The sequence below is a fragment of the Elgaria multicarinata genome, chromosome 1, assembly GCF_023053635.1.
Source record: "Elgaria multicarinata webbii isolate HBS135686 ecotype San Diego chromosome 1, rElgMul1.1.pri, whole genome shotgun sequence".
NCBI classification, from domain to species: Eukaryota; Metazoa; Chordata; class Lepidosauria; order Squamata; family Anguidae; genus Elgaria; species Elgaria multicarinata.
The window spans coordinates 139,615,437-140,164,519 of NC_086171.1; the positions used below are offsets into that span (position 1 = coordinate 139,615,437).

Genomic DNA, 549,083 nt, shown 5'->3' on the forward strand with positions numbered 1-549,083 from the left:
CAGGTGAGCTCGTAGAAGGGAACTCTGCTGACCTGCCACAGTCCAGGATTGAGCAGCCCAATTGGATACTGCCCAAAGTTCTCCATCCATTAAAGCAAGACAGACACTTGCTTTTCCTCAGTCCAGCCGCAGTAATGTTAAGTGTCATGATAGATGTCACCAGATGTCAGCAGCCGCCTGATTTTACTTTCACACAGAAAGATCAGACGTACTTCTAACCTGGCAACTTTTAGGAATGTTAAGACAAAGCTCAATTTTCCCATCTCAAGTCATGCAGAGATCTAGCAATTTACAAGATCAACATTTATCATTTATCTATGGTACAGAGAAACCAAAGGAAAAAAATAAGGTCTCTTTCTTTGTTGTACATCATATTTTCTTCAAAATTACCTCCTCAGGTTTCTAATACAAGACTCATACCAAAATGAATTCACTCCAATACTTTTTTCCTATTCTAATCTTATGTGGATTTCCAGTTTCTATCGCTGTACCATATATGCTTCCCATGCTGGTTTAAAATTGAAAGATATCTATTTATGGCCAGATTTCTAGGAGAGCCTCTAATTTTGTCTGCTTGTTTTAATGCAGACATAACTGGGTTTTGTTTTTTTCAAGCACAGTCTTTTTCACATGCAAATGGGACAGTTGGATGCCAACCTATTTAGAACTCGGTTTACAAAAATACTAGTTGTGTGCACCCAAAAAAGTGGCATGGATACTATCCACTAGTCTCGTGACCCTCTGCACAACTTCATTGTGCGAGCCTCTCATGGCGCTCATTAGCTCCTTCTTTATTTCAGACTGCTAGCTTAACTGCCAAATAAAAAATGCTACAGAACTAAAACAACATGGTCTATGAATATACATCAAGCATTTTTAGCAATGTGGGTGAATTTAATAGCATTTTTTTTAAAAGCTATAGGTTTTTTTTTTTATGATAGATAAGAAATCCTTCACAACTGATTAGAAACTGGAGCTTAAATATCTGTTTGAAGAAAGCAGAATATCCTGCAGGTAAATACTTGAAATAGAGTTGAGAATCCAGTATTGTTAATAATTATACTGCCAATTCTGCCACACAAAACTCTCTCTACCTCCTAGCTTTCAAGGTCATGTAATAGTTTCTCTAAAAGGCTACAAACCTTTGCAAATGGGAAAGTCCCATTGATTTTAACAGGCATAGCTTTAAATAGGGCTAAATCAGGAACCAACCCACTATCCGTTACTTTGAAGCTCTTCGTCCTCAGACTCATCTTAGAAACTGAGATGAGGAGGAAAATGATGTTCATAGGAAAGCATTTGCATGTACTATAAAAATAAACAAGCATGCCTACAAAGTCAGAGACTGTTGCTGAAATAAAACAATGGCCATCAAGAGATGAATTAGTCAAAGTCGTCACTTTATATTTTTAAATTAAATTGTTGGGTTATTCTGAACATGACCCACCAGAAGCGTCTCCCAGGCAAGCCTTACTGAAAATAACTGGAACTGCTTTACCACCTGGCTGTGCTTTCTTGTGTTTCAAAAGGGCTTGCATAGTGGGGAGGTTTCTAGTAGATTGTGCTCTTTATCTCCACATCTGCAACAGGTCAGACTAATGGGAGGAACCACAAACTATTCCAGCTTCATTTTAGCTGGAGTTTACACTAGTTTAGCTAGAGGATTTAAAAATCTTCTTCTGACAAGTTGATATTTTTTATGATGAAAATATGAAAAAGTGTTTAAAGTGGAAAAATACTTTTGTAGCATTTTGGGAAATAAGTGATAAGCACCTCAACATTTACTGAAATGTTCTGGAGTTAAATCAATCAAATATTTAAATATAGACCTGTTTATTCATACAACTATTTATATGACGTATATTGAGGACTAAAGAAAAAAAATTAAGTGAATTTGCTGTTCATCTAGTTAACTTTCTTTTTGAGGCACCCCCTTTCTCACAGCTATTAGCATTGTATTCAAATTGTATATATTGACAAAATGTTATCTACCTCTGAAAGCATTGTGCCATTCAACAGTACTACTATTAAATGTATATACCACAGTTTAAATTACACCCATTTCATGAATGGTAAAATGCTAAAACTCAAGTGTCTAACTGCCAAAATACAGCCTTACTGGAATGAGTACAATTTACAAATACAATAATTACAATTTAAAACATTAACAATATTACATCTAGAAGTAAATACTGTAGGACTGGTCAACATGGTATTTTCTGAGGGAGAAATGTTGGAAATTGCTGACACTTCCAACAGAAATGTCCCGAGTACAGGATTTAGTTAGTTTTCCCTCAAAGAGCATATAAAACCCGTCCACCCACAGCAGTCCTCAGCTACATGGATTTTCCACATACTTGCATAATCTTCTGTTAGTTATCTGCCAGGTATTTTCCTGTAAGAAAAATGATAAAAGCGACAGTACAATAAATTTACAGAATTTGTAAAACACATTTATTTGTATAAACAAACTCATGAAAATTTACATTTGTATCAATTAAATTACAAGAGTAAAGGTGAGGCCTAAACAATTGATGAAATTTATGAACTATGGATTTTCATACACATTCCTTCAATGGAGATTGAACCAATCTGAACTTTACCCAACAGAACAAATTATCTATCAACTTCAAACTACTATTTATAGAAAGGTTCTGCTAGTAATACACTCATTGATATGCTCCAGGATTGCTAAACCATGCTTTTGTGTTTTTTTCCCCTTTAAAAAATATTATGAATAACTTATTTAGGCCAGGGTGTGCTGTCTCAAACCAGATATGATCCAACAGTGAGGAGAGAGAGGAGAAAACAATCTTTGAAAAATCTTTTTGATGCAGGAATTATAAATAGTCAACTCAGGATATCCGAATATGTATGTCACATCTCCATGAGGATCACTGAAGGAGTCAGTTTGTAACTCCTGATTATTGCAGGTCCTGTTGCCCAGATATTGTCGTACTTGAGGCAGGACATCCAAATAGAATTTTCAATTTTGGTAAAAATATTGTCATGAACTAATTTATAACGCGTTGTTGTTTAAATATGCTGCCTGTGGCTGGCTGCTTCACTTGCTTAATGTCAAGGCTGTCCCTGAAGTTACCTCATAGAGTTTGACTAACACATCAGACAATAGCTTGGTTTTATTGGATTAATTATAAATAAATGTGGCCACTTTCACATCCTAAATCCGTAACTACTAGGGGTGCGCTTCGGATTTAGCTGAATCCCAAACTGATAGAGACAAGTTCGGGAGATGTCTGAATTGAAGCAGGGCTCATTAAAAGCAGATTGAATCTGAATCTGAACACTCCTGAAGATTTGGGATTCAGAGGAATACACAGGCACAGGCAGTGGGTCTCCAAATTGATACATTTCTTCCAAAGCTCTCCATATAAAGAAAACACCAGGGAGAGGAGAGTGGGAAGCCAGAGGAGGGGGTGTAGTTTTGTGACTGGCAGCTCTAGCTTCTGATCCCACTGAACGGTTTTACCAGGGCCCTCTATTCTCAGTGCTTTGGGGGAGGTTGTCGAAATACTATATCACAGTGTTCAGTGTGGTTTGTTAATTCTCCTAGGAGCAGGAACATTAAAAGGTTTAGCAGAATCTGTGGGCCTAGGGAGGGCGTAACATCGGGGACTAAGGTATTCAAGTACTGCCTCTACCACCGTATACTCCATATCCATTATTCACTCCTGTCCTATTGCACTCCTTGCAACTTTGCTCTCAACTTAGCAGAAAATGAAGTCTTAAACTGTAAATTTTGCAAGTTTCTTGCCTAGGGATTACATCCACGACATGTCGTTTTCATACAAATTACAAAAAACACAATGGAGGGTGGTAAGGAAAAGAGAATCACTTACCCCCACCCTAAATTTGAACCCCCCCCCTTCTACACAAAAAATTGCTACATTTACCGCTTTGAAATTTTGCAGATTTCATAACTAGGGCTACCTCAATGCTGCATGCGATTTTCATAACATCCTTTTTGGGAAAACCACAAACTTGCACAAAGCTCCCTGCACCTATTTATTCGAAACCTGGCAGGCTTGATCCCCTCAGAAGAGAAAAACTGTCTGCAAATTTCATTCAATTCTTCTAGAAAAGTCATTGGCAATTCCCTTAATTTTGTTTTAATTCAAAATTTAAAGGTGTGTAGCACAATACCCCCTGCAGCTATTTGTCTGAACTTTGGCAGGCATAGTTCCCTCATATGGGACTACTATGACTACAAATGTCTTCTAATTCTGACATACCCCCCCCCCAAAAAAAAAAATTATAGCCATCTGTTGATTCCAATGGGAGGCATGAAGATTTGCTTTCTGAATTGAGAATCGGACCTGAGTTGACATGGTGGCCTCTGAATCGGTGAGAGCTGAAGTGGGCTGTTTTCCAAATGAGGGACCTAACTGAATTTTGTGTTTGGTATACACTCCTACGAGAGGGACCATGCACTTTTTTAACAGATACCAAGACTGGATGTAGGCATCCAGACCAAGTGGCACTGAAAACCACACCATTCTGACCAGCTCTCCATTTTACTGATCTACAGAGAATTTAGGATGTTCTTACCTGCTGCAAACCTCTTTTTAATAAGTGAGAAACGGTATCCGGCTCCAACAAGTTCGATATCACAGCTGGACAGAGTGCTCCCTTCACTGGTGAATTGTACAACCAACGTGGAAGGTTTGCTTGGTCCCTCAGATAATTGGAATCGTGCCAGCAATGAGCCCACACCTTTAGATCGAAAATTCAGCAAGTATATTATAAAAGTGGAACATAATGAGAAAATGTGTGTGCACACAGTAGGCCGAATTGGAGGGCATTGGGATAAGCTATTGTCAGGCCAGGATCACACACCATCCCAACTTCCTCCTGAGCAATTGGGACTTTTAGGCAGCGATCCTGTGCACACTTACCTGGGAGTAAGCCCCCATTGAACACAGTAGGATCTACTTCCAAGGAAATGTGCATAGCATTGCGCTGCATGAATAATTACCAGCACTTTTATTTGTATGCCACTAGTCCACTATAAATTTGTGCCCAAAGCTCCTCACAGCATATCTGTACAAACAATAATAAAACTCCAGTACACAGAAATAACATGTCAAAATTATCAAAATATCAGAGCAAATCTCCCAAAAATATTCTATTCTCTGTAGGGGGACCTGTGAGGAACTAATATAATCAATGAATTAAGCCCTTCTATCCCACTGAACAGCTCAGTCCCCAGCTTTCAACTGGCTTTTTATCCATTCAGCTATATTTAGTCTTACCTCAAGAAGACTCATTGAAATTAAAGTCCTATTCAGTTCAATGGGTCAGCTATGAGTAGGACTATCAATGGTACTTCCTTCCTTCTTAACAACAGGGGAGTACTACCCACTCTATACCCCATTGCAGTTTACCAGGATCAGGGCCTTTGCTTTCATTGCAACCTTGAAGGGGCAACTCACTGAGATTCCACAATAGCAATCTGCCACCTCCTGCATTTGAAGATTATATGTCACACAACTCTTCTGGGATTGCCCCATCCTTTGAACCAGGGCTGTCTCTTGGCTTTGGTGGGGGTGACACCAGAAAAATATATAACCCCTTAATTGTTCTAAGCTAAGAAAGGAGCATGATTCTAACTATATGGCTTGCAAAAGGCTCTCCCCACTTAAAAACAAATTAAACATTAGCATGCTGGATTAGTGGTTCAGGGTTAAGAGACTCATGGTCTCTGCCCAAAAGGTTTATGTTCTAAGGTTTGAAAGCCTGTTTAGATGTTAGTTTAATCATGGCGATCGATACCTCCATGATGAGTTTCCCAGCTACAGGCAATATAGTGAAGCAAAGCTCACTGAAGGAATTAGGCTTTACCTGATACTTAAGTTATCCTGTGCCTCCCATTATGAATCACTTTTCTCTTCCCACAAACTATGTAAATGGTGATCATAGCTGGGAGGCAGTAATTTCTTACTTGATGGTGGCAACCCATGCAGAAAGTTCTGCCCCATTATACAGCCCAGGAATTAGAAATTCACTCTATGTATGCCAGTCCCCATGGCAAAAATATTATAACATGCAAGACAAAGAATATAGTCTCCTCAAAGAGTGAGGAGTACAGAGTCTTTATTATTCATAGTGTGCACACACATTTCTATTATCCTAGTGTCAATTCTGGTCAAACTTTGTAATTCATGCATATCTGATCAAAAACAGTAGAGGGGAAAAGAAATAAATGTGTGCAATGCAGGAAATTCTGGCTTTATCATACCATCTTCCATTCACTTAAAGGGCCTGTTCAGACAACACACTAAGTCATGATTAGGCCACTAAACCTTTTGCAGCCAATGGTTAGTGAGCGTGTTGGTTATGTAGTCACCATGGCTAGGAATGGTTCACACAACACACTAAGTCATGCTTCACATAACAAGCTAAACCATAATGTTTAGGTCAAAACGCTTAACCATCATAGTTTAGCATGTTATCTGAACAGGTCCAAAAACTGTCTATGGCTGCACTTTAAACAGGGCTCTCCACCGCACCCGTGGGAGACAACAGGTACAAATGATAAAGGGGATACTGATTATGGAATAAGGGGGAACTAGCTAGTAGAAGAAAACACAGAAAAACAAGGCTATCATGGCTCAAGGCAGCCTGAAAAGACAGTGTTTTCAGGAGAAATGTAAGCTTGCATTATTACCTCCATTTTCTGATTTTTGTGAAATATCAGGAATCCTCCACAATATCCTTTGTTGTTCAGTGTTCCTAAAAACAAGAGAAAATCTTGCTCATATAAGGACTAAGAATACTGATGTAGACACTGGGTGTATTTGGATGATTGCACAGGAGGAAGATGCTATTGTGGCTTCTCCTCCCACCCCGCGTGTGCTGCATGTGCTCCCACCATTTGCGTAATTCCTTGCGATGCAGCGCGGGTTGGCGGGTTGTCTGAACCCAGTGCTGCAGGGGGTGGTTTTGTACCCACCCTGCAACCTCTACTCTACTGCATACATTGCGGGGTGGGGTGGGGGGAGAGAACCCCGCCACTGAAACTGTGTGATAAGCAGCAAGTCAATTTCATACTGCACACTTAATGCCATAGTCCTATTCATGTCACATCTTCAGCACAACAGGAGGCAACAGAAGTGAGTGGGGAGACAAGAAACCAGAAATGAACATGATCCAGGGTAGGATGTCACTGCAAAATCCTCCTGCGGAACTTAGTACAGAGCTTTTCCTATGCCTTCCAGCTTAATGTTACAGCACTGTACTAGGATCGCAAGGAGTTCCCATACCTATTTGTCCTTAGGTAAGCCAATGTTCCTCTACAAATATTTAAATGAAAAGCTCTTGGTAATTATAAGTGCCAAAGCAGATGTGTCTGCTATCACCTCATGTAAATTAGCTCAAGATGTCTCTTTATTAAGTAATAGTGATGATCAAAGTCAAACAATCATAGCTATTAACTACAGCAAATTGGAGTACCTTGTCTCCTATTAGCAGCACTAAATATTAGGCTATTCCAATATTTGCTTTACAAGTTTTAAAAAGACCCTCTTTGCACCTTTCCAGATAAAAATACTATTGCACTGAGAATCTATGGATGGGTTCGTATATCACATTAAGCCAACTTGTGAATAAGCCATGGTAGATGGGTTGTTTACAGAACAACCCATGGTAAATTTGTCAGATGATCAGACTTGCCTTGGGTTGTTCTCTCCCTTCTTCCCCCTCAGTCCTCCAGCCGGCTCCAGCACATATCCCAGGGAACTTTGCAGCAAAAATGGGTTTTGTCCCCCTGCTCCAATCACTATCCCTTTTCGTTCCTTGGATTTCATTTTGAGGTGCCTCAGAAATGTGCAATTGGGATCACTCCAGTCACCACCCCTTTTCATTCCCCAGCTTTTTTATTTTTATTTTTGATGCCTCAAAAATGTGAAACTGGAGCTGTGATTTTTTAATTATGATCGTCGGTAGTAAGTTCTCCAAAAAGGAGTAGCAAAAAATGGGGGTTAATGTCTCCACTTTCTAGAGTAGCTGGAGAGTTAAGGAAGTGTTGAAAATGTGGGGGACACTGAGAAATATCAGTCCAACACTTAAAAGTGAGTGGATCACATCACCAAGGGGAAGACACTGCCCACCCCTTTGGGTACACTTCCTCCCTTGGCTTTTTCCCTTCATTTTCAGTGGTTCTGCATTGTGCTGTTGGGTCCCTTCTTTCCTTTAGCATTATTTCTCCCTCGGTGCTTCATAACTGTATGCAAATTAGACAATATGCAACTCATCTTGTCAATTTCCTTGTATGTTACCTCCTCCACTTCACGGCTCCCTTTGACAGCTGAAACATACCAGGAAATTGACCTGACAAGACTCCACATATCCCACAGACTAAGTGAGCACTTGCAAAGGACGACTAATAACAACAACACAACCCCAATTCCACATTTTTGAGGCACCAAAAATTAAAAAAGCCAGGGAATGAGTGACATTCCTTCCAAACTGCTGTTTTGGCATCGGTGGAAGGGCACTCGCTGGAGAGGAAGTGAGAAGTGAGTGGCATGGGCTTTTTACCACTCTTGTGCAAATCTGGCAAGTGTGGTTTATGCAAGGGTTAAACAAGACTAGAACAGAACATGGGTTATTCAAGGCTTGTTTAACTCTCACATAACCCATGCTCACCAGGTTCAGAAAACAAGACAACCTCCGATCGAGAGTTGGATGTGCAACATAAGAGGTTAAATAACCCAGTGAGCCATGCTGGTTGTGCAAACTAGGTCAATGAGAGGAAGGAGGGATGAAGGACCAGCTCTCGTTCATACCAAATAGCCGGTGGAAGCACAGCTTGAAGTTTTGTCACACCTCCATCTATGGGAACAAGGAACTGCACATTGTTTAACGCTACTGGCGTAGTCATTGCCTCTAGATTATATTTATAGTCAATGCGTAGATCAGTGCTTGTAGGATCACACCGCCAGTTCACTGCAAGGTTCAATGGAGTAGACTGAATACCCTGGGCTGATACCTTATAAGACAGAAAGAGAGCATTTAGTATCTGAAAGAATAACAGTATTTTTAAAAAAGTTATTGAGGAAATATCTTGATGAATGGACATTCATCAAAATGGCAAAAGAACAAAGCAAAATATCCTGTACTCCATGGCAAATAAAACTGCTAACCATTTATAATCAAGTTATGCTTATGAACTCTACTATAGGAGGTCTCCTGCCCTGAAAGGCAACCTAGAAATATTTTAAATAAAAATTAAATAAAAGGGCTAAAATAAAAACTACTACTTCCAGAAGATTAAACTCTGAAAGAGACCTTACCTGATATTTAAGCATATCCACATTATAATATGTTGCTTGTGGTTTCTGTTCAGACACTTTCTTTAAATGAGTCATCAAATTTGGCATGTTTACCCAGAATTCCTTTGTGTTGGCATCAGCTTGTGTACTGTCACTGCATCCATTGGAAAAAAGGACAAAAATATGCCATTTTCGAAAATTAGTCAGCACAAAAGAGTAACATGGAGCTTAATCTTGAAAATTTTAATAAAATGTTAAACTTAATTTCAACTGCACACCTTCTCTTAAGGTAGAGAAATCTTAGTTTGACTGCTGAAGGGAGGGACTGGGAGCAGTAGAAAGAGACCCTGCTCCGACTCCCCATGCTTTCAGAAGTGGACATGTGGTGACTGGTGTACATGGCCTTTGTCATAGGTAATAGCTTGTCCATGAGAAACCAGAAGGGGGCAGGGTTTTCAGAGGTCTCACACAAGTTGATACATCAACTCAAGAGGGTGGAATAAAAATGCTCTATTTAGAGTAGGTTTTTATTATGGACTGAGATCCCCTGACAATTAGATATTTAGGAGGTGTGTGATTGCAGCCCCACCCTGGCTTTAAAGTTGATGCCCAGGCTGGGAGCCTTTGCTGGGAACTTCATCTTTAATGTCCAGCTTTTATCATCCATCCTAAACTGCCTATAACCTTTCATGTGTGAGACTTCCCTCCAATTGAGATGTGAGAAACATTTCTCACATGGACTGAGTTTGTTTCATCTGCAATATCTTTACTTGAACCCTGAATTGCCTGTTTGATCTGTGACTCATTAGGAATCTGCCATGGAAACTACTGCTATACTTTTCATAGACCTTGAATCTTGTTTGCTATGGACTATGTATCTTCATCGTTGATAGCCCAGAGTTGCCAGCTGGCTTGGACTGATCCTGAGCCTTGGACTTTTCTGTGCCTGGACCCATGTAGTGTGATACTAAAATAGAAGGTATAATTATTGAAATTTCTCTCTGTGTGGGATTATACTCTGGATTTACTCTTGAATCTATGACTTGAATCTTGGATTTGATAAGTCTTGACCAATATAGCATAAAGGTTCCAATGAAGTTTTCAACTTTGGGCGAAATCTCTCTCTCTCTCTCTGAATTTACTTAGGTCTTTTTCTAGAACCCTTGTTTCTGATTGCCTGGGATAGTTTACACCAGAAATCATTCAACCCCCTTGTCCTGTATTTTGAAACCATTGTTTTTGATTGCCAAGGATGGTTTACACCAGGAATCATTCGAGGCCCTTGCCCTGTATGATGAAGTGTACAGACTGCAATGGGGAAAACTAAGTTATATGGATCCCTGACATGATTATAGTTATTAGCTTTTGACCGTTCATTCAATTACATGTTGAGCCTAAAACTAGAAGCCATCAAGCTATATGATTTCTGGAGTACCTGATTTGCTAACAATAAAGGTTCTTACAGTTTGATGTGTTTTGTGTTAGTTGGGCACAGGACAGCCTTTTCAGTTGTTGTGCCCTGCCTAGAGAAATTCATTTGTCCTTTAGGCAACAATTAAAAACTCTCTCTCTCTGGCATTTTCTTTATGGATGCAGTCTATTTGTGGCTGGCAATTCTGGTTTAATTTTGATAGTGTTTAGGTGTAGTTGTAGAGCTATAATTATGTGATTACAATTAAATGTCTTGTGGAACTTTAAAGGCTAACACATTTATTATGGAACAAGCTTTTATGAATAATAATGCTTATGCCATAATTAATTTGTTCATCTTTAAGGTGCCACAAGTCATGTTTTTTGTTGGTACTCCTCTGGAAATTGTGTGATAATGGCATTTTGTTATTTTACATAAACTTGATCGAATTTGTTTAAAGAAATAAAAGTCTGGTTCACACATCATGTTAGCCCACAATTTTTAAATTGAGGGTTTTCGTGAACGAGGCAGTGTGCAAGTACACACTGTGGCAGCATATACTTGCTCCATCTTGGGTTAGTGATGCATGTTTTAAATAAATAAATAAATAAATAAATAAATTTACTATGTAATATTTTTGTGCAAAAGTTACAAAAGCAACTTCCCCTATAACTTTATAAAAGTTTAATAAAATGATATTTACCAGCAAAGAAGTTGCGGATTTGGCAAGACGTGTTCTAACCTGTTGTAATTTGTCACACGGAATGTTAGAACAGCTGGGGCGGGATTATTGGCAAAATGTCTAGTAATTCCTGCAGGAAATGACAGCACCATTTCTCCAGTAATCTTGACTATGCAACTTCAAAATCAAAAGAAAGGCAGACAAAGGGAAAGAGAACACAAAATTCAGTTATGTATATTTTTCTGGATCTGCATTTTGTTTTGTCTTGATGTGATAATGTCAACAATCACTTAAGTTAGCAGTTAAAAGAAATCTGATTGCAACAGGACAGTTCTGATTTTGGTTTTCATGATCTGCAAAAGCAGTAACAGCCATTCTCCTGGATTATAGTGGTTGCAGCTAGAATATATGAAGAGCTAGCCCCCTCATTTGGAAAATAAATAAACTAATAAATAAAGAAAGAAAGAATGGGAATATAATAAGAATCCAGTCTTACTCAAAAAGTAAAACATAGAACTATCAAAAAGAAACAAAGGCTGGGAGAGAAGTCAGGACTGTTTGACAGGGGAATCAAAAATACTGGTGGAACAGATTTCTCTCCCCACCGCAGCACCTCTGCCCCTGAAAACTGTTTCAGAGGGTTGGGGGGACAATCTGGAGCCAATCTGGATGTGGCACAATGCAGGGAGGGAGGAGAGAAAGGGGGACTCCCGTCGCATTGACAGAAATCTGCTCTTGTGATACTGGATTTAACTTGGAGAAAGAAAACCCAGTGGTAATTTGTTAAAAACAGAATACACCAGAATGGCCCTGTTTAGAAGACACCTTAAACGTCAGCTTTTTGCCTAGTCGCCATGGTTACAGCCATGGTTTAAAGTGTCTTCTGAACACAGCCCGGCTTTCTGGCTTAACCACCATGGTTAAAGATATTATTTAAGTTGTCTTCTGAATAGGCCCTATGTATAAAATCCTGCTGTGCAGGCCCTATGTATAAAATAAACACCAAAAAGCAAAGTAACCCTTTTTGAACCAAAAGAAAACCAAGATAGTGAATTACTTCCCTTGAGATTAGGAAGGGAGGAGCCAGTGTCCCCCCACACTACCCAAAGAATTATAATACAAGAACCAAAAACAATACCAGTGACAAACCTTCTAAAGTATTTTCCCCACTCAGTATATTCTGATGCCAAGTTCAAATAGTCAGATATAATGTTTTTATATCAGTTTTTTGGGACAACAGATAATATACACTGCGGTTTTACATGAAAGAGGACTTTGATCATATTAAAAATAATCCATGTGTCCTGAAAGGATTCTAAATATGGCAGAAATATAAATCTGAATGACGTCCAGAATTTTCACTTTATACAGTCCTCCGCTACCAAATGCCTGAAAAAGCAGTATCATTTTTGTTTTTATAATAAATACATTCATGTGCAAAAAAAAGTGCAACAGGGTATGCCCTTCGAACCATTATGTTTCTTTTAATCACATGTGTGCTTATCGTTACCATTAACAGAACTTCTATATGTCCTGAAGGGGAATATATGCGCTTAAGATATGTGACACATAAGATGTTCTATGTACTTTGTGGGCATGTTTCACATATTGATTTCAGTGATTCTGAATTTGGAACAATATAAAGGAAAAAATATATCTCTGGGCTGGATCCAGAGTTGCGCAAAGTGGAACTCCCCTAAATGGATGCTCCCATTGGCAGAAGGGAGAGGAAGGAGATGATTTTCACTCATTCACCCTTTAGCCCTTGAAAATCTGCTCTAGAGTGCAGGTGGTACCGGGGTAAAGAGAAATCAGTAAAAATGTCCTTCTTTCCTTCCGTTTATGAGAATCTTCTGCTGGATTTGAGTCCCTTTTGTGGAATGTTGAAGTCCATCTGTTTGTGAAAAAGCAGGTCTGGATCCAACCCTCTGAAAATAGCTATGCAAGGAATTCTTGTCCTATAGAAAAAATTCAGACAATGAATGGATAAAATTGGAAAGGATATGAGCTGCCCTTAGAAACTAGGTGGAATATTCTTTAACGTGCTGGATTCCTTTCTGAAAAATGACAAAGCCCTGTGTCCTTTTTCCATTCAACACATATTCACTGACATATTTGTCAGCTACAAGTTAATATTGTCTCTAGCCTTTTTGCTGGGTTTACATCACCAGTCCCGAGTGTGTTCCCCTCCCAAGTAATTTGATCGTATAAGACCAATTCTGAGTTGCCCACCGCATGGGGAAGAGATGAAATCAAACAATGTGATACTTACTTATTAGGGTCTGCTCCTTTGAAGTACGCATTAACAGTTTCAGTGAAAGCTGCAGCTACAGGCAGAGTGTCTTGTGCACCCATTGTTAAGGGGCTGGGCCCTCGAGAAGAGCCTGCAACCAATGGAACATAGTCACTCTGTATGCATAAAGCACATGTTTAATTGCTTCAAGTGAACACCACCAAAGGTAGAGATGAAAGGAGAAGGCAAAACCAGTCAATTTATCAACATGTCAATATTGATAAATTATACCAACTTTGTTTCAGGTCAACAAAATACTTACGTTTTTCTCTAAACAAAAATAAATCAATTTTCATCATTGTTATTAGTAAGAACAATGAAAATCCAAACAAGTGGAACTTTTTGCCTTCTGGTATATGTAATTAAATCAGGGTTCTGTTTGTTTGACATGACAGTGTACGCAATTTATTAGAATATCCTAGTAATGGCAGACTGGGTGGTATTTTAGATCAACATCAGAACAATCTACCTATAATAGGGAATAGAATAATCAAATTCATTTTCCTTGAAGGAAAAACGCTGGAGTCTGTGGATCCTTCAAGGCAGAAGAGACTAAGTAATCTGACTACAATGTGCAATTAGCTAGATCATTATGTAATCGTTGACAACATAGTTAAAAATGTTTTTAGCAATGCCGATGAAGTTGGGAATCATTTTATCACAATATCCTTCCTGTCGCCAAACACAGGAGGGGGCTGGGAAATAGCCTTGATTGTATGGAGGAATTGCCTTTACTTTCCCATTTAAAGCAGGATATATAAGCACTACATTCCGGCATTGACGAAGCAGAGTTCAATACTCAAGTTCTTTTAAGGGTGGGGGGAGAAATCACTTTTTCAGTGCTGTTCTACTGAAAAGGGTAATTATGCTGATGTTTTCCGTAATTGATATTTCTTTTTCAAACTTAGGTAACTTGAGAGCTTTGAGAATCACTTTGTCTGTATGATGTCTGTTAACCTATAGAAAACACCTTGATAATCAGCTTTGGGGACATTAGCAAAAGGTTCAATGCCTGAACATTTCTTTGAGAAGGTTTTTTTGGGGGGGGGGTTGTTGCCTATCCAAGGTGTGATCTCCTCCATTGACACAAGGTTCAAAGGAAGAAAAAACAACAACAGCAATGCCAGCCAGTTGTGTGTAAATTCTCACTTAACGGTTCCGCTTTAGGTAAGTTATATAAAATAGGTCTTAAACCGGCCCTCTCAAAGTCGGAACTAGCCTCTCACTATTTTATGTTTATTTCTGTATTAGGGCCAAACAAGATACCATGGGGCAAACTGTCCACGTCTGCCCCATTCACATGTAAAGTGGATTTGAGTGGGAGTTCTTTACATGAAAAGGGACACAGAGGAGAGGAGTGAAACCTGCCATTTCTCCAACCTGATCTTGCTGAGCTCCACTGCTTTAAGCCAGACTTTCCCAACATTATGCCTTCCAGATGGTTTGGACTTGAACTCCCATCAGCCCCAGCCAGCATGGACAATGGCTAGGAACCCAATGAGTTGTAGACCAAAACATCTCGAGAGCACCAGGTTGGGGAAGGCAAGCACTTTTCTCCCAGTCCAGTTCCAACAGTAAGTTAGTCTGGGGGGGAAAATAAAGCAATGGAGTACAGAGATATAAAGTGGAGAAGAGGCATATTTCAGTCGCTTCCCCCATATGCCCCCCTTTTATGTAGGATTCAATTCTCCTACCCATATTTTATAAGTGAACAGAGCAGACAGGTAGATAAAGTACCCATTGCTTCCCTATCATATTTGGTTTGGACCTTAGGGCACAACCCTATTGGGCTGCTGTTCTCTAGAATGAAGCCTTCAGTCTTGGAGGTTTCAAGTATCCTACACTCTGCTGGGTTGCTGCCAGGAGGTTAGAAGGTACAATAGAGGCAAATTTTGCCTCTTCATCCTTTTTTTTTTTTTAACTTTCTCCTCTAGACAGGACTAATACCATCCAGAGGAGCTGTGCTGGCAGACAGTGGCTTAATAGACTATAAGGTTTTGCATATCCCGGTCTGTCCTCTCCCCTCCCTTTCTCGCCAGGAAAAAAAAGGAGAATTTTACATATTCCACACCGAAGGGTAGAGGAATTGCCTTGTTTATTCAGCATACCTTGAGCAATCAGTGAACATTCGGCAATACAGATTTAAACAGTATTAATTTGTTGCTATTTACCAACATATTGTACACAAAGGTTTTGATAAATAAGCACTAGGATGGATTAGTCTGAGAGCCTGCACATATTTTGAACTCTCAAAACATACAGTGATATAGGAGACAGGAGGAGTAGCCAGGAATTTTATTTATTTATTTATTTATTTATTGAAGCCTCATTATAGAAATATATTTTTATTTATAGAACCTTCACGTCCATTGAAAGTTACTCTGCGATTTAAACTAAAGCTAGCTGATGAAGATTTCATGTTTTCTCCCAGACTGCCTCATAGAAATAGCTATTGCAATAAAAAGAAAAGGGGAAAAAAAAGAACATGCATTCTCCAGTTGTACACACATTGTTGTTTGGCTTACTGGTAAGTAAACCTCCAAATTTAGTCCAAAGGCCCAACAAAATATTGAATTACTCAATGCAAATTTCTCTATAGATTTCAGCACGTCTTCCATATTGCAGAGAAGAATGAAAAAACTGTGTGAGTTGGATACAGGAACTGCCTTCCATGAACAGAAGAAGGCCTTTGCTCACGGACGGTGCATCTGCCTGATTTTTAGGGATCCCCATCTTTCCACACACCATAGTTCATCCCTTTCAGCAGGGTCCCCCAACCCACAGTGTAACATGTTCAGCGGTCTGGTGGGGCCGATATGGGGAGGAAGGGACAGAAAAGTCTGCTTTGGTCAGCTCAGTTGCACATGCCTAAATCTGGATCTAACTCTGTGAACACTAGAAGGCTAGAATAATACATGGTTGTTCATTTCTCATTGGACTGCAACTGTTCTGCACATGTTGGTGATGTTTAATGTTAAAGATACCTATCACTAAAAAGGAAAGATGAAATCCAAAGCAGTAGTACTGCGTAAAAGTCATGTATTGTATTTAATTGGAAGTCAACTAAACAGCAGTGGGTTGACAAAACCTGGGTTATGTAAAAATTATTCAGCAAGTGCAGGAAGCAAGAAATCCTATGTTTTCCATTTATTCCTTTTGTGGAAGCCATTCAAACTTCTGATCAAATTCCAATCAAATACAGATGCCTTATATATGCTATAAAACTTGTATGTCCAATCTAGGCTGTTTTACTCTAATATATTGAAGATATAGTAGGAACTGTAATTAGTGAGTTTCTTTATTTTTTACAGATCTTTTTATATCATTATTCTTTTTTACTGTCTTTATTTTTTTACTTTATTTCAAAATAAAATAAAATTCAACGGGGAAACATAAATCAGGGGGAGGTTTATTCAACACTTCCATTGTGTTCAGAGGGCAGCAGAATGAACCTATTTTAAAACGTGTGTGTGTGGGGGGGGTGAAGTTTGAAAGATTTATAAAACAGACTGTGTTAAGGAATCCAGTAGACTGCAGTAGATCGTAAAATCAATAAAATGCCACAGGCTGAACTCACAGGTATATCATTTTATGGATCTTTGCTATTTGTCTAGATGTTCACCAGAAATAAAATAGGAACTGATAATCATCTTAAAAGGAAATAAAATATGATTCTAATTTTGGCATGAACCGAATTGAGTTGATCTTGTACTGGTTCAGACGTAACACCAAATGTGGTTTGACATTACATCTGAACGGGTCCAAACCCTATAGAAGCTTGTCTGGCTATAGACAAAGACAGACCACTTCTTTAATTCAATACTCATCTGGAAAAAGGCATTCAGCCAATTTGTTTGCATTTGGATACAGACACTTGGGCCCTTTCTACACCTAAGGATTATCCCAGGAAAATGGAGGGATCGCGCCTGCCTACTCCCGAGATCCCCTGTGTGTCATTTGCATGCACAGGGATGGTCCCGGGATGATCCAAGGAAAAAAGGCAGGTGTAGAAACAGCCCTTGTTGAAGAAGCTACATGCATAAATAATCAGGGTATCCCCCCGCCCGAAATTTGGAAAAAAATGCTCTGAAGATTTTTCTGAGTTGAAATCATGAGTAACAGAACATGAATAAATCTATTATGTAAATGAGATAACTATAGTTCCCAGTCTGTGTCATACCTCAAAGTGAAAAGCACACCTTTCCAGAATTTAGAAATTCATACAGAAATGCTACATAGAACATTTTTTGGGGTGGGTGGGAGGGTAAATAAGCAAGTCTGTCTATTTAGATAGTACAAGAAGCATGAAGTATTTTGTAACGTAAGCCCAAGCTTTCTTACTGTTCTTTTTACAATACTATGAGGCAATTGGTGTTGAAATAATTGAATGTCTAGAAGGCTGTGGTTCATTGGTTCACTATGTATGCAAAATTTCTAATACTATTCTAGCAACAAAGTACTCTGATAGGAGCTAGGAGGCAAGCAAGTCAAATGAGCCGGGGCTGCTTCATTTAAAATCTCTTAGGGCACAGTCTCTTAATGTGGCTAACAGATTCCTGTGGGATGTTCCCCAAAAAATCACTTCCAGCTTTAGATTACTGTATCTGCTCAGACTTGGACTGAACAAACACCATGAAACAGATGTGATTGAATTTATAAGGATTTTAAATATACTTTAAATATCAAAGAGAGACTACCATCCTCGAAAGTGTGACTTGCATCTTCCTAAACCCATAAAACCCCACAGGAATGAGATTACTCCCTCAGTCCATTCTCTGTACATTTCGACTCTAAAAGAAGGTGGAGGATTGACTATCTCTCTTTCCCCCTTCTTGTTGCCCCAACTTTCAATCAGTATATTGTGGAGGGCTCTCCAGGCCTGTATGCCCACCTACTTGGGGCACAGACTCAAGATTACAGTATGAGTTAGCGACCATCAGGGTAGTAAAACGGAAGACTCTTACTGTTCCTGCTTCATACGTTTGTTTTATATTTGATCGAATGTGAATACAAAACCAGACATGGTAGAATTATTTCTCAATTAATCTAATATAAAAGGGTTCTTGGGATTGATTCTGGTAGTTATTGGGGCAGAATCTGTTTTTAATATAGTTTTTCTTCCCTTCCTTACCTGGAATCTCTCCAGCCCTTTGAGGATTTTGAATTACAGTGCAAGCTTCCTTTGCTCTTAGACAACCTCTCAAAACATTCACTTCCTTGACTATTTGGGGTTGGGGAGACTATGGAACTATGAAAAAATCCTTGATTTAGGGATGCTCCTGAATATTTTATTTTAGATTTAGTCTTCAACCCTATTACACCATACATATTTTTGAGATGCTTTTCTATAAATACACCAGAGGAAGCCTAGCTGTTCCAGTTGTTTTTTGCACTGATATTAAAGAACATAAACCTATTCAGTGATTTAAAATAAGGTAGAATAAAAAAATAGATCACAAAATTACTTGTTCCCCCTAATGCTTGAAAGTTCATAATATACATTTAAGTTCTTTATTAGACAGACCTAGATAGCAAATGTACATCATCCCTAGTTCATCAACATTTTCTAGGGCAAATTGGTAAATAGCAACCATCATATACAGATGACAACAAGTAGTGTTCTATAATGGAAACAACAAATTGCTCATTGTCTTATTTCACACCTCATGTGAAAAAAGGACTCCAGCTTTTATATAAAACAATTCTGAACTTAAATACCTGTACTGTGTTGTTTTCAGTGCAGAGACTAGGGGCCTTGCTAGACCATGCCGGATAAGCCGGCAGGGAGACGGGCAACGGCGCGCTACCTTTAGCGTGCGCCGCCCCGCCTCCTACACGCACGACGCGCAGGGACTCCGGAAGCCCTGTAGTGTCAGCCATTTTTTTTTGTTAACGGGGCCATGTGCGCCCCGAAGCCACCAGACAAGGTAAGTGCCTTTTTAAAAAAATTAAGCCCCCCCGCTCCTGATCCCCTCTGCCATCCCCGATGCCTCCCTGCCCACTGTTTCCCCGCCCGCCCGCCCTCTCCCCGATGCCATGCCGGTGCCCGCCCTCCCTCTCCCCGATGCCATGCCGGTGCCCTCCCTCCCTCTCCCCGATGCCACGCCGGTGCCCGCCCTCCCTCTCCCCGATGCCATGCCGGTGCCCGCCCTCCCTCTCCCCGATGCCATGCCGGTGCCCGCCCTCCCTCTCCCCGATGCCACACCAGTGCCCTCCCTCCCTCTCCCCGATGCCACGCCGGTGCCCGCCCTCCCTCTCCCCGATGCCACGCTGGTGCCCGCCCTCCCTCTCCCCGATGCCATGCTGGTGCCGATGCCACGCCGGTGCCCTCCCTCCCTCTCCCCGATGCCATGCCGGTGCCCGCCCTCCCTCTCCCCGATGCCATGCCGGTGCCCGCCCTCCCTCTCCCCGATGCCATGCCGGTGCCCGCCCTCCCTCTCCCCGATGCCATGCCGGTGCCCGCCCTCCCTCTCCCCGATGCCATGCCGGTGCCCGGCCTTCAACCCCCCCTCTCCTGCCGGGTCCGGCCTTCCCCCCCGGCCCGATGGGCACAGCGCTCGTCTGAGCGCTGTGCCCAGTCCGTGGCTTTTCCCGAGCAAGTAGCCGCAAAAAGCCACGGACCTTGCTAGATGTTCCACAGCCCCGGCCTCAGGCCGGGGCTGCGGAAAAGGCGCGCCATAAGCGAATTCGCTTATGGCACGTTAAGGGAGGTTTCAGCGCGGCCTGACCCCGGATTCCCCTGTGCATCATCTGGACGCACAGCAGGGAAACCGGGCCTCACAGTGCACTAAGACCTCATCTAGCAAGGCCCCAAGACCCTTACCATAAAATATGATATAGCTCATTGGAAAAGGGTTAGCAACCTAACCATGGCTTAGGGTGTTGTCTGAACAGGCCCTTGAAGGGCTTTCATAGTAATTCATAAAATTTTAGAGTCTGAAAGAGTCTTAGAAGTCATCTAGTTGAACCATCTGTTCAATGCAGGATCTATAATTTTATTTATTCTTATACAGAAAATTACATCACATCCTTCTAATGCTTATCCACTACTCAGGACAGCTAACAACAATAAAAAAACCAAATGCAGAATACAATCAAATTCTAGAAAATAGCATCAAAATACACAGTATAATGAAATCTGAGACAAGTACACAAGATAAACAGAAGTGTTGGGAAAAATGTATCTATCGGATAAAACTATCTTTTTTGCCTAAACAGAAAGGATTTTGCCATCTAGCAAAACACTATAAAAGAAGGAGCCAGCTTAGCCTTCTGGGGCAAAGGGTTCCACAATTCAAGTGTGGACACAGAGAAAATCTTTCTCTTGTTCCCATCAACCCAACCTCCACCAGATTTCTGACATAGAGAAGGGGGTCTCTGTCAACATGGTTCACAGGCAGGTAGGTTTGGGAGGAGGTGGTCACTAAGGTGGACATTGGCAAAAATTTCAAATATGTCCAGAAACAAATTGGTAACCAGTACAGCCCTTGCAAGATAGGTGTAATTTGACCCCATATCTGAACGCCCACCAGTATTCCCCCATGGTGGACCAATTGCAGTTTATGAAGACTCTTCAAAGGTAGAGTGAATTGCAATAATCCAAACTAAGCTAACTAAGGCATGCCTGACTATAGCTAGGTTTGACCTCATCCAGCATGAGCACTAAAATGGCGGTGGGAGGAGGACTTTCTGAGGGTGTGCATAGGGGAACTGTTTCATAAAAGGGGCTCTCCATTTTGGCTCATTTCCAATACAAAGTCTTCTGAAAGACAATTCCTTAGACAAATGTTTAATTACTTTTCCACTTTTCATTGTTACTACTGTACTCATTCGTTTGTTTGCAACACTTTCTACCTCCTTTCATCCTCTGAGACAGCTTTGGATCATAAGGTTCTATTCAGCAGTTAACAAACAAGAGCAATTTAATTTTTACGGAATACTGGCCCCAGAGGGCTGTATAGCTCTGAAGCTATTCTTTTGCAACTATTTATTTTCATGCCCACAGTCATGAGGGAACAATTTATTTTCAACATTGAAAAGATCCATTAATACATTGCAAGAAATGAGATTTTCATGGGTCTTTTGGAAATGCAGCCTAATTCTCAAACTAGGAGACCAAATATGTATTTATGCAATACTAATAACAATATAGATCCAACCAATATCTTCAAGGATTCTGGAAGCTCAAGCTGATAATAGCTTCAGGTTTCAAAATACAAGCAATTATAATGGGGGGGGGGAATTAATGAAACAAAGTATTTTTATTTCCTTCTTTTCAAATGGTTAAAAATTATCTGTTAAGGACACTATATTTAAACAGTGTTCCTGAGATAGTAACAATTCAGAATTTTCAAAACCTCATTGTTTTTATGTGCAGGAAATAGTGTGTATATGGGGGGGAGGGTGTTTGTTAAATGTGGGGAAGTATCCTCAATTGATGCAATGCCCATATGATTGCTATACATAGTTTTTCTGAAAACGTAGCTTAACTTTCAAATGTAGTCCAAAAGTCAATTCATATATCCTTTAGCATGTCATGGATGTGGGCAGCATAGGCTGAGCTGGACTCATAAAGAAGCAGCTGTGTGCTTCATTATGGACCTTGGGTGCTTCTACTCAGAGGTCACTACCAATCAAAAGGCATTGTGCACCTTAATGGACTTTTCCATTAGTAGTCTTTTCCACCTTAATGGACTTTTTTCTGGTTCAGAAAAGACAGAAGAAGCAGTGGGAAAACAAGGAAGGGTTACAAATAGAAGATGATGTTGTTTGGGCTCCCTGTGAAGTTCTGTGAATAAGGCAGGTTTATTTCAGACAAAAGGCTCATCTGAAGTCTGGAAGCACCCTTTGTTTACCTTTCAGTCCACAGATCTTCCAAAAGTGAAGTATTAGCTGGATGTGTAGTGAATCAATGACATAATGGTTTGGGTCCAGGTTACCTGCGGGATCGCCTTCTCCCATATAGTCCGCCCCGCACTCTCAGGTCCTCTGGGGTGAACTTACTTCAGTCAGCTAAAACTAGGCTGACATCAGTTTCCCAGAGGACCTTTTCTTCTGTCGCCCCCAGATTGTGGAATGGCCTGCCGGAGGAGATTCGTAAAATTAACTCTCTGTGTGATTTTAAGGCAGCTTTAAAGACTAGCCTTTTCTGGCAGGCCTATCCAGATGAATGTTAAATCATGAATTTTTAAGAGGTATTGATTCCTGTTCTAATGTTGTTCCCCGCCTCGATCCAAAGGGAGAGGCGGGTAAGAAATAAATAAATATATTATTGTTGTTGTTATTATTATTATTATTATAGCTTCACTATGAACCTGAGTCAATCTTGATGCACTTGACCAGCTTTCCCATTCCTAGACTAAATGGTTGTGTGAACTGACCCTTTTCTAAGATTCTTGTGGTTTCTCATGAAAGTCTAATATAAATTACTCTAGGTAGAAGTACTAATATTTATAGTTGTGTGATGGCTCCCTCTTTCTGGCAAGTCATTTGAGATGGATGCCACAATTTAGATTTTGCAATGGTGTGCAAGATACTCGTTCAGCATGTGGTATCTGCTTCATGTATATGGTTCTCCATAAGCATTAAATTACTATGCAACACTGGCGACTCATTAAAAACTACCCTGTGTTTGCATCTTAAAATAAGTTATGTGGATCCATTGAATTCATCTTGGAAATTAAAACATAAGAAAATTAATTATGCAGGGAAGTATGCAGCAAGAGGATAACCATATGCACAGGATAGAAAGGGGATGCTTCTATACCAGAATTCGAAGAAACCATTTATGGCATTGCCCACCACAAACAAATGAGATGAAAAACATATGATACCATTCATGGATCTACGTGCATAAAAGCTGCAAAATATGACCAATCATTTACATTATGCGTAGCTTTGCAAATATGAAATTCATGCACACACACACATTTTGAACTGAACCAAGTTTAAATATTTTAAATATGGTGATTGTCAGGGATCTTGGAATACTCCATGGGCTTTTCTATATGATGCTTTTAACCCACCACTTTACCGAGGCTTCTGCTTCTGGATTCTTTGTGAGATTAGGATTAGATCCTCTGCCTTTCTCTATGTTCCATTACATAACTTCTAGGTGGTGCTGTGGTATAGAGGAATTGCCCAATTGCAGTAGGGTTTCATTCCACCATTCCAGTATATACCATATTTTCCTCAATAACCCCTCCCTTGCCCCCCCCCCCCACATGTGAAAATGGTTGGAAACTATGGGAGAGGCCCTGGAGGATGACAACATCATGTAATGCATCCACAAACAACTTTCAGTGAGGAATCACTAGTGCATAATAAATGCCTCATTTAGAAAGGCTTCATGTCAAATCTTTCATCAACTGCTGAACCTGGCATTTCAGGGATTTTTGTTTACTTTCATAATTAGACAACCAATACAATTCTGTTAATTATAAATGTATGTAAAGTATGACTGCATACTTTACACACATCAAACACTTGGAATTTTAAGTAAATACTCCAGGTAGTCACGTTTAAAAAACGTGCTGCTTTAGGGCTGAAAAAGATGTGACACAGGATATCTATGATGGGATCTTTCAACTTTTTCTTACTTTAAAGCATCCATGAGGGTCTTCAACTTTGATTATGCTATTACCCTGACCTAAATCACTTTCCCTGATGCTATCATACCTGCAGTGGGGAAAATGTCAGGTATAATACAGGTATCAGCTTAATTTTTTTGTTGTTTAGTTTAGGATGGGGGAAGGATTAAGACGTCCCTTCTCCCACAACTCATTTAAAGTAAAATAATAAACCACCAGGAAATCTGATCATCACGTCTGTTGGTCCTCGTGTCACACTCTTAGGGCCCAGGCCTGGTGCCGGGACTTGGGCACCTTGGTAACTCTAGTGGGTGGTATTCATCTTCAGATCTATAGGGGAAATACCTCTATGCTGATCTCCTTGAACATCTCAGCAGTTTTTAATACTATGGACCATGGATGCTATTTGGTTAAATCCTTTTGAACAATTATTTCGGGTGTTTGGTGATTGTTTTCATCCTTTTTGTTGTTGTTGTTGTTACAAATGATAATGTGTTTATTGGGGATGGTAGTTTAGCTCCTTGGGATCTGGCATGTGGGATTACAAAGGTCTGAGCGTTAACCACTGATGATGCTTAACATCTAAATTATGCTGCTGGGAAAGAACCTGGAGCCTTGGTTATTTCATTCTCTAGGTGCCATCTCAGTTCAAAACCAGTGTGTAGTGGCTGTGGTCAAATAGATGGCATAGTGGTATTCTTGGAGTCTCCTTAATCTTGAAAAAGCAGGGTGCATTGTCAGCTGCATTTGTTGCATAGCTACCACACTTTCTGGCTAGTGGACACCTTGCTAGAAACTTGGGCAACTGCCTATACTACCGTATTTCTTCGATTGTAAGACGCCATCGATAGTAAGACGCACACTAATTTCAGTACCACCAACAGAAAAAAACAAACAAACCCTAAGACACATCTGCGATTCTAAGACGCACCCCATTTTTAGAGATGTTTATATGGGGGGAAAAATGCATCTTAGAATCGAAGAAATAGGGTAAGTCAAGCCATTGACTTACAAACTAAGATTGTAGTGCCTGAATTTGCTTTCCTTTCCCCTCTCCTCCTCCTCCCCCCTCCCAATCCCCTTTCCTTTTGTGTCATATCTTTTAGATTGTAAGCCTGTGGGCAGGGACTGTCAATAAATACTTTTGTAAGCCCCCGTGAGAGCCTTTTTTGGCTGAATGGCGGCATAAAAATCCTTAAATAAATATATAAAATAAATAATTGGTCCATTTAGGTCAGTATTATCTATACTTATGAATAACAGCTCTCCAGGGTTTCAGAGAGACAACCAGACTTACCTGGAGATACCAGGCACTGAATCTAAGACATTTTGAATGTAAAACTTGTGCCATACCTCTGCACTGTGGCCCTTCCCTATGCTTGTCAATGTTGTAACCTCTTCAATTGACTACCATAATGCACTGTAAATGGGACTGCCCTTGAAGATGCTAAGGCTGGTGCAGAATGCTGGAAGATGAGAGAATATTCAGCCAGCATTGTGTCAACTGCACTGGCTAGCTGTGAACACACATATTTCTAAAGCCTTTCACAGCTCAGAACAAATGTAGGCAACCTCTCCCTGTATTTCAATAAGTCCCTGCTCCATTATATGCCATTATTCCCTGAAATAAGAACATGAATGGTGAGGATCAGGCTCTTTATGTATTGGTCCTGAGGCTGTAGAATTATCTCCGTGTGGAGGTTAAAGCTGTTACTTCACTTACATCTTTTTAGAAGGACGGTAAAACTATTTATTTTGGTTGATATTAGGCCGATTGCTGTGTTCATTTATTGGCTCTCATTGCTTTAGGAGCTATTTTGTAGTTTTAATTGTTTTATTTTAAGTTTTAATTTATGTTTTAATTTTTTTATTATGTTTTATGTGAGCCAATTTAGGCAATGGAAAAGCAGTATGCAAATTATATAAAATCAATTCACTAAATTAGGAGAAAGGGGGAAAAATAAACTAGAAGAAAAATCTCTGTCTCCGTCCAGTGTCTTGCGAGCAGATTTCCAGTTGTACAATGGAACTTCCCTTCCCCCCTTCCAATTCTGTTCTGGGGGGGTCTCCCAATTTTCTAGAGAAGATTTGGAGTGTGTGCGGTGGAGAGCAAAGGGGAGGAGGAATCCATTTCACAAGCGATGTGGATCCCACTGGCAGGTGGACACCATTGGATACAACCCCTGTCTTCAAAGCAGCATATGTAGCTCATGCATTCCAGGAGAACGGCGCTTCTTCATTACCATAATGGAGCATGGCTCTTTTATCAGAGATCTATCTTCAGCAATGATGTATTTTCACTTTGGAGACACCAATTTATTATGATTTTAAGAAGTTTATGAATTTGAAATGCTTGATGCAGTTTCTCCTATTTTACCTCCATAAAATTATAGTCTTTGTTTAACTTTGTCAAATGTCTCCTCTTTTTTACAGACATTCAACAGGAACACTGTCATCTGGAAATAAGAGAGTGGTGGCACCAGCAATTTAGGGTGCAATGCTATGCACATTTAGGCAGAAAAAAATATCCTACAACTCTCTGCATTCCCTAGCCAGCCAAACTGGGAGGGGAATGGTGGAAGTTGTAGGACTTTTTTCTGTCTAAATATGCATAGCCTTACACTCTTAACCCTTTCCTATCATTTAGCATAAGCAAATGAAAACAGTCTTCATATTTCAAACTATTTGGCTCTCTCTCTTTTTGGTGACTGATTTGGTTACTGAAGGTTTTTTTTAACATTAACAGCCAAAGTATAACTTAGGCTGGATCTACACTACTGCTTTAAAGCACTTTATAACAGTTATAAAGCGCTTTAACTGCTTTAAAGCGCTACAAAACTGTTATAAAGCGCTTTAAAGCAATAGTGTAGATCCGGCCTTAGTTTCCTCATCCCATCAGTGGTTGGGTTGTCACTGCTTATTGCTCATGTTATACATCCAGCACCTATTGCTGTACTTCATTCTTCAGCATCACCACTCTAAGTAGGTAACAGAAATATTTCATAAGGAAGCATGTTGACATAAACTTCGTCAACATGTCAAGTTATTCAACTATGTCTTTAAACCAAAATGTGGTCTAAATCTTTATGTATATGGCTATCCAGTGGAATTTTAGGATGCTTTTAGTATGTTTTTAGTATGTTTTAGGAAGTTTTAAATATTGTGTTTTGATTAATATTTTATGTATTTATACTTCTTGTTCCCTGTCTCAATCAGGATGGAGAGGCAAGTTAGAAATAATATTTTATTATTATTATTATTATTATTATTATTATTATTATTATTATTATTATTATTTCCATTGAACATAGAGAAGAATGTATCCAGCTTATGATCCTTATCTAGTTATAATCTCACACAACATTGCTACAGGCTAAGACAAACCTACCCCTGTGAATTTGGATGGTAATGCGACACACATTAGATGCTTTACATCCACATGTGTATTGTAATGAAGAAGCATGTCTGAATGTGCATCCACATGCAGTCTGCCCATGTGATTCTAGCTCTTGTAAGGAAATTCAAGTATGGAATCTAACGTATTCATGGCCCATTGCATGGAGTTCAATGGCAGCTTTGCAGATTTAGGGTACTATCCAATGTTAGTCCTATGTAGAGTAGACTCATTGAAATGAATGGGACAAGTTAGTCATGACTTCGATCTCATTCAAATCAATGGGCCTACTCTACATAGGACTAACATTGGATAGTACCCATTATCCCATTTTACAGATGAAGAATCAAGGCCATAAGTGAACAAGATCACTGGTAAATTTTCACTGCTAAGCAACAATCCTAACCCATATCTCGAAGATCCAAGGGCAATATTTATCCATTTGATCACCCTGACTTGTTCTCGTACTAACACTTGCCCTGACAGAGTAAGCTCATTAAAAGATTTTGTAAGCTACATACAGCCACTATCATTATAAACATTAATTTCATCAATGTCCTTAAACGAACCATACTCCCTTTCTCTTACTCACTCACAAAATATCCTTTGCTATTGCTGTTTTTGCATGAATGAATGGAGGAAAATTACAACTTTGTAGGTTCTTTAGGAAGAACTATCATAGATTTAACAAAGCAGAGCCAAACTATACATGATTGTACTAATATGATTCTTAGGATTTCTTCATGCAAGTGAAATAAGGCACGCTCGTGACTGGTCACTCATGGATGTTTGTGGCTCCTCTAGATGACATCGGCAACCTCCAGCATGTCTCCCACACCTTCCCCTGGTAATTCTGTGTTGTTGTTTTTTAAAACTGTATTCTGCTAAAATAAATCAGGATTTCTTACCATGTACAGGGGAAGTTGCGCTACAAATAACCCACTAGAGGGCACTATCCCATTCAGGGCTATGAGCAGTGAGAGGAGGGGAAGTTTTCCATTCTAGACCATATCGTCCCTCTCTGGCTGTGTAATGTAGCCCCATTATAATTGCATAAGAGAAGCAGGAAGCAGAGCTCTGGTAAGGAAATGTGATTTCTCCTTAATCTAAAGAAGCCCTTATTCTCAACTGCTTTTTTTCTGAGTAGCTGTCATGCGAGACTGAAATGGGGAATTGGGAATCAATGAAAAAGAGAAGCTGCTTAACCCTGACTCTTCCCTACCATTTACTCAAAATTGCTCCTCCAAGCTAGGACCCTGCATCTCCCCTTCCCAGGAAGAAAAGCAGCTATGGAAAGATGTTGAGCTAGCAAGCAAGAGGAAGGGAAAAGGTTAATTAGCCAATTTCTACGCTGCTCTTAGATTCATCTTCCTATGGTTACTTAGCTGTTTTTCACTTAAAAGAAAGCTTTTTAAAACCCAAGGAGAAAGAATCACAGAATTGCCCATCATGTCTAGTTTGACCCTGTGGCAACTAATGCATAAAGCAATAAAACCTATAGTCATAAATCCTTTCCTGCAACATATTCCTTGCATCTCTGATAATGCCAGACCTTTTAGATCTGTATGAAGTACATCAATTACAGCTTTAACTGTACAATGTGTCCTCTTCCAAGCTGTGCTTTGAACATGAAGAATATTGATCAAGATGAACTAACACCGAAAAGCTAATTGTTATGCACAAATGTCAAGATTATACAACTCAAATATCTTTAAAAAAAATTAAAATTAATAAAATGCAACCATTCAAATGTATTTTGATGATCATGTACATTCATCAAAACAACATTCAGCACATCACAGGATTGTTATCGCTGTAAATGACTGAAAATAAAAACAACTTTAAGACACTGATGTTTTATGACCTTGAGATTTTATTGTTTGACATTTATAGGTTTGTATTGCTTATGGCCAAACTGAGATAGATTGAACCATTAAAAATTCCAGACACTCTGACTTAACAAAATGCAAAAATGGGCAAGATAAATCCACATATGGCCAAGTAAAATTAATTGCTTCAGGTTTCCAATAATTATGAAGTGATAATCATGCAATTAAAATTACCAATTAATATAAAATTGTCTGTTTAGTTGTTATAAGTTATGAAATAAATTTGTATTCACAACAAGAGGGACTTTAAACTTTTAATCAAAGTTTTGATCAATACTCTTTGAGTAGTGCACAAAGAAAAAAAAACAAAATGAGAACAATGATGATTTCAACATGTACCAAGAAGATTAAACATGGAGTGACTGAACTTTTCTTCGTAGTATAAAACTTTAGTCAGTTGTCATAGGTGCTAGTTTTCTGAATTGGCAAGTGAGAGCCAAGGCTCTCATTGATGACCTAAGCATCCTTTTACCATTGTTTTATACAAGTGCTCGAAGACCCAACTTCTACAATAAGCTTCAAACGATAGCAAATACCAGCCTTCTTATTCACAAAGCAATCAGTTTGATCACAGGTTCTCTAAGCAAGCAGTGCCGACTGACAAATTCAAATTGAATTAAGTCTAGGGATGGTGACCATCCTATCTAATGGTGAAGAAATCAGGGATGAAAGAAGAAGTAGGAAGCAAATATTTTAGGCCCATAGAAAACCTGTCAATTAATGCATCTACACTAAAAGGGAAGCAACTTTTCAAGAGAAACTATCATATTAATGTCTTCATGGCATAAGATTCTACCTCATAAGGAGAGAGCAACAAATTTGTACAAGGTGGAATTTCTGCAAAGGTTTCAGGTGTAATATCAGTTAGTGATGTGATTTACAGCCAAGATACAAACCAAGAGGCCTAGGAGGCAGGGAATACTGAAATGGGGGAATAAAAACTGAATAACAAATAAAATATCACAAAATGTATCTGGAGATTATAGATTGCCATTTGGACTGCTATGCCCCCTGTGGCAAAAAGGGGAGTTGTCAAATATTAGTATTTATTAAGCACCAGTATAAGACATACAAAACACAGTAGCAAATAGCAATGCCCATTTTGAGGCTTGACAAAAGACTCGTTAGGTAGAAAAGGAACGTTAACGGGTAGCAGAGAGTAGAAGAATGTCAGACTAATGACGATTTAGGATGACGGCCTAATCTACACCAAGCAGGATATAGCACTATGAAAGTGGTATGAAAGCGGTATATAAAAGGCAGAAGCCACACCAAGTAGGGTATAGCACTATGAGAGTGGCATACAGAATGTGTCAATGGGCCCCAAAAGTTGTCAGTGCACTTCAATACCACTATAAAGTGTGGCTCCTGCTTCTTATATACCACTTTGATACCACTTTCATAGTGCAATATCCTGCTTGGTGAAAATTAGGCCAGAGACTGCAAGAGCAGTAGGTTTTTTTGGTATATATATAGAAAGAAGAAGGTTGGAGCTCATACCTTCTGCTGCCCCTTACGCCTGGAACGCTCTTCCAGAACATTTGAGAACTACTCAAATCACAGCTTTTAAAGCTCAACTAAAAACTTTTCTTTTTCCTAAAGCTTTTAAAACTTGATGTTGTGCGGACTTTATACTGTTAGTTTTACCCTACCCTGTGCCTGCTTACCCTACCCTGTGCCTGTTTGCATTCTCTTCCCCTCATTGTTTTACTATGATTTTATTAGATTGTAAGCCTATGCGGCAGGGTATTGCTATTTACTGTTTTACTCTGTACAGCACCATGTACACTGATGATGCTATATAAATAAATAATTAATAATAATAATAATAATAATAATAATAATAATAATAATACCCCATTGCTGACTGCCTTCCATTGTCGTTTCTTTAAATTAAACAAAACCAGTCTCATCTCATTTATAACAAAATTCTCTCCCAATACGCTGCATTTTGCAAAGTGACTGAGAGCTTTATCACACCAGTGTTATACTGTGCAATCACTGTGAACTGCATGCAAGGGACTCCGAAGTTTTTCAGTTTATAATCTGCTTTTATTGTGAAGTACTCCCATGCATCCTGCTTTAATTGTGCTATAAAGGCAAAAGACTCACCGTATTTTGCTACTAGTTTTTGAGCGTATCATCTGAGCAGCCACTGGGGCGCAGGAGCAGGATTTGAAGAAAAATTAAACAAATGCTTACATCTGCGTAAGCTTTAAAGATAAAGACATCAAAATTGGCACAGTAATAGATATTAAGGAGAGCTTTAAGCATGCCAAATTTGAATCGGATTGGGTCATCCGTTGATTTTTAATGATTTTTTTACATTTCCCCTCTTAAACCCATTTCCTGGTATGCAAAGGATCTTGCCGCCCAGTAGCAAAACAACAACGCTGACAGCTTAGCACTGTAGGGGATAATTCGAGGGAAACAGGTATGTGGGATGAAGCTCTCTAATCACAACCAACAAATTCCTCCACACTAGAGTGGCTTCTTTTCAATGGATAATAACTGGGTGCCATCAGCATGACAACATGCCCTCCCTGTGGCTTAATGTAAATATTAATCAGTATGTCGGGCAAGACTGAACCCTGTATCAACCCTCGAAACAATTCCAAAAGAACAGAACAAGTGTCTGCCGGCACCACTTCTTTTCATCCTTCCTGATAAGTTTGAATGTTACCACCATGAAGTTGTACTTGCAGTTCCATGTTCTGCAAGGCAATGCAAAAGATCATCATGACCAGTGATATCAAGGGCTGCCAAGCCATCTAGGAAGATCAACGGCATCACATCCTCACTGTCTATCATCCAGCAAAGGTCACTGACTCCTGCAAACAAGGCTTGATGCTACACTGAAATGCATCCAGATAACCCACATCATCTCAAAGTGCTTGCACTAAACAGCCACCAGTTACCTTATCCAAGAATGGCATATTAGTAATGTATGCAGTAGCCTTGAATCTTTTGGCCAGAAAAATATCGGAGATTTTATATAATGGGAGACTGTATGAAAGGCCTTGGCTAATTGTCTCAAATAAGTGTGTTCCCGAGGAAGCAGTCCCTGGCAAAACAGGTTAACGTACTGGACTCCTGTTGTCATTGAATTTTTCACGCTGCAAAATTGTTTTCTTATTGAATGATTACACACTGCAAAACTGTTGTTATTGAATTGTCTCATGTTACAAAACTGTTTTTGTTACTGAATGATAACCAAACATTGTATAATTGGTTTCAATGTACTTTATTGTTAGCATTATTTACGCATATGGTACACGCCACTTATATGTGTGTGTGTGTGTGTGTGTGTGTGTTTACTTACAGATTTGTGAAATAGAATTGGGGCAGTGTAACGTAACTTGCCAATGAGAACAAGATATATACATTTATTTAAACAGTTTTTGCGACTATTTGTTTTTCTTGCTTGTGGTTGGAGGGTGTTTACCCCAACTTTGTTTGTAGTATTTCCAACCACCGCTTCCTTCTATTTAGGTAATATTAGAAATGGGCCTATAAGGACCAAAAGCACCACTGGACAGGTGATAGACAAGAGACAGGCTCTGGTGCTATTGGAAAATATAAAATCTTTAATAGTTCTTTTTGTGTCAAAGGCTCGACATTTCTGATTTTAACAAAATCCTTCTTCAGGAGCTGACACTAGACACAGGCTGCTAAGTTGAAAAACCTTCCTGGATATTTAGTACAACATTCTTTGCAAACTGACGCTAGATGACTCATCATCACGAGAAAAACTGATGACTTGTCATCACGAGAAAGAACTCTTCGGCGCAACGCAGTTCGTTCAAAGAACGTCTTGGAGAAAGACAAGCCTAAGATTTGCTAACATGCAAGAACAGGTTGTTTTAAAGCAGCCTGTGTCTAGCGTCAGTTTTCAAAGAATGTTGTACTAAATATCCAGGAAGATTTTTCAACTTAGCAGCCTGTGTCTAGCGTCAGCTCCTGAAGAAGGATTTTGTTAAAATCAGAAACGTTGAGCCTTTGACACAAAAAGAACTATTAAAGATTTTATATTTTCCAGTAGCACCATAGCCTGTCTCTTGTCTATCACCTTAATAGTGGTCCCACCACAGCCTCTTTTAAGGGACTGGGGACCACACCCTCCCTTAGAATCTTACTTCCTTTACCAGAGGTGCAGAACCTCAGGCCCACGGGTCTAATCCAGCTGGCCTGGGGTCCCAATCTGGCCCTCTGAGGTTCCCTGTATGACCAAGCCCCCTTTCCCTCAGCCCCTCCCTTCCCCTGTCCACTAATCACGTGGTGGTTTCTCAGCTTTGGGGCAGTTTTTCCCCATTCAAAAAGGTTGAAATGCTTGGCTAACTAGCTGTAAAAGCTTTAAGCTAAAATTGTGCTGGTGTTTATTTGTATTTTGGTCCCACCCTTTTGCTTTTGGCCCCCGCTCACCACTGGAATGCAGTGCCCAAAAACCTCTCCAAAATGGAATCCAGGCTTTATTTATTAAATTTATATTCCGCCCCATTGTTGAAGCTCTCTGGGTGGTTTACAAAAGTTAAAAACAATGAACGTTAAAAAGTATACAAAATTTAAAACCATCAAAAATATAAAAACCACAGTATAAAACAACAGTATCCATTTATGCTGAAAGAGATTCAATACTCCTGACTTTAAGGCATATGACTTTGGTGCTTCAGGACAAATCTTTGTCATGTCTAACCCTACTGCCCGTGTTTTGAGAGAAGGTGTTTCAGGTAATCAATCAGAATCAGATTCGGAAATAGAGGTGGCGGCGCCAGACACCAGCCAGCCTGTACCAGTGGGGGAGGAAGCTCTCATGGGCGATACTCCAGCTGGGAGTCAGCCCTCTCCAGAGCTTATCTCCTCAAGGCCAAATCCTACACTAGGGTCCGCCGGAAGCTAAAATGCACAGAGTGGAAGGAAGGCATGAGAAAGTCAGTCTGACTAGGATTGCGCCAGAACCTGCCTCCACACCAGGCTCTCTGAAGTTATGGGTGTTTGGGAAAAGGCTTCCTGTTCTCCTTGGTTGGACAATATCTCGCTTAGTTTGCATAGTTTGCCTAGGGGGAAGTTTCCAAGAGATTAGAATCTCCTCAGGTAGAAGAGTTGTTTGTTGCTTAATAAAAGCTTTGTGGATTACCTAGCAGCCTTCATCATTTGCCTCCCATCGAAAGCAGGAGTTTTCTGAGAAACACGACAATCTTGTTCCTTGCATTCAGCAGATGGTGGCCAGTATAGAACAGAAGCAAGCACTTTTCAGGAACTACGGCTCTTCCTGCCCTCACAAGCATGTTAATTTACTATCCAGGACAGCGTGGTGGTGAACAGTCCAGGACTAAGACCCAGAAGGAATCTGTTTTCAATTCAGATTAATGCCATAATTCTGCTCCGGAACTTGTGGAATAGTAAGAGGGTACGTGTCTCTGAGTATGTGTATTTTGTGAAAAAATATCTTCAAACATAATGCAAATTTTTGCTCAGTTAAAAAAAAAAAGCAGATTGATACTGAAATAGGATGGAATGGGTTTATGAATGAATGCATGCAAAACTGACACAGAATGGAAATAGAATGATTTATCCGTCCCTAATCCACATAAAGCTTAACAGTCTATTTCCCTTCTTCCCCACTCCCTATGTATGTTCTTCGATCAATTAGAGAAGGGAGCAGTCTAGTGGCCAACCAGCTGTCAACCAGGGGCCCATAAGCAGGACACAGTGCAAAAGCACCCTCCCACCCATGTTCCCCAGCAACTGGTGTATATAGGCTTACTGCCTCTGATACTGGAGGAGGCACACAGCGGCTAGAGGCTGGTCTAATTCCCATTGAAGACCGTACCAAATTGCATATGATAAATTATTGGTTGAAACTTACATTCTTACCAGTTGGGCTGGCTCCTTTGATACTGTTGGACTCCTTTCAATCGAAATGGAAAAAGTATTTGGGTAAGGAGTTATCTCTATTGGGATTTTCTCCCAATGCTTTAATAGCTTTAGGCTATTCAAATGCCAAGGCAGCTGTCAAACAGAGAATCTGGGATATTGTATTGCAAGAGCATGTCAGCTCATTGTCTTATGCCAGTCCCTTAAGAAATAAGACCTTTGAGTCAAGTGCTTATCTGACCTATCTGACTTACCGTAATTATAGAAAAGCTTTTACTTTGGCCAGATTCGATGTTCTGCCCTCCAAGTTTTTGGAGGGGAGATTCCAGGGAATACCATTCCAAGACCATCTATGCCCCTGTAATAACGGGGATGTTGAAATGGTAAGTCATGTACTTTTATACTGTTCTTTTTATCGGGATCTTCGGAATGATCTTATTCTACCTATTTTATATAAATATCTGGGTAGAACTGCAAAATTTTATATTTCCTTATTACTCTCGGATAAGATTCCTTATATTACCAATAAAGTAGCTAAATTTTGTGCAATTGCAATAGCATGCTGTACCTTTTTAGCCCCTGAGTGTACTCTGTGATTTTAGACGGATTTGTTGATGTAACTGTTATGAACTCTGACTCTCTAGATGTTGGTAGATTTAATGTGTTAACGTATTTTGTATAGAGTGTTTGTTAAATGTACTGTTGGTATTGGTCAATGACCGTAATAAAATACATTCATTCAACTCAGCTTCTGTGGGAAGAGGTTGTTGTAAGTATGTACATATTACTGGTTGGAATTAAAATCCCACCCGGGCCTTATGCAAAGAGCAGTGTGTCTGGGAGGTTAAGGACTAGAAAGTGTAGCAGGAGATCCTAGAAGGTAAGGAACATAAGAGAGAAGAGCCCAGAGGCAAGTCATCAGGAGGAAATAATGGTTTTGTGAACTTTTGAGAACGGGTTCTTGCACAGGCCTTCTTCTTGGTGACTATGACATGAATAGCACCAGTTTCCACCTGAGAGCTATAGTTCCAGTCGCCAGCAGGAAAAGATGTATGAGGATCTGAGATTGCCTGCTGCTGCCACCACCTTCCCCTGCGCCAAAGCCGGTTTCTGAGCATTGGAGCAGGAAAAGTGGGAGGCAGCGGTGGACGCTGTGTGAGCACTCTTAAGCATTTGCAAAACTTTCTGAAACACTCACAAAAGCTCCAATCCACACATGGAAACAAATTTTCACATGCAGATCTACTGTAGTGAGGGCACAAAGGGAACCTTCCACCATATTTAACAATTTGCCAATTCACCTGTCTTGGGAGGATGCACCCTTCGAAACTCCCCCAAACAGCTGTATTGTGAGGATTTCTAAGTTAGGCCAGGCATGAGGCCATGGGAGGGATGGGTGTGTTAGTGGATGTGGCAAACCTATGACCCAGTTGGAGTATTGATAGGCTTGAGTGGTTAGTTGCTGGGAGAAATGTACACGTATGGTCAATCAAATGATGTATTAGAACCTGATAAGATTAGATAGAGGCTGACTGGCTAGAAAGATGCATGTTGTTGTTGTTGTTGTTGTTACTACTTACTCTGCCTAGTCTAAGAGAGAAAGAGAAATGTTCCATTCCTGAAACCATCAAACTTAGCTTGTTAATTTTCATCAGGACTATCAATTTCTGACAGCAACTTTTCAGGTCACCTCATTAATCCTGCCATGCTTAATTTCCCTTCTGAATTCATTGCAAGTGGTGAATTAGAGGTAACAGATACGTGAAATTATTCCATAGTAAATTAAGTATATTTCACATGTTCTTGTTCCCCCATTTCAACGTATAATAATACAATTACAAGGATAAGGAAGCACAGTAGAATTACAGGAATATTTTGCTGATTCTCCTTCAGCTCCTGCACCACCTTCCATGCTGTCTAGGAGACTCTCCAACTATTTGGATCAGGGGAGCTGCAGGGAGGGGGGAGATGAGACCTGAGGGCACTCTGTTTCATGAGTGGACCTGTGTCCACTGAACTCTGGATGAATCCTATAGTTTAACTCGCCCCAAGATTTTGTGCAACATTGCAAAGAAGTAAGACAGAATGCAACAACTGCTGAACTAGTACATGCTTCCAAAACATATAAGGTAATTAGGGGATGATGTAGTTTAAACAACTCATATCAGTAATATTCTCTTCCCCCTCCCCACCTCCCAAATCTCACACCTTAACATTCCAAACACAATTTTAGTTTATGCCAAACCATCCCTCCTCCAGCAGACAATTATAATGGAAAGAAATTGGATCATGAAATCAAATCTTTATTATAGGTAAACTTTAAATCTCCATGATAGCAAAGCTGGAAAAGGTCACAAATAAATTAAAATGAAGAGGCTAATTGGACAACACTAAAGTAGCAGAGGAGTAATTTACCTTTATTAAATGACCGACATTTAGATGATAATACTATCTTTAAACATCCCCTGCTCCCCGAATAAGGTGCTGATACATGATCCAAGCATTAAAATAGAATCTGGGGGAACAAACGTATTTTTTTCATATTTCTCTGAAATATGCTATTTATTAAATGTATAGGGATTTTCAAGGTCTAGAATAAGATGGCAAGGAAATCTCTACAAAAAGGCAATATAGGCCAATAGAAAATTGTGTAGCTACTATAATGTGTAAAAATTGCTTGCAAAGTGTATACAAAAAGCCCTGGTTGACAGAGTCAAGTTCCTTGGTAATCAGTAACTCCTGAAGATTTTTTAAGGCTATAATATTTTAATAGTTTCCCCCTTTTCCCTTTAAGTTAAAAAAAATGGAACAATTGAAGGGACACTGTTGTACAAACCAAATTTCAAACTTAATGAACTTGTCATGTCATCTAAGTAGCCATAGCATTTCCATACAGAAGGGTAGAATGGGTTTGTTTGTTTGTAGGAAACCAAAGGGCTTCTATTAAATAGTAAGAGCAAAGGGGAGATTAATGTTCCAACCCAGTATGCTATGTACTACTTACCTTCAAAAGTCAAATAAAACTTTCCTCTGTCAAACCAGACGAGGGAAGGCTGTTCATTCTCTGTATGGCCAGGAGTTGAAGCGGGATGGGAAAGGTTAAGGAGAGGGAGAGAGAAGGACATAAGTGTGAGTCACAGAAGCAGGTCATTAATCTCGCTACAGGGGAAGAAGAGGCGCTGCAAGCCGTTAACGTGCAAGGAGCAGTGGTGGGGATTTTAAAACAATGTTCTTGTTTTGTTTTGGGAAACAGAAAGCAAAAAAGCAAGCTATGGAATCCTAGATGAAGATAATTTTTGCCCACTGAATAGCTGTCTGGGTATGTGTGTGTGGTAGAAGTTTTCTGTTGCTGCAATATAGGTTAGTGTGTTTTAGTTACTCTAGCTTTGGGTGGAGTTCGCTGCATCCCCATTTTAAAGACACTGTTGTAATCCTGAGTATGAAGACATTTGAAAATGTAGCCTTGAATAAGATTACATGATGCGCCTGTGTTGAAGAAAAGGCTGATAAAAGGGAAAACCTGGTGATGTTTCTGGAGCTCGCATGCATTCTTCTCAAAGCAGACATGCATTGTAATTCTGATAATATGTTTTCATGGATCTTCAATATGTGTGGACTTCTCAGGGTGGCATTAATATCTAGTCAAGAGTTTTCTCTAGTAGTGCTAAATTGGGATTAATAAAAATTGGGATTTATAAAATTCTAAGTAAAACCAAGTAAGAAACTAAGAGTTTAAAACTAGATTTCTACCTCTCCTAAAAATTCCCAGTTACTTTGACTAACACTTTAAAAAAAGATCCAGGGAACAAAAGAAAAAAATGGAAATACATGATGAAATCGTATTGCTGAACTTAAGCACATCCCTGGAAACCTCTTGGAAACTATAAATGAAAGTTGTTTTGAGCTCTTTGGAGGAAGAACTGGGTATGTGAAATAAATACATATTTTGTCCGGAGTGGCTCTTGAATAGTTATGTTATTCCATATATATATATATAGAATCACGAGTCAATGGTATGTCACCTCTCCCAAACTCTTGTCATTGGGAAACTGCCATGCAATATGCTGCATTTGAGTTTGTGACTTTAGTTCCTCCGTTAGATATTAAGTATGTATTTGTATGCACTTGTCATTCATGGTGGTGAGAGTGGCAGTGAAGGAGGCATTCAGATGACAATGTCTTGGTTTTTTAATCCAGATTTCCTGAAACCACTCTGCTAGTACAGTACCTGCAGGAGTTTCACAGTGCCTTTCAAACGTGAGCAGTTTGTCAACATAAGCATCATCTTCTGAAACCCATGAGCAAAAGAAATGTAAAAGAAAAACAATGAAAACACAAATTCCAAATGAAAATCAAGTAGCTGTTCATTAACCAAAACACAAACATTACAATGTAAAAAAAGATCATAGACATAGAAATGGTGGACACATCTTTTTTATTATCAAAATCATATGCAATAACCACCACAAGAACCCAAAACCAAATACAAAAAAAGGACAGACAAATTAATGAAATAATTCTGTGCCACATTTCTCTGGGCACATCCCACATATATAGAATAATCTTTAGCAAATAGGAGACACATGGGGAAGTAGCATAAGCTGAAAAATATGCTGGATGTGAGTTACTTAAGCTGCAATCCTGTACATGTCTACTCAGAAGACTTGTTGAGCTCAATGAGATGTATTCCCAGGCAAGTGAGTATAAGGATTGCAGCTTTAATTTTACTCTTCATGCAGAATTTTCGAATGCGTGGCCAAAACCTCCCATCTCTTAATTCCATAGAATTTAAAAGCTCCCTCCCAAATCTGCTCCAGTCCTCTGCAACAGGAAAATGTTATTGAAACTCAATCATACCTGTTGAAAGGTCATTTACTATTTCTAAAATCTTCTAGAAAACAGGATTGCTCAATTCTATAGGCACCATGTTCTATTGTCCAATATTTGTTACAATTAGGAGGCATTTCTCAGTGCTTAATGTGCTTTGATATATCTGAGACCCACTGCTTCTTGTTAATGGCCTCCACATTTTGTGTCCATCCTAAACTGTCCAAGCTCCAGCAGTATCAAAGTAATCCATTCTCAATATTCTCTGTCATGGGGGGGAAAATACAAAAAGCAGGTCCCTAGCACATATTTTTGAAACCCATACGGCCTGTTCAGACATGACACTTCAGGCTCTGTGGTTAGCGAAACAGTGGTTCTCTGGGGTTAGCACTAACCACAAGTCATGCTGTCGCACACAACACTTTAAGCCACGGTTAGAGCTGCTAACCCTGCTACAGATGGTTCAGCTGTGGTTAGTAAGTGAACAGGGTTTAGCAAAGTGCATCGCACAAGACACTTTAAACCTTGCTTCTTAACCAAAAGCCTTAACCAGCAAGATTTAAGGTGTCTTCTGAACAGGCCCATAGTTGATTATACTAACCGATGGATCAAACTAGCCTCTGTATAACCACCTTGGTTTCTGTAGATCTGAAGTACAATTAGGCCTTGAGCTCTGTATGCCCCACAATAATTGCCATCCCCTCCCCACAATAGACGCTTGCCATGCTTCTGCCTTAAGCTAGAAGATCTTCTCATGCCATGCCATTCAACATATTCAGCACACTTTATAGCATTATTCATAGTGGCCTATGCGTGCAGATTTATATAAACCCACTCCACCAACTGCCTGTTTGGAAAATGGTCTTCAAACAGATGATCATGGTTGTCAATAAACATAAACTCCTGTTTTCAAGAACTAGGTATTATTTTCTTCCAGAAGCCAATACATTCTGGAAAACTACCATTTTTTTCTCATGAAATTGGAAACACTGAAGGGAGATTGTTAAAATTAAAGATACCTGTAAGGGACTTGGTCCTTCCCTCTGTCCCTACTCAGGAAGAGCGTTGGGGAGAACACAGAATTTGAATATTTAATGTTTTCCTTTTATTCACTACAATGAACACAATTCACTGCACATAGCCACAAACACCCAACAATACCAATAGGACAAAACAACTTGCCTCTAATATTAAGAAAAAACTGTGCCTGTATATAATAACACATTTATTTCCCTTGTGTAAGGGTGTGACCATTCTCATGGCTCTCTCTAGAAGAAAATCCTAGATAATTTCAAATATTTTGAACGGGCACACAAACCAAACCCCTATTTAAAAATTGAGGAAGTCTTGACAATGTCAGCATAAACAGTGTTTATGCTAATTGCTATTACCAATTAAACAATGACTAAACACAGCTGGGATGACCCAAGAAAAACAGCATTATTCCTTATTAGTCATTTTCCTCAATCGTTTTGTGCCGCACTCTCTCTTTATTCCACCATATACCTGATAAAATCTCCAAGACGTTCAAGCTACTGTAAACATGGCCACTATACTTAGGTAATTTTAACAAAAGGGCTGATTACAAATACTTGAGCAGCTCCAATATAGATCGCAATCACTCTGAATTAAATTGTATATGGCTAATGAATCATGTTCTTGTCCTGACTGTGAATCAAAGTCCAGCTCATGTTCTTGGACAATTAGTTAAAACCATGTGGGCCTTCGCAGAGTTCCTTACATTTTAAGAATATTGCTACCTAAAACGTGGACTTTGCACTACTCTTATCACAGTACACCATAACATTTGCATTGATTAACTATTAGCTTTTGAGTCATATATTACACTTTTTAAAGGATGCATTTCCAAGAGGCTTCATAGCTATTGTATACTGTAAAGCTTAAAATATGAGCTCTACCAGAGCTCATATTTCCAGGCTTTTAGAAAGATTGTAAAGCCATCCTTTTTAGGCAACACTTTACTGATATTGCTGTGATGGATACTTTAATGGTTGCTTATATTTGAACTGTCATTTGATTTTTAAAATAGTTTGTTGTATTTAGAAGTTGAATGGACTAGTAACTGCCTTGATGTAACTTGACAAAACACAGAATATGTATATTTAAATTAAAAGAAAATTATTGGACATTTTTGCAGTCACTATATCTCTGCATATCAGTTTTAAGGATAGGCAAATATATGGAAGCATATTGCATAACAGTTCAAGAATTTGGAATGTTTGTCCTCACTTCCACAATTGCCATCACAAAACAAGCAGAAGCCAGCAACGGTCACTGCATATCAGTTGTGATTTATTTTAACAACAAAGAATTTCTCTGGAACATTTTATTCTGTGCACTTCTGAAATATCTTACACTGACAAAAGCAGAACGTAAATGAAACATAAGTAGAGGAACTTTGCTTCCATTAATTAAAATATACATAATGACTAATTAAATGCTTTCCCTCAAAATAATTGTGTGTGTGTGTCCGTCCAATTGTTTCAATGGAAAATGGCATGTTTTCTCTTCACCTATTACACATGCACAAAACCTAGAGTAAAATTCCAACTTAAAGTCAGTAGTAAAGTTGCCTTAGATTCTGAAATATAATTACTGATAAGAACGACAAAGCAGTGTCTCATAAAAAAACCCTACACTCATCAATGTCTGTTTCAGACGAATTACACCAGCCCATGGAACATGGTACTTCACATACAAGGAGATGAATCATTGATGGCACAGCCTCTTAGTTAAAAGAACAGGTATGGTAAATTTAAGTCTTAAGTGAGATGCTGTTCAGTCCATTGACTGACATGCATTTACATCACACTGGTGATCATCAGATCGACCAGCAGCCAGGAGAAATAGAGAACACAGATTTGAAGTAGGAAATATGAAGTCAGAAAATTGCCTCAAGCACTCTCCCACCCACCCCTACCCAGAAAGAAATGAAAGTAAACTTCAATTTTTTCAGAAGGACAAACCAAAACTGAAAGCACCTCAAACCATATTCAATATTTAACTAATTCTTAGTGGAGGTCTGAAAATATGCTCCAGCTGGGAGCATCTTCACTTTCTAATAATCAAAGCAAATATCTAAAAATAATTTGATTCTTTTAGACTAAAAGACAAACGTTTCCCATGGATGGGAAGTCAGAAGTATGTTTCATGGCTCATCACTCAAACAAAGACAAAACACACATAGTCCAATTCATTTTAATTTTTCAGATTGCCAAATTCAGCTTGCTTGGAAGGAATATCCAGATTGAGATATTCTTGGTTCATTAAAAATAGTTAGGTAGACAATTTGAACAGTAGTACAAATGCCTTTTCTACTCCACACAGATCAGAAAATGGTTGAGAGAAAACTGAGATAAGAGGCACATAGCAAGTACGCCAATGAAACAAAGTTTAGACTAATAGCAGAACGGGTCCAAATGTATGTAAAACAAGGAAAAACAAATGAAAGAAAATAACCTGGCAAACAATGATAATTGTAGGAGACAGAGATGGTCTGTAGAAGAGCAGAAGTGTTGATGAAAGGAGAGGCAGGTCAAAAAGGAAAACCTGGAGTCTGCAGTACAAAAGAACTATATCAGAGAGACGAAGGAGATTTCAAGGTAGAAAAAAGTGGGATTTGGGGGTGGGGGGAGTCTTGCAAATGAAATCAAGAATAGCAGAATGAGTCCAAATATATGTTGGTCTGAGAAAAAGAAAGAGAAGGAAAATGGATAGGGGAAAGGTTCACGGATAACAGAGAAGACCAGAGAATGAAACAAAACCCAAAGGCATCGAAATCTAGGCACTGTCAGCCATAGCTTTTATAGTGTAATCTGACCTCTACTCAATAAGAAAAAGAAAAAAAACAAGGTACAATTTTCAATATTTCAAATTTTAAGAAGCTTCAGATCTGAAACATTTTGAACTGTGTTTTTAATTTTTTTGCAGCTATTAAGTATTTGCAATTCAAAAAGTAAATACACTTGATTTGTAACCTTTGACAATAAGCAATCCTATGGTGTACTATCAGTTCATCCTATCCTTTCCAATCTGTCCTTATTAAATAGATTAACTTTTGTGTTAAGCATTCTTTTTTACTGCACTTATCTGACTTAACTACATTTAATTAATTTAGCAATGAACTGTACTATGATCAAATGGACAGGCTAAGCTTTGTAGTGTCACAGTAAAACTTGTTATAGCTATAACCATCAGGATACTAAGGGAAAATCATGACATTCCGTATACGTGCTGTTTTCTGAGTGACATATCAGAAAGTGCTTCATTGAATCCACAAAACACTGTTTGAATTTCCTAAGAAATTTTCAACATGGAAAATCTACAATTGCATGAGCTCTAAAAGCTGTCAAACCCAATTAAAAAAGCTTTCTAATCTCAGTGTAATTTGGGGGTTCTTAAGTGGGCACATTCTGTCCATATAAAAAATATGGGTGCTTGTGCAGAACTTTTGTGTGTGCCCCATTCGATCCCTGCCAATAAATACATACATATATCACAGATGCAGTGGTCTAAAGTTAATTAAAATTGCAATTCTCTTTTACGTTAAAAAAGTGCTTCAACGTAACATGACCATGACAACAAAAACAAAGAAAACATAACCAAATAAAGGGCTCCAGAAATCAAAAGATTTAAGCCATTCCGCTAATGGAAAATATTCTTCAAAAGAAAAAAACATTTTTGTTACCAATTGTGGGAGTAGTGGCTGCACTCAAGGAATTGGTGGACGATATGGAAGAGGTGCTTTCAGCACGTGCTAAAGGTGCTATCGGAGGAGGGCTCGATGAGTGAACTGGAGGGCTAAAAGGTCTGGACTGTAGACAAACACAAAGAAGATTAAAAATACACATAATATACCACTGAATTTAAATGTACTCAAAAATATCAATAGCCAAATACCTATGTTATCTTGTTAGGCTCTTGGAGCACCCAGAATGAATTAATACATATTAAATAGACACTCATTGATTTCTCAGCGGCTATTAGCCCAATTAGAAGGCTGCAAGTTGCACTAAGCTCTTTAATGCACACAAACTATATGTTGGATCTAGTCATGCCTCCTCCACAAATGGAAGGGTTTCTTCTGTACCTAGAGGGAACTGGGATGAAGCTGAGGTTTCCTGCTGTAGAAAGGAGATGGTTTGTTAATTTTGGCTAATTCCCCTGTCCTTCTGCAGTTTCCAGAGTAGGGATGGACAAACCTGTCCATTTCACTTTCTCCATTTTTTTTAATCTCAAGTTCTTTCTGTCCTGTTTACGAAGATTTTTGTGAGTTCTTATAAAAAATGCAGTGAATGAATTTCTCACCCATCCCTATTCAAGAGTCAGCTCGTATGGTAGTCTTCTCCAACCTGGTGCCCTCCAGATGTGCTGGACCAGGAGATGTAGCATGCTGGGAAGTGTAGTCCAACACATCTGGAGGGCATTAGATTGGGGAAGGCCATCCTATGGTGTTCTGGAGGTTCCTTAACCCTCAGGAGCCATTATTCATGGGAGAAAGGGGAAGGATTCCACAAAAATTATTGTCCCACCCTCTTTCTCCAGCTCAAGTGGAACTGTGCTGAGAACCTGGAACCAGAAACCTTTTGCAGGTTGTAATAAATATGGGATGCATGTGAAATTGCAAAAATGTGGTGCAAATGAAACATGTTACAGGTGCACAATTAACAAGCAATTGTGCATGGAAATCTGCATCATGGGTTTCTTTTCAGATTTTGCAATGGTAATTCGATAATATCTCAGGATATAAGGTTGCTTCAAATGTTACATTTCTTCACATACAAAAGCACTTCTATTGAGGAACAGAAAGTAAAATGATATGTGAACAGCCATGGATGATGATGGTACATATCTATTTCCCTGCGTGAATATATGCCCTGAATCTGTGATTATATTAGAGCTGTGCATGGACACCCCGCCAAACCACTTCGGGTTGTTCCGCTCCTCCCCTGCTCTGCAGAGCGAGATCCAGAGGGGCGGATCGAGATTTCCCCCCTCCTTCCCTACTTACTTGTCTCCGTGGCGGGCAGTGGAGGCAGGTAAGTGGGGAAGGGGGTACAAAATGGGGGCAAAAGCCCCCTTACCCCTTACCTGGCTCAGCTGCTTTTGCCGCATGAACTGTGGCGCCGCCGCCAGGTGAGCCCCCCCCTTACCTGTGTTTGGAGCTCTGGATGGAGGTGAACCGCTTCACCTTGATTCGCAGCTCCCCCAACCCGATTCGGATCCGCCTTTGTCGGAGGCGGATCAGGTTGCTCCGCTCCGGATTCGCAATCCGAATCGGAGCAGAGCACAGCCCTAGATTATATGTGACTTCCCAAGCTTGTGCACCTGCAGTGAAAGGTGCATGGAGAATTGTCACATGACCAGGGCATACATACAATATTCACATTTCTTCTGAGAAAGAAGTGCTTTTCACGTAGGAAATGTGTAACATTTGAAGCAGCCTCTAATGATGCGTATAAGTATATACAAGTCCAAGTGTTTCAGGTGATGTAAAAAGCTAAATACCTTCTCTTGGCTTGCTGTTTCAGATTAATTGAGGGTTAGCAGCTTTGAACATGCCATGCTGTCAAATGCTTTAGAGATGTTCTTGTTAAAGTAAATTCATATTCTTACACATGTGTAAGAATTCTGACACGATAACTATGCCAGTACTGATATCTGGCATGATATCAAAACTGACAAGGCAAGGCTGCAATTTGAGATGTGGACTTTTCATAAAAATCTGCCAGTCAATTGTCATCAACAGAGTTTCTTCTGTGTATAGTTTCAGATAGGAAATGTTAAAAATCAGACTCAGGCAAGTGTCATTTGCTCCCTGTGAATCATTTGTTCATGTCTATTTATCTGCTCTATACTGGGCAGACGATATGCTATTCCAATATAATTAATGATTATGAAAAAGCTAAAACCTACCATATCAACTCCAGGCTTCCCTGGGGGTAATTTGGGACGAGATGGGGGCCTAGGTGGAGGAGGTGGAGGGGTAGTGCTGCTGCAGGATGTAAGCGGAGTTGCAGGGCGAGCAGGAGACGATGATCCTGAAATAAACACACACTATAAACATTGAGCTGTTCTCAGTCCAGTTCCCCCCGCCCGTGGTCAGTATCCATCAACATAGAGCAGGCCATCAAGCAAACAATCGCCAAACTAGCTTTTGACTTATATTGGCAGCTACTATATAATAATAACAGTTCATATGCATGGATGGGACTTGGATGACGTTAGAAAGTTGCTAAGTGAACAAGTCACAACAAAATGGAAAAGCTTATTTCTGTGCTATTTTCACATGCACTTGGCCGTGGAGACACTGTGGTCACGGTTCACACACTGCTTCCGTATAAACCTGATTAACTTAAACGAGGAAGCTGTGCTTGTTGAACGGCACCCATTTTAGATGAAAGATGGTTCCTAAAATATGGTCTAGTTTCTTGGAGTTTACCATTCCTTAATATCATCTTTCCACTAAAGCACAATGTGTTATTGTTATACAAACTTTATTGGGGCTGCAATCCTATTCAGAGGTAAATCAATGGGTGTTCAAAGGGAATAATAAAGAATAATGGTTTGCAATGAAATGGACAAACCTTGCACAAGTCTTTTCATGTGATTGTAAGATGCTAGCAAATCAGAGAACAACTAGAATGGTGAAAGGACTGGTGTTATGTGGTCTTGGAATAAAATACAAGGACTTCAAAAAAATAATTTTCTCTCTCTCTCCTCCGAGATAAGCTAGGTTTCATGCTGATGTAAATCAGTTGTTGATGTGTATCAGAAAAAGTCCAGCAATTCTGTACCAACTAATATAATTTAATATGCAAAGAAAACACAAGAAGATGATTTATAAACTGAAGACTAAGAGGTAATATTAGAAATTAACTGAACAGGGTCTCCAATTGCCTTCAGTGGCACCTGATCTACTGCTGTGTTGCTCCTTTGCACATGCTCGGTAACATCAAAAGTATGCTGTCACAGGAAGAATTCATGCTGTGTCTTTTTCCCACTCCAGCATTATTCTTCCTGGAAACTTGAACAACGGTAGCATGGGAAGGATCCACAGCATGGATTCCTTGTACATACTGTGAACTTATGACAGGGATTACTGAGTGACACAGGAAGGAGCAACGCAGCAGTGGCTGTCATGCCGCTAAAAGGAACATAAAATTTCTGTAAAACCTTTCCCCCTTTCTATTTAGCCATTCCAGTGTACAATATTTCTAACATGTCAATCCTCCCACCCAAAATCAATAGAACAGACATATGTGGAAGGTAAATCGCAAATACATGTTTAAAGTAGAAAGGAAAGGGGAATATATTTTGTATGCAATAAAATTACATTCCTCCTGTTTTTCATGGGTACTAAAATCAGTCGTTTAAAGTCAAATAAGACATTCTACATTCAAGTCAATCCGTAAACCAGATATGGGTTAGTTTATCATATCAGTATTACAGAGTTGATCATAAATACTGACTGATCACATGCTTCATGCAGTCAGTGGAATACACACATAAAACGCGCAGCTAACAGGAGATGGTGGATGGCTGGAGCTTTAAAAATATAGCACTATAAATGATTATGAAATGATATTGCATTTGCTAAGCATGCCCTGAATACTTCCCTTACCCAGGGTAAGGTCTTGGAAAAGCTTTGTCCATTTAAAACATTTCTTAGTCAATGACAGATCAAACCCCATACTGCTAAAGTGTGAGATTTTGAGCATTGGAAAGCACATGTCCCCCTTCATTTAAACACCATAAAAACCCAATTCTGAACTATGTCTACATAAATATTAATCCCTGATTATTGAAGAACCTTGAGATTTCCCTATTGTTGGTGAATTACAGCAACAAGAAGTTTCAACTACATGATGCTAAAATCGCTGATAAAAAAACAAAAGTGACAATATGACAAACTACGGCAGCATGTGTGAGTCTGTCTCACAGAGCTACCAGAAATCTGCCCTATGCAACTCCAGGGAAACAGCTGAATCTTTTGTAAGTATACATCCATCAGCTCAATTATCAAATGAAACAGAAGACCTCTTATAGAAGCACTAACAGTACTTTATGAGTAGGAAATGTAGCAAAGTGTTAGAAAAACATTTTTTAAGTAAGTCTGCAGATATCCTGCCAAGCCGTTTCTAGAATAGAAATGTTCTAGAATAGAACTCATTAGAATTTCTTTTTACATTTTTCATTATGTTTCCCCCAGTGGTGGGTTCATTTAAAATACTTTTTCACTACAAAATCAGAGCAAGAACTGGGCTCTTCATTTTATTTATACTGTTGTTTCTATAATATATATATATATCATAATTAGTGCCCCTTTAGTTTGTTGATCTTGAATATGCTGACAGGGGAAAAGACGTACTTTTGAAATTACTGTTATAAACCCCAGTCAAAGAGTTCAATAGTTTGGGTGATAATTGATATAGTTCCTTTCTTTCCAGTCATTAACAAAATGTGACCAGCTTCCAGCTCATTTGTTTTATGAACTTTACTAAAAAAATGTCTTAGCATGTATTGCAGAATTCACAATATTTGCTCTGGATTAGGTCCCCTTATTCTTGGTGGCACTTAGGTCCACCTGAAATGTACAGAACACTACAGTCCTTTGCCCCAATCTAACAACAGCAATCTACACATGGAAACAATTTTCTGTATGCAGATCTTCTATAGTGAGTAGAAGAGAAAATGTCTCCCACATCCAGCAAAGTGCCTGCATATCTGTCTTCGAAGGGTGCACCAAAACCAGAAAAATTACATTGTGAGGGTTTTTAAGCTAGGCAGGGAATGAGTGAAAAGAAGGGTGTGCTTGCATGTGCACCGATCTCACTGATTCTAAATCAGTGGTCTTCAACCTGTGGGTTGCGACTCAAAAGTGGGTTGCGAGACCAGTCCAGATGGATTGTAGCAAAGCTGCTGCTGCCATGTTGGGCAATTGTGAAATTGTGAAAGTGGGTCCAAGGTGGGTCTGGGCTAGATGATCACTGTTCTAGATGACCCTTCCCCAACCTGGTGCTGTCCAAGTATGTTGGACTACTATTCATAGCATCTTCTAACCAGCTGGTTAGAGGATAATGGGAGTTGTAATCTAACACATCTTGTCTAGACACTCTCTTCTCCTTAACTACCTAGATCATTGAAAGGCTCTTTGATAAAGGGTGGCTAAACAAGTCAGCCACTTTAGTTATCCATCCCAATTTGCTCTCTGAGAACTGCAATCACAGAAGACAATGCACAGCGTATCTTTTGCATTTGCAATTCTTTGGATAGGAACTCTATACTGTCATTGTGACCCTGTTCAGATGAAATGCTAAGCCTTGGTGCTTAAGCATTTGAGCTAAACATTATGGCTTACTGTGTGGGAAAATCATGACTTAGTTTGTCGTGTGAACTATTCCTAACCATGGTGGCTACATAACCACGGTTTAAACATGCTCACTAGCCATTTCTTGCAAAAGGGTTAGTGGCCTAGTTATGGATTAGCGTGTCATCTGAGCAGGCTCAAAGAGGTGCTGTAATTTTACAGTTAATCCATTCCTTACACACACATTTCAAGATGAACCACTTAATGTGAGCCAAATATCAAACTTTAGGAAAATACATAAGGAGTCTAGAAGAATCAGTGTTTGACCAGTACTCATTAAGAACAGTTATCTATGCTATATAAATAAATAATAATAATAATAATAATAATTGTAAAAGCACTGACACTATGTGTGACATAAACTAGCTTATGAGATGTTTTTATTAAGTTTTATTTTAATTGTTTAAATTAATGATTTAAATAATAAAAACATCTCATAAGCTAGTTTATGTCATACATAGTGTCAGTGCTTTTACAACAACGATAAGCCATAGATAACTGTTCTTACTTTAGGCCAGTGCTTATTCACTCTGTCTTTATTTATAGGCATTGTTCACCTTAAACTAATTCAGTGGTCATATTACAAATATAAATATGCCATTCTTTCCTTAATAAATAAATATATAGCCAAGCATTTTTAAAGGGACTATTATTTCATTTGCTCATTAGATGAGGTAATTTGCAATTGAAGGAGTTTGAAAACACAACTATCCTTGCAGGTTGGGCTTCAATCACTTTAAAGTTAGGTCTACTCCAAAATACGATTTGCCCCAACCTCAGAGCTATCCACAGCCCCCCCCTCAAAAAAGGGCATTACATTTGAAAAAGGAGAGGAGGTAAACAGCACCAGGGAGAAACATCCTGTTCTTAATTTAAAGCATGCCATTTCCTACTAGGAAGCACATAATTTGTAGTTTCCCTTCCTTCCAAACTGAATTGTGAATCAAAGATAACTAATTTATTTATTTATTGCATTTTTATACTGTCCAATAGCTGAAGCTACCTGAAGCTACCAACCTCATGTTTTCCAGCAGGATGTTGTACTCCTGAACATGGTCAATAAATTATTTACAGATAAGTTGAAGATGGAAAGGTCTCTTCTGTCTCTGATACGTGGTCCCTGTCTCTGATACCTTTGAGAAAGGGGAACTGTTGTGGGGGGGGGAGGAAGAAAAGGGTTATATACTCCCTCCTCATGTGTTGCAGTCACAATGAAAATCAACTTCCTTCCTTTGAAAGACAATTTGGAAACTAAAATTATCTTTGATAATATCATCTTTGATTCTTAGGCCATTGTAACAATTTACAACAACCCCACTCTCATCTGCAGTTATCTCCTACAAAATATTTCATTGCTGATGGGATACATTGCAACTGCTTTGATGGGAAATGCAAAATTAAACACATGTTTTAAATCTGCATTTCTCTCATTCTTTCATTGATCCAGTGAAGGACATACTTGCGTTATTCTTATGTACTACATAAATATTTGAAGGCTCAACACTGATGCACATTTGCATTTGTTGATATGATTCCCAAAAGAAGCTCAGGAAGTTTCCTAGCAAAGAATGGCATCCTCTCTGTGTCTACCCAGATGACGTACAGTGCTCTCTTCATGCCCATTGCCCATAGATTGAACCAGTTCTAAATGAGAAGTATAAGAAGAAAGCCTATTAAACATCCCTACTTTTATGGGGAAGGTCAAGGAGAGTCTGTGGTCATTTGACGAAAGAGAATATTATATATTTGCTTATCACTTCTTCATGGAGAAAAGTGTCTTCTCCCATTGGCTGCACAGTTAGATGTTTTCTTGCTTAGAAAATTTGATAAATGTAGCAAATTCCTAATTTGAGATCAGAGATAGCTTTTCCACCTACGTCTTAAAGATGTAGAGCTTCCCCATACACTAGACATTCAGCAATGGCAGGGAAATAACACATAGTATCAAGGGTTCAAGGTTTAGTTGGACCACAAGAGCACAGAATAAAATTAAAATAAAAGCCACTAGGCACAGTACAATCAAACAAAGGGAATGACTGATGCTTAAAAGCCAACCAACTAAGAGTAGCTAAAAGATTTTGTGTTCACACGGCAGCATTCACGGCCACACTGAAGCACACTCAAAGCTGTTTCGACATACCACTGGTGCTTCCTGTGCCACCGCCAGAGCTGGGTCCGGGTGATGACACCACTGTTCTGTAGGTAGGAGGTGGAGGGGGAGGTGGTGTTGCTCTCTGTCCCACCCCAAAATCTTTAGGAGATGCTGCTGATGCTAAGTTATCATCTTTAACGTGGGTCTGCTCAGAAACTTTCTTCTGAACCTCTTCTAAATTGAGTGGAGATGGAACACTGCGAGAGGTTTCAGCCTCTGGAGGCTCATCTGGGGTTTCTGATGCCACAGGCGGGGACACCTCTTTTTCCCTTGAAGTCACCTCTGAAGTTACGTTTTCCGGGGACTGATCAGAAAAACTGATCCACTTATCCTCCACGTTAGTAGCAACAGACTTGGGGGATAATACTGGGCCAAAAATGCTGTCCAAGTCATTGATTGATGGTTGTTTGTCACTTTTGACCTCTGTTGCTGTCTGGTCATTTCCTGTGGTCAAAGTAGTTGATTTTAAACTTTAATATCAACCTGTACAGCTAAGTTGTACCAATGCTCTACTAATGTACGGGGCTTTTAAAATCAGCTTCATTCTAGCACAGACATTTTAAAAACATATTTATAAAATGCTACTGGGGAACATAATTAAAGTGCACAAATATCTACATACCATGTGAAATGTATACTATACATATATTTTTTTGAAGAACATTCCTTGTAAAGCAGCATGAAGACCATACTGCCTGCACATCTTGTTCATACAAATATATTCAAATGGAAGATACTATTATCAAGGAAAATTGCCTGGACAAATCAACTAACACAGTGACTTTATTAGTAAATGTTACAAGCAAAACTTGAAAATCGCAAAATAACTTGAAATTCAAACATAACTTGCATACAAGTTTGAATACTTAAACTGAAAATATAACTACACAATGCGTATTTGTGCTCTGCAGTATACACTGTGGTACTTTAGTGTAATCAATGAGAATGTAGATTATAGGACTTTATTATTGAGCTGAGCAATCATTACTGCATGTTATGTTTGAGCAAACGTAGCAGAGTCCATCTATACATATGTGTTAAAGGAAACAGATTTTGTACTTTTTCATCTGTGCCTCTTGCTGAAAAAGACTGTAACAACATCAGGGCTAGAAGACTTTTGTAGACTAAAGGTTGTTATATAAATGATAAACAATCGATGTATTATAACTTTACAGCATCCTGGAGCATCTGAAAGTTAAATGCTTTCTCTTCTGTGAGAGGAAATGCTCAAACTTCAATGTATGAGTTCTGCTCAGTGATTAAGTTCTGACTGGATGCTATCAAGAGGAAGTTGTAAAAATAATTTCCACTGAAATCAATAGGATTTAAACTTGCCTGCTCTTTTCTGGATTGTATCTGTGAAGAAGTGCCATGTATATAACTTGTCATTGTGTAGTAGTTGCTTAGTGAAGTGGGAGAGACAATCACTTTGAATATTTATAGATAAGGCCTGGATCAGTTAAATTCAATTTGGATTGGCTGGGGATTTGAACTAGGTGGAAAAGAGTGGTTGGGAAAGGAGTTTAGTTGACAGGAGTTTAGTCAGTTGGTTGTTAGTCTGAGAAGGAGAAGTTCTACTGGTTGGTGTGTGGTGTTACAGAAGGACTAGGAGATTAGAGCTCTTTGAGATCACAAAAAATTATCAGCCAATGAAAATATTTTGTTAAGAGCAGGAAAAATGATTATTGCGAAGAACTGGAAAAATATAAAACTAAACACATGTAAAGAATGTTTTTTTTAAAATTTGGCAAATGCACAATTATTGAAAATTAGTGTGATAGTTAGATTGAGAGATGGTAGACAAAAGAACCCCAAATTTATAGAGGAATGGAAATCTTTTATTAAATATTGGAAAAATAATTTTGATGCAGAAATCAATATATATTCTTGTTTTGTTATGACTTAAATTATTGGTGTGAAGTAAAATTTGATGCTATGTGCTATTTAACCTATTGGAAACTTAATTTAATGATATATGTATATAGTTGTTGGTTGACTAAGTAATATATTTTGATGTATATTTTGATTGTATTATATAATGATATGTTGAATATACGTTGTATATTTGATATTGTCTTTATGTATTAATAAAAAGCTTTTAAAAATAAAGAAAGGAGAAACAGAAGGCATAGGAAAAAGCTGAGGAGAAGGAGCTTTGGAAGTCAGAGAAAGGCTGTACCTAAGAGCTGGACCTGGCTGTGAGTGAATTTGGCTGGGGTGAAGGTTTATGGAATTTGGCCTGAGGTAAAAGAAGTCATTAAGAGGCTTGTAATAGCAACAGTGTCTTGTGAGTCCTAATGAATTGACAGCAAGCAGTATTTTAAACCCCCAAAGTAAATAGTAGTATTCCCTTATGTACAAAATATCCCTTTAATAAATGAACTTGTTTATTAGTTCATATTGTCTCTAGTGTTGGTGCCCATCTCACGCCTAAGCCTCTTATGCCAGGCTACTTGGAGGCTTTAAAGTATTCTAAGAAAATTGGTGGCAGAAGAAACAAAGGATCAGCTTGGGGAACCCTGAGTTAGGCTCTGAAATACAAGTCTTTACTGGAAATAAGAAACCCCATAGGTGGAATTGCCCAGTGAAGGAGCAGTTTCCCCATAGGTGGCAGCATGGAGAGAAACCCTCCCAATTCCTGTCCCATGGTATCCAATAGTTAGAATTGTACAATTCAAACTGCATACTATGCACACATAATGGAAAATGCTTGTGTGCTCATAGAAATACTTTCTTTTCATAGAAAGGGAGTGGGAATCCTCTATATGTAAAAAGCTACTAGAATGGTGCCCCTTGTTGCCTTTCAATTATCTTGTTCATGCTAAAGGAGCAGACTATGTTATATATAGCCAGGATACTTAAAGCTCCATCACCTTAGAAGAAACACTGGCTAACGCTGGCCACCGTCGCTTCTCTGTGGATACTCAGTTACTTCCTATTTTCAAACAAGGTGCACTAAGGCCATTCAGTCCCTTGTTGTGAACTTGCTGCTTCTCCCACACACAGCAGGAGAGAGCAGCAACTTCGGTTTAAAAAATATTTTGCAGGTTTTCTCGTTTTTCTTGTAGCGTAAGGAATTCCAGAAGGGGTGGAAGGGGTGTGAGAGGCAGATGATGTCATGTGAGCTACCTCTGAGGAATCCATGAGTGCCCAGTAACGAGCATGTAATAAAACTCTCATCAGATGGAGTTTTTAATTTGTGCAAAACTGCAGAATTATATTAGGTGGTGTATTTCTTTCCATTCAACCCTCCATATTGCCTAATAGAACTATTGAATAGGCAACTTGTAATGTATCTATATATGACTGTCCAGTCATCTCTCTGGTAAACAAGTTATGTACACACACAGAAAGATGAACTGATACAGCTACAATTCAGCAAAAAACAATATTGAACCTTTACCTTTAATTTAAAATACACAAAAGTTTGGGAAATTATATTTTATATTATATTGTCAATGAGAAAGCTAAATTGTAGGAATTAACGTAAGGCCTATTACTAAGAAAACTTATAAAACCTTTTCCCTTATTGCCCTGGTCATGATTCATGTAAAATGTGCAACAAGCTAATTCAGGAAACAAATGAACAAACATGGAAGTGCATTAAACTTGATGAACATTACTGTTTGCAAATATGCATTTTATCCACCCAGCATATATATTTGGGAAAAATGGTAGTGTGTATATGAATAAGATATTGATGAAAAGAGCACAAAATATGTAATCCTAAACATTACATATATTTATAGAGATACTGTTAAAATATCAGTTTTGTATGCATTGCACAAATTAACACTTATGTTCCATACTCTACCCGTCCTTTCTGAAGCCATCTCTGCATTTTCTTATTGGAACTTAAGACATACTCATACATTCTATTCAAACCCATGACACTCCCATTTTTTACAAGTAGGATCATACAGCTAAACACATTCACTTGCAATATGAAGTATATAACCATCTATAAGTAACTTATTTCCTGTTTCTATGTGCCACAATGTCTTTGATTCTAGCTTTCCTTCAAAGAGTTCACATTCATTAAATAGAGCATGCCTGCCTCCCCCTTCTCTCTGCAGCCTCCTGCTTGCCTTAAAAACTCTTCCTGGGGGATTTTGGGACTACTGCTGCTTGAGGGGAAACTGGTGAAAGTTTCTCCCTCCCTTATGTGAATAGAGAAGCAACTTAGGATCTAAGCCATGATTGTTTTCTTTAAGCAAGATCCCTCTGACATATGAATTGCATTTAGTCATAGTCCTACATGAACGTATTTCTAAGATAGAGCCTGCTTTCATTCTACAACTAGGCCTCCTACTGATATCAATCGGATCCCAGCATGTTTTGAGATTCATTACAAGCTCACTAAAGCTTCCCAACATTTTCTGACATATATTAATAGTCCACTGACAAAGTTACTGACAAATTGTTCATACAAGCATGTATCACAATAGCCATATTTTTGTGGAAAACCTGTTCAATACAACAGAGACAGCAAAAATCATTTCAAAATCTCAAGGGCTTTAGAAAAATATTAGATACTAGACTTGTATCCTATTTTTTACTAAGGAAGGAACATCTGTTAAGGTATCTGAAGGTGGATGGAAATATTAAATACATGGGTATTATGTATGCATAAAATACATGTAATTATATGATCAGTATTAAGAAATTATTATGAGGTATTAGATTCTGTTCACATTAAAAGTTCACAATGTATACTGAATAGGGACATAGATATTTGGCAGCATAAAACAGATCTTACACACCTAGTAGCCATTTGTTGTCAAACATTCTTACCTACTCCAATTGTTAAAGGAGAACCAGTGCGAGGAGGTGTAGCTGGAATGTTCTTAGGTGGAAGCGGTGGAGGTGCTGGGAAATAAACATAAGAATTTATAGTAAAAGATGAACAAAGCTCAAGTAAATATAACTCAATAACTTCCAGAGATGTAATCAAAATACAATTAAGATCCAGAGGCAGAAGCCACTTCTGCTTATGCAAAGCCCATATTTTTGGTCACCTCTGCTCTCCTGCTGCACCATACCCCATGATGTTTTGGAGAGTCATACAACTCTCAGAAGTGTCCCAGTGGCGAGAGGTGAAAGGGGCTGCAGTGGGAGGGGAGAAGCAGGAAAGCCTAGGGCAGGATCTACACTATTCATTACACCGTTGTTTAAGTGCATTGTTGCGTCCTCCCTTGCTACGTTACAAAATGCAACTTGAGCCCAGTCAATCGAAATACCTTTTCTTCTATCGTTTTACCCCGGCACACTCTTCTTTAGAACGTTCTTCATTATGCTCATACCGGCTCTGAAGTAAACCTCCTTCTTCTGGTGACTCTGAGCTAGACCTGCCGGGATAAGCCGGCAGGGAGGCGGGGCGATGCGTAGGGACGAGGGAAGCCCTGCAGCGTCTTAAAGGGGCCACGTGCGCCCCGAAAGATAAGCGGTTTTTTTAAAAAATTAAGCCTCTGTCCCCTCTTTCACCGCCCTCCCTCCCCCTCCCCCTCCCCCTCATTGCGTTGTGCCAGCTCTCCCTCCCCTCGTCTAGAAAAGCCCTCACTTGTCCTAATCAGGAAGCAAAGACCATGGTCACGAGACATGACTTTGAAAGACGGCATTGAAAACAACGAAAGGTTGAGGCACATTGTTAGTTTTAAAACGATTTTAACAGAAAGTGGAACGGTTTTAAAAGTCAGAAGAAACGTAACAACAACAGCATCACGTGACTGCTGACGTCATCTCTGCCAACTTGTTATGTTTCATCTAGACAAGTGTAGACGGGCCCTTGGTGAGTGAGTGGAATTCTTCCCATGAATCTCTCTATCCAATCTCTGCAAATATACAGTCTTTACCTCTAGAGACTTATTGTAAAAAATATTAGAAAACTAAGATATCAATACAACAGGAACACAAGAAAAAGAATCCATCTCCATTCTTCTGTAGAGAATTCTACCACTGATATGTAGGAATCTGCATTCTCACTAAAGATATCACCCTGACCTACATACTGTAAATAAATTAGTCACTCACTCTGTTTAAAAAGTTTACGGTAGTTTTATAGACATCATGAAAGAAATAAAAAGGTTATTCCATTATTTTCTACAAAGATAAAAGCATTTTCACAGTGAATGATTAATGGTGTTCACAAAGATTAATTGCACACCTTTAACATATCTGCAATGTGCTACAGTTAAGGATTACTACAGGTATTTTATCATGAAATAATAAGCTAATCAGGTTGCTCTATTAGATGACAATTATATATCAATTAATTGCTCTGTTCAGATGTCACAGTGGTGTATGACAGCAAATTATGGGTAAATTAACAAGCCATGGGTTAACATGGGCTTGTTTAACCCACGGAAACAACCCTCTAATTCAGCATTCAAGGTTGTTAATACAAACAGGAAGCAGCTCACACTTGTCTTCAGCATGGCACATATGCCTGCAATTCCTAGATTAATTAACCCATAATTTGCTACTGGATGCCACCAGGACATCTGAACAGGGTCAATGTGTGTCACTGCTTGAGGAGATTCTAAAAATCATGTGGTAAAAGATGCTGAAAATGTTGTGAAAAATTATAAATAAGTGTGCTGTAATGATTGTAAAGGTTATCTTGGAGAAGGTGCTTCTAACTAAGGCTACTTATTTTGTGATTGATGCTTTGCAGTTGGCAACCTGCTATCTGTCAGTAAAGCTGTTACTGCTGTTACCAAAGAAGCTGTTATGATCTTAAGCGGTTCACAGATAGACCTGTCACTTTATACATTAGACAGGAGGATTTAAAAGGTTGAGTTTTGATAGGCTGTTTACAATCATTGTATTGCTTCTCATTGACCTCAGATATAGGCCAATGAGATATTGAAGAATTATAGGTCATTGGTCAAAGGGTCTTGACTGAAACTGTGTAAAAGTGGCTGTTCCAACTGACATGAGTTATTTGGAACAGTACGCCCTGGTGATCTTCAGAGACAGCAGCTGAAGGAGAGCATAGGAAGAGGCAGTAAACTTCCTGAGATCATAGAAGGAAAAATTAGTTAGTATAGAAAGGGGGTTCTCAGGATAGCTTCTGGCCAGCATGACAGCAGAAGTTCTCAAGAAGCAGGAAGACTTCAGAGGAGGTCACTGTGATATCTTCTTGGTTGTATCCTGGTCATCAAATAACTGACCAGAAGAAATAAATTATAATAAAGGCTGAGGAAGGATTGGTAGGATTGAACAACTGAAACACAATCCCTCCCACCATTTGGCTATAGTGATGAGATGTAAGTGACCATTTTTTCACACTGCTAGAAAAGTTGATTTGATTCAGGAATCTTCTGATTCCTCTTGTTCACTTTAATAATCACTTCTATCAGCCTTTAAAATTTACAGTAAATGCCCTTAATACCAACAGCATTAAAATTCATCTCTATGCATTTTGAACGCACATATAAAGCACTTAAAATGGGATCTGACAGCTGCCCCACTCTCTTGGTACTAAAGGTCTTGCCGTCTTCACCTTTTTTCATAGGATATATTGCATATCCTGAAGAAAAATTGCAGCAGAGCTACTTTCTGCAGGGCTTCCATTCCAAGTGAGGCACTAGAGTCTTTCAACCCATAGACCTATTCATGAGTAAGGATCCCAGCCTGCTGTTTCACATGGAAGACTGTTGCTATTCTCAAGTACAAGGACAAACTTCACATCCATACAGACATTTTGACTGGAAAAAAAATCTTGCCTCTACTCTTTCTGGCAAAAGGCTGCCAAAATACTTAAGATTAATTTACATTTACAAGATAATAATTAAAATGTGGGTAAAGATTGTATATGTATACCGTGCTATACAGTCCAAATACAAAAATTCCTTCACAATATGCAAGCTAATGTGCAATTTGCAGTGTTCTGTTGTCCAGCAATTTATTGCCTTTTAAGTGAAGCAGAAGGATTGGTGTGATTCCAATTAATAGAAATTGCAAAAGCAAATTAGTGATAGATGAATCTCTCTATTTCTAGGCTGTATCACTTCCACATCTTTTTATTCATGATTCTATTCCATTCCTTTTCCACCTTAAATTAAATGTTTTAAATGTGCAATTTCTCTCAAAATATTATTTGAATGCATATCCTGATACATTTTGCCAAGAACTGCATTGCAATACATAGCTACATTCTGTTCTGCACATTAGTTTTGCAAATGCAGCTCAGGTCATTTCATATAGAAATTCCCAAAGATAGAATTTCTTATGTGTCCCTAAAGAAATCTGGATTATCTCATCATGTGGCTACTACATTACAAGGTTGTATTTTGTTTATTCACAAATGAGATAGCAAACACTAGAAGTAGTAGAGGAAAGGTGAGTAGTGACCAAAAATTCCCTTCCACCCTTAATCACCGTGAACAGATGCAACAGAGAGTGTCTTGATACCAGATGCTATGCACATTTCGTTCTGCTGTGAAAAAATTTCATTGGATAATTTTTGCCTTCAGTCTCCAGAGTGAACTGTATATTTTAAAATGTCTTAAAAATTTAAGTAAGCTTTATCCTGCCTTTTCACAGCCAGGCATCAAACTTTTAGTTCTTTTTCGGAGCTCATTTATTTATGGCACACTGCGCTGGTTGCTAGGTGATTGTCTTTCTGATAAGGAGTCGGGTTTAGCTTTGCAAATTGAGATTGCAAAGACAGAGGCTTTTCTCCCCAGGGACTGAGAATCACCTCTTTCCCCATTCTGAAAGCTGTGCTTCCAATGCATAATTCAACTAATATCTCTTTGTTTCCATGACAGTATAATGAGCAGTAACCCTTAACAGTGCTACGTCCATCTCATGTTTTGGTGATTTGCAGTAAAAAAATAAATCATACCCAACAACAGTTTTTCAAACAGGAAATGTTTTCACTTACTTCCAGATGGAAAGGGCCGTGATGAATTTGGAGATTCTACACTTGGTTCCACTGGTTGCACAGAACCCCACACTTCAGGTTGATCTATGGGAGCTGAAGCCAGAGATATGCAACATTACAGATACAAATCTAGAAAACACAAGCACTTGATTCCACATATAGCTTCTCTTGCAAGAACTACTTGACAGGTTACTTTTTAAAAACACAGATTAATCTCTGTGTTGGCAAATACATATACCCCAAAAGAATGACTACCATTCTGAGTGTCTTTTTCACCATGTATATGTATGTTAGATGTCTGATATAGAGACTAATGGATTCCTAATGCGTGCAACCAATGATTTGGTTCACACACAATGACAAGCCATTTTTAAATGCAAGTTATGGCGGGGCACACCATGGCTTGTCATTGCATGCAAATCCAGCCAATGTGGGTTGTTGGGGTGGTCAGCAAAGCACTCATAACCCATGGCCTGTTTTAGGGTTATGGGTGGTTTGTTAAAAACCCTAACAACCCAACCTGGGCAGGTTTGTATGTAATGACAAGCAGCAGAATGCCCCCTGCCATAGCTTGCATTTTTTAAATGTTGGCTGATACATGATGACAAGGCCCATACAAAATTTAACCCATGATGGCTTGTCATTACATGAAAACCATCCCAATGTGTAAGAGACAGCAACGCTGGCCATTCATACAGTATAAGGTGAATGCTTTTTCTGATATCTAGGAGCTTTCTCTTATATACATACATATATAAACTTTAATTTGACACCTAAATTGGCACATGTACTATTTATTAATTACATTTCTATGCCACCCAATAGCTGAAGCTATCTGGGCAGTTCACAACCTGATTCATTGCTGGGTCAGGATCAACACAGCTCAGATTTCAGATATCTAATTTGTCTTTCATGCAGCTGATGGTGCTATATAAATAAATAAATAAATAAATAAATAAATAATAATAATAATAATAATAATAATAATAATAATATATGCAGAAACAATGTAGTGGGCCATTCTATCACCATGGGTCAGCATGACTCTATGTTTTGCTGGGTCTCAGGTAATAAGAATTCAGAAACACAGCTTGCTCTTGGGTTAGGGAAGAAACAGACAGAAAAGAAGTCTAGAAAAGTCTGGTGGGATGTAACTACGGAAATGCAAAGTTTGTTAGCTCATTGCACACTAAGTCTAATGACTAGACAACCCTGGCACCATCTACTTCAAAAGCATAAAAGCAAACATCTAATGCACACCATTTGTTTCCAGTTTGGGGATTTGCACCATGTGGTTACATAGCAATTATTTCTTCACTTCCCTTGCTGGAAATGTTGCCATGTGTACCTGTACATATATCTACAGACAGACTTGTGTTCACAAATACATAAGTAACTTGCTTTGTATTTATCTTGTTTATTCTACATCAGAGGGTCCTGATAGGTAACAAGAAGTTAAAAACCGATGTAAAACCAAATAAACACACTGTTGCCCGAATATTTCATACTAACCAGTCTGACACACAAAGCTACATGAATAAAGTTAATCAGCAATACCTACCTTCCAACTTCTCTTCCTCAAATGCAGACTCTAGGGGTGGACCAAATAGTGGTGCTAGAACAGCTGGATCTTCTGGGGCTTTTTTACTGCAGTACAATACAGATACTGAATGATAATTATTGGTGAGGATTATTTTTTTCCCAGCAGAGGTAACAGAGGTATTTGATTGATATATATATATATATATATATATATATATATATATATATATATAGGATAAGAGATCAGTTTCTGAATGTTATCTCAGATATTTACATAACAAAACACAACTTGTATACCTTGCTAATTATGGGTTTGCTAATACATTTGACTTTGACTTTGTCATGTCTACAGAAGATAAATATTCTGTTGTGTACTCCACAGATTTTTTTTAATTGTTTGACAGGCTGTGAGCCAGTGAGCAAGTAGGCAGTGGCATCTACTGCTCCTCCTTCTTGCTTCCACCATGATTTGGGCCAGAGCAAGAGGCAGGCAAAAGAGGAGGAAGAGCAATAGCAATGGCTGACTATGGTAGTGGTACACTCACTGAAGGAGGGGCCTATTCAGGGTGCCTTGCCCACGGGCCCTCAAAAACCTGCAGCCAACATGACTGGAAGCAAGGAGGCTTTATTCTTCTGATATTGAAGACTCTATACTGTGGGTTCACAAAAGCGTCAATTTGCAGATAGAGGTGTGTACAGGGTTGAAAGGCAAGCCGTAATGAGAGGTTATGGAGTGTGTACATTGTTTTAAAGTAGAAAACAAATTTTAGATCACCTTTATAAGGAGATAGATTTGATAAAGCAGGAAGATAATAACAATAATAATGCATACTCTTTCCATGCATTGAGTGAATTGTTTTACACTAACCTTAGAAGCTCTGGAGTAGGTGTTGAACGCCTGGGTCTTGCTATCTCTTCACCTGGCAGATAAGATATAATGTTAAGGTTATTTTCTCAGAGCATATTCTAGAAAAAAATATTCACATTACTATTCAATAATGACAGCTCCACAGTGTCTCTTTTGTTTTCCTCATCCCAATAGCCTTAGAGAACACTAGGCTATTTCTTCAAGAATCTCTTTTCAGGATAAAGATGCATGTCTGTACTAGGCATGATGGAGAAATCTGCAACAGATCCAAATGAGTTCAAATTTCTATGAATCAGATATGTGGATTCCTCCATGGACTGAGTCATGCAGATTCTGTGGACTGGCTTGTTACTTTTGCAGAGGGAATTTGCACTAATCTGCATTAAAAATTAGTTAATGTGGATTAGTACACTTACATATTAGTGCTATTGCAAATTAGCGCAAGTACAACAAAATTCTGTTCATAAAAACAAAACAAAAACCCAATTCCACCAATGAGCGGTTGACAGAGCAAAAGATACCTGACAATCAATTAAACACAGACGGAATGGATTTAACAAAACCAGTACAACCCTAGTCTGTACTGATTAATATTTGTATTATTTATATTAGAGATACTAATAGAAAGTTGTGCAATCTACTCTAGCCCACTTCCCACTTGTGCTCTCTTTCTCATTTTTAGCACTTAATTAAGTGTTGTAAACCACCCAGAGAGCTTCAGCTATGGGGCGGTATATAAATGTAATAAATAAAAATAAAATAAACTGTAACTATGATGTCCCTTAACATAACAATAGCAAGTTGAACAAATTTTCACAATTCATTTCAACCTGGCCATTGTTGCGCTTTTGACTTTCTCCTTCTACTGGAACTTTTTTCTTTGAATTACTTCCCCACATAACTTATGGTGGGTGTAATATACGGATCGTAAGAGTATATAACATGCTGAAAATATTCTTCGTTTGCTCTCTTACAGGCACAGAATTATATTATTTGTTGTTAGATAAGAAGAGAGTGTATTCTATGATCTGCAATTAATTTATTTTCATCAGGACCAATGTTATGCAATCTTAAAATATATATCCATACCCTTCAAAATTCAAAATTCAATCATACTCTTCATCATTCCAGATATCTAACTTCTGTTATTTTAAGTCCTGTTGTACTGGTTTGTGCATTCAGCCAGTTGCAAACACTCCACTTGCCTTTTGATTTAAAATGTGTAATCTCATTTTGAGACTATCAGAGTTTGTTCTTTTTACTTGCTATAAATTTATGTAGTAGTATGTGAAACAATGTCCTCAGTTTGTTTTGAGGACTACACTATTAATAACATACAGAATTCAATCTCTCTTAAAAATTAGCTGTTGCAATCATTTTAAAATTTGAAAATTTATAAACAAATCTATGCCATCTTTGAAGATCCTAAGTAGATCCACATTCTAGAGATATATTATGTCCCAATATTTTTTTTAAAAAAAGATATACTTACTAGATAAATTCCTTTTAATTGTACCCTAAAATTAAAAACAAAAACTACAGTTTAGTACTAGAGGAGTAATGAGTAGGGTGCTGGGGTCAATGGCCCCTTCCAACTCTATGATTTTATAATTCAAGACAGTTACATAAATGGGTTGGTTGAAAAGGCATTATTAAATAGGAAATTAACATTATTAAAACAAAATATACATTAACTTGGGTTGACAGTCCATTTGGATGTTTGTGTACCTTCTTTGCTGATTCACATGGACACACACAGAAGATATAAGTGAATATCAGATTTGATGAGTACTTACAAATGTACTGCCTGAGAATTTCTTAATTCTTAATAGAAAATTGATCACACTCACAATTTTTAATTGCAATGGTATGTCAAACAAATATCTCGACATTAATTTGCTTACTTTTCTAGAACTGGGTGATGCACTCATATATTATCTTACACGCTTGAACACACAGTTTTGACTGAAATTAAAAAAATGTTTTCAAGTTGACTGTGATATTCCAGAAGATGTAAAGTAATAATTTTTTTTTTTTGAAAAAAACCTCTGAAAGTAGGAAGGAGATATGCATGTTTGTGCAAAAGGCACACCTCCCTGGAGCTATTAGAATGGCTGATGACAATTGGTTGAATCCAGATTGATTATTCAGTGAACTGAAGGCTCTTTCCATTCATGAGAAACCCTGCAATTCAGCAGAGGTCCCCTGCTGGAGGAAGTAAGCAGGGAGATAATCTTCTTTGACTGCATTGCCTCTCATGCTGCTCCAGAGGGTACCAACTGAGTCCCTCCAGAACAGCTTTTCAGGAGACACAGGGGGCTGGAGAGTAAAGGAGAAATCACAAAGTTTATCTTCCTGCTCCTTTCCTCTGTTGTGAGTAGAACTCCACTGCTAGTATCAGGCAAAACATGCCCAAATTGCTAGGAGTTACTGTTCCTCATATTACTATCACCATCTTACAGTATTTCTCACTCATGCTACATTTCTGCATACGTTTTTCAAGAAAATGTTTTGTTTACACATTGCTCTTTTCAAATCATATTCCATGCAATAATATCTGTTTGAGTAGTGTGCCAGAGAGAGGCACAGCAACATCAAAGCCCAAGGAAGAATGGTTAAGGAGAACAAAATTACCATTAAGAAGTCTGCTTAAAGAGAATGAAGATGAGAACTATTTTCCAGCCAAGCCTATTTCAAACCTTGGTAAGAATCAGCTGTTCTGAAATTCTCCTAAACACATTTTACAGAATATGCAAGGCATATTGTGATATATCTGATGTTATCTCATAAGATATACCTTATGTTAACTTGTCCCAATAAAGCAAATAACAAGAAGGAGGTCATGTGCTACATTTGAGCAACAACAGAAGTGGTTTAAATAATTCTGGAACAAATTATAATGATCAGTACACCTTTTTTGTTGGTATAAGGAAGATGAAATGTTGGTATAAGTTGGTTATTTAGTATTTTGTGGTAGATCTAATTTTTTCTTTGGAAATTTTAATTCTTAAAATTAATGTAAAATAAACATAAAAATATTACATTCCACCAGATTGCTCAGCTTTGTTGGCTTATTTTTGTTACAAGAAACACATTATTTTTATGACCACTGTAAATACCAAAGCACAACTATGTTAAAGTCAATACATGAATTCTTATTCTGAAATTCTAAATCCAAGTGTGAAAAAACTCAAGTCAGACCCTCAAAAGCCAAACCCAGATACTCTCAACTTGGAAATGGTTGAATTCAATTAACATGGGCTTCATTCATTTGTCCTTTCTTATTCACACATATTGGTTTGATTTTTTCTCCCTTAATAATCATGAGAGTTGGCCAACTGCTTTATCCAAAATGAAGTAATCTAGGGTGACCAACTGTCAGGATTTCCCTGGATTTGTCCTGTTTTTTGTTCTTTCCATGGTGTCAGGGGGGATTTTCTATCATTTTCAATAATGTCCTGGAATGACACACCTTCCCTTTAAGGCTGCCATTAGCATGGCAGGAGGGAATGACATGCTTTCTTGAGGCACATTGTTCCCCCACCCCGAGCTCCAATTGAGGTCTTAAAGGGGAAAGTGGGTCATTTGTGGACATTATAGAAAAGGCCCCAATTGGAGTGGATGGTGGTGGTGCAGAATGAAATCCTTTCCCCTCCTCCACTCCAATCGGGTTCTTTAAGGTGGCGGGGGAATAACGTACTTTCTGCAGGACTCAGAAAGCTGCTTCCCCACACACACACTAGGTGTCCTCTTTTTTGGTTTCCCAAATATGGTCACCCTAAGTAATCTTACCAAGACTCCTCGGGACAAGGAAAAATAGAGTTTCAAGCCTGACATAAAACTTGCAGCATGTTTTGTCCCATAATGTATATAAAGTATTAAAGCCTTTTAAATAATATACTTCCTTCTGTTCCTACACATTCAGTATTTATAGAAAAGCAGGCAATACTACAGATAAGCTACATACCATGAAAGAGCACATATTTTTTGCACTATTACACATAGGTTAGTTTAATTTCCTGACTTCGTAGTTTAGAAAATCAATTTAAATTAAAACTAGATTATAGTCGCCCCCAGTAATTTCAGCTCTGATTTAACGTAAAAAGTCATGCAACTTCTTACCGGGCTGCGCCTCTGTGTTCAGCAAAAAGGAAGAGAGAACAGATACCTAGTCAGAGAGTGACAGATCAATAATAATAAAAAGGCTTTGGATGATATGAGATCCTCCTCTAAGCTTCACAAATAGGCAACTTCAAAACCTAATTTTCCTAGATTTCCCTCTTCCCCAATTCTATTCAAGACAGTAAACCTGTTTGGTGTGCTTTTCAAAGATAAATAATTATAAAACGGTCTGCAGAAATTGGGGGAATAAATTGCTAGCTCTGAGGGACCATGGGGTGAGTACATCAATAAAAAACCCAAGTTCAGATTAAATCATTAAGAATGGTATCTTCAGCCTTCATAAAATATGCCTATACATATATTGTGTAGCTTAAGAGCCCTCTTAAGATTTATGTATATCCCATCCAAAGGAAAAGAACACCAAAACTCAGCCTATTGCAGCCAACCCCACTGGGGCTTGAGATATTGGTGACTTCCTGGCAATGATCAGAATAGGGGACTAGATTATTGAGCTTTTCAGGTAAAGTGATCTCTTGTTGACAGGTTGTGCCAATTCCAATAGCAAAACAGTAAAATAATAATTAAAGTTTCTGTCCTTTTTGATCAGTCAAATCTGTAACAAATTCCAGCTTAGTCTGAACATGTCCAATTGCATGATGCTCTGATATGGCATAAAGATGGAGGGCTGTGACATCTCAAATGGTCCACCAAATCCACCACATGGATTTCAGGCTGCAAAATAGAGTTGGTAGTTCTACGTTGTATTTTAACGACAGACTTTGCCTTTGTTCTATGCAGTTTTACCTCTGTAAAACTTTCATTTGGTGTTAATAATCAGTTAAGGCAACTACTCCGAGAACTGGGCTTGTTAAACTAAAGCAAAGCACTTTAAAGGATACAGAACAGCAACCCTGCACACAGTTTTTCCTTTGCTTATTAACAGTGCACTCCTATATATGTCTCCTTAGAAGTAAGTCCCACTGAGTTCAGCTGAGCTTACTCCCAGGTGAATTTATATGGGATTGAAGTCTAAAATAATTTTACTAATCTGAGCGACTCACTCATAATTATGAACATGTGGGCAGAATTTTCAGGATTTCAGATTTGAACTTTGTAGCTGCTCAGCTTTATAGACTAATTAGAATGTACAGACATATGGTTCAACCCAGACTTGGTCATGCTTAATCAGCCCATGGAAATCAATGGGACAATTTAGTCATGACTAACTGAGGTCCCACTGATTTCAGTGAGTCTACTCTAACCATGACTAAGTCTGAATTCAACAAAAATGTGTGCATACATTTAAGAATTTAGGGATGGAATTAGAAATAATGTAAAGATTAGAATATCAGCTCTACTGTACTTGTCTTTATTTTAATTATAGGACAAGTAGTAGGGACAGATGCAGACATCATTGTCAGGAGAGCAAACTGTTAACAGCATCTTCTGAATTTTGAAAATTGGCAGGTATTCACTGCATTTGAAATCGTATATAGACTTCTGTGATTTGACCTCTCCTCCCCTCTGAAAGGCACAGAGATAGAGGTTTGTACGCTGCCAATAATCATCTATCAATATGATTTTCTATTGATGCTCATCATGTATGCTCATCATTTGGTTCCGAATAGATTGAGGGTAAAAATGCACAAGCAGATCAGTAATCGTTCCGTTAACTAGACATGACATGGGAGATCTGTGAATTGATCTTGGGACACTTTTTTTTTTTTTTAAGAAAGCTTGAGAGCATTTTTACTATAGCTGGGTACAACTGTGCAGAACTTCAGCTCATGTCTCACACAGCTTCATTAACTTCAGTGGAACTATGCCAATTTACATTAGCCAAATATTTGTCAAAACATATTTCCCTTTTTTCCTTCTAGTAAGCAACTCTCCATCAGTTCCATTTAACAGAGACGGACTTCAAATTATACATAGCGAAAATATTTCTGCAAATATTGTCAAACAGTCACTCTCATTTTCAATATTTTGGTCTCAGGCAACCAAGCACACACAAATTTCAGGGCTACTCTTAGATAACAAGATAGACAATGACCCTGTTCACATGTAGCAACAGCTCATGGCTTAATTAACGCATGAGTTGTTGAAGCATCGGTTGTCATTACATCTGTGGGTTATTAACCATGAACAAACCATGAAGAGAACCCAACCCTTAGCTTGTTGTTGGGTTGTGAACTCTGGTTTGTTAAAACCATAGGCTGTTGTTGTGTCTGAAGCCAGAATCGTGGCTTGTGTGTGTGTTGTTTCATCAGACGACACAGGCAGAGGGCAACGGCAATCAAAATCTAATCGCTCTACATGCTATTGCATGAAATTGGTAGCCCTTTCCCCTTCCATGCTGGGACTCAGAAGTCTGCTTAGCAACAGCAGTGAGGGCATTTATCACTCCTCCTCCCTCTTGCAGTTTGCAACTTGCCATGAAAGTGGCACTGCACTTTTTCCAGTCTGTTTTGTGTTTCAGTGAGAACACTGCTCTTATCAACCCTGAATGTTCTCGATAAACTGTGGCTATGTTATTCTTATTTTAGCATGTACTACTACTACTACTACTACTACAACAACAACAAATTGGCAGTTTTCTACAACAAAAAATGCCCTCTCAATCCAAAACTCTCTTGCCTAAATGCCTTTCCTGGTTAAAAAAGAAAACATTTGAAGTAGTCTAAGGATACTCCAAACACCCTCCTCCTCTTCAAGCCATGAGGAAAGGTGGGAGAAGCATTTTCTCTTCACCTTCTGCTGCCTGGTCTTCTCCAAAGCTACTTCTAGGGACCTTGCCATGACCGCATCTTGCACTGACCTGATGTGGCTGGAAGATTTCCACACTCCCTAGAGTCCAGTACGTAGGAAGACAATTCTGCCTCACTTTTCTCTATCGCTGGTACCGTCTCACAAGCATCACAAGCCTCTCAGGTACCGCAGGCACATTCTCAGGCAAGTACAGCCAAGCAAGCCAGAGATTACATGCTCACTTTTGGACTGATGCTGCATTGAGCGTATTGATAGATCCCTGGACCTGCCCTTACGCACAGCTGGCTCTAGAGAGCACCTATAGACATGATATGGTGTTCACATGGTTTTGTGAGCAAATGCTGGTATGAGGCCTAGAACAGGACTTTTAAAAGGGCTATGGTGGAAAGGACTGATGTGTTACAAATGTTATTGACAGCCGCGTTGCCAGGCCATGCAGCATCAATTGTCTATCATCCTTTTCTATATTGCCAAAACAGTTTCTTCCTGCACCAGCTCCATCTCACTTACAACATGTAGAACATGGTCAAGTGCCCTTTGTCAGGCCTCCAGTTCAAGGTCTTAGGGCTCATCATGTGCTCCTGCGGCCTCTTGTTCCTGGCCAGCCAGAACCACATGTGCCTTTTGAAAGGTAGCATCAGCACACAGAGGATACAGCTGGGCACTCGCAAGTAGCATCACAACTACAGTGTTCCCACATTCACATAGAAGAAAACATCACCACAAAGGCTGTTGCTCTGAGCATGTTGAGCCCAATCAGGGAAGAGGTGGCAGCTCTGGTGTTTAATCTCCTGGCATAGTATTCCTGTATTTCCCCTTCCCCCCGCCCACGATGTAATACACCAACTCTGTAATTCTTGCTCTAGTCTTCTCTCTTCCACCCTGTCCTCCCTTTACTTCCCATGTTCCAGTAATATAATTTTGAAACTGATGCCCCATTGTTCCTACAATTCTGCGAGGTGAGGGGGTGTTTCTATTTCAAGGACACTTCTCTCCAAGACTGTGCAATGAAGTTGCAATAGAAGGCTTAGGAGATGGAGGAGGAAGAAAGGGCTTTAGGTTTTAAAAGAGAAAAGAAGGGATTTGGGCTCATTCCTCACAAGCTGGCCACACTCAATCTGCATTGAGTCGGGCCTGTTTGCACATTTTCCAAATTTGCATAAATAACATTTGTGCTGATCACAGCTACAATTTGCATAATTTGTGCAAATTGCAGCTGCAGTTTGCATAAAATATACAAATTGTGGCTGAAATCTGTGTAAATTACAAAAATTACAGCTGCAATTCGCACAATTTTTTTTACACAAATTCAAAAAATGAGAAAAAGTAAAACAAAACATGATCCTTGATATTTTTAGTGTAGTTGGAAGTGTTTAAATGCTGTGTTTTAATATTGTATTTTTAATATTATATTTTAATACTGTAAACCACTGAGGGGTTTTATTATATTCAGCAGTATAGAAATGGCACAAATAAATAAATTAAAAAATTAAAAAATCAAGTGGCAGATGCAGAAAATTTCCAGAGAACAGTACAGCTGAGGATTATGGGTTGCTCTGCCATAATAAGGCTGAGCGCACTAATAGCAAAGAGGCTGCTGATGTGGAGAAGCCTCGCCAAGCAGTCGCCCACTCTTCAAAGTTGCAAAGGCTCTCGGGATACAGGTTGGGAGCCAGTGAAGGTGGTGAATAAAAGCAATCCACAATATGCTCAACTGTCTGCTGGACAAGCAAACATCCATGGTTTAATTAAGCCATGGGGTCTACGGCCATACTACCCTGAACGCGCCCGATTAAGCCATGGGCTGTCATTATGTGCAAACAGGGCGAATAGCTCTGATCTAAGAGATTTTACAGATGCATCTGGGGCTCTGCAGTCATAGCTCTTGGGTGCTTCCAGATGGAGGGCTCCTAGCATCACTATTCAAAAGGTGTTGTGCAGCCAGTCTGTCCTTTCCTTCTTAACGGATTTTTTTTTCTGTTAAGAAAAAGGACAGGAGCAGCAGTGGGAAAACACTGAATTGCATGTTGTTAAAAGTTCAAACAAGGCCGACTGTGTGGCGAAGTGAAAGATAATCCAGCTGATGGTCAGTCTATCAGAAGGCAGGCTGAAGCAGCCTGTCTCAGATGGAAAACTCTAGGGTTCTGTTAAAGGGCAGCAAATGGTGAATTATTTAGTTTATTATATTTTATGTGGTTGGGGGGAGGATTTGGATTTTTCAGCCTCCTTTTATGATGGCACCCAACAAAATCATATATATGTATGTGTGTGTGTGTGTGTGTGTGTGTGTGTGTGTGTGTGTATGAATAATATATATTAATATTGTAAAATAGTTATCAGAGAACTACTCAGTCAAAGGATTCCTGCATAGGCAGTAATAAAATCTCAAAATACTGTGAGTTTTAAAAGATGAGTTAATTGTTTCAGGAACAATCAGGAAACAAGAGGTAGAATTACAGAAGTTCATACTTTAATTCAGGAAATTTGCAGAGTCCCCATTTATCCAAACATTCCTACAATATAAAACATTAACTTTTTATTCAGTTTTACACTGAAACAAATGCCATGCCATTATATTCTACATATCTTGAGTAGTATCCAAATATATAGAATTTTGTGGTGGCATAGTGGTGCAGTGCAAGCACTAATAATGCTGCGCCAACGTAAATCAACACTAGTACAACATAATTTGTATGCAATATCAAATGCACATCATTTATAAAAATATCTAAATACAGAAAAAAATCATAGCTACCACTCATAATGTAAGCTGAATAGACAGCGACTAGGACCCATAAATAATAAGATTTTAATGTTATATTTTTGAATCTATAGACTGGTAAACAACAATAAATCAAACAATATTTGCTAAGTAAAATATGCCATTAAAATGACAGGGGGAAAAGACTATTTCTTACCGGACTTTTCCTCTATAGAGTGCATTAACATATAAAGAAAAGAAAAACAAATAGGCATTTTTTTTAATGTGCATGAATTTATGAGAAAATAAAGATCAGTCTCCATGAAATAAAACATTTACATTTTTACAGACCAACCCTAAGCAGAAGTAAATCTTAATGATTTCAATTGCAGTGCAGTGTAAAAGCGTAAACAATCATTATCATATGCACAAGTAGCGGAACTCGTACAACAACAGTGTATACAAATAACGTATGTGTAACCTGACCCCCATTTTATGCATGTTGACTCGGAAATAAATTCCACTGAAATCAATGAGATGTACTTACAAATTGGAGTGCATAAAAGTGCAGCCTTACACTGTAATGCCCAGTTACACATAATTGGCATGTCAGAAAGAGAAACTGTATTTAAACATCCCATAGTTAATGTATTCTTGAAATACATATATGGCATAAAACTGCCACTTGAGACACCATATTGTATCAATATGGAAAAAAGGTGGGATATAAAAGTAATAAATAAACACATAAATGTTACTAAATAAGCCCCAAACAACGGCGAAAGAGCCTGATGATCTTGAAAACCTAGAGTCTTCCAAAGAGTGAATCTATTTTTATTCTCTTTATAACTGGCATTGGTAAACATGTTTTGAAAGAAGTTACTTTATTTGACTCTAACTCATAAGAACCTCTTTGATTTGAAGAAGAACCTTTAGTGTTATCCTTGCTTTTTTAAAACCCTAGCTTTGTGCTATGGCTACTTTGTTAAAGAGCTAAATGCCTCAGCATCTTTCTGGATATTGTTGATGATACAAGAAAAGCCAAGAAAATGCCAATCACAGGCTACCATCATCAGATTTATCCTAGCTAATAAGGATAATAAAGGATAACAGAGAATTATAGATGTGATCTACTGAACAACCAACCACACACAAAATAGACTGCACTGAGAGTCTACCACAACACTGAAGAGAGAACAGAACTCATGGGTTATGCATTGGAACAATGCATTCCCTTTGGTAATCTAATAGAGACCTATTATAGATCAACAGAAGGCTCAGAGTAGTTCCCCTGCCAGATACAACAGAAGAAGCCTCTCACTCAGCCTCATTGTCAATCAATTTTTTAAAAATTGCAATCTGCTTAAGGAATTGCAAACGAGAGCTAAAATGTTTCTTTCTGGTGACAAGTTCCCCTTTCTATCATGTATCAATTCCAATTTTTGGACATTGTATTATCTGACAAACATTACTCACTCCCAAGTGCTCCCCCCATTATATTTCTTTATGTTTGAGCAGATGGCCATTGTCTAAAGTAGAGTACAGGGCACAGCAAAGCACTGCTAAGTCTATTAGTTTAATTGGTGTGGAGTGAGGAATGAGTGCATATTCAAAAGGTAAAAATAGGTTTGAGAAAAAAAGAAAAGAAAAAGGAAGTTCTTTTCAGTAAAAGGGTGACTTTGACATGAGAATGCTCAATTTCTAAGAATTCTCAGGTGGTGCTTTCTTTAAGGTTGTAGGTAATTCCATCTTACTAAGGTTATTTTTTTAAAACCACCTTGGGGAAGCACATGTATGCTAGAAATGGAACAAAATTCCACTAATAATATGAAAAAAACCCTTTTTTTTTTTTTAAAAAAAGAAAGCATTACATTTTCTTGATAGAGAAATGAATGCATCAACCTCATACATGCGAATGATTTAAAAGAAAATCCCTCAATTGCTTGTATTACATATGTCTTAGGCCAGTAATAACTCTGCAATGAAGAGCAAATAACTGCCACTATTGCTGTTATTTATCATTTATTTAGCACCATTCTAGGCAATTTGTAGAACACACAAGAGATACAGGCCATGGCCCAACACATCCCAACAATCTACATGTGAGGCAAATTTTCTACATTTCAAGCAAATTTTTAAAATTGGTGGGTGGTTTTTTTTTGCTTTTTCTGTGTCTCCAAATCACATTCAAAAGCTACAATTTGCATTCATTTTAAAATAGCTCTTCTGCTCTTTACGTGATATTAACAAAATTTAGAAATAACAAATTTCTCAATAAAAAGAGCCAAAGCAGACATAATGGGTGTGTGTGAGTGTGTATTACTATAACAGTAAATGGAGCATATAAGAGAACAACACATGTAACGTGCCTTACCTTCTCCATTGATTGTTCCAGCCACCTTTCACCATTTCTAGCTCCATTACTAGAAATGAGCCAGAATCAACATAGATCCTGTAAGGCACAGGAGGGAAGGAAGGATTCGATGCCCATCTGTTGTGTACTCCCTTTTACTGTTAAAATAAGACCTATCCCACCCTGAGCTTTATATGTGGAGAGGGTGGATGGCTGAAAAGAAAAAACATTTGCTACATTCACAGCCAAGCCCCTTATATATGCTATAATTGAGTAGAAGAGCATTGTAATAGCAGTATTCTGCCCTATTCTATGCACATGTGTTTCAACAACTGAAACAAGTGTATATGCAAAGGGATCTCTCCACAAGATAAACAACCCCTCTCTCTTCACAAGATGTTTAAATTAGCATGTGTAGGTTGCATCAGAGCCTTCCATCACTGTCACAGTGATTTTATTTATTTATTCAATTTATGAGTTGCCTTAGAATAAAAGTTCTCAGCACAGCATACATAATAAAAACAAATACAAGAAAACCGATGACGGGGAAAGCACTGGGAATGACAAGATTTGAATTTGCTCCAAGGAAAAATAAAGGAGAATTGGGGGGGGGAAATGTAAGTGGGATAAATGCAGACAGGCACCTTCAGAAATGAAAGGGATCCTTTGCTTGGTATATATCCAAGCCTTCTTTTTCATAGTATAGTTAAAGTGTTATTCAGTTTTGTTATTCTGTTCAGTGTCCTGCTTTCCATGAAAAGTATTACAGCCACACATCCAAGCTTCCTTAAGATGTACAGCATCAGTAGATCAGGAAGCTGCATTCTCTGCAATGCAACAAAGCCATCATTCTGATTTACTGTTCCCACATCTTCCACAGTCCAGGAAATGAGTGTCACAAATCAACTCTTGAACCTGGCTTCCATAAACAATATAATACACTGTTGTCCTGCCTCCAAGCCCAGCTGCAATAGCTTGGTGACTTCATAATGACTGCAAAGCTCACTTACAGATGTACAGACCAACCTTCTAACTAACCCACCACATATACACCAGACACATAAGCAGGGAACTTAATGCAGCAGAAAATTAAAAAGAAGCATGAATATAATCCCTGCAGTATGTTTAAAACAATTTGTGTGATTGCAGTTTAGTACAGCTTCAGTTTTTCATTCTCTGGTTTACAAGTATTTTTGCTTGTTTCCATTTTTATTAAAACCTAAGTGAGGGATGAAATGCCACTGCTAAAAACCAATCAGTAATCTTTATTTGCAAATTAAAAGCAGATGATGATCATTTATTTTGTTGAATTGGAAATTCAAAAGCTTTTAGGCAATTATGTCCCCAATAGAATGTTATTACTGAGTAACAGTAATGAATTATAGATATGTTGGGATTATCAGCAGTGATTAGGGACTGGTATGAGGACTTTTTATATTCTGAGCATATGTTCTATTGTGGCTCTCCCCGCAAAGAATGCCAGGAATAGTAGTTTTCTGAGGATGCTGAAAATTCTTAGATTCTGATCCCCTCGTAGAAGTACAATTCCAAGGATTTATTTATTTATTTATTTATTTATTTATTGTGGGGGGAGCTATTAATCTGGAATATTTGAAATATAGACATGGGAGCATGAGGGGGAGCCCCATCTGATAAAGCATCTCACCTCAGAGATGCAGAAAGGTAAGTGGACAGGTGAGTTAAGCACCTGTGAGAGGAAAAGATAAATGCTATCCAATATTATTTAATCATCATTTAATTTATTAATCATCAGCTGAAGTTGGAACGAAGGGAGAGCAAACAGCATTGTGGGCCAGGAGCTAAATCCTAAGAGGGTAAACCTTTAGAGATGCATAGTTCATGAGCCAAATCCCTGGGAAGAGTTCTTGCAGCTCTGATTCAGCAGAGAACCCTTGAGTGGCTGCAGTAAACTTCAATCTCAATACTTAGACCAAATCCAAGTTTGGAAAGGGGATAAAATCGCCCAATATATTGACCTTGTTCTACATTGACAAGCGCCACAGAACAGACCAGCTGATCAAAACAACGGCTTATAATTCAAGCTCCATGTAGGCTCCGTTTTAAGTGCAGCTCATGTTAATGTTTAGGTGTATCCCTCAGTTCAATTTAAGCTTTTGAGTTCAGTTTCTAGTTCAGTTTTAAAAGTCAGAATGAAAATGTAGAGAAGTGTGCATTGAGCCAGCTATAGTGGAAATGCACACATCAAAAACATTTGGAGAGGGACTCCATGTACAGATGTTTCTTTGCTAATGCTAGAAGCCTTTAAATCATGATGAGGGAACTGGAGTGCAGGCTGGTCTGTGTAGTTCGGTGCTGTTTTATTGTGTTGTGGTTGCATTTTTCAACTGTGTTTTTAATGTGTTTCATATTACTTTAACCAAGTTTCTATTATAATTTTTTTAAAAAAATTCTTTTGATTATTAGCCACTTTGAGCTCCTTTTTTGTTGTAGAAAGGCAGGGTACAAATCGCATAAACAAATGAACAAGAAACAAAGAATATAGTGGGCAAACCAAAAAATGGAATGGTGGGAAACCATGGAATACAGTCATTTCTAGATATAAAATCTGTAAGAAGGCCAGGGAAAGTTGTACTGGAAGTAGTGTTGCTCTGTATATCAAAAAGGGCATAGTGTCAAACAAACTAGAAATCTGAAAAGGGATAGACTCCTTCAAAGATTTACTGTGGGTAACAATACCAGACCCCAAAAGTAATTCAGTACTGGAGAAATGCTGTCTCCACCCCACTCCACCCTATCCAAAATGCTCAGGGTGATCTTGAGATGGAAAATAAAACCATTGAGGCATCTAAAGGAGAAAGAGTTGTAGTAACGGGTGTTGTAGTAATTGTCCTCATACAGCCTAGATAAATGCATGTTCCAGTCGCAACAAAGATGTAAGGTTTCTGCATTAGTTGGTTGAGCCCTAAAACAGCTGGTAAATTATGGAAGCATCCAGAGGAGAGAAAACCTGGACTTAATGCTAAGTACAAGATATAAGTGTTGTTGAACTAAATGGAAACAGTGACCACAGAGCTATCAAATTTAATTTATATGTAAATTAAATGTGGAAAATTACCAAAGAAGTCCAACACAGTTACATTTGACTTCAAAAGAGGAAACTTCTCTAAAATGAAGGGACTGGCAAAAAGAAAGTTGAAAGGGAAAGCCAAGAACGTCAAATCTCTCCAGAATGCTTGGGAGTCACTCAAAATGACAACAATAGAAGCTCAGCTAGAATACATATTGCAGGTCACAAAAGGTACTACCAAGCCTAACAGGTCACCAGTGTAGGTTATATAGAAAAACTTGTAGAATTCTCTACTGCAAGATGTAGTGATGGCCACCAACATGGACAGCTTTAAAAGGGGATTAGACCAATTCATGGAGGATAATGCTATCAATGGCTGCTAGTCATAATGGTTATATGTTGGCTCCAGTATCAGAGGCAGTATGCCCCTGAATACCAGTTGCTGGTCAGCATGAGCAGGAGGGGGCTACTGTGTTCATGCTATCCTTCCATAGTCATCTGGTTAACCACTATGGGAACTGGACTAAATAAGCCTTTACTCTGATCCAGCACAACTCTTCTTATGTTCTTATTAGTAGCATGATGTAAGCATTGATGGGGACACTCTTGAAGAACTCCTAAATTAATTAATATTTATTTGAGTTAAAATGCTCATGGGCCACATATAGGACAAAAGAGCCCTCCCAAGACAGCTTTCAGTATTCAGTAAGGCACAATTAAGTTCCAATTAACAACTTAATAACTAATAAAGGCCATTGAGATTAAATGCAGTTTTAGGGCTATTCTGAAATCTACTAAATCTTTACACTTTCATTATATTTGCAATTCCACCCCCATCTACTCTTAGTCCTAAAGAACAAAGTAGGATTTAAGAGTGGCACAAGAGTATTATTTTATGCATCAGTTCTTCAAAAACCAACAGTGACACTTTTAGTAATCCCCATCTTAAAGGACCTCTTGCCAGCTGACTGCCAAATTCAGCCTTCAGCCTCTTCCCTTGGCTAGTTCAGCCTCCATCCCAGCAGGTGGAGCATGTTCATTCACGCTCTCAGCTACCAAGTTATATACAAAAGTTAAATCTAAAGAGGATGCTTGGAATATGTCTGTTTTTCTGGAACCGTAGTTTTTCTGGAACATGCAGATAATGATCTTATTTTACTTTACAATGTCAGCAGCTAATTCTGAACCCCTTTTTAAATACAAAATAAAGATAGATTGCTTTGTGTGTGTGTGTGTGTCTTTTTGTGTGCGTGTCGATATCTTTCCTGAATGGCCCTCCAACCAAGCTTTCTAAAACTGTACGAGATTATAACAGATTTAATTAAACTGTCTCTTAAAGTCAAGTTGTAAAATCTACAACTAGATTTTGTCAATTTTACAAAAAAAAAAAATCTTGAAAATTCCAGATGCTAGTTTATAATAGTTTTAGGGGAAACAACTGGGTAGCTTCAGTATAAGCACATAAACCCTGAGAGGATCCCCACATTCCTCATCTCTTAGTGCTCAAAACTCACAAGCAATGCTGTATCATGATGAGCCAATAGATTTTATTTGTTTTTGTTTTTAATAAGGGCACATTGCTCAATTTCCTTAAGGAAGAACCTACAAAACTTGGCAAATCTGAATAGATTGAGGTGGTAAGTCTGAGAATTTTTGGCAAAGCTTTGACAGGTTACATGGCAACAAAATCATGAGATTTTAAAGAGACAGAGCCCATTTAGAAATAAAAAAATATGCATAATTGTACATTTATAGCTCAAGTAACTTCAAAGAGGTATTTATCAATAGGTTGCCAATCAAAACAAAAGAGGTGCACAAACTGAAAAGGATTAGGAGGCATTATTCGAGTGGATGGCACTGGTCTTTATTTTTTTATTTTCTCGAGTTCAGTGCTCAAGAATGTTGTTCACACTATTTTGTAAACCTCAACTTTGCGTAAATATGTAGGCAAACTGGTTATCTGAATGAGGCTACCTAGAAGTACAGTCAATTAAAACAAAGATAATTGCCTAAATTAACTGAAAGCAAGTCCACTTAGCTGCGGGTGGGGAGAGTTATTCCCAGCATGGTTAGATTAGGAATGATAACAAAGAATATTAAAACTTTTATTGAGACTCCTTTTCTATTTTCTATTGACTAGGGTTGCACAGGCACCCTGCTGCTTGCTATGCAACTTCAAATATGACTTTAAATTTCCCCCCTTTAAACCTTCTGCCCCCATCCTGATTACAAATGGCCCTTGAAGCTTTTCCAAGTTTCAAAAGATGTCTCAACAGAAAGTGCAGCTTTTCAGGGACAAAATAAAAATATGTGTTATGCTCACAGAATCATTATATGGGTTGGGGGGTCATTGGGGGATATGCCCTATTTGAATAAGAAAAGTCACTGGTAACTGGTATTTTTTTCTTATTTCCACTGCAAATGCCTTTTCTTTAGGTACTGATCAAATTCATGTTATCTGTTGATTTGAGAAACTTAAGCCTTACTGAAATGTATTCAACATACAAAGAAAGTTGTTAACACAATTTAACCATATACTAAAAATAAATGACTGTCAAAAATTTCAAACACATACAGATGACTTTACACTCTTTTTTTTTAGCACATCTTGAACTGAAAATAGTTTCTGACAAGGTTTAACACTGTGAGCTACTAGATGAAACCATGATTTTGTATAATAAAAATGCTAATAACACAAATTGGTTTAAGCCAATATAAGCAGCATATTAAACAACATTTTGCTTACCACTGGAGATGGCGAAAGTGCAATGTTGCCTATAGAAGCTTTCAGTTCATCAACAGTTGCCGCACTCTTAAGAATGTCTTTAGACTGTAAGGGCTTAATCTTAATGTTGAATTTCTTGTGTGCCTCCTCTTCCTCTTCTGATTCACTTGAGGAATAAAAGTGCTTTCCTTTGGTAGGTAGAACACAGTTAAAGAGCAATACAAATGACCACTGGATATAACTTTCGGAACTAGCTGACATAGGGAAATAATGGTAAATTTTAAAAGAATAGGTTTATCAGCAACGATTTCCAGATCCCTATGTTAGTTGGTTTTAGCAAAGAATCTGGTAGCACTTTAAAGATTAAACCATTTATTATGGCATATGATTTCATGGCTCAGGTCTCAGGTGTGTCAGTGACTACTAACCATAGCCATTACTACTGCCCCTGGCTTTTATGGTGAAGTATGTAACCATTTCTACTCAATATATTTGCCTATTGGTGATTTCTTTCTATAATTCCTTACAATATTTTTTCTGTGGTTCATTTCTTTTCCTCAAGGGGTGTCCAATAGTGGGAATCAACTTTGGGGACATCAAAATTATTTTTTAAAAAATTGTGTTAACTTTTACTCATGTGAGTGGCTGTGATACCTTTTCACATTTCTTTTTACAGTTACCTTTTAAAAATGTAATTTACTGAAAGCCACTATTTCTCTCTCTCTCTCTCTCTCTCTCTCTCTCACACACACACACACACACGCCTCCTTGGAAAAACACAAGATTCCAGGGGTATTTGACGCGGGTGGATTTTGGTGCATGGCCCATTATGGCTCTTGGCAGTTCCTTTTACAACAGGGAACACTGTCACCAGAAAAGGAAAATACTCTAAAATGTTCCAAGATTTTTTGCTCTCTCCAAACGATATGTGCATTTTGTATTAAGCACGTAATTGGCTATAGATAAAATGGAATAAAAATGCTGTGACTGTGTCATCAACCCACAATTTTGCAACTCAGCTGCAAAATCAATGGTGAAGGATATAGCCTGGTTCTTCTGGTCTGATGCTGTAACCTTCTTCATCAAGCTCAGGTGAATTCTGGTGCAAACAAAATGAAGCAATAAGATTACTTGCAAAACATAAAATAGCCCCCAGCTTTTCCTTTTCCCCTTTCCCAGCAATATCTCATAAATAAGGAGTACTGGTTTAATAAACTATTGGTATATATAATTTTTCCCCAGTTGTGAGGGGCTTAACTTGACTGACGGGTCTGTCCAGGAACCTTTTTTTCTCAGCCGTGCATATATAGCTCTGTAAACACCTTTCACTACAGGGTGAAACAGCTGATTGATGAAGCCAGAAAGGGAGCACCAGAAAGACCAGTTTGACTACTACACTGTCTCTCTATCATTCTATGTAAGGACTCAACTCATTTTGAAAGAAAAAGTGTTTATTGAAACATTTTCCAAAATACAACTGGAAAGGAATCATGCCCTATATTTGTTAAATATATTGTTGCATACCACATAATTTATATATAATGCATTGTATCAAAGTTTAGTCATAATCAGAGTAGACCCATTAAAATCAATGGAACTTAAGTTAGTCATGACTAAGTTAAGTCCCACTGATTGCAATGTTGTCTACTGTAAGTATAACTAAATCTGGATCCAAGCTATTAATCATATCAGATATTCGAACCCAAACAACTCAACCTCCATAGGACATCTTCCAAAAATATTAGTAATATTTATCTATCCATAGATTACTGTATTCAAAATACATATATATTTGTACATCTATAAAAATCTTAAGAGAATATATACAAACACAAACACATATACACATACAAGGTTAGGAATTAACCACAGAGTCATTTTGTTATATTACCAATATTGCTGCGTGAGTATTAAAGATAAGCATTGTAAGCAAGAGTATATTTGAACTTGTAGCCTCTATTCAGCTAAACTAAGCTAAAATTCTTTCAACAGAAATTTTAATTTCTTTTAATTAACTTGGACGTCTTCCATACCAGCACACAATCTGTCTGAAATGGAACTTTCCTCATTAGCATAATTGGTTTTTAATGTTTTATAAGCTCTTTGCAGTTCTTCCAAAGTGGTTTAACACAATCTAATTAACATGAAGATATAAAATATATTGCAGAGCAGGGATGGAGCAACCATTTGAAGCAGGGGTGCTTGAATACACAACCACTCTTGCTTGAATTTCTGTGAGCAAAATCAAGGTGGGCACAGCCTGCCTTGGTTTGGCTCAAACACTGACTGCATTTTGCAGCCTGAAATCATGGGAACTCATAGCAATGTTAATTCTAATATCCTTAGGCTACAAATTTAGCCTATTGGCAAAGTACTCAAGAGGCTAGTGGCAGCCCAGCTGCAGGCCCACTGGAGGAAGTGGGTTTACCTAGAGCCATTTCAGCATAGTTTCAGACCTGGATACAGCACCTGAGGCAGCCTAGGTCACCTTGGTTGATGACCTTTACTGGGAAAGGGACAGGGGGTGTGCTACCCTGTTGATTCATCTTGAACTTTTGCAGCTTTTGATGCTGTCAGCCATGGACCAGCTCTGCAAGTTGGGGGCACTGTTTTTTGATGGTTCCAATCTTACTTTTAGGGATGCTATTAGAAAATAGCATATTGTATGGCCCTGCAACAATATACAGGGGTCCCAGAAGAGTCCCATTCTGTTTCTCATGCTGTTTAATATGTATATGAAACTGCTGGAAATTGTCATTTGGAAATCTGGGTCAAGGTGACATCAATCTGCAGATGATACCCAGCTCTATCTCTCTATTCTATATGAATTAGGAAAGGCAGGAACTAATCTGAAACATGGTAAGATGTAGGTGCTACAGGTCAGTGGTTCTCAGATACAAAAATTGGAAAGATGGCAAGTTCTGGACAGAGTAGCACTCCCCATGAAGGAACATGTATGGAGTTCAGGTGGCCCTCTGCAACAAATCTGAATCCAGAAGCACTATCTTATGTGAACCGTCCAGAGAGCTTCAGTTATGGGGCAGTATACTAATGCAATAAATAAAATAAAAGTGGCTGTAGTGACAAGGGGCACTTTTATCCAGCTCTGGCCATTCCTGGATCAAGAAAATCTGCCATTAGTTGTCAGTACTATGGTAACATCTGGACCAACTTCAAGGGAAGCCCCGCATAAAACTATGCTATGAGCTCTATGTTGGGTTTCCCTTGAAGAAACTGCAGCTAGTGCAGAATGGTGTGACCCACTGCTGGTACAAAGCTATCATGCATAATTTAAGGTCTTCCTATTAGCATATCAAGCCGTTAATGACTTGGGACCCAGGTACCTGAAGGAAGGTTTCCCCCATTACCAGGCAACTAAAGCCCTTCAATCTGCAGGAGATGCCCTACTAGTTGTCTCCCTCTCCCATAAATGAGGTGATGAGGGTGGAATAGATACATTTATTATGATCCTAGATCAGCACAGAGAAAGGTGGAAATGTGAGATACGGCATTCTGAGTAGCAACCCCCCACTCCCGGTTGTGGAACTCCTTCCCAAGAGAGGTGTGATTAGCTCGCACTGTGAATGTTTTTAAATATAAGCTGTACTTTTTGGTTCACACAAATGTCTGACTCTTCATTTTTCTTGTTTCTGTGTCTCTCAGATATATTATTATTGTCATGTTTTAACTATTTTATTGGAATAGGAGGATTTTATTGTTTGACTGGCATTTGTATTGTCAATATTTGTTAGCTGCTCTGTGTTCCTGCTTGGACAACGAGTGGGTATAAGACCTGTGAAGAAATAATACATAAATAAAATAAGTGCGCTGTTCCTCTGATGAGGACTCCCAGAAGCCTCTGACATTCCCTCTTTGCATTATAGTATGAGAAAGGGAAGCAGTAGCAGGAATTTCTTCCCTTCTTCAAAGGGAAGTTTCATCTTTCTTTCAAGTTCTCTGCACTTGTCAGAAACAGAGTCTTGTCTCACTTGCATCGAGATAAGGAGAAGATAAGAAACAGCTGGAGAAATAACCACTTTTTCTAACCTTCTCCAGACCACTGTGTGAGCAAAGACTCCCCCTCTCCCTTGAACTTTTTGCCAAGCACAGAGGACTTGGGAGGGTGATGAGGATTTTTTTTTCACTCATGAGGAAGTTTGAGTAAATTAAGGCACAATGAGAGTGATGCCTGCCTTTTCTTATCAAAATCCCCTGCACAAGAGAGACAAGACTCCACCTCTTTTCTCGGCTCTATGCATGTACTAGAGGTCTTGGAAGGGAGGTGAACGAATGCTTGTCCATCCGTTTGGAGAAGGTTAGAAATTCCCCTGCTCTTTATTAACTTTGCTATAGCCCTATTTGTTTGTTCAAATCTTATTGTTAATAGCACATATAATACATTGTGTTTACAATATAAACACAGGAAAACATATTAGTCAAACACTGAAAAATCAAGAGCCACAGGGCCACACATGCTTGATCAGGGTCCCTGAGCATACTGAGGGCTCATCTACACCAAGGAGGATATTGCAGTATGAAAGCGGTATATAAAAGGCAGGAGCCACACTACGGCTTTATAGTGATATTAAAGTGCACTGACAACTGCTGGGGGCCATTGACACATACCATATACTGCTTGCATACCACTATATCCTGCTTGGTGTGACTCCTGCCTTTTATATCCTGCTTTCATAGTGCAATATCCTGCTTGGTGTAGATGAGCCCTGAGAGTTCTACTTGCATTCAAGTGAGTATAAGTAGAATTCTCTTTCAGACCTTGTTGTACTGAATGGAGGGAACAGGTCCAGTGCGTACTGGGACACACAGAACAGGGCTAGCATGCCTGTGCCCTGTGCCACGACTCACATGGTAATGTACCCTGTTCAGGCTGAATGCCTGGAAAGAGCTTATATTCTGCCATATTCAAGAGAAATCCCAGTCTATGCTCAGACACCTGCCTGTAGAGCCACTTAACTTGAAGAACAAGGTACTGTTACGTGGGCCAATTTAAGGAAACATCCAGTAGCTGGGTGTATCAGCAAGACACTTGGTATTTGAATAGTGTTACCTACTTCATGCTGTCAGGATGGGATGCATTAAGAGTATTTTAAAAAGTAAGCAAGAACCACCATGAACACCAAAAAGAAATACAGAGATAAGTGATCAGGATTACTTGAGAACAAGGAAGGCTCTAGGAGAGTATGAATGTCAGGCAGTTACTCTTACTTACATATCTTTCCCAGTCAATCTCTGAATAAAACCCATTTGGAGCACCATTTGTTCTCTTCTGTAATACACAGTTAAAAACATGTTTCATATTGAAGTTGAGAACATAAACACATACAAGATTCTCAGAAGAAATGACAAAGTCACTTATGGTCACTTGTCTGTGGTCAGCTAGGGCTCCCTATTGATCAAGATCTAGAAAGACAATAGCAGTCCCTCAATTCTCATTGAGAAAGCAAGTTACCTTGTTTGAACTCCAATATGCTATATTTTCATGGGTAAATGTTATGGATCATGGCAAAGAAAAATGCGGATGAGATCACAGTTCAGAGGTTGAGCACACACTTTGTATGCAGAAGGTTCCAGGTTCAACCCCAGACATCTCCACATTAATGGTCAAGTAGCAGGTGCTCTAGATGTGATACAGCTGCCAGTTCAGAGCACACAGTCTTGTCTGGTTTAAATGGACTAACCATTTTCAGGCATTTGAGAGAATGTGTGAGGGCTCAAAGTGGGTCAGGGCTGCACATACTGCCCCTGCCCCTGTATCTATGTGCATGATGGTCCCACATCCCCTCAGTTCAGATCTTGCCATGTTGAACAGCAAGGGATGAACAGGAGTTCTAATCGTATTCTTTTGAACATGAAAAAAGCTCTCCCTGTGATCAGACACCCTGCTTTATTCTGCCCCAATAAGTTGTACTGCAGCCCCATTCTAGTACACACTTTGAGCCCTCACATGTTCTGTTGAACACCTGAATAGGGTTATAGTCTGACCTGGATTAGAACAGCTTTCTATGTTTGAAAGAAACCTGAACCAACAGAATTGAACAGTAAAATGAATACATCTAAAATTTAAGACTTTTTTTTAATTAAAAAGCTGCATGCTATGCTTTTTTTCCAAAGCCTTCAAAACCAAAACTGTCAGATAATTTAATCATGCACTGAACCATTCCCAAACGCTGAGAACCATACAATTGGCTGAAAAAAACTCTTCATGATGGGAAACTGGTCACAAAGTGTTATGTAGCTGTACATACAAATAAAATATTTCATTTTAATATTTCATTTCAACAATCTGTTATCTTCGAAGTTTAAGGAATGCCCTAGAAAACACGCCCATGATTAAAACATTTTTGCATATCGTGTAAGGAATCAGTCTTGCTTAATTTCACTTCCAAATGTATATTATGAATATAGTATGAATATTGTCTTTTATTAAAATAGTTTTCAAGCCAAGCCTGGCAAATAAGACAAAGTAATCCACTTCCATTTCTAGTAACTTGGATCATTATCAATTAGAAACGACTCAAATTCAATCCTACTGAATATTAGGAGACACTAACAAATGGCTAAACATAATTAGATATCCATATACATACACATTAGGAACACATCACCACTGGGGAAAAACATATATATAGTTGAGCATTGGGCATCCTATCTAGGCCATCCAGAGCAAAAAAATACATTGAAATACATAATGCATAAACCATACCGAACATATATTTTTGAATATATATAATCTCTGCCAGGCTTACGAATTGTTCCAACCAACCCCCTGGAAGCTTTGAACTAATATTCATATTCATATCCTTACCGAAACTGATTTTCCTCCTTCCTGTGCACACTCTGCTTTGCTATTGGAGGGTGGATCATGAGGATGAGGGCTGGGTGGCTGGAATGGATTTTGTTGTTTATAGAAAAAGGGTTAAAGTGCTGGGTGGTTTGATTTTTTTTTTTTAAACACATGAAACTACATGGAGTAAGCAAGCTCAGAATGCACTTTTCAAAGGCATTACTTGCCAAATTTAATGTTGCTGTCAGCAGACTAGTTTGGAGCATATGATAGGACTCTATTCAGCAGAAATTAGGTCTCTTTTAGCGGAGTAGCAGGGATAATTATCATTACAGGTTTCTCCTTATTCTAGAACAATATTTTTATGAAAAATATCATTGTCATACATTTCGAACCAAGCTCTCATACAATTCTTCTCCTACAGAGCTCTTTTGATTTCTTCTATCAAACCTAGTACTGGGCCTTTGGAATGCTGTGATATAATTCACCATCTATTTTGTAGCTGAACATTAGTGGTTTCATCTTGATTTTCTACAAGAAAATGGTTAGCAATGTTTTAACATTAAATAAGTCTTTAATAGTTCCTGGGAACATGATCCGTCCCTAAGCGTCAGCTCTGTTCCTACTTATCAAATATAGTCCCCTATAACTTCTACATAATACAGAGCAAAAAACTATGGTAATTTTATCATCTTTATTAATATAATTGGAATTCTGACTTTGCCATGTTTAAAGTCATCATAAAAGTAGAAATACATTATGCTAAATATAGCAGATTGAGCATAAATCCATGTTGCTCAGGCTCACATTTCACAAAGTAAGCACCTCTTCCTTGACCTAGCTTTAGAACAGATTGGGCACAATTTAGGTTCCTCTCTTTCCACATACTTAAGGAGAAGTTCAGTATAATTTCTCTACTAAATGAGAAATTAATTTACCACAGATCTCACAGTTTCTGAATAGCAAACAACAACCTTGGAAAGCAAAAGAGAAAATTATTGCATGTGAAAGACCATCAAATTCAGGTATGTAGGCCTTAACTGCACCAAGAAAAGCACTAGTGTGTTACAGTGTACATTCCAGGGCAGTGGTGGTGAAGCAGCATGGCCAGAGCCCTATAACAAACATGGCTGACATCAGGACAATGAAGTTGCAGGGAAGATCCATGCTTGACAGCTTCCCAACTGGCTACATCCTTACTATTTTGAGCTTTCCAGAAAAAGCAGGCTGCGTTGCAAGACAGAAGAAACAAAAGGCAACACATAATCAAATCTTCCAATGTCTTTTCCTTTGGTTAAAACCATCCACATGGTGTGTATAGGTGAAAATTTGGATCAGGGCTACAGAGCGGTGACAGAGAAGTTGAATATTTTCCTTGACATAAATTGCTTCCCACCCCAAAGGTGCTATTAGCCATGGTGGGAACAAAACACTGGTATCTTTATTATAATAGTTCCATTTCATTCCGCTTTAGACAGAGCTCTCTTGAGCTCTGTGTCCAGTTCTGAGGATGTAGATACATTAGAACGTATTAAGAAAAGGTCAATGGAAAACAAGTCTTATGGACAAAGGCTGAAGGAACTGGGTATGTTTAGTCTGGAAAAATGACTAAATGGGAGGCGGGCATGATAACAATCTTCAAATACCTGAAGGGTGGTCATATAGAAGAAGACAAAGTTTCATGCTGCCTCAGGGGGAAGGACTAGATTGGGCTTAAGTTACAGAGGAGTGATTTTCTATTGAACAATAGGAAAATCATCTTAACAGTAGGAGCAGTCCAATAATGGAACTAATTAACTCGGGTTCTCCCATGCTGGAAGCATTCAAAGAGAGGCTGGGCAGCTCTAGCTCTGGATCTCCTGCACTGAGCAGAATAGATGGCCTACAAGACCACCTCCAACTCCAAGATTTGGTCATTTTCTCAGTCTGTATCTAGTAGCGGTTCCAGTGGGGGAAATGGCATGAGAGGTAAAGGGTGCTGTGGCCCCCAATCCAAATCCCCCCTTTACCTTGTTTGCTGTTTTTAACCAATGAAAAAGACACGGCTCTCTCAAGTCACTTCTAGTTTGGCCCTGAAATAGTAATGTTGCCTTACAGGGACAACTTTACTAAACTATGATATCATATTTTTTTTCATCAGAGCAATGTGATAAAATATATATGGTAGTAAAGCACAAGATGAAAGTAAGAAAAGTTCTAAAAAATAGCCTTCTGTGCTTTCTGTTCAGCACTTTGGACTGTACATTGGGAGCCGAGCACAGGTGAGGAGATCATTTGTTTACACAGGGCTTTTGTGTTGTTTCCCTCCTGCTGTTTAGAATCTATCAAAGGCACTGGACCGGTAATTCTTCAAGGCTTTAATTCAGGTGGGACTGGGGAAGGAAATCAACATGCAAGTTTGGAAGGTTTACAACTGTTTTTTTCTTTTCCTGCTGAACAGAGCCTTGACCAAATTGTTAAACAAAGCTGACAGTTCCAAATGTGGTCTGCTTTTTTCTTTAAAAAAAAATTAAACTAAAAGCAAGTGACAGTACACAATGGATATGCAAAAGGATGTGTGGATGCAGGCTTTTTCCAATCTACAGCTGCGAACCTAAGCACATCTACTTGGAAATCCAGTTGTTTTAAAACCAAAAATATTTAGTTGCAAGTAAATATGTTTAGGATTAAGGATCTTGGGTCAGCAGTTTAAAAAGTCTGTAAAAATGTATATTAGGGCCTTTCCAGAAGACAAAGCAGTCCCGCACCCTCTGGATTTTATTTTTCAGAGCTATATCTGTATTAGCCCCAATCCAAGACTAATTTGTGAGATTTCATCTCCATGTAATGAACTGGGAATATGGGAGAAGATGTGCAATCTTGCGGTATAAAGGAAAAATATTCAGCTTTTTTAAAAAAGACGACCTTGGCCAGATATGTGCCCCTGTGGTAGAGAAGGAATGCCATAGCCTTTTAAGAACTAAAGGGCAGGGGAATGATTTTTGCACTGAAGGATTGCTGCGGGGGGTGGGGAGAAGCAATCTTTCTGGGGCTTGCCACTGTTTTTGGGGGTTGTTGTTAGAAGGGCTAGATCGGGGGTACTGAGACTCTTTCCACCGAAAGCTGAATTCCATTCCAAGAACTCTGAGGGGATGCATTCCAGTGGTGGGTGGAGCCAAAAGGTAAAGTGGGTGGAGCCAAAGGCAAAGAGATTGGTGCTAAAATAACAAAAGTACCAGCCTACTTTAGCTTAAAGCTCTTCCTCACATTAACAAAGCCTTCGAAGGGGTATTTCAACATTTTTGAGTAGGGAAAAACTGCACAAAAGCTGAGAAACCACCAAATGATCGGTGGGTGGGGCCAGTGGAAAGGGGTGTGGCCATCTGAAGAAACCTGGAGGGCTGGATTTGAGCCCCAGGCCTGAGGTTCTGCACTCCAGGGTGAGGTAAAAGCTCCAATAGATGCACTCCGTCTTTGAAGTAGTTATAATTCTTTTAAAAGAGGAAAGAACTTAAGATCAGAACATGTAATCTTAGGCAGGGAGAGAAGTGTTCATCACTAATGATGCCACAGGCTCTGTCTATGCCATGGCACTTGCACAATTCATCTTATTGAGCACTATCGAAATAGCAAGGGGCAACATGCTAGCTGGGGAAAGAACCCAGAGCTTTATCACACCAGCGTTATACTGTGCAATCACTGCAAATTGCGTGCAAAGGACTCTGAAGTTTTCCAGCTTATAATCTGGTTTTAATGTGAAGTACTCCCATGTATCCTGCTTTAATTGTGCTATAAAGGCAAAAGACTCGCCATATTTTGATACTAGTTTTCGAGCGTATCATCCGAGCGGCCACTGGGGCGCAGGAACAGAATTTGAAGAAAAATTAAACAAATGCTTATGTCTTGAATCAGATTGGGTCATCCATTGATTTTTTTATGATTTTTTTTACATTTCCCCCTTAAAACCATTTCCTGGTATGCAAAGGATCTTGCCGCCCGGTAGCAACAACAACGCCAACGCCAACGCCAACAGTTTAGTGTTGTAGGGATAATTCGAGGGAAACAGGTATGTGGGATGAAGCTTCCAATTTCCCCAGTGACATAAAACATGCTGGGAAAATATGACACTTGTTTTCTTGAAGGAAGGCATCTGGATCGTAACCAGTGCAATAGCTGCTCATTTATCGTGCAAAAAAATGATCATCTGGAAAGGCCCTTAGTACTCCAATTCTTGTAATTTTAGGAGAGAAATGACATTTTGTGTAGCTGGTAGTGTCTCCATTCCATTAGCGAAGTCTAGTGAAAAGCACTATTAAACAACTGCTCCAATTTCCCTTAGCTTCTTCACAAGCTAAATTTAAGCAAAAGCTTTAAAGCTAGGAATCAATATAAAACAAAGTAAAATCTACGTCTGAGCCCAACATTCTTCATTGCAAACTTAAAGTCTAATAGCTGAAAAGTTAAGTTTCCTTCTAAAGCCCAGTTCTAGCAGAGACAGAAAACCTAAAACCATAAATAAAAGCAACGGTAACTCAAGAGCAACCATTTACCTATTTCTATTCTCTATAGGTGGTCCATTATTTTCAAAATATTTCCTGCTAGTGTTTTTTTAAACAGTTTTAAATACTTTCAGTCAATAAATGTTATTCACTGTAGTATTTATCATTTTCCATAAGAATTAGAATGTGAAGAAAAAAGTATTTCACTGATTGTCCTTTGATCAAGGGGAGAGAGAGGGAGACAGAGAGAGGGGGGGAATATTCTCTCAGATAAAAGGCTTAGGCTCCGGATTTAAGCAAACACTGAATATCAGTGTACTGAAACTGATGTTAATATATTTAAAATATCAAAATAGAAATAGGACAAAGGGTTAAGAATTGCTTTTGACAATACACGGGATGAGGGAAGCATTTTCCATTAGACATATCTAATTTAAAATTGACTAATTTAATAAATAAATTCCTTTAAATACTTACGGTTCCATCCCTGTCTGGTGATCCTCTGTAACAAAGTGAAAATATGTCTCATTACTATAAAGGATCTAAAACCTATATTAATTTGTGGGATGGATCCAGATTTAGTCATACTTATAACAGATTCACTGAAATCGATGAGACTCCCGTTAATTAAGCCCCACTGATTTCAATGGGTCCACTGTAATTATGATTGAATATAGATCCGACCCTGTGAAAAGTTTTTCCCCCTCATTGTTTTTATAGATAGGAATTCTATGCTGCAAAATTATTAGCATCTATAGCGCCCTTCAGATGCAAATTGTGTGAAGGGGCATCCTGTGTAAAAAGGAACTGCAGGGAAACACTAGGTTCTGCTGCTCCTCGGTGTGGTTGTCTGCAGGAGAAATCCTACACAAGAATCCATCCATGTGCACAGCTTTTCACACATTGTGAAACTCTGCACAACTGGGCTTTCGTAACATATGGGAAGTCTGCTTGCATGGGCTTTCCCATACAGATGTCCAGGCCTAATGTGTGGATTGGACTGAGTGGTCAACATGACCCCAGGAATAGGGCCAGTGCTGCAGTCCCACAGTGCCATTCTGTGCGTGATGCACCTTTGCAGGATTCACTTGCAAGTGACTTGAGACACCCACTGGATGGTTTTACACTGAACTTAAGAGAGGTTAGTTGACTTTGAACAGAAAAGAACAGGAGAAGTAGCCAGTGAGGTGTACTTCCCTCATCACCATCTCTATGTGCTGTTTCTTCACTGGCTGGGGCCCCTCCTCCCCCTTCACAGAGGCCATCAAAAGCAACTGTTCTGTGAGGAAGAGAAGCAGTAGCCAAAAAGGCAAACTGCCAACATTGCCTTCTCCACCTGCTGCTGCTTCACCAGCTGGAACTGGGCCTCTCCTGCCTCCCTTCCCCCGACATCATCAGAAGCAACCGCTCTGGGGAAAAGAGAAGCAGCAATAGCCAATGACAGGAATTACTATCATCATCACCTCTTTAAATAGGCTACTTAAAGACCACATGCACTTTTACTGTTTTAATGATTTGTCATTGGGTTTTAGTCATCTTATTGATCTTTTGATCCCTGGAAGCCTTGTCGGCTGAAGAGTAGAAAAACAATACTTTAAATAAATATATAAATGACTCTCCATTCACTAAAATATGGAACCTATTCTAGGCAGGAGAAAGGAAGCTGGACACGGATCCAAGAGGCCAAACAGTGGCCTGGGCCCAGTCTCCAACCCTCTCTTTTCTACATAAAAGGGAATGGAAACAGTGTGCTTGCACTAGACTATGTGTGTGTGTGTGTGTGTGCGAATACAATAAAGTATTGTAAAGCACACTGTAAATGAAGAGTGTCATGCATTAATAGTTGCAGTAGCAGAATGCAACTGTAACAACACAAAACCCATATAGTTCCCTGATAGCCAACTCTTTGAAAAGGTAAAATTGAAAAGTTTCACTTCACTTCTGTGAATCGCCATATTTTGAGTTTCATACTACCGTATTGCCAAAAAGAGTAAGAACAGCATACAAAAATTTAGTGCCTGAACAGGAAAATAGTACAAGAGATTTCTGCATTTAATGTCACTGCTAATTTATATGTTTCAACATTGCATTTTCGACCAGCCCATTATAATTACATACTTCCACTTTATGATATGTTGTCCATAAAGCTATACCATTAGTGCTCCCAGAATGCCAATAAAATGCCAACCTAAATTATTAAAGATTATGGTAGGCATTTCGCTTGATGCATTGTAGGAGACTAATTGTTACTTCATTAATTTATTCCAGAGAAAAATATTTAAGGCTGTTTTTGTTGTGTCTATGCCAGTGCAATGTGTTATCAACACTATATTGTGAAGCCTACAGGGAGGGCGGTGGGTCTTTAAAATCAGCATTCGCTGTAGTCTGTTGCTAAACAATCATATTGGTGACTGATAAAACCAAACACACATTTCTATAAGTATGCTCACTTGATTCATGCTCACTTCTCCTTTCTATATGTTTTCTGCTCATGTGCTCCATCCCCTCTTTAAACTAATGTTTTTCATGGACAATTGGTCTAAACTCCACAAACTGACTTATGCTGGAAACATAAACAGTTCTCCCTGATAGTTTATAGTTCAATTATTTTGGTTTAATAAGGTTAAAAGAATAGAAATCCTTAAAAATATATATAATTTAATTTTCAAAATGCAATAAATAAAAATAAATTCATTTTACTGAAGGACCTTCTTTACTTCCCAAAATGACATTTTCTAGGATACTTCATACATCATACGGCACCAAACACTCATTTGCCACTGTATAGAACTGTGTGTCACAACCGTCTCAAGTACCTACACTAAGAAAGGGGTACTGGGACTGTAGTTGTCAAATATCATTGGGTCCAGAATGGGTTTCTTCGGGAGTTTATGGACAGCAGGAACACCCCTTCACTCAAACATGCATTTACCATTCCCTGGATCCACCTGGTCATACTCCTTCGGCTAGCTTTTATTAGCCTGGTAGGTGGGTGGGAAAGGATCGAGCTTGCAGTTGATTGCATTGCTGTAAGCACCTTGCCCATGTCATCAAGCTGCAGTAACTGAAATTGATCCCACAAGATCATGCAATTGGTGGCATCAGACACCTTGACTGGAGCTGTGCTAACAACAGCTCATAGCTTGCAGCAAAGACCAAATCAAGGGTATGCCACACTTCATGTGTTGGACTGATGACAAACTGAGTCAGTGCCATGGCTGTTATAGAGGCATGAAGTCCCAAACCAGAGCTCCAGAGACAGCCTCTGCATGGAAATGAAAGTCACCCAGAATGACCGTCCTGAGATCTTCCAACACCACACTTGAGAACACTTCTGTCAGCTTGGTCAGGGCAGCAGGGTGGGGGGTTACACTAGCAGCATCCCCAGTCTGTCTCTATGGATTAAAACCAGGTGCAACCCCTCAAGGCCTGTTGCAGGGTAGAGTGATTTCCTGGTGGGAAAGATGGAAGTTCTGAAAACCACAACAACTTCCCCTGCAAGCTCTACAGCTTATGTTGGTGTTGCACCAAATACCCAGGTGGGCAGAGCTGAGTCAAAGTCAGCCTCACCCAGCTCGCTCACCCAGGTCTCTGTAATATATGCCAGGTCGGCCTCCATGATTAAATTGTGAATGAGTGTGTTCTTGTGGACCAATCTGTCATTAAATAGCTGTGTTTCTGATCAGAGAAGTGCCGGGATTCAAACCTGCCTAGAAGTTATTCCTTCTAATCTCAGATAGCTGGAGGCTAGGTTTAATTAGTGGTGAGGGAAAGGTACTCTGCACTTGTTCAGATGAACTGTTGTCTCTATTATGTCACATAGTCTCAAAGTGAGCCCTAGTACTGAAAGAAGGTCAAGCACTGAATGCCGCTCCTCTGTCAGTTTAAGTGGATCCCAAGTATAGCTGCAGCAGCCTCCTGTAGCCTGTTGCTAAGCAACCCATTCACAAGCAAGGCCTGCAGTAGAGGTAGACACCTTTAAGGTGAGGTAATGGCTGTTTGTCTCCTGCACTTTGGGCAGACCGGCCATTTATTGGGACATAAAAAGATTATTGGCAAGTAATACCATTTTTCACTTTCTCCCAGACCACCAAAAGTCATGTCCCAACTTGGTTTTGATGGGTTTATTTCTTTTCCCTCCATTCCTCTCCTCCTTCCTTCATGAACAATAAACAGGGAGAGATCCGGGAACAGCTACCTCATAGCTGTCATCTACAGAAATTATTTTAGTTAAGATAGATTTCACTCAGATTTTTCAAATTTGACAAACAACCCATGAGACATGCCTTTTGACTAGCCGTAATAGTAAGTAGCACAGGTTGGCAAAGGGTGACATTTTCACACATGTTAAACAGCACTTTTTGCTTTTTCCTGCCACTCCCACCTTCTCAACATTTTAGCTCTTCCCACACTAATGGTTTCCATAACAAGCTTCTCAGAAAAAACTAGTAGTATTTCTACAAAAGAAAAAAAGAAAAAAAAGATGCTCAGGGGGAGAGAAAATACTTGGAATATTTTCCCCCACATCATCCAGGAAGTCTAAGCATTGCATGTTATAAAACAGTGTAGCATCAAAAGCTATTCACCAATCCCATTATGTTCTAAATCTCAGCTGTGGAACAATCATCCTGACACAAAAATATAGCTGAAAAGCCAGGACAACTCTCCATGGACACAAAAGCATCAGGATGCTTTGTTTTCCTAAGAGCTGGCCTCCACCCACTGTCAAGGCTCCCTGCTCAGATAGGCGGTAGTTAAAAGAAAAATTTCTAGAGCGCTTAATCCTATATGCAGTTCAAGCAGATCGTTTCAGTGCTAACATCTCACAGAACTACTAGGTTTCTGAGGAATGAGATACAGCATCATAAAGTGGCCTACAAAAGGATACTACTACCACCACATCTTGAAAACATGCATAGTGGTCCTAGCTATCCTCACAATATCAGACAGTTGTCTCATTCCTGTATTAGTTTGGTTGGGCTGCATTTCGAAGCAGCACTATTGAATACTGTACATTGTACATGAGGTGCTGGTGTAATCTTTTTACCATTCAGGGTTGATTCCCTTGCCCTTTCACTGGGCATACTTACGTGGAATCAGTGTCCTTTTCTTTCTTCCGTATTCCAAAGGCCTTCCTTGTACGTTTTTTCAATCCTGTGAAGACAAAAGGAAAAATATGTATTGGGTAAATCAGGTGGCTTTAAATTTATCATAAGCCTGAATCAGAGAGTTGAGCTAGAAGAGTGGTAGGAATTATGGTGCCTGAACGCATCAGGGTGCCTGCTAACACCTTGCTTGGTGCCCACAGAGACACTTTACTCCTCCCAATTATTTTCTTACTGGCAGCTGGTATTGCTTCAAAGTGAGCTGGAAGCCTCTAAATGCTGCCATCTTAATTTCCCATGAATGTTTCTGGGCAGGCTACTTGTTCTTTGTAACTAGCCATGCTCACCCATGGCAGCCATGTTATGGTTGTGCCCTGGACATTTTCTCAAATCTCCAAATAAGCCCAAGGACCCAAAGGGTTGCCTACCTCTGAGCTAGACGGTGTAATAGGTGTAACAGAAGATTTAAAAATAAATAAAATTAAAATAGTAGAATAATGAACAAGACACTATTGATGGCTTTGTAATTTACTAAGATGTACAAGTAGAAAGGCTTTACCGGTAACACATAAAAGGTATTTTATTTCCCCCTCCATAAAATAATTAACATCACATTTCATTGTCTAGCTTTAAATGCTTATATACTGTATGTACTTCACACAAATCTATAAGTGATAGCCTGTACTTCAATCCTAAATCAATGCAAATTACTTTCATGTAAAATATATTTAGGACCACAGCACAAATGGCAAAATATTTCCAAGTAGAAAAGAAAAAGTAAATATTTCAAGGAATGGGAAATGCATACTTTTGCTATGTTTTATACTTTCGCTTTACTTTTGAGAACATCATGTTCCTATCATAGGGTGGAAACCAATGGTGTGCAAGTAGAAGTCTGCTTGCATGACAGGACTTACTTTCTCTCTTTCTCTCCTCACCCCTGCAGCCTCCCATGCTCCTCAAAATCTGTTCTGGAAGGTTCCCCAACCCTCCAGAACAGATGTTGAAGTCTCCCTCCCAGTTCTGCTAAAAGAAGCTGTTCTGACAGCAGAAAAAGTAAATTAATTTCACCCCACAGTTTTTTAGATATATCAATCAAACAACCATAAAGCCAAGCACATTTTTGCATCATTGACATTACTTGTGTCTATTGGCTGCCAAATGGAGCAATATCCATTAGTTCTTGTCTGGTAACAGAGTCTACCATGAAGGTATGTAAAATGGGCAGTATGCATTATGATCGCAATAGTCAGCTCAGCCTCTGGAAAAGCAGTGAATCATTATTGATCTATATATTGAATATGTTATTAGAACTAATTGCATTTATCAGCATTCTACGAAGTTCCACTTGCTGCCTTCCATTGAGTCTCATTCAAATGTTTCTCAGCCTATTTACTACTGCAAGGGGGATCTACACTACTGCTTTAAAGCGCTTTATAACAGTTTTGACAACTGTTTGGGCCCAGGACACACTGCATATACAGTTTTCAAAGTGCTTTAAAGCGCTTTAAAAGCAGTAGTGTAGATCCCCCCCAGGTCTTTGGAAGCAAGTCTGTGGAGGTGAGGAACAGTCATGAGATTGGGGAGAGGTAAGGTATGCTCATGAGAACCTCTGCTGCAACTATCTTCCTATGCATTCACACTTGAAGGCTCTCCTGTTACATCTGTAAAACAAGGACCTCTTTAGTTTCCTCTTTAATTAAGCTGGTTGCAAAGGAAGACACATATCTGTCTTGAATGAAGGGCACCATATAAAAGTTTCAGGTATGAGGGCCTTTTTAGAAATTGACGATTAATTTTGTAGGCATAAAGCAAAAGTGTACTACAAGTTTGTGATTATGTGGGATAAAGAAAGTCTAACTAAGGGGACTTGTATTAATTCTCATTGGGACCCTTCTCTATACATTTATTTGGTTTCTAACAATACTCCACTTTACGCTATACATCTCCGAAGGAGAGGGAACAGACAGCGAAGGGAATTGCAGGTGCATGCTATTCAATTCAATATTCTTGCACTGCAAATCACATATGCCTATCCTTAGACACAGAAGAAAAACAACCATGAAATAAGCCTTCAGTATTTTTATTATTATTATTACATTTATTATTACATTTATATCCTTCTTCTTCCTCTTGCAAGGAATCCTCTCGCATAGTCCTCCTCTTCGTTTTGTCCTCACAACAACCCTGTGAAGTAGGTTAGACTGAAAGTCACTGACTGGCCCAAAGTCACCCAGTGAGCTTCATAGGCAAGTGGGTACTAGAATTTGGCTCTCCTGAGCCCCAGTCCAATACTCTTAAGCATTACACTACACTAGCTCTCCAAATATATATACTCAAGTATTTGTATATGAATGTATATAAGACAGAAGGAAATGGCTTCCATTATACTTTCCTGAGCTCAGAACTCATTGCTACAGCGATACCCACTCATTTAACCTCCAGAGGCCAAGCTAATCATCACCTTGCCACAAAAACACACCCACATTTCCTGCTAATATCTTCAGAGAGTACAGTCTGTGCAACTGTAACATCTTGCTGGGAAAAAGGGTGTCATCAGCATAACTGATACCAGAGGACTGAGAGGTGAGGCAGAGCAAAGTAATCTGATGTCATAAGTACTGTCTATAAAAAGGGTGCTTAGTCAGAAGGGTCTACTGCAAAAAAAATAATAATGTATACCTTGAGCAGTCCTTCCTCTCTAATTCTGGCCTACTTCATATATTGCAAAGTAAGATAACAGGGTCTGTGATGGAGCATACTCTTGGCAGGCAGTTACAGAGAATCTTGATTTCCTGATTCTGATGCATGCTAAAAGTGTTTGCAAACACATATTTATCAAAGACACACTTTACATTTTTAGAGGGAAGCATTAAAAAGCCTAAAAATGATGCAGACATGCATTCGATTAAAATATGTCTACTGTATTCTGGGTTCAGCATGTAATACAATTCAATATTAGATTCCTACCTGAAGCCTAAGATACAACATCTCTCTCATATATCTCCATTCATTATAGATATCTCAATGATAACTCTAAGCTTCCAGCAGGGAAGAAGAATAGTTCTAGACAGTAAATATGGAGTGATGAACAACTTAACTCTTCCACAAATAGGAAGCCACAGATAATGCCTAGCAATAATTCTGACCCAGGTTTTCCTTAACCAAACATTAAATTGTCAAACACTGTACTGAACTACATCTCTCTCCCTCTCCCTCTCTCTCTCTCTCTGGATAGATTTCAGGACAAACATTAAAGTGCAACATCCCAATAAAATTACAGAAAAAAACAAGAGACAAGCAACAGATAAAAGACAAAACAAACAATATGTTAAAAAACCTGAGCAAACAGGAATGTTTTAGCCTGGCACCTAAAAGCCAGCAATGTTGCTGCCAGGCAAATATGCCTGGGATGGGCATTCCATAGTTGTGGCCATAACCAAAAAGGCCCTGTCACTCATTGATGGGAACAGGGAATTTACAGCACCTATGCACTGGTCATTACAGTGGTTACCTATTCCTTCCACTGGTTACATTGAATATTAACACTGTTTCTCAGCTATCACCTCTTTGATTTGTCAGAAACACACTGGTGATTGGCCAGATCTTTTAAGGGTTTATTTGCTCTGTGTTCGGTACCTAAGATATTTAGCGACCACACAATAATTCCCCTGTTTTGAAGGTAAACAAATCCTTCATTAAGCACCAATCAGTTCAAAGCAAGGGTTTCAGTTTCCTCCCACAATTCTCTGTGAAATGCATTTCCACTATAAAGTTCCCTGCTCCATCAGGATTGGCAGAAACATTTTTCTGCCTGAAATGAAGGACAAAATGCCACCTCTTGCATCCCACAGTCCATGAACAGAAGCTGATCAGACCAGCAGCTGAAACTTGCTTCAGTACTGTCAATGGGAGTGTATCCTTCATGGCACCAGAGTGCAACAGGCTAATTTAGAGGGCCCAGGGCAGGCCACTCAGGACTCACAGCTCTGACCTCCAACACCTCGCCACCATCCCCCAGCAAAATCTGTGTTAAGCAGCGGCCTCACTTTACTTTATGGCTTAGCCAGCCCTGTGCCCCATTATTCTGTGCTAATTACACTCTCCACATGTTTACAGTGCAGATGAAAGGCAGTAATAAACAAAGGACTGGACCAAAGGGTTTCTTAAGATTCCCCAGAGGAAAACAATAGTGGTAAAGTAAAGATCATCTTTCTTGTTTCCCCAAATGTGTTGATTCCTTCCTTCCCAGAAACCTTCCAGCCATAATAAAACATGCACTTTCCTGTTTGTCACGTTGGAATCAAATAGCTATTGGTTGGGAAAAACAGGCAGTGTTTCTGCCCCAGAATGCAGCATCTGACATGCATGCTGTACTGTGTGGTATTTCTCCTAAGTATAGTCATAGCAGACACATTAGAAGTCTTACACAAACAAACAATCCACCATTAGAATATAGGGTTGCCAAGTTCAAACCTTGAGACTCAGGGGTGTGTGGGAAAAGCCTAGGAACGTAAAGATAAAATTTCTTGGAAGGGACAACCTTGTTTTTAACACTATAATAAGCCTTTCCTTCAAAACGAACTCCAGAGCACAATTACTGCCCTCTTTTGATTTATTATGAATGCTTTAGTGCCCAGCCTGAAATGGAACATGAGAAAAGGTATGGATAATAGAAGGATATGCCAGACATGTGGGAAGGAGGCTGGGAAATATGCCCTGTGAAAAATAGCTTGCTTCCAACTCTTCACCCTGAAATGTAAAACCTTCCCCTGGAGGCTTATGGCTTTTCTATACAAGGCATTTATCATGTGTTCATCACTCAGAAGACTAACAGTGTAATCCTATATGTGTCTACTCAGAAGTAAGTCCCAATAAATCCAATGGAGCTGACTCTCATGTATGTGGGAATAGGATTGCAGCCTAAAACCCTGAAGCTTCCAAGTCAAACACTGAAACCTAGCAGCAACTCTAAAAATAACAGTCACAATACCTCTGAAATCATATTTATCTCTAACAAGAATAGCAATGGGTAGACACAAGACAAGCTATTTACTGAATCACTGGTTTCTGGAGCATTTACTATTGAGTTTCCTGTATATTCCTGTCTCAAAACCATGATGGTTGAAAGATAAACAGAGACTTTCCAGTGGCAATTTCCAAAGTGGCACATAAACTGGTTGGATTTAAAATTTCCCAAACTAGCTCTTCCAGAACATATTCACTTCATATTCCACCAACATCTGACAGAGAAAAATAAGCACAATTGTTCATTTAAGGTGAAATAATGATGGTAAAGTACAGCATGGTTTCCTTGTATTCTAGTGGCATGTACATATCCTTAGAACACCAGTTTTTCATATGTGAATGTCATGACTTTGTCTCACACATATTGTCTAAGATGTTAGTATTTTATGACTTCCATTTTAGGCCTTCCAGTGAAATTCATTTACACTTCAACAGTCAGTTTTGTGCCAAGCAAACACATGTAATTGAGAGGTAAACAAAATATTAGGAGTTTGTCAAATACAGACATGTTCAAAGTAAACTGTGGCCATGTCATCAATACCATCATTTGAAAAAAGCAACGTTTAAAATTTAGTTGCAGCAGAGGGCAGTAATCTGGATTGGAGCCATGGAATTGGGGAGGTGAATTCAACCCTTACCTCTGCAACATTTTTGCCGATAAACATCCTATTCATTACAAACTGTTAATGAATAGACTCAAATGAATAAACAGTAAGACACTGCTTTAAATATTGCTGGTTTTGCCTATATGTTGCCTTGAGTTCTCTCTTTGGGAAATAGGAGGAATAAATATATATATGTACGATATACAGATGCACTAACTGAAGAACTAGATGGGGAAAAAAAGCCAGCTCAAAATGATATAGTCTCTTTATGTTCTTTCAAAAATAAAACAGATTTTTTTCTTTCATGATTAACAAGATTGTATACATTTGTATGAGGCCCAAAGAAATTATCCTTGAGCAGAGACTTAGGGAGAAAGGCAGGTCAGCTCTGACTGATCTTTGTTTTTCAGAGACAATGTGATATTTCCGTATGTAACTTGATCAATTGCCCGTGGTCTTTCAGATAAGAAAGAGATCGTGGCAGTGCAATCAATAAAGCACTTGGTTTTGATGCAAAACACCCAACTTCAGCTCCCTAGGTGATCTTGGGTATGTCAATGGGTGGCATCCAATGCTGCCACTCCACTTATGCCATTGACATAGGGCTAGCATAAGTGACCCTTAGCACAATTCCAATAGGGTATATTGGCATGACAGGTTTCCCCAGAAAACACATTGGACCAGAAAATGCTATTAGCAGTGTGTTAGAGGTTACTTATATTAATGCTACATCAATGGCATAAGCAGAACAGCAGCATTGGTTACTGCCCATTGCTTCCCAGATTAGCCTATTGTACCAATTTGTTGTGGAGATACAGGTAAGAACTGTGAAGCAATGAAAAGTCTATATTAACTCACTAAGCCTAAAATCAACAATGCTGCAACTTGCACTAAATGTCATTAAAAAAAAAGTTTAAGTCTTCCTGTGGCCAAACTATACTGTTGTTTGGATATATGTATATCTAAATGAACAACAGCATAATTTTTTTCGGTACAGCAAGTTCTGCTTGAAAATATTTGTGGCCCTATAAACATGCTTTAGAGTTTCTGGACACAATAATCCTGAAGCTACATCCAAATTGAAAAGACACTTAAGCTACTGCCCAGAAAATAGGAAGTGACATTTAACTATAAGAGAATGATCACCTTTGAGAATTGAGACACTGAAGCTAAACCAGGGAGCGCATAATAGCAACATGCATGCAGCATGCTGCCTCAGTGACTGTTAAAATAATTGCCAAAATAATTATTTGCAAAATAATTCCATCATTACTGTCTAGATCAAAGAGTGCTGTGTACACACATGTTCAAGATGATAAAAAGAGGACGGATACGCTAAGTCAATAGTACCATTAAATTTTATTATCAGCCAAGGTAGCTACCAAAACATTTACTGTAAATTAGCAAAATGATGATAAGAATAGTGAGAAAGAGAAAAGTCTCTTTGCTCATACCTGGCAGCTTATCATCCCAGCTACTGCCACTGTTACAGAATGAGAGGGCAGTGGGTCTACTCTGCCCTTCAGATGCCCTGCAACTGTGGTAGACTGGATAAATCGCCTTTAGGATGGGCAACCCATCATGCAGGTGACTACCATACCAGGGAAAAGAGAAGCAAGGCTGGTCCACATTTTGCTGGTTTACCCCTTAATCACTCCAGCAGCCTATATGACAGGTTGAAGTGGTGCCCCCAACATCCTACAACCTCAACTTATTCCTGTATGCTCCCGAACAGGGAAGAGAATAATAATTAAAAGACAACAGCAACAGAACAATGCACCCTTTCTCTTATGTCTTCCTGATTCTTATGTTAAACCAAAGAAAACTAAGACAATATAAACCAGGCTATTTACCCACAAAAAGGTGCCCGGGGTTAGGAAATTACACTGTTTACATCTTTGCTTGCTATTCCAGTGCTCTGTACTAAAGGTTCCAATGACTAAGTTTTTACATAAAGTAAGAGAAGAATTCCAAGAATGGGAGGTGGAACACCCCTAAATCCTAATCCAATCCCTTTAATGGCTCATTTGGTTCCATCCTACACTGTGCAAATGGACCTTGGCTCGCATAATAAGACTTCCTTTCTTCTCCACTGCACCCTGTCTCCCCAAATCTACTCCAAGAGGTCTCCCATCTCACCTGAGCAGATTTGGAGGGCATGCGGGGGTGGGTGGGTACAAAAGGGGAAAGAATGTGTTCCACCAGCAATGTCCATTCTGGTAGCAGGCAGATGCAGTTGGATATAACCCAGTATTTTGAGAGTTGAGTCATCAATAAGCAACCATAAAATTGCAAGCCCTATATGGATGCCTCAATATGGCACATAACACATAATCCTATATTTTTATAGCCAACTTAGGGTTGTCAAAATCAGAACCTATCTAGAGTCTTGTGCTTTTAGGTGTGTGTGGTACTAGCAGTAACTGCAGTCATTACAGCCTTCCCCATCACTGTAGCACTTAGTTGCGATGAAGCCAAAATGCTATACAGGCTGATATTTCCTTTACACTACCAAAAGCTCAAAGCATCTATTGAATTAGACAATCCCTAAAAAATTCGCATATTGCATGAATAAATCACTCAACTGTATACTGATTGTCCTTAGAGGTAATAACATGCATTGATCCTTCTCAAATGATGTTTTAGGAGTGGGCCACACCTCACACACACACACACAGAGCATTTTAATACATCCATAATTTGATAACCTAGAAACTGAATATCCACAAAGAAGCATTTTTGTGCTGCCTTTCATTCTGCTTTAATGAGGACAATGATTCAGCATACCTAATTGTGATATATCTGAAGTGACACATTAATATAGCATACAACACACAGGCCTGTACTAGGAATGTTTTCATTATTACATTATTATTTTCCTCATAGGCTTCTTGTACCTCTAAATCAGTTACTTTTTATTCTGAATGCATCTTTGAATTGCAATCTCTTACAAGGTTCTCTAAAACATTATAGTCCTGTCAGCTCTAGCTGATTCCCATAATAGATTTTTATACCAAACACTTCTTTCCTGTGTATTTCTCTCAGTGTTTTGAAGCATGTCAAAACAAGCAATGTGCATACATACTTGGTTCTATCCACAAAAAGGCCAACAAAAATGATCAAGACAAATTCTGGGTAAAACAGGGTTATCATGATGCAACGTCGACACATGTGGCAGGATTACAGTACGTCTTCCAGCCCGAGGGCTGAATTCCACTTTGGAGAGGTTTTTAAGGGCTACATTCCAGTGGTAACTGGGGCTGAGGGCAAAAGGGATGGAGACAAAGGCAAAATATGCTAGCACATTTTTGCTTAAAGCTACTGCCAGAAACTAAGCCTTAGGAGAAGCATTTCAACCTTCTAGAATGTGTGAAAACGGCACAAAAACTGGGAAACCACGAAGCAATTGGTGTTTGGGGAAATGTGGCATGGTAGCGGAATGTGGCATGGCCATCTAAGGGGGTGACTATATGGAAAGAAGGACAGGGCTCCTGTATGCAGCACCTGTTGAACTTCCCTCTTCATCATAACAGTTAAAGCTACAGGAGCCCTGCCCTCTTGACCAGATACATTGGTTGTCTTGGAGTTGGTAAGCTAATATAAACATACAATCTTCAGAGGGCATGTGGAAAAAGCGGTGGGGGGGGGGAAGTAGACACAATGCTAAAGCTAGGGGTGTACAGGGGAATTTTTTTCTTTCATTTCATTTCTTTCATTTCTTAATTTGTTTTAAAAGTTTCATTCCGTTTGTTTCCTATTCTTCAATTATACATTTCATTTTCATTTATTTATCCTGTCCCCCCATTTATCTTTTCATGTCCCCATTGATTTCAATGGAGACCCTGCCAGTCTTTTCTATCTGTAACTTTGGAGTTTTCCACCCAAATGACATGAAATGTTCAGGCATTCTACTTACCCTTAACCCCAGCATCAGACCCGCCAAATTTCAGACGACGTCCTCATTTTACAAGCAATTAAAAAAGGTACACTCTCACAACTTTACTATTTAATTCAAGGATAGGTTGGCCCCGTGAGCACATTTGCCAATCTGAGAAACTGTCGTGGTCATCACTACAAAATGGCTGCCACAGAGGGAATGGCTAGTCACAAAGGACAAGTAACCTGCCCAAATGACTGTGTACAAGGCAGGGGTGGAATATGAGCCACAGGACACTAAACAAATAATTTGAATCCACAGTTCAGCAGCTTTTTCTTTCCCCCCTTCTTTTTCTTGGAGAGGAAAGCACTGGTATGCAGCCACCTGCCTAAAAATGTTCCTAATATGTTGCTAAATATGTATCGGAGCCCCATCATGTAGACCAGGGACATTCATGGGAAATAAAGATGGTAGCAGCTGGAGGACCTGACTTTGCTTAGAAATGATCCCAGGTGGTAGGGCATCTTGTTGGGCCAAGAAAGTGTCTGGAGGCAAATAGGTGATTGCAAATACCACACTGCCTACTTCTGATCTAAACTAATAGTTTTTTCAAATGGAAAAATAGTGTTTTCCTAATGGAAAAATGAAAACTAGAATTTCTCTCTCTGTGTGTGTGTGTGTGTCCCTTCATTTTTAATATTAAATGAATGAAAATGAAAGGGATGCATTTGTTTCATTGTTTTAATCAAAAATGGACACCACTAGTTAATGCCCCAAGGTCTGCAGTTGGTAACACTCTTAAGATGCGATCAAGACCCTCTAAGATTGGATAGGCAGTGACAGCAGTTCTCTGAAGCTAGAATTTATGTTAATAGCATATGCAAGAGAGCTTCTGGTTAGGTTCCTTATAACTTTTTAATCCTACTTTTTACTTATTTACCTTTTCCCGTTCTTAATTATTTATTAATAATATATGGCATTTCATAATGAGACATCTTATATTCTTTTAAGTCTTCCCAGCAAGGCCAATAAAGCAAAATTAGCTATTTCCTAAAAATCCAGGACAAGACATTCTCCACCTCACACTCAGGTGAAATTAATTATATGCTATCGAAAGTAATATTTGGGGGCCATGGTTATCAAAGCTGAAGGCATAGAATCATAGAATAGTAGAGTTGGAAGGTGCATATAAGGCCATCGAGTCCAACCCCCCACTCTATGCAGGACTCCACCCTAAAGCATACCTGACAGATGGTTGTCCAGCTGCCTCCTGAATGCCTCTAGTGTGGGAGAGCCCACAACCTCCCTAGATAACTGTTTCTATTGTCGTACTGCTCTAACAGTCAGGAAGTTTTTCCTGATGTCCAGCCGGAATCTGGCTTCCTGTAACTTGTGTGTGTGTGTGTGTGTTTAAATTGTATACTTTTAATGTTTACTATTTTTAAATGTTGTAAACCGCCCAGAGAGCTTCGGCTGTGGGGCGGTATATAAATGTAAATAAATAAATAAATAAATAAATAAATATTCCGTGTCCTGCACTCTGGGATGATCGAGAAGAGATCCTGCCCCCCCTCTGTGTGACAACCTTTCAAGTATTTGAAGAGTGCTATCATGCCACCCCTCAATCTCTTCTTCTCCAGGCTAATCATGCCCAGTTGTTTCTTTGTGATCTTTCCTTACTCATGCTAGGCATTCAGGCATCTATTCCAGGTCTGGATCTTAATCTACCAGAGGGGATGCAAGCAGTATTATTTCCATGGCATCCTTTCCTTGAAAAACAAAACATAAAGAGTTAAGAGCCCTGTTTGTGGTAACTACTTTTTCCAAAGCAACATCCTGCTCTTGGCAAACCAGTCAACCAATTTATTTACCAAACGTAAAAGCTGAGATTTTGCTTTTCATGTGGGCTGATATACAAAATTGCAGCTTCTGCTCTAGGAAATAAATCAGGAAGCTATCATGCACTGAGAAAACAAAAAGGTGGGGACGCTATGAGCAAGGCGGCTACATGAAGTGGTTCTCAATCTAGAACTAAGGGATGAAGGCCTTCCAGCTCTACAGCATCAGGCTTTGCATTGGGAAGAAATGGTGGGTAGACTCAAAGGGTTCACATCGGCTCAGTTCAGACAACATGTTAGTCAACGCAGTGTGAAAACACAATGGTTGAGTTTTTAAGAAGCACTTCCCACACAACATGTTCTAACTCCACCATTGTGTGACTATGGGCTACCGTGCAGTTGAGTAAAATCCATTACGATGTTTGATTGACAGTTTCTCCGCCCTCTCTCTTCCCCCAGTCCTCCTGATGGTATCCCATCAGCCACTGCTGCAAAAAAGCAATCCTGGCAGCTGTCCAAGAGCAACACTCTCTCCTTTCGCCATTCTTGCCAGAGAACTCTGTAGCCAGTGGGAAAAGTCAACTCAACACAATGGAAAACTCTACGGAGCCCACCACACAATACTCAACACAACAGTTGTGCAGAAACTCTCCTCTGCACAGTGTTGATATTCTGCACAGAGTGTTTCCCCCCCCCAAAAAAAACCCACACACCAACCCTCCACCATTGCATGGCGTTTCCCCGCCAGACAACACATTTCTCAACGGTGGTGTGAAAACTCTACTGTGAAGTTCTAAAACTACCGCTGAGAAACATGTTGTCTGAACTGAGCCATTGTCTTAGAGGTTCTTCGATTTTACCAGCCTTCTTGCTCTGGCATTGAGCAAGTAGAAGTGTTAATTACACACATTTTCTATTATGGTCACTTTGAATATGCAGACTCCTATATCCTATGCAGTTCATTATTTTCCTTACTAGTGATGACAGCTAAGTTACACACCTAATTCTGTCACATGAAGGTTAAAAAGTATCTTGAATGTTTAAAAGGTTATGTAGTAATTACTTAGCTGAGGGAAATCCGAGAAACAAAGAAAAAGAGCCAAAGAAAAAAAGATGACCCAAAAGATTGAATGGGTTCTGGTTACAAGGAGATTTTTAGCATTATGTGTGTGCACTAAATAACTCAGTTTAGGCCCTGTGTATATGACTAAATAAGTGGCATAACTGAACACCAACAGAGTCATAAAGTCTTGTAAACAAACTGATTATAGTTATTACCTTGGAATATCCACAGTTAACTATAAACAGGACACAAAAATTAACCACACCAAATAAAGTAATATTGGTGCAGTAAGGATGGAGATAATTTGTTTTCATGAAGAGCTAAAGGCATTTTGAAAGAGGATCTGCTGTTCATTGCACCTTTAAGTGTATTGCTTAAAAACAAACAGAAAACCTGTTTGAATAGAATGGGATTAAAGAAATATGTTTCTGCGTCACAGGAAGCAATGCCTATCTTGATCCACTTCCAACTCCCTTTAAAATTATCTCTGGCTTTTGTTAACTTTTGATTGTGAGACATGCATTTCTGCAACAACTAATTAATTAGCTAGAAAACGTGTTCTATTGATGTTACAAGGATAAATGTATACATCAGAAGTCTTTCCGCAGTTAAAAGGAATTTGATTTGAAACTAGAATGGTCTTCCCTATTCCAGTGCCTTCCAGATGTGTCGCATTACAACTCCCATCATCTCCAGCCAGGATGGCCATTGCAGTTCAACACTTCAGGAGAGCATCAGGTTGGGAAAAGCTGTGCTAGACACTTCTAGCATTTGATCAACTCAGTCTATTTCGTTTTAAATAATTAATTGTAATTTCACTATCACAATGGACCAATTATGAAAGGCAAAATATGCCCCCGTTCAGAAGACACCTTAAACTGCAGCTTTAACCATGGTGGTTAAGCCAGAAAGATGGTCTGTGTTCAGAAGACACCTTAAACCATGGCTTTAATCATTGGTTAAAGCCATGGTTTAAGGTGTCTTCTGAATACAGACTGGCTTTCTATCTTAACCACCATGGTTAAAGCTGTGGTTTAAGGTGTCTTCTGAACGGGGCCTATATATTTCCTTCTTTATTACACATTATTTTGAGAAAAGAAAAACAAGGTGTACAAATGGGGTTAAGTACCAACCCAATGATTTTTTAAGCAACAGAAACTTGAAAAGAAGAAAAATATTTATTCCATGAATACTACTCTGTGATCTTAAAGGCAAGGCAGGGTTGACTTTTTCAGTAATCAAACACTATTTTGCATAGATAATATACATAGGATGAACATTCAGAATATAGAAGAATAAATATTTTTTGTCAGTAATGCTAAGTGCGAATATACTTACATTCATCCTGTAATGCTGACTATTCACAAATTATTCAAAGCATTAAAATACTAGATTTTCTTATAAACAAGAGAAAAGATACAGAAAGAAACAAAGCAGCAGGAATATTGCAATTATTGTCAATCTCCCCACTTTCCCTTTTCACAGCAGGAAAGGTAATTAAAAAGAAATATGCTTTTGAGAACTGCTGTCACAGATGTGCATTTCTTGCTGTCCTTTTGGCAATGTATTGTAATGTGTCACATATGAAGGAGGCTGGCATATATCCAGACAAGTGCCTTGCTGGAAGCGGGGGGAGTTCTTGGTTAGGAGCTGCAGTAAATTGCCTAAGTGCACCTTTTAACTGTGACCCTACCTAGACGGAGATAGCCTGGCATCAGTTATTCAGCCTTCCAGTTCGACTGTTGCAATGCATGTGCAGCTACCTTTGAAGATGGCTTGGAAACTTCATGTAGTTCAAAATAAAGCTGCTAGGCTTTAGGACTGGATAATATGAACATGTTATGCCAGTGCTTTGTGAGGCTGTACTAGCTTCCAGTCTGTTTCTGAGACTGATTCAAAGAGTTAAAGCTATTTCAAGCTAGTCTCAAGCTATTTAAAGCCCTAAATAACTTGGGACCAGAGACTCTAAACTTCACATTCTAAAGGAATGTTTCCTCCCAGATGTACCTGTTTGAACCCTTAGGTCATCTTAGGAGGCCCTCCTCTGGGTGCCTACACCAAAGGAAGCTAGACAGGTGGCTCAAGAGAGAGGACTTTCTCAGTTGTTGTGCCCCATTTATGGAACAGCATTTCCAAGGAAACTTACCTGGCACCTACAACTCAGGCATTTTAGAGTTTAGTTTTTTTAAAGTTTTATAGATGTATTTATATATTTTATATTTACTCCTGTGCTGTTTGTTGTTTTGTATTGCGTTTTTTAGCTTTTGTAATTTTATATTGCATTTTATTCGTTTAGCTTTCATGGTTTTAAGTGGTATTTTATATTTTTAGTTCTTGCGATCTGCCGAGAGAACTTCTGTTATTGGATAGATTAAAAAATATAGCAATTATAAATAAATAAATGTTGACCTATACGTCAATCAGGTTATCATTCATATTTTACCTTTAAAAATAAGTGCTTGAGCATAGCTCCTGCATTTTTAAGTATACATATCTATTTTTCCATTACATTTTCGTACATCTTAAAGACTTTCAAGAGCACACATGCCTGTTTTCAGTGATATGAGAAATGGAACTCAAAACTGTCCGTGCAAATGTAAACACAGAAGGTTAAGAAAGAGCTATGATCTGGAGCAAGTGAACAGTTTTCTGTAGCTACTTAAGCAATGGGGTCACAGGACTTGCTGCCTAAGAAGCAGGAGGAATGTCAGCTCCATTTTGCTCTTCTCCCACTAGGGAAGTGGCAATGGCTACACAGTTTCCCATGCCATAAGGACAGAAGAAGATGAGATCATGCTGGACCAGATCAAAAGCACAGCTAGTCCAACATTCTGTTCTCACAGTGGCTAGATGCCCATCGGATGCCCACAAGCAGGACCTGAGGGCAATAGCACCCTCCTAGTTGTGTTTCCCACAGCAACTGGTATAGAGAGGCATACTGCCACATTGGAGGAAATATAGAGGCATCATGACTAGCAGCCATTGATAAACTGGCATAGAGAGGCATACTGCCTCTGACATTGGAAGAAATATAGAGGCATCATGACTAGTAGCCACTGATAAACTGGTATAGAGAGGCATACTGCCTCTGACATTGGAGGAAATATAGAGGCATCATGACTAGTAGCCATTGATAAACTGGTATAGAGAGGCATACTGCCTCTGACATTGGAGGAAATATAGAGGCATCATGACTAGTAGCCATTGATAAACTGGTATAGAGAGGCATACTGCCTCTGACATTGGAAGAAATATAGAGGCATCATGACTAGCAGCCATTGATAAACTGGTATAGAGAGGCATACTGCCTCTGACATTGGAGGAAATATAGAGGCATCATGACTAGCAGCCATTGATAAACTGGTATAGAGAGGCATACTGCCTCTGACATTGGAGGAAATATAGAGGCATCATGACTAGCAGCCATTGATAAACTGGTATAGAGAGGCATACTGCCTCTGATATTGGAGGAAATATAGAGGCATCATGACTAGCAGCCATTGATAAACTGGTATAGAGAGGCATACTGCCTCTGACATTGGAGGAAATATAGAGGCATCATGACTAGCAGCCATTGATAAACTGGTATAGAGAGGCATACTGCCTCTGATATTGGAGGAAATATAGAGGCATCATGACTAGCAGCCATTGATAAACTGGTATAGAGAGGCATACTGCCTCTGACATTGGAGGAAATATAGAGGCATCATGACTAGCAGCCATTGATAAACTGGTATAGAGAGGCATACTGCCTCTGACATTGGAGGAAATATAGAGGCATCATGACTAGCAGCCATTGATAAACTGGTATAGAGAGGCATACTGCCTCTGACATTGGAGGAAATATAGAGGCATCATGACTAGTAGCCATTGATAAACTGGTATAGAGAGGCATACTGCCTCTGACATTGGAGGAAATATAGAGGCATCATGACTAGTAGCCATTGATAAACTGGTATAGAGAGGCATACTGCCTCTGACATTGGAAGAAATATAGAGGCATCATGACTAGCAGCCATTGATAAACTGGTATAGAGAGGCATACTGCCTCTGACATTGGAGGAAATATAGAGGCATCATGACTAGCAGCCATTGATAAACTGGTATAGAGAGGCATACTGCCTCTGACATTGGAGGAAATATAGAGGCATCATGACTAGCAGCCATTGATAAACTGGTATAGAGAGGCATACTGCCTCTGACATTGGAGGAAATATAGAGGCATCATGACTAGTAGCCATTGATAAACTCATCCTCCACAAATAGCCTGATCCACACTTCGTTATAGAAAAGGTAGAAGCTCATCCTGTTGGATCACAAGGTAAATAATGATAGAATTTGGAGGAAAATCATTATGTACTCTTTGAAATGGCCTAGAAATATCTTGATCAGGTAAATTTAGCATAAACTTCAGTGAGACTTTGTATTTTTCAGACCTCTTTGATATTTAATTATTGGAAAAGAGGGGGAAAGCCTCTAATGACACAAAAGAGATTTGAATGGCAGACATAACAATTTGTTATGTTCATTAATATTTTATTCAAGTCATTAACAAGTAGAATTGCAGATGTCACATAGTGGGGATGAAAGGAAAAACATTAGAAATGCTGGAGTGAGACAATGTCCTTGCTATTACAACTTAGTAGACCAACATCTCAGAAATATAGGTTAGAACAGAGGATCTGAAAAAATAGGTCAGTGGAAGGGTAGCTAAGTTAAACAACAAGTCCAGATCAGATCCATAGATCTCAGATTAGATTGTAAGCCTATGCGGCAGGGTCTTGCTATTTACTGTGTTATCTGTACAGCACCATGTACATTGATGGTGCTATATAAATAAATAATAATAATAATAATAATAATAATAATAATATGAAATATAACTTCGCAAACTAAACACCATTGCCATATATCCCCAGACATAGTGGACAATTCTTTTGATATTATCACAGTCCACATATATACCATCCATAACAAACATATTAGCATTCCCTCTCCATTTTTATAAAAGGACTTTAAATATCAACATTTAACTGAGAGCTCATAATGCACTGTCACTAGTTTATTTATGGAATATTGCTGGACTAAAAAATCACTTCAAGGATAATTAGTAGATAATTAACTTCAAAATAAAAGATGTCTTTTCTATTGGCATAGGTTTTGGGGTCATTAAGAGCAAGGAAAGGAACAAGGTGTTAAGAGCAAAGAGGGACCAAGGCGACAGCTCCTTTCCTCCTATTGCTAGAGTTAGCAAGGCCCACACTCATTCTTCCAGTTGGGTTTAATAGATGAGGTTTTTACGAGACTCAAGAGGTAGCGTAAGAGAAATATTATTGCCTATTGTGCACACAATCATTCCACTACTGGCTGCAGTCAAACAGTTTTGTGGATTTTTATAGTGCTTCCATAATAGATGATAGTAGAATAAAAATAGTCTATCCCAACATGGTCACACAATGGCTCCAGCGAATCATACAGTATTTGTATCACATTTCATTTTTGCCTTAATTTTGTACAAAATTATTTTACAGAATGTTATGAACACAAGCTTGGTACAATAATGAAGGAGGAAGAAGAAGAATGCCAGTCATGCATACCTTGCAGGACAGGCAGACCAATCCTATCTATGTTTATCCAAAGTAAGTTTCACTGAGTTAAATGGGGTTTACTCCCAAGTAAGGGCTAGCTGTACATTATGCAAAGACATGTATAACAGGATGCCAAGTTGCTGTTGTTGCTCAAACAAAAAGCTTTTAGAAAGTCCAATTTTGAAGAGCGTATTGACAAGGAAGGGGATATTTAACCTTTCCCTATTTCTTGCTGCTTCTCTGCTCAGAATCGGATCAAGCCACTCCCAACCCCTACATGGTTCAAAACACAGAAAAAGATGCACTTGACCCCTTTGGGGGAAAGGAAGTAGCTTGGGGCAATTTAAAGTGGAGAATATACATGGCTCAATTTACCAGGTATTTTCCTCTGCAAAGACTGTATAAATAATGTATTTTACTTCTTTTAAAATGCTGCCTTATCTTCTATGAATTACTCATTAGCCCTGTGAGGATCCATTTTTCTTAACTGCACTATTTTACAGATTTTCCTGCAAAATTATACTCAGTCTACCTATTCATGTAAGTATAAATATTTGTTAAAGAGACTGTAATAGATGCAACAGCAAAAGTCTACTGTCATTTTCTCTGTTGCATATGAAGCCATAGCTTTTTCTGATCAAGTAACCAGAGTTTTTCCACTTGTGACATGGTCACAGACAATAATGCAAGGTAAATGACACTTGTGGCTGCATTTTATACCATAAGAGTGGCTTGCCAACAAATGTTGCCTCCAGATGTTTTGGCCTAAAACTCTCATTATCTCTCACCATTGGCTATGCTGGAGAGGGGTGATGAGAGCTGTAGGCCAAAACATCTTGAGGGCCACAAGTTGCCCAACCCTACCATAAGGGTATCTACAGCACTAGATTTCACACTAGTTTACTCAAGCACAGATAGGTCTGTTGTACAGCTAGACTTACAGCTGCACAGGTGTTAAAGATGTGAACTGCAAAGCCTCCAGTTCAAACTTCAACTCAGTTCAGCCATGAAAGACTCTAGGCAACAGTGTCTCTCAAGCTCAACCCACCATTCTCCTCCATTGTAATACAAGCATGAATTTTTTTTAGCAGCAGATATCCAATGTTACACTAACAGAAAAAGCACAAGTGGTGGTGCTCTGATAGCAGAAATAGCACAAGCAACACCTAATGTGACGCCTAATGGTCAGAATGAGTTGTGTAATTGTTTGTGTAGTGGCTAGCACAATTATTTGTGCAAGCAGAATTAAAGTAACGGCATCATGTGCCACAGGAACTGCAAGACCATCATGGCCAATGTTACTATCTCCTTTGGGACTGGAAAACTGGCTTGAAGGTGACGACAGAACACAAATGCCAAAAGCACACTGCTCTGACAGATGTGTGGAAGGAAAGGGCAAATGAGGCCTCCATCCATGCTCTTCTCATCAGGAGTTTAGGCAGATGGAATCCTGTCAGCAAGCCTTTACTGAGAATTTGCAAGGTGAGCAAACAATACAGCCAAGATCACGAGCAAGCGGTGGTGTACAACACCATCCAATGGTCCTGAGACATATACATAAAACACAACTGTGATCACTGCCAGTAAGAGGGGCAGGTTTCTGCCCCAGCCCCAAAGTCATATGGTCTACTCCACAGATCATCATGGGGAGAGACCACCAAACATTTGAGAAAAAATCTGCCCTCCTAACTTACAGTAGAGGAGCCTCCCTTGGTTCCACACACCCTTTACACCCAGATGTGGTGAGTCATAAACTGCTCCCTCTTCCCACTAGAAGGGAACCTCAGCCAGAGGAAACTCTGCAATGTACAAGACCAATGAGTTACCCCACAGTGGTCGTCAAGCCCCCTCTGAAACCTCAAGATAGATAAGAAACTGGAAGGCACAGAACCACCTTCAGGATGCACTGCTGATGCCCACAGGAGCAGCTCTGGTCTAGCCCTGCCCCCAACCACAGATTCTGTGCCAAATGATCTTTCTCCTGCAAACACATAACTCCAGGTAAGAACTTACATATTCAAAGCTTCCAATACATCTTGTCCCCTAGTCATCCACAGTGTTCCATTGTCTTTCTTCTTTTCACGCTGTTTGTAACATTATGCTCCAGGAACTGAGATGTATATTATTCTTGCACACCAAACTCTGTGACTGAGAGACCAGACACACTAGCAACCATTGCAGTGGACTCCCTAGCAGGACCGGCTTGACTCAGAGAAGCACTGTCTTCAAGGAGCCATGACCACAGTCTGTAATCAGGGAGAGAAGACTGTCCTGCCACCATTGGCCACACACAAGGTGAGACTAAGCCTACCCTACTCTCTATTTTTGGACACTTTCCTGACCTGATCCCTAGACCTGTCACTCCTCTATCCTGGTAGGGATGTGCATGACATCTTACATACTACCTATTGTTACTCACCAAAATCTTATATATGTCATTGCATTCCCCAGAAACTCTGTACCCTGCTTCATTACCTATATCTTACCTTATAGCTTCAAACATGCTGTAATAAGATTAATCACTTCAGCTAAATGTACCTTAGGCCAAGATAACATATGGGTGTTGCAGTGCTTTCTCAACACATAAGGCATCTTCCCCCACGTCATTTAATGTATACTGCCATTGTTTACAAGTTATGCTTTTCCTGCTTTAAAATGTCACCAAACCTCCCTCCAGTTTTCAAAGAAGATGATTTCCCCTCTGACTTACCATATCTTCTGGCCCATCATTCCCTGCAACAACATGCAATCTCACAATATGGTATGTAATCCTGCCTTTCTATATGATTTCCCCGCCCCCCTGTCCCTCTACCCCAGCAGGCAAATCAATTGCCTTGTATACAAGGCGAGCATTCTTGCCAATTCAGAGTGCCGTGTCAGTTCCTTTTAATTAAAATATTGCTATGTGTTCCAGTATTGATATGCATTCATGAGAGAGGCTCAACGTGCTTTAAGTAGCACACGTGAAATTGATCCTAGACTGCAATGTTGGTAAGCAAATGTTTAGATTGCAGCCAACAAAGCTATACTGCACCAGCTGGGGAGCTCCTACTCTTGAAACATTTTACTGCTTCTAGTCCTTTCCAACTGTGTCACCTTTTTTTTTTTTTTAACGTTACTACCTGGATAAAGTAAAAAGGAAGCAATTTCCATTTCCTGATTATTTACCAAATTACTTTTGCATGCAAGTCAGATGTGAATCTCTGCCAGTGCTTATGAGTAGGTGCTAATAGGTTTCAGCTCAAGCAAGAAGTGGATGAGTTAGAATTCATTAGCATATTTGAAACTCTAGAACTTCATAAGCATTGGAGGTGTCTTTCTCACTGCAGAAAGTAATTGTCCCACTTTAGGTGTTATACAATTTCTACACTGTGCTTGTTCATCACCAGTGTCCTCTATTTGGGAGTGGGTCACATCCACTCTGAATCTCTGTGTGTGCTACAGGGAAATGTGATACAAGTATACCCATACACCTTTGGTTACTGGTCAGGTAATGGCAGTATAAGCCAAAACCTGATCACTACCTAGTTAGCCTATATAGTGAAGATGGGAGCAAAGCCACACAGCCAAATCCTAGGACTATTCATTTGGATGCTGGCCTCATAATTCAATGAGAATTACTTCCAAGTGGCATTGGATTATGGCCTTAGTCTCTCTCTCTCTCTCCTAGCTCTTATTAGAGGTGTCACCTTAAGTCATATCACTGTCTAAGTTTAGGGACTTGGTATCAAAACTCCATGCAAAAGAACAAAAAACATGAACAGTATTAAGAAATAAATATGCAGCAAAATAATAATGAAATAACCTATGGGAGAATCAGTTTGCCAGGAGTGCCTGTGAAAGTGAGATATTGAGGGAGCAATCCTATGGCCCCTAGACAGTTTCTAAGGGGCCATAGGATACTTCAGATTCCCCAATCTGAGGTCCGAGACCGCACTCCAATCTCAGATCTGGGAATTGGTGCTCTGATCCCCTCCCCCTTGCAGCTGTTATGGAAAGAACTGCACTAGCTGCTCTCCAACATCAGGAATTTGACCTTGGAGGACAAGGAAAGGGGGTGGTCTGGTGGGCAGCAAGTGAAGGAGACAGGAGAAGCCACAATATAAGCTATCTGGAGGCCTCTTCAGCCTCTCTCCCCCTCCCAAAATGTCCCAGTTAGACAGGGGGGGAAGGTCCATCTAGCAAAATGCAGAACAGGAAGACCGAGACACAAAGATCACCTCTGCCTCGCGATCTGCCATGCAGATGCATCATTTAATATGTTCTCCCGCCCATGCAGGAGCTGCACATTCACAGAAAAACATCACCCATGCCTTTGGATATGTTGGCGCTATTATCAGTCCAAATAAAAAATAAGAGGTGAAATCTTTTGGACCAAGAGGAAGAATTTTTAACCTACTATAGGTTCCCCCCCCCCCCCGAAATTGCAGTAGACTTCAACCCTAGTTTACTTTGGGCCTTTTAACAAGCAAGCATGGTAAAGGTCAATAATAATGGCCCTGTTCAGACCACACACTAAGTTACGGTTAGGCTGCTAACCTTTTTGCAGCAAATGGTTAGTGAGCTTGTTTGAACTGTGGTTATGTAGCCACCATGGCTAGGAGTGATTCACACGATACACTAAGTCATGGTTCATATGATAGGCTAAGCCATAATGTTCAGCTTAAAATGCTGAACCACTATGGTTTAGCGTGTTGTCTGAACAGGGTCAATTTCTTTAAATATTGTGACATTAAACAAAAGTATTGAGAAAGGTTTGCTTGCTTTGGAAACCTGTCCCAAGGCACTTCTTTGTTAAAAAAAAATCTGTAATAATAAATTCTCTTCCTGGCAGTATAAACCTGTCCTAAGATCAAAATGATGATGCTCACACAGGGACAGTCCAACACGTATAAATGCTGAAATTTGTGCAAGACTTACAACAAGCAGTCTAGGGCCAGATCTACACCAACCAAGATATAACACTTTGAAAGCAATTTTAAAACAGTATATGGAATGCCCCAACAGTTATCAGTGCACTTCAAAACCATTATAAAGCAATAGTGCAGATCCTGCCAAGTTCCTTTGAGAAGCAGAAACTGGCACTTCAGCTTATCTCCTAGTCAGCTATTTGTGCTGGATTTTGAGAAAGCAATTGCAGACCTGTTTAACTACTGAAAAAGAAGATTCTGGCCGTAATTAGAACAGTATTTCTCCCTAATCTGCACTGAGTGGCAAATTCTAATCTCAGTGCAACAAATCTCAGTGCAACAAACAAAAGCTTTTGGGCAGGCCAGAAAGGTTCTTATGCAGAGAAGTGATATTGCATGATATATGACAATGTAAACATCTAAAAATATTAGATTTGCAGTGCTTTATAATATAATAAAGGATAATTATTCTTTCTTAATCACCAGATGTTTCCATCTTCATCATCATCATCATTTATTACATTTCTATACCGCCCCATAGGTGAAGATCTCTGTGCAGTTTACAAAAGAGTATTGAAATGAATAGGAAGTTAAAGTAAGCCCATCATGGCAATTAACCTAAAAGATGGTTTTTAATTAATATATCAGTCTTTAGATCTCTGACAAACAATATGATCATTGAGTAGCGAAAAAAGTCCTTACAGTCAGAGGATTTTTCAGTTATAGCACAAGCAGAGCTTTCAGCCCACACAAGGACAGAGGCAATCTAAATATTATAGACATGATAGAGGTGTACATAATTATGCATGATGTGAAGAATGTGGAAAAGGATACGTTTTTCTCCCTTTCTCATAATAGTAGAACCCAAGGTCATCGCATGAAGCTGATTGGTCGGAGATTCAGGACAGATAAAAGGAAGCACTTCTTCATATTGTGCAAAGTTAAACTATGGAATTCACTACCACAAGATGTAGTGATGGCCACCAATTTGGATGGCTTTAAGAAGGGGTTGGATGAATTCCTGGAGGCCAAGGCTACCAATGGCTACTATCTTGATGGCTATGTGATACCTCCAGTATCAGAGACAATAAATCTATATACACCAGTTGCTGGGGAATATGGGTGGGAGGGTGCTGTTGCACCCATGTCTTGCTTGTGGGTCCCTGGCCAACAGCTGGCTGGCCACTGTGTGAATAGAGTGTTGGACTAGATGGAACCTTGGTCTGATCCAGCATGGCTCTTCTTACGTTCGTAATATTAATATGGTAAAGTACAAATTACACAATAATGGGTTTGAAGTCATTTTGGTGGCACAGGCCAAACAAAAGACTTCTCAGAGACTGTTATACAGAAGTCTCACATCTTTAAACCCACTTCACCTTTCAAGGGGGCTGTCTATCCATGGGGAAAGGCCCACAGCGGCTGAGAATCTGTGCTGTGTCAGTTACATGACATAGCCGCAGATTCGCAGCCACCTCAGGGCTTTCCCACGAAGCTGCGCACTGAAAAAGTCGGGGCCTATTTTTGGCTAAAGGTTTAGAAGTAATAAGAAAGGAACTGACTTCAAAACAACGGACATGACCAAACCAAAAGTTAAGCCCACTGATTTCAGCTGGAGAGTTAAGTGTGTACTCTAAACATTAAAAAACAGGCCCCCTTACAGGGAAAGTCAATTGCACTAGTTAGTCATAATTAATAAGTCCCAATAATTCTAACAGGACTTAAGTTTGATTACCCTTCTGTGGGCTAGAGTGACTGATCTCTGCTAGTGTAAAGACAAGTGAAATTAATTTTCACATAGTAAAAGGATATAATTTTGAAAATCATGTTATTCCCCCTATTCTAGAAACTGATAAAATCCGGAACAGGTGTATAAAGGTTAAGAAATCTAACTAGTGAATTTCTTACCTGCAGCAACAATACAGGATAAATTTATATTGTAAGCTTCCTTGAGGCTTTGGCATAAAGTGGGGTATAAATCCAGGGCTTTTTCACATGTGTAAATTTGATGTATACATGCCATACTCTTAGTCTTGGTTATAAATCCTAATCAGGCAGCCAGAAAAATAAGCAGCTTAAACAAAGGAAACTAAAAGAAGCTTAAAAACGACCCATCTTTCAGTTTTCCCAAACTGACAAGTGATTTAGGGGCATGTTAAAGGTTTGTACCAGATCCACAGAAATTGTGCTTGTGTACCAATTGGTATTGCTGGATTTCACATCAATATTTTGTGCCATTTGTCACTCAGCATCTATTTCTTCTACTACATCTAGCACACGCTTTATAGGGTTCTCCCCACTCTTTGTCCATGTAGACTCACTCAATGAGAAGCACGAGGCAGGACCTGACTACAATAGCGCCCTCCTCTCCATGTTTCCCAGCAGCTGGTATACTGAGGCATAGAGGCAATATCTAGCCATTGATAGCTTTCTTATCCATAAATTTATCTAATCCCCTTTTAAAGCAGACCAAGTTGGTGGCCATCACGAGGAACCACAATTTTAGAATATACCCTATTTCTTCAATTCTAAGACACACTTTTTCCCCCATATAAACATCTCTAAAAATGGGGTGCGTCTTAGAATCGCGGGTGTGTCTTAGGGTTTTTGTTGTTGTTGATACTGAAATTAGTGTGCGTCTTACAATCGATGGTGTCTTACAATCGAAGAAGTACGGTAGATGACGACGAATGGAATATCTAACCTATTGGGGAGATCAGCATATAATGTTAAGAGAAAAGTTAGTTGATCTAATTCTTATCCAGAAATCTTGTATCCAAGCATAGATGTATTTTTTCTATTTCAAAGATAGCAAATAATGAAAGTACCCAAGATGCTGAGGAGTTCTAAAAATGTAATATATTCAACTCTTGTTAGATCATTGAGCATATTTTCCCTTCAAAGGAGCCAATCAGCATGGAATGTTTTCAACATGGTTCCTCTTCACTTGGTGCAGATTGTTTCAGCTGTGTCTTTATGCATCTGACAGGCTCTTATGAAAGAATGTTTGATGCCACAGTAAAATTTCTTACTTTCAAGGGTCAGAGGGTTCTTATTTCAGTTATTTTTATGATCCCTTCATCCTGTATAATGAATTCACAAAATAATTTATGCTCTGCACCTTCCTCTCATCCTATAGGGGACCTTTGGGGCACTTAATAGTCAATATACTAAAAATATAAAACCAGTGAACCATAAACAACAGAAAGCAGTAGTACAAAAGCAACAGCCAAAGTTTATCAGAGATAAATCAAACTTAAGGGGCATTTCTGCTTAAAGAAGTAATCTGCAGGATCTTGTAGGGCAGACAGTTCCAAGATCTAGATGCCACTGAGGAAAAAGCCCTGTAACATGTTTCTATCCTCCATGCTTCAGCCGATAGGTACACTTGGAACTGGGTCTCCCCTGATGGCCATATTGAGCGTGCAGGCTTACATTGGAGGAAGCAGTCCCTAGAATATCCAGTTAAGAACCAGCACATGGAACTGTGTTCAGAAACACACAAGGAGCCAATAGAGCTGATATAATTTGATCAAGAACCCAGCAGCAACTGCCACATTTTGCTCCAACTGAGATTTCCAGATATTTTCCAAGGACAGCGCCATGCAGGGCAGTCATCTGTAACCACAGTATATGTAGCTGTGGCAAAATCAGCTTTCCTTAGGGAAGGCCTAATGAAGCAGTAGAAAAGCTCTTCTAGTTACAGCCATTGCCTGATTGTTCAGGAGCAAGGCCACATTAAGAAACACTGCCAGCAAACACAAACACAGATTTGCTGTCCTTCCGACCAACAATATTTCCATCTTGTTAGGCTTATGTTTCAGTTTGTCAGGCTACACCCAGTCTTTCACTGACCTCAGATAAAGATTCAGAACCTCCACAGCTTCTATGGAAACAGATGGAAAGGGTAGAAGTGTCATCAGTATACTGATGACACCGCATCCCAAATCTCCACATAATCTCTCCTCCCATAAGTCTCATACAGATGCTAGACATGGGAGCTAAGATGGAACTCTGCAGAACCCCATCAGCCAATGGGCATGGGGATAAACAGAAGTCCCTGAGCACCACCTTCTAGAACCTACCACCAGGAATTACACATTGGTTTTGTTCTCAGCTCATATTTGCTTATTACTGTGTTATGAAAGTGGTTCAATAAAAAAAGATGAACCTGAAATGTAGTCCGGCTATCTTCAACACCCCTGCTTTTAAGTAGTTGTTGTGACCTAAAAAGGCTCTTCTTCTTGCTCTCAGATATGCCACAGTACTCTTAATAAGTCTTCTGTGAAACATTTTTTAACAATATGATCATTCTACACAAATATATAGAACTTCAATTTAAATTACTAATAAGAGAACATCTACAGAACAAGAATATACACATCTGACATTTTCTACCATCAGCTGAATCTAGAATGCTTGTGTCCAATGGAATCTGAACTTATTTAAGAACATTCATTAGGAGATACTTCACTTGCTATAGGCAGAGTTGTGCTCTTACATAATCCTTTCTCTACTGGAATCCAAAGAAAAAGACAGCTTAAGATTCCTCCTTCCTAAAGGTAGAGCAAGTTCACCATGGTAATGTTTCATTGAAGAATAACTTTATTCTTATACGCTGACTACATGACTAAGATATAATTCAGATCTTCTTAGACAGAAGAGTTGACATTGTTTATTTCAAACATCTAAGGAGAGAGCCAAAACCAAATGTAATATTCAGGAAGGTAACCATGGAGCAAATTCCGACCCTAAAATTGCCAGTCCACTCACCTCTCTCTGAATTAGAAACATAGAAAGTGAAATATAGTCTTACTTCTATTTGAGAAAAGTGTAATATGGAAGACAGAGGTGTCCCGCTGTCTGCCCTGTGCCACAAGAATATACCATTTCTGTTCTTGCCCAACCCTACTTTGTTTTCTTGATCCCTCTTCTGCAGATCTTCTCTGTGATCATCTCATAGCTCAAAAAAATGGTAACATGGGGGGGGGGCTGCACACACAAAGAAGAGCAGGTTATCTATAAACTGCACTTTCTGCAGGCATCTGAGACAATGGGCAAATCTCAAAAATGGTTATTAAACAACACCAATAATAAAAACCAACTAAAAACAATGGCATCATCAATAAATAATAATACTCCTAGATAGTAATCTCAGGAGTAAAATAACTTCCACGCAGCCACTAGAAGAAATAAGTTATTACTTGCGAATGAAATGACCTCAAGCCAGAGATGGAAAAAGCTCTGCTCCTAGCTGTCTCAGTGTTCACTTGAATGAAAAATGGAACATGGGTCAAAGCTTCTCTGCTAGAACTGAGGAAAGAGGCAAAGATACGTGGGAGTTTGGCCATCAGTAAACTGCATCAAAACCAGCACGGTTTTACACAACCTGAGCTTTTTTTTTTAAAAAAAAAAAAAATGTGATCGTAGAACACTTAAGGCTTTGAAAGCAGTCTTTTAAAGAGATCCCCTGCTCAAAAATTTACAGATATAACAGTGTTAGTCTCTGATACAAGCAGCAGCTGAGCTAAGATTCTGTAGGCCTCACTTCTTTTGAAAGGCAGCCTTTACAAGCAACCTTGAGGCTTCTTCTTGAAGACAAGCCAAAGAATGGTGATGAATTCTTATTTCATTTTTTGCCAGCCACTGCAGAGACTGCTTCTCATGAGAATCTTTAATTTGAACTTGCTGTTTTAAATTTGTATTTTTGCATTGCTGCTCTTTTTATCTTGGTTGAGCTTTTATATTGTATTTTATATTATGGTTTTATACTGTTGTTTTATACTTGAATTGTCTTAATTTTGTAAACCGCCCAGAGAGCTTCGGCTATTGGGCGGTATAGAAATGCAATAAATAAATAAATAAAATAAAACAAAACCCATAAGTGATTTGTATTCTCCAGCCACTAATATCCTAACTAAAGAACTCTGAAACATTTCCCCCTTTTCAACAGATTTGACATTATTCCTAGGATTTTAAAAAGCCCTCTGGGTCTTCCTTCATTGTAGGTCAGTTCAGTCAAAACAGGGCTGAGTGGTGGTTGAACGCCTGCTGCATGGCATCTCTCTTCAGCTATATAACCATGCAACTCTTCCTCCAACAAGCCTCCCTCCCTCAAGAAGGGGCATGGAGGCACCAAAACACATGCTCCCTGTGGTTTCACATGTAGCTGCATGTGAAATTGTGTGCTGCAGCAGAGCTCAACAAGTTGGTCTAGTGCATAGACAGAGGTTACACAGCTAAAGCATCTGGTTGATCACTTTGGAAAACAGGATACTGGACTAAGTAGACCTTTCATTTGATCCACTAGGGCAAGCCCCCCACCCCCACCCGGCCCCACAAACCTTTTTGGTCCAGTGGATGCATTTGGAATTTTGAGAGTGTCATGGGCACTCTCACAAAAAGACTGTCATGAAGGGGAGCTTGCCCATTCACAAAATGGCTGCCATAATGGGGCATGACTAATCACAAAAGACCTATTTTCCCAGAAGGCAAATTGGTGTGGCTAAAAGAAAAGTAAATTGTCCAAGGATCTAAGTGCAAGGCAGAGGTGGGATTTGATTTCCAAAACACAAAGCCACTCTTTTGAAACCAGTTTTCTGCTCCAACACCCATTTCACAGAGGGCAAACTGTATCTGCTCAAGAAACTGAGTACAAGGCAGAGGTGAAATCTAATGCCAACTCACATTTGTCCCCACAAAGTAAAACAAAAAACACTCTGCTCCATCACACGTGTTTTATTGCACTCTTGCCATGTGTGGCATGCTGTTTTGTAGCACAGCACTCAGATAATGTTGTGCCTGTCCTGCAGACACCCCACCTCTTCCCCTCCTTTTTTCATGTTTTTCTAGAGCAGGGAAAGTCTGGATTATTTCCCCAAAAAGGAATTAAAGTGCTCTTCAGCCCCCTGTAGTGTGCTGTCGTCTCGCTATTGCCTTTGTTGGGGGAGTGTGTTTTCAAGGAAGAGTTTGCTGATGAAAAAGGAGGGTGGGGCCTTCCTCCACACCCCTGTTGAGTGAACGGATTTGTGCTGAGCCAGTCTACCATACTTTTGCTGCTCCAACCTCACCCTCCTTGCCCACAGTTCCCTCATTTTTAAAGATAAAGAGTTGAAAATTGAGACCATGAGAGCGCTTAAGTAGGGCTTTAGACATGCCAAGTTTGAATCAGATCGGTTCATCCCTTGATGTTTTAAGAATTTTTAATTTCCCCTCCCCTAAATCATTCCTTCCCATTAACACACTTCTCCTATTATGGGCAGGGGTGCTTTATGGCAGAATCACAGAGGTGTGTGTGTATGCGTGTTCAATGGAGCTCGTTTAGCGCCCGAGCTTGTTTCACTTACTCAAGAGTAAATCCCACTGATTTCAACTGCATTTACATCCAAGTCATACTAAAATCTGATGCCGGCTTCCCTTTGAGTAAACCCCATTGAACACAGAGAGAGTTACTTTTGAGTAAACACATATTGAACTGACTTTTCAAAGTGTGGTCATGCAGAAGCTTTTTTTAAAAAAAGTCTAAAACAGCAAACTGGAAAGAAGTGCTCTGCAACCCTATGCTTACTTCTGAGATCTTCTGTTTACTCAGAAGTAAGTCTCTCTCTGTTCAATGGGGTTTACTCAAAGGGAAGCATGCATGCGATTTTAGTATGACTTGGATATAAATGCAGTTGAAATAATGGGATTTATTCTTGAGTAAGGGAACCAGCAGATTATTTTATGAACTAGAGATGCACAGCTTCACATGTTCAAAGTTAAGGAAAACAGATCCTTCACAATCGCAAATGTGTACTTTCGCACTGGTGGACTATCAAGAAAAGGGTTTAGGGGGGATTAAAAAAATCAAGGGATGACGCAATCTGATTCAAACTTGGCATGCCTAAAGCCGTCCTTAAGAGATATTACTGTAACAAGTTTGAACTCCTTATCTTTAAAAATTATGCAGATATAAGCATTTTTGTTAATTTCCATTAAAAAAATCCTTAAAATCAAGGCATGAACATGTCTGATTCAAAGTTGGCTTAGCTAAAGCCCTCCTTAAGAGCTATCACTATGCCAAGTTTGATCTGTTAATCTTTAAAAATTACACAGATGTAAGCATTTTGGTTATGGAGCAAAGGAGGGGACTAAAAGAAATTTGTTAAAATGATTGTTCATCTGACCATGCTTTGAAATGAGCAAAACAAACCTTCGCTCCTCCTCCCTTTTAAACCTTTCCAAAGCCAAGGGGCAGCAACAGTCTTGGCCCACGGGCTCCCTCCTGCTTCCTATAAATGCCCTCCCTTCCTTGGAGTTTGTTTAATATGATCTTAGGGGAAAGTATAGTGTGTTGTTTCACTGTAATTGCGCAGTTCCAGGCTGCTGTACTATTGTATTTGGCAGAAATAAAGAAATATTTTTTTAAAAATAAAAAAATAATTGCAGGGGAAAGGGGAATGTAGGGGGTAGGGCAGGAGATTTCGCCGGCACAGTAGCACTCCAGGTGAAAAGATACATAAGCTGAAAGAGCATAACAATGCACAGACGTGAAAGTGCCCAGTGCTTGACTCACTAAGGAAACGGAGGGGGAAACGGTGGGTGAAAACCGGATAAAAAAGTAGGTGTGATGGAGCCCATAATGACAACCCATCTGTTTAGAAACTGATGGGTTGTCGGGGACGTGCAGGTGAGCTGCCTTCCACATACATGTCTTTTCTGCTTTAGCACACAACCCATGATCGGTTCCTTAGTAGGTTATTTGGTCCCTAAACAATCCAGTGGTCCAGGTTTGCACATCACACTCCGCAAGCTATAAAGGAGCTGATTGTGGGTTATGTGATAAGGTGGCATATGTGGGAGTGAGGGAGATAGCGCACTGGTGTGAACAGCCTCATTGACAAAAGAATTTACAAATCAGTTCTTTTTACAATAATGGCATCTCATGATTAAAAAAAGTAAAACTAAGAGGGAAAACAGTCATAACAAAATATAAAAGGAACAGTGGCAGCAACGATATTAGCCCTATGCAGGCATTCCACTAGCACACGCAATGGCGAAAACAGTGTAGAGGGGCATAAGGTGGCTCATGCAAGCCCTGCCCCCAATGTCCCCAGGTTTTCAAGTTCTTCTATTTATTATTATTATTTATTACATTTCTATACCGCCCCATAGCCAAACCTCTCGGGGCGGTTTACAAAGATTAAATCATTCAACATTAAAAATCAATATACAAAATTTAAAATCATAGAAGCATAAAAATAGATGCCATATAAAGAAAATATACATTGAAAAGATTCTAAAGATCGTATGTTTAGCCCAAAGGTATGAAGAGGGTTTATAAGTATGTTTGGCTGAATGTACTTACACACCTCCCACAAGAATCCTGTCTTTGCCCCCTTCGGAGCCTAACGCTAAACATGTGATAGCCTTTAGAGGAGCACATGGAGGTGTACTTTTTCCTTTGTTGGGGGTATATGCTGTGAAAAGGGCTTGCTGTTGGCTTGGATGGACTGCATCAGGTCCTGGCAGGGAAAAGTGATCTCTTCCAGCAGCCAGCTCCAAGCCTCAATATAAAACCTAAACCTTGCATCCCAGGCTCGAGAGCATTTTTTAAAATCATACAACGCCCAAATCTCTGCAGAGACAGGATTGTACTCCCTCAATGCCCCCAAAGAGCCAGACTAAAGGGTCATTCCATTTTTGCCAGCCAGAAAGGCTGTCTGGTTGAAGTACTCATCTGACAGGACCTGTCTTGTTAAAGGGGGAGAAGGAGCAACCAATGAACTGGAGGTAGAAGGAGAAGGGGCGGGATAGAGTGGAAGAGAAACACGCAAAAGAGCACCAGAGGTAAAGCAGGGGGGGAAATTACGTGTGACAGAGCCCAGTGTTTTAAGTAAAGACAGCCTGGAAGCACAACACTGGTATCTTGAGTATCTTCAGTGGTTTCATAAGGTCTGTTAAAATTGACTTATATAGAGAATATATTAATATTTTAGGAATATGAAGTTACAAACAAGCTTTATTTATCTTCACTTATTTAACAATTGGTGGTAAAGAACATTGGAGACAAAGTGTGGGGGGGAATTACGTTTGATGGAGCCCTCTGTCTGTCTTTCATCTTTACTGCATTACAAATGTCACTGATCTCCTAGCCATAAATTTTTCAGGAGCAGCACTACGGTTATGCCTTCCCACATCACATGAAGCAGGTGTAACACTACTAACTGGGAAGAGGCTGTTGTACTATGTTGAATTTCAATTTCCTCCTTGTCCTAGTTTTAAGGACAGGAAAAAACAGGAGATGACTGGCAGCTGCCATTGCACAATGCTTTATTACATCTATAAAGGAAAGGATTTACTGGCAAGAAGGTTAATATATGCTTTGTTCTGTGCAGGCAATACTGAGCACCTTTCTAAAAAAGAACGAAACTGTTCTTAAACTACTCTTTTCTTTCAATTTCAGAATATGGAAGGTTCATTATGTACAAGCGTGTTTGGGGAGAATTTGTTTCAAATGAAAGGATTTTTCTGAGTAGTAAGACTATCAAAAGATTAGAGATGCTTCTTCTAGGTTAACGTTCCTTGTTACAGAAATATGGGATTCTTCTGGCACTCAAAAAGCTATATTATGTCATTGGGAAAATGAGATTTCCTCCTAGAGTTAGCATGCCCATTGTAACAGGATATTACACAAATGCCATGGTCTACTGAATAGTGGCTGTGACATCATCAGTAATGAGCAATACAGTTCTCCCTACCATCAGATTTGGTGATTTATTTATGTTTTTGGCTAGATATGTTGCTGGCACTGGACCAGGACTAGCATTAGTGTAGTGCTATGGGGGAATAATCCATTTCAAAAAAATCTCCACAGGCATTAAAAGTTATACACATATAACAGTCAGAAGAAACAGAGCATCAAACCATCACTAACTTCAATGGGTTTAAGAGTGCCAAATTCTATTTTGGATTGCATCCACGAATGATCAGAAATTCATATTGACTCTGACTGATATAATTATATGTAACAAGCCTGGGTGGGCTGGGGAAAATGATTAACAACACAACCCTATACATGTTTACTCACAAGTACATGCGTATAGGACTGAAGCTTAAAGTTAATTTCCTTAAAAGCCGATATCCTTGTATCATTCACATAATTATGTGAATCTCCATTTTCATATTTTGCCTTAAAAGATTACAGGATTTGTTTAGAAAATGAAAGACACCTTCTAGCAACTTACAAATGGAGAGTAAGGAGAAAACCTGAAGTAGGTTTTATGAGTGTGTGTGTGTGTTTTAATTGGACATTCTTTCCCGTTCTGAGACAAGATTCTCTCCCAATAAACATCGCCTTACAAATAATGATTTATTCACCCGATATAGACCTAATCATAATTATCTTTGTTCTTTTCCCCTCTCTCACATGTTCTTTTCCAGATAAATCCCCACAGACTAAAGGCTTTATCACAAGTGCAAGGAACCATCTTCTTGAGGGTAATCGAAACTGGCAGTTACTGAATATAGCTTGGTTAACAGCAGTAAATTGTAAAAGAAATAGAACTGGGAAATCTTTGAGAGATGCTAGATTAGAATTTTATCAATGATTTTTATGTTGGAGTTTTAAATTCCACTAGAAACACAATTTCCCCCCACTGAATTCAATAGGGCTTACTTCTGAGTAGACTTGATTTGGGTTATGCTGTCAGTTTCTTTGCTTCATATACCATATGGCACCATAAGGCAATCTGTGGTCCATGTGCAGCCTTCAAGATGGATTACAATGGGTACCCAAGCCACCCCCGCAACAGTGCTGGAAAAGTTGGTTTGTGGGGAGAATCATCCTCGCACACCATCTTTCCCATTTAATTCATGCTCCTGCCAGCCTGCTAAATAGATACATGGTTTGGGTCCAGGCTACGTGCGAGATTGCCTTCTCCCATACAATTTTCCCTGCGCACTCAAGTAATCTGAGAAGAATCTGGGCCGGATCTACACTATTGCTTTAAAGCGCTTTATAACAGTTTTATAGCGCTTTAATGCAGTTAAAGCGCTTAATAACTGTTATAAAGCGCTTTAAAGCAGTAGTGTAGATCCGGCCCTACTTCAGTCAACAAAAACTAGACTGACAAGTATTACCCAGAGGATGTTCTCTTCTGCTGCTCCCAGACTGTGGAATGGTCTACTGGAGGAGACTCGTCAACTTAACAGTCTATCAACATTTAAGAAAGCTATTAAGACTGATCTCTTCCGGAAGGCCTATCCAGTGTAATTTTTGGATGTTTTAAAATGATTTTATGATGTTTTTAAAATGATTTTAGGATGTTTTAACAATGTATATTATGTTTTAATTCGGTTTTATGTATTTTATATTTACTGTTGTTCCCCGCCTTAATCAGAATGGAGAGACAGGTAAGAAATAAAATTATTATTATTATTATTATTATTATTAATCTGGGGATGATAGCATGCAGAGATGTTCCTCACTTTGTGCCGTACTCTCTAGCAAAATCATGCTCCTACAAAACCACTGTTTAGCAGACTGGTGGGAGAGCCTCTCCTCACTGCCCTGTTGATGGCTTTGGGGTGGGAGAAGGTGCAACATGCCCAGAACCTACCTACCGCTGACTTGCAGCCTATGAAACACCCCCTATCATATTTGGCCCTTGGGGACAAAAATGTTGGCCACCCCTGCCATAAAGGGAGGGAAGAATCTAAAGCCATTTGATACCAGTTATTTTTTATCATGTTTCATTTGCTACTTATTTCATCCTTCTTCATACTCCTATCAATCAGGTGGGTATTCCTGATTGCTCTACTAAAATGTCATGGGGATCAATAGAGTTTAGTAAATGGCCCCAAGTTCAATCTTTTGGGCATGGATACACCAGAAAAAGAAATTAAATACAAATCTCTGTCCATCAGCCCCTCAACTGTGAAACTTACGTGCTTTCTTATTAGAGAATAAAGTGATATCCTCGTTGCACTGTGGCCCAGCATTCTTCAGACTATGTGACGTATCATCAGCTGATTCCTCCACCACAGACTTTGTATACAGGGAGCATATAGAGTGGGCCATTGCTTCTTCCATCTATAGTTTTAGGCAGTAGGGAATAGTTTTAAGTTCTTAACACCCATCTTCCCCCAATCTGAAAGTGGGGGAAGGAAAGCCTCCCTTCTCAATACACTACAGTGAATGCATCTCTACAGCACCATAGCAACCATGTTATAGGAAGTGATGCCTCAGAAGACCATTATGACTAAAAGGATTTAACACCAATAAATACTCTACGAGCTCCACTTCTCATCTAGTTTGTGGTGGTAGCCTGTAGGTGTTCAATAGACAGATAGGCAGTTCCCTTTACGTTCCTGACATTTGGTCTAACTTCCTGACTGTTAGAGCAGTACAACAATGGAACCATTTACCTAGGGAGGTTGTGGGCTTTCCCACACTAGAGGCATTCAAGAGGCAGTTGGACAACCATCTGTCAGGTATGCTTTAGGGTGGATTCCTGCATTGAGCGGGGGGTTGGACTCGATGGCCTTGTAGGCCCCTTCCAACTCTGTTATTCTATGATTCTATGATTTCAATGCCCAGTTTCTATTTATATTCAGACATGGAACCATGACATGTATGCATTTTAACTGTACATGTCTGACAAATTAGCTATAGACACTGCTGCCAGGATATATTTATTTATTTATTTATTTTATTGCACTTATATACTGCTCCCATAGCCAGGGCTCTCTGGGCGGTTGACAGGGCACACCTCCAAAGGTTCAGGTTTGTAGTTTGGGGGTGCTCTTGGATCCAGAACTGTCACTAGAAGCACAGGTGGACTTGGTGGTACGGAGCACCTTTTATTAGTTTAGGATGATAGGCCAATTACACCCTTATCTGGACAGAGCAAGCCTAGCTACAGTTATCTATGGTCTGATAACTTCTCGTCTGGATTACCGCAATGCGTTATATGTCTGGATTACCGAAATGCGTGGGACTGCCTTTGAAAATGGACCAGAAACTTCAGTTAGTCCAAAGCAGGGCAGTGAGATTGTTAATGGCCAATGAGATCATATTATGCCAGTACTTTCTCAGCTGCACTGGGTACCTGTGGATACTGTTGTTTTATGTTTTCAAACTCTGTGTATTTGTTTTTAATGTTTACTGTTTTAAACTTTTGTAAACCACCCAGAGAGCTTCGGCTATGGGGCGGTATATAAAAGCAATAAATAAATAAATAAATAAATACCTGTCCCTTTCTGGGCCTGATTCAAAATGCCGGCATTAACATTCAAAGCCCTAAACACCTTTGGGGCCAGGTTACCTGAAGGATCGTCTCTTCCCATATATACCTGCCCAGCCCTTAAGATCATCTTCAGTCATTTTTTTCCTCATAATAACCCAGGTATTTCAAAAGAGAAGACAACTTGCCATTAGGATGGCAAAGAGTGATAGTGAAGTTAACATCCAAGAACATAATTGTCACTAAACAGAGCTTTGCAAACTTTAAATGCTTTTAAACATTAAAAAAAATGACCGATCATTTTCCCCCAGAATGATCTGTGAATGATCACAGATCATTCCCTACATTTGTTTGACTGAACACACGACTTTCTATCATGCCATATACAACTAGACAAGGCAGCGAACTCCATTTATACAAAATGTATGGATGTTTTCTTCCCCATAGGCTCACAGACTAGCTGTGGCCAGACAATAAAAACAATTTAGAACAAGCTGTCATGGCGAAAGTCTTACCATGCACATAGGATAATGAATGACAGCAACATGGTTGAAACTATATCCAAAAGACATCTAGTGAATATCCAAATTATGTTTGTTGTCCAGATTATTTTTTATTTATTTTTATTATTTATTTAAGGATTTTTATGCTGCCATTCAGCCAAAAAAGGCTCTCACGGTGGCTTCCAAAATTATTTCTTGACAGGCTTACAATCTAAAAACATGACACAAAAGGAAAGGGGATTGGGAGGGAGGAGGAGGAGGGGGTTATCACTTTCTTCGGCAACAAAAAACACTGTACATACAAAACACAAAGCTAGGACATCCAATTGCTGATTGTTTACTATCTTGTATTGGCACATGTGTGGATGCTGGAAGCATCTATAGGAGAGTGACACACCTAGATGGATACCAAAACAATAGAGGAACACTATACAAGGTACCAATTAATGAGCTCAAAACGGTGAATGAAATTGGAGCTGGTTCCAGGATAGTATTTCTGGATTTTGCACAGCCTCAGCACCCTATGTAAGACACTGAAATGCAGCATGGGGTGATAGTGATGGCTGGTCCTGAAGAGGAATGGCTGAGGATGCTTTAGAACAGGGGTAATGAACCTCGTTCAGTCTGAGGAGTGATTTTCATTTTGGAGAACCTCTTGGGGACCACATTCCAGTGGTGGGCAGGCTAAAGACAAAAGTGATGGGGGCCAAAATATAAAAATACCAACTGATTTTAGCTTCAAGCTCTTGCTGCCAGTAACTAAGCCTTAGGAGAGGCGTTTCAACCTGTTAGAACATGGGGAAATTTGTACAAAAGCTGGAAGCAATCAAATTGGCAGTCAGGAAAAGGAGATGTGGAGGGCTGGATTGGGAACCTTGGGGGGATTTGACCCTTAGGACCTTGGTTCTGCACCCCTGCTTTAGAACAAAGACTTGTCTGCCTGCTTGCAGGGCAGATGAATTCTAGGAAAAATGACTAGAATGCACAGTTTCTAGTGCAGAAACAGATCCACAAGGAAGTAAGGGGGAAATGGGATAAAACTCACTAGAAGTAATCAGGGAATTTACCTGGCAATGGAGCCACCATCCATGTTGAATCCCATTTTGAGTTTTGCTAACCCATAGTTTATTTAACCCATGGTTTGTTACCCTACCCAAGGTTTGGCTGGCAGATGACTGAAGAAACCATGGTTTGTTCTTTCAATTCCTGGGTTGGTTGTTTCCTTCCTCCTTTGCCCGCTCCCTCCTGTATCCCAAATAACTTTGTGCCATTTTAATACTAGCATGTAGAATAGATGTTTTTTATTTCTGTTTTCTTACCACTCTTGCTCGCCACATCACTAGCCTGGCAAAAACACACACCCATGAACAACCCAGGATTCTGGGTTCACATGTAATGGTAACTCATGGTTTAAACATCCCAGAGTTCACAACCCAACAAGAAACCATGGGTTCTCCCTGGGTTGTTTGTGGTTAACAAACCATGATTTGTTAGCACAACTTGAGTCACACATCACAGCAACCCAATATTCAACAACCCATACCACAAGTTAGCATTGTTTGTGAACCCAACCATTGAGTTAGTCAAGGTAAATTGCAGCTTTAGTTCTCCATCAGCAGCTGGGAATATATGTGGCCCACCCCACAGAATTGTTGTGAAGAAAATCTGGAGAATGGATGTAAAGCACTGAACGTATTTTAAAGTGCTATGTAAATGCTGACTACAACAATCACCTGTTTTCATTCTCAAGAATCCACCTCTTGAGGTTTCCCAATGCAGCAAAAAACATCCACAAATCTTTTTTAAAAAAACAGGAGAATAATCTACCAACTTTTCAGTTTTTAACAAGGTTTGTCACTCTCTTCAAATCAGAGGAATTAGAAAAGATGGTAGAATAGTTCTGCCATTTGTCTGTAACAGAGAACATAGCAAAAGAGGGCATGTTGTTCATTTGGAATGCACACTGTCAGCTGCAATGCCTCAAGCTTTACTTTTGCACAATGCTATCTTGCCTGAATGACAATGTTTATTGCTGCATGACATTGCCCAGGATATAATAGTCATTCTAGGTGCAATGCAAACAGAAGAGATATTCACTGTCTTAAATATTCCAAAGACTCAAAATAATAAAAACAACAACTGCAAAGTAAGTTATTCTACAACAACGTAGATATTGAGCTCTATCAGATGAGCGTTTTATTGCACACTCGTTACTGGGTACTGATGAATTTTCACAGGTCCCTCTCATGACATTTGCCTCCCACATGCCTCCTGCCCCTTCTAGCCTTCTTCACAACAAAAAAACTCCCCAGTAAGTCCGAGTTATTTTTAAAGATGGAAGTTGACACTAACCCCTGGTGTGCAGGAGAAGCAGTGCAATCAAAACGGCCCACTGAATGGGCCACGCGCAAGTTGTTTATTTTCTCTTTCAAAAGAGGAAGTAATTAGAGACAAATGTGTGGGCGGAGAAGTGACGGTAAGCAAATGTGATTTTCTCGTGTGATGATGTTCATAGATTGACACAAGCATCCCCCCTACATTTTCCACCTCTGATTCAAGGTGAAAGCTCCTAAATGTGGTGTGTGCATGTGTGTGGGGATGAGAGAGAAAGTGAGAGTGCTGATTGTCTTTACCCATAAAATTAAAATTTGCTGATGTTTGACTACAGAAGATGCTCATAACATTTTGGACGATGTCTCATCACTTACACAGAACTGTCTCCATCTAATAAGAAGAATTCCTTATCAAATTTCTTCCTCTTATAGCAAAGTTATCTTATTTAAAAAAGAAACTTAATAGCGCACACACACACACACACACTCAACAGCCCAGTGAGGAATGAACAAGCTCAGTGGCTATGGAGTAAAGAGTCGTATGTGTGTGTGTGTGTGTGTGTGTGTGTGTAGGGTTGAGCAGTCAAAATGCTGACACAGAACACCTTGGTGGAATGGAATGGAGTATCCTGGAAGGGCTTGGTGGGCTGGCATCTTGTAAAGACGGGCTACAACATTTTGACACAGATCTCACTTTTTCTTCTAAACTTCTTCTAAACAGTTGCTTCCACTAACCCCAACCCTGATATTAGGGGAAAACTCCCAGTCACTGTCAAAAATGTTATTATCACCAGAAACTCACTTAATGTATTTTTATTACATAGGAAGGCTTCATAGTGGTGTGTTTAACCTATCTCTCAATCTGTGGTTGGTTTGTATCATTAAGATTTGTGTTATTTTTCAATTGCTGCATTACAACTGCATATTTTTATTATCTAACACAGGTTTTCCAGGTTTTTGATGGACATATGACTTATTAAATCTGTATTTTAGTTTGGCAAAACAGTTGACAGAAAAAATCAAACATAATATAAACATCACAAAACATTAGATAAAAACGTAATAAAAATCTAACGAATCCCATCAAGGCTGCAATCCTATATACACTTACCTGGGAGTAAGCCCCATCAAACCGAGTGGAATTTACTTGTGAGAAGACATGGGATTGTGCTGTAAGTCACAATTCTGCTGTAAGTCACAATTAAGAAGTTTCTGCTATATCCCAACTGCACCTTCCTCTCCATTAAAGTCATGGACAGATGTGACCCAAGAAGGGCCTCTACTGAAGAGATTAAACAATGAGCTAGTTCATTTCTTAGTCTCAAAGATATCTTGGGTCAATAAGTTCCGTGTGTGTGTGTGTGTGTGTGTGTGTGTCTGTTTCCCTGGAAAAACATATCTTGCTTTGGACATTTTAAACACAATTTTTGGCACTAATCAAGGAAACAAACACAGCTGGATCCAGATTTAGTCATGCTTTTATTACATCTATTAAACCAATGGCACTTAAGTTAGTCATGACTAACTTGTCTCATTGATGGGTCAGCTTTAAGCATGACTACATCTGGATCCAACCCATAGTATTTTTTTCATTCTTTGAAATATAACAAACATTAAAAAGTGGCCCTCACATGTGTTCATAGATGTGTCATTCTTTGCTTAGGAGGCATATTTGAAAAGGAATTTGGGGAAACATTTCAATTGGTTGAGGTGCTACAACTGAACTTCACAATTCTTCAGACCAAATGTGAGCCTGATAGTATTTGAAGATTACAGTAATTCATAATTAGTTTTTTTAAAAAATCCGACAGGTCTCCCTTGTTTAACTCTAATATTAATCAAAGAGGATAATGATGCTATCTTTCAGCTCCTGGATGTTTTGGACTTCCTGAAGAATTATGCTGATTAAAAGGATAGTAAGCAATTGACTACAGCCACTCCAACAAGTATGTTATTCCAATGCACGCATGTGCATATTCATGCACATGTGCATGTGTTTCCCTCTCACAGCAAAGACAAACTATAATAGCATTGTGTCCTCTCCAAGAAATGCAAGCTATTAACCTTAGAGATACCTGGAAACTCCAGGTAGAACATACCATAAAAGTCACTGTGTGTTAGTTTAATTCACATGAAACTAACAGGAGAATGTTTATAAAGCTCAGTGTCCATGACAAGATAGTGCAAGACACAGCAAAGGAAAAATGAGACCACAGCTATAGGGCATGAGGATATGATACAAATCTTAATAAACAAACAAAAAACTAGTTATTTTGTATTTGACTGTATTAATTCATATTGGAAGTTAGGTAAGAAAGTTGTTTTGTTGTTTGAAATAACCAATAGGCCATACAGAGCAATTCATGTAAATTTACTCTGGCCCTTCAGCTCTACAGATTGTATATCCCATTATAAAAGAGGATTTGATTAATTTCAGAAAATGGTAGGGGTTTAAACCTTAGTTAACTTGTTTGTATTCTTGTAAACTACAAACGTCTGCTTCTGATTTTATAAGGTGAAATAAAATAAAATCCATTTCATTAAGATCAATGGGAGACGTGCCATGGTCAAGAAAAAGCTGTGGACAGCACCCTTACTTTGTTAAATTATGGGGAAATACTACATACACATAGATGTTCAAACAACAAAGTGTTTCAGCTTTCAAATCATGATTCTTTATTCAATAGGCATCATAAATTCAGTTTTCATGTTGCTGCTGCATACTGCTCCAGGCTGTACTCTACATTGTTAGTTATATCTGTACTGGATTCAAAACTATGTAAATTGTGGGGTTTTTTTTTTTTTTTGCAAAAGCTAGTCTCTCTGCACCATGCTATGGTATGAAAGCCAGAAGAAATGCAGTGTCAGTACACCTGCTATGGATGTCTTAAACCTCATTACTAATTCTGTCATCATCTCAGAAACTGTTAACACAATTATTATTTTTATCTTAATACTGCAATGCATTTATTCCCATGGGGAGGGTGTCTTTACCTAAATTGCTCAGAACTGATGAAACAAAAATTAGTATTCTAGATGGCTGCAATGCCATTCCGCACCCCCCTCCCAAAATGCACCCTGAAGATCAATCAGTGTGAACTATGTTCCACATTTCAATCACACATGTTTATATGTACATGTTTTTACGTGTGGCTACGAGTGTCCTGAATACTTAGAAGGCCATGATATTTTACATACAGCCACATTCATTTCATACAGTGAACCTTCAAGCTTTAAGAACCTAGCATTCTATGGCCACAACAGCTGCAGATTAAAGGGCTCTATGGTTGCTAGCTATGTCTTCAAATCATAAACACTACATTGATGGGTAAAACCCCCAAATGTCTCTGATCTTCTTCTGTTTCAGTATGCTTATCCCCTTCAAGCATTTCAGGTGCATGCCTTAAACATGTTAAACTGCAGAACAAATAGAATCCTTCCCCAATAAAGGATTAAGAAAATTAATTCTGAACAATGTTTATGTGGCCCTTCTCTCTCTCTCTTTTAAAGAAAGAGGCAGTGATTTTTTTCCAGAGAGCAATGCTTAATCAAAGCATTTTTAAAAATACAAATAAATACTTCAATATCCTATATTTGCAACAGAGATATTCCCCTAGTTCTCTTCATTTGGCTCAGAATATTTCTACAGGCCACTAATTGCAGGATGTTTTTCCCCCAACCTAAAAAGATATGCATGAATAAAAATGTACAGATCGTCAGCTGCATAAACAGAACCGAGGATTTCAACACGAGAGATAGCATCGAGCAAGTCACTTATCTGCACCATCGAAGTTGGGCTTTTGGTTTTGGTTTTTTAATCCTGCACTCAGGGATTTCACAATAAATGACACTGTACTGAGCATCCACAGCATTTGCCCTCCAAGCGCTGCTGTAACAAACAGCGCTAGAAATGTTAAGGCATAATCAGAATAGAACCTACCTTCCATCATGGTGGCAGAATTGCATTCCTCAGTTTCCACAGAGCCTGAAAAAATACAGGAAATTACGGTCCCAGTTACCAGATGTTTAATGTAAGCCCTCAAAACCAGTGCCTTAGATACATGGTTGGTGCAGCTGTCAGAGCAAACATTTTGGAATAAAAAGGGAATGAGAGTAGGCTATGGCAAAAGACAGGCCATGGATACTGCTGTAGCTGTACCACCTACAGGATCACAGGAGGATGCTGAGAGAGAAAGAGAGAAAGAAAGGGAGGGGTGGAGGGAGCTGGCTTAGCTCACACGCCTGCTGCTAGTATCTCAGCCAATCCCTCCAGCTTTCTATCTCGTCACATGGTAGCTTGCTTGCATCTCCTGACACAATACCCCTGGAGAACACAGGAACCTATTCCCCCCCCCACCCTTTTCCTCCCTCCGTTTCACCACACACACACACACACACACCCCTTCAATTTCTGTATCTTGTGATGTGTTTCCCCCTCTGTATAATCTTGTTGCAGTATTTGCGCGGCCCAAGATTAATGATCACGCACTGTCAAGTTAGCAGAGAGCTCTGCTATGAAATCTGCCTGCAAGCAGGCTTGGTGGTGGTGGGAATTAATCTAGTTTTGTTTTTGTTTTTAATTCCAATGAAAACAATACAGAACACCACCCTAGGAATTCCACTGGCACTGTACAGAGGGAGCAGGGCAGCTGCATTCTGAGAATGCTCGTGTACCCGGGATGTCAGTTTCTGTAGATCTCATAACACAGAGGAGCTGCAAGCCTGGCTTCTCATTTGTGTCGGTTGATCCCCTCCTCTCCCCAGCCCCCTCCCTCCCTGCCCCCACCAACCATTCAAGAGAAAAATCAATTGGCCCTGACGTCACATCATAAACAATTATCTTCAGGACGAGGATGCAGAGAGAAATTTCAGCCAGACCACCTTCCAAAGAGTGCCTTGGAATTAATCTCGCTCGAAGAGCATCCGTGCCAAAGGGCAGGGAATTGCCATTAAAAAGGAGAGGAAACAAAAGGAACACAGGCACGGGGGACTGTTCAGAGCATCGGCCTCAGAAATGCGTGAGAATGTCAGGCGAGCAAAGACCAAAAGCTGTAGAGCCAGACTGCAGCTTTTCAGCACGCACAAATCTTTAGCACACAAACACTCACATCATCAGCACCAGTGGAGTCTCTACCACCACTTCTCCTTTGGAAAGGGCTTCTTAACATACAATGGCAGAACAAACAAATTGCTTTCTTCTGACACCCCAAACTGTTTTCTGCTACACAAGGTTAAATACCGGGGGGGGGGGGGGAGAGACACACACAAAAACAGACTGCTGCTTATCACCACCTCTGATTTCTCCTACCACCTCCTTCCAACGGCACCCATATTTAATCAAGTCCAGTAATGCTTCTCTAGTCATTGGCATTGCTAAAAATATTTGCTATGGGATTATTTAGAGTGGGGAAGGGAGAGAGAATTCTTGCCATAGCCAATACTCATAGCAGCAGACGTCCTGACAAAGGAAGCTTCGATGGAAGTATCTAATCTATCAGGACGGAGGAGTTCATGAATGTTTTGGAAAAGCAAATAAGTATTTATTCTTTCACATAATACTGGGATTAGAGGAACTTGATGAAGTTAACATATTTTCCATTTGTTTAAACATGCTGCGTCTTCTCAAAGGATCTGCTCTATCAAACAGGGTTTTCCAGTGACCTGTGTTGCACAAGTGAGTTCATATTAATATTTTTAAATAAGGAACCAAGTCCTCTAAATCGAAGAATTGGGTGATCTTGGCACACTTCCTAGAACAGTGGCCTTGGTTTGGAACCTTGGTATTGGAAGATGCCCTTTGAGACACGTGACATGCAGGCTAGAAGGAAAGGAAACATTGCCTCAACGCATCTACCAATTCCCGCTCTTCTAGACAGCTCAGCTCAACAGGGCAATTCTGCAACTTGCTGTCTTCCCTAGATAATCCAACACAAATGCAGAAGCACTAGTGTACAAGCCTGGGTCAGTAGAAAGTTGTGTTGGGAGTATTACAGAGTAGGTAGTTTGCCAATTCTTCATTGCAAACTCAAAAGACCTTGGTAAAATGATAGTGGAGGGCCTTAGATGTTTCTAATAAGCAAGTCATTGGCCCAGTTCATCGCCCCTCTTCTAGTCAATATAAACAATGCACTGCTTTGATGAAGCTCTAAAGAAAGGTACACTTTCAATCCATTGCTACACCACACTGGTACAATGTTCTGCTCTGTTCACACCTGTGTTTACCACTGCATGAAATGGCTGAGACTGTAGGTAGCCTGATCAGTACAGCTTTTCCCTTTTTAGTCATACACAAAAAACTTGAATTTATCTAATGCCCTGCTAACTGCAGCAGCATCCAGGGTTCTGCACTTAACATACGTTTTTAAATGCCATCAGGTGTTCCTATTGTACCAAGCCTTGTATTTAAGCACTAGTTTGGTAACCACGCACACAAAAAAACTGTTTTAAGGTGAGTGCATGGAATTCCATGCAGGTGAATGAGTGAGCTAGTAGAGGAAGGAAGGAGCACTCATAAGACCTGCTTCGCATGTAACAGCAGCAACTTGTGGGTTCAATTCAAATCTTATTTGCACCAAGCCAATGGCCGTTGCAATTTATAACAGTGTTCATACAGGTATCCAAAGGAAACCTTAACACAGATATACTTAATATGATCAGAAGGTCTACCAAACGAATAAAAACACTACATGTAAATATGGACTAAAATTATACAATTTAAAACTCAGGATACAATTTCAGACCTCATTTTAGTAGCAGTTGCTAAAAAACAACTCCCAGGACTGAGAGCTAACATAAGAAGAGCCATGATGGATCAGACCAAGAATCCATCTAGTCCAGTGCTTTGTTCACACAGTGGCCCACGAGCTGTTGACCTGAGGCCCACAAGCAGGACACGATGCATCAGCACCCTCCCCTCCATGTCTCCAAGCATCTGGTGCATATAGGCTTATCACCTCTGATACTGGAGGTAGCACATAACCATCAGGACTAGTAGCCATTGATAGCCTTCTCCTCCAGGAATTTATCCAACCCCCATTTTTTGTCTAAACATGCATAAGATTGCACCCTCTGGGATAAGAGACAGACGTGGTAATGAAGTCTAGACAGACAGTAAAAGCAAAGATGCTGGAAATAGAGCTGCCTTTTACACTGAGAGGCTCCCTTACTGCTCCTTGTACTATACTTGCTTATTTATTACAGTTATATCCTGCCTTTTTTCCTCTGAGAAATTCAAGGTATCATACACAATCGTCCTCCTCTTCATTTTATCCTCACAACAACAACCCTGTGACGTAGGTTAGGCTGAGAGTCTGTGATGGGCCCAAAGTCATCCAGTGAACTTCCATGGGCGAGTGGTGACAAGAACCCAGATCTCCTGACTCCCATCCAACACTCTAACCACTACACCACCCTGGCTCATGAGGAAGCTACGATCTGAGACGTTCCAAGTGAGCAAGCAAGTGAGGTAATTTCGCAGAGTGGTTCACTTGATACGCTGCTGTTCAGATCTGTGTTTTGGCGATTTTGGAATGTGAAAACCCATTTACCTGCTGGAGTGATAGGAGAAGGAAAGTGTTTTAAGTAAAGACAGCTTGGAAGCACAACACTGGTGTCTTGAGTATCTTCAGTGGTTTCATAGGGTTTGTTAAAAATTGACTTATATAAAGAAAATTGACTTATATAAAGAAATTTTAGGAATATGAAGTTACAAACCAGCTTAATTTCTCTACACTTATTTAACAATCCTGCCTATTTTAAGTAAGATCTTTGTAAGGAAGAGCAAGGAAGGAATAAAAGATGGGACACCTGCACTTTATTCACATGGAACAATCAAGTTTTACAAGGCTGGTTACTGTTTCCTAATTTAGTGTTTCCATTTTTGAAGTGGAGACAGAATCGTTCTGTGACTATCAATCATCTAATCTGATGCCCCATATGGAGGCTTTCTTAATGAAAACACATCCTTACAGATGCTCGAAAGATTTTCCCCCAAAGAAAAGCTAGTAGGGACTGAACTCACCTCTTCCTCTCAGAACATACACCAAGAATTTCTCTACTTATGTTCATTGGAGGCTGATGGCTCCAATATCAGTCGGACAATGTATCAGTCAGAACTGGTCAGAACTTGCTTCACGCACCTTGCATAGCTCCATTAGAGTTTTGACTGAAATTTGGAGTATATGCACCACCCCACTAACATCAGAGCCACCAGCCTCCACTGCTTATGTTTAACCTAAATCTATTTTCCTATAATTGCTTTACATCCTCTTTTCAGAAGGTGTAAATAAAATATATCTCCTCTATGTAGGGATGACGTGAGGAACACTATTTTTAAAGCAATTGGATATTAGGGAGCTTTCCAACTACAACACTGCAGCACTGAGAACACTACGTAAGTTAAATTCTATTGCTGTCTATAACATTTCAAAAGAAAATTAAGAAAAATATTCTAGTGCAATCAAAGAGGCGGCTGATTAACAAAATCATTATTGTTACGTACACCTAACTGGTTTCTGGGAGAAAATAATGGGTTGAATGAGGATCTTGGGTAACTTCAAAATTATGGATGCTTTAATATGGGGCAGATGGTAGATCTGGAACTACTAATACATCTCTTCGTTATTTGCTGTAGACTGGCAAGGATTTCTGATAATTTAACAATAGCAGCAACAAAATGCCATAAATTATACTGCTGAAACAGAGAAAGTTTGGGATAACCAGGAGTGGATGTTTTGTGTAGAAGAATAGTTTCTTACTCCACGCAAAACAAATGTCTTTTGCATATCCCATTAGGATTCCGGTAGGGTTCTAGTTAAAACAACAACTAACTAGATCCTGCAGCCCTGAAATCTTACCACCCCTGTTTAATTACATGTCTAAAAATCCATGCCTACTTAAGGAACACAACCAATGTTAATTTCATTACCTTAAAAAATAAGAAAGAAAGATAACTCTGGCAAAATTCCACACATAGGACTGAGACCTTTTCCATTAATACATAACAAGGCATTAGGCTGTCGGAAGATGACGTTCCTGAAATACAATAAGTAAACAAGAATTATTCTTAAGCATCCTACACAGTTTAGACACATATAAATGACGGAATGAACTGAAGAAGCAAGAAGTGTGCAGACTACGTTTCCTGTTAAAATTTGGATTGCTAAAAAGTATACGTTTTGAATTCTGTTTTACTTTGGATCCCCCACCTTTGTCTCTTCCATGAATATCTAATTTATAGTCCAAGCCCTTCAGAGAACGAAATATTTAATTTATAGATAGTTGATGTAATATAAACCAGGAGGAGAGAGAGAGATCAAAATTAAATTATACTATGCATTACTGAAATACATAGTTTTTCTTAATCTTCTTTAAAACATGCCATTGAGTCATCTAGAAAAAATATATTCCTAGAAATATATCTTAAACAAATGAAAACAGCCAACTCATCTACCTTGCTGGCAAGCGTGTAGTAAATGCTTTTCAGCACTGCAAGAGCAAATCACCTATAGCTTTTGTCAGAGCTATAATTTCTGAAAGTTACAATTAGCATGAAAAAAGTGGCACTTTTAAAATACCAATTCCAGCTTTAAGACTCCACCTAAAAAACAACAACCCAATAGATTATTTAGGATACAATACCCAGTGTTTGGGGTGGGGAAGTCAACAACATAGTTTCAAAATTAAATAATTGGTCAAAAAACTCAGTGGGCCTCAGCACCAGTTGCAGCTGACATCAACATCCTCAGCAGTTGCAGAGATAATGATCTGTCTTTTCAAGCCGAATTCAGGTATCCCACCAAATACCATTGAATGTGAAAACAGGATTCATCTTAATTGTATCCCACTCCAGGATTTTGTGTCCCCAATGAAGGGGGGGGGGGGAAGCACCATGCAGGATTAGAGCTTCATCACACCAGCGTTATGCTCCACAATCCCAGCGAGTTCAATGCAATGGGCTCACATGACGCTTGCCCTATAATCTGCAATCACGGCAAAGTACTCCGATGATGTGCCCTGCTGTGATTGCACTTTGTCTCCAAAATTAGCGAAGAAAATAAGATCGTGGAAAGTGCAACTCTTCTAATACCCCGAGTGGCCACTGGGGGCACGGAAGGATGATGTGGGGCAGAGCTGTGTTCATTTCAGAAGAAACCAAACTAGTGTTGCGGAGCCCGCAGCACAGCAGCGTTAGGCTTTGCAATCCCAGCAAGTTAAATACAGCAGGCCCAGCACTCCCAGGGCACATGTCGGAGCAAGAGCAGGAATACGAGGAGCAGGACTTCCTGGCCGCCCTCATCAGCCCCAAGCGAGCGCTGCGGAGCCCAGCCCAGCCCTCCCAGGGGCGTGATGGAGCAGATCAACAACAGGTTTCTTACGCTATGGGATAGTTCAAGGGAAAACAGGTAGGTGTGATGAGGCTATTAGACTACACTTCCTAGAAATTTGACAGAGACAGAGCACCTTTGCAGAAACATTTAGAGCATCATCAGACGATTGTTTTATAGCATGCTCGTTACTGGCCACTCACGGGTTTTTAGGGGTCCTTTTCATGACGCTGCATGTCTCCCGCTTCTTCTGCTTGTTTATCCGTCATGAAAAAAGACCCGGAAAACCCAAATTTTTTGGCTGTAATGAAGTTTGCAGGAGAAGCAGAGCAATAAAAACGCCAGCTGAATGTGCTAAGTGGTCATTGCTTGCTTCCTCTTTCTTCCCCGCGTGAACAAAGAGGATGCTGTTTGTCCCTATTGTGGGACAGAAGCAGTGGGCAAAGCAACGGTACGGAAACACAATTTCCCCCCATTTGATGATGCTCTTGGCATAACAGTTAATTTCTTTTATTTTTGTAGATGGATAATGAGATGAACACCCTCCACATAGTAGATAGCTATTATTAGTATTTGTGTGTGCTTTTAATTCCCTAATCCTTATGTTTCATGGTATTTCAATGTGTTGTTTTATTGTTCTAATCAATTTTAATTGTGCCTGTAAGCCACCTTGAGTGCCATTTCTGGTAGAATCAAATGAATAAATCAAATAAATAAATATAAGAGTAAGCACCCAGATTTGGAACTATAGAGGGCTAAATAGGGGAGACACAGTTTGCTTAATCCAACGATTTACAGGTAAAGGTAATGAAAAAGTAGTCCAAGCGTTTATTTATTCATTTCTAAAAATGTATAAGCTGCATTTTAGGGTGAACCCTTCCTGAGAGGATTGATAAGCACCTGGTACTTACAGTCTGATTAAAATTATTTATTTATTCAGATATTGGGATTTTGCTATTTTGCATTTATTTATAATGACCAAACACCTCAAGCTTTCCATCTAGGGAGCAAGTGCTGTACAGAGTATAGCATAAGCTATGCTAAAAACATGAGGTCTAAATATTCTCAAAGTGCCCCAAGCCATCTGCTTAAAGACAACAGTTCAAACCAATTATTGTCTGTCGCAAATGTTCACTGAAAGGATTTGTTAGACTCCAAGCAAAATTGAACAGCAGGCAATACTTCAAATCTCACGAAAAGTAGGGACAATTATCTACCATATAAAACTGCCTTATACCAAATCAGATGTTACCAGTCCATCTAGCCCAGGACTTCTATGATGACTGGCAGTGAATATTCAAGGTCTGTGTAGATCTGCCTTCCCCAACTTGGCAGCCTCCAGATGTGATGTACTACAACTCCCATCGTCCCTCAGCCAGCATAGAGTTGTAAACCACACATTTGAGGCCACCAGGTTGGAGAAGGCTGGTGTGGAGGACTTTCCCAGTCCTACCACCAGAGATCCTTTGAACTAAGCCTATCCACATGCAGACACTTTGAGCTCCATCAGACCTTGGAAGAAACACTGGCTACTGTTGCTTCTCCGTGGACACTCAGTTACTTCCTGTTTTTCTCCGTGGACACTCAGTTACTTCCTGTTTTAAAATAGGAGGTAAACAAGGTGCACGAGGGTCATTCAGTCCCTCATTGTGAACACGCTGCTTCTCACACACCCAGTAGGAGAGAGCAGAAACTTTGGTTTAAAAAATATTTTAAAGTTTTACTGTTTTTTCTCCTTGCTTCTTACATGTGAGTAGACATGTTTAGCCAACACCTCCTTGTGACTTGGTACCCACCCAGATCTTTCTTGCTGTGAATGGAAGCAATGGATGAAAAGGAGAAAATGTGGCACAAAACGTCTTCGTAAAAAATGTGGGGTTTCAGCTGGAAAGGTCAGGGACAACCATAAGCCGCAGTAGCACTGGAGTAAACCTCCCATGTAGATGGATCCCTGGAGACACCTAGAATTGAAGCTGGGATATTTTGTTTTAAAATGATCCAGAAACGCTTCAGAATGCAGCTGCCAGGCTTGTGTCTAGAGCCAGCACATTAGAACATATTACACGGATCCTTTCTTTACCAGCTTTATTGGCTGCCAATTTGTTTCCAGCCTAAATTCAAGGTGTTGTGTTTTATTACCTTTAAAGCCTTACATGGATTTGAGTATCTTAAGAAGAATGTCCTCCTTTAGAAACCTGTCTTAGAATCAAGTCCCAGGGGCACATCTACACAAGGGTTTGCCCTGGGGTGGCTTCGCAGTAGCTGCATGTCATTTATTTATTTATTTATTTATTACATTTCTATACTGCCCAATAACCGGAGCTCTCTGGGCGGTTCACAAAAATTAAAACCATTCAAAATATAAATCAACAGTATAAAACCATAATATAAAATACAATATAAAAGCTCAACCAGATAAAAACAGCAGCAATGCAAAATTACAAATTTAAAACCATGTTATTTAAAATTTATAGATTGTTAAAATGTTGGGAGAATAAAAAGGTCTTCACCTGGCGTCTAAAAGCATATAATGTAGGTGCCAAGCGAACCTCCTTAGGGAGCTCATTCCACAGCCGGGGTGCCACAGCAGAAAAGGCCCTCCTCCTGGTAGCCACCTGCTTCACTTCCTTTGGCAGGGGCTCACGGAGAAGGACACCTGAAGATGACCTTAGGGTCCGGGCAGGTACATATGGGAGGAGGCGTTCCTTCAGATAACCTGGCCCCAAGCCGTTTAGGGCTTTAAATGTTAATACCAGCACTTTGAATCAGGCCCGGACCTGGACTACATGATGCAGCTGCCACTGTGAAGCCATTGGGGGCAAACCTCAGAAACTCCACTGAAAAAAAGTCGGGCACTTACCCCAACTATTTTGTCAGCAGAAGCTTGTCACAGCCCATGGCAACCCCTCATTGGTCGCCATGGGCTGGACAGGGAAGGGGGCAGACCTCAGGAGAGCCCTGTGCCCCATAGAAAATAACAACAACAACAACAACAACGGGGGAGAGAGGAACGGTACTCTTTCTCCTCCTTTTATTGTTATTATCTGTATCTGCACAGCTGTGCAGATACAGATAATAAAAATATAAATAAGGTGGGGGAAGGAACAGGCAGCCAGATGGAGGTTAGAGGGAGAAGAGGTGATTCGGGCGCCTAGCATCCCTCTCTTCATCCTCCTGGCTGCCTCTTTCTTGCCCCTTGTTCCTTCCCCCGGCAGCACTTGTGTTCCTTCATGTGCGGATGCCAGGAAGGAACGCAAGTGCAGGAGCAGGGTGCGTCATGGCGCCAAAGCGCCGCCATCAAGATGGAAGCCAGGTCCACACCCCACCATTAGATGTGTGATGTGTGGGCAGGAGAGGCAGAGCCTTTTCAACGGTGGTGCCCAAAATCAGGACAGTCTCTGTAGAGAGGGGTGTATACTGGCCCCATCACTACTCACCTTCAGAAGGTCAATCACAACTTTGTAAGTTTAGCAGGAATTTCTAGAAGATTGTGCTCTGTAATTGGCTTTTGCCGAGAGAGCTGCTGCTTTGAAATGCTCTTGTATTCAACTTCCTTTGTTATTAATTGTTTCTCTTGTATATTTGGCATATCACCCTGATTATATTTTATATAGAAAGGCAAGATAAAAATCTTGGAATAATATAAATAAAGTGTGCTCACCTACCGAGCTATGGCCATCCTAAGAGCTCACAACTGTCATCTACAAATCAGGATTTTCACAGACATTTAAACAGTACTGACATGTGAAGAGGCAGATTAGTAAAATCCCTTGGATTTTAATCTGAACCTTTAAGGAAGGTTTTGTTTTTGCAACCTACATACAGAAATTAAGAACAGCTTCAGTTCAACACAGAGACATTAAAAAGAAGATGAATTAGTCACAGCCGAGAGTAAAATCATCCCTTATTACATGTGACAAGCTCCTGCTTTAGCAGCTGTATCCCTTGGGTCTTAGCTATCCACTCCAAGTGGTGCTCCTCAAGGTGCCTTCTGGACACTGCTTGCCAAGTGCAAGGAGCTTTAGGTTCTGATGGCAAGGGATTTGCTAAATAAAGCTCAAATCCGCCAGCTTCATCCCCAGCCAAATACAGTGGCAGTAAATACCAAAGCACAAATTAAAATCATAACAGGGTTGCCCACATATTTCTAGCTTATATATTAGGATGCCAGGATTTGTAGCCACTTAACTAGTCCATAATGAACGCCAATATTTCTGTCACTCTAAACAACCCTCTCCCGCTATTGCAAAACACCAAGTTATACATAGCTGCCTTACATGCAGAGCACCACTGTGAAATCACTTTCTCAGCTTCATCCCTTGCTTTCCTGTATCTATTCCCCCACTCCATGGGTGGAAAGAAGCTGTGTAATTGGAAAAATGGTCTAGGGTAAAATGACTATGCACCCATGCAAACTACTGCTCCATGTCTTGTCTAGTTTGACCCTAAGACTGCACCCTTAATTTGCAGTCGTTTATGGTCTTTTAGGAATTTCCCACGAAAAAGGAATCAATATGAGAACATTGTCCAAGTGGACAATGGTTCCCACATGTTCTGCTGAGATAGGACAAGGATTATTTGTCAACCAGGAATTCCTCCTCTCTTTGATTTCCATGCAGTCAACTGATCCCAGGCAGGAAGTTCCATAGACAAGAGGGACTTCAGGTTTCTAACACCACTATACATGTTTATTCAGAAGTAAGACCCCAGGTAAGTAGGCATAAGAGCGCAGCCTAAACAACAACAACAACAACAACAACAACAACAACAACAATAATAATAATAATAATAATAATATTAATATCCTGCCTTTTTTCCTCCAAGAAACCCAAAGTGGTGTACATAATCCTCCTCTCTATTTTATCCTCACAACCACCACCCTGTGAGGTAGCTGAGTCTGTGACTGGCTCAAAGTCACCCAGTGAGCTTCCATGGTTAAGTGGGGACTAGAACCCGGATCTCCTGACTCCCAGTCCAACACCTTAGCCACTACACACTAGCTCGGGCCTGGAACTGCCAATGTTGGGAGTGGGTGGGGGTGGGGGGAATAGCAAATCTTCAATGGTGATAGAAAGGTTGCTAAAATCTTTGATATCTTCCATAGAACTACTATCCCAAATGAATATTAAACCTGGTAGCTCAACAATACCTGATTAGTCAAAGGATGAAACAGATTATTATTATTTTTGCAATAAATATGTACAGTCTGTTTAAAATGAAGCCACATTTCAGTACATGAGAAAAGTTATACAACTTAAAATCTTGTTATCTGAGTGAGCCCATTTAACTAGTGTTGTATTTGATGGCTTTGACCTTTTCAAACATTCTGGGTCTGAAACGGTTCATATTTCACTGTGTGTACATTTTAATTGTACTCATATATGCACACAGAAGTCAGATGCTGGGCTTTGTTTTAAGAGCTTACGAAAATCAAACCTGATGGATACCAGTTGACAATGCGTGTAGTTCATCCCTGTATAGCAATTAGTGCAGACTAACTGATTCCCAAGCAGACCACACAGATATTAGTTTCCAATTTAAGTTGCATGCCATATTTCCCTTATGAAGAACAAACATATTATTAAATCAGTCCTAGAGAGAAGGAAATGCACAAATCTCACACTCCTATCATTAGTTACACCTGCAGAATTGATTGTAGGATAAAGTTACTCCTGGTTTTATAAAAGTGGAGAGGGGAGGGGGCACAGGAGTATAAAGTCTAGCTACCTTTAGTGAGATCTAGGCCACCTCACCATATCTCATGGTAAATTGTCTCCCTACAAAGGTTGCTTCCATTTGTAACAGTTATTAAATTATTATTATCATCATCTTTTCTATACCGCTCCATAGCCAAAGCTCTCTGGGTGGCTTACAAAAGATTAAAATATTAAAATCGATATACAAAATTTAAAACCATAAAAACATAAAACATATAAATAAAATGGGATTTGGAAATAAATTTAAAGCTATAATAGAACAGTTATACTCTCAAAACACAGCTGTTAGTGGTAGTGAATGACGGAGTTACTGATAAGATACGACTAGCCAGAGGGACAAGACAAGGATGTCCACTCTCGCCGGTCCTGTTTGTAATGGTTATGGAAGTATTGGCGAACGCAATAAGAGATGATGGGGAGATAGAAGGAATTGGCGATATAAAAAAAATAAAAGTGAATATGTTTGCGGATGATACTTTGCTAACTATAAAGAACCCAATAAGGAAGATGGATAGAATTAAACAGCAATTGAGAGAGTTTGAAGAAATTACTGGGTTAAGAATAAATTGGTCCAAATCAGAGATGATGTTATTTAATTACACTAAAAAGGAAGAAAAGGAATGGGAAGGAAAGGGAATAGAAATGAGAGTTAAGGAGCAGATTAGATATTTGGGAATTAAAATTACAAAAAATTTAGAGAGTTTAGAGAAGGAGAATTTAAATAGTTTAAAAAAAGAGATTTTAGTAAAATTGGAAAAATATAAAAGATTAAACTTATCCTGGTTTGGAAGAATAGCATTAATAAAAATGAAGATTTTAGCAAAGATTAACTTTGTGTTTAGGATGTTACCAATAAAAATTTCAGCATTAGAGATAAAAAGTTGGCAAAATATCATAAACAACTATTGTAATGGGGATAAGAAAGCAAGGGTAAATAAGAATAAATGGTACGTAAGCCAAAAGAAGGGAGGGTTGGGTCTCCCAAATATTAACCTATATTATAGTATAGTGAAGTATTATAGTAGCTAATAGGTTAAGACATATTGTGGAAGCAATTATAGGAGTAGGAGATTTAGAATGGATGGAGGACAACACTACAAGTAATATAGAGGTGAAGTTGGAAAATGTATTTTTTAGGGAAGGAGGGAAAAATGGGCTGAAAGTATAGGTAATCCGCTCTTGAGGTTTCACTGGGGAATTTGGAGTAAATATAAAGGGGAGTTGCTCCCAAGCAGCTCCCCTTTGTCACCAGTAATAATGTTAAAGAATTTCCTGGAGGAACTGAAGGGCAGATTAAGTAAACTTTTAATAGAAAAAAATAAAATGAAATTAAGGGAATGGTTGAGAGAAATGAATACAAGAGAGGATATGGAAGAGGTTTTAAAAGATAAAAAATTAACTTGGTTAAATTATTGGCAATTAGAACAGTGGACCAAAAAGTGGGTAAGAGAAAATAGAGATTGCAGAGAAATGACGAAGTTTGAGGAATTAATAGTTAAAAGAGAAAATGATAAGGGAAAAAGAACAGTGTCAAAAGGGTTAATGAGTGAGATATATAAAATATTGTTGGAGAAAGGGTCGATGAATAGTTCAGGGAAAATAGTGTGGGAGACAGATTTGAATGTACAAATTTGAATGTACAAATAACAGAGCTGGGAGGGACTTTGGAAACAAAGAGCGTTGAGAAACATGTCAGTGAGAATAAAAGAGAATTATTATAAAATTATATGGAGGTGGTACCTAACCCCGGTTAGATTAAACAAGATAAATAATCAGCATTCAGCAAATTGTTGGAGAGGATGTGGGGGAAAAGGAACGTATTTACACATGTGGTGGGAATGCAAATATGTACAAAAATTGTGGAAGATGGTGTTTCTGGAGATTGAAGAAATTGTGGGAATGAAGATAGAGCAAACACCAAAAGTTGCATTACTGTCACTATTGGAAGATGTAAAATGTAAAAAAGAAATTAAGAAATTAATAACGAATTTGCTGACGGCGGCAAGATTGATTGTAGCAAGGAGCTGGAAGATTCAAGGGGGATATTGTATCGAAGAATGGTATAAAGAAGTTTGGGATTTAGCTATTAATGATAAACTGACTTGTAATATTAAATTGAGAAGAGATATAGCTAAAACAAATGATTTTGAAGGAATTTGGAAACAGTTCCTAATATTTGTGTTTTTTAAGGGAAGTGGGAAGCCACCAGCAGAAGAAAGTATGAGATTTTGGAATCAGGAATGAGATCACGAGGTGGGGGGAACACTTATATGTTATGTTTGATTATGTTATATAGACATTATATTATTGTTATTCAACATTTATTCAACATTTATGTAGTATGTTGTTTCTTTAATTGTATTGGTGTATGTTTAAGTATTGTAGAAAAATAAAAAAATAAAAAAAAGAATACATATTTGGAATAAAGATATTTCTATGCCGGGGGGGGGGGGGAACATAAAACAGACAGCATACAGAAAGACAACATACATCTAAAAACAACTTTGAGCTCTCAGCCAAACCTAAATACAGATCTGGAATCGATTAAAAACTCAACATATGCTGCTAAATGCCTGGGAAAAGAGAAAAGTCTTGACCTGGCACTGAAAAGATAATAATGCTGGTGCCAGGTGGGCCTCATCAGGAGATCATTCCATAATTGGGGGGCCACCACTGAGAATGCCCTCTCCCATGTTGCCATCCTCAGAGCTTCCCTCCGAGTAGGCACCTGGAGGAGGACCTTAGATGTCGAGTATAATACAGATAGGTTCATGTCAAAAGAGGTGTTTAGTCCATAATTACCATCCTTGGTTCACTTAAGTTTTCAAAGAATCTAGATAACATCATTGTGAAACAATTGCATTGAAGCTGCATTGTTCTGCGTTGTCCTGTTTTTGAAAAAACACAGTTGCAGCAGCACCCTGTCCAGAGTAGACTGATAAAGGCTATTCAAGGATACTGTGCCATTAATTAGAAGCTCCTGACTCTTTATTGTTTCCGGTTCAGTACAGAACAGCCTTACTTGTGAATATACAACTGCTTCTTCATTACTTGGTTCCTGTTTCCTGCTGGGGGTGGGAGCCAAAATTACTGACTTTGTGTTTTTCATTTTTAATTGTAAAAGACGGCTGTTTTGCAAGAAAAAGCAAAGTGAGAGGAAATCAGAAATGAAACCTCCCACTCTGCAGGTTACAAGAACAGAGTAATTGAGAGGCTATCCATCAGTAATGATGGTACTACACTGAACAGGATACAATAAAAAGGGCAAAAGTAGCAAGGAGGAAACTATTACTTAGCACTGCAGGAGATCTTTGCTGAATAGGACTTATATCTGAGGAGAAGGATGCCATGAGGAGTGATGTGAGATGAAATAGTGCTATGTTAAGTGCCACCTGAAGCCACTGTGTTCACACCACTTTTAGCTGAGATTGCATAAAATCTATGCTTCAGCAGCACTAAAAGGTCCTAGTGCAAAAGTAACCCAAGTCCACATCAGATCGTCACTTGTTGATAGGAATTGTCAAGGAAATGTGAGAATGGGCTGTTTTGTCTGTGCCCACCCTGTTTTGATGTAAGCCCTTTCTATTAGAAATTAAGTTCTATAGCAATTTGACCCAAACTGTAATTGAAAATATATTGAGCAACACTTGCTCAACCAACAAGAAGTGTTGACATATTAGTCAGAGTGTGTGCATCCCAGCGAGGACAGGAAGAGTAGTAACCACAAAGGAACAGATGTTCCAGGATTGCAATACCCATCTACGTATTGTTTTTCTAGTCTTAGAATTATCTGCACTCCGCACATGCATAAATGCCTTGTCTATCATTGGTTATTGTATTGCAAAACTGTATTATGATTGGTTTATTATATGAGGAAGTTCTGTTGTTGCTTCTGAGGATGTTACCCTATAAGTATCTTAGCTTTGCCTACAACTAGTGGGCAGTCCTTCAGATCCTCTAGGGTTTGCCACCTTGCAGCACTGCAGGCTGCTCGTAATAAAACTTTTCCAAGATGAGAGAAATTGTGTCTTGAGAGTCTTTGACCGCCACTCAGTGAACCAAGGGAACCTGCCCTTTCGAGTTCCTCCACAATTTTGGCGACGAGAAGGGATGAGTGGTACACCGGAGACCCCCTGCTTCATGGAGACATGACACAGGAAATCCTCCAACGTGCACACAAACGGAGCGGGTGAGTAGGTACCCTATTTAAAAAAATCCTACTAGAGGAGGGCCTTCCTTTGTCAACTCTCCCTGGGGCTGGAGATTTCTAGTGGTAAGTGTCATTTAAAGTCAGTGACGCCTGTTTTAGGGCATTCTCTCCCCTTGGAAGGAAAAAAGAAGAAGTGAGACTTACATAAAAAGCAAGTCAAATAATCTTGGGAACGTGGTTTATAAGACCTTGTGAGTTGAGGCAGCTGAGAAAAAATTGAAGTCAGTTATCCAACAAGGACAAGTTGGCATGTGTGGAACGCTCTAAGACCTATGCATGCGGGGGTTCCTCTGACAAGGATCCTAAAAGGCGAAGTGACGCTAAACTGGCGGAGTGTAGATCGCTCCTAAAAGGTCATAGCGGTCCATAGTGGACCCTGAGAGGGTAAGACCTCTATGGAGGCACCAGTTAAGACTGGGGTAGCACCCCAGCCTGTGTAGAAGACCCAGTCCAGCCAAGAAAACAGAAAAAGAGAAAAATGGGGGGAAAGGTGGGGAAGGAACAGAGAAACAGGAAAACAGAGGAATAAGCCTCTGAATGAGCTCTGAAATAGTGAAACCCTAACAACAGGGACGCATATAAGGAAGACACATGTATGTGAGACTCTTAACATGTTTATATGTCTGTCTGCCAGTTTTTCCCCTACCCTAATTCCAACTATGAACCTGGAAAATAACAGGACTTCTCCATAAGTCATACCAGTGTTATGTGTTATATATCATGTCTGAATGAGTTGCCCTGAATAAGTGGACTTCTTTCCTATTACCCTCCAAACATGAGCTGTGCTGATCAATCTCTATCTGTTGTGCATTCCCTTGAGTAGGGACAGTGCCGCTAGAGGAGCAAGAGAAGCACAGACACCCTATAATAAGCCACTCCTTGTGTGAAAATCCTGTGTGCCTATGCCAAAGCCCGGAAATTGCCATGTACGAAAGCCCTGTATGTGGTTTGATTGTGGTTGTGAGAACATCGCAGCTAGATTATAAGCAGAAATACTTTCAAGGAAGCTGACAAGATTAGTCTGTTAAGCAAGAGTTACAATGGGAAGCTCCGAGTTAAAGTCAGGCTGCCCAGAAACAGCAAAAACACTGTCAGGAAAACGTGTAAGATCTGTAAGAAGTGTATGCCATCTAGGTTGAAGTTAAAAAGATTAGTGACCTTGTGCCAAGAAAATTGGCCATTCTTCATCAGAGATCAACCCATATTATCGTGGCCTGCCGAGGGTATATTTGAAACGGACAGGCTCACGCACTTGAAACATTATTTAGAAGGGGGGAACCCTTTTAAATAGCATACCTGGGTTTTTTGGAAGGATCAAATGTCCAATTTGTGAGCAGAAAGCGTAATGGCCAGCTAGAAAAATAGCTTGAACATGCTAAAACAGCAGTTGGGACTAGCAGCCAGTCAAGTGGCTACTACCCCTTTGTCACTGCCTCAGTATGACCACATGTTGTTCGCAGGCACATCTCACATTATGCCTAGAAGGCTGGGGTCCCAGAGGCCCCATGGCATTTGTTATGATGCCCCGTAGATCCCCTGGAAGACATTCTGCCATGTATTTCAGTATCAAAGCAGCCAGCTCCTTTCCCTGTACTAGCAGCAGTTGTGGTTAGACCACCAGAAGTGGCAAGACTTCAAGCCGACATGCCAACCCCCAGAAATGAAAGTTCTGGGTTGTTTGCTATCCCTTCGTCCATGGGAGCTTGAAGGTTAAGCATACCCGATTTGAGTAGGGCAGATCCAGATCATGGAGAACTTCACTCGTCTGGACAAGTAGCCCAGCCAAATGTGATGGACTACTTGAACAGTGAGCTTGAAGGGTCTTTGAAAGACAAGTGCAAGCATTTTAAAGTAATAGAAGTAAAGAGAGCAATAAATAAAGTGCTTCTCCAAAGAACATTTGTTCCCCCAAAAGGAGTATCCACTGCGCGCAGCCTATTTGGACTTGTCCTTGCTCGAGTCCTTAACCAAAATCCAGAGAGCCCTGATAGAAAAAGTGAGAAGTTTATTAGATTCTGGCATTGAAAATACTCCCAGTAAATTGTTTCCTGTGCACACTTACCCAAATTTTGTTGCCCCAAACCAAGCTCCAGTCAGAGCTTACCAGCCTTGGAATTCAGCTGATAATTAGAATTTTAAACAGAGATTACCTAGCCCTTACGGTCTAGCCAGAAAACTCTTCCCCACTGGAGAACTTGCTTTAACAGAAGAAGATCTTCAGCGTGGTAAGACAAGAAAGAGAAATCCTATGTCAGACCATTTGTCAAATTTGTGAAAAAAAGAACAGATATGACTGCCATTTAAGATACAAAACAGTTTAAGGATGAAAGCACATCTAAGAACAAACTTGGCTAGAATGTGCTATCAACCTAAACCCAGGTGATCCACAGAACGCCTAGAAAATAATTGAATGTCCTTCTCAGTGAAATTTCAGAGAAAATTAGGACTACAATCATCAAGTACTAGAAAGCTTTGCCAGAAGCCACCCGGTACTGGGATGACATGTGAGAAGAGAAAGAACAATTAGAAACAAAGCTGTTAACAATTGCAACAGCTTCAAACCTCTTGAGAAAAGCCCCAAAGAAGCCTAAGAGATGGATCTAAATGTTATTACTGTAGAAAGAAAGGCCATTTCCAAAACCAGTGCACACTGAAGAAGAAAAAGGGGGTCAAAGTAAATACTGTCCTGAGACACAAGCTCCAGAGCCAAGAGATAAGCAATCCCGAACCTAAAGACTACACCCTCCAGTTTGGAGTGTTAGCATTAAACGTGGTTAAAGTGAACTTGTGATTAGAGTAAAACACCCCAAACCCCTACATTGAGCTTGCCAACTTACAAAAAACGATTTCTTTTGTATTGTCATAGCTGACTGTAGTGTGATTACTCAACAGCAGCCAGTGGCATATTTCCGTCTTGTCTAAGAGCAAATACTGCATCTGCTTTGTGTGTAAAAAAAGTTTTTATCAAATCAGAGATTGACTCGATACGAACAGATATTGCATGGAGAATCCAGATAAATCTACTACCTTGAATCCAGGTATCTTGTTTTCTTTGTTGAAGACAACATATCTGAGATCTGCATGATTGAGAAGTTGAAATTTAGGAGTTAGCCACTCCTAGGCAAGATTGAAGTTGCTTTGACAATACCAGTTTGCAAAAGACATACCCAAAGAAAAATTTGTAACAGGAAGTGTTGTGGCTTCATGCCAAGCTGACAGAAAAGAAGAAGTAAATACTTGTAATAGGGAAAGTTTTGTCCTGTCCCAGGTATAAAGCATAGAATGGATTGTTTTGTCAAGCAAAGGGCTTATCCATAGATATCCACACTAGTGTTCAACCTTCTCAATTTGCTATGTAGCTAGACAAATCTGTAAACCTAAGAATTTCATGACAGCTGTGGGAGGCCCCGTGGCCAATGGCCTTCATTGCGAAATTGCTTGAAGGAATCTCAATTTCAAAGATATAGCTGTCAAAGAAAAGATGGGGAAATTAAAAAATGAAGTATGGATATCTTATGATGCTAAGCCAATTGTCGAAGAAATGTGTGAATGGGCTGTTTTGTCTGTGCCCACCCTGTTTTGATGTAAGCCCTTTCTATTAGAAATTAAGTTCTATAGCAATTTGACCCAAACTGTAATTGAAAATATATTGAGCAACACTTGCTCAACCAACAAGAAGTGCTAACATATTAGTCAGAGTGTGCGCCTCCCAGCGAGGACAGGAAGAGTAGTAACCACAAAGGAACAGATGTTCCAGGATTGCAATACCCATCTGTGTATTGTTTTTCTAGTCTTAGAATTATCTGCACTCCGCACATGCATAAATGCCTTGTCTATCATTGGTTATTGTATTGCAAAACTGTATTATGATTGGTTTATTATATGAGGAAGTTCTGTTGTTGCTTCTGAGGATGTTACCCTACAAGTATCTTAGCTTTGCCTACAACTAGTGGGCAGTCCTTCAGATCCTCTAGGGTTTGCCACCTTGCAGCACTGCAGGCTGCTCGTAATAAAACTTTTCCAAGATGAGAGAAATTGTGTCTTGAGAGTCTCTGACCGCCACTCAGCGAACCAAGGGAACCTGCCCTTTTGGGTTCCTCCACAGAATCATAGGCAACTAGATCTTTTCTCATCAGATGCAAAAGCACCACATATCTTGGCTTATATGAACTGATTATTTTTATTTCCTTCTGAAGAGAAAGAAGTTGTTATGATCCTTAGAAAGATTTTATTCTAAGGGTGCCAGGCTCCTTTTGCGCCTCTCAATTACTGCATTAATATACTTGTACTGTTATTTATAACACTTGAGCATCAGATTCTTATCCCATTGCAAATATCGTGAAAAGTTAGAAACAATAGAGGTTATAAACTGAAAGAACTGCCAAACTAAAAAAAGCCAAGCTAATCTTTTGGCAAAAGTTATTAGCTGCCTGTTTAATTACATAATCTTATTACTACTACTACTACTGTCATCCACCCTTCCTCCTCTTGCAGGGTTAATCTCATTGCCGTGTCTAGTCATTCTGTGGTCTAAATAAGTTTATTCCTGTGTAACAGAGAGCTTCAGTCATTTGGATATAGCAAATAGCATTCTTTATGACTTGGAACTTGCAAGGAAAATTAAGTGAATATGTATTAAAGAATGCACAGCCTTTACACGAGACTTCTATGCAAATATTTAGCTGGCCATAAGGTGATAAATAAGTCAGCCTTGTGACTAAGTCCACAAAAATTACTAGCCTGCAAAAACAATGACTAGCCTCCTGGGGATTGGCAGAGGGCCGAGAGCTCCATCTTTCTTCCAGAGGCCTGCTTCGTGTCCATGCTGGGTGTGGGGAAGGGAGCTTCCCCCCTTCCCTGGCAGCCATCTGGCTGGCTACAAATAAGGGATGGAGTACCCAGTCTCTCCTCTGCCAGCTCATTCGCTTTCCTGCGTGCAGCTGCTCATCACCAATGGCTACCAAGTAAGTGATAAGCAGTCTACGTGGGGCTGCCCTTGAAGACGACTCAGAAATTGCAGCAGCTAGATCTCACAGAGACTGCATAACACCGGTCTTAAAGGAATTGCACTGACTGCCTATACACTTCCAGTCGGAATTCAAGGTGTTGTTGGTAATGATGTTTAAAGCCCTAAACGGCTTGGGACCTCGATACTCGAAGGAGCACTTTTCCCTATATCTAACTGCCCAAGACTTGAGATATGTCAGAGGAGCCCTCCTCTGCGTCCCACCAACACGAGACATACACTATGGCGGGACATGGGAGAGGGCTTTCTCTGTGGTGGCACCCCGGCTGTGGAATGCCCTCCCCTTGGAGACCTGATTGGCGCTGGCACTGGCTTCATTTTGGCACCAAGTTAAGACAATGACGCCAAGTTAAGACATGGCTTTTTAATAAAGCATTTGATAGCTAAATTCACCAAGCCTATACATAATTTTAATTGTTTAAATTGGTTTTACTGTTTTTAAATTCTATGCTAGTTTTAGCTTAGTAATTGTTTAATTTGTTTTTAGCTGTGTGCATTTATTGTTTTATATTGTTTGTATGATTTTACCTGTACACCGCCCTGAGATCCTTGTGATATAGGACAGGATACAAGTGTTTTAATAAATGACTGAATAAATACAAGGTCACCATAAGCAATAAGAGAACAGAATTCTGGTACCTTTAATTGTTTTGAAGGAGGAGAAAAACTAGAAGTATAGGATCGCAATCTTATTGCATCTGGGCACCCTGGTTGGTCACAGTACTTTTGGTGTGTATTATCTATGTGTTAACTAGGAAACTTGTGTCTGCCTCTTCATTTGTTGCCAGGAAAGCAGAGATCTACAGATACATTCACAGTCAGTGTTTCAATACAAAATTTATAGGTTTTGTTGGAATGGTGTACAGTGTACACTCAAGGAGAAATTCAATCAGCTACTGTGCACACACTGTCTTACTTAACGGCTCCCCCACCCCGCCCTCATGTAAGTAGAGACAATTAAGCAGTGTCTTTGGGTACAAAGAGCAGTTCAGGTCATACACATGCATTCAAGGACAATATTTTGCCTATCAGATCTCCTTTCTTACACACACCTGAGCACAATATTACCACAAAGTAATAATCCCCATTAAGAACAAAAACATGACATTTGTCCATACGGTCTCTTACCCCCCTCCTACATAGTAAACTTATGTCTGGGCTGAACCACTCTGGACAGCAAATAAGGAGTGAATGGGTTGCACAACAGAATGCAAACTATTCTCTTCACATAGAAAACAAACATGTCAGGGAGGGGCCAAACTAGAATGCTTCTCCCTGAAATCCAGTTTTATACAGGGGTTTCATTTGAGGGCAGGGGTGTTGAACCTCTAAGTGAAACAGGGCTGAATTCAATTTTGGATAGTCTCTCAAGGGCCAGATTCCAGCCCTTGACAGGCCTGAAGGCAAAGGGGAAATAGACAAAGGCAAACAGCTTTGGGCGAAAATACCACAATATTTTAGCTTAAAGCTCTTACTGCCGGTAATTAAGTCTTAGAGCGGCATTTCAACCTTTTAGAATTGGTGGAGCTATTAGGGGAACTCTTGGGGGCTGGATTAAGACTCTGGGCAGGGTGGATTTGGTCTACAGGCCTGAGGTTGCCCACTCCTGCTTTTGTATAATAAGGAACACACAAGGGTCGAGAGCACTTTCCTCGTCATCCTCCATGTGTTAAAGGTGAAGTTCTGCGGCAAGGAGCTTTTTATACCTGTGTCTTCCCACCCCAGGATTTAGAACCCTTTTGTGTAGGGCGTTGGTTCTCTATGGAGGAGGATTCAACAGTGGAGGCTGGTGGCTCCAATGTCAGTGGGTGGTGAATCTGCTCAGTCAGAACTCTCCAAGGTGCTCCGCAGTTCTGACTGAAATCTGGAGTGGATTCACCATCAAAGTGATATCAGACCCACAAGCGGTATTCAATTGTATGACCTCCCCACTTTGCCTGCAGTTTTACATCCAAATATAGGTTTGCCATCTCGATAAGGCTGTAGCAACAAGGAATTATTTCTCTGCAGAACTTGCAGGTGAAGAATATTTGTTTCCTTCCCACCACAAGTGATACCCAAATTGTATCAAAGGCATTCTCTTCAACACCTTTTAACTAATAACATATACACATGCAGCACCATATTCAAGATGTTAAATAACACTACGAACATTCAAATTACTATTAAGTTCAAATTAAACTACATAAATTCAAATCAGGAGGCAGTGTCTTATTATTTAATGTAGGGCACACCTCATGTCCTTCTATCTAAACATTTTGCTGAAAAAACCAAACGAAAACAAAACTCTCTTGCTTTCTCTATCTAATGGATTTACAAAGGTTATTCCTTTCCATGAAGGCTCTTTTAGCTCTATAGTAAAACTATTTTTATACAGAATAAAGTGATACACACAATATTAGTTTAGTATTTTCCTCCCCTGTGGATGGAAGGTAATCTGCAATTATTATTATTTTTTTAAAAAAAAAACCTCAGGGAAAAGTCATCACAATGTTATATGTCTGAAAGCACATGAATGCGAGAAGAGTCAGGTAAAGAGCAAAACAATAATCCCAACAGAAATTAAAACCCCACCAAAAACTACATTTAAAAATAATAACCAGAGCATTACTTGACTTATTTCTCCCTCAGTTACTTCATTTTCAGTAAACGTTTGCTGCAGAGCTGAGTCAATCTACCTAGTTTTCTTTGTATACACTTAAACCCACACATGAGGGAGCATTTTCGCTCCCAGTTACATAAAAGAATCCTCTTACATTGATGTTAGTCTTGATTTCAAAGCAGTCAAGTAATTTGCTCCTATCTTACTATTACCCTGGCAACTGGTCCTCCTTTTTGTAGCCTTTAATTCATATGACTTGATTATTAACATACTGCAAAACTTGAAAAGTGTAGAAAATACTAGTGGGCTGATGTTTCCAACATGGAAAAATTAAAGGCCATGTGCTCAGACTAGATACTTCTCCTTCTCATTATCAGACTTCAGTGGGTTGTTCCATCACAAATGATATGTCTTTTCTTCCTCCTCCTGACTCTCACAATTGCCTATTTTGAAAATAATTTTTAAAGACTCTGAGTAAGGAGAAATACCAGATACATTCTAGGGATTCTTGAATACTGCTGGTAAATAGTAATGTTATATCCGCATACATTTGAGGAACTTTTGCAAAAGGCATTTTCAATATATTTAAGCAAGGTTGTTGCAACAACCCTTTCAATGCATCTTTTGGCATGTTTATTTAGAAATAAGTCCCACTAAGTTTAACAATGCAAACTTCCAACTTTAAGCTGCAATCCTAGGCACAGACTCACCACACTGAAATCTCTAGGATTTACTCCTGAGTAAACATGATTAGGAACGGCAGGTTGCTGTCCTGGAGCCCAATTCTAGGCAAGTGTACTCAGACGTAAGTCCCATTGTGTTTAGTGCAACTTACTCCCAAGTAAGAGTGCATTGGATTGCAGGTTTAGAACTAACATCACTCTATTTAATTCTTAAATCTGGTCCCTGGTTCTTAATCTTTTTTATCCACCCCAAAACATATGTTTTATAGTTTACGGACTTCAATAACTGATACACATAAAACGAAAGGAAAATCACAGCATAAGGATGGCTTCTATAGACAGTGTTAACACCAATTGTTTTGATTTCTATTTCATGTATCAAAGCTTTTTTCAAACTCAAAAGACACTATTCAGTTGTAGCACACTTACTGAGACTGAGCCATCTCTATCTGTTTTCTTGTCAATGTTTCAAAGAACCTCCTTCAACATTCAGCCCTATCATTAGCTACAGGAAAGGACAGGGCTCCTCCTGCATCTCCAATGGTCATGTAACTGAGCACATGCCTGCAGGTGCTGCTGCTCTCAACCTTGTCACACTGTCTCATAACAAGCTGCAACTGGCCAGATACCAGTGTATACACCAGAGATTGGCAGACATCAGGCTTCCAGGATCTACTTCATTTTTTCCCTAGAACTACAAGGACCAACATCCGGAGTCAGGTGCAAAATTATGGCTTTGGACAGACCTAGGCCTAGTAGAATTAAGGAAAAGGGTGCCTCTGAGATCATGGCTCAGACCATGAAGTTCATCAGATGAGTGTTTTATTGCATTCTCGCTACTGCCCACTTACGGATGTGAGCGCATGCTTTAGACAATGTCATGCACTCCCTGTTCATTTTTCCAACTTTTTTTTAAAAAAAATGACTTTTTTTTTTAGCAGGAAAAGCAGCACAATAAAAATGCCCCCTAAATGGACCACATGGGCTTTGTTTACTTCCTCTTTCCCATTGGAGAAGCAAGAGGAAGTAATGAGGGACAGAAGCGAGAGCAGAGAAGCACTGATAAGGAAACGCGATTTCCCCCGTGTGATGACACTAGAGTTTATTTTCAGTTTCACAACTGAGCTTACAGTCCTTTCATGTAAAATCCACTCCTGGTTTCCCTCAAGCTTTTTCAATTTCAGCAGCTTAATTTAGAGGGGGTAAGGGAAAGCCTTTTCCTTATTGATGCTGGCAAATCACTGGAATTCAGAAACACTTGCATATGTTTTGCAAATCACCTAGAAATCTACCTTCTGCTTACCCTTGTCCTGACAGCTACTAAAAGCACAGGAGCCTTGTCCTCACCTGCGATGAGCTTTAGGATAACATCTTTGAGACTGAGGTGAAAGGCTCCTGTTTCTTTAATGGGAAGTTAGAGGCCAGCCAAAGGCTAAGAAAACTGGGATAAGATTACATTCTCTCTATGAGAAACCTAGAGACACTGGAAGTGTCCCCTTTAAAAAAAACAAAAAACTTTCCCAATTAGGAAAATGAACAGCAAAAGAAACCTCCCTGAGGCATAGCCTTCCTCCCACTTTTAGCACATTAAAATGGTGATGGGATGCTTTGTTCTGTATCCCAAAAACAAGGACCACTGTATGGATGCTCTTTTATAGGACATCTCTTTAAGACCTTGACTTTATTAAAGAAGCCAGCAAGCATTGTCAAGGACTTCTTTAAGAACTGCAGTTAGTTCTGCTGTGTGTTGGCTTTGTTTGGCAAGCTTAAAAATGACTCTCCTTTCAAATAATCTGTCTGAAACCTGTGTGAGGTGCCTTGTGTATTTATGATGAAATACCCTGAACTCCTTCAGAACAGGCAATGAAGACACATGTACATCTTCAGCAGGAAAACATCTAGGATACATAAAGCATAACATTCGAGGCGCTGCCTGCAAAAACAAGTTTTTGCTATTCTTTCATTACATGAAGAGAAAGAGTTTATGGGGACATTAACTTATTATTTCCATTTTTAATCAGACTACTTTATATTTTAATGCAAATTTTGCCAGAGTAAATTCTAGTGCCTATGAAGAAGTCAGCAATTTTGATATTTGCTTTCTTAACGACAATGATATATCTTCTGGCAGCAGATAATATTTTAAGTAATAAATAAGCACTATTAAATAAGAATTTGCTGCATCAGTTAAACGATCCAGTATTTTGCTTCCAACAGTGGCCAAGCAGATGTTTTTATCTGCAGCCATATTCGAGCAACAACCACCTAAACATAACTTAGTCTAGCTATGGGTAAATTTCATAATATCATACGGGGAGAACTATATTAATACAAAGGATTAGACTATGATAATAAAGGATCCTATCCAGTAATAATTATCAGCAAATGACAGATAGAATGGCACAGTTAACTAGCTAAAAAAAACCCAGCAGTCTTAAGAATAAAATATGGTTGCAGTCTTTAAAATTCTTATTCCAAAACTGTTTGAATTAATCAAATGGGCATCAAGCAGTTTTTTGTAATATAACCTGTGAACAGCCTTTACATTGCTACACCCAATGAAGCCGCTCCCAGCTAATCAGGCTGAAGACAGCCATTCAATTCAACCCCAAGTGAGACTCAGATCCATAACATTCAACTATATCATTTTAATATAAATAAATATTAGAACTGTAATGTTGTTCCTGCATATTGGTTATGACATTGTTAAGTGGGGTGGTTACCTTCTTCTGGCAAGATTCGGGCATCTTCTCCAGCAGGTCATAAGCAAAGTTTCAGCTGGTGGTACTTTCCTCATCACTAGAGCTTCTTGCTGTGGAAAGCTTCCTGAGCTTAATTTCTGTTGACAATACAGCTGTTAAATGTATAAAAGCTCTATCAAAATTAAAGGCACAGTGGCTCTGCCTGGGAAAGGAAAGGAACCTCTCGTGCAAGCACTTGAGTCATTGCTGACTCCTAGAGGGACGCCTGCTTTCACTGACGTTTTCTTGGCAGACGTTGTAGTGGGGTGGGTTGCCATTACCTTCCCCAGTCGCAGTTACCTTTCCCCCAGCTAGCTGGGTGCTCATTTTACCGACCTCGGAAGGATGGAAGGCTGAGTCAACCTGAGCCGGCTGCCTGAGAACCAGCTTCCGCTGGGATCGAACTCAGGCCGTGGGGAGAGTTTCGGCTGCAGTAACTGCCGTGTTACCACTCTGCGCCACACGAGGCTCTGCCTAGTCTCCCAGATATCCAGAAAAGTCTTTACATCTGCTATGCAGGGGCGGGTAGAAAGTAGACCTCCAGATGTCTTGGACTAAATTTAATTCCAGGCATTCCTGACCATTGGCCATGTTGACAGGGGCTTCTGAGAGAAGTCCTAAACATCTGGAGATCTAGTTTATGCCCATTCATGTGCTATGCATAGTACCACCTCCTAGAGCAGAGGTGAGCAACTTGCAGCCCTCCATATGTTTTGACTTACAACTCCCATAATCCCTCACCATTGGCTATCCTAGCTAAGGCTGATGGGAGTTGTAGGCCAAAACATCTGTAGGCCACTAGTTGTCAACCCCTGCTCTAGAGATAAGACAAAGTCAATCTTCTGTCTTTTCTAGGTCATGTGTCCTGCTGTCCTGATTCATTCTGTCTTTTGGACAGAAAACAATGTTTTCTTGGAATACCTCACACTTTTATTTACAACAAACTTTATTTAAAAACATTTTAAATAAATTCTCCTTTCCCTTATACTAGACGTCTGGGAGAAAGAGAGTTTCTCCCCCTTACAAAGTCAAAATGTTGAGCCTGTCTTTTGACCAGGAGGTGGTGCTATCCCAGATTTAAAGACCCCACTGTGGATGTGGAATAGAATGACAAATTATGGTAAAACAACAACTTTTTTTTCTTTGCCTACATTCAGACACTGGCTATGATTCAAAGGTTCATGAACTAGTTCTGTGTACCTTTGGGCCTGTGTTTCTTCAATCAGCTCCCCATGCAAAATGCTGCTTCCTTTATGAAAGTGAAAACACTTCCAAAACTAGTTTGTAATTTGGCAGGGAGTACCCTACTGTTGACAGTTTTTTAAAAAATAGTTGAATAGATCACTGGCTTTATCCAAGACCTTAAGCATGCCTATAGCAATTCTCTGGACCCCAGTCATTGTTAACAACTGCAAAATTCATATCTACTGGCAGCCTTTCTCTCCATGCTTACAGATCTAGATTCATCTGGTAGAGGGAACATTCTGCTAAGACAAAAGAGTACTGATCCATTGAGATAGCATTTGGATCTTGATTCTGCCCTTGAAAGAATGTCAATGTTTATGAATGGCTTTTGCATCTGTAAATGATGCTGAACTATGCTAATTATGATGACTGCCTCATGCTGGTGACGTTGCTACTAAAGATGGAAGCCATCTTGTACTGTGCACACTAGTGATATCTAATGGTCAGGCTTGTTACTGCACATAAGAGCATACATCAGCCTTCAGTAAAAAAAAAATCATTTGATGCCAAATTTTAGCTATTATTATTATTATTATTTGCTTTTTATGGGTCAACTCTAACAGAAGGCAGGGTGAGGCAGTCACCTCAAGTAATAGATGCCGGGGTGTGTGGGGGAGTGATGGCAGCCTCCTTGTCATTCCTCTTGAGCCCTGGCTGTTCCCTTTGTTGGAGAACAGAGCTGACTGTATGCCACACAGGGCAGGAGTCAAGGGTCAGCATAATTGGGGACCTCTCAAGAACCCACAGCCTAGCAGCAGGTGCAATGACAAGAGGCCCTGAAACCTGCATGTTCACCTGCCTCTTACGCTGGTTCAGACAATGGTTGTAGTGTGAATGACGAACAGCAGATGCCACTGCTTGTTTGCTGATTCCCTCTCTGCCTAGCAAGACAGTAGGCGGTAACAATAATAAGGAAGAGGGCAGCAGCAGCTGACAGCAATGCTGTTGAGGAGGTAAATTCACTGTGGTAGAGGGGCCTATTGATGGTGGCTTGCCCAAGGGCCTTCCAGAACCTGGAGCAAGCACTGACGTCATGCTACCTGTCCTACGTCCCTCTAACCTGCTGCCGTCAGGTGAAGTAAAGAATGCTGCTCCACCCCCAGTGTTGAAATAAGGCTCAACTTCCAGTCCAGTTGGCTTCTAAATGCGGAATGCAGGGAGGTGCCATCTTGTCTTTTGCCTCAGCAGCAAAATGTCTTGGGCAGGCCCTGGAAAACATTGATCTGCCTTATGTAATGCACCATAAAAACTCTATCTAGATCATCATATGTGGGTTTTTCCATGCACAGTATTTCCAAATACACTTGAAACTACCAGAAAATCTAGTAGGTCAGAGATTATGGCAAGAAAACACACAACTTTTGGACGTGTGTACTTTTTTACTCAGAATTAAGTCCGACTGCATAGAATGGAACTTACTTCCAAGTTAGTATACTTAAGATTGTAGCCTTAGGACTCGATAGATAAAAGTCCTACAACTCCTATTTCTAATATTTGGAGGGTAGATTCTGTGGCATAAAAAGCCTTCAGGTTCATAACCTCCTGCATATTTTTCCACAGGGATGTGAAATATTTGTCAAGTTGGACTGTTCACCCCAATTGCACTTCAAATTCCTCAACACCGCCTTGTTTTTAAATAAAGGTTCTTTGATTTATAGTGATAAGAAAGCTAATATTTATCATTTGGGGTTATGGTTCCTCTTCCCTCATACACTTTAAATGTTAAAAATAGTTTTCTTCTGTATGCATCTATAGTCTGAGCACTTATATATGTATTCTACTGTATTTTTCTATTCAAGCACAATCTTATATTTATCTCAGGGGTAAAAGCATTTTAGGAAAGGGCACATTAGTTGCTTTCGTTTACTCAAAAAGCTTTATTTTGCCTCAGGAAAATGGCTGTTACATGACTAGTTCTTGTAAAACAAACAAACAAACAAAATAACCCCTAAAAGTGGCATTGCAGTAGTTTCTGAGGTCTATATAGGCACCCACTTGAAGCTCTGCTTTGCTGGCAGCAAATCATAAAAATTAAACAAAAATAAAACACAATAAGGATGGTCCATTAAGTATGTACACCACATTTAAGTACAGAGGGCATTTTTCTCCCATTATATAGCATGATCATATCTGTCTATTCCTCCTTGTGCTAATGATATTTATGTATTTTGTATAAAGACTAGTTTACAAAGGAATTTATTTATTATATCCAGCCTTTCTATCAAAAACTGGCACTCAAGGAGGGTTACAATAATTTAAAATAGATTAAAACAATAACACACACACACACACACACACACTTAATAAAAAAAATAACAATTACAGACTAAAAACAGCAAGCTGCTTACAGGGCAACGGCCTTCTTAAATAAAGGACACAATCCTATGCATGTTTAGACTGAAAAATGTCCTACATCTCCCAGCATGGTTGGTTGGGGAATGCGGAAAATTGTAGGACATTTCTGTCTAAACATGCATAGGATTGCTCTTTTACAGCATAAACCTATATATGTCTACCCAGAAGTTCCACTGAATTTAATAGAAGTTATTTCTAGGTAAATGAATATTGCAGGATGATTTCTTGTTTAAATATTAGTAAGTAAATATATTTGTTTGGCCACACACCTTATTTTTAATAGGAAAACTGAGCCGTGGAGTAATGCATGGATTCCCAGACAACCATGCACATAGATTGCAACATGACTGCAATCTAAAACGATTGTATTAAATCCAATTCAGTACCATTTTTACATGCACAATTTTGATTTGAAATTGTATCCCTCAGAGCCTACTTACTGCATTTCCCTCTGAATAGGATTTTAGTTGCTTGCCGCTTCCAGGACTGGGCCCTACCATTAGACAGAGTGAGACAGCCATCTTGGGCAGCAGATTTTGGGAGGGGAGAGGTAGTGAGGTCTGCCCCTATGCTAGCCTTCTGCCCTTGGGTACAGTCAGTGGCCGGCCCATCTCCTTATTCTATTCAACTGCCAGCCCAGCTGGCTTCTGTATGTGGGATGTATGTATCTTTCCTTTGCGTCAGGCAGCACAGTTGCTTGGGCCAGCGCTACCTGCCTCTGAATCAGAAACTACCCATCCTAAAATTCTTTACTAGCCCTGCTTGCTTTCACTATCCAATCATAATTTCTCCGGGCCTTGTACAACTAATAACATAGCCCACCCCCAGCATCCCTTTTCTGTTTTGAAAAATTGTCAAGAAGCGTTTTGGGCTGGGTGTGTTTTTTGTCTCTTAGGGCAGCAGTGGTTCTGCAGCACTCTTTCTAAAGACCAGAGGCCTAACTCTCATATGTTTGGAGCTAGCATTTCCTGTCAGCAGCATTGACTCCCATTGTCCCTAGCATCTCATGGCCCCTGATTATTACAGTGCTTGACCCTCCCTCCCTCCTGCTGCCAGTCCACAACTAAACCCCAATGACTACTCCTGACCATGTATAGGAAACACCAGTAAGAGCTACAGAACTCTGGGAATTCCTGCTTATAATGCAGTTTGGAGATGAGGCCGAGGCTGATTTGGATTTTGAGCCCCAAATCCGCCATACAAAATACCTTCAGGTTGCATGCAGTCATGTTACACTTTTAAATGATCAAAAAGAATAATAAATAAATAAATCACATTTCCAACACAAAAGACCTTAGATAGAAGGAGAATGGACTCCCGCCTTTTGTTTGGGGATGGGCATGCTGCTGCCAATCACAGCTGTGCTAAAATCTTGGATTTCTCTGTTGTCTTTATGGGTAAAGACACTTCTGCTCTTGTGAGGGAACTGGCTGTCATTTCCGGTTATGACCTTAATGAAGGCCGTGCTCTTTGTGCATGCCTGAAGTCCGAGGCAGACATTCCTACCGAACAGGTTTGAACCAGTTGTGCTATGCTGCCAAGATGCGCACGCAATTCCTTTGTGTAAAAGTGTGGGCGTTTCCTCTGCATGAGGGGCGTGTATAAAAAGCCCCTCCTCCCAGTCCCCAGGGCAGCTGCCCGTGGACTCATCCCGGGCTGCTGTTTCGCTAGCGAATAAAGCTATCTGTTTGGACAAGAACTTTGGTGTGGACTCCAGTTTCTCCGTGTGGGCTCCAGTTTTTCCGTAACATTCCTGGCGCCCGAACGTGGGGCCGCTTCCTTCAACAAGGAAACCTCACGGAGTACTGGACAGTCTGCCAGGGAGATTTCCCCCACCAGCTTGCCTCCTTGCAACCCCCCCGCAGGCGTACGTCGACACTCATTGGGAGTGCGCCGTCAGCTTGCCTTCGGCTTCGCTGATGCCTGGTGATGTGGGGACGGACCGACCTGAGGGGGCGGCGTGGACGCAGCTGAACCTCTGTGGAAGTTTTGCTACAGATACCTTTCTAACCGGCGCCGGAACTTCAAACAGGCAAGTAACAATGAGCTCTCTGTAATCTGTTTCTGTTCTGTTCAGCCAGCTCCCAGGAGCTGAAGGAGGGGCTGGATCAACCCATCAGAAGCCGGAATGTTTCTCTCTGTAATCTGTTTCTGTTCTGTTCAGCCAGCTCCCAGGAGCTGAAGGAGGGGCTGGATCAACCCCTCAGAAGCCGGAATGTTTCTCTCTGTAATCTGTTTCTGTTCTGTTCAGCCAGCTCCCAGGAGCTGAAGGAGGGGCTGGATCAACCCCTCAGAAGCCGGAAGGTTTCTCTGTTTTCTGTTTCTCTGCTGGGCTGGATTTGGGGAGGAAGGGTGTTGTCTGTGTAATTGGTGTGTGAATGGCAGCCTGATTCCCATTGTTGACCGTTGGATCCATCAGTCCTCTGGCGCCATTTGGTGCCTGGAAATTCCGGCAACGTGGGCTGGCAGCGTGTGATTGTGAACCTATTGTTTCACCAACTGACTCCCCCACTACCGATAGCCAGTTGGTTCCCCGTCTACCCACCTGATTTGTCTGTCTGTCTGGTGAATTTAGAAAGTTAGGATGGGGGGAGGTTCTTCCACTCCATTAGATCTCATGGTAGAGCATTTTGCACAAGTTTTTGATACTTCGCAGTGTAATGTTCAAACCATGACTTATAAGTGCCATTGGACTTGGCCGAGCCAAGGCCCCCTTGTGGCCTGGCCGCCACAAGGCACCTTTTCTGAATCCTATATTACCAGAATATATAATTTAGCTATAGTAGAAGGGGGGCCTCTGACTCCAGAAGATATCCCATACATTGAAGGGTGGCTGAAAGTGGCTAAGCTCCCCCCACCATGGGCGAAAAAGATGGTTGAAAAGGCAGCCCTAATAATGATGAACCAGGCGAAGAAAGATAAAGTAATCCAACTCCACCGCCTGAAGCAGCTCACTTACACTGCTTCAAAGGACAAACCAATCATACCTTGTCCTCAGGAAGAACTGCCGCCGCCTTATGTTTCGCCTACGGCGCCCCAGATGAGGCCCCCACCAACAATGCCCACTGTTCAGTTCCGCTACTACAGAAAAGTTGGTGTTGTGTTAAAGTGAAAGAAAAAAAAATTGTCAGTTTATGTTTTCCACCCGGCCCAAGTGAAAAGAGAATGTTTTTTTGTTTCCCTCCTACACATCCCCCTTGCAGCCTCCTCCTCCCTAGTGTTGTTTTTTTTTGCTTCTCCTATGCTTAGCAGCTAGAGATAAGCAGTTTTGTTTCAGTAAAAGTTTTGTTCTCAGTAGAAGTAGTCCAAAGATTTTGAAGACTTTCTGTATTTTGTCTTTCACTAACCTCAGATAATTAGAAAATGTAGAACCCCATTTTCACGGAAGAAATGTCTTCCATAGCTTTGAAGATTCACTGCCTGAGTTAAAAAGCTCCTTGTAAGCACAAATAGTTTTGCCAACCGTTGTGCCAAGATGGGAGAAAGGGAAAGTATGTTGCTGAATGTCAGAAGTATGTAAAGTATATGAATAGAAGTAGTGAAGAAGATAAGAAGTTGAAACATAGGGGAGGAAGAAAAAGAGAAGAAAAAAAAAAAAAGAAAGTGTTTGAAGGTTAGTGTACGTGGCATGGTTTTTGACCAGAAGGAGAAGGGGGGTAAAAGACCCCTGCCTTGAAAAAGTCAGTGAATGGACAATCTTGCGTCCTCTGCTGACGAAGATTGGAAATACTGAATTGCTATATTTTTGTGTGTTTTGAACGTTGTGTTCTGAAAATTGCCCAGCCCTAAATGCAACTACAATTGAAGCCTAAAAGCACCCCTGTGTTCTTGCATCAGTATCCTTTGAAATTAGAAGCCAGAAGAAGAACACAGCTATTGCTTTTTAAAAATGGACTTGTGAAATGATTAAAGCAATTAAAAACTCCAGCTTGCATTACTGTGTTTGCACTACCAGCCTCAAGCGTGCTGTGCCAAAAACGTGGCACAGACCAGTGGAGTACAGTGGAAGAAGCTGACACCTGAACCCTGCCTGCCAGTCCAGATATGAGATCAACCTCCTTGTGGACCCAAGGCTTGCCTCATTGAATCCTGCCACGTTGATACCTGAACTACAAAGAAGAAGTTCCAGAGCATGACTTGAAGTCTTGCAACTTGGCACCAAACCTCGCCCAGACCTATACGATGACCTCGAGTTGTTTACTGATGGATCCAGCTACAATTGTACAACAAGCAGCTGAACTTGTAGTATGCACAGAAGCCCTGATGCTTGTTTCAGGCAAAAGACTATATTTACTGATTCAAAATATCACATGGACAGATTTGGAAAGAAAGAAGATTTGTGACTGCCTATAGAGCAGTGACCCATGGAGAATTAACAGTTGATCTGTTAGAAGCCCTGATGTTGCCAAAAGAATTGGCTAATTTGTCTACAAACAGCTGCCATAATTGGAGCTAGCCCATTTCTCAGTATTTGAATCCACCTTATGCAAAAGAAGACTTGGAATTAGCACAATAACTCAAAGTTTTCAAGAACCCAGAAAGATGGGATTTGTTACCCCTGATGTGCCAAGAATCATCATGACCTCCCTGTTTAAAGACCAGGTGTTTAAAGACCTCACAAGATGGACATTGATCAGACTCTTCAATGACTGAAAGACTTTTTTGAGAACCATGATCAGCCAAGGAATATAAATGCTCAGTGAATTGTTTTTACTGGCTTCATTTGTAAATGCATCAAAATAAAAGCCCCTGCAGACATGGACTTGTTATCTTTTTTTTTTTAAGAATCCAGAACACCATCGCCCTGCTCAGACATCTGGAGACTGCAGGTTACCGTGCTAGTCAAGCCAAAGCCCAAATCTGCAAACAAGAAGTGACATATCTGGGCTTTATCATCAAGAAGAACACTCGACTTTTAGCTGCCAGCAGGACCCAGGCAATCAATTGTATACCCCAGCCCCGGAACAAAAAGAATTACGAGTTTTCCTGGGCATGGCAGGGTACTGCCGGATCTGGATCCTGAACTACGCCGCCCTGACACAGTCCCTCTATGAACTCTTGAAACAGAAAGTCCCTGAATCCGGGACCCTAGACTGGACATCTAAAGCAAAAGAGAGCCTCCGGAATCTTAAATCAGCCCTTACCAGTCCACCCGCTCTAGGACTACCTGATATCAGCAAGCCCTTCCACCTCTATGTAGACGAAAAGAAGGGCACAGCCGTGGGCGTTCTGACCCAGAGAGTGGGTTCGTAGAATCGGCCTGTAGCATACCTAAGCAAGAATACTGATCCTGTGAGCAGAGGTTGGCCAGGATGTCTCCGATGTATCGCCGCCGCATGCCTGCTCTTAACTGAAGCCATTAAACTTACCTATGGGCAGCACATAGAAATCACTGCCTCACACTCCATGAAAGCTCTGCTAGAAACCCACGGACCAAAGTGGATGACCAACTCCCGACTTGTCAAATACCGAGCACTGCTGTGTGAGAACCCTAACGTGCAAGTGAATGACTGCGTAGCCCTGAACCCTGCGACTCTGATGCGCTTGCCTGAGCCAGTTATACATGATTGCCAAGAAATAATGGACACCGTCCATTCTAGCAGACCCGACCTAAAAGACAGTCCTGTGCCTGGCAGCATCGTCCTTTTCACTGATGGAAGCAGTTTTGTCCAGCATGGTGTCAAAAAGGCGGGTTTCGCCGTAGTGACAGAAGATGATGTCCTAATTGCTGAAGCTCTTCCACCTGGCACATCCGCTCAGAAAGCTGAACTCTTAGCTTTAATCGCTGCACTAGAATGGGGAAGAGAAAAGAAGATCACGGTCTATGCAGAGTTACAAAGAAAGCCTGTTAGGGAAGACGTGGGACGGGCCATACACCATTATACTGACTACGCCTACTGCTTTAAAGGTCCAAGGGAATTCCAGTTGGATTCATTGGAGCCGAGCCAAATTAGCCACACCCGAGAGATGGCAGGCCACGAAAGGTGCGGGCCTAAAGCTCACCCTGAGGAAACAGCCCTCACCGCTGGACGCGACGGGAGAAGACTCCTCGGGACCGGCAACCGAGGGAGCGAAATAACTGGGGGCGCTGCATCCCCTCTCAACCTGGAAAGAAGAGGTGGACACCGCCCGAAGCACGTTTTGCCTATTTTGCTCTTCCTGCTGACCCTGAGCATATCATCCCAGAAGTCAAAACTTGATCTCTGCTCCTCTTGTATACAAACAGTGAAACTGCATAACCAAATCAAACAGACTATTATATATCAGAGTAAATTGCAGTGTACTGAGACCAAAACGTCTTGCACTTTCCGTAATGTTTCTTTCTCAGCATGTTCTCTTAATGACAAAGTCACATGTTTTGATCCCAGAGAAAAATCCTGTTAAATGGCACCTAGAGGTCAGAGATGCTAACCAGCAAGGTACACTATTGTAGAAAATACCCCTTAGAACCCCAAATTCTCCAGCTTCTGTGATCATAGACCCTTGCAAGATCTCCCACTGGCCAGATCAGTGTGGGGATCTCAGCTGGGAGAAGACATACATGCACGAAGACAAATATATATGTCCCTCCACAGACCCGATGCGGTCTACCATCCCCAAACAAGCCAATTGCGATAACAGCTGTCCTTATTGGAACTGTGTATGGTGGGCCACTTATCCAACAACACCCCCCCTTTAGTAAAATCCACGCCTCTTTAACCAAAGTGCCAGTCCTCAGTAACTGCAAAGCACAACAGTGCAACTTAGTGAATTTTACCGTTTTTAACCCACAACAGTTTGTGACCACTTTTGGGAACCAATTCGGGCTCCGCATTCATGGACGGGGAGCAGATCCCCTGGGGCGGATTTATCTGAAGCTCACCCAGTTTGTAGAAACAGGCCACACCATACAAGAGCACTTCTTCCAAGACTTTTGGAAAGAAGTCGAACAGCCTTTTGAAGTGCCAGAGATAGCGCGCAACCTTTTTGTCACTTTTGCAGAAACTGTTGCTGCGACTCTGAATTTATCTAATTGTTATGTATGTGGAGGAACCAACCTAGGAGACCAATGGCCTTAGGAAGCCCAAGAATACAATGTCAGCCAGCCGTATAATGAGACCACTGACCCCAATCCCCATAGTCAGTGGATGCTGACAAACACCCTAATTAGAAGGTGGTGCATCCAAAGAATATCTTCCGGGGGCCCCAAGATCAGATCAGAAACCCCGTGTCAGACCATTACCACGCTGAACCAAACTATCTTGTCCTATTGACCAAATCAAACCGTCATACCTCCTAATCGCCCATGGCCAAGCTCACTTCAGGCCAGGGCTTAGGCTCATGGTTCAATTAGTTTGGTGGGCTAAAAGAGATTATCAGTATTGTTGTTATAAGAATTATGTTATGCTTGCTGTAACCCTGTCTTATGCCAATGATTATACAAAGTTTGAAGGACATGATAGAGCAAATTGCAGATAAACGTACTGCAGTGCATCTAATGGCCTTGCAGGATTACAGGCCAGTCCCTGTCAATGATGACAATCTGGGATAATGATAGCACTCTGTGCCTTCGCTAAGAGTGTATCAAAGGGGGGAATGTGAGGGAACTGGCTGTCATTTCCGGTTATGACCTTAATGAAGGCCGTGCTCTTTGTGCATGCCTGAAGTCCGAGGCAGACATTCCTACCGAACAGGTTTGAACCGGTTGTGCTATGCTGCCAAGATGCGCACGCAATTCCTTTGTGTAAAAGTGTGGGCGTTTCCTCTGCATGAGGGGCGTGTATAAAAAGCCCCTCCTCCCAGTCCCCAGGGCAGCTGCCCGTTTCGCTAGCGAATAAAGCTATCTGTTTGGACAAGAACTTTGGTGTGGACTCCAGTTTCTCCGTGTGGGCTCCAGTTTTTCCGTAACACTCCGAGGTGACCAAAAATTGCGTCTAAAGTGAACCTGGCTCCATAGGCCTGTATTGAAGGCTGGCACTGACAAATTCCATCTTCTTGTGGTCACCACTAGCTGTCCCTGTCTGCATTGCCCATCTGGCGGACAGCTCTTAATGGTGGGCCAGTGAACAGGGCCTGGAAAATGAAGGTGCAGGCTGGATGGTGATTCTTCAAATAACCTGATCCCAAACTTTTTTTTTTTTTAGGGCTTTAATTTAAAGGTCAGAACTAGCACTTTGATTGAATGGAGCCTGGAAACACACTTGTAACTAATGCAACTGGTACTGTATCAGTGTAATATGATTCAAGCATCTAGTCCCAGCTAGCACCTGGGCAGAACACATTCTGTACCAGGTGATGTTTCTGAGCCATTTCCACGTAGAGCACATTGCAGTAGTCTAGAATGGATATAACCAACGCGTGCATGGTGGAGACAAGATCCACTTTCTCCAGATAGGGTCCTAGCTTGCATACCAACCTAAACTGGTAATAAGCAGTTACGGCTGCTGGTAAAAAGCAGTTATGGCTCCTAGCTACGGCTGCCACCTGCGCTTTCATAGCCAGTGCTCAGTCCGGAAGAAGTCCCAAGGTGCTCACTTGGTGCAGCCCTGTCCAGGACCAGTTGTATCTTTCGGTCCAAATCAAACAGCCTCTCCACTCACAGCACTTACATCTTGTCAGGATTTCAGTATCTGTATTAAATATCTGACAGTTGATATTGGACTGTATTTGATAGTTGAGATATTTAATATTTTACAACATGCTAGCTGACACACTTTCAGACTTCAAGGAACACTTCTGCTGGTTGCTTTATAATACTGCTTTTGCTATGATTATATTCTGTTTATGTTTGATTTTGCTTGTTTGTTTGTGTTATTCACTTGTTGTTAGCCATGCTGGGTTTTTAAAAGAAAAATGGGATATAAACTTTACAAATAAAATAAATAATGACTCATTTTCACATCAGCTTGTCTGCCAGGAAAGCTCTGTTTATTTGCCACAAAAGTGGTTGTGCTAGACCTGCAGGGCAGGTGTTGGGAACTTGTCTCCCACTACAGACCTTCTCCTTGAATTCCTATGGATAAAATTTCAAATAACACAGGGTTCTTGCCAGGGAATTTGAAATTTTAACAGCAATTTCTCATTTGATTTCTCTGAAATGAGGACAGATTAGCTATACCCACTTACAGGAGTGTAATTCCCATTAAACTCAATGGGACTTACTTCAGAACAGACATGATCTTGATTTTAATTAAAGAATTTTGATTTTACTTTTTAAGGAATTCAACAGAGAATGCCTCATGCCTTAACTATAGAGCTACTCCCACAGATGGGATAATAAAACCAAGTATGCATAGACACACAAAATTTGATTATCCCTTTTTTTGCCACAAGATGGTGGTATCAACCTATGGTTGAACATAGAGTTAATCTTTTCTAGATCGTGAAGATAGTTAAAATCGTACTGTTTGAGCAATCACTGATACAAAATGCAGAATACAGAGCAAGACTTAGTATAGGCCAAAGAGCTGAGATCTGGTGTAGCATAGTGGCTAACAACACAATCCTATGCATGTTCACTCAGTAGTAAGTCCCATTAAGTTCAGTGGGACTTGCTCCCAGGTAAATGAGTCTTGGATTGCACCCTAAGGACAGTTTAGACAGAGACTGGGTTCGGACAATATATCAAGCCATGATGGGTTAAATAAGCGACGATAGTTTATTTAACCCATGATGTGTGTTGTCTGTGAGCTCTTTTCACACCCACAGACTGCAGTAAGGGTTATTCTATCTAAGGTGGGTTAATGTATCATCTGTCACACCAGCATAGGTTATGGGGATTGTCTATAGAGCTGCTCTGCAAGAACAGCCAAAAATGATGCCACCACTCTGCTCTTCCCAAGTGATCTCTGAGGAAACTTGTTTTCCTGCCACATTCAACTGTGTCTCTGACCCCAAATAAATTCCGCCCCTCCCACGCTGCTCCCTAATGGTTTTGTGTGTGGATAAGTCCTCACTTTTCCATGAAAATGCAAAGTCCTACAGCTATCCAGTAGTGCATAAGGGAACCTGTATATTAATTTTTGTTCTGCAAACTTTCAAGGAGCTAGACCCCCTCTTTTTTTGTTGCAAATGGGCAGAGAAAGGAAACCTCTCAAAGGCTTGAAAATCCACAAAGGAAACTGAGATACCTGCCCAACCAAGTGGGAGGAGTACAGAGTGAGGAAAGGGAAGAATAAACTACACTATGCAGCTAATTTGTCCTATCATCTGTCGGCACACTGCGTTATTTGAAAAATAAGCTACTGTGCATTGGTTATAAGCCACCATGGGTTAATGTGAGAGGTGAACAGGCCCAGAAAAATGGTCTACAACTTTCAGAATGCTAGCTGGGGTATGCTGGGAGTTGTCGGCCTTTTATCTTTTGTGGGGGTGGGTGGGTTTAAAAACAGGTTAGACAAATTCCTGGAGGAGAAGGCTCTCAATGGCTACTAGTCCTGATGGCTATGTGCTAACTCCAGTATCAGAGGCAGTAAGCCTATGTACACCAGTTGCTGGGGAACATGGGTTGGGAGGGTGCTGTTGCACTCATGTCTTACTTGTGGGTTCCTCGGCAACAACTATTTGGCCACTGCGTAGACAGAATGCTGGACCGGATAGACCCTTGGTCTGATCCAGGATGGATGCCTCTTCTATGTCTAAACATGCATCGGACTGTGCCTTAAGAGACTAGGATATGAATTAGAAAGTCTCACCTCTCTCATTAACTCATTAGGTGGCCTCTGTTAAACCTCTTTCAGGCCATGGCTAGACCAGGCCTATATCCCAGGATCATCCCTGTGCATCCAAATGACACACAGGGGATCCCGGGAGCAGGCAGGGACAACCCCTCCATTTGCTGGGATAATCCTTAGGTCTAGCTAAGGCCTCAGTCTTCCCTCACATATCTGCAATATGGGATAATACTAATTTACCTTATAAGGATGATGTAAGAATTACAACAAAATAATGTATGAGAACTGTTTTGAACACCTGATAGCACTATATAAATGCTAAGCATTACTGTGATTCCAGGAGAAGAATGATTATGTGATATAACATTCAGTAGAACACCATTTGCCTCAAAATGGAATATCTGTGGAAAGATGGACCCAGTCTTCTCTAGGCAGTGCCAGGTGAGCTCATAGCTCTGATTTTCCTTCTGTATTTTCTTCCTACTGTATATTTATACAGTAATTAAGATAATTGCATATCTGAGCTCATATTTATATTGCATATTAATTGAATTGCTTTGCTGTTAATGAGTAGCTGAGTTGCATACCCTGTTTTAATGTGAGTAGTTGAATAACAACCACGAAACAGCTTGCATGGCAAGTACACAAACTGTTTCCATTTCAGTGAAAACAGGAAAACTCTTGCACACCCACGTCCAGGGCAGGATCTACACTACTGCTTATAACGGTTTATAAGGGTTATGACAACTGTTCAGGCCCAGGACACATTACATATACCATTTTCATACCATTTTAAAAGTGTTATATCCTGCTTGGTGTAGATCAGGCCCAGGTAAAAGGCAATCTGGGATGCTGACAGAGCAAGTATATGCATGTCGACTCAGATGCAAGTTCCACTGTTTCTCATGGGACTTCTGAGACCTTAGCTAGACCTAAGGTTTATCCTGGGGTCATCCCTGTTCATGTAAATGACACACAGGATATCCCGGGAGCAGGCAGGGACGATCCCGGGATAAACCTTACGTCTAGCTAAGGCCTTAGTCTGTAGTAAGTGATCAGGATTGCAGTCTGAGTCACTCACCCTGTTAGGCCCTCTGAAGAGTATCTGGGGATGGACTCAGAGGAGGAGGAAGCAGAACCGGTCCAGACAGAGGCTAGTGTCACAACTGCTGAACTGCTGCCAGCTGGGAGTGGGGCCAACTCAGAGAATGAAGTGGAAGCAGAGCCAAGTACCAGTGTGCCGGTGATTAAACCAGCAGGGAGTTTGGCCAATTCAGAAGACACAGAGGGAGAAGCAACAAACTTACCTGCACAGTTGTTTAGGCAGCATAGGGCGGAAAAGGAAGCCCAGCGCAGGTCTCTGCGTATTTATGCTAGACGCCAGCTCAATAGGGAACACCTGTAGCTGCCAGGGAGGGGTATTTAGAGAGCTGGGAAGCAACAGGAACTTTGCCAGAGATTAACTGAGCATCCTGGCAAAAGCTCTTGATTCCTGTTTTGGATCTCGGTGACCTTGTATCCTGGTTGAACGTCGGACTGCATTGGAATTCGTGACCTGCTCATATCCCTGGACTTCTGGACTGTTTTCTTGGACTCTCTCTGCCTGTCGTAAGCCTTTGACTCTCGGAACGGAACTGGACTCTGCCTCATGCTTAATTGTCTTGTACCCTGATATTAAAGAGTTTACTGTGTTGTTGCATAGCACAGCTGAAGACGAACTCCACTGTTTGTTTGCTGGGTTTGTGGCCAAAGTCTTATTTATTTATTTATTTATTTATTTATTTATTTATTTATTTATTACATTTTTATACTGCCCAATAGCCGAAGCTCTCTGGGTGGTTCACAAATTCTTGGGGTTTGTCTGGGCTAGGGTGACCATATTTGGGAAACCAAAAAAGAGGACACCTAGTGTGTGTGTGTGTGGGGGGGAAGCAGCTTTCTGAGTCCTGCAGAAAGTACGTTATTCCCCCACCACCTTAAAGAACCCGATTGGAGTGGAGGAGGGGAAAGGATTTCATTCTGCACCACCACCATCCACTCCAATTGGGGCCTTTTCTATAATGTCCATGAATGACCCACTTTCCCCTTTAAGACCTCAATTGGAGCTCGGGGTGGGGGAATGACGTGCCTCAAGAAAGCATGTCATTCCCTCCTGCCATGCTAATGGCAGCCTTAAAGAGGAAGGTGTGTCATTCCAGGACATTATTGAAAATTATAGAAAATCCCCCGACACCATGGAAAGAACAAAAACCAGGACAAATCCGGGGAAATCCTGACAGTTGGTCACCCTAGTCTGGGCACGCTGCCCACATCTGTATCTCTGTCTAATTAGCTGGTCTATTGGCAGCTTTCCCGGACACCCCCAATTCTAGTGTTAAGGGTAGGCATGGTCAGGCAACTCCCCTGTAGGGGCCCACTGACAGCCTCTTGGAGTTGCTCCTCTATTTCACTATTGCAACCTGCTTTTCACCTGCTACTTGCTGGCTGAGTTTGGACGACACGCTCATCTACAGTTCTTTCCCATTCTGTTCCTGTTAACCCCCCACCCCAGTGGATTAACATGTCGTCCGAACTCAGCTGCTCTGTCCCAGACAAAGGTGGTAGTGTGAAGGAGAAACAGCAGGTGTCACTGCCTGCTTGCTCACTGGCTCGCTGCCTGTCAAGCAAGCAAGTGGTAGCAACAGTGAGAAAGAGCAGCTGGTGACAATGTGGTGAGAATAGACTCATTGAGGGAATGCACCCATTATGAGGTCTTGCCAATGGCCCTCAAAAACCTGGCACTGGCACTATAGTTAGCTACTTGAATTCAAGTGTGCCCTGGAACAGATGTCAAGCTAACTGGCCTGTAATTTCCCAGATCCCCCCTGGATCCCTTTTTGAATATGGGTGTTACATTGGCCATCTTCCAGTCTTCTGGTACAGAGGCTGCGCTTAGGGACATGTTGCATATTTTTGTGAAGAGGTCCGCAATTTCATATTTGAGTTCTTTGAGAACCCTAGGATGGAATCCATCTGGGCCTGGTGATTTATTTGCTTTCAGTTTGTCAACAAGGTTGAGAACTTCATCTTTTGTCAGCACTATTTGCCTCAGTTTCTCAGACTCCCTTCCTGAAAACATCAGTTCAGGCACAGGCACCTGTCCTGTATCCTCTGCAGTGAACATCGATGCAAAGAATTCATTCAGCTTCTCTGCAATTCCCCGGTCCTCCTCTAGTGTTCTCTTAACTCCATAGTTATCCAACGTTCCAACTGCTTCCCTAGCTGGTTTCCTGCTTCTGATATATTTAAAGAATTCTTTATTGTTGGGCTTGATATTATTAGTGATGTACTCTTCAAAATGTTTCTTTGCATCTCTTATTGTTTGCTTGCTTCTCCTTTGTGCCAGCTTGTGCTCCCTTTTATTTTCCTCACTTGGGCAAGACTTCCATTTTTTGAAGGAAGCCCTCTTTTCTACAATAGCTTCTTTGACACTGCTTGTTAACCATGCTGGTGACCTCTTGAACTTGGTGCTACCTTTCCTAACCTGTGGAATACATTTTAGTTGAACTTCTATTATTGTGCTTTTGAGTAAGTGCCATGCATTTTGCAAGGATTTAACCTTCTTGATTCCCTCTTTCAACTCTCTTTTCACTAGTTCCCTAATTTTAGAGAAGTTTCCTCTTTTTTAGTCTTTGGAATACCTCTTCTGACTTGAAGAAGTCTGCTGAGCACAATTATAATCTTATACTAGCTTGTTTCACCTCCAGCTACTTATACAAACAAGGTTCACTCTCATACACATCATACACACCCACATATGTAACTGCTTGGCAGGGTTGTCTCACTGTACAAGCAATGCAAGTTGTCATTTGAGACGTTTTAGGGATGAAACTGTGTTCCTAGCAGTGTCATAGAGGATGCTGGGATCAGCTACTAAAGACTGAGCTTTCATGCCCAAGACAGAGCCTTTACCTGGGATTGAGCCTTTAGCTGCATGTAAATCTCATCTAACCCCAGTGGAACTTATTTCTGAGCAGACATGTATAGGACTGTGCTGTAAGTCTTTTAAGAAACAACCACCAGCTAACATGGCTCTTAACTTGAATGTCATGCCTAAACACAACACCTCTCTTGAAGCAGTCCTTATTTCTCAGTCTCTTGCTTTTTCTCACCACCTCTGTATTCTTTGTTTTTTTTAAATTAGATATGTACCTGGTTTTTCAAGTGAGTTATTTTATTTTAATATTCAGATGAGATGCAAGTGGAAAGCAATGCAGTGAGAAGGAAGCTAGGGTGGTGGCACTGATATAGGAGCAGAGTTGAGTCTGTGCATCAGGCAGGGGGCTGTAAGAGGAGCCATGCTGAAAAAGACCAAGGGTCCATCTAGTCCAGCACTCTGTTCCCACAGTGGCTAACCAGCTGTCAATCAGGGACCCACAAGCAGGACACAGTGCAACAGCACCATCCTATCCATGTTCCTCAGCTAGTGGTATATACAGGCCTCTGATACCTGTGTTCAACAGTCTTCATGGCCTTGCCAGCATCTTCTATGTATCTAACCCCTTTATACAAATGTTCGGTAATAAGGAGTGATGCAGTTGAAGCACATTCCCTTGGTGATCCAACACAACTGAGGGGAAGTGGCATTTCAATGGGTTCCAGCTGACGAGTTATTTCTAGATCAGCAGATAACAAGAAGGTTGTGACGTCTGAGCTACTGAAAGTGCCACCATAAATATCCCAAAAGATCCCAAGTCACCCCGAGGCCATATTTACACATTATTGTCAAAATTTGCTCCTATATGATTGGTACAAAGAAGAGTTGGGAATAGAAGCGGACTTTTATTGATGGGATTCAGCCATATCACACTTGAATGATTGTGCGATGTAACCCTTTAATAATGTTCTTGGATATTCCCCAGCTTTCCAGGAAAGATGGATCAGGCATGAAGAAATGTGATGGTTTATTAGTTCTAAGAAAGAACTAGGCCCGGAGATTTCTGACCACTGCAGCTGTTACATTATAGAGTAGTTCCAGGAGATTCTACTTTTCAGCCACCACTAGGAGGCACACAGCCCTTATAGATTAATCCTTAAATAGCCAGCTTCCTTTAAACTTTATTACTTTCTTTCCAAAACTGATAAATGTATAGCTTTGGGTGGGGAAGAAATAGTTTTAAGATAGTACATTATGTTGGTTTGTTTAATATGAAAACTCGTTCACACCAGGAGGAATTTTCTGTTGAGGTGGAAGTGAGGAGAAATTCTTAAGTCAATGAAATAAATGAGATTGAGTACACAGTTCTGTGTTGGATTAGGTTCTCTATTGTAAACGTTATATCCCTCTTTAAAAAATATTTTCCACAGGGCAGTTTACAAACCTGTTGCCAGTTAACATCCTCACACAACTATTAAAATCAGTGTGATGTAACACTTCCATAACTTGCTGCAGGATATCAGCCTTTAAGTTTTTAAAGATGGAAAATTTCTTTGTTTAATGAAAACATAAAGACAGCTCATAAAGAATCAATCTGAGGTTCACCTAATTCAGTATCATGTCTCTACCAAAGACTAGTATCAGTTGGGTCATAGAAAAGTACAAGAACAAAACTGGATGATTGTGGATTCTTCCCTTATTCACCATCAATGATAGCGACAAAATATTCAAGAATTTTGCATTAAGCATAGAACCCATGCAATTGAAACAAAGTGATTAATTAAAATGAACATCTAGGAGAGGTCAGTCTAAGTCATGCTTTCATTTATTCACTTCATATAAAAATCTCTTAAGAATGCATCTGAACACAATATATAATACTATAACAACATACATTGTGTGAAACTTTGAAACAATAAAATAACCACCTGAAACAATGCAGTGTTCAACAGACATACAAACCCACTGATCATGCACAACTGTGCTATTTTCATCAACTAGTTAGTTACAAGTTGGATTGAAAGCTTGAAATATAGATTTACTAACTGAAATCGGCACTATAAACATGCCTAACAAGCTTTGTTGGAAGAAGTTTCACAGCACAATTATAACATCAGTTCACATTTTGTCATAGAAATTCACATTGGCTTGTTCGTAAATTGGAAAATGACACTTAACATTTTGTGGCATTTACTAGGGTTTTTTTTTTTCTTATTCAGTAGTTTCACATCATCTGAACAGACCATTCTAAACCTCTCTCGGTCACCGACAATGATGATTTCCCAAATCCTAGTGAAAATGAAACCCCTGTGAGCCAATGCCACTTGAATGCCCTCTATGGGTTTCATGTCTCTTTTAAGCTATGTTCAGGTTCATCTATTTTATGCAATACAAAAAAAGTTACAAGAAAGGCAACTCTTATCCAGAGTCTTCTACACAAGTAACATCACCACTGACAGGCAATGTTAATTTATATAAATTAATACTTACAAAACATTACATTATATACATTAAGTAATAAATACACTGTTATAAACAGTACTGGACGTATTAGAGCTCAAGGCAAGTGCAGGAGAGAAAAAGGAGACTAAACCTAGTGGACATGAACTATGCAGGAAAAAGAACACAAAAGGACCAAGTGTACAATTTCCACAGAGTTTAAAAAAACAAAACTACAATGAGGGGAAGATGTACATCACACTACCTCAGTATGCTGTTGTTGTTGTTGTTTTTACATGTGCTGTATTGTGCTATGAGAACACAAAGCTATACTTTATCCTGTGCACAAAAAAAGTCAAAAACAGTTGAATGGAGAATACCGTTTTCAGTAGCAAGCAAACAGAGGAGCTACACAGGTTTTGCAAGGCAGATAAAGTGACCAATGGTGCAGTAATGCAAGGAGGAGGGCACCCTGCTCTATTTAGTGAGTCAAAGTGATTAAACTGCAATAAAGTAACAAGTATTGCCTGTAAAAAGGAAGACTTCTTTCATTAAAACAGGAATAATAAAAAAAATACATCGCTATCAAACACATTTTGTTGCGGATTTAGTAGGTTTTTCAAAAAAGACGTGGAAGTGTTTATAAAAAAGGCACACGGGTCTGCAAACAGGTGGACAAGTTTTAAATGCAGAGTTATGAATCAGTAGTTCTAGCTATCAGACCTGTCTAGATTTCAAAATTTCTTAGGAATAGAAAATATTTCAGTTGTGTGTCATTCATTATCAGTCTCATTCAGTAACAACTCACATTTGCTCCAGACCACCACAATGATTTTGTGTTTTGGCTGACAATGCTTAAGCAGCAATATAAATCGCCTGTTAATTTCCTGAGCAGTCACTACACACTCTTTAACCCTGACTCCAATCTCAAGTAGCTGGAAAGGTCCTTTAGCCAATGGTAGATGCTGGCTGAAGACCTAGATTTCAGATTTGTCGGCGAGACAACCTGCACGTGCATGAAGCATTTAAATTCACCAATACAGATACAGTACATTAAGTATCAATAGGTGATGTATCTTCTGTTAGAATTTCTATATTAGCTCCCCTTTGGGAATCCCTTTTCCCATGGTCAGTCACACAGAGTGTCTTTGTACTGCTGAAATAGCTGATACCATCACTCTCTTTCTCAGGGCCATCGGAATCCTCTTCTTCAAGGGTAAGCTCAAATTGGAACTTCTCGATCAGGCCCTGACAGTCTCTGTTGCGTTCTTCAGGGGGAGGGGAGGGGCTTTGAGGTATCATACTCTGGTACCAATTCCTGTTGTCTTCTAGGGTATCCAGGATATCTTGGGCATCAGGCTGCACTAGGTCTGCCCATGTCTCCCAAAGTGGGTGGACAATATAATCAATAAACCCAACCTGTAAAGCAACAATAAGAAGTAGTTACTACAACTCTAAATTTGTTAAGAACATTTTTATTATTTCATTATTAGTGATATGTATGAATTACATCTCCCCACAATTAGCATTCAAGGCATTATACAAATTAGAAAAAAAGCAATAGTAATAATTAACACTAATACATAAAAACAATGAACTGAAATCAGGAGCAGAAATCTCCTTTACAAAAAACAATGGGGAGCAAACATTAAAGTCCATTATTCTTGATGGAACAACATAATCTTCACTGCCTGACTGAATGGGGTAAAAAGGGGACTAATCCAGCTTCCATAGGGAAAGAGTTCCATAACTGGGGTGCTGCTATAGAAAAGGCCCTATGTCATACACCTACCAATTTAACCTCTCTAGGTTGTGGGACATACAGCAGGGCCTCTGATGCTGATCGTAAGTGATGGGTGGGTTCATACCAAGGAGGTGGTCTTTTAGATATCCTGGCCACAATCTGTTTCGGGCTTTATATATAAGACCCATCAACCTGAACTGAAAATTTGATCCAAGGCCAGTGTTATATGGTCTGTAAAGAGCATGCCACACAACTGTAAAGAGCATGCCACTGCATTATGTCCTAGCTGTCATGTACAGACATTTTCAAAGCAGTCTCACATGCAGCAGGTTATAGTAATGTAGATGAGCGGTGATTAAGGCATGGGTCACTGTGGCCAGAACTGCCTTCCCTAGAAAGGGCTGCAGTGGAGCAACAGATGAAGCTGGGCAAAGGTACTTGTGGTCATCACTGCCACCTGCCTACTCAGGAGCAGCACTTAATCCAAATGGCACTGCCAATCTGTGAACCTAATTATCCCACTTCCAGTTTGGCTTGTGCACTGACCAACAAGACCTGTGACTTGTCTGGATTATGTCTCTGTTTGTTCATCCATATCCAATCCCTCATTCCATAAAGGCAACGTTCAGAATTTCCACAGCCTCCTTGGCATCAGTTGAAAGAGAGACTGAAAGAGCTGGGCATCATCAGCATAATGATGAGACCTAACCCCCAAACTCTGGATGACCTCCTTCATGTAGATGTAACACACCATAGGAGACAAAATAGCCTGAGCAATAGTCCTTAAGCACCAGCTTCTGGGAGCATTCAGCCATCACAGAATGATACCTCCAAGTCCTATATCAGCCAAGCATCTCACAAGGAAACTAGTCAATGGTATCAATTATTACTGAGAGATCCAGCAGAACTACTAGCGATGCGCATCCCCTGCCCATTTCCCTGTATAGGTTATCCACCAAGATGACCAAGGCTGTTTCCACCCCAAAAGCAGGTCTGAGGCCAGATAGCAAAGGAACCAAATAATCAGCTTCATACAAGAAAGCGTCATTCAGGAAGTGTTTGAAAGAAGCCACATTTTGTGCCTCCTGAACTCTTCCAAAAGGTGGGTACTGCTACCAAGAAGGCCCATCGTCAAGTTATTGTGTGGCAAAATTCCGATAATGGAATAACCAACAAGGCCTCCTCAGACGATCTTAAAGGTCGCCTAGATATGTATAAGGGAAGGAGGTCTGCTAGGTCGCAAATTGTTTAGGGCTTTGCATGACAATAGCATAATCGTATATGTGGCTCGGTAGCTAAGAGCCAGTGTTCTTTTAAGACAGATGTCATGAGCATAGCTGAATACAGAAGACCCTAGCTTCTGTATTCTGTACTAGATGGAGCTGCAGATTAAGGATGCTGGTGTTTTTCAGGAATTCATTACACCCTTGATGCTATTTTACTATTGTTGGACTTTTCAGCTGTTAACATACTTTGCACAATGTACTATATCTTTAAATGGGGAAAGAGGAATACTGTTTTACGCAGACACATGATAGTGCAATGTTCTGTGAAAATGGTGTGTCATTGTGGGGAAATAATGATGGCTCCACATATTATCTGATGAGTAAGATATGAACTGGATTAATTCTCAGTTACTTGACAAATGGAAATTAAGGGACAGAGAAAAGTGAATGGCCATACAAGCTATGGGAAAGTCTTCTGCCTGCCCAGAGTTTGTCACCTAAGTTCAAAAGCAGCTGGACGGCAATTTGACAGGACAGGAAAACGACTCTCAAAGGAGCACATCTCAGTGCTAGGATGTTTGGTTTGGAAATCACATTTGCCTCCTTCAGACACAACAGGATGTTGAACAAGCCATTATAATTCTATTGTAACTGTTGAGGCAGCTTTAGCCAAAAGGTGACGAAAACTTCCTGCAGCGTGTGCTCCTCAGCTTTGCCTGGTTATTGGAAGGTGGGGCTCTTTGGCACTTCACATTCATAAAGAAACACCACCAGAAATGTTTCCAAATTTTAAAATGTGTGGAAAATGAATTTTCCCAGTAGACAGCTCAAATGAGAAAAGCACATAGATTTTTGTTTTGCCAGTTTTGCATTATAAAGGATATGGATTAATTATTTTGCCTTATCACTGCTTTCAGTCATTTTATTTATGACGTATTCACGCTGTCCTCCCTCTGAGGAACTCAGGGAAGCATACATGGTCCATTTTATCCTACATGGTTAGGTTATTCGGGGATGGGTGGGTGAGGGAATTGGCTAAAAATCACCCCGTGAGTTGAGTGGGGATTTGAACTGGACTCTGTGGTCCATGTCCCAACACTCTAGCCTGACTTGGTGCCCTTCAGATGCTGTGGACTTGAACTCCCATTAGCCCTAGTCAGCATGGCCAATGGTCAGGAACCCTGGGAGTTGTAGTTCAAAACATCTGGGGGACACCAGGTTTGGGGAGGCTGCTCTAGCCACTACACAAAAATGGAAGTCAGTTGCTCAGAATTTGGAATATAAAAAGGAAAGGACGATTTTCTTTGCAAAATGAAAAGTAGATGCATGCAGAACATCTTCAAACATCAGCTAACTGAGCAATTCCGATGTGGACTATGAGGAAATCCACCACAGAACCACAGCTGCATCCCAAGCCCTGGCTGAATAAGAGATGTGGTTGATTTTTCATTTGTTTTGTTTTCTGGCAGATCCCAGAAATCCCCCCCTCCCGTTGATTACAAAGGAAGGGAAAATGCCTAGAGTAGCCTAAAGCTAGCATCAATTGGGGGTCCAATCTGGGCCCCAATCCTGGATCTTCACTATAGAATTGAGAAGCACTGGAACCAATAGAGGGTCTTCTCAGCAGTGGCTCCACCTGTGGAACAAGCTCCCATTGGAGATCCGCTAATCACCATCCTTGCAGGCTTTTAAGAAGGCCTTGAAATCATTTAATTTTACGTGGCCTTCCCATGATGAGTATTGTTATTGCTTGCTGTTGTTGGTTTGTTGTTGGTTTTATTGTTTTTAATTGTTATTTTATTGTGATTATGTTTTATTGCTTTTAATATTTTAACTGTTTTTTTTAATGTATTTTATTGTTGTAAGTCACCTCGTGAGGACTTTTGCCCTGAAAGGTGGCCAAGAAATGTTTTAAATAAATATGAATGAATGAATGAATGAATGAATGAATAAAATAGACCCCAAACAGCCCTACCCCACACTTGGAATACTCCATTGCTGGGCCTTCTGCTGGCTACTGCCACTGGGAACACTGCTGGAGATAGCCTAACATTTGTGAAGCTTTCCCAGGGGCATAACTGGGTTCTCCGAGCAGGCGGAACTCCTTTCTGCCAGCCCAGAACCCCATCCAGCCAATGGATTTGGAAGTTAAAACTGCATTTTAAATCCACAAAGGGGTCAGAGAAATATGTAGATCAATTTGCATTTAGTCCCAATTGCAAAAAACAAAAAACAAAACCTTTTGGCCATTTACCAATGCATGTAAAAAAACATAGAACAGGGGGAAAACCCAGGATGTCACAACTTAAAACATGCTCACATTAGTCGCAAAAACTTCAGATCAAATTTATCATTCATAAAGTCAGTCAATACTGGCAGAGTAGATACCTACCTGTGACTTCTCTACAGAAGCTGTGTGTTTGTCACACATTGGGCTTATTTCCATCCCTCTCTCCCGTTCTTTGTCTCCCTGTTGGAAAAACTCTTCCATAATTCTGTCTGTCCACTGCCGATAGAGTTCAAGGGATTTTGTGGGATTACTTAAATCTGCACAATGGACCATATTTCGGAGAACCTGTAATTGCAAAACTTGGATTAATTTGACGGCTCACAGAATCAGGCAGAATAGAACAACATTTCATTCTGTGCTTGCTGGTACAGTCAGTACAATTTCACACTAAAAGAAGGACATTTTGATCACAAAAACACCCTTATTTTGGAATGTTTTATGAAAGATGACTTCATTAAAATACATTTTTACCAAGTCACAATGCAGAATATTAGTGGTAGGTCACTTTATGTCAACCTCGTTAAGTGTGGCTATGCCAGAGAAGCAAAATACTTGGTCTGGGCAATTTGCACAAGCATTCTCTTGAATAATCTGCACAACTAAGCCTTAGAAAGTGGGGCAGAGGCAGATGTTTATGTCTCAGGAAACCCGTATCCCATCCTTTAGTTCAGAATTGCTTGTGGACATTACTTTGTTCTAGAATCAAAGAATAGTAGAGTTGGAAGGGGCCTAAAAGGCCATCGAGTCCAACCCCCTGCTCAATGCAGGAATCCACCCTAAAGCATACCTGACAGATGGTTGTCCTGCTCTTAAAGATTCAAGAAGGGAAGGGAGAAAAACTTGGCCTGTCCTGAGTCTGAGGCCCCGTTCAGAAGTCACCTTAAATCATGGCTTTAACCAGGCCCGGTGCTGCCATAGAGGCAACTCAGGCGGCTGCCTAGAGCGCCAAGCAAACGAGGGCACCAAACAGCGTACCCGGAAGCTGCTCTCCTAGAGCGGCTTCCGGGTGTGCTGTTCCAAAGCCGCCGTCCCAGCCTTCGCCCAACCCCAGCACAAAGCCAGGACACGGGTTGGAGGCGGAGGCTTCAGTACTTCCAGGCGCACCGCTTCATTTTTTCCTTTTTTTAAGCAGCTGACCGGCCCACGGGGGGGAGCAGCAGCAGCAGGGGCAGCCGGGCGGGGGGTGGCCTTGGCGGCCCCTCAGCAGCGGCGGCGGCAGCGGCTATGAGGGGGTCGGTGGGCCGGCCCGCGTCGTCGTCAACCCCACCCTGCGTCGCCGCCGTGCCGCGCCTCGCCCCGGCTCCGTGACCCAGGCACGCCGCTTCAAAGCCTCTGCCCCACCCCCCAACCCCAGCGTCCTGTCTTCAAAGCCGGGAGCGGGAGGGAGTGGGCGGGCGAGCGGGGGGGGCGGCTTCAGAACGCGCCTGCCTAAGGCGCAATATAGTCTGGCGCCGGCCCTGGCTTTAACCATGGTAGTTAAGGCAGATCGCCAGGCTGTGTTCAGAAGACACTTTAAACCATGGCGTTAACCACAGTGAATAAGGCTTTTTGGTTTAACCACTATGGTTAAAGCCATGGTTTAAGGTGTCTTCTGAATGGGGCCAGTCTCAAGCTCAGTTGGAGCAGCAGCAGACTGAAGTTCTAACCTGCCCTCACCCCGTTTCAACCCTGGGTTTTGGCAAATGTTATAGAGAGCCAGTGTAGTGTTTAAAGAATCAGACTAAGACTGGGGGATGGGGGGGGCAGTTTCAAATTCCAGCTCAGCCATGAAGCTCACTAGGTGACCTTGGGCCTGTCACTATCTCTCTGCTTAGACTTCATAGGGTTGTTGCGTGGATAAAATGGGGTGAGGCGAGAGAATCATGTATGCTGCTTTGAGCTCCTTGGAGGAAAAGTGGGATACAAATATTTTTTTGTAAAATGTCCTGGGAATACTTCAACAGCCAATCATGATTCTGATGCAGAATTTGTAGTCCTGATTCTTGGAGGCTCATGGACAATGTATGTCAGACTTGCCCTGGTTGTCAATTTGAATCTCCATACATTACAAAGATCTGAATAACTAACTGTGTGGCTATATTTTTCTCCTCCCTACTTGCTTCTACCATGCCAGAATATGTCATCTGAAGTAGCTCTTAGTTACTAGTGTCAAAGGGGCCTAGCAGAGATCCTACAATAGTAATGGAGGGGTGAAATTTAAACAGCTGGGGTCAGATATTAGCACAGGTTGTCTGCCTATGCTGGTACAAAATTCTTCAATCAAGTTCTTTGTATTTAGAGACTGAACTCTAATCCATATGATAGGAACTCTTTAAAGCATAACAGGTTCTCTGTAAAGTAGGCTAAAGGAATATTTTTCTTTTATATTTATGAATGCTAATTTAGAAATGGAAACTCTGTTGTGACAGGTATGTGAAGCACACACCAAAATGAGAATTTTGAATAACTGTGGGACAAAAGGATTTCACAGAGACAAAGAATGGTATAATAAGTATTTTGTCTTAATCTTATTTTTAAAAGATACAGGAATTTCAATTCAAGAAAATACTGAAGTAGATATTTCTGAGTGTATCAGCATCAAATAGTGGACAAAGCAAAGAAATAACTGGAGTAGATTCCCTGTCTTTTAAGAAAGAGATTTCTTCTTTCAGTATTCTTAGCCATCTATGATAAGGCTTAGCCTTAGAAGCCATAAACATGCAAGGACAAACTTATGGATTGCACAACACTTGGCCACACTCATCCAAATGAACATTAAACTGATTATATTCCTTCTGACTGTGTGATCCTGTCTTTTCTAAGTGGTTTAGAAGGAAGAAAATTCAGGAAACCACAAACCACCAAATTCCTCTCTGGTGAAAAGGTTTACATGATGATGTGCATAAATGCACTTATCAGCTCAGTCCTGTTCCCAACAATAGTTGCAGCACAAACAGATGTCCATACTGCAACAACCACAGTGGCATCCAGTCCAATCCTGCCCTGTCTCTTTGAAATCTCCCCACAATCGCTTACTACACCATTTTGTTCCCTGCTCTAACACTTGTTATGCTATGCTAGGGCTGCAGGTGGCCTTGCTTCCGGACCTCGGAAAAGCCCTTCAGAACATGTGATTTGGGAATTCATTAGCTTCTTGCACCAGAGCAACAGTACAGTGTCTGGTTTTGTTAAATCCGTTCCATCTGTGCTTCGTGGATTGTCAGGTGTCTTTTGTTCTATCATCTGGTCATTGATGGAATCAGATTTTTTAAACCATAGTTTCGTTCTATTTGCACCAATTCACATTAGTTAACTAATGTGGATTAGCGCTTTTGTGCAAGTGCACATTAGCGCTAATGGGAATTAGAGCAAATCCCCCCAAACTGAAAAAAATGGTCCACGTCCATGGAAATCCTCATGACTCAGAAAAAGCTGCCCCACTGCAGAATCCGCATTATTCATAGAAATATGAACTAATCTGAATTTGATACAGATTTGTTCGACATCCCTACTGCTAAGTCAATCATAGGATGCACTATGTCTTCTTTAAAAAAGCAAGTAGCATCAGAGCCAGGGAATCTCTCATACAAACCTGTATTCTGTCTGTGTAGTTATCTAGGAGGAGGACTCCAGAACTTGTCACTTTTTTAGTTTCCACCATAGTCTTTAAGTCTGCCAAGAGGGACATGTGTTTGGACATATCTGTTGCCAAAACCTACACAAAAAGTTAAATAATTATTATACATGCAGGGAAGCAGAAACGTGATTTTTTTGTTTTTGTTTCATACAGCAGGAGAATGAGCAGCAAGAAGGTGGGACGGCACAAGATTCGTACCATATCTATCACCATTTTCCTGAGAGTTTGACGCTGTTTCTTGGTCAGATTCTGGAAGATGTCACAATGCTCTTCTTGTAGCAGCTTGAAACCTACAGCAAGATGGTGGTTTTCCAAGACAGACTCATCATTGTACATAAGAGCAAGTTCAGAATCTGGGAGGAAAAAGAACACCATTAATTAGACCATTATTAGACATTATTAGACAAAAGAACACCATTATTAGATTGTAAGCCTATGCGGCAGGGTCTTGCTATTTACTGTGTATAATCTGTACAGCACCATGTACATTGATGGTGCTATATAAATAAATAATAATAATAATAATTAATAACCCAAGGCATTATTTCATGTGGAAATCCATCTTTGTTATATTAGAGACCATGGTTTAAAAGGGGACCATATTGAAAACTGAGATAGCAGATCAGTCTCTTTGGGCACTCTGACTGACAATATGGTGCTCAACTTAAAAATAATTGAAAGGACACTAGAAAGGAAAAATTCCAGAATCAATTAATAATTTTGGCTGCATTTGGGAATGATTCCCTCATTGCAAAAGATAATAACTTGTTTGGTTATATTTGGTACTCCAGTGTCTGTTCAGTAATCCTGTTCGAGGTCATTGCAACTATTATTATTATTATTATTATTATTATTATTATTATTATTTATATAGCACCATCAATGTGCATGGTGCTGTACAGAGTAAAACAGTACATAGCAAGACCCTGCCGCATAGGCTTACTATTTAGGTAAATTGTGTATTTATGTCTTACACTCCAGCTGCAGAATATGTCTTCTGCAATCTCATTTTGGTTCTTCCCCAATTCACTTAAGATTGTAGGAAAAAGTTTGCAGGATCAGATCAATGGTCCCTATAGGCCAACATCCTATTCCCAACTGTAGGCAGCCTGATGCTTCCAGAAAGCCCATAAGCAGGAATGAAGCCTTCCCCTCTTGTTTTTCTCCTAGCAACTGGTATTCAGAGGCAGACCTGCCTTGGAACCTAGAGGCTTCATTTATTTATCCCTCCATATATCCTCAGCGTATGCGAATATATTTCTTCTCAGTCTGCTTTAGGAGATGCTTCAGGTGTGGCCGTGTGGGAGTTTAGCACTAGCTGACTGGTTAGGTGCTACCATCACTGTACCTCCCTCTCCCTATCAACTATGCTTGCCTCTTTGCACAAGCAGAAAATAGCAGGGAGAGCAGCATGGTACCACGTGGCTTGTGGGTGTTGACTGCATTGATAAATCATGCCTGACGTTCTCGCACTACACTAAGCATTTTATGGTCAATGCAATGCTGTCTAACCATAATATGCCAAGAGCCCTCTATCTTGTGAACTCTTCAGGCCTGTATGAATGTAATATCCCTAAACATGTTCTGGATGAATGGCTTTTCCAGTTATATATGGTCCCTTCTTCATAATCCCTGAGGTCTCTTTGGAATTTTCTGTATTTTATTTCTTTTAAGAGGGATAGGTCCTTATCCAACTGTCTATTGAACCCCACTAGTTTTTCCTTGAAGGGTTGGGCATCAAGACCCGCTAAAAAGGTATCCTTGATATTTTGGGCCTCCCCCTTGATCTGTTCTGTTTCCTGTTTGGATGTTTCAATCAATAGGGCCGTAAGGTCCATGGAGCATTTGTTAAGGATGCCTAAACATGTAAATTGATGGTGCTAAATAAATAAATAAATCATCATCTATTGTTGTTTTAAAAAATGTAATGAGTAAATGGTTTTCATGAGGAAGAAACGTCAGAACTAGTGATGTGTATGTGTGCATCTAATACATACAGGACTCACTTGTATTAATAAGAAACTGGTTGGAGACACCGGGGTGATCCACATCATGAATTGCTGCTGCAAAAATAGCTGCAAGAATTTCCAAATCAGTGAAGACAGCCTAGAAGAAAAATTAGCAATAGATATATCACAATTATAGATTCACAAACTATCTGCTTACTCATCAACAGAAACCAAATCACTGGCATTTATTAAATTAAGATATTCTGTTAAAACTGTTTTAGTCACAGCATTATTCAAATGGAACCTAGACTTCAAAATGGAAACTTTTCTATGACCATCGGCCACTTTTCCTCCATCCTTCAGGATGCAATAACCCCAGTACACCCAATGCAATACAATACAATAATTGCGTGGAAGTAAAACTATTGTATGCAATATAAAAAAAAGTTTTCATGGAAAAATTAAAGTTTTGATTCCAGAATATTTACCAGAAGTTTACCTATTTGGTCCAATCTCAGAAATAAAGTCCTAAATGACTCTTACTAAGAGTATACACAAATCTACCATAACTGACACTGGGCAGGGCACAGAATATGAATAAGAGTATAGTTGCTGAAAATAGACAGAGAAAAGTGAAATATTTACTAAGGATCAGTAGAGTATAGGGGAGTGGGTGTCTTCAAGTTGTGTGTTGAGTATTTCTCTGGGATCTTGATTGCATCTACGCCTACTATTGTGTCTGCTTGATTGCATCTATGCCTACTATTACGTCTGCTTTAAGACTGGTAATTTAGCCATGAAACTCCTATCACACTTTGGAAGTTATGCAAATAACTAGCATGCAAGGACACATGGAAAGTGTTGCCAAAGCAACAGCATGATGCATATAATTTTGCTTATGTTATGTTTATATGTCAGAATAATGACTGAGGTTTGATGCTATAAAAAACAGGATTGTTTGGCACAACAAATTCATTATCACAGTATGAATAATTTGTCTACTCACATCCAAAGCTGGTGTGGACAGAAGAACATGAGTTGATTGGGCTACATCAGCTGCATGGAGACTGTTGTGGTAAGCTACGTCGGAATGGTAGTGATCCTCCAAAGTCATCATGTAAGCTATAAAGGTGTCTGATGAGATCTTGAATGTCTTCAGCAGGTCTCTCTCCTGTTTAAGGTAATGAAAATTAGATAAGGTGACACAAACCTAAAGGCTTCGTTATTGGGAGAAGAGTGAAGTGGGGACTGGGTTTGTTTTTTAATGGAATCATTTGAATCATATATTTCAATGTAATTACCAACCTGAAAAATGTTATACATAATGCAGGTGAGAGGTCTACTGTGGGAATATCTTGCAACATTAAATATGTTCAGACCCCATTTATTCAAATCCTCCAGCTCCTAGAGGGGGAAAAAACCAACATCAACAAAAATTAATGCCTGCACAGTACAAAGGGAGAGAGGCCACATACAATTCCCCTTTAACTCAAGCAATTCCCTTTTTAAAACCAGTATTTGAGCCAGCCTCAAATACTTTAGGGTAGAGGAGGGGCAGAACTCCTTTCAGGTTGAGGGTCAAATTCCATTTCAAAGTAGCTTTGGGAGTCCAAATTCTAATGGTTGGTGGGGCCAAAGGCAAATGGCACAGGGCCAAGAGTACCAGGATATTTGAGCTCAAAGCTCTTACTGCCAGTAACTAAGCTTTGGGAACAGTATTTCATACTTTAGAATGGGGAAAATATTTTACAAAAATTGAGAAACCACAAAATAATCCAGGGTTGGGTGAAGGGGGTTGGGGCCAAGGAAATCTGGGGAATTGTGGAGTGCTGGATTGCGACCACAGGAGGGCTGGATTTGCTCCCCAGGTTTGTGGTTCTGCATCCCTGCTTTAGGGCAAAGATATCATAGTAAACAATTTTCCTCTTATCAATAATTTCTAATACAGTATTCTGGGATTAGAGTCATTCTTGTTTAAGAAGATCAATGTCCTGAACATGGAAACATTGGCATTACTATCTTCCAAAACTACATCTACATCTTTTAACAAGTTTTTTGTTGTCAAGCCAGGGCAGAAAACCCCCAAGACCAACTCTGTGCTGGGGAGGAGAAGCAAAGCAAAAGCTAGACCCTGTAATTTAGAATTATTTTCAATTTTTTATTTCAGTTTTAGCTAAAATACATAAGAGATGACTCTCCTCTGCTGAAACTGGAATGGACTATTTCCACTTTTCAGAAAAGAAGCTAGTATCAGATGACTGTCTCAAGTTCAAAACAAACAAGGAAACAAAAAATACTTGAGTACTGGGCATTCAACATTATGCTAAAAGCATGTCTTTCTTCCATTTGCATCTTACACAAAAAGGCCAACAAAACAATAGTGAGTCATGCTCACCTTGGCTAGATGATCTTCCTTTTCTGTTTTCACACCAAATCTTGAAATACTAGTATTATTCAAGCTTGAGCTATGCATTAGCTTTTTCACACCACTGATCTGTGTCATGAGCTGCTGCTTTTTCTTTTTCTCTCTGTCCTTCTGTGTGGGAGAGGGAATCTCCACATCGTTCTGCTTGTCTGTGCAGGAAAAAGTGAAAAATGAAATTATAACCTTTATCATACATAGTGGGTTGAATCCAGATTGGCCATTCTGTGAATGAAAGGGCTCCTTCCACTCACAGGAGGCACTGGAATCCAGTGGACACTCTCTGCTGGAGGAGAGGCAAAAAGTCTTATTCACTATGGTTAAAGGCAAGGTTTAGGGTGTCTTCGGAACAGGGCCGTTGTAGTATAGTATCAACAATGTTAGATGAGTACTAGAGAGACCACGGTTCAAGTCCGCCACCACACCTACCCCCAATAGTTTTGAAGCTCACTGGGTGAATCACACAAATACTTGCATCCATTTACACAGGGGTGTACAATCCTTTGACACAGGAGTGGACAACCCTCAGTCACTTCCAGTGCAGCTCATGAAACCATAGGGACCCTGCCCAAAGTTTCCCTTGTCAATATTAGCACTAGCGAGGGAAAGCTTGGGATTGCCCTTGCCAGCACTAGCAAGGGTAGTCCTTTCCTTATCTCCAGTCACTCCTGAGGAGGGTAGAATGAGGTGTATCTATAGGGAGGGGAAAGAGTTATTTGTGCATATATGGTGATGGTGGGGAAGTATGTATTTGTGTGTGTATGTGTGTGTGCATATCAAGGCCTTGGCATCCCAACAGATATCCTCCAGGCTGAAAAGTTTATGTACCCCCAGTTTTCACAGACATTGAAATTATACACACAAAAATGTTCACTGCTGACCACTACAAAAATCAACACTATAACAGAATAGCATATGAAATGGATATGAAATGGATGCATTTGGGCAAGAACAAAAGAAGAGCCATGCTGGGTCAGTCCAACAGCCCATCTAGTCCAGTACTCAGTTCACACTGTGGCCAACCAGCTATCAACCAGGGACTCACAAGCAGGACACAGGCGCAAGAGCACCCTCCCACCTGGCTTCCTCAGCAACTGGTGTATATAGGCTTACTGCCTCTGATACTGGAGGTAGCAAAAAGTGGGAGTAAAAGGTTTGGGAAAGGGGTTCTGGCCATGGGAGGAGTACTATGATAGAAATGTTTTGTCATTGTTATTGGTTATAAAGAAAAAGTCAATTAAAATAAGAAAAAATTGAATGGCTATATTATTCAACACAGAAATCAGCTGATGAGGATATAAAAGCAGACAAGCGGGACTAGCTAGCACTAGTTAGCTTGTGAAATGGACTGCTGTTCAGGTCTAACCACTGAAATGGGCCTGTTGTAACTTTCAGCTTCATAACAAGCCACAATGAAAAGGCTGTCACAAAACCGTGAGGAATCACACAGGCGATTGCCTAGCAAATCCCATGCTCCTCCCTGGTGCTTCCAGAGCCATGGAGAGCATGAACAGTTGCTAAGCAACAGCCTTCAAAATGAGATTTCCCACCCTCCCCATCAACTCTATGTACCTATATTTCTAAACGTTATGCTTTAGATTTTCTTCTGTTGAAAGCTGACATTAGCAAATAAATAAATTAAAATTGTGTGGGGGGGGATTTCTCAGCTTTATTTATTGTCCAAGATAGGGGCTTTCACATATGTCTATATGTTGAGGAGTGGTGGTGGGGATTAATCTTGACATAGAATCAAATCCTATAGCATTTTGTCCTGTTGTCTTTAATGGCATTCTATATGGCTTTTCTAAATGCACTGGGTCTTCCTCAGACTTCTTTTCTGACCACAGTTCCTTTCACTACATTGGAGACTCATGTTTACTGAATTTTTGAAGTGGGCTGTTGGGTGGTATGATGGGTGTCCAGATTGGAATGAAAGCCTGGTGAAGGACCACCGCACATGTAGAAAAATCCTGCAGGTACTGCCCCTGGTTGTTCAAATTTTACCCACATAGAAGCAGATGTGAGTGCAGTGTTAAAAATCTTACCTAGGAAAGTGTTCGAAATATATTCAGACACCTGATTCCCTGATCGGCTCATTTCTGAAAGATGTGTCAGCTCCCGATTCAGCATTCTCTTGAACTGTTGGTAATTAGAAAATAAAAATCAGACTGTCAATTTTTCTGAGTAGTGAATGCATAATATGCCTATAATGCCAACAATAATTAGATACTAACACCAATAAGACACAATTAAACAATACCTTCAGAGATAAACTATACACACATAAGAAATATTTTCTAGATCACATGATAGAATTTTGGTTTATAACACTGTTAGTTCAAAGTTATAAAAAATGTCATTAAAACAGGTAGATACATTTTACATAATTCTGGAAATGGTTCAAGTTTTAAAGTATGTTTTGGTTTCACATCTAATAAGCCTCCTTTAAACATTTACCATGTAACACTTAACAGTGATTTTTCAACATAAAATATAAAGACAAATTCAATGTATTGAAATTTCTGAGAGTGGAAAAATGTAATGCTAGCAGAATATTTGCTTAGATTGTTATGTATGCCAATGTTATGCTGCACTGTGAATTACTCTGGTCTATGTATTTCTACTATCTCTCTGACCATACAGTAATATAAATATGAAACAGATAAATAAATCTTATATAGAACACAGCTGGATTTTATTATCTGTGATTTTATAATTTAAACCCACCTTGATGTATCCCCATGATACAGATAATAAATAGTTTGCCTCAGGCATTTTTGGAAGACTCTCTACAACAAAGGCAACAAATCCCTTATGAAGAATTTCCAGGTAAGAGGAAGGAACTCTTCAAGAACAAGGATATCCCAGTCGGTTTCCCACTCCATGAAAAGATTACTATTTGTTAAAGACTAAAATTCCACTAATCACTGGTTACTTGCTATTCCACGATAGAACCAAGGTTTATATTCCAGTTTTGCAAACAGACCGTAATGCTGAAGTTTTTGTTGGCAGAACACAAAATACAAAAGAAGCAAGAGCTAATCCAAATGTTTCCAGCAAGCTGCCTTGAAGCACTTATGCATCATGAATAGTCCTGGTGTTTAGTTGGCTGAAGGAGTATCCCACTCCAGATTAGTATTCTTTAGCTGAACTGAGCGAAGAAGAAGTGACGACTGATTTCGTAGGTTTCCCTGGCTTTAGCACTACAGTCTTCTTTTTAAAAGGAAGATTAATATGGAGGAAGCCCCGGGCATATTTAAACAAGTCAAAAGAAGGCAACCCGTTCTCCTCCTCACAAGCACAGAATTGCCATTCTGGCAAATCCAGTCTTACTCATTCACTCATTTTTGTTAAGCATTCTCTCCTTCTCTATTAAATCTGTTTTTGTATTTCTTTACATGTTAAAACTTATAGAAAAAAATATGTGTTTATATGTGCATGCATGTATGTGTGTGTGTGTGCATTAGCATATAACAAAAAAGTATTTCAAATGTTCAAATGAGCAATATCAAATAGTTTAAACCCCTAGAACACACAGCAAACTATGTCATATCTGCAAATCAAAATGTAAGATTGTTTCCATATCCTGTTCCCTAAAAGTAGTAGTTATTCAAGAATTTCCACTTTATACAGGATGTTAAGAGTTTTTCATGTACGTGTCAGGCTTCAAAGGAACTAGCTAGTCAAAGCAGTGCTTCCTCTTATAACATAAGAATCCACCCAAAAATCATGCTGAAATAAATCAGGATTAAATAATTACTGCCAATGGAACATATTCACACTGCTCTCATCCCCACCCCACCCTTTTTGGAAGTCAGGATTTTTTAAAAAATAAATGACAGTTTACAAGTATTTCTGTTTCTAATGTTGTTTTATAATGCAATGCTACATGTCCCCCGTCCCCATCACTTCCCTCAAGAGTGCATACAGAGCTGGTCAAGTGAATACCATGGTGCCATGGCAACAGTACCTCATGACAATCAGCCTTCTTTACTGTGAGGCTTCCCTTCTGATTACTGTCATGCAGCTGTAATGGCTTTAGTACTGGAATTTCAAAAGTGCTTAAAGCAAAGTAGAAGTGAATTTCTGAGATCTAAAGAGGGAAGTATGAAGCAGATATAATCATACAGAATCTCCTTCTTTTAGGACAAAAATACTGTACTATTTATTGGCTCAAACTCACACTATAATAGCATCTCCCAGGAAATTATTTTTATCTATTTCTAAGAAACCTGCTCAGCATCTTAGAGATGTTGTCTTGATCTATATTTGCACTATAAAGTATAAATTGGTGTATGGATATTTATACTTTGAATGTTTTTTTAATTTTTGTGAACTGCCCAGAGAGCTCCGGCTATTGGACGGTATAGAAATGTAATAAATAAATAAATAAATAAATAGATGTGACCATCAACTTCAGGACACTGAAGTTCACTTCTTTTACTGATCCACACATCATATCCACCTCTGCACTTCTTTTGGCAGTCCTCATATCATTATTGCTTCTCCCCATTGCTGATTTGAGGGCCCACTCATCATCGTAACCATGACTTCCAGAGGAACTTATTGGATAGAGCAACCATCCTTTACCTTCCTTTCAGTCAGCGAATCACATTTTGTTTTTCATCAAAGGCTTAGAATAGGTTGGAGGTGTCTTTAGCTATTGTTTAGATAGATGTGGCTTTTGTGGATAGGCAAAACAAGCTAACTGGCTGTCCTCTCCACAGAGTCAGAACTAGCCTGTGCAGAAATTTAAATTTCATCCCATTGTCCAGAGATTAAATGAATCACACAGAATTCCTTGTTTGCCTATGATGAAGCAAGAAGCTTTTTGGGGGTTGTCTAAATGTTAGTCTTTAAGGCATCTAAACTTGCTTATTAAGATGTTAAAAGATGATTCTACACTGTGGAATGCTATGCAATAAAGTAATTGGATGTCCAACCCAACCTGTATCTGAAGATGTTTGTAGCTAGCCTAAGAAAACTGACCTAAAAAGCTTACATTATCATTGAGACTGACTACTCAGTACTGCTAAATAGTAATTGTGTAGAGGATTTGAGGATTTGCTTCTTCCCAACAGGCAAAAACAATATGAACTTCCAATAAGCCATGGAAGAAAGTTTGAGATACTCAATGATGTTCAAAAATTGGAAGTGGTTGCTATGAAATAGGTCCTAGTCGTGATGGAGCACATTAAAACATTTGCTCAGTAACCCATGAAGTACGCTGATCCCTGGAACAAAATAGCCAGGTTAGATTGAAAAACAGTGACAGCAGAACCATCTCTGTCCAGTGGTTTTGACCCTGTGCTACCGCCTAGCTTATTTTCCCAACAGGCCTATAGAGGCAGTATTAGGCACGAGCTGGCTACACACTCACCTACAGTCAGGAAAACTGAACAAGTTGTGGAAATGTTTGTAAGCCTTGCTAACATTAGGCTTTGTTGTGACTTTTAAGGCTACAGGAAAACTGGAATATATGCTACTTATTCATACTTGGTCAGAGTAAAGGTAAGTGTCAGAATCTATGCATAGTTTTAACCTACTAGTACAGCCTTTCTCATACAGCCTTGCTTGCCAATTCCTACAACTTGGGTTTGAATGTGCAAGCATGTGTCTGTGCAGCAACAGTAATGGCTCCATAACTACCCTATGTAAAGAAATATGTTGGCAGCATTTTGTGATTTGTATATTGGTCTTTGAATAACTTGTATTTTGATACACCTATGACTAAAATTTAAAATGACAGAAGACAAAGCACAGCCCTAGTGTTTACGTATAAACAACAAGCTGTTATGATGCTTTGAAATGAAATATAAGCTCTAATGTTTCTGTAACATGTTTCTTTCCTTTGGCAAGCCATGGGCTAAATGCGCAGCTGCCTATCACCCCAGAGAGACTCTGAAAAAGAGCCCCCTTAAAATTGACTGCTAGCATTTTGTGCTTCAAAGTGGATACTATAGGAGCAGCATCACATGGACACAGGCAGCTTCTGCTGTGCGTCATTCTCCTCCTGGCTCATGGTGGGCTTGCTCAGGAATATGTCATAAGATATGGGCAAGGGAAGGTGTGAATGATGCTCAGTGTGAAGGTCAGAAATCCCAGCTGTGTGAGCACACAGGGGAATGACTTTCAGCCATGAATCTCATTTAGGACTCACATCAATGGGCTGGTGTGACAACAACTTAGATTAAAAACCAAAGAATACAAAACTTTTAATTTTGAGAATGGGACCAAAATGTGCAGCCTTACACACCTAATGGTATCTTGATAACACAAAAGGATAGCTCTGAAATATAAGTAAAGAAGTTTGAACACATTAAAGTTTGGACTTTGATGGGAAGAGCCCTAGCTCAAATGGCAGAACACCTGCTTTGCACGTAGAAGGTCCCAGGTTCAATCCCTGGCGTCTCCAGATAGGGCTAGAAAAACATTTGCCTGAAATCCCGGAGAGCTATAATGCTAGGCTAAATGGGCCAATGGTTTGACTTCTGTATAATGCAGCTTCCTGTTTTCCTAGAACAATATATAGGAAGGAATTTTCTTCACTTGGTTTACAATCTGGAGAAAGAAGTTTAAAAAGCCAGTTATATCAGGCCAAGAGTCTGTGGTGAGGAAGTGGCTTTGGTTACATTCTGAAGACTTCGCTACCTGTTAATTCAAACTTGGCCCCAGGATTTCGTGGAACTAAGTTTAATAGTCACTTTCCAGAAAACAGTAGTGGTCCAAAAGCTATCTGATTCTCATTGTTCTGAACCTCTTCCCTCACAATGCATTCCCTTCAAGACGTATTTGTTCAATTAAGTGGCAATCTAAAGAAACATCGATCGAATTGGGTGCTACCGAGAGAAAGTTAAGCATGCCTGAATCTCACTTAAATAATTGGACAAAAATGCTTAACAGAGCATAGACTTCCATTGGTTCCAGCAGCACTTAGATATATCTTAACTTTCTATGGACTGTGCAGCTTGTGCTGCTCAGTGGGACTACTGTAAATATAAAATAAAAACATCCCAGGGATTAATGCATTATGACTCTGCTTTTTTTTTTAATGCAATTTGGAAGCAATTTCTCACTTGGGTCAGCAACTTTAAATGTGGTTTTATTCACATTCAGTACAAATGATACACTCTAGTCTTTACAACACAAACGTCTGGAGCATCAGCTGATTTTAAATGATCCCCAGAAAGGCAGCCATGGCTGCAGGGTGAATGCATATTATTTTTCCATAAATACTATGAAGTGTTATCCTCTATAAAGTTTTTTTAAAGCTAAATCAATAACTGCTAAAAGAAAAGCAAATGTATTGCACATAAACACGAGAAAATGAGAACAACTTTGGATTAATTACCTTGGATTGTCATTCATGAATGCAAAAGTTTGCATATTTCAAAGACATTGTGCAGGATTTAATTATTATTAATATTATTTTTGTCCTCATGTAGAATCAGATTAAATTGCATCATTTTAATCAAGGCAGTGCAATAAAGTAAGGGTACTACATACTCCTAATGAAGTAGAAAATCACACATCACAGACATCTGAATAGATGATTAAATGTGAAACCCATGATCTTATCTTTAAACAATGGTTGATGCATATGTAAAGCTGTGAAAAATGGGTCCCAATTGTGAAGTTTTCCTGTTATGCATGTTTTCAAATGACTGTAAAATCAATTATGAGCTAATTAACTCTGCAAAACATTGAGTCATTCTTCAGCTAATAGATTTGCCTATTGTAAGAATTTTTAAGTATGAGGGTCCCCTGCCTTCATTGTTGTTGCCGTTGTTGTTTTTATAACATTGTGACTATAATTATTTTTAGGTCTTTCCAATACTTCTTCAGATTTACATTAGATCCAGATAATTTTTCATGCCTCTTTTCTGCAGTTTTGTTAATGTTGATGTTTTACCCTTATAATAATAAGCTTAACATGACTTTCCCTTCATTCACCACAAATGGCAATTTGACCAGAATTCCTTGCTGCTTATGAATACTTTTATCCTTTTCCTGGTCCATCAACATCATCATCATATGCATAACTGACAAAGAGAGGGGGTCAATTCAATGTTTAGATGAAGCTCCAGGTGTGCAGACCCCCCCCTCCAGCTACATGTTTCTTTTCACTCCTCTAAACATGCTTTCTTCTCCTAAACTGTTGTTAGCGAGCACTTCTAGGGCTTTCTTACATCCTTGCTATGTCTTGGGCCCCATATGAACCGAATTTCCAGAAGCCTTAGGCTGATTCTCCAAGAGACTCTGAAAGCATCTGCTCTTGCCTAAATACCCTCAGGGGAAAAGAGATGCCACAACAAATGAGGAATTTATAAATGAAAGAGACACTAGTCACTAGATGCTGCAGTTGATGACTACTAGAAGTTGGAACCTTGTGTCATGAGATTGCTAAATACATATTCTGTGAGAAGGAAAAGAGAGAGTTTGAAGGGCATGCCTGCTTTGATCACTGAGGAGGGATGGGGTTCCATCCCTTCTTTTGGAAACTGGTCAGGTTTCTGTATTCACCTATATAAAAGTGTTCTTGATTGAATCTCATGCAGTGGGGGGGGATCCAATTGCCCTTGAAAAAGCACAGAAAAATCTATGTCACTGTAGCTGGAGGAACATATTCCTAACGTAATTTTAGAAAGAAGAAAATTGTAACTGTGGTGACAGATTATGTGGACTTTACTCCTTCCTTATATTCAATCACATTTCTTACTTAATCTAAAATACATAAATTTAACGCTGAAACAACTTGGGAATAAAGCACATTAAACTCAGTGGGAATTCCTTCTAAGTAAAAATACACAGGGTCCATTTGCAAGATGTAATATTTCCATCCCTAGCAATCCGTAATGTCATTACCTTTAAGGATGCTATTCTAACCCATTTACTATGTAGTAAGCCCCAGTAAACCTAATGGAACTTACTTATGAGTTAACATGCACAGGATTGTGAAGTAAATACAATGTTTTATTTAAACTCTAAACAAACAACACCCACTAACCCTTGAAAAACTGTAAAGAGTGGAAGATACTGTTCAGTGTGAAAAGGTATGAAGGTATTCTGAATCTGGCCTTAGATGATAATTGATTACAGCATTTTTTTCTGAGAAAAAGTGCACATGTGTTTACACAATACACATTTATTTCAGAACAGAATGTTGCCCCTTTCATTGCCTTTCTATCAAGCCCTATTCACTAGGGCTTGCATCAAAATAACTTGCAAAAGTGAGAATACACCTTGGGTAGGGAGCATTTGCATCAGAAAGATTAAGCAAAGATTTTCAGTTACACATATACCTTTATGGTTTTCCAGTTCAGAGCTTGCTTTGCAGGTATTTATTTTACATTTCTATACCGCCCAATAGCCGAAGCTCTCTGGGCAGTTCACAGAAATTAAAACCATAATAAAACAACCAACATGTTAAAAGCACAATTACAAAATACAATATAAAAAGCACAACCAGGATAAAACCACACAACAAAATTGATATAAGATTAAAATACAGAGTTAGAACAGTAAAATTTAAATTTAAGTTAAAATTAAGTGTTAAAATACTGAGAGAATAAAAAGGTCTTCAGCTGGCGACAAAGTAGTACAGTGTAGGCACCAGGCAGACCTCTCTGGGGAGCTCATTCCACAACCGGGGTGCCACAGCAGAGAAAGCCCTCCTGCTAGTAGCCACCTGCCTCACTTCCTTTGGCAGGGGCTCACGGAGAAGGGCTCCTGTAGATGATCTTAAGGTCTGGGCAGGTACATATGGGAGGAGGCGTTCCTTCAAATAATCTGGCCCCAAACCGTTTAGGGCTTTAAATGTCAATACCAGCACTTTGAATTGGGCCCGGACCTGGACTGGCAGCCAATGAAGCTGGAAAAGGACTGGCGTAATGTGATCTCGCCGGCCAGTCCCTGTTAGTAAACGGGCTGCCCTGTTTTGTACCAGCTGAAGCTTCCAGACCGTTTTCAAAGGCAGCCCCACGTATAACTCATTGCAGTAATCCAAGCAAGAGGTTATCAGAGCATGGATAACTGTAGCTAGGCTATCACTGTCCAGATAAGGGCGTAGTTGGTATATCAACCTAAGCTGATAAAAGGTGCTCTTTGCCACTGAGTTCACCTGTGCCTCAAGTGACAGTTCTGGATCCAAGAGTACCCCCAAACTACAGACCCAATCCTTTAGGGAGAGTGTAATCCTTAGATCAGTATTTATCTATAAACTATAGTATCAGAAGTGCTCATGCAATTCATAGTCAAAGGCATGAAAAAATGTTAATCAAATTAATTTAAAAAAATTAAGGCCAGATGAAAAAGTTAATACCTGAAGACCTTTGCTTTGATGTTTACAAAGAAAGTGATTCTTCCTCTTACTAAAGGCACTCATCCATCATTCTTTAGAATTCTACAGGGGGTGGTTTGTTGTATTTCTAAATAATTGGGGCTTTCTATCAGTACATTGACTCAGGTGCACAATGCTCATAATCTTATTTCATACAAATTATACTCTAGATGCATGGCACTAGAAGAAGACTATGTGTGTGTGTGTGTGTGTGTGTGTGTGAGAGAGAGAGAGAGAGAGAGAGAGAGAGAGAGAGAGAGAGAATAATATTTATTAAAATTTTGTTGGATGTATTCAAATGTCTATTTGTCCCTAAGGAGTATACATACTTAAACAAGCTAGTCTTACATGCCCATATGAACAGGTATCTGTGGCAATATTGAACACGAACAACCAGAAACCCATGCTGAGCAAAACAAAGCAATAGTCAGGTATGTAGAACATAAGAAGAGCCATGCTGGGTCAGACCAAGGGTTCATCAAGTCCAGCACTCTGTTCACATAGTGGCCAACCAGCTGTTTAGCAGGGAACCACAAGCAGGATATGGTGCAATAGGACCCTTCCACCCATGTTCCCCATAAACTAGTGTAAACAGGCTTACTGCCTCTGATACCGGAACAGAACAGGTGTTTGTATTCTGGTCATGAACTGTTGTTTTGAATATACTTTCCCTTTAGGTTTTACTGAAGAACTGGACATGTCTCATTTTTCATACTGAAGCAAATGGGCATTTTCTGTAAACAAAAATAACAGGCCACCATTCTATATTCATGCATTATATATTCTATGCAGTATGTGTTTGCATTCTATATGTATTGAAAAATGGTACCTATATAAATGCAACATTTCAAATTGGGATTAGAATATTATTATGGAACTGTTTCTAGGTAGTTCCCTGACAATTAAAGAGCAACTATACAAACAGAAAATAAAAAGTTGAAACAATTTAAACAGGACAAGTATTGTTTTATAAAGAGCTTTAGATAGTCATGGGAGATATTATTCCCACACACTGTGGGATGTGTGGGTGCTGAGTGATATTTATCCATTATTCAGCTAATGCTGAATAAAATAAGGAAGTCACAAAGGAACAACCTTTTTATTCCCTGAAATAGAGTAGTAATGTTTAAACAGTATACCCATCTGAGACTCTGCTGGCATATTAACAAGTCCATGCTATGTCATACCTTGAAATGCAAACTTTGCTTAAATGTGGGGTGATCACACAGACCCATAATAATTAGTGCTTAGAAATCTCTGTAGTTTGCTCACTGATTCAGTAAGATAGGCCACAATTGTTGTTCACATGAGAATTCTTAACTAAGACAGCCAAATACTATTGAAAGAATTTGGCTTGTGTTATCAAATTGCTTAGCATTAAAATGACTATGCATTACTATATAAAGTATAGTATTGATGTAGCTCACTACAAGTGTAGATTTGCAGATCCGCGGAAGACAAGTAATCCTACACGCACATCAAAGTGAAAATGCCTGCTGGTCATACAGCAGGGTCTTTCGATCCAAGCCCCCATTTCTGAAATGTCTCCATTCCTTGTAGCCACATTATAGTCCATTTCTGTTTCAGTAACACTCTCCCCTTCCCTATCTGTATCAACACGAGACAGGAAGGAAAAACTCCTGTTAGGTCATACATTGTAGCTTACCATGTTGTATTGATTGCCTGACTTACAAATAATCTCTGTAAACCTTAGACAGGATGCTTGATGCCTGAATACGAAGCCAGCACAAACTAGTGAGATAAAGCAAGAAACAGCATGCCTTTTATTTCACCAGCTTTGGGTTATGATCCCGCCAAGATTAAGCAATTTAATAAAGTCCTATTGGTTTCAATGGGAGAATTAAGCATATTCTTAAATCACTTCCACTGAAATCAATATGTCTTAATGGTTCTTTAGCCCTGGGTGGATCATGCATTTTGCTTTTTCTTATTATGCAATAATATATTTATCTTATACAGCTAGGATGCATTTTTATAGCCTCCAGAACATGAAGTTTATTTATTTAACATGAATAAACTGGAAGTGAAATCCAGAAATTAAAAGTGTAGTTGAGGTAGCAAAATGTATGAGGTGGAACTTAATGCAAGGAAGCAACAGGTGTTTGTTTGTTTGTTTAAAAAATGACTAATTAAGTCAGGGCACAGCCTTACATATTATTTGTTAAAGAATGAGTCTATGGCTATGGCACTAAAAAATTAAAAAGGTTAATAAACAATTGCTGATCCTGGGAAGACTTTTTTATTATCAATGTCTGCTATATAAACAGCATGAACTCAACTATTAGATTTGACCAAGGGCTTGCTGTTGAGGCTCACACACTGCATAATTAGCTCAGACTTACAGCATCTCTCTACGGAGAATGAGAAGAAGCCAATTCATGAAAATTTAGTCTGGATTATGTTGGCTATAAACTGCCTGCCTCAAGGCAGTGGTTGGACTGCCCATCTTCTCCAGTCCTGTGACTTTCTAAAATAAGTTCCGGGGGCCAAATATGGGGTCTTTCAGCATGATGGACCAATGACACGGTATAATTTAATTTTCTCCTCAATTAATTGCTTTGTGCCTATTTCATGATACAATTATGATGAAGAAGCCTTTTGCTTTTCTCCACAATCGACGTGAGTTTGGGTCACAGTAACCAAAAGAACACACCCAGTGGGAAGTTGCCTACTGCTAATTTAGCACCTGCCTTTAAACGCATGTCCTGTTAAAAGAGTTGGTGCAGAAGAGCCACGTGAAGAGGAAACACAATAGAAGAGTACATGTGGGAGAGGCTGGCATTGTTGGATAGCATGTTTAGGAAATTAAAGCCTTGCTAATCCCACTAAAGTCTTTATTTGGCACCATACTCAAACTTAAACAAAAGACCATAAGTTGTTCAGTTCCAAGGAGGATATCAACATCAATTTAGAAAGGATGAGAAAATACATGCATGTACATCATAGACAATTTGATTTCAGAATCCTGTTTTAAGAACAAAGACATACCCCCCTCCCAAAAGTCTTTCAACCTAAGGATCCATTTTGCCAATGGGAGCAAAAAAATGCTGCGACTTTTCAAAGAGGACTTGGACGATCTCTCATTGTGGTACAAAGAGTGACCAATAATAGTCCAAAATACAAATTTTGCTGTCAAACCACCTGATTTCAGGATACATAGTGGAATAAACATTCCCTTTCCAGCTTGTGTAATCAGTTCCTTTTTTTCTGCCTGCCATTGCGAAATTCTGTACTTAAATCATTATCATTACCAGCAAGAGTCATACTAAGATTTCATTCACATATGGCAAAAATGGGGCAAGACAACTCTTTGAACCCATTTATGGTATATGAAGGATAATGGTTTCTCAGTACACATGGATAAGCATCCAAGTGGTCAATCTCTTCAACAACAACAACAACAAAAACTCCAGCAGTAATAGCTGATGCCTGCGTACTCTAACCACTAAATTTTTCTCTGTTTATTGAGCCAATTTTACAATATTATTTAAAGAACTAAAAGTGCATTATTAATAATTTATGTCAATTAATGAAAGGCCACCAGTGTTAAGAATCTTAAATGAAATTGCACAGCTTCTAAATTTGCAAGGGAAAGTATCCATTGGTTGCTCTGCCCCTCATTGCAAAGCCCAGAATAACCAATTAGCAGCTCATGAGCAGCATCTGCATTCTGTTATAGCAATTACTTCCGCAAGTCATGGTAGATATCCTCCATCACTCAAGTTCTTAGATGAATTATATCCCAGTGGGTTCTCTGTTTAGAAGAATTTCATATTAACAGGAGTTAAAACACCTGGAAAACAATGTTCTGAATCAAAGCCATTGAATCAAGGGTTGATGCCCAGAAGGGTCAGGGCAGAGTTCAGCATGCAAAGCTGAGTTGTAAAGGGCATAGAGCTTGTAAATCCAGGGGCAAGACCAGTGGTACAGGCACAGAGCCTAAAGAGAACAGACTATTCCAAGGGTCGGCAATGTTTCCAGTCCATGGTTTCCAGTGCACCCCCAGACACCTTCCTTCATGCTCACCAACACTCCCATTAATTTTTTTTAAAATGAACACATTTTCTTACCAGCAGCTGGGATTGTTCTGAAATAGGTTTCAAAGGAGTTGTTTAATGTGTTAGGACTGAGACTCTACCTTAGCCATATACTCAAGCCTTTTTTGTAGGCTACTTGTCCTTTGCTATGCTTCCATAGCAGCCATTTTGTAGGACATAAACCCAGGACAGTTTATCAAATTGTCAAATGTGCCCACGGCCCAAGAAGGTTGGCTGACTCCTGCTCTATTAGTTTAAAGTGCAGAGTTATTCTACATGTTTACAAGTTCCCTACTATCAAACAACACATCCACAACACTGATCATACGGCACTAAAAGTGCATAACTAGAGGAGCCCAGTCTTGAAATCAGGGCACCTGTGTAAAAGATAGTGCTTAATGGAAGAATTAAGCATTAAGATGATATTCTAAAGAAGCCTTTACCCATTTTAGAGAAATAAAACACTGAGGCTGAGAGGCTCTAATCTGAAAGACATGGGGTGGGGGGGGGGGAGAGAACCAGTGCCATCCCCATGTCTGAAAATCAGCCAGGACATTAGGTTTTTTCAGCTGTTTGGCAGCCCTATTTTAAGATGGAAGAGTGACAGTCACACATAATGCCAAAATTAGAGTGAGGGGTGGGGGAAATTTGCATGAGGCAGGGAGGAAGGGCACATGCAATTTCACAGCCCACTTGCAATATTTTAATACTTTATATTCTTTATATTTATTTGCTTTACATTAGTTTATTATGCACTTAATTTTGTTAGAGCTATACAAATGCTTAGTTATATCTGCAGCAACCCCCTGGTTGGGTAGTACATTCTAAATGGGCCCAAATCAATTGCACCAATCACCCATTTCTACAAAAATTAAATTGCTTGCTTTCCTCTGAGCTAGAAGAACCTGACTGAAAACAAAGTAAGGCAGTTTGGATATCACCAGATGGAATATTCCTCAGTCTAAAATAAGTTTATGCTGCTGCTGCTAACTTAAATAACTAATTCTGTTTCTAGTAGTTCAGTGCTTATAGTCACTAAATTTTTCCTAGTGTATGTTTACCTCGGATCTACTATAAGGCTATTATGCATTTAAGAAATCTCTTGATAATTATGAAATAGTTCTGGCGACTGATTAGACATTCTTTCCTGTATTAACTTTTCCCAATTGCTTAGGCACAAGCCCCTGCTCCTGTAAGGACAGTTGAAGGAGAGGGGAATATCAAACAGAAGGTCATACATTTGGGCAAAATTCCATGATTAATAACTATTAAACTCAACTTTTTTAAAAAAGGAATAGAAGCAGAAGGTTTTCTAGCTGACTGCCCAACAGCACATTCAAGTCAGTCTTTGAGACACACATGTCTGTTTTGTAATGTATATTAAACAAAGGAAGTTACAGTAAACTAAAAAGCAAGAACAGTTTGGCCCACCTTAAGGGAAACATCACGTACCAAGTGAGCAAGAGTCAGGGCTGGCAGACTCACAATAAGACCACCCCCTTTCCCAATATGAACATTGTGCAAGGAGGCACATAGACAGCTGGCAAACAGCCAGGAGTTACCTCCTGAGTTTACATTAGTGTCCTCTTGTTTAGTTTATTGGGCCTCCTAAACCTGAGGCGTGACCCTGTGTGCCTTACGTGACTGAAACGCCTTTTGAAATAGTGTGGTAGAAGTCTTTGTATACATCAATAGATTTTAGTTTACAGATAACAGTGACAATAGTCTAATATGTGAAATTGCTAACAAAAGAGAGGAGCCATAACGAAACATTTCAGCAAGTGCCTACGTGATGTAGCGCTGCCTAACCTTTGGGGCCATTTAGGTGGTTCTGAAACTCCCATCCTGGTGTGTTTTGTGAAGGCCATGTGTAGCCTTACTTCAGTCACGTTACACATTCCATAAATGAAAGACATGAAGTCATAAATGAAGATGAGGGAAGACATGCACATTCTCCAGCCCTATGAGTGAAATGTGATATACGAACGTACTACCTACGTAAAGGCTAAATAGGGTTACTAAGAATTTCAACAAGCTACGCTGAAGACCTGCTGCCCTCGCTGAGTTATGTATTGAGGTATTGAAATTACATCTGATCTCTTTTTTAAAGGAGCATAATATTTTAAATTTATGAGAAGATTATGCAGCTTTATATCAAATCATAGAAAGAACATGAATTGTGGAGCTCTGGTTAATAATGGAAAACATATGGATATCAAGTTATTTGGTCCTTTCTTTTATTAGAGGCATGTTTTATATAGGATGGTGTTGCCCTCACAGTATTTCAGACTGCATATGATTATTCTTATTCCTATTCCTCAAGAGCATTGGTTCTACACACTGAGTGTCTATTGTTATAATAGTGAAGTAGACGTACATATAATGTATGCCAAAGCCACTAATTCTTGAAAATGGGATATCTATTTGACCAATCTGATAAACATTGCCACAGGTGCAGCAAGTTTAAAAGTGTTGAAAATTGACACATGTGTACTCTTTTCTCCAAGTTGCAGTTCGGCAGATCATAAATATATTTCTTTCTAATTCAGTGAAAACTACTGAAGTACATTATTTAGGCTTCTTGAGGAGATGTGCCTTTCATTGGTTTGGTGAAATCCTGAGCAGCAGTTCAAAACTTATCCTACATGTGTATCCACCTTTTTCTTGATCAGCAAAGATGCCCCATTTTGTTCTGGTCCTGAACTGCCTTATGAAGCATCTTGCCTTATTGCTAGAAGAGGGCTCCCTCTCATTGTTTAACCCATCCTGCCAGCTACTGATGTAAGCAATAAATTGCATGGGACAATTCACAGGAGGATTCCTCTAGCAAAATAGTAAGGCACAAATGCTTCATAAGGCAATATGGGGGACAACGTGGGATATCTTTGCTGGTCCAGGGCAGTCCACCTCCCCTTCTGGATTCAGGCCTGAAAGACCAAGGGAAAGTGTGTCTGTAATGGAGGGTAAAGCTGTAAGCAAGGGCAATTTATGACATTACACAACATCATCAGCAATCATGAGGCATGTAAGTTAAGGCATCAGCCTTAGCTTCCAATTTCCTGGCTTTGAGACAGCCTTAACTCTGGTCTTAAACAAGCAGGTGTTTGATCATTGCATATGCTACAATTAATGCTCTCAAAATATACTGCTTTCCTTAATTTTATATTGAATATATCCAGTATCTGGACTTTAAATCATGCTGAAAGTTTTCATTAAAGGTCATCAGAGCAGGACTTTGGGGCAGAAGTTCAGGGCCCAGTAAAATAAGCAGGACAGCTCTCAAATGCAGAATGAGGACATACTGCATTTTGAAGTAAGTGTAATAATGCACATTGGCTCAGTTCAGACAACAAGTTAGTCAACGCAGTGTGAAAACTCCACTCAACAGCGGAGCTTTTAGTGGGTACTCACCACACAACATGTTGTAACTCCACCATTGTGTGACTGTGGTCTACCATGGAGTTGAGTAAAATCCATTGCAATGTTTGATTGACAGTTCCTCTGCCCTCTCTCCTCCCCTGGTCCCCCTGATGGTATCCCATCAGCCATTGCTGCAAAAAACTAATCCCGGCAGCTCTCATTCTTTTCACCACTCTTGCCAAGGAGCTCTTTAGCCCACCACACAACATGCAACACAACCATTGTGCAAGAACTCTCCTTTGCACAGCATTGATATTTTGCATAGAACATTGCCCAAAAAACCCTCCACTGTTGCATGGAGTTTTCCTGCCAGACAACACATTTCTCAACAGTGGTGTAAAAACTCTACTGTGGAGTTCTAAAACCATTGTTGAGAAATGTGTTGTCTGACCTGAGCCATTGCCCGCTAAAGAGGACCCCCCACAAGACTATTAAGTCCAGTGTCTAAAATTACCTAATTGCATCACTGCACAAGAAATGTATCTTGAACTAGTAGTTAACATCATCAGCAAGTATGCTAATTTGTACTTATCGTTGAATGGGATTGACAAAATTTATGAATCATTTTAATGAAGTGTGTACATGGCAAACCACACCAGAATAATTATTTAACTTGAGAAACATCTGCAACTTTTAGAAAAAGAATGCTTTCACTCAGGGCTCTCTCGCTCATCATCAAACTATCAAAAAGGTGGTTTCTTAACAGTTTTGAATAAAGACACGAAAAACTAGTCCTCCCCTCTTTGTCTACTGTTTTTGCAATGCTGTACTTTAAAAACTACGTCTGTCAGGAAGGAGACAGGAAATTCGAGTCACACTTACAACAGCTGTGCCATGCCCACTCTGATTCTCAAATGACGTAGTTTTGGCTTCAGTGGCACAGGGCCAGGAACTAAGCAATAGCAGAGGTCAGGAAGATAGGTCACTGTTTATTCAGCTCTTGCACTTGGGATCATACTGGGTCTATTTGCTTTTTTCCTTTCTCTACTGTTTCTCTTTCCGTTCCTCTTTACTAATGGGGAGCGAGAAACATCCTGTTTTCAAAGCATTAGACTGTTTTGCTATTACCAAACCTCTGTGCAGAAGCATTTGACGGAAGGAAGGCAGATTATTCAGATACTTCACAGATGTGGAAAACTCAACAATAACTTAATTAACAAACATCTTTTAAGAGGCTTCTTAAGAGTGCCCCCCACACCCGCAAAGCTCAATTCACTCTTTACTTTAAGCTGCATGACTCACCTCCAACCAATATCCAAACTCTAAAAAGCCATAAGGATACACCTTGTATTGTTATAATGTAGCAGGGGAGGAAATGGCAAATTACAGTCAAAATGAGAGGGGCAATGCAGTCCTTTGCACGAAGATTATATTTCTACCTTTATTGCCTCCTACATTTCTGTTTTATATGCTAAGAACTGAGAGTGAGGCAAAAGCCTGGGTAAATATTGAACTATGTGATACTCAGTTTTATTTCTACTCACATATTTGCTAATCTTTTATATAGCACATTTGCTGTACAAAATATTGCATGATGCTTATCTCAGTATTCCTTACAACAAGCTTGTAAAGTTGGGCCAGATCTACACCAAGCAGGATATGACACTTTGAAAACAGTTTGAAAACTGTATATGTAATATGTCCTGGGCCTGAACAGTTGTCATAACCCTTATGAACTGTTATAAGCAGTAGTGTAGATCCTGCCCTGGACCCCAACAATTGTCAGTACTGTTATAAACCATTTTAAAGCAGTAGTGTAGATCCTGCCTTCGTTATTAATCCCTAAATTGGGGATGAGGAACAAAGTGTAAAACAGTAATCTGCCCAAGGCTAAAGGATTTGACAGTGACAAGCTGGGTTTGTGAATGCTGTCCTCTGGACCATCCATACATGAATGAATTATGCCTTCAGACGTAACAGTGACAAAGGAGAGCTAGTGCTAGATTTTGTATCAAAGAGAGTTGAAAATGGGCTATTAAGAAAAGCTGAAAAAACTTGCGAAAACGGAGTCCTTTGCAGATAGAAACAAATTCATATTTTAGGTTGTAAAGCTTGCTTATGAGAAAATGCCACATGAAGGTGTAAATAAGTGCACCTGGAGAAAGTTATATGTGCTGAAGCTCAAATAACTAAAGGGCAGAATTTGACATTCAGCATTAACACTGTAGACGATCTCATTGGGCTCCTCAGACAGACACAAGCCACGTATTTGGTTGAGCAGTGCCTGGGATCACAGCAGCCTCAGGGAAGAGGATGTACCTTTTGTTCATGAATATTCAGGCCACTAGCCAATTAAGGTGTGACTGATGTACATACAATCTGAGCCTTAGCTTTCTTACTATAGAAAGAGGGGCTCATTTGTAAGTCTTTGGAGGTTAGAGACAGCGAGATATCGATTGTATATTTTAAAAAATGAAAGCTTTTCTTTTATTGTGTATAATACAATAACTAAACTTAAAGCAAGATATATCATACATATGGCATGAAGAGTGAAGATTACAGTTTGTAGTTATCACAAAGCAGTTGATTTACTCAAAACAGTCATTTCTGAAAGTGATGTTCTATAGAAAGCAGCCCCAGTTTATAGTTTTTGCTTTTATGTTTCTGACCCACATTGCTCTTTTCACTTGATTTCACTGCCAGATGGCCACTATTGTTGCATATTTAAAGAATACTCTAATAAATCATTCTGTAATCATTCTGGGTATATGAATATATACAATAAGAGAGTCAACTATTGAGAGATATAGAAAGTAATATATATATATATATATATATATATATATATATATATATACATGCTTCCTCAATTTACAAATTGTGTAGGTACTATAATGTGTCTCATGCTTATTCAACTATACAAAAAAGCAAGCTTCTTACTATGACTATGTTCTTCTTGAAGACTTACAGATCTTGCTATCATTCATTTGCACTGCTCCAGTTTATTTGCAAGATTATAATGACCAAAGCTAACAATATTGAATAGAGGGATGGTGGTGGCTGGGATGGAAGCATTTATCAACTTCCTTTAACTTTTCATTAAGCCAGTAGAGGGAATGTTGGTAGACACAGAAGCACATATAAAAACTTGTAAAATCCTTGCAACAATATCCAATTTTCCTATCTTTTTTAAAAGCATTATTGGGTATCTTTAAAAGATTTATTTCTCTTACCTTATTTGATGCCATCTCACTAACAGATCGGTAGGTCTGAATGGTTTCAAGTTGGTCTAAACACCAGTCCAATTCCTCCAAAGTTTCCATTGCTAATTTTTGATAAGATTCCTCTGCAAATAAATGCATAGACATGTAGTTAGGCTTGAGCGACTGCAGGCTTTCCATGGTGGAATCACTGACACGGCTGGGACCAACGCTGCTGTAGGTACTACAGTGCTCTTTCATCATGAGTTCTGCAGGGTCCTGTTCCACTCTCCAGTAGAACAAATCAATGCACGTCTCGAGACGCCTTTGAATGGCTGCTGTGGTTTCGTGGTGTGTGTGTGTTTTCTTTCTTTTTTTGTTCTCGCTGGCTTTGAAGAAGCGATGTCAGTAATACATCAACAAACTTCCTCTACCAAGTGGTGTAGGAGGAGGGACGCTCTCTGACAGGCTCATCTGCATGTATATGCACTCACAGAAGAGGAAAAGCAGTTCTTCGTAAGCAAAGGGGATTTTCTCTCCTCTAAAGCATTAATCATCTCGGCATTTCTTGTACAAAGTGATGACATTTCTATAAGACCTTTAAAGTGTCATCAAGTGAGATTAGGCAATCACATTGTATCTGTTCTTGTTTCCTTAAAAATGGTTTCAGATAAAAAGCAAGGAAAGAAAGAACTGGAAGTAAGTCTGTAAAGTTTGTAAACTTGTGCAGGTTTATCATCTTCCTCCCTCCTAAGAGGTTCTTTGCATAATGGCAAGTGTGTGTGTGTGTGTGTGTGTGTGTGTGTGTGTGTGTGTGTGTGAACTTAATGTTTATTAAATTGAATGTTTAATGAAATGTCTCTAACAGGGAAATAAACAAAACAATGAAAATATTTGATACTTTTGAAGGGCAAAATGGAAATCCTCCTTCTCGTAACCGAATTAAAATTTCATCTAAATTTATGACAAAGTCACAATTCTGAACTGAATTTCTAGTAGAAGTAAAAGTTACTTAAGTTTTTGCTAATTCTCTTTGCACATTTGATTAGGGAAGTTTCTCAAAAGACTATGAGAACTTACTGAGACTTACTTCTGAGTAAAGATGCATGGGAATGTCCTGTAACTAGCCCTAAAGGAGCTTATAAAGCATCACAGGTAACAAGAATCTGAGATTGGGCCATAAAAATCCCACTTCCACCTAACAAGTTATTCCACCTGTTGGCTCAAAAGCTGTGCAACAATATATACATGTTCACTGGTAAGAGAACTGTGAATGTTCTAATGACTGTGGATGTCCTAAAGGGCTGAAATAACATCCTATCACCAGTTTGCCACCCTCATTCACAGGTCAATTTTAGGAGTTAGGTCAAAATTATTATGGGCGTGCTTACTATGATGAAAGTGTAGTAGTGGTTTTGTCTTTGCCTTTTCCTCTTTACAGTATATGCATTTTTCCACTGCCAGCAGTGAAACTCTTCTCAGTGACTGCCTGGTGGCTTTTGCTACTGCCACTGGTAGTACAAAGTAAACAATCTTTTTAACACTATCAAGTGTGTGTGTGTGTGTGTGTAGGGGGGATAAAATGAGAAAATGCTGACACTTATAACCATGTTAAATGTCACACATACCCTTCACCACCACTACTTCAAACATTCTGGGCGGAATTACTCTATTTTGAGACAGAAGCTTCAATATAACAAAAGAGGATGAACACCAAAAACGTATTTAAAGGGCATGCTTGTTAATAAGCTGAGCTAGATCTACACTACTGCTTTACAGCAGTATTGAAATGCACTGATAACTGTTGGCTAACAACCCACATGCCATATACCACTTTCGTAACGCTATTTCCTGCTTTTTGTTCCACATTCTAAATGATTTGATACAAGGTGTAGATCTGGCCCTGGTCTCCCTTTTGTGACATTAGCAATGCATATATTTAGCTATTTACATGTTCACACTGCGTGTGCATATTCACTTCTCTTTGAACAACTTTTTTTTCTCTCCCTCCAAAATCGGGCAAGATTAATAGGATGTCAATGCAAATCTATAAAAAGATAAGGCGCACAACCGGGATACTCTAATATGCCGTGTGTGTGTGTGTGTGTGTGTGTGTGTGTGTGTGTATGAATTAAGCCTGAATAACCTCTGCTCAGCTTCTAAAACTCGGAGAAGAAGAGAGTGCTCACTCTCTCTGCCCAACGAATTACACCTCAGGGGCAAGGGGGCCTTTCCTGACCACTGCGAAGTGCCACGTTTTTGTTTTTTGTTAAGGGTTACATTGCAGTATTTTAGAATGCCTTTACAGTTTGTGTCTTTCTATAGTGAGATTATCTTTAAGCAGGTAGCTACACTGGGAATTACTTCTTAGAATCCCCAAATCAAAAGGCATAAACATTCGCCACTTTGCTTCAAGCTCTTGAGTGTCCTGCACTGTTGACCACACCATGCACCACATTGCCAACGAAAGGTAACAATGAGCCTAATCATCATCAGCTACCCAAACTGGGTCATACTGATTTTCTCTGAAGGGTGGGCATTTTATAAAAACACTATTTGATCTTCTTTCAAATTATCATGCAAATAAAATTCTAGCATTATTTTAATGCACACACACACACACACACACACACACATATATATATATATATATATATATATATATATATATATATTAGTGACACCTCTAATCTGGAATAAACTACTCCTTATTCACAATTATTCACATTATAGCATTCACAAAAAGGATATTGTTAGTGCTTAAAACAATTAAGTCCAAACAAATACTAAATGAAATTTCACACAAAAAGGTAGACTTTATCAGGAAGCACAAAATTTTGGTAAGGCTATGCTTCATGTGAAAAAAAAAAAGATTAGATAGCTTTCTTAAAAGAAAGGATGTTCTATATCACACGAAGGAGGGTTTTGTTTTTTTATCATCAATGAGCAAAGAGGAAATGTGGCCGGTTTGGCTGTGGTTGTGGCCAGTTCTTAAAACTGAGCTGCAATTTCGAGAAGCCTCTAGAAAGGCTTCAGCATAGTAACAGTTGCACACACTTGGAACCCCATTGTCAATAATGGCAATAATAGCAACAAAATTAAGGCCATAGGAATCTAGCAGCAGTAATAGGGAAAACCAATTCCTGATTCTGTTTTATAAAACAGGTTTATATCCAAGCCCTGGAACATTTTTTTTTTGGGGGGGGGACTTACCTGAAGTCACTTATAAGCAGTGACATGTAAAAAACAAAACAAAAAACACTATCTACTCAAATTATGTTTGGGCCACTATCTATGAGGCTCCTCTGTGAACAATGGAAGAGAAGTTCTCAATTGTCTCCTAATAACCGGAGACATACACATTCTTGGATTGCTCCTTGGAAACTGTAGTGTGGGGTACACACAGGCCACACCACATAACCTGAGCTCCTGACCATCATGTGTCTCAATGCCCTAGCCCATGATTGGCTGCTGGAATGTGGAGGAGGAGGAAGAGACATCAGAAGTTCAGTGGCATCAGTAGTGGCATTAATGGCATCAGTCTTGTTTGCCAGACAGCAAATAGTTGCCACCTTAGAACAGACATATGTTTCAGCAGCGCACATTCTCTACTGCCCTCCCTCCTCCTCCCCCCATATGGAAGTGTAGCTTTATGACGTTAAGAAACACCATGGATTTCTGACAGAAGGGGTAATTGTAGGGTTGGCATCAAGGGTAGGCATGGAGGAGCAAGCCCCTGGACTTGCTCCTCCCCTTCCCCAATGCAACCTATTTGTTCACCTGGCTTTCGCTCCAGCCCAGTCAATGGCAGTGATAAAGAGGAAGAGCACCAGATGCCATGGCCTACTTGCTCACTTGTTCTCTGCCTGCCAAGCAAGTAAGCAGCAGCAATGAAGAGAAAGAGGAGGAGGAGGAATAACAACGGGTGACAATGGTGGTGAGAAGGTAGACTCATTGTGGTAGGGGCCCATTGAGGATGTCTTGCCCAAGCATGCTCAAAAACCCAGAACTGGCACTGCACGCACACACACACACACACACACAATGACCAAGTTTGGACATCATACTGTGGCTCATTGCAGGTTATTTAACCTATGACAAGCTGAAGTGCCCAGAGGTGCCAGGTTCAATATACAACCCATGCTTGGGAGTTGTTGTGCCATGTGAACCTGGTGAGCATGGGTTATGTGAGGATTAAATCCTTGCATAACCCTAAAACAGACCATGGGATACGTGAGGGATGTCTAAGTCTTGCATAAATCATGCTTGTTTGATTTACACAACATGACAACCCTCAAGCAGGAGTGGGAAATGCAAAATGGTGGCTGCATGTAACATAGCTTCATTGTAGGTTAAATAACCAATGGTGGGTTGTCATGTCATACGAATAACCCAATGGAGATATTAAGACTATACTAAAATTCTGCTATCAAGTATAATGGTTTCACATTGACCTAGTTCATGGTGGTCTCATTGGTGGTTGCTTAAGCCTTGCTAAACCATGGTGCATGATAAGAGAGCGCATGTGATATTTTGAATTAAGGTTGCACATTGAAATCGTCGCCCGGCATACACCGCAGCTCCATGTGGGTTAAATAACCCACGTGAGCCAACCATATCATGCAAACTAGCCCATTATTTCCATGTTTGGGGCATAGTAAATGTTTAAGGGTAAATGTTTAAGGGTAAGGATTTCTGACTGATAGGGCTCATCTACATCTATGAGCCTTCTGGGTCGGAGGGGGAGCATCCCGCTTCCGGGGTCATCCCCCTGCGTGCATCCACCCACGCGTCATCCCAGAAATCAAGGGGGACATGGCAGGCGCCATTCCCCCCCTAGAAACGGAGCGCAATTGCGCTCCACCACAATTGTTCCTGCTTGACCCCGGGATCCCCTGTGTGCCATTTGGACTCACAGGGACAACCTAGAGACAACCCCAGGATATATGCATGGTGTAGACACGTCCATTGTAAAAAAAAAGTCTGAGTATTATGAGCAGTGAAAATTTATATTGAAATCCCATTATTTGGAAATGTCATCAATGTCACTACTTCTAAGCAGATGCTGATGTTAATGTACTATTTACAATAACAAGCAGCTTTTTTTAAAAAAAGGTCTCACAATTCTGTAGTGTAGTTATTCTCAGAAATATTTTTCCTTGTGGATCACATGAAAACTGTTGGGGCTCTCAGCAGACCATGTATGAAAAAAAGAAAAATTGTTCTACAGTTTGAAGCACATAACTCACATTTTAATCTTTTAAAAAATATTCAGGCCAGTATCATCATCAAAACCGACAACATATGAAAATCTCAGGCCTTAGAGCAAGTCTCCAAGAAAGGCTGGTACATTTTTAGGAGAAAATTAGTAAATTCATGAGAGCTGAATTATGAAAATAATGAACCCCAGGCCAGGACTTAGGTGGCCTGGTGATAAACAGGCTCTGGTTATAAGTGCCTTAATTCCCATCGTCAGAAAACCTACATCAAGTGAATGGACAGGTATACATATTCTCGACTGTTCAGCTAACTTTCCTCAAACCATCAGATCACAGTTCAAGAACATTTATTGAAGTGATCCAGAACCCACAGACACTGGGTCTGATTTTTTTTTTTAAAAAAAAAAACCCAAACTCCAACACTTTCACAGAAAAAAAAAACCAGTTCCACAGAAATCCTACAAGGAGGTCACTGTAGAAATCATTCTGCAATGGAAGGAAACCAGTTGTGTGATTCTATTCAAGGAGGATCCATATATAAATATGATACAATAGTTGTAGTTTCCCATTATGATTCTCAGATTTTCTCTGGCATCCTGCTAAATCAAATTTAGAAAGATCCAATCCATCCAACAAAATGTATAAAAGTGTTATTTTCTTCCAAGCCTGATTTTACTGAGCACCAATCACGTGCATGAAAATCACACTGGAGATTAGACATGTGGTTGAGAAAGAGAAACAGTGACCCACAGCAACTGACTGCACAGATATTTGGGCAGGGTTCAGCTGATCAGTCATTAACCCCAAATTAAACATGTATGTGAGAAACACCCTTCATTTAACTTTCAAAGTTAATAGAGCCGCACTTTACTTTGACGTGCCAAAACATGATAGAAAGTAGATGAATGTGGGCTAGCCAGCATAAATTCTTGGCCTTCCACAGTTTATATCTGAGTGAGGCAGTAAATTTATGCATGCGTGTTTATATTCAATAGCATGATGGAATAATTCCCAGAGCATAGTTTATTTGGGGGGAAAGTATACAGTCTCATAAAGTGCATTAAAACTTAGCTCTTATATAGAATGCCTCTTTGATAGGAAATTGCTTCCTTTACGTTGAGCATTAGTTTAACTGTTATAATAAATATTTTAATCTGGATCAATTTTAAATCAATGTTGATTTGTGTGTTCAATGTGCTGACCACACTCTGGCCCATTCACACATATCTATAGCGGTGCGGGAGGGAGATGCTTTCTTGTGACAAGGCTGCTGGTAGGTGTATTAATAGCAGAATCAAGTAGATGGGGCCAACTGTGTGAGCAATTCTTAATCTAGAAATGAGGTCTTACAATTTGCGTAACATTGTAGGATACAGCAAAAGTTATAAATAGGCCACCCAATTCTGAGATTTCTGTACACTCTCCATTCCTTTGAGTATAGCTAGATGATCATATGCGTAAAGGAACTGCACATCAGGATTAATTCCTTAATTGAAATGAGCAAAGAGGCCGTTCTTGGCTAGGGAGCTCAAGGAACACATGCAAGCTTCCATACCCAGAATAAATCAGGGAACGTGCCATAAACTTGACAGCTTTATGTCTACACATATCTTAGACACTTGGATTTTAGGGTGCTACCAATCAAAAAACATTATGCAGCTATCCCATCTTTTCCTCCTTAACTTTTTTTTTTCTGAGAAGAAAAAGGAAGAAATAAGCAGTGGGACAATATAGGTGGATTACAAATAGCTGGTGCTGATATCTGCCCTCCTCTTTCAAATTCTGTGTTAAGAGGCAGGGTGATAGGAGAATAAAAGGCTCATCTGAGACAAACAATGGTGCTGACACTTTCAAAAGGCTAAGGAAAATCCAGGAAGAAAAGTATAAGAGGAATAGTCAGGGGTATTTCTTTGTAACTGATGAGTTCTGAAACTCTAAAGCTCCCTTTATCCAACTCAAGTCAAACATTTTATTGTATGTCTAATAGCCAGTACAAACAACAATAATGTAGAACATCGCATAGTAACAAAGCATAAAACATGAGTCAGGTTAACAGAATGACTAACCCAGATTATTTATTTTATTTATAATTTATTTAAAACATTTGTATCCCACCCTATATCATTAAGATCTCAGGGTGGTGTACAGATAAAAGAATACAGTATAAAACAATAAATATACACAGCTAAAAACAAATTAAACCATGAACCCAGTTAAAACAATATATAATTTAAAAGCAGTAAAATCAATTAAAACAGTTAAAACAAAGTGCCATCTTAGTGAATTTAACAATTAAAGGCTTTGTTAAAAAGCCATGTTTTCACTTGGCGCTGGAATAAAATCAGCACTGGTGCCAGTCGGGCCTCCAAGGGGAGGGCATTCCATAGTCTGGATGCCACAACATAGAAAGCCCTCTCCCTTGTCCCATCATAGTGTATGTGTTGCGCTGGTGGGATGTGGAGAAGGGCTCCTCCAATAGATCTCAAGTCTCGGGCAGGCATATAGAAGCAGAGGCGCTCCCTCAAGTATTGAGGTCCCAAGCCATTTAGACGTCATTACCAACACCTTGAATTCTGACCGGAAATGTATAGGCAGCCAGTGCAATTCCTTTAATTCCTTTATGTTACTTTTGAGGGAACTATCAATAATATGAACTTGAACCTTCTCATATTCTAATATTATCATGATTAGGGATAAGGTTTCCAACAGCTCTTGAGAATATAATGCCATGAATTCTGCATATGACTACCTCTGACCCTAAACACAATGGGCAGGATCCAATGGGGCACTTTCAGCTCTGCTGATGCCCTTACACCCTGCTAATTCCTGTCTGCAAGCATGATCCACTGCTTGCAGAAGGAATATTTAGTGCTTCCAGGGCAACTGAATGGGGCACATAAGGGAACTCTGCTGACTTGTCCCAAATGTTTCAGGGCTTCCTTTCAGAAGTGCTAAATCACTGTTGTGCAAATGGTGGGTTCCACTTGTGCAACAGAATACAGTTGGGCACAAGAGAATTGGTGGAGGTGTGTGCACCCGATTGGATTCTGCCCACTGAATTTGGAGATAACGTGACTATTTGTGTTTTCCAAATTCCAATATGATGCACATCTCACCATGTCTGCTTATGTGTATTTCTATTTCAGTTATGTTCTTGTCATATGTGTGTATGAAAAAACAGTGACTAGACAAACAATAGCTACCAAAACCAACTGCAACGGTCCATACATTAAAAACAACAAATAGTGGTAGCAGTTGTTCCTCCTGCAGAGTGAAATAAGCTCTCCCCATCTTTGCAATGCTTCCAAATTGTTTTTCTGGTGGACTGTATGTCCTTTTTTATTTTTCAGTGTCATTTGGTACATTTAAACTATGAAGACTTCATTTCTCACCTTATTTTCAGGGCAAAAAAGCAATCAAGGTGTCTCAAGGCAGTAGCCAATCTGTGAGCTTATGTGCACTCCTGGAATTATTTGGGCTTCCACTATTTGTGTAGGTGAACTGTACAAGCTGCTCCATTCCAAACATTTGTGATGGGCAGCAGCAGCAGCAGCAACAACAACAACAACAACAACCTTCTTCCAGCAAAACCCATGAAAAACAGCAACACCCACTTGAGCTTTAAAGGCCTAGGCCTCATCTAAACTGAACTTTTAGTCCGGTTCTATTTCACCCCCAAGTCGATCATGTCAGATGATACACACTCCTCCCTGTAGCCACACACACACACACCTTGTTTTGAAGCAAAACCACTTATTTTCTCTTTTTGTGGCGGCCACGGCAGCAAATTGAGTGGCAGAGGAGCTGCAAAAATGGCCATAGGGGAGTGCATATGCTCCATGCATTGCCACCTCTGCTCCAGAGGAATAGGGTTGTGGGAATTTTTGTTCTGCTAATTTGCAGTAGAAGCTAACAAGTGCTGATTGCCTACCACCTTGTGTCATCTCAAACAACAACTTCCTTGTTGTTTCCTGCCTCAGTTCTCCCTATTTTTCTGCTCATTTTTCCGCTACAATAATCAATTTACATGTCACTACTACACCAGAACTAGTAACACTGTCTGATCTTGGAGACATAGCATCAACCCAACTGTATAGCAGTGTCTGTTTGGGTTAGCACATGGGGCAGATTTATCAACACAAAAAAGACTTTTCATTAGCCAGTCTTTGGCCCACAAAAGCAGACAAAACCAAGATGCTGCAGCCCTCTTGTTGCCATGGTGGCGCAAAGGATCCTGTCCATTAGCTACATTTCAATACATTTCACAATTTTATTACACAGGTTGCTTCATGAGCATTTTTTTCCTGGAGATATGAAACTTCAAGAACTTCATTTGTGCAACAGTCTTTAGATTTCTTGAAATATAGTAAAATCCACAAACGCAGCTATTCAGCCTATAGCTATAAAAAAAAAAAGACCTACAGTTTAGTGAAGAACCAGTCAAATTCTCAAGTCATTACAAGAACTTATTTTAATTTGTTAAACATACTGATTTTGGGAATCAGGATTTAAACACTGTCTGGTTATAACTTGACTTTAGAAGCTCCTGTGCTTAATCTCACTATTTCCCCCCCATGCTGTCAGACATAAGCGGAATAAGTAAACACACAAGTATGCAAAAAGAAAGTGGTCTGATTTCTATGCTAATTTATTTTAGTCATCTTCTCTTCTCTCTTTTACTACTACATCTGTTCTATTTCTATATTCTAAAGCTATTTAGTTCATTTTGAAATCTGATCCTGAAAGATGCACTTGTTAACTATTTGGGATCTCCCTGAATATTCTAATTTATTGTTAGAATTGACATACAGACAAGTAGTTATTTCATGCCTGACTCATAAATGCTTACAATAATTCAACTGGGCATTGAAAAACTAAGCCAAGTCAGTAAAACGATAATGTGCCGATTCATCCATTTGCTCTTGAACCAACTAGGTCTGTGTAATCTTTCCTTTTCATTCAACGCCCAAAGATAAGTCTCTCTCCACTCTTGCTATTTCTGCTTCTCCGTATCCACTGACTGCGGTATTTCTAGTATGCAGGCAAATCCCATTCCCTGATTCCCCATATGATATCACTGCTAAGTGACATTTGACAAAATGTTTCCTGCATTTTGCTACTTCCATTTGGTGCCATCCAAGTGCTGTCACTTTTCTTTCTGATTTGTGGCAGCCTCAGTACATTGTTTGCTGTGTTTGGTTCCCAAGTTGGCAGAACCCATCACCAGAATGAGAACTAGGCTGTGGTAATAATGCTATTTAGGCAAAATGAAATGTTACACTGTTTTTCAACCTTCCTTTACTCTCTCCTCATTTGGGACAAAGTGTTTCAAATCCTTTTGTCAATCCACACAAAAATTCTTATGGAGAGAGAAAAACAAACCTATCTGGAGTTTCAAAAGTACATTAAAAAAAATCAAACTAAGGCATTACATGAAACGAAGCTGTTAGGCCAAGATGAGGCCATAATTTTATGATGTTTGCCAAGATGAGGCCACAAACGAAAGACTATTTATCCTTATGTCTCTTATTTCTTACATGGTCATATTGTGATATGTAACTGCGTTCAATGTGTTCTCTTCCATATGGATTTCTACACAATAGCATGCTGCTATGCTCCATTACATGCTCAGATGTCATTTAGGGTGACCATGTGCCCTACTTTACAGTCCTCTATTTGAATGGCTGTCAAGGGACAGTCCTATGTTTGAAAGCATCTTCTGTATGAAGGGCTGCCCAGTCCAAGTCTTGTTAAAGAGAATGAACCATAAGAAGGGAGAGCCCAGAAACCTTGAAGATGCCCGTCAACAATCAGCACCTGATCCTGGACAGCAGACTGAGCAGGCAGGCAGGCCATGCTAAATGGCATCTGAGCCTGCAAGGGAGCACACCAGTGACGTTGCTGGCCGAATGGTCACAGAACACCTCACTACTGTCTTCCCCATGATGGTGAAATTAATTGTATTTCCATTTAAATTTTAGAGTAGTATTTTCTACTGCTGCTGTTTTCCAGCTACTTCTGTTGCACCAGCAGGATCCGCTACAAGTGCAACAGGAAGCAACCCTGGAAACAAGTGGAAACACTCATTTCTGGAATGGGACAGATCAACAGAATTCCCTTCTGTGACCTCCACTAACCTGCCCTATTCTGGAAATGACCATTTCAGCTCATTTCCATTTGCTTAACAGTCCACCTACTTCCCATTGTGCTAGTGGGCAGCATTGGGTACTGCCTGTAGTCATTATTTCTGAACATACTTCTATACAAATAAATTAACACACCCAAATGTTATGCAAATCTCTGACAACTTTTCATAGTGTATATCCTATTTTTTGACAACCCAAACTACTATGCCAAGGTGTTTCCCACAAAATGTCATCTGTCAACATTTAAAAAAAAAAAAAAAAAATCTGGCCTACCTGCTGGTGAAAATGAAAATCTAGCATAGAAGTCTTTTGTTACTGCTGGACCTTGAGTCTCTCTTTTCTCAAGGTATATTTAACACAGGCTCAATATTCAGCTATGAAAATTATTTAACTGCTTACAATCACATGTTGTATATTTCGAGCATTTCTTAAAGGTTGTAGATTATAACTTTACAAACTATTTGGATATCCTTCATACTTTCAGAAATAAATGGAGGGTTGATTTATTGTTGGGATGTATGAATCTGCTCACTTGTTTGTTACATAACAAATTGATTTATTATTATTATTATTATTATTATTTATTTATTTATTTATTTATTTATATAGCACCATCAATGTACATGGTGCTGTACAGAGTAAAACAGTAAATAGCGAGACCCTGCCGCATAGGCTTACATTCTAATAAAACCATGATAAAACAAAAGGAGGGGAAGAGAAAACAAACAGGCACTGGGTAGGGTAAAACTAACAGTATAAAGTCAGAGCAAAATCAAGTTTTAAAAGCTTTAGGAAAAAGAAAAGTTTTTAGCTGAGCTTTAAAAGCTACGGTTGAACTTGTAGTTCTCAAATGTTCTGGAAGAGCGTTCCAGGCATAAGGGGCAGCAGAAGAAAATGGACGAAGCCGAGCAAGGGAAGTAGAGACCCTTGGGCAGGCGAGAAACATGGCATCAGAGGAGCAAAGAGCACGAGCGGGGCAATAGTGTGAGATAAGAGAGGAGAGATAGGAAGGAGCTAGACAGTGAAAAGCTTTGTAGGTCAACAGGAGAAGTTTATATTGGATTCTGAAGTGAATTGGAAGCCAATGAAGAGATTTCAGAAGTGGAGTTACATGGTCAGAGCGGCGAGCCAAGAAGATGATCTTAGCAGCAGAGTGGTGAACAGAAACCAACGGACTGATGTGAGAAGAAGGAAGGCCAGTGAGAAGAAGGTTGCAGTAGTCCAACCGAGAAATAACCAATGCATGAACAAGAGTCTTGGCAGAAGAGACAGACAAAAATGATCGAATCCTGGCAATATTATACAGGAAAAAACGACAGGATTTAGCTACTGCCTCAATATGAGGAATAAAGGAGAGCGAGGAATCAATATAAAGCCAAGACTACGAGCTTCCTTGACTGGAGTAAGCGTAACATCATTGACAGTAAGAGAGAATGAGAGATGAGGAGAAGGTTTAGGAGGAAAAACAAGCAATTCAGTCTTTGCCATATTAAGTTTCAAACGACGATGAAGCAACCAAGCTGAGATATGGAATAATTCATAATTAGCAGCCTAGAGAGCAATCCTATAGTCCCAGGACAGTGTCCAGTGATCATAGGATCCTTTGGAATCCCCCTCCAAGGCCGTAGATTCTGCAGTGACTTCAGAAGGGGGACTCTGGAATCTGATCCACCACCCATCATGGAAAGAATCATGCTGGCTGCCTTCCAAGGCTGCAAAAGCAGACTTGGAGGACTTCAGAGAGGTTGAAAAGGGGGTGTTCCGCAGGGTGGGGAGGGAAAGGATAGGAGGGGAGAGACCAGGATATGAGGGATCTGATGGTCTATCCAACCCCAGCCTCTACACAGGCTCAAAGGCCCGTCTAGAGAAAAAAAGAGGGGAAAAGGAGGATGGAGAGGCAAAAAACACCTCTGTTGCTCTTCTCCTCCACTGGCAGAACATGTGTGTGTGCGCGTGCATGCGTGCATCACAACAACCTGTTCTAACTCTTAATAAATTGCACACCCACTACAATCAATTTCACATCCCCATCTGCATTTCCCTAAAACACCAACAACACTGAACTACATTGCAGAGTTGTCAAATGCTACACACACTTTTCATAAGCCCCACTTTTTTAGCCACAGTCCTGACTCCTGCTCTATGGGTATGATAATGATGAACTTTATTGGCACACATTGTCAAGGTAATTTTTTAAATTCTTAAAAACTCAGAAAAATATCAATAATGAGGTGGTTGGTGTGTGGAGAATTTAGATTAGGCAGGATTGAAAGTATTATATTTTTATTTAAAGCTTTTAAATAACAATAAACTTATTATTATTGTTAGCTACCAAATATGTTTCAGCTTGGCATTATTTACCTGCCTTACAGTTATTAAACACCCACACCAGATTATACCCACAGTATATTTAGAGCAGATCCTATATATAACCTGTTTCCCTCATAGCTAGGGGAAAGGTTTTAATTAACCTTCCCTCAGGTTTTCAAGTGGTGGTGCTGGCCTGAGAAGGGTTTATGAGACGGGCCTACTGTAAGAGTCTGTTACGTTGCAAAGACTCTTACAGTATATTCCCATATAGTGGGTGTGTTAACCATTGCTATGACTTCATTTATTGGCAAAAAAACTTTAAAAAATGGGAGCTGGCTAGTTTTTCACAAAATAAGCAGGTAGAACAATGGCTAGAGACTTGCTTTATTATATATAAAAGCTGGCAGTCTGGAAATTATAGCTCATTCACAAGGTGTCAATTGCCCCTCCTTGCCCCTTCCTGTGGAGGCCCACAAGCATGGATGACATTTGGAATGGCTATCCTTATAATGTGACAGTTGGCCATCTCTCCCTTTCCCTTATGTTCTCATCGAGCACTTGCCCAACCTTTGTGGATGAAAGCATAGGGTTTTATGGTGCTTTCACATAGCAGTATTAATAGCACAATGCTATGCATGTTTATCTTGGGGTGGGGGTTAAATCACAAAAAGGCAGTATACATAAGGAGTGCATCTTCCCTTGCGATTCTGGGATTGGCAGGGATTGTCCTTTCAAGAAACCTCCCCACCCCTCACTCCCCAGATGAGTGACTTTCCTGTGTTCTCCCCCCATCTCATGAGCTAGAAAATAACTCATGAAATGAAAGCGTAAATTCAAGTGAACTCATCCAGGGGCACATGCCAAGCAGAACAGGATGACAAGTTCATAATCACAGTCAGTGGAGGATGCTTTACAAGGCAGACATTTTTACAGGCTACCAAACCAAAGGCCTAACAGGTGCTGCCTGGTTGGGACTGCCAGAAAGCCAGCCTCACTGCCCCTCCCAGGTCTGCATTGTACCATTTGCATTGCAGCCACTCTCAATTGATCTCAATAGAAACCCCCCATCCCTGGTATAATTTCTTGACCTTCCATGGCTGGGCATACTGCAGGGAATTGAAGATTAGAGATAATATACAAAGACAAATATCTGTTTAAATGGATATTGATCTGGGGTCAGTTAGAAAGCTCAGCATATGCTATTAAATGCCTGGGAGAAGAGAAAAGTCTTGATCTGGCGCCAAAAAGACAACAATGTTGGCGCCAGGTGAGCCTCATCTGGGAGATCGTTCCAGAATTGGGGAGCCACCACTGAAAAGGCCCTCTCCCTTGTTGCCATCCTCTGAGGTTCCCTCATCGTAGGCACCCGGAGGAGGACCTTAGATGTGAAGTGTAGTATATGGGTAGGCTCTTGTCGGGAGAGGCGTTCCATCAGATATTGTGGTCCCAAGCCATGTAAGGCTTTATAGGTTAAAACCAGCACCTTGAATCAGGCTTGGAAACATACAAGCAGCCAATGCAAGCAGGCCAGAATCAAGCAAGTTTGGTGTGGAGGAGTCTGATCGTGCTGCTTCCTACTACCTCTTTGCCTCACGCAGAGGTGCTCCTGCAATGCTGGTTAAACTCAAGGGCATTCCCCTGCTCCGTGATTAATGTACTGATATCCTGTCCTGTCCTGTGCCTTGCCCATATGGCTGATAAAAGGGGCATGCATAGCACAAGCAGCCACTGTTGCCACTCTCACAATGTCATGATGGAACTGGGAGCAGGGAAGCAGTTGCACCCCTTTGCCTCCTATGCATGGATGTCCATGGCTGTGAAACACATAAACAATGGTTCATGAAACTGGGAACAAATGTTGGGCACAAACACTGGAGGGAAAGTGGGATATAAGCATGACAAATAAATACATTAAATACATCTAAAGTGTCCCCAAGCTATGAACTGGATCACTAGGGAAAGTGCAACCCCAACCAGAAGAGACCAAAAACTATCCCCACAGTCAAGTGCATCACCTACTAACAGGACTTTAGTTCTGCCTGGGCTGAACTTCAGTTTATTAGCCCTCATCCAGTCCATAACTGACTCCAAGCTCCTGTTAGGTGTATCCACCACCACCACATGCCTGGATTAGATGAAAAGGAGAAATAGAGCTGGATATCACCACATGATGACACCCAGCTCCATGTCCCCAGACTTCATCTAATTATTTCATATAGATGTTAAGTAACATACTGTGTTGTAGTATTTTTTTAACTGGGTCTCTCTAAACTAAATATTAAAAGGGTGGATCTCATTTTCCATTGCTTATTAAAATGTTTTAAGATTTCCAGATGCCTAAGACTCCTTTACTTTTTTCACGAAGGAAAAAGCCCATGCAGATTTTATGCATGTCCTGGAGTATTGACCATTGGTGGCAAGTTGCTTCTTAGAGTCATAATATAACATATGTAGAATGTAGTTTCAATAAAATGTATGCCTGAAGACTAATTTTAAAATGCCTGAAGAATGCTGTTTTGTGCTCATCTTCAAAACAATGAGTTTCATTATCAATCTCAGAAATACTCCAAATTTATGCAAAAAATGTGTCATGTTTCCACTTACTCCAAAGCTTTGGTTCTTATTAAATACTCTTTATTAATATATTCTTAACAAACAAGGCAAACAGATCTTTCATGCAACATGGGCTGCTTTTTTAAAGTGTTAGCTTTTGTGGACTATGGTGGAACAAATTTGTTAGTCTTTAAGGCGTCACAAAAATCTTCTCCATTGTTTTTGCTGCAGCAGGCTAACATTGCTACCCTTCTGGAAATGCCTTTTAAAGAATATCTAATTTCTCAAAAAGCAAAAACAAACTCTGACTGTGGTCAAGATGCATATAAGCACCCTGGAGACTTTTGGGGTGAGTTTTTTCCGCACTAAATCCTTTAATTGCATTTGAAACCTAGGGAAGTTATTGCAATTATTTTTTGAAGGATGGCATGAATATTAAGAGTTATTTCTGCATGATTAAGGCAGCAATTCTAAACACACTTACTGAAGAGTAAACCCCATTGGACAAAGTGTTATTTGCTTCTGGGTTAACATGCCCAGGATTGTCCTGGATGGCACAGAAAACAGTTACTATGGGAGGCTAACTCCTGACTCATTCTTTTGTAACTGTACACTGTTGATATCAGTTTTAGAATTGCTTCCATTGCAGATTAGGGAAAGATAAATATTTTAAATAGTTTGGACAATGCCCAGCTTTGCCAGTGTTTAACACAGGTTTCACATTCTAATTAGTGAAACCTGAACACTGAGGGGTGTCTCCTTCTCCTCCTTCTCCTCCTCCAAATTGAGGCTAATATCCATATAGCAAATAAAATGTTGTACTGTATAAAATGTTGTGCTTAAAACAGTTAGGTTTGAAAAAGGTAAGGTCATTCAAAGACATAGGTCCTTTTAAAATCCCAAGCCAAGGTTTCTGGGTGCTAGCAGGAAATCTGGTTAAGGAATATTGGTGTATGTTCTAAATGTTATAACCATCAGGTTGACATTGCTTCTGTTGGCTTTATTGTTCTTTGTTTTCTAGTTGAATCTGATTTCAATATAACTCCCTTGTACTTACAATAATGTGAGCCACCTTGGGGGTGTTTCTGGGATTGAAATTTAAATCTAAACTTGAAAATAAATTAGTAAAGAAAAGCAGAGTGTTTTATTCTTCCCTGTCAAAGGATGGATGGAAAAGGCAGCCACCCTTAGCTTTTAATATTCTTTTGTGATGTCTAGTAGCATCAGAAGTAAACTTCTTATGCCTTCACAATCATTACCATGCAATGGCTTCTAGTCCTCTCCCAGATTTTCCTGACTGGCACTGACATCAGCAGGAGCTAGAGAAGCTGAAGACATGGCACGTGGCCCACAAAAGCAAGAGCTAATGAAAGAGCCTAAGAGTAATGGTTACCATCTGCTTTCTTAATGCCTGAATGAATCCCCAGCCGTAGGTCTCATGCTCCTGAGTTCAGCTCCAAAGCATAATATAAATACAGTGTTTTGGATTTGCTTTCACAGAGCTTAAAATTTGCTTTATTAAGTAATCATCATGTGTAAGTCCTTCCTTATATGCTGTTCATATGCACCACTTTCTTATTGGTGCCTCCAAATATTCTCATTCTCCTCGTCAGCTGGAATAAATCTGTGAGGCCAGGGTGATTGGTTGTTGGGATGATTCAAGGTACAGCTACCCTGCTTTGAAGTAATACTATGTCAGAGAGCTGAATTAAGTTCTCACATGGACATGAATATTTAAATAAAAAAAATCGAGATTTGAAATCACATCTGAAGTCAAACAATGAGCGCTTTTAAAGACATTACTACAGTACAGCTATCACCACTCTCAACACAGCATATGTAATTAAGCTATCACTTCTGGTCAGATCATTAGTTTTTGTTCAACATTGACTGCCTGCATATGGACTGTAAAAAAAAGGGGGTGGGGAAGTGCAGAAAACTCAAAATTCAGATTGATGGTTGGGGGGAGTTAAATGGGGGTATGGAGTGATATATGGAGTCTTCCTGCTTGCATTAGAGATGATTCTGAAAGGAACTTGGCATACCTGGAGGAGGAAACTCTTTCTAACATAGAAAAAAACAAACCAAGGAGCAATAAGGCAAATGACAAGCGAGCCGAGGCTCAATAATATCTATAAAGCATTGGAAAACAATCTTGTGCTTTTGCTTGAAACATACCTGATAGTTCCATCAAAGGGTAAAGTTGTCCGCCTCATGTTTAGAGGTGCCATGTATCCTCAATTGTGAAGCTTTAAAAGTCTTTTTTTTAAAAAATCCTGGTCTGTCAGTTCCATTCTCTCTGGGACAGCTGCATTATCTTGTACTGTGCATCTAAAGAAGATGGGGGCAGCTCTAGGGTGCATGTATTACTCTGGTTAACATAATGAATGAATCTGTCAGTCACTCGGTCTTAGAAGAGTGCTTCTCCCCCTTCCTCCTGCCCACTGGAACCTCAGAAGGGTTCCTTGACTACGCTCGGGGAGTCCCGCTGACATCATTGTTACTTGCTCAGCTGCCATAGATGGCAGTTGGACTGGATGGAATGACAGGACGCATGATGGGTGTAGCACGTGTGGAATGCCTAACATGAGAGTCCACAGGTGTGGCTGACCGGGAACAGTTTATATCGGTTGCTATGGCACCATGATTGGCTTACACGTCTTCAGAGCCCACAGGAGGCTCGCGGAGGAGAAATGGCAGCTATTTTTTAATAGACTCCATGAAATCAATCCCTGAAGAACGTCTGGAGTCAAAGGCTAAAAAGGTTTGGCTGACTAATGTTACACGATATGTATAAGCAAGTCCAGCTACAAGACGTAAAATTAGTGTCACTTTTCAGTTGGAGCTGATCACACGAAAATTACTCTTTAGTCACTCGTTTTAAGATTGTTTATGTACCTAGTAACAGAATGACAACATCTCAGTGACTCTCCCCCAACCTTCCTCAAATATGAAATATAACAGACGTTTTAAAAAGACAGAGGAGCTGTGAAGTACAGACATTAAGGAAGAAACTTTCCTCCTTATTTTCTCGAACTGCTAAAAGAAAACCTGATGTTCTTCTTTCAAAACGTGTCTGCCTCTAGGTCTTTGGCACAAGCATACTGCTGGGAGGGACAGCAATCTATTTAATGGCTGCATTGACGTCAATAGCATAACTGAAATACTTACTAAGATGCATGGTTCCAACTTTAAGGGGGGCGGGGGTGTTTCTAAGCAAAAGGAAAATTAGAAATGGATTCTCTGTGGGAATGAACTAAGTTTGCAATGCAGGAAATGAAGCTAATGTTGTAACCAGTATCTTTTGAAAACTAGCCAGTTTTAATTCTTGTCTTGTGGGCTGGGGAGGTTTTAAGAAGTACCTGACACAAGCTACACAACTATTTTATTTCTGGCAATTTCAGGACTATCCGTTTTTTCAATATACTTTATTATGTTTTAAAAACTACCCTTATTGATTTCTAGCACAAAATGACAGCTTAGATTATCGGCTGACTTCAGCTACCTTCAACAACATCAAGCTTCATTACAAATTTGCATTTTGAAATTAAAACATTAAAAAAGAACATTTCCAATTAGAAAAATGTTATGAAAGACTCTGTATTTCATGATTTAAATTACTAGCAGTAGGGATCTGTTGTGTTACATTTTAAGAACAAAGATCACAATCTAGCCAATCTAAGCGCCGTTAAAGTTACACTTACTGGGAGTGAGCCCTATTGAACCCAATAGAAATTACTTCTGAGTAGACCACTATAGAATTATGCTGTCTAACTGATTTCAGTGCCACATGCTTAATTGTCCTAATGAAATCATTGGTACTTAAAACTGCTTAATTTTGGCTTGATTGAGCCCATAATTATGTGATGAAAGTACTAGTCATTTCCAAATGTTTGTTCAATTTACATATTTAGCATGAACCACTGACGTATTTGAGACCTTTACAAGAAATATTCTGGCATCTTCTGTTTCTATAGAAGCAAGATTACCTTTAAAGTGCCCTGCGTCACAAAATTATTCCATACCTCTGCATTTCTAGGAAATAGATGGCACATTGTTTTAACTGCTTTTACTGCTTTTAAATTATATATTGTTTTAACTTGGTTCATGGTTTAACTGTGCATATTTATTGTTTTATACTGTATGCATTTATCTGTATGCAGCTCTGAGATCTTAATGATATAGGGCGGGATATAAATGTTTTAAATATATAAATAAATAAATAAATAAATACTATATTATAATATTTATTTATATCCCGCCTTTTTCCAGTACTGAGACTCCAGGTAGTTTACAAAATTAAAACATGTACAATTAGAACATATAGATATAAATTTACAAAAGTTAAACTAGAATTAAACTCACAGTAAAATTAAAAATACTAAAAAATTAAAACAGTAACAAATTAAAAAATAAATAAAAATAAAATCCAATAGGTCCAGAGCATTTCCAAAAGCCTGCCAGAACAATTTTTTTTGCCTGCTTCCGAAAGTGTAACACAGAGGGAGCCAGTCTAGCCTCCCTGGTAAGGGAATTCCAGAGCATTGGACCAGCCACCGAGAAGGCCCTCTTCCATGTACCCATCAGGCGGGCCTGTGATATTGGTGAGAGAAAGGCCTCCCCAGAAGATCTCAGAGCACAGGCAGGATCATATGGGAGAATACGGTCTTTCATATAACCTGGACCTGAGCAGAACAGGACTTTAAAGGTGATAACCAGGTGTAACAAAGGCATGTGTCACCGTGGCCAAGTCAGACATCTCTAGGAACGGGTGCAGTTGGTGCACTAGCTATAACTGCGCAAATGCACTCCTGGCCACCGCCGAAACCTGGGCATCCAGGATCAGGGCTGAATCCAGGAGTACACCCAAGCTGCGAACCTGTGTCTTCAGGGGGAGCGTAACCCCATCAAGCACAAGCTGAATTCCCTGATCTGCCTTTTGACTGACCAGGAGCACCTCTGTCTTGTCTGGATTAAGCTCACCCAGTCCATTACTGCCGACAGACACCAGTTTAGTACCAAAACAGCTTCCTTGGAATTGGGTGGAAAGGAGTAGTACAGTTGGGTGTCATCAGTATACTGGTGGCACCGCACCCCAAAATTCTGGACAACCTCTCACAACGGTTTTGTGTATATGTTAGATAGCATGGGGGACAAAACAGAACTCTGAGGGACTCCACAGGCCAATAGTCAAGGAGTTGAACAGACGTCCCCCAGCACCATCTTCTGGGTCTGCCCCTGCAGGAAGGAATGGAGCCACTGTAAAACAGTGCCTCCAAGTCCCATCCAGACAAGGTGGCCAAGAAGGATACCATGGTTGATGGTATCAAACGCCGCTGAGAGATTCAGCAGAACCAACAGAGACACAGTTCACTTCCCAGTGTAGGTCATCCGCCAAGGCAACCAAAGCTGTTCCTATTCCATAACCAGGTATGAAGCCAGATTGAAATGGATCTAGATAATTTGTCTCATACAGGAATCTCTAGAGCTGGGAGGCCACCACACACTCCAATACTTTGCCAAAAAATTGAATATTGGAGACTGGCCAGTAATTATCCAATGCAGTGGGATTCAAGGAGGGCTTTTTCAATGTGGGTCTTACCACTGCCTCCTTCAAGTAGGGTGACAAGAGCTGTTTTTACATTTACAAAGGCCTTAGCTAGACCTAAGGTTTATCCCGGGATCATCCCTGTTCATGTAAATGACACACAGGATATCCCAGGAGTAGGCAGGGACGACCCTGAGACGATCCCGGGATAAACCTTATGTCTAGCTAAGGCCAAACAGTCAACTCAAATGACTTAAAATTGGATTTATTTCAGTACAGTCTAGTGTACAATGAGTAGTAAATGGGCCTGGGAGACTTGGGTTCAAGTTCTGCATAGACTCATCCTGTGGCCTCAAGGGAAATCACTCGTTCTCTGCCTCAGTTCAATTTCTTTATGCCTACCTCATAATGTTATTGCAAGGGGAAAACCACAATCAAAACTATTAAGTCCTTTGCAAGTGAAGTACTATGAACAGTGATCATATTTTCCCCTGCATAACTCAATTAGTGTGTGGCAAACTTGGTCAAGTGAATTAGCTGCTACATCCCAGAGCATCAGTATGCATACCCTCAGCTGGGTGAGAAAATCCTCAGAGCTTGTCATGAGATTTGGGACTATGGCAACAGAATCTCGTGGTAATTTACCACATGCACATTCAAGATCCATCCGGATTCAAATACAAAAGCCCCTAAAGTCGTTGCATGAAAGCCTCCAATGCCTTCTTTAGTTAATTGATCACCTAACTATTCATTCATTTTCTGTTTGATCATTCCTGCAAAAATACATCCCCTCATAAAAAAAATATGAGCATGGACATATTTGATTGTTCATGTAAAGGCAAGCAAGGAGCTTAAGGAACTGCAAAAGTTTACAGGAAAGGCCAGTTGAAGCAGCAAGGAACGAAAAATGCCATTTCATGCAGTGGAATTTTTACAATACTTTAATCCTATGAGCCCTGGGAAGCTGTATATGATTTGTTGCAAACATCTGCAGCCAGATATTGTACTATTGTGCATGACATTCATTATAAATGCTGAATTTATCTTCTTTTGAAAACATTTTTTTCTGTTCTCTCCACCTCTTCTGCAACACATTGTTTTAATACAATGATTTCATCCATTAAAAGTTTTGCTACACACCTATTGGATTAAAGTAATATCTTTAACCTGTAAAATAATCGATCACAGGATGGTCTTGAAATTCAAGTAAAACATCTGTACCTATTCTGTTTATTTAGATAACTTATTCTCTCATATTTCTTGCAACACCAACATGACTGGCTCAAGTTTCTTGTCAGTTTGGGCCAAAGGACAAGGTTGATTTTATTTTCTATAGTATTTACATACCACTATACAAAAACACATTCCTTTACAAAATATTGATCCTTTCCTGGAGGAAGGAAATCCAGAGATACACAGTAATCCAGAGATACATATATACTATATGGGTAAGGATCATGTACTATATGAAAACTAGAAAAGAAAACAACAGGAAGAATTTATAGTGCATGTTTTGTGAGTGTGGATACTTCAATCACCATAAATGTGCTTATCGAGTTGCCCTGAAAACTGATTGGGCTATTCAGGTTTCACACCAAACATTTAGAAAATCGTGATTTTGGGGGTGTGTGTGTGTTTGACCTGAACATATGAACATTCCAATCAGAACATAGGAACACAGGAGGCTGCCTTTTATCAAGGCAGCCTAAAAATCCATCAACCTCAGTACTGCCTATTCTACCCTTTCTGGCAGGGTTTGAGACAGCATTCTTTCCTAGTCTGAACTGAAGATGTTGAAGACTGAATCTGCAAACAAAAAGCATGTATTGTACAACTGAGATTCAGCTGTTCCTAAGCTTCCCTGCCCTCCCTGCCTGCCTCCCCTTCCCCAAGAAAAATGGTCCTTGCCTGGTTGGAGGTACAAAAGAGTAGGCCAGAAGAGTGGCATGCTAAATTCCCACTAGATAAGAAGCTTGATTTCAAGCCCCATTATCCCCGGCAGGAAATGATGTGCAGAACATGACCTTTCTAGTCAAGGAGATATCCCACAAGGCCTTTCCCTCAGTAAATGACATGCTCTATCAAAGAGTAGGGAAGGACCTCAAAAGTAATCTAGTCCAACCTCCTGCTGATTCAGGAAAGCCACTGCTACTATTTCACAGATAATGTGGAGATACAAGCAGCTCTGTTGTGGGGCAGTGGCCTGTCATCAGTGTGCTGTCCCAGCAGGGAAAACAGCAAAGGGGGTGTAGCCCTTTGGTTTACATCCTTTGGGACAACGTAAGAGCAAAGGTGCCACTTTTTTGTTTGTTCCTTTTATATTTTGTTTTGGTTTCTTTTTTGTTTAGTTTAATATTTCTTATGGTATGTATGGAAGGTGCTCCTGGGTGAAGCAGGGTCCATTCCAGGAGACTGATGCATTTTTAAAACACTCTTGGGGATTTTCCAGTTGAGAGAGCTAGTGATCCAGTGATCCAGCACTAGTCTCATTTTGGATCACCCTATTTCAGCTTTCATTTGATCCCCCACCCCCACCCCCATTTAAAATACTTGTTCCATGCCTATGCCTCCCATAATCCTTTTGCCTAACAGACATGATGGATGGACAGAGATGTAAGAAAATGTGCCTGACTTTGTCATACACTATGACACACTGACACGGTTCATTAAGAACTAGGTGAACTCACCATAGTCTGAGTTGCACGCTGCTCACTGGACCCACACTGGCTGCTTGGTGAGCTGCCAGCCAATCTGCGGATGTATAGCAAGTGATCCTCAGCTGCCCAATCCCTTGACAAGCCACCATTTTGTGTAAAAATAGCAGCTCGCTCTTTTTCGAAAATGGCCATTTATGTAAATGGTGGCCATAAAGTGGCTATCTATGCCAAAATACAGGTGTAAATGGACTATGCTTGCTAGACTCAGTGAGCACCAAGTTGGGCAAGTGTAATGGTCTGTAGACTGGAGTCCAGGAGGCCAAGACGAGTGTGTTCTCCAGACTCCATTCTCTTCCCAGACTCCTGCAACATCCCTACTAAGAATGGCAATGCCCTTTATTATAGCAGATCAGGTTACAGAGGGCAGCTTTCCAGAGATCATGGTTACAGCCCTAATAAATCAGATAGCATGGGCAAAAGGCTATTGGCTCATTGCTTTGTTCAAGAGACAGTCCCAAGGCTAGAAGTCATGTAGAATCTCAGTTAGTCCAGCTATACATTCCAAAACAGAGTCTTAATAGGGTTCAAGACAGACAAGATTTCAAGATTCACAGTAAGTCCAGGCAAGAAAGCATTTTGGGTACTTAAGATCGTGCTTTCAGCAAAGGCTCCTCAACCTGTGCATTGGCTTTAATAAAAGGATGGAGCTACTAAAGCCCCCATTTTGATGATTTATCATGACAGGGGAATATGGCCAGTAAGCAAGCACTATGAAGAAGAGAGTATAAGAACCTGAGAAGAGACATGCTGTATCAGACCAAGGGTCCATCTAGCCAATATTCTCTCCTCAAAGTGGCTGACTAGCTGTCAACAGGAAACTCATAAGCAAGACATTAGTGCAATAGCACCCCCACCCACCCATGTTCCCCAGCAACTGGGGTACATAAGGTTACTCCCTCTGATATGAGAGGTAGCAGAGAAGTAGCAGTTTCTGTTCTGCTCTTTTCAACTTGGATGAGTCCCCTGAAGATCCCTCCCCTGCAGAGCCCTCCTCCTACTCAGTTGGCACAGGAGATTTCACAGGTTGTAAATCAAAAGTCTGACTCAAGGATAAATCCTCAAGGATGTTGCTTATAGGGGGTATCACCCTCCTTTTCCCTGCAATCAGATGGGGAGCCAGGCAGGGCCAAGCTCTTAGGCCCTGAGCTTTCCATGACTGGACTGAGGCCTTAGCTAGACCTAAGGTTTATCCCGGGATCATCCCGGGGTCATCCCTGTCTGCTCCCGGGATATCCTGTGTGTCATTTACATGAACAGGGATGACCCCGGGACGATCCCGGGATAAACTTTAGGTCTAGCTAAGGCCAATGTCCTAAATCATTGTTCTCTAAGGCCTTAGCTAGACCTAAGATTTATCCCGGGATTGTCCCGGGGTCATCCCTGTTCATGTAAATGACACACAGGACATCCCGGGAGCAGGCAGGGATGACCCCGGGACGATCAGGGATAAACCTTAGGTCTAGCTAAGGCCTAAGTCTCAGTCAGATTCTGATTCCAAAACCCTAGGACCCACAGCGGCACTGGAGCTAGACTCAACAGAAAGGAACTTTAATATACTGGAATCTCTCTCCAGCACTGGGAATGTGACATGCATCAGCGTTTGAGAGAATGAGAGATAACTAAGAAGCAGCTCTACTCTGAATTTAGACACAAAGGTAGAAAGAGATTACGCTGCAGTTAGCTAGACTGGAAGCAACTGGGTGGGGCTGCAAGTCTTCATGGTCTTGCATTGGGAAATCTGAAGCAGGATTAGCAGTTATGCTACCTTTTGCAAGGATCTATTTGCTTCCACTGTTTGTGTTAATAAACAGCTTGATCTTATACACACCCAATCAGAAGTAAACCAAGTAAATGTGGTTATGGAAAATAAAGTCTTTTACCAAGCCCGACGCTCGGGAGAACCTATCAGACTTGCCCTGCATTCCTGCTCTCCTCCACAGAAAAAGTGGTCTAGGAGCTAAACCAAGAGGTTGGGAGGAAAAGGGGACGTGGGAAAGGAAGGCATGCCACCGACAGCAGCAAGGCCATTGTAAAGAGAGAAGTGAGGCAAGGAGAGCAGGCGGATCCAGCCAGTGCCTAGGGTCCTGCCTACACATTGCATCCACCCACCACACATACATAGAACAACACAGAGGAAATGGCTGCTTCTGCCCCATCCCAAAGGGCTAAAGCAACTACTCTACAACCACCTTTTCTGGTTCATGGTTACATAATGGGATTTTATTTTAAGTTGTTGGTGTTTTCAAATGAAATTGCACTCTTAATAACACATATCTGAAGTAATTCTTAGGAAAGTGCCCTCTTCCCCCTTTACTCTCCTTTATTTTTCTCCTTTGCTGTGTGAACAGCGCTGCACATTTAATAGGGGAAAATAGTTCTCTTCTGTGCCATGTGGAACACTTCTTTTAATTTGGCTTCCAGCTGACAGTGGATCTAAACAATTTCCCAGTGATTTATTTATTTAGCAATGAGTGGAGTTTCTAGTGTGGAAGCTTGCAGCTGTACTGGATGCAATGATACACTTCTGAGATTTGCAGAATGTACTAGTTCTGCAACTTGGATTAATAACTATATCAATTATATCCTTAATTCATTACAGTTATATTTTGCCTTTCCTTCAAGGCATACATGGTCCTCCCCTCTCCCCATTTTATCGTCACAACAGCTCTGTGAAATAGGTTAGGCTGGGAGATAGGGACTGGCATACCCAGTAAGCTTCATAGCTGAGTGGGGATTTGAACCTGGGTTTCCCCAATCCTAGGCCAACACTCATACTGGGAAACCACCCTGGTCTTGAAATCATAGAGAATCACACAGTTGCAAAACACATGTTTCCACAAACTAGATTTGTTTGTTTGTCAAATACTACCTTTTTTTCTCCCTTAAGAGCCTTTATAATTTAGGAAAACAGTTCTGTGGCCTGTAACTATAACAAAACAAAAGGGAGAAATATCTGGCAGTTTTAGACAAAACACAGGATGTATCCTTAGTACATGTTATTCTTCCACACTGTGGTTTTAAGGATGAAGAAAACATCTTATGACAATACTGGACAGCTATTTAAAAGTAAGTTAACTTAGTAATTATTCATGATGGTATACAGTGTAGTAACAGAGTGCTCTTGGAAAACCCCACTTGAAATCTAACCCCTGCCAGAAACTCACTGGGGCCTCATCTACACCAAGCAGGATACTGCACTATGAAAGTGGTATATAAAAGGCAGGAGCCACACAACTGGTTTATAGTGGTATTGAAGTACACTGACAACTGTTGGGGCCCATTGACATACCGGTGTATCCTGCTTGGTGTAGCTCCTGCCTTTTATATACTGCTTTCATAGTGCAATATCCTGCATGGTATAGATGAGGCCTGGGTGAACCTAGGCAAGCCAGGATTCTTGCAGTCTCAGCCTTCCATCAGCAGTATGGGGACAGTAATACAAGCCTGCCTTACAGGACTGTCATAAAGGTTTCCGAGATAATGTACGTGAAACATTTTCCACCCTAGAAATGCACTGCAATACAAGTGATAAGTATTATTATGCTCCACTGTGCAAAATAACTCATTGAATAATCAGTAAAGAATTTATTTATTTAATGCATTTCTTAGCCGCCTTTCAAGGCAGCAATCTTCTCTGAGTAGGGAAGTGCTATTTGTTTGCCAAGCTCTGAAACTTCCTTTTAGTGCCAAGGAATGTATTAATTTCTGGTGCAAATGCTGGATGGTGCCTGTTTCTTCAACAAGGAACATTACACACATTTCTATTAGTTGGCTTTGGGAGTTTTGTGCCTCTCATAACAGGATATAAGTCACACTTCAAGAGTAAAGTGAATTATCTCCTCTGATTCAACTGATGTTAGTTGATTATGTGGATTCTATGAATCAAGGTATAATAATGGAAGGTGTAAATGGAGCACTTAGCCTTGTTAATATCAGAAGCAACTTGTGATGGGAATTCATGGTGCCTAATCTTTCAGGAAGTATCACTATAGCATATTTCAAATCTCGGTGCTTCTTTCTTAGAAGCATGCACAAAATAAAAGCCCTTTCTTTAGGAGGGAAAAATAGAGTACAAGTAAACTGATTGAATAACATGATTGAATGAAAGTAGAGTCAGCACCTAGTTTGAAGTACATTGATAAGGATCAAACCTTTTGGAACACCAGGTTAGGGAAAAACATTTCACTCCTAAAATATAAAAATTTAAGTCACAACAATGCAATAATGCTATGTATTTTTTTTTTCTTTTTAATCAAACACTAGAGTATGAGATGTGAGAAACACACATATGGAATTAGTGGATAAGGACATGTAAAGTTACTGAAATGGCTATTGGTACAGTAAAGGGTATTGAGGAAACGGTATAAGAAATCAATAGGTTCTCTTTAAAACACTTATTGATCTGGAGAAATATTTTAAGGAGTCCAAGAATGTTTTTTTTTAATCATTATCACAGCCTCTGGTTTTATAGTCTCATACCACATAGATTGAAATCCAAGGGGATAACTCAGTGTGTATTGTCTCAGCTAGGCATATATATCACTGTTTCTGTCATTTGTCTATTTTCTTCTACCTGTGGCTAACAGTATAATCAAATATGTAAGTACTCAGAAGTAGGTCCTGCTGAGTTCAATCAGGCTTATTCACAGGGAAAGTCAATACAGTATTGCAGCTTGCTTTAGGCTGCAATCCTACACATATTTACTTGGGAATTATGTATAGGGACTTATAGCCCTAATGGGACTTATTTCTGGGCAGACATTTTTAGGACTGCAGTGTAAATATTATCATTTTGGCCAGTTATGTGGGTGATTTTGCAGGTATCCTGTGGGCCATTTCCGCCCCCCCTGGCCCCTATCTATATGACAACAGGATTGCTCCTCATTAAATATAAACCCAAATTTGCATTGATTCAAATATAGGTAAAGAGCATCACACTGCAGCAGCAACAGCGATTTATTTCCTGAATATTTTTTTAGAGTGCAGTTATAAATGCGCATATGCACATTATAGCATATACAATGATACGACGCTACGGAGTAGAGATGATGGAAACTATAAATTTTATATGTGGAGCTCCACAGATTCATATAACAGAGGAACCGGGAACGGGAGGGGGGGGAGGAACGAGGCAGCTGGACTAGATGGACCTGTGGTCTGATCCAGCATGGAACTTCTTATGTTCTTAAACAATCCCAGCTGTTGTGACCTTACCTCATAGATTACTTCTCCTTTGAAAGAAAATAGGAACAAGTCTAGATTAAGGTCCCCACATTAGAGCTGTGCAACAGAATTGTGTATACCCTTCAAAGAACAAAAGAATACTGAGAAAATGGGAAAAGGTTACATCATGTTGGCACTTGGAATGGGAGTGCGAGGAAGGTGTTGCAAAACTCTTCCTTAGGGATGTCACCAGGAATATTCAGGAATGTAATACATGAGCGGTCACATTCCATACAGCTATTGCAAAAGCAATGGAAGGCCATCTGAGGGACTAACTGCATTTCCCAAAGACAAAATATTACAGTTATGAGTTCCAGGATAATAAAACCCAACAACAGCATCACAACCTTGTGAGAAAGTCTATGTGCTAGTTATGGAAAACAACTGTGTATCTGTTGCTCAAAACCCTAGCTGTGTCAAAAGCCATTACTTAGCTGATCATCTTTTATTGGGTAAAAATATTTTTTGGCAATAGAATCATAGATTAGTAGAGTTGGAAGGGGCTTATAAGGCCATCGAGTCCAACCCGCTGCTCAATGCAGGAATAAAAGCCGTAATAATGAAATAAATATCTATATAGATGGTTCTGCCAATAAATCTACTTTACTTACTCATCTCTAGTCTTCCTTTGCTTCAAGCTGATCAATCCCTTCCCACAAGTGGCATACTTGTCAAAACAAATGGAAACTCTTTTACTGAGAGTTTAATAGTTCCTGGCTGGAATTCTATTTGGCCATCTGTTTTCAGATTAATTACACTTTTATTTAGGCACCATTTTCTCCCAAATATTTTTGTTAGAGTTGGGTGAACATTAAAAATATATAGTCTAAACCAACATATGTCAGCTTTATTTGGATTTTACTATACTATTAGATTGTAAAAACATAACATTGTCATGGTTACACATTCTCTCCAAATATCCAGGTATGACATATGGGAGATATATCATGAAGTCGAAGAGCTGAACAAAGAGGCAAGTAATCTGAACACAGTTCAAGAGTTGTACATTCAACAGAAGCAGAGGCCAGGAGTGGGCACCATGCGTTCTGGAAGCACAAAATGAGTGCTGGGCCATGTGTCAATGGCTGGCAAATACTAATTGCCACTATGGTGGCAAAGGCCAACTTCATTTTGCAACCTGAAGAAACAGAAGGATTAGTGAGGAGCCTTGAGCCCTCTTTAGAGCTGATAAGACAAGCTTGGGGCAGTATACTTGCCTTCAGTTGGTTCCTCTAGGCTAGAGGAAGGCAGCAAGGCATTTCATGTATATCAGCACCTCAGCAAGGTCAGTTGCACTAACATCACTTATAGAAAGGGCTGCTCCATGAATGGACCAAGAAGGCTTATGCATGCATGACTAAGGGAACAATTATAAAAAGTCCTAGGTTGGCTGGGGTACGCTGGGAGTGGTAAGACTTTTTCAGACTAAAACATGCATAGGATTGCAGCCTAAGTTCATTTTTCACTTTAAATCTACCAGCAACATTGAGGTGCAACCCTATTTCATATCTGCACAGAGAATTTAAGGCAATTATTTTATTTATTTAGAATATTTAGAATATTTATTTAGAATATTTATATACCGCTCCCCATTGCAAAATTTTGGAGCAGTGAAAAATTAATCCATCTCTTTATTGTAGAAGTCTCTATATAAAAAATTATGAACAGATTGCTCACAATTCTTGTTAGTTGTGTCCATTTACTGTAAAGCCTTCCCACATTTCATCAATGAATCATTTCCTTCACCCTTTTCCTGTCTACAACTGTTCTCCTCTTCCTCTAGCCAATGTGTTGCAGACATATCTTGCCAGCTGCTGCTGGTTTTTATGTACTCTGCTTATCCAAAACAGCCATCATCCCTTCCGCCATAACCACTTCCTTAACCACAAACCATGAAGTGTGCTTCACCTGGAGTACCCACTTGTGTTGCAATGATAGAACTACCAGAATAATAGCTTTTCTTTCACCTACACACGAATGATGAAAAACAATACAAAGAAATTGAGAGGGAAGCATTGTTGTTCTGATATTGTTATGTATAATTACAGCACATATTCATTCTGTGCTGTAAATATATTGCGACTGGTCTTTGAGATATGAGCTCTCTAATGTTTTTTTTTTTTTTTAATGCAAAAGCCTTACTCCCATGCCCAGCTTGCCTGGGTGTGGGGGGCTGTTGCAGGTGGGGGTGAGGTGTTGGAACGTGTGGGCTCGCCATTGGTGGGTCGGGGTATGGTGCCATGAGACTGGGAGGGGAATTGCCACTATAAAACAACTTTTGCCCCTCCCAGCCTCCTCTTTGTCGTGTGGCTCCCTCCCTCCACCCCTGTAGGCAGTGTGAGCTCGCTGGTCACCATTGGGGGGCTGAGTAGGATTTTTTTGCTCATAATCTAATTTGATCATGAGTTTTTCACTACTCTACACTGTAAGATGGATAGAGTGTATTAATTAGGTTAATCTGGTTCTTGTTCACAGATTCGGTTGCATTTGATGTTAGGCGGGTAAGTACGGGCATCCAGAGCAGGGTTCTGTATTGGTGAGCATTCACAGGCACTGTTGCAGTGATTGGTAATACCTGAGGCTCCCAGCTCTGAGCCTTGCGGCCTAGCTGGCAAGGTAAGGGTTACGTTTGAGGCCAACCCTCCTCACGTACTCAGAGCCCCGCGGCCTGAAGGGAGGTGACACCGGAAGGCCTCCCTACCCCAAAAGGGGCATGCCTGTGGGATTGCAAACTCCAAGGCGCCACTTCACGGGCTATGAATAGCTTGCCTGATTCAGACACCGGCCTGTAAACAGGTCTTAAAAGGATACCCTCTAGGCTTTCACCCCCTTTGCAGATCTTTAAATAAATATAGCCCTATTTAAACCCACTTTTTGTGTCTCGTCTCGTTATTTTCACCCTCCACTTCCTGCAATTAATAACATTCATAATGAGACTGATTACTAAAACAAAAAACATTTTTACATAAACATGTGTTTCTTTCAACGGAACACATACCTTGAACGTTAACCCTGGGCACTGGTGGCTGATTTGCTGCCGGTGATCTCCTGTAGAGGAATAAATAACAAGCCATGAAGTTCTTATTGACCCTGTTCAGACCACACTGGTTAAGTATTTTGAGGTAAACATTATGGCTTAGCATGTCATGTGAACCTTGACTTAGCATGTTGTGTGAACCATTGCTAACCATTGCTACATAACCACAGTTTAAACATGCTCACTAACCATTTGCTGCAAAAGGGTTAGTGACCTAACCATTGCTTAGCATGTCATCTGAACAGGGTTATTATGTGGATGAGCCAGGATTGAAAGCTCCCTACTAATACCATCTGAAGATTTATTTGCCATTAACACAGGCTGACTGAGGCCCACTTTACATGAACAATTGTTATATAAATGCAAAGCATGTCTCTTGAAACTGAATTAGCATGGTGGCTGCACCACACATAAATCCATTTGCATGCACAGCCTTATTACGTGAATCAGCTGCTAGCAAGGTTTCTTCTCCATTCATTTTAAACAGCAGACTGGAACATTCTGCATGGAAGAATGCATTGTGGTGCCTGATCCATGTGATGAGTCACTGGTTCCACACAGCTTGCCACATGAAACAACTGCCACGCAGATGCAGTTTCAAGTGGCCTGGATATTTCATGCATTGGAATGCCTGTATAAGTCTACAAAAACAGACAATACTAATTTTTAGGCATTTATGTGCCATCCTTCCAGATTGCTCTAATTTAATATCACTTTGAGGATTGGTAGGCATAGGCATCCACGGGAATTTTCCCAGGGTGGGGGGAAAGCTGCACAAATTTATATTATTTTAATTCACTGCATACAACACATTAAGATCATTTAATATGGGACAGCATGCATAAATTAAATTTTATTTACATTTTATTGACTGTAGGTCCTCACAGTAATGTTAGGTGTACGCAACTCAAAAACTGCATTTCCAAAACTCAGCTTGGGGGGTGAAAATCTGTTTTATGACACAGATTTGCATATTAGGACTGAGAGGTCCGCCTGGTGCCTACACTGTACTCCTTTTGTCGCCAGCTGAAGACCTTTTTATTCTCTCAGTATTTTAACACTTAATTTTAACTTACATTTAAATTTTACTGTTCTAACTCTGCATTTTAATCTTATATCAATTTTTGCTGCATGGTTTTATCCTGGTTGTGCTTTTTATACTGTATTTTGTATTTATGTTTTTAAACTGTTGGTTGTTTTATTATGGTTTTAATTTTTGTGAACTGCCCAAAGAGCTTTCGCTATTGGGAGGTATAAAAATGTAATAAATAAATAAATAAATAAATAAAATTATATGCAGAAATAACCAGAGCGGCGAAACCGTGCCACCACCCCCTCATGCCCCGCCGACACCTGCACCAGGTGGGTTCACCTGGTCATCCTGGGCAAGGCAGCTTTGGCACAGTAAGGCAAGGGTTAACAGCCCTTGTCGATGCTATTCTTCAGCATGCCTGCACTTCCTGTTGGCCAGTGCCTGCACTGTCACTTTTGTTGTTGGCTAGTCCTCCTCCTCCTCCTCCTTTTTCTGGAAAGGAGCCACATGGTCAGGTTTGTTCCTGCCTTCTCAAAGGCAAGATTCAAAGGAGAGGAAAAGGCAAGAGAGTAGAGGCTGGACTGCTGCATTATGAGGGCATCCTCTACGTCCATTTCTTAGAATTTATCACACAATCCTATACAGGTTTACTCAGAAGTAAGTCCCAATATGTTTAACTGTAAATTGGGAGGGCACCAGGTTGGGGAAGGGTGGTTTAGGGGAAGAATGTCTGGCAGTGATAGGGTTAAACACCCCTTACCAAGGTTCCTTCCTCTCTTCCTAATTGTAGCCTCCTGCTTGTTTTCATTAAAACTTTTTAAAAATGCAGAACTTTGGGGGGAAATTTTACGCTTTTACATTTTATATTGTAATTTATAATGCATTTTGTGATTTTAATTGTTGTGAACCAAGTAGAGAGCTTCGTTGTTAGAGTTGGTTTGTGCAAGCTTTTAAGATTTATCACACAATCTTATGCATCTTTACTCAGAAGTAAGTCCTAATATGTTCCGTTGCCAGTTGGGCTTTCCCCCAGGTAAGTTTGCATAGGACTGCAGCCTTAGCTGCCTTCCCAAGGCCTCTGTAAATTTAATCTGAAAGCCAATTAGTTTAATTAAAAAAAAATTACTCAGATGTACACATCACCCAACTGACCAATGCCATCAGGGTCATTAACATTAGTAAAAGAGTTTGAGGACCAGGCCCACTCCCATAACTTCTCACACAATAAGTGTATAATTTGTAGATAATTATTTTATTATTGCATTTATTTCCCACCTTTTTTCCTCTTAAGGAACCCAAGGCAGAGTACATAATCCTCCTCCTCTCTATTTTATCCTCACAACAACAACCCTGTGAGGTAGATTGGGCTGAGAGTTTGCGACTGGCCTGAAGTCACCCAGTGGGTTTCCATGCCCAAGTGGGGACTAGAACCCAGATCTCCCGACTCCCAGTCCAACACTTCAGCTACTACATCACACTGGCTATGAGAGCATCATCATAAAAACTCATCTTAGTCCTATGTACATCTTTTCTTTGAGACATTCTTTGTTCTGTCACTTCTTTACTGATAATTGTTTTATTACCCAATCAAGTTTTATTGGATTGTAGATGGTGGGTGGAGGGCAGCAAAATATCTTGGACTGGCCCTGGAAATAACTTTCACTAATTTTAATGAGACTTATTTCCAAGTAAGTGTTATAGGATTGCATAATGTAGTTAATTTAAAACACACAAACACACACACGTAGCATCTTACTTATTTGATGTTCCTTGCAGGTTGGTCAGTAATGTAAAGTTATTTCTTACACTTCTCAAACTTGCCAAGACCTATGAAAAGAAGTCAACGCTGAATATTAAAATAAATACAAACATACAAATGTATATATGTGAATTGGTAGACAGTTAAATACTCCAAAGCCCCATTGATTTCAGTGGCAGAGAGTTAAGCACATACCTTACTTTTTTGACATTAGGACAAGATTTCAAACTTTTCATTTTGGCTGAATAGTGCCCACGATATAGAAAATGTTAATATTCAGTTTCTTTGAATTATTCAACTTAATTACCTAATATACATATTTCATATCATACATCCTTAATAGGAGCTGCTACTTATAGGAAACAAGTGGTACAAGTCATGCATGGATAAAAACGGGAATGACTTACAATGCAACTGTTACAAGCCAGCAATGTGGCGAAATGTGGAACAGGATACCTGGAGCAGGGTGGGACATGAATGTGGAGGCTGTAGTCAGTCAGTGTACATGGCTGCAGTTGGTTCAGAAGTTATGATAGCCCCATGCTATAGCCGTCCCTTCTGGAACTCATTGCAAATTTTATATGGTAGCTACTTAGTGAAGATACAGAAGACTGCTCCTCTAGAGTCAAACATGCTGGCCTTTTGCAAAACCACAAGTGTGGAACACTCAGCTAAGTCTTATTGTTATGCTTTCAAATCTTTCTAGACAAAATGAGTTCTAACACTTCTGTGTCTGGTATGTGCACTGTTATTAGGCTTCATATTAAGCAACCATAGGTTTGTATACAATGTCAGTCTAACATACATTCATTCATTTTAATGGGAGTATTAACCTATTAGGACTAACACTGGATACAACCCATAGTTAGCCTCCAAGAACAACACTTCTGCAGTAGGGACAGCATATTTGCAGGAATAGACAGACGTATCCTTCTGTTTGCCACATCATCTTGGTGCATGAGATCTAGGACATGTGTGCAGAACTATTTTAGGGTGGGAGGCCAGATTGCCCTCCACCACGCCCATTGCAGGCTGGATGATGTCAGGGGCTGCCTTAATGGTGCTGGGTTGGTGTTGCTTTTGTGGAAACCCCTCACTTTCACTGTTGCATGATGGTGCAGGGCAGCCATTTGGCTCACCGTCCCGGCCCCTGCCTGGGATTCTAACAACCAATCAGGGGTCGCCATCTGCCCAGGAATGCCTCCACCTCAATGCTGGAGTGAGGTTAGACAGCAGAAGGGCCGTGTTCACTTCACTCCAGCATAAAAAGTCAGGATAAATCCCTCAACTTTTTAAATGTGGAGCTTCATAGGAAAGTCTCGTGGTGTCTGTGAAGTGGCTGCTGCATTGTATAACCAATGCAGCAGCACCGCACAACCACTGCAGGGCTTTTTAAATGTATAGACATCCCCTAGGTGGGGTGTATCCCCACCCCTGATGTTGTCCCCTTTTTCCCCTTCTCTGTACTTGAAGAAGACACTCTTCCCAGCACAAGTGAGTCCTTTACCCCCACCACATTCCCGATGTTATTGCTTATTTGACATCGGTGATAGCAGCAGGGATGGAGAGAGGGCTGTGGGACCTGCCTGTGCTAGGAAAAGCAGCCACGCCCCAGTCCTGCTGCTCTTCCCAGCACTGGCAAATCCTGCTGCCCTGCATTCTCAGGGTTTTCCCTGACCTCGGATCAGAGATCACAGTGGGAGATGTGGGGCAGCTAGACTCATCCACCAGCATCACAACCCTCCACTGTTACCTCTGAGTGACGAAAACAACATGGGGTGTGTAGTGGCAAGACTTGCCTGTGCTGAAGGGAGTGGTAGCCAAGCTTCTTAGCACAGGCAAGTCCCACCATCCTGCATCTCATGTTTTCATCTGCAATCAGAGATAACAATGGGGATTCTGCTGCTAATGTGCTCCAGCAGGGAGATCTCGTTATCTAGTATGTTATTGCCAATCTCAGATACCAATGTGGTATGCCCTACAAAGGGATTCCTCCAGGGGGCAGTGCCTGCAGCCATGAACCCCAAGTAGTTTTGCAGGCCAAACTGGGGAGCCCCATGGGCCAAATTAGACCCATGGGCTGGAGGTTCTGTAACGCTACTCTAAGAAATTAAGGAAGATAGGGAAGGGTGGAGAACCTGATTCCATAGGGAGCCAAGCTAGCCAGGCAATCAGAAATGGAAGGACTATTCAAGATGCGATCCTTGATAGTAGCAACAGCAGCAGCCTATGAGGATATGAATTTAGTATTCACAACAAGTTATATAAGGATGAGGGCAAGTCAAGAGGCTCTGAAATCTACTATGCCTAAAGGAATTGAGGAGGACCAGTGGAAATGTGACAAATCAGAATGACTGGTACAATGAGGGAGGAGCAATATCTGTTGTTTACTTTGGGCCCTCAAATGCCTCAGGCAGACCCCATCATCACTCTAGAGTCAGTGTTAGGACATTTGGAACATACCTGTGCAAAAGGTGTAACTATCAGGTCATCTCCATGTCTAGTAAGAAAGGGAAAAAAATCCTATATTTTAGAGGGTTTTAAAAGTAAATAACTACATCGTGAAGGATCATCATGATATATTTTATTCCAAAACTGTAAGCAATGATCAGCGTAACAGTTGCATGCATCCTCATTCTGCACACAGATTAAGGTTGTAGAGATCAAAAAGAGGAATGTATTCAGTCCTCTTCACTGCTGCACACAAACTTCCCAGCATTGCATTGAGTTTGGCTGTCACTTCCCTGCATCCTAAACTCTGCCTCTATCGTACATAACCATTCCTCTATGATTTTTCCCACAACTCTCTTCTACCTCCTTGGTGCACCTTAGTCAGTACCTACAGAGGACTGAGTGGATGGCAGATAAGCGACAGGCATATATATCTATATCTATATACAACATTATAACATAAACCTATTTTGTTTCCATTTCTTAGCTAACATATTACAATTATGGTTCCAGCTGCTTCTAGCACAAGTCATAATTTTAATATGATATAACCTTGTTATTTAACACATTAATAACAGTACAATTCTATGCGCATCTACTCAGAAGTTCCTCTGATTTCAATACACTCAGACAAGTGAGTGTAGGATTGCAACCTAAATCAATGGGATTTGCTTCACTGTAGGCATGTATAAGATTGCACTGTTAATTGGTTAAGTGCTATTTAATGAAATAGTATTAATAATAGAACGAACAATGAACTTCCAAATCTGAAGGCTAACCATTACTCAAATGCTTGTTTCTCACATTATCTTATTTAAAAAAAGGTGGAAAGTGGTTAAGAATATATGGCTTTATTTTAAATAGATTACCAATAATATTGAATAAAGCTGCATCCTGTCTTGAACTTTATTCCAACTATATGAAAAAAAAGACTCCATCTTTCAAAAAATTTGGCATCTTGTCATCTTTCTTGTCTCAGTAATCATATTACTTAATTGTATCATATAGGTCATGTTTTTGTAATTTCTTTCTTTTATAAAACTTTCACATTTAGTTAATTTGGATTTAGTTCTTTCTTGTTTCTGATTTGACTGTGTGTTTTGGAAACGTTCTCTACTGATTTGCATGGGGAAAAAGAAGAGGAGCGCGCAGGGAAACAGCTGGAAAATTCCAACCTACCACCAAGGACCATTGGGATTTCCTCCCCATCATCCGATATAGGGATTACAACCTTATTTATTTATTTGTTTGTTTATTATTATTTGGGGGGAGGGCGCACTGTGCTATTCTTCCCTAAATTTGGGAAAACACCAAATTTATTTATTTATTTATTTAAGGCGGTGCTAATTGAGCTAGTAATTCTGCTAGCGGTTGCATAACTACTAATGGAACAACACTTTTCCCACTAGCATAACATTGAATACAACCCAATGAGTTGGATCCAGACTTAGTTATGGGACAAGTTAGTCATGACTATGTTATGTCCCATTTATTTAATTTGGTCTGCTCTAAGCATGACTAAGTCTAGATCCAATCCTAGATATATGTGTACATATTTAAAATTGTGTAAGGGAGTATTGTTCATATTTACATATTTATGCCACCCTAGGCTTATTTGCAAGCTGGGAAAGGTTTTCTGAAAATATTTGCTTGTTTACCACCTATAGTATTCCTGTTTTATTTGTCTACTAACAAACATACCTGGATTCACACAGGTTGGAATAGCCCTAGTTTGATACAGCGAAGCCTTCTTACAATGATACAAAGCTGTCCGATTTGGAGAAATTATCCCCATCTTGTTTGAGTGAAACCATTGTCACTGACACCCCTAGGCATAACCCTTGACATGGTGCACTCCTATAGGTCCCTGAAGGAAGAGTCTTCTCACTCTATTCCTCTGAGGGGGGTGGTTAGGCCAGAGCAGGGGGGGGGGGGGGAGACAGCCACATAATTGCTTCAAGTTGTATTGACTACAAAGCTATGCACTGGCTAAGGACATCTGCCACCTAGTGACTGAAGATGGAACTGTAGGCTTCAAAAACATGGACATGTTTAAATTAATTTAAATTAATTAATGAGTTTTTGAAATCAAATAACCCTGAGGCACACGCTCCTAGGGTCCCCTTAGTATGCATGTCAAGGCTGAAGTGTCGAGATTCCATGGTGTAGGAGTTATGGTATTGATAGACAGATACACCTTCTCTTTTAGTAGATTACACCTACATTGAATGGTTCTCTAATATATAGAAAATTATAAAGAAAATAATCCAAACTGGAGCTACCAATAGGTTCTTGTAATATCAGACAATAAAGGCCAGGCAATTCAAACTTAAGAGTTGTATAGTTACTCTCAGTTGAAAAAAGAACATAACAGACTGAGAGAACGCAGCTTCAAATTTCCCGGCCTTTGTTGATTTTTGCCACTGCCTTTAATTTATTTAAACTTGTGGAGGTGGGGTTGCATATGGATTTTCCACATAGAGGATTATATACAATGCATGGCAGAAAGGGCATTAACATCTTAGGGATTTCCATTAAATATATCTTTGCATTTATGATCAACCAAATTGGTACCAAACATTTTCAGAGAGCTTTAACCATTTTTCAATGACCCATTCTAATACAAATCATAGGTTTATTGCAGTGCTTATGCTTGGATGCAGCAGCATGAGTAGATCAGCTTGTTTGCTTTCTAAGTTAATTTTAATTAAAACCTGATCATTCAAGCATCATCATTGCTACCATAAGTGGGGCATGCAACCAGGGCAGAATCTATACTACTGCTTTAAAATGGTTTATAACGGTAGTGACTATTGTTGGGGCCACGACACACTCCATATACAGTTTTCAAACTGTTTTCAAAGGGTCATATCCTGCTTGGTGCAGATCTGGCCCAAATGTTGGAGTCTATCCTTATCCTCAAAACAGGAGTGCTTCTGTTCAAAATTTCAGCCAGTGACCTTCAGCCAGTCAGCCAGCCAGGCCTTCCTGGGGATACTATTAGGAGCACAAGCAAACCATGTCAATCTCCTCCCTTCTCCTTGATTTTCCATTGTTCTTTTCCAACCTTGTGACCTCAGTCCTCATGGGGCTGTGTGAGGGGGTGGGGTATTGGCTGCTTTGGTTTTTTTGTTTTTAAAAAGGGGGGTTGTACTTCTGCAAACCTAGGGGTGCACATGAGCATGCTAATACTTCTTATTTTGTTTTTCAGCAGCCCTGATTTGATTCCATGCTGGCATAGATGCACTGAATTCAGGATTAAAAGGAAGATATTCATGGAGACATGTGTATGAGAAGAATCCCAGAAACCGATGGTCCTTCCCCACTAGCTGACGAGTAGACCCACATACAAATCTTTCTGATGCTACAATTTTACAGCATTAGAGTGATTTATAGATTCACTCCTCTGAGCAAAAGATATTATGCCAGAAGCAGCATTGATATTTCTCCAAATCAAACAACTGGTTAAATGCTAAAATTGGAACACAAGTTCAGTTCTATAATTTCATTTATTTCTAGAAATGGTGCCTTATAATCTGGGTTAAATAGCCCAGTGTTTATATTGTTCTGGATATTTTGTTCTTTCATAGACATATTCTGAATGCCATCAGAGTTAATAGGCTCTTCACCATTACTTGAATACTTTATTTTAGTTGCATCTTAAATAATTCCCCCACCCTCAAGAGTGCCTACATTAAGTGAACATTGTACATAAAAGCAAAATAAAGTCACAGTTCCCTTCAGGTTTACTTTCTGAGATGGTTTGTACATCATGGCGGCAATTTTATCCACATTCTCATCATTTATACTTTTGATTAACAACCCAGGAACAACAACTGCCTGTTGTTTGTTAACTCTGCATTGCTTAAACCATAAACAACCCAGAGTTTCTGAGTTCATACATCTCAAAAATAACCCAGATAAACAACCCAGGGGCAATCCTGTGTTGTTAATGAAATGTGGAAATGGCAAGCATGCAATTTGCATCTTCCACTCTTCCCACAACTCCTTGGTTATTTAACATGAGATGCCAACTAGGCCTTTAAAGAGATTCAGAAGTAAGCCACATTAGTTTAATGGAGTTTATTCCTAGTAAGTTGCATAGGACTGCAGCCTTTAGATTCACAGAGGAAAGAAAGTGAAAGAGGTAGAGAATGAAACACATTTTGACAATGCCAGGATGAAGAGGCAAGCTTTATAAACATTCAAATTCAACTAAACCGAAGCTGTTCTTCACCTGCAAAATATTTGTAGCAGCCTTAAATTGAGAACACTAAATAATTTTAATAACACAAATTGATTGCTGCAGGGCTATGCTGCTCCAGTTAGGTCTATAACTAAAGATTCTCAAGTGTAATACATACTTAATAAATGCCTAGTAGTCAAGAGTAATGGATTAATATAAATTGCAATGTATTGTTAATCATAGGCTATCTATGCAGAGAGCTCCAGCTACTGGGCGGTATAGAAATGTAATAAATAAATAAATAAATAAATATTTTTTTAATATATACGCTACTATAGTATACTTATATGTACTTACTGTTCACTTGGAAGAGAGGAATTCCTTGACATGGTCTTTGGTGACAGGTCATAGTCACTGTCTGATCTATACAGAAATGACTCCCTGCGCTGGCTGTGCCCTGGAAAAGTAGTATGGAGCACAAGTCCTGAAGAAGAGCCAGCCTGAGGGTCCAGTGGACTGCGACCTGGCGATGGGCCATTTTCCACATCAAAGCTGTGAACACGGAATATGTGAATGTTACAAAACATAGCATAATCATCATCTTAATGCCACCAAATTTGAATAATAGTAATATTATTTACTTGTGATTTAACACATAGCCAACCCCTTCCCACACTGGAACTGGGAAACAGGGAGGTAAAAAGGGTCTGAAACCATCAGAATAATATTTCTGTGGAGGGCTGAGATTTTACACTCAAAGGCCTTTATAACTTCACTGTAATTTAGTTTTTATTTTGTTAACAGTATCTGTCTTAAAATCGTCCCCAGTACCATCAACTTTCTTTTCCAAGCAGGCTCTCTGTTCACCCTCTTCCAAAATGCACTGAGAAATCTATACATCTATTTGTGAGGTCAAAGCGAGCTTCAAATAATGTTTTAAAACACTTACTGCAGTTAGAGAGAGAAAACAAACGAGGAAGCAAAACACAGAACCACCAATCTGCAGAAAACTAGTGGTCTTGCAAATATATCTTCCAAATAAGATACATGATAGAAGAAAAAGCAAGGGAGGGAGGTATTAAAGGCTGAAGTCTTTCAAAAATCTATAGGACCGGCTCTTCAAGTGACTGAAAGGAGCTGTCAACTACAGAGCTGTCAACTGCAGAGGTGTTGTAGAATATTTATGAACATTTCATCTGAGAAGTTAAACCACTGCCAGCACCCAAGACCTAGGGACAGATATAGTAGTGTTCTTTGAAGGGAAGTTCAGCAAAGAAAGGAGTTGGCAGAACTTTCATAGTGTTGATCAAGAGGCTGTTTATAAATATTTTCATTTTCTTCTAGCCACAAGGTGAAGGAATGATGCCTGTTTTTGAGATATGAATGGTGAGGATTCAAGAATAATCAGAAAAAAGTGTGGCCATGCACACACCTTGAATTTGTATCTTCATGTGGCAGATGGGAGGAAGCAGCTTGTAACTTCCACTTTCATGCATTTGCCCTAAGGCTCTTGAGGAAGATTGGGTAATAATTTTTTAATATTTGTCTTGAACAACAAATATGCCTTCTGAATGTGTCTTTAGCATAGTACATAAATCTAGACCAACCTGTCACTGGCATCTCACGCTGGAATACCTACTAATACTGCACCAATTTTTCGTGAGTTTTGATTATTGCTATAGAAGTTGCCATTATTCTGGGATGGGGGTTTCCATGAAAACCCCGGAACATTGTTTTCATGATCTACTACAGCTTCAACATTATTTTTTCTTTACTTGAAATGTTCCTTACCATGTGGCCCCAACTAATCAGAGATCATGGCATCACAGCACTACATAGGCAATCTGGCTATGTGATATTACTAAGGGTACACATAACTGTCCCATTGGTCACACATTCACATACTAAATGATGCGGGAGGAGAGGAAGCACATGTTTTGCTGCTGATGTCCATTGCCCACCAGTTTTATCTAGTAAAGATAGATAAAAACTTTACCCCAGTTCATCCATTATTGTGCATTCGCATCCATGTTCTGCCACAACTAGTCAACAATGCACAACTGGATATGGGCAAGAAAGCATGGGCTTCAGCAACACATCCCTTCTTCTTTGATGTCTGACATTTGAGAGCAGCTTTTCTCCCTTTCCCAAACATTTATTAAACATTGCTGGAAAAGCAGGACATGATTCACTGTCGGGGACGCACAAGAATATCCAGGAAATGTATATCTTCCCCTGTTTGGGCTCAGCACCACCATCCACAACACAATATACAAAACACACAAATGCTAAGAGCACAAATATTTTATTTTAAATTATTTTAAATTATTTTTAGGCCACCTTTACAGAGAAAATCTTAAGCCACACTTTTGGTGCGTTTTTTTTTTTTAGAAAAAAGTGACTTGTGTTGAACAAAGAGAAGCCCATTTCTCTATTTTTATTCCCCTCCCCCTCCCCAAAATGAAAGTATTTTATAGTCTGGCTGTTTTAGCCTGTCATTAGAGTAGCTTGGGCCATTTTAGCATGAGATACTCAACATAAATTACCCAAATAAGCAGGTTGTCCTCCTTCCACTGGATCATGGAATTATTCTATCTAATGAAGACACCAACATCTAAACACAGCTAAGTGAAATAAGGATAAATTCACCCTGGAATTCCTAGCCATTACATCTGGATCAATCTCCTATCCAATAGGAACAAGTTGTGATTGGATTATACATAAACCCCATAAATTCCATGAAATTTGCACCACTACTGAGATCTCATTTGCTATTAACTGAGTCTGCAATTAAGCAAAATAATGCAGGATTTATGTTTCATAGGTTCTTTTTTAACTGCCTAGAATAACCTTTTTGAGTTTTGCTTGAACTAGAACAGCAGGCACCTGAATAGATACCAGTTATTCCATTAATTGTTAAGTAGGGGGATTTGAAAATAAATACTTCTGCACAAATAATTTGTGGTTTCTTACAGAGTCTGGCCAATAAACCACGTGGACAGGAGGGATAGGAAATTATGAAAAGGCTAAGTAAGAATCCTTCTTTTTGACGTGCTTGTTTTCTATGTGGAGAGAATTTTGTATATGAAGTAAGCAAACATGTAAACCCTTTGTTTCCAGCATTTTGTAGTCCAGGCCAGACACATGTTTATTACCACATTAAGAACTAGACCTATTATGCGATGTCCTACTACTACTATTCCAACCAGGCATCTGAACTAGAATTCTTTCTACTACTTGCTTCACATTCTGTGGAGCTCTCACCACAATAAATAGTAACAATGTTCAAAGTGAACAAACATTGCTGGGGGTGATCCATTTTAAAGAGAGAAACAGCAGGTGGAGAATGGAATGCTTCATCCTTTTCCCACCAGCCATTTTCTCATTCTAAATTGTCCTTAGTTGCTTTCTAGCTTGGTTTACAAGTGCGCATTTGTCTGGTTTGGAGCCCCAGAGACAGATCCACTGGTTGGAGAAGAAGTCAAATAGAAAAACATCCTGCCTATCACTCCCCACCCACTGTCCCCTCCAGCTAGGGACACACCTTTAAGCTATTTTTCTTCCAAATTAAAACTGGCCCTCCAATTTATGTAACACACTTTGTGTATTGTGTAATTTGCCCACAAGAAACACTAATTATATTGGTTTGGGTTTGGGTCTTACAACACATACCTGCAAAGGGTGAGCACACATTTGAAATCTTCAACTTCAAATCCATTTCAATACTTGACCCTCTACTTCATACTTGTGACATGCTCTCTGTGTGCAATATCCTAGGTATATACCCTTAGTTTTCTACTATCCTGAAAAGTGTTTTGCAAGTCACTTCTTTGTTTAGCATTTTAAGATCCTTAAGTGAAAGGAAATACAAATCAAACAAGATACTGTATGTATAGTTCTAAATTTGATAGAGTGGCGAAAAGCTTTCCTTCTTACCTGAAATTGGCTACTTCCCCTTTAAGAGTACTTGGCCTGTGGGATGGGATCCAAAAAACACCTTACTATTTCCCGGCCTTGGCAATCAGGCACATGTGTTGTTGAGGGTCCAAATTAGCACAGCTGCTTTGCCATCTAGCCTTAAAAGAAAGAGTGGAAAGCCATCGGCCCTATCTTCATGATGCCGAGCAGGCACCGCTCTGCCACCAAATCCTGTGGTATTGTTGTTGTAGGTGGCAGCGAGTTATCTAAATGAAGGAGCACAGCGCAGGGTTTCCAGTGGACATTCAGCTCACTGGGCCCGCCTCCTCCCCATTGCCCGGCTTCCAACAACCAATGAGAGGTTACCTTCTGCCAGGAACGACCCCCCACCATGGCACCAGAATGTGGACAGATGGTGAAAGAGCTGTGCTGGCCTCGCTCTGGCAGGAAAAGTCGGGGTAAGTCCCCGACTTTTCTGCTGTGTATCATCGTCTTGTCGACCTGCAGTAGCAGCGAATCACCGGCTGCATCATATAACCGACACAGTGCCGATTCAGAGCCCCCATGGGGCAAAGATAACATTTAGGCAGCCCCCATGGTGGCAAACCAAGAAGGGGTGGGTCTGTCAAGAGCTGAGCCTATGCCACTTCGGACCACGAACCAACCTTGAAGATGGGGGATGTTGAGCAGGGGGTTCCCCCTGGGAAAGTTGGTCTACACGTACTGTAAGTGGCAGAGTTGCAGGTTGGGTAGAAGTGGACAGCTTATATGTTTACTTTCTTGTTTGTTTGCTCCCTTGCCCTATGTGTTTTGTTGACTGTTTATTAAAGTTTATTTTCTACCAATTTGACCTGGCCATATAATTTGACAAGGAAGGGAACCCCTATGTGGCCTGACCACTCAGAAACACTACCTGAAAGACCTAACATATAAAAAGGCGGTAAAGGGGACTAACAGATCTCCCTGAAAGGAAAAAAAAATGTCACAGGTAGTGTTCACTGAATTGTAACATTATTTTATTCATATTAATACAAGCCTTGCCACTAAAAAGTTTAATTTGTACAAGAATAAACATAAATGTGGACTGATTCTGCAATTGTGCAGTTCAATGGATAAATTCGCATGAATATCAACGAGACCATGATTTCACCCATGGATAGAACATTGTTGGTGCAACACTAACGTGAGTGTTATCAATTTTAAAGCATAGTAGAGAAACCTACTGAGGGTGGGGGAGCTTCATTGACACAAATAGTCTTTTACAATTCCCTAAAGGACTTTTAATTTTAATGAAAGAGGCATGTAATTCAGCAGCAAATTTGACTCATCAGTCACACATAAGCTGAGTAGAATTTGTTCTAAGATTCTCAAACATCAACAGTGACATGTCCCCAGGTTAAAGACTCAGCAGCACCCCAAATTTTCCTACTGCATAGGAATTTAGGTGCACATAACAGATTATGAGCAGTTTGTAGTGTTTCTTGAAACCCCTCACATGGAATAATGCTAGAATCTTAGCTGACACAATAACATAACATTAATACCTTAAACTAGGGACACCTGAAGCTTGAATCAACACTGCCATGCTGAATTATCAGTCTTACATCTATCTATTATGGCAATTAATTTACAGCAACATCCAGCCAGATGCTTCAGAAACCTCAACAACAGGGCATGAAAGTATTCCGTGCAATACTATGTCTGTACATGGAGGTTTCATTCAGCTATCATGGTTAATACCTCCTGATAATAATATTCTCCAATAATTTGTTTAATATTGTTTAAAACCTACCTAGGACTTCAGGCATCATTAAATAATGTGTATGTAAACTCCATAAACTGTTTATTCATTCTGTGATTAAGTATCCTGCCATTCCTCTGCCTTAAACAACTGCATTGGATGACACACACCCAGAACTAGCATTTATTTATTTATATACAAATTGATAACAAAAAATCTCTGCGGTTTACTTTTTAAAAACAAACCAACCCATAACATATAAAAATACAACATGAAAAAACTGAAACTAACAGAATAAAATGAACAGTAGGAAATAACATTAATACAAAAGATTTTAAAAGTACTATCAGATTTAAAGCATGGGAAAATGAAAAGGTCATCATTTGACATCCAAAAGAGTTTCAGGTGAGCCTCTTCCACAACCAGGTTGCCAGCACCAAAAAGGCTGGGTGCATTTGAACGACACAATAGCCAACTCTGTGTGAATAGTCCACTCTATGAATGACTCTTAGCATGTCACACTTGGGCGACATGCTAAGTGTCATTCGTGGAGTAGGCTACTGCTCTCCCTCCCCTTTCTCATCAAATGCCAGTGATGGTTCCCCGCTTACTTTATCAGGGTGCCTCCTTCTGTGGGAGGGGGAGGGGATAAAGAGACACAGCGTGCCTCCTTCTTGCTATGGTGATGGTCATGACGAAAGATGTGCCATGGCCGTCACTGCAGCAAGAAGCAGCGGATCAGTCTCCTCCCCTGACAGGAGAGGAGATCTGTCCACCCCGCCTCCTTCCCAGGTGGAGCCATAGCAACAAGGAAGGGGGCACTATAGCAACCCTTGTTGCTATAACCACCACCTTCTTGTTGCTGTGGCCCCGCCAGGGTAGGAGACATTGCAGAGTGATACATCACCTGCTGGGGATGTTATCCCTCTGCAACATCTCCTTCCCCATTTGTTGCACAGTTGAGGGCAGAGAGAGACGCTGACAGTGTTTCTCTCCACCCTGGACTCACAACAAATGGGAAAGGAGGCATTGTGGAGGGATATCATTCCCTGATGGGATGTATCCCTCTGCAACACATCCTTCCCCATTTGTTGCTATGCTGAGGGTGGAGAGAGATGCTGTCAAGGGAGTCTGTCCTGACAATGACCCCTTCCCCTGCACCCTCAGCGTAGCAACAAATCACATTCACTGCAAAGTGGTGGTAGCTGGCGACGGGGGACACTAGGAGCTCCTGCCGCTCTCAAGCAGTGGCAGGAGTTCCTCGCCTGTCCCATCCCCAGTCACCAGCACTTTCCCTCCATGGCAGGGGCAAGGGATGTGCATGTCCCTGGGAATACATGCCCTACCCAGGGACGGCATGTGCCTGTTCCAGTAAGTGCATGGGGAGCTGTGGATCGTGGCACCACGCCAACGGATGGCACGATCATCAGCTCCTGAAGTGCTTCCCAGACATAATTATTTCCCCTGCCTATAGAGCCCTGTGGGGCAAGAACAGCAGTGGTTTCTGCCACTCTTGCCTTGCGACTCTGTAGGCATGGGAAATAATCAACGGAGCCCACCACATGACACAATAATCAACGGTTGTGCAGATAATCAACTCTGCACACCATTTATTTTTATTTATTTTATTTATTTAAAACATTTGTTGACTGCCTTTCAGGGCAGAGGCCCTCACAAGGCAGCTTACAACAATAAAATGCATAAAATATTAAAACCAATAAAATATCAACATATTAAAAGCAATAAAAACATGTTCACAATAAAATAGCAATAATTCAAACAATAAAACTAGCAGGAACAACGATAGCAGCAATAACAGTATACATTATGGGAAGGCCATGGTAACATAAAATCTTTTAAAGTCTTTCTTGAAAGCCTGTAAGGATGGTGCATGGCGGACCTCCAATGGGAGTTTTTCCAGAGGTTTGAGGCCACTGCAGAGAAGGCCGTCTCCCGTGTGGACACCCACCTAATTGCCCTCACAGGAGGGCAACTGAGAAGGGCCTCTCTTTCTGATCTTAAAGTGCAAGGAGGCTGATATGGGTGAAGGTGGTCCTTCAAGTAACTAGGTCCCAAACCATTTAGCACTTTAAAGGTCAAAACCATTGATTATTTGCGTTGGTTATTTCTAGAAAATAACTGCGGCGTATTTTTTTCCTGACAGATGACACGATAGTCAATGGTGGACTATTAAGTCTACCGTGGACTATTTAATCCATCGTTGACTATTGTGTCATCTGAACCCAGTCGCTGTCTCTCTAACACCCCCTTGCAACTCATTAGCAGTGTGCTCCTGAGAAGGGCCTCAAGAAAATGATCTTAAGGTTCAGGGAGGCATATGTAGGAGTATTATGAGAGTTGGTGGAAAAGCAGTCATAATTCCTAAAGTTTTATAGAAATCTTCTTTTATCACTTTAAAAAAATGTATTTTGTATACAAATGCATCCTAGCGTTAATAGTTTAATACATGTTCAGAATATGAGCCAACCCATAACTATTGTTGAATGTGGGTTGAATACACTGAACCATTTGTAAAACCACACATAAAAAGTGCATCACATGAATTCACCACGAGGCACTACATATACCAATCATGTTACTATTTATCATGCCTGAGCTCTCACTTGAACTTGTTCTGTGGAACTCTTTGCTACGTCTCTTTCATACTCATTAAACTTGTTTTGGCTCAATATTCCATACGGAAGATAAGTGGGCTGAGCTGTAAGTTAGAACAACAAAAGAACGCTGTTGATTTCTCAGTGGGGGAAAAAAAACCCCAGTTGATCATCTTCATGTTTTCAAACATTCTGTCTAAAACAGATAAGGATTCCATTCTCCTATTTTCTCATCAAAATCAAAGTACTCCTACCCTAATTACACATGACTAGATGAAACTTATTCAGTATGAAATGTAATTAGTGCCTTAAACCTAAGCTGTTATGGCTCAACATTTAAACTGTTTCTAGATAAACTGTGGTGGCTAAAAGCAAGTAAGATGAACCATATGCTGCAGAGAAAGGTGGAAAACTCCTAGTTTTCTCTGTTTAGTCATTTTCTAAATAAAACAGCACCAAAGGTTTTAGCCTTGACTCATAGGAAGATGCTCCATGTCTTTGATCATTTTACATGACTTCCTGTATGATTTTTAGTTCAATGAGAGAGGCAATACAGATTGATTAATAGTCATTGGTTTTTTACTACAAACTTGTTGCATTGTTTTCTGCCATATATTTTTTCATGCATAAAGTAGTACAAGCGGTAAGTCTTCTTCACAAGATCAGGTGTTTGTCTGTAGTACTAATTCATGGATAAAGTATTCTCCTGAGCTGCAGAGTTTCAAGTCTAGAGCCTTTTTAATATATTTATTTTTATTACGTTTTAAAAATACATACACAAATAAACAAACTAACAAACATCACAGCCAATTTACACAAATAAGAGATATGTTTATGGATGATTAAAAGTAGAACAGAGGCCATAGCTAGACCAGGCCTATATCCGGGGATCGACCCGGGATCATCCCTGTGCATCCAAATGACACACAGGTGATCCTGGGAGCAGGCAGGGATGACCCCTCCATTTACCTAGGATAATCCTAAAGCCAGAGTCTTTCCAAAGAGTACCAAACATTTTCAGTGGGTGTTGTTCTTTTGCTTCATCTCTAGGAAAAAGAATGAAGAGCTGGCAAAAAAAAAAAAAAAAAATCTGTGTTCTGTTGTCCGCTAAGAATTTTAAGTTTGCAAGTAAGCCTTTCAGCTAGAATAACTGTCCAAAGGTGGCCATACCTAAAATTTAAGGTTAATAGTTTATAATTCTTCCAATTAGTCACAATAACTTGTTGAGTGGCTAGAGTTGTCTTTTAATGACTTGTCTTGCCTGTTTTTTCTCCAAAGTTTTCTGAACTCCCAATTCCAACTGTTATGTATACAAGACAATGAAATATTTGCAGTTTACATGAGGTACCCTTTTTTTTTACAGATTTATTTATTTTTTAGTGTGTGAGGTTCCCCTCCCCCACTTTATTAAGAAACTACTGCTGGGGCTGGACAGTGTGAGTAATCTTCATGGTAATGTGTAAAATGAATTCGGGGTATAAATTTCACAGGCATTGGGCTCAAATGCACAAATGATGTAGTAGTAAAAATGATCCAGGAAAAAATATTTTTAAAAATACTACGTATGTATTTGGGAACAACCACCATTGCCATTGTCATTATGAGTTTTAAGAGTTCTGCAACAGAGCAAACAATCTATTTCTATAAAGAAGGTTCAGAAAGTAGTGGTAAAACATTGCAGCGATCTATAGAAGGTTAAGTAAAACAAACATATTCACTCCATAAAATGTAGCAGTAACTAGAGATAAAACCACAAATACCGTATTTCTTTGATTGTAAGATGCCATCGTTTGAAAGACGCACACTAATTTCAGTACCACCAACAGGAAAAAAAAACCCTAAGATACACCCGCGATTCTAAAACGCACCCCATTTTTAGAGATGTTTATATGGGGAAAAAGTGCGTCTTAGAATCGAAGAAATAGGGTAGTACAAAAATGACGTCTTTGTCTATATTGCTATAGTTTAGCACACATTTAAGAAATAAGCAAACTACGTCTGCATAATCCCTTGTATTATGTTGGTTGCCTGCATTCACCCAGATTCTTTTTGAGTTGGGGTGACTAGAATTGTGTGCAATATTCAAGATGTGGCTACCCTATAGATTTATTTCATGAGATTATACCTCCTGCAGAGAGAAGAAAAATAAATGGCCCTGGAATCTGTTCCCATTTTGAAAGTCAATATAGAAGGAATTTATAGTGAATGTAATTTATCTTCTCAATCATCAAACATAATTGACAAAGCCACATTCTGGAAAATGTGGTATTAGTGTATGTCAATAGTATGCTTATTTATAGAATTTTTCAAACTTTTCTTTATCACTGTGTTCATTTTATAGGTGTTATATTATCACCATAATAGTTTGATATTAATCTGTATGAAATATATCTGAATGACTCAGAGGGTCTTAGCCTGTTACTAAGCCAATTAAAAATAATATGTCTGATTCACAATCAAACTGGAAAAGTAAACAATACTGATGACCTTGGAGTAAACTCAAATTTTTAATGGCTTGACTCCATAACAACAAGTCACATCAGTTTTTATTGCATATTAAAGAAGTTCCAAGAAGGTGTGATGCTTATTCACATAATTGGCTTTGTCTGCCCCAAACCTAGCTCCTTTTTGCTGCCCTTTCCTCTTCCTTTAACACCGCATCATACTACAGCTTTTGACAGGGTAATACTGTTTACAAAATGACTAATCCCAACAATCACTCACGTTTAATTACTGTAATTTTAATGTTTTAAGAACACCAACTGTGTTTCAAATCAATTCCCAGGAAACTCATTGCTAACCTGACAAACCCACAACAAGCATCTGAACCTAATTTGCTCAAAGAGTGCGTGGGTTTAGATCCAAAATCTAATGTGAACCAACAGGGAATGTTTTCACAGCTGCAAAATCTTTGAACTCAGAAGAACTCCTAGTGCAAGACTTTCTCCCTCTTAAAGGAAAGGGTGGGAACTGAGTTTAATGGGATAGTAAACATGGGTAGACAAAGTGGAAATCATTCTAAAATCTCCAAGCAAATTTATAGGGCAAGTGATGGTTCACTGCTATAAAGAGTTCAGATAAATGTGTTCATATAGCTAGCATGCTTTTCTAATAAACTCTACAAAACTTCCAGCTAGACCTGTCTCCACCTGATCGTGTGATTTACAGCTACTCAGAACAAAAATGGCTAGTCGTTTCAACATCATCAACTTTGCCTTTCAGAGAAGAGGCTTCCTGTGCTACAACACACAAACACAATATTTTATCTGTACACTCAGCATGACATGCCCTGTCTGGCATATGGGGCTGAGCAGCTGGTGTTGCTTCTGCCTACTCACTCAGCATGAAAACCTTTTCTCCCCCAAGTTCTATGGAACATGCAGAGGACCTGAGGGGACGTAGTGTCAGTGGTGACTGCAAAACAGGACTATAAGTATGCCAAGACGTAATGTGTGGACCTATTTGTATGTGCATGTCTTCCTAGATGAAGCAGCTTAGCAGGACTGCACTAGTATTCCGTGACTCAGAAACAAAATAGTACACTCTATGTGGGAGATCCTTGACTGCATCTCATCATGTATTCCTCCGCCCCACAAAGGTCTGATTTGGATGTACAGTTCGGAGATCTAACTCCTTCTCTTTGTTCGAATTCCCCAACCCAAATCATCCCCACCAAGCTGCTATTAACCACAGAGTTGGGAAACATACAGAAATGCACACACAAACAGGCCCACACATTTTGTCTCCATTTCCCCCTCTCTAAGAGCATGGTTTGAAATACAAAATCTTCCAAATATTGGGATCCAGTGGTGCCATCTCATTGACAGAAATTATTCTGTCAGTGGAACCCTCTAAATATCCTCCAGAGAACTGGGAACCCTCTGGAGCAGATTTTCAGGCAGTACAGTTCAGGCTGAGCGGGGAAGAGAGAGAAAGAAAGTCCCGTTGCGCTAGCGGACATCAGCTAGTGTGACATTGGTTTTAAACTGTTGTAATTTTGAGAATTTCAAAATCAATTACACTAATGAAAGAAAGATTGTATACTATTGAGAAAGTACAGGTCATTATCGCTTATAATCAGAAGATGTCTGACTGTCTGTGGTAATAACTAATAACCAGGAACTACTAATCTAATTTGGATCAGATCAATAAGATGTTATTTAGTAGTTCATGATGTGTAGGCAACACCTATGTGATTTAATTCAATATAAGGTTTCTGTAGAACCCAGGATTCCAATTTAAAGGTCTTCTATTTAGTTTTCTAATCTTAGTCTGCTTTGCTCCGCTGTGACACTCAGTGCTTGATTTCAAGCGTCCAACCAGGGAGCTTCGCAACAGGAGTGGAGAGGCCATGGGGTACATAGGAAGGAGGTTCTGAAGTCTCCTTCCCCTCCCTGCCTCAGGGCACACCCACTTTTTGTTCCCAAGTGTGGAGAAGGAGCTAGTGCGGAGAGAACTGTGCCGGCTATGAGGCGGCGAGGGAAGGGTGAGCAGTTTCTGGGAAAGTGAAAAATCCTATGGACATATAGACAGTGTTTAGTGGCCATGGGATCGTTCCCTAAAAATATTATATTTCCATCTATAAATCTCATTTCACCACGAAAGTGGTAGACATCTCAAAGGTTTCTGCTTGTTGCTTTTTCCTCTATTTTATTTCAAATAGAATAAAGTTGTAAACTTTAATGGGAGAGTCAAAGAGAAATAATATTTATCCTGATTCATGATCCCGAATACCAATAATATTCTCTCTCCTACAGACTACAGAAGAAAGTTAATATTTGTATGTGCATAATCAAAGGAAAGTTGCTCAGTTGCAATTCATTATGTTATGATTATATGACAGTTTCATAACAGTACCTCCTTCCCTTTATGAAAAAGCAAGCATTCTATTTATTTTCTAGGTATGACCTAGAAATTTTTTTGTGTGTATGACCTGGATCACACACACTTCTTTTAAAAAGAATAAAATGTGACTCAAACAGCTGTTGTAAAATAGATTAAAGTCAAATACATTAAATCAGCTATAATAGAAGCTCTTAAGATATGTTTTAAACGTTAAACAGAGAACACAGCTACCATGGAAGTGTGATGGAATATGCACTCAACAAGCGAAGTTTACAAACTGCCTGCATTATCCATTCACAAAACTAAGAAACAGAGTCATGTGGAGAATGTAAGCACACTGTATTTGTTTAATTCAAAAATAGTTACTTGGTTCATACTGGATTAATCTACGCAAGCAAATACATTTTTCAGTTTCCTCAGCAACATATTACACACACTCAGCATAAGGGCAAACACATGGCTTATATCTATTAGTGGCTTTATTTGGGGGCTAATCTTTGAAAAGTCAAGGTTACCCAGATATAATTTCTCCTTCTGTACCTGATAAGGTTTTACTCTTCATTTTTACATATGAAAATTATCCACTTCACCTAGATAAATATACATCATACTGATTTCTCCCAAACCCTAATTCTTATTCATAGCTTTTGTAGCTGAATTAAAAATAATCTCTATGTAATCAACTGAATATATAAGCAATATTTAATTTGGGAAAGGATGATGTTTTTCTGATACATAGCTTGATTGATACACAGTAAGTTATGTTTTCTTTTAAATTCTGAAAATAGAAAGATGTAAACACAACCCTTTTAAAACTCAGCAGTTAATATGAGCTTTGTGCAAATAATGATAGTGTATTTATCTGAAATTATTCTCCTCCTCTCAATAGTTAAGCCCTAGACAGAGAATACTGAAGTGGTTAATAAACATCTTAATCATATCCTGACATGGCCGGCCCTTGTGCTTTTTTTGTTCACATTTTTATGAACATAGGAATTATTGTATTTCTCTCTATCTTTCTCTCTGCAGACATAACAGAATAGTCAACTGCAATGACTTCAGGGTACGGTTGACCTATTTATAACAGCAGAATACCCTAACCAAACTACTGCTAAAGTTTGCCTCCTTAAAATGACAAGCTTTTCCCAGTATCACTCAATCCAGTCTTGTATATATACCCTAAAACATTGTTTTATTTGATTAGTGTTGGTCATACCAGAACAGCTGACATAAATATACCCAACCAGGTCAATAACAGGCAACCCTCAAACAAGGTTGATGTAGATGAGAAATCAGAAATGGGGTAGAATGTAGATTAAGAGGACTCAGAAGCAGGTATGGTGAGGTAGGCCCATTAAGATGAAGGACGTTGGGTAGCAACTGACATGGAAATCAACCACTTAGAGAAAGAGTTAGGAAAGGAAACAGAATTACTGACCCTTGGAAAATCAATAGGAGGGTTTATCAAATAATTTTAATTCTATAGTTTTACCAGAGGGTGGGAGTCTCCATTCACATTTGAGCAGGAGTTTTCCAATGCACTGCTACCACACAGTCCTAATCACCCAGTAGGCAAAAATGCTGGCCACCAGATTGAGGATTAATGAGTTATCATGTGACTAATTTTCTCTAAGGAAGCAAGAAGAACATGACACCACGTTTACGTTTTGGTAATGTCAGGATGGTAAGACATAGGGGGGCAGGCAACAGGCGTGAGTTTGAAGATGGACTATCTTCAATTACTGTTGCAAGAGACGGATGTCAGATACAGAGGATTGACAATTCCATCATTACAAAATATTTGTGACTTCATCTGTTTCCTCACTCTTAATGCCCTGTACGATCACATTCAAATGTAATAGAGAAAAGAACACTTTAGTAATTTTTAGGAAGAATGTGAGAAGGCTGAATCCATTTTAAAGACAAAGGGTGCAGTTAATAAGTTGATGTCTAGTTTCTTGTTCATACTCATGAGACAAAGGCTATGATGTGTACTGTATGAATATGAGTGGCACTTTGAGAAGTGGGCATAAATATGTGCAGAAATGAAGGACAGGGTTATATGTGGGAATACATAATTCTGAGTTATGTTTACATGTGAAACTAGAAGGCTACAGATTAATTGTTTTGGTAGACCGGTTTCAAGAAATAATAGAAGATAAAAATATGGAACTTAAAAGAAAGATGGGAGACAGTTGTGTGAATGAATGAAAGTTAGCATATGAATGTTTGTGTATATTATATGCATGTGTGTCTGCAAGATAATGGATAATATTAAACTGTGATTTAGGAATGGAAAAATGGAAAAGCCTCTAGAGCAGACTTTACTATGAGGATGTTTTTAGGATATTTGCAATTCATGGTTTTTAAAGGTTTTTTCAGCTATCAACTTCTCTGTAGCCAGTCAACATATAATGAGAAAGAAACCCATAAAGTAAAATGACAGAATTATGCCATAGTGATTAATACTTTTTTACATATTGCAGATATGATTAGTAATATTAATGAGTCCCATATTATGATTCATAAAAAGAAGTTGTTATACTATGAGTGCCATCTACTGGAACTCTACTTCCCAGCTACAGATGCTTGCCATTGCCTTTATAAGCATTCAGAAAGTTTGCCATTGTTAAAATCCTTTCTTGACTAGATAAATGTTGTTCCCTACCAACTTCAGCATATTAGTGCCTCTTGCCTCAATCATTGACTCACAGATTTTTAGCTTCGTTTATGATGCCCTTGCCGGACACCTACATTATATTCTTTCAGACGCCAGGTGAAGACCTTTTTATTCTCTCAGTATTTTAACAGTTTATAAATTAATTTTAATTTTGCTGTTTTAAATTTGTATTTTTGCTCTGCTGCTGCAATAAATAAATAAGTAATAAATAAATAACTTCTGGCCTGTTTCCAACCTATTCTCAGTCAGGTTTATCACACCACTTTTGTTGAATGTTATAAATATTGATTGATTTACAAATTGCCTATCCGCCACGCCCTGGCACATGGGCGTGCGGGGGCCGTTGCGAGTGGGGGCGGAGAGACGCGGCGCTGGGGGCAAGCTATTGGCGCGCCCTCAGTGGTGCCACTCGGGGGAGGAGGCAGCGCAGGATTTAAAGCGCTTTGCCCCTCCCAGCGCCCTCTTCGGCGCGAGTCTCTTGCTCGAGCACATCCCGTGCTCGGAGCTTTGGTGGAGCGAGGGAGAGCGTGGCCTCCAGCGTCGAGGACGCTGCGACGAGGCAGCAGCGTTTGGACGCTTGGAAGAGCTGCGGCCTGGCAGACGGGGCCCAGCGCTTGAGTTTCTCTCAGCGTGCGCCTGAGAGGGAAGGGACGCAGCCGGCGGCTGCCTGCACGGAGGAGCGGAGGCATTTGTCAGGGAGAGGCCCGGGCTCTTTGCAAGTCCTGGCAGCAAAGACGGAGCTTTCACTGGCCTAAGAGGCCTCAGGTTTAAGGAGGGTTAAAAGCCCTTCCCGATTCCCCCCCCCCACCTTTTCCCAATAGATCTGTGCCCGGGTTTACTCACGAGTAAGGGTTTCTGGGAGTTTATTCATTCGGGGGGGAGGGGTTGATAGAGGGATTTCCCCCCACCTTTTCCTAATAGATCTTTATCCGGGTTTACTTGTGAGTAAGGGTTTCTGGGAGTTTATTCATTCTGGGGGGAGGTTTGATAGAGGGATTTCCCCCCACCTTTTCCTAAGAGATCTTTACCCGGGTTTACTTGTGAGTAAGGGTTTTTGGGAGTTTATTCATTCACTCTTTATTATTTTGGAAGATCAGGTTTACAAACCTAATATCTTTTATTTGGTTTACTGGTGTGTAGGGGTGTGGTATTCTATTCACCCTATACTTTGCATTCAAGATCCTGTTTATAACCTAAATCAGTTAATTGTTGGGCATTTTCTCAGAGGGTAACCAATTATGCCCCCTAAAAAAGGGATGGGAGGGAAGAAAGGTAAGGGGAAAGCCCCCCCTCCTAGTAAGCGCTCTAGGCCAAGGCAAGATTCTTCTTCAGAGGACGACACAGGGACTCCTGATATAAATTTGATATTAGCTCGTTTAAATGCAGTAGAACAAGAAAGGGGGATTCCACAAAACCCGGTTCCTGGGCCTACTGTTCCAACACCTTCAGTGTATGGGGGGAGGCACACCAGGCAAAGAGAACAGAACAAATTGTGGCTTTCTGTTGCAGCTAGGTTAGATGCCATTGAAGCAGAATCAAGACAAACACCTTCCCAGACATCTCAGGGCATGCAACTGGTAGCAAATGAAGCAGTGTTAGCCTCAACAGCACTCCCAAGCACAGCTACAGGGCCTGAAAGGAACTTGCCATCAGCAGCTACGGTTTCTGGTTTTCCTCAATTGCAGAGTCAAGGTGAGCAAGCACTACACAACACTGCGGTTCCTGGTCAGACCTGGGGTACATTCCCTCCATGGGGATGGTATCCTTGGTTGATGGGAACAGGATTACCTTCAGGGGCAGGCTCGGGCATGGCACAAGTCACAACACAACACACCCACACCATGCCTGGATCTGTTTCCACGTCTGTCACAGCGGAGGTTCCAGTCCCTCAACAGACGCCTTCTACAACTAACATGCAGTCAATAGAAACACAAACTAACCCCGAAGTCTTTACTGCAGCCCAAGGGATTAGTACAGGAACTGCTTCCACTGAGATTAGCGATTCAAGTTCACAGCCAATTCAGCAAACTGCCACCGTAGCAGCTGCTTGCGCTGCGGTTTGGCAAGGCCCTGCCGGAATTTTACCTTCAAAAATTGGGAATACTCAGCTGGATAGCGATCCATATGCTGGAGTGGAATTGGGCTCAATTCCAACTGTCAGCACGGCAGCTCCTTTAGGTTATCACATTTCTCCGGCTACTCGTGAGAAAATTTGGAAAGGTGAATATGTTGACATATTTTCATTGCTGTTCCGTGAATTGGAAAGCAATGATAAAGATAAAAGCATAGAACGAGATCTTGAAAGGCAGAGAAGGAAGAGGGTGGCACGGAATTGGGCCAATTGGCTTCCGGGTTTCCTCATATACATGGGAGTTATTCAACAACACTTTCCTGAAAGAGGGTATATTCTTACCAAGTATTTGGATATGATTTATAGGGCCTATACAGAATATGAGGGCGGGGCTTGGTTGGCCTATGATGAGTCTTTCCGACGTAGAGCTGCCATCGAGCATTATTTACGCTGGGACATGAAAGACCACGATCTTTGGCTTCAATTTATGACGCCAGCAAGACCAGGCTTTGGTGATAGATCTGACAGTGGTCACATTGTGGCAAGAGTACAGCCTGCCCCCCCTCAAAGGAGTGGGGCAGGGCAAGGGGTTCAACCCCGCTTGCCGTGCTGGGATTTTAACTCCCGTGGCACCTGTTCAAGGCCACAATGTCGCTTTCGGCATGACTGCCCTATCTGCAACGGACCTCATCCAGCATCCAACTGTTTTAAGAACAGGGCTTGGAGGGGTCAAAACAGGGATGGACAAGGAGGAAAGAAACAGGGTGGACAACAACCCCCTCCGAAAGGGTCCCAGCCCAGTTAAACTTTCAGTTTTAAAACAATTTCTTATGAAGTATCCAAGTTACAGCGATGCTTCCTATCTGGAGTTAGGTTTCACCGAAGGTTTTCGGATTCCTTTTCAAGGCCCACGGGTGCCTTCCTTTGCAAGAAATCAGAAATCTGTTATTTTTATGGAGAACCTAGTTCGGGAAAAAATTGACAAAGAAGTAGCAGCAGGCCGGGTAGTTGGACCTTTTGATACTCCGCCCTTGGCAAACCTGCGAATTTCACCTTTAGGCATAGTACCCAAAAAGACACCTGGGGAATACAGGTTGATTCACAACCTGTCATACCCTAAGGGAGAGTCTGTAAATGATTATATTCCAGAACATCTGTCTTCTGTGCGTTATACTTCATTTGACGCAGCTGTAACAATGGTGCGCAGGAATGGGAAGGGAGCATTAATGGGGAAGTGTGACATTAAGTCCGCTTTTCGCATTTTGCCCATACATCCAGAAGATTTTGATCTTCTGGGCTTTAGTTTCCAAGGAAAGATATTCTTCGACAGAGCGTTACCAATGGGCTGCGCCATAAGTTGCGCAATGTTTGAACGTTTCAGCTCCTTTTTGGAATGGCTTTTAAGAACCAGGACTGGAATACAGGACGCCATTCATTATTTGGATGACTTCCTTTTTTCCGGACCGGCCAATTCAGATCAATGCATCTTTTTGATGGAAGAATTTCAAACAATGGCCAGGGAGCTGGGAGTTCCATTAGCTCATGAGAAAACAGAAGGCCCCACTACCAACATCACGTTTCTAGGCATAGAAATCGATTCGATACAGCAGTGCTGCAGATTGCCTCGTGATAAACTGGATATTTTACAGTTTAAACTACAGGCAATGGCGGAAGCAAAGAAGGTTACATTGCTGCAACTTCAAGAAATAGTGGGGCATCTTAACTTTGCCTGCAGGGTAATCGCACCAGGTCGGGCCTTTATCCGACGTTTGTGTGAGGCAATGAGGGGCCTTGTGCAACCTCATCACCGCGTTAGGGTATCACGCACTATGAGGGAGGATTTAAGAGTGTGGTTAGATTTCCTGAAGGAATACAACGGGGTTTCCTTTTGGAGGCAGGAGCTGCTTTTAAAAGCCGAGATGCAAATACATTCAGATGCATCTGGTGCCAATGGCTTTGGCGTGATATGGGGCACTCGTTGGTTCATGGCACAGTGGCCTAGGGAATGGCTAGAGTCTGACGTTTGCAAAGACCTCACATTTCTAGAATTTTTCCCGATTGTCGTGGCAGTATATGTTTGGGTTAAAGAGATGTCCAACTCAGTTGTACACTTCTGGTGTGACAATCTAGCCACTGTACATGTTATTAACTCCCTTTCTTCACATAATACTCGGGTTATGTCTCTGGTTCGAGTTTTTACAATGCACTGCCTGCATTATAATATTTTATTCCGGGCAAAGCACATTCCGGGATTGGAGAATCCCATAGCTGATGCTTTGTCACGTAATCAGATCGACAGGTTCCGGAGTCTGGCTCCTTGGGCCCAGCAGTTCCCAGAAGCCATGCCAACGAATCTGTGGGAGATTGGCAGGCAGAGATAGAAAGAGCGGTGTGGCAGTCCATAGCCCCTAGCACCAGGGCGGCATACAGTAAGACTGGTGGCGAGTTCAATTTCTTCAGAGATAGCGTGGGATTACAGCAGGTATGGCCAATTCCCGTGGACCATATTTTACAGTTTTGCGTGACTGCACGGAATAAAGGTTTGTCTGCAAGGACAATAAGTGGGAAGTTGGCTGCCTTAGCGTTTCTGGCCAAGCTGCGTGGCGTGTGCGATAACACGTCTGACTTCCGGGTAAGACGTGCAATACGAGGTTGGGCTAGGATTAGCCCAGCCAGCCAGGATCACAGGCAGCCCTTATCGCCTGAAGTATTATTGGGTTTGAAGGATGTATGGCCTTCTCTCTGTCATTCTTCATACGAAGTCACTTTATTTCATGCTGCTGCTTTAACAGCATTTTTTGGAGCTTTCAGAATTTCTGAACTCTTGGTGGCTTCCAAAACTGATTCTTCTGGCTGGGCGTTACAATTTGCAGATGTGCAGTTATCTGACCAAGCTATAAATATTCATTTAAGGCGTTCCAAAACAGATCAGGGCGGCAAGGGAACGTTAGTGCCATTGTTAGCAGCCCCATTAGCTGAGCTATGTCCAGTTAAGGCTTTGAGAGAATTCCTCTTAATCAGGGGTCAAAGTGAGGGAATACTATTCCGTCACCAAGACAGGCTTCCACTGACGAAATACCAGTTTTGGACTATTACTAAGAGAGCTCTGTCGGCACTAGGCCTGGACAAAAGGAACTTTGGCACCCATTCATTCAGGATTGGGGCTGCCTCCACAGCTGCAGCTATTGGTTTTTCTCCAGCCCAAATTCAATCTGTGGGCAGGTGGAAATCCAAGGCATTTCATTCTTATGTTAGACAATTCCCAAAATAGGTTCATACAGTTCTCCGTTTGAAATGTTGTTGTTATGTTTTTTTTAGATGGCCAGGGGGAGCGTTCCCCATTGCGAGTGATCATCTGTGGCAACAGTTTGATCTACTGGGCCGGACGGAGGGCATCCGCATCGGGTATCGGATCGCACCTCGGTTTGGACCGCTTTGCCAGCATCCAGTGGGTTGGCAGGCGGGGCTTGCGTTGGGAGCGTCTCCTGCCCACTTTGTTTCAGCAGCGTTGGTTTCTTGCCCCCCCTCAAGTTTTACTTATCCATTTGGGGGGTAATGATATTGGCGTAATCAAGGGAAAAGCCCTTGTATTGCAAGCGTTAGCGGATTTCCAAACAATCCAAAGACAATGGCCCGAGGTCTTGATTGTCTGGTCTTGCATATTGCCCAGAATCACTTGGCGTGTTAACAGCGATTACAGGCCAATGGAGCGTGCCCGGCGTAGAATTAACAGTGAGGTTTATAAACAACTGGTTGCAGACGGGGGATTTAGCATAAAACATCCTGCGATATCTAGATCCCGGAGGGAGCTCTATAGGCGTGATGGGGTCCATTTATCGGACCAGGGCAATGACTTATTTCTGCAAGAGCTTCACAAGGGTTTGTTGGAGGCCATTAGGCTTAGGTGGGGAGGGTTGGATTAAGCTCCGCTTATCCTTCCCTTGTGGCGGTTATTTGCGGGCATTGTGGGCGAGCATAGGAATGGTGAGCATTCTTTGGCACCGTTAGTGGTGAGGGGTAACGTCTGAGGCTCACAGCTGGGAGCCCTGTGGCAACAGCTGGTGAGATAGGGCTTACCTCTGAGGCCAACCTTTCTCACTCACCCGGAGTTTTGTAACACGGGGGGAGCGACACCGGAAGGCCTACCAACCCCATCCTGGGGAAGCCAGAGGGGGGGTGGAATACAGGCCACACCTCTCTGGCTACGAATGTCTCGCCCGATCCCTTTAAGGCCAGATGGATGGCCAAGATAGGATGCCCGCTTAGGCCTCCACCTCTTGCTGAATTTTCAATAAAAGTGGCCCTTATTTAAAATCCATTTTCTGTTTGTCGTCTCTTTATTTACGCACTCCACTCACGCAATGACATAACTATCATAACATGGATCTTTGCCCATTTAGGGGTTTTAGTGGCAATCCTATCCTCATTCAGCTTGCATAATTTGAAGATATGATTATGCTGTTTAAAAGGTGTTACATTTTTCTATAGCCTTTGGAATTAACCTTTATTACCTTTAGCAAACAGAATGGAAAGGGAACTCAGTCAGATCTCAAATACATTAAAGATAATTATAGATGCAAATAGCATTAAATGTTGCTATTGATATTCAATTTTTAGACTTTTTTAAATATTGAAATACAAAATAAATTGACCATGGTTCTAACTTGGTAATCAGATCTGTACTATTCCAAGAAAGCAAGGCACACCTTGATTGACAGGGAAGAGCAAAATGTTATGTGATCTGACCAGTATGATCATGAATATTAGAAAATGCATAGTTTCTACTAATACTTATATACCCAGTCACCATTTAATAGGTATATATTTGCTATTCACTTTTTAATTGGGAAATATAATAATAATAATTTCAATATAACATTGGTGGCATTTGATGAACTTCATGTGCAAAGTAGTTAAAGAAGCCTTTATAGTTTGTTTGTTTGTTTTAATTTTAATGGTGGAAAACTAAAAATCCTTTCTTTCCCTGTTCCCTTCTTCTCCAAACCCGGTGTGAAGTTACCATTTGCTTCCATGGTGTTTCTTTGTACTTTCCCCATGATATGAATGACTGGATTTACACAAACAAGACCAAAAAAAAGGGAATAGGGGTGGGGGAGAGATGGATGCAACTAGACATAGTATTGGGAAATTTGTGATAACTCGTTCTAGCATGTTGTTGTTGCTGATCATAGAATAGTAGAGTTGGAAGGGGTCTATAAGCCCATCAAGTCCAACCTCCTGCTCAATGCAGGAATCCACCTTAAAGCATACCCAACAGATGGCTGTCCAGCTGCCTCTTGAGTGCCTCTAGTGTGGGAGAGCCCACAACTTCCCTAGGTAATAGGTTCCAATGTCATACTGCTCTGTCAGGAAGTTTTTCCTGGGCAGGATCTACACTACTGCTTATAGCGGTTTATAATGGTTTTGACAACTGTTCAAGCCCAGGACACATTACATATACAGTTTTCAAAACGTTTTTAAAGTGTTGTATCCTGCTTAGTGTAGATCGGGCCCTGATGTCCAGCCAGAATCTGGCTTCCTGTAACTTGAGCCCATTATTCCATATTCTGCACTCTGGATGACAGAGAAGAGATCCTGATCATCCTCTATGTGACAACCTTTCAAGTATTTGAAGAATGCTATCTCCCCTCAGACTTCTCTTCTCAAGGCTAAACATACCCAGTTCTTTCAGTCTCTCCTCATAGGGCTTTATTTCCAGACCCCTGATCAACCTTGTTGCCTCCTCTGAACACCCTCCAGCTTGTCTTCAAGTGTGGTGCCCAGAACAGGACACAATACTCAAAATGAAGCCTAACCAGTGCCGAATAGAAGGGAATCAGTACCTCACATGATTTGGAAGCTATACTTTTATTAATGCATCCCAAAATAGCATTTGCTTTTTTTGCAGCCACATCACACTCAGCTTGTGATCTACAACAATTTCAAGATCCTTCTCGCTTGTAGTATTGCTGAGCCAAGTATCCCCCATCTTGTAACTGTGCTTTTGGTTTCTTTTTCCTAGGTGCAGAACTTGGCATTTATCCCTATTACCATTCATTCTGTTGTTTTCAGCCCAGCGCTCCAGCCTATCAAGATCACTTTGAAGTTTGTTTCTGTCTTCCAGGGTATTAGCTATCCCACCCAATTTTGCATCATCTGCAAATCTGATAAGCGTTCCCTGCACCTCCTCATCCAAGTCATTAATAAAAATGCTGAAAAGCTCTGGGCCCAGGACTGAGTTCTCCAGTACCCCGCTCATTACCTCCCCCCAGTTTCAGAAGGTACCATTGATAAGCACTCTTTGAGTCCAATTCTGTAGCCAACTGTGGATCCACCTAATAGTTGTTCCATCTATCCCACTTTTAGCTAGTTTGCTGATCAGAACATCATGTGGTAGTTTGTCAAAAGCTTTGCTGAAGTCAAGAGATATTATGTCCACAGCATTCCCACAGTCCACAAGGGTGGTTACCTGATCAAAGAATAAGATCAGATTAGTTTGGCTGGATTTGTTCTTGACAAATCCATGCTGGCTTCCAGTAATCACTGCACTGTTTTCAAGGTGCTTACAGATTGACTTCTTTATAATCTGCTCCAAAAATTTCCCAGGGATGGATGTCAGACTAACTGGTCTGTAGTTCCCAGGTTACTCCTTTTTGTCCTTTCTTAAGGTAGAGACATTAGCCCTCCCCTCCATTAGCCCTCATGATGATGATGATGATGATGATGATGATGATAATAATAATAATAATAATAATGATATAGCATTGAGGAATGGAGGTTAAATCTCCTCTGCCAGTTTTGCAAATAAAATCCTACCCTGAAACTGCTATTTGCCTTACAGTACTTGATGTTTTGCCCTGCAGAGTAAATAAACACTATTGGGAGTGGGGAGAAGTTTTTAAGTAGGAAAATGGTATGGGGAAATTGTTAACCTCCATCCCCAAGTGCCTGTTCCTGATCCACAGCTGGGTTGTTATTGTTTTTTATAAACTGCAGGGAGTCCAATTACAGATCTCCAGATGATACCTCTAGTTGGCTTTGTATGATGGGACTTTTTAGAAGGCTAGAATTTGTATTTAAGAAATTGTTGCATATGCAGGCAAATGTAGCTCATTAACAATTGAAGAATACATAGATCTGGTCTGAATGTAGCTCATGAACAATCGAAGAACACATAGATTTGGTCTGTATGTAGCAACAACCCAGAATACAGGTTGAATCATGGGGTGAATTGTGGGTTGTCATTACCTGTGAATCCTACACCATGGTTCAACTATGGGTTTTAATCACAAACAACCCAGAATACACAACCCAACAACAAATCATGGGTTTTCCTCCTGGGTTGTTTATGGTTAACATAGTTAACCCACAAAACAGGGTTCACATATAATGGCAACCCACAATTCAACAACAAACTACATTTCAACAATAACCCATGATTCAATGACAACCCATATTCAAACCACACTCTGAGTACTTGCTACATGCAAACCAGGCTATTGAGTGGTTAGTTTATACATTATTATTAAAAAAGTCAATAAGACCAGCAAAAAGTATTATTAAAAGAAGGAAAAGTAATATTTCACCTCTTTTAGATGTTACTCAAAGCTAGAGCAGTAGGTGGCTCTATAGCATTACTTGTCAGGATCTAGTATTATAAGTAGGAGGCATGCAAAGAAAACATTGCAGTTCTGTGTTACTGTATTAATTTACAGAAATCTTTGTTTAAAAAAAAAATGAAGCACGATAAAGATGCTCTATGATAAATATACATTGATTTGTTCCAACATTAAGCACAAGGAACTCTGATGTGTGATTTTGTTAAAAATATGCTTTGGAATGAAAAAACAAAACCATGTTTTCTAGACGGAATATTACATAACACCTAGACATTATTTTTGCCTCAGCTAAAAATGCAGAGATTTAACTCTAGAAATGCTAAAAGAAAATTTTCAATGTTACTTTTCTAAGATAAGTCTAACTTCATATAAAGTAAAACTAATTGCTCTAACCTACATGATTAGTCAGAAGGAAACATTAAAACCACCACAGTCTTATGATCACTTATAGGACAACTGGATATGAAGGGCGGTAAGTTAAATTAATGAATAGATTGCAATCTCTGTAATATAATACATGATATTGATGATGAAATATATTCCCATGATTTTTTATTGTTTATTGATATTTTATTTGTAAATAATAAAATATTATTATCCACAAGTATTGTGGATTTATCACAATACTTGTGGATAATAATAATATTTTATTATTTACAAATAAAATATCAATAAACAATAAAAATCATGGAAATACATTTCATCAATATCCGTGGATACCATGGATTTTATTATCCGTGGATACCATGGATAATAAAAAATTATCCATGGTATCCACAAGTTTGCAGGCACCCCCTCCAGCTGCTGTCCCTGGTGTGGGTTGTAATGGCATGGCTCTACATGTTTAGAATTTCCAAGTATTACTGAGCCAATATGAACCCTGGCCATGTACCATGCCACTACAGTACCATTTGAATTGGGCCTCAGACAGGAGAAGAAAAGGACCCCAAAATTCAGCACTACACAATAAACCTAATGTAGACCCTTAGCTTTGTGGTAAGATTTCACCCCATATCTTCAGATGCATCGCGTAGACTTGCCAGGGGGCAAGACTCACCTTAGGGGTTTAGAAAGCCCCTTTTAGCAACGGTGTTGCAAACTCCCAAACATTCCATTGAGCTGCCTGTTTCTGGGGTGCCTATACTGCCACCAGCTTTTTACAGATGGCTTTGAGTGCCCCTCATAGGAGAAGGCAACTTTGTCAGGGTATTTGTGGAGAGTAGATTCTTGAAACCTTAGTTTGTATAGCCATTGGGTCCTTTAAGGTCTCCCTTCACCCACTTTTCTCAGTTCAGTAAAAGTACCAAGCAATAAAGGCATGTGGGCAATGTTTTGGTGCCTGTTCATTCTCACCAGTTTAGAATACTTGAATATAGAAACATGTTTTTAATGGTAATGAAATATCAAAGAACTTTGTCACTTGGAGTCAAGAGGAAAAATAAAATTCTATAGCTAACCTCCATGCAGTCTTGTGTGGGTGATGGTATAAGCAGACACTAGTCATTATGCAAACACCAACTACTCTACTGACATCTACAGATAGAATTTCCCCCAAGCATGGTACAAATCTGAGCCTGAATAGAAATATAAATTCTGACAACTTCCAGTTTTCCATGCCAAAAGACATTTGGATAATATTAATTGCTAGGAAATACACAGATATTAGTGGCAGTTTGGTATTTATAGAGGATGTATGATAACAGCAACAAATAATAGATCACAAAAGGGCTTTTCCATCACACTGGTAACTGATGATTGCCTTTATTGAAGGCAGTGAAGAATGGGTGTCAAGAAAGGCTCAGGACTGATATGTGGCTTGTCATATAATGAGACTGGGGAACAAAGAAATGAACAATTGAATCTATTCACCACCCACATCGGTATTGGCTTATTTCCAGCAGCTTACTTGGCATAGCTATTCATCAGAAAACAAGATCAATGACTTTTAGAGCCAGTCTAGTAAAGCAAGTAATATAAATAATAAACAACGGCACCCCCCAAACAGGGGACGGGGTGTTATAAAGCCAGAATTATACCATGCAGCCCCCACTGCTGCCCCCCATCACCTGAAAAATATGGGGGGGGGGAGTCAGTAGTTGACCACCAAAGATTCAGCTGCAAACTGCTACAGAGCTTACTAACAACACATTTAGGTTGTTCTTTAAACTAAAAATTTCCTTAACAAGCTCTCATAGGAACTACGGAGGATTACTAACAACAAATTTAGCTTGTTTTCAAGACTTTTTTTCCTCATCACTGCCACGGCAAAAGTGCAGCATGAAGGAAAATTGCCCTCCAGACCATCCCAAATTGCCCACTCCTGTTATAAAGCCTCTGATGAACTAATTAAGTGGATCATCAAGTTCTATCAAGTTCGAGAGGTTTCCAGAGTGGCATCCTGTTTGGATGTGGCCTCTACTGAAAGAAACAAAATAAACGTGGAACAACTGGAAAGTGTCTGATGTGAAAAACTCAAGAGAGAAGGAAACCCTTGTTGCTACTGATACATTCACACAACATTCACATGAAGTGGAGATAAAAGGAAAATGCACCTATGAAATGTGTGTATGTGGGGGTGTGCTATGGTGCTTCCAGATGGATGGCTCTTAGTTTCAACAAACAAAGGATATTGTGCATTTAATCTGTCTTTCCCTCCTTAATGGATTTTCTGTGACAAGAAAAAAGTCAGAAGAAGCAATGGGAAAATACAAGAGGGTTACAAATGGCCTACCTATAAAATTTTGTGAAGGAGGTGGAATGATTGCACAATAAAACCCTTGTCTAGAAGCGCCCATAGAATCATAGGATTAAAGCAGACCAAATAAGTCCTCTAGTTAGGTCTTTTGGCCTTCATTGTTGCCCACATGAAGTGTATCCTTGAACACACGGAACATGTTTGGAATTGCCAGGCAAGCGGCCTTTCAGGCTGGATACTTGATGAATGCCTGATAAAGTTTTAAAGAAATCCAGGGTTCCCCAATACAGTTTAAAAACCCACAGGCACAGAATCCTTTGAATTGTACGTCACATAGTCCATCCAGGTAGTCCTGTATCAAAAACAGAACGATCAAGGTACACGCTGCCAGAAGCGCCAGGCACTGGGAGACGGCTCACACAAGTGTCCTGTGCCATAGATTCCAATATGCTTTGCCAATAAAACAACAACAAGCCCTACCCATTGATCACCAACAATTCTAACATGAACGAATATTTCTGCTTCCCATCAAATATGCAGTTGGTTAGAGACTGAAGATTGTGCATTTGCACACGGCATGCGTTACATGTATGCACACAAATACCACACATATATGCCACAGAACTACTGTCAGCCCTGAAAAACTTTTCTGAGAAGTGCTTTAGCACTGAAGGCTGGATTTGATGAAATAAGACAGTTGCTGACAATTCATATGGTTGAACCAAACAGTAAATATGGCCAGCTCAGACAGAAATAATGGTTGAATGAAATAAGTTTAAATTAAAGGAAACACACGCACGCACATGCGCACACACACACGTACACCCCTCGCCACTAAAACATGATCACGGGTAGGCTGCATTCTGGCAAATTACTGAGGTGGGGGGGGGGAACTGTCACAAGAGAGAGTGTTTTATATTCAGATACCATTATCTGACTTAGTTATCTGACTCATAAGGAGCTATCTTATCCATATTCACACACTGTTGTACTTCACATTATTTGAATCTTCTCTCTGAATATGGTTCACTGAGTGGTCTCAATTACATGGGTTAAATACAAGGGGTGATGTGTGCATTTTATCCTACTTGATGCTTCATTCTGATACTGTGATTAAGGTAATTAGTCACACAAAGGTCCATTTTATGTCCTTTAGGAATTAGATATTTCACAGTGTTAGGCAGCTGCAGGTAGGCAACTGTCCAACTCCCGTAAACTGCACTACTATTGAAACTGTGTTTGCCATATCAGCTGTAAAAAGTGCATTCTTCTACCTTTTGCAGCTTGTTCTTTTAAAATGGACAAAAGCTCTGATCTGGAAAAGACTGGACCTCCACCAAGGGGCAAGTTGTTGTTGTTGTTGTTGTTGTTGTTGTTTTAGAAAGTGTTCATTTCACAACTGGCAACAAAATAGATAATGACATGGGTTGCATGAAATGATGGCAAATTGTGGGTTAATTAATCCACAGCTTGCCATGGTGTATGCTGAGCGCATTCTATGGCAATTTTAAAAAAATCAACCTCTGATCAAACTGATGGGGGGGGGGGTGATACATGATGTCCGAACCTGGATACTATAGTTTCATCATGGATTGAATACAAGGTTGAATTTAGACTCAGAGCAGGTGCACACAAGAACAGTTAGCCACCAAGAAATGCAGGTTGCTTACCTGTAACTGTAGTTCTTCGAGTGGTCATCTATGCATTCACACATATGGGCTTTGCGCCTGCGCAGAGACCAGACCGGAACCTTCTATAGCTGAGTGGAACGTTTTTGGCGGGAACCCCTCCCCCACGCTACCGTGCATGTCCATGGGGTTCCCGCCCTTACCTCAGTTTACAGGAGTCCGACATTGTGCCCCCATAAACATGAGTGTAAATAAAATAAAGTACATTCCACATATAACTGTGTCATTTATAAGTCTCACACCACCAAGTGGGGATGGTGGGTGGGTTGTGTGAATGCATAGATGACCACTCGAAGAACTACAGTTACAGGTAAGCAACCTGCATTTCTTCTTCGTGGTCTCTATGCATCACACATATGGGCGAGTAGCAAGCTGACATATATTTGGAGGTGGGTTGGTGCATCATCTGAAGATCTCCGAGAGCACTGTCCTTCAAATGAGCAGTCCTGCCTCGCATGGGTGCCCAAACTGTAGTGCCTAACAAACGTGGATGGAGTGGACCACGTTGCAGCTCTACAAACTTCTGTCAAAGGAACACCTCTGCCGAAAGCCACAGATGTTGCGACGGCTCTGGTAGAATGAGCTGTCACAGGTTTCACCAGCTCTAGTTTAGAGATAGAGTAGGCAAGTTCAATTGTCTCTACAATCCAGCGTGACAGACGCCGGCATGAAACAGGGAGTCCCTTATAAGGCTCCCCATAACAAATAAACAATTGCTTTGTTGTTGTTTTTGTTGTTGTTGTTGTTGTTGTTGTTGTTGTTTTTAAATTCCCTGTCCTAGCCTTGTAAAAGGCAAGAGTTCTCCTTACATCAAGTGTATGTAAAGCAGACTCTACAGGTGATGTAGGATTCGGAAAGAAAGCTGGTAGAGTGATATATTGGGACAGATGAAAAGTTGACACTACCTTAGGCAAGAAGGCAGGGTCTGTGCGTAACACAACCTTATCTTTGTGAAAGATAGTGTAAGGAGCAACTATCTTGAGAGCTCTAAGCTCACTTGCACGTCTAGCAAAAGTGATGGCTACTACAAAGACAGTATTGAATGTTAGAAGCCTAAGGTCAGATAAGGCCATGGGCTCGAAGGGCTTCTTTGTCAATGCCTGTAACACCACTAATAGGCTCCATGGTGGAACGATACTCTTTACTGTCGGTACCATATTTTTAAGCCCTTTTAAAATCTCCTCGATGTTGAATGCACAAAAGGTGTAAAACCCAATCATGCCTCGATGAAAGACGTAATAGCTGCTAAGTGAACTCTGATGGAAGTGAGTTCGAGTCCCTGCTGATAAAGTGTCAGTAGGTATTTGAGGATTAACGCTAAAGGGCAAGATTCAGGTGCTTGATCGTTTTCCAAGGCAAAAGTTTGAAATCTTTGCCACTTTGCCGCATAAGATTTTCTTGCTGAAGGCTTTAGTGATGCCAAAAATATATGGTCTACAGATAAATCTTTGATACGAGAGGAGGAGTGGATGATATCCTCCATGCCATCATCTTGAGGGTCGACGGGTTTGCGTGTCGAACCCTGCCCTGGTGTCGAGACAACAGTGTCGGTATCGGCGGGAATCTGATGTAATTCCCGTCCGACAGTCGAAGGGCGTGGGGAACCACGTCTGTCGAGGCCACCACGGTGTGATAAGGATGCAGTCCGACCTGTCCGACTGGATTTTGGCCAGCACCTTCGTCAACAGTGGAAAACAGAGGAAAGATGTAAAGATTTCCTTTCCAGGTTCTGGTGAAAGCATCTCCTAGCGAGTGCTTTCCTCTTCCTGCTCTGCTGCAGAACCTGGAACAAGCTGCGTTTTCTTCGGTAGCGAAGACATCGACAGCAGGGAGGCTCCAGTACCGAAAGAGAACGTCTCTTACTTCGGTATCGAGCTCCCATTCGTGGTCGACGTGGAAAGACCTGCTGAGGGCGTCCGCGATGACGTTTTCATTGCCCGCTACATGGGTCACCGTCAGGTGAGTATTTCTCTTTATGCACCAGTTCCAAATCCTGAGTGCCGATCGATTCAGAGGATGAGACTTTGTCCCACCTTGTCTGTTGATGTACGCCACTACTGTGGTGTTGTCTGTTGCGATCAGGACGATTCAGCCCTCGATCAATTGTGAAAAAGTTCTTATTGCATTCTCCACCGCTAGCAGTTCTAGGTGGTAGATATGATGTTCCTTCTGGGAAAAAGGCCAACGGCCCTAAGTTGTGAGGGAGTCGCAGTGTGCTCCCCATCCGATCAACGATGCATCCGTCGTGATCGTTACCGAAGGAGTGTTTCGAAGATCGAAAGTTCTTAAAACCCAGGCTTGCAATATTCTCATTCTAAGTCTTGCAAACCTGATGACTGCATCAAGCCTAATAGCCTCTGAATTGTCCATGCCGAAACCTTTCGGCGGCTCTCAGTAGCGATGGATAAATCTTGAAGGGTGCTCACTCTAGTCGAGGGCAGGTATGCTCTCCCATCTCGAGACGATAGGGTTACCCCTATAAAGTCGAGCTTCTGATGTGGGGTCAAGATGGATTTCTCCTCGTTGACCCACAAACCCAACAAGTCCAACAGGTTGAGGGTGGTTGAAATGTCGTTCTGGAGCGTGCAACTGCTGTCCGCTACCAGAAGCCAATCGTCCAAGTGTAGGAGCTGCAGAATAAAAGTAACCGTTGTCATACGGAACTTCCTTGGAATGATGAATTTGTTTAACTGCTTTAAGTCCATGATCGGCCGAAGACCTCATATTTCTTCGGGACCGTGAAGTAGCGCGAGAAAAAACCCTGGTTGAGTTCCTCTGCGGGTACGGGAGAGATGGCTCTCTTCGATAGCAGAGGTCTGTACCTCCGGAAGCAGAGGAAGGGATGGCGCCGTTACTTTCACCCCCGAAGAAGGAGGAAGGACATCGAGCTCGATGGCATACCCCGAGTTGATGATAGTGAGCACGCAGGAGTCTGATGTTATTGACTGCCATTGATGGTAATGGGGAAAGGGAGGTGGACGTGGGACAAAGAAGTCAAACTCGCTGCTTCTTGGTGAAGTCAGGCTGACGCTTGTCTTGTTGAATTGTAGACTGATATGGCCGCTTACTCTGGAGTTGTTGTTGTTGCTACCTCTGTTGGCTTTGATAGTAGGGCCGCTGCTGTTGTTGTTGAGCAGGCGGTCTTGTTCACCGTCTCAGCTTGTATTGGGCAGGCTGAGCAGAGAAACTTATTTTCTTGGCTATTGTGCAAGCCTTGTATATAGAGTCCAAGGTCTTGTCCGTCTTGCTATTAAACAAGCCTTCGCCATCGTAAGGCATGTTCTCAATTCTGGCTTTGGTGTCATGAGCCAGATTAGCGGAACGGAGCCAAGCATGTCTCCTCAAGGACACGGGTCCCATCATCGACTTGGAATGGCAGTCAACTTGGTGTCGCGCTGTCGACACTTGCTGCCTGGCTATGGCTGAAGCTTCACTTTGGTAGACTCATGCCCGCTCTTTTTTGTCCTCTGGGAGATGTTCACATAGTGATCCTATTTTCTCCCAGAGGAAGAGCTGATATCGTGCCATGGTAGCCTCGTAGGCTGATGCCCAAAGAAGCAGAGGAGTAAATCCTCCGGCCCGTGAGGTCCAACTTTCTGCCCTCTCTGTCCACGGGTGCAGAATGTGCCTTCTGTGAGCGGCCTTGAGCCGACTCCCTACGATCGAATTAGGTTTGGGATGTTGGACCAGAAACTGTACATTTTCTTCTTAGACTCGATAGAGGGTCTCTAGCCTTTACGATGTGGCTTGAGTCATAGCTGGTGTTTTCCAAAATAATTGAGCCATTTGCTTTAAAGCATGTGGTGCTGGATCACCAGTCCTAATGCCTGAGGCATTCTAAGCATATGGTCAGAAGATCTGACCATATCGTCGGAAGGGGAAGAAGGGTCGTTGTCATGAACCTCATCTTATGGTGAAGGCATCGATGGAGTAGCCGACAACCCCAATTCAGAATCCGATGAATAATTTTCTTCAGGCAAGGATACTGTAACCACCTGGAGGTCTACATGCTCCGTCGGTATCGTGGTAACCGCGGCAGTCGATGCCGATGGCTGTGTACGGTGTCGAGGCGTCGACACCGTGGACATTGGTGGGCGGGCGGTGGAGGCAGCGGTAGATGATGCAACGAAGGGTGCGCATAATACTCTTCTTGAGGGTACTGGTGGTCACCCTGGAAGTGGGCGATATCGATCCCATTCATAGTCGCCACATACTGATTGGGGATAAGAGTATTGAGAAGCTCCTTCCCCTTGACGCCTTGGAATGTGCCTTGTTGAAGGCGGTAGAGGGATTAGTCCCTGAACCTCTCACGGCCTGGTAGGCTCTCGGAAAGAGGCCACTGAAACCGAATCCCGCAACTCACCCTCCGATAGACTGGGAGGGTGTCGGTACCGTAGCCATCGGTAGCGGCTGGAATCTCGATACCGAGGGAGGCCTCGGTATCGAAGCGGTCGGTATGGCAGGAGGAGTAGAGTGACTCCTAGCCGGTTCCGCCGCTCCATTTCCGAAGAAAATTTGGGAGTCCGGGCCTTTTTTGGAGATTTTCCTGGCCGCGGAACTCGCCAGTGACCGTCCAGGCGTTAGGGGTATCTGAGCCCTATTAGCCGCTCTGGAATATTCAGGCACCTCAGTGCAACGGTCATCAACGGACTTACTGGCTGCCGTTTTGTCGATCGTCGAAGATTGGGAGTCCGGGCCTTTTTGGAGATTTTCCTGGCCGCGGAACTCACCAGTGACCGTCCAGGCGTTAGGGGTATCTGAGCCCTATTAGCCGCTCTGGAATATTCAGGCACCTCAGTGCAACGGTCATCAACGGACTTACTGGCTGCCGTTTTGTCGATCGTCGAAGATTGGGAGTCCGGGCCTTTTTGGAGATTTTCCTGGCCACGGAACTCACCAGTGACCGTCCAGGCGTTAGGGGTATCTGAGCCCTATTAGCCGCTCTGGAATATTCAGGCACCTCAGTGCAACGGTCATCAACGGACTTACTGGCTGCCGTTTTGTCGATCGTCGAAGATTGGGAGTCCGGGCCTTTTTGGAGATTTTCCTGGCCGCGGAACTCACCAGTGACCGTCCAGGCGTTAGGGGTATCTGAGCCCTATTAGCCGCTCTGGAATTCTCAGGCACCTCAGTGCAACGGTCATCAACGGTCTTACTGGCTGCCGTTTTGTCGGTAACGGACTTACTGACTGCCGTTTTATCCATAGTAGGAGCCTCCGTGGCTCTGAGAGCTTTTTCCCCCCAAGATGGAGGGAAGTCGTCAGCTCTGCTTTTCCTCGTTTGTTTTGTAAACGACATGCAATGATGGCAGGCCTCAACGATATGGCCTTAGCACAAACAAAGGACAAAGAGGGAGTGTCCGTCAATAGGTGGAAGCTTGGCCCCACACTTCACACACTTCGTAAACGGGGCTTCAGCTGCCATACAGGCCTCACGCGACCGAAGTCGCTGAGGAAAAATATCTACAATATATTTTTTTTTTTTTTTTTTAAATAAGAAAAGTAGTAAGAAGAGTCTTAGAAAAAGATCGAAAAACGAAGAAGATCGTAAAAGAGAAAATAAAGTTAATAAGAAAAACGCTAGAGGTTCGGTTAAACAGGTCTGTGCACAATGGCGGACGAAGAAGAACTGAGGTAAGGGCGGGAACCCCATGGACATGCACGGTAGCGTGGGGGAGGGGTTCCCGCCAAAAACGTTCCACTCAGCTATAGAAGGTTCCGGTCTGGTCTCTGCGCAGGCGCAAAGCCCATATGTGTGATGCATAGAGACCACGAAGAAGAACCACTGCTGTAGCGGGTCTATCAGGGAAACCAGAAGAAGGAATATTATTGCTGTCATCATCCTTCCTGGCCCGGAGATCTGCAGCTTCCACCAACTCACCACTGAAAAGACCTGAGGGACACCTGTAATTGTATTTTCATGTTTTATAATCTTGTAAGCCACTTTGTGATGGCTATTTGCTTGAGCTAAAAATATTTCCAAGGAATTATTGTCTGAATTTTGTAAAGCCGGTCTGGTACTGCAAACTATGCTGGCTCGATGTTAGGCAGTTTCCAGCTTTGAACGGTAGAGTGAACTGGAGAGATGTGTGGGGGAGAGACAAGACCTCTCTCATACTCTGTCTAAAAGCATTTGTGCCAATTTATTCTCTATATGTCGCAGTGGTAGTAGTGAATGACCCGAGGAGGGACAGTTGCCCAAGAGAAATGGCTAGAGCTCACCAAGATATTGTCAACGAACTTAACTTTCCAAAATTTCACTTGCTACTGCCTTTGACAATGATGCAACCTGCTCTGGCCATGCTTTTAACTAGCTCATAAAAATCAATGTACAAGTAGCTTTGCACGTAAGACATCCCTCCTCTCCTTAGTAGAGAAAAAAAGATAGATCACATTCTCCACAGAACAATGTAATTACAATGTATGTAATCAGAATGACCTTACTTGTGCCGTTTGAGTCAGATTTCAACATTACTTTAATGCAGATTTTCTGTTACTTACTTGAGAATATACTATTTGTAGCTCTATGTTCCAGGCTATATTAATGCATAAATATTTTTTATGCTTTCAGCTATTTTGAAACATTTCTATGGAAGACAAGTTCTGTAATTTAAAGTTGCAACAAAACAGCATACATGCCACATTTAGAAGTCAATACTCAAACAAAATTTTGGGCCATGGTATTTACAGGACCACTTTTTCCACTTGAACCGGACTGCTGAGATGGTTCTGCTCCATGACCCACCACTATTAGAAGTGCCATTGGTGGTAACACGGGACAAGGTCTTTTCAGATGTAGTTCCTAGATTTTGCAACTCCCTTTCCTTGAATTTCGACTGTTCAAACCTCTTTTGTTTGGTTGGGCCTTTGGCTTAGAAGAGCTGTCTTTCCTTTGTAGTATGCTGATTTGATGGTTATTTTGGTCTGCTAACATGTTTTGTACTGCTCTGATTTTGTATTTTCGGGGATAAGTTTGTTACTTTTAAATGCTTAATTGCACTGTAGTTTTATCATAACGTTGTACAGCGGCACAAGAATCTGTATTGTGACTAAAGATGTGAAGGCTATAAGCACACACAAACTCCCCAAAAGTACCAAAAAATTCAGAGAGAAGAAAGGGTTTATTTATTTTTTTCTAGAACAGTTTTTGTTTTGTCCCCAGATAATATGAAATATTGAATTGCAATATTTTCTTTTAGAATCTAAGACAAAGTAGTTATATATTTTTACTCAGCCTTTACTCCCCCCAAAATGATTTCTAAATTATATCTAAAAACTATGTAATAACACTTTTACAGAAAGACTAGAGATAACATCCAGTTTAAAACTTTAAAAACCACATAAAACCAGAATGACGAGCAGCGCCTCCTCAGAAGATCGTAAATATTGCCTGGGTGTATATAAGGGAAGGCGGTCTGCTAGATATCCTGGCCCCAATTTGTTTAGGGCTTTGTAAGATAATAACATAACCTTGTATATGTTGTAGCTAACAGGCAGCCAGTGCAGTTCTTTTAACACTGGTTTTATGTGGGCAGAGCTAGGTGTCCCAGTGAGCACCCTAGCTGCTGCATTCTGCACAAGCTGCAGCTTCTGAACCACATATATGGGTAGCCCCACATAGAGTGCATTACAGTAGTCTAATTGTGACTAAATATGTGACTAGAGTCATCTTTGTGCTTTCTTGACCATAACTGTGCATTGTTGACATTTTGGGTTTTGTTCTATAGAATCCTGTGTTTCTGGGCTTGTTCTGGTTAGATGCTGTAGAGAAAGGAAGGGAACTTCTCATGCAAGCACTTGAGTCATTGCTGACTCCTAGAGGGACGTCTGCTTTTCGCTGACATTTTCTTGGCAGACTTTGTAGCAGGGTGGTTTGCCATTGCCTTCCCCAATTGCAGTTACCTTTCTCCCAGCTAGCTGGGTACTCATTTTACCGACCTCGGAAGGATGGAAGGCTGAGTCAACCTGAGTCTGAAAACCAGCTTCCGCTGGGATTGAACTCAGGCCGTGGGGAGAGTTTCGGCTGCAGTAACTGCCGCTTACCACTCTGCGCCACATGATGCTGTAGCAATCATTTAATATAGTTCTAATCTGTTCGGACAATAATTACAAATTTACTAACGGAGTTTACTTTTAAAAGTTCTGAAGCATAATCATAACTATATAAGCAAACTAAGTTATACATAAAATAACTTTAGGAACAGAAAGCAGTCATCCTTCTCAACCTGGTACCCTCTGGATGTTTTGGACTACAGTGCCCAATGTTCCTGACCACTGGTCATGCTACCTAAGGCTGATGGGAGCTGAAGTTCAATACATCTGAAGGACAGCAGGTTGGGGAAGGCTGTCTTAAACCAATACAGTGACTTTAGGAGTGCTAAAAAGAAGAAGAGAGAATTGCTTATTTTTCAATTTTCCCCAACATTTTCATTTATTTTCCAAACCCTGCCCACCCCCTTAGAAAAAAAAAATATCCCCATGGCCTCAAAATGCCCAGAAATGTTACATCCCTAATTGCAACCAGTGTATTTTAACTTGTTCATAAATTATGTGGAATTAGGAATGAGCAGTGAGGTGGCAAGTTTGATGATAAAAATTATTTAGAGTGGTTAAAAAGGGGGGACTAGGAAGAGCTTCAAATGGAGCCCTCCAAACTGAGGGAATAGGTCTATACATTTAAGTATAAACACACTTTTTTAAAATTTCAGCTTTATTGTTTGTGTGAGATAAAATATAGTAGGCTGTAAATCTTCTAAGGTGGCCAGATGAAATACCTTCTGGTATTTCAAGGGCTTTCCGGGAAAACATTTGGTTCCCATATATTAGGTACTGGACAAACAGGAGATGAGGCAAGGTGGTGGCCACCAATGCCATTCTTTTTACTGAATTAAGCCAGCCAAAGTCAAGCCAACTGAGCTGATTTGCTTGCCATCAAATAGCATGAATTAACACATCAGATGCCCCCCTAAGCAGATACAATATTCTATTTCCTTTCCATGACAACTGCACATAAAAATAAATGGCTGCCCCTACATAGCCATTTCTTGTTTTATGCAGTTGTCCCTAAAAAAGAATCAGAAATACATTATTTCCCTTTCCTACCCAGAGGCATTTGAGGTTTCAATTTGCACTGTATGACTGGCAGTTCAATTCAGTTGCTGGTTTGCCAGATTGGCTTTGGCTGGCTTAATTCCATTAGAAACAAGACATATCAGTGGCCATTCTCTTGTTGCATAGAATTCCCTCCATACCACACGACCAGAAGGGAATCATGATGTGCACCCTACATTATTTAATTATGTTGAATTGAATTTGATGGGGGGGTACTGATGTGATTGAATCAAATGGCAGGGGATAAGTATAATTGAGAGGAAATTGATTTTGGAGCTGGATCTAGATCTTCTGTGAGTAAATTAACTGAATAAGTGATTTGTGTGACCAGGGGTAGGCTGCAAATCAATTTAAGAATTTTTGGGGTGATTTGGAATGGAATTTAATGGGTTTGCCTTCTACATAATTTAAATTATAGTAATTATTCTTATATTTGAATATATGTATATAAATCAGCAAATTTTATGCAAATTATAATCCTCTTCTTCTGTGGTGCATACCCTCTATTTTGGCAATGTGGAAGTGGCCACCCTAAAATCTGCTTTGATAGACTGCTTCAGTCTCATTGAAGTAGGCTGTAGGATTGTAGCAAAAGATGCTGAAATAACAAGAGTGGTGGAGCAAACAATAAAAAGTCCATTCTTGAACAAATGTACTGTCTAAATACTTCCAAGCCCAGTTAATCTTTCAAAATTTCTGACAAGCATATACAACGCCATTTCATGCACTCATAAAAGTTGCTCTCCCAATAATGTTTTCTTGGTTTCCTGCATTATAAGTAACAAAAGGTGAACTTTTATAAATAATAAAATGTGAAAGGCTAGAGCTGAAAACTAGGCAGCTCTGAATAATAGTTCAAAATGACAACTCCAAGAAAGGATAACTGCATGCCATTAGCTGTTGGTGGTGCATTGTGATGGAGAGGCATTAGCCCAAACCAACTGTTACTTTGTGTAACTAAAGCATGTGACAGACCGGCCTTTCAAAAACATCTCCACTTGGGAATATATATAAACAGGAATTCAAAGTTATCCACTGCAGTTTGCACTTCAGGGAAGTAAGCAACATGGACTAGTAAAGTGGTATGCTTGCGGGGCTTAATCACATTTAACTTCTAGGGAAAGCTTAGGGGCTCCTGCACTTAACGACAGAGTGGCTCATTCAGACTTCAAATCTGTCCACTCAAGTAAAATCTGAAAGATGAAAATCCAGGAAAACTTCCTTTCCATTTATGTTGGTCTGTTACATAGGGTTTTCGGATGGAGTCAATTGTAAACCGAATAAAGTCCATTAGTAGAAAGAGACTTAGCCCTGGACCTAAAGAAGGTGTATGTGTGTGTGTGTGTGTTGTTGTATATACAAAACTACACATCTATCTGGAGGTTTATGTCTTGACTTTCCACTGCTGAAGAGGCAAGCTACAGCAGAAGCTGCACAGTAGCTTGTCCATTCAGTGGTGAAAGCTGCTGCAGTGAAATTAAGAAATAAAATTCTACCTGTGCATTCACTTCTCCTGCACATGCATATATTAGTCCTAATTTTGATACATTATATTATATACACAGAGTAATATTATTTTGCCCCCTTCTAAACCATGCATCAGGCTTGCATACTCCCCCTTCTCTCTCCTCATCTGACGCCAGGCCTGACATCCCCACCGGACCCAGTGGGACAAATGCTGGGTCCCATGGACCCCATTGCGACCAATGCCAGCTTTCCTAAATTTATTATTTTAAAAATGGTGGCCCCAGTACTGTGAAGAGAAGCACCCATGTACACTACATCAAGGGCAAGGCCTCTGAGACATTGCCAATCGTGAGGGCAGCTGCCTCACCTGGCACTTCTCTTCAGAGCACTAGGGTGAATGAGTATTCAGCACTGCCACCCATCTCCTTTGTTGCCTGCCTCCTGCTGCCCCCAGATAAGTTCTTGTGGTGGCTCACCTGGATGAACATTGAGACCATGCATGGGAACATTTAGGAAGAGCACAATAGAAATCCTTAAACCATACTTCTACGGTGACAAAGGGAAAATGAGAGGAGTCTGTAAGCACCCGAGGGTTTTGAGGGGCTCCTGGTTCCTATACACAATTCCGCAGTACTTGGACCTACTCCAATTGAATTCTATGGAAGACAACTCAGAATGATAACCTATTTCTAAAGAAACAGGGAAGCTGTAAGTATCTAAACACTTCAACCGTCTTTGGGGGCCTCCCTGTGTGTGCTTGAGACACTGTGGGGCTCTTGAAATTTCGCACACAGATCTCAGTGCATTCCAACACCCATGTGGAAGAGCAATATTTTTCTCTCTGGCCACTTGGGAATAGCCGTAAAAACTACTCTAGGAACAATCCATGAGCCTTGCTTAATGCATTCCAGTGGTTATCCCAAAGGAAGCAATGCATTCCATTTCATTTCAAGGACTTTCAAGGGGGGGGGGAAAGTGTGAACCTATCTATGTTTATTCCCAAGGGGACTGTAATATTTGATTTTTCTGAAATTTTTAATTCGTTCTAAGGTAGCTAATTCTTGAGAGGTACTGAGCATGGCTTCAGGTGGGGGAAAAACTGCAATCTTCTCTGCAACTCCAGTTAGGGAGTTTTACTTTTCCTTCTTTTTCTACCATGGAAGGAGAGACCAATCAGAAATAGTTCCGGATGGGGCACTCTGGTTAGTTTCAGAATCTAGTAACAAACAGAAACAAGATCTAGGGAGGCTACATTGGAATTTATAACTTATGGGTTACTTTTATCAGATTTTAGGTAGATACAGAGAAGGAGACAGTTTCACTGGGTTTGAGATTGCAGGGGTCAAAGAAGCCATCATAGCTTCTCTACCTGTCCTGGCGTGTGCTTAGCACAATTCCCTGTGCTGCAGCAAGGGTTGGCATGTCATCTGTGTGGTGGGGATGGCTTGGTCCCCACATCACCACACCGCACGCTGGGTTTGGCCAACCTGCCGACCTGCACTGCAGCACAGCTAATTATGTAAGCAATTGGTGCGCCTGCGTGGTACATACAGAGGTGCAGGGAGAAGCCACAATGGCTTCTTTTACCCCAGTGATCATGCAAATTCAGCCTTTAAGTCTTCTTGCAATATAGTTCTTAGCAGTGTACATACAGCCTTTCTGAGGAGATCTTTTCTCCAGTGATTTTTAAACTAGGCAGTGATGTTATAGCTTAAATACTGTCATGAAATGGAAGTTTAACAGTAGATCACATGCTGATGAGTCTGCATGAACAAGGAATCATACATCAATATCAAGAAAGCTACATTATTAATTTGGGGGGGGGATGAAGTACAATGGATGCAAACATGGTAAGATTTAATCTTGCAGATCTGCATTTAACTGTGAAGACTTAATTTCTAGATATAACCATGCCCTGCTAATATTTTTATAATTACAAACCAATAAAGAAAAACCATCCAGAAGGAATAATAACTATTTCTCGATGAGCTAACTGCATGATGCTTGGAAGGAGAGTAATAAATAGATTCTCATATCATTACCACTGTTGCAGTCGATGACTCAACACTGCTACTGGGATTTTATCCCAGAATAGTCATGTTTCTTTTTGCACCAAATTAATTAATTATGCTGGACTTCTCAGTTTTTGTGAATCAAAAGGGAAGGATCATATTCTGATAGAGACTAAGGGATTATACTATTTCCCCCCCAAAAAAATTAGTTTCTGCATCGTATGGCTACAGAATATTATATTTGTTTTTTCTGCTTTCTAATGAGTAATGGGGGGCGAGAGTGGACAGGAGATGAGTCAGATATTATAGGGATTTATTACAATTCAGTGAACTTTTCCTAGTTTAAAACCCACCTTGAATGTTTGTATTTCTTTCATGAGCAGGTCATTTAATTGCTGTGATCCTAATGCAACATATATACCCTTTCAAATATACAGAATCATCAGGGGAGCCCCACTATATACTGAGATTCATGATGCTTTTCAAAATAACAAAAATGGTTTGGTTATTTTACCATGTTTTCTGATATTTGAAGTGTCAGTTTAGAACAGGGGTAAGAAATGTGATGCCTGCAGGCACCGATGCACTCCCAGACACCGTGTGTGTGTGTGTGTGTTTGTGTGCGCGCACAAGCGAGCCAGCCAAGCTGTCCTATCCCTCCGTTTTTTTAATTAACACATTTTCTTGCCAGCAACTTGGATTGCTGTGAAATAGGTTTCTGCCGAAAAAGGTGGGTTCAAAGGATTTGTTTAGTCCGCAGACCCCACCTTGTATTCAGTCTTTGGGGCACACTGCTGGTCCTTTGCGGCCACACCTCTTATGGCAGCCATTTTGTGGTGATATCTAGGTCTGTTTCTTAAATTGCCAAATATGGACATAGCCCCAAAAGGTCACCTCCCCTGGAGCCTTTGCTATGCATTTCAAATTTTTTTTATCACAACTATAAGGCAGGAAATATACTGTTAATGAAATGCACCTGCCATTTTTCTTCACCCTCTCCTATTTCCAACTGACTCAGTCTATTGGCTAATTCCAAACTACTACCTGAGAAGGCAGGGTGTAAGGGGCTATGTTCTACAATCATTAGAGAAAAACTGTATATGAACATGCCTTACGTGGATACGTCTGTCTGTCTGTCTATCTGGAAATGGTATGGCACAGGAATACAGCCAGCTCAACATTTGTAACATAACTACCTCAAGAGCAACACCATTTTTCAACTAGAAAACGTGTTTGCCCTGTCCACTATATTGAGAAAATTTCCACTGAGTTTTGAAAAAGAACTGGGCCTTACTTCTCCATGCTTTTCCCTTGACACCTTCCACTTCATAGCTGCATACCTCTAATATCAACAATAATCGCTGGCTCCTTCCCTTTATTAAATTATCTCCCTTCTTCCTACCAAGTTTGAATTTATCATATTTTCCACTAAGCAATTGCAGCCAATGTGTGTCTTCAGAAGACTGGGGACAGTGACCTAAAAGAAGAATAAAGTTGGAAGGCCTGCATTTTCAGATACACTCATATCTACTACGTTTTACCCTATTGTTTTTCAACATTAATGCCTGTCACGAAGCAGATTTGAAAAAAGAATGTTTTCCTGTTGTTCTCCCACACCTAATAAACTATTGCAGTTTTTGAAGTGGAGTTGCCCACATGTACTCTTCTGTCCTCACTGCCTTTTTTGACACTTCCCAAATTAGTATCATCCCTTATTTTAATTAACAAGCTGTTTCTCCTCATCTTTCACATCAATAATAAACAAGTTAAATTAAAGCAAACAGGAAAAGTCTGCTTTCATCAACCCACGTCTTCAGAATTTCTGATCATAGTAAAATATCTGAACCAGAAATATTTCTGTTTCTGTCTTGAACAACCTTTATAAGCATAATGACCAAAAACTCTGAATATTTTCCCCATCCATATGGACTGTACCTATGCCTTAGAAGAGGTGTGAATGTCCTTGTTTTTGAGGTATACTATCTCCAACCCAAAGGCATGGGTCCAAAATAGTCTAAGGCAAAATGGGCTAGACCCAAGGCATTAGACCCACCAATTTGATACATTTCTGAACCTTCCACAAGCTCTCCATAAATGGAAAATTCCATAAGAACATAGGAAGCGCCATGCTGGATCAGACCAAGGGTCCATTTAGCCCAGCACTCTATTCACACAGTGGCCAACCAGCTGTTGACCGGGGACCCACAAGCAGGACACAATGCAATAGCGCCCTCCCACCCATGTTTATTTATTATTTATTTTATTTATTACATTTTTATACCGCCCCATAGCCGAAGCTCTCTGGGTGCTTTACATGTTCCCCGGCAACTGCTCTATATCAGCACTAGGGAGGCAGAAGAGGTGGGGATGTCATTTTGTGATGGACAGCTCTAGCTTCCAATCCAATGTTTGAGGCTCTGAGACGAAGCACCTCCCTATCCAGGGTAACAGGACAGGTTTTGAGGAAATTTTCTTTTCTGTGCACAGCCCTACTGGACTGAAAAGCCATGGAAAGCTGGGAGCAATAAAGCAAATTTGCCAACAAAGGATTATCTGAGGTCCACATAATAGAGCTTTTCCAGGGAGGCAGTGCAAGTTCTGAAGGTCTGGGGTCAGTTTTCAAGTGAAGAAGAGTGAACAATAAAGCATAACCTAGACCACTCAAAGTTATTATCAATTGGGGGTTCTGCCAATCTAGCAGAGGTTCGTCCTGTTTTGGCTGTGGTTGAATACCTCCTAAAAATTAAGTTAACGTGGGGTTATTCCTAATGAAACCATCTTCTTGGAGGGTCAGGTGGTGGCATTAGCTAGGAGTGCATTTTACTTCCTTCATCAGGTATATCAGCTGCACCCCTCCCTTTCCTGCAGAAACTTGTCCTTGCCACAGCAATTCAGATGTGGGTTAGTATCAGATTGAATTATCATACTGCTCTCTATGTGGAGTTGCTTTTCAGGGCTGTCCAGAAAAACCAGTTGGTCCAGGAGAAGGCTGTCTAAATATTCCCTTGAGCTAGCAAACTGGTACCCTTGGTACCATATCATCTGCACTGGCTACCAACTTCTTTTCAGGCTCAATTTAAAATTCTGGTTTTAAGCTTTAAAGATATAAATGGCCTGGGACCAGAGTGTCTCAAGAATTACTTCTACTCGTTCACCTTGACGGAGATTCTCTACTGAGAATCCTTGTGCCCTCACCATTTGCAGTATGGCAGATACATACAAGGGCCGGGGGGCCTTTTATCTAGGGGTGGAAAGAGACTAGAATTCCCTTCCAAAGTATGGCTCTTCTTTGGTCTCAACTGGCAAGTCACTAAGGCCACTCCATTTCAGCAGGCTTTTACATGTATTGCTTATGAATCTTGATCTTTTAATTTATAGTTTAAAATGAAATAAATCATAAATAATAATGCATTCTGCGATTTCAGTTTTATTTTGCATTTTTATCAGCCATTATTATTATTATTGAAAAAAAGACAGGGTGTAAATATTGAAAAATAAATAAAACAAGACTGTAATCCATGCTTATTCAGAAATTACGGCTATTGTGTTCAGTGGGGAAAATATTCAGAAATATTTTTGGGATCGCAGCCTACATATCTATGGATAATTAAGATACCAAAAGTTATGTAAACATTATGCTGTTGATTGCCTTAAAGGTAAGGGTAATTGGCTGCCTTTGAACTGACTTACTGTTGCTAGAAAGTTCTGAGCTTGCCAACTGCCACAGACATTTGCTCAGAGATCCACCAGACAAGACAATCAAGCTGACATTCAGCCCCAGGCTTATTTCCTTTGCCCTATTCTCCTTCTCCTAAAGAGCTACTTATGTGGCTGACATCAACTACAGCATATTTCAAAAACGAGCTGTGAAATTAACATGCACAAAGGATTCTGTGGAAATCCCAGCACAGGGTATGCATGCACCTTATAGCTTCAAGAAGGCCTTCTCAGTTTTTATCTTTAATCATCTTTGGAGATGCCTGATGAAAAATAGTTCAGCTTTCTTTCAAGGCTGTTTTTAGATGTACTTGCTATGATATCTGGCCATTGAAACATCAAGGTTTTCTTGACTACAGTAGCAATCTATGTAAAACTGATGGTTCCAGGAGCTAGCAATTCCTGATCCCATGTGGCATCTGCACCAACATCGTAATTCGTAGTAATGTGCACTGGAGTACTATCAGCAGAACAGCATTTGTTCTCTTTCATCTACATTATTCACAATCCATACTCAAGTGACTATTTGTTTATAATATTTATATACTGCTATATATCTAATTTACATTCTAGATCAGTGAACATAGGAGTAAAACAGTAGAAGTATAAAAAAATTAAAAAACAGTATATTAAAATAATTCAATTTAAAACAGAATACCAACAAAAATGGTAGCTGATCAGTTGAGGAATGTTTCCTGGAAAAGAGCTGTTGGTGCCTGCCTGACCTCCAATGGCAGGGAGTTCCAAAAAGGAGGGACCATCACACTAAAGGGTCTTCCCTGGTGAGATTCAATCGGGCCATAGGTCCATGTGGAACCACCAGGAGCATGCCCTCTAATGACCTCAATGACTTGGAAGGTTGATAAGAGAGGGTGTTGTCTCAGGTATCCTGGTCCCAAGTTGTTTAAGGTTTTGTACACTAATACGAAACTTTAAACCTGGTTCAGTAGCCAATAGGCAGCCAGTGCGGATCCCCCGATACTTAAGCTGGCCCTGATATTGTGGATGCAGTAGTCATGGCTGGCTTACAGGGCAATGAGTCAGAGAGGAACAAGGGCACTCTGTGAAGTTGCATCACACAAGGGTTGGTAAAATTGCACCAGGCCTGTGCTCCAACTTTATATAAGGCATAGGTAGAGCTTTAGACCAGATAGTTTGGCCTATATATCTCATCAGCCCTAGCCAGCATGGAGAGGGATGACAATTGTAGGCCAAAACATCTGGAGGGTCACAATTTGCCCACCCTGCTTTAGAGTAAGAGCTGTCCCATTGTACCTGCTTGCCAAGATAAGGTGTACACTATCACTTCATTTATAGTAGCACCGGACTTTTTCTGCATTACTATAGCACAGGGATGGGGAACCTTAGGCCCAGGGACCTAATCTGACCCTCCAGGGTTCCTCAGATAGCCGTCCCTTCTTCCTCTAATCCCACCCTCTTTTCCCCCAACCACAGATCATTGAGTGGTTTCTTGGCTTTGTGGGGTTTTCCCATTCTGAAATGCTGAAATGCCTCTCCTAGATACTGGCAGTAAGAGTGTTAACCTACAATGTGCTGGTACTTCTTTTGTAATGTGGCCTCTGAGAGCTTCTTCGAAATTGAATCTGATCTTTGGTCTGAAAGAAGTTGCCCACCCCTGCTACAACAGAAGTGGACAATGGGGGTCAGTTTATGTGATATATACCTTGCACTTTCAACAGTTGGCATGCAGCTAGCCTTTGGGGATCAAGTATTTCAGGAACCTTGGAGGCTAGAACCCAGCCTAGTGAGTTGCTATCATGAATTTGGGCATTCATGCTTCAGACCAGAAGTATACAACATCAGTCATGCAGAATGAAGCCTTTAGATTGGCTAGGCCTGTTATAAACAACAAGCCTAGCCTATTTCTGCCAGAACGACAGAGGGGTAGTCTCTGCTTGTTGTATGTGAGGCTTCAGTTCATTCATCTGAAGAAAGAACCAGTTTAAGCCTCATGTGTGGAAAACTCCTGTAGGGTTAGGAGCTTGGAGTAGAACAAGAAAGCCGCTATACATGGCCTTTGGAATGCAGCCCTGCTTAATATAGGTCTACACGTAAGATGTAGAACAGGCAACATTAGCACCGTGGAAACACTATGCAGCACTAAGTGTCCAACTGTGATGTATGTTTGTTTCTCTGTTCTGGGAACATGGGGATGGGTAGGCAAAAGAGTGGGGCAGAACAGGAGAGGGGCAGGAAGACTCTTACGCAGCACAAATGTGTAATGGAACAGGACAAGGATCTGGATTGGCTCTAAAGGGAGGGGCAAAGGATAGGCAACTGGAAGTTTTACTGACAATATATTTTCACTTACTGCACCACGTCCCTGGTTACCCACAACACAGGAAGAAAAGATAGAAGAAAAAACTGTCAGGTGGGGAGGCAAAGAGGTCTAGGCTTGACAAGGACCATAACATACACTGTACTGTTATTATCATTTATTTATATAGTGCCATCAATGTTCATGGTGCTGTACAGAACAAAATAAAACAGAATACTACACCCAATACTGACTGCAATGTTCTCTTATATTTATTTATTTATTGGATTTATATCCTGCCTTTTTTCCTCCAAGGAACCCAACACGGCATACATAATCCTCCTCCTCTCCATTTTAGCCTCGCAGCAACAACCCTGTGAGGTAGGCTGGGCTGAGAGTCTGTGACTGGGCCAAAGTCACCCAGTGCGTTTCCATGGCGGAGTGGGGACTAGAACCCGGATCTCCTGACTTGCAGTCCAACACTTTAGCCACTACGCCACACCATAGAATCAAATTATGCAAGATCCGAATGCCACATTTTTCATATTGCAAAAAGTTTGAGAAATGTAATGTAAGTCAACGTTTGCATGACTTTAAAACACATACACACACACACACACACACACACACACACACAGACGCTTAGCTAACCACAAGATACCACTGCTTGCAAAGCTCTAAATGGTTTATTTGGGGAAAGGTTGCTACTTTTTAACAATGCACACTTCTAACACACTAATGCCTTTTGTATCATTACTAATTAACACAGGTTATTTCAGTATCTTCAGATCTGTAAAAAAATCCATTGCTAATTGCGCAGATACTTGTGTAATGCAAATAGTACTTATGGCAAACAAATCCTTTCCAGGTAAAGAAAACTTCCCAGTATGTATATTCGCAAACAAAATTAATTGCAGATAAGCCAAAGAATTAATTAAAGTTCTTAGGTGGTTCTTCGGAAAACTGTAAATATAGCACAAGCAAATTAACAGTGAATTCTTGAGACACAAATGTGACATTTTTTTTCTTTAAAATGCTATAATTGATACATTTTCTAGTTTAAATCTTTATATAACATTTGCCAATCCAGCTCTGATCTAAACTGATAAACATAGAGTACAGCTTCCTTTATATACTGCCACTTCATCTCTCTCTCCGTTTGCTTTCTACACTTTGCTTTTTAAAAAGACATTTCCCTACATTCTATCTATTAAAAAAAATAAAATTGTGCTGCCTCCCCCACAAGACAATTAATGTGGGAAATAAAATACATTAGAATGACAAGTGAAAATCCTTAACTTTCCCTGAGCAGTGGATTATGGAATCAGTGCATTTTTGTTTCTTCATTTCATTTATGTGCAAGTTTACTAGACATCTTGGACTGGTTTGAAACCTCCCAATGACGTCAATGGGCCAGAGAAATTAGAGCTAAGCTAGACAGCTGCACTGCACTGAACCTACTGAGACTTTATTCTTTTCTCTCATGGTGACACCCGAGACAGATATTATCAATCAGGCGCTCCTGGCCCAGCACCAACGCAGCAGAGTTCCAGCGGTCTAAGCCTGGCAACTGCTGCAATTAGACCAGTTCAAAGCCCCTTATAAATATTATTGCCCAGTATGATTATTAATAATAAATAACAAAAGTAGCTTTATTAAAACTGCAGGGCCATACAGTGTGAAAACTGTTTACTAACTGGGAATATTTTTAAAGGAAAAAAAAATCCCAGTGGTCAAAATTGGACTTGACATAAGAAAAGAGGCTTTTATTTATTTCCCTTCTCTCAAAGTTAGACCTTTGTTTTCTGTACAGTAAATTATTAATCCAGTAAAGCAGAATGATAGCATTATAACAATCCCTTTCATAATCCTAACAACACACTCACGCACACATCATATACACTCACAAATATAAATATGGCTCAACATATATAGTCCTACAAAACAGTAATTATTCTGGTCTCCCTTGCCTATTAAAATAACAACCAATCTATACACAGAAGGAAATATCCACACACCCCCAAGAGCTCTTCTGTTATTTTTTCCAGTTTAACTTTATTGATTTTTACAATATTCATGGGTTGGGCACATAATTCTCTTTCTGACAGAAATGCTACACTACTATAGACTAAATAGTTTTGTTTTTGAATGATTTGGGGAATTAGTTAGAAAGCATTATGTAAGATAGTTTAAACCTTAGGGGTAAGGATTATGGATATGATTAAGCCACATGCCTGCATAAGGTGGGGGAGAGACTAACTCCATCCTCTGAAGGACCATTAAAAGGCTATCCCAAAAGAACAACCAGAACAGTTTCTTCCACCTGGAGGAGTTTTCATCACCATGGTTTCTAATGGATGCAGCTGCTTGCTTTAAACTAACCTTCCTCCACAGGAGGAAAGGATGTGGAAGAGATTGGAAAGGCTACACAAGGTGAGGGAAAACTCAAAGCCTGAGGATAAGAGACCCAAGCAGCTGTATACCCACATAAAATAGCAGCATGTTTCTGGAGCCAAGAAAGCCTAAACTACAACAGTTGCACGTATTTTCTCTAACGTTTTCCTTTTTTAACCAGATTCCAGATGAAGATGCATTCACACAATTTTATGGATGCTCCAGATAACATATACACCCAATTTTAATACCCTCAGGTTTCCCCATGGCTCCTTCTACCTTTTTAAAAACAACAACAACAAGACACATACACACACAAAGAGAAAGGAAAGAAAGGAAGAAAAGGGCAGAGCAACAATGCAATGTCTTGGCAGATGCGGATTAAAAAAAATCATGGTTGAGGCAGAGTGGGAGGAAGCTAATTAAATAAATGACCAATATGTAAAATATTAAGTTACTTCCTTATCCCCAGCCTCAGGGCCGGCCCTCTCATGAGGCAGGGTATATCCTCTGCCTCAGGTGGCAGTGCAGGAAGAGCAATGAATTGCACGCTCTCCTCCTCTGCCAGGACAACTTGCAGTTTAGGTGATCTCCAGGGACACCCCTCCTCACATAATGCCTGGCTCTAAGGAAGCACCCCCCCTCCCCGAGGAAGGCATTTGAAGAGGCATCCTGGCTGCTTTTCCAGCTGACATAGCTCTTGAGAGAGATCAGCTGCCTGCCCTGAAAGGATCCACAGGGTACGTGGTGGCTATAATGGGTTAGGTAAAGAGGGACACAGATGCAGGGGGTGGTGACAGATGGGAAAAGGAGGCAGACATGGAAAGGGGGAAGAGGGAGAAGAAGAGGAGGCGGCAGCAGTAATGGAGCAGTTTAGCTGGGCAGCAGTACATGTGTTTTATCACTTCAGATGGCGGGAGAGTTTGCATCGGTGCTGCCCACCCCCAATTTAATTGCAGGAATTTATCTGCAGTAAAATTTCTAAAAAATATTTTATTTTTCATTACAAAAGAAAGTATAAGAGAAAGTTGCACTTAGCTACCTGTATCCTCTAAAATGTCTATGAGAAAAAACATACTTATTTCTGCCCCAAAGTCATTTGGCAGTGGCTTGAATTTGGTATTAATCAAAGGTCCAGGATATGTTCTCTATGACCAGCTTACAACTGAACCCACATGAGATGAGTTACAAAGAGGAGAGAGGAGTGACTATAGTTAAAAAGCGTATGCACCTGCCTCTTTCCAACACCTTCCCAAACTGGGCAAACAGGTGTGAAGGCAGCTCATGAAGAAGACCCAATTAATCAGCCCAGGCGCAGACATCCTTTAATTAGCTTTCATTGTGCTCTGTGCCAGTTTTGGAAAGGAAAGGTAAGGGCAGTATGGAGAAGTTTGCAGATTGAACCTGCCACTGAATTTTGCTGGGATCTGATTGCACTATAGCTAGAGATAAAGGCTTCTAGGAAGCTGGACTACTGACCAAAGTCTCCAGAAGGGCTATGGGTAAGTTTGACATTTGCTAGTTTTATGATAGTTGCAAGCACTAACAACATGGCTAGAAGCAGATGAGCCGCAGTTTAAGACATAACTATTAACTCTTCCCAGTGATCAGGGAGCATATCGTCTCATGACACAGGCACTGTATATGCTTTTAAGGATCTGGCACCTGGAGCTCATGAAAACTTTAAATCACATTATATTGGATATACCATGTGAGATATACTAAACTTTAGATTTATGCATGTGCATGTTGTGTGCACATGCACACATACTCATTCAGATTTTCTCTGAAGGCAATTATTAGATTATAAACCCATATTTCCACTGTTGCTTGTAGGCTATGCCCTCCTGAGCTTGAAGCTGAAAATTTATCCTACAGTTCACAACGAGTAATTGCATATGAGCGACTGATGGCTATAGGGAAAAACAGCTGAAGGTCATTGTGCTATCTTGCAACAGAAAATAGCTATGATGATATGATGTATTTTCCAGTTTTGTCACAGTCAGATAAATTGGCTCTGGAGTTCACAGTCATTATAACAGAAACCCAGCCATAGTGTGTCCCATTACTTACTCATTAAACGGAGCACTCAATAGAAGAAATCAATTGGAATTTCTGCTGAATGAACACTGGTATACAAGGGATGTAGCTTTTGTAAGCAGCTTCCTAAACTGGCTTTACTCAAAATACACACACATTATCAACAATCTGCATATAAATATTGCTGTATTCTAAATCTAGATAATTCTCATATTTAACTTCATGAATACTATATAAGACATTAGTGTAGTAAAGTGTTGGATTTATTGTTTAGACATAACAAAAACAGAAGGAACATTCAGAGTTTAGCAACACATTTAGTTCTCAATTTCCTGCCAGTGCAAATAGGGAGACATACAAGGGTTATCATCACATGGAGCCTTACAAAACGGACAATAACATAATGGACAATATCTTCAGTGACAGTTTTACAAAAGAATGCTATTCCAGTTAGAATGCCTTTATGAGAAATTACAAGAAAGCAGAGGATGTAACATTAAATTGTAATTCTGTAAAAGCATTCACGTGTGAAGTTAAAATAATAAAATCCAAATAACTGATGTCCTGAAGATCTAGCGATACATGGATACAATCTAGAAAATCTAGAAGACTGCACCTTCAAGGCCAAGTCACTTCTGGGGGCTGAATCTCACTTCAGCTTCAGCACCAAAGCAAGGCGGGTACTCCCCAAAGCACCCTGAGTTGAATTGCAGCCATTTTGGAGGCTCTGAAATGGCCTCTGAGGCGAGTCGGGGGAGACTATGCACAGCTCTAATAAGAACACATCCCAAAGACTCTTGCATTAATCACAGAGGCTGCTGGCACATCCTCTCCTTTATTACTGAAAGGATTTTCAGCCATGGAAGCCAGATCTTCTTTGGCCATAGCACCAGTTTTTGCAGTGATGTCATGTCCATGGACATCCAATGCTCACCTTGGTTGAGGAGAATCCAGCCCATCCCCAAGTTAAAATAAACTCAGGTTTGTTTATTTTTATTTTTGGCTCTTTCAAATTATTATTATATAACCACCAGAGGATCCAAAATGTATCCTTAGGTTCATAAAGGTGATTAATGAGAAGCAGCATTTTGAAGCTATCAAAATTAAGATCACTAATTAAACAGATTTAATTGATATGGTTATATAAATGATTCTTTACACTTCACAAGAAACTGTAATGCAGTTGCTGTTTTCATTGCCTTGAAACAACCATTGCAAATGAAGACAATAAGAAGGGTAATGTAACCAATATTTGTTATCAAGGTGGTAAAAAATAGCAAACCCTGTATATGTTTATTTGTGTGTGTATGTGATGCTCTGTGAACATTAGAAGTAGCAGTGAAGCTCAATAGCTTTATTACCACAAATTCCGTGGTTGCTTCATGGCATTTTTCTTCATCAAAAATACAATATATTCTTTGTCTTTATTTAAAAGCAATTTCTGAGTAAGTGAAAATATTTGTCTTTCCATTTTCCATTGTGATTACAGTCTCCTGCTTGCTCTCTCCTAATTAGGAAATTTGAGAGTGTGAGAGAGAGACAGAGAACAACTGCAGCCTTCTTTAATGCTGTCTTTTAAGAATTAGAAATCTGCTAGTTCTAAAATGTGGAGATAAAACAGACTTTATCTGTTAACTTTTATTAAGTTAAGCTTAATTTTATGATATGTAAGAAAGACAACCTCTGAGATCTTCTGCCGGTCTTCCACAAACTTTTAATGAAAAACACAGGTTCTATTTCCACTCCTGATACTATCACTGTCTGATGTAGTGATATACAATAAGGCCAATGTGAGCTTCCATTGTGCATCCTCTGAGTATCCTTAGAATTTCTAGTCATGGAAGAGAGGCTGGAGTCACTGGCAACTTAACAGCTGTGCATATTTTATGCCAGTTTACCAGCTGGCTCACTGCATATAGTAAAGATAAGTCTCTGGTAGCACAGGGCTTCAGTTTGGTCTCCAAGGGTTTCCCATCTGGCTCTCAGCATGCCTCTAATCCAAAGTATCCACCCTCTCATTATACACCAGTTCTTTCTCCTGTGCACATAGGCAAAGTAATCTGCCCGCCCCCAATCCAATGTGAGCAGCAAAATGAGATTGTTGGCATTGCCCTCCATTTACTGCACCCCTCACCAACTCACACTGAGGTACAGGTGAAGGGCTCTTCAATCTGCTACTCTTTAATATGGCACTACTGGAGTTCTCCTTTATGTACCTCCTTCAGCTCTGTGTTCACCTTCAGATTCTATCAGCTTCCAGGAATGAACCATCCTCATCTGTCTCCCCAACCTTGCAGAAAGAAAGCCACTGAAAGTCTAAACCTGTTCTGACAGTGAAGCCAGAGTGAACCTTCCCATTATTGTCACTATCCTCCCACTTCATTGCAAACATTTGATCAATATGACCAACTTCATATGCAGGGCTATTCACATATTGGGACAGCCCCATGGTTGTCATGACAACTCAAATCCTGAGCTGCATCTGATGAGAAAGCCATGGAATGGATATTGAGGTCGCTCAGGACAACCATCCTCAACTCCAGGTCCTAGACACTCCAACAGTTCAGGACTCCAACAGTTCAGGAAGGAAAACTGGTGGGCACATCAACTGAATCCTTAATCTATCCTTAGAGGCCAACACTAAACACAATCTTTACAGGTCTCCTGGTGAGAAAGTTGGTATTCCTACAGACCACAACAACTCCCTCTCCACAATCCTTGAGCATATTTTAGTGTTGTACTGAAAAAAAAGGCAGAACCTTTGGCCTGGTCTCAGAAATGCAAGCAGGGTCAGTTTGCTATTACCACTGCAGCTGGAACCAGTAGCAATGTACATAATTAGATGTGTAGGGGACTTTGGGGATTGCCAGGAGATTGGTCAAGTCATTGCATTCCATTGTACTCCCATAGAACACGAGAATTCCAGGTCAATTTAACCCATAACTGGGTAAGAATTAACCAAGAGGTTTTCTGAATTTGGGGGGAATGGTCTTGTTTTTCAAGCCTAATTACGTCTAACTGGGGGAAGAGTTCACTCCATCACTAATATGAATCCAAATTAAAATCTATCTATATTAATTCAGATGTAATTCAGGTCCCTATTATTCATATAATCTGCATAATTTGACAAAGCCAAATATAATATGTTTATATCTTTAAAAAGGCTTCTAGGTAAAAGTTCATAAAATAAATCCAAATTACAAAGCTTCAATTATTTTAGATCTCAATATGCTTTCTTAAGAAATGACAGTTTTAGATAATATTTAAATCTTCCATTCTATTCAGAGACTAATCATTAAAATATGTTGAACCCAACTTCAAAACTGCATTTCAATAAAAAATAAATAAACTTAGGACTTTCTTTTTTATGTAATGGCATTTATGCTGATCATTTCTAACACAAACTAAAACATATAGTCATATTTTACTATTTCAGTGACTGATGCCTGTTGATTTTCCAGTAGAATTCCCAATAGATTGATTATAATACTGAGCACAAAGTAAAATTACCTTCCCACTGTATAGTACAGAAGCTACTTTTTTACCAAGGCGTTGATAATATTAGTATTTTAAATTTGTATTTCTGCACCACTGCTGATTTTATCCTGGTTGTGCTTTTATATTGTATTTTATATCATGTGTTATACTGTTTATTTTATACTTTGAATGGTTTTAATTTTTGTGAACCACCCAGGGAGCTTCAGCTATTGGGTAGTATAAAAATGCAATAAATAAATAAATAATCATTATTAAAATGATACAGAGATGACAATGGGCAAAACATATTTATAATGAGATTTGAACTGGCTGTATATCTCATGCTTTTTATATGTTGAGCTCAACTATTAAATAGGAGCAGTCCTACCATGAGGCAGAGTGAGACAGCTGTTTTAGGCAGCGGATGATGGGTAGTGGGGTGGAAGACCCTCACCATCCCTTCTGCACCCCATTAACTAGCCTGTCCCAGTGCTGGCACAAGCTCTCCCACCATCTGAGGCAGGAGAGCACAGAATGTCCGCATTGCCACTGCATGCTCCCCACCTCTGTGTCATTGCACCCCACACTATTATGATTGTGTCATCCACCACATTGCCAATGCCTGCCCTCTGAAGAACTGCATCAGCCAGAGAAAGTGGCTGGCACTCGGATTGCTGACCAGGTCCAAATCTTTGGGTTTGTGGGATAGGTGTCCCAGAGATCACCTAGCATCTTGCCCTTTGCCTTAGCAATTTTTTTGAGCAAGCCCTTGTTATATAGTTGCTTGAAATGCTATTTCTCAGTTATTTCTGCTCCTACTGTATCTATCTATCTATCTATCTATCTATCTATCTATCTATCTATCTATCTACCTACCTACCTATCTATCCTCTCCAGTGGTCTGCTATGTGTTACGTAGAATAACATTTTTGCCCACCTGTTACAGATATAAAAGCCTTTGCATAAACTGCAAGCAATACTTGTCAGCAAGGAGAGAATCTTGCACATGGCATGTAATAATCACTGCACAAAATGATTATAAAATATTGCCAGAATTAGATCAGCACTATTTTGTTCAGACTCTCCAACTGCCCAACACACCCTTTGTACTAGAGCTACTTGTAATATTTCACAGCTTTGGGAACTTAAGGGGATTCTTTTTGGATAATGTACAGCAAAATTTTAACTCAGCCCAACACTTTCATAGAGCTCAAAGTCAAACTACAACATCTCCTGAGATCACCCCAGGCGTATGTTAAGTTTGTCATGTGCTAATACCACAATATCCTATATTAGAAAAGGACAATGTAGCTCCAAGTAAACACTGATTATATGACATGATGTCAACACTCCATTCTGCATACTACAGGTCAATATTAAAGTAACAACACAAAAATAGGATTCCTTTCCTTTCCAATCCAGCATGTCAGAAGAAAGTACTTCTGATGCAGAGATGGACATCAGTTCATCAATGAGTCCATGTCATAATACCACATTATTGTACCACTGTATGCCACTGTATGCATACCACTGTATACCACTGTATGCATATCTAGTGCCAATTTCAACCAACTTTAAGAGAAGAGAAAGTCAACATACATTGAAGAGAGAAGTTCTTGGAACTAGTAAGAATGGAAGAAGTGGAGTAGCTAAGTGTGTGAGCCACAGAGTGTCCAGCTCAATTTCTCACATCAGCCCTGAACCAACAAGCCACTAGTGGTGATAATGTTCCTGGACTATCTAATATGGCTGTTGTAAGGATTACTGATATAATTTTTGTGAAGAACTTTGAATACTCTATTATATAAATGCTTCCTATTATTTATTAACACAAAGAAAGTGAAAACCAGATTCTGAGAACTAGGTATAAGATTCAAAGGAACGCAGCACTCACTACATATAAACAATTATACTATGCCTTGTCATTCTTTACTCATGGTTGTTTATGGATTCTTTAGATGATGTAATGACCCTCCATTTTTGCTTTTGTGTTTAAAGAGCACTTTCTTTGAAGTTGTGTGATGTTTAATGGTAAAACTGAAAGCAAATGCTTTTACTTGTGTATTTGCACAATTCTGCTAAACCACAGTGCCACTTAGAAGTTATGTAGCCAAAAAGCAGGAAAAGAAACTCCTCATGCAGTGCTTGGATTTCAATTCTGCAATGAAACCAAAAGTAGAGTAGATTAACAGCCCCATGCAGAAAATATCTACAAGTCAATTGCAAGAAATGTGAACTGGAAGACAGATTTTACCTGGCCTAGAGCACAACTCCTATTCACAGACATAACTTGTAAGAAAGCCACTAACCATTATTCTCCAAGAGAGTCAGGGAATCTTCTCTACCATGGAAACAAATATTTAGAAAGTGTTCTTTTAGCAATGTTGCTCTGACACTTATCCTGATAAAAGAACAATCTCTATATACAAGGAAATTCAAGATGATTCTGGTATACTTATACCTTCTTGTAAGTCATTCTTGGATCTTCCTCCTTCCATTTTTTTAAAATGCACATTTAAAAACAACACAGTGAAGCAGGTCAAGAAACCTTGAACTTTTTGAAATTGGAATAGCTTCTGAAGCCCACAGACTAATTCAAGGTTATTTTGAGATAAGAGCATATATTATGGAAATCTGCTTCTCCCATTCTTCTTGGAGATATAGCTGGATATATTACAGCCAACCAAATGGCATTTGGAAAAGGAAGGGAGGCAACAGCCTTCAACAGTCGGTCGCTGATCCTAGTAACCATTGTCCACTAGGGAAGTATTTTCATACCCTATATGGCTCTATAGAGATGGGCAGCAGGAAGCTCAATCTTAGAGGTCACCATGGGCTCATCTACACCACGCAGGATATTCCACTATGAAAGTGGTATATAAAAGGCAGGAACCACACTACTGCTTTATAGTGGTATTGAAGTGCACTGACAACTGTTGGGGCCCACTGACACATACTGTATACCGCTTTCATACCACTATATCCTGCTTGGTGTGGCTCCTGCCTTTTATATACCACTTTCATAGTGGAATATCCTGTTTGGTGTAGATAAGCCCCAGCAGTACACAACTCACTCCACGTGCTGTTACATTTGTTTCTCACATGGTATTACTGAACAGGATGAACTCTACACACACACACACAAATGCCCTGTGTGACTTTAGTATTAGTTTCTCATACACCAACAAAAAATGTAAAAGTCAGCTATATTTGGCAACAGATAAGCACGGCTACCCCTCTGGAATATATTTGGCAGCAACACAAATACAAATCAAATTCCTGTCTTTTAATGCCATGAATGTTTCTGTACGTAACAAAGTTTTTAAGTTATAGTTATTTAACACATATAATTATAGTTATTTTTAAAAACCTGTATCAATAACAAACTTCCAGAATCAAAGTGTCTTCCTTACAGCAATACATCTAATGCCATCTGTTCACTTAAAACTAAGACACAGAGAAACATCAGCTTGTTGGTGGCAGAGCCCCTGAATGTATATCCAAGTACACAAGACGCTGCTCTTGTTCAAAGAAAGTATAGGGCCTTCTTGTATCTTGTCTTTAATAGGGGTAACAGCATTTCTGAAAAGATACACTGCATCTTGCTGGATAAAATTCTTCTTCTCTCTTAGCTGCTACCACACGGCCTCTACGCCTTCAACAGTCTCCCAGTCCTTTTGCATTCTGACAAACTAAATCTCTGTTTGTAGCTCCCCAGACTTCTTTGAAATGCATTTTTAATTCCTACATTGAATTTTTTTTTCTTGCTGTCCATCCTTTGGTATCAACATTGTCCACTTGTCTTGGATTGTCTTAAATGCAATGCTTCTGAAGATAACACATTCTGCTTCTGATGTACTACACACATGAAATATATCATTTATTCTTATAGTTTAATTTGGCATTTCTTCTGTTTGCTCAATATTATTCTAAAAGAAAATTTGCTCACTATTCAAAGGCACTCGCTATATTTCAGTAATATCCACACAAATTAATCTCTACCTTGGGACATCCTGATTTATACCTATGCATACCAAGATAAAATTTAAAAACTCAAGTTAATAAAATTACTCAAAATACATTAAAGGATAAAGAAGTTTCATTTTTGGAAACATAAATCTGCCCACAATCGCCCAAATGAGTAAGCTTAAACGGCAACAATAGTGATGTAGAAATGAGAAACGAAAGAAACTGTACTGATAAAACTGAGCAACTATGTTGAAAAGACAATACCTCTTAACACTTTAAAACTGAAATCAGAAGAATATCTTCAACTCAAGGTGTTTTGTTTATTGTTCTGTCCTTACAAACCAGGTATTTTCACTCATGCAGAATTTTACAGATAGGACTAGCAACTTATCTCTGTCTATGACAATGTCCGACTATGTTGCCAGCAACATTTAAGGTAAGTATTGCAGTTCAAACACAAAAAGTATACTGAAATTGGCAGATAGTTTTAAAGATCTCAGGATTCCAGAAGCAACAATCCCCCCAAATGCCAATTAGTCTTATGAATATTTTCACAAAGCTGTTTCTTACCTTTGTTCTTGTCTTGATTTATGCTCTAGTGCTGTTCTGTGTTACGTATTTGTAAGTTACAGATATTTACAGATATCTTTCATTAATATAAACTTACCATATCCAGGAATGACGTCGACTACGAAAATGGTTAATATTTAACATCTTCCAAATTGATTCGTTTTTACATTCTTCACAATTTAATTGCTACATTTTTCTTGTATTCCAGAATTCTCCATATTTAGTTTATCTTGCACTTAAAATATTTCAAAGAGTTTTATTCTTTGTGATTAGATGTCAGGTTCCATTTCAGTGTGGATGCCACTTCATACATGAATACAAATGATTTGGCAATCAAAATTCAAGAGTGCATTCAGAACATCCTCTACAGCCTTCCATAGTTCTTTGCTTATATCAGGGAGAAAAATCTATTCTTGGCAAAAAGATCTTGACTGCAGTTTCCTGTTTTGATTTATATAATCCTTCACCAATGATAATGAAATCCAAAAATGAGAGGATAAGCAGGAAGTTTATTCAGTGTCCAGCTATCAGCTTCAAAGTGAAGTCCATAGCGAAATCCTAGATATGTGTTTAAACTTCACATTACTCATAGTTTTCTTTTTGTACTTCACATTATTCTTGCAGCTGTAGTACCTCCCATCTGACTCTACATTGTTTAGCATTTCTGAGCATGCTGGAAGCAGACTTAACACAGAGAATCAAATTTCTTCAGTGGCATATGCTGGTATGCAGCTAAAGAAATAAAAATGTTTAAATTATGCATTCCTTACTACTAGCCATTGCAGGGGAAGTAAAAAAAAAGAGAAAATAAATTAAATAAGCCCACTACAATATCAGCATTTTAAAATAAAAGTAGCAATTGAAAATATTTAAAGAGTTTCACTAAATACTATAACCTCTATGTTCTGGTAAGTCAATGATGCAGATACATTTAGGGTTTGTTTTTTTTATAATCAGGCACAGGGATGGAAATTCAAGTTATAGCTCCCAAAGCAACCATGGGCTTGTCTGAAAGTCTATGAGTCTGGCTGCCAAAAACAAAATAGAGATAGAAGCCATGAGATCTGAGTATCCCACCAGGATATCCATAACCAGGATTAGGAGCAGTGGTGCTTGACAAAAGTTCTCATGAACTCTGATTTTTTTAAGAATGAGGTGACGTGGAGGCAGGCAGGCAGAAAAAGGAAGGTCTGAACTTATAGATCCTTGTGAACACCCATTTATTTTAACATGAGACACAGGCCATAGCTAGACCTAAGGTTTATCCCTGGATCATCCAGAGGTCAAACCTGTTCATCTAGGTGACACACAGGGGATCCAGTGCTCAGGCAGGGGCGAACCCTGGATGATCCCAGGATAAACCTTAGGTCTAGTTGTGGCCACAGATGAGTCTGAAGATGAGGAGATTGATCTATGACCATGATGGAGATTAGAGTGTTTAAGGGACAAAGAAAATACAAAGGACCCCCAAATTTAAAATGGAAAGCTGAAGGTATAGAAGATAACTGCAGCAAAAACAGATCCACAAGTCATTGAATACAAACAGGACTGGGGACACATGGTATTCAGGAGCAGAGATATGTCAGTGGCAGGATCTACACTACTACTTTAAAATAGTTAAAGTATTTAACACACAGGAGTGTGCTCCATATACAGTTTTCAAAACGTTTTCAAAGTGTCATATCCTGCTTGGTGTAGATCTGGCCAGTGTTTGATGAGATATATGGAGGGTGAGGCAAGTTCCCCTGCAGTATGATCATCACATATTACATGGTATTAAACTGTGTCATTTGTGGGGGCAAGCATACCTGTACATCAAGGGTCTGATCATGTTACTGAGTTATTAGTTAAACAACCTGAAACTTGTTTACAGAAAACAAATTGGCTTTGCCACTTCCAGGTGGGCTGAGGAAATGGTTTTTCAGGACAGACAGGAAACTTCCAACTCAGAAACAGCAAGAAGTCAAGGTACCCCCTTAGATGTTCTCCCAGCTTCATAGGAGCATTTTATCCATTCTTTCAAGAGGCTCAAGCACAAAAAACAAAACAAAACAGCAGCAAAACATATCAGAAAGAGCAGAAACTGCCATAAAATGTATGTTCAAACTGTGTCATCTTAACCTGCTCTCTGAATGCTTCTGTTAAAGTAGATAGCTGGGTCTCTTGGTTCAATTAATTCCAGAATCAGGGTCCTGATGACAAGGTGGCCCAATCTTGTGTCCTTGTCCTCCACACCTCATTGGCAGAACAGCATACAACAAATGCTGATGACAGCAGCGTGCTGGTAGATTCATATAGGACGGGACAGTTTTCATATATTCAGTTTACAAAATGTTTAGAATGTGTGTGCGCATGTATGTATGCAAGAACAAACTAGCTGGGGGGAAACAGCAGGAAAGTGATAGGGTGACCATAGGACAGGAAAAAAACGGATTTGTTAGGATTTTTGATAACAAATCCAGGAAAGGGGGGGGGATTATGAAATTTGAAGTAAAATCCAGATTTTTCCCATTCTCCCCATCCAAAGGGTAGATCTACTTTAATGGGAATTAACGAAAATGATTACAGCTCTGTCATTTTTAAAGATAAAGAGATGGAACTTGACACCATGATAGCTCTTACGTAGGGCTTTAGCTACACCAAATTTGAATGAGATCCATTCATCAGTTGATGTTTAGGTATTTTTAAAAGTTCAAGGTTTTAAAATTATTATTTTGAAAAACCGCTGGAGCCATATCCTTCAAACTCAGGTTGTCAAACCTCCTCTTTGGGGTCTTGCACCTTGAGCAGTTTCAGCCCTTGGTATCAAGGGGATCTCCAGTTTTTAGCTAAGAAGTGCTGGGTGAGCAGGGCAGATTTGGTAGGCAGTCGGGTACCTCAAGCTCAGCAGAGGCAAGTCATCCACAGATCAAAATGTGGGAAAGTATAGGTCAGTCAAAGCAGCCCACAGGACAAAACAGAATGGGCCAGAGGCCTTTTTCTCAGAGTTCCACGTCATGGGTGATGAAGGGTCATCCTTAGAGAAAAACTCTCACGACCAACAGGGAGGTGTCAGTCGAGAGACAGGCTCTCAACTTTGTAGATGTCCTGTTGCTGTGGATGTTGGAACATGGCAGGTCATTGATTCGCTACCCCTTCCATTCCACTTGTTCACTTATTAGCTAGGCTCTGTCTGCATTGCTGGCATGCAATGCAGAACATTTGAAGTGTGTGTCAGAGAAAAATAGATTTGCGGCTTTGGCTGGCTGGCTGGCTGGCATATCTCTTAGAGACAGAGAGCTCCATCACATCTACACATTTGCCCTGGTTTGCCCTCGAATTGTCTGCCTTAGTTTCCATAGCATATGGATATGGGGAGGGGAAGACAGGGAAGCTATCCATTAAATGTGTGGATCCTCTTCACACATATAACACATGTAAGGGGCCATTCAGCATTTTGTTAATTATTGAGAAAAGGATTCCATTTAGAAAAAAAATATATCTTCAGATGTAACTTCATACGAATGGGTACTTTCAATACAGGAATTCCATTAACTCAGTTGATTTCAAAATAGACGGCAATTATATGGAAGCAAAATTTTTGCAGGGAGCCCATGATTACAAAAAGGGCTTTACTTGACCAGATTCAAAGGTAATATGTTATCACAATGTACAAAAGTACACAGGCAGCCTAGCAGTAGGCTAACAGCATGAATGCTACTGAAACAACCTCAGCTATCAACTGAACAGCTAGCTGCTGGCTGCCAGCAGCATTTAACAATGAGTCACACGCACCAATGCTGGAAGGATATCATCATTGGCTTGACTTCTGAAACCAGTGTTGGCCAATAATGCCTGTGAATTTAAGTGATGAACTAGGGGTGTGCACGGACCCCCCGCTCCGCTTCACTTGCAGATCCGCCATTTTTCGGAGCGGGTCGCTCCGCCCCGCCCCCGCTCCGCCCACTTCCGCTCCGCTCCGCCCGGAGCTCCGGATCGGATCCGGAGCTCCGTTTTTGCCCCCCCATAGGCTTGCATTGAAAGCTAAAAAAGTAAACAACTTTTTTTCCGTTGAAGTTAGAAACCTCACGTTTGGCACCATGACACCTCATGGGCGTATACACACACACGCCAAGTTTCAAGGCAATCCCATCATCCCCTGATTTTTGGCGAATTTTTGAAAATCGGGCACCCCATTCACACCCCTTGGGATAGCTCCGTCAATTTGCATGTTAGAAACCTCAAACTCACCACCATGACAGCTTATCCATGTGTCCACATGCACGCCAAGTTGCAAGCAAATCCCATCATCCCCTGATTTTTGGCGCGGCTCTACCCTCTAACGCACCTCCCATAACCCTAATTCACACCCCTTTAGATAGCTCCGTCAATTTGCACGTTAGAAACCTCAAACTCAGCACCATGATAGCTTATCCACGTGTCCACATGCACGCCAAGTTTCAAGGCAATCCCATCATCCCCTGATTTTTGGGGAATTTATGAAAATCGGGCACCCCATTCACACCCCTTGGGATAGCTCCGTCAATTTGCATGTTAGAAACCTCAAACTCGGCACCAGGAGAGCTTATCCATGTGTCCACATGCACGCCAAGTTGCAAGCAAATCCCATCATCCCCTGATTTTTGGCATGGCTTAACTCACCCCAAATTGTCCCATTCTACAACTACGTCAATTTGCACGTTAGAAACCTCAAACTCAGCACCATGATAGCTTATCCACGTGTCCACATGCACGCCAAGTTTCAAGGCAATCCCATCATCCCCTGATTTTTGGGGAATTTATGAAAATCGGGCACCCCATTCACACCCCTTGGGATAGCTCCGTCAATTTGCATGTTAGAAACCTCAAACTCGGCACCAGGAGAGCTTATCCATGTGTCCACATGCACGCCAAGTTGCAAGCAAATCCCATCATCCCCTGATTTTTGGCGCGGCTTAAACTTTTTAACTCACCCCAAATCAAGTCCCATTCTACAACTACGTCAATTTGCACGTTAGAAACCTATCCTTTGGTCCCATGACAGCTTACCCATGTGTCCCCATGGACACCAAGTTTCAAGGCAATCCCATCATCCCCTGATGTTAGGGGAACTTTTGAAATTTGAACACTCCAGTATGTCAGGGATTTAAAGTTGCAATTGCAGACAGCTCAATGGGGCCAGTTCCAAGGCAATCCCAACATGCCACGAGATAACCCTAAATCTTCTGGCACATTTGAAAAAGGGATTATTGAATTTGATAAAGTCTAAGTGAGCGCAGGAAGGACTTCTCCCCTTAGTCAAAGCAAGACACATACACCATCGCTGCAAGGCGGGAAGGGGAGAATTATTATTATTATTATTATTTATTTATATAGCACCATCAATGGAAAGCAGGCAGGCAGCATGCATTGTAGTGCCGCAAGGATGGCTTGAGCACTAACGCATAGCAAACCAACCCATAAGTGGGCGCAAAGTGAGGCAAAGATGGCTGGTTGTTTCTTTCTAAGCCAGCAGTTACGCCTTGAGGGGCACAGAGGAGGACGATTGGGAGCAAACCAGGCACCAGGCGGGCAGAGAGGCAGGCAGAGTAGGCGAGGAGTCAGTCCTGGCAGATGCCCCACCACAGCAGCACCCCGGGGGAGGCGGGCAGGCAGGCAGGCAGGCTGCGGGCATTTCTGGGGGCACAAGGAAGTGATGGCTGGTTTCTAAGCCAGCATTGCAGTTAGTCACGCATTGCAAACGCAAACCATCCCAGCGAGTCGGTCACCGAGGAGGACAGGCTAGCAGAGGGGCAGGCAGAGTGACATGTCATAGATCTAGTATTGGGGAGGAGTCAGTCCCGGCAGATGCCCCAACACAGTAGCACCCTGGGTGGGCATTGGAAAACGCCATCTTGTGGGTCAATACTTCCCCCACCCCATGTCCTGCAGGGTTGCCTGCCTAACCCTTGTGGGGATGGGAGATGGAGAGCTTAGAGTGGCAGTGCCAGCAGCAGCCTTCGGCTTTCCCCTGGAACCAGTCGCCTTGCCCGCCTCTTTCCCCAGCAAGATCGCCTGGTGCTGCCTATGAAGATGCATCTTCATGCTGCTGGTTCCATAATGCCCTGTCGATGAACCCCTGCTTAGGCTGAGTTTGCAGTGGCGACAGACAGCAAAGCGGGGATCCGCTCCCAACTCAAAGTGGTCCCACACGATGCTTGTCTTTCGTTTCTGTGGTGACACCACCAATTGCCCGCCTGAGCTCTCTGGTGTTGCCACAGAAACAGGGGTGTGGGATGAGACTGGGGAGAGAGCCTCGGCCTGCTGCTGCTCCTCCTCAGCCCCCACATCCTGGAGGCCCACCGCCTCCTCCTCCTCCCCCCCCTCCACTGTGCTGAGGACCTCGTCTAGGTCCATCAGCGGGCTCGTGGGCTGAAAGGAGAATGAAGGAGTTGGGGATACTCCTCCTCCTCTAATGGCACTGCTGCCACGTGCCTCTTGCAAACGGGCACTTTTCCCATTCCCACCCTCAAAAAGAGAACGCCGGGCACAAGTTGCAGAAGAGAGTGGCTCTGCCTGCTGCTTGTCCTGCTTCTGTTTTGGAGCAGTCAGCCAAGGAGTTGCCCGTTTGAGTTTCACAGGAGGAGAGGAAGCCCTGCTGGCAGACTGAGCCTTGCTGCTTTCAGCACGCCTGCTTTCTCTTTTCATGATGACTAACAAAATATTAATACTACTAATACTATGTATAAGGTACTACTAAGAATATGTATAAGAAGAATATAATATGTTTAAATGTAGGGAAATGGGACAAGAACAATAAAATATACTACTACTAATATGTATGAGAATATACTACTAAGAATATCTACAAGAATATAATAATATGTTTTAGAATATTACTAATAAATGTAGGGAAATGGGACAAGAAATGGGACAACCACTACTATAAGAAGAACAAAATATGAATACTACTACTAATATGTATGAGAATGTATACTAATAGACTACTAAGACTATGTCAAAGAATATAATAATAATATGTTTAAGAATAGGGAAATGGTGTGCGTATGCTTTCCCCAAAATGCTCAATCTGTGGCTGCCTGTTGAACTTGACAAAAGCAGCCCACTCCGTCGAAGTTACACAGAGAAGAAAAAGAGAATCCAATTTTTTTGGTATATTTGGTATATAGAAGATAGAAGGAAACACAATCAGGATTTAAGAGAGGGGAGGGGGAAAAAGAACCAACCACTACTATAAGAAGAACAAAATATGAATACTAATATAATATGTATGAGAATATATACTAATGGACTATGTGAAAGAATATAATAAAATATGTTTAAGAATATAAATGTAGGGAAATGGGACAAAAAGTGTGTGTATGCTTTCAAAAGAAAGCTTTCACAAAAGCAGAACAGTCAGGCTTTAATACAGGGAAGGGGGGGGCAACCAACCCAACCACACACTCCAAAATTCAAAAATAAAGTTTATATTAAATCAAAGTAAGGGGAAAACACAGGGCAAACTAAGCTACAAGTCAGAAAGAAGCAAACAAACACACACACGCGCCAAACTAAACCTATATTAAATTAATCTATCTCCAAAGCAGGAGCACTAGCTAAGTAAGTGTTCCCTCCACGAACGCCAACCCACAAAGAGACACAAAACAGAAAGTTCTCAGGGTGGGTCTGCCTTAGTCCCCCCTCCAACGCTGGGATTGGAGGAGGATGCTTTCTGAGGAGATGAATTCTCATCAGGATTGGGAGTTGAATGTGCCTGTCATCGCTTCCAAAAAAATAATAATAATAAAAAAAAAAAACCCAAACCCCGATTTTTAAAAAAATATTGCACGTGAACCACAGCACGCAGAAAGTTGAGAGTGGTCTCAAAATGACCCCCATCCACGACTCTCTGTGCACAAGAATTTTCAGAACGATAGCTTAAACCCCCCCCCCAGTTATCCCCGATTCTTTCCCTCAATGCAATCCTATGGGCGAAAAGCCGAAACGCCGTTTGAGCCCTGCGGTTGACCCGATTTTTAAAAAAATATTGCACGTGAACCACAGCACGCAGAAAGTTGAGAGTGGTCTCAAAATGACCCCCATCCACGACTCTCTGTGCACAAGAATTTTCAGAACGATAGCTTAAACCCCCCCCCAGTTATCCCCGATTCTTTCCCTCAATGCAATCCTATGGGCGAAAAGCCGAAACGCAGTTTGAGCCCCGCGGTTGACCCGATTTTTAAAAAAATATTGCACGTGAACCACAGCACGCAGAGAGGTGAGAGTGGTCTCAAAATGACCCCCATCCACGACTCTCTGTGCACAAGAATTTCCAGAACGATAGCTTCAAAAACAACGTAGTTATGCGCGATTATTTGCCGCAATGCAATCCTATGGCGAAATGTTTTCAAGATGGCGACCGGAGCGCTCCGACTGAACTCGGAGCTCCGAAAAATGGTCGCTTCTCTTCGCCTTGCTTCTAGGGGGTCCGCGGTCCGCTCCTACTCCGCCTCTGGGTAAGGCGGAGCAGGCCAATCCGCTACTGCTTCTACGCTCCTAATCGGAGCGGAGCACATCCCTATGATGAACAGAACAAGAAAAATAAGCACTTACACCATTTTATCAATTGTAGTTTTTAACTAGACATTTTAAGCCTTGTTTTAAAAGGGAATACTGCTACGTACTAAAACCAGATTTAATGGATTAAAATATTTGACAATCAAAGAAAAGAAAATGTTTGGTAGAGACAGTGTGACCTTTTGTATGGACATTTTTTCAGGCAAAAGTACAAATCTGTATTTCATTACACTGGCTGACAATGAACTACTTTACAAACGTGACAATAATAATTAATGCTCATAATTAATGCTCATAATTAATGACGATAAAACAAGTAGGGACATGTAGACATTTTTATTTTATTTTGCTTGTTAATACTTTCCCGTTATCCATTCCCCTTTTATATATGCCATTCCTTCAACCCACTTCATAGGTAATTGGACATATTGCCACCCATATTACTGAGGCTTGCCTGACCCTCCTGAGTATGTTTAAGCCAATGCTAGAGGGCCACTGCCCTTAAGTTACTGAGTGCTATGATCAGCTTGTTCAACTGAGTGTGCCCCCAACAGATCAAAAGAGCACTCTGTAGATGGAGTAGTATGGAAGAGTGTGTAAACCCTGAATTTCCAGTTACCATGGAGAGAGAGAGACATGCAGCCCAATCAGCTAAAGCTTTTATTAAACACTGTAAACACTGGGCAGGTTGTTCTTCATGTGGGCCCTCTTGATTCACTCTTCTGTTGCTATAGCAAAAGTGTACTATTTGCACAGGTCTGGGAGATGGCGCATTGTACTTTGTGGGGCTTTGAATGAATGCCAGCTTGCAAAGGCATAAATTGTGCATGTTAATAGTAGTGCTCAGTGGTTTGCAGCTGAAGTGGACAGTCTCTGTGCCCAGTCAGGAGTGCCTTTCAGTGCAAGTGCTTCCATCTTCACTTCTCTCATCTTGTCACCCCTACATCCTTCCCTTCCCTATATGTGCTCATTTGATCCACTCCTCAAACTGTTGTTCATTTGAAAAGAAATGAAATTTATGGGTTCAATAGTTGTGATGGGGAGCATGCTAGCGGACCTAAATTTTTCATTCTTTCCCCTTCATCTTCACTTGAGCGGTTCTGTTCATGTGCTGTACTCCAGCAAGAAAGAGACCTTCAGTAGGGAGGGAGGGACTCACTTCTGTCAGCATCACACACTGCGCACCAGACCCCTGCTGGCTGCCGGACTTTGCTTGCTGTGCTGGCAGTAGTCCATGTGTGCCCGGCGAGCAGCACCCAGCCTCCAACTACCTCGCGGAGCTGCTATTTAGACCATTTAAGGCTGTTTTTTGTGTAAAGTATCTCTTTATGGTCACCATTTGCACTAAAGAGCCTTTTACAAAAAAGGCCAAGCTGCCATTTTGTGGCTCGGCAAAGGAGTGGTAATGAGAGAAAGGAATTCCTATTCACCCTGACTAAATACAAGGCACATTTTCCCCGTTAAATCCTTCTGGAACATGTTTATGGAGATGGCTGATAGTTTAATTAGGCAAGAAAACACAGAACATAGGGAATAGCCATAGAATCAAAGAACTGAAAGGAATGCACACTTTTACTACCAATATTCCTTGCACACATGAAACTCACCATTCATCCACTAAAGTTAACTATACAATCCATATTCCAGAATGAAATGCCTGAGTTTTTTCAATGGTGTAACTAATCATCTGGAAAAGCCACCCAGATAGCACAACCAAAATTACCCTTTATGTTTAAATACACAAAATGAAGAATATATTAATAGCTCCAATTTAAAAAAGATCCCTACATTTAACAAAGTTTTATTAATTGTCAGATTAATATGAATTGCAAATGTGACGGATATTTGACTTGCTTGACCTGGGAGACATCTGAGTCAACATCAAAAATCGCTTAATGATTGTGTGGGAAACCTCAGCTTGTTTTTGTTGAGCTTCTCTCCCTATTTTTGAGAGACTGCACTAAACAAGCCATAGCCTAGTAAGCTTTAACAAAGCTTGTTCTCAAAAAGAAATAAAAATGGAATACAGGCTCTAAATTAGATGAAGTGATGGAATTAGCTTCTCTATTTCTTATCAGTTTGCATAAATTACATAGTATAAAGCAGAATTTTCTCCAGGAACTTCACAGAGTTTTATTCCCTATTCTAGAATTATCATCTGGATGATGGTAAACTATGGCGTAAACTAGCACACTTTTTTTGAAGCCCCATTTCTTCACGTGTAAACAGGATATGTAACAGTTAGCATATAAAATACATACAAATCCAAGAAAACAACTCACTTACTATAGAATATACACTAACAAAGCTACTTGCAGTTTAATGCAAACTAGGGTGGGAAATGGCATATTTTAATCGTTGTATATAAGGGAATTTGGAATGGTACAGCATTTCATATTCTTGTAGTACTCTACTGTTACAAAATACATCTGCCCAAATTCCCTTATCTGGGTAGTTGTGAGAGGTACAGAATCCCCAAAGATGAAAAGCTGCCTGCCCCAATAACTCTTGAAGAATATAATCAAAATACTGCAATCTAATATAATAAATAATCTTGAAAGAGTAGGCTAATGAAATGGAAATACTCAAGGCACAACAAGAAGCACTTAACAGGAATTCAGGCCACTGAATGGCTCTTCCCATTAAATCAACTTTCTCTTACACAAACTGATGCACAAACTTCCTCTGCATCATGCAGAATCAGATCAATATTTATGAGCTCAATCAAAGCATTCCAAAAAATGTTTATTTTTACCTGAGATTTCTCTCCTGTGTTGTAATGAGTTCTGATGGTGTTGTACACATGTGCCAATTATACTGGCCTTGGAAATGGTAGCTAGGAGTATCAATAATAGCTAAAAGCCACTTAGAAATTAAATGCACATACCACTGGGAAAGCAAACACATCTGGAAATGAAAAACATTTGAGGGAGTGTCTAGACACTCTATTAACCCTGTAGTGGCTGTGCAGTGGTGCTGCATTGTTTAAATGACGCAGCTACCAACTCGCAGCCACATCAGGATCCCCCGCCCCCAAACTGTAAGTAATCAAAGTGCTGGTTTACAGCGACTTTTATCTAGGTTATCCAGTGGGCACTGTGAAAAAGCTCCAAGGGAGTGGCTGAGTCTTTAGTTGTTATTGATGGGAAAGCACAGGAATGCAGGACAGGGAGTGGGCTTTTCCAGCTGGATAGCCTGTGCTCACTCCTACCCCATCTAGCTTTATAGATTTAGCCTCACAGCAGTGATGCTGCAGGCTTTTGAGCTGACGCCCTTCCAAAACGGCATCAGATAGACACCCTGAGGACACTACCACTCACAACACTTACAAGAAACAAATCAAGGGAATGCACCCAAAGAAAGAAAACACACGAAGCAGAACATCTCTTGGTATGGTGCTCTGGTCACACAGTTCACAGAAATCAGTGAGGGTTACATTGAGAGCAAAGGAGTAATGCTGAAGAACCTTTGCACATGTGTCTATTATCTCTGGTCAATTACTAAAGCCTTGCCTCCAGACACTCATTTCATGGGAATGGACTAAAATCTCTCCAGTGAAAACAGCAATTTTCAAGGACAGGTTCAATAATACTAGAAATATTGGAGGTATCAATATGCCTCCCCATAAATCTTTTTTTAAAAAATCACGGTTACCTTTTTATTGTTTGTTTATTTCTGAGATATCACAGGCACCAACTTACTGGCATTATAATCATTGTCAAATTAAATTACTACTACAATGATGGGAATCAGAAGAAAAGCTTTGGAAGCAACACAAGGCTGGCAGGCTCCTCTTATGAAAAAAACCCACCCTATTATACAAATTCAGTTAAGCAACCAAGTTTCTATAATGCACAAAAATAAATACCTAAGTGTTTGACACTAATATGTTAGAATGTCAAAGTGATTTTTTTAAAACAAAAATGTTACAAGTTTCCAGAACAAAACAGTCTTCAGAACTCCAGAACTGTTATCCCAACACACAAATTTCCTAGTTTACTGTGAACTTCAAATGGTGGGATTAGATCAACATTTTAAGCTTTTATAGCCTATGAGTTTTCTAGCCTATAATTTAGAGGTTTACATACAACATGAATGGCAATTTCTGAAGCAGCTACAAGCCTTTTCAAAGCAAAATAGATAAGCCCCAATAATCACTTATCATTTAAATTTACAAAACCAGACATACAAACTAATACCTACAAATCATTTAATGATGATTAGAATCACAAGCAAAAAGAAAATATTTACCTGATAATAAAACCAGGTTTCTTTAGCATGGCCAATATTACTATTCTGTAGTGCAGGCCAGCACTACATAAAGCTCATGGGGTGGTGGAGGTGTTTCTTTGAGGTCTCCAGGAGGAATTAAAAATACCCAATTTTGTTGACTTTTTCTACATCTCTATGAGAACCTTTAAAGTCTGTCCATGCCCGTTAATATTGAGAGCGGGATAGCAGAATGCTTGCATTGCTTCTCCTCTCCTTTGGATTAGAGACAGAAGGAAGGAAGGGATTTCAGAAACACCTATGTGGTAAAGGGCAGTGTGACAGATTGTGAGTGTAGAGAGAAGGGAGAGCATTAAGGGGTACAGGAAGCTGTTGAGTGGAAAAAGAGAGATGGTGGTACAAAGAGTTTTCTGGTGGTACAAGGAGAAAAAGAGGAGCAGCTGAGAAATGGAGTAAAGAGAAAACTCTAGGATAGTCTACTTTTGTTCATGTATGTTAGAAAATAATATAGTGTAGCAAAGCAGCTAAGGGTGCAATCCTGTGCATATTTAGACAAAGAAAATCTGACAACTTCCAGCATTTGCCAGCCTGCATGGGGACACTGCGGATTATAGGACCTTTTCTGTCTAAACATGCACAGGATTTGGCCCTGAAACACCAAGCTCTGAAGCAGGAAATTCCCAGTTTAATCTTACCCCTGCCATGATCTCACTCAGGGCATGTCTACACCAGCCATTTATCCCGGGATCATCCCTGTGCATGAAAATGACACACAGGGGATCCGGGGAGCAGGCATTATCCCATTTTCCTGGGATAATCCTTAGGTGTAGAAAGGGCCTCAGTGGTCATAGACAAGCTATTCTTTCTAAGCCTCAATCCCTCTACTCATCTGCAATATGGTAGAATAATGATACTGTTGTACTTACAGGTCTATTGTAAGGATTAGGTAATGCATGTTGAAAGCACGATGCATCATTAGCAATATTATTATTGAATAATTTTGTACGTTCAGATCTAAATTCCAAACTAAAACATATGCCTTATAAAGTATTCAGATTCAGAAGCAAATTTATACAATGATTATGCCTATATTTTATGTTTCCCTACTCTAGAAAACATTTTTCTTCTCTTCAAAAATTTCCTTTTAATTTTATTTACAAAATTAACAAAAGGTAATTTATAGAGCACAATATCATCCATTGATTTGTAAAAATGTGAAATTGCTTGAGGTTTCCTACAAATTACTCACTTCAACCAAATTCTTTTAATGTTATTTTTACTGATACTTCTTCATAATGAAGAAAGCCTGATTTGCAATTTAAATTTCTCTGTCTTCAACAGATATCATCCTTGTAAGTTTGATAGCCATCATGTAAAGTGGTACACTGGGATCACACATAGTCTCGTAGCCAAATTTTCATGCAAGTAATTAAAATAGTGAATGAAATTAATGTTACTGGGGGTGGGGAATGGAGCATGGAGAGAAACACATTTAATCTTTGAAGCCAAAAGAAATTCTAAGAGCACATTTCCTAGTTATGCAATACATTTTTACTTCATCTGCCCTATAGAGCCTAAACATACTCATGCACAAATATCCCAGTTCTTGCCCCCAAAATGCTTCCAATTAAATGCTTACAAAAGGGTTTTGCAAATGTAACCCCTAAGGAGTAGATGGTTTAGTCCCTTGGACGGGGCTCTCACTCAAAGGGAGGGCTAGAGAAGAAACAGCTAAAAGACAGAGAACCAGTTCTGCTGAAAGCTGAATATTAGAAGGATTTCTGTTTAATTATAAGCTCTTATCACCTTGTATAAATTGAACTCTTAATTGTGCACAGTAGCATTTCAAGGGGGGTGGGGAATCTTTTTTTTTTTTTTTTGCATTTTTGATATTTGTACTAATTATATTATTGCACAGCCAATACTCTGAACTGTTTTGTTACTGCTTGGGAATTGCCCTGTGAAATAAAAATTGAGAAAGAGTCTACAAAAGGGACTTTGAGAGTACTCAGTGCCTGGAGATGCTGAACCACGCGGGATTGAGCTACAAGCAAGAGATCCATGTTTTTGTTATTGTTTGTACATAGATGGACAGATTGTGGCATATTTCTGTGATTGAATGTTTACTAAGGACATGTTTTGTTCAAGATAGATAGATAGATAGATAGATATAGATAGATATATATATATTCTTTGCAAGTTTATTCTAATTAAGCCCCATAGAACCCACATGAATAGAAGTTATACAAACACTCACAAAACATGAGAGCACTCACAAAGTACCCACATCCGCAGCCTCCCACTTCTCCTGTCCCAAGACCTATAAACTCCCTTTAGGGCAGAGGTATAACTCAGTGGTCCCCGGGGTCCAGTGGAGTATTGTTTCCCATTAGAGACTGGGATCACTAATTCCAGACTCCCCAGTGGGAAACTTGTGTTAATAATATAATTTACACTTGGCAGTAATGATGTGCATAATGTCAGTTTCCCACCAATCTCTGCTGAGAAAGGGTATTCTGCCTTTTCTTCAACCACAGCCTTCCCCTGTCCCAAGGTATGTTTTCTGGGCCTCGGAGCAGGGGCAGTGGGAGGCAGTGTCAGGGACTTGCAGTGCTGCACCGCAAGCAGAGCAGTGTCTGCCTCAATCCTGGTTGCCAGCATTCAAGCAAGGGGTGCTCACTTACATGACATGCCTAAGGCAGATAAGCAGTGTTAACAAAATTGTTGTGGGTCCCAAGAAATGCTGAACTAGTCTGGTGAGTCAAAGATGGCTTTTGTTTCTCAAACATTAGATCCTGTACTGCTGGCCCCCAATGCTACATAGGAAACCTCTTTTGAAACTGAGATCCAAGAGCACTATTTGATAAAAGAACACCTTTCAAAAGAAAAAGGCTAAAAATTCCACTCAGCATGCTCAAGTTTGTAAGTCTAAAGTAGAAATAATTCTGCTGTGGCAAGTGTTTGGGTTAAAACATTATAGAATTACTATTCAGTAGGTTTGTCATGAAGTCCTTAATCTCTCTCACCTACTCAGAAAAAAATAAGGTGAAACAGAAATAATAAGCACTATACCCCTAACATGAAATTCCTGATGCTACATGAACATTAAAAATGAATAACCGTTACATGGTAAATTGGTATAAGAAGTATTAAATAGGAGTATTAAAGTATTGGAAAGAGGGAGAAACTACGCATATACTTGATATCACATTAAACTACCATGGTGAAAATCTAATTGGAGTTATAGGTTCCAACAGTTTCAATAAAAAGATAAATAATAAAGAAAAGATAAATAATTAATAACTAAAGTCTAAAGATAAGATATATTAGAAATTAAATCTATCTCAACTAAAATCATTCTTTTTAGAGCTTAGTTTTTATATATGACAAAATTATTTCACAAACAACTGAAAGCACCACCAAAATACTAAAGCATAACAACTGAATATTAAAGCATATCTCCATCTGGATTATATTTTGTTACACGTTTTGTGTGTTAAAAAAGTCTTGAATGAGAGTTCATTATTCATTCCCCTTTGTATATATTCTAAATCCAAACAAAGGTGATGTTCTACAGGAGATCTGTAACTCACTAAAACATTTCTTAAAGAGAATTAACAAATAATGTTATCAAAAGGAAAAAAGAACACACCATGCATCATCCTTCTATAATAAATGACATTTATCAGCCATATATTCATGCCATCTTTTTTTGAGGATCTATTGCACTTTAACATTTACTCAAGAAGTGTTGACATTTGTTTTACTTCCTTTACAAAGAATCTAATTTAAAAGAAACCTGGTGTTAGTATACTTAGAATTCAAGCCTATAGTGCCTCTCTTGGGTAAATTGGTATAAGACTGTAGGCTTGATCTACAATTTCTTCCATTTCAGGAATATTTGGATTAATTAAGTTTAGTTCAGTCAATTTTTAATAATTAATACCCAAGAGTCATCTTTCACCTGCATACACATGTTTTACTTCAGAATAGGCCCTTGCCAAACTCGACAGAACAGACGTTGCTTCCTCAAAGAGTTCACAAAGATTATGGCACTATTTTGAGGTTGTTTAGGACCTATCACATCTTTCAATAACACCTAATGCAGTGTTGTTCCAAACAGCTTTTGTCTGCTGCCATCATCTAGCTCCCAGTGATGGCCCTTCCCTCCCCATCTGCCACCAAAAGGGCTTCTGAGAAAAGATCTTGCTGTGAGAGGATGGGAGAAGAAACAGAAACCGTTTGGTGAGCTGCCCCCATTTGGCTTGCAATTGTGACCCCTCGCTACCCCGGCTGTCACCAGAAGGACATCTTATTATTATTATTATTATTATTATTATTATTTATTTATATAGCACCATCAATGTACATGGTGCTGTACAGATAACACAGTAAATAGCAAGACCCTGCCGCATAGGCTTACAATCTAATATCTGGGGAAACATCTTGTCATAAGGGGAGAGGAGAAGAAACAGATAGGCTTCAACTCAAAAGAACAAAAACAGCAGAAGAAAAGAAAAAGAAGAGGAACAGGCCAGCCTAGAATGACCATAGATGCAGGGCAAACCTAAGTACAATTGTTTCCAGAATAGGAATATTTCTGTGCATCTTGGCCACTGAAGCACAACCATGGTTTTTCCTTCCCGCTTCCCAATTCCTTTTCTTGTGCCTTGCGTCTTTTTAGCTTGTAAACCTGAGGGCAGAGACGGTTTAGTTATTGATTCTTGTAAACCACTCTGGGAGCCTTCTGACTGAAGAGAGGAATAAAAATGCTTAGAACAAATAAATAAATAATCTGTGATGCTCTGTACTGAACACCTTCATTCCATAACAAAGAGAAAGTTGCCTCTTTGAGGGCTTTTGCCAAGAAACTGCTTATATATCACAACAAACAAATAAATAATAAGTGCCATCATTTGCCGTTCAAAGTGGCAAGCAGGCCTCTTGGGACATCAAGTGGATTTTGTATTTGTGTTTTTAGACTCAGACAGATATCTAACTCCTTTTCTCCCTTAATCTTCAGCTTCCAACTTTCATAACTGACCTTGAAATCTCACTGACCAGTCCCAACTCAGGCCTTAGCTGGACCTAAAGTTTAACCTGGGATCGTCCCCGCCTGCTTCCGGGATATCCTGTGTGTCATTTACAAAAACAGGGATGACCCCGGGACAAACCTTACGTCTAGCTAAAGCCATAGTGAACAAGACCATAATATTCTCCCATCAGTACAGCTAAACTCAGCAATATATATAATCCTCTGAAATGTAATAAAAACAACAGTTCCCCATTTCACCACACCTCTCTCTAGTTTCTCAGTGCCTGTTATAGCTCCAGTCCTATCAGCATTCAGCACCTGAGTTCACTACTAGAAGGAAGTGAGAGTGCCATAAAGCTAACATGACACAGGTTCTGGTACTAGGTTGCTTCTTTTCTCAATTCCATTTGCGTTATGTTTATGTTGACTGCATGAGAACATTTGAGCTTATCTCTGTGAAGGACAGGGTTGCAAATCTGTACCTTTAACTTTGCTGTTGCTATGGGGTTGTAAAATCTGCCCCTGGGTATGATCTGTGGTCTATTGTTCAAACTAGCTGGGCCAGGCTTTGGTGGCTGCCAGCCAAGGTCATCCCTGCCTCGAGCCAGTCCAACTCCCACCGGCCCCTGGAGATTATCAGGGCGGTGGACAAACTAACGGGATTCAGCTGGGGGGAAAAGAGGTGGCTTGGCCCCTATGGGAGGGGGTGGGCTGTAGCTCGGGAAGGGCACTGGTTGGTCTACCTAAGTCACGGGACAGGGAGTCCCAAAAAGAGATAAAAAGCTCTATGAAGAAGATCCTCCATCTTCCTTGGAGGTGCATGCGTATGTCAAGTGGGAAGGTCAGGCCCATGGCAACCACGGCGGTTGCCCGGAGTTAGAAAAGTTTTTTTTATGTTTTAACGTGTGTGGGTATTCTGGGGAAGGCCAGCTGGATTTCGGCTGGGTGTGGGGTTGTATGAATGCTTCTTGGGGTAATGGCTAAGTATTAGAGCTTTCCTTCACCTTCTTTCCTCACTCCTCCTTTTCCACATCCCCTCTTCCTCCCCCCCCCTTATTCTCCCCTTTCCCACTTTAAAAGGGGCTGTTTTATGACCAAGGCCTTACATGGTAGTTTTAGTGATTGCAATAAAGTTGCTTTGGTCTCTAAATGTGTGTCTGTGGTTTATTCTCATGAACATCTGGCTCGTCCCCATTGTGGACAAGGCAGGGAGGTGGGTTACTTGGGAGTTTAGGACATTTGGTTCAGGAGCCTACCTTGCAGGGTTGTCAGGTGGACCCTGACTTCCTTTACAATCTCTATTTTCTCTCCTGCTATTACAGTGGTCCAGTTCACACATAACATACATCCTAATTCTTCAGAACTGCATGTTGCCCAATTTTTCCTATTGGCTCATCCTGCTGTCAGGAAGTCACCAGGAAACAAAAGCTTAGTGTTATGGCTGAACTGGGATACCTGGCTTATCACACTTAAACAATAAAGGAATCATAAACCAAGAATAAATCCTGACTACAAATACTGGCTAAGGACAACGACAAGCCAAGGATCCTTTTGCGTGCTGGTGGCATCCTGGGCAGGATCTACACTACTGCTTCAAAATGGTTTATAACAGGAGTGGCAACTGTTGGGGCCCAGGTCACACTTTATATACAGTTTTCAACTGTTTACAAAGTGTCATATCCTTCTGGGTGTAGATCTGGCCTTGGTTAATTTAGCTGCTTCTGCTGGCAGAAGGGTCCAAGTGAGAACAATTAAGAACTTTTGATTTTTATGTGGGTGGTGGCTCAACTATAGCATCATCATCGAAGAAGGAAATAGCAAATCCAATGACAATATGGTGGAATAAGTTATGGTTCATCACCCTGATGGAGAAATTAACAAATCAAATTAGGTTTCAACAGTCTGAAAACTACAAGGATAGCTTCTATGAAAATTGGGCAGCTTTCATAGATTTTACAAATACAGAACCTCCATACTTGTATGGATCCTGCTGGAAAGTTGTCTTGGCATAAATGAATGAACATAATAATGATTTACAAATGGAGGCATTTAATTTTTATATAAACTTGGAATCCTGACAATAAATTAAAAAATATTGCTATTCTAGTAATGTAATGTACCTAGTGACTGTTTTGTAGTTATGTTTATTGGTTTATATGAAACTCAATAAAAAAAATCTGAAAATAATAATAATATAGGTTTAGATTGTTTATTTCTAATGTATGAAACAATTTTCATGTTTTCTTTTCTGTTGGCTATATTTAGGGAGGCTCCAGATGTTAGGGATATTTTAACAGAGCTAGAGAATATTGATCTAAGGCATCAGCATATTTTAATATAGAAAAGAAACATATTTCAAGAAGAGGTGCTTTTCACTGGGTGACATAAAAAGTAGCCTAAAACTCTACAGGTGGCTCTTTTTAAGAAACACTTATAATTTTGTTTATTATTATTATTATTATTATTATTATTATTATTATTTATTAATTTTTCTAAAATAATATTTAGGAAAAGCTTCAAACATCCAAATTACTTATTGAGGCCTGGCTTTGGAACATTCTTACAAGAAACGTTTTATGCAATGAAAACTGCAGCACATTTGTTTCCTTGGAAACAAAGCCTTTCACCTTTATCGCACGAAACCTTAACCAAAAGAGGACTCATTAATTAGGGCAAAAGTTCAGTTATTTTAAGTCAGAAAGATGTTAACATACATATTTTCATTAGCAATAAGACTTTAAAAAGCTCACTCATCCAACTTATGAAATTAATAAAATCTTCACATGATCTAAAACAATTATGCCGTTGAATTAAGTGAAGAAATATTATTTGATTGAATGACTACAGATTTTAATTTTAATACTTTGTTGAAATAGAAGTAATGAAGCGATTCAGGGCAATGATATACATGTGAAAACATATTTTAATATCCCCATTTTCTACTCTGCACTACTAACTACTATTTAGCACAGGACATGTTACATGAAAAAGTTAATTATGCTAGCTACTTCCCTAAAGGTTAGTAAGGATAACTTACTTTACTGTGCACTCATAAATCTGTACATACAGAAGAGTAAAACGATCAGTATTGGCTTCAGGATTTTGAGGAGACATCCTCAATGAGCTCCCACCCTGAGTTAGCCTCACCACTACTGTCTCCAGCTGCTATTACTCCTCACCCTCTTTCTCATTACTCTCTACCACTTGCTTGCTTGACAGGCAGAGAGGCGGTGAAGAAGCAGAACGTGGCATCTATTGCTCTTCTCACCACTACTATTGTCTGGACCAGAGTGAGAGGCAAGTGAACAAGCAGTGTGCAATGGTGAAGAGGAGGAGCAACTCTTAAGGGGCTCTTGTCAGTGGACCCTTGTTGGAGCAAAGGCCCTCGGCAGGTGCCTGACGACACTGCCCCTGATGACTATATACACCTCTGCAACCGCGTATACTACTTATTCTCTACTCATTATTTATTATTTATTTATTTTATTTACTGCATTTGTATCCTGCCTTTTTTCCTCCAAGGAACCAAGGTGGCATGCATAATCCTCCTCCTCTCCATTTGTCATTAGTGGAAAATAATGGAAATTGTAATAAATCTCTAACCTTTTATTAACCTTAACTCTGTAATAGGCCCAAAGTTTACAAGTTCTAGACAAAGCTGTCATCACTGTGAAGGTTTGCCTTTGAAATTCAAGGTATGTCTTCCTCCCTACCAGGGCAGTAGTTTGCCCTTGGAAATCTTCAGTACCCTAAATAGATAGATATTTGCAATGAGTTGTATCCAGCTGTGTCCACTGCCAGCTGAACATAACACAGCTGGAGAAACGGCTTTACCATCCCTGCTGCAGCCCCCACTGCAAGTGTACTCCAGAGGGTTGGGTGGACATCAAATTTGGGAGGATTCAGGGAACAGAAGAGGAAGGAAAAGTCTCACTGCATGAGCAGAAGTCTGCTTGTGTGATGCAGGATGTTATTATTATTATTATTATTATTATTATTATTATTATTATTATTATTAATTTATTTATTTATATAGCACCATCAGTGTACATGGTGCTGTACAGAGTAAAACAGTAAATAGCAAGACCCTGCCGCATAGGCTTACAATCTAATAAAATCATAGTAAAACAATAAGGAGGGGAAGAGAATGCAAACAGGTACAGGGTAGGGTAAGCAGGCACAGGGTAGGGTAAAACTAACAGTATAAAGTAACAGTAGAAGTCTGCACAACATTACATTCTCATTTCCAAGTAAATTTAAATTCTCTTAAAAATATTTAATTGCTTTGCCCTGGGTTATTCAACAACACTGACTCCCCCTCAAATTTCTTGTATCACTTTGAAAACTGAGCTATGCCTGAACTAATTATTTGGATAATATGACTGAATTATTTTTGATAATACAGAGATAAAGGACTTGAGAAACTATTTGAAATTCCTAAGAAAGCTGCATAGAACCTCACCAATTCTACTGTCATTTTAGTCTCTAAGACCCCTGGTGTGCCTGGTTCTAAATAAAGGTACTCATTTGTGGTCACTCTCCTGAGTAAAGTGCTAGCATGGAAAGCAAGTAAATTTACTTTCACTCTTGAGGGATAAATCACACACTATATAGCAATAAAATACTCAGGTTTGTGGTTGGTAGTTTGCCCTAAACCAGAGTCCCCTAATGCAACAAGAGAAGGCATTGGGGGTGGGGTGTCATTCACTCCCTCCTGTGAATGGCACTCGAAGGCTCCTGTTATGGGCTGGATGGATCCTCCCTGAACAGGAACAATCCTGCTGGTTGGTGGGGTACCCTGCAACATTTTGTTAATGTTATCACTTGTATGGAAATATCCCTAAATTATTGAAAGCAAACTTCCCAATTACATGCTCTCCATCAAGCCTAATCATACCTGCATTGAAAATATTTGCTATATTTACATCTTCCGTTTGGGTTTTGAACATACACAAAGCTCCCACTGCTATGTAGCACAGATGGAACTATCCAAGCACTTGATTTTGTCCTCCTTATATTTTTACCTGGCACTAAGGTAGTCCTACTCACACATGCAGGGCTACTATACTAGATAGTCATCAATTGCTATTTTCAGAGTTTTTCAAAATACATCCTGGATTCAAATATAATTAAGAGTCTATTTTTATCTCTGCAAATAAATAAATGCATTTTTAAATTGATCTTAAAATATTAAGCTAATCTTCTCCTAGGCCAATTAGAGCTTCTGAAATATTTTCTGCTGAAACGTAAGCCCTATACAGGTGTTCACCTGCAACACGCATAGGGTTAAACTGTGGGTGCACACCCTGCCCCCAGGTGTCCCGATGCCTATGGCCCTGAAATGGCCCTGGCAATCAGTTTCCTGAAGGTGGGGGTATTTAAACATATTCAGCTGAATGTGCTTAAATGCCCCTATACAGACCTTCTCACTCAACACATGGCCCATGGGCTGCATTTGGTTCTCCTGGCCTCTAGTGTGCCCCCTGCTGGATATTTGCCAGCATTTTTTTGCCACTGCCACCATGCTGCCAAATTTTGGCAGCATGGTGGCAGCAGCAGGGGGTGGAAATTGGCGCCCAGATGCTCCTCATGTTGCCCACACCTAGGGCATGTCTACACCATACATTTATCCCGGGGTCATTTCTAGATCGTCCCTGTGTGTCCAAATGATGCACAGGGGATCCCGGGGTCAACCAAGGATGACCACTCTCTTTCCCCAGGATAACTGCAACTGCAGTTTTCTCATTCTTTCCTGTGGTCCCAGGACAACCCTGAGGACTGTGAGTGGTGTGGTGTGGGCTGCCCATGTCCTCAAATGGGCATGGAGCTGTGCAGCGTGGCTCCATGCCCATCGGGGGTGGGCCCACCACATCATAGTGGTGCTGAGTTCCCTGGGTTTTTGGTTTTTCATTACTTACTGTTGCACAGGATGACAATAGCTCTCCTTAAAAAAAAAGGGGGAAAAAAGCCGTGCCATGCCAGAACATCCCTGTTGGCTTCTGGGACGACGGCTGGCATATGGATCTAGGGGGAGGATCCCGGAAGTGGTAAAGCCCAAGATCCTCCCCCCCCCCGAGTCCTGGAAGGCTCATAGGTGTAAATGAGCCCCTAGTCTGTGAGGTAGCCAGGGGTGAGGGGGATGCTTGGGAGTGGGAAATGTGTGCTTGCACACATCCCACCCCTGTTTAACCCTACATGTGTTGCAGAGAAATGGGCTGCATAGGGCTCCACATTTAATCATATATAGTTATTTCAACAAATCTATAATATAGTTCCCAATATTTTTTTAATTTGTAATCCACTGAAGATGTGTTTGCTTTTGTGTGTGTTTCCGTGTCCATGTTTACATATACCATGTAATGACAAGGTGCAAAGTTAGTATAAAAAGGGAGTGTGTGTGTGTGTGTGTGTGTGTGTGTGTGTGTGTATGTGTGTGTGTGTGTGCAAAGTTTAGGGCAGGATCCAATGTTGTCTTTCTGCTGATGCAACAGCTTCTGTCAGTGAACTGGGGGTGGCATTTCAATACCTGCTCTGGGAAACCCTGGCATAGTGGCAAAGAGGAGCTGTAGATAGGAGGGGAGGGGGGGAAAGAAAGTCTGTCATAATAATGGACACCCAGTAGCATAAAATTTGGATTTCAGCCTTCATTTCACTGCTGGCGATTTTTGGATTATTTGAACAAGATACAGTTTGGCCTTGAATAAATATTTGAAATGAGGAAGATTTATACTCAACATCAATTGGTATAGCCATTTATACTGTTGAAGTTTTATTTAAGTAATAAGTTAAATTATTTTAAATAGAAATGCATCAATGCTTTGTTTTCACTTAGATGAATGAATGAAGGAGAGCAGCCTGCCATCTGAATCATATCAATTTATTTTAAGTTTCAGGCAGCCATGCTGTTAGTTGCCGCTTCTAAACTAAACTAGGTCTGTTGATGAATGCTAATGAACAGCCTAAGGCAGTACGGTACACTAGAGAGAGAGTCTTCACTGTTGGAGGTGACAAGCAAACCACTGATATCAAGATGCCCTGATGTGACAGGTAATCAGAAAAAATGTTCTCAGTATTCAAAATGCTGCCTACACATAAATTCTATAATCAAATTATCTACTTCAGAAGTTGCTGTGGAAGTACTTCCAAATGAAGCTGAAAATAGGCTAATTCTAAAATTAAGGTTTGAACTTGTTAAAGGGATAAATATTCAGTAGAGGATTCCTCAGATTCCCCTAAGCACCTGTTCTTCATGAGGCAAGCATATGAGTTAAGCATATCTTTCAACACAAAGAATTTATCTTCAGATGCATGCTGGAATTCCAAGGAAGTCAAAGGAGTAAATAACTACACTGGATTTCAGCAATGACTTCAAACACAGAATTGCTCATGTGTTTAATGGAAAGCCTGTGCTGTGATTAAAAAAGAAAGAAAGGGGGAAAAAGACATAGAGAAGCATACCACTATGGGTCAATGCTCCATCGAAAGAACATGAAGAACAAAAAACTATTAATATACAACCGTAAGGGAATTGTGAGGCCTTATATTCTTCCAGAAGAATGAATTCAAACTGAGGCAGGTGCAATGAAGGACCACTAGAATGATGCCTGGAGGCCTTATCTTTGAGGGGGAAGGAAGGAGGCTTAAAGGAATATTATTATAATCTAGTAATATATTGGGGTGGAGTCAAAGTAGAAAGTAGAGTTATTTGGGTTATGGAAGACTGTTGTTAATGGCTACAAGATGACTATCAAATATATATCAGAAATTTTAAGAACTAAAGGCTTCAAACAATATGCAATGTGGAAAACCTATTATTGTATTCTAATGTAGCTTTCTTTGCTTGAAGCAGTGGGCTGTCAGAAGGAACAGATCACTCTTATCAGAGGTCTGATTGCATACATAGGACGTTTGAAATTAGGCTGAGGACCACTGCAACCCTCTGGCCACAAGTTGCCCACCCTGGGCTTAAAGGCAGCTGCTGTTTCAGGGGAGAGTTTGGGGCTTGACACAAGGAAATGAGCATATGACCTTTTTATTGGTGGATTTCCCCGAATTTAAATGACCCCCTTGAAGTTCCTATTAGCCATTCTGAGAGAAAAGGCTAATACTGTATTTGCCTTTTATTCTGTTAATGCATAATAGCACCTGTTGGGGGTGATGAAAAAGAATTAACTGCACCTCCTTCTTCCACCACACCACCCTATTTCTTGTTTGACTCTAATATTCACCGAAGAACAGATGACGAAGCAAAGCACCTTGCTCGACATATAATGTAGCATATGTTTCTGTTTCCAGAAGTTTCTCTGGAGGCAATTCGAGGATTCATGTGACTAAAAACAAGGAGGGGTTCAGTGCAGCCTGTTCGTGTGTTGATCCCTACAGAATATACTAATAGTTTTAGAGTCATTCTGCCATTACTTCTGGTATGTTCTTAACCTACAAAGAAACATTGCAGATATACCCTAAACTTTATTTTAATATAATAGCTCAGTTGTGGTTTATTTCATGACTAAAATCTTGAGGTGTTCCTCTTAGGTCACATGATATATTGACAACTAGAGGCAGGATGCTTGTGGAATGAACTTGCATGGTTAGATGCTTGCCAAATTGGCTAGTCTGACTCTCTAGTTTGCTTGTAGTGGGTTGTATCATTTGTTTGAGGGTGCTACCTGACAGAGGGGTCCTGGTGTTAACAGTCAGAAGGCATTGTGCAGCCATTCTGTCTTTTCTTTCTTTACAGATTTGTCAAGGCAAGAGAAAAGACAGTACAAACAGTGGGAAAACACGAGAGGGCAATGAATTCAAGACGGCATCATTTGGACCCCTGTAAAATTCCTTTGAAGAGGCAATCACAGTGGTAAGATAAAGTATCCTGAGTCAATAAAAGCGATATGTTCTGCTGGATTAGTATTACTGTATAACAGGCCTTCTTGCTCTAAACTTCTAACCCTACTTAAACCAGAAAAATAAATTAAACAGAAAAATAAATGGCCTAATGAAAAGAAAAAATAGACAGAAAAATGTTTCATTCCAAGTACTTGAAAATTCAGTCCACTTAACAGAAGCAGCTAGCTCTTCAGAAGCAAACAAGCTACATGTCATTTCTGCTAATGAAAATAGCAACCTATCGATTAATATTCATCTAATTGTACATGGTGGTAATGCTACAGAGGGAGTTTCTAGTGGCATTAATAAGTGTCTGTGCCTTATTAATCTCACAAATACCTCAATAGAATGCCAGCTTTCCATGAATAATTCAGTTCATTTTTTTTTAAAAAAAAGTAATAAATGGTTTAACAGATTTGGCATTTTATTTTCTTAGCCTTTTTTTTTTCATTGTGTCATTCCCTGCTGTACTGGCTTTGCATGATTTCTTTTGGCTTTCATTAGCAGCTCCTGACGCCTGAGCCAACTTTTAACTTCTACTTAAAGATTGATAATAGCATTTTAACTTAAATGTCTCGGGCACTTTCAATTCTCTCTAACTTGCACTCTTCAATAAGCGGCACCAATCACAAAGAGCCAAATATATCATTCTTAAAATGCTAGTGGACTGCCAAACTTCAGAAAAAACCAAATTGCTAATAGCGTAAAATAATATATTACAGACTGTGCTCATTACAATAACAGCTAGGGGCAGATATGTACTGTACTTCAGAAAGCAAGCATCATTTTCTTTCTGAACCTACTGAAGATGATGGGCTGGTTTGCGTGACACAAGAGTGTTTAATAAGTCATGTTGCCTTTCTAACCAGCTCTGTGCATACTGGTTGCAGGCCACCCTATTTATCTAATTACCCTTGGCAGGTAAGCCTTGTCATGACATTCGAACCCAGCGAAAATGGGTGGTTTGGAAGGTTAACAAACTACCCAGAAACTATGGCCTATTCTAGGGTTACTGGGTGGTTTGTTAACCACCCAAACCACCTACACGTCCTGGGTTCAGATGTCAAGACAACCTGTGCACTGCGAGGGTAATTAGGTATATTAGGTGGCACACAGGTGGATGGTTAACAAGTCACCAGGGCTTTTTAAACACCCTCATGTTGTGTGCATACATTCAGTTTTCAAAGATACTCTGGCACAATCCACAAAAGGGAAGGTTTCCAAAACACAGTCCATAAAAAGTTAAAGTAACCATAGATTGGTTTAACTGTCAAACAACCCCTGTCAGTCAGGTTTAGATGACATGACAAGTTGAGCTGGGTGCCTGAATAGGCAGCCACAGTAGGCTGCAGTAATAATGAGAACCAGGTCACTCTGCAACCACTGAATACATATGGACTTCTTACTTGTAAATTGGCAGATCAACTGAAACAATCAGTTATGTTCTTGGCTTCAATACCACTTCTCGCTTAACTTTTTGGTATCCAACTATAAATACTTCACTACAAAAAATCTCATATATCTCACATCAATAAAAAAATAACGCACACTACAAAAGCTGATTCAATGGAAGCTCTTACTTGACTTGCATTTAAAACTATCCTAATCAATTTACAAGTAAATATTAAAATAAAAATGAGATCAGTTTGGAGAAAATCCAAGTCTTCCTAAATTCACTATATTGAAAAATGAGTGGTTTCACAATACAGAATTCTTGATATATAAATTTGCACTGTCTCTTCATCTCCAACAATAAATAAATTGGCATGATAAGCTATTTACTAAACTTTCCCATGAGCAATCACCCATTATCTAGAAATTTCATTACGGGCTTAAGATCTTATGAAATGCTCACCATTAATATATAACTCGACATCGAATTATAGCAGAGCAGAAGGCCTGTCCCAGCCTCAGTAGTCTATAACATACTTTGCATTATTTACTTTTGTTATGTTAATTTTTGTTTTTAGTTTATTAATATTATACAACATATGAATATGAATCAGAGAAGCCACAAAAAAACCTGCCTTGATTAGAACATATTTTTGTAATTGTTAGTTGTCCATTGCTGCAAAACAATGTTGTTTACCTACACATACAAAATAAAATGACCAATTGTTGCCTTGCATTTTAAATTAGCTGTAACAGGATGTATGAAAACATAAAATATTTGCCATTGCTCATGGATTTAACTGAGACTATGACAAAATAATTAGGGGACTGAAGGGGTGGTAGACAATTACTAGCAGAGTTATGCATACTCTATTTAATGAAAACATGTAATTATGGCAATGGGTTTTGCCTTATTCAAATAGATGTCACTGGAGGTGGAAACAAGGAAAGTGACAATGAAATATGGGATATACATTTCTCCAGTTGTCCATTAATCACAAAGGATCAGGCCAAAGTCTTTCCAAGCTCTGCTATCACTGACTTTTCACTGGGGATCTGGAGACCAGATAGATGCAACCTTATGCTTTGTCACTAAATTGGGCCATAGATAACTTCAGATCTAGATACTAATATTGCCATATTAAGTCAGAAAAGATTAAACTTTTTAGATCATCATCTTTGCAACTTTAAAATCTAGCTGGAAATATTTAGATGTAGGGGACAACCTTTGAGCTAATTTTCCAGAGCAAGTAATGAGTTCAGTCTGAGTCTAGATGGGAAAATAATATTAAAGAAATACTACTACTACCACCTTTACTCCTCACAGAGAAAGTCCAGGCTTTTAAAATGCTTTACTGTCCCAAACTATACTGAAACAAACAGAGTCATCTTTCCAGCCGTCCGTAAAAAATTGGTCTTAGGACTGGTATCGAAAGCTACAATCTTGAAACAATTTCTTCTAAGGATAGACCACAAGTTGCTACATAATGTGCAGCTGCTATCATGGGCAGTTTGGATTAGCAATAGTAGTCGTTACAATTACCAATTGTAATTGTGCTTTTAACATGTTGGTTGTTTTAATATGGTTTTAATTTTTGTGAACTGCCCAGAGAGCTTCTGCTATTGGGCGGTATAGAAATGTAATAAATAAATAAATAGGACTGTTGGAGCTCTCCAAAATATCACAAAAGAATGGTTTGGTGCTGCCATTCCTGAAGATATGTTTTATTGATACAGACACTCGTAAAACTACATTGCATATGACTAATCAACATCTGTTAGGCATCCATAACTCATAATTACCAGAGGCAGAACAGAATCAAAGTTGCTGAAACATAAGTGTACTGCTGAGAAAATAACCCCTAAAATTATTATTTCAAAACTTCCCAATTTTGAATGGGTTCCTGGGGGTAAATAAAACTTCTATGCCAAACACTTTAAACTTGAATTCTTACAAAGTTAGTGCATCTTTAAAATATGCATTGTCAGAAAAATATTCACATTTTCACTGTGAGAACTAGAAAGGAAAGTTATGATAAAAACAAAATCCTGACATTTGAGAAATATTTTTCTTAGTTAAAAATAATTCATGGAAAAAGCTGACAGTAACTCATGCGAACTTGACTATGTCACTGGAAATGAGCAGAATATTCATGACTTCTTGACACTGTAAGCAAGCCTCTATGGTGTGATCCCCCGCTTTTCAATACAGTATTCACAAACTAGAAATACTAGAAGTGGTTCAATATTCAGACATGATTTTCCTCCTATCATACCTATTTTTCTTGACTATGATAAATATGCTGAAACAATACACAGGCTGAGCATCCAAAGGGACAATGCAGGTAAAGTTCTGAAGACTGCCCTTCTCTGGTTAACTAGGACACTTTTCTGTTGCAAAGCATAAAACAACAACAACAACAACAACAACAACAACAACAACGCCTTCAAATAATTTTACAGTGAGGGGTTTTTCAAGGTAAAATAATAATGACTCACAACACTGCTCTTGTAATCTTGCTAAATAAAGCAACTGGAGAACAAAGCGGTATACAACCTCTGGCTACATTTCTGCTTGCATCAGTCTATATGGTATATGATCAAGAAGCAACAATCCTTTGTGAGCGGAGAAGGAAGCATAGAATAAAGACAACAGAACTTGGGATAAACTACGGCCTCTTTATTTAACCAATAAGGGAAATTCACTCCTCCCTGGATCTGCATGTGAAAGTGCAGAAATCAATGTGTCCTTACCTCAGGCAACTTGCCTGGCTTTGTGGGCAAGCCACTTTCCAAAGCCAGGAGTCGGTAAACCCAGCCCCTTTCTGATGTGACACTTTATAAGTGTGGGGAGACCATCCTGCATCACCCCTGCCTGGAGCTTCATGACTATGGATAGGTGAGGCTGGAGGGTCTCCAAAGGCATACCATATCCTGACATGGGAGCCAAAAAAAGGCCCCTACTAGCAGCTGCCAGAGTGCTCACTGTCCCTATTAAGGCTGGGTGGGGAAGGGGGGTAGCTAAACCGTGCACTCCCAACTCTGAAGCCAGGATGCATTCTTGATGGGGTGCTGGGCTCACAAAGCCAGCGTACAGCTGCCTGCAAGTTGGGGAGAGTACAAGCACCTGGCCATAAAGGCATGTGGCCATGCTCTCCACCTCCTTCGCTCCTCATCTATGCTTCCATTGCCCAAGCCGAAAAGCGAAAGTTGCCGATGCTTGGTGGGGCTGGTCTTTATAGGCTCTGCCCTGCCCTTGCCTCACGTGGCACACATGTACTGACACACAGGGTACCTTATTCTGCTCCTCCCCACCCACATCAGCTGTTTTCCCCCTCAAGCTGTCCCGGCTGGGTGGGTACTGGGTATCTTGTTCAATTTTGTACTATTGCTCTTCAATCTCAGCCATGGCCAATGATTAGCAGACAAGAGAGGCTTGAAATGTTTCTTGGTAATGTTATGACCTTCAGTGTACTAGTATGCAATTAATTCTTTATATATATATATATATATATATATATATATATATATATATATATATTGTAAAAAACACCCCTATTTCCTCGTTATATCTCCTCCTTTTTAAAGTTCTCCTTTCCTTTCACAGTCTGAGGATCAGCAGCAATTATGCAAATAATTAGCATTACAATTACCTCAGCCTGTTAAGCCTGTAATGAGCTGAGATCCTCTACCCAGAAGATGTAAAGCAACTCACTGCAATAGGCAAAGCACTGTAATAGGAATGTTTGTGTTGACTTTGAGATGGATCTCCCAGACAAAAGCAGAATTTCTCAGTTGAAACACACACTCCCTTGCCAATTCCAATTTAGAAGCTGTTAACAACAACAACAACAACAACAACAACAACAGAACCTTACATTTGGGATGGGCACCTCTATCATCTGCTAAGGAAGCTTATAAGTGGCAGAATTTACTGTATTCATCCTATCTTTTGCCTCAATTTGCACTACATAGTTAGGAAAGGTGATCCCAGCCAAATATTAGTTTGCATTGTGTTTGCCTAATCTGTCATGAATTCTAGAATAGTAGCCATCTTGGTCTGCTATAGCAAATCACCAAAAAGAGCCTTGTGTCCCACTTAGGGCAACTACATATGACACAGAAATACGTAAAACATTGTCTCAATTATACTTTTTTTTCCCCTTAAAGCAAATCTACTTTGTGAGGATGTTGATCCACATAAAGTATCCAAATCTACCACAAGCAGTGGCAGTTCTGTAGTGGAACTTTGTAGCCTCATGTTGTCCCTTATCATGGCTTCTGCATGATAAAAGCAATTTAACAAGAACATGAGGTACACAGGATAAACATCATAGCTTGCTAAGGTGGATGAAAGAACAGCAATAAGTACCACTGAATGACCTGATTTGCACATCATGGAAGCAATTCTTGAGTTGTTTAGCACAAGAATTGCCAGGGATGAACCATTTCCTATATCAATTAACAACCAAGCAACATTCTGTGACTTCCGAACCTGGAAAGTTTGGATTGTTTATCAACCCAGAGTTAACAACAAAATATGAGCAATTGTTGAGTTAACTTTGAGTGAAAATGCCCCTTTCTTGAGTTGTTAATTGAAAACAGAAATGGCTTTAGCACAGCTCACATGCTCACTCATCTCCAGCAATTTCAGGGTTAAACGATTAATAAATTGCAACTGTGATATGTGAACTGGGTCAGTAAGTGGCAGGGGAACCCAGCAGATAACTGCTAAATACCTTCCAAGTACTGACACTACAGCCATGTGTCGTTTGTTCTACGGGAGTGTTAGTCTTTCAGAAATGAGATTCCCATTAACAGCAAGCCAATGGTGACTTGTAATGATCTTTCTCTAATAAACCTTGGAATTCCCTGTCTATGTAAGACAGAGATTGTTGATTCAGCATAATAGTTCCAAATTTGATGTGTCAGAAATGATCCCTGTCAAGTAAACAGGATCTGAAAGGATTTTCTGATTATTAGCCCTTTAGTGAAGTATATAATAATAAAACATAATAGTGTTGATAATTCCTTCATCATGCAGCCATATGCAATAAAGTATAAGCCAAGCAGTTAATGAATCAAAAAATGACATAACTCGGCTTTTTAAAAAGTCTGTCTGACATTTGAAAATAAAGCAAAAATACAAAGCCTATATTTTAGATTTCAAGTATTACTGTTATTAAAATCATGATAAACTGTAATGTAATATTATATTCAATACAATACCACACAGCAAGCCTCTCTTTCACTTACCATCAGGGTAACTTAACATTAATTATATATTTTCTCAAAAGACCAGTGACTGCAATTCGGTCACTGCAACCTACAGAGCAAATAATATGGCAAACAGAGAAGTATAATTGTGTGCAGTAACATAGAATGGCTTGAAAAACAAAGTGTGCCATGGCACCTTAAAGATTAATGATATCATATTGGTGGAGTAGAGCTCATCTTGACAATTGGCATGTATCTATACACATAGTTACAGAGAGAAATATGTTTGTAAATAGTGATCCATGACATACAAGGAGTAACAGTGAGTCTCTCTCTCTCTCTCTGTGCATTTATATCCCACCCTTTTTCCTCCAATGAACCCAAGGCGGCGTACATCCATGGACCTCCTCTCCATGTTATCCTTACAACAACAACCCTGTGAAGTAGGTTGGGCTGAGAGTTTCTGACTGGCCCATTGTGGCCCAAAGTCATGCAGTGGGTTTCCATGGCTGAGTGGGGACTAGAACCCCGACTCCCAGTCCAACACCTTAGCCACTACACCACACTGGCTCTCATGATAAATATATTTTTGTATATAGTTGGAAGTACTGCTACTCTTTACATTACATTGCACCACTGTTTTAAAATAAATTCTGTACCCATATGTATATATACCCATCCACATAGGGTCGCACTTCATGCATATGACAAAATGACTAGTCCCACAAAAATATGTCATAATTTTAAAGATTACATAGGGCACAAACTCCCAAACTTGGAGGCTTCTGACTATCCAATCCTCTTCTCTGTGTTCTGTCTGCCCTGCAGGTTTTGCTAGATGCTCGATTATGAGTGTCTAGCTGGGAAGCTTTGATGCAGGAGGGGAGGTGGTATGGTACATAGGAAGTGGCATAAAGGAGCTCCCGCAGGTATCCTCTCCTCCTTGCCCCTGGGTGTGACCCCTTTTCACCCTCTCTATTCTCACGTGCAGAGAAGCAGCCAGTGCAGAGAGAACCACACTGGCTACAAGGCAGCAAGTGAGGGTGGGGGATAAACAGTTACTGGGAACTGAGATTGGAGCACTGGCTCCGACCTCAATTCCCAGAAACTGAAAAATCCTATGGCTGCTTAGACAATGTCTAATAGCTGTAGGATTAGTTACAAAAGACAAAATCAGCTATTGCTTTGGATTAGAATGGTGTCTAGATTTGTATTATGATGGAAAAATAAAGTGTTCCTTAAACAGATACCAGGCCACTGACCTTTGATTTTTATTTATCTATTGGCAGGCATTGATATGGGATTCTGTGGGATTCCGATTACAAATGACATTTGCATCACAGCATATGGCCGTCAACAGTTATGGACCTAAGAGGCAGAAATATGCTCTGCAATAGTAATTTCTAGATCTCTCTAAAACGTCTCTTATCTGCATTTTGTCATTTTCAGTCACAAGATGCCACTCAGAAAAGCTGGAAAATATGCTTTTGGCACATGTTCATATAAAATGGATACAGGGTCAGTTCTAGCATCAGTCAGGGTGAGGCAACTGAGTGAGGCAACAGCAGATTTTTAGTGTCATGAAAAGACAGCAATATGTTGATTATTAATTTTCTATGATTGTATTTTTACTGCCAGGGAAGGATAATGTTCAAAGCATTTCTTCCTCCAGAGCCAAACTAATTAGGTTGGCCTTGGGTACCATGCACCTTTGGTGGGGAGGCTGTTGTGGGCGGGGGCATTTGCTGTTCCACCTCAGGTAGCAAAATGTCTTGAGCTAGCCTTGAAAGCACAGTAAATCTGCACTAAATAGGATTCCAGAATACTTTAAAAATGGGATGTTTTTTTAAAAAACTTTGTGTGTCCATCTATAAATGTTCATGCTGCAAAAACAACTTAAATTATTCCATAGGAAGCTAACCAATCACACTTAAATCCGTTAGAATCAATGCAGTCATTAAGAATAATGTTGTCGGACCGAGTTCTGACTTGTGTGAACATTAGAGAACGGAGAAAAATTAATTAGCTTCAATGCATGGTTTGGGCAACTATACCTACCCTAACTACTCCAGTGAAACTGTAAATGCTACAATTTCCTGGCTAATAGTATACCATTACAAAGCTCTCGTTAAAGATGTACCCATCAGCTAAGACATGGCCTATACCCTCCAGAGTCCATCCCAGGGCAGTATTCCAACTGCAAGTCAGGACAACGTGATTCATATTTTATTATTGAAAGGAAAATAAGCATAGAAATTATTCACACATCTATTTGTGCTTGTAAAATAATGCTTGAGTCAATTCTCTAGAAGAAGGAATCTACTCCTAAAAGAATGGAGTCCTATTTGGTGGAATTGTGATTCAGCATGAATTGTTCAAAACCACCACACAAAGCAGTAGAAAAGAAATAAATGTATTAGTTTAGTTTCAAATCTTTCAGCAGATACCATGAAGATTAAAACATAAGCATATAAGCCAGAGTTCAAAGGTGTTGAATTCCAAAAATATATTTAAAGTCAAAGAAGGGTAAAAATGCATCGGACAAACAGCTCCAGAGAGTTCCAAGATGTTCAGAAAAGCCGCAAAATATAAAGTAGAAAATGTTCTCTGAATTGTTAATAAAAGGCCATAACCTCCATCCAGCTCTCTGCCATCATGTTAATATAAATGAACTTGACTCTAGCCACTTAAGAAATTAAAGCAATAACCTGCCAAAATCTCCTTCAAGTTGAGTTAAACACCCTGGAGAGTTTAATCCTATAGTTTCATCTTGTTTCTCCACCAGCACATGATGTATTTCAACTCTCAGCATTAACAAACGTGGTGGCAGGGGCTTCTGGGAGTTAAATTCCAAAACCTTCTGCCCATACCTGATGTATTGCAACCTGTTTAGCATCTTATTTATAGCTTACATAAAAAGTAGGCAAACCTTTTGGCCTGTGAACTTATTTAGCAATTTGAGGAACAGCTGTGGCCATCACCACAAAATGGCTGCCATGGGAAGCATGGCTAGACAAAGGAAAAGTCACCTGCCTAAAAACTGTGTACAAGGCAGAGGTGGGATCTAAGCCACAACACAGTAAACTTCTTTGGAGCCACAGTTTTCAATGCCAATAGAAACTTATTTCAGCAAAGGTAAAGTCATTTTCTCTCACCCTCTCTTCTGGCAGCCAATTCATCCCCCCCCCCCCCAGTCTCGTTTTCTTTCTTACTCTGGATCATGACCCATAGATGTGCACTCTCTCTCACACACACCCATCCTTTCTTTCTCTATTGTCCTCATTTAGTAAGAGTATATCTGAGCCCCGTGATATAACCAAGTGGCATTCATAGGAAGTGGGCAGCAGATAAAGGCTTTCACTATGCTTCGAAGTGATCCCAGCTGCCAGTTAGAAAATGCATTAATTTCTTTAAGTGGGAGGTGCAGGGCACCTTGTCAGGCTCCAAGAAAGGTCTCTGGGGACACACTGATATCTATGGGCACCACATTATCTACCTTGGTCAACAGAATAGCTTGATGCTTGCTATCCCTCTGCTCAGTACATACTAAAGGCTTCAAATGTATCTTACTTACATTCAGTGAAATACCATGGTTATGTTAGACACATATAATCTTTACCACATCACAATGTATTGGAATATATGCCCATATGTTGCATTAATACCGTAATTTTAACTAGAGATGTCAGGGAAATCTGCAACAATTCAAATGAGTTTGGATTTCTATGAATCCAACCTGGGGATTCTAGAGCAGACTGTTTTTTTCCAAGTGGGATATACTTGCAGACTTTTTCTTTTCTTTAATGTTTAGGGGGTACTTGTGCAAATGCACAAATGTGCATTTACAAACATGGATGAAATTCACTTACCTCTAAAAAAAATCTAATTCTGCTAATGAGTGGATGATTGAAAGAAAGATATCTGACAACCTGCAAAACACAGATGGAATGTACATCCGTACATCCCTAACTCCCAACGTATGAAGATGTGAAGTGCCTGGAGGAGAGGCAGGTGGATACAAACCTGCTCCATCATTGTTCAATATACATTCATTTATGTATGCATGATTAGGCTCTTAATATTACAGCATGTTTGCAGTGAAAGAGGCACAGAAGAAGTCTCTTACATAAGTCTATCAATATCTGGTACAAACTCTGAGGATCTCTCTTTATGTTACTTTAGAGTTATATTAATTACTTACTTGGCTTAATCAGAATGACTGGGAAAATATTTTTCTATATTCTTTGATTGTGATACTTGTATTTTTATCACCACATATTTCATTAGAATGGCAAATGTTTTGCACTTTGTTTGGAGTTACAAAACAGTTGCTAGCTTAGTGGAAACATAGACCTCACACACACACAAATGTGTAATAGAACAGTTCTTCTCCTCACACCAAGAAAAGCTACTTCAGGAGGTGCAGGAGGGAGGAGACGCCAAATCCTCTCCCTCACTGATATTTATTGACACTAAATTGCTTTCTTCCCCATGCATGTTTGCCCTCAAAATATGATGCTGGAACCTTACTACTTGGAAACTTCATTTAGGAGCAGGGAAAATGCAAGCAAGGAGTGGATTAAGTACTCTCCCCAATCTGATTCATGTGTCTGACATGTGCACTGGATTACTTAATTTGCATATGCAGACAATAGATTTGCTTAAATAAAATTACATAAAACCTGAGCATGATGCTCTACATGCAGAAAGAAAAAACCACCATTACCAGAAACAAAAAATGCACACACCAATTAGGAACATGAGGTAGTGATGTCCGTTGCTGGGGGATCCAGTTCTTTTGGGATTCCCACAGCATGCCTGACTCGGCTTGCTTTTACAAGTTGAGCTATGGGGTATTCCTCATTTCTGGGGATTTTTTACACTTTTGGGGGGTCTTGGCTGTAATTTGTGCAAATAAGAGATATTCAGAAATGTTGGCTGTAAATTGCATAAAATTGCATAATTTGTGCAAATTATGGATGTAATTTGCTCACATTATACAAATTTGTACAATTTATAGCTGAAATTTGTGCAAATGTTTTTGGCAGGAAAAAAAAAATGTACGTAAATTCTGTCAGGCCAGGTGGTGAAGGACAGAACGGAGTCTGATGGGCTGAACTGAGAAAAGCTTGTCAAGCTCCAGCCCCGACCAGATTACTTTGACATCCCTATCCTGACTTTGCGGAACATAGTACAAAATCAAGTAAAACACAATACGCCTGTGGATTGCTTTTTGAACAGGCTTGTAGTTGTAATGTACAGTTCTATTACCGTAGATCAGTGGTTCCCAAACTTTTTCAGGTCACCGCCCCCTTGGTTCCACAAACTCATGCCCAGCGCCCCCCTACCCTACACTATAAAAAAATCATTATTCAGAATAGTGGTTTTCAACAACCCACCAAGGAAGATAATAACAATAAAATTCAAAACAGTAACAATTAATTGAATACTTTATTCAAAATCCAATTGGTGTGCCCTGCCATGCTGGCTGCAAACAGAGGCATTCACTCTCTTTTCCCTCCCTCCCTCGGCAAGCCTGGGGCGGGTGCTTCCCATTTAGAGGGGATTCTAGGAGTTGAAGGACTTTTTTCTGTCTAAACATGCATAATATTGTGCCTTTAACTTAACATGTCACACTAGCATGAATACAGGAATCAAATAGGATTTCCTTCTTCAGTGGAACACACTTACTTAGGAGTAAGCAACATTTTGTTATAGGAAAGGATAATGTATTTTAATTAAAATTTTAAAATAATTATCTGCCACCTGGTACAGAGCTTTCCTATGGAAAAATCTGGCTGGGACTGAAGTAGAGGGGCACTAATTTTACTGTACTACTACTTATTGTCTTTAAATATGGTTAAATATCCCACAGTTACCTTGCTATTCTATTTCTATAATTCATTTTCTCCTGTCTTTTCTTCACCCTCTCTTCGTTTTCAGCCTGAATCCTATGCACATTTACCTCAGAGTAAGTTCTACTGATCTCAGTGGGGCTTACTTCTAAGTAGACATACTTAGGATTGTGTTGCAGCTCTGTTTTTATGGGGACTCAAGATACACACATACCATGTTTACCAAAAGAATGCTTGAAAAAAGGGGGTTGGACACCCTGAAATAAGCAAGGGCAGATAGGAATGGTTTCAGCAAGCATTCTGGAAAAAGGTGCTGCTGAATCTTCTTTAGCCAGGAAGGACCTGGGGAATTGCAATTCTCTCTCCCTCCCCCTTTTCTTTTCTCTCCCAATCCTGTTGTAGTTCAGATTTTTTTTGGGGGGGGGTGCACACACACAAACACACAGCATCTCTCTCTCTCTCCAACCCCCCTCCCTCCAAGCCCCCCTCTCTCTCTCCAACCCCCCCTCCCCACAAGCCTCACAATAGCTGCCGGGCTGATTACGACAGGAGGGCAGCAGCTCAGAGGGGAGATGGCCCCAATCTGCAACTCCCGAGGGGGGAAGGGAGCCTGGTGATACCTTGCAGCAGCACAAGCAGTCCTGCTCCCCACCCAGCCTGCCGGCTGACTGCTGTTCTTGACAGCTGCTCTGCCACCCGCCGTCCTCCACATGCTCCTTCCTCTCCGCCACATGGCTGCTGCTCCCGCCTTGTGCAGCAACTATCGTGAGAGGTCTGCCGGGGCAGCTTGTAGGAGGGAGCAGCTCTGGCTGAGGGAGGGAGCGAGTGAGCAGGCAGTGGTGGCTCCAGCAGGAAAGAAGCCCTGGGCCCTCCTAGGCAGGAGAAGAGTGGGCAGAGCAGCTGAATTCGCCACTGTTTCCTGCTCTGCTGCCTCCTGTGGGCGCTTCCCCCACCCCCTACTTCTGGTGGGGCCGCTGTGGGCTTGAGATAGGAGGAGAGAGTGGCTGCGTGAGTGAGAAAGTCCTTCCTGAGCAGGAGCGGTGTGGGGGGAGCAGTTGAATTTGCCACTCTTTCCTGCTTGGTCCCTGGGTTTTAGGACCTTCTGGAGAGACCACCTCGAGCGCCCCCTGCCACCCCTTTGCCTGTTAGCGCCCCCTGCCAGCACCCCCTGCCATCCCTTTGCCTCTTAACGCCCCCCCTATGCAATCCCACCGCCCCCAAGGGGGCAATACTGCCCACTTTGGGAACCACTGCCGTAGATATTGCCTGTGAAGTGAATGGTATAAAGCTAAATTGCAATTTCATCACATAATGGTTGATCGTTTAGAGAGGCCTTAAGGGTTCTGAGATGGATTTTATGGATTGCCTAAAAATCAGTACCTCTTCTCTATCATCCCATTTGATATCCATGGCTGCCTATGGGAAAATGGGACAACAAGACTGACTTGCGACAGGAGTTTCCCCTGTAATCCAAAACATCTGGAGGGCACCAGGTTGGGGGAAGTTGAGCTATGCAACAGCTACGCAGTAACAGCTACATTTAACAACATATGTTGAGTTTTAACTGTCCCCAAAAAGCTTTGGCCTGGCTGAATGCTTAAAAATTATTTTAAATGTTAGCTGTTTTTATGTTTTTGTTTTTAAATTTTGTAAATTGATTTTTAATGTTCAGTCTTTTTAATCTTTGCAAACTGCGTAGAGAGCTTTGACTATGGGGTGGTATATAAATGTTAATAATGATGATGAAGAAGCAGGGACCAGACGAGCAGGATGAATTGCCTAAGTTACAATGAAGAAAATGAAGAATGAGAACAAGAAATATTTAATACTTTTCTTGGAGAAGCAAGACTGGCATAATCTCTAGCTAGAGAAGAAAGTTAGTACTTGTGAAATTCTCCCATTAGCACTTCTGCTTAGGGACTGAGCATGCAAAACTATAACATGGCTCCACACTATCTGGAAGTAAACTACTGATGCCATGCGTCAGGGAAACTGGAATGACATTTAAGCCACTCATGGCACAGATACCAGTGAACTTCAAGTGTCCTAAGTGGGGAGAGGAGATTGCAGAGGACACACAGTCCTAGGAACAAAACAGATGCCTTTTCTTTTATGGTGGGTGACAATTCCCTGAGCTGTTCAGACCTTCTTTCTGGTTTTGGTATCTATTAAGCTAGAGAAACAACTAAACAAACCAAAAACAGGCATGTGGGCTAAGGTAATTATAGCTGCAAAGACTATCAGTAAGATTTATATTGCTTTCTAAAGCTGATACGAAAACATATCACTGAGCATTAGCTAATCTGACTGAATGGTGGGGGTGTTTTATATCACACAGAGAAGAAATATTTGCATCATATTGTTTGACTTTTTCTCCATATTTTGACAAGGTTTCCCAGTATTGTATCATAGGTATTTTTTTCTAATTCAGGATTGAAATTATGGATTGCATGTTGCTTTTCTGTTTGAGATAAATATGAGACTAGAACAGGGTCTACACTACTGCTTTAAAACTCTTTATAACGATATTAACAACTGTTCAGGCCCATGACACATTCCATGTACTGTTTTCAAACTGTTTTCAAAGTGTTATATCTTGCTTGGTATAGATGTAGTTTAGCCAATTCTCTTGCAAACAACTCCATCCATATTACCAACATCAAATGTCCTTTTCAAAAACTGTATAGTGGGGTTTACTATAATCTCTTTTTTTTTAAGGGAATGTATTCAGCTTTTATAGGAGATGTTCACTACTTTACCACTATCTCTTACAAACTATCATGAAAAGTGTGTCACTACTATCCCAATTTAGTCAAATACGGTAGTTTTAAAATCATCATTACAATTTACTTTCTATATATCTAGCTTTGTCTTTTTTACTTTTGCCTTTCTTTTACACTTTCCACCTAATTATTCTTGCCAGCAGTTATGAAAATGGCCAGCAAAAGACTGAAAGATTTCCTGGAAAATAGTTCTAAAATGCCCTTTTATCACTGAGCAAAGATTCTGTTACAGTTCTGAGGTATATGGATGCGTGTGGTGAGGGAATGTAATCCACACTCGGGAATGTAATCCACACTCGTTACTGGCTGCAAAGAATTCTGACATTGATTTAAAAATAACAAAATGCATCTTCTACACTGTGATAGTCAGAAAACTATCTCAAAAAAATTACTTCAGAAGCAATGATGCTTCACTTTTTCCACAAGTCATACAAAACTGCTTACACTGACAAGCAAAATATTTTGCTGCCTGAGGCAAAATGGTCCTCCACCCCCACCCCTGTCAAGATGCCTATTACCTAATGCTGGCCAAGTTGTTTTGGCATCTGAAGCAGTAAATTCCACAGTCACCTTTCCTGCTCCCTGGCAGTAAAAGTATTATAATGATACATTAAATAATTAACAATTTACTGTCTTTCATGACACCCCAAAACTGCTGCCTGAGGCAGTTGCCTCACTCTCACTGCATACTGAAAGTACATTAATGCTACAGTCCTGTACACACTTACCCAGGAGTAAGCCCTATTGAACTCAGTGCAATTTACTGAGCATTGTGCTATAAATGATGCAGCTTGAATGTGCAGAGTGCTTCTTTCACAACAGGAGTCAACAACCTGTTTCTCTAGCAGATGTATTTAGCCATGTGTGTACATGAGAGCATGCACGCATACACATTCCTCAACTCTGCAGGGACAATAAGGCCTGTTTTTTTAACACACACACACACACACACACTTACTTTATTAAAGGATTCCCTGAAATTCAAGTGGGTGCCCTCCCATATCAGCTATCTCTACCAACTCCACATAAGCTGCCTTGATTCCAATGGCCAGCACCCTGGAGACCAGCAAGATGCAGGTTCTCTTCCTTAGCACCTTGCCCAGCTGGAAAGGGTAGACAGCCTTTTATCCTGCCTCACTCGAAACCAGTGTGGCTCTCCTCAGTTGCTGCTACTGTTCACTTGCCCTCTAAGACCAGGCTTTCCACTTGGATCAGCAAACTATTTCCTCTAGGATCAGCAACTGAATGCCTTCCCTTGCCAGGAAGAGATCAGTAGTGATAGCAGCAACTATGCAACTGCCAGCAACCAAATGAGGGCAGAGAAAAGCCCCAAGAAAGAGAGGGAGATGCAGTGGTGAGGCACCAACCTGGCTGAGGGTCATCTGGACACCCAGCAGGTGGTGGGAGCTGAGGGTTGTCTGGGCACATAATAGCCCTACTGCTACACAGCAAGCACCCTCATGGAACCCTCTTTCTCAGCACTTCCAGAGTGCTCTGACTCTTCCTCCCTCCTCCCTCATTGCAAGGAGAGAAGAGGGGACCACAGAGAAGGCATGTGCTCCCCACATCCCTCTGTGCTTCTCTCTCTCTCTCTCTCTCTCTCTCTCTCTCTCTCTCTCTCTCACACACACACACACACACACAGAGAGAGAGAGAGAGAGAGAGAGAGAGAGAGAGAGAGAGAGAGAGAGAGAGAGAGAGAGAGAAAAGAAAGGAGCAGAGAAACAGAAACAAACTGCTGGTGCCTGAAGAAAAGTGGGGGAAATGAGAGGGATGTGCTGACACTCACCTGGCTTTCTAGGATAGGGAAGGAGGAGGCTATAGACCAGCAGCTGGCCTGAGAGGCAAGTGGAGAGGCTAGAGGCTGAGAAGAGGGTAGTGGCAGTGGCCCAGAGGCAATGGGCGAGGGGGTGGGGCCCATGGCCACAATCTACCATTCTTCTTGATCTGCCACCAGAGCATTTGCCTGACTTTGCAAACATACTTATGACACATTTGTGTTCATTGAAAAGTATGTTAAAAACAAAAGAAACCGAATCTTGCTGTTTCTCTACCGTCAATCAATGACATGTGCATTGAGAATCCCTCACACACAAACACACAATCTGGCCAATACTAGAGGAAAAACTGCTATTTCGAGTCACCTTTTAACAAAAAATGGAGGACTGAGCAATTATCATAATGCCTTCAGCCAAAGAAAACAAACACTCCTTGTAAGCATTGACTACAAAATTATGCACAATATAGATAACGTGGGTAGGGAGACATTTTTCTCTCTTGTAATATTAGAACCCAGGGTCATCCCATGAAGCTGGCCACTTTATGTTCCTGGAGAAGAAGGCTATCAATAGTTACTAGTCCTGATGGCTCTGTGCTACCTCCAATATCAGACAGTATGTCTATGTACAATAATTGCTGGAGAACATTGACGGGAGGGTGGTGTTGCACTCATGTCCTTAAGTGAGTTTCCTATCGACAGCTGGTTGGCTACTGTGTGAACAGAATGTAGGAGGAGATGCATCCTTGGTCTGATTCAGCATGGATTCACCGCCCCACTGACATCGTTGCCACTAGCATTTGTTAAAACATAAACAGTGCTAAAGACTTAACTAAATAAATTAGTTAAGAGCATGCTGAAAAATAATCACAACATATCAAGGGGGCACGTTTTAGTATTTTGACAACAGACACAGATCTTGTTGCAGATAGATCTCTTTAAGGTTTTTCTTAAAATTCACTTTGGCGACAGAATCCTAAATCCACCAAATGACTTCACAGATATCAGCCTGGTTGGCGTGACACAAGGTTGGTTAACCAAACCCACACATGCTGGCCGTGTGCTGGCTCATTTCCCTAATTACCCTCGCTGGGCGCAGCTTCTCCTGTCATCCACACCTAATGAGGGTGGCTTGCTGGGCTGATGAACAAACCACTCAGAACCCATGGCCAGTTTTAGGGTTGTGGGTTGGCTTGTTAACCTCCCCAACAAGCCACCCCCACTGGGATTGGACGTTATGAAAAGCTGCATCTGGGCTGTAAATCAGCAACCTGGCCCCGCAGGTGCCACAATCCACTGTGGCTCAAATAACCTACAGTATGGTGGACTGCAGTGATCGTGCAAACCAAGTCATAAATTAAATGAACCTACTCTAACTTTTAGCACCAACTACATTTCATAGTGGTAGTCTGTTCTCAGACACAGAAAACAACTGAAAAGTTACATGTTGATTTGCATGCTCACCAGAAGGATGTCAGCTTCAGTTCTTAAAAAACAAACAAACAAAAAACCCTGAGGGTTTACTCAACTAGTTTCTTTATTATGTTACCTTTCCTAAAAGTAGTCCAAGGCAGGTATCAAAACCAATAACAGCAAAGCTCAAGGGGGTGCTATGAAAAGCTTTTCTTTTCCCCTTGGCCCTACTGAATCCCAACCCACCAAATAGGCAGGAATAGCACTAAAAGCCTTCTTTTATAGGCTGGCTGGTGCACTCCTATTAGAGGTGGGATTACAAGGCTACATTTGGTTTCAGGTCCCACTTATAGAATTCTAAATGCCCAATAGTTGGTTAATGGCCAAATACATCTAGTTTGGTTTTGTCTTAATAATGATAGCAACTAAGGCAGTATGTTGAACCTAAGGAATCAGTCTTACATGTTTGGAAATCCTGCTCTCCACCTCTACTGCACATAATGAAACCCCCCAGGACTGGCATGTCAAGAACAAGTACTATGTTTATAAAATATAAGTTTAATGGCATAATGAAGGCCTTTCTGGAGTTCTTGAGTGCAGTGACATCTGACTCCTTGTCCAGCTAACACACAAAATTGCCCCCATCCTTTCTTTCCCTTTTCTTGTTTTACTTTCATCTTCTTCCTTATCTGAAAGAAAATGGAAGACTACATCTTCAATGCCCCTGCAGACGCCAAGTACTCATGCAGATGTAGCAGTAAGAACATAATTTAATTATTAAATTAATATAATTTAAAAGTTTCAGATCATCCAAAGGGACAATATGATCTATTTTTTGAAGTTTTTGTTCTAGTCGTAATTCTCTGTTGCTATTATTATCTATTTTTATTGTTAGAATAGTGGAAAATCATACATTACTGACTGAAAAAACAATTAGACACTTCTTTTGACATACAGGCATCTTTTAATCCCTATTGTTATAAAGATAAATATTGCCACTGAACTTGACCGTTATATCAGTGATTTAAATACAACTGAATACAAACAGGGCCAGGATGCTTCATGCCCAAGGTCACTGGAAGCCATTTGGGGGAAGATCTATAAGCATTACAAACAACAGAGGATGGTAATCAAACTTGTGTTTAGCACTTTAGCCCAAAGCAATTCTTTTTCCGTAGTGTCAACAATGGCCTTTAAATCAATGAAGGCAGCAAACGGACATTCCTTATGTCATATACTTGTAAAAAACATAACAGAGGACAAAGCTATAATCAGTGGTTCAATAGTCAGTGTTGAAAGCACATATAAAAATATCATTCACATCAGCCCATTACAGACATTTAGCATGTAATTTGCTAATAATGTCAATTATAGGTCTTGTCTCACCTTACAGGCTAATAATTAATTCTGGCATATTCTTTCATGAACACTGTCCACTTCACCAGATGCATGAATTGTTAACCCCAAATTGACAGGTTTATATAAAGATGCTATGAGGTTAGGTGTGGGCAGAAAATAAACTGTGTGGCCAGATGGAATTGAAATGCAAAAGGTACAGACAGTGATAATTACCTTAATAGTTGCTATTCAAAAAAACCATTGTTGGGTGATAACACACACACACTTCACTGCAATGATTAACAGATTAACATATAGAAAGATTTTTTGTTAAAATAACCTTTGTGTTCAAACCACAGGAAATAGAGTTGAATCTTTTAATGAATTAGCAATTTCGCACTGATATGTACTTTGAAATTCTTTTGTTCAAACATGGCTACCTTAAAGTCATTGGCAGAGTTTGGGTTCACACATTATAACAAATCATGCTCAAGGTTGTCTAGAACTGTGGGTTGTTGTTGTTGAAACATAGGTTGTTGCATTGTGTGAACCCTGCCATTTTAACAAACCATGGTTTGTTAACCATAAACAACCCATAAAGAGAAACCATAGCTTATTGCTAGGTTGTGAATTGTAGGTAGTTCATGGTTAGAGTGTCCTGGGAGGTTAAAATTCTCCTTTACTGGTCTTTGAATATTGCCATTCCTGAAGTCAGATTCATTTCTGTCCATTTATTCTTTTACTCAGAGAATGGTCTGATTGTTCTATGTAAAACACAGTAGGGGGTTGCCCACAAAGATGACGTTATCATATCAGAAGATGAACATGTGAATTCCTTTGTATAGAGACTGATGTTGGCAATCTCTATACAAAGGAATTGTGACTGAAATAGCTTCTTATGGTCTTATCTTTAAGCCCTTGCTGATTCCCTTCCTCAAGCTTGTTCCTCAAGTGAACAGAAACGCTAGTTTTTGGATCAGGACAGGTCAGCAGAGCTCAATTAATGTTTTAATGTTTTTAATGTTTTATGATGTTGTGATGGCCATTGGCTACAAACAATAAAGAATGGATGAATGAATGAAAAAAATTATGTGAGCTCTGCTGGTCTGCCCCATTCCAGAAATGAGCATTTTCGGTCATTTCTGGCTAAATTGCCATTGCACAAGTGATGGGGGCTGTTTGCACAACAGAACCAGTGGGACAGAAAATAATTGGCAGGAGCATAAATACCCCATTGGATCCCGCCTTCTGTCTTTGTTTGTATTTCAGTGTCCTCTGATCACATGGTTTACATTCTCCTGCCCCAACATGTGCATATAAATCTGCCAATTAGATGCTAAAAGTTTGTGCATCTGATGAAATGTGAAATAAGTCTTTATTGTTTTTGCTGCACCCCCCTGAAATTATAGGTATATAATTGGTGTAAAGCAGTCTCTCTTCTTTCTTGCAAATGAACTACTAAAATTCCAACCCAAAAGAATAAAAATTAATTCATGTAATCAAAGAGTTTACAGATGATAACGTTATCAAATGCTATTTTTGAAAATCTCACTGGAGATACCATCTTCCCTTGGTACAGTTATTGTTGCAAATATAAGCAATTAATTTCTCCACTTCTAAAACTAGAACTGGAGTCCACCTATCAGAATTGGAAATAATCAGTAGAAGTGTCATGGATTTCTAAATCCTGGTTCACTTTAATAAAAACACACCCCTAGACTCTATTTGAAACATTTGTATGAAACAAATTGTTGTAATTCCAACAATTGCTGCTAACCCATCTACAAAATATGATCATTTGCTTGGTTTCCATTGGAAAGCCCAAACATGGCCAAAGATGACTCTACTATGCATAGGGCTTTTACTTTACTAGTGCACTATTTTCTTTTTCTCACCTGAAGGGCTTTAAATAGGTAGATTTAAATGTGATGTTTCTAACAGCAGGACTGACAAGATTTTTGGATTCATGACACTCATGATAAAAACAAAAGGCCACTTTATGTTACTTATGGGCAATTTAAATGACATCACAAGAGTTGGCTTAACTTTATTAATTAATTTTTGGAACTAATATTAGGGAATTTGAAGTTTATGCAACTGGCTAAAGTTCAGATAGTATTGGATTCTAATACTTATAATTATTAATGCCGAATTATTAATATAATATAATTAATTGCCAGAGATAGGATATAATTTGCAAGCTTATTATTCACTATATTTAATATTTAATCTTGGCTATGATGACTTGTATGGAAGAAATTCAAAGTCAAAACATCAGATAATGAGCACGAACGCCTGCAAATGTAATCAATTACACTGGCATCATGAAACAAAAATCAAGTAAAATTCTATTTTTTAAAATCCAGGTGATTCCTGGATTACCATTTAGAACTCTATAATTTAAAAAGAAATGTTAACTGTTATTCTGCACAACCATCCCTAGAACATTTTAAAGGGGAAAATGTGATCATCCATGACAAGGCTCAAGATAGAAGCAATTAATTGTTCATCATTTCCCAATCAAGCATTAAATCTCAACAATAATAGAAATCTAAACAATAATAGAATTCACATTATTATTTTCTAACCATTCAAGAGTTGGATAAAGATCTAGCCATGAGGAATCATCACAGGATTAAGTGCTATTGGGTTGAGTTGGGGATGTAGACGTTAATTAGCAACAAAGTAAAATAATTATCAGACCAAATCCTAATTACAAAAAAAGTGAGGTGTGTTAAATTAAAGGCATTTGTTCACTTTCCATTCTTAGTTTCAAGCTAATCTGGATAGGTAAAACACTGGGTAGTTTAGCATTAATAATTATATCTTTAAATGCATGCCATTTTTCCTTATTCCATCTTGTGGTATCCTCTCCCTGTTAATATTTGTAAAGGTAGACAGGGCATCGTGGCTCTATCAGCCACACTTTCCCACTACCACACACTCCTCAGGTCTGTCTACATTTCAGACTGGGAGGAAACCTCTCAGATGCCCGAACACTCGCAGCCAAGTGTCCTGAACCAGTAGCCCACTAGATTTAGCACTCAACTCAACAGAAAGAATTAGCAGCACTGAATATTGAGGTAGAAAGTTTTATTTACAAGTTAGGGATAAGGAAATGTGAAGAGTAATAGACAAAGATACAGAAAAGATATGCAAGGACTAATCCCTTGCTTGGAACCCCAAAATAGATAATATAATAAACCTACTTGACTAATTACTTACTCCAAAGTAGAATACTTTGTCTCATAGCCAGCAACCAAGACACCTCCAACATACCAGATAAAAACCAAAGGACATGATGCTGGGAATTCCTCTCCCAAACGTCATACCATCTCACCACCACTTTCTGATTCCTCCCCTTCCCTTAACCAAGAGAGGGAGAAATGGCATATTTACATACTGCCAGATGAAGCTACTCTCCTGGCCGGCCAAGGTGGTTTACGGTAGGGGTGTGTATGGACCCCCCGATCCGCTTCTCTTCCAGATTCGCAACTTCTGGATCGAGTCCGCTCCACTCCGCTCCGTCTATAGTCCGCTCTGGTTCGCTGCGAAGCTCCGGATCCGGATCGGAGCTCCGCTTCCCCCCCCAAAAAAATCCATTTTTTTTTTGAAATTTGAAATCATTGAAATCCAAAAAAGCCTACAACTTTTTTTTCTGTTAATGTTAGAAACCTCAAACTCGGCACCACGATAGCTTATCCATGTATACACATGCATGCCAAACCTCAAGCAAATCCAAGCCTCCCCTGATTTTGGGGGAATTTTTGAAAATTGGACACCCCATTTTCAGACATGGGATTTACTCCGACATTTTGACAGATAAAAAACTTTGAAGCAGGCACCCCCACAGATGCCATCTAGATCCACATTCCTGGCAAGTTTCAAGCAAATCCCATCATCCCCTGATTTGTGGCGGGGTTTAACCTTTTAACTCAACCCAATTCAAGTCCCATGGTAGAACTCCGTCAATTTTCATGTTAGAAATGTCAAATTAGGCACCATGACACCTGATGCACGTATACACATGCATGCCAAGCCTCAAGCAAATCCAAGCCCCCCCTGATTTTGGGGGAATTTTTGAAAATCGGACACCCCATTTTCAGACATGGGATTTACTCTGACATTTTGACAGATAAAAAACTTTGAAGCAGGCACCCCCACAGATGCCATCTAGATCCACATTCCTGGCAAGTTTCAAGCAAATCCCATCATCCCCTGATTTGTGGCGGGGTTTAACCTTTTAACTCAACCCAATTCAAGTCCCATGCTAGAACTCCGTCAATTTTCACGTTAGAAACGTCAAATTAGGCACCATGACACCAGATGCATGTATACACATGCATTCTAAGCCTCAAGCAAATCCAAGCCTCCCCTGATTTTGGGGATTTTTGAAAATCGGACACCCCAGTATCTCAGGGAAGCATGGCCATTTCAAAGGAATTCCCAACATGCCATGAATTGGGGAATAGATAAACCTAAATATGAATCTTCTTCCACACTTGAAAAATTTATTTGGAACTTCAAAAAGTCTAAGTGAGCGCAGGAAGGACTTATCCCCTGAGTCAAAGCAAGACACACATCCCTGCGAGGCGGGCACAGAGGAGGAGGGCAGGCAGAACTCGGAGCAAGCATGCCGGAGGCTTGTGGGGTTGAACCACAAAGCCCATCATGTAGTACAGCTCCCAGGCACCAGGTGGGCAGAGAGGCAGGCAGAGATGCCATAGATCTATGGGGGAGTCAGTCCCAGCAGATACCCCAAAACAACAGCACCCAGGCGGAGGCGGGAAGGCAGGCATGGAGCAGACATTTCTGGGGGCACAAGGAAGTGAGCCAAGGAGTGTTTCAAAGCCAGTAATGCAAACCATCCCTGTGAGGCGGGAGCAGCACAGAGAGATGCCTTTTCTTTTGCATCCCATAACTAGGAGGCTAGGAGGATAAGAGTAAAGCTTTGTGTTCCTTGCTTCAGAGTTGATTGACTGCATTGTGATCACAGCCATTATTAAACAACAACAAAATAATAACGTTAATAATAGCAGTACTAATTAATATTAATAGCAATAATAACAACAACAACAACAACAACAAGGAGTTGAACCACAATGAAAGCCTGCCTGACTTCACTGAAGAGGAAAAGCCAGGAGAGCTTGGGCTATGGGGTGTATAAATATAAAATGTAATAAATAAATAAATAAACAAAGGAGGGGTGGAATTAAAAGCAGCAGTGTTGCTGAATAAACAACAACAACATTTTTTAAAAATTATTTATTTATTTATTTTATTACATTTATATACCGCCCCACAGCCGAAGCTCTCCGGGCGGTTTACAACAATTAAAAACAGATGTAATTAAAAACATTAAAATAGGCTATGTCTGTCTTTTACCAGTAAGAGGAAAGTGGACGTGCCCAGGGGGAGGGGGAGGGGGATATGCCAATTTGACTGGCCCTAAGTAAATACCAGTGTTTAAGAAGCTAGTACCTGACACTTCAACTCATGACAGGCATAGCTTCTCCACTCCAGTCTCCACTGGTTAATCTTTGGAGGGCTCTGATGACCCTCCAAGGGCAGGCCAGTGTGTGTACTGGACACGTTCACATGCCCTAGGGGACCTCATCCCCTTGCACCACATCTATTCAGTTGTTCATCAAGGTTAGGGTGGGTAGCAGTGCTGTGTTTTCTATCTGTTATTTATTTGCTTAGTATATGATTTCAGGTTGTGTTTGTGCATTTGGTGGGACTACTGTTTAAAAAAACACTGGGAAAAGTTCGTTCAGAGACTAAGAAAGAGAAGTTTCCCAGTATCCCAAGTTACTAAGTATCCCGTTTTGCCTATCCCCCCCTCCAACTTTGGGATTGGAGGATGCTTCATCAGGTGATTTTGACTGGGAGTTGAATCTGCCTCTCAGCACTTCAAAAAGGTACCTCTTCCGCTTTTTTTACCCTATTTTTAAAAAATCATAGCTGAAAATAGGCTCAAAATGATCCCCACCCACGGCTCTCTAAGCACACCAAGTTTCAAATAGATAGCTTGAAAAACAAAAAAGTTATCCACTAATCTTTTCCGCAATGCAATCCTATGGGCGAAAAAATTCAAAATGGCGGGCGAAGCGCTCCGCACAAAGAGGAGCACTCCGCTTATGGTTGCCTCTCTTCGCCATGCTTCTCCGCCCCCCCCCGATTTGCTTCTCCTCCTCCTCAGGCAGATCACCCCAATTCGCTGTTGCTTCTCTGATTCTAAGCGAAGCAGATCACATCCCTAGTTTACGGCCTTGACTCAAGATAAAAGTTCTGGCGGGCACCATCATCCTAGGCTTCCTCCCTCCTAGGTGTCACAAGGTTGCAGATCTTCATTGCCAGATGCTACCAAACTGTTGCAAAACAATAAAATTCTATCTAAAAAAGAAAAGCCATCTTCTATTAACCCTTAACTCTCTCACTCAGGAACATGAGCAATGCAGAGCAGTCTTATAAACCTCTGTTTTTTAAAATATTCCAAGAAGTTATGTGCAATATAATTTTAAACCATATTTATAAAACCACACACACAACAGTAGGAGTGCCATTTTGTTTTATTAGTTAATAATATAAATCCCATGTTGGGGTGAACTGAGATGTTTTGCTTTATGCTCTAGGGATCTAGGATATTGTTTCTCAAATTTATTATTTTTGCAGTTCTAGAGAAAGCTTTTCAGACAAACTTAAGTAAAAAGGGCCAAATGTACTATAATAAACTACTACAAAGAGTACTATTTACAGAATAATTACAAACACACAGAGAGGAATGCTCAAGTAGATTTTATGGTTCTGATAATGAATAGCTGATCTGCGCTTGTGTATTAGACAGGAGAAGTTGGCACAAAAATGAAGGAACAGTATAGGCAAGTCTTGTGTGAAGGACAATTACCTAATCTTGAAAGATACATTTCTCCATTCCCCACTGGAAAAATACATTTATACAGTTGGTCTATAATCTAGTGCAGTGTAGAAGTTACAAGATGATGCTGCGGGTTCCCCAATTCAAATGTTACCTCAGAGATGAACGCAATATAATTATAAACTCAGTGGCCCAGTTTGCACAGAATAAGAACCAAGGTGTTTTTTTTAGAAGCTGGGTTGCTATGAATGTAGCAGCATGCTAATACATGCTGCCCGATCACTCCTGCAGCAAATTGGCATGGCTAAACTACCCAGGGATGCTCTGTCCCTGAGTAGTTTAGCATGACATGCAAATCAGAAACTCTAGTTTGTTGGGCCAGAGACAAGCCAGAGGCAGAATGCTTCATGGGCACAAAGAACGAGAGTTCCTCAAGGGTGCTTCTTTGCCCATTGAAGCAGCAAGGCTATTGCATGCAAAGAGGGCCCTTAGCCCCCCACTCCCTACATGCAGTCACAAGTTGTTGTCTTGTTACAGCATCTCCCTTCCCCTTTTCAGGGTTTCTCTCTGTCCTTGTTTGGTTGATGGCAGTTGCAAAGCTGCTGCTGTTATCATCAATCTTTTATTCTTGGCAAGCGAGGGCATTTAGTTGCCGATCCTGTAGGTAGGGGATAAGAGGACAGCCAGGTGAGCTGCTGGCATTAGGGGGCAAGTGAGCAGTAGCAGCACTGAGGAGAACCACCACAGTTTATCATTCACTGACTCTGACTGAAGTGGTGTGAGGAGCCATCCATCCTTTCCATCTGAGCAAGGTGCTGAGGAGGAGGTTCTGCATCTTGCTGTTCTCTGGGCTAGCCATGGAGCTATGGGCAGCCTATTTGGAGCTGGTAGTGTTGGATGATGTCAGAGGACACTCCTCGAACCCCAGGAGTCCTTTGCAGGAAAAGGTGTGTGAGGGGAGGAACCAAGGGATTAGGTCTCTGCAGAGATAGGAGGATGAATGCTTATTTGTGTGGATTCTCAGGCTGAAACTTCAGTTAAATACAAAACATAGCTGCTAGGTTACTAACTGTGACCGACAATAGATAACATATCTCACCAGTCTTTAAACAGCTACACTGGTTGCTGGTCCCTTTCCAAAAACAATTCAAAGTGCTAGCCCTTATCTATGAAGTCCTAAATGGCTTGGAATGTGGCTAACCAAAGATCCTCCTTCTACCACATGTGTCTGTCTAATCCTCATAATTTTCATCAAAGGCTGTAAATACTCTTGGGCTTGGGTAATTTTAATCCTAAAGCTACCACCAAACATAGGATATTTAGTGATTAGGTTTCTTAAATGCCACTGTGATGAAAATGCCACCTACCTGTGGTTTTTTATACTACCAAACCTTACCAAGCTGTGGTGGACAATGCTACTGATTCTTCATCAGACTGTATTATAAATTGACTTTAATTCCTTTTCTCTTAAATTCTGCTGCCATCAAAATAATCCTAATAAAAGCTTTGTCTTAATACATCATCAGTGTTACAATAATAGCTATGAGTTTTTAGGCAAGGGATAAACAGATATGGAGAATTATTTAAACAAAACATTTTTTTGTTTAAAACATTTTTACTTAAAATTCATTTAAATACATCCTGTCACTTTAGGGAAGCTGTTATATCCCTCACTAAGTCCACTTCCTTTAATAAAGCTCCTATGCCAATTACTCTTTCCTTAACTTCACCAGTTATCTATCCTATAATGACAAAGAGGATAAATCCTGAGCTCCAACTCTGGCTTTTCAGGGAAGAGACATGCCAGAGTTCCAGGTTCAGATGCCACACTAAACAACCAGTGATAGCACACCCCTGGGTTATTTAGCTACCTGTATACAAATTGTATGGGATGGTCCAGAAAATTCTATCAGTAGCCCTCACACTAATACAAGCTTGATTTACAGGTAAGGAATTGTAAGCATTACTGAAAAAGCTACACAAAGTGTTTTATTCGCTAAGGAAAAGTGTGTATGTGTGTGTGTACTGTATATACACATACATACTATCATTATCACTAGCAGCAGACATGGGCAAATGTTAAGGTTCTGGAGAGGGGGGAATTGCTTTCATAAGTGTGAGATACACCAGCCAGAGCAAGTGCACAGTGGTAGCGGACACAATTACCCAGGGCACTCCATGAATTTTACATCTGCATATAGGAAATCTATATCTGAAACAGTTCTGGAATTCCAACAGCTCTATTTACAAGTGGGCCAAAGACTTTCTGTTGCTGCTGTTGTTAAATAGTAGTGAGTCAGAAACCCTTGCTGATCTACAGCAAACTATCTAGTGATCTATCAGGAGATCTCAATCTACCTTCTATCCATTGTGATCTGCAGATAAGTACTATGTTATTACTCCACCCAAAGTTGTAGTATCACAGAAATAAAATCCCAGGAAACCGAAAATTAAGAGCAAACATGACAAAAAACATTTTAATTCCAAAGTGAAACAAATAAAAACTCTGAGGAAGGTCAATTATTAATTGGCTTGAACAAATTAAAAATGAGAAACAGCATTTTAGGCATCTCCCAAAATAGGCACAGTTACGTAAAAGAGCAAGTAGCAATCTTTAAAGCACAACTTAGGCCTGTCTTCGTGGCACCATTTCGCCACTCCTTCCCCCTGAAACCCTGCAGTATCACTGCTGCAGGGTAGGGAGCAGGAAATCTCCATGCCAGCAGGGAGCACGGGTTTTTCTGGCTATCTGGGTACTCCCACCTCTTTCCGGCCTTCAGGCAACCAATCAGGAGTAGGCATCCACCTCAGACTGCCCCTAGCTTGACACCGGAGCAAGGTCACATGGTGGAAGGGCCGTGGTAACCTTCCTCTGAAGAAAAAAGTCAGGGTACGTTGCTGACTTTTTTATGGCGCTGCTTCGGGGAAAAGTCCAATGGTGGCTGCGAACTGGCGGTTTCATCGTATAACCGAAATAATGTCAATTCACAGCAGGGTAAAGAAGACATTTAGACAGCTCCCTTGTTACGTACTTCCAAAGATTCTCTTTCAAGATGAATCCTGGTTGCTTGCAATTAAATAAAAGATTATTTACTTGTGGTCTGATTCCTTTTCATTATCATAAACATATTTAGAAACAAAAGTGATACAGTGAGAAAACAGGATAACCTAAAGCTTTGGTTAAAGAAGTCTGTTTAGAAAGATAATTTTGGCAAGAAGCTAAATTAAAAAGCAGTTAATGGAATAGGGAAAGGAAATTGATCTATGGAACAACCAATTTCCCCATTTCCTGCATAGTAACATCATCTACTTCAAGTTAGAAGTAGAAACAGAAAAAGTGACAGGGGAAAAAATGTAAGAGAGTGGACATTCTCTGAAAGGGGAGATGTAATCAATATAAATGTGCCACTAATATCACCTGAAGTAATGGGAATTTGAAGTAATGGGAATTTGAATTAGTGGTGTGTGTGTGTGTGTGAGAGAGAGAGAGATGCATGTATGTGGTGGGGTACGGTGCGGGTGAGAGATGTTTCAGGTGAAATTTCTTTAGAACTTTTGAAGGAAGTAAAAAGAATTTCAATCGGATTAGCAAAGTTTGTCAGAATGGTTTGTACCGCTCAGGTTTCAAATCAGGCAGTTTGAAGAGAATACAGGTAAAGCTCCTAATGTTTGTTATTGTGGGGAGCACGCAATAGTTATTAAGTAAATGTTTTTTCGTCCCCTAGGTATGCTTGGCATTGTATTTCCCATCCCTCCTCCTCTTTATTTAGCTTTTTATTTGGGGAAAAGCTTTTCATTTTCTTTTAAAAGGAAAAACAATTTCAGGAGAAGGTGATGTTGAGTGGAATGCTGGTGGAGGGTTCTTAAGCCTTTCCCTGATGCTTCCCTTACCCTTCACAGGACCAGATATATATTTATCCTTCCAGGCCCAAAGATCAGCATTACTAGTTCCATACACTGGAAGGAGCTTTGAAGTTTCAAAAAGACCCCAACCCAGTCACTAATTGAAAGAAGTTTTAAAAACACTTTGTAATAAATCATAAGGATTTCCTGTTCAAAGAGTGGATGGGGGGAAATTACCACTGGTAATGTCTAAAATAGTTCCTTGAATTCTGGCCAGTATTTTTCAGCTTTTCAGCCTGAGGGTTTTATTCCATTCTGGAGAAGCTCCCAGAAAAGGCATACCAGTGATGATCCTGGCTAAAGAATCCAATCGCCCCTTTCCCAAAACCCATTGTCACCAAATTCTACTAGGAAGCACACCTACTTAGAAGTAAGCATGAGCAGCAGGCCTACTCACAAATAAGGAAGGCAGACCTCTGCATGTCTGCTCAGTAGTAAGCCATTCTGAGTCACTCAGCAGCACTTTAAAATAGCATTCCCAATATCATAAGAATATAAGCGCCATGCTGGATCAGACCAAGGGTCCATCTAGTCCAGCACTCTGTTCACACAGTGGCCAACCAGCCATCAGCCAGGGATGAACAAGCAGGACATGGTGCAACAGCACCCTCCCACCCATGTTCCCCAGCAACTGGTGCACACAGACTTACTGCCTTGAATACTGGAGATAGCACACAACCATCAGGGCTAGTAGCCATTGATAGCCTTCACCTCCAGGAATTTATCCAACGCCCTTTTAAAGCCATCCAAATTGGTGGCCATCACTACATCTTATGGTAGTGAGTTCCATAATTTAACTATGCGCTGTGTGAAGAAGTACTTCCTTTTATTTGACCTGAATCTCCCACCACTCAGCTTCATGGATGACCCTGGGTTCTAACATTTTGAGAGAGAGAGAAATGTCTCCCTATCTACATTCTCCATACCATGCATAATTTTGTACACCCCTTAGACTCTTTTCCCCCAAGCTAAACAATCCCAGTTGATGTAACCTTCCCTCGTAGGGGAGATGCTCCATCCCTTAATCATTTTAGTTGCCCTTTTCTGCACCTTTTCCAGCTCTATAATATCCTTTTTTAGGTGTGGTGACCAGAACTGTACACGGTATTCTAAGTGTGGTCGCATCATAGATTTGTATACTTGACACAATGCCCTCTTTGACGTAGAGAGCAACACCGCCCCTATTACGCCTTTCCCTGTCCTTTCTGTAAAGTTTGTATGCAGGGATGACCGTATCCCTCTGGTTCTCTCCATTCCACTAGGTTTCTGTAATGCCCACTATGTCCAGGTTCTCCTTTGAAACTAAGCGCTCCAATTCTCCCATTTTGGCTCGGAGGCATTTAGCATTTGCATAGAAAGATCTATACATGGTGTCCCTTCCTAAATCTCTCTGCTGTGTCCCTTTTTTCCTGTTGCACTTTAGCCTCAATGATTGGCTATCATGTTCTACATTGGAACAATCAAAAACATGTTCAGATTCATCTCCTTCAGATGATTTTACTCGAACCGGATACTTCCCAGCTCCAGTTGGCTTTCCCCCAGGATTTAGTTTAAAAGGTGCTCTGCCACCTTTTTTAAGCCTCTCCATGTCTGCTCAGAAGCAAGCAGGCCACAGCTCAGGAGAAAGCAAGACCAAATCACTCTGCAGTTTCCTTCCCTGGCCACCCTCCCCCCGGGGAAAGATCTTACCTCCAATCAGGAGTTGATTGAAGATAGTGCTTTACCCTGCTAAACACCAAGAAAGGGAGCCTTTTTTTAGTGCTAAGCAGGTGAAAGCACTTTCAATCAGCTGTGAATAAGAGAGAAGACCTTTCCCTCTGGGGCAGGCGGGATACCCTTGAAGGTCTTAACACATCCCTGATCTGATGGATACATGGAATATAGCCCTCCCACAAGGGAGTACTCTTTAATTCCAAGGGAGGGATCAAGTGAGAACACGCATTTGTTTTTACATACACAAGTTGCCCTTAAAATAAATGGCAAAGCTTGTATGGAAACTCGATGTGCTCATGACAGCACACATGGGACTCAGAATGGTATCTATATAATACCTTTGTATAATTTACAAAGCTGCATTTTTTATACCCAGCCTTGGGTCATAACTTTCCAAAACGTTTTTTTAAATGCACATTCTTTTCCTTTAACAACTCAAACTTGTTCATTTGAAATACATTTAAGATTAAGTTTCCATGTTTATTTTGAAGAAAACCACATTTTCTGAAAATGTAAATAAAGAATGACATCACATAATTCTCTGCAATGTACAAAAAATGCAAGGAATGAAGTTATTTTGAGAAGTTGTGTAACTAAAGGAGAAGCAGCAATAGACATTCTATTATACTGCATTTCTTCGTCTAGGTTTCTATGGCAACAAGCTCTATCCTCCTGTGTTTACTAATCTATCCTGCTCAATCAATACTTTACGGTAATTGTTTCCATGGAAAATTCCTAATCCATTTTATAAGAATGTACACTGGTAAAAACATAACATTTAAAAACACTGAGTTTCTGAGCATTTATAAACAACAGACATTATATTTTTAAACCCTTATACCGTATTTCTTCAATTGTAAGACGCACACTAATTTCAGTACCACCAATAGGGAAAAAAAAACCCTAAGACACACCCGCGATTCTAAGACGCACCCCATTTTTAGAGATGTTTATTATGGGGAAAAAAGTGCATCTTAGAATCGAAGAAACAGGGTATTTAGCAATGTAACATTAGGTGAAACCGTTCATACTCCACTATGAGATGCACTACTAATTTCAAGATGCAAATATTGATGCTCCTTAAATCAAGGTTTGATTCTCTACTGGAGAAATGGAGAACATCTGGCCCTCCAAATGTTGTTAGTATGCAAGTTCCACCATCCCTTCCACCATCCACCAAGTTCACCATTAATTATGCTGGCTAGGATGGATGGGACCAGGTTACCTGAAAAATTCCTTTCGTTTTATATACCCACTTAAAATTGTCTTCGTAAGCCCTGGTCTGAGTGCCCAGACCAAGGGAAGTGGGTGAATTCCTTGGGAGAATTCCTCATTAGTGATGGTATCTCAGCTGTGGAATAGTTGTCCCATCCCCCACCCAATAGGGGCTTAAGTGGTGCCTTGTTTATGGGTTTTCTTGGTGCAAGGTGAAGACCTTTTATTTCCTCAGATTTTAACGATTTGTAATGTTAAAATTGGTCTTTTTATTCCACTGCTTGTATATTTTTAGTTCTATTGAGAATTTAGTTTTAGGTCTTTCTCTTCTGGAAGTGTTTACTGTTTTTATTATGTTTTTAATGTTATATTGTGGAAGGAGTGAAACAAACAGATAAATTCAGTGGGGGAGGGGGAGCAAGTTGCACAGGTAATGGAAAAAAGAAGGCTGGCAGTTCATGTGGAGGGAGAGGGAGAAAATAAAGCGTAGGAATGAGGGAGTCATGGCTGACTGAGAGGAAACCTAAAGAAAGTCTTCATGAGACAAAGAAGAAAGCAGGAAATGAAGTGGAGAATAAGCACATGATACAACAGAAGCCTGAGAGTAAAAGATTCGACAGAAAAAGAAGCAGTTACTATTAATAGAAGATGTGTTTGCTCCAGAAAGAACCAAAGATCTGTATTGTTTATTGGGCCTGACTGATGCTGAACCCCTTTTACGGGTTTGGGATTTCTGAAGGGACACCTCCGGAGGTAGGGAAAGAAGGGGCAGAACTGTAACAGATGCACTGTGGTATAAGCGTTACAAACTGTATTTTGGACTCGATGGCCTTATAGGCCTCTTCCAACTCAACTCTTCTATGATTCTATGAAATACTGGCAGCACTTGTTTATTCCTGCATCATTGTTATATATATTGTCTTCCCTTAATTATCTGAATTCTGTACTTTCCCTTTCCTTTATTTTATAAATTTGTGTTCATCTGGGCCTCTTGTATAGATCTAATTACATTTCTAGCAACCTGGGGTCTGTTAGAGTATGTTAGCATTTGCAAGCTGTCAAGAAAGTCAAGTTATTGGGTGGCTGATATAAATACAAAAAATAGTTCAATGCATCTCTCTTATTATTTATTCAAAGTTTCCTAAAGAAGGAGTTCTTCCCGTCTTCCTACTGTAAGTGGATATTCCTCAGGGTTCCCTTGATTTTCCTTACAAGCCTCTCTCCTTATATCCTCTTGGTACCCACTAACATCAACGCCACTTACCCTTTAAATCATGAAGCCCTGGCCTTCTCTTTGATTCCTCTCTTTCCTTTGTTTTCCATATTCTGTTTGTTGCGCAGTCTTGTACTTCTCCCCAGGCTGACACACAATTAGGGACAGTAAAGTGGCTACCTCAGGCAGGGGATACAGAGGGCAGGGCTCTGTGTGTCCCTCTGACTGTCTTTGTACCCAATGTTGGAGTCTGTGTTGTTACCAGCATTGAAATATGATTCAACTGCCAGTCTGGTTGCCTTTTGTACATGGAAAGGATGGAGCCTGATTTTGTCCTTTGCCTGAAGCAACATAACATTTTAAGCAAGCCCTACTTCTCCCTGTCCAATATATATGGCCTTCTTCTGCGCCCTTTTGCAAAATCTCTACTTCACACTTTAAATAAATTTTAAAAATCCCTTTCAAGATCATCTTCCACTACTGTAATGTCCTCTCGGGCCTTGCATTGACAAGCCTGAGCCCTCGTCTTTATTCAGAACTATTTTACCAAAATAATTTATTCTCAGACCACATGATGACCCACAGATCCTTACCTCCAAAATTCCCCATGGCCATTTCCTCCTTAATCCCCATATCCCAATGTGGTCTTTACTCCTCCAGTTCTACCACTCTCAGCAATTTTAAGGTCTTCTTTCTTAAACAATGCTGTGTGATGCCGCCAACTCTTCCTTCCTTCAGATTCTTCCTCAAAATCTACCTTTACCATAAAGCCTTCGGCAGAACCCTTTACCCCTTGTCTCCAACTGAAACTAGGCTTACATGCAAACCTTGTAAATGAATTTTATATTGTAAGCTCCTGTGTTTTTGTAGTTATTCTGTAAAGTGCCATGTATATAAGTTCTATAAACAGTTGGGAACCAGGTGATATGTTGATAAGAAAAACGAGGAACAACTGAGATCAAGGGTTATGCGTAGCAGACCCATTTATTCTAAATCACTGAGCATCTCTGAGTGCTCTCCACTACTCCACTGAGACCTCCACTAAATCACACCCAGGGCTTGTGTGTGATTTAGTGGAATACCATACACCTATTAAGTTCCGCTTAGGGGATCTACTCTACAAGTACCTTTGAGTCTGCTTTTTGTTGTATCAAACATGTAATCCATTTGATTTTTAGCATTTGCTACTTTACATTTAGAATTCTCATAACTCCTTCTAAAATGGCATTAGCATACTATCTCTTTCAAAACTGTTTAAACTAAAAGATAAAGCTTTTGTGAGAATTCTTTTAAACAATTAACCAAGTTATAATTACCAGAGAGCATTTAAATCCTTCAAGCAACATACTTCCACAATATTAAAAGAAAATTATCTATTGCTCCCTTATTCTGAATTTTATAATAAAGCAAGCTAAACTTAATTATATCAACTATGAAATTTGATTACACATATGAATTATGAAAGCTGTGTTGCTTTAGCAGAGTTTAAAAGGTTGTTAGTTCCACTACAGCAACCAGACTAATGAAAAACAGAACCTAATCGGGTTCATGATACTACACAATAAATCTTAAATCAAAAGGTGAGCAAAATGATAAAGACAAAGTAATCACTTCTATGAAAGAAAAAGAAAGAAAGAAAGAAGAATGAAAGGTAGAATAAGAGTTGCAGAAAAATAATAGTATCTGTTCTTTCCATTTAAGAAAAGAAACAAACCATGTAGAAAATTCCCCAAGCCATGATCTTATAAATGGGGTTAATTAGTCTAGTTAGGGATGGCCAGTTTCTATTCTGAAGTACCACTCTGTTTGCCACACAGTAGTCCAGTTGCTGGAACCATCTGACCCTCTCCATGGATCATCAGGATCTGTAATACAGTTGACATCAGTTAGCAGTAAGGCCTTGCCATGTATGAAGCATGTGTGTTTGAGCGGTATCAATTGTGAATTGAAGAAAATATATGTTTTCTAAAACATTCTCTCAAGGGACAGGGTGGCAGTGGTTGCCTTTCTGGAATACAATCCAGACTCAAATTTGGTAGGGTCACAGTAGCCAAATAAAGTTTATGTAGCGTGTGGATTCAGTCTGAGAGGCACTATTTGGCCATTCTTTGTCAAGCTCAGAAAGGACATTGAAAAGCTTCACCACTACAGAAACTAACTGTGGTCCAGTTCAGACATACAATCATAGAATAGTAGAGTTGGAAGGGGCTTAAAAGGCCATTGAGTCCAACCCCCTGCTCAATGCAGGAATCCACCCTAAAACATACCTGACAGATGGTTGTCCAGCTGTCTCTTGAATGCCTCTAGTGTGGGAGAACCCACAACCTCCCTAGGTAACTGGTTACATTGTCATACTGCTCTAACATTAAGGAAGTTTTTCCTGATGTCCAGCCAGAATCTGACTTCTTGTAACTTGAGCCCATTATTCTGTGTCCTGGACTCTGGGATGATCGAGAAGAGATCCTGTCCCTCTTCTGTGTGACAACCTTTTAAGTATTTGAAGAGTGCTATCATGTCTTCCCTCAATCTTCTCTTCTCCAGGCTAAACATGCCCAGTTCTTTCAGTCTCTCTTCATAGGGCTTTGTTTCCAGACCCCTGATCATCCTGGTTGCCCTTCTCTGAACACGCTCCAGCTTGTCTGCGTCCTTCTTGAAGTGTGGTGCCCAGAACTGGACACAATACTCTAGATGAGGCCTAACCAGGGCCGAATAGAGAGGAACCAGTACCTCATGCGTTTTGGAAGCTATACTTCTATTAATGCAGTCCAAAATAGCATTTGCCTTTCTTGCAGCCATATCACACTGTTGGCTCATATTCAGCTTGTGATCTACAACAGTTCCAAGATCCTTCTCGTTCTAGTCTGATAAACCATCATTTATTATTTCTTCTGCTGCCCCTTATGCCTGGAACGCTCTTCCAGAACATTTGAGAACTACAAGTTCAACTGCAGCTTTTAAAGCTCAGCTAAAAACTTTTCTTTTTCCTAAAGCTTTTAAAACTTGATTTTGTTCTGACTTTATACTGTTAGTTTTACCCTACCCAGTGCCTGTTTACCCTACCCTGTGCCTGTTTGCATTCTCTTCCCCTCCTTATTGTTTTATTATGGTTTTATTAGAATGTAAGCCTATGCGGCAGGGTCTTGCTATTTACTGTTTTACTCTGTACAGCACCATGTACATTGATGGTGCTATATAAATAAATAATAATAATAATTAGACTGGAAATGAGCTGTGTGCCCACACAATCCCTCCTCATCCCTTGACTTCCTTCCTCTCTCAGTATATACCTGGTTTCATAGAAGATATCCTGGTTGATTAAATCACAGTTTCCCATGACAGCCAAACCATAAATATGTGGTTTAAGGGCTCCCTCTAAATCTGGATACAAAACTAGGATCTATTCCTGGTTCCACATGGTGATTTGGAGGGAGCCTTTAAACGCAGCTTGTAGTTGAAGATAATGGGAAGCTATGCCTGAAGAAACTAAGATATTTTCATCAAAGCCAAGTACACATGAAGATGAGAGAAGGGCAGGGGTGAATGGTCATATGGCTTCTTCCCAGTCAAATAAAAGCTGGTTTATTGGACCAAGATTATGACATCTCAGCTGGGCCAATGTCTCAAATGGGTAGGGTGACCATATTTGGGAAACCAAAAAAGAGGACACCTAGTGTGTGTGGGGGGAAGCAGCTTTCTGAGTCCTGCAGAAAGTACGTTATTCCCCCGCCACCTTAAAGAACCCGATTCGAGTGGAGGAGGGGAAAGGATTTCATTCTGCACCACCACCATCCACTCCAATTGGGGCCTTGTCTATAATGTCCACGAATGACCCACTTTCCCCTTTAAGACCTCAATTGGAGCTCGGGGTGGGGGAATGACGTGCCTCAAGAAAGCATGTCATTCCCTCCTGCCATGCTAATGGCAGCCTTAAAGAGGAAGGTGTGTCATTCCAGGACATTATTGAAAATTATAAAAAATCCCCCGACACCATGGAAAGAACAAAAACCAGGACAAATCCGGGGAAATCCTGACAGTTGGTCACCCTACAAATGGGTATTTTGCCAAAATGTTTCTGTGTTAGCTAGAATTTCTCCAGCCTTTGGAGCGAGTACTGCAATATGTTTTTGTCCAAATAGTCATCCAAGTTTTTGTTTAAATCTATCCTGGCAGTGGCTACAAGATTCTGTCCATTTGTTCCTTCACAAATCTTGATCAAGAAGGTAGAAATGCATGAGTATGTACAGCCAAGGAGAAAAAGTTAAATGATTGGGGTGGGGAACCTGCAGATAAAGAAAAGACTAACTTTGATTTAATAAGTCTTTACTGTTTCTAAGAAAAAGTTCCTATACAATTCCTAATGGCAAGAAACTGTCAAATGTGATCATTCAACTTGTAGTAGCCATCTAAGCAGTTCCAGCATTAATCCTTGCTACGCTTCCTACACACACACAAAGCATCATTTAGCCAACAAAATGGGAACGCACAGTTTCACCAATTAAAATACTAGTATATTCCAGTATAAAACCGAGTAAATAATAAAAAGGGCATTGAATATTATATTACTGTGGTGTAAAGAACCACCACCTTTATTTGGTTGTCTGAATATGTGAAAATAGGATAAGAGCAGGACAACAGTTACTGAACAAAATTCTCCTTCCCAACAATAACATTCAGGCTGGGAGGAGATGATTGCTACCATGAGAGGAAGGGAAGAGGCCCATTCGTGAAGTGTTGATTCCACTCAGGCCTTGTGAGATTCCAGGGAAGCCTGCAAGGAAGACAGAAATCCCATGGGATCTTTCAAATTAAGACTGAACAGGCTATAAAAACCCAGACCATGGTGAACCAATGCAGCTAGTAATAGGAAGCCATGACCTATTCTCATAAATGAGAAACTGTTAATTCATCATAAGATTCAGAAGGAATTTTGAATCACCTTCCCTACAGTGCCCCAGGGCCAATGTGGTTCATGATTCAGTTTTATGGCTGTTTGGATGGTGCAGTTTTGATTTTGTATCTACTTGAGTTGAGTTAATCTGTCATTGTCACAATCTGTCCATTGTTCAGTGGAAGGTCCAGTGCAGAATCATAACATTACAGAGAAGGGATTGAAGAATAATAAAAGTAACGGGGAGAAACTTTCTTCAACCAGGTTGGCTCAGAGAGGGCAATTCAGCAGGTCCAAAGATGCAATATTCATTGCAATATTTACATTGTGGAATGATCAGCGCAAAAGCTTCTATGGTGGTTTTACAATATCTGAATCTAAAGCATGGCAAACCAACTGTGTTTGATTTGCCTTGCTTCTCAGACATGGGCGAGGGCCTTCTCGGTGGCTGCTCCAGTGCTCTGGAACTCTCTTCCAGGGGAAGCTAGGCTGGCTCTCTCCTTGATGGGCTTTCGGAAGCAGGCTAAAACTTTTTTGTTCCAGCAGGCCTTTGGAGAATAATCTGGCCCTCCATCTATGTTAATGTCTTATAATTTTGTTGTGTATTTTAAACGTTTATGGTTTTGTTTCCCCCAAAAATGTATGTTTTAAACTTTTTAAGGCCACCTTGAGGCCCAGCATTGGGCAAAAGGTGAGATAATAATAATAATAATAATAATAATAATAATAATAATAATAATAATAATAATCTGAACAATAATCCTATTAAGGACTTAATGATATAAATAGCTACCATAAATCTTTGTACAATATACAGACAATATAATAATACATGCACATGAGATTCAGTCACCAGAGTGCCACATGAGCAATCTATCAAACATCAGAATTTCTAAAATGTCCATCTAACATAGGTGATGGAAGTGCATCTAATTGTGCAAACATAAATGCTCTTCTATGTTAAACTTCAGAAATATTTCACTGCCTAAAATCCTGACTTAAAAATAGATTGAGATTTGAAGGAAAACATACTCCATGGGTCCTAGCCAATAAATTTCATAGATCAATAACTTTGATTTGTGGCCCAAGACCTAACTTAGACTTAATAAAAATCTTCCATCCTAATTTGCCATACAGAAAATTATCTTATTTATTATTTTCAACCATTTGATTGCATGAGAGTCCAACCTAACCAGAGGTATGAGGTATCTATGAAATTTACCTACAACCAATACTTAACAGCATTTTATCAGCCATGTACTTTTATTGAAATCCTGACAACTTCAGTTTCAATTGCCATTGAAGCAACTTAAGGAAAACCCAGGTAGTTCTCAAACACTGACTGAACTTGCTCAGTTTCATGACTGAATCTAGATTTAGTGTCTGCACTTTATTATAAACTGCACAGCAATCAGTTCATATATTAAATCAGTACTAAATTGCAGCAGTGTCAAGACATAAACAGTTGAAAGCACACTAGTATAATGAATCATAGAACAGCAGAGTTGGAAGGGGCCTACAAGGGTCATGTCTTTACAATAAAGAATTCAGCAAAGCAGTTTAGCAAATATTGTGAATGAGTAAACAGAATGCACAAGTAGATTTTTTTGGTGGAAGAGAGGGAATGTTTACATAATGCATTGGTTAAAGGAGAGACAACCTTGCTGCACTATTAAATGTATTATGATTTTACTAATTATATAATATGTAATAGTTATAGTATTGTGCAGAAAATATTCTTGTTTCCCTCCTGTTCCTCCTTCCATTCATATATCTTATTGCTGTGACATAAACATGAGATTGTCTTCAGAAAGTTTTTCTAGAAGCTACCACATAAGAACTTATTGCCATTGAACATGATGTGCTCACGCTTCAGTGCTCCAAGTTAAGATGTCATGCCTCATGTTTTGACTTCTAGGTTCATAATGCAATTGTACTGAGGCTGCTGCATCATTTTTCTACTGTTGTATACAGAGCTGACATTTATTTTTTTGTTCCCTTTCTGTGTCTCTGGAGATCTCTGGATCTTGCATCATCCTTCAAATTGATATTTCAGTTGTCCTAGTTCATGTGTTTGAATCCCTTTCCTGATCTGGCAGGGTTAGGCATTTATTTATTTGAACATTTGTATCCTGCCCTATTATCACTGGGATCTTAGGACAGCGTAGAGATAAAATCAGAACAATATAAACATAAATAATTTACACAGCTAAAAATGTATGGAATCGTTAACAAATTAAAACCGGTAGAATTTTTAAAAAAGTAATAAAACAATTAAAATCAATTAAAACTATATGTAACCATGGGGAATTTAGCCTTTGAAGGCTTTGATAAAAACCACACACCATGTTTTAACTTGGCACCGAAATTAAGCCAGTGTCAGCACCTACAAAGGGAGGGTATTCCACAAGCAGGGTGCCACAACTGAGAAAGCCCTCTCCCACATCCCACCATAATGTATGTCTCGTGTTGGTGGGGCCAGCCTTGAAGATAACCACACATTCCACCTAATACAGAAATGTCAACACGGAAAAGCATATGAAATGCTGCTTGCATAAAAAAAAAAAAACATTCAACATGGTGATAATCAGTAGCTTTCTTAGTAGCTTTTAAAACTTAATTTCCCAGGTTTTGTTCCTTTTCCTGGGTTTTTCATATCATTTAGATAGAAATGTTTGACATTCCTATTTTTTTCTCAGTGCTTCATCTTGAAGTACCAATATATGCCATGAAGGACAAAAATCTTTCCAGTGGGAGTCCTTCAGATAGGTGATTTTTCATGCGATCATCATGATTTGGTCACCGTTTTCCCAGTGCACTTTACACAATGCTGTTGCTATGCTGTTGTTTTCCCAGGTCTTCGCCCACCCCACTTTTTGCATGTTATTTTGCTACAAGGACAATGCAATACTTTTTTGCAGGCTTGTGATGAAATTACCATCGTCTCCCCATGTAAACCTCCCTTGTTATGTCCTGCTTGAGTGGGTGGGTGTTGGCTGGTGCAGTGTTGACATCAGTAATGACGAGGATCAGTTGGGAGGGTCTCTTCCCGCCCCTCTGCTCCTGCTTGGCTCCATATTTCAGGAATTCCTAAGCAGAGGGGCAACAGGGAGGAGGACATGAGCACATGCAGCTCATTTCCATTTAATCCCCTCTCTCAGTGTACACTCAAACAAGAAAAGTTACTGATTGTTTTTACAGGGACAACACTGACTTGCACGTGGAGGGGGGAGGGGGAGGCTGGCTTCCAAAGACACAGACTTCTGAACTTGTGAAGAATCAGTGCTTAACAATCAGAACGGGGTTGCTCTGCTCTGCACATGCTGCCAAGAAAAGTTTTAGCCCTTTCTAATCACTCTCCATAGGAGAGAAGTTGTGTTCCATTTCACGCTGAGAGAAGGGAAGGGCTACGCCAGAGGGGTGGATGTCTGATAACATCCTGCCAGGCTCCACCCACCCATGAAAATGGCATATAGTGTTATTTATTTATTTATTTATTTATTTATTTATTATTGCATTTATATCCCACCTTTTTTCCTCCAAGGAACCCAAGGTGGCGTACATAATCCTCCTCCTCTCCATTTTATCCTCACAACAACCCTGTGAGTTGGGTTGGGCTGAGAGTGCGTGACTGGACAAAATCACCCAGTGGGTTTCCATGGCTGAGTGGGGACTAGAACCCAGGTCTCCTGACTCCCAGTCCAACACTTTGGCCACTACACTACACTGGCATAAAAAGAAAAACTAGCTGAATAAAGACCCCATTTAAATTCTGAAAAGAATCCAGAACAGGAAGAAGCAGTAAATTGCAGGAGAAAAACACTGAAGACGCCTGCAACTATACCAAATTTTGTTCAATGGTGACACGATGCAGAATTATTATCAGAGACAAGCAATTGATATTCAGCAGTTCTGCAGTTACTGCCTCAGTCTAAGTGATGCCATTGGCTCAAGAATACCATTTTACTTTAAGTTAAAATTCCATTTGCCAATGCGACGGATAACTGTTCTGAACTGGATATTAGCCCAGGAAGTGCAACTTATGTCAGTTCACTTAAAAATACACACCAAACAAAATTCTCTCCCATCCCTACAGGAAAGATAACAGTTTTAAAATGCCATATAACTTCTTACATATTTTTACACTTCGTAAAATTTATGTTTAATGTTTTTTAATCTTTGTAAACCACCCAAAGAGCTTCACTTATTGAACAGTATAAAATGCACTAAATGAAAATATAATTTGTTTCTGTCATCCAAATACTAACACAAATTTGCAAAATGAACATGGAGCAGCAATTTCTTCCACCTTCCAAAAGGTCTTTCCAAACGTCAGACTTGCCTCTCATTTTAATGCAAATTAACAACATAAAGAAGATGCTTAACATCACTTCTAATATTTGACGTCTTATTTAAGACAGGAAGTATTTCGATGAATATTTATCCATGAATTTAAATCATAGTTCTAAACCAGAGTTCAAAAGTCCAAAATAGCAATTAATCCCCTTGTTCGTGCATTTCATAATTATTTGTAACATTTATATATTCTCTAGAATAAGAAGAGAATCTATACCCAGCAAAGGAGAGTTGCACAGCCTTTTGCAAATCCCCAGAGACACCTTGTCAAGTTAAAGTATACAAAAGCCTTCCTTATACGATACTATTTACATTACTATTTTCATGCTCTGATGCACATGATCTGCTATCCCAAACTTTATTTCAAATAAAGAAGTGTTTATTTTGCTTGCATGGCAAATATTATCAGAACTCTGCAGTAATCCATGCTTTATTATACTATTTTAAGGAAAATTGCAGGGCTATCATTGTCGTTTCAAATAAAAACAACAAACAAATCTAAAAGAAAGGAATTGACTTTCTGTGCCAAACTGCAGCAGGCATTTGACTCAAATGACAGCTGGAATTATAGACTTTAGAAAGCCCGACTAAAGGCATAAGTCACCACCACCAAACCCCCTAAGTTGAAGCAGGAAATGAATGGACCATTGACCTTTCTTTTGAACAGCAACCTAGTTGTCCATTGTGAGTGGAGAGAGAAGAATGGATTAAAGACACAAACACCAGAACTTGGGATAAACTAGGGGCCCGTCTACACTTGTCTAGATGAAACGTAACAAGTTGGCAGAGATGACGTCAGCAGTCACGTGATGCTGTTGTTGTTACGTTTCTTCTGACTTTTAAAACCGTTCCACTTTCTGTTAAAATCGTTTTAAAACTAACAATGTGCCCCAACCTTTCATTGTTTTCAATGCCGTCTTTCAAAGTCATGTCTCGTGACCATGGTCTTTGCTTCCTTATTAGGACAAGTGAGGGCTTTTCTAGACGAGGGGAGGGAGAGCTGGCACAGTGCGACGAGGGGGAGGGGGAGGGAGGGCGGTGAAAGAGGGGACAGAGGCTTAATTTTTTAAAAAAAAACCTTATCTTTCGGGGCGCACGTGGCCCCTTTAAGACGCTGCAGGGCTTCCCTCGTCCCTACGCGTCGCCCTGCCTCCCTGCCGGCTTATCCCGGCAGGTCTAGCTCAGAGTCACCGGAAGAAGGAGGTTTACTTCAGAGCCGGTATGAGCATAATGAAGAACGTTCTAAAGAAGAGTGTGCCGGGGTAAAACGATAGAAGAAAAGGTATTTCGATTGACTGGGCTCAAGTTGCATTTTGTAACGTAGCAAGGGAGGACGCAACAATGCACTTAAACAACGGTGTAATGAATAGTGTAGATCCTGCCTAGGGCTTCTTTATTTAAATCAGGGAACTTCACCCCTCTCTGGATCTGGATGTGAAAGTGCGGGCATCTATTAGATCCTTTCTTCAGGCAGCTAGCCTGTCGTTATGGGCAAGCCACTCTCCCAAGCCAGGAGAGTGGCCTGGTCCCTCTCTTATGAGACACTTTGAAAGTGTGGGGAGACCGACCTTCATTACTCCCGCCCAGTGCTGCACAGCTCCAAATAGGTGAGGCAGGAAGGTCCCCAATGTAGTGCCCTCTAGATGGCTTTAACTTCAGTTCCCATCTGCCCCAGCCAGCATGGCCAATGATCAGAAGTGCTGGGAGTTGTAGCCCAAAATATCTGGAAGGCACCAGGCTGGGAAAGGCTGGCATAAAGTATCCATAGAAAAAAGGACAAGATAAACACTTGAACTGCTCAGCGATGGGGGCAGCAGGAGGATGGAATGATGGAATGTATCTGTGAAGGATAGATCTGACCAGTCATACACTCTGCATCCTTCAACACCTACGCTATTTCACAGGACATCATAGCCATGTTCTTATTGATTTCTGAATGCATGTTCTTTAACTCAGAATTTCATTGTCTTGCCTGCTTTATTACTCCTCCTTTTCTGTGTGTATATACAACTTCTTTGTCTTTCTGCTATGGTGACAATGCAAAACACTTCAATGGTTTCTTTAATGCATTAACTGTCATGTTACAGCACAGTCAGCTCCATTTTTCATTAATTCCCCCACTCCCCTCAGTTAAAGTCAGGAATAAATAAAACTGAATGCTGTTGAATCAGCAGAGTTCCTACTCAGGAAAAGCTGCTGAAAAGAAAGCTGATGTATTTCAGTCTCCTGCACTTGAACCTTAGTGGAAGCCAACTGTAAAAGCAGATGGCAGCAATTTAAAAAGCTTGCCCATGTCCGTAGTGCCTACTATTGCTCTCTTTCTCTTTTGCTTAAAAAAATGTGCCTGAAAATAAATACATACATAAGACTTGGAATTGTCTACGGCTTTTCAAGTGCAATCTAAAATTTCCAAGCCATTTGAAACAAATATGAAAGAATACGGAAGGAAGCTGCTTGCATTTATGTAAATTGAAAGTATATAGTGTCTCCGTTTCATTTAGTAAAGGGCTCTTGCACAGAGAATAGAGCAGCTCTAGCTTTGTTTCAGAAATGGTTTGAATGACGTCATTAGTGTCATGGTTACAACATTGCTGCATAAAGCACTGGTCATGCTTCTTGCCACTGATATAATAGATCATTCTAAACAGTAGAGCCGTTCGCAGATCCCCTCTCCAGATCTATAAAATAAGGGTAATTCCTCCCTTGCAAGAGCATAGAATTTGATATCCCCCAATAAAAACCACCGAAGAACAATGTTCTAGTGTTAGTCTTATCATTAGTGCTCTACATAAGAAACCAATGTGTTCAACTAATATACAATTAGTACTTTATGAGCATCAGCAAAATTACCTTTTCCATAGCCTGGCTCATTTGTAGGTAATGTGCATTGCCAAAAAAAGAAGAAGATTTTTTTTAAAGAAATGTGTCTCGGTGCTGCAGCCAGAATTAGTGATTTGAAACACAAGAAAAGCAAAATGATTGAAAACACTTGCAGTTTGGGCAGGTGGACATATGTTTTTTTAAGAGCAATTTCTATGTATAAATATAGATTTGATTTATAAAGCTTATTTTTATAAGTGAATGTAATCGAGAGCTCCTGAAAGGAGGGGGGAAATCCTCCTTTCTGAAATTGGTTTCAGATTGGTTTTCCAGGTGTATACTTTATAAAAGGAATTTAATAAACCTCTTTGTGTTTTAATGAATAATCTAGCACTGGAAATTCAATGGACAAAACACTAATACCAAAAGAGAACAAGTTTAGCATATGATCTAATTCACATGCCATGCTAAACCACGGTAGGTTGTCACTATGGATGGCTGCAGGGTGGCTTACCATGAAGTCTGAACCATGCACGGCTTTTCCATCTTGGGTTGTTTTTCACAAACATTACATCCTGATGAGCCATGGCACGTAGTAGGGTTGTTTATGGTGGCTTGTTCTCAGGATGGCTTTTTGTGACATCGAAACACAGCAGAGTTGCTTCAGCATGAGTTGTTTAAAATGGCAAGAGTTCCACTGGCAAGAGTGGGGGGGGGGAACCTGGCCACTCCTCACAATGACATCCCCTCTACATTACCTCTGGAAATGACACTAGTCAATTTACTCCTCCTCCACAAATTTAACATTATTCTTTTTCCACCCTCAAAGAAGTTTGTGTGCATTTGATGTCCTTTTCCCCTCATTTTTGGGAGATTTTTGCAAATTTTATTTAAAAAAAAACTTTTGGGGAGATTTCTGAAAACCCATTAAAGCACAGTAACAATCTCATTTTAGTGCAGTAATTGCATTAAAGTGGAGTACATACTGTAGTTTAGTGAATTTAGCAGATTAACTGAAAACTCCCCCCACCCAATTTTTTAAAGTTAAATATGTGCAAAACTCCCCACAGGTGAAAAAATAATAATGTTAACTTTGGGTAAATGTCCCCGAAGCTGGGGGGAAAATTTACAAAAAAACCTCAACTCCACTAATGCATGCAAATGTGCTCATTAGCCAAGTAGTGGAGAAGGCTGCTGAGGTTGCGCTGCAAAGCCCCATGGAATACATGCTTGGAGCAGGTGGGAGGACTAAGGGGGAAGAAACACGTCAGGGCAAACCGCAGAGTGACGTGAGTTAGCGAGTGAACAACAACTGTAGCTTCTTTTCAGGGTGCCTTATCATGACATGCAAACTCATTCTATAAGTGCTTTTAGGCTAGTTGTTGTCAAAGCACAAGAGTGGAATACAGTTTTCTGCAATTTCTGCTGTTTGGACATTATCCTTATTTTCCAAAGTTTGGATCTAGATTTATGTTGGATCAACTCCCCACCGGCTTCTTCCCATGGCAGCCACTCCAATCCCCTGAAAAAGCTACACAGAGTGTCAGAAGACCCTGCTGTATTGTCTGGGGGAGGGGGATCCCCAAAGATTGGCTTCAATCCTGTTTCAAGCAATTAACTGTACTGCACCTCTTGGATAAAATGAACTGCTAGAGTAACAATCTATTCACTCTATTAAAATGGGTGTGTTTTCCACTGATATTCAACTGCTATCCATTATAATAGTGGTTCCCATTGACCCTGTTCAGACAACATGCTAAGTCACAGTGGTTAAGCTTTTTGAGCTAAACATTATGACTTAGTGATTGTGTGAACCATGATTCAGCATATCATGTGAACCATTCCTAACTATATTGGCTACATAACCATGGTTTAAACACACTCACTAACCATTTGCTGCAAAAGAGTTAGCAGTCTAACCATGGCTTAGTGTGTTGTCTGAACAGACCCAGTGAGTGCCAAACGTGGCAGCCATTTTTTTTATGATGGCAGCCATTTTGAATTTCTTAAAATTCAAAAGCACTTCAGAACAAGGCTGCTTGGGGAAAAACAAAATAGCAGCCACTTTTATTCTCTTTCCTTGAAAAGAATTTTGCTTCACTCTCCAAAATATACCTGAAGCAAAACAGCTAATTTCAAGGTGGGTGAAATGGCTGAGAAGTGAACTTTTTTCAATTTGGTACAGCCTTAGTCCCACCGTTTGACTAGGGTAGATAAACTGTTAGTTTCATTTTCTCCCATATTTATTTTTTAAAAGCTACATTTCTTTCCTTCCAGTTTATTAAAAAAAAAAGAGAATTTTTGTGAAAACACACACAAATCATTGGGATTTGAATACTGGTCTTCCTGGTGATATGCCACCAATCTAGCTACACACTGGCGATGAGATGACAATCTTTATTTTCCTGTAACGTCTTACAATTTCAAAGGGGCAGCTGTGGTGCATGAAAAGGGCTAAAAGTATCAACTCTAGCATAGAGCATTGGCTACCAACACAAAAATGTTACTCTCAAGATTGGGTTGGGTTTGTTTGGGTTCAGATTCAGGTAATTGCGTGGTTTTTATAAAAGGGAACCTTCATCCTAATTCTTATGTTAATATAGAGTTTATTAAAGATTAAACAATTAAACATTGTTTTAAAAATACATTTACTTATGCTTTTATTTTACAGTTATCTTATTTTGGAAATGGGAAAGAAAAGGCTGTTGCATAGCACCACAGCCTCCCACAGATCACCCCATCCAATGCAAATTGGTTGCATATTGTGAAAACTAAGAATATATGTAAGTTAGTACACTGTGGCCCATCTGCTTCACCTCTTACAATAGGAAAAGGTAGGAGAGGGGGGAGAGAGGGTTTTTTTCATGCATTATGAGTACAAATATCTGCTCAAATGAGCAGCTGAGTCAACTAATTTCATCAGTAGGTATAATATATGAACTGGCTCACAGTCAAGGAGGAAATGTAAGAAGAGGAGCAAAAGCATACATGAAGGAGGGAGACAAGATGAGCAGTGGCAGCACTGGGGGGGAAACAGGGGGAGCACAGAAGGGGCAAAGAATATTTCAAGGTGGGCAGTTTGTATCCCACATGTTCAGATCTCTGAAAGAAATATAACGGTTTATCTCACATTAAAACTGTCATCCTAACCATATATTCTAAAATAAGTCATATATTGATTAGTTTAGTAGTCTTTTTTTAATAGAACATGTATTAGCCAAATTCAAATTAGTGTAGGGAAAAATGCTTTAAAACAAGGTAGAGTCACTACACAAGCATTTCCTTGATGTACAGATTAAACAGAGAGAAAACTTTCTTTAGAAAACAGTTACTTTTAAACCAGTGCAGGCAGAATCAGGAAGGTAGACTCTTAGTGTAAGTAAAGTAAGAGCAAACTGGGACACCTGGGCCCTGTACACCTAGGAAACCCAATGCATGTGAAGTAGTAGTCTAAAGATCCAAAAGATGAAGTTTTGGAAGATGAAGCTGGGTTGTTGTTTTTTATTGCAATCCATTGCCTTTGTAATATGAAATATATAAAAAAATGAGGCATTGAATATGGTGGGATTAATTTATGAGTAAATATTCATAGGCTTGCACTGTGAGTAAATTCTCCCCACCCTCCCATTCTTGTCCTAATTCTCTGAGGAGAAAAACATTTAAATTAAAGGGAGATGGGAGACCAGGGAACCCATTTCACACATAGGCAAACTGATGCAGCAGGCAGATAAGAGTCAATGACTGCAAGAGAAAGAGTTTGGGTTACATAATCATATGTTTAAAGAAGAAAAAGAAGTGACCCATCAAACAGAATCAATATAGCCAGGAATATATGTTAACTTGCACCACAAAAAGGAAAGTTTTTTTTTTAAAAAAACCCCACATGTTCACAATATAATTGAGATAATTATAATATCACAATATTATACAGCAAAACAAAATGGATTCTAGGCCCAAACACACACACACACACAAGCCCAAATAAATTTTTACACAACATGGCAGCACAGACTTAAATGCATTCCCTATTCAGTCACAACCCCATGAAAAAATGTTAACATGAATCTATTGGGCTCTGATGGGAATGGGTTTTGTTAAAACAAAAGTATTTGTGCTGAGGAAAACGATCCTCTACCTGCCCAGAAATGAACAGAGGAGATCAGCAACTAGCAGCAGCAAGAAACATTTAAAAAAAGAAAGACTTTTTTTTTAAAAAAGCAATAAGATAATAGCAGGATGATGATGATGATGATGATGATGATGATGATGATGATGATAGTGATATTCTTGAAACTGCCTGCCCCCTCCCCTGGCCCCTCTCAGACTGAGCTGGCCAGATAGGCAAAGGTTAAACTGCAAACAGTAAAGCTTCAGCAGAACTATTATACACTGAGCAAAAGACACTGATACCAAAAAGCAACATGCAAATATAATGTGCTGAACATTAGAAACCTCAAAAAGCCTTTTGCAACCAGAACAGAAATATTCTACTAACCAGATTCAATTCACAAAAAGGCAAAAGTGAGCTGACGGGAGGATCTTTTAAAACATACTTAATTTAGACGGAGTGCAGTTGGTGGCGGTGGGAAAGCAGAGGCAGCGACCTGGTCCCACCTTGTCCCTACTTTCCTCTTCTGGCTTTCTTTTTTGTCTTTAGTTGGATCTTGCTCCAGCAGGGATGTCAAAAGGAGTGTGCAAGAAAGGCATTGACAGCTTCCGCTCATGGAGGCTGCTCTTTATTTGGAAAGCCTCAGCCTGGCCTGCCTGGCACGTGCTCGCTCTCCTCTTCCTCTTCGCTCTGTGCACACTCAGTCCTTCCTAACCTTCCCAGCCTGCCCCACCTCTTTCTAAAAGAAGCCACAATTAATCGCCATGACAACGAGGCCTCAAAACCACTGGAACTGTCTGAGGAAAAATTAACACCTGGTCCCCACGACCACTGCCTTCTTGGCCGTCCCAGAACGCAAGCACTTATAACGAGTCCAGCAACTGCGGTGGCAAGCTCCTTGTTTTTTTTGGGGGGTGGGCTTGCTTTCCCCCCCACGCTGCCACTGAAGATGAGGCAAGGTTCTTCACGTAACAATGCCCCCATCTGCCTCCTTTTGCTCTGGGCCTTCACTAGCACAGATGTGCAGTACATTGCTAGGCAATGGGTCTACTCCTTCACGTGGAGAAGAATCAGGAAGGATAATGAGAGGAGAATATATTTAGGGCGTAATTACTTCTGTATTCTGGCACATAATAATCACAACTGCTTTTCCAAAGTGGTCCTATTTGTTGACCAAGGGTTTGCTACACTAGGAAAGGGATTTGATGTGTACTTTCCTCCTAAAAAAAATAGAGGGGAAAACTGAAACAGACTATGATGCACAGAACAAAATGCCAGCAGAGCTGCAGGCAAAAAAAGCATCCACTCTATTCTGTTGGACATCAATAATTCAATATTAAAGCAACTAACCTTTGCATCAAAATCTGTTCTCCACTGAAGTGCTCTGTCTCTAAATGTTAATATCAATACACAGAACTGAGATGTAAAAGATATCAATGAAATCTGTTAACATGTTTTCAACTTAACTAAATTACCAATTCAAGAAGAGAGAGGAAAGGTCTATTGATTGATTACATTTTGTATTATGCACGATTGTGTCACATGAACAGGTTTCAGAATTAATGCATGTTAGTGTGATTACCAGTTCAGTAGTAGCACTGCTAATGTTGAAAGCAAAAGTGAATTGTTTGAGCAGCTTTGCTCTTCAAAAGAAAGCAATATCTCCAAGAACTTTAATTGGGTAATAAGTCAATTATGTGAATCTGCTTGTGGAACTTCCAGTCTGTGTTGCAATGGAGACTACATCTGCTAATGTTTATATATTCCTCTTGTCAGTGACCAAGAAAAAGAGAGGAAGCAGCATCCCATTAAGTAGTATCCTGAACATTGTCAACCTGTTAGTCTGAGTTCAGCAGACAGATTTCACTATGAGCATGCAGGAAGACCCTCTAAAAAGCCAACGAAGACATAGGCCCATTACCAACTGACTGATAAGTCCGTTTAAGCCAGGCTTTATATGGAATGGTTATCTGATTAGCCCATGGAAAGGTCTGGTTAGTGCTTTTCCTGGTTGTTATTCAGTCAAAATTTAAGTCACTGTGGTTTGCGGCATGTGCAAAGGTTGTTTAACTCTCACATAGCCTAAGGTGTCCGGGTTTGAACAAGACAACAAGATATGGGTGTGACTTGAATGTTCAGGATGGCGCCTGCGGGTACGACAGATTGTCATGGCTTAAATAAATACACCCAATTGTATGTAGTTTCACCTAGTGACCACATATCTTGCTTTGGGAGAGTTCCCTGGTATACCTCCCAGAAGTCATTCTGACCTCCAAAAACAAATTTAATAACTTGGGAAAGGAATTGTGGATATAATTCCTTCTGAATTGGATCTGATGTTTCTGCAGTTCCTTTGCTCAAAGGACAAGTTTTTCTTCATGCATAATCTTGTGGCTTCAGAGCTCATGTTCCATTAAAAAATAATCTTCCTTCTGTACCAGTTTTCCTTCTATAACTAAATAAACAATATGGCATGTAGAATTATATCCAACTGGTATTCCTTTGCTGATGGAAAGCTCCTTGATCCAGCAGAGGCTTCCAACAGTGAAAGTGAGACGTAGGCACTTTTTGTTGATTCCTCCTCTCTCTGTAGCCTTTTGTGCCAGTTCTCACAATGTTCTGAAATCTCCTTCCACCCTCTAGAGCAGATTTAGGGGAGGACATGGGGATAAGGTGGCCACTTATGAATTGTTGAAATAGATTACAAAAGAAGGCAGAGATTTGCATAGCATTTGTATGTGCCAACTTCTATGTATAGATGCACATTTAGAAATAACGACTATAGTTTTAATATCGTGTATTTCATCATAACGGGGAGGAACTGTGGTGAAGTGACCTATGTGCCTCCTCAACCTGCTGTCCAAGATCAAGTGCTAAGTGTGGATAGGCAACTTCAAGGCCCTTGTTCTCCCTTCTTATTGATCATTATCATTAGACCAAATTGGGACTGGACACCTATTCAAATAGAGGAGTGTCCTCTGTAAAATAGGACATATGGGCACCATACATGGGAAGGGGGGCAGCTGTACAGGGGAAACTGGTATCCCTAAATATCATCTCCCCACAGTTCTGCTGGGGGAAACCTCTGTTGGATCGAAGAGTCTTCCAATGGTCAAAGAATGCAAACTGGATACAACCCTTAATAAATAATTGAGAGCACCTGTGGCTTTTGTTTTTCCTCTCAGAAGCATTAGAAATCTCACCAATAATAGTTTCTGGGCAGGTGAGAAAAATGTATTTGAGCACTACTACATATAGTTTAATGTGCAGGTAAACTTTGCTTCCGCCCCTACCTTTATTTTTTCTAGGAGAGGAAATAATTACAAAAACACACACCTAACACCCCAATTATCACTAGCACAACAATTATCACTAAAAGAATAATGTCTAACAATGATATAACTTGCTTTGCATTGGTAATATATTAATACGTAATAGGCTTGCTTAAAACAGTAAGGCTTCTATCTCAGTTTGTATAACAGCAAATCAGAGTGTAAAGGAAAGAAAAACTGAGAAAAGTTTAAAGGCAGGTTGTAGGGAAGGCTTATAAATATCATGGGTGATCTCTTAGCCACCTTGATGCCACCTTTATGCATGGACACTTGTCATCCACCCTTTCAGCAGCAGCTCCTACCCCACTAAAATGTGCCCAAGTGTTCCTCGGAGCAGCACCCCATGAGGTGTTAGTGGCTGACTCTAAAATGAAATAACATCTCTTCTCCTGTGCGTGGAAGTGCTTTCCACTAGTGCATGGGGTGGTTGGATCTCAACCTTGGCATTTTCAATCTGAGAACAAGTTTTCTACAATGCAAGAAAACACTAGATCCCCTTTGCTCATTTTGTATAGACAAAATGCCTGTCATCCTACTGCTGCTCTGAGATCAGTTCCTATGGAGATGTTAACACACATAGGGTCGTGGTACAATGTTAGTTCTACTTAGAGTAGACTCATTGAAATGAATGAGACTTTAGTTATAACTAACTAAATTCCCATGCATTTAATTTGAAGTTTTCCTGTAAAAGATGCCTCTTGCTTCTTTTGGTCACCCCACCTAAAAAAAGGATATTATAGAGCTGGGAAAAGTGCAGAAAAGGGCAACTAAAATCATTAAGGGGCTGGAGCATCTCCCCTACGTGGGAAGGTTACATCAACTGGGATTGTTTAGCTTGGGGGAAAAGAGTCTAAGGGGTGTACAAAATTATGCATGGTATGGAGAATGTAGATAGGGAGACATTTCTCTCTCTCTCAAAATGTTAGAACCCAGGGTCATCCATGAAGCTGAGTGGTGGGATATTCAGGACAAATAAAAGGAAGTACTTCTTCACACAGCGCATAGTTAAATTATGGAACTCACTACCACAAGATGTAGTGATGGCCACCAATTTGGATGGCTTTAAAAGGGGGTTGGATAAATTCCTGGAGGTAAAGGATATCAATGGCTACTAGCCCTGATGTTTGTGTGCTATCTCAGTAAGCCTGTGTGCACCAGTTGCTGGGGAACATGGGTGGGAGGGTGCTGTTGCACCATGTCCTGCTTGTTCATCCCAGGCCGATGGCTGGTTGGCCACTGTGTGAACAGAGTGCTGGACTAGCCCTTGGTCTGATCCAGAATGGCAATTCTTATGTTCTTTTGCTTAGCAGAGGCCAATATGTATAGCTGTCTTCTTGATGCATAAGGCTATGAATTTTATCATTACAATGACCCAGGACTAACGAGTGTGAAAGTTGTCAAATTAAAGGGGATGTAATAACAGCCTGGAAAGACACCCGGGGTGGTGGGGGTGTGTGTGGTATTTTATTCTACTTTAGATACTTCCTTGCAAAGACTCACAACTGCCTACTTTAAAATAAAACCAGAGCAGAGAGGCCAAAGCCTCAGCTATTTGCAGATTGTGCTTGCAGATACTGTTTCTTTGCATATGTAAAGACAAGATGCAGAAAACAAGTAAAATCCAGGAAAGAAAACTCATGTTATCTTAACCTCAAAAGACCTAAATTTAATGATGTCCAGGGGATTATCTCCTCCTGCATAAACAAGTGAATCCAAGTATAGCAGCAGGGAGCCAAACATGGCAAACCAATCAGCCCAGCTCACTCCAACAGTTTAGCAAAGGATTACCTGAAAAAAGGCTTGGCTTTTGTTTTGTTTTAAAAAATGAAGACTGAGAGAAAGTTAAAAGGATATTTAAAGATGGCCAATATTTTTCAGAAAAATGCATGCTCAAACAATAATGGTGGGAAAACTGAACTAAGTACATAATTTGAGTGGTGTGTGTGTGTGTGTGTGTGTGTGTGTGTGTGTGTGTTGGCAACATGTATGTTTTGGAAAACATGTTTTATAGAACACACAGGCTAATAAAATATAACTGTTTTTTTCACAGTTGGAATTAAAAAGCAGTTCTGCTCTAATTAGAGCTTCCTTCAACAACGCAGACTACCGAACAACGTCATAAAATTTTGAGAAATGCATGTACTAAAATTCCAATATTTATGAATAAATTCAATCATATTGTGGACTATTTTTATTTCCAGGCAAAGACCTGCAATCCAACAACACAGGCCATCCAGTCATCTAGTAGAGAGGAAAGCTTAGGAACAGAAGTGCACCTTGGACCCAAACAAGCCCATACTGAGGGTTTTCACCACCAGTCCTAGGAGGTCACTACATTGTCATGACTGATCAAGTCAGGTAAGAATGGTGGCTACTGGCCAACCCATCTACCCACCCTCTCCCAGTTTCCTCCCAGTTCCTAAGCTGTGGCCTGACCAATGCAATGCACCTGCAGTGGCCACTCAAAGTTGTGAGCCAATCACCTGCTCAACAACCTTTTCTAAAATGGTTAAGTTTGAGATTTGTTATGTAGGATATTAAGTCTGAGGCTGAGGAGTGTCGAGCCTTTTTAATAACACTAGTTTCTGAAAACTTGGTGAAGTACACAATCATTCAATTCAAGACTTTAAGTTATTAAACCCATGTGTATTCATTTCATTTCCCATTATTTAGATGGATCCTGAAGTTATGTTTTCAGCCATTCTAAGTGATGCAAAAGTGAAGTACCAGATAAAGTTAATAAATAAAATAATATATACTATAGAAGTAGAAACAGATACACTATTTGCAATAATTAGCACTAAGACTCAGACTATATTAGCTTTGGGCTATAGGCAACCAAGTTTCAGTCCCAGCAAAACCGGGATCAGGGGGACATCTCATATGTGCCTAATAAGCAACATTTTCAGAAGTGGGAACACCTACGCCTAATACAGGAGAGTAAATTCAGTTGCAGAGTCCTTCACAGACGATTTTTTTTAAAAAAAAATACATTTCTATACCGCCCAAAAGCCGGAGCTCTCTGCCATGTGCAAAGCCAGAATGCCCAGACAAAGAAGTTTGGAATAGAGATGTAGAAGTGGGCAGGGTAGGCAGTAGCAAGCAAAAAGCAGGTGGATATGTAACCTGGAAGACTGGAAAAGCAGTAGACAGGCAGGGAGACCCAAAGATAATCATGTAGGCTGGCTAATATATACACAGAAGAACTAGCAGACCAAAAGCAAAGGCCAGAAACTAGTTATTACCTAGGCCTGCCCCAAAACACGTATAGCTGAACCTGGACAGAGATAATCAGCCTTCAAAAATTTTCCCTATTCCTGCTCCAATGGCTCACCACAAGGAACGCAAGTGCCCAGACCAGAAGGCTCCTGTTCAAGTCCTGACTGATCTAGACATCTTCTGATCAATCAAAACTTGGCTTTGAAATCAACAAATGCACTTAATCATGTTCAGTTTCCTAAATGAATATTCTTTTGTTTTCAGTTATTCTCCTCCAGCTTAGTCACTGCTATCCTCATTTATTATTTTCTTGCATGATTAAGTTTAGTGACTGACCTTTAGGGAATTTTGATGGGTCTCTTTTGTATGCTAATGTAGCTATGGAATGTTTTTAATTATGGTATGATTGTGATGCAACTGTGTTAGAAGCAAGCAATTAACTATTTTTATAATGTTCCATGTTAATAAAAACTGTAGGAACAGTTTGATTTGCAATTCATCTGCCTTTTTAAATATTGGAATGAACACATTCCGCAATGTATGAAAAACAGAACTTTGCTCAATTGAAATTTGCAATCTTCCAATTATGTTCTTTAGGGGCATTCAGCTAAATTTAGAGAAATTACTCCAGAACACAGTGTTCATAGTCCACTTGTAGATTTGAACAAATGTAATGTTCAGAGGATCATAACAAGGCACAACTCTAATCACAAAAGCACATAAATGTGCTTGAAATAATGTATCTTTGTATCAAGTGGAAAAACACCTGCCTTATCACAGTGCATAATTGTCTCGCAGTGTGTAGCAAGTGGATATCAAAACAATGTTTGATTGATCTTCTTCTAAAACATATTTAGGCACATTCTCTTATGTGAATTCACTTCGGTTTATAAGGTCTGCATGAAATGCACAGCACTTACTCTAGAGAAACCTCTACAGAGAGGTCCAATCCTTCTATCTTTATTCATAAGAGCATAGTCCTACCCTAGTCTAAAACTGCCAATAAAGAAACAAAGACAACAACCCACAGAGATTAAAGCTAATGGGATGGCAAAATTCATATCTGATTTCTAAAAATGAAATATGGGTGCCTAAGAATGTTGACATTATTTCTATCCCCAATCAAGTATAAGTATAAAACAATCACTTATAAATAAATTTAGCATTAGATGAGGGTAAAATAGCATCATTATTCAAAGCTTACTTTTGAAAATATTTGTCAATTTCTTTAAATATTACATAACATGAAACACATTAATTGCCACAAGAAATAGCAATGTGTGTGTGAAAAAAACTGGTTTAAGTAAGGTTTTAAAACTAAGCAAAACTTATGTCACATTTAATAGTAGAAAACCACTTGTGGTATCATTCTTACGTCAAAATACATAGATGCGTGAAAATGTGTTTTCAAATTTAATGCTTTCAAATCAGTCAAAATTAAATAATCTTTTTCCAATAAGAGCACTATCGGACCATCACATGAGGCCTATATGTCATCCCAGTAACAGAAGATTACTGAATATTCTTCCCCACTCTAAAGCAACTTGGCTTAATTTAAGCAAGAAAATATTAGTTCCCCCACCACTACCATGAAAAACTGCACCAAAGTCTGACTGTAAATAAAATGAGAGTTTTAGCTATAGTTCTTATCTCTCCCTAATTGAATTTTATTGGCTATTTATTCAGGTTGCATATCTATTTCTATCTTTATTTAATTCTCTATGGCCCAGTTTGGACATAAGGGTAACTTCTTGTTGTTGTTCTCCTTCTAACATTTTGAGTTATTTTATTTATATAAAATATTGATTTATTGATTTATTTATCATCAAATATTTATTTGTTATATTTTCTACATTAGCCAAAGCTCTCTGGTAAATTCAGGAAACTTAACACGATAAAATATAACATAATAAAAAATTATATAAAAACCTTAAGTTTAAAACAGAGTAAAACCAAAATAACAACCAAGATAAAGGTATAAAAACACATGGGGGGAGCAATCCTATGGCCCTAGGCAGCAACGGGGGGGGGGGGCATAGGATACTTTGGATTTCTGGAACCAAGGCTGGAGAAAGTCCTCTGATCTCGGAGCCAGGAATCCACCTTCCCCACCCCTACCCCTACCCTTGGAGAGAACCATGCTGGTTGCTTCTGTGACATCACCAAAGCAATTTTGGAGGGGAGTAGAGGGGTGGGAGGGAAGTAGAGGGCCATGAAGGGATTGGTGAGGCTGAGATATGAGCTATCCCAAGGCTTTTCCAGCTAGATCAGCTAAAAAGTCCATATAGCTAAAATGCAGAGTGAGAGGAGTGGCAGAGGTAACGCTCACTTCCACCACTCCCTCTCTGTGCTGGTTGCTTGTAAGCCTCCGAGTTCAGAAGCTTACGAGCATCAGGTGCGAAAGTAATAGGATTGCACCATAACACAATTTTTGAAACTGAAGGTCTAAAAAAGCCTAGAGAAATAAGATCTTCATTTGGCACTGAAAGGACCACAACAGATGCCAGGCGAACCTCTCTGGGGAGCTAATTCCACAACCAGAGCATTACCACTGAAAGGACCCTCTCCTTAATAGCTCCCCACCTCACCTAATTTTGTGGGTGCATCTGGAGAAGGACCTCCAGGGATGATCTTAGGGCCTGGCACATTTTCATGGAAGGACACTACCCTTCAGGTAACAGTGAAGGAGCCAGCATTGTAGTGCATGCAGCTTGACTGCTCCTGCTTGGGTCTTCCTGCCAATAGGAGTGCCTAAACATGCCAGGGACTCTTTGTCCCTGGATTTGTTAGTGTGACATTTGAACCAAGAACTTTGTCTTGTCGCCTCCCTGACCAGCCAGAATCATAACTCAAGACCAAGTACTCATTTTACACAAATACTTTCATAAGAGTTTACCGCAAGAGTTCACACAGTTCTAAAGCAGTATTCATGCTTCCACTTGCAGAATAAGTTGTGGAAGCTCTAGCACATTTGGATTTGATTTCACGTTACTTGTACAAAGCTCTAGAATGAAGTGTAAAAAGCCTTCTGTGAGTGGAAGGTGGAAGATGCCTTTTGCCTGCATTAGCACAACTTTGGATCCAGCTCAATGTTTATATTTAAGCCTACTAGAATTAGCAACAGAATTTTTAGCCAGATGTGCTAATTTAAACTGTTAGATTTACTAATAGTGCAATCCTATATATGTCTACTCAGAAGTAAATTCCATTGAATTCAGTGGTGATTGCTCCCAGTTATTTTGGAAGTTATCTTTTATTTGCAGTTTATATTTTATTTTTATACTACTTTATATATTTACATATATAGAGGTTTTTGTTTCCAGAAAGCTTCCTGAGAATTTAAATGTGAAGTCCTATGTGCAAAAAATAACATTACAAAAATCATAAACATAGCTAAACACCACTGCAAAATAAAATAAAATCTGCACGGTATTATTTGTTTCCAGGAATGCCATTCTAAGTTTGAATCACTCGCAGCAATGTCCATGAATATTATTAAAGGCTGGATTTTAATTTGACCATAGGGATTAACCACCACCTCCATTTGTTTATGAAATTCAATTACATCTTCAGGAGGAAAGCTTGAACTAACAAAAATGTGCATTCATTCTGTAGCAATGAAGTTTAAAATTTAAGTTACTACTGTACTGGAAATCTGCATTGCAACATCAGTTTCTGTCATGTGGCCATTGTAGTATGTTTGATTTTGAAAACATTTTGTCAAGAAAAATGCTTGTCTTTAAAGCCACACAAATTCCCCTCCATCAATTAAATATGGCTTCAGCACTAATGAGCATTAGAGCTTAGATACTATGGTGAATATCTTAATGTAAGGCTTGGTTTGATAAAGAGGCTTTGACTATTATCCAACAAAGAATCCCTGGGTGCTGTCTACAACTCAGCATGAAAAGTCTGACTCATTTATCTAGATGTCTAAATATGTATCTAGGACTTACTTGCACTACTGAATTTTGGGAGGTCAATACAAACTATGCATTTTACTTCTTTTATCTGCTCTCTGAAAAGCTTCAGTCTCCTAATGATAAACCTAGTATCACCATTGTACTTGAACCATATTACTTTTTTATATATATATTCTTAAGTAAGCAATCTGTATAATTATTTGGAGAACAAGAATATATAAAGACAAGTTTCTGAAGGTACTCTGGAACTTTCTTCCTTTCACAGTTCTCCAAAATAGGCAATGTAAGGTTTGTTTTGGAGGGTAAACTGGGAATAACTAAAAGTTATTAGGAATATAACTATTATTTATTTGTTTATATTTATTTCATTTCATTTCTATATCGTCCAAGAAGCAAAGCTCTCTGGTTTACAACAGTTCATAAGATAATTAAATACAGCATAAAATGCATAAAATATTTATTTGCATTTTCAAGATGTTTTATATTTGTGTGCAATCATTTGGTTTGCTGCTTGCCCTGAGCCTCTGTGGATACCAAGGTGATAAACTGTCCAAAAAACATATTGATGAGCTCCTAGGGCTATGTCTGCAGTGTAGATAACATTGCATTTTCTATGTCTATATTTGCACCTGCTCATCTGCCAGTTTCCCTAGTTTTATATACTAAGTGCAACCTGTATCTGCATGTAATTGTTTATTCTGCTGAGAAGAGATGATGCTATCCCTGTGGTGGGCAAACTACTAGAAAACTTCATTAGGATGGAACATTGAAACTATATATCCAAGTTGATCTGTACTTTTTAATGATAATTACTCCAACAAAGATAAATACATATCATTTGTTTTTGCAATTAGTGCTTCCGTTATTGCTGAGATCCAAAGTCTGATGCATGAATGAAATGTGGTTTAGTCCTTGTATTGTGGGATGCTGGTTTTCCCTTCTGGTGACAGCACTTGTATCTTGCAGGATGTCACTACAAAGAACCTCCCCAAACTTTGAGTAGCTTTTCAGGGGTACAGGGGTGCAGATGTAGAAGGAGGGAGCTCCTGAATAGAGCTCGTACGGCTCCATGGTATACCTCAGAGCTGAGAGCAATGAAACAATATAGGAGATAGCATGAGTGCAGATGGAGAAGAATCATAGAATAGTAGAGTTGGAAGGGGGCTATGAGGCCATCGAGTCCAACCCCCTGCTCAATGCAGGAATCCACCCTAAAGCATACCTGACAGATGGTTGTCCAGCTGCCTCTTGAAGGCCTCTATTGTGGGAGAGACCACAACCTCCCTAGGTAACTGGTTCCATTGTCGTACTGTTCTAACAGTCAGGAAGTTTTTCCTGATGTCCAGCCGGAATTTGACTTCCTGCAACTTCATCCCGTTATTCCGTGTCCTGCACTCTGGGAAGATCGAGAAGAGATCCTGGCCCTCCTCTGTGTGACAACCTTTTAAATATTTGAAGAGTGCTATCATGTCTCTCCTCAATCTTCTCTTCTCCAGGCTAAACATGCCCAGTTCTTTCAGTCTCTCTTCATAGGGCTTTGATTCCAGACCCCTGATCATCCTGGTTGCCCTTCTCTGAACTCGCTCCAGCTTGTCTGCGTCCTTCTTGAATTGTGGAGCCCAGAACCTGACGCAATACTCTAGATGAGGCCTAACCAGGGCCGAATAGAGAGGAACCAGTACCTCATACGATTTGGAAGCTATACTTCTATTAATGCAGCCCAAAATAGCATTTGCCTTTCTTGCAGCCATATTGCACTGTTGGCTCATATTCAGCTTGTGATCTACAACAACTCCAAGATCCTTCTCATTTGTAGTACTGCTGAGCCAAGTATCCCCCATCTTGTAACTGTTCATTTGGTTTCTATTTCCTAGATGTAGAACTTGGCATTTATCCCTATTAAATTTCATTCTGTTGTTTTCAGCCCAGCACTCCAGCCTATCAAGATCACTTTGAAGTTCGTTTCTGTCTTCCAGGGTATTAGCTATTCCACCCAATTTTGTGTCATCTGCAAATTTGATAAGTGTCCCCTGCACCTCCTAGTCCAAATCATTAATAAAAATGTTGAAGAGCACTGGGCCCAGGACTGAACCCTGCAGTACCCCAATCGTTACCTCCCCCTCCCCCCCCCGTTTGAGAAGGTTCCATTGATAAGCACTCTTTGAGTCCGAACTCCTAGTGGATGCAATCAAACACTGATGAGTGCCTCCGGTAAGGTATATTCAGGGGCAGTAAGGGTGGGAGGAAAACAATACCTTGCTGCCACTATTGAATCATTAATCTGCCACCCAGAGGAGCTTTTCAGAGTTGTCTGGGGGCTATTACATGCTGGCCCCAAGGACATTGTAGAACCATCAGAGGCCTGTTGTATGTAATATATTTGCTAGGCACTACCAGAATCTAAGACTTTGACTCCAATGTTATAGCAGGTTAATCAAGAGAGATATCCAGAGCACAGCCTTGTCCTGTTTTCTTGGATGAGTTTCAGCTGGTACAGCTCGAGAAATTTTAAGAGCTGCTTGGACAGGTTCATGCAGCCACCTCCATATTGGATCCTTGCCCTCTTGGCTAATAAAAGCTAGCAGGGGCGGAACAGCCCAGTGGGCCAGGGAAGTGATTAAATCTTAATAACTATAGGCTGGTGACAAACGTTCCATTCCTGGGCAAAGTCCTTGAGCGGGTAGCTGTAGGCTAGCTCCGTACACTCATGGATGAGACCAATTATCTGGATCCATTTCAGTCGGGTTTCAGGCCTGGTTTTGGTACAGAAACAGCCTTGGTCGCCCTGTACAATAACCTACGTTGGGAGAAAGACTGAGGGAGTGTGACTCTGTTGATTCTCCTTGATCTCTCAGCGGCTTTTGATACCATCGAACATGGTATCCTTCTGGAACGACTGTCTGAATTAGGAGTGGGAAGTACTGCATTGCAGTGGTTCTGCTCCTACTTTGCGGGTCGGCTCCAGAAGGTGGTGCTCGGGGAACATTGCTCAGCCCCGTGGATTCTCCAGTACAGGGTTCCACAGGGGTCAGTTTTGTCCCTCATGCTGTTCAACATCTACATGAAACCATTGAGTGTGGTCATCTGAAGTACACTGATGACACACAGTTCTCCTTCTCCTCTTCATCAGGTGAGGCTATGAATGTGCTGAACCGATGCCTGGCTGCGACAATGGATTGGATGATGGCTAATAAACTGAAACTCAATCCAGGCAAGACTGAGATGCTGTTAGTGGGTGGTTCTGCTGACTGGATGCAGGATGTTAACCTGCTCTGGATGGGGTTGTACTCCCCCTGAAGGAGCAAGTTTGTAGCTTGGGGGTTCTCCTAGAACCAGCTCGCTCAGGTCGCCTCAATGGCACAGAGTGCCTTCTACCAACTTCGTTTGGTGGTCCAGCTATGCCCTTATCTGGACAGGGATAACCTGGCTTCAGTTGTCTATGCTCTGGTAACCTCCAAGTTAGATTACTGCAATGCACTCTATGTGTGGCTGCCTTTGAAGATGGTTCAGTAACTGCAGCTTGTGCAAAATGTGGCAGCTAGATTAATAATGAGGACCAGGAGGTTCACACATATAAGACCAACTCTGGCCCACTTGCATTAGCTGCCTGTATGTTTTAGAGCTCGATTCAAGTTGCTATAAAGCCTTACACGGTTTGGGACCACGATACATACCACGATGAATGCCTCTCCCAATATGAACCTACCCATACACTAAGCTAACATGCACAGTGTTGCTCTGGGTGCCTACTCTGTACTCTAAGGGAAGCTTGGAAGATGGCAACAAGGGAGAGGGCCTTCTTAGTGGTGGCCCCCCAATTATGGAACAATCTCCCTCAACATTGTTATCTTTTCAGCGCCAGATCAAGAACTTTCCCTTCTCCCAGGCACATAACAGCATATGTTGAGTTTTAATCAACCACAGATCTATCTTTAGGTCTCTCTGAGAGTTCAAAGTTGTTTTTAAGTGGATGTTGTCTTTGTATGTTGTCTGTTTTTATTTTTAATCTTCAATATTTTAACCTTTTGTAAACCACCCAGAGAGCTTCAGCTATGGAGCGGTATAGAAATGTAATAAACAACAACAGTCCAGGAAACCACAGACTGCACACAACCTTTTGTGCCCCAGCATTGTATCTTTGATCACTTCTCACATCAGTGAACTTTTAATCCCAAAATCAATATTTCATTTTAGTAAGAAACAATGCTTTTGAATGTTTTATTTACTTTCAGTGGGAAAAGCAGGGAATTTTATCAGTTAGCACCTGTTATCTAGAAGATTTTCTTGCAAAAAAGAAACCCATAACTACACATATATGAACAATACACATACATTACAATAACATCCATCTTCAATATTTAACTACACATTATACTTATTATCCATTAACATTAATAAGTGCACCCCATCCCCAGGGCTCTTATTCTACTTTCCAAAATTGCATTGAATCCTCTGGAGGTGTTCTTCCTCTCCCCTTTAATAAAACAAATTCTAGAAACAGTTTCCATAGCTCTTCAAAATCATTATTTTTTGTTATTCCTCTTCTTACTCTAATATCACATTTTAGTTTATCTTTAACAGTGATATCCCATATTTCTTTATACCAATCTTCTATATAATAATCCCCTTGAACCTTCCATTTTCTAGCTATCATTAACCTTGCAGCTGTTAACAAATTCGTTATTAATTCCTTTATCGTTTGAGTTCGTTTAATTTTTCCATACATTGATAACAATGCTACACTTGGTGTCTCTTCTAACGTCAATCCAATTATTTCATTTATCTTTTTAAACACCATTTTCCATAGTTTTTGTACATATTCACAATTCCACCACATATGGATATACGTTCCTTTCTCCCGACAACCTCTCCAACACAATGCCGAATTCCCCTTATTTACTAAATTTAATTTTACTGGAGTTAAGTACCACCTCCAAACCAATTTAAGCGTGTGTAGAGAGGGGGTATAAAACATTTAAAACAAAGGTAACAAAAGAGGCCTGAAGCAGTCAAGATAAGTGCAAAACAGACATTGCATTCACAGAACCTGTGAAGTTTTAGCTTTTGGGTGACAACATCACTACGTATAGTGATTTTTTTTCTAGGAACCCACAAATGTAGCAAATGAATGCCCAAGTAAACAGCTTTTGGGGAGCAACACTGTCAGACATGTATCCTTTGGCTGGTTGTAGTAGCCTGCCCCAGTGAGCAGCTGCATGTGAGAATGGTTATCACAGATCTTCAGAAATGTATTTTCCTGATGAAGCTGCCTCTGATCCCCAAGTACTGACCAGAACATACAATGTACTAGAAGTGGGAGCTGCAACAAAACACTGCAGTGTAGAGTGTTCCTGTTCAGGGTTCCAGCCAGTCAACATGCCCTTTACCAGGATACTCTGGTCCTTTCTATTCCCACCCCTAGCTTCCATATTCATCCCAACAATCAGCAAATATTCCATGCCCACTGTGGTGTTTTTGTATGTTCCCTGCCTTAGGATTCCTCCCTTAACATCATTTGTCCTTATGCAAACCTCAGGTCTGCCCCAAGCCTACCATTGCCTCCCTTTTTGGAGGCTCCCATTTTAACTATATAAGGATCTATACTTGGAGAACTATTTCACTATAAGAAATCGCTGTTCAGGTGTTCTCCATGATTTAGAACTTACAGGTGGAAAAGTCATGCTAGCTTCACCTTCAAAATCTTCCATCGCATGCATGGCCCCACTACACCCTTCTCTACATGTGGAGAAGGCCTCAACAGGACATACATGGAAAATTATTTGAAGCTTTCATCAATGGGGCACATATTCATTTTTTTACAGCTACTATTGGTTCAAACCTTATTAATAAAACATATTTAGAAGATACAGTAACATAGGTGGGATTTAAATGGATTTTATATCAGCAGTACTTTACTAGCATTTATTTTGAGATTTAGAAAATGAATATTATAACAGCACTCTAAGGTACTTGAATGAAAAGGCGCTGAAGACCTCTTCAATACAAGCACCCTCACATCCTATTTATCCTTGAACATTCTTCACCTAGTTTTCAATCTGACTTTTCCTTCTTTTTACTGAAGTTGTCTTACCTTTAAGGCAGTTACATTTATAATCAAAATTACCCATGCAATTGAACATTCTTCACCTAGTTTTCAATCTGACTTTTCCTTCTTTTTTACTGAAGGTGTCTTACCTTTAAGGCAGTTACATTAATAATCAAAATTACCCATGCAATGATATTGTGACAGAAACCGATTTCAGAAAAATAAGAGCCATGCTGAATCAGATCAACGTCCTACCTAGTCCAGCATTCTGTTCACACTGTGGCCAACCAGCTGCAGACAGGTAATGCAAATACACATATTATGCAAAGTTAACCACATCCAAATTAAATATTCATATTCAAAGGTTGTGTACCGCTAAATAGCAAATGCTGGGAATAAACAATGGAGGCAGGGAATTCCAGCTGTTTACTTCAAGCCCTGATTGGACACTTCCAAGATGCATCAAGGTTGTCAGCTGTTGGAAACATTATGTAGGATACTTATTTTATTTAAGCCATGCAAGGCACAATTCTATGCATGTTTTAGCAGAAAAAAGTTCTACATCTCCCAGCAGGCCATGCTGGCTAGGAAACGCTGGACGTTGTAGAACTTTCTCTATCTAAACATACATAGGATTGCACCCTAATATATTGGCCTTCGTGATATTTTGTAATATTTATCCTAGGGCAGTTTACACTGAAAATTAAAAGAAAACAAGATATATGTTTTTTAAAAAACTGAAATGAATAAAAAGAGCAGAGTGAAAACTTCATTTCCAGTGTTCAAAATGCAGCACCTTTTCAATAGTTTAAATATAAACCATTAAGATGCCTGAAATAATAAAAATGTCTTAAACTGATCCTTAAAGGTAATGTAGGCCATAGCTAGTGGGGGTGGGGTGGGGGGAGCTGGGAATTTTTTTTTAAAAAAAAAACCCACTTACCTTCTGCACAGGAGTGTGCTCCGTGTTCTTTAAAAGAAAAAAATGGTGGCTGCAATGTTGCACGCCGTGTGTAGATGAGGGCGACGGTCTCGCAATCATAAAATCATGAGATTGCCTCCCTCCGAACCCCTCGACTAGCTGAGGCTGTAGTCAGTGCTAAGCAAACTTTCATGGGGAGGGAGTTTCATGAGGCCAAAGTATCAATACAAACTTGTAACACAGGCCTCCTCCTACTCACATACCATGATCCCATCCCACAAATTCTATCTCATGAATAATGAAAAAAAAGTTTCTATTTTAATTTTGAAGTTTCATTATCAAGGATTCTGAAATTACACCATTGCCCACACTGGTGCTTTTTCAACATGCTCCACAAACGCCACTTTTTTTTGGGGGGGGGGCTATTTTGTTTAACATATTATCCAAGCTTGCAGAAGAGTCCGGCAAAGGTTGCTGACTGTTTTGTAACTTTTGGTTGGTTCTAATGAAGGTATTTATTCTGTTCGTATTATGATTTTTTAAAGTTTTATTTTAAGGGACCTATGCACTGCCAAAGTTTACAAACAGAACATTTCACATTATACAGCACCATGTACATTGATGGTGCTATATAAATAAATAAATAAGAAGAAGAAGAAGAAGAAGAAGAAGAAGAAGAAGAAGAAGAAGAAGAGGAAGAGGAAGACATAATTTCTTGACCATTTTCCTGGCAAAATCATGAATTGTCTGTTTTGTTTTTAAGGCCACAAGGCCAGGCCTTCGAAAAAATATGAATGAGGTACTACTCCTGCTTTTTGAAAATCTTATGAATTTGGTGGAGCTTATCTACCTACTATCTTTTGAAATCATTAGAATGAACTCACACAAAACACCTGGCAGCTTTTCTTCATTATCAATTGCCACAAATACACTCTCTATGCCGTAATCAATTTTATTCATAAACTTCCCTAGTTAGTGTACTGTGGTGTCTAAGGGGAAAAACTGGATGCTTGACTCATGCCCTTTTGTGACTTTTAATTCTCTTTGTTTAACCTCTTTATATTACTGGATGCTTGATTAGGATTCAAGAAATGTTATTTCCAGGGCCCCTATACTGCCAGGGGCAAGGTCACATCTCTGACCTTGTGCTACATCTCTGAAGTGCTGCACTATGTCATGTGAACATCCCTCCCTTCCTCTCTCCAGCTCTAAGCTTTGATCTGGGGAAAGTCTGGGGGCAGAAAACAAGCCTTTGTCCCTCAACTGCTCAGAACTGGAAAGGGGGGTGTCCCTATGTCCAATGGCCACTCCAATCTCAAACCTCACTTCAAGCACAGAGCAAGATCATGCACCACCACTTCTCTCCCTCCAGTTTGGAGCTGGAAAGGAGTAGTGTCAGGGCATAGGCTTGCTCTGTTTCTGCACCCAACTTCATCCATCTTCCCCCCTCAATCTCTGAGCTGGAAGGAAGAGATGAAAGCACTCTGCCTCTGCACTAGTGGGTCCTCCAAGCATCCAAATGCCACCACCCTCCAAGCCCAAATGCCTCTATATTCCGCCTCCAGCTCAGAGATGGAGGCTTCAGACAGAGGCTTCTTATGATTCTGCACTCATACCTGGAAGCCCAGGCTACATCTGTCCTGCCTATGCACAAGGAACTCTTGGTCAAGTAATTCTTGAGACAGCATGTCACACAGGAAAGCTCTCTGCATCTCGAACTACAAATCTAAGGTTAGCAGCACAAACACACTATCTGTTCTAGAGAAGGACCTGCAACTGCAACTCACCAAAGGTCTTCTGGAATAAAAATTGTTTTCACCTGCCAGTGAAAGGACAATAGTGGTAGAGCTAGCTTGGGCCTCGGTTGGCAGGGAGTTCCAGAACCTATGACCAGCTACGCAGCAGTTATTCTGCTCCAAGTGTACTTCCAGTTGGCTCCAGAAAATCTTACAAGATCAATGTACAACAGGTACATAGATACAGGGAAATAAACTTCCATAAATATCCTTAAGCATGAACTTCAGTTAATTTCTTTATCTTATTTACCTGCTCATTTCTCAGCCTTTCCCTTGATCTTAGGGTCCTGGTAAAGTGTACCCTTCCCACACCTGCCCTTGCGTGGGTTCCCTAACTGGGACATCACAGATGAGAAAGACCTCTCTTTTATACCCTTGCTTAAATACAGTGAGGCTGATCTTAAATCACAACTAGCTTCTATTACCTTTTTTTTCTTACAATAAACCATAGCATAGTGAAAAAATAATATTTCCAATGTTCAGCTTCAATCATGCTCAAGAATGACAAAAGGAAGTGCTAGGGAAACTGAAATAATTGCTACAGAGAAGCAAACAAATTTATATAGAACAGCTTCCGATATCAACAGGATACTCATCTTCCACACATTCCTATTCAATAATAAAAAAGAAACTATCCTTATAAGCTTTGGGTCAACAGGATCTGGTATATTAATAGGAGATTCAACTTAATTTCATCTTATGCTACAAGGCTATATATAATTATTTAGCAGTAAGTCTTTCTGAATTCAATGGATTACACACCTTAGGTCTGAGCAGGGTTTACCAAATCTCAGAAGAGAAAAGCAATAATAAGAATTAACTAATAGTGGTTGTCCCATTTATGGGCTTCTTATAGGCATCTGATTGGCCACTGACAGCCAACAGAATACTGGACTAGAGAGACTTTTGTTTTGATCCAGCATGGTTTTATGTTTGTTAATGGTAGATGACTAATAGTTGAATGAAAAATTTAAAACAATGAATAAGACAAACATATTTTAATGAACCATAAATAACAATGGGAAGGAAAGAATCTGGATTGCTGGTAACTTGATCTATTGCTCTTCGGAACAAAAATGTTTTGAACATGGACCACGTTAAGTTCTTCAGTGAGGTCAACATTATTAAACTGTATAGTCAGAGATGTGATTTGCATACCTGCTTTCCCTGAAAACTGCAAGCATCCGAAAATGAGACTAATAACGAGATCCATTGTCATGAGTCTACTGAATCTCTCTTAATATCAGCGACTATGTCATTGTTAACAGAGCTGATACATGAAGACCTTTTTAAAAAAAGCAAACCACCCACCAAACACCATCAAGGTTTTTCTGATAAAGACAACCAACAACACCATAAGGACAAGTGCATGTAGGAAGATTATTTCATCCTACCTTCTTCTAATTCTTGCTGTATTAGGCAAAGTCTTAGATAATCAGTTAGTTTGTGCTTTTCAAGAGGCCTTACTGTAAGCAAGATGGGCTGTTTCTTGGTGCAAATAGAGCTTGGCTCTTCAAGGGTGCAAGAAGATCCACGGAGCAAGTACCTCACATCTTTACTTTAGGTCAGCTTCAGTTAAAATACATAATTTGGGCTTAAACAAGAGACACTTCCTGAGTACCTGCACACTCTCATTTTACATTCATCTCGTAGAAGAAGTTCTCAGAAAAGTGATGTTTGATTCATAATATATGCAAGCATTATAAGCTAGGGAAATCTGTAATCTGAAGCAGGAAATTATGAACTTTAGCAACATCACAATGGATAACATAATAGATCACTTTCTCCTGTATGAGCTCCCTTTTGAAGCTGTCCCTTGTGTGTTCCCACCTTCAGAGGTCAGGCAGCATGCTTACCAGGCAGAAGATCTTCTTGATTGTAGCCTCGTGCCTTTAGAATTTCCTCCCCAGGGAGGCTCACCTCAGATCAACTCGTATGTGTTTCTAATGTCAGATGAAGACCTTTTTATTTTGCCAGGCATTTTTTAAACCTTAAGAACTTGAACCTGCATGCTGTGATGTTGTGTTTCACTGCTTCCATCACTTTTTAAATACTTCTTACTACATTTATTTGCTTTTATACTTTCTTATCTGCCCTGAGACCACTAATCTTGTAGACATTTAAAATAAAAACAAAACAAATAAAAAAACTGAAAGCCACATTAGAGACTTCTCAGCCATGAAGGCTAAAACTTTACTTTAACATCTGGATTCTAACAGGACTCTAGAAACTTTACAAGACCACTTATTTAAGCCATTAGTCACTCAAATTTGTAGATAGAGTTACCTTGTTGTTTTTGCAAATATCAGCATTGTAGATAGTTTGGCAGAGCAGTAAATGCCAGCATTTGTGTTCATATTCAGACTTCGAACTAATGCAAATAGTATCAAAACACAGCAACATACTAATTAACAGTAAAGGTGTACAGGCCTAACTAAAATGAAAGACAAAAACATAGTATTTATCTCTTTTTTTAAAAAAAGAAAAGAAAGTATGCTGGAGTATATCATTTTTCTAAACATGGGTGTTTGCATCTGAAAAAGAGACAGCTACAAAACTAATATAAATTGCAAGTACAGAATTAGCATATTTTACATTTTCCCCCCTCTCTTTTATACAGATATAAAAGGAAAATAACATTAAACACATTTAAGGTTCCACGGCAGTAATTTCAAACTGGCTTAACCACGCTCCCAATTCTAAGTAATTTCCCCAAAGTCAATGGAAATATGTCTATATAAGCAACTGCAGTTATATAGTTTGTTTATTCATGAGGCAGTTTTTTATATATAAAAAGGCAAACTAGCAGAGACAACAGAGAAGGTAGCAGTGGAGGATCCACCTTAGGTGGGAAATGTCCTGCACCAGCCCTGGCACAAAGCCTTCTGAGCTACCTCAGTCGAGAACTATGCACAAAACCTGGTACATCTATAGAAGGCTTCGCACACCTGGAAAGCATCCAGGTTCTTGGGCCCCAGTTAGTCTATATATGTACAAGTTGATCTGCCTGGGTCACATGTAGAGTGTGGAGAGGGAAATACCAGAGAAGCACCCCTACACAGACGTGCAGGTATTTTACATTTATTTATTTATTTATTTATTTATTTACATTTATATACCGCCCCACAGCCGAAGCTCTCTGGGCGGTTTACAACTATTAAAAATAGTAAACATTAAAAGTATACAAAAATTTAAAAAACATAAAAACAGTATAAAAACAACAGTATCCATTTAAAAACAACAATTCTGGGGTCCATTAAAAACAAACTTAACGTTGTTAAATGCTGTTAAAATGCCTGGGAGAAGAGAAAAGTCTTGGCCTGGCGCCGAAAAGATAACAACATTTATGGGGTTCTTGCTTATGAGACTGTACCTCAGTACCTGGAAAGAAACATGATGTGACCTTGTGAGCCTTACAGCAACACATTGGTTGCAGAGTCTAGCTGCCAATGCATACGAATCTAAAGATGACAACTCCACTCATTGAAGAAAGCCTTATTTCATAGCCAACCCAAGTGAAACCTACAACAGTACTGGGAGTAAATGATCTGACAATATCACTGGGCTGAATATAGCAACATGTTGCTACAGTTGTTTAAGTGGTCACTGACCTGCCAAGTTTATTTTATTGTTATTTATTTAAAACACTTCTATACTGCTATTCACCAAATATAAACAATAAAATAGCAATAACATAATAGAAACTAAGAAACCCAAACAACCGCACAGCAAAACACAAAATGGAACAGAACAGAAATCAAATCAATAGGCCAAATGAAGCAAAGTTTTCATTTGTTTGTGAAAAACCAGCAGGGAGAATACTGTACAAAAGTCCCTTAGAAGAGATTTCTATAGCCTCAGGACTGTTACAGGACAGCTAGCTTCCCTATGAGATGGGAAACCTGAGCAAAACCAGGACAATTCTGAAGTGCAGTATGTGTGTGTTTGTGTGTGTTTCTTTGAGATAACCAGGACTTTAGAAGATTTAGAGGATTTAAAATTTAAAAAAAACAATACTCTGAATTGGACCAGGAAACAACTGTAGTCAGTGCAGATGCTTCCAACCAGGCGATATGTAAAAGTCGCAATTCATACCAGTTAAACAAGTAGGTCAATACATTTTGCACCAGCTGAAGGTTCTGAACCATCTTCAAAGGCAAGACCACAAACATAGCAACTATGTCATAATCTAATTTAAACATCACTAAAGCATTAATGACAGTGCCCAGGTCTCTATTTTCTATCAGTGAGCAGAGCCAAACCTGATAAAAGGTACTCTGGGCCACAGCTGCCACTTGGGACTTCCAGAATAACACTGTGTCAAGAAGTGTTATTTCCATTTGGTATTACAATGCAACTCTATGTTTTGTATGGCCAACATGTATTTTATATATAATAAAAACATGAAAAACTCTAATTGTGCCAGTATGGAGAGGTTAAACATTTACTACCTTTATTTACATCTGAACTGAAGCGGTTTAGTCACTCAGACTCTGTTCAAAAATCTGAAGAGTAAACAAGATGATACCTTCCCCTGAAATCTATATTACAATGAAATATCTAGCAGCCAAAATACCTGGTGGTTCATTTTATTGAGCTCTTTCTCCTCATCTTTACAAATAAACCATATGAACAGTCCCAAAGCTTCAAAATGTCTTTATATCCAGTGACAGAGGAAATGAACCATACTGCAGCATTAGCAAACTGATACCTGATACCTAAAAAGGTTTTAGACCAAAGAGACATACAAAATTGAATGCCATCAGCTAACTTCTAACCATGAGAAAGTAATAATAGTCTATGACATATTTCATTTTGGCATAGCTTACTCTGCCTAATGGGAGGGCCAGCCCTTATGCTTGAGAAGGATGCATTCCAAAACAAGATTTATAATATAAAAGGTGTCAGTGCTTTGTCCTATTGAGTACCATCCATTATGAATATATTGGTTTTAGTTGGTGGTCATGTGGCATCAGTTTTTCCTTTCCCAATGTTCTTTTATTGGTCAAGTTTCAAAACATCTGTATAGCTACTAATTTGCTACAGACAAATACCAAAAAGAGAAGGGTAAAAGCTTCTTTTTAGAAAGTTCTTGTTTTAGGGCAATAGTGAGCTTTTTCTAACACAAACAGAAAATAAGAATTTAAATGAATATTTTGATATTGTAAATGGATGAATACACACACACACACACACACAGAGGATTTCCCTTCATCTCCTGACCCTCATTCCTCCACAGTTTATAGGATTAGAAGTCAACCAATGTGTTCGGCAAACCCCAGAGTTTTTTTTTAAAACAACAACAACAATCAGGTTATAGCATATTTGGGGATTTCATTTAACATACGTTGACATCTCAAAATGTGGGAATTGGGGGCATACTTATGAAACGTACACTGACAACACGTCCAGATGAGAACACAAAAACCACATCAAAAACTAGTTCAGTTGAAACCAAATTACTCATCCTTTATTATTTGATACACTTTGATTAACATAACAAATTTCTATTTATTTTAAGTGATAATTCCAGATCAGAATCAACTATAATCAACTACATAAATAGCTGAAAGACCCCAAAAATGGTCAGTTTAAGAAATCTGACTGCCAGCTAGATCTTCCTTGAAGATGCTTCGTGAGAGGGACATTTTGCCCTACAGTCAAATGGCAGTCATGTCAACATTCTAGCACATCACCATCTTTTATATTGGAGTGTAAGATTCCAAAAAACAATATATTGCAGATATATTGTAAGATTGTCAACATCAGGGCATATCGAGAGCATTTTGAAATACGATTTTGCAAAAGTCTTGTTTAGCAAATGTTAACTAAAAATCTCCTGAATAATATTTGCTTTGAAAAACATGACATGTATGAGAGTTGCACAAATGATATACATATACATTATTTACTACTGCTGCAGGTATTGTGAATGGATTACAGGCTTTCTTTTTTTAAAGTGTAAAAAGCAAAGCAACACCCACCCTTTAGAATAGATATTAATATCAAGGTCATCTTACCATGTATGTGCCACTGTAAAGCGTCGCCGTTGACGGATGCTTTTATTCACCAGCAACTTTCTGAAAAAGCATGGGGAGTTCCTTGGAGAACTGCGGGGGGAAATTTTTGGAGAGGTGGGTTTGTTCCCCGGCACTCTGGGAAGCTCGAGTTCTAAATGCATTTGTTCTTTGAAAGTCTTTATGTAAATCTCTGTTTCCGGAGCTGCAAGTTCCTTAGAAGAATCTTTTGCTGTCATAGCTTGGATGTTATGTTAGCTTTCACCATTCAGAAAACACAACAATAGCACAGCCCAGAGACACTGCTGGAGATTCAAATGCTGATAAATCGGCAAGCTGCGTGCTAGTCATCCGTCCGAGTTTAGGTCTGAATGAAAACACTGCTTAAAGCAACAGCAGCATAATCGAAGAATAGATAAGTCAATCCTGTCAGAAAGAGCTTTATCAGTCCTGGCTTCCCCTCTGAAAATGCGCCAAAGTGCTTTCTGTGTCAGTAGCCTCCTTGTGGATGTGGTTTGTCTGCAAGCTACATGGTGTGACACTCGCTGAATTCATTCAGCTGCATATACCAGCTCATGAAAAATTCATAAGGACTCCCCGTCAGTCCTTTCCCATATAGTGTTACAATTAAAACACCCGATAAACACCAATATTTGTTTTTATTTTTCTCCCTGATTAATGAAAAATGACACTATATCCCTTCCTATTACAAGACCCACAGAAATCCAGCATGTTTTATTTAAAAGGGTTTTCATTCAGAATTATCTGCTCACAGCCCACACAGCCGTTGCTCCACCTACGACATGCTTATTGGTTCGACTTATTTTGACAAGTGGACGCTAGTTTGCCCTTCCTTATACTGTACATAAGGGGAAGTACAATACTGTATCTATCTGACAGCTTCAAAGCAGATCTTATACACATGCCAAGAGACTCCAGTTTTATCATTTCTCAACAAAGGCAAGGCTGGAATGAGTATATTTTAGAATAACATGAAATAAATATATTCAGTCAAAGGCTCTGTGGTGAGTATACAGCAATTTAACACATTTCCAACACCTGCAATGGGAAAAAATAGCAACATCAACTAATTAGCTACAGCTTTGCTAAACCATGTTTTCTAAAAAGTTTAAAAGCATGCTGGGAAGTGGCAATCATTGCTGCTGCGGAAAACAAGAAGAGCAAGGTAGGATCCCAGACACTTTTCTTTTATGACTAAATCAATCCTGGGCTCTTAAACATGAACTAGAATTAAATGGTCACTATGGATTATTAACTAGGAGGAATCAGCTAATGACACTGCTTCTAAAATCTTTCAGGTGGCTTCATTAAATGAGAACTGCAAATAGCAGGTGATGAATGAATGCTTGGCTAAGGGTGCTTCCAGAAGATGTCTCCTAGTGCTACCAATCAATAAGCATTGTGTAGCTATTTCATCTTTCCCACCTTATCAGGGGGGTTTTTTAATAGCAAAAAAATAATGGGAGAATCCATGGGGAAACACAGGAGGGTTACAAATGGAAGATAATGCATCTGGACCCCCTGTACAATTCTGTGAATGAGGCAGGCTGATTGCACTATAAAAGGCTAATCTGAAATCATCTCAGTTCTATTACTTATTACATCTGGCACTTCTGCTGTAATGAGAACACAGGCAACACCTAGTAGCACTGGTCACCATCCTGTCTTCTTTACTCCCTTATCCATACCCACTAAATTTGGATTCTAGTCATCACTAGATTGCTTATTTACAACAGAAGAACTGTGCTCATAATTATTTAGTTGTAATATTACAAATTTAAATATATTTACATCCTGCTATTTATTTATTTACAATATTTATATATCGCTCCTTATTCAAAATTTCAGAGCGGTGTAAAAGATAAAATAAAGTAAAAAACAGAATAAAACATTTCAAAAGAGATTTTTTAAAAAGCAAAATGCCAAGTGAACTGTGGCTGGTCATCAATGGAAGGCTTCCTGGAACAATGATGTTTTCAGGAGACGCTGAAAGGAATACGAAGTTGGTGCCTGCCTGACCTCCAGAGGTAGGGAATTCCATAGGAGGGGGGCTACCACACTGAAGGCTCGTCCCCTGGTGGACTCCAATCAGAGGATGAGTTTATGTGGAACCACCAGGAGCATGCCCTATGATGACTTCAATGACTAGGCAGGTTGGTAGGGGAGAAGGCGCTCTCTCAATTATCCTGGTCCCAAGTTGTTTAGGGTTTTGTACACAAGTACAAGAACCTTAAACCTGGCCTGGTAGCCAGTGCAGTTCCCTCAGCAGAGGAGTTACATGCTGGAAAGGGGCAGTTCCAGACAACAGCCGAGCTGCAGCATTCTGCACTAGCTCCAGCTTCCAGAGCAGCTTTAAGGGCAGCCCCACATAGAGCGCATTGCAGTAATCCAATCTTGAGGTTACCAATGCTTGTACCACCATGGCCAAGCTATCCCTGTCCAGGAGAGACTGTAGCTGGCAAACCAGCCGAAGCTGGTAAAAGGCACTCTGAGCCGCTGTGGCCACTTGAGCCTCCAGTGACAGAGATGGATCTAAGAGTATCCCCAAACTACGAACTTGATCTTTCAGAGGGAGTGCAACCACATCCAGAATGGGCATTGAACCTATCTTCCGGACTTTTAAAACCATAATTGATTGGCTCCTGTAACAGCCCGCCAGGGCTCACTGGACTAAGTCATCCTCCTTTTCTTGTTGAAAATACCCAGGAAGCAGGCAGCTGGGCCTAGTATAAAGTTAAAAGGGAGCACTGGGGATGGCACAAGCTGATATGGGTTGCTCAGCACAGCTGTGGGAGAGTGAAGCCTTGGAAACAACATATGGGCATCATCAAGATGTTACTATAAAGCTCTGGAAAGGCACAGGAAGAGGATAGTGGTGGGGAGAGCTAAAGAAGAGAAGACAGACTGGTGAGAAGAGCTTGCAAGAGGAGAGACAGACACTCTCTGTTAAGGCAGATGCTGGAGGAGTGTGTTACCTGCAACTATCCCCCAGGGGTCCCTTTATTGGGAGACCTGTGAATTACTAGTTGGCAGCCCCAAGAAGACCACAGGCATATCCAAGCCTGTGCTTAGCATCTTTCTCTGAAGCACCTGAAGAACTCTATCCACTGCTTGGTCTGTTGAGCTACTTTTCTAGGAATGGACAACCAGCAATGAGGGAAAACTGTGAAGGATTGCCAGCTGAAATGGCAGTACTTCAAAAGGGGAAAGTTGGACGTTTTCGTAATTTAAGGCTGGAGAGAGGTGGTGGAGGAGGGAAGTGTAATTCCTTACCATGAGTTGTAAGTATGCTTACCCGGCCTCAGTGCTGTAACTAGAGGCAAGGGCTTACAAATAAAAGCTGCCTACACTTGCTGGTAGACTCCTGTAATTATGGAGGCTATAGAAGAGGGAAGGTTTAATGTACCCCATCTGGAAGACCCATGCACAGCTCTCAAAACAGCTTACAGTAAATGTAAACCACCACAGAAATACAATTCAAACTATATAATGTGATTTTAATTGTATACCTGCTAGAATGATTCCTCACTATGTACCTTACAAAGAATAAGTAATTTTGTATTACTATTTTTTTACAAACTAGTAGGAGGGTGCTTCTTCAAATCCACTTAATGAGAAGGTAGTGAATGTTTTTCCAAATTCAGATGTATAACTCAAATTTATACTGTGAAGTCAGAGTATTTTATTATGCTATATGTAGATGCTTCCACTGCAAGCTATAGCTAATCCAATTTTTGTTATTTATTTAAAAGATTTGTCTATTGCTCTCCATTCAATAGATTCCAGGCCAGTGAGCAGCACATGTATCATGTAATACTAATATATACAATAAAGCCAACAGAGCCAGTGTGGTGTAGTGGCTAAGGTGTTGAACTGGGAGTCGGGAGATCCGGGTTCTAGTCCCCACTCAGCTATGGAAACCCACTGGGTGACTTTGGGCCAGTCACATACTCTCTCAGCCCAACCTACCTCACAGGGTTGTGGTTGTGAGGATAACATGGAGAGGAGGAGGATTATGTACACCACCTTGGGTTCCTTGGAGGAAAAAAGTGGGATATAAATGTAATAAATAAATAAAATGTGGCAGCATCTAAAACATGCAGTAGGGCTAAGGCCTTTTGCATATGAAAATGTCTGGGGAAATTAAAATGTTTTAACCTGGCATTGAGCCCCAAAGTGCAAGCCTGTACTTTCACTGGACCTGGGGACATCTGCCTCTATACTGACAAAAATCAGTTTCAATTTATTGGCCCTCATCCAGCTCAATATCGAATACAAGCACCAGTTCAACACTTGCCCAACTTTATCTGACTCCGATCACAATGAAAACTAGCGTTAATATCATGTTTGATAGTATCAAACACTGCTCAGAGAGAAAATAGAACCAAAAGCATCATGGTCCCCTTCACTTTCTTGAGAGAGGTCGTCTATCAGAGCAACCAAGCCTGTTTCAGTGATGAAACCAGATTGAAATGGGTCCAGAAAATACATTTCATCCAAAAGTAGCTGCGGTTGTACAGCCACTATCCTCTCTAATATCTTGCCTAACGAGGGGATATTTATTTGCAAGTGGGTGATAGTTATTACAAAATGCCTTGCTTCCTGACAGAGGCAGATTCCCACAACCACAGTGCCCCACTGTTCTGGGACCCAAACTAGACTGTCTATATTAAGGATCTGGTAATGACTTGCTTGGCTGCTATTGTGCTAACTTCAGCTGCATCTCCATACTCTATTCTGTCACAATCACTACAACTGAGGCTTCTTTTTCTGTCCCTAAACCATCTACAAATGATGAGGATGTAGAGAAAAATGAGGAAAACACACAGGGAGTTATCTCTAGCAATTACACTACAACATTATATTATCAACAACAACACTATATTAATAGCAACAACAACATCTAGACCCCAACATGAACTTACAGAAGCGAAATTTATCCTATTTTAGAAGCAAATAGGAAATAAAATATAAAAATATTTTAGCAGTTGTATTTTGGTTTGCAATGTAGTTATTTGCCCTGACCCTTAGAAATAAACTGGATTTATAAACTGAAATAAATAAAAACAAATATTATTTCTGAGAATTACCATGAACAAAATGAATTCTACTTAGAATTCCTAACATTAAACCTGCTCTTACTATCTGCATAGTTATAAGTCAAAGTATCATTGTATAATGGCAGGGCACAGCACAACATTTGTGCATTTGTATGCCTTGCTGGAAAAGAATAAGAGGTTTGGTCGTCTCTTTCTTTACAATGTTGGCAGAGTAATTGGGTGCTTCTCCCAGAGGGTACATTCCGTGAAAGCACATTATTTGGATAAAATTAGTTACAAGTCTCCTCTTTCTGTCACTTAGGTCATTGTACCATCTAAAAAGGATTAGCAACAATGAGTCAAACCAAAAGAAAAGAAAAGAAAACTTCATCTAACAGATGTTATATCTTCTTAGCACGATGTACTTTGAAAGCCAAAAGATAATAGTAACCCTGTCAACTCGTTAACTAAAATGGTTGACTTCAAACAAATTATAGATAAGCCAGCACAAGCACCCCCACAGAAAAAAAAACAAAAAAAGGAACTTCGGGAAATTCCGTTCAACAGATATTTCATAAAGTAATATCAAAACTTACAATCAATAATGAGAGACACTGTGTGGCTGGAATTCAACTGGGAGGACTGGGTCCATTATCTGTGTGGCGTTAGACCAGGTCACTTCACTCTCAGTCCTTCATTTCTAAAACAACAATGCCATATAACAAGCAGGCTGGAAAACATCTAGAACGGAAGTGGAGGAAAACCTAGAGCAAGTTGAACACAAGTTAAGAGTGCATTATTGAGTCTACTCTCTGATAGCGATAGTGGCAAAGAAGTAATTTTTTTCATTGCATCCCCTCAAAATCATTCAAAGAAGCTTTCCTGAATGGTTTGTGGCCTTTTGAAATCTAGCCTAGATGGTGATGTGATAAAACCCTTGGTGGCACCCTTGGTGACATATTTGCTAGAAATTTTGAATGTAACATCAATTATGTCACGATTTGGACTCTTAAGTCTTGGACAGATCAATCCATGAGGGTGTCCAGAGCACTGTCTGGTCCTATATTGTTTGATTAATTTCAGTTTGTGGGGCCTGAAGATATAGACAAGTGCTTGGTAAGGTTTGGCCATCCATATGTTTGCTCAATCCTTGCTGCCTAATTACATCTGTCGAGGACAAAACAGTTGGCTGGGTTAAGGAGATAGTCAACTTTTCTCTTAGGCAGGGAATGACCCACCTGCTTTAAAGGAGGTGGTTGTGTGACCACTCCTGAAAAAAAAAATCACTGGATCCAGAAAACCTTATTATAGTACAGCGGCACGTTCCCTTCTTGGGCAAAGTGCTCAAGCATGTTTTTACTGATCAGATTCAGGCTGTTATGGATGAGGCTAATTTTCTGAGTCCATTTCAATTTGGTTTTTAAGCCTGGTTATGGCACAGAAACAGCATTGGTTGTGGGTTGACCTCTGTAAGAACAGAGACAGGGTGAGTATAACCCTATTGATTCTTCTCAATCTCTTAGTGGCTTTTGATACCATCTGTGGCGTTACACCCCACAAGTCAGTTCCCAAATGTATGTCTGCAATTTGTAAGTCTGTGGTAAGTTTAGAATGTTGGCCTGACTGGGTGGAGTTAGAATGTCTTGGGAGGGGGAGGAGTGATATATAAGGGAATGACTGAGGGGATTGTGAGAGACTTTTAGGTACTCTTAGAGTCTTTAGTGCTCTTTGTGTTTAGAGTACTTAAGTTCTGGGAAATTTGAGGTTCAGGGTAGAGAGTGGTGTCTTTGGAGTGTGGTGTGCACATAGTTGATGTATATTAATCAATACAGATAATAAAGAAAGCTCAAGAGTGATTGTGTGAGAGAAAGGAAAGCGTGCATGTGAATGAGTGAAAGGATTGGATGAAAGGTTTCAAAAAGGTTTTTAAATGGTTTATTTGAAACAAAGCTTGTGAACTTTTAAAAATAAATTTTAATTATTTTGTTTTTAACTACCACAAAAATCCCACGTGTCTGTTTGGCATTTATCATCTGAAGTTTACACATTTAGCACCCACTCTGACAATAATTCACCTCAGCACATATAACTCACAGTGTTTTATTTTATATATTAAAATCCTTTTCCAATTTAACTCCTTTCTCCACATAGTTTGGAGGAAGGTGGTTTTTATCCCTTGCCTCAGGCGTATCAAGCGGTGGTGCTTGGCTTGAGCAGGGAGTAGCTGCGGCCGGGTCTGTTGTTCAGAGCCTGTGTCGTGGCACCATCAATCATTATATTCTTCTGGAGCATATATCACAGTTATTTTGTGAACTGCCCAGAAAGTTTCGGCTATTGAGCAGTATTGAAATGAAATAAATAAAATGTGGGCAGGACCACTTTGGATGGACATTTTACTTGGATGGATATTTTCAGAAGGTTGTGCTGGGAGATTCTCTATGCTGTTTAACCTCTACATGGAGTGTGTTGTCATTAGAATGCAGAGGCTCAAACTGCCTTTTACCAGCTTCAGCTAGCATCCCAGCTACAACCTTATCTGGTGGTGGATACCCTAGCTGCAGTGATTTATGCCCAGGCAATCCTCCATTTGAATTACTGTAATGCGCTGTATACAGGGCTGCCTTTGAAGATGATGTAGAAACTTCAGCTAGTGCAAAATATTGCTGCAAGTATTCTAACAAGAAGCAGGTGCTATGATCATATTACACTGGTCCTCTCTCGCCTGCATTGGCTCCCAATTTGTTTCCAGGCCCAATTCAAAGTGCTGTTTTTGTCTTATAAAGCTCCATCTTGGGACCTCAGTACCTGCTAGAATGACTCCTCACTATGTACCTACCCATACTTTAAGGCCATCCCTTCTTCAAATGTCTCCTCATTTTGAGGCTCAGAGGATGGTAACAAAAGAGGAGGCATTTTTGGTAGTGGTCCCTCAGCTTTGGAAAGCTCTCCCAAGGGAAGCTCACCTGTCGCACCCACTACTATCCTTCTAGTGCCAGACTAACACTTTCCTGTTCTTCCAGGCTTTAAAAAATTGTTTAAAGCCTTTTAGGTACTTTAGTATGTTCATGTTTTATTATCAGGGTCCCTGCAATGTGATGATGACCGGGTTCGCACAATCATTTTGAGCCATGGTGGCTTATTTAAGTCACCTTGGCTTGCAGCAATGGCAGGCATCTGTGGGCTCCTATTCCATAATCCAATCAGATTTTGTTCCTTCTCAACATGAAAAAATCACCTTGCACTTCAATAAGTTACTCCTTCAAACATCAATGTCCAAAGTACAAGCAATTACATCTAGAATTTGTATTAGAAGCGGTGATATAATGCATGAAGAAAATAATTCAATTTTCTAAGCCCATGTTACCTGTGACTATCTGGCAGATTGAAACAAAGAAGATGAAAAGATGAATCTCTGTATACATCAATCTAAACATTCCAGATTATTATTCCTAATATAATGCTCTTATCAGCTGGAGAAAGTGTTAGTAGATGGAGACAATAAATTCAGAACTATGCATGTGAGATATTTGGCATTGAAGAACATATCAAATCTAGTTGCCACGTGAACATAGGGAAGCACATTTTTCTCAGCTTGGAGCAGAATTAAATGTAATCAAGAGAACAAGAAAATTAGTTACATTTCAGCAGAACTATGTGCTCTAACACTACAGAAGTGAAGCAGTTAATGCTAAACTAATTACAGCATTAAAATCAGGAGTGATGCAAGTACAAATGCTACAGCAGTGATAGTGGCTTACTGAACAATTTGGAACAACCTTCACAGAAACATGTACAGTTGGCTGACAGCCGATTCATTTCCTTCTGATAAGCAGACTGTGGTAAGCCATCCTGCATTATTTCACAAGGCTTTGCAACATGCAGAATGGGCCATTTTCTAAAATACACAGGAAGTGAACTAAGCTTTGCTAAAGTGTGATCCAGAAAAGGCAGAATCCAACTAACATTAAAAGAAAACCTTATAAGTAAAACAAAATTATTTCCAGCTCAGATACTGGGCCTGTTCAGAGGATACCTTAAACCCTGCTGGTTAAGGGTTTTGGTTAAGCAGCAGGGTTTAAAGTGTCTTGTGTGATGTGTTTTGCTAAATCCTACTCACACACTAGCCACAATCAGACCATCTGCAGCAGGGGTAGCGGCTCTAACCGTGGCTTAAAGTGTCATATGCAACAGCACGGCTTGTGGTTAGCGCTAACCTCCCAGAACCACAGTTTTGCGAACCCCAGAGCCTGAAGTGTCATCTGAACAGGCCCATTTTCTCTAGAAATTTTGATTCAGAATAAGAAAAAAGGTTGTTGCTGCAGAAGAAAACTAACAGTGAACATTATTTTAATGCAAATAGACTGTGGGTGACCGAGGAGCATTGTCTGTGAGAATAGGCGGTACCAGTTTACTTATATTTTCTGAGAAAAAAGAATTCTCCCACTCTTCCCTTCCCACAGCTTTTTTGTAACATCTGCTACTTCACAGCTGAATGCTTCCAGAAGCTAGCCTCTAAAAAAAACTTTTTTAAAAAAAAAAATCAGGCAACAAGACCTTCCTCATCTTTTGCTTGACATTTCCAAGTTACTGGGTTACCAGAAGCTGCAAGACATGAATAGTTATAAACTGAATGATTCAGTGAAAATAAGACTTGATTGCTCAAATGGAAGAAATTACAAATCCATTAGACCTCCTCCAATTACTATTTCCTTCAGCAAACATTACCACACTACAGAATTAGGATTTCAAGTTGATGGCATTACATAGCCTACATAACTAATCCATCTCAGCTTTTGAAGAATTTCTGATGACCAGGCAGAACATCAGGTTTATTTTAACACCCATCAAAGTGCAGCATCACTGTTTCAATGAGTAGGTACTAAAAACAGGTTGATACAGGAAAAAAAAATTATTCAATCCCCTTCTTATGGCAAACATTTTTTTTTTTAGTTAAACCGTAAACATGTATCATACCAGTAGTAATTAGAAACTCTGCGTATTTTAGGTTTACAGAAAATGGCCAGTGCTGGGCCTTAGATAGCTGTCGAGTGAGGAACCAGGAAAAAGAAGCCAGAAATTAAGTCTTGCAGCTAGTCAGGCAGAGATGAATATTACTGTCCTGGTAAAGTATAGACCTGACCTTGATAGTCCTTCCATGTTAAGGGGTGTGGCAAGGCTTAAGAACACACCCCACTCCAGGAAACCCTCTTCTGGATTGCTTCCACACTACCTGTTTTGTCTAGAATTGCCATCCTTTGTTCACTCGATTTTTAATGGAGGATCCAGACCACATTATTGTCAAATCATTCACAGTGTTTTCTAAGTTGTCCTGTGTGATGTTCAGCTGACTTAATATGCATTAAATGTAAATATATGCGGTTAATGGTTTATATTATGCATAAAGTTCCAGGAAGTAAGTAGGCCTCAATGTACATACAATTTGTATAGGGGTGGGTGGGATGAATGCCTGAGTGCTGATTGAATGGTGGTGGGGGAGTGCTTGGATTGGCTTTGTGAGAGGGGGAGGAGCTGGAGAAATGTAGCTCTTTATAGAGTGAGCTGAGAGGGAGTGTGTGGGTTAGGATTCTGTGAAGTGAAGGGTAGAAGTAGTGTAGAGAGAGTGAAGGAGCAATTAAGGAATGTGTATATGATTCTGTGAGAGCAGTGATATATGAGAGAAGTGGGTGATTTATTGAGACTAAAGATAGTTGAGTATATAGACTAGGGTGACCATATTTTGGAAACCAAAAAGGAGGACAAAATGGCCGCCCTCAGGAGGCGTGGCCACCCCAACATGCCCACCCCCAAGGCGGAGCCAACTCAACATGTCCGGCCCCCAAGGGGGTGTGGCCTCGGTCACATTTATTTATTTATTACATATTTATTACATGTTGGGGCCTCTCCTTGGTCGCCATGGTGACGACGACCAAGGAGAGGCCCCGATAGAAACTGGGGGAGCCTTTTTTCCCGGGCAAAAGGGGGGGGGGAAGGTCATTTCCGGCCGGATGGTGTTCCCCCCCAATTTCCTGTCATGTCCGGCCAAATCCGGACGATTGGTCACCGTAATATAGACAGTATTATATAGTGGAACCTTGTAAGAAAGAACTGACAGAAACCAATACGCTTAGACACTTGTAACCATACGCATTTCAATTGAGGAAACCAATACACTTGTTCTAAAAGTTGTTTACTTTTTAAACAACTGGTGTGGTCTGTGGAGGAGTGACTGAGGAGATAACAGTTAATGGTGGCAGCGGAATGGGAAACTGAGGGCCAGGTTGCTGAGCTGTGGGGCCTAAAGAATAAAGATGAGACAGGAGCAGCAGCAGTAGGCCAAAACCCTCACACACATCATCAGCGGGGGGGGAGATTGAGTGGTCCTGAGTGCTAGTGGCGTGGATAGTCCTGTCAGGTAGCTTGTGGGCATCTCAGATAAAGCCAAGACATCACAGGTGGGCAGGACATCACATCCTCTCATATATTTTCACATCTGATTTGTGGAGACTTTCTCTTTCTTTCAAAATGACTGCAACATCAGGCAAAGTAGCCACTAGACAGCTAAAATATATATGTGCATGCATGTGTACACACACACACACACACACACACATATATATATATATATATATACACACACACACACACACACACACACACACACACACACACACACCATTGCTTGGAATAGCAGAGAAGAAGGAAGTAGGGGGGACCATGGAGAAGGCTGCTGAAGGAAACCCATATATTCAATTTCACTTATACAGAAGTCTCCAGATGAGGAAAAGCGAATACCTAGAGCAGGGACATGAGATTGTGGCCCTCCTGATGTTTTGGCCTACAGCTTCCATCATCCCTCACCATTGGCTATGCTAGCTAAAGCTGATGGGAGCTGTAGGCCCCATCAGGACTACAACTTGACCACCCATGCCGTAGAGGCTCAATCTGGCTATCCAGTAGCATAAGTGTTGTGGGGGGAAAAGGGAGAAAGCACCTCAAAAAGGCAGTGAGAAAAAGGGCGACTAGCTCTGGTGCTATGAAATGTCAAAAGAGGTTTCTTTATTTTTCTTATCCAAAATATTCCCCCCCCCCAAAAAAAAACCAACTTTCAAACAAACTTGTACAACGCTCAACGTTTCGGATCTGGAGATCCTTCGTCAGGAGCTGTACAACGAAATGAATTACTTTTTGAAGTAATTATAAATTTGAAACCTTATAGAATTTTTTTTTACAAGACCACAGTCGTGTTCGTTCTATCTCCGTCAACAGTCAAACTGTTCTGTAGCCCTATCAACTTGCCCACCTATGCCCTAGAGGCTCAATCTGCTATCCAGTAGCATGAGCCATGGCAAAAATCATCTCCTCTCAGCTGATAGCTGGGGCACACTTGCCTTGGCTATGTACACACTGTAACTATAGCTCTTTCATTCCTTCCCTTTATCTGCTTTGGGAAGAAGCAGCTGGAGAGTGAAGACCCGTTAGGCGTCTCAGTGCATTCCATTTCAGGCCCTTCCAACCCACCACTTATCCATCTCCAGCATGTTCTCAAGCTACAGAAGATGTTGCATCCAGTTTCCCAAGGCATTAGTGTATGCATTTGGGGATAGGGAATGGTTTATTATTTGTTTATTAAAACAAACAAATAAAAAAAATGAGGGAATGCTGGGAATTGACAGCAATTAAAAAAACAGAATGCCAAAGGTTGGGAGGAAACCAGTTCAGGAAAGAGTTGAAAGGCCAATTTTAAATATATCAGAAAATGCAGGCACATTTTAAAACCACAACAATCAGGGACACTTTTGCAGATTAGAGGTAGCAATCCTAAACACGCTTTCTAGAACGTACGTTCCATTCAAACAAATGAGACTTAATTCTGTATAAACATACTTACACTCCATGGGGGAACAGGGATTATAGAAATTGTAATGTGGAGTATAGTAATATATTGAATGCTATATGGATCCAGAGTTATAATTGCAGTTTCAGCTAGTTGCAGAATAGCAGTGCCATAGCAGTGCTAAAGGGTGCCAATGTGTAAAGAGCCCTCATGATTCACTACATCGGGCAGCTGCATACAGATCGGCAAGTGTTTTGTTCTAGATAGAGCAGCTCCTAAAAAATGCAAAGACTCCAGCTCTATTCCAGAATTCCTAATTTATGGATAGTAAACACACAAGGAGGGGGAGTAGCCTCACTCCTTCTGTTGTTACTTTCTTTGCCCTCTACATGTGGAGGGTGATATTGTGGAGAGCTTCCTCTATTTGTGCAGTCTCTGCACATGACCCAGAGCCCTGATTTTCCATCACTACATTTTATGGTACTGGATTCCATAGATTAGCTATGCTTGACATGAAGAAGTATTTCCTTCCTTTATTTGCCCTGAATCTCCCACCATCCACCTTCATGGGATTACCCTGAGTTCTGGTATTATGAGATGATTATCATCATCATCATCATCATCATCATCATCATCATCATCATCCACTTTCTCCACACCAGGCATATTTTTGTTTCCCTGTACTTCCCTTTTTTTCTAAGCTGAACAGTCTCAGATGTTGTAACCTTTACTCTTAGGGGACTTTCTCCTTTCCTTTCTGCACCATTTCCAAAGCTAAATATCCTTTTGAGGTGCAGGGAAAAGAACTGTACACAGTATTCCAAGTGTGGTCACACCATAGATTTGTATAATGGTGATTTGATACTGGCAATTTTATTTTCAATTCCTTTTCTAATTATGTCCAACATGGAATTTCCCTTTTTCACAGCAACCACATACTGGATTAACATTTTCATTGAGCTATTCACTACAACCCCAAGATCTTATTCTTGGTCAGTCACCACCAGCTTGGATACCATCAGTTTGTGAAGTTGGGATTTATTTATTTATTGCCTCAATGTACATCACTTTACACTTGTTATCACTGAACTACATTTGACATTTTAATGTCCATTCTCCCAGTTTGGAGTGATACTTTTGAAGCTCTTCACAATCCCTTTTTCTTTTAAGTACCCTCAATAGTTTGTTGTCATCAGCAAACTTGGCCACCTCACTGCTCACTCCTAATTCCAGATAATGTATGAACAAGTTAAAGAGCACTAGTCCCAATACAGATCCTCATGGGACCCTGCTGTTCACATCCTTCCATTGTGAGAATTTACCATTTATTCCTACTCTCTGGTTTCTGTTCTTTAACCAATAGCTGATCCATAAAGGGACCTCTCTTCTTATTCTATGACTGCTAAATTTGCTGAGAGGCCTTTGATGAAGGACTTCACTGAAAGCTTTTTGGAAGTCCAAGTAAACAATGACTACTGGATCAACCCTGTCTGCATGTTTGTTGACACTCTCAAAGAACTCTAAGAGGTTAGTGAAACAGGACATAGCTTTACAGAAACCATGTTGATACATTTTCAGCACAACTTGTCCTGCTGTGTACGTGACAGTTCAATCTTTAATAATACTTCTCACCAATTTACCCAACACAGATGTTAAGTTAAGCAGCCTGCAATTACCTGGATCCCAATGGATCACTTCTTTTTTAAATGGTCTTACAATGGCCTCTTTCCAGTCCTCTGATACAAAAGCAGATCTTAGGGACATGTTCCACTTTTTTTTGTTGAACATCAAGAAGACTAAAGTAATGACAACAGAGGATGTACATAATTTTAAAGCTGATAATGAGGAAAACAAATTAGTCAAGGATGGCACTGTTATTAAACAAAATGGAAACAATAGTCAAGAAATCATAAGTAGTTTAGGATTGGGAAGGGTGGCTATGATACTGTTGTTTTATACTGTTGTTTTTATATTTTTGATGGTTTTAAATTTTGTATACTTATTAATGTTCACTGTTTTTAATTTTTGTAAACCGCCCAGAGAGCTTTGGCTATGGGGCGGTATATAAATTTAATTAATTAATTAATTAATTAATAACAACAATAATAATGAGAGATATGGGAAAAATCCTTAAAACTAAAGATAAAACATTGGAAATCAACATTGGAGAGTTTTGCAGATACCGTGGACTGAAAAAAGACAAATAAGTGGGTTCTAGAACTAATAGAGCCAGAACTCTCACTAGAAATGAAAATGTTGAAATTGAGGATTTCATACTTTGGACATATAATTAGAAGAAATGACACATTAGAAAAGACAATAATGCTGGGAAAAACAGAAGATAGAAGGAAAGAGGAAGACCAGACAGGAGACGGATTGACTCCGTGAAGGAAGATATGGACATGAAGTTACAAGTTCTGAATAAGGTGGTTAACAGATGTGAATGGAAGTTGTTGTTTCACAGGTTTGCCATAAGTTGAAGCTGACTTGAAGGCACCTAAAATGAAGGCACAGGAGATCAGCAATTTCACATTTGAGTTTTTTAAGGACTCTAGTTTGGATACCATCTACATACCATTTATTAGCTTTCAATTTGCCAATAAGGTCTAGAACTTCATCTCTTGGCCCTAGTTCCTTTTGAAGTAATTCAAGCATCAGTACCTGCCCTACATCTTCTACAGTGTTTCCCTTAGCCACATATGAAAGCTCCAGACTTCTTGTCATGATCCCTACATTTTAGTACCACAAGTATCTTCTGTGGTTTGACTATCATTCATCCCATCTTAGCCCAATGGATAGTTGGGGGTGGGGTAGAATCAATTAATCATCTTTAAAAATTAATATACACAATACTGTTCTTCTTAACATCAGTACCATGGCACTGGCTTAAGTTTAAATAATGACTTGTTCGGTTTTTTCCTTTGTGTAATCTTAGAATGAATGCAATAACATTTGCTAAAATTGTAAAAAGAGGTAGCATTACTGAATACAAATAGTTTCAGTATTTAAAACTGTAACATTTAATATGATTAATACCAAGTGTGTGTGTGTATGTGTGGAGAGAGAGAACAAGAACATACCATAAAGCAAGCTATAGTTGTAGCAGGAGTTTTCTCAATGAGAACTTCCACAGTGATTGAATTTAGTTGGTTTAGAATATTTATCAAAGAATATTTAACCGTCTGCTCTATTATTCATAATGGGTAATCACAGTTGGCAGGATGTGATGTGGGCTGCTTTAGGGATTCTCTTCTGAAGTGCACAGATGTATATTTTTCTAATGAAATCAAAACCCAAGCAAACTTCCACAGATATATGCATACCCACTTCAATAACTGGAGATTCCAACACAGCACTAGGGGGAAAGTGCAAGCAGCTTTGGGTACACTGATTTGCCCATTCTGAATGTTGTTTCTACCCTTAACCTGACCATTCCAGGCAATTCTCCTGAGAGTGTCATCCAATAATGCAAGACAAATGAAACAGCAGCTTTGGCAGACACATATCCATTAGGAATCTAATGTACAATCATTGATTTCAGTTTATTTTCTACCTGCCACTGAATCGCTTTCATATGTTCGCAGTTTTTGATCATTTCAACAACGTGTAGGTTTCAATCAGTATACTAAAAGAAATAATTATACCTAAACCCTAAAGAGCTACAACTCAACTGAGCTGCAGTAGGGTTTGTTGGGATAAGTCTTCACTAGTAGGCCTTTACAAAACAGAACTTAGAAATTGACAGGCAGTTCAGTCCAGGTAGCCAGATGAGAAAAGACAGTGTTTATAAGATGTATTTTATAAGATCAAACACTGTTGGCACAATAGGTCAAGTTATGAAGAACTCATCTTCAGGTGGAACAGAATGTCATTGGAAGTTAGCTTCAGCTGTACAAATTCCAGGGCTGTATCTATACGACTCCACTTTGCCTCCTGATTCCCCCAAAAACCCACAGCATCATTGCTGTGAAGTGGAATCAGAAGAGTAAAATGGCAGGAGTGAGCGTAGGCTATCCTACTTAGGAAAAATTGGAGTGCTGTTGTCAGACAGCTGGAATAAGGAGCAAATGGGGCTTACTTTAGAGTAGTAAAAAACAGCCTAAGGCAAGGGTAGAAGCAAGTAATTTTCTACAATAATATTTTTAGTAAAAGGTTTATTAAAGTGCAGGTGCACTTGGCACTTTAATAAACCTTTTACTAATAATATTATTGTAGAAGATTACTTGGTTCCGCCCTTGCTTTTGGCTATTTTTACTCCCCTACGGGGTTTTCCTTATTTTTGCACTTACTTTAGAGTAGACCTGGATGTGATTGCACTACAGGCCATGTAAATAATGTCATGCTAGCCACGTGCCAATCACTTCCTATGTTATGGCTCTCCTGCCTATGACTCCGTTTCTGGCAGCCAATCAGGTTCTAACGAACCAGATGCAATGGTGACTCCACTTCCAGCCATGTGGGTTACTTCTCTCAGCTCCTCTATAGCCCATAGTTTTCTTGTAAATCCATGGCTTTGCAAGCTCACGTTCTGCTTCTTAAACCTGTAGCTCACTAAACCCATGCCCTTCATTCCGGCACCTACTCTGCACTGGGATTCATCCCTACTACACCCACTTTGTAAACCTGACTGAAGGCACCACTGACAGATGAAGAAACAACAGTGGCAACATTGGAGCAATGGGAAAAGTTGTAGTAAATCGATTCTTAGAAAAAGAGCAGTTTCTCTGGGAAAAGCCCAATGAGGCTGTGTGTTGGTGGCTGCGCCATAGGAATAGAAAGAGCACAGAACTGCAGTGTACCTACAGGTCATCTACAACGTAAGACAGCCTTCCCATACATAGTGTCCTCCAGATGTTTTGGACTTCAACTCCAGCAACCCTGACCATTGGTTATACTGGCTAGGAGTTGAAGTCCAAAATATCTGTAGGTCACCAGATTGGTCAACCTACTTGCTAGACTTGCCATTGCTCCAACTCACTAGTGGTCATGACTGTTGTTCCTGAACATGGTTTGCATATTGCTTTACCTTGAATACATAACTTGAGAATTTTTTCTCTTGCAGGACACAGGGAGGATCAACCTGAAATCCCAACTGTAGTTTATTTCAAGAGTTTCAACCTCAGAGTTTCTATCTCCGATTGATCAACTCTTGAGGTGGAGTGGGGGAATCCCCTGTTTCAAGACTGCTTAAGGCAGTCTTGTTGCCCCATGGATATCAAATGAGATGGTGGGGAAGGGGCACTGATTTTTAGTCAATCTCTAAAATTTGTCTCAGAAATCTTAAGACTTCTCCAATCAAGCATGCTGGCTGGGGATGAGGCTGATATAGCAGAAAGTAATGGAAAGCCCTCCCCCTATAGAGATTCCTTTTGGAAATGTAATAAAAAAGGGAAAAGAAAGACTAGTGGTTACCCCAACCTTGGCTGATAGAAAATCTACCTGGCTAGTAAGTTCACAAGAATGTTACATCCTTAAGTTAGGGGAAGCAACGCAGGACTCCTTCACTTTCTGTTTAATTCTGTCTTATCTAGTTCAAATCTATAAAAAGTTCAATGTAGAAATGTATATAGGAATCACCATCTCATCCATAGCTTTACATGTGCCTTAAAATCTACAAAATCCATGTATAGTCTTTGCAGACTGGAATCACGAAGAGACTACTTGGTATAAGAAGCTGAGAGGAAGGTTCAAACCAGCAAGTAATTTCAACTTATAAAGATGGAATCCAGAGGGGAATGAAAAATAGATGGATATGCATAGACCTAGAACCAAATTGTATACATTTTTAGAAGAGTCTGCTTTATTTTCTAAAATAGTGGGAATAGATCTTGTTTCTCATAGCATGGTCTAGCAGCTATAAGTTCGATTCTCAGTGATGCATTGGTAAATCTCTAACTGACAACATATATCACTTTCAGTGGCAAATCTCTAACTGACAGCATATGCTACTGAAAGTGGTCAGCAAAATACAATTCTCAACAAGACAAGCTACAGTATATTTATTTAAACTAATATAACCCCATTTTTATATTAGTCATTCTAATCAAGAATGCTCTGCTTAAACTGGGTAGGATCTACACTATTGCTTTAAAATGGTTTATAACAGTACTGATAACTGTTGGGGCCCAGGACACACTGCATATACACTTTTCAAACTGTTTTCAAGGTGTCATATCCTGCTTGGTGTAGATCTGGACCTGGTTTTTGGTTGAACTTCCATATATATGTACTGCATGTTCTAGGTTCACACCAATTAAATCTGTAGAAAACTTAATTTGGTTCAAACTTTTGGATGTTACTATACAATGTTTGTCCTATCTCAAATTAAGAGAAAGTTTCAGCTTAAGACCTTTTATTTCCATCAAATTCTCGTTTTTACATCCTAAATATGGTTAGTACTATTTTAGGATTTTGTGGGCTGAATTTCAACATTGGAACTTTTCAGCTGCCACAAATTCTCTTGCTAATTGGTGCTGCTGATGTAGCTCTTCTAGTTTTAGATACATTTCAAGCTGTCCCACTTTACTTTAGCCGGAGGTAGATATTTTATAATTCCATTATAGTTATCTTTATGTGCTAGCAGCAACCTGCATTCTGAGCCTTTCATGTTTTCAGATAAATCCATAGTGATTTTCTGCATTGTCAATGAGCCTAATGCACATCTAAACAGAAAAGTTCAATGCTAATGAAGAAATAGCTTCTTTTTATCTAAACAAGCAGAAACTAATAGCAGCTGAAATTCCAACTTAAAAACAATCCAAAGGACATTTATATTTATAAAAACTGTTCCTATTTTAAAACCACAACCTACAGTAAATAATCCCACAGGTTTGTCTTCTGATTCTGCAATGGTGTTAAACTCGCTATAAAGCATAACAATTGTACAGTACTTGCACAGCCACCATAAACAGAAAATATTCCTGCTGAGCTGCAGATCCAAAATATTCAGAATCTATGACAGCAACAGATGAAAGCTAAATATAGACAGCCAAAACACTTCTCTGTATATTTTCAGTTAAAATTACTTTACTGATAACCACAGACAGCACAAATTAACTCTTTGGCAATCTGTCTCTTGATAACCAGTACCTGTAAAATGCATTAGATTTAAACAGGTCTACCTATCTGTAATTTCCATGGTTGCAAACCAGCACTTAGGTTAGTACAATTTAGTTATGCAACTATGCCTAAGGAACTGTATATTATCCTGTCCTTATTGATTTCCATTAAAAGATTATTGTGAGCTCTGTGCACTTCAAGCAAATGCAACTATTGCTCTGCCTTACAACAGAACTGAACCTATTATTATTATTATTATTATTATTTATTTATTTATTTATTTATATAGCACCATCTATGTACATGGTGCTGTACAGAGTAAAACAGTAAATAGCAAGACCCTGCCGCATAGGCTTACATTCTATTAAAATCATAGTAAAGCGATAAGGAGGGGAAGAGAATGCAAACAGGCACTGAGTAGGGTAAACAAGCACAGGGTAGGGTAAAACTAACAGTATAAAGTCCAAACAGCATCAGGTTTTAAAAGCTTAGGAAAAAGAAAAGTTTTTAGCTGAGCTTTAAAAACTGTGATTGAACTTGTGGATCTCAGATGTTCTGGAAGAGCGTTCCAGGCGTAAGGGGCAGCAGAAGAAAATGGATGAAGCCGAGCAAGGGAAGTAGAGACCCTTGGGCAGGCGAGAAACATGGCATCAGAGGAGCGAAGAGCACGAGCGGGGCAATAGTGTGAGATGAGAGAGGAGAGAGAGGAAGGAGCTAGACCGTGAAAAGCTTTGAAGGTCAACAGGAGAAGTTTATATTGGATTCTGAAGTGAATTGGAAGCCAATGAAGAGATTTCAGAAGTGGAGTAACATGGTCAGAGCGGCGAGCCAAGAAGATGATCTTAGCGGCAGAGTGGTGGACAGAAACCAACGGACTGATGTGAGAAGAAGGAAGGCCAGAGAGAAGAAGGTTGCAGTAGTCCAGCCGAGAAATAACCAGTGCATGAACAAGCATCTTGACAGAAGAGACAGACAAAAATGATCGAATCCTGGCAATATTATACAGGAAAAAACGACAGGATTTAGCTACTGCCTCAATATGAGGAATAAAGGAGAGCGAGGAATCAAATATAAAGCCAAGACTACGAGCTTCCTTGACCGGAGTAAGCGTAACATCATTGACAGTAAGAGAGAATGAGAGATGAGGAGAAGGTTTAGGAGGAAAAACAAGCAGTTCAGTCTTTGCCATATTAAGTTTCAAACGACGATGAAGCAGCCAAGCTGAGATATCTGAAAGACATGCCGAGATACGATCGTGAACATCAGGAGAAAGTTCCGGAGATGAGAGATATAATTGTGTATCATCGGCATACAGATGATATTGGAGGCCATGAGATTGAATAAGCTTACCCAAGGGCAACATGTATAAAGAAAACGACAACGGGCCAAGCACCGAGCCTTGCGGAACCCCTACTGAAAGGGGAAAGGAGGAAGATGAGCTGCCATTAGCCAACACGCTGAAAGAGCGACCCACAAGATAGGAGGCAAACCAGTTATAGACAGAGCCACAAAGTCCAAGGTCATGAAGGGAATCTAAGAGAAGATCATGATCAACCGTGTCAAAGGCTGCAGTTAGATCAAGGAGAATAAGAACGGAGTAAAGGCCTTTAGACTTGGCAGTAAGGAGATCATTGATGATCTTAGTAAGGGCTGTTTCAGTGGAATGCAAAGGACGGAATCCAGATTGAAAAGGATCCAGAGCAGAGTTACTAGAAAGAAAGTCAAGACAATGAGAGTAGACCACACACTCCAGGATCTTTGAAACAAAAGGCAATAAGGAGACATGTTGGTAGTTAGAGATAGCCTATCAAGAGTAGGTTTCTTGAGAATGGGAGAGACTGTAGCATGTTTAAAAGCAGAAGGAAAAGAACCAGAGGACAGAGAAAAATTAATAATATGAAGCAAGGAAGGGAGGATAGCGGGAATAAGATTTATAAAGACGCGAGAAGGAATCGGATCACGAGAACAAGTGGAAGGCTTCGAAGAGCGCAGTACTGTAGACAGTTCATCAGCTGAGACCGAAGGAAACGCAGAGAAATTTGCAGGAGGAACTGACAGAAGAGGAACAGGAACTGGAAGAGGAGCAGAGCTGGCCAGATCAGAGCGAATAGTTTGGATTTTAGCATTGAAAAAAGAGGCAAAGCTATTAGCAGACAGAGAGGCGGGGAGAGATGGTGGATTGGGCTTTTGAAGGACGCAAAGAGCCGCTGAGGATGCCTAGCATTTGACTGGATCAACGTTGAGTAGTACTGCTGTTTGGCCAGTGAAATGGCAGAAGAGAAAGAGGAGAGTACAAATTTGTAATGGACAAAGTCTGCCCAGTCACTGGTCTTACGCCAAAGGCGTTCAGCTGCCCGGGAACAAGAGCGAAGGTAGCGGAGGAAAGAGGTGAGCCACGGTTGGGGTTGAGAAGGGAGAACTATCCGAGTTGTAGATGGAGCAAGATTATCAAGAGTTGAAGATAAGGAGGAATTAAAGGAGGAGACAGCTGAGTCCAAGGAGACAGCGGAAAAGACAGAAGGAAGAGAGGAGGCTAAAGACTGAGAAAAAGCCTCATAATTGATAGATTGCAAGTCACGACAAGAGTGAGAAGTGGGACGTGAAGGAGGAGGATTGTGAGTAATATTGAAGGAAACTAGATGATGATCTGACAAAGGAAAGTCAGCAGTAGAAAAGTCCAAAACAGAGCAATTCCGAGTGAGAACAAGATCCAAACAGTGTCCAAGGGAATGTGTGGGTACATCAGACCAAAGCTTAAGATCATAAGAGGAAGATAAGGAACGAAATCGTAGAGCTGCAGCGTCCTGAGGGTCATCCACATGGATATGGAAGTCACCCAAGATAAGAGTAGGACAGTTATCAGAGAGGAAAAAGGACAGCCACGAATCAAAATCAGAGAGGAAGTTTGAGGATGAGCCTGGGGGGCGGTACAAAACTGCAATCTGCAGTCGCAATGGAGCGAAGAGCCTCACCACATGTGCCTCAAAGGAGGAGAAACAATGTGATGGTGGCAGATGGCAAACAAAAGCAGACAGGCAGCTCTAAACTATGACTTATCTGTTATACGTCTGGATATGGAAGACTAATCTATTGTGTGAGTTCTTAAATTTGGTTAGCACAAACCATGGTTTTACATTGGTCTTGTTTGGATGTTATGAGAATGACACACAGCAAGCTTTTGCTTCTATTTTAGATTAACCACAGCTTGCTTTGTTGTCTGAACCCAGACAAACTGTGGCTAATCTAAATTGTGGTTGGTTGAAATAAGCAAATTTCAAACCATAGTTTATGAAACTATAATCAACTGATTGTAGGTTAACCACATTTATCTTAGTTTGGAAAACATACTGAACTGTGTTTAGTCTCTTCCCTTGTGCTCTGGATGTTCCTGCTGCTCCTAGAGCACCTGTGATGGCAACAGAAATGTACTTAGTCACTCTGGAAACCAAGTGTTTTCAATTTCCCCAAGGCAGAACTCACCATCTCCCACTTTCTCATTCTGGTGCCATTCTTAAGGTTCCAACAGAGACAAGGAGATGATTATTAGTTTTCCTCCCTGTGATCTGGATGTTCCTGCTGCTTCATAGTTAAGAACCCACACAATGGTTTGAGATTCCAGATGTAAAACTGGTAAGCTATAGTTTATAGCTACTTATTTGCTTTTGTTTACCACGGCTTAACATTACATCAGAATGCAACCACTGTGTCTGAACTCAGGCATTGCTGGAGTCAACAGTGGCTAAGGATACAGCTTTATTGGGCAATTACTTCAAACCCAATTCCCAGCTCATCTGTAAAATGGCTACATACTCTGCCAAGTTAATTTAGAGGGAGCAATCTGTACTTGACTATAGCCACTTTTTTTTTACTGCATGTGATATGCAGCTGTCTAGCCTTCTGCCAAGATAACATGGATAGACTAAGGGCATGGCCAGGCAGGGCGAAATCCCGGGATCATCCCTGTGCATCTACATGATGCACAGGGCATCCTTGAAGCAGGGAGGGAAGATCCCTCCCTTGGCCCAGGATATCACCCTACAGATTAATTCTGTTTTTTCCACTGTCTCAGGATGATCCTGAGAATGCGGAACGTGTGGCCCGCCATCGCTGGTATGTCCCAACTCCTTGTGAGTAACGTGAGGAACCAGGAATCGGGCATGGAGCTCCTCAGGAGCTCGGTGCCCATCGGTGGTGGGGTGGGGAAACGTGAGGTGGTGGTGGTTGTTTTTTAAAAAATCACCTACCAGTCGTTCAAGCACTCATGTGCTCCTTTTCCTTTTAAAAAAAAATCCAAAATGGCGGCCACAATGTCACTCACTATGTGTAGATGAGGGCGACGATCTCGCAATCCTAAAATCGTGAGATCATCACCCTCCACCCCCTCGTCTAGCCATGCCCTGAGGGTGCTTTTATGTTACATTCTCCAATTATAAAATGAAAGAAGAAAAATGTAACATCTCAAGTACCTCCCACTTTACTATTTGGTGGGAAACAGGTAGGAAGAAGGAGCTTTTCTCTGCTTCCCTCTCTTTATAGAGACTTATCAGCAGAGCACCTAGGTACTGTCCAAAGTGCAGTTTATCATGTATCTATAATGTGCATCATATATACAACAAGAACTTCTAGAACGTGTATAAGAGTAGTGCATGGTTATTATTATTTTTAACACACTTCATATTCTAATTTGAAGACAGTTATATCGTTCAATTTCAAATTGCTGTGCTACAAAATTGGAGAAATGAAACCTACCACATTGAGAATTGTGGTTCTCTTCTTCTTGCTGTCTCTGTTTTTCCCATCCTTGCTTCCTTTCAGTCATTTGGTTCAAACGGTGGCTGTTTTGAATTTTTAAAATCATACTTCACACAGCTACTTATATTTATTATTATTATTATTATTATTTATTTATTTATATAGCACCATCAATGTACATGGTGCTAGATAAGGTGCAACAGACTCAGTTAAGAAATATTATATGAAAATATAATCTTTCATAATATAACTTATAATCTTTCATAATATAACTTATGATCTTTCATAATGTAAGTTATGAAAATGCAAAAAAGTACATTTCAAGCAAGCACAAAATATTAAAGAACTGCCCAACAGCCTGTCCAAATCTTTGACTTAGGCACAGCTGCTAGATTTAACTCATTTATTTCCTGCCTTTCATTATTACGTTCAAGTTCTCTCATGTCCATGAAAACCATTCCCGTTTTTGTCTGTTAGATTTGCAAAAGGTAATTTGTCACAAATATTTATTCTGAACCCTATCATAGTAGAAATAAGTTCTAGCAGTCAACTATAGGAAGCTAAATAGCTATAAATGTAAACCAGAAGGCACACCACCTTGTCCTCTGATCAACAATACTTTTCAATTTTGTTGACACATTTCCATAGTTTAATGGACATAACCAGCAGATTTTTTAAAATGCACAAATGACAAGGCAGCAGTCAAAGTAGCTAATGTGATGGGAGTATGTGTCTTTTTTCAGTATGTCATGAGCTCCGTTCTGAAAGCTAATAAGATTCCTAAATGCTTTGGACAAAATTTCATAGTAATTTCCATACACACACACAAAAATATGCACACAGAAATATCACTTCCTAGATGAAGTTTTTAAGTCTATATCCAGCTCTAAAACAATTCAACATTCACGACATCTAGTTGGTTGTCAAGGAAACTTGTGTTAATCATAGTAATTCTCCTGTCGAAACTAAGCTATCATTTATATTGTCCAGAAACAGGATTGTAATTAAAAACTATTTTCCTATAGAGTACATTAGATGTTACAAACAGCACATGGTCTTTTTTATATATTTGTTTTAAATGCCAACTTGCTCTAAAGAAAAACATGGCAAGCACTGAAGGGTAAGGTTTGTGTGCAAGCAAAATGATTAAGCTTCTGTATTTTCATAATCCTTACCAAACCATAATGTATCTAAACTGAAATATTATAAAATTAGTATTAACAATATTATGAGAGTATTATAATAACATATTATTTTACAGTATATAAAATATCTATAGTAATTTATCCTTTGAAATTATAATGACAAATAAATTAGAAACTTACATGCCAGCACATACATACACTCCACACCCTTGGCTTATATAACATTATATTTCTTTCTTTTTTTCTTGTGAATATCAACAAAACAAAAAAATAAATTGTGAAAAAGAAAAAACAAAGAAACATTACATATATAGGAATATTATCTTTTTTTACATCAAATGTACCATTCATTTTTTAAAAGGGGAGAGTTATGCATAGGTTTCAAGAAAAGCAGACCAAATATCCATGTATTTATCCACTCACAAGTCACGCCTATATAACACCCGTTCAAATGTTGATAGCGTTGTTAAATTCTCAATGCATTACATTATGGGAGGTGAGCACTTGTCCTTCCAACATGATAATATAAGCCTTTCAGCTGTCATAAGGGCTCTGAAAATCCATTTGCACTAAGCATGTGTTAACTTCCAAGAAGCCAGTAGGTAGTTTAGGAAGACATGCACGTCACTCCATATTAAAGTTAGTTTCAGTACAAAGTTTATCCTTATTGTAACCACCTCCCCAAAGTGGTCAACTACTGGGCATTGCCATAACATATGAATTAAAGAAGCATTAGGTGTGTTACGTCTCCAACAGTTATGCAAGTTAGACAAATCCTTATTGAAAAGGTGTTGTGGAGTCCAATAAACCCGAAACAAGATTTTTTTGCTGAATAAGACATAGCCTAAGATCCATAGAAACTTCACATACAGACACTAGGGCAACAATCCATTGATTAGCCAAATTGGACACTCCAATTCTCTATTCCAATCCTGTCTTAAACCATGGGTATCATATTTATTTACTACTAAATGCTTATATATATGGATCGTGGGTAGATGTTTCTGTTCAGCTGTTTCCTTCTTTTGAGTTCACAGTCTTCAAATGTTGGTATATGACTGACACATAGAACCTGTTCAGATGACATGCTAAGCCACTGTGGTTAAGCATTTTGAGCTAAACATTATGACTTAGGTGTCATGTGGGCCATTACTTAGTATGTCATGTGAACTATTCATAACCATGGTGTCCACATAACATCAGTTTAAACACACTCACTAACCCACTTGCTGCAAATGTGTTAGCAGCCTAACCATGGCTTAGTGTGTTGTCTGAACAGACCCATCCATACTCTCCAATTTTTCTTTATGCTCCAGAATTTTAACTAATTTTAAGCTCCTTTTAATTAACTCCTTTAACTCTTCTCCTGAATTGTATTTGTGTTTTTAGATTTTGAGTAAGGTTTGTAAGGACAGCTGTGTAAATGCAGGACTTGTGTTGCATGCTTATGACAATTCTTACACAAATAATTAGCCAAGACTTCTCTCTTCTCATCTCCCATATTCAGTATTCAATTTCAATTCAAAGGAAAAGTAGGGACAAAAATATAAATTTTGAGTCATTAATTCCCACCCACCCGCAGGCATCCCTGAATTGTATCTGGACAACTGCTGTATCTATACTGGAGATTCTTCAAGAGTAGACTTGATCTTAACAAAAATTTGTTGGGAAGCCTCACTGACAGAAGGCAGGAGCCTGTGGGTTTGAAGCAATGGTAACCTGTGGCTTGAAACTCCTAAAAATGTTTTATTCCTCAAAAGTAAAAAGGACTTCTCAGAGTCCTGGCATTAGAGCAATCCGCTGCAGTCTCATAAATAGGTAGGTGGTCCATTATCTTCTGGATTAATTGGTTCTTACCACAATATAATTGGCTTCCACTACATTAAGAAGATAAACATGTGAACTCTTCTTTACTGGGAAGAGCTTCAGTTCTAACCACAAATAATCTTGAAACATGGTGGTATTTCAGATGAGGCATCAACTGGGTGCAGCCTGGGAAATGTGGAAGAATGAACTTGACCCTGTTCACCCAGCTTGCATCGGACATCTATGTGCTAGCTTAACTTCTGCTTAGAAGTTCCCTGCATGGATTCAAATGCATGATGGGCCCAATACATGGTATCATTAGCTCTTGAAATTCTGAGGCATGATTGCACAGATAGGATGTTGACATCTGGGTCTTTGCACATAGGAGATCTGTGAATTTTATGGTCAATGAAAGGATGTCTGGTGGTCCTGGAGAAAAGAATCAGCATGCCCAGTGAGCAGATAACCCTGCTCCTGCATCAGGCTTATTCCTCTTAGCTTATTCCTGCTACAGTTCCTACTGTAGCTTAGGACTAATTACCTCAAAGATCTTCGTTATTTATTATTCTGTCAGCTTATTACCTAAACAAGAATATATTACAATATCCGAACCCACTGAAAATGCAAGTGCATACTTTTTATAAAGTGCAATATTTTATATATAACCCAACTAAAAATTGATTTTCATATCCAATTCTAACTTTAATTAAAAAGAACCTTGGATGGGACCAGAATGCTAGATCAGACAATTAAACTGTGTGTATAGAAGCTTTTGAAGAGCCTTGTGTGGCACAGAGCGGTAAAGCAGCAGTTTCTGCAGCTGAAACTCTCCCCACGGCCTGAGTTCGATCCCAGCGGAAGCTGGTTTCAGGCAGCTGGCTCGGGTCGACTCAGCCTTTCATCCTCCCGAGGTCAGTAAAATGAGTACCCAGTTAGCTGGGGGAAAGGTAACAACAGCCGGGGAAGGCAACGGCAAACCACCCCACTATAAGGCCTGCCAAGAAAACGTCAGCGAAAGCTGGCATCCCTCCAAGAGTCAGTAATGACTCAGTGCTTGCACGAGAGGTTCCTTTCCTTTTTCCATAGAAGCTTTTAGAAGATTATTCTTATTCTTATTATTATTAAATTTATATACCACCCCATAGCCAAAGCTTTCTGGGCGGTTTACAAAGATTAAAACATTGAACATTTTGACATTTTTGTTTTCAGGGAATCCTTTACACATCCATTTATGTCCCACAGAAATCCAACACAGCAGAGCATGTCCCACACACAGTTTATGATAAGTTCTGGCCTGGGCTCCTCATTGCCCCATGTGACTTGAAAGTGTGCCCAGGTCTGCACCAGAGATAATAATAATTATTATTTTATTTCTTACCCGCCTCTCCATTCCGATCGAGGCAGGGGATGACTCTGAAACTGCAGACTGCTGTCTTTTAAAGAACCTTGTCTGCCGCCATCATTTTTTTTTCCAACACAGAACTTTGATAAACTTTTAAGGAACCCTGACTGGACCTCCCTGAACAGAAAGCCTATCTTTGTCATGTGCCAGTTCCTTTGAATGTTGATCCATGGAAACTGGAATACATTGATCTTATTTTTTTAATGCAGCAAGTGCTAACAACTGTGACAAAATCAGCTGGTAATCATGTTGTCTTAAAAGGAAGCATTAAGTTTCAGTTTATTGCCTTGACCAATAAAAAGTAAAAACCAAAAAACAACTTCCTAAATAGAGTTCTTGTACAATATACTATGGTGGTGTTGAAAACCCTGTAACCTCTACTGTGTATCTTGAAAATGTGGAACCTCTTGGAATTCATAAGAAAGCAAAAATAAATTCATCTAAGAACTTGCAGTATTATCCATCAATTTGCAGGTGAGCAAACAAACACAAAATCAGGTTTCTCACATATGGTCAGTAAGAGTTCATAATTCACCTTCTGACTCATCCAATGGCACAAAATTTGCACTTGCGTTCACAGAGGAGCTCCCTTAGCAAACACATACTTTCCAATGAACGTTCATTTCACAGAATAAGACCAAGAAAAAGGAAAAATTGAACTGTGCCTCAACCCAATTTGTTTAGGTTCTAGAAAAGAGATCTGCTCTATCCACATCATTGTCTCTTGCTTTAAATATTCCTCTTGCTTTAAATATTCATTGTCTTATAAGCAATACATTGGCCTTACAGAGAATACTGATGCAAATAGAGAGAGAAATAACACTTTGTTACCCCCAATATATCTAAGTTATTGCCAGTGCCAGAATTAGCTAAACATTCCTTCTTTTTACCATAATACATAAAATTCACACAAATTTATAAAATGTCCAGAAGGACATGGAAGAGATTTCAATAAAAACAATATATGATGCCAGAGAAAGTGACATGTCATGGCTGCATCATTAGAAGTCACATTTCAGAGCTTACAGGAATGATTCAAAACATGACTAACTAAGGCTTTCTGAAGATGTCAATGATGAATGAGTCACTTTGATGTAATTTTTCTTTAGAAAATCAATCCATATTAAATGCGAATGCCACTTCCATGAAATTTCTAATGATACTGCAAGAAAGATTTTCCTTTAGCTCACTTGAGCCTTGTAAATAGGCAGCCCAATCTTATCTTCCATTTTAGCTATAGAGGCAGGGGTGTGGCATCTATGCAAGGCAAGATGTTCGGCTCAGCCCAATTTTATTTTATTTTATGTTTTCACATTTGTTCAGCAGAATTAACGCAAAGGTATGTGAAGGCCCAGAAATGCATTCACTTCCAAAATGTGGGACAATAAGAGTTTACAAATCTGGGTTGGGGTTGTGAGTAACAGGCCATGTCTACACAGGGTATTTACTCCATCATGGCTGCGAATTTGCACACCTTTCATTACATGATGCCACCTCCAATTCGCAGCTACATTGTGGCTTCCGACCAGAAGCTGCGCATTTTCACAGTGCCTTTTACTGTGTATTTTAACTTTTGCTCTGCCGTCACCATGGTTCTCTGTGCATGTGTCATTGGTGAGGTAAATGTGGCTTATAACAGTGGGTGTAATTTGGGTGCTGATTGGCAGAGGAGAAAGTAGTGGGGGTATGGGGAAAGCAGAAGTCTAACTACGTCTACTTGGAAGTAAGTAATTGCCTTAAATTGACACTTGAAGACAATAACTTACAGGAGCAGGAGGGTCTGGAGAATTCTTTTGCCGGCACTTTTTGTTAAAAACTGCTCTTGCTTTAAATATTCATTGAGTGCTGGGTAATCCTGCTTGCTCTGAAGTAAGGATAGGCAACTGAGCCTCGGTATGTGTGAAGCACTGATGCTTTGTAAACACCTCTCTCCTCCCTCTTTCTCTCTTCCTTCCCTGCCCACTCTCCCACAAAATGCTTGTTTCTTTGGGTTGCAGCCACAGCTAGGGGAGGAAAGGAAATGCAAGGGAAGCACTGGCTTCTATTATTATTACTAGTCGTACTGCTGCTGCTAATGCTGCTCTCAGTCATTCAGGGCCCCACACCTACGCAACTGCCCACCCCACCCTGAATTAATGCAGCTTCAAGTGCAGGAATACAGCACTTTACTAGTTTGCATGTATGGTGGACAGAGCAAATTCGTTCCTATGAAAATGTGGATTTTGACCAATTTGCTTCACAAAATATTGCCATTTAGATGCCTCCACAGTGTAATTGCCCATGTCTCAAAATGTGCAAATTCATCTTCAGGTCCACAGTTGCCCTTGCCTAAGCCCATCCCTTTCAGATATTTGCCATTCAACCGATAAGCATGCAAGTTAAAAAGCACTTGGGGATATGCACTTATATAATCACAAAGAAGCGAGGGGTAAAACATCACATCTCCCAGACCACAGTGCATGCAGAAGCTGATGTTTAAAAACGTGAAGAGGGCTTAGCTCATTAACAAATTCTCTGGACTGACATTTAGCATTTAGGATTCCGATCCTATTAAAGCTGTTGCCTGACTAAGGATTTAGGTGTTTTTTTTAAATGGACCACCTGGCTTACATTGTTGTACAATGGACTTGGAAAATACCTTATTTAGTTGTTCAGGAACAGGCTTCTACAGCTGGAGAAAGATTAGTATCTACCATCTGAAGAAGGGACTTTACTCTGGGGTTTTTCTTTTCACCAATCACTTGGTGCCATTACTCAATTTGGCTCCTATTGACTTTGTTTTGCAGTACACCACTGCAATTACTCTCCAGTTTTGCTAATTTCACAGCTATGTATCTCTTGACTTTTGCTAATTGTCTTCCAAGGAACCTGTGCATTTCAACAAAGGTTGGAGAAAAATCTGAGTAACTACTGGATTTCTTTATTTAAAAATGGGGAATCAGCCATCATATACTTGTTTGCCCCAAAAGTCCTTAGGTGTAAACTGAAATCTATATGATACCTAGTAGAGCCTAATCTATTTAAGTCTGCTACTCTTTCTCCACTTCACCTTAAGTACTATGACCACGCAGACTTCATGACTTCAGCATCAAGTTAGGCTTCTCCCACTACTTTTTTTGTAACATGCTCCCTGAGGAAGAGTTCTGGGAGATCTCAAAAACTTGCCCACATTTATTCACATATTTGGTTGAATCTAATAAAGGTATTGTATCACTATGCATTTCGGTATTTTTGTTATGGACCAGCAAAGCTTACTTTGTAAACCATAAAATTTAAATCCAAGACAAAAAGCCAGTGATAATCCAACCACACTTTTAAAAGATTAATTTTAAAACATCTTATCCGTTATTGCTGTAATCAGTTGGAAAAAATATTTTAAGCACATATACCACCTTTTTACTGTATCAGAAAAGAAGTGCAGCAATGCCCTCTTGTGTTGTAAAGAAACCAATCTCAAACTAGTAATTTCTGACTATATTCAGCTAAAATTAAACCAGATCTCAGAATAAATCTATTTTATTCATTTTCTCTGTTACATCTTTTAAAAGAAAAGTGTTAAAATTATACATATGGCACAATCATAAGCTTGTGTATAAAAACTGTTTTTGATCCTTCTGATAATAGCTATTTTAAGACATAAATGCTTAACTAGCATAAGTAACGAATTCTGAAAGGGGAGAACTATACTTTATACTACATCCAATTCCATGTTCTCATGGCAATATACACACTAATTCATACGCCTTTACTATCATTGTAGGGCCTGGTGTCTTTAAATAACATTTCCTATTTCTATGGGTGTATAGATATGGGGGAGTGCAGGTGGGGAGAAGAAAGGGAAGTCTTATTGATACTCACATGGTGTTGGAATTCATCCTGATCTCTTTTTTTTTTAATGACAACATTGCTCTGCATTTCTAGCATGCCAAATCTTATATCCTGAAATCCCAGACAATTTCAAAGCATTAATACGTTTTGATGGCATATGTGGGCTACAACTCTGATTTTATGGACTGATATCATGGGACACTTTTAGTATGTGTTGTATTGATTTTTTAGGTACCTGAAATACTCAATTCAGTTCTCGATTGTTTCTGTCAAGTTCCTATATAGCCATAGAAATAGGAAGCATTGTTTCACTGGCTTGGATGCTATCCTGAATTCTGGGTGAAAAATCAGGTAGGGAAGAATGTTTTTCAGAATCAGCACCATCAGATTAGACTAGAAAAGTATCAAACTAACAAACAAAGACTCTTTCATCATTTTTAAGACCATTTCTAAAACATATATCCTAGACTATACTGGCCACTTAGATGTATATGAGGCTGTACACACGAAACAGGAAATTGTCTCTTCAATGCAGCAGAACTCTAGATTACTGTCCTGAACCTGTGTGTCTGTCTTGATTCCCTTCCATCCCTTTCTCTGCTTTGATTTCTACAGCCCATCAGTTCATATGGTCCTTAACTTCTACCTTGACCTCTGTTAAAAACTTAGCTGTTAACCTGTCGTTTTGTGGATTCTTTTCTCTAAGCAATTTCCTTTGTTCTTTCATTGCTGATCTGAGTTCTAGTCATAACCTAACAATACAATTCCCAGGCTCATAGTTTTCTGAGGCTTTCTTATTATTTTCTTCAACTTCAGGGGTACATATTTTCATTTCCAAAGGCTACATCTGGTGTCTGTTGGAGGCTGGAGACCAAGGGTGTGCATGAATGCACGCATACACAAACATCCATATGTTGCCACTAGCAGGCCATGTAGTTTCTCCATTGCCATTAGCTGGGTGGGGAACCTTTTTCTACTCATGCAGGACTGAATTACTCAGCAGCAATTTCAACAACACTCTGCATGTCTACTCAGAAGTAAGCATGAGCATCAAGTCTACTCACAAGCAGGACAAGCCTATGCATTTCTACTCAAAAATAAGCATGCACGGGACGTATACTCAATAGTAAGCAGGTCAAGCTTCTGCATGTTTATCAGAACTAAGAAGGACAAGCCTCAAAACAAGCAGGACTGAATCACTCAGCAGCTTCCTCCTTAGGTCCTCACAAGGAAAAGCTCTTATTTCTGATAAGCTGCTGATTGGAGATAAACTGCTTTTAGTTGTTGGGGAGAGATAGTGGGGCCTGGGGAAGAAGATGAGAGGAAGAGTAAGTCAGATGCTATTGGCTTTGCAGGCTGCACCAGGAGTAGCTAAGTATTCAGCTCTGTGTTACTCTTGATTTCATTTTTGGATTACCTCAGGATTATCATGGATGCTGTGTAAATTACTTTTCTATGCACATATTAAGATCTCAAAGATCTATTTTGTACCTTCACAACAAGGGGCATATCTACACCAGGGGAGGGGAGGGGGAGAATCTTGTGAAATACTAATTGTGAGATCCTCCCCCTCAGTCCACATGGTCCACGAGACATCCCGGGCAGCCTTTTTTTTTTTTTTTTTTTACAAACATGAAGAGCTGGAGCGCATTCGTGCTCCAGCAGAAAGTAAAAGGTAAAAAAGAACAAAACAGATCCCATTCCCCCCACCCCACCCCCGATGGGCACAGAGTGCCTGAAGAGCTCTGTGCCCAGTTCCCAGCTCCTCGCGTTTACTTGCGAGGAGCCAAGACAAAACCAGGATGGCTGCTCACACCTCCCGCAGTCTTGGGACGATCCCGAGACCACAGGAAAAATCGGGCTAAAAGCCGTCCCTGTTATCCCGGGTAAATGGAGGGATCTTCCCTCCCTGCTCCCGGGATCATCTGTGCATCATGTGGACGCACAGGGATGATCCTGGGGCGATCCCAGGATAAGGCATGGTGTAGACATGCCCAAGTTCAAAGTATAAAGTCTAATTTAAACATAAACTCAATGAACTTCCCACCAACACCTCTGTGTTGTGCACTGGTCTCTTTCAGTAGTTTCCCTGACCCTAACTAAACTTTAAGGATGCACGATGGCAAAATAGTGCAGGAAACAGTTGGTAGTAATGGGGTAAAGAATGATTAGGAAGTGGATGGGAGCCCAGAGAAAAGGTATGAAAGGGTATTGCAAAGTGTAAGGGTAAGGTGAGGGTTAATCGGACCTTGGGACTGGCATGTTTTTTAATGTATGAATTTTATGGTTTTTATGGTTCTTTAGGAGGGGAGATAAGAACCGGGCAGCTGAGTGAGGGGGAGCAGACCGGAGCCAGGCTGATTGTAACTGTCTTGTGTCCTTGAGTGATTAACCATCCCGGGCTGAAGTGTGAAGAAACTCCACGCATCAAAGCCGAAGGGAGGGGGGAAGGAGCAAAAAGAATAGTATAAAGACCCCCCTGTGAAGGGAACAGGGAGGCGTCGGCTGAGGCTGGTCTGGGTGACGTATGATTTTGTAGTTTGCAGCTTGCTTGTGCTGGGTTCTTACACTTTTATGCATGTTTTATTAAATTTTATTCTGCTATCCCATGTATCTTTACCCTTTTCCAAATAAATGGTCTTAAACCTCATTTGTGTGAGCCGTGAGTGTCTGGCCCGGGGATCCGTGCTAAATCCAGTCGAGAAGCCAGCTGGTTGCTGGGCGCTCTTCCTTTACAAAAGGGACTGACATAATTAACTCTAAATTACTTTGGCCCAACATACTAGAAGAAAAGAAATAAAGACCAGATTAGGAGCCTATTCTTATGATGAATTCAGTGTGTAAGAGATATGTGAAAAATCTTGTCCTGGGCATGCCTAATCCACAGTGAGGCAGTCATGTGCAAAAGCTGAGTCTTCCATGTACCTTCTCACAGCCTGAAGTAATTGGAAGTTAATGCTTGTAATGTTAGCATTAGTTATGAGACTAGATTTTCAATTTTAAGTTGTAGGATAACTTTCATGTATAATCCTGTTATAATATGTTACAAGCATGAACATTCTCCTTGACACCCTTTAGATGTGTGAGAGATTTGTTAAGTAACATACATTTGTTCATTTTTATTGTTTGGATGTTGCATCATACCTAGCCTGATATAGCTTATAGTTCTAAAAATGTATGCAGAAATAATAAGGTCAAAGAATATTTCTTCTTCCTAGCATAATAGGGAAGATTAAAGGGGAACAGATAAGATGGAGACAAGCTATTCAAGCATACTACATTAAGAAAAAGACACCTGCCTTTCCTATGACATGCTTTTTGGATTTGTAAAAGCAAAATTTGCTATTCCCTTTCAGTTCAACGGGGCATCTCTTTTGTCTTAACAGAATTCACTTCAAGTAAATCTTACTGGAATATGCTCATGCCTTTAAAGATATTCTAATAGCGTCTGGAAAGTTTTCAGACAATTTTTCTTTGAGGAAATTACTCTTTAAGCTTCTAAGCTTAGAAACATAGAAAGGAAGTTTTGAAGAGGATTTTTGAAGATATACTCAAATATCAATACTATTCTTAATAATTATTATGTACAGTTACATAGTAAGACAATTAGCATAAAAAGACATTTCAAACATTCATATTGCCACTTCTTATAGGAAAGACAGTTTACAAATGTGACTTGTTCCTTGCCACAATGAAAACCAGACTAAAACATCTAGATGGAATTGCTAGGAAAGATTGTCCGGGGATTGTTACCAATATGTGGATAACCCACAGCTCTGTTTCTCCCTTTCATCTACTACCAGAGAAGCTGTTGATTTTCTAAATTAGTGCATGAAGGCAGTAATGGGCCAGATAAGGAATAAGTAAACTGAGAGGCTCAGTTCAGATAACATGTTTCTCAACAGTAGTTTTAGAACTCCACGGTGGAGTTTTTACACTACCATTAAGAAGAAATAATAATAATAATAATAATAATAATAATAATAATAATAATAATTTCATTTATTTGTTACCCAACTCTCCCTCTGGATCGAGGGGGGGTACAACACAAATACAAACAAAATAAAATACATATAACTAATTAAAACATTTAAAACTAATACATTATTAACAGCAGCAAATTATTAAAAATGCATCTTAAAATTCAACTGGGTAGGCCTGCTGGAAGAGATCAGACTTTATGGCTTTCTTAAATTCTGGAAGACTGTTAAGTTTTGTGAACCGGCCAGAGATCTTTGGCTGTGGGGCGGTATATAAATGTAAATAAATAAATAAATAAATTGACGAATCTCTCCCAGCAAGCCATTCCACAAACTGGGAGCGGCAGAAGAAAAGGTCCTCTGGGTAATAGTTGTCAGCCTTGTTTTTGTTGGCTGGAGTAAATTCTTCCCAGAGGACCTGAGTGTGCAGGGTAGACAACAAATGTGTTGTCTGGCGGGAAAAGTCCACAGAATGGTGGGGACATTTTTTGGAAAACACTTCATCCAGAATATCCACACTGTGCAGAGGAGAGTTCCTGCACCACGGTTGTGTTGCATTGCTCTGGAGTTTCCCATTGTGTTGAATTGACTTTTTCCAATGGCTACAGAGTTCCTTGCAAGAGCGGCAAAAGGAGGGAATGTCGCTTTAGGAGAGCTGGCAGGATTGTTCCTTCCCCCAGCAATGATTGATGGGGTACCATCATGAGGACTGGGGGAGGAGAGTGGGTGGAGGAACTGTCAATCAACATCTCATTGACTTTTACTCAACTCCACAGGAGCCCACAGTCACACAACGGTGGAGTTAGAACATGTGTGGGGGCTACCCCCTAAAAGCTCAACCGTTGAGTGGAATTTTCACACTGCATTGACTAACATGTTGTCTAAACTGAGCCTTAATCTAGACAAGGCAGAGGTGCTCCTGGTTAGACTAACTCTGGAATAGAAATTCTACCTATTTTGGATGGGATAATGCTGCCCATGAAGAATCAGTTCCACAGTTTAGAACTTTTTTTGGACTCATCCTTGCACCTGGCAACTGTAGCAAGCAGTAAGCTTTGTCCAGCTTATTCTAGTGCATTAGCTACATCCATTACTGACAAGGTCAGACTTGCCCATGGTGAGACATGCCTTTGTAATACCTAACTTGGAGTATTGCAAAATGCTCTACATGGGGCTATTTTTAAGTATTTTTGGAAATAGCAATCAGTCCAGAATGTAGCAGCAAGGATGCTACTGGGTGCACACTTAAGGAACATATTACACCTCTCCCGCAAGGGCTACACGGGCTAACAATTTGTTTACAGTCACAATTCAAAGTGTGGGCTTAGGTCCAGGATATCATAAGGACTCCCTCCTCCCATACTAGCCTGTCATGCATCAAGATCTGATGGAGAATCTGTCTCTATGTCCCAAAGGGGTAAGACAAAGTGCCTTCTCTGTGACTGCTCCTAAATTGCAGGAATCCTTCTCCCAAGAGGCTCAGTTGGACACTTCCTTCATTGTATTTTGCTGTATGGCCAAAACAAAACAAAAAGAAAGCCAAAACCACTCTTTCTGTTTAAGCAGGCTTTTGTTTTACTGGATTTTTTAAAAAAACCTGATGCCTCTGTTTTATCTGCACCACCTGTCACTGTTTTTATTATATTGCATTTTTGTAGTATTATTGCATTGTATAGTTAGTTTTAATTGTTGTTAGCTGCCCCGAGTGGTGCATAAGAAAGGCAGGATATAATAATAATAATAATAATAATAATAATAATAATAATAATAATAATAATAACAACAACAACAACAACAACAGCAGCAGCAGCAGCAGCAGCTTTGGTACAAAGCAGCAATGGGCACTATCCTTTTGAAAACAATTATTTTAATCTGTCTGTAACCCTAATCAAAATAGGCAACTTGTATGGCAGAGCAGTAAAAGAAAATATGGTAGCCCTTATATCAGCAAATAGAATATTAATTTTTGATGGTGTACTAGACATGCAACCAATAGAAAGCAAGTTGGATAGTATTCCCTAGTGACTGGAGGGTAAATTGTTGTCTCCTGATCCCCCACCCCACCTCCAAGCTGTCAGATGCTACGATGGTAGGCCTTTTAAGTTGTGGAGCCCAAAACCTAGAACAGCTTTCCAGGTGAATTACATCTGGCTCCATTGACAGTTGTTCGTTTGTTTTGACAAGTAGCAAAGGCAGTTCTGTTCCAGCAGCCTTTTCTGGGATATTGTTTTGACAGTTTGATCACTCTTGTTGGATTTTTAAAATGATGTTGGTCTCTGTTCTTGGTTATTTCATTACTGTGGTATTATTATTCTAATAAAAATGGTAAATGCTAGTAATACATAAATAAAAAGTGAATCCAGATGATAAACATGAGCACAAATACCTCTGGCATAAATTACCTAAAATATGTTAACCTAACTAAGTCACTGACATGGAAGGGAAGATACATGAACACCTCCTACAGTGCACCTGCACTGTTCCTTACTCTCACAAAGGCTCCCAGGAGGAAGAAAATTCAAAAACCAGTTTCAGAATCCAATGTCTCTTCACATTCTGAAACCAGATGTCCGACTATGCATACAAATCTGCAAAATGAATTTTGTCACTTTGACTGTGTAATTAAATCATGCCTTTAGGATCACATCTTAATAGCAGTCACAATAAAAAAAAACCTTTCTAAAAATAATAAAAAAATCCAGAAGACTGTAGGGTGAAGTATAGAGATTATATTTGTATGCACCATTGAAATCCAGTAACATTCAGTCAAAATCTATTATACTATCCATGTAGGACCTTCTTTATTTTTTAAATGATTTTTAGTGCTCTTTTTTTCACAAAACTATAGACATTACGCATTCTTCTTTAAAAAGAAATACAAGCAACTTTTCAACTTCATTGTTAATTCAGAAAAACAAAGAACAGTGTTGTGCAGATACTGGATTGATAAATTCTGAGGGGTAGCCATATAGCAAAAACAACCAAGAGACTTTACTTCTCAGCAGAAGCAGTAATAACTAGATACAAAATATTTTAGTATCTCGGGGTCCCAAAAGTGTGTGAAAACACTATAGGTTAGAGTCAGTGTTTCCTCGCATCACTGGTAGAGTTCCTCAAGCAGCCTTCTGCTGAGCGTGCTCCGACTGTCAGGAATGGAGGAAGTGATGTTTGCCATCCTACAACCCACAGCACCACCTCCCAAAGGATCCCAGGGAATCTCTATAGCTAATCAGCAAATCTGAGAGGGTGGGGTGGCCACAGGGATTGCAGGGGAAGGGGGAATTGGCAAAAGATGATGGCCATTCCATCATTGTAAATGCTCTGTTGAATCAGAACCCTTCTGCAAACAGAAGGAGTCTTTTGTCTGCCGGACACAGATTCTGGATCCAACCCTATGGTCAGTTACATGTTATGAAACACTGTCTAGAATTATCTATTAAGTACACCTACAGAGTTAAATATGAAAATGAAACTTCCCAAATGAAATCTCCCTTCAAGCAACTTACCTATCTTGGTAAGTAGTAATTGCAATGCTGGGAAGGGTCAATAAAGGCAAAGTTGTGGGTCTAGAAATGTTCTCTCTGTCTGGTGTTCTTGCTTTTTCACTCTGTCTTTGGGACAGTGGTGGTAACTGTAAATTACCAGAGCAACATCTTCTTCCTCTCCAGAGATCTATGCCAAGTGTGTTACTAGACGCACTGTAAGACTTGCTGAGCCCACATTCTAAGTAATCTTTAGCATTCTGTAAAATGAAAGAGAAATTTTATAAAAGAGTGTCATTTATAGTCTAAATTGCACATGTGCTACTTCGTAGGTCATATATATACCTCTGTTAGCCTTGTACAAGGATGAATTGCATATTATTATTCCTGTTGATAAAAACAAACTCCTAAAGGTTCTCTCCAGGCTGGGTAAAGGGGCAACAAAATGCCAGATGCAGTTCAATGTAAGTATGTGAAAAAATGATGCACTCCGGGACAAAAAACTTAACATCACATATAAACGTTAATGGGGTCTGAGTTGGCAATGATTAATAAAGTAAGAATATAGAGAACAGCTGAATGAAAAATTTGACCCAGTGTGTGGCAGCTGTGAAAAAGGCAAATTCCATGCTAAGTACCAATAAAACTGTCAATATGATGGTGTCTTTATTATAGATGCAACACTTGTGGAAGCTATACTTAAGGCCCATGAGTAAACAAAGCATTTCACCATGTAAAGTGGTAATCAGAGGGGCGGGTAGTTCTAAACTTCATGAAACCATAAAACCAGAATGGTTTCACCAATATTTCTGCAATTTACATGTGCCAGAAAGAAGTGTTGGTTTTACATACCCCAAACACTTCAGGAACGGTGAAAATTTGAGGGAGAAAGAGCAGCTGAGAGAGAGAGAGAAAGAGAGAGAGAGAGAGAGAGAGAGAGAGAGAAAACACACCATACTCAGTCAAAAATAACTGACTTCCTTTGCACGCTCTTTCTGAAAATCTTGTTGTCAGTAGACACCTGTAATATGTACTTTTAATTTCTGCTATCTTGTGATGGTTTCTGGTCAACATATTTACCAAGACTGTGAAGAATCTGAAAAAATAACAAAAACTGTCTGACCACAGATCTGACCAGAAAACTCTTAAGCTTTCCATTCCTATGAAAACTTCCACCACAACATAATAGCTAGAATAATTGGAAAATAACAAAAAATACTGCAGCACGTTGCAGACTAAAAATATCAACTAGGAACAGCTTCCTCCTTCTCACCAATGTGACATATTCTTGGAGTTATTAACTTTCTGTAGCTTTGCTTCTTGACTTTTTGAAATTGTTGAAGTCTACACAAACTGAAAGAGAGGGGCATTCTATTAATCAGAGCATGAGAAATTCATATGCTCTGATTAATAGAATTTTCAAGCTTGAAAAAACAGAAGGTTTTGAAAGTTGATTTTAAAAAACCAAAAAAACTTCCACAGAGGGGGGAAAAACCTATTCTACCCTGACCCCGTTTCTTCCCAGGAAAGAACTTAATTTCCACAATGAAATAGATGTGCCAGAGGTTTCTAGACCCTGGAAGCAGCCTTTTATACACAACTTCCATGAGCTAACAGATTTTCCTCAGTCAGCCTTCCACAGTACAGACACCTCTCCATTTTTTCTCCTCACAAGTCATGATCAATGATCAACATAGGCCCTTTCTACACCTAAGGGTTATCCCAGGAAAATGGAGGGATCATCCCTACCTGCTCCCAGGATTCCCTGTGTGGCATTTGGATGCACAGGAACAATCCTGGGACAATCCCAGGATATAGGGCTGGTGTAGACATGCCCATAGTCAAGCTCACTTAAATATAGGGCGGACTCTAGATTTGATGCAGTCCTCAGCAATAGTGCCCCCTTCCTAAACAGGTGGGCTGAAGTAGAAGTACTATGATCAGCACCAGATATCTTGAAGCTGCCATTTAGATTTCCCACAATGCCCTGGAACAGACTTCCCCATCCTAGTGCCCTCCAGATGTTTTGGATTACTACTCCCTGCATTCTTGGTCATTGGCCATCTTGGCTTGGGCTGATGGAAGTTGGAGTCCAAAAAAACCATGGAGGGTACCATTATTATGGAAGGCTGCCAGGACAACAGGACATCAGACACATTGTAGGAAATTAATATAGTAAGTCCATGTCTGGGAGGCTCAGGGCAGGGATCAGCAGTTTCACCTCTGGAGCATTGGCAGCTGCCCTAAGATGCCGGGCCTGCCTAATTGTGTAAGGCAGCTCATAAGCAATTTGTGCACTCAGTGGATCTAGGTGTCTCAGAGCTATGAGCAAATCAACACTCACTTCCTCATACTTCCCAGCCTATTGCCTCCATGTCTAATTATAACTCATGTGACACACAGTGCACTGACACGTCTTGAAAATATCCAATGCAGCAGGAAGAGAGTGATTGCCATTCTCCAAAGCCCTTAAGGTAACTGCCGGCATTTGTTGTGAGCCACAAAGAAAAAAAAGTCAGAAAAGACATCACGAGAGATTTTATCTGAATACAGAAGGAAAAGCTACATATACGCACTTACCCCCTCTGTGGTGACAGTCATCACACTCCTGCTTTTCTTCATGATAGTGATGGAAAATTGCCCTACTTATATCAAGCACTCTTCTCAACTGCGTTCTTGCCAGACCAATAAACCTAGCAGAAAAGGAGAAAAAAAAGGGGAGGAGAACCTTATTCTCAATTATTTCTCATTGATCTTTCACACTGTAAACACCTCAGTCTTCATAAGAAATACTTGGGAACAGTAAAACTCCATGAATACAACTGTTTTGCAAGATAGCAACAGACTTCAATTTTGGCAAGGGGGAAGGTTTGAGGAACTTGGTTTTAAAAGGCACCAAACCTTAAGATGAAAAAGAAACAGATATAGAATCTGAATACTTAATTAGTCCTTACACCATACAGTGGTATTTTTTCAGTTAAAGTAGATGCCTCAGGAATGAATCATAGATTTGGAAGGGGCCATTTAGGCCATCATCTCCAACGCCTTCCTCAATGCAAGAATCCAGTTTAAAGCATCCCTGACAGGTGGTATGAATACCTCCAGGGAAGGAGAGCCCACTCCCTAGGCAGCTGGTTCCATTGTCTGACTACTCTGGCCATCAGAAAACTATGTCTGGCTTCTACCCCTACTTGGAGCTTTCCATGGTGCTGATATCTTCCCATCTTGCTTACTACAGAAACCTGACCTAACCTCAACCATAGCAGACCTCTGCAACCATATTGCAGACATGTAACAGTGGATCTACTAGAACACGAAATCTGCCCTAGTCTGTGTGGTGGGGCTCTTACCCTCTTCAGTGACTTTTGTCACTTCTTCCCATGTTCTTAGTTTCTTCCTAGTCATAGACTCTACCTGCACGGCTATCTTGTGGCTGAGAGATAAAACTTATGTCTGGAACTGATTAAGGAGTGCAGTTCCATTTTGATTATTAGAGACTATTTATTTATTACATTTATATACCGCCCCATAGCCGAAACTATCCATGTTTACCTTTACTTAAATACTTTAAGTTTAAAAAAAAAAAAAACCACTGAAAATGTATTGCAGGTCAGCTTCTCAAAGCCAATCCATGAAGCATGTCAATGCTTGGGTGTACCCAAGGTCACAGATAAGAGATCTTGATAAAATAAAGATCTTGGCTTCATCAGTTGTAATTGGATGTGGTATCCTTAGACAAGTTAGCATTTTTGTTCCTTTATCTGGAAACTAGTAAATTTGATGATTACAACTGTAGGTCTGTTTAGTATTTGCGAGTAAGGCTGTCTGAGAAATCCACAATGGATTCAAATGAGTTTGGATTTCTATGTCTATAACCTGTGGCTTGCACAGCAGACCATCTTTTTTTGAGTTTCAGATTCCATAGACTTGTGCACATTTTTAAAAAAAAATTGGGGGGGAATTTGCACAAATTCACATTTGTGCTAATGAGCATAGCACAAGCGCACACTTGCATTAGTGGAATGAAATTCTTATCCCTAAAATAAATCTGATGTAGTCAACGAGCATACGATGGAATGAAAGATGCCTTGCAATCCATGAAACGCAAGATAGAATGGATTTAACAAAATCCATACATCCTTATTTGAGAGACAGGAAATCTATTCACTGACTCAATATCCATTGGTGCAATCTGAAGCTTGGAAAACAATTCAGTGAGCTGGGCCTCCATAACAGAGATAATATTTGTGCTTTATGTTTCCTCTGGGATCCCATGAACTCAAAGATTCAAATGATATGAACAGTTCTCCAAATCTTCTGTATTAAGCTTATGAACATTGCAGAGATCTCTGAGATTTCAGTATTAATTTCTTTTTTGTATGTGCCTATTTAAATATAATTGCTGGTTTAAATTGCACAAATTCCATTTCATATTTATGGGGTCAGTGGCATTCCTGTTATGCCCTTGGATATTTTAACTGCTTTGGGGCCATCTCCTGCCAAGGTCTCACCTGCTGTCTGGTCCAAAGAATGCTTTAGGTTTCACTCATTGGAAGAGGGACCTTTGCTTTGTTCTTAGGCATGGCAAATATTTTTTAATATAATTTTCTTATGGCTTAGGATCTGGTTATTTTGTGCTGCAGAGAGCAGTGCTCAAGGCTAAGGGTGTGATCCACTTCGCTTAGGATCGGAGAAGCAACAGCGAATTGGGCTGATCCACCTTCGCCTGAGGCGGCGGAGAAGCGAGTCAGAGGGCTGGAGGAGCATGGTGAAGAGAAGTGACCATAGGCGGAGCACTCCTCTTTTCACGGAGCGATCCGCCCGCCATTTTGGATTTTTTCACCCATAGGATTGCATTGCAGAAAAGATTAGTGGATAACTTTTTTGTTTTTAAAGCTATCTATTTGAAACTTGGTGTGCTTAGAGAGTCGTGGGTGGGGGTCATTTTGAGCTATTTTCAGCACTCTGAGTGGTGCGATTTGCTTGCTATTTTTTTTTAAATAGGGTTAAAAAAGCGGGAGAGGTACCTTTTTGAAGTGCTGAGATGCAGATTCAAGTCCCAGTCATGATCACCTGATGAAGCATCCTCCAATCCCAAAGTTGGAGGGGGGATAGGCAAAACGGGATACTTAGTAATTTGGGATACTGGGAAACTTCTCTTAGTCTCTGAACAGACTTTTCCCAGTGTTTTTTTTAAACAGTAGCCCCACCAAATGCACAAACACAACCTGAAATCATATATTAAGCAAATAAATAACAGATAGGAAACACAGCACTGCTACCCACCCTAACCTTGGTGAACAACTGAATGGATGTGGTGCAAGGGGATTAGCTCCCCTAGGGCATGTGGACGTGCCCAGTGCACACACTCCTGCTCTTGGAGGGTCATCAGAACACTCCAAAGCTTAAACAGAACTTCAAGAAGCTAATGCCTGTCATGAGTTGAAGTGTCAGGTAGCTTCTTAAAGACTGGTACTTACTTAGGGCCAGTCAAATTGGCATATCCCCCTCCCCCTAGGCACGTCCACTTTCCTCTTACTGGTAAAAGACATAGCCTTTTTTAAAAAAATTCTTCTTGTTGTTCATTCAGCAACACTGCTGTTTTTAATTCCACCCCTCCTTTGTTTATTTATTTATTATATATACACCCCATAGCCCAAGCTCTCCTGGCTTTTCCTCTTCAGTGAAGTCAGGCAGGCTTTCATTGTGGTTCAATGCCTTATTGCTGTTGTTGTTGTTATTGCTATTAATATTAATTAGTACTGCTATTATTAACATTATTTTGTTGTTGTTTAATAATGGCTGTGATCACAATGCAGTCAATCAACTCTGAAGCAAGGATCACAAAGCTTTACTCTTATCCTCCTAGCCTTCTAGTTATGGGATGCAAAAAAAAAGGCATCTCTCTGTGCTGCTCCTGCCTCACAGGGATGGTTTGCATTACTGGCTTTGAAACACTCCTTGGCTCACTTTCTTGTGCCCCCAGAAATGTCTGCTGCCTGCCTGCCTGCCTGCCTGCCTGCCTGCCCGCCTCCCCCGGGGTGCTGCTGTGGTGGGACATCTGCCGGGACTGACTCCCCCCCCCATAGATCTATGGCATATCCCATAGTCCAGTCCTCCCAGTCCTCCTCCTCTGTGCCCGCCTCGCAGGGTTGGTTTGCAATGCGTTACTGCTGGCTTTGAAACAAACACTCCTTGGCTCACTTCCTTGTGCCCCCAGAAATGTCTGCTGCCTGCCTGCCTGCCTTCCCACCTCCCCCGGGGTGCTGCTGTGGTGGGACATCTGCCGGGACTGACTCCCCCCCCCCTAGATCTATGGCATATCACATAATCCAGTCCTCCTAGTCCTCCTCCTCTGTGCCCACCTCGCAGGGTTGGTTTGCAATGCGTTACTGCTGGCTTTGAAACAAACACTCCTTGGCTCACTTCCTTGTGCCCCCAGAAATGTCTGCTGCCTTCCTGCCTGCCTTCCCGCCTCCCCCGGGGTGCTGCTGTGGTGGGACATCTGCCGGGACTAACTCCCCCCCATAGATCTATAGCATATCCCATAGTCCAGTCCTCCCAGTCCTCTTCCTCTGTTCCCGCCTCTCAGGGATGGTTTGTGTGTGTCTTGCTTTGACTCAGGGGATAAGTCCTTCCTGCGCTCACTTAGACTTTTTGAAGTTCCAAATAAATTTTTCAAGTGTGGAAGAAGATTCATAGGTTTATCTACTCCCCAATTCATGGCATGTTGGGATTTCCTTTGAAATGGCCATGAATAAAGCCCTTTGAGCTGTCTGCAGCTTTAAAAATCCCTGAGATACTGGGGTGTCCGATTTTCAAAAATTCCCAAAAAATCAGGGGAGGCTTGGATTTGCTTGAGGCTTCGCATGCATGTGTATACATGGATAAGCTATCATGGTGCCAAGTTTGAGGTTTCTAACATTAACAGAAAAAAAGTTGTAGGCTTTTTTGGATTTCAATGTAAGCCTATGGGGGGGAAAGCGGAGCTCCGATCCGGATCTGGAGCTTCGCAGCGAACTGGAGCGGACTGTAGGCGGAGCGGAGCGGACCCGATCCAGAAGTTGCGAATCTGGAAGAGAAGCGGATTGGGGGGTCCGTGCACACCCCTACTCAGGGCTTTGGACACTATCTTAAGTGTATGGTATCACCACCAAGTTCATTCCCCATATTTTTTCTACTTGGGGCTATTAATCTCTGCATTTCAGTTGTAGAAGATAATGTACTTCAGTTATTTAGATAAACAAAGGCTGTTATATGTTACCCAGAAACTTAAAATTTTGGACAGATCGTTCATATTGGTTATTCTCCTCTCTAATTCTTACCACTCTATTCTTTAGAAAGAAGAACAGGGCAGACTTTTTGTCTCAATTGATTCATTAAATTTGGGGGGGGGGGGGACGACGACCCAGTAAGATAACCCACTAATAAAAAAGGGAAGTGCAAACACTTTTTTGCGTTTAGAGCTTTTAAAGACAGTAAGTATATTTCTATTGCTAAAAGTCAGTACTTAGGGAAAAAGATGACCCAGACTCATTAGCTACCTCCATTTTTAAAAGCTAAGTTTCATTCATTCTATCAGAGAGAAAAATCTCACTTATACATGGTTCTAAAATAAAATAATTATCACCTCTAAATTGTGATCAGCATGCAGTGAAGGACCAATTTAATGTAGTCATTTGTTTTGATGTTGATCTTGTTTGAAACAGATGCAGTAATGTAGGTTTGTAATTATGGAGACCTGACACCAAGCTATATTTCTGAACCTCAAAAGGATCTCTTCAAGTGTAACCAAACCAATTTTTTCTAGGGAGAAGTTATAATCTTGCTGACATGTTACAGAGATATCTTTGCAGTTTTGAAATAAAACAAGAAAGAAAAAAACAACTGTATTTCCTTAGAAGAAAATAATACTGATCAGAGAAACAAACACTTCCTCACAAAGCAAAGCAGCCGATTCATGGATAAAAACAGAGCCCCGAACAAGCGAATTAAGAGGAAAGCTTTAGGATGGTTAGGATTGGAATGAAGAAGATTATCTGATCACAGATGTAATTATTATGTGTCAGCTGGGTTCACATTGAAACTATTCAATTTTCATCAGGATCAACAGGACTCAGAATCTGGTAGCAACCTTTGACAAAGAAAACTAGTATTATAGTCTAGGCTTTGCTTTTACTGAAGATCTGAAATTATCTGAAATTGCCCACTTTCCAGTCCTGATTAGATGGCACTTCTAGAATTGCACCTTAGAATCAGGCCAGTTCTGCAGTGCTCATGCTGAACTTGGCCCTTCCCATAGAATTGCTGGACAGCAGGAAACCTTAAAACTAAAATACACCCAGAATGAATTGTTAAATCTTTTTATCTTATTAGAAAATGGTTTAAAAACTTTAACCCATTGTAAGTTTGGTTAATGTCAGGGACCACATGGCTCAACAAAGAAGCCCTATGGTGGATTAGGCAGTGACTCTCCACACGTTGGCTGCTTATCAGAGAAGGAGACTGCACTCAATTCCGGCTGAAATAGTCTTAAAACAGCTTCCTGCCCATCTGGCATTACACTAGCGGGATAATCTGGTGCCTTAGTTTCCAGATCTGCTGTTTTCCCTCATTCTAGCCACTTTTTTGCAGATGGAACTACCAAGTTCTCCCTCTGTGCTGCCAAATGACTGTTCTTCAGCTGATCCACCATCCTACCCAACTACTTGACTTCTGCCTGCCTACCAACCGAGCAACTTAGTCCCACTGAGTACCTGCAAGATAGTGAAAAATCAACAGAGATGGGTTTGTTCTTAAAACTTTAAAATATTTATTTAAGAAAGAGATGGGGAAATTGTGGCCCTCCAGATATTGTTGACCTGCAACTCCCATCAGTCCTAGACAACATAGCTAATGATGAGAGATAATGGGAACTGCAATTCAACAACACCTGGAAGGCCATATGTTGTAAACCCTGATACACACGTATTAATATGATAAAGAAACCATCTCTTTATGTATAACTTCTAAAATATGATTTTTCAAAAAACAAACGTGCACACAACCAGCTTCCATTAGGGAGTTTCATACTGTGATTTCACAATAGTAAAGAGGATTGAAAAGATACATCACTCCCTCTGCCCCCAGGCCATCTAATCATTAAAAATGAGAATAACAAAGTTAGTCTGCTTTAGAAATTCCAGTAACTCTTGGATCGCTAACAAAAGGTACAATTATACTCCCATTGGTCTTCATTTGTTTCAGTTATGATGGGGAAATCAATACTAATTTAAATGTTTACATTGCTTCCTGTCAGTTTTATGCAGAACTAAACTGAAAATAAAAGTAATTTTTTTCTGTGTTCTGACAAAGAAAGTATAACGGCTCAACCCGTGAGATTTGAATTATACATCTAGTCAATAAGTTAAAATATATGCCAGATATAAGGTATTCCACCCACCCACCATGTTTTTCAACATTGTGTTAACGATTAGTTAACTCTGACTAGCCATTTAAAGGCTGTCCATTCACAAGAATGCTAAGGGCAGTGGCTTCATCCAGAGAAATCTAGGAAGAGTTTTATTTCTTCTTTATGATCTCAGAAATGATTTCTCAAAAAGCCACTCTTGATGTCTCGGGGGTGGGGGGCAAGAACTGTGTACAGTGTAGCAACCAACCAAGGAGCAACTGCCAAGAACTGGATGCACACATCCTTTGCACAAGCAGAAGTACCCTCTACATGTAGTCCAAGCCAATGATTTTAAATACCTTTCTAATCTCAGTGCAGTTGCTAAAATAGTACTAAAACAGGAAGTACGTTTTTTTTCTTTTTCCATATTAAAAAGGACTATTTTTATCTCTGCCTAACAGAAAATACAACCAAATATATATATTATATTGTTATGAATTTGCTGAAAATGGAGCAACTATACAGGTGGAATGAACAACAACATTTGTGGGTTGCAGGTTTTAGATTTAAATCCAAACATTTGTTGTGTGTGCGTGCGCATGAATACAAGCAATGTACATCTGTCACTATGAACCTTTTAAATACCAGCCTAGTTGAGTAGCTTGGACTGTTTCAAGACATTTACACAGTGGAATAGGGAAAAAATGATTGGGCTGATTCCAACACTGCTTTACACATGGACAGCCTACATGCAGTGAGGGGAAGGTTCATAATAACACTGTCTGCCTTGCCCAGTGGATCCAGTTATACAACCTCTAAGCCCAGACTTCTAAACAGTAAACATAATGTGAACTGGCAACTCACCCATCTGAAGAAGGGTTTAGATGTGTGGTTTTGAACACCTGCGAAGGAGAACACTATTCACATCATGCTCCTCAAATGCTGTCATTGGTTGTTTACAAAGGTTTAGGTGAGTGCAGCTCCAGGACTATTTCCAGAGCAGTAGCAGTGGTGTCAAAATGCCAGAGAAATTGATGGATTCTCCTTGCTCTGGCAAATTAGTCAGCTAATGAGTCTTTCAACTTTTACTATATTCTGTGGCAGATTAGCATATAGGAAATGAATGGAAAGTAATCCAGTAGAGGCTGGTTACTTCTCCCTTTTGGGGGTGGGATGGGTTTCCTGCTTCATTCTAGCAGCTTAAGTGGTCACATGTCTTTGTAGCATTATTGCACTTCTAATTAAAATATGATGACTGAGTTCAATGCAGCTTACTCCCAAGTAATTATGCAAAGGATTGCTGTCATGCTGATCCCACTAAATTGAGTATTATGGCTTGCATCAATAGTGTCCATCCACCATTATAACAGATAATGCTGGTAGAACATATATTTGCTTGGCATGCCCTTCTGTGCTCCCCACATCTGTTCCAGAGAGTATGGGCACCCTCTGTAACAAATTTTAAGTACAGGGACAAAGGGAAGAAAGGGGGGGAAGACAGCTTGTGTGACATTGAGTAGCAATATATTATATAGTGCTGCTCTTTGGTGTGTGTGTGTGTGTGTGTGTGTGTGTGTTACACACGCACACACGCACACACAGACACAGGCACAGAGAGAGAGAGAGAGAGAGAGAATCACAATGAGCTTCTGTACTTCAAATGTGTCACTACATCGCTTACTGTTTGCCTGGTCAAGTCATTACCACAGAGTCTTTGGCCATGCAGGGCAGGGATTATGGGAAAAACTGCATGGCATGAAGTGTCAATTTTTGCACCTTGGAAATTTCTTATAGCATAGACCTGTAAATGCCTGATGCATGAGCAGTTTAACTAACTGCCTAATTAAGGGAAACTGTTGCAATAGCATCGGGATATTTGAGACCCTCATGTGTCACCTTTCAGATTACATGAAAAAAGAAAAGAAATAAAGATGAAGTCTTGGGGAAGGGGAACCACTGGAAAAAGTAATACAAAAAATTCAGAGGTAAGTAGTTGGTATTCATCCCATCACCTACCTGCTATTTCTATTCACCAACAGGAAGTCAATTATTCTTTTATATATCTAGCAGTACAGATAATCCTTTGTGTTATAAATTCTTGAACTAAAATCACTCATGAGAACAAGTTATAAGGGCACTACTATAAGGTTGCAATCTATGAATGGGATGACAAAAATGTAAAGCCTGCAGATTTATCTGGCCCCAAAAGACACCTGTAGGGTGGAAGAGCTTGGCAGGCTAGGTACAGAATGCAAGCCTTACTTTTCTTTCCACTGCAGCATCAATTTACAAATGATAGCTCAGATCTAATTAGTGGATTTCCAGGATATGACAAAAGTAACCTAAGACACTTTAGGGCAAGAAATAGAGAAGAGAATTACTTCAAGGTAGGGAGTTAAAGTCAATGTTAGTCCTACTTGGAATAGACCCTTCTACTTAGACTAGAAACAAAGGGAACAAGTTAGAATAACATTGGATTCAACCATTGAATAGGTCCCAAGTTGATATATATCTTGTGGACAGATAGGACTATAATGAATTAGCCAAAAAAACCATGAAAAAGAATGATATATAGTGTAGGAGGTGTTTAAACCCAGTGTCTCCACAGACAGCAGTCATTACCATCTGCAGAAAGAAGTATGTTTTCCTACCAATTCAGTAACTAGAGAAGTGTAATGCTGAGAATTCCATTCCTTTGTGTACCATGTAATTCTGAAGTGTCTCCGTTCTGGTAAGTGGCAGAAGACTATAGTGGATTTTTTTCCTGATTCCAGAAATGTTTTGTGCATTTTTTTACAGCCCCACCAGGAGCATGAAATCTTGATCTTTAAATCCGTGCAGATGCGGTCATTCTTTTTCACCACGACCCCAGTCTTTTGCAAGTGCACAAGAATGGAGACTCAGCTGTCCAATGTGTGTAGCCTTTCTTTGTCAATTTCCTAGTAAATTTCAGCTTAAAATTTCAGCTTTCAACAGAACTACCAAAGTGGAATTTGCAAAATTCACAAGCACTGGAAAATAAAAATAAAAACACAGTGGAAATTTTCACAAATTTGAAGCTGGGAGGTAAATGGAGGTGAAATTTGTGCAAATTTAGACACTGGGAAGGGGAAATCCACATATTGGATCAACTCACTACAGATCAAATCTGTGGGGGAAACACAACAAAATTGACCAGGGCTGAACTGGAAAAATCTGTTGAGTTTTCATCCTTCAAATGGAAATCTCATACATCCCTATCATTATCACATAAACACATGCTGTTCAGCATTTCCACCCAAAATCCATTTTGACCTTTCCAAAGTATCATGACCAAGAGGAAAAGACTTTTCACTGGCAGGATGGGACAAATGTGTCTGATCTCACCCTCTACAGTGGCTAAAACAGGTATTAACCCCAAATATATATACACAACACACAAACAAACACACAGGTTTATGCAGCACTAGCTTTATCATATTGAACATAGTCATTCCATCTTTTAGAAGTCAGCAGAAACCACTTATCCATTTTAAGGCTTTACATGCTGGTATTGCAGTGTAACCATCCCCAAATGTGTGTCACCTGCAAAGAAAAACATTTCTCAAGGCCTGATTGACTTTGACAAATAAACCAGCATTTACACTGGGAAGGGCAGTGTAAACATATTCAGTGGTACAGCATATTCTTTGCATGCAGAAGGTCCCAGGTTCAATCCATGGCAGCTCAGCTAAAGGATCTCGGGTAACAGTGTTAAGACTTTAACATGATACTCTAGAGAGTCATTGCCAATTAACGTAAATAGCACTGAACTATATAGATGCATGGGTTGAATCAATTTAAAGCAGCTTTGTGTGTTTATATGACTGCACTGTTAACTCTCAGGTCAGAACAACTTTACACTGATTTAACAAGCAAGTAAGGACTCATATTGCTTCTAGTGGATCTCAAAGCACAAATGCTAAGCATCATCTACATTGCACAGATAAGAGGAATTAGAGCAGAGACAGATTAAGGACCTTTCCCAAGGTCACACATAAACAACACAAATGGGGACTGTGCCAGTGAAGCACTATGAGGATCAGACTTTCAATGCCAGCTTCAGAAATGTACAATTTTTTTTAAAAAAAAAATCCTGATTCCTTTGTAAAAACAAAAATGAGCAGATAAACAAGTGTACAATTATGAAAACAGATTCAGGATGCAAGAGATATAGGTGTAATAATAAAGCCATTGGCTTAAAATACACCATATTCACTGGTATTTATGAAAATCACATTCAGATGCATCACTTTTAGTGTGGCTGTGGGATTTTTCTTTATGAAAGGAGAACACTATTTTTGTCTTTTATTAGAAAAAAGGGAAATGGCAGATTTATGATTTCGTTAGTCAAGAATATCCTATTCCACCACCGAATACTTCGAACAGCAATATTTTGTGTAATGGCCCTAGTAAGTCTATGAATGAGTCATTGAAAAGTGTCTTTAAAAAATAATCTATGCTGCTGTGTAGATTATATACATAGTCTTTCATCTGCAGAGCAGCCACCCCCACCCCCACCCCAAAAAAGGTCAAAAGGGACATCAGCAATAATAATTACAATCTACCATAAATGCTTCTCTCAACAATACATCTTTGGACCCGACATTTCTTTTATTCTTGTGCTCAATTTGAAATATACCAGATGGTAACCTATAATCAGCAATATATTAAATTAAATAAGTATAGGAACATTTTAAAATTACCTTTGTCTACATAACTGTCAGTTTTGCCTTGCTGCTTCACAGTGTTCCTTCAAAGTTGCATAATTTATCTGCTATTGCAGACCTCTGCTCCAATTACTCATTTCTTTGATTCACTATTCTTCAATACACATGTCTCTGCATATGACTATGGGGTACACAAGAAGCATTTAAGGTCACACTGCAGCCAAGAAATGAAATCCTGCAGTGAATGCCAGTTAATGATGAATTAGGTGAATGTCTACGAACACCAGATGAAAATGGTAGGCTGCAGATCTAACTCTCAGTCTAGAGTTCCATAAGCACTCCAGAGTGCATGTAAAGCTCCCATACAAACATTGTTCAATATACACTTTCATGGGGGATGCACTTCCTCATGTGCAAAGGGATGCATTCTCCATTGAGGTGAATGAAAAAGCCTCTTCAGTTATATGAGTATCTCGTGTGTGTGTGTGTGTGTGTGTGTGTGTGTGTGTGTGTGTGTGTGTGTGTTCAGATTTGTTTACATTCCATTACCTGAGGACATTTTGGATATGCAGCCAACCAAACAGGCAGTCAGATTATGTGAGTATTTTGGAGAAGCTCCTCCTTCAGGCAGTGAATGCTTCATTTAACTGAATGGTTTACTAGAAATCTACTGAAACTGGATCCTTTCTATTGGTAAGTGAACATGGTTCTATGAATGACTATTTCCTTCCTTGGAAGTGCTCATACATTTAATTACCAGTACAGAGTTGAGAAATCTCTAAAGTGTCTTTTTCTAACAGCACAATCCTACCCATATTTACGCAGAAATAGTCCTATTGGATTTAGTGGATCTTGTTCCCTAATAAGTGCATTTAGGATTGCAGCCTAAGTCCAGCATAGTGGACTATAATGAAAGTTGGAGTCTCCTGGAACTCCAGTAGTGGGTATGAAGTCATACTTCACAGCGGACTCCATCAGAGAAAATGGTCAGACGGACATTCTGCTGACCATCTAATGAAAGATGTACCTTAGATTGCATGGCTATTCATTTGGCCATCCAAAAAGAACAAGTTCTCATCACAGTCTTAGTGCCAAGTAATTACAAATATATGTAGCCCAAAAAGGAAAGGCAAACCCAAATAAAAAAAAAACTATAAGAGAAAGCCATCATAAGAAACTATCCTTAGCAAGGATGATTGAATATATTAATTTATATTTATAAAGCATTTCTCCTTTGTGGGGCTAGAACAATTTTACTGTTCTCCTTCCCATCCCTTTATGTTGAGGGATAGAGAGCTGGGGTAGGGGTGAGTAGACGTTTTGGAAAGAAAAACTAAGAGACTATGGCATAATTTAGAAACAAAATCTCCCAGATTATCCATGGAGTTATTCTGAATGAATTCTAAATCAGCCACAGCCCTTCTAACTCAAAATAGATAAATAGACTGAGGAAGAAAGAACTCTGGCACATTTCTCCAGTGTCCAAGGGAACCAACATAGAAATGCCATGCTGGATCAGACCAACAGTCCATCTAGTCCAGCACTCTGTTCACACAGTGGCAAACCAGCTGCAAACCAACAAAGCAGAACACGGTGCAACATACTTTTTCATTTGCTGGAGATTAAATCATGTTTGTTTTCTGACTGTTAAACACACATTGAATGATACAGTGTACATACAGCATGTACCAAGCACCACTACATTAGTCTACACTTTAATACATATTTTCAATAAAGCATCATCCATCCACTCTGCTACAATCCCATATCCATCTCTGCCTTCATCATCTTTGCATTTTGTCGTTATGGTGTCAATTATGAGCAGAAAGAAAAGAAAAGAAACACAAACAACAACCCCCCCTCCAATGGATTTTAATTCATTTTAACTCCCTAGTCCTTTGGAGAGAATTTAGGTAAGGGCACCTCAACATTTTTGTCAAGTTCATACATACTTACTATAAAACCACAGGGAAGGTAAAACATCTCTTTTTAAAAAAACAAACACAAAACCATACATTTTAAAGGGTTCTTGCACAAAAGCTCCTGCACTTTTTTGTCAGAAATTTGCCAGGTTTTATTCTCTCAGATGCAGCTAATTTGCCTGAAAATTTCATCCAATTCTGCCAAAAACAGTATAGCCATTTGTTCTTTCCCCCGTTATAGTTAGTGGAACGACATCCAACATTTTAGAAAAGGAATTGAAATGAGGATCTGCTTCGGATCTGAGCTGAAACACAAGGTCTATCCAAAGATCCAAGCTGAAGCAAGTTCAAAAACAAATCTTTTTTCTCCTTACACCCATAAAGATTAGACCATTGATAAACCACAGTCAGGGCCATTAAGTTAGGGTCATGAGTAAGGATAAAATGGAGAGAAGGAGAATTACGTATTCCGCCTTGGGTTTCTTGGAGTAAAAAAGGCAGGATATAAATGGAATAAATAAATAAATGGCTGCTTTATTATGGAAATGGAAGTGAATTTATGGAGCTGAGTTCTGAGCAGATGGGAAACAAAACCAGGAAAGCTGAGCACACCCACTGTTTACCAGTTGTATATCTGGAAACTCAAACTATGAGTCAGGTATTAACTATAGTTAACACAAACCATGGTTTTGCATTATGTCTGGACCCAGCCTAACAACATTCATAGCTAATGTCACAGGAAGAATTATACCGTGTTAGATTCTTTTAGGATTTAACAATTGTACTTTCACAAAAGAGTGGGAATTAAAGTTTTAACATATATCATACAGACAAGTTAATCAGTGGCTTCTACAAAATGTAACATTTAATAGTTTTTTAAAATGCAAAAACAGTATGAGCAATCATTTCATTTTGATACTTCAAGACTAAGAGAGTATATTATCTAAATTCTTTATTTAAAATTCCTGTAAAAGGCAGTGCAAAATTGCAAAGATGAAGAATTCTTTTTAAATAGTACTATAAATATACAGTATTAAGTAAGTGTCATGCCTGCACAGCAAGAGTCTGTACAAAGGTGTTGTTATCACCACCACTCAGAACCACACTTCCTTTTTTAAGCCTTCTGGAAATCTAAGAATCTCTCAGTGACTTACCAGATTTTATTTAGATATACCTCAAGCAAGCTACTTTTTATACCAGACACAGATAAGATGGTCATAAGTCCTACTTTCCAGAGGAATGTCCTCTATTTGAAGATATCCCCTAGTTAAATGGCTGTTAAGTCAAAGTCCAATTTAAAGATAAAACACCATAAGAAGAGATCACAGTATTATAGCCTTTTACCAATTCAGGGAAAAGAATAAACATGGGGGAAGGGGGACTTGGATTTTCTGTCTTCAGTATCAAGATATCTGTAAGAAAATGTATACTTCCATAAATTGTCATCTGTCAGGTTTAGTGACATCCCTGCTACCATCCAATGGTATGACAAAAAAGAAGTATGTAAACAAAACAGTATCCTGAGTTTTCAATGTGCAGTAACTTTCAAATCTAAAGCTAGTTTAAATATACATTAATTTTACAGCGATTTCAAGCAAAGACAGTTAGTTTCTTCTTAACTTATCTTCCAGAGTCATCTATCAGAGGCTCTTTAGTATTTGCAGATAATCTTATTTTATTCAAGGATCAAGCCTCAAATTATTCTGAGATTGAAGTAGCAGAGTATTTTCTCTCTACTAAGATCCTATTCAAACAAATTATTGTCTGTACTTATTTTGTGTTCCATATATAAATCCATAGTCACTATGACAATATTGGCAGACAGCATAATTTGGAGCCTATAATTCCTAAAACACTAATTCCTAAAATCATGTTTTATCTCATATAAACCCTAAATCTACTTGACTGACTGAAAATAATCCCCATCTTGTAATTATCAGAAGATCCGACAATATACTAAATACTCCTCCTAAATTTTAGATTAAAACCATTATTGATCACAACACCATCAGTTTAAGCACTAGGATGTGCAGAGCGGGTATTCTCTGCCCTGAAATTCAGGGTGGAGCTTTGTTGAGGAAATTCTCTGTCCCAGTTTCCAGAGTGGGTCCCTCCCTCCCGCCCCCTGTTGAATTACCCATCGAAGAACTGTTCCATTTTTGGGTAACCGCTACATTATCGTCAATGGGAATTAACTGAAATGCTTACAGCTCCCTCCGTTTTAAAGATAAACAAATGAAAATTGGCACCATGACAGCTTCTAAAGAGGGCTTTAGGCATGCCAAGTTTGGATCAGATCCCTGCATGCACTGATTTATAGGGAATTTTTAAAGTTTGAACTCAAATGTCCTCTCAGGCACCTCTCGTGGCTTGATCTGTATGTTGAGGGAAATGGAAATGAAGCAGCGGGATAAGCAATGAATGCAATAATAAATAAGTATATATAAATTAATAAATGCCACAAGAGCAGCACACAGCTTGCCCATCCTTAGAGAGGACAAGAGGTTTGCAGAACGATGAGAAGAATGCACCCACCACTACTGTCAGTCAGGCACATTGGAGTAAGTCAAGTCAAGTCAATAATGGCTTGGAGGAAGAGGATGATGATGATGATGATGATACACACACACACACACACACACACACACACACTGGTAGCCCAGCCAGCCAATAGGAGTAATAGTTTAATTGAATAAAGAGCCTGCCTAATTCAGGTGTAGAACCTTACTAACTGACGATGCCAGCCTAACAGCACTTTCAAACTGTGGATGACTTCTATGAGTCCAAGCAGAAATGCACAACAACCAGCCCTGCATTCCCCGCATGGCCAGAACCAGCAGCTGCAGTCAGTGTTTCCCATGCCTCATGGAATGTTATCAAAGTATGCTTTATTAATTGTGTAATGCTTGTGCCCAACCCTAAAACACACAAACTTACAAGTACAAGAAGTTTTTTTTTTAATGGGGGAAGTAAATGAAACAACAGTCACACAGACAGTGGGCTGGCTTGAAGGATTTCAATTGAAACAGCTTATTTCCTGGTTTTTAAGCTAAAGAGCAGGACACATGCACACAGCTGCCTTGAGTGGACTTAAAGGAATATTTGAAGGAACAATTCAAAGAAAAGGCTTTTTAAAAGGTTTTAAGATTTTTGGACAAGCACGTGCTGGGGGTGGAACAGCTCAAATGAATGAAACATTAAAGAGCCAAAAAAAAAGAAGAAGAAGAAAAAGATCCCCCTCTCTCTTAAATAAATTCAATTTGCAACAAATGCTAAACAAATAGTATATTTGCTCGCTCTCTCTCTTTCTCTCTCTCTGAAATGAATGCCACCGGACTGAGAACCCGAATGAGTGTGGATAAATGATTGGCATTCCCTCCCTAATTGGTTAGCCACAGATGTCAAAACTACCCCACCCCATCACACCATGCTCCTTTTTGGGAGGTTTTTGGTTAGACACACCACATACACACACTAAATAGCTGAATAATTTCAGAGACGTTAGAAGACGTTGATAGTTTCTTCTCTGTGTGTGTTTTATTGTTTTTTGCCTTCTCATAAACTGGCAAAACCAAAGAGTTTCCTTACAGTTCAGGAGCTTGTAGCTCCATTTGTTACAAAACATTTTTTTAAACAAGTTTTTAAAAATTGTTGGAATATACTGTACATTTAATATACCAAAAGTGATAATTTTATGCCCAACCAACTTGTACATAATTACATTTTATGTTCCTAAAGTATCAAAGTGACTTCCAATCTGTAGAGAGGGCTAATATTGCATTCCCCACCACCATTTTCAATTTTTCAAAAATGGGGAAAACTGTTCCCCCCCCCCCCCCCATGGCCTCAAAATTTCCAGAAATTTAACATCTCTAGTCATACCACAGTAATGAACCAGATGGTGTGGATTGTACTTGGCATTTACTCTGAGCTAAATAACAACCTTACTAAGTTTTCTATATTGGATTTTTAAAATTATTTGTATTAAAATGTTTTTAAATGTTTTAATATGTAGCATATTTAATTTTTTAAATTTTTGTATATCTCTATCTGTTTTAACTGTACATGTTTTAATTTGTAAAGCTGCCTTGAGTCCCAGTACTGGGGAAAAGGTGTATTATTATTATTATGTAGGAACAACAGAGAAGCTGGTTTGACCAAAAGGTATTCCTTGGTCATGTACCCTCTGACAGATGTTCAGGTCAATTATTAAAATACAGGAAAACTGCATTTGGAAGTAATTGATTCAACAGCTGCAACACAAAGCATAGCCTCATGGCCTTCTGTTACTTAGGCAGAACAACAATTTTCTTAACTATGCTGGGATTTAAAGGTTACCTTCTTAATAACTGCATATTATATTATTTCTATTATAGTGAATTAAGAACCTTAAGATGTACAGCACCCCATTGTGAGGCAGGAATATCATCTGAATAATCCATAAGTCACAGTAGGACTCATTAAGAGGAAGCTGGCCCAAGTACTAAAATCAACAGCTCCAATTAACTAGAGATACAAGGCTGAAATATTTAAATTAAACCTTCTGTATATTCATCTTGAAATGATCCGGTCTCCTAAATGCAATTGATGACTTCTGATCTTCACATGAAAAATGATCTCTGGTATTCGGGACGTACAACCTATAGCATGCATATTATTATTATTATTATTAGTAGTAGTAGTATTCTGCCTTTTGCCCAATACTGGGCCTCAAGGCAGCCTTACAAAATTTAAAACATATACATTTTAAAAACCTATGAAAAGAAATACACAAAAGTTAAAATATATTAAATATATTACAATATTAAAATATTAAACATTTAAAATACATGACAATTTTAAAAGTCCTTAGCATAGACAGAAGCCCAGATTATTCACCAAAGGCATGCCGTAACAAGTTTTTGCCTCTTGCGAAAGCACATCAAGGAGGGAGCCAGTCTAGCTTCCCTGGGAAGAGAGTTCCAGAGCACTGGAACAGCCACCAAGAAGGTCCTCTCCATGTTCCCACCAGGCGCACCTCTGAAGATGGTGGGACTGGAAGAAGGGCTTCCCCAGAAGATGCATAATTAAAGATCCATTTCTTTACCTCAGCCTTCCCTGAGTGAATGTGCTGCCCAGTTTGTTTGAAATTATAGTGTTATATTGGTGTTAATATTTTTATTAATATCTCATATAAATGTTTTAGCAATTATATATTTAATTGTGTTTTAATGTATATAATAACGTATTTTAATGTATTTAATTTTCTTGTAAACTATATTTAAAGATATTTAAAAAAACATGAGATGCAGTATCTACTGTAAATTTATCAAATAAATAAATAATAAATATATCTATTCCTGGAAAAGTGTCGGATGATTTAAAAAGAATGACCATAGATTTTCATCAGATTTTCACCCTCTTGTTATTGCCAGGAAATGGTCTGAAAAACATAGGAGCCTTTTCTAGTAATAAAATTAAGCAGGTCTAGACCTGTCAGCTGCCTGGAAACTGCAGTCCTGGAAACCACTTTGAGCCACTTTGAGTAAGGTAGAAGTGTAGTAGGTAGATACTTTGCAGAACGCAAGTTTATGATATACTTAGAGCAACAATGAGCAGATTACAGAGGATCAGGCATTTTATTTATTTATTATATTTTTAATCCACCCAATAACTAATGTTCTCTGGGTCAATTACAAACAGTTAAAAGGCTGAAATGCCATGCAAACTGTTAAAATATAAAATACAAATATTTAAACAAACACAGCACAATACAAATAAAAATATACAATAGAACAAATAGCTCAGGAATCAATTAAAATCTAGCCATAAAAATCTAGAACTAAGTCTCTAAAATTTCTGGGAGAAAATAAAGGTCTTTATCCGGTGTCAGGCAAACCTTTTTGGAGAGAGTATACCATTAGTGGGATGCCACAACAGAGCTACTTGCTACTCTTGTAGCTACACAGTTTCCTTCTGCAACGGCACCCAGAGGACAGCCTCTGAAGATGCCCTAAAATTCCAAGCAGGTACATATGGGAGGAAACATTCTTTTAGATATTTTGGTCCCAAGTTATTTAAAATACTGTGTACCTATCTAAATTATCATGGAGGAGATGACCAGTAAGTGTAAGCTAATAAATTATAAACTAATTATAAATATTGGAGAAAGCTGGAACAGTATGGAGTTGAAAATAGTTGTTTTTAAAGTGAGCAATGTCTCTTCATGTTCCAAATCAGTATTTTCTTTTCTCACAAGAGTGAAGTCAAGCAGACTTTAGTAAAAGACAGATAATAAAGCCCCTGAACAATTCTTCCGTTTTTTAAATTTAGCATCTCATTCAGTTCTACTTGTCATCTGTCAATACAGATTAGTCACAATCAAAAAAGCATTTCATTTTGTATGAGTAATAAATGTTCAATGAAATATCCCTGTGGCCTTTAACGCTGTTGTACACTCATGCACAGATTCTTGTAGGTGGATTTTTGTTGTGTGTGACTACAATAAATCTGTCTGTTTTCTAGTTGGAGTAGCATGTTACCATACTAGTCTCTTTTTATACTGGTTCAAAGTGAAAATTGTCTCACAAACAATGCACATCGATTTTAAGCCTTTTTCACCTTGAAATTTCTCCATATCGTGAGAGCATTGCATAACCATCAAATCACTGCTCTGGACAGCACAGTTGGATAAGATAGCCAGGCAGGATTAAGGCACACTGTTGGGAGATTGTTGTGGATAATGGAGGCTCCAGAAACTGTGTATTACCTACCTTGCATAAATGGGGCCTTTACATCCACCATTAATAATAAGGTTCCAGACAAGGGCAGATGGCTGCTGGGCAGTCCCTGAACCATGGGGTGTGCAAAGAGTGAGCCAGTGAACACGCCACTGCCTAGGAAGCTGGGCCCAGGAAGGGGGTGGATTCAGGGGAGTCCGTTGCACTCCTGGACCCAATCAGGCATCCACAACATCCCTTAGCTGTGAGCAATACCAGAAAGATCATGAAAATCACACTGTGATCCAGTTCACACATCACAACAACCCAGGTGTTGTTGTTAATGAGTGAGCATGTGGTATATGCTTCCCAATAACTCCCACTGCAAGTGGGAGCAGCTAAACAACTCAAGGATGCTCTGTCTCTGGGTTGTTTAGCATGACTTGTGAACTAGGAAGTCTGGCTTATCCGGGAAAAGACAAACCAGAGTTGGAACTTAGGGTTAAAACCAGCATCCTCTGCATTTGTGACAACAATTTGTTTGTTGTTCCATGTGAACTGTGCCTGTGCCTTACAGTCAAGCCCTGTCAGTTATATAAGAACCTAGTATATATTTGTATCTCTATTTGCATCTCCAGAAATAGGGTTTTAATGTATTAGGATTTTATAGAAAGTAGCCTCATGCATTCCCCTAAACTAGAGTTAAAATTACCCTTAAATTTTAATGGCTGCACTAAATGGGTAGGGTGCAATAGCCCAAGGCTTGTTGACATAATGCTAAGCCATAATTTAGTATTACATCCACACCAGAAAATGTCAAGCATGTTATCTTTCCAATTAAATGGACAAGCACTAACGGTAAGATACATTAAACCAAATAATTTCAGGTAGTTTAACTGATATCTGCTTTAAAATACCTAGTAAAGCTGATAACGCAGGCGATTTGTTCCTTTGCACACTGATATAGTTAGGAAAATTACCTCCCACTTTTTAATTTGCTTACATCTCTTACACATTAGCTCTTGTTGAGGAATTGATAGTAAATACAATTTGTTCTCCTAGTTCCTTATTTAGCTCTAATCACATTGGTTTAGGGAAGCAAATGTTAAAGCGAATGTCCCACAACATGTCTTGCATTCTGAGTATTTTATTATCTGATGAATCACAAATCTTAAAAAATGATAGTAAAAACAGTAATATTATTCTCCCCAAAACAAAGTACAACTATACTTGTTTTCTGAGTCATGGATTCAGTGCTTTTGTTAATGGCCATTCTCCATTATCATTTACAGTATATCGAAGACCAGTAATGAATTTGTGCTTTATTCATATCTCCTACCTACTTCTGAATAGTGTATCCATTTAACTGTTTATTTTTTAAAGATTTATAACCTGTCCTATCTTGTCAAATATACAGTGTAAGCCCATTATGGCCAACACACACATAAATTAAAATGCAAATCAACTCCCCCGAAAAGCTAAATATAGTAGAAAGAAATCCAAATGCAACAGCAGCACTAAAAACCAATGCAAACTAACAACAGTAAGAATCAAAGCAACTAGCCAAATAGGGGTGAAAAAGTAGACTTTAATCCAGAGGTATTCTGAAAGAGACTGAATTTCGCTCAATGCCTTAAACTGTCTAATCTGCCTTTCCGGGGATGACATTCTACAAAGCTGGCATCAAAACTGAAAAGCCATACTCCCAGTAGATATTTTCCAGATCTGAATTGGCATAGGCACCTGGAGCAAGGCCACTGATATGGAAGGTTAAAACCAGCACTTTAAATTCACCGTGGAAACAAATCCATGTAAGTCAAATAGGATCAGAGTAACATGTTCCTATTGTCCAATTTCAGCCAACAACCTGGCAGAAACATTATGTACTGGTTTCTGAAGGTTTTTCAAGTTAACCCCACTTAAATAATAATAATAATTTATTTCTTATCTGCCTCTTCACTTAGATCAAGGAGGGGAACAACAGTGAATATAAAAAACGTTAAAAACTGATTAAAAACATAGCATACATGATTAAAACATCCTTAAATCATTCTAAAAATTTCACTGGATAGGCCTGCCGGAATAAATCAGTCTTTATTGCTTTTTTAAATGCTAAAAGACTGTCAAGTTGACGAATCTCAACTTGTAAAGGGTGGGTTTAAATGCCATGCTAAGCCATCCTGTAAATAGGTCACAGTGGGTTGGTCCTTCTGAACAACCTATGGTACACCTGAAAGATGATTCGGCTTCTTGTGGCATGTTCATCCCCTTTCTTCCCCCTATCCCAGTCTTCCAGCTGGCTCTGGCTCATATCCCAGGCACCTTTGCAGCAGAACCCATCTTGTTTCCTTGCCTGGCCCACTTCCCGCTCCAACCACTACCACTTTTCATTCACCACTCTCTTGGTGGTTTTGCAGTACACAAATGTGCTCCTAATATTTTAGTATTATTTCCCACCCCACACCCATTGTTTTGTAAGTGTGCAAGAGCACACTTTTGCCTCCCCGATGTATGTAGTCCTGCCTTGTCAATGTCTTTGTATGTTGTACCTGTCAACAGGAGCAGGGAAGGGGAGTAGGTAACATATATGGAAACTGACAAGGCAAGACTGCAGATAAGCTAAATTGAACCCAGTTGAAAAGGGCCATGGCAAAACCTATTTACTTCGGTGCACTGTGACAGCAGTAAGTGTACTAAAGGGTGGGGGGAATACCTCCCACTTAGCATGTAATCCTCTCACTTTTAAATATTGAACTGACACGTGCCAGTGTTCTCCCCCTATTCAAGTCTCCAGCAAGTCAAGAAAAGGGAGGTACTGCATTTTAAATGTAATTTGATACTTTTTTTTTTTTTAGTGGAGAACTGCACTGCACAATTTGAAGTAAAATTCTGGAGATAATTATGTTCCAATTCTGGAGGTAATCATGGCAAGTGTGGATTGTGTCAGTTCAAAAAGATCAAATTCCTCAAGCATCTCTAGTTGAATGTGGCATTTGAACAGTCAAGGAAAACTGGATTTGTGGTGAATATATCTATTTAGGTACTCCATTAAAAAAACCTTCTTGATTGTTTGATGTCAGGTCAACAGAATAAAATTACCTACAGATGTTCAATACAAGTACAAGTAATAAAACAAAGGACATGCACACAGGAATATACAACTGCCTATCCCCAACAAGATACAGCCAGGAATGGCACTCAAGTAAGCAAGATTAGCTCTTGGGGCGGATGAGAATGGCAAGACTTTACCTCCTAGACTTGCATGTATCTCTGTGAAACTACTATTCATTTGACAGGCCTTGTTCAAAAATTAAATCTGTTTGTGCACTGGCAGAAATCCTTGCGACAATCAATGGCTCCCTCATACTGAAACTTTCACCCATCCCTCTGATGAACCCCAGGAGGGCACCTCCAAGCAGTAATCCAGAAGTGACAAAGAGTATTAAAGTATTTTTTCTGTTAACACTTCTTACAGAAGTACCTTTTGGAGATTAAAACCAATATAATGTGTTGTGCATAATAAGTGTCTTTACACTCCTGTTGCAAGGCTGCAGAGAAATTTAACATTATTGCCTGCCCCTCGACTTTCACTTCATCTTTTATCATCAGATATGAAAGCAAAGACAAGGTATATCATTCTGCACCTCATGAAAGAGGAATTCTTAGCCCTAACTGCCTCTTTTCAAAGGGCAACATGGTAAGTGCACTTTTGCCCTGAAACATATAGAGCTCCATCACACCAGCGTTTTAATACACTCTCGACATGCCTGGTGCACGGTTTTGCAGCGCAGCACCCACATGTCGTACCCATCCTGCTGTGATCTCACAGTGATTGTGACATTTCCCCCTCCTCTTCCATTTTATTTTTGTATGGGGAAGTCCAGTTCTTTTCGTCATGCGCGATAACATTGCTGTTCTGTGCCCATGTTATTTCCTTTTTGATGCTATTTCAGATCGTCCCGATTTTTCTGTTGTGTTTGTGGAAGGGCTTGTATGTAGGATGGTGTTGCTGACGAAAGCAGAGGGAGGGGTGGTTCTCCTCCAGCATGATTTCAATTTCCTTTCCTCATCATTCTCCTTGGGAACGCCTGCTGGATCATTGGTACAGAGTTGACTGAGTTGGTCCTTCATACTTTTGGTCCTCCAGTTCAGTTTATAAGGATCCTAAGGAAAGCATTGTGTGTCCTTCCCCACTTCTCCTAAGTTTTACAGTGCAACAATACTTCATTGAAACGAGGATAGTTAGACCAATCTGTGGACATGGTGTTGACTTTCCCTAATCCCTTAAGTACACCATTGCATCATTACACCATTTCAGCCTACCAGAATTGCATTCAATTGCATTTGCACAGAAATAAATAAAACATGGGGAAATAAGAATCAGAGCAGGGGAAGGAACCCATGTCCTACATCCATCTCAAAGTCCCTCCCAGCCACAACAACCAATGAACAGCAAGGGGAAGGAGAAGGGAGGAGACAGGGTGGTATGTTAGCAATGTGAGGTCACACAGGTGAAAGGATACATAATTGAAATAGCGCTGAAATCGCATAACGCACACACATGAAAGTGATCAGTGCCTGATGCACTGTTGAAATGGAGGCGGATAGTACAGGGACAACCCGGGGGACGGGACACATGGTTTGATGGAGCTCATAGAAGCTCCTTGCCTGGTGCACAAAGGAAAATCTCATCTCTTTCACTGGTGCTACAAGCTGATACAGGAACAAGGAAAAGCACCATGGAAAGAGTATTTTTAGGTTTCATTTTACCTGTTGCTCTGATGAATCCCAGCCTAACACCTAAGAGCCATGACTCTATTTGCATTTGTATGTACAGGCAACTGAAACAGAGCTGTTAACCTGCTTGAGGCAGGAAACCACTGCAGCATGATCAGAAACTTATTTCATAGCAGTGATAGCTAGAGACTATAAATCTGCTTGCATTTAATGCCAGGTTTGCCTATATTAATCTAAGCAATGCATTTAATGCCGTGTTTCCCTTCAATGTTTTCCAGTGGTTCTCTGTTTCCTTTTTCTTCCTATGGGCAATATTGTTTATTTGCAAAGAGCCAATTGCATAATCAAAGTATCCAGCTCCATATGACTTGGGTGAGCCTGGTCACTTCTTTAAAATCTTCTGTTCCCTTTAAAGGGCTATATCTGAACAACATGAAAGATGAATCTTAGCTCCATTTTTGAATTTACACCAAGCCTACACAATCTAAATGGTAAAATGCATTGAATTAACCCTGATAATTTTTGCAGTATTTTTAGCAAGAAAGGTAGCACGGCTTATCTCATGACAAATTGTACTGCTTCAAAGAGACACACGCTTCCCTGAAAGCAGACAAGCTCTGATGGTTTCAGGGGGAAGTAACCTCATTATTTTTATTTGTGGAAATAAACATTAGAGTGTCATCTCTGGATAAATGTAAAATAGAAACTAGCAAATATTTGGAAAGTTCCTTAAAACATAACTGCACACCAATTCAGGACACAGCGAATAATTATGTACTGACCTGTAACAACACTACACCATAGCATAAATATGTACAGGATAGTAGGATTTGGAATGAAATAACTTTTCAAAAATACTAAATCTGAACTAATTCCACTTAAGAAAAGCCATTGATAATACTAAAACAATACCAGATGGATAAACATATCATGGTACTACTAGCAAAGTTTGGAATGGGACTCAGAGTGCACCTTTCCAATAGTGCAGACATTGTCTATGACCCATTCTCTCTCCCCCTCACACACACACACACAGTTCTGTGCAGATATTCTAAATTCAGCAACAAGCACATAGAAGGATGATCTCACTCACTCTTCTATATATTGATTGCTGCCAGATTTAGAACATTCACACAGGTGTAATTATTCCTTTTCCAAAAGTATCCAAGATTTCATCACTAGCCCTTTTTTCCCTAATGTGTTATCTTTGTACATGCAGGGAGTTTTCCCAAGGGATGCTTTCAACAAGTCATTCTACCTCCACCCCCTCACTTCATATGCATTCTGAGATATAGTTGTGTGGAAGAAATGCTAGTACAAACATCACCTTATTAAGTTGTAGCCCAGAGGAGACATGCACAGCAGTAAGTTCCAGTTAAACCACTGTATTTCTTCTGAGTAAAGGCATTTAGAATTCGATGCCCATTTCTGACTGCATATTATATACCTAATGTAGTATATTGCAGCTTTTCATGTTGCCTTTCACCTTAATCCTAAACTCACATTCATAGATCATATTAAACTGGGTTGTGACTGACATGTGGGTTGGAGACTTTGGCTGGTGTTCAAAGGGATGTAAATACTCATTCCACACATGCACATAATTTTATTTTAATGCTACTTTTGCAGAAGGTGCCTCTCTTGTGTCTGCAAATTCTTTGAACACCCGAGTTCAAAAAGCAGTTTGATGATCAGACACAAGTGGTTTTTCTAAGGGGAAAACAGCATAGCTTTTTCCCTTTGAAAACCTCTCATACCAGTTTGCTTGGAAACCCTAGTAATGAACTGAAAGAGATTCTCTGAATCATATCATAGTGGGTAATTCTTAAGAACAACAAATACAATGACAAAGTTGACTAAAATAGATTCTGAGCATTCAGATCATCTTCAAGTAATTGCCTTTCCATAATGTTTTCATTCAGACAACCAGGACTTGCACCTCCATGTTATACTGCTGACATTTTATACAAAAGTTTCTTTTGAACAATGGGTTGGAACCCATGCTTGTCATTTGCTAGTGAAACAGAAACTGCTAACAGACTTAATTTCCTCTCTCCTATGCAGCCCCCCTGTGGGTGCCCGAAAGCCTGTTCTGGAGGGTTTGGGGGCCATTTGAAGTAGATTTGGAACATGCACAGGGGTCTGCATAGGAGAGGGGAGGACAGGGAAGTCCTATTGTGTAAACTGAGGTCTGCTTAAATGATGCTGAATCCAGTCAATTTGTTGAAAAATATTCCAGAACAGGATGTAGACACACTATCGGATGATTACCACATATCTGGTAATGTTTTAGCACCACTTAGGCTGCAATCCTTATACACCCTTCCATTGAACTTAGTGGGGCTTACATCTGAATAGTAACTTTATAGGATTGCACTGTCAGTGATTTTCAGCTGAGTATGTGAACCATCTCCATTTCAAAGTATTGTGAATGAGATTATGTCTAGTAATATGGCAGATTAACCTATGGTGTATCTGAAATGCACATCAAAATGTGATTTAAAAACATTTTTAAAATCTCAGTCCAAGTTTAGACCTCTAAAGCAGACTTCTACAACCTGGTGCCCTCCAGATTTGTTGGACTACAACTCCCAGCATCCCAAGCCAGTTATAGTCAAATACATCTGCGGAGCACCATGTTTGGAAAAGCTACCTGAAGTCTCCCCCTCCCCCTCTAGAATATAGATGTACATGGCATATTTGTATACTATGGGTTTATGGAGACTTAGTTATGCTTAGAAAAGACATATAAAAGCAATAGAAACTAAGTTAACCATGACTAACTCATCCAGTTGTTTTCAATGGGTCTTCTCTAAACATAATTAAGGCTGGATGTAACTGTTTATGGACATGCAAGTAGTCTAAAAACAACTCAACAGTTGCAGAATGCATTCAAATGGATTCTGGACACTAGCAGGATGAATTTGACAAAAATACTTACATAGAAAAGCAGAGACAAGATTTTCCAAAAAGAAGACTTGCAAATGATATCCCCTGAAGAATATCATTACCTTAGCAATACTAGTTTTAACTTGCAGCAACTTTACTTTCAATAATAAACAGTACCTACAAATAAGTGCATGGTTACCTCTTATGTCAATTTATTCATGAAGGAAGTTGAATAAGTCATTCTTAAACAACCAAGCAATAAATCAAAATGTTTGGTGGTGATACATTGATTACATATTTGCAATCTGGACCAATGGAAGAGTAAGTTTACAGCAAGTTAAAACCTATATCAACTCGGTCCATCAAACAATCACAGGTGGAATTGCACCACAAAAATGTATACATCTCTTTCAGTGAGGTTCCTCTTTCCATCAAACAAAACAAGATAGCTAAGGGTGTATATGTTGATATTCACATTTACTGAAACTGGGATTCCTGCCATCTAAAAATACAGTGGGTTGGATCAAGTCTAACAGGGGAGTTCTACTTGTGCTGGGGTAAAGGAGTAGGCATGCAATCTTTGTGATTCTTCCTTCCCTGTGTATTTTTCTATGCCTACTCAAAAGCTACTCTGGAGGGCTAAGGGACTCAACAGTGTGAGAGGTGATGTGGGAAGCTGCAGAGGGAAGAGGGAGTCAGCAAAGATCACCTCCCTGACACCTTCTTCCAGAGGGAAGCTTCTGCTGGAAGCTGTTGCCTTCTGTGAATTGAATGGCCAATCCAGATCCATCAAGAATCATCATATAGTTTGGCCCTCAGAATTAGACATATCGGAAATGAAAATTACTTCACATACTTAAAAAAGCACCCTTTCTGGATGTTATTGACAGTAAGATCTAAAGGATTCTTTCCATCCAGAGAATCAATTCACTACAAGTAGAGGAAGATACTAAGATGGTTCACTGTATCCGTTTTGTGACAGACTTTCATCCAGCATCTCCTCTCACCTGGATATTAAGGAGAACTACACCTTGGTGGCCAACTCACAACTCCTTGAAAAAGCTAATTAAAAACTTCCTTTCATTGCTTTTCAACTGGCTCCAATTTTACACAGTTACTTTTGAGAGCTGAAATAAAACCACCTATCATAAATCCTGGATCCCAGCATTGACGATCCAATAATCATCCTAATAGCTCATGAAATTGTGCTTTCAAAAGCTGGATGACTAGCAAGACATTAAACAGAATGTTATATGTAATAGAAAGAAAATGGTGTGACTGCTATTCATGATGTGTGGAAAAGAACTACAGACCCTCATAATCATTTTCAGGAATCACAGGTTAGTAATCACCAAAAACAAACTTTAATAACTTGTTGCAAAACATTTTACATTTAGAATGCCATTTGCTTTTTGTGAACCTCTCAGAGAGCTTCAGCTATTGGGCGGTATAAAAATGTAATAAATAAATAAATATTTACATTTTTGAAACAAGGCATAACTCCTTGACTATGCAGATGTAACACCTTAACACCCCATTGACTTAACTTTGAGGGTAGCAGATTAATTTTATTGAAAGCCTTCCTTACACTTACATATTAGATGTTACCTTCCTAAGAATGCTCCTCATCCTCCGCATTCTCAGAATTATTATCTTGGTCCTCAACTGGTTTGAACAACTGGGCTATTGAGGAAGGTGAGCAAATATACTAATACTAGTATATAGCATCTGATGTGGGGTGGTAGGGACAAGTCCTGCCCTGCAAGAACTTTTAACCTGCAATATTATTTTAATTTAATTTAATGATAGTATTTATCTTTGCTTTGTTATAAACCATTCTAAGTGCAATTTCCAAAGAGTGGTTGATAAACAAATGATATGTTATTATATTGTATAAATGCTATTGTTTTTAAGACTATCATTTTAGTATAATGTACTTAACATAGTTACTCTTTCAAAGTAGGTATACAAAAATATCTCTCAAGTATCAAAAGAGAAGTGGGAAAGAAAGTGTGCTTATATGTATATCTCATACCCAAACAGTTGATAATATACAAGAACACAAGTTAAAACTTAATATGGTTTATATATTGTTTGTAGTATATTGTAGTTGCATTAAGTTTTTTATCTCCATAGAAAAATCTTTTAATTTACTTTAATGTAGATACAGCACAGCCCTTGTAGTAACTCAGAAAAATGATAGCTATAATTGACAACACTATTAAAAGTTGAGACTTTCTACATTGCTGATTTCATTGCCTATAAGTATGTTAAAAATATAAGCCCACTAACATACTAGGTATATTGGCTCTCAGATAGTATTGATTGAGAAAAATTATATAGTCCTTCTATATGGGTGATAACACCTGAAATATATACAACTTCTGAAAATGACACAATGAAACCTTCTGATTCAGCATTTACGATCAATTTCTAGGGATCTTATCTTCAGTATGTTTTAATACTTCAATAGACATCTATAGGACCACTGTTCAGCAACTGGATTAATTTATCTTAATTTTTGTTGTTGAAAAAAACAAGAGAAAAATAGCATCTGCTGGAATGTTGTTCCATTCATGTCACCTGTTGTTCTCACAATAAACCACCTAAAACACAAGCATAGGAAAGGGGGTGCAATCCTCTACCTAGATGGCCATCCATGAAGGACTACCTAAAATATAAGGGTCATCCGGGCATGGCTTATTTAACATGATGCCCAGCAGAAGACTGAACTACTCAAAGATTGTTATAGCACAATAAAAACTTGCTGTCCAATGTGGAAAAAGCTAGGTATGATACCCTGGGGATATTTTGTTGCTGTTGTTTTTGTTTTTCTAAACAAAACATATAGCAGAAAGCAAAATACTAAAATATGTGGGCCAATATCTTGCTATTCTATTACACCTCCTGTGTATCTGATAGCAACAGGTTAGAAAACAATACCAAGCTAAAGATTCAAGAGAAAATAAATTGAACACTTTCATCTATTTTAAACCAAAGCAATGTTCAAATAAAAAATAGATGAAGTTTAACACAAAAAACTAAAAGTCATGATTATACATTCTTGATTAGATCTACTATATGATGTGTTCTAGTGATTTGTAAAAAAGAAAAGGTCTTCTACCTAAGAAAAACAAATAAACTGCATACATTGATGCATGTATATTGAAACAAACAAACATACATAAGGTATTTCTTGGAACATTAAACTGAAACCAAGAGCAAAAGCTAACTAGTATGTTACAACCTTTCTAATATCCCACACAGTTCTGCAACCCATTTATCCATCCCCCTCCCCACAAAATGTAGGTCAAAAAGGAAAAAAGGAAAAAATTGCAGTAGAGCTGTAACCAAAACAGTGCCAATTGCCCTTATGCTTGCTTTTAAACCGAAAACAGCTAACACTCAGTTATACCAAACACTTCACTATTTAGAGTTTGCTTAAACACCAGTTTAGTACAAGTTCAGAGGATTTTGTGTGTGTGTGTGGCGGGGGGGGTTCTTCTCTATCCCCCTCCCCCGTTTCTATGCTACTTCAAACAGCAACCACGGCGTGTTTTGCCTCACCTGTCAGCTCATGGAACAGGCAAGGTAGTCTTGACATATTTGCGACGAAAAGTCTCTCCCCCTCCCCCAGACTCCTTGCCACCCCAAAGTTCACCGACGTTGTTTCTCCTGCCAGTGCTTGAGTGAAAAGGCGAGAGGAGTTCATCCTGCCCAACGCTAGCGAGATAATCCAGGGTTGGAGATGTACTACACGTTCCCTAAGCCAATACACGTTCTTACAGGCAGATGGGGAGGCATTTTGTTTCCCTTTTGGGGATTCAAACTAATCAATCAAACACTTAAAAAAAAACACCACAACTGCTTCGCCTCACGCCGACTTTCTTTCCGTCACATTTTGTTCCCTCTACGAGGAAAACGTGCATTTTGCCGTTCCCTCAGCTCGGCGTTTTATTCCGCCGCCCTCCCCCGCGTAAGCAACTGCTTTGGTTGACAAGGGCGAGGTGAGGGGGCAGAAAATGTTGCTTTACCCCAGAAGCAAGCATTGTTCCCCGGCACCCCCCGGTCTCCTGGAAGCTCTCTTACCTTTGCCTGGCGCCGTCGTCCCTCCCAGGCAAAATGAGGCTCCCTCGCCGTTTCCGCCGAAGCCGGGAGGGAGAAGAAAGAATAAAAGAGGCGCTTTTTGTGCCCCCGGCTGGTGGGTGTTGTTCAACTTGCTGTTGCCCAAACCCGAGCAGCCTGTTTCTCCTCAGCGCCTTTTCGCGAGCAGCGGCAACAGCATCAGGCAGGGCGCATGGAGCTCTGCCGTTCTTCCCAGTCAGTGTACTGAATGACAATGTAGCATTCGCTCTCCCTGTGTGTGTGTGTGCGCGCGCGCGCGTGTATGAGTGAGAGAGGAGAACGGGGCTACCACCTGTCGGTGCTGCACTGCTAACCCAGACAACTGTAGTCATAGACAGACATACCATATGCCCTGGTCCATGGGAAAAGAGCCCAAAGCGCTAGAGAGGGGTGGAGAAGATATTAATCTCCAGCAAAAGACTGGAAGATTAACGGTCGGGGATCCATAGGGCAGCAATAATCCTTTGCTTACCAGTGTCCCCTTCCATATCCTCCCTCTTTAACGAGCAGGGATGGAATAACTCTTAGGCAAAGGAAGCTATAAAATGGGGCCTATGTCACATTATCAAATACTTATCTGCAGCCATACCTGCCCAAATAGATATTTTGGATCAAATCAAAGTTTTTTCCTCACACTCTGGTTGTGTTTTCCACAAAGGACAACTCACACACCATCTTTATAAAAACAAACAAACAAAAACATTTCCCACTTCCCATTCAGTTTCTCACAATGAAATGAGATTGTGAGAGGGATGGACTCTGCGGCATAGTATCTATACCACAGCCTGGATTGAACTAGATTTGTTTTGCAGAGTATCAGCAATATGTGGAAGCACATTTACACAGGGCCATGTTGAGCTTCTTCAGATGAGCTTGCGACTGGTCACTTCACAGATCGTTCTCCAGTGTGTCTCCCGCACCTTCTGCCATTTTTCGTTGTAAAATAATCCTCCAAAAACTGGACTTTTCTAAGCTATAGCGACATTTGTCTAAGTTTCACTAAAGGGCCCTCTCCCATTACAATGAATGGGCCACAGGGTCCGTGTAATTGCAGTTCATTGCAGAAGCAGAAGAGATGCACCTTCAGAAGCAATGGTAAAGGAACATTCTTTCCCCCACACCTGTCCCCGCCTGAAGAAGCTCCAAGTCACAGATAAATTGTTTTATGAGTACATCCATACTATCCATTTGAAACTGATTTTAAACAAGATTAGCTACCTGGTCTCATCCTCACCCAACGTTGTGCCTGTTAAATTGTAGGCTTGAGGGCAGGAACGATCTTATTAATCTTTGTAAGCTACTTTGGGAGCTTTTTTCAGCTGAAGAGTAGGGTAAATATGCTTTAAATAAATAAAAATTAAAGTGTAGTATTGTGTAGGGTGACCATATGAAAAGGAGGACAGGGCTCCTGTATCTTTAACAGTTGCATAGAAAAGGGAATTTCAGCGGGTGTCATTTGTACATATAGAGAATTTATTTTATTAATTTTTAATTTTTGTGAACTGCCCAGAGACCTTCTGCTATTGGGCGGTATAAAAATTAATAAAGAAAGAAAGAACCTGGTGAAATTCCCTCTTCATCACAACAGTTAAAGCTGCAGGAGCTATACTAGAGTAACCAGATTTGAAAGAGGGCAGGGCACCTGCAGCTTTAACTGTTGTGATGAAGAGGAAATTTCACCAGGTTCTCCATATATACAAGTGACACCTGCTGAAAATCCCTTTTCTGTGTAACTGTTAAAGATACAGGAGCCCTATCCTCTTTTTCATATAGTCACCCTAGTATTGTGGGGACTTTATTGAATATGCTTTATCCCTTTGTAGGAATTCCCAGCTTGCCTTAGTGAGGGATCATGGGGTTAAATTCATGCAACCAGACTTCCACTCATGCAGTAGGTTTCCCCCTTGTTTTCCTGAAGCCCCCCTGCATGCCCTCCCCCTATCAAATCTGCTCCAAGGAGTCCCCAACTCCCTGGAGCTGGTTTGGGAGGGCATGCAGTGGGGAGAGGAAATCTCTTGCATCAGCAGTTTCCATTCCACTGGCAGATGGCAAGTGCTTGATATGTTCTGAGATTAAAATGTATTATATACTCCAGCAACAAAAAGATAGGGGGTGACATTGGCCAAAACCAACTAGCAAGCAATTCCTCCCCATAAAATACTACTTCTATACAGAACAGAAGATAATCAAGAGACATTGTCAAATAACTTTACTGACCATGGGCTTCCTTGAAGGTAAAAAAATACCTGAACTTTGTATAAGCTCAGTGTGACTGGCACAAAGGCAAAGCCATTGCTTTTGAATGACCTCCAAACAATGACCCAATTCAGACTGCTTTGCTTACATTATTGAGAACATTCATGAGTGACAGAAACTATAGAGACATGAGGAACCTTGCTGGAAGACTATCCTCCATTAGAAAGATGACTTGCCAGGCATACTCCACTAACGTTTTATTAATACGGGCTGATGAGAAGTGATATTCTCTGATAACTTCCAACTAGTGGAAAGGGGCAGACTTTTTTTTAATCACTTTGCAGTTTGAATTTATAAAGAGACAGAGATAGCTGTGACTTGGCCGAAGCATCTTTGAACTGCAGATAATCTTTCATCAGGTTTCTCAAAAGAGTAAGGGCCCCATCACACCTACTTTATTTTCCCTGGTTTGCCTCTGCGATTTCCACCTCCATTTCATTAGTGCGTCAAGCTAGTGGTCCCTTTCACATGTGTTTTTGATATCACCACTGTACTGGTGAAATCTCTTTTGCTTCTTTGCTCTCCCACTCCACTCCACCCCTTCTCCTAGCCCCTCCAGTTCATTGGTTTTTGTCACTGATGGACATTGTGATGGATGGGCGCCTCCCCGTCCCCTTGCTCTGGCTTTGTTGTCTAGCATTTTACTGATTTAACGTTTCATTGGCTGGGTGCCGTTTCTGCAGGCAATGAGAATAGGCTGGAACAGCAAAAGTCCATCCAACTGAGTCTACACAAGCCCATCTATTTGACACAGCATGCTGGAGGAGGAGAACCGCCCCACCCTCCTCTTTCATCAGCAAGACCTCCTTTCAAAGCACACACACCCAACAAAGGACAGAGTGTGAGGACAGCAATACACGAGGGTAGAAGGGAGCTTTAATCCTGCATGGAGGAAATAAAACGGACTTTCCCCACTCTAAGAAAACACAGAAAATGGAGGGAAAGAGGCAGGTTGATGGCAGGACAGGCACATCTTGTGAGTACCACGCTGCAAAACAGCAAACCAGGCATGACGTGAGTATGATAAAACACTGGTGTGGTGAAGTCCTCAGTTATGCTGCTTGCTAAACTAGACACAGTTTCCATCCACTGTGCTCTGTTTTTATACTGGGATGATAGATTAAAAAATAGTTCCTACCCAGCTCTGACTGTACCCAAATGTATCCCTCTCAACAGGTGTCCCTATCTGTACACATGAGGCAGCACATGCCTGCAAATAAAGACTTGATATAAATCTTAAGTCAGCAGTTTGGACCAGGGAGTAGCTCAAAGTGGGGCAGGAACCATTTATGCAATGGTGGAAAGAGAAAAGTTATTTGCATAACCGGAAGGGCTTGCATCAGGCTACAGTTGGCCTGCAGCATAGCTCCACTGATAGGCCTACTTAGTGCTGACCTAGGCCCATCTAGTATTGCTGCTGCCACCCACCACCACTTCAACTGTCCAGGAGCAATACAGCTGTCAGTTACTCAGCCCTTCTCCCCGCCAGTTCAATCACTAAGCTTCATAGGTGTGTGTCTGTGAGAGAGAGAGAGAGAGAGAGAGAGATGTTTGTCCTGATTGCAGCTGGGGAGGAAAGGGAGAACCCTACCCTCCCTGTGCAGGGTGGTACGAACAACAGTCTGGCCTCTTGTGCCTTTAATTAATTAAAAGAAAAAAGTTGTACCTCCATGCTACACACATTCAGCAGAAGTGCAGTTTGACCTTAAAAAAGTATAATTGCTCCTAAATGAAAGCTGTTGAAAACCATCTTTGTTATACAACATTCAACCTTGGCTCCATATAGCGGTGCCAGTAAAATGTACTGCAAGGGTTAAGTCTTAATTGCTAGAAGGAAGGCTGATCTCAGAACTACTTGAATAAGGCAATAAAAATGCATTTAAAGAAATGCTTTTAGAGAAGAAAACCTATGCACACTGCTGCTGAGCAGTTGGAGAGATGTCACAGTGACACTCCAGGTCAGCAAGAACAGTAAAAGTCAATCCTCTCCCACTGACAGGGATGCTCCCACTCAGGGCCAGCATCAAGTTTGGTCATGACTGGGCATCTTCTGGGTACCCACACCCCAGCAGAGACCCACTAAGAAGGACCTCCTGGTGTTGTGCCTTCCCACTGCCATTGTAAACCTTTTTCTTTGCCTGCCTGCCTGCAGTATGAGGAGCGATAGCAGCTAGCGGCAGTGGGTTGACTCACTGAGGGAGCCCCCCCCCCATTGAGGGTGTCTTGCTCAAGGGGCCTCCAAAACCCGAGACTGGGCTGGCACTACTCCCATTATGCACACCCATCCCAATAAACAACATGCCACCTGCCAGATACAATGACAGCACCTTCCACTATGTGTGAGCACTGTGGCACAAGTAGGAAGATAAAGAGCAGCAAGCATCCTTACACAAAGAGGTTCTGTTTTCTTCATATAACACACTGCTCAAAGCAGGCTTTTTTTATCACCATACACAAAGGGAAGAAAAGGCAAGGCTATATAAGTCAGCAGCCAAACACTTCCCTTGGGAGGAGAACACTCTTGAGACAAGGGTTCAAAACTACTGAAGGTTCCACTGAGGAAGAAGAGAGTGAAATAGGGAAGGGTGGGACTAGGGCAGGGAAAAGGGAAACTACATACTTACAGGAGCAACCTTCAGGAGCTCACCAAACAAGGCATGAGCTTGGAAAAGTGGAGATTTAAGTTTAAGCCCCATGATGGGAAACAGAGGGAGGGAGCAGTAATATGGTCCCGCATCTTTACTTGCCTGAGTTTGATTGAGCAGAGAATGGAAGGGCATTTTTCCCCCTGGGATTGTTTCTATCCAATCTCCCTGCTCCATCAGAGTCTCATCTGGAGGCCACCTGAGGTGTGGGGAATGGTTCCCTACCTGCTAGGGCCAGCCCAAGGCATTTTGCTGCTTGAGGCAGAGCAGCAACCCACACACACTTACCTCACATCAAGGTACCTAGTACCCAAAGCTAGCCAAACTATTGGGTATATAAGGCAGAAAGTCCCGCAAATCTCCCCATTCCTAGCAATGAAAATACTACAACAACAAAGTAGCAATTTGCTACACTTTCATGACAGCCAATATCTTCTGACTGAGGCAGCTGCTTCACTCTGCCTAATGGTAGGGATGACCCTGCCACCTGTCAGACCCTAGCAACAAAGAAACATAATATATGGCAATGTTATAGCCTTTATTAAACAGCATCAGGGATGAAGTGAGTTCTAAAAGTAAAAAAGTCATGTGGGGTTGCCCCACAGGACTCCTATGCCTTTGATAGTTGTATGGCAGACAGCAGGTATGGTGTCCCTCATAGCTCCATCTCCACACTTACCATGTGTGTTGTGCAACGAGGCACATTGGTTACATAACTACCTTTCATGAAACTTGTAAGGGTGCAGGAGCCTACCCAGAACAAGTAGATTGGCAACCTCACAGAACAGCTGAAAGTGTTCTGGTCCCTTCCCCACTATTTGCATGGAATTCGGTGTGGGATAGGTCCCATCCTCTGTAAGTGTTAGAGAGCTGCCTGTGGAGAGCAAAAGGAGAGAGCAACAAGCAATGGCCAGCAGCTGGAACACAACATCTCTGGAAGTAGAGCAAGTGTTTGTGAGGAAGGAAGAGAGAGACAGAAGAGTGAGTGGTGCCACCTGAGTGCTCAGGCCTCAGTCTTCAACCCAAGGTGGGTGGGGACCACAGTGACTTAAGCAAGACTTACCCTTTCCCTGTAGGGATTGCAGTGGAGCTCCTATCTATGAAGTGACAGCATCCAGACTTAGCCCAAACTGCTCATGATCTTTTGGCTAGTAGTAGTGGCAACAGTTGGAGCGGAGCGCCTTGCCTTTACCAACAAAGTGCTTACTTGCATGTTGGGATTTGTGCTTTATGCTGAATGAGGGACTTGCTCCCAGTTGAGGGGTGGGGGAAAGAGGACTGTTTCTCTGCTACACTTTATAGTCAAGACAAAGTTTTTACATATAGCAAGCGTGGAGGAGACATGGGAAACATTTGCAGCAGTTATACTTTTGAGCTTGATTGGCTACCTATGTGGGGTGCTCCATTCCTGCCATGCAAGTTGTTGTTGTTTTGGGGAAATGGCCTTTTCGCTAAGGTTCCCATCACCAGAGTTCTCCCTTGTTTGTTCTAAGCGTGAATGACATCAGGAGGCCAGAGTGATAAAGTCTCATAGCATGTGTCCTACCATTAGTTAAAGCCTAGATATTGGGAGTGTCTATACAAGCATTGGTATGCTGTGACTGGATGCAGTGTTTTGCCATGGCCTGTTTGTCATGGTGATACAAGTGCAGCAGGAGGTGACTGGGAGGAATTTTTCTTATACCATCTCTGTGGCTGTTAATATAAAGTTCCACCAACATCGAGGGAATGTTCAGCTTCTAGATTGGTATAGGATTTGCATAAGCTTGCTCTTCCCCCATCCTGCCCATATCCCAGCCCCTTTTTTGTCTGCTAGGCCAGAACAGTTGCACCAGCATAACAATGTCGTTGCTGCAATGCATCTCACATGGCGGTTGTGTTAAGTATATGAAAAGAAATACTTGCTTAGTCATTAAAATTGTGTGTGTATGGCTATCTCAGGGTTAAACAGAGAAAGTATCTGTGGGCAATTACCTTGAGATAGAGGCTGTTCTGGGAACCTTGCCAAGATTCTAAGTTAGCCTCATCACAGCTGTATGTAATGTAGATAAGAATTGTGTAGATCTGTATATAGTTTCTCACTTTGTAAAATGGAACTGATCACTGCTTACTGATCACTGCTCTATGATCACTGCTCTCTGTGTATGCCTCAGTGTGCTGATCTGAACTGATCTGAATTGAACTGCACAGAAGCCTGAAGGAAATAAACCAGCTCTGCTGTGTAAGACCTGCGTGATGTGTGTTTGTTTCTGAGCACAAACAGAGTTCCAGAGAGAGAAAAGTTCTGGCACAATAACCCAACAGGTTGCCTATCTCATATTCTGCCAGTTTCGCTCAGGGTGGGGAACCTATTTCAGCTGGCAGGCAGAATTCAATTCCAAAGAAGATCTGAGGGGCCAAATTTCAGTGGTGGGTGGAGTCAAAGTCAAAATAGGTGGGGCAAAATACAAAAAATACCTGCACTTTTGTAGCTTAAGCCTTTCACTGTCAGTAACTAAGCTTTACTAGAGATGTTACAATCATTTATAATGAGAGGGGGAGAGCAAAAGAAAAGAAAATTTGAGAAACCACAAAATGATTGGTGATTTGGAGGAAGGGGTTGTTACTTTCTGAAAAACCTCAGAGGGCTGGATTTGACCCCCAGACCTAACATTCCCCACTCCTGCTGTGGGGTATCTTGTGTCTAGGATTGCACCCTTAGATGAATGAACAAGTCAGACTTTCTTCCAAGCCAATACACAATATCAGGCTGAGGTCAAATCTACACCAAGCAGGATATAACACTTTGAAAATGGTTTGAAAATGGTATATGGAATGTGTCCTGGGCCCCAACAGTTATCAATACTGTTATAAATTGTTATAAAGCAGTAGTGTAGATCCTGCCTGAGTGATACTTTCCGAGGTTATTATTTTATCAGTGTACTTTCTCAGAGACTATGGTTCTTTGACGTGCCTCCATTAAGACATAACTAGCAGACATGATTATGTACTTGAAAATTACCACCTGAATTACACCACTTAAATGACTAGAAGATACCATGCTGTCAAAATGTGAGTAGCAATCAGTTTGACCTTTTATGTTGGCATGAAAATAAGTGAATGTATCTCAGCAGTGGCAAGCAGTAATATTTTACAAAAGTAATTTTTAATATTTGTAACCTTAGCCAGAGAGTGCTATTTCTCTAACAAAAAAATGTAACAACATTTATATATTTATCATATTTAAGACTCATCCTCTCCTAAAAGAAATGTTTAAGCCAATGTACAATTATAAAAAATTACATGTAACAATGTGATTTAATTATAATATAGGCAAGCTTTCCCTCCCTGGTTTATTTATTTTTTTATTTTATTTTTTTATTGCATTTTACCCGCCCAATAGCCGAAGCTCCCTGGGCAGTTCACCCTGGTTGCTATGTTGTTGGCAGCCATGGCTCAAGTAAGGAAGATGGGATATTGTTCAATCATGCTTGTTGAAGTACTGGGTTTTGACTTCATTTTTTGTAAATCTGTAATTTAGCTGGCACAGGATATCCTGATGAAGGCAGAACATTTTATCTTTGTGTACACTGTCATGGATTCAGAAATACAAAGCACTTAGGGTGAGGAGAGCTCAGAGAAAGTCACTGAACTAACTTGTTATCAAGGCACAAAACACCTCTTCTTTTCCTCTGTAAACGTTTAATTGGAAGCTGTGAAGCAGACTCTCACTAATTTCCTCAAATGAATGAGGAACCCTGCTGTGGATTTCCAGATTATGCACATTAGTGAATAAACAAACAAGCTGAATCATAATTACAATCCAGGAAGTCAAGCTACCAAGAGCATTTTGTGTTCATTTGGGTTAGTGTCAATTAGTGTTGTTTATGGGTATATGTATTTATATATTGGTAAACAGGCTATAGCAATTTTTGATAGAAGTAATGGCTCTTTAAAAAAAAAAAAAATCTCTGAAATGTATTTGGAGTAACTCATTGTAGCATTTTTGCAACTAGGCCGGATCTACACTAGTCTTATAACGTTGCTAGTGTCCCTTTCTAACGTGGTTCTCTGTATCAGTTCTCTGTATCACGGGACACACTAGCGTGACTTATGTTTCGCTGCAATGGAACTTCAGGGCACATTGTTCAATCCTTCCATTGTTCTTCCTCTTCTGGGAGAGCTGCTGGGTTTGCTCTGCCCACTGCCTGCCTCATTCCTAGCCAGCAGAGCAATAGTCATAAGCACACACAAACCTCCTTCCAAAACATCTTAATATAAGTCCCAGGGAATAGCCTGAGTGCATAGGAGCCAGCCACTTTGTGAAGCTAAGCAGGGCTGGGTTTGGTCAGAATTTGCATGAGAGACCAAATTGAAAAGTTTTAGCAGCAGCCCCATTTAAGCCCCGCTGGTCATGAGTTTTGGACTTTGGACCCTTGTTAATTTTCTTGCACAGAGCTACAGCGATCCTTTGAGCGCTCCTCAGCTCCTTTGCAAAGAGGGGGGAAATGTTTAAAAAAAATATCATAAAAAATCAACCGATGACCCAATTTGATTCAAATTTGGTATTTGAATTACTGTGCCAATTTTGGTGTCTTTATCTATAAAGCTTACGCAGATGTAAACATTTGTTTAAAATCCTGCTCCTGCGCTCACAGCAGTGGCTCGGGCGAATCTTTTGCAAAAGGAGCACAATTAAGGTTGGATGCATGGGACTACTTCACAATCAAAGCAGATTCTAAGGTGGAAAACCTCTGAGTCCTTTGCATGCAATTGTCAGTGATTGCACAGTATAACGCTGGTGTGATTTATCTGCTGTAGCAGATAAGATAGCAAACGGGGCGAAGGAAGGAGAACAGGAAGTGGGCGGAGCAAACCCAGCAGCTCTGACAAAGGGAGAGGAAAATTACCGGTAGGACATGAATCTGTAGCCACACTGGAACTAAGAAATAGAACGCTGTGTGTCACAGTAACCCATTCAAAACATTAGAATAACATCAGTGTAGATTCCCACCTAGTGACAAGATTTTATCCCTATTTAAAAAAACGAAACAAAAAACAGACATAGAACCATAAGGCCCCAAATCAGCTGAGTACAGTACACCTCAGGCAGGACAGTGTATATTTTGTACCAGGGGCATAATTCAGCATCCTGACCAATAATAATAATAATAATAATAATAATAATAATAATAATAATATCACTATTATTCTGTTAGTCACATCAGTCACCGGCATCACATCAAAAAACTATATAGAAAACCTTCAGAAACTGGGCTTACCAAATATATCCATACCATCATCCAGAAAGCAGTCATAATTAAAACATGCTCAACTGTCAAGAAATTCCTGTATCTTTAAAAGACTCAAAGAGTACTTATCAATGGAACCTTCTCAAACTGGGGAAAGGCAACAAGTGGGGGCCCAGTGCTTTTCAACATTTTTATTAATGATTTGGATGAGGAAGTGCAGGGAACGCTTATCTAATTTGCAGATGACACAAAATTGGGTGGGATAGCTAATACCCTGGAAGACAGAAACAAACTTCAAATGATCTTGATAGGCTGGAGTGCTGGGATGAAAACAACAGAATGAAATTTAATAGGGATAAATGCCAAGTTCTACATTTAGGAAATAGAAACCAAATGCACAGTTACAAGAAGGGGGATACTTGGCTCAGCAATACTACAAATGAGAAGGATCTTGGAATTGTTGTAGATCGCAAGCTGAATATGAGCTAACAGTGTGATATGGCTGCAAGAAAAGCAAATGCTATTTTGGGCTGCATTAATAGAAGTATAGCTTCCAAATCACGTGAGGTACTGGTTCCTCTCTATTCAGCCCTGGTTAGGCCTCATCTAGAGTACTGCGTCCAGTTCTGGGCTCCACAATTCAAGAAGGATGCAGACAAGCTGGAGCGTGTTCAGAGGAGGGCAACCAGGATGATAAGGGGTCTGGAAACAAAGCCCTATGAAGAGAGACTGAAAGAACTGGGCATGTTTAGCCTGGAGAAGAGAAGATTGAGGGGAGACATGATAGCACTCTTCAAATACTTAAAAGGTTGTCACACAGAGGAGGGCCAGGATCTCTTCTCGATCCTCCCAGAGTGCAGGACACGGAATAACAGGCTCAAGTTAAAGGAAGCCAGATTCCAGCTGGACATCAGGAAAAACTTCCTGACTGTTAGAGCAGTACAACAATGGAATCAGTTACCTAGAGAGGTTGTGGTAGGGTGACCAACTGTCAGGATTTCCCCGGATTTGTCCTGGTTTTTGTTCTTTCCATAGTGTCAGGGGGGATTTTCTATCATTTTCAATAATGTCCTGGAATGACATACCTTCCCCTTTAAGGCTGTCATTAGCATGGCAGGAGGGAGTGACATGCTTTCTTGAGGCACATCATTCCCCCACCCCGAGCTCCAGTTGAGGTCTTAAAGGGGAAAGTGGGTCATTCGTGGACATTATAGAAAAGGCCCCAATTGGAGTGGATGGTGGTGGTGCAGAATGAAATCCTTTCCCCTCCTCCACTCCAATCGGGTTCTTTAAGGTGGCGGGGGAATAACGTACTTTCTGCAGGACTCAGAAAGCTGCTTCCCCACACACACACACTAGGTGTCCTCTTTTTTGGTTTCCCAAATATGGTCACCCTAGGTTGTGGGCTCTCCCACACTAGAGGCCTTCAAGAGGCAGCTGGACAAGCATCTGTCAGGGATGCTTTAGGGTGGATTCCTGCATTGAGCAGGGGGTTGGACTCGATGGCCTTGTAGGCCCCTTCCAACTCTGCTATTCTATGATTCTATGACTTGGCAATGCCCATCATGTCCATCTAGAAAAACTGCCATGAGCAAGAAAGAGACAATAATAATAAATAATAATGAAAGTAGGGTCCTAGCTATGAAATAAGTTAGGTAGCAAAGTTTTTGGGCAGCACCAAGTGAAATCTCGGTAGAATTTCGAGTGAGCATAAGAACAAATGCCCCTGCTGGATCAATCTGATGGTCCATCTAGTCCAGCATCCTGTTTCCATGAGTAGCCACCCAGATGCCTCCAGGAAGCCTACAAGCGTATTGTGAAGCCCACAGCCATCTCTTGCTATGTACCTCCTGGAAACAGCTATTCAGAGGCATCCTGCCTCTGAACCTGGAGATTCTATTGATAGACCTATCCTCCATGAATTTGTTTAATGGTATCTAAAACCAGCATTCATCACATCTAGCAACTGCCAATGCCATAAATGAATTATGAAATGTGTGAAATTGTACTCTCCCCCTTTTTTTGTTTTGCTGACTCTGGCCTTAGCTAGACCTAAGGCTTATCCTGGGATCATCTTGGGGTCATCCCTGTTCATGTAAATGACATACAGGATATCCCGGGAGCAGGCAAGGATGACCCCGGGATGATCCTGGGATAAACCTTAGGTCTAGCTAAGGCTTCTATTACCCCTTTTTGTTTTGTTTTGCTGACTCTACTACCCATTATGAGAGGAAGATAAATATCTCTCCCCCCTTTCTTTTTTCTTCATCATGAATAGTTTGTTCTCCTTCATTGTCTTTTTTCTAAATTAAAAAATCACCAAACACTTTAGACTTTCTTTATAGGGTAAGTGCTCTAGTTCTTTGGCGTGTGTTTTTAATGTTTCCTGATCTATGGCAGATATCAGTGGTGGCTAATGCCCATAGGGTTTGTGGGGCCAAGGAGAGGGCAGCTAACTGCTGGTGGAACCAAGGTGTTATCATAAGCAAAATCAAGGAATCTGCTTCACAGCAGGAACCCATTACATAGAAAGGGCAAACTGAGGCATGTAAGTTAACTTCAAGTTCATGAGTTTAAAGCAAAGATGGGGGAAGGTCTCTGACCCATACAATTATACAGAAGTTCTCCTCCGGGCCCACATTTGTCTGTTCCAGCAAACCACTGCAGAGAAAAAGGCAAAACTGAGGGAAATAATTTCAAGCTCATAAAAGCAAAGCAGAAGAAGGAGGGGACACCCATATAGTAATACAATAAACCCAACCTTTTCTGCTCCACCAGCAACCCATTGTACTTCAAGATCATGAATGCAAAGCAGGCTGAAAAAGAGGAAAATCAGAGAGAATACCTGGGGGAAGAGGAAAAAGGGAAAATAATAGGAGGTATAAAAAGAGATGGTAAAGTGGAAAGAAGTGGGGAAAAGTAAGGGTTTGACAGCTCCTGGGAAACTCCTTATCACCACCACCCGTCATGTCACCAACATGACCCCAGTTTAAAAAGAGATGTATATCTTTTAAATTGAAATAGGGGCTCCAAGTCCCCCATTCCTAAACACTTAGATACACACTCACACACATGAAGGAATCAAGAATCTATTGGTAGCTAGTGCTTCCTTCCCTCCAGTTTCTCTCAAGGGCCCAGAAGGCACAGGAAGAATTTTAAAAATCCATTTATGTACTCTGGCTTCAGCATCTGAAGGGCTGCCTGTTTCAGATGAAAATACCTGGGCCCTGATTCGCTCTGTGGGAACCAAACAGGACCAACTACTGAAATCCGACAGAGTGGCCCTACTGGATCCTCTGCCTGCTGCTGCCTTAAAGCAGGGGTAGGCAACCTCTGGCTGTACAAATGTTTTGGCCTACAATTCCATCAGCCCTAGCCAAAACACCTTGGGGGCTACAAGTTGCCCATTCCTGCATTAGAGAAATCGCATTAGGAGTGAAAGAAAGGAGGAGGAGAAAAGAAAGCTGGCAGGCATTTTTTTATTTAAAACATTTGTATTCCCCCCCCCTACATCATTAAGATCTCAGGGTGGCATACAGATGGCAGGCATGGTCATGGACATCCCTGTCTAGCCACTATCAGCGCTAATGGAAGTTGGAAGGAGGGAGAAGGAGACTATAGACTAGTGCTGCACAATCAGAGAGTAATTTACTCTTTTCTGAGGAAAGGAAAGAGAAAGGGCTTCATTAGCAGTTGATCACCCCTTACCTTTAATAAGAAATCACCCCTGCTAGAGATGGGATAACCAAAACTGTACACACAATCCCAGATGTGCCCACACTACCAATTTATATAAAGGTATAATGATACTTGTTTTGTTTTCAAACTTTTCCCTACCATCGTATCTACTGTGACCCTAAGATCTGTTCCTAGTAAGTCAGCACCAGTTCAGATGCATCATTGGATCTATGCTATCAGAAATGTTTGCCCAATGTGCATCACTTTATCTTTATTTACATTGAACATAATTTGCTCTTTTGTTGCCCAGGTTGCTGAGATTCTTTTCAAGCTCTTTGCAATTTGCTTGGGTTTTCACCATTGCAAATAACTTGGGGCTACCTTATTTCTTACCACTGTTTTTGGATAATTTATGAATGCATTAAAATCACTGGGCTGGTACAGACGCTTTCCTTCATTGTGAGAACCCTTTATTCCTACTTTCTATTCCCTGCTTTTAAATTGTTCACTTAGGTGGCTTTGGTAAAGGATTGTAACAAAAGCCTTTTTTGAAAGTCCAAGCATTTAAAGTTTATTGTCTATAAATTCCAGCTACAAATGTGCTGGCACACTTAAAGAATGTGTAGAAACATTACTAAAGCTAAAATCATTAAGCATATGGAAAATATGAGACTTGCTGAGAAAGAATAAACAGGTTCTGCAAATAAAAGTTATGTCTCATTTTAGAATTCCACCACCAAGAAGCCTCTTTGTAAGTGGAGAAGGAAGCATAGAATAAAGACACAGACACCAGAACTTGCACTAAGGGCCTCTTTATTTGAATAATATGGATAATTCACCCCTCCTTAGATCTGCATGTGAAAGTGAGGGAATCAATGAGTCCTTCCTCAGGCCACTTTCTTGGCTTAATGGGCAAGCATTCTCCAAAGCCAGGAGCTGAGGAAAAACCTGGCCCCTTTCTTATATGACACTGCAAGTGTGGGGAGACCAACCCACATTACCCCCACAGCTTGGAGTAGGTGAGGCCAAAGTGTCTCCAAAGGCAAACCATATCCAGACACATGAGCCTCACAGCTCGCTAGGAGCAGGTCCTCCAGATATACTAATCACCAAAAGGTGCCAGAGTGCACACCATCCCGATTCTACTATATTGGCAATTCCCACACATCCCACCACCGCAGAGGGCCAAGCCTCTGCTTAGGCACCCTACCCCACCTATCCGGGATAAAATCCCGCAAGCCCACATGCAGATCTTGCAGGAAGATATCATTCTCTGCATCAGTGAGATGAATTCCATCTGCCCTAAAAAGGTCTGTTCTAGAATGTGAAACGGCCCCTCTGGCCATGTAAGGTCATACAAATCTCCCTATTAACTTCCTTTGCAGCCCTATTTAAACTACAGGGATCACTTATCCCACGCCATTGGCACCAGGGTAGCATGCTTGACCATACAATCCACGTATCCAGCCAGTGTCCAAAATTGCTCCAAAATCTTCCCTAGCCTGAAGAATTAGCCTTTCCTTTTAGAGACAGCATCACCAAGCAAAAGTAGTGTGCTTTTCTCCCTTACCTCTCATGATGGGAGAGTTGATAGCAGCTGCAATCGGCAGCAATAGTAACCAGAGAGGCGGCAGCGGCAAGGGACCGGAACTGTGCGGCTGCGATGTTTCAGCTTCTAAGGAGGCAGAGGCCAAGTGCTGGAGCATGGTTTGGTGCCCCCTACCCTTTTGTGTGTGCCTAACGGGAGGGACACACAATTTAAGGCTGGTTTGCCACTAGAAGGGCTTCCGTGGCCTCTGCTAGGCAGCCTGGGAGGGCTTACGTTGGCACCCCCTTTAATTGATTCAAGGCTGGTTTGCAGCCTAGGAGGTCTTCCGTGGCCTCTGCCGGGTGGCCTGGGAGGGCTTACATTGACACCCCCCTTAATTGATTCAAGGCCAAGGCCAGTTTGTGGCCTAGCCGCAGCCTTTGCTGGGCCTAGTCAGTGGCTTAGGGCTATCTATAGCCAGCACCATAGGCCATAGCCATAAGCCTATAGACTTCAATTGGGCAGGGCTGGTTTTCAGCCTAAGTGCCACCATCCATTTTGTTTGATTTCTGGGCAGTTGAGCAAGGTAGCCATTTTGTTTGAATTTTGACACACGAGCATTTTGGTTGGATTTTAAAATTCAAACACATGATCAATGCCATGCCTCCAAAAAAGAAAAAAGAAAAAAGGGATGGGTAGAAAGAAAGGCAAGGGCAAGGCACAATGCTAGGGTGACCATATTTGGGAAACCAAAAAAAGAGGACACCTAGTGTGTGTGTGTGGGGAAGCAGCTTTCTGAGTCCTGCAGAAAGTACGTTATTCCCCCACAACCTTAAAGAACCCGATTGGAGTGGAGGAGGGGAAAGGATTTCATTCTGCACCACCACCATCCACTCCAGTTGGGGCCTTTTCTATAATGTCCACGAATGACCCACTTTCCCCTTCAAGACCTCAATTGGAGCTCAGGGTGGGGGAATGATGTGCCTCAAGAAAGCATGTCATTCCCTCCTGCCATGCTAATGACAGCCTTAAAGGGGAAGGTGTGTCATTCCAGGACATTATTGAAAATGATAGAAAATCCCCCCTGACACTATGGAAAGAACAAAAACCAGGACAAATCCGGGGAAATCCTGACAGTTGGTCACCCTACACAATGCCCCCCTGCCAAATACCCTCCACAGTAACCCATCTCTTCTTCTGATGAAGAAGGTGTAAACCCTAAACAAGTCTTGAAGCGCTTTTATGAACTGGAACAAGACAATGCCAGGCTGAAACAGCAGTTGAGTGCTGCTAAGGCCACAAGCCAGGGGGGGGGGGGGCCTTAAGAGTCAGGCAATCACCTAACAGAGCCAGGATTGCTGTTTCAGGTCAGAGGTCCAGGGATGAAGGCAATGGGCCATCAAGCAAGGCTGCAGAGACCCCTGCAGTTGAAACATTGCAGGGAGTGCCAGCTTCAGATCCTGGGTCTGAAATATGGTGCATAGCTAACAGCAGGTGCTCCTGGATGATCCTTGGGGCATGGGCTGGATTTGGCCAGTCAGTGTGGGATTGGCATCCCTCTATGTAGATTGGCATTTCCTCTACATATTTCTCAGCCTGTCTCAGCTTTTCTCTTCCACTCTTACTTTGGCCTCAGGGGAACAAACCAGTTCCTGAAGACTCAAGGACTTCCTGCATGGAGCTTTCCGACACATACAACTTCTGCCTGGCAGGCAGATCGTAATACATATATCACTGAGTACAAAACACTGGATCACCTCCACACCTTTCTAGTTTCATAATAGTTCTGTCTTTAAAGCCTTTTCATTTTAAAACCTTAGCCTTTGGTTTTATTAAAAAGTGACACTTTTATTAACAATGTTATGAGAAGTGTACAATGTTTAGGACTTCGGGAGATTAGCTGTGAGGTGTGTTTAATTTTAATTTTAATGTAATGGGGAGCAGGGACTTTGCTGAGGTTCCCTCCTAAACTAACTCTAAATTTACATTTGAAAGTTTCTGCTGCATTCCTGCTGTAGCCAATTAAAGTAAGATGTCGTAGCTTCAGTGTGTGTAGCTTGTAGTCCCAGATGGTGCAGCTAAAAGGAATTAAAATCTTAACAAATGTGTGCACCCAAATGTGACTAAAGGTGATTATAGTTCATGTGAGCTCCTTTGAGTGCACTGAGGCCTGATACAGTTATATCTATAGTTTTTAATGCTTTAGGCCTTCTTCATCTTTGGTCTCCCGGGTACTACAGATACTGCTTAGCTGAATTTCCATTTAAGTCCTTCTCTGGGTCTAACTACATGTTACATTAACAACATAAGAGTAACAATCACATATTGGTTTTTAAAATTAATTACCATGCACACAAGAGAGCACAGTTGTGATTAGCACCACCACCACATGCAGGGAGGGGAGGTTTAAACCTTCCTTCCTACCCCAGCTGTGATTAAAGTAACAACAACACCCTGCCCACCCCAATGGGAGAACAATTAGCATTAGGGGGAAAATTCCACTGGTCTAAATCTCCCATCTCTGCTTGCTGTGGTTCTGATCATAATTAGATCTCCTCCTGTGCATCTCACATTTAATTTTTTAAAATATCATGACATGATTGATGTAAGTACGTAGCATGTACTTTGAAACTGTATACTAGTTGTACACCTTTCAGGTTTAGCTGAAACTAGGCTTAAATGCAGGTAGTCTGCAATCCTAAAGACACTTACTAGTAAGCCCCCTTGATTACAGTGTGATTTACTTAGAATCTGTCAGGATCTATGCTGTACTGAGCGCTTGCAGGACCCAGGTCTTCGGTCAGGACCTGTCCTGCTGGGGTGTTTGCAAGCCTCAGGCCCCTGACTAACTACATGCAGGGGGTGTGATTGGAGTTCAGCTGGGAAGGTCCAGGGTAAGAGCTATTTAAGCACTGCACTTCTCTCTCAACCCTCGCCACAGCAACACTGTTCCTGCGCTGCCTGGCTCCGCTTCCCGTGAATCTCTACGCCCGGTCCTGATCTTGTTGGTTCCTGACTTCTGGACTGCCTTTGGACTTCGCCTTGCCCCTGCCTCTGCCATGCCTTGTTGGTTCCTGACTTCTGGACTGCCTTCGGACTACACTGTGCTGCTACCTTCACCATGCCTTGTTCTTGACTTTTGGACTGCCTTTGGACTTCGCCTTGCCCCTGCCTCCGCCACGCCTTGTTGGTTCCTGACCCTCGGACTGCCTCTGGACTATGCTGTGGTTCTGTCTCGGCAGGTGGTGTTGGACTCTCGTGCCGGTTTTGGGATGTTGCTTCGGCTCGGCCCAGACTCAGGTTCAACTGTGCCTCCGAACTCTTGTGCGCTACAGGAGGGGGGCTCTGGCCCTGGCACACACTAGTGACGGTCAATAAAGCTGAACCCTTCTTGATCCTGCTTCAGTGTGGTGTTCTCTTCTGCCTCACTCCCCCGGGTCCCGGCGGCCCAGCCTAGCTCCCTGCCGCCCATGCCCTGGACATAACAGAATCATAGAATTGGAAGAGACCTTGGAGATCAACTAGTCCACAAATGAGCACATTGTCGCCCTCCAGATATTTTGGCCTCCAACTCCCATCATCCCTCACCACTGGCTATGCTGACTAGGGCTGATGGGAGTTGTAGACAAAAACATCTGGAGGACCACAAATTACCCACTCTATCTAGCTTGGCCCCTTGCTCAATGCAGGTTCTGCACTGAAGGATGTGGCTACAGAATCCTTGGCAGACAGCCATCCAACCACTGCTTAAATACCTCCAGTAAAGAAGAACCCACCATCTCCTGAGGCAGTCAATTCCACTGCTGAACAGCCCTCACTGTTAGAAAGTGTCTCCAAATGTTTAACCAAAATCTATTTTCTTACAATTTCCTCCCATTGGTTCTAGTCCTGCCCTCTGGAACAACAAAGAACAAGTCTGCTCCATCTTAAGATATTTGAAAACTGCTATCATGCTGACCCTTAATATTCTCTTCTTCACACTAAACAAATGTAACTCATAGAATGTGGTTTTCAGACCATCATCATCCTAGTTGCTCTTCTCTGGACATGCTTCCATTTGTCAATGTTCTTCTTAAAATCTGATGTCCAGAACTAGACACACCTGGCTAATGCAGAATAGAGCAGAACAATTTGTTCCCTTGACTTGGACTTTAGGTTTCTGTTAGTGCAGTCTAAAATTGCACACACTTCTTTAAACAACCACCTTATATTCAGCCTATGATCTAGGGCATTATCATAAATTTAAGTATTTATTGCCTGTCTCTTCCTCCGGATGGAGGTGGGAAACAACATCTCCCAGCCAGGTCTCTGTGAAGCATACCAGGATGGCCTCCTCATCTATAAGGAGGTCATAAATAATATGTGTTTTGTTTTTAACTGACCTGGCATTGCATAGGAGCAAAGAGAGGTTCTGTGGGTGGTCTGGTTCATTCTCCAAGATCCCCGGGATGGCAGGGCGACCGGAAGGTAAGCTAGGTATTAAATATCTATCACTCCTTCCCCTGTAATGGCACTTCATCCTGCCATCACCATATCTCTCTCTGCCCTGCACAACGCATATTGCCTCTCCTGTACCTGTGCACATTAAGCTCAAATGGTCCCCGGTTGCCTAGAGATTCCCAGAGGGGTGGAGGCGAGGCAACGTTTAGCGAACCTCTCTCCTCTTCCCCACAGGTAATTCCATGTAAGCATCCAAAGGATCAGGCTTAGCTGCTACAGCAGAGCTGTAAAGCTATAAGACATTGCAAAATGATTCCAGAGCCACGCTTCAGTGCCCTCCATCCATCCATTGATGAGCAACAGAAGAATAAATTATGTAAATAAATTTTATTTAATTTACATAACCTGTACTGGTTACAAAATGCAGTTTGTCTTGGTACAGAATTTGGGATTCTGCAAGATTTTTATTTGTATATTAGCATAGAAATTCCATCTCTAATATGAAACTTCCTGTTCTATTAACAGTGATCCTGTGTCTCTGTTATTTCAGTCACCTCAGCATGACAGGATCATTGTAGCATCCCAATGATGATTATAGTCAAATGTCCTGTGCATATAACAATCTCTGAACAGATCAAAGAAGGAAAAGTATAGGCTGAGAAGAATACAAGCTGGTTCATAGCTTGAGAGAGAACGTCATAGATGATGCCAATCATCTTGACATGAGCAAGAACTGGAGCTGGTAAAGCAAAAATTAAAACTGGCAATATGCTATAAAAATATAAGCAGAGCTCTGTGAGCAAACATTCAGCTCAATTTACAAATGCAAATGAAAAAGTGGACTGCTTGGTAATGGATCATGTGAGTAAATAGGATTTCCTTATAGCAGATGGTCTAAAGAAAACCTATCCTTTACATGTTTATTTGAAAGTAAGTTCCACGGTGTTCAATGTGACTTTCTTCCAAGTAAGGAAATAACTGGGTAGAACAGTCTGGATATTATGGGTGGGCAACCTGTGGCCTCCCACATGATGTGGCTTACAGCTCCCATGAGCTCTAGAATATACAAAGGAGATGAATGATGGAAGGTGTAGGCCAAAACATCTGGAGGACCAGCCTTACCATTGGGCAGCGTTGCCTGAGGCAGGAAAATGCCTTGGGCCAGCCCCGGCCCTGTTCTGAATGCACTGAAGTGAGTTTGCCCTTTTCTGCTCTATGCCATTGTATTTGTGCGTATTAATCTACACAAATATCTGCAAATTAAGAATACATTTGGCTTTGTTAAAGCACCTACACTGTCAGGCCCATCTTGGCTTAATAATGAATAGATGTTGTGTCATGCCTGCAGTCCATCCGTCTACCCTTTTCAGCATCCCAGAATTAACCCAGACAGTCTTGATGTAACCATCATTTTGATTACATTCAGACTGGGAATCTACAGCTACCAGCTTTAGAACAAGCCAGGATTTTGAAACAATATAAAGCTTTGGTTTGAGATCCTGGCTTGTTCTCAACCCTGTAACCATAGTTATCAGTTTGGATTTAGTGGGAAACTATGATTAATTAAAGTCTATGTGGCTCATTATCCCATTATTGCAGTGCACAGAGAAGGGAAGGAGTGGTGCAAAGATAGGGTGCAATCAAAGGGCTCGTGCAGAATATCTGAGTTTATCTGAACCATCCAACATTTCCTTGTTTAGTATCTAGATGAAAGTAGTCTGGTTTGAAAGGTGTCAGGACTTTTATAAAAAATATATATTAAAGTACTAATGTTAAATACTTTGGCTTGACAAGTTTTCAAGTAGCCACAGATATGCCTTTAGCAGCCATCTTTTTGATTTCATTCGAGACAATGAACCAAGAACATCGAGGTAACTGGGTTATTCTGCTTTCAAGTGCAAATGAATGTTGTATGCCATGGTTGCAAGATAACTTGCATTCTTTGTTCCTCCAGTACTCATAATAAAATCACTTTGCAGTGTTCTGAGGAAAATAAGACATTACATCGCAGCAGTTGACGTGCAGATATTAGCAGCAGGTGATACCAGGCTGGAGCCAGAGTAGTCCCAAACAGAGTCCTGCCCATCCTGGAAAATGGGGGTGGGTAGACAAACGTTGCCATTTCTCCTTCTCCCTGCAGCACCTACTGAAATGCTGCGCTGGAGTGCTGGGGACCTTGCACAACAGCGGGAGAGGTGAAGCAGGCAGTTGCAGGGGGAACTAACAAAGACTGAAACCCTGCCCCCTTTCCCCCAGCTTCTGCAGGATCTCAGTGACTCTTATTTTATTTATTTATTTATTTATTTATTTATTTATTTATTTATTTCATTTATATACCGCCCCATAGCCGACGCTCTCTGGGTGGTTTACAAAAGTTAAAAACAGTAAACATTAAAAACAAATACACAAAGTTTAAAAACATAAAAAGCATAAAAACAACAGTATCCTTATAAAAACAGCTATTCTGGGGTCCGTTAAAAACAAACAAACTCAGCATATGTTGTTAAATGATGTTAAATGCCTGGGAGAAGAGAACGGTCTTAACCTGGATGGATGGAGCCGTTCTGATCATGTTTTCTGCAAAACAAGAGCAGGACTGTGGTCCGTCCCCCCCCCCCCCCCCGGACAGTTGGCGACTCTTTCTGGTTGTGATCCCAAAATCATATGTACCAGAATAGTCCAAAGGACTTTAGCCTGAAGTCTTGTTGTTACACTAGTAGGATATTCTAAGGACTTTTATGTTTATGTTGCAAAATGGGAGCATGATCATAAAGGAACCCTCACACAGAACATTCTAGCATCTGAGCATGTCCACTCTTAAGCACCACAGTTGGTTATTTGGCTAATGAGAACTTCAAAGGCTTTTGCTCTCAATTTTAAGTTCTTTTTATTCAAGGAGCCTGGTTCACTTCAAAGGTTTTCCTTTCTCTCCCTGGGTATGCTATATATACTTCGCCGGTTATTAAAGCTGATGGCAGGGGATAGCTTCCTGTGGCTCCTTTCAGAAAATCATTCATAGTCTTCCAACTGCAGTGTATGTCCTCTGCTTTTTTGAAAGGGAGATCCAATAGCATCCCAACCTACTATTTTTGAGTCTGGGAGCTTGAAGAGTTTTCTCATTTGTATTAAGTTGTCCATTGTATGAGCATCCTAGTGTATTTGTATTCTTGGGTCACTGTCCGATAGACCCCCTACTGGACAAGATATACTGCTCGCGAGTGGAGAAGGAAGCATGAAATAAAGACACAGACAGCAGAGCTTGGGATAAACTAGGGCCTCTTTATTTAAATAAGGGAACTTTACCCTTCCCTGGATCTGCAGGTGAAAGTGCGGGAATCTATTAGATCCTTTCTTCAGACACCAAGCCTGCCATTATGGGCGAGCCACTATCCAAAGCCAGGAGTCAGGTAAACCGGTCCCTCTCTTATGAGACACTTTGAAAGTGTGGGGAGACTCACCTGCATCACCCCCGCCCAGTGCTGCATAGCTCCGAATAGGTGAGGCAGGAAGGTCCCCAAAGGCAAACCATTTCCTCACAGGAGAGCTGCACAGCCCCTGAGGAGCAGGTCCTCTGAATATGCCAATCACCAAAAGGTGCCATAGTACTCACCCTCCCTATCGTAATGTCATGCAAATTCCCACACACCCCTGTAAATCCAGCCCAATCCACCTATTTACTCACCCTCTGCTAATCATAATTCCAGTTTGGAGTAGGCAAAAAACCTGTACACAACTGTGAATTCATGGCAGGTAAATTCCTTCACAGTCCCCCCCCCCTTCAAAGGAGGTGACTGGCTAATCCCATACTAGTTAAAGGGAGGGAGGGTGGCAGCCAGAAACAAAAGAGGCTGAGTTTCAGCAGGGCTGGCCTTTATAGGCTCTGCCCCATCCATGCGTTATGGGCACCTTGCATGTGGAATGTCTTTCCTTCACTCCTTCTCACCCGCAAAAGCCCCCACCCACCCAAGCCATTCCGGATGGGCAGGAAGCAGGCTTGTAGGCAAAGCTATATTCATCATTACCACCCAAGTAGCAAAATTTGCTTTTTCAGCAAAGAAAAATACTAGCCATGGCTCTAGAAAACCTAGGAGGGAGGGATGGGAGTTCTTTTTATTTTGTATTACAGTTCATTGTAAAGGGGTTATGTATTTATATGTTAGATTGATGAATATGTTATAGTGTTTGTTTTGTTTGTATGTATGTATTGTGATGGCCTATGGCTTTAAACAATAAGTTGTTTTATTTGGCTGTTGATGACGTGCAAGATGCACCAACATGCATGGTTTATGTAGCCTCTGCTCTGTGCCCCACAGCACAGAAATAATTCAGAAAGAAAAAATAAGAACCTGGACAAAAGAGCTTAAAAATATGTTATTGCAAAAGAAGGGGGGAAGCCCACCGCTTATACAGTAGGTAGAAAGGCAGAGCTGAAAATCTCATACTAAGGAAGGTGGGAAGTGAAATTAGAAACTGAACGTTCCATTTCAGGATTATTTGTTTTGACAACATAAAAAAATATTGTGGTTACACAAACTGCCTGTTCTTTTAAATGCCAAAAGCCCTTTTTTCCTTTAAGAATATGAATAGACTTGAATATTGCTAGTTTTATTGACGATATTTTCCTTTATAGGACAAAGGGATGGCAATGCTGTATCTGGGCTTCCTTGTGTATGTTCTGTTGGTACAAACCTATAAGTTGAATGGACTTATGTGCCATTATAATTCACACTAAAAAGAAAGTGTGGCAGTATGAGATATGCCAAAGCAGCAACACAATGAGACCACCTCTGTTCTTCAGTAAAAGTGGTGGGTAAGCCCTGCAACAAAATCTGGCAGAGTAAGTATCCACCACCCTCCCTAAAAGAAGTGCTCCTTTTCAGGACTCCAGCCAGCCTAAAACAGAAGCCATTTGTGCTGTTTAGGACTTCTGTGTCTGTATGTGAGAGAGAGAGTTTGGGTGAAGGACACAATTTTTTCTTCTTTTACCATTGTCTGCTGAAAGCTTTGGACTTCTTTAGATTAAAGGTAAATTGTGTTTGTTTACTGGCACTTTGCTTCCTGCTTCTCTTGTGCAATTGTAATGCTGAATTACACGGGACAAGAGAATTGACCATGTGGTCTGTAATTAAAAACTTCCCCACCTCCTGGTGCTCATAGTGTTGAATGGGATAGCGCCCACTAGTGGGTGTTTTGTAGCAAAACTTCAGCTGCACACGGTAGGAATTCCTGATATTTCAGAAGAATTGGGATATTATTATTATTATTTAATTATATAACACCATCAGATATCCAATTTTTTTTTAATGTACTAACTGTGGGAAGGAGCGGGAGATGTGCTGGAGGTTCACAATGTTGTCAAACTGACCCACAAACTTCCAGGAGTAGCCAGTCATGAGCATGCTATAAATTTCTCATTTAGAGAACCACTTTATGTCCTGTTCTGTTTAGCACTAGGGGACTCAGATTTGGGATTGGTTGCCTGAACACTGTATTGCCGCATTATCTGAATAGGGGAAAGGTTCTTTTTTCTCTTCCTTCCTCTTCCCTGAAATAGTGTAGTGCAGGGAGGAGATTTTTTTTTTAACATCACAGCAGTCAACCCTAGTTCACTCTCTGCACCCACCAAGTGCCCGGCTGATACCTGTGGGTTTGTTTGATTTTTAATTCAACCATTTTGAGGTGGGTGGTCAGTAGCCCTTCAAAGTGAAGGGCTGACTTCCAGCCTCCTCCTATCTCGATTCCCCTGAATGCCTCATAGAAACCGCCAAGAACTAGAGCAATCCTAAACCATTCTGTGTAGACAGGAAAAGAAAGTCCTACAACTGCTCAGCATTCCACAGCTAGCAGTCCCAACCAGTCTAAGCATGTGTAGAATTGCATCCTTAGCAAGTAAAGATGGTGGGTGGTTTGAAGCCACCTGAAACATAAAAAAGGAAGGAAGAGACCCATCATTGCTACCTGGTAAGGTAGCAAGCATTTTTATGGCAACAGGGCAAACAGGGCAGGGCTATGAGTGATCCAACATGGATGGGAGAAGGAGGTAGGCAGACCAAGACTGGGGTAAGGAGGGCTATAGAGAATGATCAGAAGGGATGGAAAAGCATATAGAAAAAGCTGACAGGGGCCGGATCTACACTAATGCTTTAAAGCGCTTTAAAGTGCTTTATAACAGTTTTGACACCTATATGGAGTGTGTCCTGGGCCCCAGCAACTGTCAAAACTGTTATAAAGCACTTTAAAGCAGTAGTGTAGATCCTGCCAGGGAGAGAAAGTGGTATGCGTATATGTGAAAGTGAATGAGAGAGAGAGAGACGGGTGACTAGGCTGAATGGATTGTATGTGCTAGGAGTTGGGGATGAAAGGGAGAGTTTGGGGAGGTGAACCTGAGAACTGTGGGTTCAAAGGAGAGGTTTTGTATGTTGCGTCTGAGTTCCCACCTCTGCCTTATATATTGGTTCTTGCACAAGTTGTTTGACTTTTACCCTCAACAGTTTGCCTTTCTATGAAATCCTGTTTTAAATGGCTGCACCCACCATGGCAGCTAAGTTGTGAATGGGCATCCCTTCCATGGTAGCTATTTTGTGATGGCGCCATTGAAACTTTCTCAGCATTCCAAGGGGGAGTCTTCATGGTGCCAATTTGGCACCACATTGCTCCCCCCGGGGGGGGACATTGGGTAATCCCGTGTGAGGTTTCTGGGTGGCCATCCAGGGACCCGAGTCACCCCCACCCTCTTCCTGGTGGAAGGCGAGCAGTTGCAGGTCACCTTCCACCAGGCACTGTCCAGCCATGTCTCTGCTGAGACTCCATCTTGCATGTCCTCGCCTCACTCTGGAGAAAGAAGTCATGGTAAGTCATTGACTTTTTTCCTCCGCAGCTTAAGTGGAATGCCCGGGTTGTGTGCGCAATTGTAGTAGTGTCATATAACTGATGCTGTACCACCACCACACACACATACCAGGGCCTTCCGAGCATTTTGACAGCCCCCAAGTGTGCTTGCCAGCCTAAAAAGTTTGGAAACCCCTTCTAAGCTGTAAGGAGGTAAAGTAAGAATCTTGGACGTCAAGGAAGGTGGGCAGGAAAATTGGCAACTGGCTCCAATATGAAGCTGCTTCCTAGCTCAGATCTAGGGTGTTGATGATGTGCTGAGGTGGTAGGAGAGGGATTCTGAAGGATCTGAATAGGAGAGAGAGCAATGAAAGTTAGGAGAGGGGCCAATATTTTTGATGGCAATTTCTTTCAAAGGGGCAGGAATATTACTCCACTGCATCATAAAAATGGTCCCATGGAAACTTAAAGACCAGCAGTAATTTGTTTTGTGCTAAAGGATTCTCGATAGTTTTTGCAATAATTTTGATGTCTCAAGCATTAAAGACAATGATTGTAGCCTAGTTCTTTTTCCTTCTACTGTTGATTCTGTTAACTGATTTCTCCCCTGCTAGACTATCATCTATGAAGGAACACTTACACCAATATTATCCCCAACCCTATTGAATTTGCAGCTCCAGTGTAATGTAGTTATGGCCTGCTAATGCAACTGAGCAAGAACAGATGTTTGGATCAGGATAGCTTCAAGGGATTTTTAGAATGTTCTTTTTGGCAGGTTCCTGCCATTGACAATGTTTGGGAAATGTTCATTGACAGAGAAAGAGCTATCAAGGCAACATATGTCATATATAGGGTGCAAAATTGGGGCAATCTCCAGGGTTGCTTGGAGGTCTCTATCTGTAGTAGCAATCCCCCACCTTTTCAGAAAAATAGAAGGGTAGTTGGAGTGGTGGTGTCAGGGTGGCACATGTATACTTCTATCTAGTATAAATTTAGAAATAATAATTATTAGAATTTAAATCAAAGTACAGTACATCTCACCATGCTGTAGAAGACTGTGACCAGATGATTTGTGTACCTGATTGTTCAGTCTGCTGTTCAAGTGGTAACCGTTGATGACCACAGTTTTTATGGTTCTTTGCCTTTAAACCAGAAATAGACAGGGCAGCCCTGCAAATAGAGGACACCTTCAAATAGAGGATTGTCCTCCATAAAAAAGGGGGGCAGGGAAGGAAACTGTTCTAGCTGAGAGACACCGCACACTTTGGACTTGGACAGAAGAGAAAGAGAATAGCAGAGAAGCTTCAACTCCAAGCTAGGCAGTAATGGCCTAAAACGTTGAGCACAGCAGAAGGATGGGTAGTAATGCTCCTTTCTTCCACCCAAAGAAGCATCTTTCTGAGGAATACCTAGTTTTAAAACATTATAGCAAAAGCAGAGAAAGACCATTGCATTGCTTCCATTTATCATCTAGTTTTATCCCTGAACTAATTTCATTCCTAGATGCTACAGACAGCAGTTTATATTTATTTACAACATTTGTGTCCGGATTCACATCTAAACAGATTCCAGAGTGGTGAACAATGAGAGATAAAATGATACAAAGATAAAAATAAATAAAACCCATAATATAATTATTCTTTTTTAATCAGAGTGCTAATTAAACTGTGGCTGTACAACCAAAGAAGGCTTCCTGGAAGAGTTTGATGCAAGCTTGATTCTTATATCACCACTACATGAACAAACTTTGGACTCATGCAATTGCCTCTCCTCCTCCAGAGCGGCTGTAAGATTGGAAGCATTTGTTTCTATTTTCAGCTAACTACAGTTTGTTGTTTAGTTTAGTTTCTTGTTTGTTTAGTTTAGAAAAAGGGTGAGTACAGGGAGACATAATAAAGGTATACAGAATTACTCATGGTATGGAGAAAGTGGATAGGGAGACGTTGTCCTTATTCTCTCATAATACTAGAATTCAGGGTCATCCTATCAAGCTGAATAATGTGAGGCTGACAGATAAAAGGAAGTACTTCTCCACATAATGCATAGTTAAAACTGTGGAATTCACTATTATAAGATGTAATGATGGCCAGCAACTTGGACAACTTTAAATGATTATTAGACAAATTCATGGAGGGTAAGCTACTAGCTGTAATGGTCATATACTACTTCCAGTATCAGAGCGTTATGCCCATGTACCCTGGGGTGGGTGCATAGTGATGCTGTGTCCACTGTACAACACAGCAGCCACCTCGTACCCACCCTCGGGCTTTCCCGTGAAGCTGTGAAGGAAAAAAGTTGGGGACTTTCCCCAACTTTTTTCTCTGGAGTGAGGCGAGTCCGGCTCATTTGCCGTCAATCCTCACTTCAGAGTCAGAGGGGTGGCTAAGTGGATGGCAATCCCTGATTGGTTGCCGTCCACCTGACCAGGGGGCAGCCCAACAACCAGAAACCCTGCACTTTTGCTGCAGTGTTGGGATTAGTCACCGCCACCCCAAAGCAGCAAAAGCATGGGGTTTTACTTATTGCGTCGGCAGCCCGCTGCTGTATAGGCAGCTCCCTCAACTAATGAGGACAAGCTGTTGATTTTAACTATGGCTACAAACCATAGATATTCAAATTATTGTTAAAACAAATTGTGGTTCCCAATTTGCATGAAATAAGAAGCTTCCATTCTTCTCCTTGCAGACACATCAGAGGAAGTAAGGCAAAATGGAAGCAAGCTTATGCATGTAATGTTAAAATATGGCTTAGTGTATGAACTTAGTGTATGAACATAGCATAGTCATGATCTGTATATGCATTCCTCCAGTAACATCTGTCAACAGGAATCATATTAATTGGAGAGCTGATCTTGTTACTTGCCAGGCCAGACTGAATCCCAGTGGAACCTGCCCTCACACTGCTATGGCAATGTAAGAATAGAGTCTCTCTTATTTTATCCAAGAAACTGTGGGGATACTTGATTTTTTTTTAATTAAGTTGCTTCCAGATGGAGGTTTTTGCATGTGATAGGCACACTGATTCATGACAAATTTCAAGAAGCACTGTAAGATGGGCATGAACTATTAGTGAGTTATTCATCATGAAAAACTTGACTTGCATTAATCAACAACTGTCATTTTATAGTTTGAGATTACTCATAGCATCAGGACACATTGATCCTCAAAACAAGTGCTTAGCTAGTTACAGCAATTTGATCTGTTCCTTACCCATCTTCTACTTTTAGCTCTTGGGGTTGTCATCAGCCATGAAAATCTAGTATAATAGCGCAACCATCCTGTTGCTATCAAGTGCAACCATGAAGACATTCTTATGCCTTTTTAACAGTGTAGGAGTTCAATTTGGCTGGTCTTTCCTGATACTGTCTTGCTATGGAAATTAAAAGCAGGTTAATGAGTCAGGCAGATCAAGGTTCCCGGAGGAGCTGTTTTCTGCTCTAGGAAGAATATTGCAGCAGTTGATGCAGAGGAGGCTGGGTAGGTGTTGAGTCTAACCCTTTTACATTACGAGGGGTATGTGAGCGGGTTACAAAACAAATGACTAATCTAGGCTGAGATTTCACTGGGCTGGTTATTCAAGAAAAGCTACAGCAGTAAGGAACAGATCAAATTGCTTTTTTGTTGTTGTTGCTTTTTTTCATATGACAGAACTTGGAGCTGTTCAGTGCTTTTAAATCTAGAGAAATCAGATTTTTGTACAAGTGTGCCAAGTTATATAGTTTGGAGTTGTTTTTAGATCTTGATGGACCAGTTTTTTCCCACTTGTTTCTTTCTTTGATGTACTTTATACCCTGCATTTCCAGCCAATGGATCAACAAAGCTGCTGCAACAATGAACTTAAATTATCTAAAATATTCTAAGAAACTGAAAACTAATATCCTCTGTTTGAAGAGCTGACAGTTAAGGTCTAGTTCTCTTGAGCAGGTTTCAATTGTGTCTCTTTCATGGGGCACCTTCACAACAAGAACAGCCACCTCTTTTATGTAGAAAACTAGCATTCCAAGAAGAAAGCTAGACTAAATTCTCCTCTCTGACATGCTATTTTCTGTATGGAGATTTTTTATTTTTTGAAATTTTGGAGGCATGGAGGAACACTATATCTGAGCTCCCACCTGCAATCAGAAGTCATAGAACCTAGACACATATTTATGGCTTCAGTAAGAAAGAGATAAAAGTTTACTGTTTTAACTCTACCACACCAAGCAGGATGTCTAACAGAGCCATCCTATACAAATCTACTCAGAAATAGGTCCCATTGAGTTCAATGGGACCTTCTTGCAGGTAACTGGGTATAGAATTGCAGTCTTAATAAAGCAATACACCTAGTTTTAAATGGAAGCTTCCTGCAACACCTTTTGTAAGTAAGTGTTCTGCATTTCTTTGCATTATATGGAAAAATATATTTTCAATTATTGTCTATTATAACGGTTCTTTTTCCACCTTATTAAAGGAAAGTAGTTCATAACCTTTAGAGTCCACTAGATGGCAGGCTAGTGCAGTATAAATACACAGAGAGAGTGGGGGAGGGAGGAGAGGCGGATTCAGGCTTTTTTGGTTTGAGGAAATTAATGTTTACTCAAACTAAAAAGTTGCTGAAGGCTACAATCCTATGCAAAATCATCTGGGAATAAGTCCCATTGAACTCAGTGGAACTGAGGCTTTCGTATTGGGAGGCTTTCATTTAGGGTGACCATATGAAAAGGAGGACAGGGCTCCTGTATTTTTAACAGTTGTATTGAAAAGGGAATTTCAGCAGCTGTCATTTGTCTACATGGAGAACCTGGTGAAATTTCCTCTTCATCACAACAGTAAAAGCTGCAGGTGCCCTGCCCTCTTTTAAATCTGGTCACTCCAGTATAGCTCCTGCAGCTTTAACTGTTGTGATGAAGAGGGAATTTCACCAGGTTCTCCATATATACAAATGACACCTGATGAAATTGCCTTTTCTATGCCACTGTTAAAGACACAGGAGCCCTGTCCTCCTTTTCATATGGTCACCCTATTTCATTATTGAAAGCCTTCCATTGTTTAGGCTGTGCTTATTTATAAAGTCTTAAGCTCCAGTTGAGATACAAAATACAATTTGCCTTTGTTTCCTAAGTAATAGTGGGGACTAGTGGCTCTGATGTCTGTGAGGTGGTGAATCCACTCCAGGTTTCAGTCAGAACCCTGTGGAGCACCTTGGTGAGCTCCTTTAGAGTTCTTCTGCCTGGTTCTGACTGAAACCTGGAGCAGATTCACTGTTCCACTGACATCAGAGCCACCAGCCTCCATTGTTAAGTAAGGCATCTGATACTGGCTACTAAAATAAGTAATGTCATTACCGAAATGCCATCCCTGCCTAGGAGAATTTTAGAACAAAGCGGAAATGCCAAAAACGCCCAGCAGCACACCCCCCCCCCAAAGGTGAAGGTTAAAATATCCATCATCACTTTAGTACTTACTCAGGCCTACGCAGTTGAGAATAACACTATCTTGCAGAATCAACAACAACAACAATATATTTATTTGTTACCCGCCTCTCCCTCTGGACCGAGGCGGGGTACAACACAAATGCAAACACCATAAAATACATATAACTAATTAAAACATTTTAAACTAATGCATTGTTAAAAGCAGCACATTATTAAAAAGTAATCTTAAAATTCAACTGGGTAGGCCTGCCGGAAGAGATCAGTCTTAAAGGCTTTCTTAAATTCTGAAAGACTGTTAAGTTGACGAATCTCTCCCAGTAAGCCATTCCACAAACTGGGAGTGACAGAAGAAAAGGTCCTCTGGGTAATAGTTGTCAGCCTTGTTTTTGTTGGCTGGAGTAAATTCTTCCCAGAGGACCTGAGTGTGCAGGGCGGATTGTACAGTAGAAGGTGATCCCGCAGGTAACCTGGACCCAAACCATATAAGGCTTTAAATGATTCACACCTGACCTGATTTCTAAAGAGTGATAGCTGAATTAGCTTGGCACCTGAGAGACTGCAAAGAGTGCATGGACATTTAAGGCTCAACTGCATTGAGATCAGAAATATTCAGTGTAACTTATCCTAGCAAGTTAGAAATGTAGGTATTTGTCTCTGTGTATGACAGAAGGGGATAGCAGATGGGTGAATACTTTGCATGATACAAGTTGAGATTATTGGACAGAGTTCTGTCCTTGTCACATCCTACCATGTCCCCCACCCCCACCGAATTGCTTCGATATTCCCACTTGGATGCTAAAATAACTAATTTGAGGAAGAAAACTTCCCATGCAGAAACACTTTTCAAGGAAGGAGATTCAAGTTAGTTTGGACATGCACGATCATTTTAATCACAGATCCGCAATGTGTTCTTTCCATTGTGCCAATTTATCAATCTGTAAGAGCTTTAACAAGTCACAAAATTGGTCGAGAACATGACTGTATCAGCCCATCGCACTATGAGAATAACCTTTGCTGAGACATCAGGGTGAAGCAAATGGCTCTTGAGGGCTTGTTAACACAACATTCTGAGTTTATTTCTCAGGTATCTAATCCCTGCCTGTACAAACCAGGAATTCTAGGGTTATAGAGAGGTCAGATATTCCAAAGAAGTGCCTCCTGTTGGATGGGCAGTCACTTGTACATTCAGCTGCTGATGCTTCTTAAAAATGACCCAAGGGGGCCTTCAATGGAGGGCAAATATTAAGAGCATCTACAGCATGGGTGTATTCCACTTCAGATACTATACATGATTTTAGCCCAAGAACTGAGAAGTGAGGTCAGTCAATTCACGAGTGACTTTTCATCTATAGTATTGCTTCTGTAATATCTGAAGCTACTCTTAGCCACACTTCTTTTGGCTATCTTAGATCATTCACAGGCCACTGTGTTTTTGGAAGGAACTATGAACTCTATCCTCTAGAAAAGCCTTACCCAACCAGATGTGCTGAACTATAACCCCCTGACCCATAATCCTTAGCCAGCATGGCCAGTGCCTTTTGTGAATAGATGGAGCCCTTCTGTTCATGGAATGGCCAGTCTGTATCTTTTCTGACCTAGAAAAATAGGGCTAAACCTTGAGCTAGGGCTCATGTCGAGAAATTGTTTTCAGTGTCTCAGCTTCAAAAAAATAGAAATGGAAAAAAGTGGCCATGTGCATATTTTTTATCCTCACCACTGAATGACCCAGAAAGCTTTCAACACATTTGAATTTGGATGACAGAGGGCATAATGCCCCAGCAAGCTTGAGTTCAGTCACCTTTTGGTTTCTCCAATTAAGCACCATGGAAGATCCCATCAGGAGAATTAAGCTACACACTGCAGGGAAAGGTAGAAGTAACCATGCCATCTAACTGGGCTGGTGGGATTAAATTGTTTCTGATCACAAAACATGCTAATTAATTTGGACCAGAGCCTGAAGCAAAACCCAACCAACAAGCCTTCTGAGAAGGACATTTCAGCTTGCCCTGTGCTCTTCCCCTATACTGTTGAACTTTGGGATAGTGGAGGTTGCTGTCCCATCGCCAGTGTTGAAGTAAGATTCAACTGCCAGTGCAGACACAGGAAGTATGTACATAGAATGGGTGTGTATGTGTGTGTGTTCTCTTTTCCTTCACTTCAGGCAGCAAAATATCTTAAGCTAGCCCTAGTTGCTTGCTCTCTTCTGCTTCTTGTTAGTTCCAGCAAGATCCCACGTAGATACAAGGGAATACATTTGGATGATCTACAATTAACCTCAACTTTTCTCTCACTGTAATTGTCCTGCAGCTCATGCTGGGTTACTCCAGACTTCTAGGTTCTTGGAAGGTGTACCCATTTCCTAGCACTTGTTACAGGTGTACCCATTTCCTAGTGCTTGTTGGGGTCCCTTGGGGAAGAGGCTCTCAGTGGAGCCCTCTTCTAAAGTGCCGCTAACCCTAACCCATAAGTAGTGGCAGCACTTGGGAATGGTTTCCCCAATACCCCACAGTAACCAACTCATTAGTAGCATCTACAAAGAGATTGTTTTAGTCTCAATTCTATCCATTAATTTTTATGAGGGCACACAGTCTGACCACAGTTAAATGGGTAACATCCCCTAAATGCCACTGATGGGCATTTTGCTAACCACATAGCAGCATTCCTACCATTTACAGTCCATAGTAATCAACCACTTGCAGATTGTAACGACTGACCAGCAAATCCTCAATATCATGGGAATAATTATCAGGTGATAACTATCAACTTTAGAGACTGGAATGCGTGGCAAGCCAAGCTTCACTGATGGCCTTCCACTGGCATGCAAAACCTGTTTTGTTCAAACAAGCATTTGGAAAGCCCATTTGCCTTCTCTGCTGCTCTGTATTTTAATTTAATTATGTTAACTTGTTACTATTATTATGTGCTCTTAGTTGGTTGCTTGATATTTTCATATTGTTTGTTATGGTGTGTTTCTAATTGTAGGTATTATTGTTGGTAGGTGCCAGGGCTATATTTTAGGAAAAGGTATGGTAAAAATGTAAGTAAAGAAACAAACAAATTAAGTGTAGAAGCATTCCAGACCATTCTTAAGATCACAAATCCCTAGCAGTTCAATACCTTTCTTCATTTGCTCTCATTCCCTTTAGTAACTCCCAGGTGCGTTTTGTACTACAAACTTAGGAATACACACAGAGAATGGTACAAAATGTTATTAAAATACAACCTCAACAGTAAACATTTTATTCACAAAAATAAATACAAAAGTACTCTGGCAAGTATTGAAAGCATGACCTAAGTTTACATCCCAACAACTAAGAGATCATGGTTCAAAGGCAAGCCATTGTTTTGGCAGGAATAAAATGCAAAACATTTTACATTCAAATACTAAGACAGAATGGTGTGAGAAGTTAACGGACTGTAATTGTACACACGCACACACACACACACAGCATATAAAAAGCAGCATGGTACTTTTTTACTTATGTCATTCAAAATTTGAAAAATAGTGTGTATTAAATTAATCTATAGTACTTAGCTTCAAATGACCCGTAATAGTAAATAGCACATGTGAATTCAATTTAACTGAGTTACATTCTTGAAGGTTAGCAGAAATGACTCATGGATGTATGTTCTTCCTGGATGTATATTCAAGTGTAATCTAGATAATTTATCACTCAGCAAAATGTACAATTGTATTGCCAAAATTGTAAGAATCAACCTGTTTTTCTTTTAGCAGTGGTTGAGGTATATTGGTAGGGAGGTGTTAGATTAAAAAGACCATTAGCACCTGTCCTGATTCTTTCCTGAACAAAACCATAAACTCAGGTTCATGTGCGATTTGGACACAGTATGGGCATGAGCCTCTAATCGTGAATGGGATTCTCTTTACCAAACACAGTCCATACATTGGTCATTTTCACTCCTCCTCCACATTCCTCTGGTCCTTGGGTTTCTCTACATCACTATATAGTAGCCAAAAGTTCTGTAGTTTCAAGTTTTTCAACATACATCAACCACAGTTACTTAGTTAATACATCTTGCTACATATAAGACATAATAACTTAACTATTGGACTTCCACCAGAACAACAGTTGCAAAGCTATAATCCATGTTCAAGTGGATGTATCAACAGATTACCATTCTTCTACAATATATGTCTGATACTCTACGTCGGGGTTAGGCAGAAAGTAGATCTCTAGATGTTTTGAATTTCAACTTCATCTTGACCATTAGCCATCCTAGCAGGAGCTTCTGGCAATTAAAATCTAAAACATCTGGAGATCTTCCTTCTGTCTACTCCTGCTCTACATCATAAGTGTCTATGGGAGTGTACAAAATATATTTACAGCAGGAAAGGTTACTTGATGCTGAAAGTATTGAGGAGCTATACCAATACTGCTCTCCACCATCAGTCCCCCTCTGATTAAAATGGGCAGAGCTGACATGGGTAATCATGATAATTTTTAAGTTGCACAATCCCTAAATACCAGAATAGTGTTAGGTGAGCCATGCTCCCTGAATATAGCACAAGAAAGCATTTAGGGAGTTGTAAGAGGCCATACTTACTGCATCCAATCTAACCTCACAATGTTAAAAAAAACAACCAGTAAAAAAATCAATCATCCTACCAGCTCTGCCATCAGATCAATCCATAGTGTGCCACAATGCAGGATGGCACACTGTGGATTGATCTATGGAGTGTCATCATGAACAAATAGCTGCTATTGATTCAAACAAGTCAGCCAAGCTATTTACTATGGGCAAAGGCACTTCTTCCCACTGCTCACTACCACTGTTTCCTGGGTGAGGATTGCTTTCCAGAGTTAAATATGATTAGCTAATTCTTCAGTCAGCCAAAACATGGAGCTGCTTGATTAGTCTTGTAACTAGGACATTCAAGAACAGCCTAAGATCATTGTTATTAAATAAGAGAGGAATACACATTACTTTAGGGGGAAATCCTATGACCCCTAGATAGAGTCAGGGGTGGGTGGGCATAGGATACATTCAGATTACTAGATCTGCTGTTGGAGACAGTGCTCCAACAGTGGATCCAGGAATCTGCACTCCCCACCCCCTCGCAGCCTCTCCAAGGTCACAAAGAGGGGTAAAGAGAATATGCCAGTGGTTGGGGAGGGGAGGAGACACACTCCAATGCACCCCAGCGATACAGTTGAAAAAGCTCATCTAGCAAAATGCAGAGCAGGAGGAGTGCAGAGGCAAAGATTGTCTCCACTGCTCTTTCACCGTTAAAGACCTAGCTGTTAGCTAGGTAGCTGCTAGGTACTTTTTTCTCCTTCATTATTATTATTTTATTATTTTTATTATTACTGTATTTTTTCGATTCTAAGGTGCACTTTTTTTCCATATAAATATCTCTAAAAACGGGGTGCTTCTTAGAATCGCGGGTGCATTTATTATTTCTTAGAATCAAAAGCTGTTTTTCTGTTGGTGGTACTGAAATTAGTGTGCATCTTACAATCGATGGCATCTTAGAATCGAAGAAATATGGTATATTCCTTAGGCACCTTTTTCAAAAGAGACTCAAGACAACTTACAAGAAAACTGAAACATACAAAAGGTAAAACAATGAACAGAGCAATCCTATAGTCCTGGGGAGAGCGTTTTTGCCTCCATCCTTCTCCCGCTCTGCCTACCTCCTTCCGGGGGTCTCTGGTCTCTGAGCCCTCTGTCTGTTGAGAGATAATCCCTTAGGTTTGCACTCTAAAACAATTATCCACTAAAAATACAACCACCCCATTAAAAAACCTAAAACATCAGTGACCACACCATAAACAATTCAATTGATGCATTACAGGGGTAAATGCAGGGGTCCCAGTCTGGATTGGGACCCTAGGGTAGGGAACTTTAACCCTTCCCCCTACTGTAATCTCAATCTGGATTGGGGTGGGGTGGGGGAGTGAACTTATTTATTTATTTCAATGAATCACTATATGGCAACAATGTGGTGTGGTAGTGAACTTCTACTGATGAGGATAGCTCAGTGCTTGGAGCATATTATCAGGCCCCAAATTCCATTGGCTAAAAAACTTTCATGCAGCAGGTCACAAAAGAACTCTGTTCCAAACTTTGGAAAGCTCTGCCAGTCAGAGTAGACAGTACTGGGATAAATGGATGAAGTACTGAGAGTATAAAGAGGACCTTTATGTCCTGATAGGGTAGTGTGAGGTAGAAAGGGCAGTTTTGTAGTGCCTTAAATGTTGTCCCCCTCTGTTGACTGCTTCTCCTTTATACATAAACCCCATCTCCAGTACTTACACAATCAAAACTAACTGACTCAGTTACAGAGCTTGGGCACTACTTCACCAGTGATAGCTTAGCCTGATGTATTACATTTTTTCTAATATGCTTCCCCCTCACAAAACTACATTAAACTTTTTACATAAAGACTTTAAGAATAATTCAGAAGCACATCAAGGGAGAAGCTGCTCACAGATACACTTCTCTTCACATAACAGGTGGGGCCTGTGGTTAGGCCGCTAACCCTTTTGCAAAAATGATTAGTGAGCATGTTTAAACAGTGGTTATGTAGCCACCATGGTTAGGAATGGTTTGCACAACACGCAAAGTCATGGTTCACATGACACTCTAATGTTTAGCTCAAAATGCTTAACCACCATGGCTTAGCATGTCGTCTGAACTAGAGTTCCTTTATAAAGGGAAACAATTTGGTCCAACAGCCATTCATCTTACAAAAGCATGGATCAGATTTTTCAAGGTACAAAAGCTGTACACCAAGATTCAAAGTACATTTAGTTCTGGCTAATGTTACCTTCTGTTTGGAATTTAAAAGAGAATTTACTGGTGCCCCTTTTAAGTGCTAGTTCTTAACACAGATTTCCAAATATTATACAATGAATGAACTGGGGAAATGATTGAAACTTTCAAGATCCAAATTAACTGCAACTGTATATTGTCTTCTGAATATAAAAAATATTCCCATTTATCTGAATTGTTTATTATTCTGTTATCTTGAACATCTCTGGGCAATTCAGACCTGTGGGACCGTAACTATATTTTTGTTTTTGTATCCACAGCTCTCCAGCCAATTGAGCACTGGTTTTTCCCCCAATTTCATCACAGTTCTCTAAAGACATGGAAAAGACATCAGGTTGTGTGTGTGTTTAAAGAGAACAGACCAAGGTTCGAAGAACTAGCAAGAGCAATGTTTAAACAAAACATAACAAAATAGTTTCTAAGCTTCACTGTTGAAGAACTTTTCCTAGCTATCATTAACTTTAGCTATAATAAATGACTAAAGGTTAGTCTTGGGCATAGATAGAAAGTAGCAGATGGTGGATCTGGAATATGCAAATATTGCTTCTTGTATAGGAGCTGAATATAGAGATGGAGTGCAAGACTGACACCTGGTAACAAACTGTGGGGTTGTTGGAAATGCAGTGGGAGTCGGCATCCATGGTGATCTCTACGAGCCTGCCTACTTCCACTGCGATAAACAACCCAGGGACATTCTGTTCCTAAACTGTCTGTGTGATGGCTGAACTAGGAATTCTGGGCTGTTGAGAGACAAACACATGAGTTTAAACTCCCAGTTGTTCATCCTTGGGTTGTTTATTGCAGCATGGGTGGGCACATAGGAACTGGTACGCTCGCTCCTGCTGTTAACCATGGGTTACTAGTGACATGTAAAAAAGAATGTCAGTTTTGAGATATACTAGCAATTCTAGATAGTATAGCATATATTATTGTGCTTTCCTCCACAACAGGGTTCCCAAGCCAAAGAATCAAGCTACTGAGAAAGTGGGAAATTTCTCATTGTTCATTCAGTTAAAAACACGTGGCTGAACAGACTAAGAGCTGAAAATTGTGGTGAGTAAATAGTAAATGGTTCATACGTACTTAAAACATCAACAACTACCCTTGATCTTGCCCAGAACTCTTCATAGACTTTAGAAGCTGGATCGTACATCACATTCCCCTAACATGTATTTTGAAGTATCATAATTAGCTAAGCAACATAAAAAGAACAGTAAGGCACAGTGTTTCAATTCAGAGGCACAGCAATGATAAAAGTTAAGGTTTAGACAGGTAAGGTGGTAAAGAGAGCTATGATAAAAAGAGCTAGAATTCAAATTGATATAGTTTTTTGAAAACCATTTCCCATGTATTTCATACTGATAAGGTAATAGTTTGCCTGCTTGCAAAACAAATAGGATATTAACATGAATTCAATTACATTAAACTGGTCATTTATAAGACCAACACCCAACTCTCCCAGGACTGATTTTGTTCCATGTGTATTCATTAAACAGGCAGCAATCTGTGTTTGCCTTCACAAAATTTCTAAGAACTTTTGGGTTGCAATGGCTTTTGCTAGCTAGAGTTAAACGTATGATTGCTTGTTTTTACTGGGAATTGTATATATGCTTTGAATTGGTCCAATTAGGAGAGTCTTTTAAATGGAATGGGCTAGCAAGAAATATGAATAAATTGGGAGTTCAATGGTAACATTCAATTCATTTGCTATCGTTTTGAGAATTTGTTCATAGTACAATTATATAGAGGTGTGCTTTTCTTTCTTTTTTAGCTATTTAGCTAAGTAGGAGCACTCATGTAAATGAGGCAAAATTGGAAAGCTGTTTATAGCTTCGGCTATTGGGCAGTATAAAAATGTAATAAATAAATAAATAAATAAATAAATAAATAAATAAATCTGGGATAATGAGAATATGGAAAATTATAAGACCAATTTAGTACAACAAATTCCAATTAGGAAAATAACCCCTGATGACTTTTCCACATAGAAGTCCCCCGGATTAGTCATATTATCCAAGTAACACATAGCTAACCCTGTCTCAGACTAATGTTGGGCTGATTTAGGGTTTATTACAGATGTTTGGCTACAATTTGCTGGGGCGTAAGCCTCAGGGGCTCTTGTAAGCATGCATAGGATTGAACAATATATCATTGCATTAGTTTGAGGATTCAGCCTAAATACTTCTCCACTATCATCTTTTTTCTGCAGCTCTTTATATTTCATCCCAAAGGTCTTCCAACATTCAACAGTGACTTGTCAGGCAGTATGAAGAAGGATGGGCCCTGTGGAAGGGAAGCCTCAGCAATTCTGCATTAACCACATATGCCCTCCTATTTCAGCCTTCACTCCAAAGTAGTTCCAATGAATGTATACACACTGATGAGGATGTGCTCCATAGTACCACATTTGGTTGCTTGTCAATCCTGGTTCAAACCCTTCATCAGCTGCAAAGCTCAAGGGTGGCCTTGGGCAAGTCACGATAATAATACTATGGTAATCCTCAAGTTAGATTACTGCAATGCACTCTCCGTGGGTCTGCCCTTGAAGACTGTTCAGAAACTGCAGCTTGTGCAAAATGCGGCAGCCAAATTACTAACTGGGACCAGAACATTTGAGCATACAAGACCAATTCTGGCCCACTTGCATTGGCTGCCTGAATGTTTCCAAGCCCCATGTAAGGTGATGTTTTTAAGCTATAAAGTCTCACACAGCTTGGGACTGCAATACCTGATGGAACACCTCTCCTAAACTGACAAACTGGATACTACAATCAACATCTAAGGCCTCCCTCTGAGTGCCATCTCCAAGGGAGGCTTGGAAAGCGGCAGCAAGGAAGAGGGCCTTCTCAGTGGTGGCCACCCAACTTTGAAATGAGCTCCCCATTGGTGCCAAGTCAAGACCACCCACTTCTCCCAGGCATTTAATGGTATATGATGAGGCATCTTTGTTTGCTGTTTTTGGACAATATATTTGGGAATATATTGGTTAGTTAAATTGCTTTTAGTTGTTTAAATTGTTTTAATTTTTTGGTGTTAAAAAATTTTAGACTGTTTTTTATTATGTTGTATTTTGTAATATTTTTTAATGAATTTTTGTAAACCACCCAGAAAGCTTTGGCTATGGGGCGGTATAGAAATGAACTGAAATAAATAAATAAATAAATAAATTACTTTTCTAATTGAGTGAGCAATTAGGCCTTTGGGAAAGAATAGTGAATTAATTTTTGTTTATGTACTACCTAAAATGGATTATTGTCTATATAGTACCTAAAATGGAATCATATTATAGATTTACACTTAGCTTTCTCAAAGTAATACAATCATTTGGGCCTAAAAAAAATAGTGTCTTCCAAATTAATTTGAAGCTACCTGCTGATAGATGCAACAATTTCCATATCATTAGAAAATTAGGAACCTAAGATTGAGACACAATTTAAACAGTCTGATTTAAAGACTTTCCTGATCTCACAGATTTGTTGACAGCTGCATAGACTACCCAAAGCTGAGGGTTACATTGAAAAAAAAAAACCAGTTGACTTTTACTTAACTTTTTTTTCCATTTTACAATAGTTTGCATCAGTCATATGGTTCACAACACTAACAGCACAATCCTATTGCTGTCTACTCAGATGAAAGCCCCACTGAGTACAAGTTCCCAGGTAAGTATGTTTATGATTGCATTATAATCAACTCAAGGATGTTAGCATTGCTTTTACGGTGTTACTTGTATTTCATTGTAATTTTGAGATTATATGTCCATTTAGTGCATAATTATAGCCTTCTGAATCTGGATACAACTTAGTCATTCTCCAAAATGACTAGGAGCGAAAAATAATACTTTTAAAAAGTTCAGTAATTATAGTGTAGGGAAAAATGATTTTAAAATAGGCTTGGATTTCTAAATCTGTTGCTTCTAGGAAACAGAGCTGAAGAGCAGCTACTGGATCTCTTAAAAATCCTGCTATTTGTACCTGCTTTTTTCATCTTGTACTTGAGGTACAAGATGAAGATGTTATGTGCTTGTGATCACACACAAAGTCCATTTCAGCTAGGAATAAATCATAGGACTTGTTTACCTCCTTGTTGTTTCCATCTTAGTTTGATCATACCAAGTCTTTCATAATGTACTTTTAAAATGAGGGTTTTCAACAGTGGTTCTTCACAATTTATAACTGATAGAAATATATTTTCAGCGGTATCAGTTTACATGGACAATAACCATGTAATTGATTATTGGGCATACTTCATGCTTACAACAAAATGGGCATACTTCATGCTTACAACAAAAGTAGTACTCCTCTCTGTCAATTCCTTTGGTCTACCAAGTGGCCCCTTAGGTAGAGTTGTCATTATCATGCACTTGTTCGCTGAAGAACTACATTGAACTAGGAAGGAAACGTATGTACCAGAAAAGCTTCTGCTACATTTGGACTGAAATCCTAAACCCACTTACCAGGGACTAGGTACCATTGGGCATACTGGAAAAAATGCTTAGGCTTGTATTGTCATTTTTCTATTCAATTTATGAAGAAAGTCTTGTTGACTTTTTAATTTCTGTACTGAAGACAGCAGTCTGTTCATTGTCACATTCATTTAAAATGTGTTAGAACGATGTCTATTATTCCTATTAAATTGCGTGAATAGATGCACCTTTTCATATTTGGATTGCCTAATCAGAACCTGTGAAGAAAAAAGGTATGTGTGGGGAACTCATGGTCCCAATCGTCATTGCAGGTGTTGCGTAAGCATATCCATGTCAATGGACTGGTCCTGGTTCCTATGTCAGCATAAACCTTGCCTCAAGTGGAAAGGTTAGAGAATTGGGACATGCCATTTCAAGGCTTAAAGTCTGCACATACAAAACCTATATATACTTCCGCTTTGTGTGTGCTTTATCATCTTTTAAATCCCTGACTGATAAATCATATGAAAATCCTCCTGAAAACCGCTGTGCTTTGGAGGACAGTTATCACTATATGACTTGCAGTTATTATATAGCAAAAGAACATTTTATTCATAAGGAGGTATGAGAGTATTATGATTATCAAATGCAAGTTTACTATGAAGAATGTAACTTATTTGGTGCTCAAAAATGGATTTTTAAGGCCCTACACAGCATGATCATTGAAATCAGATATCGATGGGAGTCAAAAGGATTTTTCCACATGATCAAGCAGTATCCCTACCACATTTTATCCACAATGCTCCCCACAGTCATCCATCCAGCTTCAGTAGCCCTGTAGTTGTTCCCATGTAATAGATGTGTGTATGTCTTAGTTTTA

At 40.2% G+C, this 549,083-nt stretch overlaps 2 protein-coding genes across 3 annotated transcripts; both read right to left on the reverse strand.

Moving 5' to 3' along the window:
• Window positions 1-1,170: 1,170 nt before the first annotated feature.
• SGIP1 (SH3GL interacting endocytic adaptor 1) lies at window positions 1,171-142,361 on the reverse strand. The gene is made up of 26 exons (XM_063137700.1): window positions 142,112-142,361; window positions 98,187-98,250; window positions 93,574-93,598; window positions 88,640-88,717; window positions 87,044-87,100; window positions 82,858-82,912; window positions 81,835-82,010; window positions 73,904-73,915; window positions 68,217-68,228; window positions 65,587-65,611; window positions 64,095-64,146; window positions 63,246-63,331; window positions 61,685-61,777; window positions 57,589-57,663; window positions 52,783-53,238; window positions 47,189-47,313; window positions 44,961-45,087; window positions 41,272-41,301; window positions 38,430-38,489; window positions 13,659-13,770; window positions 11,408-11,563; window positions 9,315-9,447; window positions 8,808-9,010; window positions 6,689-6,753; window positions 4,570-4,734; window positions 1,171-2,395 (listed from the first exon to the last, which is right to left on the reverse strand). Exons 1-26 carry the CDS (start codon window positions 142,119-142,121, stop codon window positions 2,373-2,375), a joined length of 2,475 nt encoding a protein of 824 aa, XP_062993770.1. The 5' UTR covers window positions 142,122-142,361; the 3' UTR covers window positions 1,171-2,372.
• Window positions 142,362-189,450: 47,089 nt separating this feature from the next.
• PDE4B (phosphodiesterase 4B) lies at window positions 189,451-473,170 on the reverse strand. Of its 2 annotated transcripts, XM_063137612.1 has the most exons (16): window positions 473,115-473,170; window positions 470,559-470,794; window positions 266,826-267,020; window positions 262,295-262,331; window positions 259,829-259,899; window positions 257,001-257,050; window positions 224,320-224,432; window positions 205,375-205,468; window positions 203,303-203,481; window positions 202,213-202,311; window positions 201,914-202,078; window positions 200,965-201,064; window positions 199,157-199,311; window positions 198,914-199,036; window positions 195,445-195,627; window positions 189,451-191,501 (listed from the first exon to the last, which is right to left on the reverse strand). In XM_063137612.1, exons 1-16 carry the CDS (start codon window positions 473,154-473,156, stop codon window positions 191,136-191,138), a joined length of 2,208 nt encoding a protein of 735 aa, XP_062993682.1. In that variant the 5' UTR covers window positions 473,157-473,170; the 3' UTR covers window positions 189,451-191,135. The 2 variants fall into 2 exon arrangements, with proteins under 2 accessions (XP_062993682.1, XP_062993691.1); XM_063137621.1 differs by lacking the exons at window positions 257,001-257,050; window positions 259,829-259,899; window positions 262,295-262,331; ... (1 more) ...; window positions 470,559-470,794; window positions 473,115-473,170 and adding an exon at window positions 242,693-242,851.
• Between the last annotated feature and the right edge of the window lie 75,913 nt (window positions 473,171-549,083).

Bases quoted from the DNA above. Each gene is read 5' to 3' on its own strand.
- SGIP1 (XM_063137700.1), bottom strand. The intron at 93,599-98,186 runs GTAAGTATGCCC...ACTTTGTTACAG, and splicing joins GAAAAGGACACTGATTCCAC to AGGATCACCAGACAGGGATG. The intron at 45,088-47,188 runs GTAGGTTTTAGC...GTTTGTCTACAG, and splicing joins GGAAGCCTGGAGTTGATATG to TCCAGACCTTTTAGCCCTCC.
- PDE4B (XM_063137612.1), bottom strand. From the start codon at position 473,156: ATGAAGAAAAGCAGGAGTGTGATGACTGTCACCACAGAGGGG. The intron at 201,065-201,913 runs GTGAGTAGACAA...TTTTTCTTCTAG, and splicing joins TGTCCACACCAGCTTTGGAT to GCTGTCTTCACTGATTTGGA. The intron at 191,502-195,444 runs GTAGGTATCTAC...GTTGCTTTACAG, and splicing joins CTTCTGTAGAGAAGTCACAG to GTTGGGTTTATTGATTATAT.